General features: G+C 47.1%; 11 protein-coding genes across 32 annotated transcripts; 1 reads left to right on the plus strand and 10 right to left on the minus strand.

The window, feature by feature from the left end:
• Positions 1 to 541: 541 nt before the first annotated feature.
• On the minus strand, positions 542 to 36,104 carry AK1 (adenylate kinase 1). Of its 6 annotated transcripts, XM_054007717.1 has the most exons (14): positions 36,025 to 36,104; positions 29,128 to 29,314; positions 28,139 to 28,300; positions 27,013 to 27,185; positions 26,664 to 26,777; positions 25,510 to 25,701; positions 25,014 to 25,104; positions 23,533 to 23,612; positions 10,833 to 10,875; positions 6,358 to 6,393; positions 5,343 to 5,506; positions 4,613 to 4,729; positions 2,521 to 2,712; positions 542 to 1,929 (listed from the first exon to the last, which is right to left on the minus strand). In XM_054007717.1, the coding sequence occupies exons 1-14, from the start codon at positions 36,082 to 36,084 to the stop codon at positions 1,861 to 1,863; spliced, it is 1,680 nt and encodes a 559-aa protein (XP_053863692.1). In that variant the 5' UTR covers positions 36,085 to 36,104; the 3' UTR covers positions 542 to 1,860. The 6 variants fall into 6 exon arrangements, with proteins under 6 accessions (XP_053863692.1, XP_053863695.1, XP_053863693.1 ...); XM_054007720.1 differs by lacking the exons at positions 23,533 to 23,612; positions 25,014 to 25,104; positions 25,510 to 25,701; ... (3 more) ...; positions 29,128 to 29,314; positions 36,025 to 36,104 and adding an exon at positions 20,663 to 20,770; XM_054007718.1 differs by lacking the exons at positions 23,533 to 23,612; positions 25,014 to 25,104; positions 25,510 to 25,701; ... (3 more) ...; positions 29,128 to 29,314; positions 36,025 to 36,104 and adding an exon at positions 20,195 to 20,396.
• A 2,218-nt stretch (positions 36,105 to 38,322) lies between these two features.
• On the minus strand, positions 38,323 to 59,541 carry ST6GALNAC6 (ST6 N-acetylgalactosaminide alpha-2,6-sialyltransferase 6). Of its 5 annotated transcripts, XR_008442634.1 has the most exons (9): positions 59,437 to 59,541; positions 58,667 to 58,917; positions 57,895 to 57,989; positions 54,070 to 54,134; positions 47,058 to 47,237; positions 45,625 to 46,022; positions 44,076 to 44,183; positions 43,107 to 43,973; positions 38,323 to 39,047 (listed from the first exon to the last, which is right to left on the minus strand). XR_008442634.1 is itself a non-coding variant. In XM_054007399.1 (8 exons), exons 4-8 carry the CDS (start codon positions 54,082 to 54,084, stop codon positions 43,784 to 43,786), a joined length of 891 nt encoding a protein of 296 aa, XP_053863374.1. In that variant the 5' UTR covers positions 54,085 to 54,134; positions 57,895 to 57,989; positions 58,667 to 58,917; positions 59,437 to 59,541; the 3' UTR covers positions 38,323 to 43,783. The 5 variants fall into 5 exon arrangements, 4 of the variants coding, with proteins under 4 accessions (XP_053863374.1, XP_053863375.1, XP_053863377.1 ...); XM_054007399.1 differs by having other exon boundaries at positions 38,323 to 43,973; XM_054007400.1 differs by lacking the exon at positions 57,895 to 57,989 and having other exon boundaries at positions 38,323 to 43,973.
• Positions 59,542 to 64,183: 4,642 nt separating this feature from the next.
• ST6GALNAC4 (ST6 N-acetylgalactosaminide alpha-2,6-sialyltransferase 4) lies at positions 64,184 to 77,844 on the minus strand. 2 transcript variants are annotated; one of them, XM_054007409.1, is made up of 7 exons: positions 77,705 to 77,844; positions 76,901 to 76,975; positions 76,041 to 76,103; positions 71,306 to 71,479; positions 70,064 to 70,476; positions 67,892 to 67,999; positions 64,184 to 66,996 (listed from the first exon to the last, which is right to left on the minus strand). In XM_054007409.1, exons 2-7 carry the CDS (start codon positions 76,928 to 76,930, stop codon positions 66,807 to 66,809), a joined length of 978 nt encoding a protein of 325 aa, XP_053863384.1. In that variant the 5' UTR covers positions 76,931 to 76,975; positions 77,705 to 77,844; the 3' UTR covers positions 64,184 to 66,806. The 2 variants fall into 2 exon arrangements, with proteins under 2 accessions (XP_053863384.1, XP_053863386.1); XM_054007411.1 differs by lacking the exons at positions 76,041 to 76,103; positions 76,901 to 76,975; positions 77,705 to 77,844 and having other exon boundaries at positions 70,064 to 70,527; positions 71,306 to 71,391.
• A 5,879-nt stretch (positions 77,845 to 83,723) lies between these two features.
• On the minus strand, positions 83,724 to 98,615 carry PIP5KL1 (phosphatidylinositol-4-phosphate 5-kinase like 1). Of its 2 annotated transcripts, XM_054007073.1 has the most exons (11): positions 98,373 to 98,615; positions 96,853 to 96,989; positions 94,387 to 94,581; positions 93,086 to 93,136; positions 92,413 to 92,567; positions 90,434 to 90,558; positions 89,828 to 89,862; positions 89,664 to 89,719; positions 89,010 to 89,122; positions 85,752 to 85,914; positions 83,724 to 84,999 (listed from the first exon to the last, which is right to left on the minus strand). In XM_054007073.1, exons 2-11 carry the CDS (start codon positions 96,853 to 96,855, stop codon positions 84,579 to 84,581), a joined length of 1,317 nt encoding a protein of 438 aa, XP_053863048.1. In that variant the 5' UTR covers positions 96,856 to 96,989; positions 98,373 to 98,615; the 3' UTR covers positions 83,724 to 84,578. The 2 variants fall into 2 exon arrangements, with proteins under 2 accessions (XP_053863048.1, XP_053863049.1); XM_054007074.1 differs by lacking the exons at positions 89,828 to 89,862; positions 92,413 to 92,567; positions 93,086 to 93,136; ... (1 more) ...; positions 96,853 to 96,989; positions 98,373 to 98,615 and having other exon boundaries at positions 90,434 to 90,504.
• Positions 98,616 to 105,708: 7,093 nt separating this feature from the next.
• DPM2 (dolichyl-phosphate mannosyltransferase subunit 2, regulatory) lies at positions 105,709 to 112,158 on the minus strand. Its single transcript, XM_054007364.1, has 4 exons — positions 112,018 to 112,158; positions 108,822 to 108,911; positions 107,279 to 107,381; positions 105,709 to 107,000 (listed from the first exon to the last, which is right to left on the minus strand). The coding sequence occupies exons 1-4, from the start codon at positions 112,156 to 112,158 to the stop codon at positions 106,942 to 106,944; spliced, it is 393 nt and encodes a 130-aa protein (XP_053863339.1). The 3' UTR covers positions 105,709 to 106,941.
• A 13,987-nt stretch (positions 112,159 to 126,145) lies between these two features.
• EEIG1 (estrogen-induced osteoclastogenesis regulator 1) lies at positions 126,146 to 169,161 on the minus strand. 2 transcript variants are annotated; one of them, XM_054007339.1, is made up of 12 exons: positions 169,036 to 169,161; positions 167,342 to 168,021; positions 143,631 to 143,751; positions 143,254 to 143,283; positions 139,010 to 139,126; positions 138,385 to 138,431; positions 135,994 to 136,148; positions 134,356 to 134,460; positions 133,843 to 134,032; positions 133,520 to 133,641; positions 132,181 to 132,250; positions 126,146 to 131,262 (listed from the first exon to the last, which is right to left on the minus strand). In XM_054007339.1, exons 2-12 carry the CDS (start codon positions 167,485 to 167,487, stop codon positions 131,217 to 131,219), a joined length of 1,149 nt encoding a protein of 382 aa, XP_053863314.1. In that variant the 5' UTR covers positions 167,488 to 168,021; positions 169,036 to 169,161; the 3' UTR covers positions 126,146 to 131,216. The 2 variants fall into 2 exon arrangements, with proteins under 2 accessions (XP_053863314.1, XP_053863313.1); XM_054007338.1 differs by having other exon boundaries at positions 167,342 to 168,088.
• Positions 169,162 to 177,111: 7,950 nt separating this feature from the next.
• NAIF1 (nuclear apoptosis inducing factor 1) lies at positions 177,112 to 182,910 on the minus strand. 2 transcript variants are annotated; one of them, XR_008442616.1, is made up of 3 exons: positions 181,949 to 182,910; positions 178,827 to 179,537; positions 177,112 to 177,774 (listed from the first exon to the last, which is right to left on the minus strand). XR_008442616.1 is itself a non-coding variant. In XM_054007358.1 (2 exons), the coding sequence occupies exons 1-2, from the start codon at positions 182,457 to 182,459 to the stop codon at positions 179,065 to 179,067; spliced, it is 984 nt and encodes a 327-aa protein (XP_053863333.1). In that variant the 5' UTR covers positions 182,460 to 182,910; the 3' UTR covers positions 177,112 to 179,064. The 2 variants fall into 2 exon arrangements, 1 of the variants encoding a protein (XP_053863333.1); XM_054007358.1 differs by having other exon boundaries at positions 177,112 to 179,537.
• Positions 182,911 to 183,436: 526 nt separating this feature from the next.
• Positions 183,437 to 218,496, plus strand: SLC25A25 (solute carrier family 25 member 25). 3 transcript variants are annotated; one of them, XM_054007355.1, is made up of 10 exons: positions 183,437 to 183,879; positions 209,752 to 209,878; positions 209,984 to 210,071; positions 211,223 to 211,334; positions 212,702 to 212,860; positions 213,687 to 213,839; positions 214,312 to 214,419; positions 214,727 to 214,894; positions 215,332 to 215,482; positions 215,967 to 218,496. In XM_054007355.1, exons 1-10 carry the CDS (start codon positions 183,625 to 183,627, stop codon positions 216,149 to 216,151), a joined length of 1,506 nt encoding a protein of 501 aa, XP_053863330.1. In that variant the 5' UTR covers positions 183,437 to 183,624; the 3' UTR covers positions 216,152 to 218,496. The 3 variants fall into 3 exon arrangements, with proteins under 3 accessions (XP_053863330.1, XP_053863331.1, XP_053863332.1); XM_054007356.1 differs by lacking the exon at positions 183,437 to 183,879 and adding an exon at positions 197,892 to 198,698; XM_054007357.1 differs by lacking the exon at positions 183,437 to 183,879 and adding an exon at positions 205,692 to 206,157.
• Positions 218,497 to 220,630: 2,134 nt separating this feature from the next.
• LOC128825280 (alpha-1-acid glycoprotein 1-like) lies at positions 220,631 to 232,155 on the minus strand. Its single transcript, XM_054007628.1, has 6 exons — positions 231,890 to 232,155; positions 230,817 to 230,959; positions 229,320 to 229,393; positions 228,501 to 228,611; positions 224,254 to 224,357; positions 220,631 to 220,781 (listed from the first exon to the last, which is right to left on the minus strand). Exons 1-6 carry the CDS (start codon positions 232,001 to 232,003, stop codon positions 220,761 to 220,763), a joined length of 567 nt encoding a protein of 188 aa, XP_053863603.1. The 5' UTR covers positions 232,004 to 232,155; the 3' UTR covers positions 220,631 to 220,760.
• A 3,190-nt stretch (positions 232,156 to 235,345) lies between these two features.
• LOC128825065 (alpha-1-acid glycoprotein-like) lies at positions 235,346 to 242,232 on the minus strand. Its single transcript, XM_054007100.1, has 6 exons — positions 242,031 to 242,232; positions 239,851 to 239,993; positions 238,630 to 238,703; positions 237,938 to 238,039; positions 237,063 to 237,163; positions 235,346 to 235,748 (listed from the first exon to the last, which is right to left on the minus strand). The coding sequence occupies exons 1-6, from the start codon at positions 242,142 to 242,144 to the stop codon at positions 235,674 to 235,676; spliced, it is 609 nt and encodes a 202-aa protein (XP_053863075.1). The 5' UTR covers positions 242,145 to 242,232; the 3' UTR covers positions 235,346 to 235,673.
• A 3,483-nt stretch (positions 242,233 to 245,715) lies between these two features.
• LOC128825375 (collagen alpha-1(XXVII) chain B-like) lies at positions 245,716 to 476,362 on the minus strand. Of its 7 annotated transcripts, none has more exons than XM_054007835.1 (62): positions 476,280 to 476,362; positions 474,522 to 474,821; positions 461,495 to 461,565; positions 453,646 to 455,081; positions 440,408 to 440,461; positions 426,600 to 426,653; positions 419,931 to 419,984; positions 417,820 to 417,873; positions 409,623 to 409,667; positions 408,713 to 408,766; positions 403,880 to 403,924; positions 400,845 to 400,898; positions 399,509 to 399,553; positions 379,290 to 379,343; positions 373,420 to 373,464; positions 364,900 to 364,953; positions 364,403 to 364,447; positions 357,698 to 357,751; positions 355,793 to 355,846; positions 355,586 to 355,639; positions 353,305 to 353,358; positions 352,943 to 352,996; positions 351,031 to 351,075; positions 349,095 to 349,148; positions 347,788 to 347,832; positions 336,584 to 336,637; positions 333,422 to 333,475; positions 332,625 to 332,678; positions 329,081 to 329,134; positions 317,160 to 317,213; positions 315,212 to 315,256; positions 314,984 to 315,028; positions 314,699 to 314,752; positions 313,215 to 313,268; positions 309,011 to 309,064; positions 306,315 to 306,368; positions 304,895 to 304,948; positions 300,756 to 300,863; positions 284,203 to 284,256; positions 283,990 to 284,097; positions 279,886 to 279,939; positions 279,500 to 279,553; positions 270,659 to 270,715; positions 270,430 to 270,483; positions 268,779 to 268,832; positions 265,807 to 265,860; positions 264,167 to 264,220; positions 263,979 to 264,086; positions 262,393 to 262,500; positions 261,135 to 261,242; positions 258,073 to 258,126; positions 257,296 to 257,358; positions 256,260 to 256,313; positions 255,120 to 255,155; positions 254,645 to 254,662; positions 254,163 to 254,198; positions 253,779 to 253,805; positions 253,399 to 253,467; positions 252,229 to 252,400; positions 251,910 to 252,037; positions 248,633 to 248,851; positions 245,716 to 247,858 (listed from the first exon to the last, which is right to left on the minus strand). In XM_054007835.1, exons 2-62 carry the CDS (start codon positions 474,575 to 474,577, stop codon positions 247,712 to 247,714), a joined length of 5,262 nt encoding a protein of 1,753 aa, XP_053863810.1. In that variant the 5' UTR covers positions 474,578 to 474,821; positions 476,280 to 476,362; the 3' UTR covers positions 245,716 to 247,711. The 7 variants fall into 7 exon arrangements, with proteins under 7 accessions (XP_053863810.1, XP_053863811.1, XP_053863815.1 ...); XM_054007836.1 differs by lacking the exon at positions 476,280 to 476,362 and adding an exon at positions 475,415 to 475,429; XM_054007840.1 differs by lacking the exon at positions 476,280 to 476,362 and having other exon boundaries at positions 251,910 to 252,019; positions 252,229 to 252,397; positions 474,522 to 475,052.
• Between the last annotated feature and the right edge of the window lie 98,516 nt (positions 476,363 to 574,878).

Here is a 574,878-nt window from a genome sequence, read left to right on the forward strand (position 1 = left end):
TTGTTTTAAGATCCAAGGGGTTTGGATCTTGATCCACCAGGAGTTGGTGGGAGGAAGGAGGGGAATGGTTAATTTCTCCTTGTTTTAAGATCCAAGGGATTTGGATCTGTATTCACCAGGGAATTGGTGAAGGGTTTCTCAAGGCTTCCCAGGGAAGGGAATCCACTTGGGAATGGTGGCAGCGGACCAGATCTAAGCTGGTAGTTAAGCTTAGAAGTTTTCATGCAGGCCCCCACATTTGTACCCTAAAGTTCAAAGTGGGGAAGCAGCCTTGACAACTCACTGTCCAGGACCCCCCTAACATTATGCTGAGGGCCTTGCCTCGTGGAGAACAACTATGGTACATTCCCACATCCTGGGCTTTCCTCGGAGGTCTCCCATCCCAGTGGGGACAGGCCCTGCCCTGGCGAAAGCAGACAGAATCACAGCCTGGGGTGTGAATTAGAGTGGCAATGCACTCCTCCTCCGAACTCCCTAGACATAGTCGGTATTGAATGGAGCGCGGTGAAAGTCAAATAAAGGCACAGCTCACACCGAAAAGCACTTTTCTGCCACGCTCTTTAATAACGATATGTCAGTGTACATTCGGGCAGCAGGGACAACATGCTGCCTTTAAGACTCTGGGGGGTTGCTGCTTTTCATTCATAAATACTTTTGTTTGTAACCATTGTAAAAAAAAAAAAAAAAAAAGAGGAAGAGAAGAGCTGCCATCAATGAGTGTGTGGGAGCCAGTGTGAGAATGTGTGAGCGTGCGCGTGGCGCGGGAGCCCTAAAAAGCACAGTAAGACAGCGATCGAATGAGGCACAGTGTTCACATCACAGCCTTTTGGGGTAGCCCCTAGGCTCAGTCAGGGCCCCTGGCCTTTGGTAACCCACCCAAAGCGCTAGACAGTCTTGGGAGGGTTGGGAAAAAGCAGGCGGAGAGGGGTTTCAGCAGAGATGCGCTTCAGCCTCCAAAGTCTTCCCTGGAGACAGAGCTTCACAAAGGTACAGGGCAGCTGGACTCCAGGATCCTGGAGAGACCATTCCCTCATGTTCTAAAGCAGGACAAGATACCACCCCCAAACCCTGGGCTCTCTGCTGCTAACGCTGGGCTACTCTGCTGGCAGACGCTGGCTCTGTGTAGGCAGCATCACAGTGGGGAATGGAGGGGGAGGAAATGGATTTTATACACCCTCTAGGGGAGTCTGACCCTGTCCCAGGGCATCCCCTGCTTGGTCACTGCTCTCTCCCTGTACTCACATCGTGCAAGGAGGGTGGGGGCGGGAGGGTTGGGGCTCAGCAGTGGTGACACTCGTCAGTGTCTGGCTCTACAGTCACACAGGGGGAGATTTTGCCCAGCCCTGGCTCAAATGGGGTTTTCTCTGCATTTGATTCAAATTCCCTCTGTCCCAGGCAGATTTTAAGACTCTCAACTGCATCCTCTGCTCAAAAGAGGGAGCAAGTTGCGTGCGCTGTCAGAGAATCCTCTCCCTCCAGGCAGGAGCAGATTCCCCTCTCCTCCTGCTGATGCCATGGAGTGGGATAAACAGCCACTTCCTGCCTTTAATCAACCTCAGGGCGCAGTGGGGGGAAAAATATCTGGAAAGAAAAACTCACTTCCTGTTGCAGAAGAAAAAGATAAAGCCTGGGCTCATTAAAGTGAATTTTACTGTGGCGAGAAGGGAAGGAGTCAAACACAATGTCCTTGAAATTTCCTCCACGGGGCTGTGTCCACGAAAACAGGATAAAGCCACTTCCGCTGTCTCTGCCATGGAGCTCAAATCGGGGCGGGGGGAATACTTGGGCTCTGGGGGTGGGAAGAGGGTGATGTTCTCTCTGGGTGGGAAGGGGTTAGAGGCGGGGGGTCCCTTTCGTGCTTTACTTCAGGGCATCCAGATGAGTGCAGACCTGTACAAACACGTCATCCACGGAGCCTTCTGCGTTCAGCTGTAGGGGCGAAGCAGGAGAGCCAGTCAGGACAGGGCCTTAGAGACGCCCCTAGACTACGTCCTACATCGTGCAGCACCGGACAGACCTGGGACAGCCCAGCTCCCAGGTCTCCATGCTGGCCAGAGGATCTTCTCCTGGCAGGCGCAATGCCCTCAGAATCCATTCCACAGCACCGAGGCCTGTCTGGCTCCAGGGGCACCGGGCCCGAGGCCTGTCTGGCTCTGGGGGTGCCGGGCCCAAGGCCTGCTGGGAAAGTCCTCTCTGATGCTTCTCTTCCCTGCCCAGAGCCCCATCCCTCATTAGCCCTCTTCCCCCGCTTGTTGATCCACAGTAGCAGGGCATGCTGACAGCTGACCTTGAATATGGCGTGCTCTGGGATTTCCTCAGCTCGGAGGCATCTGAGGGTGCATTCTGCCCCTTTAACCCCTGGGAAGCCCCAAACTATCTGAGACACAAGGACGGCAAGTGGCTCAGACCTGCCCAAACCCATAATAGGCTCTGCAGAGTCTCAGCAGATGGGAAAGGGCCAGTTCCACTCCACCCATTCCCAGTTCCAGCCATGAGCCAAGCGGCTCGTGGCCAGCGTACCTTCCGGACGATCCCTCTTTTCTCGTAGAACGTGATGACCGGCTCAGTGGCCTTGTAGTAAGTGTCCAGGCGCTTCTTGATCGTCTCCTCATTGTCATCCACCCGCCCGCTGGTCTCACCCCGTTTCAACAAACGCTTGACCATGGTGTCCTTCCCGGCATCCACGTAGAGCAGCAGCGTTGGGGGGGCGATCTGTTGGGGGAGGAGAACCAGGGAAACGTCCTTATCTATCCAGCCAGGCTTTGGCTTTACCAGGTTCATAGTTTCCTCCACTAGCCCTGCAGCATGATGACCTGAAGGGTGGGGGAGACCATGCCCCGAGCTGTCACTGAATCACCTTGACTGGGGGGAAGGGAAGGGAGAGCTGGGTCTGGAGCAGTCACCCTTTAGGGTGACCAGGTGTCCGGTTTTCAACCAGAACACCCGGTCGAAAAAAGGGATCATGGCAGCTCCAGTCAGCACAGGCTCCCTGCTAACCTCCATGCCACGTGGCTCCCGGAAAGCAGCCGGCATTTCCCGCCTCCGACTCCTATGTGTAGGGGCAGCCAGGGGCTCTGCACACTGTCCCCACCCCAAGCACCGCACCCACAGCTCCCATTGGCCAGGAACCACGGCCAATAGGAGCTGCAGGGGTGGTGCCTGCGGACAGGGCAGCGCGCAGAGCCACCTGGCTGCACCTCTGCGTAGACGCCCGGAGGGGGGACATGCTGCTGCTGCAGGGAGCTGCTTGAGGTAAGTGCTGCCCAGAGCCTGCACCCCTGAGCCCCTCCATGCCCCAACCCCTTGCCCCAGCCCTGATCCCGCTCCCACCCTCCAAACCCCTTGGTCCCAACCCAGAGGACCCTCCTGCACCCCAAACCCCTCATCCCCATCCCCAGAGCCCACACCCCCAGCCGGAGCCCTCACCCCCTCCTGCACCACAGCCCCCTGAGCCAGCCCGGTGAAAATGAGCGAGTGAGTGAGAGTGGGGAGAGCAAGCGACAGAGGGAGGGGGGGATGGAGGGAGTGGGGCGGGGCCTCAGGGAAGAAGCGGGGCAAGGGTGTTCAGTTTTGTGCGAGTAAAAAAGTTGGCAACCCTATCACCCCACACTAACCCCGTGCAGACAAGGGTCAGGGCTGTTACCCCAGTGTGCACCAACATACATGCCCTCACACCAGCCATCCCGTGGCAATCAGGTTGGGGGTAACTGATTCTCCGGGCACTGGGTGACCCTCAGTAATGGGTGGCTCTGCCTTTGCTCTGGAGCACGCTACTGCATGTGTGCCAGGGGCACATTCAGCCTCCGTTTGCTTGTTACTTTGTTCATTAGCCCAGGCCATTTTCCACCCTGACTTGTAGTTCATCCCAGGACACAGCCTGGCCACAGCCTGCTAAAAAGGATCCTTCCTCTTCAATTGTTTTTTCCAGCTGTTTCTATGGAGCAACGATTGCGCCACCTTGTGCCAGTCCCATGTATTACAGCCAGGGATCCTCCAACGCAGGTACCTTCCTCTCTCACAAGTTTTCTCCCTGGCCTCTCCAGGCCTGCACTAGCAGGGTTACAGTTTCCCTGGAGCAGACAGTAAAACCTGCTCCCAGGCAGCACACGGAGCAGCCTTCCTGCCCTAACCCCATTAACAATACCATCATATACAACCTTTCACTGCAAACATTTTCAGGCTGTTTAAGGGGCTCATTGCAGCCATCTCTAGGGTGGAGCCTGACAGCTATTTAACAACATGCAGCAATGCTATCTCAGCAGTTCAGGATGGGAAGTAAAGACTAATCTGACACCCAACTGAACATGACTGGGTAACTGGGGGAGGCAGAATATAATTACTCAAGTTGGGCCAGGACACCAGGGTCAAAATCTGTTCTACAAAAAATAGCAGTGATCCAGACATTGGCTTGACATCTCAACCTAAAGATGGTGCCTCCAGCAGCAGCGCTTCTCCTGGTGCCACGTGGGGCTTTGGTTCAACTCCCCCCGAGGAGATGGTCTGCCCCAATGAATCGACCCCACCACTGCCCCATTTCTAGGGTTGCCTTATCCAACCACTGAGCAACCCTACCACGCTGAGTTTGTGACAAGACTACCACCCCCTTCCTCACCTTCTTCTCAAACGCCTCGCCTTGTTTCACCTCTCGGGGGTAGCCATCAATCAGGAACCCCTTGGAGACATCTGCCTTGGCCACCATGGCGTCTCGCAGCATATCAAGCACCGTGTCCTGGGGCGAGGGGAAATGCAGGTCAGAGTTAGGGACAGCGGTTTCAGTTCCAGCTACCTGGCAGCTTTGCAGAGTTTCCCGCAGCCGCTGGGCTCCCCTTCCCCATGGGCAGCCTCATCTCTTAGTGCAAAGCCACAGGAGCATCAGGGTTTGTCCTCGATCACACCAACAGACAGATCCTTTTATAGGATCCAGGGACCATGTGCAGCTCCTGTCTAGCAGAGGAGGCACAGCAAACAGAGGCCACTCCCTGTGGTCTCTGGGCACCAACACTCAGAGACATGGAGCTTGTCATCCCCCATTTTATACCCTAACCTGCTCCCCTCCTCAGCTGCCAGAGCACTTTCTCCTTGGAGCTGCCAGGAGCAACCAGACTCCTGGGAAGCCAGGTCCATGAGCCACCCCAAAAGAGCTGGGAAAGAGGCGCCCCGTCAGCGGCCTGTCCATGCACCTGCCTCAGCTCCCCACAATGCACTGCAGCCAGGAGAGCGGACAGCCTGAGATGGCCTCTGCATTGGGTTCTCTCACACGCCAGCATGGGTAGCTGGAAATGTGCCAGGATGTAACGCTTTGAGACCCACTTCCTCCCACTGCAGAAATGGCCCAGACTCACCAGGGGCACCAGCTCTCCCTTCTCCATGATGGCAGAGAGCTTCTTGCCTCTCTCCGAGCCAGAGTTGACCTCTGCCCTCAGGAGGTCACCAGTGGACAGGTGGGTGTAGCCATACTTCTGGACAATCTTCTCGCATTGGGTCCCTTTTCCTGAGCCGGGCCCGCCTGCAGTTCACACAAGGACAAGGCACAGACTCAAAACACAGGAGGAGGAGGAGGCGGAAAGAGCTCAGATGCTTTCTAGGCAAAAATCCCACTTAGGAACAGCCCTGTTTCATCCTCCTCTTTGTTCTTACTGACTAGCACTCAACTGGGACCTTCGCTAAGGAGTTCAGGGCTCCTGCTAGGCTCAGAGCCCTCTGCCCGAGGCAGCCCAACCAGGGAGATTATTATGACCTCATCAGTGTGAAGCAAAACAGGGAGCAGCTGAACCCCAAAGCCAGAAAGCTCCTGTCTTTGTGTCACTAGTGCTAGTCACAAAAGGTGGCGGCGGGGAGAGAAACAGCGATACGTGCAGAACTGCCTCCACTCCCCTGCGCTGTACCTGATCTGGGAGTAACTAGAGGCCTTCAGGGCACCCTCCCCAAGAACACCGAAAGCAAAGGTGGCAAGCACCCTACAGGTCCTCTAGTCCATCTCGGTGCCACAGCAGGGCGCTCCCTGTTGCACACTCCCACGTATTCTGTCCAGTCTGGTTTTGGGTGATAGACACGACTTCCCCTTGGAGGCCAGGGCAAACATTTGCAGACATGGCTGGTGATTTTTAGAGAGCAACGTAGGACACCTTAAAGGCACCTGATGACCCAAAAGCTCCGAGCACCTGCCTGCTGAAAACCAGGCCCCTTTACAGGATCTCAGGTTGGGCCCTGAAATCCCAGGTCTCTTTGAAAACTTCGGCTTAAAATTTGAAGGACGGGGTCCCACGTCACAGCCCCAACGAGCCCAGTGGACCGAGCCCGGGCTGAAAGCGCCGCTCACGACTCCTCAGCTTTTCACTGAGCCCATCGCCGACTTACCCACCACGAAGATGATTTTGCTGTCCTTCAGTTTTTCTGCGGGAGAAGGAAAAGCAGAGAAGAGGGTTAGTCTGAGGGCGAGTGAGCGATCGCAGGAAGGAAACCTCCACCGAGCTGGGACAAATCCCTCTCGACCAAATCCCCAGGGGATCTGCCTGGAGGAGGGGACTTGGCAACCAGCCCCAGTTCCCCGGGGGTAAATGGGAGCAGAACATGGTCAGCAGTGGGCCGCTGGCGGTGGCTTCATGGCAGGCGCTATGGGGCCATTGCCCCCCAGGGTACCTTTGCCAGCCCTTTCCGCTGCGGTAGCCAGGCAGGAGCACTCCGTCCCCATCTCTCCGACTCGCTGGCTCCTGCTCGCCTCTGTTCCCCCCCCTTCTTGCCAAGCAGTTTCCGCTCAGCACATTTTGATGCCTGAGCCAGCGGCCTCCCTTCGGCTGGGCCAGGCTGGAGCCTTGTGGTCAGAGCTAACACACATTGCCACAGAGACGGTTGCTAGGATACGGCAGGAGCCAAGCCTCAGCCACATCACAGAAGCCAGTGGGCAAAGATTCTGATCTCAGCTTGGCTGGTGTCAATCTGGAGTGACTCCATGGGGGGATGGTTTAAATGGGCTCAGACACCAGCTCTTGGCGGCACCTCTCACGGAACAGCCTTATACCACAGAACCCTACGGCCATGAGCCCCCACAACATGGCGCCCACACCAATGCCACCCAGTACCCATCCTGGAGCACTGAGCTGTAGCTTTTGCTGTGTATATATAAGGACAGGGGAGAGAGTGGTAGGAAATCCCAGGTTCCCCAGACACACAAGGCAGGGCACAGGGTGGCATCCATCTTCCTTCTGACCGGGGGGATGGGTTCCTGTTGGCCTCTGCCCCACTACCTCAGACGCCTCCAGAGAGAGGACCAAATTCATCCCCAGCCCCAGCACAGCCTTTGTGCCCACCTCTTGCACGAGCCCATCATCTCAGATATGCCCACGCTCCATGGTATACCCACCACCTGACATGCCCACTATTTCCGACATGCATTCCCCTTTTCCTTGCCCACCATCTCTGGTCATTAAACTCTCTGTGTGAAATCCTGCTGCCAGTTACACCAGTATAAAGCTGGAGTAACTCCACTGGTGTAAATACAGTCGGGGCTGCGGAGCACCATTTAAAGTGGTGGGGTGACAGATTTCCGCCACACCCCTGCCTAGCCCTCTCTTCCCTTCTCAGGTGACCCCCTGCACCAGCAGCCTGACTCCCCCTCCCCCCTCCCATAAGCCCTTACACCCACCCTCTGGTGGGTGGGAGCTCCAGTGTCACTCAGGTTTGGCCTGGCACAAAAGTGGTCAGGCCTATGGCCTAGATGACTCCCCCAGCCTATGCACAGAGTTACTCTAGCTTTACACCAGCATGACTGAGAGCAGAATCTGGCCCCCATGCCAAGCGCAACAGCAAATATTACCCTAAATTAGCACCAGGAGGGCCGGCTCACTTGCATTTGGCTGCAGCTATAAATCCCCACCCAGGAAAGAATCTCCTCCAAAAAGCCAGAGCGACAAGAGAGACACAACGACAAACCATTGACCCTCTCAGAAAAGTTGCAACCTCAGTGTCCCAGCTGCCCCCTTCCCCACTTCACATTGGGCCAACATCCCAGCTCCACAACTGAGAGGGTCCCTCAGGGTCACAACCATTCCGGGAGTGGGTGTTGAATTCAAAGTCACCATTAATTCCAGTGCCTGGAGCTGATAGAGAGCTCCTCTCCCCGAGTACAGTACACTGGAACATTTTCAAAGCCGGGTGAATGGGCCTGTCTCGAGTGTCACAAGGACAAGGCAGAAGTGCTAAAAATAAAGGAGGGTGTTCTCAGAGCTGGCTGTGGCTTGGAGTCTGCTCCCAGCAATAAGATGTCTTCTGGTTACAGCCTTCTAAAATTACACCTCCGAGCAGCTGGGGAACAGGGTGGCCTTTGGCAGCTAGGTGCTTTCTGATCACGCTAGCAGATCAGATCCGCCTGCGCCAAGGAGCTCATGCAGGGAGAGGCAGAGCCATGGTTCAAGCACTGTCTGAGACACTGAGGGACTGGGCGTGGTTGGCTCACCACAAAAGCAATTTTCCCTCTCTTGATATTGACACTTCCTCATGAATTATTGGGAGTGTACCATATACACCCTGACTAAATTGGCCTTCAACATTGGTTCTCCACTTGTAAGGTAACTCCCTTCTCTTCATGTGCCAATATACATTTATGTCTGTTTCTGTAATTTTCACTCCAGGCATCTGAAGAAGTGGGTTTTTTACCCACAAAAGCTTATGCCGTAATAAATCTGTTAGTCTTTAAGGTGCCACCTGACTCCTCGTTGTTTTTGTCTGAGACAGCGGGGACGTTCTCCATGAATTGGAGTAAAACTGGGAATAGAGGGAAGGATGGTTGATGGTTAAGGCACTGCACAGGGAGCCAGGGGATGGGGGTTCAATTCCTGGCTCTGTCACAGATTTGCACTATGGATAACATTTGCAAAAATGCTCAAGTGACATAGGAACTTAAGTCCCACATTTTCAAAGGCTTTGTCTACACTTCAAATCCTACAGCATAGACACTCACTACAGTGAGGGGAGGGGGTTCTCCCACTGGTGTAGCTAATCTGCCTCCCCAAGAGGCGGTAGCTAAGTCGATAGAGGGAATTCTTCCTAGCAATGTCTACATCGGGGTGAGGTCGGTATAACTGCATCTCTCGGGGGTGTGGATTTTTCACATCCCCAAGAGACGTAGCTATGCTGATGTAAGTTCCCAGCGTAGACCAGCCCAAAGTGGCTTCAAAGTAGCAGCCTCAAGTCTCACGAAAGCAAACGCTTTTGAAAATGGGTCTTGGATATATTTGAAAATTGTTATCCCTTACTCCCTTTGTGCCACAGTTCCCATCTGTCAAACAGGGATAATACTTCACCACCCATGAGGAATGCTGTAAGGATATATTCAGAGCCCATGGCAAGGTGGCCAAAGACAGAGGTGTACAGACAGGGGATTGGTCCTAGGTTGTATAGCCTGTCACTGACTCAGGTTGGTAGTAACAAAGTCATCATAGAATCATAGACGATTAGGGTTGGAAGAGACCTCAGAAGGTCATCTAGTCCAACCCCCTGCTCAAAGCAGGACCAACCCCAACTAAATCATCACAGCCAAGGCTTTGTCAAGCCGGGCCTTAAAAACCAATAAGGATGGAGATTCCACCACCTCCCTAGATAACCCATTCCGGTGCTTCACCACCATCCTAGTGAAATAGTTTTTCCTAATATCCAACCCAGACCTCCCCCACTGCAACTTGAGACCATTGCTCCTTGTTCTGTCATCTGCCACCACTGAGAACAGCCGAGCTCCATCCTCTTTGGAACCCCCCTTCAGGTAGTTGAAGGCTGCTATCAAATCCCCCCTCACTCTTCTCTTCTGCAGACTAAATAACCCCAGTTCCCTCAGCCTCTCCTCGTAAGTCATGTGCCCCAGCCCCCTAATCATTTTCGTTGCCCTCCGCTGGACTCCCTCCAATTTGTCCACATCCCTTCTGTAGTGGGGGGTCCAAAACTGGACGCAATATTCCAGATGAGGCCTCACCAGTGCTGAATAGAGGAGAATAATCACTTCCCTGATCATCTGATGGCTCTTCTTTGGCCTGGGAGGAACGAGTTGAGTGGTTCTCAGTCCAGTTCCTAGTGAACAACTGCCGACCTCACAAAAACCACCTTCACAACCAGCACTAATCAGCTCCTTTGGCAGCAGTTGTGCCAGGGACTGACTGTGGGCCATGGGACTGAACTCCCCTCTTGGCCCTAGAAACAGTCCCTGCAGGCCAGTGTTGAGGTCTCATGGCAGGACAGTGTGGGGACTGTACTGCAGCTGCCAGGGCCGTGCCCAGTGAGACACTAGGGCTGTTATTCTGTGTTTACAGGGCTGTGAGAGCAGAAAGCAACGCACTGCCTCCAGGCTAGAGCAGGTAAAGACCCAGGTGAAACCCAAAAAGGAGGGCGGGGGGAGAAAAACACCCTGACAGCTGCAATCCCTCACACTGGGCTCAAGTGCGAGGATCGCGCATGGATGCTGCCGGCCAGGACCAGTTGTCCAAGGGAGGTGCCTGGCTTGGCCTTAGTTCTCTCCAGCTCCTGATCCTTCCAGCATGCATGAGTCTTGCATTTCCGCTGTTCTGGGCTGGCAGAGAGATGAGCGGAAAAGAGGAAGAGAAGCAAGGAGCGACACAAGGTTTCTAAAAGGGGATAACGCGACAACAGAACCTGAGCCTGGTTAGGAGAGATGGCCCTGAGCCAGAACTCTGGATCCAACATCCCTCCCCTCCCCCCGCCATGCCCTGGATCTGCACTTGGGAGCTCAGGCCCATTGCTATGGGCTTAGACAACTGGATGTAGCCTCAGTAAGATGGAGACAGACGGGTGGAGAGAAGGAGATGTGCCCAGGGAAAGGGAGCTCTCACCTGTTGCCATCCTGAGGAGATCTGGGCAGAGAAGCTCTTCAGTCTGAAAGGAAACAGAACTCCTGGTTAGACAGTGCAGGAGGGCCGGGGGGGGGGGGGGGGGGGCGCGTCAGCCATGGGCTTTGGGAAGGGGCTGGTTTGGCCTTCAGAAACAGCCCCAGTCCCATTCCTCCTGAGGCTAAGTAGTCTTTAATGCTTCCCAGTGCTCATGCTTCCCCTTAGCTCACTGGGCTTCAATCTCTCCCCACCTCTCAAATACATTTCCTAGAAAATGGAAGAAGGTGATTCCCACTGTTAGCTCGCCTGCCAGCATCTTGGAGCAGAAGAACATACCAGCTCCCCCCCTGCACACACACAGCTACTCTCACACGAATGGCACAGGCCTACAAACACAGCATGGTAACCGGTCCCTTGTTCTGTTCCAGAGTGTGACTGACAAGGCTGGAGACAGAGGTACAGGTTCCTGAGGCTCCCCGGCTGGTTGGCAATCAGGCACCTACTTACTGGAAGCTGGTGCATTTGAAGACATGTCCGAAGACTTCAGAGGAGGGCGCCCCAACCTTCCCTGCAGCTCAGAAGGCTCTCAGCCTACAGCCCACTCTAGCTTAGCGGTTCTGAACCAGCAGTCCCATTACCTGATGGACACGGACACGTCAGAGCCTTCCTCTAGCTGTTTCTGCTACACGGTCTGATCCAGAGAACAGCAGTCCCCCGGCCACCCGGGAGTGTCTCAGTGCCTATGGCACGTCACTGTGACAACCAGCCCTTCCTGTCTCCTCTTACACCCAGGGAGGGAGAGAAAGAGCGAGAGAGAAAACACAGGAGACAAAACCCACCTGAGACCGGAACTGTGAGAGAGATTCTGAGCAGCGGGAAATCAGAGAGAGCCAGAGATGGGCAGGGGGACAGACCCCATCGGTTAGACCTGGTCACCAACCCGGCTGATCCAGTCCTGCCTGTCACCGAAGCAGCACTTGGTGTCGGAGCCTGGCGGCTGCCTTTGCATATTTAATAAGCGTTGCTTCGGTGACAGCAGGAGCTCAGGGGATGAAGGAGCATCCTACAAAACCTGTTCCAGCCTCGTGACCCAGGGCTTAGTGCACCGCCCCAGCAGGCAAGAGGCCTGGGTTTGAGCCAACTGGATCTCCACACTGAGGCAGCAGCACACTCCGCTCCTTGGAGGGCAGGTGGAGAGCCTTGCTTTGGCCATTGGGGGACGCTCCCACCCCCCTCGTTCCTGCTTCCTCTTCTCCAGCCCCATTTCCCCCCCCATGGGATGCAGGGCTCCCCTCAGCCAGGCGGTCAGGTCTCTTCTCCTGAGCGGTGCACTCAGGCAGAGTGCTCTGGTGAAGATTTGGCATAGCTATCAGCCAGGGCTTCGACTCTGCTCTGGGCCCAGCTGGGAGCCATGTCTCCAGGGCAGCAGGCAGATTCCACTGTGCAGCGTTTGCCTGAGGGACTAGCTGCTCTCAAGCGGAGTTTGGGGGTGGAAACCAAGAGGGTGAAGGGGGCTCTGACTCACTGGCTGGTGTGAGGGGGTGAAGTGGGGAAAACTGGGGCATCTGGAATAGCTGGAGTGGGGGGGGAGTGTGAGTTTAGCCTTCCTCTTCCTGAGACAGATTAAAGGAAGAGCACTGGACATTCCCCCCGGAGTCTCCGAAGTCTCCCGGGGCTGGAGCGCTCCAAGCCAGTGGCATGCAAGGGGCCTTGCAGGAAGAGCTTTAGATAAAGCCTAGCGGTGGCGTATGATTAATGAATGATGAGCTCCTCTCCCTGGCACAGTGTCACTGCACTCACCCCAGGGGGGTCACAACAGCACAGGAGGGGTCCTGTGTGCGAGGGCCTGTACATAGTCCTTCCCGGCTGGGGTCTCTACAGCCTCATCCCAGAGGGTTTGCGATTAGGCAAGAAGCAACTTGATAGTAATATTCCATCTCCGTGGGCCTGCAGTTCACAGGGCAAGAATCAAGGAGGGCAGAGAAGCAGCGTAACAGGAGCCCTTTAAAATTTACTACGGCGCCATCGTAGAGGGAGTTTGGGAGACACCCCCTTAGCACTGGGCGCACAGGATAGTGGGCACAGGGTTGGGCTGCATTATTCAGTACATTTCCCCCATGAGAACTTCCCCCAAATAATTCCTAGTGCGGATCCTTTAGCAAAACAGCCAGTCTCGATTTAAAAACTGCCGGTAATGGAGAATCCAACAGGACCCTTGGTAAATTGCTCCCCATCCTCCAGGGCTTCCAGCTCACAGAGAATCCCAGCAATGTAGGGCTGGAAAAGGACCTCAAGAGGTTGAAGTGCCCGTTCAGGTATTAGCCCCCTAAGCTGCCAAACCAGCAAAATCCATTCAGAACGAGTCACCATCAGCGAGATCGCCAGCAGACCCATCCAGCCCCTCTTCAAACCTCTTCGACGTGCAGGGAGAGCCTGTCTCACTTGTCTCCAGCCTAGAATGGCCAGTCCAAAGGGTTCATAAATCAGGAGTCAGGTCCCCCAAAAAGACAATTTCCTTCAAAGTCATGAGACTTTTTAAAATCATAAATGTTGGGGTTTTTTTGTCTTTGGTTTCTGAGCCATTGGGCGGCACTTGGAGTCATGTTCTCAAGCTTTTCTCTGCAGTCAGGAGGGCTGGAAACTGACTTTTTAAACAAATAAACAAAAGCTGAGAGTCTCATCTAATCACATGACTCCAAGACCTGGGGCTTTAAGAAAAACACCAAGTATCTTGTGATAAAATCGCCAGAGCTGGCATCGCTGCATTCACCTGGAAACGGAGCCAACTGGAGTATGCATGAGTGAGCCTGGCACCGCACCCCTGCGATAGGAACTTCCTCGAGGGTTGCTCTCTCTCACATGGACCTTGCACGCTTCAAAGCTCACTTTCAGAATTCACAGCTTCCCTCTCCCCCCGCCCCCATTCCCAGAGCGGAAGTCGTATGACCCAGACTCCACTATGCCCCTCCCTAGCCCAATCACGGCTCCACCCTTTCAGAGCACCTGATTCCAGCTGACTTTACTCCACTGAGGGGCCAAGCGAACCCCTGAGTGTCACACCAGGAATGATCTTGGCCTGACAGCTTACGATGCAGCCACCTTAGGTTGGAAACAGAACGCTTACATCAGACACCTGTAGTTACCTGCCTCTGCGCTGCTCAGTGACCACATCTCATCAGCTCTCAGCTTCCTTTGTTGCAGGAAGTTAACCCATCTGATTGACAGTCCACCCAAGTAAGCACATTCTTAAAGGTATAGGGCCCAAATTCCACCCTGAGTTAAACTGGTGGGGGCCAGTAGGGTTACTACATATTGATCACCGCATGGCCCTATTTCCTTGCAGCAATGTTGAATTCATGTGTGTTGAATGGAAAGTGAGTAAATGCAATACAGACATGTAAACACTAGGGGCAGCATGGGAAATAGACACATCAGGGGAAAAACTGGAGAGAAGGCAGATGCATTTGGGGTGAGGGTGGAGTTGCTCCCATTTTCACCCCCTGATTGTGGGTCTACACTGGGGGTTATTGAACTGGTATTATGCCGATGCAGCTGCACCAGAGTGGACGCCCCGCACAAGTTGAACAAGTGCCGCTTACCCTGGGTGTCGGTGTAAATCCCCTTTGACACCAGCGCAACTACATTGGTGCAAACTCCCCCTTCTCACTCCCATGCAGACAGGGCCTTACTCCAGTCTGTAGTGTGCAGGAACAGGATAGTGTCCCTCTGTATAGCTCGCAAGCCCTCTAGTGGTGGATGCTGTATGTTATCAGACGCAGCCAGCACAGCAGGATGTGTGCCGCTTGGCATGTTTGGGGACAGGACTAGCCAGCATTATTTGGGACCCATGGTGCCCCTTTGCCTCCCTTGTTGTGTATGAAGAGAAAAGACACAACCCTGGACTCCCCATGCACACAGAACAGCCCGTCCTCCCCACCCATCTCCCACACCCAGCAACCAACTTGCTGAACCTCCTGGGCACACTCCCGCAGCTGCCCACCCCCCACAGAGAGCCACTCATCTTCCCGCACCCAAAGATAGGAGCCCCCCAGCCTCGGACACAGTGGTCCACCCTAGTTGGCCCCCAGTGCACAGAACGGCAGCTCTCACCCTTCAGTAAGATGGGATCCAGGTACTCGGAGAAGGGCCCTGGGTTCCTCGTCAGCCTTGTGTTTTCATTTATTCCTGCCACTAGGGGGCACCCCAGGGCCCAATCCCCTCCTGCCCACCTGTGTTTGTCTCCTATGGGCAGCAAACCTGCCTGGCACCTCAGGGCCACCCTCATGCCCAGCCCTTTGACCCTAGGGAGAGCCTGAAAACGCCTTGCGCATTAGGGAGAACATGAAAAACAGCTTGGGTAGCCCATCCCTAAAATAGATCCATGCCCTTCCAGAGCTCACGCCTCCCCCGACAGGCCCAGCCTCAGTGGGGAAGGACAGAGGTCGGGTTACAGCCCCCAGCCCATGCCTAAAAAGGGCAGGTGCCCTTCAGCTTCAGTGCTCTGGGGTTCTAAGTATGGCCCAGGCATAAATCCTGCAGGGGTCACGTCCACACCTGTGCCACGGTGGGGTCGGCCCCAAGGAGCAGCCAGCCAGACTCACGGTCAGTCAGTCAGAGGAAGGCAAAGGTGGCAGCGAGCCGAAGGGAGGGCGGAAATAGCAGCCCCTCAGCTCCCCTGGCGGGGGAACAGCTCCACGGGGACTAGCCTCTGCCCTCCAGCTTGGATCTCAGCCCCATGGAGCCCTTGGGGGCTGCCCTGTGACCAGAGGGGCCCAAAGTGAGCGGGTCAGTGAGGCCACGGGCCTCATCCAGCCCTGGGGGGCAGTTCCTCTGGAGCTGCGGCTGCTCATGCCAAGGCTGAACGTGGGCCCACGGGGACCGGGAGGAAGTCGATGGGGGAGGCTGGGAGGACAGTTCTGTTGGGGATGGGGGAGGGAGGGGGTAAGATTCTAGGAGTCCACGGAGACTGGGGAAAAGAGCTACAGCTAGGCTTGTAGGGAAATACTGGGGGGAGAGGGGCTCCCAAACACTGGTGGCTCCAGGGCAGGTTTAATCCTAAAATTTCCCGACAAGCAACCTCTTGGCTCAGATCAAGTGTCCTGCCAGTGTAATGCCCGACACAGCCCTTTGGGTGCCTGGCAGCATCCGTACTCAGCATGCTGCAATGGCAGGATAGCCAGCCCCCTGTCTGACACCCCGAGACGCCCTCCTCCACCAGCCAGGCCTCGCTCAGCCCCGAGAAGGGAGACTCTGAGCACAGAGCTGCGGTTTGACCCCTTCATCTGACCAAGATGGGCCCGTAGCTCCCCGAGCCGCTCTCCCTCCCCTGCTCCCTCCCACGCCAGAGAGCAGCGCAAGGGGGCAGCACGTTAGAGGTGTGGTTTCCAGTGCTGCCAGCTCACCCCTCCTTGGGGCAAGGGCCACTTGCTGTGGCGTCCCAGCCACGGTCCCCACCCTCCCCTGTTCCTTAGGGCCATGGGCCTGTCCCTGCTCCCACTGAAGCCAATGGAAAAACTCCCACTGGCTTTCAGGAGCTGCAGGATCAGACCCGCTGGCTTTCAATGGGGCACTGCAGCCTTTGCATCTCAGGCCACGCCGCTGAGCACTGGAGACAATGCCATGCGGGGGCCTGGGACTCAAGAGAGCTGGGTTCCGTGCCTGGCTTGTTAGAGGCCATGTGGTCCCAGCCCACAGACTCTGCAGGATCATTCATGCAGAGTAACACGTACACTGTAAGCTCAGAGCCTGTCTCTTCCCATGTGCTTGTACTGTACAGCACCAAGCACAGCGTGGCCTTGCTCCCGACTGGGCTGGGTGCAGCCATACTACCAATGATTAGCTCCACTATTTTTCCATTTTGAAAAGCCACCATAGTTCTCAGGAATGGTGCTAGATGGTTAGCCCTGCAGCTGGGAGCCCTCGAGGTACCTGCCGGTTAGAGTGATGTTTGGATGCATGGACTCCATCTTGACACTCTGATTCCCTGCCAGCTGAATGTCTGGCATCAACCATGTATTGGTAGCAGAGAAGCCGTGGGAATGCTCTGTCTGGACTCTCCAGTCCCCGGCTCAGAACATGATATGATTATGGCATAACTATGATGTATTTTATACAATATGGGTCATGTGAGATATCATTGAAAAGGTTATGATTGACTAAATATGATTAGCCTATTTGTATGCATGTAGCATTCTGGTATCTGAAGTTAGGAATATTGTCGATGCCTCTATTACAAATGTGTTCACACCTGGGGAACGCCCACTGGACAGAATGCAATCAGTCTAGATGGCTGGCTGGGAAGGGCCATTAGGGAAAACAATAGGTCTTAGAAGATGCTAATCTCCCACTGGGAAGCCTTCCTGAGGACGCTACAAGCAACCTCCGAGTTATGGCTGCTGTGACTCTACAGGGACATGTGACCAAGTCACTTGGTACTGGACTCCACCTTGGAATACCAGTGTTTTTCTACAGAAAGTCGGGAGACAAAGGGTTCCTGCCATATGCCAAAGCTATTTAAGGCAGGAGAGTGACATCGCCAGGGTTCTTCTCTGACTCCCTGCCCAAAGGAGACTGCTGGAAACACCTGAGGAACAAGGACTGTAACTGGGGAGACGGGCTGAACCCAGGCTAGAGGGGTTTCTAGCCTGTGAAAGGTATACCTGGGGTTTTAAGCTGCAAACAAGTGCAGCTTGCCCTCAAGAATCTCTGCAAACTGCCTAAATTAACAATTAGGGTGAGTATTTGCTACTCATAGCCAATCTCTTTAGTATATTAAGCTTAGATTGCGTTTTTGTTTATTTGCTAGGTAATCTGCTTTGATCTGTTTGCTATCCCTTGTAATCACTTAAAATCTATCTTCTGTAGTTAACAAACTTGTTTTTGTTTTGTGTACAGCCAGTATGTGGACATTATAACTGGGGGCAGAAAGCTGTTGCATATCTCCCTCCACATTGAGGGAGGGGGTGAATTTTATGAGCTTATGCTGTACAGTTTCCTGTGCAGTGCAAGACAGTATAACTTTGGGTTTACACTCTGGGGGGGGTGCATGCCTTGGGAACGGGGAGGTGCCTTAGCTGAGCCTTCCCATGCAGAGCTGATCTCAGCATCTGTGTGCCGCTGCAGCTGGGTGTGTCCCTACCTGTGTGATTGAAAGAACAAGCTTGGAGAGCTTAGTAACTTGTCGCAGCAGCACAGGGTGAGAGAGAGCCCAGGCTGGTGGGTCAGGGGGGCTCAGTGGTACACCAGTTCCAGGTGGCACCCCAGGGGGAACCTGTCACACATGCATCATCTCCCAAGCCCAGATGAATACACCTCTCCCTGTAGATTGCCATCCTCAGTAGCTAAACACATTGATAGTTGCTGGTGACTGCCCCATGCTGATTCGACACCTCCAGGTGGCCTGCCCCTCCCCCCCCCCCACAGCCATCTGACTGGCGGGGAGAAATTAAAAAGCAACTCCAAATGTCTGCAGTTGGAAATGAACCTGGCTCTTGTCCTCCACAGGACAATATCCACTTCCAAACTCCTCCTCCACCTGACTGCAAAGCACAAGGCTCTGTCTGTTGGGAAGCTGCGGTTCTTTCCAAGATACCCCCCAGTGAAACCCAACTGGGAACCATAGGTGCTGGAACTGGGGGTGCAGTAGCACCCCAGGCTAGAAGTGGTTTCCATCCAATGCAGGGTTCACAGTTCCATTCAATGGCTCTCAGCCCCCCCATATACAAACTGTTCCAGCCCCCCTGCTGGCAGGAGGTGTGGCTGGGGATTCCAATCACGAGTGAGTGAATTCAGGGCCTCGGACAGCGAGGGGCTCCTAGTGCCGTACAGGGAGGCTCCGTGCAAACTTCCCAACTTCTCACTGTTCCTGACCTGCAATCCCACCCAGCTACTCCCGTCCTGAGCCCCTCGCCCAGCTTGGCCAATGCACCTCAGTCCGGAGCTGCATCATCATCAATCCTGGAGCCTCTCTCCCACCACAGCCCTGCCAACACCCACAATCACCAACCCCCTCATTCCAACCCAGAGTCCCACAGAGCTCCACCAAGGCTCTTCTGTTCTGAGTGTAACACCCCCTGCTCTGGGCTTCCCACGGCTCAGTCAATACAACAGCCTTCAAACCTGCTACACCCGCAGCCGTTCCACTCTTGGGCACTGTAGCGGGGCGGCCTGGCTTCCAGGTGCCCCAGGAAGCGATGAGCCAGAACAGCCGCCAGAGTGGGCGGAGCCACCGCGGCCTGTCCCCGCCCCCTGGAAGTCAAGGGGCGGGACAGGAAGTATAAAGGCCAGGCCCCAGCGCTAGGTAGCTGGCCGGCAGCGGGAGAGGACAGACGCTGGTGCCCGAGCTCCCGCGGACCTGAGCCTGCCGAGAGCCCGGTATCCCGAGGAGGACTGGCCGAGCCTGCTGAGAGCCCGGTATCCCGAGGAGGACTGGCCGAGCCTGCCGAGAGCCCGGTATCCTGAGGAGCGGTCTGAGCTTCCCCCGCCGAGGGCCCAGAGGGAGCAACAGACCTACCTGGTGCTCGGGGCCCGGAGGAGCCCATGATCTGCGACCCAGCAGACGGAACTCAGGAGGAGCAGGTACCCATGGAAGAGGAGATGGGAAGTGGCCCGGGGATAGCAGACCCCGAACCCATGTCAGTGTGTTGCGGTCAGGATCCCCACTGACCGCGCGGCAGGCGGACTGCTGCGGATAGGGCCCCGGGCTGGAACACAGTGGAGTGGGTGGGCCTGTGTTCCCCCTGCCACCCCGCGCCGGGTGGCAGTCTCTCCTCCTCCTTGTCCAAGGGGCCTGGGCCCCTGACAGACTATCTGTTGGCTGCCCCGCCCTGACCTAGGGCCTGGGCTAACCCAAACTGACCCAGCCCCTGCACAAGGGTCTGGGCTCTGAACTGCTAATTGTGTGCTCAGTCCCTGCATAGGGGCCTGAGCCCTGAACTATCAATTGTGTGCTTAGCCCCTACCCAAAGGTCGGGGCCCTAACTGTTATTCGCTTTGGCCTGGCTTTCAGGCGCCCCAGGAAGGGACGAGCCCCACCCCGGAACTACTACAGGCCCCTCCTGTGTCCAGACTGGTGAGATACCCGGAGAGTGAAAGGGGAGCAAACAGCCACTGAGCCAGGCAGACAACACACAGGGAGCAGCAAAGCCACCCGCTACCACAGCCCGACACTCACAAGGCACAGCCAGCATTGCCCACACGTACTGACTCCGGCAGGCACGCAGAGAGCCCAGCAATGCTGCACCACCCACACAATGGCCACGCCAGCAGGCAGGCCCCCGGAATAATAGACTTTGCATTGCTCTTGCAGAGTCCAGCTGCACAAATCAAGGCCCCCTTGATAATCTTAATTAAGCCTCCCGACTTGCCTGGGTGTGGGGGAAGGTAGATATTGTCATCCAGATGAGCCACAGGAGTCACATGACCTGCCCAAGTTCATTGTGTGGCCGGGGCAGAGCTGGGATCAGAGGCCGGGAGTCCTCACTTCCAGACTCGAGCTTTCACCACAGTCACAGGCGAACCCAGACGCACACCCAGTGCACATGTGCAGCACAGCCAGCGACGGGATAAACATCAACTCGCCCGAGGAGCGCTGGGAACATGGACTGCTCGTGACAAACAGCGACGGACAGAGCCTGCCAGTACCAGCAGCTGCCCCGAGTTGGCTCACGAGCCAACTAACCGTCCCACCACCCTCCCGACCGGCTCCTGGGGCGGGAGAGCAGATGGGAAACAAAACAAGACGCCGAGCAGCAACCAGGAGGCGTCCAAAGCAACCCTCCCCTCCAACAAACCCCTGTTCCCCTGCGCAGGCCCGGGGGGCTTTGTGTACTGACCTCTCAGCGCTGGGATGCAGACGTGGCCGGGGGCAGAGAGCAGACAGGTCCGGTTCTGTGCAGCCAGCTGCCCTGCATGTCCTCCCTGGCTATTTTTACTCTACATATAACCCTGTCATCCGCACTGCATGCCGGGAGGGGGATTTCTCACAGCCTCTGAGCTGAGCCAGCAGAGAGACACCTGACTCCCGGGGATGTGATCTGCATAGCAATGATTTAGGGGCGAAGGGGGGAGTGTGCGGTGCAGACAAAGAGCCTAGTGAGCGCGAGAGCACAGAGGAGCTGGCTGGAGGCGCTGGAGTTACAGCAGGGAGAATGAGGCCAGGCTCAGCTCAGTTCTTGGGGCCCAGTCCTGCTCCCAGTGAAGTCAACAGGCAGGGCCAGAATTTGGCCCGTAATCCAGGGTGAGTCCCCTGAAGCCTGGTGGAGCTAATGCAGCTTTGCAGCGCTGTGACTGAGGTCAGAAGGGGGCCCAGCACGTTTGCACACATAAAGGAGGCTGGAGTGCCATGGCCTGACCCCCCTTTCCAGCACTGTTTGGAGTGCAGGGGGAAGGTACCATAGCTCTGGGGTGAGGTTCTCTACCCATCCCCAGATCAGCTGTAGCATGGGCAACACTACAGCAGGGCAAGCTTTCCCTACACGCAGCCCTGGAAATGTGCCCCGGAGGGACCCCCCCCCAGGGCTCAGGGGGGAGCTCAGTCTCCGCGTGCTGGTCGGCCCTGGGGAGGGCAGGTTTTGTGATGTGGCGAGTGGGGCTTCACCCTCCTGGGAACTGGCTGGAAATCCCCCCCTCCCCTCCCCAGGAAGGACCTTCCTGGGGGCAGACCAAACTGCTCCATGCTCAGTCTAAGGGCAAGAGCTCATCAGTTCACCAAGGGGGGCATTTTTTGCAGGTGTGGCTAAAACACTCCAGCTACAACAGCCTCTTCCTTCCACCGGCCAGGCCCCCAGACAGGCACAGCACAGCTCTGGGCCATAAGGGGGTCTCCTTGTCAGACCCATCAGACCCATCTGTCTGTCTCTCCCCATCGGATGGAAGGGGAAAGTAGCTCTTCCTGTCCCCTGCCCCCAGAACTGCACCCAAACAAGTGCTTTGGGGGAGTTAACCCCTGCACTGCTGGGCCCTGCTGCAGCACCAGGGCAAGCAACCTCCCAAAGGACTTGCCTGCTGCCTGGGGGCAGCAGAAATAGAATGGGGGAGCCATCCAGTGTACCAGGCAGTGCAGTTGTTAAAATGCTGCTGTAGGATCTTCTTCATCTTACTCCCTTTCTCTTGTGTGTCCAGGTGGAAGAAGGAAGCAGGAGCGAATGGTTAGAGCATAAGGAGCCAGGCCACTGGACTTTCATTCCCATCTCTGCCACTGCATTGCTGTGTGGCCTTGGGCAAGTCACTTCCCCTCAGTTTCCGCCCTGGGGAGAGTAGTTTGGGGAGTTGCGAGGCTCAAGTCCCTAGTGCATATAGAGTACTATGAGAAAGGCCACTCAGCACCTTGAGTTATTGCTCCTGGATTATTCACTGTTTATTTACTTCTGTTGTGTGTGTTCACCTACTCTGAATGCCAAGAAGTGATGCCAAGTAGTAACAGAGTAACAGTTACTGATCTGGTGCATTAATACAGCCCCGGGCCTTGGAGGCGTCAGAATGGCCGGGCGCCAGCTCTGGGCCCCATTGTGCTAGGTGCTGTACTGCCTCTAGGAGCTTGCAATCCTGTGTGAGGCCTGAAGGAACCACCCTGGTGGGCGGGAAGCAGGGGGCGGGGGTTATAATCCCAGCCTGGTCTTTCAAGCAATGACAGCATTTGGATGCTGAGCCATTAGAAACCATTTCTTCTGGGCAGGCTCCACAGTGGACGCTGCGCAACTGAGGGCGAGCACATCCCCCAGCGGCCCCAAGACAAGGGCCATGTGGAATTCATTCCCCTGCCCCAACTAAGCCAGCCCAGCCTGACGACGCTGCACCTCCGTCTCCCAGACAATCCAGGGATGGCTCAGGCCAGCTGCTCTGCCTCCCGCCTGACACGCCCACCCACACCCCTCCTTGCTGGGGGCAGCGTGTGTGGCCCCTGACACTCAGCCGGGGCTTGCAGTCAACACAGCAGCAGGAGAAAACAGGGCCCAGAGGAGAGGAGCCTGTCAGCCGCCCGGCTCAGCACAGCCTATGGCGTGTGAGGGATCGGCTAGCCCCCCTGTGCACACACAGAGCCTAAAGTGGTCTGAAAAAAGTGGGGGGGTCTCACAAGCGGGGAGCCGCAGCTGTGGTAAGACAGGGTTTAAAGTGCGGAACCTCAGCAACCCCGTTCGATGTTAAATGTTCCCTTTGTCGAACTGCAACCCCTTCTGAGTTCCCCAACCCCACATGCACTTGGAGCATTGGCCACGTACCTGCAACTGCTTACTCGCCCCACAGCTCTCCCATTAGCCCGTCTCCTCTCGCTCACACAGCATCACACACACAGACACACATCAGGCTCCCGCCCCTTCCATCCCCCCACCCAGGAGTCACTTAGAATTATCAGCCCATCCCTCTGGGGCTCACCATCCAGCGCTGCTTCTCTTCCTGTGGGATCCCCTTCCCCATTCTCTATCCCCCTCCTCTCCCTGCCCCATTCTCTCCTCACCGCCCACCCTGCATTCTCTGTTCCCTGCTCTGGGCTGCGGCTGTTCCTGACCTCAGCCCACTGGCTGCTGATGGCTCCAGCATGTGGACTCTGCTGTGTGTTTCCACAGGCCCACGGGAGCGTCCCTGGTTCCTGTTTTTCATCCTTCAGGAGGAAGTTTTGTTAGTTTCCAATCCCGGTCCTGGAAATTCCAATGGCATCTCACTTAGGCTCCTAGCTGGAGCCTGGGGAGCGTCCCTGCGGCCTTACCTGCCCTTCCTCATCTTCCTCCTGAGGGTGTTCTCTGTCTGCACCATAAGGCGAGTCTAACAGAGCCAACTGCGGGGACCCTAAACCAGAGAGATAAACAGTCACCAGGAAGCCATGTCAAACACCCCCGAGGGCTTGTGGGGGGGAGGGTTGACAGGTCTCTGACCTGCCCTTCAGACACAAGGGGAGTGCTGGCAATGGGACGGGTTTGGAGTCTTCTCAGATCAGCATCCATAAGTGTAGTTGTCTGTCAGAGCCATAACTAACCCTCTGTACCTTAGGAGACCCCCATCCCATCCCACCCCACCCCTGGCTCCTTCCACCCACTACACACGCATTTCCGTGTTCCTCTCAGGGTTATCGGCGCCAGCTGTGCCGATCTGTTCCAGGATCAGTTTGCCGCTGCGGGAGCCCAGGTACGGCACCCTCTTAGGATTGGTTTGCAAGAGGCGACGCTGCACAGTGAGGGGGAGTTAAAGGGCTGATCTGTAGGGCCCTGCAGAGCCACAGTGGCTGCCTGCAGCAGATATTAAAGGGAGTGGGTGGGGATGAGCTCCGTGTCGCAGCGAGATTAGTCCAGGGGCGGTGCATGGTGGGTGTGTGCAGGCACATGGGCACCAGCAGCAAGCTAGAGCAATGGGATTGATGGTAGACGAGTCCGAGAGGAGCTGGAAGCCCCTGTAGGTTAGATGTGGGGAGCCAGGGACCTGCCGGGGGGGGCGGTGCCACATTAATGGATCCTTTCCAAACTGTCCAGGAGGAGGCAGAGATGCACAGACAATGTACTGCAGACAGCATGACCCAGTGGGCAGGACACCGGCCTGGGTGTCAAGAGCTCTGAGGTCTATTCTTGACTGCCATTGGCTTGCCATGTGACCTTGGGCAAGTCACATGATGCCTCCGTGCCTCAGTTTCCCTATTGAGGTAGTATGGCTTACCCCATGTTATAAGGCGCTGTGCACTTGGCGGTAGTGTCTCCCTGGTAACTACAGGAAGTAAGGTCAGCTCCCTGGGCCGTGCACAAGTCAGCGGTCAAGTCTCCCACCCACCTCTCTCATGGTGCCACTGGGCGAACCCCCAGACAAATCAGCAGGACTGCAGAGCACCGGCAAGGCTGGGAGACAGGTGGGGCAGGAGTGCACCGCTTTGTGGGGCTCACGCAATCCAAGGGCTGGAGCTACCTCCAAGTCGCAGGGACTCCCACGAAGTGAACAAAGACTCCAGGGTGCATCACTGCCTGAGCACCTCCATCGCCTCCCCCACTAGCTATGCCTCGGCTCTCGCAGAGGCAGGAGGGGATGGGAGCCCCCAGAATTAGCTCCGATTCCGAAAGCCGGCCGTAAGGGGCTAGCCCTGTGCAGAGCGGGCCGGGGGGTCCCATCTGGACGTGGAGTTACAACTCCCAGGGCTCTGCGTTCCCGTGGGCAGCCCAGTTCCCTTGGCCAGTCACCCTGACTGCGCCTAAGGGGCTCCGCTCTCACCTGCTGCATCGATGCCATGTGGGAAGAGCCGCTCCTGAACCATAGAGCTGATGTCACCAAATACGTCGTCCTCCTCTCTGTCTGCGTCAAACTGAAAGAGGAAAGACAGACAGAGACGGCCGTCAGTCGGGTTCTGGGGGGCGGGGGAGGGGTGTGGTGGGGGAAAGGAGATTGGGAACCCCACTCCACTCTGGGGTTCAGGACTCCCCCACCGTTAATCCCACCTGCATCTCAGACGAGCGAGACCTCAGGGCCACAGTGCACATTAGACAGGTCAGTGCACCTGTGAGCATGCCCCATGCTTACCCTTTGTGATGAGTACAAGAGACCTGGAGCCAGTATGTGTCAAGACCCTCAATGAAGTTGGTAACCAAGACGTCAAGACCCAAGGCTTGGATCTGTGCAAGACCTGGTGTCTCGGACGGCTGACTAGACCAGCTTCAGTGGGAAAGGCAGTGTCCCAACCCAGGCATGGGCTGCCCTGACGGAGCCTTACCCGGACGATGACGCTCTTGTCCTGGTAATATTTCACAATCAGTGGGATGTTCTGCTTGAAGGTCTCCACCCTCCGGTCAATGGCATGGGCGTTATCGTCCGGCCGGCCCTGCTCCTGCGCCCGTTTCTCCAGACGCTGCCGGAGACGTTGGTTGGAGCAGGCCAAGAAAACCACCAGGTCTGGGGAGCCTATCTGCCAGTGAGAGAGACGAGCACCCGATGGCAATACAGCGGTGATCCCTTCCCTCTGGGGGGCTCTGGGGAGTCCTTGATGGGCCCGACAGGGCTCTGAGGATTTCAGGGCTCCTTGGGATCCGAGACCCCATCGCCAAAGGGCTCTAATGGCTCCCAGCCCCTCCGCATCAACACCCCCCGTTCCGCAGAGGAGCTGCACGTCTCCAATGAGTCCTGCTATCCCACAGAGGGGTCTGGAGAGCCCCAGGGCATCCCCAAATCAGCCTGTCCCTGTCCCTCAGGGGCTAGAAAGTCCAGGCATTCCCAGTACCCTCAGGGCTGAACTGAGTCGATCATGATCATATCTGGGACCCTGAGCACAGACGTGACTCCTCCCTCTGTGGCGCTGGCCAGGCTCTCACCGTCCTCCGGCACTGCAGGAACAACGGCAGGTGCCTGACGTGTCCTCGGAGAGGAGGGGCACTACCATGGCAGCTCCAAAGCGCAGGCTGACACCCGGTGCAGAGGGTCCAGTGGGACCAAAGGTGTGTGTCTTAGGAGAGGAGGGGAAAACAGAGCCATGCACCTGCCCTTGGCCAGCAAAGGGTCACCGAGAGCAACGGTCTTTGTCCTCTGTGTAGCTGGGTTATGCCAGGCCGTGCCCTGTATCCTCAGAGAGCAGAGCCTGGAGCAGGGGCATACGCCCTTAGGGGGGGAGGAGGGGGCAGAACGGAGGGGCTCCGCCAACATCCAATAACCAGAAAAAGGGACAGGACAAAGCAGCACATCCAAGGAGGATAGCGCCAGGTGAGGGGATGCTCTTCGGAGAGGCCCGGGGCACAGGGTGTCAGAAGAGGGGCACACACCGTCAGAGCGGGCCCCAGGGAGTCGGTGCCTGGTGAGGGCGCAGGGAAAGGGGCAGCCCAGGACGGACAGGAAAGCCTTGTAAAGCCCCTTTGTTTATCCACAGCTGCACCTCACCTGCTCCTCGAAGGTGAAGGCCTGTCCTATCTCCCGCGGGAACCCGTCCACCACGAAGCCGTTGGCGTCTTGCTGCTTAATGAACTGCCGCTTCAGCTCCTCAATGGTAGTTTCCTGCAAGGCAAAGAGACCTCTCAAGGGGCTGGTAATGGGGGATGGAGACCGAGCCTCTCACCTACAGGCCACTGGGCTGAACCCAGCCCGGCTCAGACGGGATCAAAAAGTCATTCCCAGTTGGCGGTTGCCGGGTGGCCCCTGACTGCAGAAGGCAGGGAGTCTCTTGCGGGCTGCCTGGATGCCCCCTCGGGCTGCGCTGAAGAGGTGATAGGAAGCTCTGGCCATGACTCACGGGTGGGGCCAGTTCCCCGTTGGCGATGATCTTGGCGATCAGCTCCCACTTCCTGTCGCTGGTGGCGTGGTGGATCAACTGGTTGCGCAGGATCTCACCGACCGAGATGCAGACGAAGCCGAAGTGGGAGGCCATCTTGGTGCTCTGAGTGCCCTTCCCGCTGCCAGGGCCCCCTGCCAAGCAAGAGAGGGTCAAGGAGGCATCCGTGCCTGAGCACCCCCAAGCCTCGGCCAACAGGCTCTTTCCTTGCCTGGCCAAGGTTTTCCCCAAGGGGTACGTGCGTGCAAGTAAGTTACCTACTAGCAGCTCTGGAAAAGCTCAAGTGGTAATGGCCGTGTTCTTCGAGCAAGAGAACATGGGTTCTACTCCTGGTTCCCCAGATATTCATGGATTTATCAAGCCCCTGGGTCTGTTGTCTGCAGCATGCGCATTCAACACAGGTGCCAGGGTCGAGTCCCCTGTATGGGATTAGCCAACTTTGGGCTTCTTCACTGAACTGCTGAAGGCAGCTGAGTTCCTGCCATTGAATACAAAGGCCTGGTTCTTCTCTCACCTACACCGGTGTAAATCAGGAGGAAACCCGTGGAGTTTCACTGATGTAAGTGTGGGAGAAGCTGGCTGCAGGCATTAAAGGGGTAGGAGGCCATTTCCCCCAAAATAGCTACACTAGCAACAACATATGTAAGTGAGACAACAACCAAATGCCCTCCAAACTCATCAGGAATGGTGGGGAAATAGAGAAGGAAGCAGCCGTCCTTAGGGGAATAATGATCCTTCTCCAGCGCCTCCCATTCCAGGATCTCAAAGTGCTTAACACATATTTATGAATTAACCCTTTCCAGCCCCCCAGCAAAGCAGTGCAGCATTATGCCCATTTTACAGATGTGGAAACTGAGGCTTGTAAATTGTCCTCTTCCTTAGTATGTGGCTGTCTAATAGGGAAACCCACTGGAGATTACAGGACGCTTCTTCATTTGTCTCCCATCTCTATCTCCCCGTCCTTCCTCTGCCTTTCTTCTCCCCTCCCTCTCCCTCTCCCATGCTCAGTTATTCCTCCGCCTCTCCCCAGAGGGATTACCCAAGCTACATGGCTCATCCCACAGCTGTAGGTAAGCAAGTTTCTCACCAATCACAAAGATGATTTTGGGGCGGGGTCTACTGGGGTCGAAGACGTCATACTCCTGGATCAGTCCAGTGGACTCTGTCATGTCCGAGTCACTCTCGATGGAGAACTGGCTCTGGATGGGTGGCAGGCACCCATTCCGGCGGTATGGCCCTGCAAGAGGGTCTGCAAGAGAAACCAGGGGCAATGCATCAGCTGCAGTGGGACTGCACATGGTCCACTGGGAGGAGGGGCTGGATATGGGGCAGGGAGCGGTTGGAGGGGGCGGAGGTTCTGGGGGACGGTCAGGGGACGGGGAACGGGAGGGGTTGGGTAGGCATGGGAGTTCCAGGGTGGTGGTGGATGGGGTCAGGGCAGTCAGGGGACAGGGAGCGGGGCGAGTTGGGTAGGGGGTAGGGTCCTGGGGGGCAGTTAGGGTGGGGGGGGTCTCAGGAGGGGGTGGTCAGGGGACAAGGAGCGGGGGGGTTGATGGGTTGCAGGTTCTGAGGGGGGCAGTCGGGGGCAGTAAGTGGGTTGGGGTCGGATGGGGGGGGGAGAGACAGGCACGTGGGGCTTATACTCACCGCGCGGTTCCCAACCGGGTCTTCGGTGGCACTTCGGCGGCGGGGGGGGGATGGTGTCTTCACTTGCTCCAGGTGAAGGACCCACCGCCGAAAACCCGGAGTGAGTGAAGACCCCCCCACACACACACTGCCGAAGTGCCACCGAGGACCCGGTAGGGAACCGGTTTTTAGGATTTGGGGAGCTCATCACTGCAGGTGTGCATGCAGGTGGGCAACAGGTGTGTGCCTGGGCATGTGCAGGTGCACACAAGTCTGTGCCAACCTGTTGGCAGACATGCTCACGCATGTGCACTGGGATCTGTGAGCATTTGCACCTGCATGGTCTTTGTGTTGTTTGCACGTACTCAGGCCCCCGAGAAAGTTTGCCCACGAGCAGTCCTGCCCGATCCCCCCGACTCTGAACAGATGCCAGTTCAAGGTGCAACTCACCTGTCCAGAAAATGGGTTTCTTCCCTTGCCCGCCATTGATGGGGGGTAGGGTCCGCCGCTCCTGGCCAATGAAAGTGTCCCATTGCACCTTCTCGGGACCACCCAGCTCCCGAACCTTCTGCAAGCAGCACTCCAGGTAGTCGATGGGGTCTTCAGGGCAGTAATACATCAAGCCCGTTAACATGCTCTGGGAAGGAAGCAGACACAGGTCAGACATGAGAGACAGCAGGGAAAAGAGAGGGAGAACTGGGTGGCGAAATTCTGCAGAGCAGGTGGGCCGGTGATGAAATCTGTGGAGTGCTGGGATCATCTCTGCCTGTTCCTGCTGGGTGGCTGCATGGCTCTGGTGTACTAGAAGGAGGGATGGAGATGAGGGAGGCGCATGTCCCTCCAGGAGCCTAGCAGGACACCATATAGCCCAAGTCCTGGCGTGTGTTTATGCTCAGAGACTCACACTTTCATTACACTGGTGGGTGCCTTGGTTTTACTGTGCTTGACGGCTGCATATTTTGCAGTCCAAGGAGATAGTGAGCAAGGCCTGGCTATTCTCAGGTGTGAGGGGGCACCTTCCTCTGAAACCTTTGCTACTGATGGCTGCAAATACCTGACACTGGGCTGGCTGGACCATAGGGCTGATCCAGCCTGGCAGTTCCTAGAAGAAGGAAAAGCGACCCAGGGACGTCCGTCACAGCAGCACTCAGCCAAAACACAAATGCACCCATCGGCAGGAAGAAAAAGGAAGCCGCAGAAGGGCTCTAAACCAAGCTGATCTCTACAGAGATTCCACGGGGCTATGAGCAGACTCCTCCCAGCTTCCTTTAGGGATTCAAGGCAGGAGAAGGGCTCTCTGGGGCATGGCATGGCAGTGGCAGCCTGCAGATTTCTCATGAACTCTGCAAAAACCTGGCTAATGTGGGTGCTGGACAGAAAAGGGGGACAAGAGAGTGGCAGAGAGGTGGACAAGCACACACCCAGTGGCCAAAGTTGGTACTGCAGAGCAGGGGGATTACTGTATCTGGGGAGCCCTCCAGAGAAGGAAAGCACTGGAAAGGGGCCCCAAAAGAAACTCCACCCCCAGGGGTTTTAGCAGCACAATGTAGGGGACATGGGAGAGGTTTGCTGGGGGCAGGAAGGACCTTTGAGGATCTGGGTCAAAACCACTCGTGTAACTTATATCCCAATCCACACCTGAATTACCTCCTCTGTCCGTACCACGCCACAGTTCGGGGAAAGACCCGCACCAAGACACAGCCGCCTTTCCCCAGGGAGCTCCAGCACAGAGCTAGGATTAAACCACCTCCCTACATAGCAAGGCAGGGAGTCCGCTGCTTCGAACAGGGCGATGGGAGTGAAGAGACCTGGGGTTTGTGTCTGGCTCTGCCACTGACTCACTGTTGACCTTGGTTAAATCACTTCACCTCTCCAGGCCTGTTTCCATCTTTGTCACACGGAGCTAATGAACCTGGCCCACCCTCAGGAACGGTGCAATTACAGCGCAGCATCCAGCCTCCTCTCTCCAGCAACGTTATACCACGTTCTTTCTGCTTGCTGGCAGCCAGCACTGTGTAGCCTCCGCTATTACAGCATCTGCTCTAGCGAACCACCGTCGTGCTGGGCCCACTACACTGAGACATGACTCGCCTGCGATATTCTCTGGGCTAGCGCACAGCTTCCGAGCACTGAGACGTGACCTAGCACAGAACAGCACCTGGGAACCAGCCCAGAGACACAGCTCCAGCACATTGGCTGTGGGTCAGATTCTGCAGCTCACACCAGGGAAGGAACTCAGGAGAGCGGTGGAATAAGGGTCTACTTGGCGTGAGTGATGGGGGTGGAATCCAGCCCTATCTTATCAGTGCTTAGCAGAGCAGATATCCTTAAAGCACTTTGCAAATATTCACTAACGAATCCTCTTATCAGCCTGCCGAGGCAGGTACCTACAGAGGAGAGAAGTGAAGCATAGAGAAGTGACATGACTTGCCTAAGGAGGCAAAGGGCCAATAGAAGAGGTAGGAAAGAGAACCCAGGTGTCCTGATTCCCCCTGCTCCAACCCCTCAGCTCACCTGTGTCTCTCTCAGTGTGTGGTATCCAGGGGTGCTAGGCCTGCAACACCACTGCATGACGTTCCCAGGGATAAGCAAGGAGCAATAATGAGAGACAAGTGCAGTCTCTGAGCCACATGACCACAGGGTCGCCTACAGCCCTGTGGCCCTCGGACTATCGTGCAGGTGGGAAGATCGCCTTCTTTGATTCCCACTGGCGCTGGTGCTGCTGGCAATGCTGCTCGCTTGTTATATTAATGAACCACAGCTCGCTCATTTCCACGTCAGTGTTTGCTAACAGCCATGATGAGAAGCTGCAAGCGCCTCCAACCACTCGAAGCAGCTAGGAACAAAATGTGGGGGGGGGAGCACGGACGCTCCAGCCCAGCCACGGGAACACACAGCCTGTGTTGGGGGGAGAGGGGTGCACCTGGCAGGATCAAAGGCAACTGCAGGGGATATGAGTGCCACAGCTCCTTTCAAAGTGGATCCTTCAAAGCGCCGTTGCGTGAGAGAGCATAGGCCTGGGAGCGGTGAGTGCTCCAAGCCAGGACACAGAAGTTTGCAGGTTGCTATGGGCCCCGTCCGGAAGAGTCTTCTGCCATTGGAGAATAATAAATCCCTAGCTCTTGTCATCAGGCAAACGCCAAGCGCTCGGCAAAGATTTGAGAGTTGCAGATGTTAGGGCCAGAAGAGATTATTAATCACCCAGTCTGTCTGCCCTCCTGTAGGACACAGGCCAGAGAATCTCAGCCCGTTACCCCTCTACTGTGCCCAATAACTAAAGCACATCTTCTGGGAAGGTGTCCAGTCTTGTCTTGAAAACCTCACCAGACGGAGAATCCACCACTGCCCTGGAAGGTTGTTCCTATGGTTAATCACCCTCACTGTTAAACAAAATGGCGCCTTATTTCTACTCTGGATTTGTCTGGCTTCAGCCTCCAGCCACTGGTTCTCACCATACCTGTGCATTCAAGGGCCAGTTAGGGATTTTTTCCCCACAGAAGTCCCTATACGCAGGGAGCCAGGCTCGGAGAGAGGAAGGGACTCGCTCAAGGCCGTAGAGAGCATCAATGATAAAACCGGGAAGGGCACTCAGGGGCTCCCCCCTCATCACTTCACACCCTTGCACCGAGAGCCCTGCTGGGGGGTGGGGGTGGCGCTGCACTCGGACAAGGCTTGGACTGAACATTATTCTACAGGGCCACTCTTGCTGAGCCCCTCCCCCCACGTGCCTTTTCATGCCCTTCCCCAAGTCCCTCCTGACTCTCTTCCCCACATCTTGGAGGATGAATTTCTAGAGCTGGGCGAGGATTGGGGGCAGGAAGAGGCAGCGAGACGCCAAAGCGACGGGTGCTGTGTATGACTCCTGAGAGAACGACGAGTCAGCCATTCTGCCCTGACGTGCCAAGGTGCCTGCAGGATCGGGGCCATCGAGCAGCTCGCAGGGTCCTGGCAAGTTGCTGAGGCAGCCCTTAGAATTAACCCTTCAGTGACCCAGGTACCAAGCTCTGGATGCAATTTTGAATGGGCAATGAAATAAACAATGACCTCACACAGCCTGCAACATCCCCCTGAAAAGCAAACAGTCACGCCCATCAGGGAGGGGACCGGACTGGGGCTCTCCATTCACAAGCCTGGATCACACTCTATCCCATACTGGAAGCAGCTGGACTCTTTCTAAGAGGAAACACTCCAGCAAGCCACGTGCTGAAAGCCAGAGTGCCAGTGTCACCAGCGTGGCTGAACCACACGCTGGTTTTGGAACCTGGGAGCCCTGCAGTGGAGGATGGTAGGAGACCACAGGGTTTTCTTCCAGCCTGTTGTCCCAGTAACAACGTTAGCGCTTTCCATACACTGTCAGTCCACCCAGCGCTCGGGCAAGGGAGAGCAGTCTCGTGCATTATGCCCACATGGCAAATGGACAGACTGTGGTGCACACACACCGAATCCAGGCTGCCCAAAAACATTGCCAGAGGACAGACAGATACAGACACACAAACGCATCGCATCATTAATATCGATTTTTTTGAATTCCTGGAATGCTCTGGGCTGTTGAGAACTAACCAGCACGCAGCAGGAAAGTCATCCTAATGCTGCAAGTATTGGTGACACTCAGGGTCCACAAAGCAGAAACGCCTCTGTTCGCCTCCCTGCGCTGGGGCCACTCAGGTTCTCTTATCTACAACGGTGACATTTACACCGGTACAGTGGGTCCACGTGAAGCTTCAGGTTAAGGGTGTAAGTGCTGGAGGGGCTTTGAATTTCACCCTTCCTTAGGAACAATCTACAGCTTTCTGCAGTGGGGAACGCCAATCCTCATGCTTCAAGGCATAAGGTGATCACCAGCTGGGGTCAGGATGAAATTCTTCTTCCTGGTGCAGAACTGATCAGGTGCATAATAGACAGGGACTATAGAAACCAGAGGGAGATTTGGGCCAGATCTCTGGGGCTTTATGTTCTCATTTTGTTTCTGCCTCTGCTCAGCTCTGTGTTTTAAAGCCAGCTGTTACTGGAAAACCAAAGGAAAGCCCCTCCGAAAACACTAGTAAGGTTATTAGCGTCAGCTGCTCCTGCTGCAGCCCATTGTATAGCTGCTCCATAATATTCCTCCCGCTGCCATCGTAGGAGCCCAAAAGTATGGAGCTAATTTCGCGGCACATGCCACCCTCGGCCTTATTTGTAAGGACAGTGGTGAGTGTCTCAGTTAATTCAATAATCGAGACTGTCTGATGCTGGCCTTGTTGCTATGCTGTTAGTGCTTCGTATACATCAGGCCAAACTCTCGACTCCATTACACCAGCGTAAATCAGGAGTCCATTGAAATCAGTAAAGTTGCTCTGCATTTAGGTTGTAGCTCGTGAATGGTTCTTCTGCTCTTCCCCCCGCCCTCCGCCCCCCTCCAGCACGGCCTTGTCAATCTGTCAAACCAAGATATGCAGTCACACTTCATGGGGGTGTTGTGGGGGGGGGGGGAAGGAAGCCCCCCTCCCAAATCAAACAGCTGAGAGATCACTCAAGCAGCTGCCCCTTTCAAATGTACAGCAGTTTTGAATTCTATACCGGATGCTCCTGCTGGTGAATGGGACGCTGGATCAGTACATCAGCTAGCTGCTTGTGGAAAAATACCCAGATGCCAAACGGGTAACAATGCCATCCCTGAGAGTAACCCCACAAAACCCCACGAAGACTAACGGGGTCAGTTCAGCTCTGGATTCTGAGTCTCCGCTCACCTACCCTGGGTTAGATCCAGGGAGAGACACTGGGGCAAGCAAGAGGAGAATCAGGCCCATTCTCTCAATCCACACACTGCATTGCCTGGATTCGAAGGGCGAGGAAGCAGGCACCTCTCTGTAATTCTGCCTAGAGTGAAAGCCTGAATGATGCCAAGAAGGTTGGGGAGGCCAGAAAGCCATCGGGAGAGCCCACATCCTCAGCACGGGTGGGAAATCCACACATGCAGATTTATTGCATCTCTAATCAGGACAGGACAGCGCTGGAGGTGGCAGGTTTCCGGATCAGAGAGGGCTTGGCCATTCCTATCTTCCTTTGAACCTGCCTCTTCTGAGCCTCACCAACTGCTGGATGTGCCCGGGCAAAACATACTGCCCATTGAACCAGATATAGCCAAAGCCTCCGTTCAGAGGTAGGGTGGGGAAGGGGACGTGGGGAAAGGAAGCAGAGGGAGGGGTAAAGCAGATGAGGGCACAAAAGAAGGTGGGTTATTCAAGAGCAGGAGGATTCAGGGTGAAGGGGCACCTACAGAGAGGGAGGGGGAGGGTCTACAGGCAAGAGTGGGGATTGGGACGAAGGTAAATGAGAAGGGAGTAATTGAACAAATCATACAGGGGAAGGAGGTAAAAGGGGAGACAGGGGAGAGGGGACAGGGTGAGAGCGAACGGAAGGAGTCCAGGGATACGAGGGGAGAGCGGACTAGGGGTGCTGGTGGAGGGCATGGTATATGAGGGGAGGGGAATACTATAAAGGTGCTGGAGGCCGTGAGGTATGAGGGGAGGTGAAGGGGAGGGATGTAGAGGGAGGGTGGCTGGGGAAAGGTGGTGTGAGGGGAGGTGGAGGGGAGAATGTGGAGGGAGGGGTGGCAGAGGACGGGGCTTTGAGGGGAGGTGGAGGGGAGGGATGTAGAGGGAAGGTGGCAGAGGATGCAGGTGTGAGGGGAGGTGAAGGGGTGGGTGGCAGAGGATGGGGCTTTGAGGGGAGGTGGAGGGGAGGGATGTAGAGGGAAGGTGGCAGAGGATGCAGGTGTGAGGGGAGGTGAAGGGGTGGGTGGCAGAGGACGGGGCTTTGAGGGGAGGGATGTAGCAGGAGGGTGGCAGGGGACAGGGGGTATGAGGGGAGGTGGAGGGGAGAATGTGGAGGGAGGGTGGCAGAGGACAGGGCTTTGAGCGGAGGTGGAGGGGAGGGATGTAGCAGGAGGGTGGCAGGGGACGGGGTATGAGGGGAGGTGAAGGGGAGTGATGTAGAGTGAGGGTGGCAGAGGACGGGGGTGTGAGGGGAGGTGAAGGGGAGGGTGGCATGGGGACGGAGTATGAGGGGAGGTGGAAGGGAGAGATGTAGAAGGAGAGTGGCAGGGGGTATGAGGGAAGGTGGAGGGGAGGGAAAGGCGGGGGCACGGGGTATACGGGAGGGGTACACGGGGTATGGGGCTTGGGGAGGGGTTACCGGGGATGGGAGTGGGCTGGGCTCTGGGGTCCCCGGGGCTCTCTGTGCAGAGGGGGCTGGAGCTGCACCCGGACCGGGAGAGCCTGGGACCCCCGGCGCTTGGCTGGGATCTCCCAGCGCGGAGCGGGGCGCAGCCCCTCAGCCCCAGGGCCCGTCCCCTGCCCCGGCGCTCACCTCGAAGAGCTGCGGGATCGCTCTCCGCGAGAGATAGTCCTTCGCCTCCGCCGCGGTCATGCTGCAGCGCGCAGCGCCGGCCCGGCCGGGCAGGCTCCTCCCGTGGGCTGGGGCAGGAGGAGCCGGGTCCTGCCCCTCCCCTGCGCCCGTGGCTGTGACAGGCGCCCCCTCCCCTTCTGGGGGCGAGGGTCGGGAGACCGGGCTGCAGGGACCCACCTTGGAGGGGGTCTGGGAGCTGCAGGCTGTGGGTCCTGAGCTCTAGGATCTGGGGGGTGGAGGCCTGGGGCTGGGAGCTATGGGGCTGGGGCTGCGGGGGGGGGGCAGGGTGATGTCTCTCTGGAGGGACTGGGGGGCTACAGGTTGTGGGTCGGGGGAGATGCAGGCTGTGGGGCTGGCGCTGCAAGATCTAGGGGGGAGGTGCAGGCTGTGGGCCTGGGGCTGCGGGATTTAGGGGGGAGGTGCAGGCTGTGGGGCTGGGGCTGCGGGATTTAGGGGGGAGGTGCAGGCTGTGGGGCTGGGGCTGCGGGATTTAGGGGGGAGGTGCAGGCTCCGGGGCTGGGGCTGCAGGATCTGGGGGGAGGAGGAGCTGCAGACTGGTGGGTCCGGGGCTGCTGCTGGGTGGGCAGGGGGAAGGAGGGGCAGGTGCGGGCTGTAGGTCCAGGGCTGGGGGCTGCAGTTCTCAACAGGGCTCATGGGAAGTTGGTCACACGTTGCCCTTCCCCCAGGCCATGTTTGCTGCCCAAGTTCAAATCTGGGGCCTGGGCAGGAGAAACCAAGGCAGAAGCTGGAACCCAGGGCAGCCTTGGCAGAGGGGTTTACACAGAGGAGGTGGGGTCTGCCTACTCCCCAGGGAGGGCGGTAGGAAGGGCCTGGGGGAGAGGAGAGCAAGCCCAGACCCCCACCCCCAACTCAGAGAGCAGGGCCATGTCCTCATTGCAGGCCTAGGGCAGACATGGGGGGACAGGGGAGGGGACGGACACGGGACCTGCCATAAAGCCACTAGAAATGAGGCTGTGGTTCAAGCAGCTGAGAAGTAGAGTCTGGCAGACACCCCAGTGTCACTCAGCAACAGTCAGCAATAGCAATAGAGTCAGAAGCTGCCTTCCACCCACCTCCTGCCCTCACAGGGCTGGATAAAACTCATCTGTCCTCTCAGTGAACCAGGTTCCACTTGCAGGGGTCTTTTGGCTGCCGTCATCCCATCAGCTCTCCAGCCGGCCGTGGAGTTCAGGAGAAAAAGGCAAGACCTTGAATTTCTAGGAGAAAAAACAAGCAGACACCCCACCCCCTTGTTTCTGGACTGGAGGGGTCCCTTTTCAGGCCTTTTTCCTGCACCGCAAGGAAGCAACGTCAGGTCTATTTCTGTTTAGCTTTGTGGTGGCCCTGATCCTGCCCTAGGGCCAGCACCAGCATCACTATCCCCAGCCTGAAGATGCACAAAAGGGACCCCAAAACGGCCACAAATACGTAGAACTTATGTAAAATGAGGACGTATCTAGAGGCCTCAGGCCGGGATCAGGCCCCACTTCATAGGCTGCACCCAGACATCACAAAGAAGGCCCTTCCCAGATAACATATGGTCTGAGCAATCAGTCACACCAGTATCCCCGCATCAGCTCCATAGTGTCACTTTACCTGCAGGACCCATGGGACTTGAAATCCTGATGCTGGACTAGTCAGATTAGGAAGGTTTGTATATAGCAACTTTATTTGGGGGGGGGGAGGCTATAGCAAAGGGCAATTGAGATCACCCAGCATCAGAAATTGGTCCTCAACTGTGTCTTGTTTTGTTCAGATTTTGCCAGGGCCCTGGCTTTTTCTCTATTTATCTAGCGCCCATCACCAATGTATCCGGACAACTCCCCACTATTAATAGATGTATCCTCACAACGCACCTGAATGACAGGGGAGGAGTATGAGCCCCATGGCAAACTCACAGGGAGATTAGGGGCTTTCCCCATAAGACCTTTCTTCCTTCCACTCTCCCCACTGTCCTAGCAGGCACAGAGAGGGCACTGCTGTTGGGAACTTCCCACCACTGACCACGGTGCTGGCCTCTGCTTTTCAGAAGCATTCACACTGGAGACCTAGAGAGAACTACATGGGAAAGAAGCTCACAGTATTATACAACCCGCTCAAGCACTGCTGGGGGAAAGTTCACAGTGCTGGCGAGCGAGAGGGCATAAAACACTTGAATGAACCAAGTCCGTTCCATTGTTACCAGCAGACATCACTAGAGCAGCCTCTCTCTGAGGCCTTGGAACGACACAAGAGCCAAATCCACAGAAACATGGCGGCTAAGAGCATAGCAATATTTATTCCCTTACAAATCGTTACAAAACATTCACCCTTTGCTGATTTCACAGACAATCCCAGGTACAGGGGGTCACTAGTAACACAGCTCAAGGCTACCAGATGTGTTATGCTGACACTTCACGGCAGCTCATGAGGATCTGGGCCTTCGTGCTGAGTGAGGGGACCTGCAGTCAGAGAGGGCCTGGCCCAGAGCGACCGTTCTCCTTTAGCCTGGGCCTTTTAGTACTTTGAACCCCTTAAAGGGGCTCTGGCAGGTAGTCTAGGCTCAACAACGAACACTTTTACATTGGTATAATCTAACCAGACTATAATAAACCTTTGCACACCATGTCTGTGAGGATCTCACACAGCCAATTAAGCCTCACAATGGCCCTGTCAGCTCGATTACTATCATGACTCCCATTTGACCGATGGGAAACTGAGGCACAGGGAGGCTGCACTGCAATTCAGCGGCAGCGTCAAGAACAGAATCCAGGAGTCCTGTCGGGCTGCGTTTGAACATAAGCCACTGGATTCTTAGTGCCCCGTGTGTTTGGTTTTTTAAATCCATGACTCCACGGCTGAAAAATTGATTTAAAAAAAAGCCAGTAGTCACTATCTGTGGATCTACAAGCAAAACATCATGTTCCTCTGGCTGCCTGCACAGCAGCAGGAGCGAATGAACAAATGCTTCCCCCGGTGCTGCTGTGACACCATCCGTGCAGCTCCTGTACAAAAAAGGATGTTGTGGTCAGATAAGGTGCCACAGAGGTTAATGCTGCTGTTAAATCAAGAGGCAGTGTCGAGATCCATTCAAAACACTGGAAAATGTCCCCGCTTGCCAGCTGTGAAAGGATGGAACTGGGAGGGGAAGAAATTGCATTGCCAAGTTCTTCCACAGCCCAAGAAATGGAGAGTGGTGGGGGAAAAAGCAAACCTCAGCACCCCCTTTATTTGCATTGCTAGTTATTTTTATAGCAAACGTCTCACATTAAATGGTACAACCACATGCTGTTATGTTACCATCCAGGTTTTTACATCACACGTTCTATTCAGGTTCCATTTATAGTTCATAAAGGGTTAATAAATGATTAACAGCTGTTCTCATAAATGGCTAATCCATTGTTATTAGAGAGGCTAATGGGTTGCTTATAACCAGGGTTCATTACCATACATATGCCTTCTACTGATGTGCTTCTAATTCATGCTACTCGTGTTCGTAACAGGCTTCTATTCATCATTTATTAACCCTTTATAAATGCTACTTTATATTCACGAGTGACTGATTTTGAGAGGAGCTACTCGGCCGAGCGACTTGACAGTTCTGTTCAAAGGACCATTCGCGGAGTGGTTTAAGCAGATCAGCTGTTTACAGAAGCACAGAAGAGCAGCAGAGAGAAAATCAAACCAAAAGGGGACCAACCCTATTTCCTTTACTGCATGCTACAGAACCCTACCGGGTTTTGCAGAATTTGCCAGTACAGGACAACATGTACGGCTGGGCTTTCCAAAGGGTCCGAAACACATGAGGGGAGCAAGGCACCTAACAGCATTCGATCCCTTTGAAGGCCTGGCCTGGCACCCATGGGTGCTGAGCACCCATGACTCCCAGTGATGTAGATGGGGGTCAGACTGGCAAGCTGACATCAGTGGAGCTGCAGGTACCAGGCACCCAGCTGGGTTTGCCTCTAAGCCTCCACATCTCACCCTGCTTCTTGTGAAGTGGTTTTTAAAATATACTAACATAACTATTTTAGGAAACCAATAAAAGGACCATGGGGAAAAACCCACTCCCTCACTCCCTCCCCCCCTCCCCCGAAAACATCTCAACAGTGTCGCTTTGAACACCCCCGAAGGTCCTGGCTATGGTGGGGAAGTAGCAGCTCCATAGCCTTCATGCGGAAGGGTAGCCAGGACTTCTCCACTGCCTGTGGAGTCTTTTCCAAAGCTACATCGTCTAGGGTGGCAGTGATGTTTAGAATAGGCACCATGGTGCCCAGCGAGGTCCCAGCTGGTGACACATCGCTGGGCATAGTTTGCTTCCTGTGTCCTGAATATCAGGGGTCACATGATGCTCAGTCACACGGGTGTAAATCCAGAGCATCTCCATTGACTGTAGAAACCAAGAGCAAAGTTTGTTCATGTCAGTGGATATAGATTTGGCTGATCTTCTGCGGGGTGGGGGGGAAAAGGCATTTCCTCCACCAAGGGACATTTGTAAGTTTCAAGGTCCCCTTCCCACCTCCTTGCCATCCCACTCCTGCATGTGCTCCCCGATATCAGCCATGATCAAGACAACTGCACAAGAATCATTCCCACCTGTGGGTGTCAGAGTAAGGGGGGGGGTGATCTGCTCCCAGCTCACACAGACACGCTACAATTCCACTCCAGGGCTGCGTGGAGAATCTCTCTGCTGCAGGGAGGTGTGCCCCCATTCAACCCCCAGAGGTGGAGCACACCGCTGATGGTCTTTCCTCCAGCACGTCTACCAGTCACTCCCTGGCTTTGAAAGAAAACGCTGCTGTATTCTGACCTCATTTACTCTGGTTCAGCCTGAGCAGGCTGGCTGCCGATTCACACTGGTGGACATGGGATCAGAGTCAGGGCCCTGCGCTGTAACCAGTTCACAGTCAGGTTACTCCAGGGCCCAGTCCTGCAGCCCTGCCCCAGACAAAAGTCCCACTGGTTGCAGAGGGGAGTTTTGCTTGAGTGAGGATCTGGCCCACCGTGTTTTGGGCTGTTACTATAAAAGACCGCAGTATGTTTTTAATTTTTTTTGGTAACTTGGAGATTTTCAGCAGCTATTGTTGAGGACTAGGGAAGGGCAAAATCCAACCTGGTGCGTGACTAGAAAGCAGCTGATGGCCCCAAACTGAAGTGCATTTTTCATGCAGTCCCTGACTTGCTGGGGAAGGCAGAGAGGGAAAATGACCATGAGAAACGGCAGAGGTGGGCTGGGGATATGAGAGCAGGACAGAGGGAGAGCGTGGGAGTAAACACAAGGGGCCCAAATCTATTAATCTAAATCCATGATTCTGCATTGCCTACACCTTGTCATTTAAGAGCAGGTTGGACAAACACCTGTCAGGGATGGTCTAAATAATATTTAGTCCTGCCTTGAGTGCAGGGGACTGGACCAGTTGACCTCTCGAGGTCCCTTTCAGTCCTATGATTCCCCCCAGAACAGAGTAACTCCAAACCATAACAGGAGCATTTCACACCTACTCTACCCTGAGCGAACAGGGATCAAGCCTAAGGCTGCATCTACACTAAGAACAGAGCCATGTCTGACACCCACACACGGTCCCCTCAGCTGTGCACGTACCCAGAAGAAGCCGTGTTCAGCAAGCACGGAGTGGAGACCCCTGCCATGCAGTCATGATCAGTGCTTGCTATCGAGTCTCAGGGCCTTGATTTAAGGAGCTCTCAGTATCCTGGCAGTGGCAGGGATCAGAGGCAGCCAGGCAGAACAGCGATCAGACAGACAGAACATGGGAGGCAGCTGAAAAGTGCACAGCTCCTTGTAAGTCAATTCCACCGCCCCTGGTTTGAGATGCTGAGGGTATAATTTCCACTTCCACAGTATTGCTGCCCTCTCTCTTACCACATGGCCACTTGCTCTCCCTGTGCAGACGTTTCACTGGCAAGTGGAGAGACTCAAGAGGTGTGTGTGTGGGGGGGGGGGGGTGCCAATGGTACCAGAAGCAGCAGCAGGAAAGCACATTCAAGAGGCACTGCCCTGAAAATGATATGGAGAAGCCATGCAGAGTGAGCCTAGCAAATGGCACTGCCCCTTGGACACCAGCAGGGAGCGCCATTGCCACACGCTGAGACAGGCCAGGCAGCGAGTGCACCAGCAGCTGCAAGGTCTCTGCAGGACAGCAGCAAGGACACGAAAGCAGGAGGTGCAGCCATGCAGCTGGGGGTGGTCACTGCTGTGTCCTGTCTAGGCGTGGAGGAGGCATTGCAGCCCATGTGGACAGAGCTTGGGGTGCGTGTGTGGGAAGTGGGGAGTCTTAAATAAACCCCAACCCCAGGCCTCCCAGCCCAGTGGGGGTAGCCAGCGTGGCCATGTGACACCAAATCGTGATTTCACAAGTGGGGTTAAAGGAGGGCAGTGACCAGCTGCCAGCCAGCGGAAGGGGAGCTAGGACAGCAAACGCCCTGGCATGCGGCTCTCAGACTGGGCAGCTGGTGATGCCAGGAAGAAGCCATGTCCAGGGCAGCTGGTGATGCCAAAACAAGAGGCGGAGCAGAGGGACCTCCCCACCCCCTGCCCAGTGCCCTCTACAGCTGGGAAAAAACAAAGTCCTGTAGGCGTCGGTGCCCTTTTGAGACTGATACCCCCTTGTCTCCTAGCACACCTCCTAATGATTGTCACACACACACCTCAGTGCCTCGCAGCGACTGTGACAACCTCCATACCTCCCAGCACCTGTGACATACACACCCCTCAATACCTCCCAGTGCCTAACACACACACCCCTCAGGGCCTCGCAACTGTAACACACACACATCACCCTCAATGCCTCCCAGTGACCATGACACCGCCCCTCCCCCCCCAACACCCCTCCCAGTGACCATGACACTCCCCAACACAACACCCCTCCCACACTCCACAGGGCATCCCTGTCTTAAGCAGCCACACAAGGGCTCAGCCCCAGGCAGGAGGGCAGAGAGCTCTCAGGGGAGCGCGGGCTCTGTCATTGTCACGTATGGGGGTCAGTGCTTGGACAGCCTGTTTAAATGTGTCTCATGCCCCCTCCCGAGCCCTGCCTCAGACCCACCTGAGAAGTCTACGCCCCTGAGGCTGGTCTCTTATAGGCCTCACTGGAAACCTGGAGACGCAGGCGGCAGTTTTCCAAGGCAGAGGCTGCCTGGGGCAGGGTTGCACTGTACAGTCAATACAGCCTCAGTATCGAACTGAGCCTAGCAGAGCTGAGAGGGTTACAGTCCTCCCACCTCGGAAATACATTCTCCAGAAGCCAAGAGAGGCGAGACCAGAGCCGCCGCCCAGAGCACTAAGAAGGGGTCAGCTGTTCCATCTGGGCAGCCAGGGATTGTTCCCACTCACTCTCGGGCCTCTGAGCTGATCGCCGGCGGGGCAGTGAGGAGGTGACCTCAAAGCAGGGAGCCAGCGAAGTGCACTATGTGTGTGGCCTGTGCGGGGGAAGGGGACACCATGAATCCAGCAGTGCCCGGTGCGTAGCAGCCCTCCCTGGGCCTTGGGACTGCAAGTCAGGTCACTGGCACCATCCCAATCCCTTCCTCCCCTCACCCAGTCCTTCTGGCCCTGGACAGTGAACCGGGGCAGCCTGTGGTGCGGGGCCTCCTCCCTCAGAGCCCAGCATGGCTCACAGGGTTAATCCAAGAGATGTTTTCCCTTCCAGGTGGAGTTATCCCACTACTGGCACCAACTGCTGGGTCGGGCACTCGAATGGCTCCATGTCTCCTCAGGGAGCCCCTAGTCCCAGGCCGGGTGGGAGAAGGTGATGTTGTAGAGGCTGGCCCAGCTGGCAAAGACCCGTTTCTCCGTGATGAAGCGGTGGTGGTTGCCCTTGTGGCTGCGCTCATTGTGTATGTAGGTGGTGCACTCGTCCGGTCCCTTGGGCTCGTAGTAGTGATATGCCATCTTGCCAGGCTGAGGTCTCCTGCTGTGGAGGACAGAGTTACAGGGTGAGCCGCTGGGGCGCTGCCAGCCGATGGCCGAGCGCTGGGATCCCGGGAGGAGCACCTGGTGGGAGTGGGGTTCTTACCTGCAGTAGTTAGGAGGGACCATCCCGTAAACATGCACCTTGTCACACAACTCCACGGCGATCACCATGGTGAACCAGCCTGTGCTCAGCCAAGACCGGGACTTCTCCCTGCGAGACGGGGAATGGCAGGGGGCCAGCAGAAGGAGGGGGGAGAGAGAGAGAACAAGAAGAGGCGATGGAGAGAGAGACAGAGAACAAGAAGAGGAGGGGGATGCCAGGGGAAGAGTGATGAAGGAAAGGAGTGTAGGATGGAGTTGTGGGGGGGAGGACAGGGAGTGACCAGTTAGGAGAGGGTGGGAAGACATAGAATCATTTTGATTCTCCCATTTGATTCCCCCATCCCCACCCCATTTCTGCTCTCCCGAGGCTCCCCATCACCTGAGCAGCCTGGCTCCCCCTTCCCAGCTAGGGACCAGGATGTACTGCCAGGCAGGTGAGTGGCTCCAGAGGGCAGCATGGCCTCTTTTCATGGGTGTGCATCGCGAGACAGCCCAAGTCATTGGCATTGCAGCAGGGGCAGACAACAGGGATGGGCTGGCCAGCAAGGATGGGGCTCCAGTCACCAGGCATGAGAATGGTACTCCTGGGGGAATTCTGCACCACTGCGCAATGCAGAATTTTGCAGAAATTAACGTTCTGCGTGCAGAATTTCCTTTCCCCCACAGAAATGGGATGCAATGCTGCTAGCTGCCACTAGGGGCCACTGGGCCCACCAGAGCCCAGTTTGCACATAGAAGACACTGCAGGGGGGAAGGAAGGGAGTTTGAGGGTTCCTGGCAGCTGCAGCTCCCAGCATGCCCTGAGGAAGGAGAGGGCGGCCCGCAGGAAACTCCATGCAAGCCTGGGATGGATCATAGAATATCAGGGTTGGAAGGGACCTCAGGAGCTAGTCCAACCCCCTGCTCAAAGCAGGACCAACCCCAACTAAATCATCCCAGCCAGTGCTTTGTCAAGCCTGACCTTAAAAACCTCTAAGGCTGGAGATTCCACCATCTCCCTAGGTAACCCATTCCAGTGCTTCACCATCCTCCTAGTGAAAAAGTATTTCCTAATATCCAACCTAAACCTCCCCCACTGCAACTTGAGACCATTACTCCTTGTTCTGTCTTGGAGCATCAGGCTGTTTCTCCCTCTGGATCCCTGGGTGGGGGGGGGAGCAGGTGTCTGGGCTGGGGGGGCCATGGCTGGGCTGTGTGTGTGTAGGGGGGGTATATGGGCAAGGGGGGGGGCCTGCAGCAGGGCTCTGGGGGGGAGGGGTTGTGGGTGTCTGGCCCTGTCTGGGCTCAGGGGGCAGAGAAACAGGAACTGGGTTGTCATAGGGGTTTCTTTAACTCTCTGCTCCTGGGGGAATTTCTGTGTGTGTCTATAACGATACAGACATACTTGCTGACAGGTATTTTGAAATAAATGACCCAAACAATTGAAACTGGTGTGATTATGCAGTAGTGTTCTGACAAATAAAGTTTGCAGAATTTTAAAATATTGTGTGCAGGATTTGTAATTTGTGAGCACAGAATCGGAGTAGAATGGGAATGGGGCTCCAAGGTACCTGTCCTTCCCGGTCTCTCCCCGGAACAAGTCGTCGAACTGCTTCATGCGCCCGGGGGAGACCACGTAGGCCGACATGTTGGGGAAGGACATGCTGACGTGCTGGAGGATCTTGAGCAAGCTCTTCTGCATCTTGCTGGGCGGCCCCCAGAAGATGAGGATGGTCTCCGGGGTCTTGTTGACGAACTCCTGCGGCTTCTTCAGCACCCTGTAGACGCTGGAGTGAGCCACCACCCGGACCGTGGTCTTGTTGCCCACGTCTGCCTCATAGCCGGTGGTGGGGGCGTCGTTCATGCGGAGGACGCACTCCGATTGGTCGATCTCCGAGCCCAGTTTGCTCCCCAGCAGGTGGCTGGAGCTGGTGATGATCACACACTGGTGGCAATGGGAATTCAGGGACTGGGGAAGAAACCATCATTAGCCAGGACCGTGTGGCCAACTAAGATCTCCCCACCATCACGACCCCGTGCGCCTTCCCTGCTTAGAACGCCCAGGCAACAGCGAGAACAGAACTGAGACCCTTCTCCTCCAGAGACACTGGCCCCTGCCACTTGAGCTATCAGGGGTTCCCTCTAAGGTGACAGGAAATAGGGTTGTTTTTCGGGTACGGCACTGGGCTGGGACTCAGGAGATCTGGGGTCAATTCTTGGTTCTGTCACAGACTCCCTGGGTGACCCTGGGCGATTACAATCTCTCCGTTCCCAGTCTGTGAAATGAAGCCAGGAACACTTCCTTTGTCTATTTAGACTGGAAGCTTTTTGGAGTAGCAACCCGTCTATGTGGATGCACAGCACCTAGCACAATGGGATTCAGATCGGAGAGCATTACGGGCACTGAAATACCGGCGCTCTGGGTCACAGTTCTGACTCCACACTCACATGCTAGTTCACTACCATGCTGCCCTTTGATAAGCACCTTCCGTCCGAGGAGCCCAACCTGCTTATCAGACATTCCTGAACGAACCCTCTGCGCATGCCTGGGAATTACTGCCCCCATTTCACAGACGGGCAAACCAGGGCACAAAGGGGCCAAGTGACTTGCCAAGGGCCAGTTAGTGAGCCGGAAGCAGAGTTGGTAACAGAGTCCAGAAGACCCGATTCCCGGTCCCTTGCTCTCAGCAATGGGAGGTGCTTCCATAATAGAAACACAAAGGTCCACTCTCCAGCTGAGAAGCTCCAATTTGTATCATGTCACCGCTGCTCCACCAACTCCAACTGGGCAGGGTGCAGCCGTACGGAGGCCAGAAAAGTAGTGGCCCTTCATGCTTCTAATGCACGAGCATGCTATCGCGCGGCTCCCCCCAGCGAGCTATAATCCAGCCCTTCCTTCCCAGTGTAAACGCCTGCTGGCCACAGCCCAGACACCCGGGAGCCAGTCTGCGACGTGACCACAAGGGAGCGCCCCAGGGCTCACCCGAGGTGGGCTGCGCCGTACCTTGTTTCCGTAGACGGGGAGGTATCCACTTTTCACCCCCCATTTCTTGAGGTTGGGGGGACGGTGGGATTTCCCTCGCAGGGCAGTGTAGTGAAAAACTTCGTTCCCACTGTTCGAGCTGTAGATGATCAGCAGCATGATCAAAGCAAAGAGAACCACGAAGATTGCAGTGCGCTGGCCCTGGGGGCAGGAAGGGAGAGAGCGGGACTGAGACAGTGCAGCGTCTCCAAGTGCCCTGCCTTTCCGAAGGGCAGCCGAGGGGACCGGCAAAGCTTCTGCAATGGTCTCCGGATAAATGACTGAGAGACCACGGGCCTAACCCTCATGAGCCTCATTCTTTCCCCCTCCTCCCTTACCTTGCCATGAGCAGCAGCTGGGCAGGATTCCAGCCTACAGCTCCCACGAGCCTCAGATTTTAGGTGCCCAACTTAAAATACCCTGCGCGTGATTTTTGGAAGCACTGAGCCCCTCTGACTGTCAGGTCGCAGGTCTTCCTCATTGCCCCCCTTCCCCCCGCTCCAAATCAGTGGTGGCTGGAAAACGTGGCTCTCCGTCCCAGGGGAGAAGGGGCATCTCCCAGAGCGCTCTAGCGCCCCCTCTGTCTGTGACATCAGAGATCCCTGCAGCTAACACCACAGCAAAGGGCTCCAGAAGCACAAACACCCCCATGCTCTTTGACAGGCAGCTACGGCCAATTCCCCACTCCCCAAGCTCTGCTGTGACACACAGAGGGATGTCAAGGGAGAGTCTGGCAACGGGCAGCTTTTTAAAGGAATATTCACCAGGCTTTAATGGGACATTACCCCAAGCCCAGATGCACCGGGAAGCCAGAGGCTGCTTTAAGCACTGTACTATTATTTATCATGGCCAGCAGTTGGTCAAGCTTTTTGCCTCCACACGCTGGCTCTGTTTGGGATGTGGCAGCACAGAGACGAGGAATGAAAGGGTTAATTGTGCGTTGCGGGGTGGGGGTGATGGTGGTGGGCGTGCAGGTCTGCAAGGGGCTGGAATTGAGGAGAGCTGGTGGTGCCGGATGGATGCAGCCCCAAGTGGAGTGATGAGCATGCGCAGGCTGGGGGAGCAGAGGAGAGGCCTGGGCCGTGGCTTGTCCCTGGTTAAAATGGGAAGATCCCAGCAGGGAGGCCAGCTAAGGAGAACGCTGTGCAAAGAGACGGGCCCTGCAGCTTCCAGTCTGCCTCTGCTGGCTCCATTGTAGCAGGCCCAGTCGCATCAGAGCTTTCATCACAAACTCCATGGAAAGGGCGGGGACCTTATTGTGAAGGTATTTATCACAGCGAGTGGATGGGATCCCCCCCCCACACACACACACGCGCCTTAAAATAAACCACATCTCACAGAGCCAGACAGAGATAGAGGGAATCTTGCTGACTTTGAGTTTATGAGGTTATCCTGCCCTCAAATTAGAAGGATTCAGACACTCGCGCCTTCCTATAACCACCACCACGCTTTACCCTGGTCTATTCGACCTAGCCCCTGGTGTAGATGCAGCTAGGTTGCTGGAGAAATGCTTCCACTGACCTAACTACCGCCACTCAGGGAGGTGGAGTTCCTACTGTGACAGAAAAACCCCTCTGCTGCTGTGGGATGCGTCTACACTGCAGGGTTATGCTGCGGTAGCCCCCCTAGTGCAAACAAGCCCTTACACGGTGCCTTTCATTGGGGGACTTCAAAGCCCCTTTCAGAAGTGGCCAAATGTTACCATTTTACACGGGGAAAAACTGAGGTACAGAAACTCCTATTAGGCAAGTCCGTGGCAGAGCTGGGCGCAGAACCCAGCAGTCCTGATTCCCAGCTCTGGGTGCTAACCATTAGTCAATGCTACCCGAGGCAGAGGGGCCAAGAGTCAGTGCTTGTAAAGGGACTTTCCTAGAGAATGCTGCCAGGACCTCCAACAATGTATTACTCTAGTGTGGCTACTGCCCCTCCCTTTCAGCTCCATTACCACTTCTTTTTCCTACTCTAGTTTTCTAGCCTCCTCCTTTTCTATTTGTATTTCTAGCCTTACTTTCCTACCTTTGGGGTTCCTAGTTTCTTTGGCCATTTTATAAAATTGCATTTGTTTTCCTTAGTTGGATATGTGGGGGCAGGGTCAGGGAGCACAGTCAGTCTGATGCACTCTTGTTGGCCTAACGTTTCTACAGACACGATTCTTCTGCATGTTTTTTTCTCCACTATTCAGTGTAGGAGTGAATTCTTCTCATAATCATCTCATCATGCCCTGGTGCTCTCCCATGTGTCTGTCGTACCCACCTGCCGCCTCTCATCGCACGCTTCGAATACAAACGGTCAGGGGCAGAGACTGTCTTTTTGTTACACGTGTGTCAAACACCTACCACAAGGAGACCCTGCTCTCCGATTGGGGCCCCTAGCCATGACCTTAAACCAAATAATTTCTGCATGGATGGAACCAATTGCAGGACAGGGATCTTAGCTCTTAGTTTGGTCTATGCAGGAGCAAACTCTTGTTGAATTGGACGCATAGACATTAGCTGTGTTACGAAATCTAATGCAAGCAGAAAAGTGGGTTTTTCTTTTCAATTCAATGAAAACAAGTGGATTTAAAAACCAACAATTAAACGTGCTCCCCCCCAGAACCATGAGCACAAACAACATTATGCCAGTTCCCAGAATTGAAACAAAAGTGAGTCTGACCAGGCTGGCTTCACCATCCAAGTTCTGTGAAAGGCAAAAAAAAAAAAAAAAAAAAAAAAAAAAAAAGTGAAACAGCAGCTTAAACAGAGAGGAGTGAGCTCTTCAAAGGTCCAGGGTTATGTTATTAGCGAAAGAGGAAAGGGCGCTGGTTTTCAAAGGCAGCACATGCCCCTGCCTCCTCCCCGCCAGTTACACCCTGTGCAGGGCAGGATGTGGGACTATGAAGCGTTCAATATTGGACTAACTCTGCTCCCAATGGTAATGCCCACTGGCTTCCCTGGCAGCCGTTAGGCTAGTGTTGAACCCTTCGTTATGCTGACCTGTTGTTCTCTCTCATATTTCTCTAATACCTGCTGATCACCAGGGCTACGTGCATTGAATCTTGGCTTCCTCTCTCCCAGCTCTGTGTGTCTGTGTCTGTGTCCCACCCCCTCTGTCCCCGGGGCAATCTGCCACAGACCCTGCCTGCAGATCACCCCAAGCTCATTTATTTCACCTGGTCTATTTGTCAGTGTTTCTTGGGCCCTCTCCCCTCAGTACCTCCTTCCTCATGCGAGCTGGAAAGCCTGTGGGTGGGGGTGCCTGGTAGTTATTGGGTTCCTCCTTGTGCCAGATTTGTGGGAACTGCCTGGCTATGCGGATGCTTTGTATTCTAGGCCTCCCATTTGGTTGATACTGTACAGTGCTTACAGGTGCCTTGTAAACAGATTACTTCGATAATCCACAGGAGTCAGAAAGCACAGCACACTGCCTCAATCTCTGCGCGCCAGTGACTTCTCTTGTTTGGGCTCCTTTTTGTTGACACTAAGGTCTGTCTTGTTGATTTAACCATAAGTCAGCCAAGAAAGAGAGAGTGAATTCCTTGAAAGGTCAGGAGAGGATGAGAAGAGACAGCTGCTGTGCAGCTGGTCAGTGAGTACTAAAGTTCAGACCTAATGTTCTTTCTCTGGCATCACTCGGCTGATTTCATCTATTTTTTAAAAAACTAAATAAACCACCAGGATGCACCAAACTGCGCAAAAGCTCCGTGGGTAGCAGCACGATCCTATTTCCTGTACCCTTGTCCTCGCCGCCCCCCCCCCCAATTCTCTCCTTCAGGGCCCAATCCAAAGCCCACTGAAGTCAATGGAAAGAGTTTTTAGATCAGATCCCGTTTGGCACTCTGATGTATCCTAGCACAAATTCAACGGTAAACTCTTTGGGACAGGGCCCGATGACACCTAGCACAGCAGGGCCTCTAGGGCACTTCAGAAAACTGCAAATAATAAACAACAACAACAGGCCTGACTCAGCCAAAATTCCTCTTGAAGCAGACAGGAGCATTGCCTGTGCAAGGAGTGCACTGAGATACCCAAGTGACGAGGGCTGGCTGGAAAGATGGAGAGAGAGATGGAATAAAAACCCTGAGAGCACCTTCATAATTTGGCCTGGAATAAGACACTGGGGAAGTTTAATCTAGGTCTTATCTGGCTTTTCTCTTCCTCTCTTAGGCTCACTAAAATGCTATTGTTCACACTCACAACAACCTCACAGCCACTATTCAGCATTCTTCATCAGTCACCACTAGATCATGCATCAGAAACACCCTTTCAACCTGTCACACAAAACATCAGTGCTCAACATGGAGGAAAGAGAACACCAACTACTTTTGTGTGTGGGGAAAAAAACCAGACAACTCACCCTCCAGACCCTTAGATCCTGGATTGCATTACGGCAGGAAGTCATATAATTCCCTGTTGGAATAGGAGGCCTCATCTTTAGGTAAAAGTCCCATGGACTGCAGGAGCAGGCCCCAGGCCCCTTCCTTGACTGGAAACGAACAAAGGCTAATAGGCTACGGAGCAGCACAGGGACCCAATAGCCCAGCAGGCTATTAGCAACCTGCCAGCTGCATTCCGTGCCAGGAACCTCAGATGGATGTAAGCCAAGATTGCGTTTTCTCCTCCCTCGGAGTTAATTTGTTTTCAGAGAGACTGAACCTCAGGGCAAACACTCCTGGGTGGGGTTTATTCACTTCCCTGCCCTCTTTCCAGTGAAAGCTCAGCTGGATTTCATGGTGCAGTTGAAACCAGGGCAGCCCACTAATCTGGAGCTGGCAGCTAAAGAAACCCAGCTCCCACAACAGGGCAGATGCAGGTTACCTGGCTACTATTTCACCATGACTTCAGGGTACAAAGATTTGATGTGAACTCCACTACTTGGGGCGCCTGCTCTGAGCCGTTGAGAATGCACAGATCTTCTGGAGAGGAAAACCACTAAGACACATCTTTTCTGTGTGGCCTCATCTGCACAGCACTTCACAAACATGAGTTAGTTAGTCCTCATACCAGGCTTGAGAACAGAATCAGTGACATTAGCCCTGTTTTACCAATGGGGAAACGGAGGCACTGAGCTCTTTGGGATAGGGGCTGAGTCTATGGGCAGCACCCAGCACAATTGGGGTGCTGAGCCCAACTGGGGCTTCTGAGGGCTACTGTAATTAGCATTAAATAACCAAATAATAAGAGGTTAAGGCCAATCTTTTCAAAGGTGGCCACTGGGTTTGGGTGTTCAACCTGAGTCATCGTGGGCCTGATTTGTAGAAGGGTGGAGCACCTGCAGCTCCAGCCGAAGCCAACGGGAGCTGCGGGCGCTCATCGGCACTGAGCAACAGACCCTGCGTGTCTCGAGTTGGAGCTGGACACCCAAAGCAAGAGGCTGATTTTGTAGATGTTGGCTCTAATGACTGTCCAAGGTCATGGCTGGGATTAAAACCCAAGGGCCCTATTCTCCCACTGCAGGACACAAGGTCCCACTGGACCTCAGGGAGAGTTTCTCCTACCCCATAGCCGCGGGGCTGCCTGGGACCCAAAGCAGTTTTCAGACTGCTATCACTAGTGGGCAGAATACAGGAAAACAGACGCAGATGAACATACATGGTTCTGATGGAGCACAGGGCGGGGCTGGCTGGGAGAGAATCATCCTGAATGTCAATGGAGTTCCACCAGAGCTGGGCTGGCCAGCGACTTACTGCTGTGGGGAGTGGGGGAAGTGGTGACGGGGAAAGGTGGGGAGGGTAACGAAGTCCGGAGCAGTCCAGGAGAGGAGGGCAGGGGCGGAGTAAGAGATGAACGCTGGAAGGCTTGGAGAGAAAGGTCAGAGCTGGGGAACCTAAAACCAGGCAAGACTCCGCCACTTCCCAGTTTAATCACAAATCTAAAGCTCTGGCCAGGCTCCCCAAGGCCCAGAGATTTTTAGTGAGTCCCAGAGGCTCCCACTGTCTCAAGCAAGAGTCCTCCCCACGCACCTCTAAGCAAGAGCTCCAGGGTCCTCTCACATCTCCCGTGAGATTCCCCTGTGCCACATGGGAACCTGGGCTGATAGATTCTTCTGGAAACCAAGCAGAGTCCCCCCAGTTCTGCCCTGACTTGAGGTAAAGTCTGGAGGTTTCTCTTGACACTGGATCTGCTCAGATGCCCCCTGGGCCTCTGACCACAGGCTGGGACCCTCTCCCCAGGAGTCTGGTCCTCTGGTGAGATTTCTGCTACCTCCTGCTTCCATCAAGGCTGGAATGAACCACCCGGCGTTGCTGCAGCTCCCTCTTTCAAGAGCCCGGAGGACAGGGCAGGAGGTCATGGTTCAGTCAGGGCTGGCTTTCCCCAGTCCCGACTGACAGGCTTGTCCGAGCAGCCTGAGGAGCAAGGAACACCTACCGCTGGCTCCCTCTGTGACCTGGGGCTAGGTGGGTTTCTTGGGGTTGTTTTTAAATCGCGTACAGCCACAGGGTCTAGATGCCACGCTCCGAGGGTTAAGCACAGCGATTATGTACAGAGCTGCCCTGAACCCAGAGCACAAGCTGCCACTGCTGCACGGAAACGAAACCTAAGCCAGTAAAAAAATCACATTAACCCCCAACGCTGTGCCGGGCAGGTCAGTGAACCAGCTCTGGTAGATGGCCGAGCAGAGGGGAGGAGAGAGCCCAGCCATCACCACCACTGACCCACAGCGAGAGCCTCCTGATCATACTCCCATATCAAAGGTGCTAGGAGATCCTGGCAAAGCCTTGCTCAGCTCCCGGAACTGCCACCCGCTGTCCCAAACCCTGGGCCAGCTAATGGGCCAGCCCTGAGCTGGAATGGGTGAAAGGTGTTTAGAAAACTATTTAACCTCTGGCTTCAGCTTCCTCCATCTGTGAGGTGGGGAGAACATCATCCAGCTCTCAGGGCTGTGTGGAGGACTGACTCGTCCATGCCAGAATGCCCTGAAGACACAAAGCGCTCGGACCCAGTAGGCAGGAGGTTCAATGAGACCCTCCGAGGGCTGGGAGATGGATGCTCAGGACAAGGACAGCAGGACTTACCGTGTTGTTACTCATGTCTCTCTGCCAGCCTTAGTGCGGAGCCTTCATCAGCATAACTCGAGCACCTGCACAGAACCACAGAGGCATGGTCACTACCTGAACTACCCGCGCCCTTCCTCGAATACAAGTCCATGGCTACCAATCTCCACCCCATTATGCTCCGACCCACATGACAGCACAGCCCAAACCTGCCCCAAACCCATCAGGCTGGGCTGGGTGCACCTACAGGGCTGAACGCACCACGTTGCTGCATGGTGCTCTCCTGGCCCGATCCAAAGCCCAGCGAAGTCAGTGCAAGTCTTTCCATGGACCGCAAAGAGCTTTGAATCAAGCCCTCTGGCACCATGCTGCCTTCCCGGATGTGCAATATCTGCCCGGCCACGTATCACAGCTCAGGGCCTTCTCTGAACAGCTCAATTTTGGATGTCGCTATTTCTCCCCAACCCCCTTATTTTGGTCCTTCATCTCCCTCAACCTGGGCTCTGCACCTAAATGGCCCTTTTCATGCACCTTGCTCCCAGGCTGTCTTCTCCCTTCTGGCTCCATCCCCCAAGCGCAGCCAGGTCCAAAGATGGAGTACGAGTCCTCTGACCTGAGTGTGGGTCTCCCACTCTCCCCTCCCACTGGGAAGCATCCCCTCCTCCTACACCCTTTAATTGAAGCAGGGGAGGTGCAGGGGAACCACGCCACTGGGTGAAAGCTCAGTCACTTTTCTAAAGCGTAAGTCGGCCATGTGTTTAGTGCTCCTCAGACAGACAGCCCCGTCAGCCCGGAACGGCTGCTGGTCACAGAGAGATCTCCCAGGAGGAAGAAAAGCAAGCGATGGTTTGTCAACTGGATTAGCCATACGTAACATCAGCTTACATAATGGGTCATTACAGCGAAGGACAGCAGTTACAGCGGGGGTCTGGGAGCTAGGACTCCTGGGTCCTATCCCTGGTCAAGTCACTGGATCTCCTGGACTTCAGTTGCCCCATTTGTAAACTGGGGAAAACAATAACATCTGCCACAAATTGGGGGGGGGGAAGGGTTGAGAGACTTAATTTCATTAGTTAATGTTTGTAAAGGGCTTTGCGATGCCCTTAGAGGGAAGGCCCAAGAGATGGGTCAAATATTCCTCTGCCTGGCGATCCGGCGTGGATCTTCCAAACCCCGGGGGGTCATGAGTCAGCTGCAACTCTTCTTCCTCAGCTAGCACTGGAGAAGTGAGCTCAAGTTCAAACCCAGTGTTTGTATAGCAAGGTCTTGTGCTAGGGCAGCTTGGCAGACTCATCAGTCTCCTCCTCACAGGCTCATTCCCTGGCAGGGAGGTGGAGGGAGGGGTCTCCTAAGGCAGACCTCAGCATAAGCGTCCCTCCCACCCCCTGGCTTATTACAGCACGAACCTGGAGGCTGGTTAAGCTTTCGGAGGAGATTATTTTCCTGCCCAGAAAGCTCAGTGAAATCCATTCAAACAAATACCCGATCAAGGGACATAAACCGGCTGGGGGACACTGTTTACCCATGATCGCGTCAACCCAACCTCTAAGGGGATTGCACTCTCCAGAGATACAAAATCCCATTAAAGCAAACGGCGCAAAGGCAGCCGGCCACCTCTCAGAGGGCTCACGCTGGGTTTTACATGGGTGGAGGGGAAGGGCTGGCTGGGTCAGGGAGAGAGGGAGCTTTTCACAGTCATCTCCCCAGCCTGAATCCAGCCTAGGCTGATGGGGACTTCAAGCTGGTGCCATTTAATGGCTCTTTGGTGGCCTGTGTGAAATGAAGGCGCTAGGTTAGGACGTTTAAGTCCCACCCAGCTCTGCCACTGGGCGAGTCAGTCGGTTTCCCTGTGTCTCAGCTCCCCGATCTGTAACTGGGAGATAAGAGCCCCGGACAGGGGTGCTGTGAGGACAAATACATGAACAATTGTGAGGCCCTCAGGCCCTCTGGTAATGGGGGCCATGCATGTACAACAGACAGTCAGTTTGGTCTGTCTCAGCCCAGTCCTTGGTGGACAGGTGCCTGCATCATTAACTCCATCCCCACAACTGGCACACCACAGCTCCCTTTGCTGGCAGGCTCAGTCCGGAGGCTGCGTGAATAGGGCAGGAGGACTGATCTCCCCTCTCCCCACTAGCAGGGGTCCCCTCCAGCTCAGAAGAGAGAGGTGGGGGAAGGTGTCACCATTGATGTACCTCAGTCTGGGAGAAGGGTCTTTGATCTATCCCCAGCACAGGCAGTAGCAGGGCAAGTTTCCTCCCCGCTTCCCTGCCAATGGGCCAAAGTCCTGGAAAAACCAAAGCAGCAGATGGCGCAATCTGACAGCGACCTCTTTGCTGAGACCAGCTACAGATGGGGATGCCTGTGCAATAGGAACTGGGCTGAGAACCTAACAACTCATTTCACAGAAGGGCTCCCAGCTCACACCAGCCCCTTTGTGAACAATGAAGCCCTAAAGAGTATATTCTTTTCCCTCCCACGCTAACGTGTGCACGTGGACACACACACTCTGCAGGGATCTACCGTTCCACAGCTGCTCCATACCAAGCACAGACCCAATCAATTGTTTTTTAAGTCCTCATTAGTGAGTCACTGCAATTTTCCCTCTTCAGTACTTAGCATGATTGGAAAAATCCTCTTTCCTCACTGCCTTGGGAAGGCTGGGAAATAACACCCACCCACATCCATGTTAATCTCACACAGCCTGGGAGCCCCGACCACAGAGATGACCCAAGGGGGCTTCCTTGTAACTCTGTCCTGTGCAGTCATTGCTGGGGAAAGGAGCCAGAGGGACAGCCTGGCAAATGCTCTCTGATGGCTTTTGGGCTAGGCTCACAGGGGTCACCTAGGAGGCCAAAGGCGGCTCTGCGCACCTCTGACCCAGCCAGTCGCAGCGTGTGTGGCATGGCTGACAGTGGGACGGGTAGGGGAAAGGACAGCAGAGAGGAACCCATACAGATGTCAGCCTGCGCTGAACTGGGGCTGCCCCTACACTGGTCCCCTGGAAAGAAAAGTGTGTGGGGTGGAAAAGGTTAAGCTGACCCAGGACCTGCCTCAGAAACAGTGTCCCGGATGAACTTATATTTTGGCACCCCAGCTGCCTTCCCAGCCCTTCCCCTTGGCCCCTCCTGCCCTCCCAGCCATCCCCTGCATCGCCCCTGCCCACACTGCCTCCCTGGGTTTCCCCCGAGCTCCCTCCCACAGCCTCACACCCAGGCCCACCTGCTCCTTGCCATGCTGTCCCCCCATAAGGCCAGCCCTGGGCCCTGCCTGCTGTCCGGACTGGGTCCGGGCGTTTGCAAGTGCAGTGGGTGGGGGGGGAAGAGCCAACCAACTTGCAGAGTGAGGAGACGGGACTAGGAGCTGGGCTGGGAAACCAGGTGGGGCAGTGAGCAGGGAGCCTTCAATTGGGAGCAGGGGCTCCAGCCATGCCGGACCCTGCTGGCAGCAAGAGGGAGCCCGAGCCCCAGGGCTTTGACCACAGATCCCCCCTGACCAGTGCCCTGGACAATCTCCCCCCCCCCCCCCCCCCAAGGCCGGCCCTGGCTGGCACCCATGCAGGAGTGAGCCACAACGGTGCTATCAGCGCTCCCCAAGCGCTGCCAGCCCTGCTCAGCACCAGAAGAGGAGGATGGGGCCTGGTCAGACTCTGTGTGCACCGGTAGTGCTTTGAGACTGGCAAAGCTCATCCTCCCCAAAGCTTCCCAGACCCCCAACGAAGGCATAATGCAACCTGCATCTATCACCTGGATGTCTCCACTCCTTCCTCCTCCTCCTGGCTCCCCTACCCATCCTGGAGTCCACAATATCCCCCCTCGGCTGGCGCGGGAAGCCGTCCGTTCTCACCGAGCACGATTCATCCTCTTTAGCGCTCAGCCTCCCAACTACACCGAGTCCGTTTGCGCCTTCATCACTCTCCTCTCCGGGCCTCGCCTGAATAGCTGAGGGGCGGGGAGAGAATGTTTCGTGTGTGGGGAAGTAAAAAGGCAAAGGCGGATAATGTTCTGTGTGGGTGGGAGGAGGATGGAGGCAGAGGGAGAGAAGCAGGGAATCATCACTTGGGTTGGAAAGCAGCTCTGGGAGGTTGTTACCGCTCATCTCCCCCCACCCCCCATCCTCTGCATGGTGGCAGGACAAATATCCTCTCCCTGGCTGGCCCCCGACAGGTGGGTGGCTTAGTCTGAACTTCGAATTTCCCCAGAGCAGGTGATGGCACAAGGGGTGCTAAAACGAGAGAGAGGGAGGGGAGGAGAGCAAACAGCCAGGGGAAGGAAGATGCACAAATGCTCAGGGCTCCCCCAAGGGCAGTGATTCAGCACCCCCCAGCCCATCCAGCAGCACAGAGCTCCGAACACAGCAAGCGCTAGGAGTCTGTGAAGTCAGTGGGCTAACTCCCCACACCCCTCCTCTGCTTGCCTCTGGACTGCACTATCGCGTGTTGTCTAGTTCCCGATGCCCTATTCGCCCAGCAGCTCCAGAGTCCTCCCCACTAGGAATTTCACCGACAAATCCCTAGTGATCAGGACCTATGTGCACATCCGGCCTGCTGAAGTGCAAACCTGGAGCATGGGTCCCAGATCAGAGAGGGAGGCCGCTGTGAAGTTTCCCCTTTTCTTACCTGGGTGAGACCTTTCATCTGAGGAAAGCCGAGAGCCTGGCCAGCCTGGGGGGTCTCTCCTCCTCGTCTTCCCCCCCTTCCAAGGGACTGTGAGAGGGCCCCAGCTCCCGCTGGCAGGCTGCCCTTCCATCTTGAGGCTCACTCGGTCACATCTCTGCCCCCGCCAGGGCCCTGCCCCGGGGGGGGGGCTGATCCGATCTGCCCTCTGCAACCTCCTAGAGTGAAAATCCCAACCAGCTGCCCGCTTCTGCCTGGGGAAACCAGAGTGAAACGAGCGTCACTGCTAATCCGCCGGTATCACAGAAATACTCGTCTCTGGCTAAACTGGGGCAGCGCACGACGCCTCTGCCCAGGGAGAGCCGGAATCAATCCCACTGATCCGCCACTCACCCCTGGGGCCTGAGCCTGCCTCGGGCAGAGCCCTGCGCACTCGTGCAAATCACTATCACACGCCCAAGCCTGTCACCAGCGCCTGGCGCCCAGTACCACCAGGCACAGACCCCGGGCGGCACCCACCCCTCTGTGCCCCCGGGGGCAGCGCCTCCCTGCCCAGCCCCGTTCCCACTCGGTGCGCGGTCTGAACACACCCCGAACCCCTAACCCCGGCAGATGCGGCCCACCCCGGGGTGCATCTGCAGACGGACCCAGGGCCAAGGAAGGGTCTCCCCCCCCCGGCCAACCTCTCCGCCGCCCGGCCGAGGGGCGCCTCCACCCCGCTGCCCGTCCGCATCGCCGGGGCCCTGCCGGGCGCACGGGGATGCGCCGCTCACCTCGCTCCGCTGCGGGCTCGGCCAGCCCCGGGCGCGCGGAGGAGCCCCTAGCGCGGGCGCGCTGCCCTGCCAGGGATCCGGGAGCGCGGCGCCTGCAGCCCCCGCGCGGCCACCTGCTCTCTGCACGGCGGCGCGCCCGAGTCCTAGCGCGCGCCCGCTTCCCTCCCCAGCCGCGTTCGCGCGCCGTGGGAAAGGGGGGGTCCGAGCGCCCCCCACCGGCTGCCGGGAGCGCGCGTGCGCTGCGCCCTCTGCCGTGGAGACACACCCCGGCCGGCCAGTGCTGGGGGAAAGGCGCGGGCAGGTCCTGGAGATGCAGCCAGCATGGCTCTGCACCCTGCCCTCGGGGGATCTCAAAGCGCTGGGCCAAACCCTGCCCCCCGTGCTCGGACTCCCCACTGAGGTCAAGCGGAGTGCTCAGTAGGAGAAGGTTCATAGCGCCCATGTTGCAGCTGGGGAAACCGAGGCACAGGGAGGTTAAGTGACTTGTTCAGGTTTCACAGCCAGTCAGTGAGGGAGCTGAGACTAGACCCCAAGAGTCCTGGGTACCCCAGTGCCTGGCTGTAACCATTAGACTACACTTCTTCTGCACAAATCATAGTACCGAGATGGAGAAGTGTATTTCCTGCGGCTGGGAAGCTATTGCAGGGGCAGCACCAGGGCACAGAGTCTCGGGGGCAGGTGGGATTCTGGGCCTGTGAATCCATCTCTATCTAGCCAGAGGCAGGAGCAATGGCTCCCAGGGTGGTAAGTGGGTCTGAAGGCCTCTCTTCATTGGTGGTTTAGGTTGTCAGGAGGTTATTTTACAGGCTCTGTCATAGGGGCTGGAACTAGGGGTGCAGGGGTGCTGCAGCTCCCCCTAGCTTGGAGCGGTTTCCATTATATCCAGGGTTTACAGTTTGGTTCAATGGCTCTCAGCCCCCCCCCACTACGATAGTTGTTCCAGCATCCCGGGACTCTGTTTGTGCAGAGCCAGCTGTCAAGCAACAACTGCACGGCGAGTTACTCAGCGGTAGAGTGGGTCAGCTCCGGACATCAGTCCGCCTAACAAAGGAACATGGTCCTACCTGTGAGCCGGGTTGTGTTGTAAAACCAAGGAAACAGGCATACGAAGTGGGCGGGTGGGCCCAGGTGTGGGATCTGGACCCCACTTCTGCTCCGCCTCCCCCATCCCAAAATGTAGCGGGGGAGCCACTTTGCCTAGGGATCCCCCTGGCAAAAGAGGAAGGCTGCTCTCAAGATAAATAACATGTGTGATGTTCATCCTGCCTGTCTGGTCTCCGCCCCAGCGGAGCACAGCGCAGCCCTGCGCCTGCCTGGTATGGAATGGCCCCATGTGGCAATCGGGCTCCTTAACCCTAGCTGCCATGTCACGTTTGTATGTTCGCCTTGGTTACCGCCTGCGCGAGCACAGTTGCCATGGCAGCCCTGCACACCAGTCCATGCTCAGAGGGGTGGCACACTGGAGAGATGAAGATGTCCAAATGGGAAAGCCCTGCCCTGTGTGTAGTAATTCAACTGCTCCCCTCTCTCCCCCCTTGGACCGGCTACCCTGCCCCCTCCTGTACACTGTGTGGAGTTGGGGGGCATGAGGCAGAGATGAAAGCTGCCAATGGCTGCTGGCTGGCCACAGCCTAACCCCCAGTGACACAAGGGCCATGCGCACCAACTGGCACTTCACTCTCTCTGGAACACAAGCAACCCTGTGGCTGGAGTGCTGGGACATCCCGCCGCGTAGCACTAATCTCCTCCAGCCGGACACAGATTCTCAGTAAGAGCTGGACGCACACAGGCCGCTCAGATCAGAACGTGTCCATTTCCACTATCAACTGCCTGGGCTGCTGCTGCTAGTGCTGGGCTCCAACCCCTCCACCACTGAGCCAGCCACATGGGGCTGATGTCTCAAATGAAACAAAACTTTGCACTTGCTGGTTGGCATCAGATAAATTCAGCCAAAGCCAACCACTAAGTAAAACTCTATTTACTGAGCAATGCCATCACGTGGCTGCTAGGAAATACAAGGCAGGAAGGAGTCTATTGTGTTCACAGGGGGAGAAGGGAGCTATTTTTAAATGGGGAGTGTTCCCAGAGCAAGAGGCTTGTAGCTTCCACAAGGATCCATTTGACTGTAGCAGCTTCCTCACTGACAGCGTGGAATCTGGGTCCTTTAACCCCTTGGGTTGGCTTGCACAGGCATTCCTCTGCCTCCAAGAATAAACAGCAGCTCTGTGCTAGGGAGCTGTGTAGTCCCCACTGTTACACCCCTACTGGTGACGCTACTGTGTAAAGGCCATTTAGTTAACTAAGGGAGTGTTGCCAAGTGGTTAGAGTAGGGAACTGGGCATTGGTACCTTCTGTCTCTTGCTCTGACATAATTTGCTGGGTGAGCTCAGTCAAGTTGTTTGCATAAAATGAGGCACATAGAAATTTAGGGCTTGATCCTGGTGCCTATATGGGAGCTGAGCTCATTTGAGCTAGAGATTGTTCTTAGTTGTAGTGATTCTTTGTGTCTAAAGGCCCCAGCTGAAAGCAGGGCTCTATTGTGCTAGACCATACACTGTGTGAGGCTGGCCCTCTCCCAAAGGCCTTACCAGCCTACTAGACAAGATGGACACAGGAGATGACGTGACTTGCCCAAGGTCATGCAGCTGGTTGGGTGGCAGAGCTGGGACTAGAATCAAGGTCTCCTGAGTCAGGGTCCACTGAAGTACACTGAAGGGTTAAAATCCATGTGCATGTTATATAACAACCTGGTATATATGGATTGTGCCAGCTCTTTTTCAGACCCGAAGTCCAGAGTTTGGTCTGGAGACCAGAGGCCTAGCTAATAGTGATCAGCTACGAGAACGCTGGGGTAAACAAACTAACATTGCCTTTGCTAAGATCTGCTTGCTCAGTAGAAATGCCAGATGTTGAAGCAATAACTGAATAATTATGTTTCATCCAATGTTTCAAATTGAACAAAGGATCCCTGTTCCTGTTGTGTTTCTCCTGAAGGGAAAACAGTCTTCCCACAGATCCAACCTTGAGTTTATGAAATATTGGCACATGTCACTATAATGATATGGCATCCTTCCACCTCCCTTCCAAGGGACCAATGCCCTGCCTTAAGACATAAAGGAGACAATCTCTATTTTCATATGCTTTCACTGTTTCTTTGCTTTATCCCCTAGACATGTACCTGTCGGACAATCAAAGGAGTTACTCCATTCCTATGGACCCCAAATCAGAATTCAACATATATATTTTATACTAATAACATTTTATCAAAGTATTAATCAAATGTTAATTTGCTAACTTGAGACCATGGGCGGAGACATTGTGTAACCTTTTAACCATTGGCTATTGTGCTATCTTGTCTTGCTGCAAAACCTATCCCGGGGTGTGGAACTGCCTACCCCGTCACTTTCCCCCGCCCATGGAAAATCTATATATTTCATTGTAATCAATTGATTGACAGTGTCTCTGAGCCTAATAAGCCAGGTGACACTCCGCCAGCGCTGTGTGTAATAAACCCCTATGCTTTGACCTCTACACGGTGTGGATTTATGTCCTTCATACACAGCCTCCCAATAGCACCAGTGCTGCCTCTCCCCCACCCTTTTCTTATGTATTTAGACTGTAAGTTCTTTGGGGCAGGGGCTGTCTCTCGCTCTGTGTATGTGCCCTGCCCGGTACAATGAGGCCCTGAGCTCAGCTGCAACTTCTTGGGGCTACTGGAATATAAACAACAGTCGTTTCTTTCAGTTTTTCTCATCTTCATTCCTGGGGGGTGGTTCATTGATTTCAGCAGGGCTACTCAGAAAATACACAGCTGGTCAGCTAGTAAACGTGGCAGAATCAGGCCCTCTGTGAGCTAATTAAGGGCCTAATCCTGCTCTCAAAGAAGTCAGTTGACTATGAGTGTGAGAGGACCTGGGATTTTTAAGCAGTTCATTGTTCTCCAGCCCAGGACAGATGGGAAATTCTTTCCCCCCACGTGAGGAAGTCTGCACACAAAGTGCTGAGTAATGCTGCATCAGCAACCAATGCTTGGCATCTATACAAGAAGATTTTGTATAATTAGCATTTCTCCAGGCAGCCAGCTCTTCCTGTAAAAGTTCAACAGCCAGAGAAGAGGGGCAGGAAAAAGTGTGATGGGACAGGGGGCTCTGACTCCCTCAGTGATGTCTGTTTATATTTAAACCAAAGTCCAGGAGAGCGAGAGGGTAGCTTGACATATTGTGACATATGGTCAGCCTGTGATTTGGTGTTTCCAGCCCGAGTAGCCCCTAGAGCTAAGGTGACTTGGCAACGTCAGTAGGGGACAAACTAAAGGGACTGAAGAGGGGGCATTCTACTTGCATATGTACTGACCCCCTGGATGAGTCAGTAGGGACTGAGTGATCTCAAAGCATGACTTCCGCTGTTTGAATTAAAGGACCCATTAACCCTGCAGCAGTAGCAGACTCAAATCTCTTATGTGACATAGCCACTAGGGGCTAAAACCCATGCTAGGTTAGGTGGATTACACAGGTTGCTTGCTAGGGGATTATGGGAAATGCATATAACCGTTGACGGCAGAGGAGAAATAGAGAGAGCAGCATGTGCAAAGCTCTTACCCCATGCCCATGCCTTGACTCCCAGAGAACAGAATTTACAGCAATTAAGAATGGTCTGGCAGGATGGCTCTGGGAGCTTTGTCTGAGCAACGACTCCAGGATTGAGTCCAGCTGGATAAATTCACCTAGTTTGCACAAACAATGAATGATCACAGAATTAAAAATACTTTTATTAAGTAGGTTTGCTTTGGTATCAATCCAAGGGCACTTGGTAACAAAGGCAGCACACGAACACAAAGGATACATGCCAGAACACTGGAAGGAAATGTTTCTTCCTAACATGATGGAGCTGCTGACAGAAGTTGTGTCTTCCAGCCTGAACCCCAAAGCAACCATACTCTGCTCCAGTTCAAGAAACAGCTTATGTTGAGAGTCTTTTTCAAACCAATTCATCTAATCAGATGTGGTTTTAAACAGCTACAGCACTGCACAAAGATGGGCTTTCCACGCGGGCTGCCACCAACTGCGGTGTGGCCCAAGTGACATGAGCACTGCAGGCCGTCTCCAAAACTTCCTTCATAGCTGTCGCGGTTTAAACCCCCTAACAAGGATTTTAAATAGATGCAATTATAATTACAGATGTGAAGACACTATTTCAAGACAATGTAAAACTAGACTCCCCCACCATTTAAATTAGATGCAGCATCTTTCTTCGCTTCCTGTCCTAGAGCAGTGGTTTTCAACCGTTTTTGATTTGCAGACCCCTACAAAATTTTGACTGGAGGTGCAGACCCCTTTGGAAATCTTAGACACAGTCTGCAGCCCCCCAGAGATCCACGTACCACAGGTTGAGAACCTCTCTTCTATGGTAATGACCACCTTTCGCAGACCCCTTAGACATAGTCTTTGGAACCCCAGGGGTCTGCGGACCCCAGGTTGAAAACCACTGTCCTAGGGTGGTGTTGTGTGCTGTTGAAAAGACAGTGTTCCACTCCAGAAGTAGCTGCATTTTGAGGAGGAGATGAGGTGGCTCCTGTAGCTATTCAGACTTTGCAAAAGCACTTTGGGATCCTTCATGGTTAAAAGTGCTATAGAAATGTAAGGTGTATCAGTCAGGATGTTGAACCAGAACGGACCCCATTTTTCTGGCAAAAAGCGGTCACCTTTACTGACGTCAGGGCAGCATTTAGAACACGTCACGGCATGTTGGGAATGCAGGGCCTGTCCTGCAGGGCACAGGCACACTACTTTGAGAGGTGTGATGCGTGGGAGCGGAGCCCACAGTCGCGTGGCCCAGGTAGGGCACTAGGTCAAAATTCCCCACCCTGGGACAGACAGAACGAGAAGATATTTGGACAGAAGCGATGGACTGCTGGCCCAGCAGGCAGTGTCCCTTTCCTTGCCGAATGGCAAAACCTCAGCACAAACACTGCTGCCAGGATGGATCACTTGATGATTACCTGTACTCTTCATTCCCTCTAAGGCACCTGGCATTGGCCACTGCTGGAAGACAGGATACTGGGCTAGATGGCCCTTTGGTCTGATCCAGTGTGGCCATTCTTATGTCTACGCCTCACTGAATGGCAGGCCAGCTGGCGACAGGGGATCTCTTTTCCCTGCACTGCACAGCCAGCGCAGCATGCCCACAGGAGGACAGGTGTCTCGTCCCCATTCAGCCAAGTCACAGCAAGAGACGTTTTTGAAACATTCCACTCCTCTCGCTCTTTAAGCTGACCGAAGACCCAGGGCCCCCAGATCTCCTGCCACTTCGCTCTGTGTGGGAGCAATCCACCAGCCTGAGGTCTGTGCACGGCTTCACAACCAACAGGAGGAAGTACTATTGGGATAACTGTAATGCCTACAGGCTTCAGCTGAGATCAGGGCCCCATTTTGCTCTTAAGAGCCAGTCTGTGCCCCAAGGAGCTTACAATCGAAATGGACAAGACAGGAGAGGAACAAGGTACAAGCAGAAGACTGGGAACTGAGACAGCAGCCCACTGGAGTAAATGAGAGTCTTTCCATTGATGTCAACGGGCTTTGGATCGGGTCCTAGGTAACTTGCCCAAGGTCACACAGAGAATCTGTGGCAGAGCTTGGATTTGAGTCCAAGTCCCCTGAGTCCCAGTCCAGTGCCTTGACTACAAGACCATTCGTCTTCCCCCTAGTCACCCACCTAAACCTCCTCTTGAGGATATAAGTGGAAGAGAATGAGGAGTTTCACCCAAGAGGCACTGGCTTAAACCTCAGAGCGACTCCACTTTTCTAAGATCTGCAGCCTGCTGTAACGTAAGTATGGAAATGTTTAATACTGGATTAAATATTCATCCTGGTTCAAAGATTAAAAACTTTTCAAAGACAGTCCTAGGGTCAGAGCTCAGAATGATTGGGGGGGGGGGGGAAGGGGAGGTTCAGAGATGTCAGGGATTGCTTGCAGCAATGGAGGGGCTGAGACCTTGAGTGCTCTGAACAATGCCCCAGGTTCTCTCTGCCTCCTTCCAGCTGAGTGCCTGGGAAGGATTGTGCAACACCTAAGAGCAGACCCGCAGAGACACTCTGACCTGCAGATCAATGCTCCAGCACAAGTGGCAGGGACCCTGCAGAGGGTGGGCATGTGTCACATCTGAGATGTGCCTTTACTGCTCCATTCAACACCTCCCAGGGTGCTCTGCCTCTCGTCAAGTCCGTGTTTGTGCAGCTTCTCTTCATGCACTGACCCCCCGTGTGCAATTTCTATAGACAGCCCCCCATGCCACACTGCAGGACTCGGCTGCAGCCTATCGTACCACGGAGTGAAACGTTTCCCCCTGGGAGCTGCACGTGGGCCGGACGCCCCTACCCACCCACCCACGAGGTGTGATTGAAGACAATGTTCCTTGTCTTTGCCCAGTGGGAGAAGACGGTTTTTTCAGTGATGAAGCGGTGGCCACCCCGGGGGGCTCTCTCATGGGCGAGGTACATCCTGCACTCGTCCAGCTTGCCCTTTTCGAAGTAGTGGTAAGGCACTCTGGGATGGTTCTTCTCCCTGCCAACCAGAGCAGACAAGAGGTAGCGCCGTGGGGCACTGGCCCAGATGGCAGACTCCTGCTTCCAGAGCAGGGATGGAGCCAACACAAGAAAGAGGCACCAGTCTACTAATCCCGGAGATGTCCATTCAGTGTCAGGGATCGCTGGGCCACATGGCTGAGGGCACAAAGCATGAGTCCCAGTCATGGGGATTGTCAACTCCCCTGCTAGGAGCTGGGTGTGTAACACCCACCTCCCAAACCTCCACATTAGGCTGGAACACAAACAAATCTACCAAAGGGACCAATCCTGCCCCACGAGGTGGGGATGGGGGAGCTGAATGAATGAAGAACTTCCTCTGAGTTACAGACAGACCCGCCCCTGCTGAAATCCTCATCCTCCCCTTCATTGCCCTGGGCCTCGATTCCCACCACATGCTCCCGCCATCATCTTACTGCATCCCAGCTCTCCAGATTCCAGCAGGTGTGGGCATCACAGAGAGAGCAGAGCCATGTCACCTCTGCAGCTAGGGCCCCCAGCTCCCTGTTCCAAACTGCCTCCTTGCTTATAAAAACTCCTCGGGAACTCACCCCCAGCCAGACCCCCATTCTCTCTGTTCCGTCCCCTTCCTTCTTGGATCTCACCACTGTTGGTGTGAGGACCTTCTCCTCTGCAACTCCTTCTGCTTGGAGCAGCCTCCCTGTATCTGTCCACTTCATATATTTTCTGCATTGTCCACGCCTCCTAGTACACCCCTCCCTGTGCTGTTTGTTACCGAACAGAGATTGTATGGAAGATGTATTGTATTGCTTGTGGGATGGTTGTGCTGAGTTAACTGACGAACAGACGTGCTTTGTGGCAAAAGCCACAAGAAGTCTCCCGCCCTCAGCCCCTCCCTCTCCTCACGGACGTACCTGCAGTAGCTATCGCTGACCATGCCGAAGACAAAGATCTGTTCGCACAGCTCCATTGCCAGGATCATGGTGAACCAGCCAGTGCTCAGGAAGGAGCCAGACTTCATCCTACAAATCACACAGCAACAGAGTTGGAGGGGCCAAGCTGCCGTAACCAGCACGGCAGAGAGAGAAACGGACACGGGCTGTGGGAGGGAAACCTGCACTCATCTCCTAGACCAGGGGTCGGCAACCTTTTGGAAGTGGTGTGCCGAGTCTTCATTTATTCACTCTGATTTAAGGTTTTGCGTGCCAGTCATACATTTTAACGTTTTTAGAAGGTGTCTTTCTATAAGTCTATAATATATAACTAAACTATTGTTGTATGTAAAGTACACAAGGTTTTTAAAATGTTTAAGAAGCTTCATTTAAAATTCAATTGAAATGCAGATCTTATCAGTTTAGGGCAGTGATTCTTAACCTGGGGTGCACGCACTCCCTGGGGGTGTGAGATGCCCTTTCTGGGGGTGCGAGACGGGGGAGATTTTTTTAGAAGGTAAATCATCGAAAACACAAATTAAGCACAGGCACATAAGTACAACTACTTTGTTTCATCAAACCTATGTATTTATTTACATTATACATTTTTAACGATTACCGTAATATACAAAGTTTTTAAGTTTTCAAGTTTTTAAGCTAATTGTAGTGCAATTTTTTATAAGGGCTGCAGAGCGCTGGGACCAAGCCAAGAGCAGAGCCCTGGGCTGGCTGCCGATACCCCAGGCCGGCAGGAGGGCTGAGCAGGGCCGGAGGCCCAGACCCTGGCTGGCAGGGGGCCGGGCGGCTGGAACCCCAGACCAACAGTGAGGTGAGTGGGTCTGGCGGCTGGTATCCCAGGCTGGCAGCAGGCTGAGTGGGGCTGATGGCCGGGACCCCAACTGGCAAGGGGCTGGCGGCCGGAACCCCGGCTGGCAGCAGCGTGCCAATAAAAATCGGCTCGCGTGCTGCCTTTGGCTCGCGTGCCGCAGGTTGCCAACCCCTGTCCTAGGTCAAGAGTGGACAATAAGGCACATCCTGCCCTGACTGAGGGGGGCAGACTAGGGCACCTACTGGGTGTGATTAGGGCCTTTGGAGCAGTCTCTGGATGAGGATGGGAAGAGCAAACAGAAGAGCAGGACAAGAAAAATGGGGCGGGGAGGAAGATGGGCTCTTTGTCTACCGGGGATGGGGAGGAAATGCCAGCAATACCGGATGCACGCGTGTTTGGAAGCGCTCTCTTTCCGCCCCCTCCCACTCCAGTCTCCTGGCATGTCGTGCCCCTTGAAGCGAGTGTGGGGCTGGTGAACAAAACTGCACTGGCAGCTCTGGAGGACTGATGCTCCCTGTTTATCCACAGTGGGTACGGGACAGGCTGCTCCTCCAATGGGCCTCATCCCTGGCACAATGGAACCCCCTCAGCAAGTGCAAGGGGAGCTCAGTCAGTTCTTGGCCTGTCTGCTGACCAGGGGGACTATCAATGCCAAAGGTGATGGAGATGTGTGCGCTGTGGACACCCGGCCAACAGGAACCAAATGGAACCCTCCACTCATCTACCAAGCAGAGGACAAATGACTGCTGGTCACTGCTGACCTGCACAGGGTTTCAACTGAAAAGCTGACTGCCCATAAATGCACGATGTAACTGACGTGTTACATATTGTTATACAGCAATGAATTCTTACACAACTCTTCCTGGGATGAAGGTGACTCCATAACTTTCTAACATCCACAAATAGCCCATTGCAGTTTACACGGTGACTGCTTGCGAAATCCATTCGTGTTCAGCGCCCTGACCCTCCTACGGTACCGTGCAGGTCCATTCACCACTGAGGGACAAGCAGCATTTGTGGGAGGGGAGTAAACTGTCCCACTCATGTCAATGGGTTGGAAACTCTGAAACCCAACATTTACAATTGAAGAGTGGAGAACTGCCTAAGTGACTTAGAAGCACAAATCCCGTTGGGACTTGTGCTCCAAAGTCCTATAGGTGCTTTCGAAAATTCCACCCTAAAATGGCAACACTGTTAACTATTTCACTGCTGATTGGTTTACCAGAAGCATCCAGCTACCAGTAGTCCCTGGGGTGGAAAGCTCTACACCCAGGAGGTGGCTGTGGCGTGGAGGCCCTGAGGGAGGGAGCGAGGAGCCTACTCACCTGTTCTTCCCTGTCTCGACCTGGAAGACCTCATCACAATAAGCCATCATCCTCTCGGTTAGCGTGTAGATCTGCAGGCTGGGATACATCTCCTTCATTTCCTGGAGAGTCCTGTAGGTCAACCCCCCCTTCTCCCGGCTCATCTTTCTCATGGGCCCCCAAACGATGTAGATGGTCTCCCGGGACTGCTTGAAGAAGTACGACTGGTTCCTCAGGAGCAAAGGGATGCTGGTGTGCGAGACGACCCTGATGGTGCTCTTCGTCCCCACGTCCTCTTCGTAGCCATTGGTGGGGGCCTGGTTCATGCGCAGGACGCACTCCATTTGGTCGATCTCCTTCCCCAGCCGCGAGCCCAGCATCTGACCCGAGCTCGATACCAGGGCGCACTGGCGGCACTGAGCTCTGACCAACGGCTGCAGCAAGACGCACCGTTAGCAATGGAGAGGGACAGGAGAGGCCCAGGGCTTGCAAGGGGAGGGAATCGCAGTATGTTTTCATTCCAGGCAGCAGGGCCATATCACCCTTTCATCACCTGCACTGGCTTCCTGTCTGTCTCTAAATCCAATTCAGAACTGCCCTCCCTCAAGGGCCCCCTTCCACCACTCCCTCCACGGTGCTGCTCTTAGCCACCCTCCCTGCAACTCCCTATTGCTCGCACAGGGTGGCGAGGCTCTCAAGCCGAATCTACACCGGGGTTAAAGCCATGTTACCAGAATGAGCTTTAAAAAATGTGTCTAGAACTGGTTTCTCCTGACTCCCTTTAACTATGCCCTGGTGCCTCCCTGGAGTCTGAAAGCAGCACGCTCTAACTTGGCCCCCACCAAAGGGTAGTGTTTTCGATTACTCCAGATATCGGAGGTGCTTTGCTTTGAGCCTGTTCCGGGCCATGAACAGCAGAGATTGATGTGAGTGAGCCAAGGGGCTTTGTTACACCAGCACAGGGCCACAGTAGCCCCACGGCTAACGCTCTGCATTGCTGAGGCATCTTTCACAACTTAGGAGCCTCAAACACTGTGCAAACTTTAATCAATAAGCCTCAACTCTCGTGGGAAGTAGGTACATTATCATCTTCATTAGTGATGGAGAAACTGAGGCAATGCTGGGTGAAGTGACTCGCCCAAGGGCACACAGTGATACTGCAAATGGAAACCAGAAGTCCCAACTCCCAGTCTTGTGCTCTAACCACTACCTCACATTCTCCTGTCTTGGGAGAGCCCATTCGCAGCTGGAACTTTAACCCACCTTTCCATCAGGAACACGACTGTATCCCTCGAAGCTGAGGGCTCCAGACACCATCACCAAGGGACGTTTATGTTCCTCCAGCTGCTGATAGCTGAGCCAACGCAGCTGCGAGCAGAGCAGGATGTAGAGCACAGTACAAGCAGACAGAATCACCAGAGTTAAGAACAGATGGACCTGCAACGCATTGAGAAGGGAAGCTCAAGATTCACTGCTGAGAACTTCGCACATGGCAGCAATGGGGGTGACTGCATTCTAGTGACCAGAGATCTCTCACTGTGGTGGGGCTAGAATGCACTGAACGCTGCAGGCATCCTGGAAAACAAAACACGGGCGGTGGTTCTTCCTTCTTCCGTAGTGGGACGGGACTCCCCTCCTCTTTAGCAGGACGGGAAGGGCAGGGCATGGCTGTGGCGCTCGACAGCTGTTTGAGATTCCCAGGTTGAGAGACCATGATCTAGTGTAATTAAAGACCCTGGCTGTTCTAAATTAATTACTCTGAGGGGTCCACAGTGGGAACAAGGGCTAGGAGGGGAAGGAAACGGAGTCAGCTGTGATCGGATCAGGCAATCCGCAGGGGAAAGCAAGTGAGAAGGACCAAGATCGATGTTGGCAGGCCGGCTGGGGGTTCTTCAGCCTGGGTCTGTGAAAACATCTCCCCCCGCTGAAAACCCACCCGATGCCTTCCACCCAAAGAGCTTCCCCCATGTTTTCAACCTGACAGCACTCCCACCAGGTAACATCGCCCCTGCTTTCCAGCTAAGGGAAGGCTGAAGTGCAGGGAGATTAAGCGCCCTGCCTGAGGTCACACAGCAGGGTCATGGCAAAGAGCCCAGGAGCCCAGATTCCTAACCCCTGCTCCAGCCACCGGACACCTGCATACGAAATCCAGGAAGCATTGATGTCAGTGCAGCAGTACACATCCGGGTAGGGGACAGGGAAACAGGGGCTTACAGCTGTGACCATCCCCAGCACACACTGCACTCCCCTTTGCACGTCCCTGGGTAGAGCGACTACCTGCACCTCCATCCTGTAATTCTCTCCTCCTCTCAGAGCAGAGCTCACCCTGGTTAGTTTCATTACACAACGGTCCCCAAGGAGTCAAGCATCACTAGGCCTTTTGTAGTGCTGGATCACAAACCAGGAGCGGGGCTGCACTCTTTGATGGCCCGTGATTACCATTTAATATGAAACCTTCGGTCACGCATCACAATTGGGGAGCGCTTGGCAAACGAGTAGCTCAGATGTGCCCGATTGTTCTGTTTCAAAATGACTCACTTCCTGTCTAGTAACAACAGGCTGCCCGGCTGATAAATGGCGAGCCTTAAAGAGCTCTGAGGGCCACAGGCTGCTTTGTTCCTGTCTAGATTGTAACAGCTTCTGTCACAACTGTGGATTGCTTGAGCCTCAGGGAGGAGCAGATCAGGAACCACGGACAGCACAGCACCAGGTACAGAGGGGGAGCTACCTACGCCATCATGGCTTACTTGGCTATAGCTAAAGCGCAAGGCCAACCACCAGCATAACCTGGCCCCGTAGTGCCCATCTCAGCAGAGGCCAAGGAGCAAAAGGGCCCTGGGGACTGAAGTGTGCTATCCCCCTCTCCAGGTGCGAGAGTGATACTCACATTGCCACTGCTCAAGACACCAGCCCCTGGGCTGTCAGTCTGGGACCTCTTACAAACACTAACATGGGGGGGGGGGGCATAGCCCTAATGGGGAGGGTCATAAACAGGAAGAAAGAAACTTGTTCTGGGCTCTTTGCTTTAGCCACACACATGCTGACCCAGCACATCCCCACACGCGTGCTGAACACAAGGGTGGGGGCAAAGCTCGGGGGCTCTCTCAGCCCAAGGATGGAAGAGGAAGGAAGGAGATGCCAAACCAGCACTGTGCTGAGTATTGTAAATGTCCCAGTAGTGCCCATGATGTGCACGAAGCACTGGCCAGACACCACTCAGACAAACTCCCTGCTCCCCACAGCTCACAAGGCATGAGCCCTATAAATGGACAAAGCATGGTGGGAGGGGAGCTGCAGTCACACACAGCCCTAGCAATAACATCGGGGTGGAACAGACCGACTAGTTCCCCATGGCCCATCCCACCCTGGCCAGAGGGGAAGCGTTTCCCCAACACAGTTCAGGGTTTAGATGGACAAACCCAAGCACTGAGGGTTGGTTTTTTAAAGGTACTTCTTTGCCACCCCTAAATGGGTTAACGCCTCTCTCTCCATGTGAGCTGGCCACAGCCGTGATCAGCTGAGGGTACATCTACACCGAACAAAAAACAATCACAGCCGTAGTGGGTCTCAGAGCCCAGGGCAGCTGATTCAGGCTTGCGCTATGGGGCTGAAAACAGCAGCGCAGACTTTCTACTCGGGCTCTGAGAGCCACCCCCAGACCAGGTTTCAGAGCCCGAGCTCCAGCCTGAGCGGGAACGTCTCCACTGCCATTTTGAGCCCCATAATGCAAGCCCAGGTCAGTTGTCCCAGGCGCTGAGACTTGCTGGGTCTTTGTTTTTGCAGTGCAGACATACCCTGGGAAGCCTGAACTAATAGAGCCCCAAGTTAAATGGCAAAGTATTTTCAATGAAGGGTCACACCCTAGCCTAGGCCTCAGCCTCCCGCACACAGTGTTCCCTGCGGGGTGGAATGAATAGGAGTGTAAGGATCGAGGGGGGATTTACTTATGGTGGCGTGGGAAGATTTTCATCCAAATAGCTCTTTTGCATGTGGTCTTATTTAAAAAAACATCTCTCGGTCTACAGCACCAGGAAGCCTGGTTAGACAACTCTGTTATTACTAGTAGTGCACAAGGGCCCAGTCAAGGATCAGAGGCCTGCTGTGCCAGGCGCTGTACAAACACTTATTCAACAGCCAGTCCCTGCCCCACACAGCTTACCGTCTAGGAAAGCAGAGACGACAAGGAGTGAATTAAACAAGCACCCAGGGGACACGGCAGGGCGAGAGGTAACAGCAATACAAGTGTGTCTTAGCACACTGAGCAGCAGGCAGAGCTCAAGTAATGCCTCTGGCCTTGCAGGCCCCACAGTAGAGCTGAGTTTTCAGGAGGGCTTTGAGAAGGAGGTAACCAGACAGATTTCGCCAGGGAGTCGGCCATAGAGTATAAAGCCAGAAGTGACCACCAGAACATCTAGCCTGACCTCCAGTATATCACAGGCCACCACCACCACCCAGCTTCGATGAGGCCCCAAAGCGAGTAAAGCTTTTAAAATATATATTTACCCACATAAACCACCGTGACAAAGAAGATGGACCAGCCTCGTCTGCAAATCATCATCTTTGAATTTTGTCTAACGCTTAAACCTGTCTCTACCTAATAGAGTGATCAGTGCCAGGCAGGAGACCCAGGTTTGGAAGTGACCAGGCACCTCTGGGATGAAGTGACTGCAGTAATTTAATGGCCTGTCACCCTGCAGGAGAGCAAATAGTCCTGCACGTAGGTCCCAGAGATCTGGGATGGGCTGCTGTCCTGCAGGAGATGATCCTCCCCTCCTGGTCCCCCGGAGACTGAAGGAGGATGGGGATTCTAACCCCATTCTATAGAGACGTTTATTTCAGGAGCTATTAACAGATGTGTGTTTCCCCTCTCAGCCTCAGCAAGTGAGAGCTTTGCTGCTGCTAATCTATGTGTCAGCTCCGGAACACACCAGCTTGTCTGCTTTGCTAGCAAACTCTTCAGGACTCTGCCAGTCCACACCTTCCCTAGCAGGTAGCAATCAGTGTACCCCAATTCCTGAGCCCTGCCGCTGTGAAGGGTCCCAACTAAAAAACCAGTCAGCCACGCTGGAAGACTCTGGTGAGAAAAACTGCTCTGAACAAGAGACGCTAGTTTGTCAAGTTGAATTTTAGATTTAGAAGCGTAATTTTGCTGTTGTTAGTTTGTAACCCTTTCTGTCCTGCCTTATACTTGGTATCACTTGAACCTATCTCCTTTTATTAATAAACTCACTTTGCTTTTATTATAAACCAGCTCAGTGCTTTGATTGAAACAGAGTGTTAACCCCAGGTACGGTAAGAAGCTGGTGTGTACTATCTCACTGAAGGAGCAGCAAACTCGATAAGGTTTTGTGGGTGCTACAGTCAGAGGGGCTAAGCACTGCAGATAGACATCTCTGAGGAACTCGAGAACTGGGATTCACTGGTTACTACCCACTACGGAAGGTTTGGACTGGCAGAGTCCTGGAAATTCTGCTGGCAAGGCAGATAAGCTGGCATGTCGGGGAGCTGTCACACAGCTTAGCAGCAGCAAAGTTCTCACTTGCTGAGGCTGAGAGGGTAACACAATGGCTCACAGCTCTAGATTGTCACTGATGTATTCTACAGTCTCTCTTTGTGGGAGAACGGAAAGGTGTCTGCTTAATAATGCACCCTTAAGCCACATGGCGCCCCATATATTCTCCTGTTCTCTGCAGTTAGAGGATATTTATCAGGACACTAACTGGGGCACAAAGACTCCAGAACCAGCCTACTGGTGTACATTTCCATATGGCGACCACATACATTTCCACCAATTGTCCTTGAGGATTCTCGATCAATTGGAATATAGATACCATCCTCACGTCCATTAAGGACATGATGCCCAATGCTCTTTAGCATTTCCTGTCCCTCTGCAACCTTTTCCTTGGCTCTGTAATTCCAGCCCATTTTGCTACCGTCACTACGGTCCTAAATCCAGGGGTTTGAGAGCATCACTGCATCTTGGGATCTGGTTACTTACAAGTGTCTTCAGCTTCAGCGTCTTATCTGCCCCAGGTTTGTCTTGGGATTCAGGAACTGCGCCCTGCAAAACACAGACAGGTTAGCCTGTTGGCAACAAAATAAACATTTAGCAAAGTCATTGACATTAAACTAGATAAACTTCTGAGCAGAGTCAGTCCAAAAGGGGCACGTTAAGGAGTATGTACTTGAGACCACATAAAGTACCCCGGAGATTTGGTCTGGAGAACTATCACCTTGAGCACCCCATTCATTTTAAGGTCTTGTTAAAAACCACTCTCCTTCCTTGTGAAACCCTGTGTCAACTTGTTCCAGCCAACTACATCTTCCTTGTGACTCTCTGATCTCCCACCCCTGCCACTCATCTAGCTCAGGCCTCCACAGACTCTCCTTGCCGTTGGCATGAAGCCTTATCTTCTGCAGCACCTGCCGTCCGGTTCATTTCTCTCACTTCAGATCTCACCAGGCTAACAAATAACAATACACTGCACTTGTACAGGACCTGCTCATCGGAGGATTCCCTCACTCCTCAATGTGTTTTATACACTCTGTGGGCATTTCACACTCAGTAATGTCTTTAACAATCACTAAGCCTCACAACACCCTTGTGAGAAAATACAGGGACCACTCTGTCCACCACTGAAATGCAGCCACTTCTGGGGTGGAACACAGCTGTTTAATAGAGCACAATATTGCTACACTAGAGCTTAGGATAGGACTATTTATCAAACACGCACAGCCTCCTACGGACCGTTGTGCCAGCCAGTTGTCTGGGCCACGTTCACAGTTCTTTCCCTCACTCACCGTGTGGCTTTAGATCAGCCTTGTGCTTCAGTTTCTCTGAGAATTACAGTGACTCACCTGCCTCGCGGGGGAGGAATGAGGCTTCATTCGTCAGTGCCTGTCGGGTACTTTGAGATCCTCAGCTGGAAGGGGCTGGGGGAGAATGCAAGGCTGTCATTTCGTTTGGCCAAGAGATGGATCAAAGAGATCAAAGCTTTCAGCAGAGCTTCCGTTCTGCTGCCAGGGCCCCCTCGCCCTGAGCCAATATGCTGTGGCTCCCTCCTGAGCAGTGCCAGGCTGCAGGACACCAAATCCAGACAGACCCAACAGCAGCATCCAAGAGAATGGACCCAGGGATGGTGAGGAGGCCAGAGATGACGCCCCAGTGTGAGGGGGACCCCGCAAGGGCCACACCAAAAGGGCCTGATGTGCCCCATGATTGTCCAACACTTCTGCAGGGGTCTCTCTCCCAGATGCCCACTGAGCTGGGGTGTCTCTGTCACCCCCTCCAGCCCCAGGGGCCCCACCCTCACAAAGACAGAAGAGCTGTGCCACCCACTCCCCACCCACATTGCCACCCACTCCCTGCCCACACCCCAGTGGGGTGCCCCGGCTTTACCCCCCCGATCCCTAGGGCAGCAGTGCTGTGCCAGCCCCACACCCCCCAGAGTGCCACCCACTCCCTGCCCACACCCCAGTGGGGTGCCCCGGCCTTACCCGCCCCCCGATCCCTAGGGCAGCAGCGCGGGGCCAGCCCCGCTCCCCAGGGGCAGGAGGGCCGCCCCCAGCCGCCCCCTCCCTGTCAGTGGGATCCCGGCCCCGCCCGCTCAGGCCCCGGCACCTCGGGGGGAGCATCCCGCACAGCCGGCTCCGCGGCGGCACCTGTGGGGCTGGGAGCCCGGTGGGGGCTCCAGGGCGGTTCCGGCGGGGCCCGGTCAGCCGCTCCCCGGCTCCCATCGCTCCCGTCCGCGCCCAGGATCCCGGGCAGGGCCGCAGCGCCGGCCCCGCAGCAGCAGCACCGCCCCAGGGCACGACATCGGCCTCACGCCCCGCCCCCTGCTCCGATACCGCCCCCCGTCCCCGACACCAGCCCCCCGATACCGCCCCCCGTCCCCCGATACCGCCCCCGTCCCCGACACCAGCCCCCCGATACCGCCCCCGCCCCCGCCACCAGCCCCCCGATACCGCCCCCGACACCAGCCCCCGATACCGCCCCCCGATACCGTCCCCGTCCCCGACACCAGCCCCCCGATACCGTCCCCGTCCCCGACACCAGCCCCCCGATACCGTCCCCGTCCCCCGATACCGTCCCCGTCCCCGACACCAGCCCCCCGACACCAGCCCCCCGATACCCTCCACCGCCCCCGATACCGTCCCTGTCCCCGACACCAGCCCCCCGACACCAGCCCCCCGATACCCTCCACCGCCCCCCGATACCGTCCCCGTCCCCGACACCAGCCCCCCGATACCGGCCCCCGTCCCCCGATACCGCCCCCGCCCCCGACACCAGCCCCCCGATACCGCCCCCTGCCCCCGATACCTCCGCTACCGACACCTTCCACCGCCCCCCGATACCGCCCCCGCCCCCAGCTCCCCGATACCGGCCCCCGTCCCCGACACCATCCTCCGATACCGCCCCCCATCCCCCGATACCGTCCCCGTCCCCGACACCAGCCCCCTGATACCGCCCCCCGTCCCCCGATACCGCCCCCGCCCCCGCCACCAGCCCCCGATACCGCCCCCCGTCACCGTCCCCGTCCCCGACACCAGCCCCCAGATACCTCCGGCACCGACACCCTCCACCGCCCCCGACACCAGCCCCCCGAAACCTCCGGCACCGACACCCTCTGATACCTTTCCCGCTACCAACTCCTCAGATACTCCCTCCTCCGCGACACCAAACCCCCATATTTCCTCCCCCCACTCCCGCCTCCCATATCTCTCCCCCATCTCAACCCCTCATGATACCATCCCCTATACCAACCCCCTCATCTGATACCATCCCCCAGTACCAACCCAATACCCTCCTCCGAAACCCCGATACCACCCCCATACCAACCCCCTCATCTGATACCATCCCTGATACCAAACCCCTTCCAAAACCTCTCCCCCGATACCACCCCCCATACCAACCCCCTCATCTGATACCAACCCCCCAATACCCTCCTCGATACCTTCCCCCGATACCATACTATGTCTGACCCCCTCATCTGATACCATCCCCCCAGTACCAACCCCCCATCTGATACCATCTCCGATACCAACCCCCCAATACCCTCTTCTGAAACCTGTCTGCTGATACCAACTCCCCAATACCCTCCTCCGAAACCTCTCCCCCGATACCACCCCCCTCATCTGATACCATCCCAATACCCTTCTCTGATACCTCTCCCCCAATACCAATGCCCTCATCTGATACCATCCCCCCAATATCAACCCCCAATACCATCCCTCTCCTCCAATACCTCCTCCCTGATATCACTCCCTCAATACTATCCCCGATACCAACCCCCAATACCAACCTGCTCCTCCGATACCTCCCCCCACACCAACCTCCCGATACCAGCCCCCAATACTATCCTTCCGATACCAACCCCAGACACTGATCCCCGAACATCAACCCCCTCCTCCCATCCATTACCAACCCCCTGATACTGTCTCCCCGATACAAACCCCCAGTATAGTCCACCTGATACCAACCTCCTCCTCCGATACCGCCCCCCTCCTCCAATACCTCTTCCCCAATACCAACCCCCTCCACACCAACGTAGATTCCATCCCCCCGCTACCAACCTTCCACTAGCATCTATACCAACCCCCCAAATGGGATTGATATGGCCCCCCCAATATTGTCCCCTTCTGATCCCAACTCCGCACTGGCTTTGATACCCCCCCTCCGATACCAATCCTCCCCAATATTGTCCCCCTGAGACCTACCCCTCTGATGCCAACCCCACTGCTACCATTGATACCTCTCCCTCAATTCCCACCTCCCCTCTTGCATTGATCCCCCCTTTGAGACCAACATCCCACTGGTATCAGTGCCCCCCATACCAATCCCCCCGATATTCCCTCTGGTGTCAACCCCCCGACCCCCACTGGCCATTGATATCCACCTCCACAGCTAAACCCCATCTTTGACCATTCTCTTCTCCTCCTCCAGTACCAGCTTCTCTTCCCTAGTATCCATACCAAACTCCTCTCCTGTGGCACTGATTGCTGCGCCCAGGACCAAGGCCACCCCTCCCTGGCACTTGCAAAGTACCTTACCCTCCCCCTCCTTCTCCCCACATAAACCTTCCCCAGCAAGCCTGACACTACCACTGCACAAACAAAACGGAAACTGACTTCATTAATTTCCATTGGCCATGCTGAGAAATTCAGAAAGTAAAGAAAGAGCCCAAACAGGGGCAAGTGAACTGTGTATTTAAAATACTTTCAGTTTAAATACGAACAAAGGAACTGCCACTCCAGATCAGACCAGCAGTCCATCTAATCTGGTGTTCAGCACAACAGTGCTCTGAAGTGTCAGATGAAGGTGCAAGATACGCCATAATGGACAGTTATGCCAAGAGGGGATGTTTCTTCATAATCTCCGTCAGTGAGTGGTTTATGCCCTGATGCAAGCGGCCTTAGAAATTTTGCCTCCTGTGTAGCAAAACTAGGCTTTGAAGGATTCAATTTTTATTGGTAAATGTCAATTTCACCCCCGCACACACAATGCAAACGTATTTCCATCCATGATGATCAAAAAATGTTCAGACAGGCAAAGTAACAAAAACGCTGCTTGAGAACTGATGGCCGTTTGATTTAAGGAGCTATACGTTGTATATTTTTGCCCTGTGACGTTAACAATGTGGGTTTTAATGCTTTCACTTTTTGAGTCTCAACAATCGACTGTCATTAAGTAATCACAACTGGGACGATTTAAATCAATAACGTTCAAAAACATGCTTAAAAATAAACCGATATTATCCAGCGAATGTAGCACGGATGGACACCAGCTGAAGCTCTTGGCCTGTGCCTGTTTCCATCGCAAAAATATTCTTTCGGCCCTGCAGCACCCTGTGCCTTGGTGCGGGGGGTGTTTGTGTAGGAGTTTATACATACGATTATGATTCTTGGACTAAATCCTGAAGCCTTTTTACTCACTTGCTATGACTCTCATTGAGGGTTTTACCCGAGGAAGGCCGGAGGGATTGGGCCCACTCCCAGTAAGTTGATTAATGATACTGGCTGACTCGATTTAGCTCAGAAGCCATTAGCAATTCCACACAATGGAAACTCCAGATCCTGATGCTCCAGTAAATCCCTTTCCCTGGTTCGCACAAAAGAGAATAAAACAAATGAGTTGGGGCCTTGAGATCTTTATTGGATAGTTTTCTCCTGCACTATTTGCACAGCCAGACGCAGAGCCCATTTCAGAGTGGGTCGCACTCGCTATCAACATGCGGCAGCCCTGCCAACACAGCATGTAGCTGAGACTAGACTCTGTAAAGCCAGGGGCGGGGTGGGGTCAGAAATTAACATCTACTTGGTCAATGCTTGGGCAGCCCTGTCAGCCTTTATCTGTGCGGCCGGGGCGCTGGGAGCTGGTGAGAAAGTATTTGTGAATCAGCATTCAGCCTCACTTAGCCCAGAGGCACAGCCAGAGGGGACTAAAAGCCAGGAGTTATTGTTCCCTTGTGGAACCAGATAACAGTATTACGCTTCTCTGTCAAAATGGGTTTAAAAATGCTCTGGGCCCATTGGAATTAGAGGTGGGAAAGCCCTATTAGGTCCTCTAGCCTGGTCCCACAGGACCAGAAGTATTGCACCCTGGTACATTTTCTAATCAAACTTGTTTTTTCTCTAGGGCTTTCCATGCGAGGACATCACAATGCTGCATAAACGTTCATAGGTCAAATTCACCACTGGCCCAATGACATTAGCTTCACTCTGTGTCTGTGAAGTAGGTGGGTTATTATTGTCCCCATATTGCAGTTGGGGAAACTGAGGCCCAGAGAGGCAAAATGATTTGCCCAAGATGTACAGGAAAGTTTGCAGTAGGTCTGTCACAGTTCAGTCCTGGGCCATAACCACAAGACCATCTTCCCCATTACTAGCTTCTCTGAGATGTCCCACAAGATGGTCCACTGACTCCAGCTGGATTTGGGGGCATGTAAGAAGATAAGAGATTGAGCCCTAACCAGCTAATTTCATTCATTTAAATCATTTTCGAAAGGCAGTGACTCTCTGGAGGGGATCCTTAGTAGATTTTTAAGTCCATAAGGTTGCTTGAAAGCCAGTTCAGGTTCTTTTTTCTTTCTAGACAGAATTAGGCACGTCGTGGTGGAAGATTTGACTTTGTCATGGCTCCTTGCTCCAGTCATCTGCAGTAGCCCGGAGCAGTTATCAGGAGACAGAGTCTCCGATTTGTTAGTTTGGTTTCTTTTCCTCCCTGAGTTGCCTTCAGAATTTGCAATGTGAAGAGCAGTTCAGGAAACACAGGGGAGATGACAATAATTAATACACAGCTCATCTGCACCCAATGGATGCATCATCCAATCAAATGAGGATCTCAAACCACACCCCATGCCCACGCTCACACCCACACATATCCTCTTTCCATTGCCTAAAATCATCACTTAAGGAAAAAGGATAATCCTTTGCACTCAAGCCTGTATTATACAAAGTTGTACATATAAAACAAGAGGTGCGATTTGATAGCACTTTGGTTAAACTGGTGCAACTTTGTGCCCCTTATATTGGTTTAAACCTGGTTTATAGCAGTTTAGCTTGTGCCACAGGCTATAAACTGGATTATGCCACTTATAAAGTGCTACAAACCAGATGCAATACAAGTGTGTTCAAATACAAAGATGCATCAGAATGATAAGCTCTTTGGGGATGGGACCATCTTTTTATTCTGTGTTTGTACAGCTCCTGACCCAGTGGGGTCCTGGTTCATGAAGGCTCCTAGGTGTTACCCATAATACAAATAAAGTGATTCAAGTTCAATTGATGTAACTTGTGTGTGTAGACAAGCCCTTATGTCATGCCTTTAATCCCAGGAGCTGAAAGCGTTTGCTGACATGAATGAAGCCTCACCTCACCCACGGTAAGGCAGATGAATATGTTTATCCCTATGCTGCAGATGGTGAAACTGAGGCACAGCAAGATGTGATTTAGCCCAAAGTCAGTGCCAGGGATAAAACCAGGAGTCCTGACTCTTGGCGCCATGCTAGACTATGCTGCCCCTTCCCCCCCCCCCTTTGTCTCTTTCATGCAGTTGCTCTTTGGACTTTTTTTTGGCATTGTGGCAGGTGTCAATGTTCAAATATGGAATTTCCTTGTTGGACAAGACCAGGAAGCTGCATCCTCTTGGGTGACTGCAGGAAGGAATCCCTGCTTTAAAATTATTTGTTTTTATTAAGAGACCCCCCCGCCACTTATTCGTTTCCTTTTCACTGACCCCCCAACACGTCTCTGGTTGGGCTCGGAGGTCTCTCAGGCCAAAGGTGTGTGTGTTTTTTTTTTTTTTTTTTAAAACCACCATGTTTTCCCCTACAGATTGGGCAAGCCCAGTGGTTTCTTCCCTCAATCAGCATTGCCAACACCGGACTCGGCAGCGGCTGGATGGGCTTTCTGATTCCTGCCGTGAGGCTACAGGGAGTCAGCATGGCCACACACAAACAGCAGCTCGCCCCAGTTAATGCACACCCATCACAACAGCTGCACTGATTTAACGGGGGGCTCACAAGAAGCCGAGCCAGAGAGTCACCCCTCAAGGAGCATTCTCAGGGCCCCAAACTCCTGGCCGAGGGCTGTGGTAACGCTAGACAGCCTCCTGACATCCCTACACCCAGACAAGCTACCACAGGGAGAGCGCAGCTTTGCTGTGACGCCCGGCTCTTAGTCAGGGAGCGTAGCCCTCGATCAAAACCAATCCAGCACTAGGACAGTGGCTGCGGAGAGCAGGGAGAGCAGGTTTTCAGGAGCTAGCCCTTCATCACAGGCAGTCCAGCACGGGGGTAGTGGAATCAGGGTGCTCAAGGCAGAGGACTGATGGGGCTAGGATGAGGATGAAGGTTCTGCCTACCCTACCTGCTACTTCACTGCATAAACTGGAACCAGCTGCTGAGTCTGTCATTAGCTTCCCAGCATGCTTCTGGGTCAGCAGGTGCCTTCTGAAGATGGAGATGGGGTTCTGCTCCAGCAGCCCTTGGTAGGGTTCATATGGGAGCGAAATGGCACCGCAGTCGGGGGAGATCAGGCTGTCCCTTTCCGTCCGTCCACACCTCTTGTCGCACCCTTGTCCCAAGAGGGGATCCGGGGACCATGAATGGATTTTGGTGAGGCTATTTCACCACCCAAGATGCAAATCGGCGCACCCAGAGACACCCCACGCCGGAGCAATGCAAACTGGCAGCTGGTTCACAGATTCCCCATTTACTAGGTTCCTTGGACACTTGCGGTACCTACACTGACCCCCATCCCCACAGCGCACTGCAGGACAGCTGCTGCCCGCATGACCACGGCCCCTCCGACTCTTGAGTTCGGATGCCATAAACCTGTTTTCAGGATGCTGGGAATGTTCCTTCCGCAGCATCCCTGTAACACAGCGGCACCGCTGCCGTGAGCCTGCCCCCTGGTGGTGCAATAGATCAGCAGCAGGCAGCTTGCAGCACTGTCTGTGGGCCTGGAACCCTCCCAGCCTGGGAGTGGGGCTGTCTGGGAAGCTGCCATCCGTGTCAGCCCCGGGGCAGGGCCCCGCTCATACAGTGTGTGATTCCACCCACTGGCAGAGGCGCCTGGCGTAATCTGAGGGGCTGACGGTGGAGAAGGTCTGATCCCGGTACCGGATGCATTTCCACAGGTGCTCGAGCCTCTTGCGGAAGCTGTACACGGTGAACAGGTCAATGATGCCCATGAAGTAGCGGAACTCCGGGCCGTCAAGCAAGTGCAGAGGGCTCTTGCATCGGGGCAGCAAGCGTCGGTTCTGGGCCAGGATGCGGGCCACATCACTGTCAGACTTGGAGCTGCTTTGGAGGCTCAGGTCCTCCATCCCAGAGTTTAGCTCACGCAGTCGGTAGAGGTCGACTCCCGCTACCATCTCAGACACCAGAATGTCAGATTCTTCACCCACGATCCCTGACACCGAGGTGAGCAGGGAGTTCTCGGGATTGCTCAAGGACCTGTAGCAAGGAAAGGCCAGGACAGTGAGATCTTGGGGACAGCCCAGATCAAAGTGATAGGAACCGGCAGCTGGTCTGCAGCTTCCCCACTGACTTGGTTCCTTGGAGGCTCACCAGCTCCTGAGGTTCAGTCACCTATAGTCATGGTTTGTGGGCCTGATTCTCAGTTACACTAAAGCCCTTTCTGCCACTTGGCAGGGGAAAGGATCCCTGAGAACCTCCCGCAGTGGAGAGGGCAGCATACAGCTAGGGTAAGGGCTCTGTGCTTGGCTGCTCCCAGCCCCAGGTGCAGGAGATATGTCTGGAGCAGGCCGGGGCAGGGCATGGAAGGGAAGGGCGTGGCCAGAGACTACAGCTATTCTCTATTTCCTAGGGCTCCTAAGCATCTGAGGGAAAGAGAGTGTAACGTAGAGCACCTCTGAGGCTGCTGGGACTGACACCAGGAACTTAACATCCCCTTTGCCTCATCCTCCAGTCTGGCCACAAAGGAGGAATGCTGTGACTGAGAATCAGGGCCTGCGACGCCGAGTCCAACTACGTTCCTGTGGGGTTCTCTGCCCATCCAGAGACGCTAGGCTTCAGGCACTCTGCAGGCTCACCCCAAGCAGCGTGGTAGCTGGGGGCTGAGCCTGTCGTGTCTGCTGCTTGCCCCCAATCAGCCAGAGCTGCAGGAGAAGCAGAGGGCTGGCTGCGAGAGGGGCAGCGTGCTCCCCCCTGTGCTGAGCGTTCTCTGCAGGAGGCCCATCACTCACATGGTGGTCCTGAAGATGATGTCCGCGAAGGACAGATTCTGGCCCTTTTCGTCTGCATGCAGGGGTTGAAATGCCACCAGCAGGCTGTAGTCCAGCACGTTCAGCTCCTTCAGGAACTGCGTGTCCAGCTGCACCTGGCGTAGGAGCCAGGAACGCTGCTGACCTGCAGGAGAGAGCAGAGAGGCTGACAGACACAGAGTGAGAGCCCGGGCCAGGGAGGGGAAGATCTGAGCAGGGATAGGAGATAAGCCAGGACAGTTAGCAGGGAGTGAGAGGGGCAGTGTCCTGCAGGGCACCAAGGAGATGGGGCCTTGGGCAGGGCAGGGGCGACAGTTCTAATGCAGCAGGATCCGGAGTAGAAGAAGCTGCCGCTGGAGGAGAAACGGCTGCTTGTGGAGGAGAGATGAGTGCAGCTGGAGGCAGAAGTGAGTCAGTGGAAGGAGACATACAGCGGGGAGAGAGAAATCAAGTGACAGCAAAGATCACAGCGAGATCACAAGGGAATGAGGGATGGCAGAGGGGTGGGCAGTGCAGAGGGAGAGGGAGAGGATGGCTGCTAGTTCGGGGAGTCCTGAATGGGAGAGTTGCGGGGTCCCCAGCTTGTAACTGGCTTGGGACCCAGACTCCACACCGCTGCTGAGCCGACTCTCCCGTCTCTTCTGGAGCACACAGCCACCTGCCTGCTGGCTATGGAGCAGCAGGGCTAGACACAGGCTGCTCACACACTTTGCAGGAGCCCAGAGGCCCAAGCGTCTGCCTGATGAGCTAAGGCAGCAGCTCAGAGCGAGCAGAGGCACACGTAGCCAGGGCGGCTTAGTGGTTGGACAGGCTCCACCTCACGGTGCTCTGGGACTGTCTATTTCATGTGGTTCCATCAGCATGAAACTTGGCTGGCCAGCTGAAGAAAGAGGTGGTTGATGCAGATATGGTCAGGGGGGAACAGTCATGTGATCACCCAGAGCTAATGGGCTGAGCCTGGGAGGAGACAAATACATAAAAGGTCCTTCATGCTGACTTCAGGGAAGTCATTGCCCCGTCTCCGTGCCTCAGTTTCCCCACCCCTCACGATTCTGACTCTCCTTTGTAAATTGCTTGGAGATCTAGGGACAGAAAAGTGCCTGACATGAGCCAAGGATCATTATTATCATCAGCATGGTGATGAATGGGCTAAGCAGGACACCACCATTTCCATCCAACCTCTCTGCACTGATCTATGACCCTGCAGGTTGGACACACAGGCACATCCTGGCCAATAGGAGAAGGGGACAGAAACTCTATGGGAGACCCTGACCCTTGCTGGGTGGGGTGGGGGAGCAGCCGCATGGCGAACCGGGAGCAACAGGGAGGCTGAATGCAGGGGAAGGTGTCAGGGAATCCCGGGCAGAACCAACTGGGGCAGGAACCGGGGAACCAGATGTGCAACAAGGGTCAGGTCTGGGCAGAAGCTGTGGAGAAGCAACGGAGCTTGGGAACGTGGGCAGAGGGGTTCCAAGGAGACACACCACTAGCTGATCCTGGCCTGGAAACCTGCCTCCAGCAGAAACTGGGCTGGAGAGGCACCAGCCAGAGCTGAACTACCCCCCACCCCCACAGGCCCACATACAAACCACTATTGTTTGACCTTAAGTTGCAAGCATTCAAGCCACTTTCCCCTTTTGCTAGTCCTAATAAAATACCCCTTCCTTTAGCCCAGGCTCTGACTTGTCAGTGGGACCCGAGGGCTAGCGCCTAGCATCTAGAGCAGCGGTGGCCAACCCGAGCCTGAGAAGGAGCCAGAATTTACCAATGTACATTGCCGAAGAGCCACAGTAATAAGTCAGCAGCCCCCCATCAGCTCCTCCCTCTCCCTGAGCCTCCCACCCGTCAATCAGCGCCTTCCCCTCCCTCCCCGCACCTCCCAATCAGCTGTTCCATGGCGTGCAGGAGGCTCAGGGGCAGAGCAGGAGGAGCGAGCGAACAATAGATTCAGGGCAGGGGCGTAGCCAAGTGGAGGGAAGGGGGGGGAGCAGAAAAAAAAAAGGCGCCACCCACTGCGGCACTTTTACTGACGGGGCGGCGTGCCGGGTCTTCAGCGGCACCTCGGCGGCGGGATCTTCACTCGCTCTGCAGGTCTTCGGTGGCATTTCAGCGATGAAACTTCAGTGCTGCCGAAGACACCCGAAGGGAGTGAAGGTCCCGCCGCCGAAGTGCCGCTGAAGACCCGGTGCGCCGCCCCGTCAGTAAAAGTGCCACAGCGGGTGGTGCCTTTTTTTTTTTTTGCTCCCGGGTGAGTAAAATTAAAAAGGTACCACTTGTGCTCGCTCCCCCCTCAGTTACGCTACTGGCTCGGGGAGGGGGTGGGAACGGGTGGAGTAGGGCAGGGCCTGTGGCAGAGCCAGGGGTTGAGCAGTGAGCACCCCACGGCACATTAGAAAGTTGGCGCCTGTAACTCCAGCCCCGGAGTCAGTGCCTATACAAGGAGCCGCATGTGGCTCCGGAGCCACAGGTTGGCCACCCCTGATCTAAAGTGTCTTCAGAGCCTGCCTCCAAGTCATGGTCCACTTGGTGTGCTACTAGTGCTTGGGGTTTGCTGTGCCCCATCATCATGGGGTAGCAGGACCTCTGCTGGCTTGGCTGACACCTGGGGATAGAGCCAGGAACCCCAGCCTCAGACCCCCAAGTCTCTACACAGCTTGAGCTAAACAGCCAGGATCCAAGGGCTGGGGGGGGGGGGTTACGGTCGTTCTGACAGGCGGCTCCGTCCACTTCCCAGTGAGTTGGCATCCACGTCATAAAACCAGCCCACGCCGCAAACGGACTTCCCACGCTGGTGGCCTCAGCAGTGAGGCCAGGAGTGAACAGGGACAGACTGAATTACCGGCTTCTCCCTAGAGGAGGCTGCCTTCAGCTCAGGTCTGAGGCACTTTGGAAAGGTGGCTGGGGGAGGGGATGCCGTACCTTTTCGGTGGATAGAGCACTTAGGCCTCCAGATACATGGATCCTGCATCTTTCTCCAGCGCTAAGCTGGGTCATTCTCTTTCCTCTCTCTCTCTCTCTCTCCCATCAGCCTATGATTAATTCACAACCTTCCAGATTGGGACCTATGCAATGAGGAGGTTTAGCTAAGCTGGGTGTGGAAGATGGATAGAGACAGAGGCGGAGGAGTGGGCTGGACAGTGGGTGGAGTGAATGGCAGACGGCTGGACAGTATGAAGTGAGTGGGTGGCCCAGCGGGTCACCCTGCCTCACCAGGCCTTCCTTGGCCCGGGAAGTACTCACCCAGGTGGATGGAATTTCCTTCAAAGTTGAGATCCTTCAGCACCACGATGACTTGGCTGCCCTCGGGGGCGGGCTCTGTCCAGCGATTCACCTGACATCCTTTAATGTCGTACCTGCACATGGCAATTCGGACAGGCGATTCCTGGAGGGCATGTTGAACCCCTGCTTAACCCCTTCTACACCACACCCTCGGCATGACATACGAGAGTGCCCATCGCAGCCATGTGTCGGAAGGGAGAGGAAAGTCTCTCATTGGGCTGCACTGTCTGAGAGTGCAAAGGGGTTATGCCCATGGACTTTGAAAAGGGTTCAGTGCTCAGTAATTTTCCCATGAAATATTCATGCTTATTAGTAGCTTCATATTCTTTGTGGTCTGCGGCCACTAGAGGGCAACATGATCACCCACGTTTTATCGGTGTTGCTTGTGCAATATCTGGGTTTACAAACTCGCAGCTGCAGCTATTAGAGGGCAATGGAACAACACACATGGGAGCAGGTCTGACATTCCCTCCACTAGTGGGCAGTGCTGACACGCACGTTGCAGAGGGGCAGACAGCCACAAAGGCAGGACATTATTCCCGAGAGGAGCTGACTGTACAAATCCCTCTGATCCCCGAGCCGCGACCCCTCTCACCGCATGGGCCCGTAACTCACCGTTCAAGGATCCTTTCGTCGGGGTAGAACACGCTCTGCATGATGATGAAGTATTTCTAGAGGAGAGAGAAGAAGAGACTCGATGGCACAGAGCTGGAGTTGGCTGTGCCAAAGACGGAGCCGGTGGCACGTGACACGGACTCCGACAGGTGGATGGAACCTACCTTCTTCTCCTGAGCCACAATGATGCTGTGAACCCCTGAAAGGGAGGAGACAAGGGGAAAGCTCAGAGAACACAGACCAGGACTGGCAGTCTGGCCTGGAGGTGGCTCTGACACCCCCTCTAATCAGCAGGGACACTGAGTACTGTGTCCAGGGGACAAGGGCCTTGCAACCTGGGTTTCAAAAATCTTAAGCCCGGTTGCAGCCAAACAGGCTGTACCCAGGTATGGCTAGCAAGGAGGAGGACAGGCCAGACTGGTTGAGAGCAGGGTTTAGAGCCACCTGCTGTAGATGAGGTCCCTCCTCAGGCTGGAACCCAGTGGCTCTAGCACAGTCTGGCCCGATACACTGCCCAGCAAAAGCCTGTTAGAGCCTCACTTGGCAGCCTTGGCTTCTGGTCCATGCGCCCCTGAATAGTGACCTGGCTCAAGCAGAATCACAGGGGATAGGTGAGGTGAGGTTCCCCCTCGGAAGGTCCTAGCCCACGTCTCCCAGGTGCCATGCCCCACCATCTCCTCTCTGTTAGGTACTGTCCCTGGCCAGACTGTTCTCCCTGGTGCTTATGGAGCCTCAGTCTTTCCCCCCAGCATGTTGGAGGTGGTTCTTACCCAGGAACCTGACGAGGAGGGAGTGGGGGTATCTCTCAAGGTGCTGGATGTACTTGGGCAGGTTGGAGAGGAGGAACCGGATCTCTCTCTTACTCTGCGTCTTCAGGAAGAAGCATTTGTTGTTCCTATGGCACGAGGAGGCCAAGAGTTACCCCAGGGCTGTAAATGGGGATGGGGGAAGCGAGTGTCCTCACCTCTTGATCAGACCCAGGACACACACGACATGTTCCTATATGCCTAACCTCACACACATGTAGGACATATCAACATCTGCACACTGCATGTACACCCCTCCCCCCCACAGCAGTGATAACAGAACATTTGGATTTTTGCCATGAAGACATACAGGTGACACATCTCGCTTCTTAGCATTGCCGGGGCACTGCAGAGCAGAAGCAGCAAAGGCGTCCTGACTGCTGCTATGAGGAATTGCCCCTTGCTAGTGAATATCAGACACAAACGGTTCTGATCAGCACCCCCAACACTTCATCCAGACCCACACACTGTGCCATACCCAGAGACTGGACAGAAACAACACACCCGGATATATGAACATAAGAACGGCCATACTGGGTCAGACCAAAGGTCCATCTAGCCCAGTATCCTGTCTACCGACAGTGGCCAATGCCAGGTGCCCCAGAGGGAGTGAACCTAACAGGTAATGATCAAGTGATCTCTCTCTTGCCATCCATCTCCACCCTCTCACAAACAGAATCTAGGGACACCATTCCTTACCCATCCTGACTAATAGCCTTTAACGGACTTAACCTCCATGAATTTATCCAGTTCTCTTTTAAACGCTGTTATAGTCCTATCCTTCACAACCTCCTCAGGCAAGGAGTTCCACAAGTTGACTGTGTGCTGCTGTCCAAAAATACAGATAGCCTCCCAGCCACACACAGAAACCACCTCAGAGCAGGGGACAAAACACAAGCACGATCTCCCACCTAGTAAATGGGTAGCCTCCTTCCTCAAACACGTTCAATTACCCACACTGTCCATGGTCTGACATATCCACCGGGTCATGCCCAAATGCAACACACACATACACACCCTAACATACCGGGTACCTATGCAAGTCTTCCAAAACACAGATCCAGCCTCTCTCCCTCCCGCTACAGCCAAGTGCTCACAGCATCATGCACCCATTGCTTGTGCATACAGGGGTCATACAATTTCCTATTCAGGGGTTCTCAAACTTCATTGTGCCATGACCCCCTTCTGACAACAAAAATTACTACATGACTCCAGGAGGCGGAGACTGAAGCCTGAGCCCGCCCGAGCCCGCCCACCCTGGCTGGGGAGATCAAAGCCCAAGCCTGCTGTCCTGGATGGGGAGGGGCAAAGACAAATCTCAAGGGCTTCAGCCCCAGGCAGGGAACCTGTAACTCTGAGCCCGTCCACTAAGGGCTGAAGTCCTCATGCTTCGGCCCTAGGCAGTGGGCCTTGGGCTTGGGCCCCAGCAAATCTAACGTCAGCCTTGGCGACCCCATTAAAATGGAATCGCGACCCACTTTGGGGTCCTGACCCACAGTCTGAGAACCGCTGTCCTGCATTATAGCAGAGGCAGTGTATTTAGTGCTGGTTGTTATGGGGGTCAGCTGCTGGGTGCTCTCTGATCACTACAGATCTTTCTAGTCAGTAGTAAGTGATCTTCTTGATTGCTGCTTCACTTAGGCAGTCAGTTCTGAAAGGCACGGTACTAATAGATCTTAGGCCAAATTCTGCCTTCAGACGTTCCCCTGTCTCCCTGTGGATGTCAGCGGGCTTTAGGCAGGAGTACCTGAGTTTAAATGGACTCTCACTGATCACCCAGAGCAGTGGTTTTCAACCTGGGGTCCGCAGACTATGTTTAAGATTTCCAAAGGGGTCTGCACCTCCATTCAACATTTTTTAGGGGTCCGCAAATGAACCACTGACCTAGACCATTGAGCTCTCAGAGAGTGCAGACCTCTCGCTGCACCCATGGGAAGACTCACGTCAGGAAGAAGTCAGCCTTGCTCTTGGAGTTGCTGATGAACTGCAGGTAGGAGCTCTGGGAGGACAGGGACAGCTGGTATTCCGTCTCCGATATGCCCATCGAGTGCCTGAAGTGAGCAAAGGCCGGGCCACCGTATGTTCGCATCTCAAAGCCCTGCAGCGACCCGGGAGGAGCAAGAGGTGAGACCAGATTCTACTGCACCATGCTACTTCCACACATGCCAGGCTGCCAAGTGCTTTCACCCCACCTCCCCCAGTCAGCTGGAGAGGCCGGGGAACAACGGCTCCCTGCTGGCCCACGGGGCTGGCAGGGAGCTGGGAATGGCAACAGCGTCTCGGTCCTCCCTCAAAGCTACGAAAGGCAGACATGGCTACTGGTGGGTTAGAGAGTCAGCACAGGTGATGGTGGAGGTTGTATGGATGTCCACGTGAAGGTGAGGCTAGGTATGGATGTGGGGTGGGAGGTATAGGTGTGGGGGAAAGGGGTGCTTGGCTATCTGCAGCTGTGATGGACCCTGGGGATAGCTGTACAGCTAGGGGGTGTGTGGCTTCAGTGTAGGGGGAGGGGTGGCTCAGGAATCCTGCAGCAGGTCAGTGTTAGTGAACTGGGCCTGGTGTACCAAAGGCTCTGGCCAGGGCCTGTGCTTTTTCCCTGCCGTGGTGAGTTCCTACCTCATGGGCCTGCTTCAGCACGGCCTTGCAGTCCGCGTCGCTCAGGACATCCTGGCGGGGACAGAGAGAGAGACAGAGAGTGAGTGCACTGCACAGGGACTGCTCCCCGTTCACGTTTGCTGCTTCGCCGACCTTCCCCAGAGGCCCTCGCACATCGCTGGAAAGCAAATACCAAATGATCTGGGGGGGGAGCGAGGGGGAAGGGAAATCAGTGTGGGGACTGCAGCAAGCATGATGGCAACTAGAGGGACTACCCCGGCCTCTGGGCTCACCCCTGCCCCATCTCTCTCCCTGCTCTGCCCCACTACTGTGGATGGAAATGACAGGGTCATTCCTGTCTTTTTGACCTCTTCTCCCCACTGCTAGCCAGCTGTCACCAGCCTGCCACAGGAGCTCAGGATATCCTCAGCAGGGATAGGCCACCCCGTCTACCCACCTCGTGCTGCTCTGGTTCCCGTCATTGCCGGATCTCAGCCCCCTGGCACAGACTTCTCCATTTGCTAAGGGCAACGCTTCTTGCAGCCCCTGGTCTAACAGGTTTCTTATTATTATTCAGGCCTTTCACTAAAGGCCTATTGTCATCTGGCTCTCTCTGTGCAGCTGTGCCCACCCCGTTAGCGCCCCTGTAGGGCCGGAGTCCCATCTCAGTCACTCTGGCCTGAACGTGCAGGGAAGTTAATGGCGTTCCACCAAGAGGCTGGGTCACTCCAGTGGTCACGGGAATGCTGCAGGGGCTGGGATGGGGGCCAACCCTGTGCTTGAGTTGGTGTGTGCATGACACAGATCACTAGCTACCCCCATCCTTGGGGGCAAGGGGCAGGGAGTCCCCTACAGAGCAGCCTGTTCTCCCTCCAGCAGGGGAGGGTCCTGTTTGTACTTGTCAGTCAGGAGTTTGCTCTGATCACCTGCGCTGGGCTGCCAGCCAGGCAGTGCATTTCATTTGAGCCACCACTTGGGCTGGGCCGGTCAGGGCCAAATTTCACATCAGTTCATCAGCGTTCTCCGAAGAGGGAGCACCGCCTAGTTCAGAGAGTAGGGGGCTGCATCGCTGCCTTGCCCTGGGCGCGGCCCTTCCCCTCTCAGTGTCACGGGGATGCAAAGCACTTGGGGCTCCTTGACTGGGGGAGAGATAAGAGGGAGGGGAACGGGATCATGACAGGAGCACATAGGAGGCAGCACATCTTTGCTACAGCAGTGCACTCACTGGTAGCCCCGTGCTGGGGGAGAAGGCTGTGTAGGAGTCTCGTCGTACGGCCAGGCAGCTGGGGAGGTGAATGAGCCCATCCCCGGGAGGTACTCACCGCAGGCGGGTTGTCAATGGCCTCTTGGATGGCGGCCCTGAGCCCCACCTTCAGCATGCAGGTCAGGTCATAAAACTCGTGCTCCCCGTTGATCTCAAAGAGGCCCAAGAGTTTCCACTTCTGGCGGAGCTTCCAGAGGAACCTGTGCTTGAGTGTGCGAGACCTCCGGCCCGTTGTGCTCTCCGGGGCGTCGGTCTGCAGGGGACAAGGCACCGTCGGGGAGTTAGAGGAGAGAGCGGGGCTCCACCCAGAGACGGGAAGCCCAGGAGCCCCTGGGCAGAGAAGAACCAACCTGTTCCCAGCAGACAGTGAGGGGCGGGGGACCTGAGCTTGAAGAGGTTTGAGGGAATGAAGAAGAGGATCCTATAAAGAAACTATCGAGAGGGCAGATGGGTGACTGGCAAAGTAAGGGGAGTTCAGAGAGGAACACCAGCAAGGACCAGGGGGCTGAAGGGGAGAAAACTCCCTCGGGTCCTTGGGTGAGATCCCTGACCCGCTGACATCAATGCCAAAGCTCCCATGGACTTCAACCAGGCCAGGATTTCGCTCCTGGAGAATGTCTGAACTCCTGGTGACAGAGCAAAACACCCAGTCCTGGTGGAGACAGGAGCAGTGTGCGCGCAAGATTCAGAGCCAGGCCAGACGGAATGGTGGTTCTCGCTCTGCTGAAAGGCGCTAATGGCTGCCACCAGTGGGGGCTGTAATCCCGGGACAATCACACACCTCAGTACAACACATGGGGGTGCCAACCACTCTCTTTCAGACTCCCTGGAAGGAGCACTTAACCCCTGTATGTAGAGAAAACAGCTACAGCCAAGAGAGGCTACTGCCCAAGACACTGAGTCACATGGCCAGGTCTGAGTTAGCCCAGTAGATTAACAGGGGTTTCCCTGGTTGCGCAAACAGGAACTAGGATATCAGTTTGCAGCTTGAGTGAGAACAGCTAATTTAGACCCCAACATTTTATATAGATAGTTGTTTTAGCAGATATTAACTTTTTATGATTTTTGTATGTTAATCTCTCATAATTCTTTTATATGCTAACCACAAGCCTTTTTGTTTTGTGTATCTATATATTTATTGTCCTATATATATTGAAACTAAGAAGTTCTTTGTCCTTTAATTGAACCTAATGGGCAAAGAACATAAGAACGGCCATACTGGGTCAGACCAATGGTCCCTCTAGCCCAGTGTCCTGTCTTCTGACGGTGGTCAATGCCGGGTGCTTCAGAGGGAATGAACGGAACAGGTAATCATCAAGTGATCCATGCACTGGGACAATGAACTCAATGATGAAATGTGTATAATTTTTTACCCTGATCTAACTAATATAGGCCAGATGTCCCAGGAAGAGACATCCCCCAACTACTAAAAAGTTTCTACACAAGGATGTTATAAACAAAACTAGGTGAATGATAAGAGATACTTGTTATGACAGATGGGCTCTGTAATGGATGAAATAAGGCACCACTGAAAGGTGTTTTAAATCATTTAAGCACTGTCAGTAGTCACAGCTGTTAGTAATAATGACTGGATTAGAGATTCTTTTTTGCTCATCAGTCAGGTAAACTGAGGAGGACAAAAGAAATTCCATTAGTAATGAGGAAAACAGAACAGATGGTAAAAATAATGATGATAAAATATTTTCCCCTCCAAAAAAGGAGTTTATTTGTCTCACACACTAGAGAAGGACAGAGGTCTGGGGTGTTAGGGAACAAACACTGTCAGCATTCCTCCAGTACAGATGGAGATATCCCATCTCCTAGAACTGGAAGGGACCTTGAAAGGTCATCAAGTCCAGCCCCCTGCCTTCACTAGCAGGACCAAGTACTGATTTTGCCCCAGATCCCTAAATGGCCCCCTCAAGGATTGAACTCACAACCCTGGGTTTAGCAGGCCAATGCTCAAACCACTGAGCTATCCCTCCCCCCCAAAAATAGGGATATCCCATCTCCTAGAACTGGAAGGGACATTGAGTCCAGCCCCCTGCCTTCACTAGCAGGACCAAGTACTGATTTTGCCCCAGATCCCTAAGTGGCCCCCTCAAGGATTGAACTCACAACCCTGGGTTTAACAGGCCAATGCTCAAACCACTGAGCTATCCCTCCCCCTATAAAGAGGAAGGGATTAAACTACTTTCTCTACAGGGGGGTGGCAAAGCGTCTGTTCCTTGCGTATTCTGTATAGAATTGTATCAATCTCTGATTGATAATCTTGATTAAATCAATTCCATATGAGCCTGTCATCTGACAATCTCAACTCGCTATTCAATTCAAACACCCAGCACTTGAGATTATGTTTTCCAACGGCCATTACTTTGCACTTAACACTGGGAGATTGTTGCACCTTCCCTCCCATTTGCCATCACATGGATCCACCTCCCCACCTCCCAGTCCCCATTGTACATCACCAGGCAGCTTTCTGCAGACCAGTGTGAGAACCCCTGTACAATACAACATGACTCACCATGGCTTCTCTCTGAATGCCAGGCCTCTGCTCTACGGGGAATGCTACCTGCTGATGCCGCTAGCACAAAGGCTTCCTACCAACGAACCCAAGTCCGTAGCCCACGGGGCACGCCATCCATGCCGGCGGGAACCAGTCTGTGCAAAGCAAAAGCACAGGGTGCAATGACCGGTCAGTGCAGCCACCGGACAAAGCACAGTTAGATGGAGCATGCATGCATGAAGTGGGGAGTGCAACATGAAAAACCAGTCTGAGAGATTACGCTGACTTAGTGCAGCGGGTATGAACCAGTATGCGGGGCACCAGCCAAACCCAGGTAAAAACAGATCACTGCTTGGGGCAAAGCAATGGCGAAGCTGGGCTTGAGTGAGCTCTGACTGGCCTGCTGGGAAGGATCAGCAGTGAAGAGGGACCAAGCAGGGCGAGTCTAGACTCCAAAGGGAGTTAGGCGCTGGCTGGGTCCCAGACAGACTGACATCGAGAGACTTTACCTAATGGAGCACAGGAGTCGAAAAGCTAGAATCCACGAACTAGCGGAGGCCTTGGCACTAACGCAGTCAACAGGTCAAGAGGATCAGATTTTAGGAAGGCAAATCTGGGGAAATTCCAGAGCTATAAGGCCTGCTCTCACAGAAACAGTGCGAGAGCTGCGGCTGGCCTCAACGTATCACTGTAACGGATAGCACTGTCTTCTGAATGACTCCCCAGAGCTCCTCTCGGGATGAGGCTCTATGGGCCTCTTCTGGGTTAGGGCACAAGAGCTATTCCAGAATAGCTCCCCCTGTGGACACACTTCTGCAACCCGTCACTGTCTTCTGGAATGATTAGTGCGCTTTGTGAGCTTGGTCATCATTCCAGAATGAAGTGACAGAATACAATGTCCACACATGGAGCCATTCTGGAATCACGGTTGCAGAACAGCTTATTCCACAATAGTTATTCCGGTCAATTTCCCTAAGTAGACAAGCCCTTTGGTTTCAGAACGTCCTAGTTTAGACTCTCATTATGATGATGACGATGCCTATTCATCTGCATTAGGGTAGTGCCCAGGTACCCCGGCATAGAGGACGACGCCAGGGTGCTAGGCGGGGTACAAAGAGCCGGTCCCTGCCCCAAGCGCTCTGGAGAAGTCACCGGGTGCTGGGGGAGGCAGGGGGAAAAGCAGACCCAATAGCAGTGCTCCCAGCAGGAAAAGAGCCTGATCCTGGGACTCCCCGTCTGGCTGGGGGAGGACGGCCCAGCCCAGGGACATCTTGCTGCCGGTTTGGGGGGGGGAAGGGTGGGCAGCGGCCCGTCCCCTCTCAGTCCCGGGAGAGGGGGTCACATGGCATCCAGCCGGCTGGGATCTGGGGCAAGGAGGGCGCCCGGCTATGAGCGTGGGCGGGGACAGAGCTGCCCAGAGCCCCTCCAGGGCATGGTGCGGGGCAGGCAGCCCGCTGGGCTCTGCTCCAGAGTGAGGGGCAGCCCGGGCCTGGCTCCCGGCGGGGGGACAGGCCACTTGCAGCCTTGTTAGCACCTACCTCTGCAGGCGTCCTCTGCAACTGCGGGCCCCGCTGTCCCCCTCTGCTGTGCCCCAAATCACTGGCCGCCCACACCCCCCCTGCCAGCCCGGAGCCACCTCCTGCCCAAGCCCCCAGGCAGCTGCATCACTCCCTAGCAGGCTCCCTCCAGCTCGGCGGCAGAGGCTGGCGGTCCCAGACCCCCTGCCGCAGCAGCGGCTGCTGCCCAAGGGCTGCCGGCTGCAGATTGGAGCCGGTGACATCAGCCTGCCTGCAGCTGGCCCTATTGACAGCAATGCAGCGGCGGGAGGGGGAAGAGGAGGGAGAGCGGGGGTGGGGAAAAGGAAGAGGAGACCGAGGCCATCGGTCCACCCACAGGGGTGGGTCATGGCCCTGCCAGAAGATACAGGGTTAACGAGCTGCAAAAGTCTAACCGTCCTCAGCACGTGCCACCTTCCAAGGCTTCATCCCCAGCCATCCCTGCAGCCCTGTGGAGCAGGTAAATAGAGACCCATTTTGTGGGAAACTGAGGCTGAGAACAGGAAAGCAACTTGCCCAAGGTCAGCTGGGGAGTCATTGTCAGAGTCCTGCTTTGAACACAGGAGATCGAGGCTCCTAGTTCTGCACTCAGACCATTAGACCAGAGGCCTTCAAGCCCTGAGCTCTGCACCTGCCCACACAAGGTATTAATCTGGGATTCAGGGGCAGCACACTGCAAGTTTTCAGTGAAGAAACACGTCTGTCTCAAGCCCTTATGGCTACAAGGAAAATCTTCCAAAGGTGATGGGCATGTAGCCGACACAGTTCTGTCTGCTTGAGTCTGCAGCCAGCCTGGCACAACAGCTCTGGGAAATGCAGCAGTAACTGTTAAGTCTAATTACGACACCGTCAGAGCCAGATTTTCATGTAACATGGGTGACCAGTTGTGTGGTGCACAACCACTGCAAGTGTGCGAGCAACTCAGGTTAAGTGCAGCTGAAACCTGGGCAGGCTGCAGCACCCAAGAGATTTTTTTTTCTCCCACTGAATGACGGCAGATGCACCAGTAACTTTACTAGGTAGAAGTTTAGTGACCACATTAGGGCCATCCTTCCCACTCCTGGCATTGAGCCAACTGCCCCTCATCATTCTCCTGATTGCTTGTATTGTTATTGATGGGAGATCTGCTGCGGACTGAGGGGGGTATATGGACCTGCCTTTGCAGGCTCAGTCCTGGCCCAGCATTCAAAATAAATTACCCTGAGTTTCAGAAGTACTGAGAACCATGGAGTTCCCACAGACATTGGGGGAACCACAGGTGCTCAGCATCTCTGAAAATCAGTCCCAGAATGACACTGACTCCTCTGCCCTGGGCCAGAGCTCTCTGAGTATGGGGCTTCAGCAGCGATTGGCATGGGGCAGACTAAAGCAACCAGGACGGTCATGACGGAGGCTGGAACTGTGTCCTCGTCTCATGCCTGTGAGGAAGACAGGCCTTCAGATAACCCCCAGTGCCTGCATTGCACTTTCCAGCCCAGGAGCAAGGAACCATTTCACACCTTAGTGCTGGGGGGAGCTGAAGCCCAGAACGGGGAAGTGACTTGCCTGAAGTCATCCAGTGAGTTGGTGCCAGAGTGGAGAATAGAAGCCAGATCCCGACTCCCAGCTCTGTGCTCTGATCCCAAGAACAGCCCTTTCCAGATCCGGGGTGGGGGGCAGGAGGGACTCTAGCCACCTGCAGGAGCCCCAAGGCCGGGGGAGGGACTGTGCCATGCCCTGCAGGATCCTGTTGAGAATCACAGGCAGCACACCTCAAGCAGAACACATACCGTATTCACCCGAATAGCCCCTTCCTTCCACGCTGCTGGATACTTTTGTACTGTATGAATAAGAATAGCATCTGGAGCAACACGGGCCAGGATACAGCTCCCAGGGTTCTGGCCCCTCGTGCGTTGGGATGAAGCGGGTGTCAGGGGTGCATTCCTCTCTCTTACCCCGCCGTCGGACACATTGTGGCGGGAACGATGCTGTCCACTGACTCGCCCCGCTCAGGGCAGATCTATGTTACATACCATGACCTCCCTCAGCCATTACCGCAGTTCAGCTCCAAACCGTGGGAAACCGGAGGGAAACGAGCCGAGAGGAGACAAGGCCCTGGTGGGCAGCACCACAAAAAGTGCACAGTGGGAGCCAGCCAGGCAGCTGCCTCAGCCCAGCTTTGTCAGCACATTTCAGTGACAGCCCATGTCTTCCTGTGTGTGGCAAGGAGCCAGGAATCCAGGCAAAACCACGGCCCTTTCAAAGAGGCAGCTTAGCTGAGGCACGGGCCCTAGGGCCTGGGGACTCTAGTGTGGGGTGGGGGGAAGGACTTGAGGCCTCACTCCTGGATGGTACTCACCATTCCTGGGATTCACTTCTGGCCATCCCCTGACAGGGTGTCAGGAGAGCCCTGTCCCCTAACTCTCATGGGAGAAGCTCCCACCGTCCTCCTGCCGTCACCCTTGAAGCAAGTGCAGGTTCTGCAACCAACCTGTCCCCTTTGGGGTTTTCCTCCTGGCTTCCCCAGTTTAATGGTCAAGTTTCCTTCATTTCCCTTTGGTCTTTAGGAGGAAGAGGCTGGGGTTGCTTCTCTTGTTGGCATCTCTCCAGGAGTGAGACAGGACTTTCCACCCCTAGTACAGGACTCCCGTCCTTGCTTTGAGGGTGCCACTGCAGGAGCTGTTGTAATAATTGGGGTCTAGCAGGCCTCCCTCAATTGTGAGCTCAACTGGCAGACAGTGGGTGAAAGGTCACATTTGACAATCACCTAGAACAATAAATGCTGACAGAGAAAGATACAAAAGGGCGACAAAGGCTGGCTTAATCCAAACAAAATGTTCTACTGACACCAACCGAGGTCTGCGTTAAGATTGTGACTGGTAAACTAGAGGAGAATGGAATCAGAAATTAATGGACCAAACTGGCCTGTAGGATATTACGCCTAACTGGTGGTCACCCATCACCCCCCTTTGGGATCCTTTAAAGAGATTTGGGGGGAAAATGAATAAGGGGATTTCCTCAAGCAAAAGTCAATAAAGCTCTGCTTTGCTCCAGAGACTCTGTCCTTCATTGGTGAGCCTTGAGCACTGGCACCTCCAGCCCAGCGCACTGTGAGGCCGCCTGGACCAGTGAGGACCCCTGCCTGATACACGCAAGATCCTGCTCTATCTTCCCTTCCTTTGAGTATTCCCTTCCATTGCCGCTCTCTTCCTCCTGTCCTCATTCTCGGCTTTTCACCTGATCCTGGAATCAACTGCACTGCATAGCACCAACATGACAGGATGAGATGGCCCATCCAGCTCTGCCCAGCTTAAGAGGGACTAATGAAGAAGAGGAACATGACCAGCCCAGCCAGATGATGTCCTAGACTGGGGAAGTGAGTCAGAGTCCAGAGCAACAGATGTCATGGCCAACCTGCCAGCCCAAAGCATCTGTCCATGACTAACTACCATGTATCCTGAGAATGTCAACAAAAAGCTGCATTTCCCCACGCTTGCTATCCTTTCTCCCCTCCATTTCTGTATCTCGGCTGTCAAAAGCAGAAAAAGTAACCATCATTAACAGTGGCCAACTCAACACTGAACAACAGAACTAACCCTTTCTTTCCCACTAAGAAAGATTGCTTGAAAAAAACAAGAGACTAAGCAATCTTCGTATGTGGCCCCTCCATTACTGCAAGTCTGCAATCAAGGTAGCCCATTCTGTACGATCCTCTGCTAATCTCTTGATGGATGAATAGTCCTTTTAATCCACCCAGGATACCACATCATCCATCCAATATCTTCTTTTTCTGTCTCATGTTCTTTTGCCATCAACTTTCCCTTCCAGGGCTTGTAAACATGCATCGCCCACAAAACCTCCTAAAATATGCCCTGGAAATCAAATCTTTCCTTTTCATAAGATCTCTAACTAGGGTTTCATAGAATATCAGGGCTGGAAGGGACCTTAGGAGGTCATCTAGTCCAACCCCCTGCTCAAAGCAGGACCAATCCCCAGACAGATTTTTACCCCAGGTCCCTAAATGGCCCCCTCAAGGATTGAACTCACGCCTCTGGGTTTAGCAGGCCAATGCTCAAACCACTGAGCTATCCCTCCTCCCTTTGCTGAGTTCCAATCATCTCCAATACCTTTTTGTTGGTTGCATGGTCTAGCCATGAGATTTTCAGAATTCTTCTGACCCACAATTTGAAGGATTGTAGTTTATCATTGATTGTTTGAATGTCCATATTTCACAGCTTTCATTTAACATAGACCAAATGTAAGCTTTTAAGAGTCGGAATTTAGTCTTCAGATTTATGTCCCTTCTCACCAGATGTTTATTGCTCCACAATGTCTCTTCCGCTCTTGCTAGTCTGGTGCTGACATCCCATCTTCCATCTTCAGTAATGATCCTTCCAAAATAGCAATCATTTCTCACGTATCAGCGATACCCTCTCTGAAAAAGGGACTTTGGTAAGTTTGGATTGTTTGTTTTGCAGAATCTCCCCTTTTCACTTTGAAAATGCTGTGCGTTTTGTTCTCCGTTCTTCTCTTGCGTATTCCAATCAATACACCTCCAAACTTTGACATGCATTTTTGAGGGTGTTTGTCATGGGACTAAATAGGCCGAAATCTCTGTCTTTGAAACCCTGAACTGCATTTCACTAAGTAGTGCTAATTAGTGACAAGGTCACACTAACCCTTTTGACTCTCTGGGCCCACTTATTCCACTGAAATTAACACAGCAGAGCTCATGCCCGGCAGTTCTCCCTCTGCCAGGGCTCTGAGGTTCAACCTACCTCATCCAGTCCTTGCTAAGCCTTTGCCAGAGGAAGTCCCCGAACATGCTACAGTTAAACTGAGCAGCTGGGCCACACCCTAGCAGGAAGGGTAAGAAAGCAACAGGCAACAAGGAACCCAGAATCTCATCTTCCTTTCAACACATGCCGCACATGGAGAGCTGGGAGAGAGCACAGGGGCTTGCTCAATAGACATGGGTGTTCATTTCTTCTGCCACGCTTCTAAAGCAATAAGGGCGTTAACATTGCTATGACTAAAGCTCAACTGACTGGCGCTGCTGAGCTGTTTCAGACTTTGCTCCAAAGACATCTCCAACCCACAGGGGAGCTGGTGGCCCCGAGCATGGCAGGGCTCCTTCCTGCTTGAAGAAGGAGCAGACACCTCACCCACGGTGAGCCTTCGGCCCTGTACCTTCTAGAACATCTCAGGAGGGAAAAAACTGCCTTCCCTTTTGGCGAGAGACAGAGGTGTCTCTTTTAAACCCGTTGTGCTAGAGTAACCCCGTGAAGACCCTGGCAGAAGCACTCCAGGGGGAGCAGAAGGCAGCAGGCTCCTGGGAGAAGAGCGGGAAATCCCCTTCTTCTGGGACATTTCACACTAAACTGGACCACTCGCTGGCAAGCAGCAGTCTCTGGGTCCTGTGCTCATTCCAGCAGGACAGGCTGCCTCCCACAGTCCCTCCCCCCTGCTCACCAGCCCCATTGGACAGCTGAACCATTCTCCTGACTGACAGGCCATCCTGACACACACACACACACACACACACACACACACACACACACTCTCTCTCTCTCTCTCTCTCTCTCTCTCAGTTCAGACTCCACACAGGGTTCATACTTGCCCTTATCCGTGAGCCTCTCCAGTGAAAATGCTTGGGAGAGAGAGTCCCTGGGCTTCTTCCAGTGACGCAAGCAGAATCCCTGGGATTATTCCAGCAGCATCCTAGGGTAGGTGGCTGGGGTTAGAAGACACAGGGAGTGGAAGCTGGAGGCAGCAGATCCCCGAAGGTGGGTGGGAGGAAATGAAGCAGCAGCAGCTCCAGGGCTGGCAGGCTAGGAAAGGTGCCTGGAGTTGCTAAGAGATGAGCTTTTGCTTCCTTTTTTCCCCAAAGCGCTCGGGGGTGGAGTGACCGCATACTCCTGGGAGCTGCTGCCGTGTCTCATATTTCCAAGTGCTGAGGAAAGCAGCCCGAGTGGGAAGCAAGAGAGCTGGAGCAATAGGTGGTGTAGAAAGGAAACGGGGGAATTTAGACTAGCCCAACCCCCACCACCTCTGACCCAGGGCTCACTCGGCCCAGGGAAGAGGTCAGTCCCAGCAGACTGGCCCGCTGCGGGGAGGGCATTGGCAGCAGAGCGGGTACACAGTGCAGCGAGGGCCCCTTTGCCGCAGGGCTCGAAATAGAAATGTCCTGGCTGGAATCTTGCTGTTCTCCCCCTATAGCCCAACCCCAGTGGGAAAGCGCCAGAGCAGCAGCTGCACGTGGGGCAGAAGGAAAGAGATGAAAGAGCCACCCCGAGGCTTCCCGGAGCAGAGGCACATGGGGAGCCAGGAGCGATCTGAATATTAGAGCCTCCAGCGCAGAGCATATGGGCGGCCCCGGTCTTGGCTGAGAGCGGCCTTCTGCACTGGCCCTGGCCAATGGGGAGCAGGTAAAAGGGAGCCATTAAAGATCATTGTTATACCACAGGGGACTTTCACACAGTACCTAAGAGTCCCCTCCTTTTGCAGTTTAATGGAGTCACAGCAGTAGGTGCAAACCAGGCATGTCTGTCTAAGGCAAGCTGGCGAGCTGGTTCATGACCCTTTGGGTTTGGCAGCTGGCCGATGTCCTCCTTGGAGTTTTGTGCCCTGGGCCCCACTCTGTTCTTTTACCATTTGTCTCGTAAGATGCTGTTATCAGGTTTGCTTCTTGGCTGGTTAATTCTTTGACAGGCTCTGGCGTGATACTGCAGAAAGGCTCCCTGGAGTTGTGCTAGCATCTGCTCCGGGCAACAGGGCCTTCATAGACCGAGGAAATAGCACATGCAGTTCTTACCACTGCTGCTGGAACAAGAACCCAGCTTTGATGGCGTCCCAGTGCCGACAGCTCAAGAGTGTTAGCAGACGGCTCAGGAAAATGAGAGATGCCACGAAGCACCTAACCCCCTGAACCCAAGCCTTGGCTATGGCATCTCTGCACTTTAACTGACCAACCCTTGATTGATCCTAGAGAAACTACAAATCTGCACCCTCAACCCCATTCCCAACATGCTGCCCCTTGGCATCATGCCTGATCACCCTGCTCCAGAGGGGTCTCCATGTCACGTACCCAGCTCTCTAGCATGCAGCAGCTCATGGTAGAATACAGGACTCAACAGCAGAATGAGGACAGGAGCGAGAACCGGTCACATCCCAGCAAGGCTTTCACAGAGGCTGCACAGTGCTCCTAAGGTTACATGCAGGCTGTTTTCTGATTCATTGATCTGGTGGCAAGATTTGCTTCCCATAGTGTCACTTTGCACGCGCGCGCGCACACACCCCCCCGCACACCTAGGGGGCAGTGGAAGAACATAGACAGAGATACTGCATAATATTTATTGAGACTCCAGTTCTTCACATTCAAACAGAGCTGCCAGGACTCTACCTACAGGGTTTGAAGCAAGTCAGCATGCTAAGGCGTGAAAACACCCTGCTGCTTCAGCCCTGCCTGGCGCAGAAAGAGCACGGCTCCAGGCAGCTTGCATGCTCTTCCCCCTCACAGTCCTATGCTAACCAGGAACGTGGAAAATAAAGTATAAAGCAGAACCAATGGCTTCACTGGACCAGTATTAATACCACATTTATCAGGACAGTATCTGAGCCCCTCTCCCCTTCTTCCTCAGTTGCTGTTCAGCAGAGCAGGACTTTCTTCTCCATCCCCATTGAATGCATGCACACTGTGGAGAATAGAACAGCATGGAGAACAGTGGTGCACCTTCTACACAACAGCAGAGGACCTCACCTCTTCATTACCTCCTCTGCACAGTGGGCCGTGAAGGAGGCTATAAAGCTTGTGGCTTCCCTGTAACATGCAATGCATGGTGGACAGGCCACCGTTCCCCTGACTAAGACAGAACAGACAGCCTGTGTGTGCATAAGAGCAGGTGGACTGGGGTGGAATGAGACCCCTCGACAGTAACACTGTTGGTACAAGATGCTGATGGTTCACCACTCCTCCAGTAGGTAAGTGGCGAGGGGGATCTCTCCCCGACCTGTCCTCTGAGCCTTAGAGAGGAGCGCTTTTTTATCCATGATTTTGTTTTTTCACATATTGGATCCACTATAAAAAAATCCTAAAGTAACCAGTTAAAAAATGAAAGAAACAAACCAAGTAAAGGAGGCGTCTGCAGCAGAGAGGAGGAAAGTCACTGAAGTCTGAGCCCTTTGCTCACTAGCACTGCCTGGTGCCAGAACAGTGTCACCTTAGCACAGGATACACAGTGCAAGAACTGTAGAGTCCAAAGCCACCAGTCTGCTAGGATTATCCCTAACCTGGGTACAAGTTCAGCAGGGCTGGTGTTCTGGTCCCTCACTAGAGGAATCCTGTGGGTCAGACAGTTTCACTTCCCTTTGTTCAGTACATTGTAAACTATAGCTGGATACGAGTCTCAGGGTAGGGATCATGGAAAGAGGGCGCAGCAAAGTCCAACGTCCATTCAAGCATGTGACAGAGTCTTAGAGTGGAGTGTGCTCTTGTTTCTGCAGGTGAGAGTCTTGTCCCTGTTGAGACGCTCCAGGCCAGGCACCTTCTCCTGCCTCTCCCATCCTGCTGTCTTCAGTCTGATTTCTTTGCAGGTTTTCTGTTCTTCCACATCACAATCACTACAAAGACCCCTAACACAGGAAAGAGAGAGAGACTGAGTAAAACAAAAAAGCCACCGCAGCTGCGGTGGCTTTTTAAACACACTGCTGTGAGAAATGGAACCTCATCACAGAAGGAGAGAGAGGCAATTCCACTGTGCAAAAGCTCACACTGGTGGAATCACAGTCACACACAGGGCACTGCTGTGAGGAAGCTCCCACCACATGAGCTTTAGATGCTGGCCATTCACTGCTGTCAGCAATCAGATGAAACAGTGACCAACTTTTAAAGAGATCAGAATGTGACTCACCTACAAACAGCACCAGAAGGAGCCCTGCGATGACAGGAATGGTAACCGAATACTCTCTGGGCAAGAAGAACTTATGAATCCCATGATCGCTGTCAATGAAGGGCTGCAGGAAACAAAAGCGAAGGGCACCACTAAGTCGGGCAATGCAAAGACAACTCTCTAGCCCCCGAAGCTTTATGGTTGCAGTGCCAGGACAGTTAACCTCCAGAGCTACAATTAACCGTAGGCTTGAAAACGAACCCCAAGTAACGAGAGAACATGCCTGCTCAATAACCTAGACTAGCGTGCAAGAGGGACTTTAGCTACAGCTGTAGACAGAGAATGTAATGAGCAAAGGGCAGCTGAACAAGTATCCATGGTAGCGTAGTAAGCATGTGACACCGGGGATGTTAGAAGTGCTGCTGTCTAGTGGCTTGAGCATAGGAGCAAAAAACCTCAGGGGATCTAATTCAGATTCCCTCATTGCCTGGGACTGAACAAACTGCTTATCCCCAGGAGGGTTTCAGCTTCCCTCGCTTGGAAAGTCACTGTACTATTTACGCCACTTCACAAAGGTGTTGCAGGTGTAGTTAAACGCTGCAGAACACTTTGCACCTATACCCATTGCTACCAGATAACCCCTTTTACAGCATAGGGATGTATAAAGTTAACCGGTAAGCATTAGGCTTACCGGTTAACCAACATTAACCGTTAACCTCAGTGGCCCCGTGCTGGGCCGGCCAGCCGCCAGCCCCGGCTCGGCCAGGCCCACCGGAGCTACCTCGGCTAACGGTTAACCGGTTAAACAATATAATTTTAATCGTTTAAACCAGTTAACTTTTTAAACCGATATTTACAGCCCTAATACAGCGCTCTAACGTTCAGAGAGTGTACAAACTATACAGGGTTTGTAACAGCAGAACAATAAACTTTTGAATTCAGAGGGGGAACCCAAAAACGTTCAGAGCTTGGACTGGAAGCTGCCAGGGATTTAGATGCCAATCCAAAGCTTTAACAAACCTCTCAAGTCTGAAAAACTGGCCTGGACAGCTCAAAAAACAAAAACAAAAAAAGATGACTTCCTTGTATGATTTCCTATATTTCCTGCTTTTTACTGGGCTGAAGATCCCGCATGAATGGACTCTCGTATTTCAGTTCTGCCACTTCCCATGCAAACCAGAAAACAGATGGGGCATGGAAATGAAAAATAATGGGAGAACAACCCTTTTCTGAAAACCCCAGAACTGTTTTGGGTGAAGGTTCAAATGTGTGGAATGCAGCAGTTCTTGCTTTATCCACACCAGTGCACCTACCCAACAGGGTGCACTGCAACGGATAACCCTATAGTTATTCCTTGTGGTTGACCTTTGGGTGAAGGTTCAAATGATCAAGATTTTAAATGGCAGACTGGGCAAGAAGGAGTTTTTAGTAATTGCTTTTCAGCTTACACATACCTAGACAAACAGAGTAACACCTCTAAAGAAAGTCTAAACAAACAAACAAACACACACAACAGTGAAGCCATTGAGACTGCAATAACCAGAGTATGTGCGGGGATCCGTACCAGTATAATAATCCAGATGGTGTAGTAAACAAAAAGGAGGAGGCTAAAGGCTACCAGGCCAAATCCCACCAGTTGGTCCATTGCTGTAGCCTGGAATATAGGAGAGTAAAAAGTCAAAACAATTCAGATCCTCCAACTGACTTATAGTCAGTATAAATGGCACAATGACATTTAAAGTACAAGGGAATATTACAGCACCTAGTATAGTGGGGACCTGGTCCATAACGTTGACCTGAATTTGATGGGTTAGTTGATCTGGCTCGCCACTGATCGCATCTGACCAGAAGATTTATAGGTTCTTGCCCAGTTCAGACTAGAGGGTCCGTGAACTCAGAGTTCTATATCGGGAGAGGACTCTCGGGGTGCTTGGCAAAGACACTTACACTGAGGACAATACCAAATTGATAAACACTTTATTGAGATTAACAAAAGAATAATAAATGCTATGAAATTTATGACTGCAAAACAGTAAAAGAATTCCAAAACTCCTGGTGGTAACGTTCCTATTATAAGTTTCAAAGTGGTAGCCGTGTTAGTCTGTATCAGCAAAAACAAACGAGGAGTCTTTGTGGTACCTTAGAGACTAACAATTTTATTTGGGCACAAGCTTTCGTGGGCTAAAACCCACTTCATCAGATGCATGGAGTGGAAAATACAGCAGGCAGATATATATATATATATATATACACAGCACATGAAAAGATGGGAGTTGCCATACCAAGTCGGGGGTCGGTTCTAATGAGACAATTCAATTAAAGTGAAAGTGGGCTATCATAATACATTACAATTCACTTTAATTGAATTGTCTCATTAGAACCGACCCCCGACTTGGTATGGCAACTCCCATCTTTTCATGTGCTGTGTATATATATATATATATATATATATATATCTGCCTGCTGTATTTTCCACTGCATGCATCTGATGAAGTGGGTTTTAGCCCACGAAAGCTTGTGCCCAAATAAAATTGTTAGTCTCTAAGGTACCACAAAGACTCCTCGTTTGTTATTCCTATTATAAGTACCTTAACTTAACATACTCACACCCTTCCTTGAGGACCCGATAATAGGAGGTGAAGGACCAGCCTCACTCCTGGTATGCCTGATAACACAATGATGCCAGCATTGGCTTCCCCAGTAGTTAGGAATGTTGAGTAGTTCTACTACACTACACAAGCTAAGCTGAAAGCGTGATAGAAGATAGACGGATAGGTAGATAAAAGGATAGTCTATAGAAGATAGGAGGACAAAGAAAGGAAAGAGCTAAAAGCCCCCTATGATATCCTTACAAGGTATTTTATAGGATCCTGACGCTATGCAATTCAGGCCCAACCTACTATACCCAAATCTTATTTCTGTACCTAAGAAATTTATGGGTAATCTTATCCTATAGGTTAGTGGATTATGACACTTACTCTCTACAGATTATCTCACTCCAAAAACTGCCAACCTAGGCTCTCTTGGTGACTTCCAGGTTTGTGGTATACCCTGCGGTTACCAACCAGTTGCAGACACTGGATAAATCCGTTCAGTGTTGTGTGTATTTCCTCCCTTTGGTTCCTCAAAGTTCAGGGACCATTCCTATCTGTGCCAAAGGTTGCCAGCTTTTATGCTGATTTACTCTTAACTGATTATACTTTTAGCTATTTAGCGGATCTTACTGGATACAGGCCAGTAGGCTTCTTGCATTTCAGCAAAACTTATTCTATGTATAATTATTACGAAACACATATCATATGCTTCAACACATCCTAATTTCATAGGAATTAATTCTGATAAAATATAAGAATGAAATAGATTAATTCAGAAAGAGAAACAGATTATTTGATACAGCTGGCTGGATTAGTAGGATATAACAGCTAGCAAAATAATCCTAGGGGCTACAATAACTAGCACTCCTACCTGCTATGGTAGTACAAATAAATAATGCAGTTTTATGTATCCTTTCAAGGTTGCAGTGTTTATTCAGCTCCTGGCCATGAAGATACACCACTGTAGTTTTGGAACAAAAGCCAAAGAAGGAAAAATACTTGGCAAAAATATTGCCATAAATGTCTCCGTGATAAAATCCATCCCTTCTTGCTCTGAAATAGCGACAGATTTCTTATCATGTTTTTGTGAGATGCTCATCATCTTGTGGGTCACTGCAGTTACTCTTACTCAGAGCCTACAGCAATGTCCCCTGTGCTATGATCCTAGAAATCTCAAGCTAAGCGGAGTCAGAGCAGATCAGTAAGTAGATGGGAGATCATCTAGGAAAACCCAGGAAGCTGTCAGAAGTATTGGTGGTGATTCACTGCAGTCAGCACTGACTTTGATCCCAAAGGGTGTTAAGAGGCACTGTGCTACTGGGGTGTCTTTTTTTTTTTTTTTTGGGGTAATGATATGGAAAACCAAGGTCCTGAGCACCTGAGATTATTAATGAGCCCAAGTCACTTTCTGAAAGAGCAGGGATGTTAACTTCCCCTATCCTGGCCAATTCTAATTCACATAATTAGGGCCCCTGCCCAATCAACTCCTGAGTTCAATTTATTTTGATAATCTTCACACCTTGTGTTTCATGAATGCTCAAATTCCTCACCTCAACACAACATTAACACAGCCTCATTGTGAGGCCAATATAATCCTATGATTCAAGCACCAACATGTTCACCTATGAGACTCCTAAGGTGCTGATCTTCATCGCTGAAAGGCAGCCACCTCTGGGGCGGAACATGGATGCCATTCTGCAATACTAAACTATACTTTGAAAGACAAGTGAAGGGGGAATCCCTCAACCAAGAGCAACTGGGTGATGGGGGTGGAGGTTGGATCCATGGTGGGGAAACAGAATGTCATGAACAGGGTTGGAACCTGGCCTGGACACTGGGGTTAACCCTGCGCGTGGGAGCCTCTGGACCCCCAGTGCCCAGGTCCTGGGGTTTAAATCATCCCATGAACGCTGCGGCTCCAGCAGCGCAGCACCGCCCAGCAACGGGGAAAGCCCCAAGGGGGAATTAACCCTCCACTCCAAACTCATGCCTGCCTCCCCCAGCTGGCGGGGGGGGAATTAACCCCTTCGCGCCCTCCCCCGCTGAGCAGGGGGGATTAACCCCTTCACGTCCACGTCCCGCCTGCCGCCGGGCTGAAGGGAAACCAGCCCACACCAATTTCCTCCCCCAAGGGGCTGGCGGGACCCACCCATCCCCCCTGCTCACCATGGTCCCCGCCGAGCGCTGCCGCTGACTCCCCGCAGCCCGCCCACCAGGCTCAGACACTTCCGGGAGCACCGGGCCAATCAGCAACCAGCATTTAGGCCTCGCAGCATCACGGGAGCTGTCCCGGCACAATTGCATCATGGGGGATGTAGGCTCTAGTGCCCTTTCCCCCAGGGCATTATGGGAAATACAGCCTCTAAGTGACTCCTTCCCCCTGGGCATCATGGGAGATGTAGGCTCCACGTGGCCCTTCCCCCCAGGGCATGATGGGGGATGTAGGCTCCACGTGGCCCTTCCCCCCAGGGCATCATGGGGGATGTAGGCTCCACGTGGCCCTTCCCCCAGGGCATGATGGGGGATGTAGGCTCCACGTGGCCCTTTCCCCAGAGCATCATGGGGGATGTAGGCTGCGCTGCAGGCTTGTCTCTTTCCAAGCTGCCGGGGACTGTGGTGTGGGCAGAGGCTGGGGGTGTGACTGTTACAGACCTATGCATCATTCATCATGTGACAGCAATCAATGTAAACCCCTAAATCCTTTGACATGGGGAACTTCAAGGGGGCATGTGCTGCTCAAAGTGGGCCCCAACTTTCCTTTTTGTAAAATCAAGATGTTATCAAACATAAAGCCAATGCTGTGCGTCCGGCAAGGGGTTTCTTTTTAATTCCAAGAGAAAGAGCCCACCTTCTCCTTTCCACCAAACAAACCTTCCTCTGCTGTGTTTGTAGAACCAAAGAGTGGAACTAACTATAAATAAAAGCCAACTTTAGGCTAGCTCCATTGCCCAAGCAAGGAAGTGCAAAAGGAAAACAGACCAGAAAAACACGTGCTGTTTAAAATTATTTCCAATAATCAGGAGCTAGAAAATTCCTTCCCACCTCTCATCAGGAGATTTTACAAAACCAACGTTTAGTTTGTGTCCCACAGAGAAAGGCTGCGTCCAGCTCCACTCCTCAGTCTAGCTGGGCTTTAATCAATATGCCAGGAGGATCCCACCTCTGGCCCCCTTCAGATCTCTTCCCTCAACTGGGAGGCTGGGTGGGTTTGCTCTGGTATTTGTCACCTAAGTTCCAGCAGGATCAGGTCCCAGACATGTTCTCCGTGTAGGATGGGACGATCAAACATTCTGCTTCTGAGCTGTTTGTGGTTCAATTTGGGGCACTCCTCCCAATAGACAGGATGCATAAAGACAACAAGGAATCTGGTGGCACCTTAAAGACTAACAGATTTATTTGGGCATAAGCTTTCGTGAGTAAAAACCTCACTTCTTCGGATGCATAAAGGTGAGCCTCTGTAAGTGCCTGATGAAGGGTGGGACAGGTTTGATCAACCTAGGTGTAGTGATGCACCTGGAAAAGTTTCTTGAGCTCAACGGGTAGCTGTCTCAGGAAGAACAGGGAAGAGGGCTGGAGGTCTCAGCCTTGTTCAGTCACTGTCACTCTTTCAGCAAACCTGCAGACTTCACTGCCACAGGCTACCTGGATTCAGCAGCATGTTTAATATAGTCAGGTAAGGAAGAAGCTGGTTGGTTGTGAACCAAACAGAAACATTCCTTTTAGCATGCATGGCTGCAGCTCTTAGGCTAACATTAAAGGGCCAGATAGAACAGGGACAGTAAGCAAGGCTAGGTGGTTGTATAAAACTGTCAGGAGGCAGAAGATTACATTTCCATTGAGTGATTTGTTGTATGGGGTAATGTTTTCAAAAGCACCCAAGTAGCTTAGTAGCCAGCCAGTAGCCTAAGTCCCACTTTCAAAGGTGAAAAGCACTTTTAGGAGAAAATCAGTGAGACTTTAGGCTAAGTCACTTGGGTGCTTTTGAAATGTTTGCCCTAGATCTAGTCACAGACCACATGGGAAATAGTCATGTGCGACTGGTGGAAAGCTGGGGAGCATGCGGAAAACTTCAGAAAAAAATTTGTGACCATGTCAGAAATAGAATCATTCTAGGAAAATGCAGGATCCACCGAGCCCACTCCCTTCTGTTTTCTCTCTTAGGGACCCCAGCTCCAGGGATAAAACCACCTGCTATATTGGCTACAGACAACATGACAACAATGAATTTAATTACAGCAACACTACGCACATCCTCACTGTTACTTATCATGGTAATGAGATTAAGTGTAAGAAGCGGAGGACTTCAACCTAAGAGCTTGTCTACACAGGGAAATTTACTGACATCATTATGGCGTAAAGTTGTACTTTAAATAATTGGTACGGAGGCTAAAGGATCCCCAAACTCAGAGGGAGGGGGGAAAACGGGCAAGATTAGCAGGCTCAAAAGGAAAGGATGCAAGCCCTGGGAAATGAGCCCCCCTTGCCTAGAAAGAGGACTGCAGCAAAATGCTGTGTCACTTCTCCTGGGGGTAGAACTGAGCTGTAGCTCTCCCCAAGTCACCCACCAAGCCTGTCCCCCAGCAGTGAATCAGACCCTTTAAATACTCTGCCTTAGGGCTTGTGTACATGGGGAAATCTACCACTATAACTAGGCACACAGTAAAGCCACGTTCACTGCAGACACTGACAGATTCCTGCATGGAATTCAGCTGTTGCTTCAGGTTCCCCCAGAAAACCAGCTCTGGCCTTTGGGGCCCAAGAAGACCAAACGTGGGGTGGGGATGGCCAAGACCAGTTCATAGATATGGGGGAGGCACTTGGGCCTCCAATGAGATGGGGAGGGTTGCTCTGGGCTTAGCGTGACCAGATGTCCCAATTTTATAGGGACAGTCCTGATTTTTGGATTTTTTTCTTATATAGGCTCCTATGACCCCCCCACCCCATCCCGATTTTTCTGGTCACCCTATCTGGGCTCCTCCTAGATGCCACTTGAGACTGTATCGGGGAGAGGTTGTCCTGGGGGTCTGGGCACCAGCTCCCTTCACACACTAGTGCTAATGCTCGCTCTGCCTGTCTCCAGTCCTGTCCAACAGCCCCTTGAAGACTCTGGGTCATTCCAATTGCAGCTCCCTGCACTCTGCCTCTCATGCCTCAGGAGATTTTTTTTCCAGCGCAGCACAGCCTCTGCCCCAATAGCTGCCAGCCTGAGGATGTGGGGCCTGGCTCCATCATACTCATCCTGTTTGCAGTGGCTGTAGCCCTTTGCTTTAGTTTCTGTTTGGTGAGTAGATTTCTCAGCCCCCAACTCCTCCCAGTTCCTGCAAAGCAGCAGCAAGGCATGGGCGGGAAGCACATTTGCTTTGCCTCCAAAGTTCTGCTTCGATCCAGCCTGGTTGGAGACTCAGGTGTGGACGGGTGTCTGGTTACTAGTGGGCAAGGAGCAGGAAGCCACATGAGAATTGGCCAGTGACAGACAGGTGACTTCGGAGAAGATTTTCCATGTCACAGGAGGCCTGGATTGACTCTGGAGATTGCCCTCTAGAAGACTGGGCCTTAACCAAGCCAGATTAGTTGTGTGTTTCCTACTCAGCCCCAAGACTGAGGCCTTGTCTACCGGTACAACTGCTTAGTGAAGACACTAGCTACACTGAGGGGAGAGCTGCTCCCATCAGCATGTCTCCACCTCCCCAAGAGGAGGTAGCTCTGTGGAGGGGAGAAGCTCTCCCGTTGACACACCTAGGGGGTTCGGTCGGTATAACTGTCGGTCAGGGATGTGGATTTTTCACACCCCCGAGCGACGTCGTTATACTGACATAAGTTTGTAGTGTTGACTAAGCCTCAACATAACTACATCGGTCAGGGGTGTGAAAAAACTACCCCTGGTCTGACAGAGCTCTGCCCACCTCCCCTCAATGTAGACACCACTACCCCCACACAGTCGCTGCAGCATCGAGGCATACCCTCAGGCAAAGCCCCATTCTAGCTGTGCAATGTTATGGGTGTGGGTGCAGGGGGGTAGAAGGGAGGGGAATCAAAGGTTTGAGGGACTGAGATGGATTTTTGACATGCCTGTGACTGGTTACACAGATCGCCCAGCACTAGGGGGAGCAGCTGTCCCGGGAAGCCAGGCACATTCCTGTTTTCAGGGCTGGCCCTGGTCAGTTTTAGACACGCAGCCACCTCTGATCAAATGAAAGAGAAAGTGGAACTGACAGCGGCCCCATTAAGAGGCCAGGTCCCATATTCCCCCACCAGATACACCTGTCCATCCCACTCCCATACCTGCAGCAGTCCTTGAGCTGCCTTTTACCCTCACATGGATGCACTTGGAGGCTGGAGCGAGGCCCTGCTCCAGGCAGAGCTGTATGCACTGAGCCCACATGATGCTGCAAGAGGCTACTCACCAGACTTGGGCCAGGAGCCCTGCTTTTCCTCACTGTCCTTACAGCAGCACCGAGGCCTGGATTCTGGCAAGGCAGAGGATGAGGGGGAGAGACCCAGCATTGTGCGAAGGAGGGTGGGATAAAGGAAAAAAGGCATCGAGTGAAAGAGAAAGGAAAAGACACCAAGAACATGACACAGGAGGAGGAAGAATGTTTAGAGATAGGCCTACCTTATTCCTTGCCCTTAGTCTATCTATCTCAATCCTGGGATGGTAGGCAGAGCCCACCACCACCACAAGGGTGTGTCCACACAGCCAGTGGCCACCCCTGGCAGTGAGTCTACAGACTCAGGGCTGATCTACACTGGAAATGGACAATGGCATAGCTGCATCCCTCAGGGGTGTGAAAAATCCAACCCCCTGAGAGACGGCGCTACGCCGACCTAACTCCAGTTGCAGACCATGCTGGGCTCTTCTGTTGACCTAGCTACCGCCTCTCAGGGAGGTGGATTAACTACAGCAATGGGAGAACCCCTCCCATCGGCGTAGATCGCATCTACAGAGGTGCAGCTGTAGCATGTCAAGTGTAGACATGCCCTAAATCTATTGACCGGAGGCCGTGGGCTGTATAGATGTCCCCCAAAAGACCCTCCCCCTCAGATGAAGGAAGGGCCCAAGAACCCAGCATGTAAAAGCAATTTCAGGGGCCAAAAAGTGACCAGAGTGCAGGGACAAGGTCAAAGTGAAGGATCAAGAAGATTCCCACTGCTCCAAGGAGTCAGTGGATGCCTCCTGGGGCTGGATGGGCGCATGGTTAAGGGTCAGGGAAAAGGCCGCAGAGAATGCCCCCACCTCACTTCCTCCTCCTAGAGTGATGGATGGCAGCCTTGGGCGGGACCAGAAGGGTGACAGGGTCATATCAGGATTTGACTGAGTAGGAAAGATGAATACAAGGGGGGTGGGGCCTGCACTCCCAGGGTTAGACTCTTCAGAATGGCCTCTGTCCCGTGCGCACTGCCGGAGGAATCTGGATCAGCCCGGAGGAGCAGCTCTGGTGCAGGCTCTGCTACTGGTCTGAGGACTGGAAGATGGTCACGCCCAGGAAGAGTCCAGTCCAGCACTGGAGCAGCAGAGGGGTGAGGAACGTCTCCCTGGTATGATCTGGTGCTTAGTTCCAGTCACTCTGCGGCTTGGGCAACTTATTTTGCCAGCTCTGTGCTTTAGTTTCTGCCTTGTAACCCGCTGATGCCACCAACACAAACAACCCCTGTGTAGCAGTGAAATCACTGGGGCGATTTCAGGTAGTCAGCGTAGGCAGAATCTGCCAGACAACCTTTGTGTCTTCAGAAAGACAAATTAGCTTTTGTTGTGGCGAGTATCAAGCTGCACGGGGCCTGTGAGTGACCCACGCTGAGGCCAGTGGTGATAGAAGGAAGTTATAAAATAGGAATCAAAGGGATTAGCTGGTATGACAGAGCTGCTGGAAAAACAAAGGGCCTGAAGGAAATGTGGCCTAGTAAGCAGAGCACTGGACTGGCCTCAGAAGTGCTCGGTTCTGTTCCTGGCTCTGCCTCTGGCCTGCTGCGTGACCTTGGGTAAGTCACTTCACTGCTCTGTACCTCAGTTTCCCCAGCTGTCCAATAGGGATGGTACTGACCTCCTTTGTACAGTGCTGTGAGATCTACTGCTGAAGAGGGAGGTACTGTTGTTATTCTCCACTGCTTGCATCCCAGGAGTCGTTCAAATCTGTGTGAAAAAGGTGCAAGCCACCAGGGCTGGCTCCAGGGTTTTGGCCGCCCCAAGCGGCCCAAAAAAAAAAGCCGCGATCGCGATCTGCGGCGCCAATTGGGTGGGAGGTCCTGCGCTCCGAGCGGGAGTGAGGGACCATCCGCCGAATAGCTGGACGTGCCGCCCCTCTCCGAAGTGGCCGACCCAAGCATCTGCTTGGTAAGCTGGTGCCTGGAGCCAGCCCTGCAAGCTGCCAGCACCCGGGGGAATGCAACCGACTGGTGCAGTGACTACGCAAAAGGGAGTACACCAGGTGCCAGGCAGGGGAGAAAAGGCGCACAGTATTTGCCAAGATGGATGAACCACCGCAGGCATTGAAAATCCAAGACCGTGCACGGTTACAGACAGGGCACTGCGCCCCGGGGGCCCCAATCAAGGAATTCAGCAGAAGGGGAGCCCATGAGAGAACAGGCAGACGGGAGTAACCACCATCCCAGATGGCCCCCAGAAGTTGATCTTCTAGCTGTGTAGTAGTGGGGGGGTGGGGAAGGAAGTGATAGAGGTCAATATGGTCTAATTTTTCCCTTGTACTCCCTTGTCTGTCTGCCTCCAGCTGTCTTATACTTAGAGTGTAAGCTCTCTGGAGCAGGGACTGTCTCTGTTCTGTGTTTGCACCTAGCACAATGGGGGCATGGTCCATGGCCGGTACTCCTAGGTGCAACTGAAATACAAATTACAACAAACAAAGACGCAATGCATCCCCACACAGTAAAAGCCTTCAGATCTCCCTGGTGTTGAAGAGAATCATTTCAGATTCCCGTTATCCGTCAGTACTAGAACCATCTGCCACTGCAAGTGACCATGCAGCATGGAGAGGTAGGAAGGGACGCCTACACCTTCCGCTAGATTGGGTAGCACATACCTCCTGTCCTATTTGGGAGATGGGGATGAGTTTTCGTCCACTGAAAAGAGACAGGGCCAGAGGCCTGAACTCTCATGGGACCTATGGGTTGTTTTGCTTAATCTCCTCCTGAAAGGCACATCAAAGTGGAAAAAACAGCCTCCCACGCCCTGCTTAGCTGCCGTTTCCCAACAAGCTGCAAACAGTAATAGGAGGAAGGCCCAAAGCTGGGTAAGAGGTTGGAGAATGCAGAAGGCATTAACCGACACAAGGAATTATTCCGGGGATTTCCACATTTATGAGAAGAACCAGGGAGGACTGAGTCAGATGCAAAAAGCATCATCATTTCCAGATTGTTTGCTGACGTACAGCAACGGGCAAGAGGCAGGGAATCTTGAAAGCTAGGAATTACTCACTGCCACACAAGACTTCATTTCAATGCTACGCCAGGCCTTGCAAACTGGATATTAATTTAATGTGTTTGAAAAGCCTGAACAAAATATTTACTTCCAAAGGAAACCAGATTGTGCTGTTGGCTGGAACACACGATCACTCTGTGCACTGTTGCATACAAGCTGAATATTTCATCCTGGTCTGTCTTCCATTAGGCCCCGGAGTTTCTTAAATATAAAATAGTCTTGAAACGAAAACCCAGCTGGAGATGTAGTTAGAGAGTTCCAAAAAAACCCCATGTTGAAACAGCAGATCAGCAGCTAGATAACAATCACTGAACTCTCTGTAGCCATGAAGGATGCATTTCTATTTAACCCACCATCTAATTGTTTAATGTTGTTTGTTAACTCATGAAGTGACCTATTGAGAATCTAGGAAGTTTACAGCCACTGCTGATTTAAGAGTTTGCTCTATTTAGCACAGAGGTGTGTAGAGATTTAATTAATCTCCCTGACTAAGTTATCATGAGTGATCAGACAGTACATCACAAGTCTGTCTAGATTCTAGGACAAGTAATTTATCACTGGTAAGGTGCCATCAGCTTAGTGGATATGAACTGCTTTTCAGAACTTCATTCAAATCCAGAAACCTCTCTTATTAACAGTGAACTTTACTTCATTTCCTTCTGAAGTCTGTTTTATGACTTCAGAACAGCTCCTGGCCAGGAGACCAAATTCAGCAAACACACTGGCTGGGCCATAACCTTGCTCACGTTATTTAGCCAAGGTGAGAAATCTGCCCCTCACAAAAAGCGAGGTGGGGGTGGAGGCAACTGACAATGATTAGTGGGGTTTAAAGTAATGTTTGTAAAGGGCTTTGAGGATAAATCTCTACCTGTTGTTGCAAGAAACCAGATTAAATGCTCTTAGGTGTAGATAAGAATCAAGTGAGCCACCTCCCTCCCTAAAAATGTTAAATGCTGAAAGCCCTTCCTTCCTGAACTGGAAAGTCACAAATGCCATGGAACTTGGCTGGATTGCAATTTGGCTCAGAAGACTTGAGGAAGGAATCTAAGTTTGCAAATTCCAGTTTCTAATTAGACTCCATTCCTGATGTCTTCTTGCTTGCTCTTGCTGGGCCTTAGGGCTTGTCTAGATGAGGGAAACTTTCTGGTGTGGCTAGAACAGAATAACTGTTCCTCGCTAGCTATTCTGGTGTAACTGCCCTGGTGGATACTATTTCAAAAGAAAAGTTATTTTATTTGACTAATTACTTCATTTCCAAATGACTCTGCTCCAGGGCAGTGGCCCCAGCCCAGGCAGTTGTTCTGGAATAGCTAGAGCAGATTATTCCACTATATCTGTGCCAGGTATTTTCTCTCATATAGACAAGGACATATTCACAGCAGCACCAGGGCCTGGCTTCCCAAAAAGAAGCTAAACTGATGGGACCTAGAAAGGCCTTGCTCCTTGTGGTTTTTGCCCTCCTCCAGATTGTGCCTCTGATAGACCAGGGGAAGCCGAGAACCCTTTCCCCTCTCCCAAGAGATGGGCATTTGTAAACACTGCAAAGAGAAGGATGCTGTGGGGCTGGAAGCCAGAAATGCCTCAGCTCCATTGTCAGCTCTGGCTGGCGTAGTGAGCTACAACCAGCCTCTCAGTTAATCTCCCCGGCCGTACAATGCAGAGCAGACTCAGACTGAAAACACCTGCTGTAAATCCATTTGCTACATTCATAGATTTGAAAAGTCAAAGAGTAAGGGCTTGTCTACACTGGCCCTTTACAGCGCTGCAACTTTCTCGCTCAGGAGTGTGAAAAAACACCCCCCCGAGTGCAGCAAGTTTCAGCGCTGTAAAGCACCAGTGTGGACAGTGCCCCAGCGCTGGTAGCTACGCCCCTCGTGGAAGTGGGTTTTCTTAGAGCGCTGCCACGACAACACAAGCCATGTTAAAGCGCTGCCGTGGCCAGTTGCCAGCGTAGACTAGCCCTAAGAGAGAGCAAGCCTTCCGGCAACATCCCAGCAGAGGGGGCAGGCTGGGACAGCAACAAGAACACAGATCCAAGTCAGTGGCCAGCCTCCTAGGAGGAAGGTCAGCCTTGAGGTTAAGGCAAGGCACGGCAATAGTGAGTGACATGGTGTGATAGTGTACCCCATAATGCTTCATGGGAATATGCTTATGAATAGATATATGATATAACTGGAATATGCTTTATGCTACATATGCCATGTAACATCTCTGTAAAGGTTATGATCTACTGAATCTATTCATCCTATTTATATACATGTATCATTTTTGTATTCAAAGTTATTAACATTGGCTGGGCACTGACTTGATTTTTAAGTAGCCTTTGTAAAGCATTTGGTCAGCTTCTTGAGAAAGGAATGTGCAAATTAAGTGCCCAGTCAAGAAGCAGGTAAGGGACAATGGATCTTGGGAGGCTCCAATCCATATAAGTCTGCATGAGGATGTTCAAGGTAGCAGAAAGAACAGGAGTACTTGTGGCACCTTAGAGACTAACAAATTTATTAGAGCATAAGCTTTCGTGGACTACAGCACACTTCTTGGGATGCATAAGGTAGCAGGTAAGCCATGGCTGCTGCCTGTAAAAACTGAGTCATGCATGGACCTGTGACTTGCCCACGTGACTCCAAAACACCATCTTGGAGCTGGACTTTGCATAGAAGAGAGGAGGGGGGTCTCCACCCACAAGAGAAATTCTATTTAAATCTGTGGAAGACCCCTCCATTTTGTCTTCAGCTGGCTAAAAAGATAGCCTCTCCACCCCCAAGGATACCTGAAAGAGACTGGAATAAAGGCCAGCAACTACAGGGAGTGTGAGTGATTGCTGGACCCAGACTAGCAGAGACTAGTTTGTAAAAGGAAGCTTACTGGAACTGGTGAGGTTTTATCTATATTCAGTTTTCTTAGACATAGACTTGCGTGTTCTATTTTATTTTACTTGGTAATTTACTTTATTCTGTCTGCTACTACTTGGAATCACTTAAATCCTACTTTCTGTATTTAAAAAAGTGATTTTTTTTACTTATTAATTAACCCAGAGTATGTATTAATACCGGGGGTGGGGGGGAGACAAAGAGCTGTGCATCTCTCTCTATCAGTGTTATAGAAGACGAACAATTTATGAGTTTACCATGTATAAGATTTATACAGGGTAAAACAGATTTGTTTGGGCATCTGAGTGTTAAAGACATGAACACTTCTGTAAGTTGTTTTCAGTTAAGTCTGCAGCTTTGGGGCACGTGGTTCAGACCTGGGTCTGTGTTGGAGCGGACCGGCATGTCTGGCTCAACGAGACAGGGTGCTGGAGTCCCAGGCTGGCAGGGAAAGCAGGGGCAGAAATAGTCTTGGCACATCAGTTGGCAGTTCCCAAGGGGGTTTCTATGATCCAACCCATCACATGAGGCACCTAGAAAAAAATCACAGGAACCCCTCTGCAATCCATAAAGCCTGAGCTTGGCCCCTAGATGCCCTATACAATGAATGGGGAGAGAGGCACACCCTTCTAGTCTGACCTCCTGTGTAGGACAGGCCATAGAGTTTCCCCAAAATAATTCCTAGAACAGATCTTTTAGAAACAAACGCCCAGGCTGAATTTAATAAGGGCCGTGATGAGGAATCCACCATGACCCTTGATAAATTTTTCAGTGGTTAATTACTCTGTTAAAAATGTACAACGTATTTCCAGTCTGAATTTGTCTAGTTCAACTTCCAGCCATTGGATCGTGTAGACCTTTCTCTGCTAGATTGAAGAGCCTATTAAATATTTGTTCCCCCACGTAGGTACTGCTAGACGGTAATCAAGTCATCCCTTAACCTTCTCTTTGGTAAGCTAAATAGGTTGAGCTCCTTGAGTCTATCACTCTAAGGCAGGCTCTCAAATCCTTTCATCATTCTCCCGGCTCTTCTCTGAAACCTCTCCGATTTATCAACATCCTTGAATCGCGGGCACCAGAACTGGACATAGAATTCCAGCAGCACCAAATATAGAGGTAAAATAACCTCTACTCTGACCTGAGATTCCTGTTTATGGATCCCAGGATCCCATTAGCTCATTGGGCCAGAGTCCGAGAGAATGACAAAAGAGGGAAATAATCCTTCCTCTCCCCCCTCCTTTAAATGTCTTGTCTATTTGGACTGTACCCTCCTTTGTGCAGACACTTAGGAAGTGTATGTGCATTGCTGCACTCTGCCCTACCCTGCTGTGCCTAGCACAATGGCATTCTTATCTTCAGGCCTCTATGTACTTCTGCACTACAAATAATCATGTGCTAAATTAAACAGGCACCTAAAGTACAAATCTACAGATTACAGCATCCATCACAGGGGCGGGGATACATTAGTGCATGTTTGCACAGTGTTCAAGGGACTAGGTTAAGAACTCTGGTGCTGCTGTTGAAATGTGGGCAAATGCCTGACCTAGAAAGCAAACGGAGCAGAATTTGCCTTGCTCCCCTCTCAATCTTGGATCATCCCCCACCTCCCCGAGTGCCAGCAGTGAATTTCCCTTTGTTAAACAGTTCTCAAAATGCAGCAGTGAGAGTCTAAAAAAAAAGGGCCAGGGCTTCTTCCAGCACTAGCCTTTATTTGCCTAGGGTTAACAGGTTGATCTAGTTTCAATACCCACAAACACCTGGTCTTTTAACATCTTGAAACTGACTGACTGGATTAAAATCAGCTCATTCTGCCAACACTAAGTAGTCTATGTAACCAGAAGACTGCATCCTAAATCACATTAATGCAGTTTTCGCATGCAACTCCCCACCCCACAGGGGGGATAAAAATTGATGATTTTTTTTAAAGAAAAAAAAGATTTTATTTAAATTGGATTTTTAAATGTTATTTAAATAATACTTTTTAAAAAATAAACCAATTTAAAATGAATTTGAATTTTTAATACAAAAAATATTAAGGCCTAAACTTCTTATAATCTCTTTAAACATTTAAATAAAAAAGTAGGCTGAATCCATGAGTCTCTATAAAAAATTTTGAGTTCAAGGCTGCTTTTCTATGTAAAGAAAGAACCTAAAGAAAAACATTAACTTCGGAGGTCCATTTTTAGAGAGAATAGGTCATGTGCGGTATTAAAGGCTTGACCCTGGGTAGGTGGGGGAGGAAGGGCGGGCTCTTAGGGGCTGTGCTACTGGTTGCAAGAGACTGGCAAAGTCATCACAGGCATTGGGACCCAGCCTCTGCCACCATCGTGTATTGCATGAGGATCATCTGCTGAGTCTACCTGGGTGGTCTCATATTCCTATTTTATAGCTCCTCCCTACCTGAGCTCCGATTGGCTTAGTTCTCAAATTATGAATATTTACGACTCCACTCAGTCACCATTTTCTAACATACTAAAAATGTATAATTAATAAAAATCTGAAAATATGAAGCTACATAATTGCTTAAGTAAATGGATGTAGTTACAGTGTACTCTCCTGGGGAGCAAAAAGATGTACCAAATCAAATGTACCTGTAGTTGTAAATCAACATATTTTAATGTTATATCATCCAATGAGATTACACCATTCTTTAGAAAATCACTGAAGTACAAATGGAAAAGTTGTTTAGAATCAGTGATTTAAATGAAGGCTTTCCACTTGGTGGTTTAAATCACCTGGATTTAAAATCAGTCCACCCCTGTGAGGAAGAAATAAGAATGAGCTGTCTTGCATGACTCACAAGCAGCCAGTTGAAAGTTATTAATAGTGCTGGAAGGAAGCCCATGGGGCAAACGAGGAAGTATATGGGGTGGGATTTAAAAGATTCAGGCATTTGATACAGAGAGACTTTTGGGGGGAGGATGAAACAAAACGCAGGATGCCAAGTTTAACCAGTGTGCAGCTCCAAGCAGCTATCTTGGAAAGGATGCAGGTTGAGTCTCTCTACTACAGCAAAGGTTCTCATCTCTCCCTGGCTGGCACTTCCCTTCCCATGTGCAATCTCACAACCACACTGTGGTGGCTACAGCCATGAGCTTCATAGAAGGGGAATACTGGGGCCAGGCCTATGCTACAAAGTTTTGTCAGTGTAGCTAGGTCTGTCACTCTCCCCTCCCCGCAGCTGACAGATATGCTGGCAAATCCAGAAGAGAGCTTCCGCGGGCCCAGCTATTGTCGTCAGGGCAGTGGTGTTACCACGTAGCAGAAAGCTCTGTCGGCATAGGCAGCTTTACACTAGGGGGCTCTGCCCGTATAGCTGCATCACCAAAACCTGGGTCGCGTGTAGACTAGCCTAGCCCTCTGAAGCTGTTTAATAGATTCCTGGCTTCTCCGCAGTTCAAATGAGGGACCAGAACCATGTGTTCAGCCAGATCGCTGCAGATGGCCAGCAGATGCTCCACGGACCGGAGTCTGGGAACCTCTGCCTGTCGTCTTTCCTGACGAAAGCAGCAGTCAATGCAGGCGCACAGGGTGGAGCTGGCCAGCCCAGGATCGAACAGTTTTTTCCTGGGCTGGGCAATTGCCTCAATGCAGACCAAACTCCCTTTGCGTGCCTTGCTCAGGCACTTAAAGCTACATCTACTTTGCATCTTTCTTGTATTCCTCGAGACTGGGAACCTCCCCACCCTCATTTCAGGTGATCCACTCCGCGTTGGGGCTTGTGCTGTTTGCAACCTTCTTATTTCCCTTCCTACCCACTTCCAGGAATTAAGTCAAGGGAGGGAGAGTCCTGCTAAATAAGCCCTTCATAGCTTAGCTGCTGTCCCAGAATTCATGGAGGGATTCCAGCAGGGACATGTAGGAGCCCACTGTGCCAGGTACTGCACATAAACAGCTTCACTTTCATCAGCAAGGAGATTAAGAAACCCCAGGATGCATTGGGTGTGGGGTGGGGGGGGGGGGGAGTGCAGGAAACAAGCCAAGGATCAATAAGTGAAGTACCAAAAAAACCTTTATTTTCCCCAAAACCATAACAACATTTGACATTATAGTGATTTCCTCTTATATTTGTTATTTCTCTACATTAGGAACCAGATACAGAAAATACAGACACGATCTGCTGAATCAAAGACGGCACAGCATTCCATTAGAAAAGAAACAAAAAACTAGAGGAGCAAGATAAAAAATGGTGAAAAATAGTCATTCCCTCCAGCCCATAAACTTTCCGCGAATCATCATCAAAATAGAGCCGTGGAAGTAGCTTCTTTCTCCACGCACTTCTGCTTTGTGGAAAAAAGTTAGATTTTCTCTTCTTTAGATTTCAAAGTAAAAAAAAAAAAAAAAAAAAAAAAAAAAAAGTTAAATTCTCTTTCAAGCCATTTTGGAAATTTGCATAGACCCATTCCCTTTCCAAAAATATCTGTACTCTCTCTCTCTATAGCATCTGAATATAAATCGAGTGCGCTTCTCTTCTGACGATCACTGAGCTCAATTCACGTTCAAGAGAATAAAACATGATCTCCCCTTTCCCCCCCACATGAAAAAATATGGGCTTTAACAAACATTTTCTTATGCTCTCAAGGCAAGTAAGAGGATCAGCTGCACCTCCAGCTCAAACCTTCTTCCAAGTTCCTGTGATTTCCCAGGTTTTCTACGCTCACTCCTTCCCAGTGGGTAGGAGCAACAGCTCCATGGAGCTGCGGAGGAGACTGGGTTAGGACTGCAGAGGAGGGCTGATGGAAAATGCAGCTTGGGGGTGGGGACTGGACTTTGCAGGATCAGCCCATTAGGTAGAGGTGGCGGCTTGTAAGAACCACAAACACTCGCTACCGGGCGCAGTGTTTGTGGGAACAGGCCCATAGAGACCAGCCCTGTCTACAGGACTGAGTCACTGGAGCAGCAACTCCCTCAGCTTGGGATTGGGGGAGAGGAGCAATGAATTAGTTAGCAGCTCCTGAGGTAAGGCAGCAAGGGAACAGGGTGGGGAAGGTTTGCTCAGCTCCCTCTCCCCAGGAGGGGAGCCTTTCACCTGGGCACTCTAGTCTCAAGCGTACCTGGAGTGAGGTTTCCCAGAGGGTGGTGAGTGCAGAGTCCAGCTGCACAACCATGAATTTAAAACAACAATGCAATAAAATAAAACCAACCCCTCCTATTACATTTTAATGCAACAACTTTCTTCAGATCTCAGCCCAGTTCGAAACACTCTAAAAACCAAAACAAACATTTAAAAGGGCTAAACTTTCCCTCCAGAGGGTGACGGTGGGGGAGACACTAAGAAACTGGCTGTCCTTAACTCATCAGGACAGCACAAAAGCTCCCATTTAAAGTGCCAGTCACAGAGAAACTGGAGGCATTAGGTCATCCTTTTCCCATTCTCATTCCCACCCAGAGCTGAGCCGAGCCAGTCTCCTTCCCTGACTCATTTGGGGGCTATGCCCAGTCATGACCTTTACGTCTGCCCTTCCCCAGATAATTCTTCAGTTTATAGTTTCTTTAAAAAAAGTTAGTAAAAAAAAGATATTAGTCTGAAGACCCCAAGCTTTGCGGTGGGCGTCCAAATAGAAAGGTCTTGAAATGTTAATCTGTTGTAATGGGGAGTGTGAAATCCAATCCATTCCATTCCAACTTGGCCCTGGGGGCTGAGGGCGGGGGGCAGGGAATCCAGCTCTGCTCCCCTGGGTCAGCCCAGCTTAACCGTCCTGCTCTCCTGCACCAGAGACCAGGGCCTACACCACAAAATCTTGCCAGAGGGCCCTTTCCTTGCCTAGTTCACTTCTGGATCCCCTGAGAAGAGGACAACTGGGGGAGGAAAAGATACCTCCCTTAGCCCCCCTGGAATAAAATACCAATGAAACAACGACAATACCACAATGCAGTCAAAGAACACCAGCCTGCTGGGTTTATAAAAATTCAATAAACTTCAAGGAAAAAAAAAAAAAACTTGGAAACTAACCAGTGGTTTAAGTTTGACAAACTCGCAAAATATTCTTCAGCATCCCAACTAGCAACAAATACCAGCAATGCCATGAGGAAAAAAGTGCTTGCAAGATACAAAGCTTCCAGCCAGGCAGCAGACCTGCTGTCCAGATGATCCCAATGCCTGCTCAGCCTCCCTCTGTGCTCCAAAGCACACATGCAGCACCAGGCTGCGGGACTGCTGGGCAACATTTGGGAGGGAGGATGCGAAGCTGGAATTTGGTGTGGTATGCGGAAAGACAACAACTCCTCCCTCCCGGCCTGGGCCCTGTTTTGAACAATCCAAGGTTAGCTGTACTCACTTGTTCCAGAGGACTAGGGCTGCTCTTAGTCAAAACAGGAGGGGTCTGAGCTAAAAAGCTGCTAACGGACCAACGTCTACAAACTCAACAACTGCCAGGGAACAAGACCAAGAGGCACAAAAACTGTCAAGAATTTAAACAGCAGAGCACTGAACGGCTGCAAAGCCAGAGACAGCAATCTACAGAAAGGCTGCAGCTCTCCAACGTCTCAGAAGCAGAGGTTAGGGTTGCCTGCCAGCCAGGTGACAGGGAAGGACACAGTTTCTTGAAAGCTAACCTGCTCCTCCTTTTGTCTCCCTCGAAGGAGCTATTTCTCCCTTTGTCCCAAAGGATGGTTTGTGACATGTCACAGCGAACGGCCCCTCCCAGACCAGTTACCTCTCTTGCCAGTTGGAGCCCAGAACAAAGGCTCTTGGTTCCCAGCCATTGCTGGAGTAACAAGCAAGATGGACACCAGCAGCTAAACTGGCCTGGCTTTGGACTCATTCCTGTGTTACTCGTCTCCTCCCAAATCCTTGGAGTGCTGCTGGAAGGCTGCAGGCATTTAGGAACTGGTTTCCAGGAGTGCTGCATACCCACAGTTCACACACCGCTCCCATTAACTTCAGGGGGCTCCGCACCACAGAGTGCCTTTGCCCATAGGGAAAGCAGTGTGACGTACTGCTGGAGGGGCACTGTGCCAGCCACCCCAGCCTCTCTGGCAGCAGCTCTGGAGGGAGAGGCAAGTAACTAATTCTCCCCCTTCGCCAAACCTTTGGAATCCTAAACAGTGTCGAGCCTGCCCTACCTAAGCCAGCTCGGCATCTCACCAATCTGCTACCCGGTGCCAACCCGAGCGGAGAGGAGACGACGATTAAAATGTAGACAAGAGCGAAAGGGCGTTGGCTTTGGACAGACTTGGTCCAACCAGGAGCTCTTTCCCACGTTCAACCGGATGATTTGATGGGCCTAGGCCAAGATTAGTTCATTCTCTCTGAGGGGAAGGTAGGTGGGCAAAAGAAAAAGTGCCCCCAAGATGCTGTCTGCACAGCTACAGGACGCAAGGAGAGGGACTGGTGGGTCTGTGACAAATAGCTAGAGCCAGCCTTGCTACGCTGCTCACAGAATCCTCCCCATCCAAGGCTCCAGTGCTGATCAGACTAGAAATCCAGGCCCCTTCAGTCTTGCAATCTTCTGTGGAATTGCCTTTCCCAGCAGCTCATCTGCATGCGTTCTAGTTACCCCGGGACACCACCTTTAGTCCTGAAAAAAACGCTTGGTCATCATTAAGAATTTGAAAAACAAAAATGATCAATTACAAATTTCTTCTTCCTGCTAAATGGGACAGCGTGTGTGAGAGAACTAGGATGCGTGCGCACGCACATGTGTGTAGCCAGTGACCTGGAGTGTGCTGTTAGTCAAAGTGCATGGCTGCCGAGTGCTACTACAGGACAACAGCAAAAAAGGAACGGGCACCACACAGAAATAGCTTATAGGCTGAAAGCATCTGTACAGAAAGGGCTGTGAACGCAGCCTGCAGCCAACCCAAGGCAGGAGCCTGCATAGATCCTCACTTGTAGTTCAGCTGCCGGGAGAAATCTACAAGTGGGAGTTGAAAAAGGCTCACCTCTTTTCTGCCACATTGCGCCAGGAAAAAGGGCCGTTAATGTTTCAGACAACTGCAGAAACCAAATGAGAAAAAGCTCAATCGTGAAAAGATCATCCAAGAAGACAGTTTTAAGCCTGTCAGACTCAGAGTTCACACCTCAGGAGCGGAGGAGAATGGCTGCTGTAGCTAGTGCAGCAGGAGGGCTCCACTCCACCAAAGTAGCAAAGATTCAGCCATTTCTTTCTGCATTAATCAAAGCTTCTCCCCAGCATAGGAGGGGACGTACTTGACAATGGCTCCCTTCTCACATGGCACGAAGGGCCAACCAGAAACAGTTCCCTCACTGGCTCTGGTTGGGAAAGACAACCGTTTAGCCACTCTTGCCATGACGGGAGAGATCATCACAACCAAATCACACCCCTGTTCTGGGCACATATGGAATTTCTAAAGTGCTCCTGCTAATACCAACCGATGAAAATGGCCTCCCATGCCCAGCAGTGGAAGGCGGTACTGCAGTTAGTCATGCTAACAAGTGATAGCATTTAACCTTTAACATCAAGTTCCATCTCTGTCTGTTCCATTAGTTTTCTGAAATGCACTTTTGGGAAATGTTTCCTATGAGCAGATGACTGGGGGGTTTGGTTTTTTGGATTCATTGCTCAGTAAAATGTTGCCATCGGAGGTGAAGTTTCCTTGCAATCCACAATGCAGAATCAGTGGAATCAAGTATCCTGCAAGTGGCCAGCTCATTGTTTCAACAAGGAGCTGCTCTCCTGGTTTGTCAGTTCTGGTTTTCCCCGTCAGTGGTTTGAAAAGTTCACAGTGGTACAACCCAATGGTTTGCAGATACAGGAGTGAAGAAATTCCTAGTAAGGAAGCAATGCGTGGAATGAGGGAGTGGGGAAGGGGGGGAACATCCTCCAGCAAAGAGAAGGCTTCCAGACAGACCCCTTGGATCTGCAGGGAATTCAGGGGTGTTTGGAAGCACTGGGATGAGCGGGGAGTTAATGCCAAGTCAGGAAAAGTGCATGTTCTGGAGTGGTATGGTCTCGGAGGAGTTCTGCAGTGCAAACGTAAGGGGAGGGGTCTGGAGAAATCCCTTCTGGAATGTTGCATGTAGAGAGGTAAAGACTGGCATCCGTGTGGCAGAGGACGGGGTAGGGGGTCTGTTGCCAGCAGGTCTACCCTGTTCTTCACATTTAACGGGTTTCAATCACCACTGGCTCATAAACTCCAGATGAGACCCTGCAGGAGGAGAGGGGGAGAGAACAAGTTCTTGTATTCATACCTTTAGATTAATACAGAAGCATCTATGCAGAGCTCAGAATTCAGGAACTTTTTCCAAACAATAAAAAAAATATTGAAAATAGCTAAACCAGCCTGCATAACAAAAGCTAGGCAGCCAAATGGCAATCAACATCCCAAAGCTGGAAAGAGAACTGGCTGCAACACACTTTTCCTTCCTGCGAGAGACAGATGAAAGAGGCTAGGCAGAGGACATTTGGAAAGGCTCCAGAGGGGAAGCTGTCTATTGGAGCAGTGAAAGCCTTAGCACTACAGGGCTCTAGTCACAGCTTTGCCACTGACTTGATGTGTGACTTTGCATTAGACACTTCACCCCAAACTCCACTTATCCTGGAGCTTGTGAGGTTTAGTGAATGTAAAAGGCTTTGCGATCCTGTGATGAAAGGTGCTATGGCAGTGCAAAGCATTATGGGAACACTGTATTTAACAGCATCTCTCCTCACAGAGGAAATGAGCTCTGAACGGACACAGGAAAGCAAGCAGCTGAGAATGGAGAATGAATTAGCTTTGCAGTTTTGCTATAATCCAACAGGGGGCAAAGTTGCCTGCCTTGAACAAGCTTTGAAAGCAGAGAAAGATAGACCAACCCCGATTGTTCTGTACTTTTACACACCTTCCCTCTGTCCCCATTCTAGCAGCCAAGATCAAATACCCCAGTCAAGCTTCTGCTGAGCTCTGAATACACACAAGCACAGCTGCATCCTGTGACTAAAGGGATCCCAGGAGTATTAATGTGGGAACAAAGCCGTCATGTATCGCATGATCTACTGAGGGGAGGTGAAAGTCTCCTAAGCACAAAGAACGAGCTGACCTATCTTCACAGAGCTCCCGTGTCTACCAACCTTTCAGGAGCCATACCTGTTTCCCAGTTGAATCCCACTCAATGTCGTTGTGCCATCTCTGCTCACAAACAACCTCAGGTTACTGTCTGCGGATAGGAGAAGAGGAAGAAAAAGATAGTAAAATCCACAGTCCTGACAATCCCCAGATGTCCCCTACGGTCCATGTTACACAATGCTCAGCTAGGGCATTTTCATTCCCTTTCTGTGAGCGCAGGTGTGTTTACACTCTTGCTCTGATGATTGTGACGCTTCGTGGAACTCCCTCTCCTCCTTGCTTTAGGAAGATCCCCGGGGCAAACCAGACTTTGGAAGAGTCAGCTTTTAAAACCACATTTTAATGAATACGGTTTTGATGGCTAGGTTGGGTTTTTTTTAAACTTCTAAACCGTGTCATGAATGAAGGAGTTCTTAGTATTATTTTAAGAACTCAAACAAAGAGACAAACATTCCCCGGCAGCATTTGCAGTCTCCTCATTACACCACTATGGAGGTGCCCTGTTCTGTTCGGTCTCGTTTTCCCACAGAGAGCGAAGTGCAAATTCGTTAATGAAGCACGATCACCTGTTTTTAATCATCCAAGCTGACAGAAATGCAAACAGTGAACGGTGTGAGTAATGAACAGCAAATTAGATTAAAGTTTAGAGTTCTAGTAAATCTAAGCTGTGGTTTGTATAATAGGCAAGAAAATTAGTTTAAATGAAATACTTTATTAATTATTATTATTATTATTAAAAGGAGGACTATTTGAAATTTTCCCTAAACTGACCAATTTTTAAAAACATTGTTTTCAATTCCTTTAAAAAGATTGATAAGGCTTTTTCCCTCCTCTGCACTATTCGTAAGGGTCTTTTGGTCAGGCCCGAGTGCCAGTATGTTTAGACCCCTCCTCCTTCCCCTCTCTTTGCACACACCTACCCTGCTTCCTCTTTAGCTTTGCTGCTCCTGTTACTGGCAAACACCCTCTTGCACAGCGTGGGAAAAAGCGTGCCCAGGAGCTGCCCCCGGAGCTATGCAGGAGGGTGATGCAACTGAGCAGCAAAACTGACTACACATGAAGTGCTGTCAAAAGTAAACCTGGAAAAGAGAAGGACTGTTTCCCTCCAGCCTCACAGCTTCAGTTACTTGTAATAGTAGCAGGTACAAACTGTTTTCAGAAGGAAATGCAGTTTTCACATCAGCGGGGTCCCTTTAAGATATCTGCCACTGAAACTTCCAGCAAGTACTAACAATAAATTACAGAGGAGTGGGAGGCACCATTGGGTGACGCGGGAGTCGGGATTAGAGAGGTTGATAAGCATCGCTAAGGTTGGAAGAGGAGCAGCAAGTCTCCCCTCTGCACCTTGTACTAATCTCACCTTCAGTATTGCTGACGTCTGTGAAATCCTGACTCTGCATAATTTTCTCCACTATGTCGTCAGCATCGATCCTAGTATCGTCCACCCACGATGGGTGACTCTCCACTGAATCCTTTTTCCTCCTGGGAGGGGAAAAAAAACAAACAGATTCAGCCCCTCGGGTCACAGGCTGCCAGTGCTGTCTGTGTCCCTTATCTGTAGCCTCTTCCTTTCTGATTATAGCAACAGCAAATCTGAGGCCATAAAGGTAAAGGAAGAGCGAAGGAACCTTTGTTTCTAGGCCTTCCCCCATCCACAAAGCTATATCTTTATACTGTACCTACCGGGACGATCTATCCAACAGGATGGTTGGTCTTGGGGGGCGAGGTGGCTTGTCTAGTTTGTGGTCCCGCTCTCCCTCAGGACACTCCACTGTCAAACTGAGCCCCCCAGAGGCGCTGCTGCTGGTGGATGTATTCCGGCGGTGGGTCAAATCAGACATACTGGAGGAGCGAGAGTGCTCCGTGCTATAACCTGTGGATAGAGACTCATTATAAACCAAACCTATCATCCCATAGCAACACAGTGCAAATAGCCAAGTCTCCAGTCAGGGCACAGAAGCTTCACTGAGGAGGAGAGGAACCTCAATCCACAAAGGCAGAGGATTACACAGATCATATCTGCAGTCATCGCAAAACTGGGAGTTCAGACGGCAGGCTCAGGCGTGGCTCGAGGTCACAGGCGTGGCTGTGAATCACTCGCAAAGGAGGAGAGTGCCAAAGGAAAACAGATTTGGAAATCTGAAGACCTGCGCCTTCCTGGACATGGACACCAAAGTTCAGCAGGTCAACAATTACCGGAGATTTTGGACTGCTGGCTGGCATAACTGGAGTTCCGTGAATGCCCTGAGTGGAATACTTCCTCTGGACTGGACAGATTCTGGTCTGGTTCCTCTGGAACACCTGCCAAACAACAAAGCACTCACATTATCTCTCAGCCAGCTAGTTCACCACTTCCTGCAGAAAGACTGGATGGGACTGTTGTTGCACTAGGGCCAGGGAAGGGTGCACACTTGTTGCTCTATATTGACTTGCACAGAGCTAGAAGTTGCCAGGGACCATTTAAGACAGTAGCTGTGAGAGGCTGTGTCAAAGCAGTCACCCATTCCAGTGGCTGACGGGGCGCCCAACTCTGGAGTTACCAGGGAGCTCCAATCCCTCAAGCCCAGGGAGATGATGGGTCATGTCTGAAGCTATTTCATAAGTAAAAGATACCTTTAAAAAATATTAAGCCAGCTTGGTGCATGCCATGCAAGAGACCAAGTGCTATTTATAGGCTCTTCACTACTCAGACAGACAGCAGCCAGTGGAAAGCTGCGAAGGCCATAATACAGGACTTTTCAAGTGAAGAGCGACAGAGGGTGGTACAAAAACCTAAAGGGGCAGGATTCTCAAAGCTCCAACAAAGATGCAGGAGGATCCCACCAGGTAGGGAAATGCACTGAGTTTGTGACAGGCTGACAAGAGCGAGGTGGATTGCCAGTTAAGGCTCTGAATCCATCTTTCCCTCATATACGCAGGTACAAGTCAGATGTGGGGCCAGAGTCAGAAATGATGGTAAACCTCAGACTGGAACTCAGCCCAAGGGTGAGGCTGAAGCAGGAGAGACAGATGTACGATATAAAACAAGAAAGGGGAAGTTCTCCTTCCTGTTAGCGGCTTTTCCTACTATAACCCCCACTCTTCTACCCTCATAAGGGTGAGTTTCACCATCACTACATCACCTCTGAATATGGCCTGAAGAGTCGGTGCTACTTCTGAATTTCCAGATTTCACCATCCCTGCCTGCATGTGAAAGGGTTGTAAGGAGCATTTTTGGTCTCCTGGGTAAACATGTAAGCCAGGTGGTTTTTTTTTTAAGGGCTCATTGAGGTGAACTGGTTAGCTCCAGATTTTGGTGCACTATGTATCTGTCACAGTATATTTGCAGCCCATTCACTTTAAAGAGGGGAGCCAGGGGAGGCTGCAATGTCCTTGAAAAATGGAAGTCTAAGAACTCTGCTTCAGCAGCTGGAATGAGACCATTAGACCTCAGACCCTGAAGCACTAAAAGCTGCACAGGGACTTTTCTAAACATCAGCCTGAGCAAACCTAACAGCAGAGGGGTGAAGTGTTAAGTGTCACTGGATACAGGAGGAACCATAGTGATGGGCCCCCAATCCTTAGAGAGGATTGCAAGAAATACATTAAGTCAGTCCCTGCAATGGCTTCATCTCCTCTGTTAACAGAAATACATGTGCTGCACTTTCATGTTCACTCTGCCCAGCTACATTTAATAGAGAGTCATACAGGTTTCTTAATTAGCAAAGACACTAGGACCGGTGAGGGAGAGCGTGCAATGCGGAGATTCATTAACCTTCCAAGTGCTGGAGTAAGCTGAATGGAATCCTGGAACAACAAAGAGCTGTATCAGTCTTGAGCACAGAGGGCCTGTACCTGGATTGAGAATGGTGGGTCTCGACTTGGCTTGACGCACTGCTCCAATAGTGGCCGAGCTGCTGATGCTACTGGTAGTCCCCTCGCCCTTACAGGTCAACTGCAGGGAGGAGTCCTGTCCTGGGATGGTGACGGATTTGGCTGTGGAAGGAGGCCTGCAATAGCCAAAAGACAGGACGGGACACAAATTACGCAAGCAGAACTGGCAGCTTGAAGAGGTGACTGACAAAGGGGACCATTCCCTTTTTGCTTCCTTGTGGGGAAGGATGGAAGCCTGCAAGGAGTTTTGTAAGCAGGGAACGCTGCAAAACCTTTGCTTTTCTGCTAGTTTTTTTACATTAGAAATGCAGGTCTTTGACTAGTTTAGAAGACTACAGTGGCCAGCGCACTAGCAAAATTACTACATGATAAGCGATTTAAAAAGTCTTTTGTCCTCTCAACTGGTCACTTTAAAAAAAATAATCAGACTATTTTATAGATTTTAAGGCCAGAAGGAACCGTAAAATCCATTCAGTCTGACCTCCGGCATAACGCAGGCCAGAGAATTTCACTCAGTTATCCCTGGATTAAGTCCAATAACTTGTGACTAACTCAAGCATATCTTCCAAAAAGCATCTTGATTTGAAGAGTTCCAGAGATGGAGAATCCATCACTCCCCTTGATAAGTTTTTTCCAATGGCTAATCACCGTCACTGTTAAAAGTGGGGGCCTTATTTCTAATCTGAATTTGGCTTTAACTTCAAGCCACTGGTTCTTGTTATGCCTTTCTGAACTAGCCCTTTAGTATTTGGCATTTTCTCCCTACAAGGTCACTTATACTCTATAAATCAATTCACCTCCTCAATGTTTTAGATAAACTAAACAGATTGCACTCCTTTATTCTCTCACTGTAAGGTTTTTGTTTTTTTGATTCTCCCGTGTCCTCTCCAATTTTTCAACACAGGACACCAGAACTGTCGACCAAAATCTAAAATCTTTGGAACCCACCCGCCCCCATCGAAAAAGCGTATTTGGGAAAGGGGGTGAACCCTCCTAGTCTAGACACAGCTTATATCAATAGAAAAGTGCTTTTACAGCTACCGCTTATACCAGTTCAGCAAACAAAATAAGCTATACCAGCAAATTTTTGCAAGCATAAAATCCAACTACACTAGGGCTTTTGCCCATATAAATATGTTGTTAAAGTCACATCTGTAACGGACATTACTACAGAGGCAAAAGTTTTAAATGTAGACTCCAAGAAGCATGCAGCAGAAGTAAAAAAAAAAAGTTATTTTGTTGAACAGTCACCGAGAGATGTACATCTAGCTCAGGCAGGACTTTTCAACATTACAGTGCAATACATTTGTTGTGGTTTTGATTCACCGTCTTCATGCACCGTCATGACATCACTATGCAAATACTGCAAAACAATGTTAGGATCTCATACCACAATTATTTTGTGGCTCTCAGAGACCTTGTTTTCAATAGTGAAATCTCTCTCCAGTGCCTCCAGATTGATTACTACTGCTCACAAAAGGACGGAATGGTACAGCTCATATTGACAACTGGGGTTTGTTGCTAACACTCTCCGATGCCTAGCACCGGGGTAAAGGAGATCTTCAGTTAAGGTGTACAAACAGATCACAGCACAGACCTGGGACCACTTCCCATCACCACCTGACTTATATAAAAAAAAAAAAGTCCTCCAACAAAACTGGTCAGGGAGGGGGGTGGATTGAAACCAAGACTAAATTCTTGATATTTAAGGTTAAAAACAAACAGATTTAAAAAATTATGCTTCTTTTCTCCAGCATAAAGCAGCAAAGAAACCAAAATGGGAGCACACTTTGGCAAGTCCTCCACACGTCTCCTTTCATGGTTCATCTCCCCTGTTCATTTGTAGATGTTACCATTAATCCCTTAATCCAGTCAGAATTTTTTTTAATGTAAGTAGTAGATACTACTAACTGGCAGTTCTAAGAAGTCAAAAAGTGACCTTGTACTTGTATAACACCTTCTATCAGTATATCTAAAAATGCTTTACAAACACCTCTGTAAGCCAAATGTTTTCTCCACTTTACAGATGGGTAAACAAGCACAAAGAAAATAAGTGAACTGCCTGTCACACACACAGTCTTTGGCAGAGCTGGGGATAGAATGCAGGAGTCCAGATTCCAAGTTATAAGCTTTTTTCCTACTGTACTTTTGGGGAAGTTTACTGGTTTATAAAATTGCCTAGGTGATCTATGGATAAGATGCACAGGACCAGGCTTGTATGTCTCTGGGCACTACCAGGGATCTAGGCCAGCCCAGGGTAGATAGCCCCACCCTTCAGGGAACAGCTGTGTGTCCAAAAACCCAACAAATGCAGCAGGTTCCGTAAGAGTGGAAGACGACCCAGCAACTCACGTTTTGAAGCAGGGGTCCCCAGAGAGCAGAGACATTCCAATTGTCACCTATGGGAGATAAAAATGATACAGGTCATTAGGAACTGCCAATTCCACCCAACTAGTCAGTCATCCATGGGGATATCCACATTGGGTCCTGCGATACTGGGGGAGGGGAATCTCTGAATCAGGAGTTTGCACAGTACTTCGGATCAGCTGGACTGCCTTTCCATTCAACACAGAAGTAAGATTGAGGGATACAGTGGAGCATTATTTTAAGCCACTAATATCACTATATCCATGATGCATCAGCACCTCCTGCTCAGAAAGATGCTACAGCAGCTCTAATGGTGGACTCGGGACTTTCTTCCTGCTCATGTTTTATCTGCAGATAGAGGATGTTATTGGAAAGTTACTGCTTAACTGCATCTCTGTACACATCAGAGTGACTGCTCTCTATGGAAGTGGGAAACGGTTTCTCTCTCTCCAGTCTGGCTTTGGGAAGGTGCTTCTCTGCTAAACATCCCTGCCCACGAGGACGCAAGTGGGAAGGCTGGGAACAAAATTCTGTACTACAAATTCAGGTGGGATTTTTGAAGAATGCACTGAAGCGTAGGATCCCTCCCGTGCGGACACTGACTATGCACCTTTAGGATGGAGTTATCCTGCCGGGTGTTCTTGGTATCATATCCTTCCAGCAAGGAGCATCGGACAGTGAATCCAGAGCCAGCAAATTCTGCCAGATTCAGATCAGCAAAACCCAGCTGTGGTCAAGAGAAAACAGGGAAAAAAGCTCAATAGAGAGACAGTGAATCAATCACACACAGAACAAAGGAAGAGCATGTGTTTGTGGTGTAGGGGGCCGATGCCTCTGCAGACCACTATGCAACTGTGGTTACACGTCAGCATCTACTCTCGAGGATGGAAAAGGTCACAATTTTAGGCGAACATTTCTGAACCTGCAGGAAGCCCCTGTATGGAGGAAGGAAACACAATGGTAGTTCTGGTGAGGACAGTGTTAACCAGCCTGCAGTGGTTGCATAACCAAGGACGTGGAAGGCACTAGGTCAATGATGTGGAAAAAACAGAATCACATACACAAACATAATAAGGCACTCTTTGTACTAGGACATCCCAGAATGCACTGGAGCCTGCAAGCCAAGAGATGAAAGGATATTGTTGTAGATGAAACTGACACATTGTTTCTGAGAAACAAGAAGGAGACCATCAGAAACGCAAGCTAGAAGTCACTTGAATTGTAGATATCCAGTTATAACCTCCGCTTTGGCCATGCAGTAAATCCCAGACACCCTCTGGTATATGCCCTAGAGCAGGGGTGGGCAAACTTTTTGGCCCGAGGGCCACACTGAGGTTCCAAAACTGTATGGAGGGCTGGGTAGGAAAGGCTGTGCCTCCCCAAACACCCTGGGCCCTTCCCCCTATCCGTCCCCTCCCACTTCCCGCTCCCTGACTGCCCCCCACAGAACCCCCAACCCATCCAACCCCCTCTGCTCCTTATCCCTGACCATCCCCTCCTGGGACCCACCACCCCTAACCGCCCCGACTGCCCCCCTGGAATTCCACCCCCATCCAACCCCTCCTGCCCCAGCCCCCCGAGACTCCGCTTATCCAACCCCCCCACCCCGTTCCCCGGCCCCTGACCGCCCCTCCCCCCTGAACCTCTGCCCCATCCAACTGCCCCCTGCTCCCTGGCCCCTGACTTCACCCCCGGGACCCCCCACCACTTATGCAACCTCCTGGCCCCCTTACTATGCCGCTCAGAGCAGCGTGTCTGGCAGCCATGCCACCCAGCCGGAGCTAGACATGTTGCCGCTCTGCCACCCAGAGCGCTGCCCATGTGGCAGCGTGGCTGCGGGGGAGGGGGACCGCGGGGGAGGGGCCGGGGCTAGCCTCCCTGGCCGGGAGTTCAAGAGCCAGGCAGGACTGTCCTGCGGGCTGTAGTTTGCCCACCTCTCCCCACCACCGCCTCCAAAGGGACTGCAGGGACAGGGTGAAAAGAGACTGTAGGGTAAAGTGTATTCTCCCAGTACTCTCACTACACTAGGCTACGAATCAACACCCAGCCGAGCAGGCAGTAGCTCCAGGAACGAGAGAACAACAAGGCTCTAATGCTAAGTAGCTCCAAGACCGAAGGCCTTGTGTTTGCTAACACATGGTTAGCCCCTACCACCACCTCCTAGCTAATACGCGATACAATCTTAGGGTGGACAAGGCTGGTGTAGTTTTGACAGGTGTCAGTAGGTTGGAGTAAACTTCAGGCTCCTTGCTGGTCAAAGTAAACACTAGTGGGGACCATAAGGTTGAGGGGAGCAGCTAGCAGGATTGTTTAAAAGACTGCTGTACCCCAGAATGGCTCACAGGCATGACAACACCAATAGGATACCATTACACAGCACCCTCCCCCAGGGATGGACCAACTGCAAACCCCTACCATCCAATGCACAGATACAAACCCCTGGACCCCCTCCCTCAGAAGACAGGTGACTGGCCCCCATGGACTGCAGAGGTATAAACTGATGCAAAGCTTTACAAAGCATACTGGGGCCAGGAATTTTTTTCCAGGAAGCAGACTCCCAGTGCAGGGAGGGGTCTGCTGGAAGGCAGAAGCTGCAGGAGGAAGGATCCCTTAATGAAAGGATGTTCTCAGCTGCAACCTTTCAGAGCAGTTTCCCTCATTTTTCCAGCCAGCTGACGGCATTTCCATCCGGTTCAGGGACAACAGGAGGGGAAAAATAATAATAAAAAAAAAAGTTTCCACTTCAACAGCACATCCTGCTGGCCCAGATCCATAACCCCTCCGGTCCCCGCACCCTCCCACAGCAACTTTAATATGAAGTCCAAAGGTCTAGGGAAACCCAATTTCTGTCCTCTGCACAAAGCCACTTGGAAGCATCAGTGAGTGAGTCTCAGTACCGCATAGCCACTTTGGCAGCATAACTGGGGGGGAATGTTGGCAAGGGCCCAGCGTCCTCATTAGCAGTGGGAGAGACCCTGCAATATCTTTGTTGCTATCTCCTCACAGCTCAAAGAGATTTCATTCCACTGAGCAAAGTTACGAGTTTGTAAAGAGATGAAAAGCCCTGAAATTTCAGAAGGATACACATCTGCACGCAACCCGCTGACGCACAGAACACGTACACACACACTCCTTCTAGCGCACCTCACAAGACCACTGCTTATCTTTGGGTAGGTTTTCACTGCAGAGTTAGCTTGGGTGATTGGCATGTGGGTTAGCCTAGCCCAGTGGGAGCAGTCACAGTGCAAAACTCTAGCAGAGCTACTGTGTTCAGTGGTGCTGCACTCACCTGTGTGTTGCGAGGACTTCTGGGAGCAGAGCCTATGGTTCTTGTGTGTTGTAGTAAGGTGCTCTATGATTTCCCCAGTAAATTGGGGGAGGACTTGTTTGTCCTTCTGGGAAGGCTTTGGAGGGTTATCAACACGTGAGTGGTTTACCTTACGCCCTCACTGCAAAGTGGGCAGGTTATCAGCCCAAATAAAAGCAGCACTTGGGCTTTAGCTTATGTCCTAAGGTGGGCCAGATACCCCAGAGTTAAAGCACCACCAAACTCAGATCAGAGGGGTGTCTGTGTGCATCTGTGCGTGCATTGGGGGGGGGGCAGTTAGGGCAATACCCAAGTAAAAGCCTGGGGTAACTCTGCAGTGACATCCCCTCTGAGGCTCTTCCAACCCAACACCTCCAAGTGGTAGGGAAAAATTCAGGAAATAGATAAAAGAGGGAACAGGCATGTATGTACTCAGTTAACCAGGTGTTGCATGCATGTCCCTCCCTCCAGCTGCATGGCTCTCTTGCTGGGTAAGCAGCTCTATAGAATGGAAGAACAGCATTTTTAAAAATGTGAAGTTAGTGAGTGAGAAACAGATGGTCAGCCCTGGAGATTGAGGTCATAATTAGCCACAGAACAGGAACAGAGTGGGCAGCAACAGCTTCCTCCACCCACAGACCTCAATCCACATGTAAGGGTGAGAGCCTTGTTGAGCCTCCAAAGCGGATTCCATCCTTGGTCTCGGACCCTGCCAATAAAGGTGCCAACTGGAGCAAACGGTGATGGGGCTTCATGGAACAAGAACACCTGCCCACTGGGCACGGATACTTTGGCACATAGGCCAAAGACCAGCCTTCACATGCAAGCAGCTGGCTTTGGGCCCCGTGCAGATTCGCAACTCTTAAACCAGCCCAATCTCTCCTTCCTGCAGCAGGACCCAGTCTGAAGAGGGAAGAGACTCACAGCCCCTTGCCTCTACTGCAGTGCATGAGGTTTCATGCATGCCATGCCTGATAGAAGGAGAAAAGGAATGAGTTCCCAATAAAACCCTTCTGTTGATCAATCTGTTCGTTCCTTCCAACCTATAGTGCTCTCCATGAACACGCCTTGTTGCGCCAAGAGCTCCAGACTGCAGTTCTAAGGGTCAGCTAACACACCTAACTGCTGTCCAAGCTCGTTACTGCATTCTGGGGAACGCAGGGTAACAGTCTACATTCTCTGTGTGCGTGTTCATTAGGGATGACCCCGAGCGCTGGAGTTTCACATCGGTCTCAGAACTTCCCCACCGTTTAAGGATGTGCGGGTCAGTGGTTTTGGATCAGTCCCATCTCTAGAATTCACATGTGCAATGGGATCTGGATTCTGCCCCAGCAAGTCACAGTCCTGCCGTTTTAGGGGAAATAAATCAGTTCCATCCCCAACTACAACTAACGGCTCTTTCCTCAGACTGCTTTACACAAACACAGCCCTACTTCCTGAGAAATTCCACCGCTGGCCATTTGTCAGAGCACGGCTGGGCCAGAGGCGCTGAGTGAACCCAGGACAGCCCCGCATTCTACTCCTTTTGCACGCTCTTTTGCTCTTACCTTGGAGTAGGTTTTTCCGCCCTTCAGTTCCTATAATGTGAAACAAGAAGAAAAACAGGAAAAGGAGCCATCAGTTTTACTGTGGGAACAAAGGGAAACTCATCATACTGTCAGTGCTGGAATAGGCCTCCAGGATTTCACCCCTCCGTGGCACCCAGGGTACCACCTCCCTCATCTCCCCTTCAAACAACATTGCAGGAGGATGGGGTGTGGATGTGGGAGGGAAGGGCGCTGACTATTTCCATTCAACTAGCCCAAGCATAAAGCTTCTAATTACCATTCAATATCCGTGCATCCTCTCACACCTCCAAGACAAGGCAGCCACGGAGCTTTACCAATACATCCAGCTGCGTCAGAGGTGGAGGCTGGATACTCACCTTACGCACAGACACTCGGCAGATGCAGGGATCCAGGAGGCCGGTGGCAGGATTGGCACTCATTTTACACACAAAGGTGAATTTCTTCTTCCAGCGGACACAGTTCTCCTGCACTTCCTCTCTATGGGGGGAGGAGAAAAAAAGAGGAAAAAAAATATCAAGAAGCCTGAAAGGAAGTTACAAAGCAGATCAAGCCAATCTGAGCTGCAAAACCTTCTATTGCGAAGAGCTGCCTGGTCTGCAAAGCTCTATTTGCATGACATTTCAATCGTCAGCCAGAAATCATCACATACAGTTCTGGTTATTTAGGTGCCGAAGACAATTCCCCTGACCAGCAGACAGGGTCCAATCCAAATTTCACACTAGACTACACATCTCCTCTACACTGAGCTTTAAACAGAATTTGGGGACAGTGTTTAAGCGTTTCCAGCTAGACCTGTTTAGTTGGTTGGCTGTCCATTGTGGATGGGGCTAAACTCTGTTAGAAGTAAGTCGAAGAACTGGTTTCTAGCCCATCCTGCACAGCCCTGGACTCAAATTTAGCCACATGCCTTACAAGGCAAGCACACTGCCTACACAGGGCTCTCTGTGGGGAACTCTGCTCTGGGCTGGGTTGCAGTCAACACAGCAGCCTTAGAGCAGCGATTCTCAGCCAGAGGTACAGATACCCCTGGGGGTACACAGAGGTCTTCCAAGGGGGACATCAACTCATCTAGATCCTTGCCTAGTTTTACAAGCTACATAAAAAGCACTAGTGAAGTCAGTACGAACTAAAATTTCATAACAATGAAATGTCTATACTGCTTTATACACTATACACCGAAAGAGAAATACAATATTTATATTCCAATTGATTTATTTTATAATTATATGGTAAAAATAACAAAGCAAGCAATTTTTCAGTAATAGTGTGGCTGTGAGACACTTGTATTTCTATGTCTGATTTTGTAAGCAAGTGGTTTCACCTAAGTGAGGTGAAACTTGGGGGTACGCAAGACAAATCAGATTCCTGAAAGGGGTCCATTAATCTGGAAAGGTTGAGAGCCACTTAGAGGACAGAGGCACTGCAAGTGGGAGACCACCATATGCACAGAAAGCAGGGAAACAACAGACTGGGACCATGCTAGCTAAAGATCTTGTGCTCCTGGTTTGCACTGCAGCTGCAACAGAGGCTGGCCCCGTCCAAGAGAAAGATGGTGCTGGGGAGTGGAGAACCTATGCCCGGAAGAGTCTGGGAATGGGGGAAAGCAGCCATCCAAGCCCCCTACCTAATCCAAGTACTGCAAGGCAAACTAAAAGGTGTTTAAATTGAGTTACTGTAGCCTGAACCACAGAAAAATGGAAGGGAGAGAAATGGAGGCAACAAGAGAATTGCCTCTGTTTTAACTTACAAGGACTTCAGATCAAGATTCCTGCCTCTGCAAGCCCCTGAAAGGAAGCAAGGGAGGGAAAGGGGACATTTGAAACAAATCCTCTTTTTCGGGGGCAGTGCGCATCAGCACGGGGGACGGGTTTGAATACCTGTGAAGAGAGGGCGCCCGGGGCTACGCATGATGCACACATTACCAACAGTCCCTCTGCACACCGGCCTGATCTATTTCCAGCTCAGGCCTCCGCCTTGAGCCAATTAACTTCTCAGGGTATTTGGGGTGGGGGGCAATGAATCTTTGACAAGGGATTTTGCCATTTGTAGCTATTAGTTGGCCATCTTAATATAGGGATTATCCCCTCCCTCTCCTAGCACAGCGCAAAAGAGAAAGGACTGAGGGCACCAGGTATACTCTGTACTTTAGTTATTAAAAGCACTCCCGATCCCCAACCATAGCACCCAGGCATAATACAAGATAATGAGATCAGAGGTGTGAGGAAGAAATACCTTCAACACCAGCCTGAAAACCTCCCCAATACTGTTTCTATCTCGGGATTGCCTGACCCACACTTCAAGGTGAAGTCAACAAGCCTCTCATTCGTGCGGCTTGTATAAACTGGTTAGGGTGACTCCAGCAGGGAGCTAGAATAGGGTGGTTACTACTAGCTCAAAAATACTGAATCCTCCCTTATCTGCCCACAAAGGGGGCTGCATCATTCCCTTTTCCAGATGGGAAAACAGGCAGGCTGGTGATTTTCTCAAAGTCACAGAGGGATCCTAGTGTCTTATGCAAGTTTAGATCTCAGGAGTTCCTGGCTCCTACTCCTGTGTTCAAACCACTGCTCCAGGCCTTGGGACCAAAAGTGGTACTTCTCTCGGAGGAGACTGCAAAGTTTTTCTCACAATAAAGCATCGTCAGCACCAGCCAAGTTGAAAGAACTACTGTTTTTTAAAAAAAGGGACAGGAGGGAAGAATACATCAAAGAACTCAGATGTATGTGATGCCGTAAACCTGATCTGATGGCAGGTAGCACTCATGCTGAGAGCTCAGCAAGGAAAATTCTCTGGACATGGGACCAGAAAGGAGTCCAGGCAGGCCAAAAATACATATAAAAATGTCATAGGTGCTTCACAGATCCAAGGCAGGCATTTGGGATTGGCAGAAGCCCTGCAAACATCAAGCCAAGGAGACGTCCATGTTCAAAGCAGTGAATGAAAGGCTATGACACAACTTGGGGAATTAAGATACAGAGCAAAGGAAGGGAATCCTGTCTGCCTCAGAAGAGTCACATATCGAACTGGCACAGAAGAGAATCTGAGAAAAATATTGTACATAATCACCTCACACTTCATCCAAGGAAGTCAAAATGCTTTAAACATTAATCCTTGTGCCCCGCTGTTAAGTAGGTGGGCATTTTCCCATTTTACAGATGGGCAAATTAAGCATCCTTGCATTCAAATACAAGTGCTTTATGGATTGCATGCAGAACAATCACTTCACTTCCAATGCTGGCAGGTTAGAAAGTCCTTAAAAATCATTAGACAGGAGACAGTAAGGGGAACAGTGAACGGTTAAAGCCGACTTCTTCTAGGAAAAAAGAATAGTTTTAAACAGCTCAGATAGGCTGGTGTTTGATGAAGTGGCAGACCTTGTCTGGCCATCTGCTGGCATCAAGTTATCATTGGGCAGATAATTACAGGGAGCATGTTTTAAAGGTGGCCTTGAATGAAGCCCAGAGTTTCATATTTAGCTCTGGGACACTCCCAGCTGTACAATTAGAAAATATCACACACGAAAACCAATGAGATGGCAGAAGTGTGGCCAGGAGATGAGGCGGGAGATGTCTCTCTCAACCCTAATCACACAGTCATGCAAACTTAAGAGCCTAAAACAGATGCGTCCAATTTTAAACCTTACTCTATACTTGAGGAGCCAGAAATAGATCAGACCAACGCCTGGACATAGGTGCAGACTCACCACTGGGTCTTCAGAGGTTTTATATTAGTAACCGTCCATTGCAGTCGGCTTTGTTCTGCATCCCCAGAAACCTGAGCCCTTGCCAGCTAAGCTCTGACCCTAAACAGAGTAAGTTTTATTAAAAAAGTGTATATACTTAGCCTGGGAAGAGTAATTATACCATTCTCACAATGGAAACCAAACCAAGCCCATAGAGTAAGTGCCAGTTCTTTGCAGAATGTGTGGAGGGCCTGAGTCTAAAGAAAGGGCTTCTTTAGGGACTTCAAATTCCCAACTTGTCCATTTAACATATCCCTGACTCCCTGGATAGTCAATAGGATGGACCTCTGCATCCTTTCAGCCAGTGGTCTACTCCATCTAGAGCCATAGCGCAATGTGACAAAGGGGTGCCATAATGCACTAGAGCGCTCAGTGGTTGGAAGGCGATACAGCGACATCCCACCAGCAAGTCAGAATATACAAGTGGGCAAGGTGATCACGAGACCCCAAAGGTTCTCTTTGGGCCAGGCCTTGTACAGATTTTGCCTAACTAGGGGCTTAGAGCTGGAAGGTGGAAAGCGTTTCAGATTCAGCAGTACAGATCGTTACCAAGCACGATTTACTTGCACATCTGACAAGCACAGAACAGCACTATTCTAGCAAGCCACAAAACCAACCATGACTGTAAGATGGCTAAAAAGGACATTCAGAAAATACTGTCAGAAAAGGCCGTGCGCGGAATAAATGCTGTCTTTGAATCAATGAAGTCTCTTGTCCTGCATATGAGTAACAGCTAACCAGAAAAATACCTAAACTCCCAAACAGACCATAGACAGACTCTGGTCTCTTCAAAGTGTGCCCAGCCACACATCCCAACATGCACACCCAAAGGAGAAGAATTTTCACCCTGTCAGACTTTTGATTATTAAAGAAAAATTGAGTTTCACATTGACTTGAATCCTGAAGGAGAAAGTACATTGCTAGTGAAAATAGTTGTCTCCTTTGATTTTCCACAATTATTATTCTGCGATCTTTTGGGGAAGTATAATACTGTTCTTTTCCTTGCACAAACACTTAAGAAAAGGATAGCTTTCTTATGGCAGACATTTCAATAGTGCATCACGATTTGCACTAGACTGCTAGACGCTTTACACTCAAAAGCAGAAATGGCAGAAAACCAACTAGCACACTGTTAAGTTAGATACTGTGTGCCAAGCTTTCCCCTATGAGCAGGGTTCCTTACTTAGCTCTCTCACCTTTCAAATTTAGGAGCAGAGCTTTATTATTCGTGATGCTCATAGTCATTAGTGTCCTCTTGCAATGGCTCCCAGTTTGAAACCCTTTCTAAGATGTGGATCTGTGTCAGCTCCTCTGAGCAGCACTAACCCGCCTGCATGCCCACAGCAGATGGTACTCTGTGCCCTGTTTACTGGTTCACCACTTCATTCAGTGATAGCACTGCAAATATTACCCTTCCAGTGCCAAGTCAGATCAAGCTAGTGACACTGTTTTAAAGAGGTCAGCCAGCCAATTCCCATCTTGGATTCCTATAATAAATGTGACTGATTGGTTGGAGCAGCCATTGTACCATTTTCCAGGTTTCTCCTCCCATTTCGCTTTCTCTGGAGTGGAGATAGTTGGTACAGCAAGACCAAGAAAGCTGGACAAAGGCATTCCCCAGAGGTGAAAGGAAAAATTTGATGAGTTTCAGGAGCTATTCCTGGAGGCGGATGCCTACATTTAAATCCTTCACAATTTCACTAAGGCTAAAAGCAAAGCCAGAAGACCCTGTCACAGACCCTGTCAAAAGCTGTACTGTAGATGGGATCCAATTGCATCCCAGTAATCAGGCTAAAGCCTGAGACAGTCCAGGGTTTTAATCTGTTTCAGGGACACTGTCAGGTCCCATTTATGCTCTAGCACATGACCCCGTAACTCGGTCAGGTGATAACTTTTGTTCCCTGACTCAGTTGTAGCTGTAGTGTAACCCATGAGCAGCTCCGGAAACAATTTTTAGGAGCTAACGAGCTAATGGTGCTATGGTGTCTGCAGTAGTTTAATACACAGGCAGACTATTTACTAGACATCCGAATTTACACCTGTCCCACAGCTATCAAACCCGAGGCCTCATTACAAACTTGGTGAAAGTTTTGTAAAATAGATGCGCCCCAGATGATTTCACACTTATCTTGACTATTGTGTTCTTTACAAAGTGTCTCTGAATATGTAAAAGAAGGCCAGTGTCCTACATCTGGCCCTTGGCAGGTTGAGAGTTATGGTCCAAAGGGTGTCCAGACAGTGCCAACAGGGGATGTCTTTACTACAGTGCAGCCATTACGAGAGGAAACCCTGTATGCTCAGCTATCTGGTTTCTGTGCAAGGAAATGGAAAAAAAAGTCAGCAGCAAACAAGCTATACCATCAGTAGCTGGTGCACTAAGAGGCTATCAGCAACAAGCTGATGTTGGTACCCCTTTTCCCACGGCAGAGCAGTTTGCACACACCTGAATCAGCTGCCATGTACTCAGATCAAGGTGCGTTATAACTATGTCAAATGTACAAAAAATCCCAACCACCCTGTTTGTCAGAAGCTAAATGGCTAGACCTGCTACTGTACCAAATGGAGAAAGTGGCCATTAACATTCCAGAGTAATCAGACACTCTCTCCATCCCAGAAGCACTCATGTCCCAGCTTTTAACCTCTCAGGTGTGTCCCTAAACTCGCCAAAGGATTAAGAGGGAGGTAGGCACCGAGGTATTTCTTAGGGAACACCAATTAACATGGATTAGCCTGTCTTTCTCTTGCCCCATCCACCCTAAGATTTTAGGAAAAAGGTAGAAACAAGCCAATAAACATGCGTTCCAAAGCAGGATACCTGCGTAGGTGTTCAGCTCCCAGTAAGCAGGGCTAGTAGCTGGATTACACACTTTCAAAGAGCAGCCATGTACTACAAGAAGTGATGCTGATGACTCAGTATGCAACCAATATTTGAGCACAGTGTTAGGAGGAGATACAAAGAGGTCCTCACCACCTGTGGTCATTAATGAGGACACAGCATTTAGATGCATTCTGGGAGTTAACCCTAGTGATCTCATAAAGACTGGGTGATAAGTAGGCAGAATGTAATATTTCCCCGTAGTTTCAGCTGAAGTGGTTACTCACACAGTTCACATCTTACACTGTAGTTTTTCGGAGTAAAATGGCTGCTGCATTAAACCCCAGAGGTAGCCGCACAACAGACAGCAGCCGCAGCGAGTGAATAGATTCCTAGACACAGGTTGTACAGCACCAAGATTTTTTTTTTTTATGTTGATTAAAAAGAAACAGCCCAAGCTGTAGACCAAGGGTTCTCAAACCTTTTCAAATCACTGGACTAGTGACAGCAACCTCACATGGCCACCTCCCGAAACCTGATACCATCCTCTTCATACAGTAACACAAGGACAAGATGAATTTTAACTGAGTAGCAGCACCCATCACATTGGTTTCTCATGCCGGACCCCATTTCTGCTGTTCTGTCTCTCTGCAGTTTGCTTCCTCTTCCTGCACGTAGGATTTATGCTTTTCAGTGCAGAAGCTTCCAAGTGCATGTATTGAATTCTCACTGCTCTACCTCCAGATCACTTTGCCATGTGCCTGTTTGCTAAGCATTTATTATGCCTCCAACTTCTGGATAAAAATTTAATCAATTAAGTTTGTAGAGACAGACACTCATTAAACAGATTGATATCTGTGCAGCAAGCCATGGGAGAGCCAAATAAAGGAAAAGTGAAAACTACGAGTGAAAACTAACATGTACACCTTGAGCAGTATAGGATGGCAAGAATTCCCTCCTTTCATTTGCACATGTTTCTCAATTGGGAAGGAAACTTCTGGGGATCATGGTTTGAAGAGGACTACTTTGTGGGGCAGCCTTCCTCCAAGAAAATGTCGGTGTCTGGGAAGAGGTGATGAATGGAAGCAAGCAAAGTGTGGCCAACAATTTAAGGCTTTGGGACAAACGTTCATTGAACTTTCCAGGAGTCTGAGAGATGCCACTGACTAGTGGAAAACAATGGATACATGATGTGGTAAGAAATCTAAGGTGATGAAGCCCAGAATATAGCAATGTGTAAGTGTCTAAATGGTAACAGCCATTTAAATCCAGAGCTTGTCTTTCTTGGATAGAAAGGATACTAGCTACTCATGACTCACACTGAAATCATTCAGTTATGACTGAGCTTACGTCACTCATTAAAACAATAGCCAAACTAAATAGTAGATTGTCACATCTACATGCTTCTTTCCCTGAAACCCCAGTATTCTCAGACTAACAAGAGCTGGCTGTTACAGGCTAGATGTTAACAGATATGGTGGAAAAAGAATGGCTCAGAGACAGATGAGGTAAATAAACCCTTGTGACTCAAAGACTCAGTAAGCAAATGTTTATTGTTTGAGACAAGTAATATTTGGACTTTCCATAATAAGTGTTTCAAGTAAATAGTTCATTCGTATGGGTCACCACATCCACCTACTCACAAAACATACTCTCTCCTGAATTCCCAAACCTTGCTGCATACGTACACGAACTGCATCACATCCATACAATAACATGCCTACTCACATCCCCTAAAAACCCACCCCTGTTCATTCAGTCACTCACATTAATGCCAAGCTACAAATGTCTTTTAAGGCAACTTACCCACAGACAACACAAATGCTAAACCTGATTGCTCAATAAGCTACGACAGCCCTTTTGGGATCAAAGCAGACTATATAGTATGACAAATACATTTTCAAAAGTGTTTTATGAATGTTACTTACTTAATTCTCCCCATTCCCTGGGATGGTTTATTTCTTCTGCTGTTCAGTGGGATTTAAAAGGAAATTGAAGCAGAAAGCCAGCTTTGATTTACCGCTGTTTAAATAAGCAGAACAGTCTGGGTGATGCTCATTTAGCTGGAGAACGGATGAATGCAGGAATGAGGTTTAGTGGAAGCTGAATAGGAAAGGAGTTACCTAAGGGTATGTCTGTACTACCCGCCGGATCGGTGGGGAGCAATTGATCCAGCGGGGGTCGATTTATTGCATCTAATTGACGCGATAAATCAACCCCTGAGCGCTTTCCCGTCGACTCCTGTACTCCACCGCCGCAAGAGGCGCAGGCAGAGTTGATGGGGGAGCAGTAGCAGTCGACTCACCGCAGTGAAGACACAGCGGTGAGTAGGTCTAAGTACAGCGACTTCAGCTACGTTATTCACGTAGCTGAAGTCGCGTAACTTAGGATACGTCTTCACTACCCGCTGTATGGCGGGTAGCAATCGATTTATCCGGGATCGATATATCTCGTCTCATTAAGAAGCGATATATTGATCCCCGAACGCGCTCACCGTCAACTCCGGAACTCCACCAGAGCGAGCGGTGGTAGCGCAGTCGACGGGGAAGCCGCGGCCGTCGATCCCGCGCCGTGTGGACCCCAGGTAATTCAATCTAAGATACTTCAATAGCGTAGCTGAAGTTGGGTATCTTGGATCGATCCCCCTCCCCCCAGTGTAGACTAGCCCTTAGATCAATCCCTGCCCCCTCTAATTTGTCAAGGTCATTTTTAATGCTAATCCTGTCCTCCATAGTGCTTGCAATTCCTCTCAGGCTGGTGTCATGCACACGTTTTATAAGCATAGTCTCCACTCCATTATCCAAATCATTAATGAAAATATCACATAACACAGCAGGGAAAGACAAAGGTTATGGGGATGGGGGGGGAGGATGAAGGCTGTAATAGAAGCCCGATATAGATATAAAAGAAGAACCAGAGACGGACATGAAATAAAAATGCAAACCCAAGGTCTTATTGCCACATCTCGTTGTTTCTGTAGAACTGCTTTTGGTCAGAGGCCAGGAATAGAAGAATCCGTCAAACCGAGCTCACACTGCAGTTCCAGAGAAGATATGACTAAAGAGAGATGCTGGGTGGGTGACACTCAGTTACTGAGATACAAGTCTATGAAAGATGTGTATATTAAATACTGGTAAATATGCCTTTTTGAATTCTGATCACCATCTACTGAAACACTACCCCCTTCTCCTGCTCCCACTGTTCTGATCACTATCACAGCAGTTCCAACCAGCCTAAGAAGAATTTGCCTACTGTGCTCCCAAACCAAGTTACTGCTCTCCTATAAGCAAATTCAGATGGACTATGTGGGTGAGAGCAAGGAATTAGGGTCTTTGCTGCAGGGTTAACTCCAGTGACTGGCACACAGGTCTAATCATTCAGATTAGTCTAGCGTAGGTGGTCACAGCCACACTTGTGTTACTGTGTCCTCACTGGTGCTGCACACACTTGTGTGTTGCTAGGGCTTCTGGGGAGCACATTCCACGTTCTTGTGTGCTGCGGTAAGATGAGCTGCTCTATGCTACCTTCCCATTGAACGATGGTTAAATTTGTCTGTCTTTCTGGGCACATGGGGGGAATTGTGGGAAGGTGCTGGAGGACTATCAGCACTTGAGTGACTTTGCCTGTGTCCTCACTGCAAAGTTGGGGGGTTACCAGCCTCAGTGAAAGGGGCACACAAGCTCTAGCCTATACACTCACCTAGGCCAGCTGACCAGGGTTTAAAGCACCAAACTTGGGTGAAAGGGTTTGGGGCCTGGACAGAAGGGTTGGGGCAACACCTGAGTAAAAGCCCAAATTAACTCTGCAGTGAAGACACACCCTAGGGGGTCAGAACTCCTGGGTTCTAATCTCAGCTCTGTCACTGACTTATCTTTGGGAAAATCATGATCTAAGTAGGATAAGACTGGGAAAAGGGTTTGAAACCGTTCATCTGAGACTCTATAACAGGGGTGACCAAACAGTGGCTTGCGAGCCACATGCGGCTCTTTTACCACTGAAGTGTGAAAAATCTGATCATATTCCTATTACAGTGTACAAGATGTTGCTGTTACATCACCAGATATACAAGAAAAAGCTCTCTGTGCAGAAACAGACCTCTGAAATTAAAAAAAAAAAACAACAACAAGAATCACACACAAAAAAGGCCAAGTTCACCTCTGTTGTAATTCCACCAACACAACGGGTTTCAACAGCCACTGATTTGGCTCAAGTCTTTAATGCAGGACCTATCAGCATAATGAGCCTGAAAATCAAACCCAGGGTGATTAAAAGCAGTCCGGAGGGAACACCCTGACCTGCCTGGGCATGTTCCATCCTGAGTCACTCCCAGGTGGTGCCCAAGTGCACCGTCAGAGTCCACACCACAGTACAACAGAGAACCTTCTCCCATTTGCAGCACCTTTTTACCCCATCCGCAGGACGCTTGTTCACATTGCATGCCAACACCCATTTACAGCCCTGTAACAGTCACCTGTGTTCCTGGCTGGTATCCGATCTCAAGCTGCAGAAATCTATTTCTAGACTGAAGGTTTCCTAGTACCATGTTATCTTCAGGCATCCTTATTACTGCCTCTAGCTGTGGGAGTTTACCCTCACAAAGGCTACTCCTGTTGATTCAGAGTGAAAGCCATTTGCAAGATGTAAAGGGCTGTAGGGCAGCAGGCTTGCAAGGTGTCCTTGCCACTTCAGCATGCTCAAACAGAAGCTACACACAACAAGCACATCCAGCGTCCTCTGCAGCTTACTCCGATAACAGCCTTATTCTACACAATCCAGGAGGCAGCATGTTGTAGGTTTTCAGGCTGTATCTGGAACAACAATCAGGGTAGCCTCACACGAGCCACAACTTACGCAGAAACAGAAGGCTGGATTCTCAGGTTTGCTAAGATGTCTACTTTGATACAGACCTTACGCCAGTGGTGGATGTTAGAATAGGCCTCCTACTGCTCTAACTTCCACCGGGACCAAGTGACTGAGGATCAGGGAGTCACCACCCTGCTCTGTGTCTGAGCTATGCTAGGATGTAGTAGAGAATCAGGGCCAGGAGGTCTCTTGTTTACAATGGACTTGGGTATTATTTGTATTACTGTAGTGCCTAGGAGACTTAATAATAGGCCAAAAACCCCAACGTGCTAAGTGGTGTACAAACAGTACACAGAAAGCCCCTGCCCCGAGGGAAGGCAGCATCCAGATTTTTTTCCCCTGCTGTCCATGTAAACTTGACAACTCCCTAAACACATAAGGCAAAACTGTCACTCCCAACGTTGCTGTCTCAGAGGCTGATCTTTGGAGAGAACAGCATAGACAAGGTGTATCGGGCACAGCTAGTCACTTACTCCTCGAATACAAGAGCAAGGAGACATTCAATCAAGTTGGAAGGCTGTAAATCTAAAACCAAAAAGCAGAAATATGTTGTCCACACAAGTGTATAATTAGCCTATGGAACCACCACCACCTAGGGTAGCACTGAGGCTGTGACTAAGTAGTGTTCGACTGGACATTTATACACATGAAGCCATCCAATGTTACTGAAGTAGAAATGAAAAAACAAAAGCCCACATGCTTCAGGGCATACACCAATCTGACCCATGGGGATTAGGAAGAATCTTTGCCTATGGACAGGTGATTCCGTAACTGCCTACAGTAGAGTTCTATTTCTTGCATCTTCCTTTGTAGCATTTGGTAGCAGCCACTGCTGGAGTCAGGATACCTGACCAGACCGACCCTGGTCTGATCTGGTACGTGCAATTTCTACATTCCTAAGCCTAGCTATTGCCTGTTTCTAGTACTGAGGAACACTAGGAATGACCCTGGAAAGATCAGTGCACTACGAGCACCTTAAATTCTGCCCTTGAATTTAGCATGACACAAAGATGGATCAAGACTCAGGGGAAGTACAAAGAAAACACTGAGGGTACATCTACACTACAGCGGGGAGTCGATTTAAGATATGCAAATTCAGCTACGTGAATAGCGTAGCTGAATTCGACGTATTGCAGCCAACTTACCCCGTTGTGAGGACGGCGGCAAAATCGACTTCTGTGGCTTTTTGTCGGCGGCGCTTACTCCCACCTCCGCTGGTGGAGTTAGAGCGCCGATTCGGGGATCGATTGTCGCGTCCCAACGGGACGCGATAAATCGATCCCCGAGAGGTCAATTTCTACCCGCCGATTCAGGCGGGTAGTATAGACCTAGCCTCAGGAGGAGTATGAGAGCAAGAAGACAGCCAGAATAAGGAGAAGAATGGCTGGAGGGATGAAGAAAAGACACCAAAGAGAAGCAGAGTGGATAAAAATAAATGTCTGGATTTATCAGATTTTTTTTAAATTAATTTAAAACCTTTATTTTTAAAAATAAACTTAGTTAAAATTCTATTTGAAATTATGACAATTTATATTAAGGCCTTAATTTATTAAAATTCTTAAATTACTAAATTAAAATTTTAATCTATCAAAATCATTTTAAGTTAAATAAAAAATATTCAGACAATAAAACTTGAGCAGCAAACTTGTAAAGAGTCAAACCATGAACTGGTGGAAGTCACTGGCTAAGCATCAGCTACCACAGTTTGCTGAAGTGCTAAACCAGTTTTTGACGGCAGTAGACTTTTCTGCAGCTGCAGAAGAGGTTATTTTTCTTCATTTCAGTTTATTCAGCTAGCTTAGTTCAATGACTAGTTCATTCCAAGTTCAGAAGTGGACTGGGAGCTTAAAGAGCAGGAAGTCTTATTTTCCTCTTCCAATCTTATGAATAAAAATGGAGCCTGAGACAATCAGATCTACTAGTTCTAAAATCTCAAAGAACATGGTCACCAGAACCAATCAGTTCAATGCATTAACTACAGATACTTCCTTTGTTTAATAAATCAGTTTTAAACACAGACATATTTTGATACACATACTTTTTTCCTTATGTATCCAGAACATTTTAGGTAGATTTATTTAACTAAAAAAACATTGTGTGTGTGAATTTAATTGAATTCGTTTCCATCCAAATGCACCTTGACACAAGTCACAAGTAAATAATAATAATAATAATAAAAAAAGATTATCCAGTAAATAAGAAATCCATCATTCACCATAATACAAAGAATCTGAATACATGTATGTTAAGCTATATCAGGTGTGGGCAAACTTTTTGGCCCGAGGGCCACATCAGGGTTGTGAAACGGTATGGAGGGCTGGGTAGGAGAGGCTGTGCCCCCCCAAACAGCCTGCCCCTTGCCCCCTCCCACTTCCCACCCCCTGACTGCCCCCCTCAGAACCCCCAACCCAGCCAACCCCCACCCCCACTCCTTGTCCCGACCGCCCCCTCCCGGGATCCCCGCCCCTGACTGCCCCGTGGGAGCCCCTTTCGGAATGTGGCCCCGCGAACATGGGCGGAGGACTCAGGAGGAGCAGGGGCAGCCGGAGAGAAGCGTCAGTTTCCCCTTCAAAGTGCCACTTCTCTCCGGCTGGCTGCGCGGCCGCCCGGTGCTCTTCCCGAGTCCTCTGGCCACGTTCCCCGTACTCCCGCCACCCGCCTGCTCCCCTGCCCCCGCAGTGCAGCCCCTTCCCCCCCCCCCGCAGGGGGTGCACCAGAGCTGAGCTGCCCAAGTGCCTGGCCCTGGGTCCCCCTGTTATTGGGGGGCCCATGCCAGGTCACCCGGTGTTCATTGGCAAATCTGCCCGGCTGGAGCCAGCATGCCACCGCGCTGCCGGCACAACGAGTTGAGGCTGCAGGGGAGGGGGGACAGCAGGGAAGGGGCCAGGGCTGGCTGGGAGCTCAGGGGCTAGGCAGGACGGCCCCACGGGCCATAGCTTGCCCACCTCTGAGCTATATAAACGCTTAAGTGTGTAAATAGTGCATTCAGGTTAGCAAAAAGCAGCACCAAATTTAGTGCAGAGGCTCTATATTTAGTTACAAATCAACAACATTTTAATGGTTACCAAGCAATGAGAATCAACATCTCTAAGAAAATAACTGAAGAGTACAAATGCAAAACAAGACTAAAGTTGATTTAAATCAATCCATCCTGAAGCAAACCCACTGAAAATCCTGGACACCAGTCTCTTCCATTCTTCTGCCCACCCTCCAAGCCCAAAGACATAAACACCCTTTCTTGTTGTAATGTGGCTGTAGCCATTACCCAAGTGCTAAAAAGCTAAGGGGAAAACAAGCTAGTTGAAAAGCAATTCTAGGCAGCTCGTCAAGCTTCATTGTAGCCTCTGAACCCTGCAGCAGTCTTACCCACAAAGTACATTCCAGCAACAGAACTGAAATGAGGGGTTTGTCAGACATCAAGCCTCTTCCTACAAGTACACACCTAGGCGTATGCTAGACAGAATCTTTCATCTCAGCATGTGGGCTAGGGGGTCTCTACTAAAGCAGAGATATTCACTGATCAGATTCCCATTAGAGAGCTGCTACGGAAATATTTGTGTTTTGTTTCTTCTGCAGAAGTGTGTTTAATCTTCCTACAACACAAACCCACTTCCACTCTATTTTGAGATGGCACTTCCTGTTAATCAACAGCTACAGAAAAGCTACCGCCAATCCAAGCCTCTCTCTTAGGCTGCAGACGAGCCAGATTATTTTAGAGCAGGGCCAACGTACACCTACCCTCAGCGCCAGGAGACAAGGCCCAAGGCAGACTCTGCTTCCTGGCACATGGAGGATCTGACTTCAGCCCCTTGCCTCTCAGCTCACTAGGGCAGTCGGGGTGTGATATAGAGGGAAGTGCTAAGGTGGCAGGACCCTGACACAGCTTTCCCTACGTCATCCCCTCTCCCCCCATGGACTGGCAGCTGGCAAGACAGACACAGGGCTGAGGTAGTCCGTCCCGGAGCTGCTACGGCCCCACAGACATTGAGGGCAAGGAATCATTCACTTAAGACACTTTAGAAACTCAGCTGCCTGCATTTTGTGCTACTCAGAGGTAAAGGACGGAAGGGTAAGAGGGGCAAAATGTTTCTTAACGTGCATCTTTACCAAAAGGGACTCCTCAAAGGAAGCCTTATAGCCTCCGATATTGGTTTCAAGTGAGTTTCAGGGCAAGAGATCCAAGGTGAGGCTGCCTCTTAAGAAGCTCAGCTTCAGAGATCCTACTTAAAGCTCCATCTCTTATTTCAGCTCTGCTAGAATACTTTATCCTACAACCTTCTCTGAGGGCAGCAGCCCTGCAGAACCAATCTACAATTGTTGTTCATTTGTTCAGAGTCCCACCTTCTGCCCAACCCAGCAAAAGGCTCTTCTTTATGGCCTAACTCATTCCCACTGCAGACTGTAAATACAGGACGCTGCCAAGGACTCCCTTCACCCAGAGTACTGATAAACTCAGCCACACTGAAGGCATGATCCTCATGTTTTCCCAGCTCATCTATTGCTGTTTGAAAGGGAAAGCATCCATGCCAGCCACCGAATGCCTTTGCTATGACATATCAAGAACATGCCGTCTCCCCAACACCGCCGCCTCCTTCCAGACCTCAAGTCTCCTTGTGCTTCCTTTTCATTCTCCCTCCTCACTTCCATGTCCCATCTCACTTCCCTCATCTTTTCTCAGCTCAGCCACATCAACGCATGTAGAAGGGGTGATTCCACAAGAAGCATAGGAAAACAAAGACTTTCACAGAAATCAGCAAATTCAGCTCCAGCAGAACAATTCCCTCCTCGCTCATCAACAGGCTACAGATAACCAACAACGTTGTTCCTCCTCTGAACACAAGTGCAACTGTTTGTCTAGTGGGAAGTGCCTTTCAAACCAAGGCACTAAAATGAAATTCAAAGCCCAGCTGTATGGTATCGAAGACATTAACTCCTGACACAGTGATAACAGTGATTATATACTATGCCTTCCAGCAGGTGCACAGAGTAAGACGTGGGCAAAGAGCAAAAGTCAGCAGGAAAAGAAAGGGGGTTTCTCTAAATCACGTGTGCTAGGGTGGGACAAGGCACTGACACCTCTCACAGGAAGAGTTAAATTACTAGTCTGAGGTCCTAAGCCCGTACCAAAGGAAAACAGTATTACCAGACTAAGAGTCCAGCATGGACCCAATCAGATCATGGGCCAGTATTTGACGAGCCATCAAAGCCACAAAACCATTTTTATCCACCCGAAAGGAGCTTAAAATGCCAATTTTCTAATGGCATACAGCAACAAATCCCGTTAGATACAGGAGATTGCATATCCAGACATGCCATCTTCATCCTCCCACAGACATGACCCTCTCCAGTCAAGCAGGCAGGGAGCCTGGATGCCTGAGGTGCTCCAAACACACAAGCCAAGAGCAGAAGTGGGTGTTCTTTCCCAGAATACTCTGAAACAGCAGATGCAATTTTCTGCAATAAAATATAAGCCTCCCTGGTATTTATCTAGAAACCGGTACTAGAACAGTTTGCCATGGGCAACTTATAGCCTATTAAAATACCAACAGATGTGCCCCAAAACCACAAGGTCCCAAAGGCACACATGTAGCTGGCAGAGCAACCATTGGTGCTGGAGCCGTGATCAGAAAGGAGGGGAGAAAAATGTGATCCCTGTCCCAGCAGGTCTACTGGAGCTTTCCACGGCATGTCAGTTACAGAGAATAAAGTCACACTCCATCTTCTGCCATAGAACCCTTATCTCAGAGGCACTAGGCAGGACAGGAAGTCAGAGCTATGGAGTCTACAGGACTATCCTTACACAACACGATACAGCCCCCATAGCAGGAAAGTTTTAACATCGTTTTGCAAAAGGTTAACAGAATGCTTCAACCATGACCTACAACAGGAACAGACTGGCTCAGCATTAGGCAACAGCTCAGAATGAAGTTTCTCTATGTCCGATGCCGCAGGTGTACGAGCCACAGGCATACAAAACCACAGGCTGGGAAAGTATGAAGAAAATGTGATGTAAACACACAGCAGCTCCAAGGTAGCTTGGAGACGGCACCACAACTGACTGTTTGCAGTTAGCTCACAACGGTTTGTCATTGTGTCTGACTATTTCTCCTTCCTGGTTTCTCCAGTGCTGGCTTCCTCTGTCACTACTATATCACCTCTGTCAGTGGAAAAGACTTCTCTGTAGGTCTTGCTATCTGGATTTTCCCTACCTCATTGACTCCACTGGGTTTAAAACCTCAGATGAAGACAGTTGTTCTCTACATTGTCTACACATCCTAGTTTCTCTCTATGTTGTTTTCTAATTCTTAAAGCAGAGGCCCCCAAACTGTGGGGCCTTTGGGGAGGAGGGTGCGGCAGGACCCGGGCCAGCACCCACTGGAATGGCAAGGGAGCACCACCCAGCCCCTCCCTGCCCCCATCTCTGCTCCAGTCCCGCCCACAGGTGGGCCCCCAGCTTCCTGCCCCACGCCTGGTCCCATCCCCAGCACAGGGCTGAGGCTGGGGGCAGGGCCTCATCTGGCCATGGGCTCGGCTGCCGGCCCCCATTGCGGTCTGGCTGCAGCTCTGCTCCCATACCCAGCCTTGGCCCCTGGCCACAGTTCCGTTCCCACTCCACCCCCCAGCCTGCGTCCCCTTCCCTCGAGCCTTGGCCCCACTCCCGGCCCCATAGATATGTGTGTGTGTGTGTGTGTTGGACAGAAGTGGGGGGGAAGGGAGGAAGAGTACAACCCTCTGTCAAAGTGTGTGTGTGTATTGCTATTGTCTCTTAAGCAGACAGTATCCTGAATTAGGTTGTGCTGTATCTTATAGGAGAGCTGTTTCCATCAGGCTACATTCAAATGCCTCCTTCATTAAGGCTCCCAATGGCATTCCTCACCTGGTAGTTGAGAACTGTGTCCTAAACTCCTGTATCTGGTGATGTTGTTCGGTGGTATAAAGAGCTTTTCGTCTCTACGCAGGGAAGGCCTTTCCTTCCAGCTATGCTTGCAGCAAGAGCACTTCAGAAATCACCCCGCTGCATACGCCTGCAGATGGTGGGATGAAGCAAGCCTGGCTCTACTACACAAGCAGCGACCCCTACAGCTAGAACCAAATTCTGCCCTCAGTTAGACACCTGCACCTCAAATGAGTGGGATCTCAAGAGAATTCCCCCCCTCCCCCCCGCCCAATCCTGTCCCATCCTTAGACAATTATTTTGCTCATGCTGGCAGGGACTAACTATAGAGAGCGATTGTGTAATTCTGTAAACTTAAAGTGTGGCATACCTAGACTATGTGGAAACAGGGTTAAATCCCAGCAGGATTGAGTCAGCCCTTCATCCACTGAAGAACCGGAAGCAGTGTACCACATTTCGCTCTTTCAGACAAGACCTTGATAAAAAGGTGTCTTGGCTACTCTGTGTGGACATGAACAATCTCATGGCACATTTTATAAAAGCAGAGGTTTGCCCTGATGTTCTTGCCCAGACTTCACCATCTCCATCGGCTGTGCAGGGTGCTGTGTACTATACTCCCTTTGACCCCAGAGGGAGCTGCACTTCAGTGGTGCCGGTGCAAGTACAGCTGTAAAGTGCTTCAGTATCCTCTGGGAGAAGGAGTTATCTAAAGCAAACAGATTCTTCATCCGGAAAAGCAAACAAAGTCACTGCTACACTGAGAGCCAGACCCTAACTCACATGGGACCATCAGCTGCACCAAGTGCATCTCCAAATGCCAGCTACTTTGCCTTCAGTTTCTCTGGGGTAAGTTTGTGAACACTGCAGTCAGCAGAGGAAGTGGCCTTACACTCTTATAGCACTTCGCTGAAAGTCATAAGACTCCACATCAGCAACTTCCTCAGCCCAACCTACAGCACGGAAAAGCCTTCTAATGAGCCAGACCACCCTAACAGGGTCAGCTCTTCCTGGATCACAACTCCTCCACTTCAGTTTGCCAATGAGCAGCTGTTAATTTGTGGAAGAAAGAAAGAGGAAAAAATTAGTTCCCTGGCCTAAGCCAGAGTTCAAGTGCTAGAGCAGTGGTCCCCAAACTTTTTAGGTCACACCCTACCTTACCTATAATGGACTCTGTCCACCCGCCACCCCCAGAGCCATGGTCAGGCGCTGGGGCCAGGAGCAGAGCTGCAGATGCGGCCAGAGCTGTGGCTGGAGCTGTGTCTGGAGCAAACTTGGGGCAAAGCAGGACTAGTGGGCACTCCCTCCCCACCCCCCGTGGGGGTTGGCCTGGGTCCCAATATGCCCCATGAATGTCCCTTCATTCCCTGCTAGGGGGGCATGCCCCACAGTTTGGGGACCACTGAGCTAGAGGCACAGAGGAAACCAAACTAAGATGCTACACCAGCCAAAAGGAGTATGGTCTTTAAGAAACTAGGATTATCAACTGAATTGAATGGCACAGATATATGGTTACGTGCAAGAGATTCTCCACCTCCAGGGTGGAACGGAAGTGTACTGAAATGGCTCAGTTCCTGCAGAACCCAGATTTTGGACAAACATTCCACCTCGAGAGTCATCGGTTGCAGACTCCCACAAATCTCATGATCCCTTAGAATATTCAACACCAATATGAAGCTACTGGAGAGCCAGTGAAACCACACGGGCTAGAGTGTCAGCCATAGGTGGAGGACGCCTGGCACTTCAGCTCTTGTACTTCAGAGGTAGACAGCACGGTCCCCCAGCGTTCTGAACGGACAGCCAACATCAGCACCTGGAAAAGGGGCATTTGGCTATCACACAACTCAGACAACACTGTGGTGACTCGGTCTCTATTTTGAATAACTCATTAGCCCTCAACTTCTAATGTCAGTCTCCAGCCTGTGGGTCGCTTTGGGGTTTCTTGGTGCTACTGGCTGATCATGTAGCCCCAGAGGAGGTTAACTTCCACCTGCAAGTGGCTAGAGGACTGAGCCTGATCCTATCTAGAGAGAGTGGGCCTTGGTGATGTACGCATTTGAGATCCCTAGATTAGGTTACTGCAACACTGAAGATGGAAGGTACACACCCCGGAAAAGCTTTTGGGGGGGGGGTAGGATGCAGCAGCTGATCTGCTTAGAAAGACCAGTGGCCATAAATACATCATGTTGGTGCCCCGCTCTTTACACTTGAGAGGCACTCTGATACAACGGTGACTGGGGATTTTTAAATCCCTTGATTAGTATATAACAGAGGCATATTGGTAGAGCTGTGTAGGAAAACTTGCACCGCACCTGCTTGCCCTACGCCTGGCTCTAAAAAACAGTGCTTTCATGAACACCAGGTTCTGTACTCCAACTAGACAGCACTAAACCAACACAGAACAATAGCCTGCAATTCTGCCAGAGCATTGTAAATGGACATTGATAAGATAAATCTTATCCTCACAGGACTCTTCCAGGCTATATTAGGAGAGGACTTGATTAAAGGGGGAAAATGTGAAAAGGCATTTACAGTTTGCAAGTTCATACTGTAAGATCGCCAAGGCCTAATGTGGACCGCCAAGCCAGCTTGTGTGCATAAGAGGGCACACTTCTGAAAATGAGAACGCCAAACCAGCTGGAAACACTCACGGGACTTGGAGCTTTTCCAGGATATTCTGAATTCCTAAACGCGTTAAGTCATAATGCATTTTGGACAGGTTCCCCTCTTAGCTAGGCTGTTTTGTTTCAGTCTCAGCCAGAGGAGCTACTGGCTACAGTTTCAGTTAAAGGAGGGGGTTCCAGACTCAGGGCGTTAACGTTTTCTGGCTGGAATCGGCATGCCCCACAACCCAGAGGGGCCTCCATCCAACTCTACAGTATGGAACAGGACCATGTATATGCAGTTCAGGTTGGAATGGTCTTGGAACAAAGCTATGCTGCTGGGATATGGGAATAAAACTTCCTCTTTACTCACAGTTTGGGTCATTAAACTGCTTGCTCATGTCAATCCGACTCAGTTAATGCTACTGAGTGATAGATCATATATGCCTCCTCCCTGAACTCTCACCAAAACTTTCACACTTGTGTCCATGGGTTTCTTAACTAAAAGTCCATGGCAAGTACACCTCTATCCTGATATAATGCGACCGGATACAACACAAATTTGGATATAACACGGTAAAGCAGCGGGGAGCCCCAGGCCCTTTAAATCGCCACCGGGGAAGCCTGACCCTACCGGCTTACTTTAACCTCTGGCTATAACGTGGTTTCACCTATAACGTGGTGAGATTTCTTTGGCTCCGGAGGACTGCGTTATATCGGGGTAGAGGTCTCTCTCTCTTGTGGGTCAGATTCCAAAAGAAGGAATTCTTCCACAGAAACCCCAAAAGAGCTCCTTCTACATTAAAAACTGGCCTAATCTGGGAAATTCCCTTACAGGTTTTAAAACCAGTTCAGCTAAACCGATTTTAAAATCCATGATAAGCTTTCCCTATGGTACACAGGCTTTCTTAACCAGATGTTGTTTCCACCTCTCTTCTTTCGGGGAGATCATGGCTGGAGAGCAGTGGCAGCTGTTCTGCTTGCCCAGTCATGAAAAATTTCTGTAGAAGGGAATACCTGACATTCTATTGCCAATGATAGTCAGCATTTAGAAGTTGTACGTGGGTGTGTACCACACCATAATCAACACAGCAAGAATCTCCGTTACACCGAATGGTTTGCCCCAGCAAGCACATTGGAATCCAGTCTCTTTTGGAAACATTCTGGTGCCAAAAAAAAAACCATCACAGCCTCTAGCTAAATTCTTAGTCATATACAAACTTCCAATTCAACATGGATATAATCTCTCTTAATTCCCCCTAACCTTTCCCCAAATCTTTAGAATTTCAAAAGGGTCACAGTAAAATGGAAAAGGCAGTAAACTAAGGCAAGTCTGGGGATCCTAGGTACATGGTTAGCCTACTTCTGGCAATTCCTAGAAGATCATCATTTCTTATAATTAGAGAGACTGCAAGAGACCAAGGTTTGGAAGAGCTCAAATGAATTAATACCACTGAGCCTAGTAACTTTTCTAATAGGAACAGGTTTCCCACATGCTTTCAGTTAGACCAAAGACAGGCTAGGGGAAAGGCAGCAAACCCAACATCCAGCTTCCCCTTTTGCTGGTTTATGAGCAAACAAGCAGAGTCAGAGTAACGTATGCATTTGGTTTAAATTACAGATGATCTCTGCAGGCACCTGAACATGCGGAGAAAACTCCTGAACCTCAAACAGCTAAAAAAACCCACACAAAATGCCAACCGACAAGGCTGGCGGTAGCACCAAACTTGCACTCCTGCAACCTGCTTTCTAGGACAGTCTGGGAGACCAAGTTCACCTGGAATAGTTCCCAAATGAATGAGCTGATCTAGGAAGTAAAGGGGTTAATTCTTTCCCGAGCTCACATACAGCTAAAATTCCTGAGATAAGCTACTTCTACCAAACCCACGGATCTAGCAGGGGAGAAAATTGCAAGGAAGAGTTATTTTTCCTGGGAGGAACTCACTTAGGGTCTGCTTTTCCAGAGGTGCAGCAGCTCCCACGACCTTAAACTGGAGTTGAGGTGCTCAGCACTTCTGCAAAAATCAGGCCTTGGTGCTCTGGTGCAGGGTTGCTCAGACACACATATACATGTTCGCAAGGTAGAAAAGGTTTACAGTTGGCCAGTAAAAACCCTCTCTCCTAGAATGGAACAGCTCCCACCATTCTCAGGATACAGGGCCATAAGAGCCTTTGGAGACCAAGCGACACTAACAGCTACCTTTAAATAAGATTAATTAAGCTTGGATTAACATAAAAACAGATTTTGAAAACCACTGAAGGCTGTCCTAACCATACTGAGGCAGTAAGACAACAAGTCCAGGGCTGTTTTGGAATTTGTGTTTGCATAGCAGGAGGTGATAATCAATGTGCATAGAAGCAAAAAAACAGATTCTGATTAGCAGTTTGTAGTGAGAGTGGGGACAAAGACCCCCCAAGCAGGCAGAGAGAATCCAAGCCAACCCACAATGGGAAAGGGCCTTATAAAAGAATTCTACAGAAATGGTCCAAATGTTACAGATTACATTATTGCTGCAGTGTTTTGCTCGCTAAAAAAGTTACAGGAAACAGGAGGTTCAATGGCACTCATTCGAGAAGATAAACCATGGTTTTGAAACTAACAACATTAACTTCCAGGCAGCCGTTTTCCTTTGCATGGCAATTTGCTCATGCAAAGCAAGCTATTTCAACCCTTACCAAGGACAGTAATTCAGAAGCAAACAGGGAGAGAAAAGTTGAGCAGGGTTCATTTGATCAGTTTAGGTGCAATTTTCTACTGAGTTAAGTTTCTCATTAGGCAAAAGTACAGTTTGGTTATTTCTTTCATATGTAGTATGTATGAGGTTTTTTTGGGGGTGGGGGGGGAAGAGAGACTTGTGATCCAAAGTGCTCATCAACAGACCCCAATCTCTTTCAGAAATGTCACCCCCCCATAGCTGAATTCAGTTCAATTCTGATCAGAGGCCACACACATACAGCTGGCCAACAATGACCAGACTCGGGGCTATGATCAGATGGGAGAAGAGAAATGGCATGCACCAGGATTATTAAAATCACATGGAAGAGGCAGGCAAGTGTTAGCAACATACTTAACAACTCAGTCCAACACAATTTAACCAGGAAAGGAGGAGTATGAGGGTGGTGAGAAGAGAGAATTACACCGAGCCTCTTACCTGGAAGACAAACTAACAAAGTCCCCTCCATCCAGCAGCCTGATTTTGCAGAACAGAACACCATTCACAAAGGGGACAGCAGTCAGCTCCTCCAGAGTGAAACTGGTCTGAAATTTAAACTTCTTTTTCTTCATCAGGAAAGCCATGGGCAGGCTCAGTGAGAAAAGTCCAGGAACGCAGAACAAAATCAGAGTCAGAGAGGAGCTTCTCAAAATGCACACAGATAAACAGAGGAACAGGCGTGTGAAAGAAGGCGAGTGTAAATTTCAGTTCAATTGCAATGACGGCCCAGCTTTAAATGCACAATCCTCTTCTCTCTTTGGTGGTCGGATCTGGCTGTGGAATCATTGCCCTGGCAGGCTTCAGGTGAGGAGGAAGAGGACAGAGTAAACCTCTGGAACATCTCCAAGGAGGAAAAGGAGGGAGAAAAATCCAAGCTCCGAACCAGCAGGAGCTCTCCAGGCTGCAGTTCTCGTGTTTAGAGGCGGTGATGCCCTCTGTCCATCAGGCCCCCTTCAGAAACCATCTCTGATAGGAGGAAGTCATCCTGAACTAGTCTGTCTGAAGAAATTTTAGGTCTGCAGACCGCACATTCAAGGCTTCCCGGTTTCAGTCTCCTCCCCTTGTGCGACTACTTTACACAGGTCTCTGCGGTCTGTTGCTACTGCTCCAACAGGTCTCTAACGTCAAGCAGGGAGGGAAACGAGTAAATTAGTCCCAGCCAGCCCTGGACTCCTCCTCTGAAACCTGTTTAGGTGGATAAGATTCTGTTCAACCTCATTGCAATCTGAGGAGGAGGAATCCAGTTAGCCTGCTTCAGAGATCCCTTTCCCCCCTTTTAATGCCTACTGCCATTTTTACTGCCCCTGGGTTGCTCTCTATTTTGCAAGATGTGTTTAATCCTAATCTGTGCTAGAACAATTTTTATCCATAGATCTCAAGGCAATTTACAAAGGAAGGCAAGTCTAACAGTTGATCTGGTGAAAAAATGGTCAGAAATATTGGTGAAATGGGGAGGAGGGGAGAAGAGAAGTCAGAGCTCTTTGGGAAGTTTCAAAATTTTGACCCTCTCCACCCCCACCCCCACCCCCACCCCCAGAAACTTGCATTTTTTCCTTCTCCGTATTTTCCAACTAGCTCTAATAATAAAGCGTTTCCCCTGGGTCAGGCGCACCCGAGCGAGTCCTCACGTAAGCAAAGTTCAGGCGGCCGGACCCCTTTTCACCCGTGCCAATGTAAACCAGCTGAAAGCCCATGTAACAAACACCGCCTGCTCCCAGGGGAGCTGGCTGCAAGTGCCTGTCTACACGAGGGGTCTGACACCGGAGCACACCAGAGCTGGGCTTGCTCTGTCCCATTCCCTAGCGCAGCTAAAGCCCGAGAGTTATTCGCTGATACATGCGATGAGCCGAGTCCGGTCTCTGCCCGCCTCCCCGTGCAACCAGCCCAGCCCGGGCTCTGGTGCCGACGGCGGCCTCGCCACGGGCCACAGCGGCAGGAGCAGCCCGGACCCTGCCGCAGCCCCCGCCCGCCGGCCGCCCGCGGAACCGCCTGGCCCGGGCGCTGCTCCCCCGGCCCGGTCCGGGCTCCTGGCCCGGTTCCGCTCGGCCGGCCGCGCCTCTGCACCGGGAGCGAAGCGCCGCCAGGCAGGGGACCCGCGCGGCGACGGGACCCAGCCCCGGCCCCGCTCTCACCTTCTGCCCGCGCCCCGCAGAGCCGCCGCCGTCCGCCTGCACCGCAAGCCCTGCTAACGCGCCTACGCCAAGTGCGCCAGCCACGCTAATGGCGTAGAGAGTGGCTGGCCCCAGCGGGCCCACCAGGCTTCGAGAATACGAAAGCACAGACAACATTCCCCCCCCTTCCTTCCCACGGGGGTCGGAGGGGAGGGGTGAGAGCGGCGCCATCGGATTGGGCAGAGGCAAAGGGAGGGACTCCTAGCCCTGGATTCGGATTGGCTGCTACAGCACGGCTAGGGGAGGAGGGCGCGAGCTATGGGATTAGTGATTGGAGGAGATAACTATCAGTCTTCTTAAAAACCATCCCCTTTCTTCATGATTCAGGTGGAAGAGAAAGGGGAGGGGGAGAGAGGCGATAGAAGATAGACAAGGGAGGGGGAGAGGATGAGGATGAGGGGGAAGGGGAACGGGAACATGGTACACCCACATCTTGAATACTGCGTGCAGATGTGGTCGCCAGATAGACTGGAATTGGAAAAGATTCAGAAAAGGGCAATACAAATGGTTAGGGGTCTGGTGAGGAGAGATTAATAAGACTGGGGCTGTTCAGCTTGGAAAAGAGATGGCTAAGGAGAGATAGGATAGAGGTCTATAAAATCATGACTGGTATAGAGAAAGTAGATAAGGAAGTGTTGTTTACTACTCATAACACAAGAACTAGGGGTCACCAAATGAAATTAATAGGCAGCAGGTTTAAAACAAAGAAAAAGAAGTATTTCTTCACACAACGCACAGTTAACCTGTGGAACTCCTTGCCAGAGGATGTTGTGAAGGCCAAGACCATAACAGGGTTCAAAAAAGAACTAGATCCATTCATGGAGGATAGGTCCATCAATGGCTATGAGCCAGACTGGGCAGGAATGGTGTCCCTAGCCTCTCTTTGCCAGAAGCTGGGAATGAGCGACAGGGGATGGATCACTTGATTCCCTGTTCGTTCCCTCTGGGGTACTTGGCATTGGCCACGGTCGGAAGACAGGATACTGGGCTAGATGGACCTTTGGTGTGATCCAGTAGGGCCATTCTTATGTTCTTATGGAAGGGAAGGGGGGAGAGAAAAAGAGGAAGAGATGAAGAAAGGTAGAGGAAAATCTGACTGGCAGATAAAGGGTAGAAGAGAGTGGGCTGGAATCAGAAGAAGAGGGGGAGAAAAGTTTGGTGGGGATAAAAAGATCTAAAATGGAGAGCAAGTCAGGGAAAATGAGGGGGACAGGACCATGCAGGAAATGGACACGGCAGCGTTGCCACGCCTTCAGTAATCACCAGGCAGGCTGCCCCCAAAATCACGAGATGGGCTTAGAAAGCACAAGATTTTTAAAGCAATAATACATTTGAGGGGCTTTGTTTGCATGTTGGGATTGGAGACTCTGGGGGTGCATTCATGTCCTGTTTTCTAGCTTTTCTGTGCAGCCATGAAGGCTAGAAAGTTACTTTTATTTCTAAATGAAAGCTGAGAGTCTAACCTAATCACATGACTTCAGGAGATGGTGCCTAACTTCCACTGATCTCACCTAAATACCTGAGAGGATGCGGGCGTAGGTCTTTAAAGAAAACCATCAAATATCATGAGGCTTGTGATAACTTATTGGTGATAACAATAACACTTATACTTAGCCCTTCCGTAGCAGTTTACATCTGCCCCAAGCTCTTAATTCACACAGCTCTCTGATCCCATTAACTATTATTGGCCTGGATTCAGGAAGGTCCTTAAGCACATTCCTAACTTTAAGCATGTAAATAAGTTATATTACTATTTCTTTATCTATTTGTATTGTGGTAGTACCTAGGCGGTCCAGCCATGGCCCCGCTCCCCATTGTGCTAGGACCAGTACAAATACAGAACAAAAAGATGATCCTGGTCCCAAAGGGCTTACAATCATCATTGGAACTTATGGGCTTGATGTTAGGGATGTGCTTAACGGCCTTCTAGAATCAGGGCTATTACCCACATTGCAGAGATAGAGAAACTGAGGCCCAGAGAAGGGAGGTGACTTGCCCAATGTCATACAGCATGTCTGGCAGAGACAGGATGAAAACCCAGGAGTCCTGGCTCCTACTGCCAATCTCCCATTGCTCCCATTAAACATCTAGCATCACTGCCTCTAATCACGAATGCTGATAATACCAAGAACTATTAAATTATTTCCGCCCAGTATGAAATCTTTTTACAGTGACAGAAAAAGCACATGGAAACTTAGTGATATCTTCTGGTCTGATTAGGATGAACACTTTGCCATGCTGATTCTTGCTCACACACACAGGGTTAAACTGATTTCCAAATTCAAGGTCAGGAATTAATTTTTTCCTCCTGGCCTCTTGGCAGGAGTCTATGAGGTGAGTGTGATGGAGGGGGTTAACTTTTCAGCACAGCCCTGAGCAGGGTGGGGTACCCTTTTTAAGATTAAGGGGTTGTATCCCACACCTCGTAAATTGATGTCTTATGCTTACAAGAGCAATCAGGAATTGGTGGATATTGACTCTTTCCACCTCCTATTCCTCAATTTAATAGAAATGCCGTGGTGAAGAGTCAGATAGCTGGACATTTTAAATCTGCCAAGCTGTGAAAGGTATAGAGGTCCTTGTAGAATTTTGGAAGCGTTTCAAGGTCACCTCTCCTTTTGAATGCTTTCTGTAAGATCCATTGTCAGAAGTATGGTGTATCCACGTCCATCGCTAGAGAAAGGATTAATCGTCCCTTTAGTAGGCCACTAGGGATATCTATTGTGATTCACTCTAATAAATAACTCCCCTAAGGACTTATCCCCTTTGTTTATAGCAACAGGGCTGGATGTTAAAATTTACAGAGATTTTAAACTCTGCTGTTCTCACGCATATTTACTCTACAGCTTTGTCAGAAACAGCTCTTGAAAACCGCAATGTTTGCTTTATAATTAATTGAATAATGTGCCTGACGTTAAAAATAAATTAACTTGGAAAAAAGCCCAGAGAATTGCTGAACAGTATGCAATATAACAACTGTAGTTGGATTCTCAGGGATATATATATATATATATATATATATATATATATATATATATATATATATATATATGTCTCTCTAACAAAGGAAGTGTCATGAAACTGGGATTAAACTCTTGGGACACAGATTCTTTATTATTCTGAAACTCTCCATGTTGGTATTTCTGTATTTTTACTGCACATTTGTGTCTTGATAAATTAGAATCTTTCAAGGGCCAGTAATTAGGAAAGCATGATTTGGGGTGTACTGATGAGCGAAGATGTAATTGACTAGTTAGTTCCATCAAGATATCATAGGGAATATAATGAAAGCATATGTCATCTCCAAGACTTTAACTCTTTAGACTCAAGCAGGTGCAAAATGCTGCTCCACACCTTCCCACAAGTCAGGAGTAGCATGGCTACATCACCCCATCCTCAGCTCCACTGACAGCACATTACTTTCAGAATTCAGGTCAAAATTGCTCACTTTGGATCAAATTTATATGTAAGGTAAATCCATATAGGTTAAGGGAGTTATCTCAGAGATTAAACTGACCCATAGGATCAGGTCTGTCTATGCTTTGTTCAGCTAAGGACCCAAGAAAGGATAGGCCAGGGGTAAAGGTGACCTTTCCCTCCTCCCAGGCCTGAGGAAAGCCAGGGTTTGATTTGGTCCAACACACAAGTTAGAGCAGTCTCCAGGATGCCCTAAATTGTGTTTGTTTTTAACCACCCCATAGAGCACACTACATTTAGGACCATTTAGGACACGTTCCTCTTCCTGAGATGCCCCTTATTCAAAGGAGAGGGGTTTGTACAGCTGGCTGTGGTGTTTCTACACATCACTCATTGATTTCATCACACTGAAGGAATCCCCAGCTGCTCAGGCTCTGGCCCATAGTTTTTAAGTCCCTGATTGCCTTGCTCCATCCTTTTCAAAAACCTGAGCTCCTCTTTCTTCCTCAAAAACGATTATATATCAGAGGAATTAGATTGGTTTTGTACAGAACCCTGGTTACACCTAATCCAGTGAACAGAATCTAGCTCTGATCCCTTTTGGACAATATTATTGCTCTGAAGAATATGCTACATCAGCTTGTTCCGGTTAGTCAGGAGGCTTGGAGGTGACCTAATGGATGTGTTCATAATTATGGAGGTGTATGATAGCGTGCATTGGGTAGCAGGATATAAAAGTGAGGAACTGGAGCGTGAATTCAAGCAGAACAAGTAGCTGTGAAGTTGCCAAGTAACGGCTACCAATGATTACAAGTAGGAAATAATTTTAAGAGACAGAAATATATTTTGGGGGAGGGGGAGAAGAGGGAAAAGGATTGAGGGAGATAGTGAGAAATCAAGGAAAATGTGAGGTGAGATAAATTTGAAGGGGGCTGGGCTGGAAGAAATTAGATTAGATAGATAGATGGATAGGTAGATATCGTCAGTAAAGTGCTCAAAGCATTTGGGGATCCATTTAGTCCTATTACTTAGACTGGAGGTCTCCGATCAGTATATCACAAAGCCTTGTAAAATAGATAGTTTCCTCCTCTGGAAAACATCACTGGATTTGCAGCCAAACACTGAAGACTTGGAAACCAAATTATATACAGTCATTGTTACAATATAAGCATAGTAATGGACCTGTTCCAGTACAGCTTATAAATACAGTTATAATAACTTGAATGAGATTTCAATGTTATCGTACAAATATGACTGCTACCACAAAATTAATTATGCTGTATAAATGTATTCTTCATACTGCTGCCAAATACTGTATATGCCTACAATGCACCTGCTTTAGGTACCCATACCAGATACTGTGGGATAGGATGCCTGCAGAGAGCTCTGTGTGGGATAGTAGTGACTGTGACCCCACACCAGGATGGCTAGTGGGAATACACTGCATTTGTTGCACCTTGCATCACCAGCGCAAGCTGCAACAGAGTAATGTCTCTAGTGCAGAGGAGGCCTCAGTGTCAAGTTACTCCAAAGAGATGCACCCCATTTATAGAGCTCAGGAGTTGGAGAGCTACTGGGAGTGGTGCAAAGGAAAATGTATGCCAATCCTTAATAGGTAGGATTATCCTGTGTTACTGAGTTACTCTAAGTTTGTATCTTCTCAGCTTAACTTAATAGCAGACTGTGAGCTCCTCTTTGATCTGCTTGTATTTTTGATTAGCTCTGTATGTTAATAGTATTTATGATAATAAAGGGCCATGAATTGATTTCACGCTTACCATACCAGCCAAGTTCATAAAAGTTGTACACTGGGAACACAGATAAGCCCGAGTGGTATGCTCCTGGTTTGAAGGGACTTGGGACTAGTCATGGAGAAAAGGGAGCATAAGAATCTGGATTCCAGATTCAGTGGATTCCTTTCTCCGAGCCCATGGACAAACCCAAATCTCCAGCTCCCTGACCTTTCTTATTTACTGGTCTCAATATCTTCCCTTAGTGTCTTTGGTATGTTAAGTAGCTCATAGGAATCTCCCTTTGTTTCTGGGATGCACATCAACAGAAAAGAATGGAGTTAGTTTTCTCCTTCTGACATATTCCAACTTGCATCTGTAGTGCCTGAAGCCTTTGTCTTGTTTATAGAATACAGTCTTATGTTTATAGCACACTGCAATGGTGTGGTGCATTCACACTAGGTGTGGAGTTTTGCAGCCACCCTACAGTTCCTGGCCCTGCTCCTGGGAGTCTCACACAAGCAGGTGCATGACAACAACCATGGTACATAACATCTATTCACATTTTTATTTGTTCCAGTGGGTGCTGCAAATGGTTCTGTCTTGCACAAGGAGCTGTGCATGTGCTGCAAGGGGTAGGAGCTATATCCATCACACTCACCTGCTGATGCTATCATAGCAGTCACCAGATTCCCTCTTCCTCTTCTTCTCTACCTTTCCTCCAGCCACTATCAGATCTCAGAGGTTATAGGCGAGGGAAACCTTTACTGAACTCCTTTTATTGCCAGCCATAAAGTGCAATTGATCATTTATTTGCCAGGCTCCTGCCAGTTACTTTTAAGAGTGTCATGCAAAAATGGAAGGGCTTGAAATACTTAGACTTTCATACCTAGCTAAACACAACAGGCCAAATTCAGACTTGATCTCACTTCCTGTGGAGTTACATCACAGCTGAATTTGGCCAAAATAGGCTTGACAGTTAAGCTTTAAAAAAAATACCGCAGGGGAAAAAAAATTAGACAAAAATTCAAATCATGATCATTCTGCACCTTTCTTATCACTTCGCCAGTTACTAGCTACCAAAACTATAAAGTAACTTAAATGCACACCAGATATACAGGAGATACAGACATATCATGTGCTATGCTTATCCATCCCTTTGCTTGTAAATGCATAACTCATCCGTCTTTATATCTTGTGTGTCCCTTTTATGTTGTAGTAAACTTGTTTACTAGAAATACTGTTCATTACTGAGCTCATCAAAAAAGGGAGTTCTAAATGTTCAAGCTCTTTGTCTGTTTTTGCTGGAAGGGTATGTTGTTTTGCATTCTCAGCCAACCTGTCTTTTGTTTGGACACAGGGCTCTTTTTCCCCTGTGCTATGCTGAGTTTCTTTTCAGCTTGTCAGCCAGCCTCAAAAAGGAGAGAGAATTGTGAGAGGAGCAAATAGAATCATAGGAGGTGGAGATTGGGGAGACTTTTTAGATCAGTTTGATATGTCTCCCTGCCAGTGGAACTGTAGGACTTTCCAGCTGCAGGGTTTTAAATATATACATTAATAACGGATTGCTCGTGGCTGAACTAAGATCTCAGTGGAATGCCTGTCCATGTTATCCAGCTGCAGCAATTTCTCCATTCTGTTATATGGTGCCATCTGCAGGAGAGAATTGAAATGAATTCTGGAGTGTACATCACCAGCCAGCTGAACACCCTTAAAACTATATATTTGCTCCAGGGGTGGACTGGCACCCGTAAAGCAACCTGGCCACTCTGGAACGGCCTCTGATGGACCAGAGACCACTTCAAGGTTTATCTCCTGAACCTCCAACACTAGAAATTTGTACTATATACCACTGAAACTAGAATTCCCAGTAGCATGTACTCTATAGCATTGTTTCTTAACTTCGGTGATTTTTGATACAGGCCCTCAAATCACATTTGTATTATACTCTTTCACATCTGCTGTGTCCTGTTGGAGAAGAACATCCTTGCTTGGTACATGGCTGTCCTCAGGCCAGGCAGCTGGCTACCGAACTCTCCAGTTCCAAAGAAGAGCAGCAGGCTTGGGGCACAGATCAGCATCCTGGATACTTTGCGTATTTTCTGTCCCTATTAGGCACTACTTTTGTGTTCAATCAGTATAACAGCCCCTTCTCCCCCAAAGCACAGTTTGGGATACCTTCTTGGGCTGCTTCCCTTTACTATCTAGTTTTCAGCTTGAGTGCACTATTTTTTCCTTTATTCCTCATAGGGCTCCACTGAACCAATTAATGACCAATGGTTGAGCTCCAGGCAGGCAGCTTGTATTATATTTAAAATATTGCTTCATTTTTTTCATGAGGGAGAATTTATGTACACAATTTACATTTGAATGCTATTCATTTGTGTTAGCACAATATTTCTCCCGGACATGCAAATTGGTGTTTCCAAGTGCCAGGCATTCAACTACATGTAGTAACTATTTGCAGTAAGATGTATTACAAACACTTCTTGGGCTGCAGTCATTGAAAAAGTTAATGTAAATCAAGTCTAAAGCCTTATAAATGCCAGCACTTTGTCCTTTATTATGCTAGGATGTTGTATTCATCTGCCATGAGCTGGATGCAGTATAATGTGATTTTCATGAGTCATGGTTGTCTGTCATAAACAGAGTAGTAATCACCATTGCAAGGCAAGATTGCAGAAAGTATTGATATTATTTGAGAAACAGAATGTGATCGTGCAGCTAAATATCATATCATGAAGCATGTGTCCAAGGGGACAGAGTTAAGGTTGCTGAAAAGAATGTGCAGCCTTAACTTTGGTAATTCCTGACTTTTGAATCCTTTTCTGCCTTGTGTCATATTTTTTTCCATGAAAAATACTGATATACCGAGAGCGATTTACCAAAAAATCGTTTTTATTAAAAATTCATATTGGTATTCATATTCACAAGTGAGGTAAAACCAGACAGATATGATGCAGTGTCTGTTTTAAAAATAAACTGCAACTGAGTCATTGATTTGGTTCCACAGGGTTTGAGAGAAACAAGTCAAGAAAATTGTACTGATGTGGTTAGATGGTGAACATCATGGGAAAGCCATTGATGGTGCTGTCCTGACTCGGAGTGGAAGACTGAATGGATGGGTCAAGGATCTTCCATGGGCTAAAGCTTTCAAACAACACTGTTCATTATCCCTTCCTCCTCCTTCCAAAAGACAGTTGAACTACCAATACAATAAAGGTTATTAAATATAGCAATATCCCATAGACTGGTCTGGTTAAGAGCCCCATCAATATTTCCAATTATAGAAAGATATATTCATTGTGTAAATTCATTCCATCATGAAATTCAGCTCACTGCTTCTCAGCCCTACAGAGAGTTCAACAGCAAATTTAACTCAGCATAAAAAAGTTCCATTTTGACAGTAATATTTGCAAGTATTAATCCGTAATTTTGACTCATTGGTTCTGCAAGTGGAGTGTGGAGGGGCAAGAGGAAGCCATTAACAACGAAATTATTTTTTGCAAACAAATCAATCATCTTCTACACATGTACAGGTGAAGCTTTTCATCTGAAATAAAAAAATTTCATTTATGAAGTTGGTGCATATTTATAATAAACCACATTCACACTATCAAGTCAACTTCCCATGAAACTAAGTGCTCTTACTTAGTTCCTGGCCCCAAAAGCCAGAACAGCTCAAAAAGGAGGAAGGGTAGGAGGTGTAAAGGATCATTTTTTCCCCAATATAATCTTAAGAAAAAGATTTGGGGTCAAATCCCACAGTCCTTCGGCAGTCAAAAAAATGCCTGCTGAAGTCAATGGTATATTGACTAAAGACAACAGAATTTGTTTCTAATGCCTTAAAAATACAAAACAAATGACAAACTGTAAACAAAAACCAACCTCTCCACACTGTTGAAATAGCAAGTAGTTGACAAACTCACACAGGCAAAGACTTTTAGAGTTATGGGTCTGCTGAAAACTCCATATTTTCCCCACCTTGTTGTGCCAACAGACTGTACAGGTTTCAGACTATACTGCAGTACCTAGTCCACTGGTTTCATCTGTATGTAAACCTACCCGAATGAAATTCATATTTATTCATTCCCTTAAGTACTACTTTGACACATTTAATACACATGTAAAAACACCTCTGCTAGCTTCGGATGAAATTTACCACTGTGCTGAAGGCCAGCATGAGGTCTATGCACCACTATTTTGAGAGCTAACGTGGGACTTCTATGGGATTTAGGTTCTGGACAGGCCTTGTGCTGGTCCTCTATACAGGGGTGACTTTCACCCTTAAAGAGCAGCATCCACAAACCTCCAGCACAGAGATGTGGCTGCACCACCTCAGGTACCATATTATTACTCTACAAATGTCCAGCAAGAGACTGGACTGCATTAGCTCCTCTGTAGTATAACAGAGTATCTGGGCACCTTCAAAGATGAGCCATGACTGCAAGACCCTCCATGTCTTCGAAGCCAGTTAAAGGCTGTATGTCTTGGGAAGAGGTGTCATTTTTTAAGATAAAAATAAAAATAATTGTCTTTTTAGAAATCTATATGGAAAAAATATTTTTCTTTTTAAAAAAAGAAACCAAATCCAACAACACTAACTTCCAAGTTTAAGCACACATCCTGGCTGCCATCCTGGACGTTGAATCAAAAAGAAGCAGATAGTGCAGGATCATCACAGAAAAGGATGCTGTCCAGGAACAGCTTTTGACCCCAGAGGACGGGAACTCAACCAATCCACAATGACGAGAGCCAATCTCGTCCCTCCTACCTCTGACCCAGTGCGTCCAACAGTAGCAAAGGTAGCTCTTTTGAGAGAAGAGTCCAGTCGGTCCTTATTTCATTGGATGATGCCATCTTGTTGCCCATTCTGGGCCACGTGGCTGGGGTCAGCAGTTACCGAAGGATTGGGTGTATTACTTTGCAGGAATCGACGGAAGTCCTTGATCATGGGGCGTAAGATCTGGATGAGGGCACTCAGAGCAGCCTGGGTCCCTTCCATAGCCTGCGCCTGACGCTCTTGTGCACATGCCTGAACCTCCTGAGAGCGACGGATCATCTGCAGCAGGTCATTTTGCTGTTCCAAGTGCTGGGCGATCTCCTTCACATGTAGGTTGGTCACTCGCTGCTCCTGCAGGAGCTTGGCTGAATTCAGGGCGATTCGGCTTTTCAGCTCCTGGGGTTTCACGGATGCCTCGGCTTGATGGGCCATCATCTCCAAGGGTGCTTCAGCAGTAACAGTTGTGGGAGCCTCTGTCGTGCAGTATTCCACCACTCCATCCTCCAGACTATGGTAAGTTGTCTCTGCAGGAACTAGGCACAAAATAAAAAGAGAAGTCAGAGGCTGCAGCTCTTTGGGTGAATGTCTATAGCAGGGGTTCTCAACCTTTTTCTTTGTGAGCCCCCTCCCCCCCCCCAACATGCTATAAAAACTCCATAGCCCCACCTGTGTCACAATAACAGGGTAGCAACAGGGCAACTGCCTGGGGCCTCATGCCACAGGGGCCCTCACAAAGCTACATTGCTCAGGCTTCGGCTTCAGCCTTGGGTGGCAGGGCTCAGGGCCCGGGCTTCAACCCCATGCAGCAGGGCTTTGGCTTTCTGCCCTGGACCCCAGTGACTCTAATGCTGGCCCTGCTTGGTGGCCCCCCTGAAACCTGTTTGCGGCCCCCCAGGGCGCCTTCGACCCCTGGGTGAGAACCACTGGTCTATAGGACACCACTAACAAATGAACACGCCAGGGGTTTAGTGCAGGGGTGGCAAACTACGGCTCACGGGCTGCGTCCAGCCCATCAGACGTTTTAATCCGGCCTTCGAGCTCCTGCTGGGGAGTGAGGTCTGGGGCTTGCCCTGATCTGTGCAGCTCCCGGAAGCAGCAGCATGTCCCCTCTCTGGCTCCTACATGTAGGGGCAGCCAGGGGGCTCCGCGCACTGCTCCCGCTCCAAGTGCTGCCCCCGCAGCTCCCATTGGCTGGGAACCATGGCCAATGGGAGCTGCAGGGGCAGTGCCTGAGGACGGGGCAGTGCGCAGAGCCACCTGGCCACGCCTCTGTGTAGGAGCCAGGGGGTGTGGGGAGACATGCCGCTGCTTCCAGGAGCTGCTTGAGATAAGCACTGCCTAGAGCCTGCACCCCTGACCTCCTTCTGCACCCTAACCCTCTGCCCCACCCATTATCCCCCTCCCGCCCTCTGAACCCCTCGGTCCCAGCCTGGAGCACTCTCCTGCACCCCAAACCCCTCATCCCCAGTCCACCCCAGAGCCCGCCCCTCCCAGACAGAGCCCTCACTTCCCCCCGTCCCCTAACCCCCTGCCCCAGCCTGGAGGCCACTCCCGCACCGTGGACTCCTCATTTTTGGCCTCACCCCAGAGCCTGCATCCCCAGCCACAGTCCTCACCCCCTCCCACACCCCAACCCCAACCTTCATAACTTGTGAGCATTCATGGCTCGCCATACAATTTCCATACCCAGATGTGGCCCTCAGGCCAAAAAGTTTGCCCACCTCTGTTTTAGTGCCTGTGTAAGGAGAAAACTGAAAAGACTGTGCATGTAGAACACTAAAGAAGAAAGCTAGTCCTACAGAAGACTGATCTTTCCTGATCTGGATCTGTCCCCAGGCCTGTACAGTGCAGGGTCAAAGAGCGTAGGGAATACTACAGTATATATCTAAATACACCACTTCTCAATCCCCAATTCAAGAGGAGCTTTCCAAGCAACATTAATAAATGGACACAAAGGACAAGTAAGAGATGAAATGGCATTGGTCAGAATGCCTTTGGCTGCTCAAGCATCCACTAGAACATCTCCACAGACCCAGAAAAAGGTTTCTAAAGACAGAAGGAAGAGAAATGTGCTTCCATCTTTCATAACTCACAAGGGGGTGGGAGATGGAGGAAGAGCTGGGAGTAGCCACAGAAGACAGATCTATTAATCTCAGCCTTTGCAGGACAAAATGGGTTTCACTTATTCATCACAGTGTCAAAACAGCTAGGTGCTGCTGTTTCAACTAGCATATCTCTGAACATCTAAACATCTCAAGGAAGCTTTGTATAAATTAGCTTAAGGAATATATATAGCCAGAGGTATCTGTAGTTTCCTATTTTGCTCCATCTGTACGCTGGATTTATAGACTGAACACCATGAACAGCCATTCAATGGGAAGGAAAGCAGAAGAAAGATATTTGAGCAGATAACTATGTACTGTGAGCTTTTATTCTGGTCTAGAAAGCTCAGTGTTCAAGTTCTTCCTTTCTGTACTAAGCCCCTTTAATCCATCTTTGCTCCCTTTTATGATTTGTTACCCCACTCATAAGCTTGAATCAGCTTTAGCCACATACAACTGTGCATAGCTACTAACCATCCTAGGATACAGCCTTACAGTTATCCTCCAGAGGGAGGCTGGGGCAGCCTGTTTGTTGCAAAGGTGCATTGAGATGCCAAGTCCCCAAAAGGCTGCTTGCTTTCCTTGTTCTTAAGACTGACCTTGCTGTCAAACAGTGGTTTGCGTTCAGTACCTGCATATCCTGACCCTCTATAGCACCAGAGCTTATAGGGGTGCCATTTTCACTATATTGTAAAAAGTGCCACGGTTTCATTTTGCTGCCCTTTTGGGGAATGGAGGCTGCTCCACATGGGTACCGGGGCCCCTTCTCATTGTTCATGGGAGAATTGCAGGGACCCCGTATGACCTTCTGATCCAGCACCTTCATCAGGGGTAGCACTCACTCTGGGTCAGGGTGACAGTGGTGGTGGAGGCTGCGATGGGTATCTCAGCACCATCCCCGGCAGTGCAGTCCCCAGTAGGTAGACTGATGATGGTGGCTTCTCCCAGCAGGTTGCAGATGCGCTGCTGCATGGGGGTGAGTATGACAGGGGTGGCTGTGGCACCGGTCGGGTCCTCGCCCTCCTGGCCCTCGCTGGCTCCATCCTGTCCTATACCACCTCCTTCCATAGCGGCCCGGACCTGCGCCACCTTGCGCCGCACCTCAGTCTTGAGGTCTGACCACTTCTTCTTGACCTCCGGCAGCTCGCGGCGGCAGGTGGCCACGGCATTGACGCGGCGTAAGATGTCGTGCCAGGCAGCGGCCTTGGTGGCCAGGGGGACCCCCGCGTTGAAGTGGTTGATGAGTAGGTGCTTGCCTCGTTCCAGCTCCTCGACGATGATCTCCACCTCCCGCTCCGAGAAGTTCATCTTACGCTTCTTTGCTGGGGGGGCCAGGGGTGATGCCATGGCCATGGAGTGATGGGGCTGAGGGGAAGATGGGAGCTCTGGAGACCTGAGGGGTGGGGTGGGGTGGGGGCAAAGGGCCCTAGAGGGGGGTTGGAAGGGCAGGAGGCCTGAGAGGAACTGGACTGGGGGCCTGACAGGGAGCTGGGAGCCTAAAAGGGCCTAGAGGAGGCTAGAAGGGCAGGAGGCCTTAGAAGGCCGGGGGGGACCAGAGAGGGGTGGAGAGGGCTACTAGGGGCCCTGAGAGGGACTTGGGGCCTAATGGAGGCAGAAGAGGGGTGGGACCCAGGGGCCCCGAAGACCTAACAGGGTCTGGTGACCTATAGGGCCAGGAAAAATGGGGGGGCCCCAGGGGGCCTCACGGGCCCTGGGGTGCTACCCCCTTCAATAGCGAAAGATACGCAAATTGCGTACCGCGGCCACCCAGCAGGCCCCGCTAAACGGCCTCCACCCTGCGGCAGTGGCGTAATGGCTTCCAGAATCAGCCCCTTTCCTGCCTCGGCCCATTGGGCTCCCTGCTTGCCTGTCAAACATAGGTCTCACCTCCCGCCGACAGCGCCTCAATCCTATTGGTCAAAGGTGCTGCTTGTCAGGAGTAGACACCGCCTCCCCTCAGCGCCATTCCAGCCCGCGGGCCGGAATGCTGCCTGTCAAAGAGTGTACCCGCCTCCAGAGGCCGCTGCCATAGTGCATTGGGTGCCGTTCCTGCCAGTCATAGCTCAGTCCCCTCTGTTCTTCCAGGCTATTGGATGTATTCTCTGTCTGTCAAGATTTAGTACGGGCTCAGGCCGTCAGCGTCTCAGTCCATTGGGCCTGTCGTCACTTTACCCCACCTTCCGCCGCGGCTTTACCAATGTGAATCCTCCATCAATTTGAATAGCTTCCCAAATTCTAGTCCAAGCTGAGTGCCTCTGCATTCTGATTGGGTAAGGCTAAGGCGTGCGTGTGACGTAAATGCAACCTCCCATGATTTCATTGGCTCATACGTGGAGATGCGTGGTGCGTCCGTCGTGTTGTCCTCGCGCTCCCTGTGACCATGCCTTTCCGAATGGCCACAAAAGGGTCACGTGGGCGTTTTGCCTGGCGGCGCGAACCGGAAGCCCGCTGAGACATTTCCTTTCTGTGGGGGAGGGGGAGTGCCGCCATTTGCCGGCATTTCGCGAGCCGCTGGAGGATGCCGGGTCCGCGGCGCTCTCTGGCCTCGCCTGTGGTGAGCGGCGTGTTGTGCCCGTGCGGCTCCCCTCGGGCAGGACCCGCGACTGTGGCATCTGAGGCGGGCGGCCGATCCCTGTGCGGGGGGCCCGAGCACCGGCGTCTGCACACCCTCTTCCAGAAGCTCGACGTGAACCGGGACGGCGCGCTCTGTGTGCACGACCTGGCGGTGGGGCTGGGGCAGCTGGGGCTGCACCGCACCGAGCGGGATCTGTGGGTGAGCGAGCGAGCGGGGAGGGCTCCGGCGGGGTGTGCGCTGGGATTGCACCCAGGAGAGCCTGGGCTCAGGAGCTGGGGGACCCGGTGTGGGAAGGCACCGCGTTTGGGGGAGGGCGGGCGCCGGGTGAATGAGGGGGGAAGGGCGGAGGAGGGGGCGTGCCCTGGGTGATTGAGGGGGAGAAGAACGGGGGGGTTGCACTATGGTGGGGGGAGGACATACCCCATAGTGAATGAGGGGGGAAGGGCGGGGGAGGGGGCGTGCCCCGGGTGATTGAGGGGGGGTAGGGCGGGGTGGGGTTTGAACTATGGTGGGGGGAGGACGTACCCCATAGTGAATGAGGGGGGAAGGGCGGAGGAGGGGGCGTGCCCTGGGTGATTGAGTGGGGAAGGGCGGGGGGGTTGCACTGTGGTGGGGGGGAGGACGTACCCCATGGTGACGGAGTGGGGAAGGGCGGGGGGCGGATTTGCACCCTTTCCTAGGACGAAGGGAGGGCCTGCCCCTGGGTGAGTGACTAGGGAAGGGCAGGGGGATTGCATCATGCTGAGGGGGGAAGGTCTAGTGAGTGACGGGGGACTGATGATTGCATCACGCTGAGGCGGGAGGTCTGGTGAGAGCATGCTCTCAGGTGAGTGACCGAGGAAAAGGGGTGATTGCATCATGCTGGGGGTGGGGGGGAGCGTGCCCCTGGGTGATTGGGGAAGGGGGGGATTGCATCACCTTGAGGTGGTGCATGCCTCCAGTTGAGTGATTGGGGGGGGATTGCATCATGCTAAAGGGGGAGGTTTGAGGGGGATGTGCCTCCAGGTGCATGGCTGGGGAAGGGGGGTGGTATGGAGTGCATCACACTGGGGGGGGGGGGGGAGCTCTTCTGAGTGTGTAAGTGGAGGAAGTAGACTGTAAGGGGGTTGACACCACACTGAAGGGGAGCTCTGGGTGGGTGGCCAAGATGGAGAGGGCAGCACCACACCTAAAGAATGTGAAGTCTTTGTGGAGAAGTTGCATTCTGAGGCACAGCCTAGGTTGGTTTGCGGACTGCAGAGGGAGACATTTGGGAGTCTAACTGAAAACAGTCCATGTGTGTATTTGAGGGGGACTATAGGGACTGATGGATGCAGGCCCTAGAGACGAGTAGGATTTGGGGTCCTGTGGGAGGCTCTTGCTCACATAAGATAGTGAGAGGTGCATACAGAAGGGTGGTGTTAATGCTTTTTTTCTGCTCAGTCCCTTTCCTTTCTAAGGGGCCCCTTTCCCCATGGAGAGTACATCCTGGTCTGACTTGAGATTTTACATTCTTAGACAAATGGGGAAGTGTCTGGCTGTAATCCTGACTGAAAGTATTTTGTTAAAATAACTGGTTTACCTGTGTATCTACCCTGCAGCTGCCATTCAATGTCTGCCTACCCCATGTGGGCACAGCTGTGGCATCTGGTGGATGCTCTAGATACATTGTTACTCGGGAGCAGTATATGCAGATCCCATTGTGGAGGTTGCTGTTCCATAAATGTGCCTCTCCAAGCAGCTTTGGTTTTGGGGAGTGGAACCTCGCTGCAAGGTTAGTCTTGGGAGAGAAGCCCCACAGTTGCATGGCAACACTTAAGCAATATTATCCAGTTGTGCTCCTGCCTCTTAGGGTTGGCCTTTATGGAATGCAGGATTGTGCATATGTGCGGAGACGCACCTGCACTACTTTGCTAAGGCGGTTTTCTGCTTTCCTAAAGGCAGCCCCATTTACTCTTGGCACTGAAACTACAGGAATCTATTTCTTACTGTCTGTGGATCTGAATATTTGTAAACTGAACGGAAATTAAGGTTGAAAACATCACTTCAGGAAAAGATTTTTTTTCTCTCTCAATTTAAGTATTCAGAAATTCAGTCAAGGAGGATCCACTTAGGAAACAATAATGAAGATATTGGAAAGTATGGCTATCGGGTCATCTAAACAGCCTTAATTCTGTTCCCTTATTGCCATTAGCCTTCCTGATGTAAACTCTATACTTTAATGTAAACATTTTACAAACTAATAGTTTCCAAAGCATTAAATCAGTTTTTGTAATAACTTTAAGGATTTTGCAGCTTATGGCGGAGGACATATTACATTTGGCAAAGCTGGTGTATTTGTATAGCTAACATGTGGCATGTATCAGATACGTATTACAGCACGTTGACTTTTACATGAGTCTCTGATACTGTGATATTTCACTGTCATGCCACCATCTCTTATTCATGTAAAACCCATAACTGAGGATACTAGGCTTACAGGGTCTGGACCTGTAGGTACTGTAGCTGTATCTGATTGTAGATGGAAGCATTTACCTTTGTGGATCAGTGCAGAGGCTTCTTGAATTAGTAGTCTATAAATATGATTGGGCAGTGCATAATCTCTGAAAGAGTGAAAGAAGTAGTCTAGTAAAATCTATTTAACTTTTGGAGTCTCTTATAAAATGTTCTTAAAGTCCTCATGATCCTCAAACTCTTGCTGTGCTCAGGGTAATGTTATGGAGATTGTTTGGGTGACTTTTTCATCCTTTTGTTCCTCTCTAGTTAGACTTTCTAATGTTTGTGTATGAAAACAGTATTCTCACACGGTTTTTTTCTGAAGTGATATTTTCTTCAACCATAACTTTTTGCCTGAGAATTATACTTTTTTGAAGTAAAGGAAAATAATTATTCAGTTACGTGAAGATCTTGCCAGCTCCACAGATCCTATGATGACTTACAAGTTGTGCAGGTATTTTGTTTGTGACTAAATCTATGGGATTCTGTCTCTAATCAGTGATTTTCTGCACCGAGAAGTGTTTAGGTTCTGAAATCTAAGCTTAACATTAAACTATAAACCATCTGCATGTGCCCTCATAAAATGCCTGACGAGCTGTTCTTCATGGACACTGAGCTTCTTACTCTCTGGGAGAATTGTGTTGGTTCAAGCAACAGAACATTCTGTGCTCACATCTAGATGCCTGGGCAGTTCAGCATGCAGGCCCTTTTCTTCCCTGGCAGTGTCGTTCTATCTGGCTTCACATTTTCTAAGGTGTGTATGTATGCATCTCACGTGAGATGAAAACCACCATATTGCAGGAAGCCCAGTGAGGAAATACTCACAGGGGCAGGAATATATGCTTCTAATTGGGAAACATGGACCCACTTTATCCAGCCTATTCTTCAGTGAAGTTTCTTTCCTCTGTTAACACTGTCCCTTCACTGGGCTCACTTTCTCTCTCTTCCTCTTCTTCTGTCATTGCCATGGTTATCCCTACTCACTTTTTCCCCACTAAGGAGAGTAGTCAAGTCTCTTCCTCACCAAAGCTGGGGCTTTTGGACATTCAGAGTTTATAAAGCCTATGCTAGGGTGTTGCACATTTCATAATGCAGCCAATATGTGCTTCTTAATAAATGCATTAGTTAGGATGCAGAGCTTAAAATGTTGCAAAGTTTTGAGTATGTGAAAATAACGCTTCAGTAGGTCTGGTTGGAATATTTCCATCAAAATATAATTTTCATGAAAAATTGGACAAGCTTCTGAGAGAAATGTTTCCTGTTTCCCAGATAATTTATTAACTAGTCCCCCTCCTTTTCTCATTCTTAAAACTAGCCAGAGGCGCCAGTATTAGCCAGGGAGAACTAATTTGGAGTTATGTTAAGGGAAAGTATTGGAATCCCCATGTCTCCAGACCCATTGCCTGATGTTTCAAACTGCTCAAGAAAATTCTACTTGAGCACAAATTCACATGTGTGAAACTTCAGGTGGGTTAGCTGTGGTTCAGCAAAACTTTGTGTTTCAGGCCTTGTCTACACTACGGGGGGAGAGTGATCTAAGTTATGCAACTTCAGCTACTTGAATAACGTAGCTCAAGTCGACATACTTGGATCTACCTACCGTGGAGTCCACACTACGCTATGTTGACGGGAGACATTCTCCCGTCCATTCCCCTTGTGCTTCTCGTTCGGGTGGAGTGCAGGAGTCGACGGGAGAGCAATCTGTGGTCGATTTAGTGGGTCTTCACTAGACCTGTTAAATCGACTGCCGATGCATCGATCGCCACAGATCCCCTGTAAGTGTAGACAAGCCCTTAGGCACCTAGCATTCTTCTTTTCTACCATCTGTAATGAGTTGTAGGATTGGAGTACCACTTCAGTTTTTGTGGGGCAGGAGGAGGGAATTAATCTTATGAAGGAAGGCTAGCTTCAACCTTAATTGTGGATCAGACCGATGTGTCTGTAATGTTAGTGAGTTTAAAAACCCACTTGCTTTAATAAATGAGCTAGATTCTTGTAGTAACAACCCTGATCTTGTGCTGAGTGTGAGCTGCAAGCATTAAATCAGTGTAGATTCTTGGGCAATACTCCAACTACCTCAGTTTTCTTTTGATGAAAAGTTTCAGGTGCAGAAATTATTGTTGCTGCATAGTATTTTTGGTACAGAATAACTGCTGCTTTCTCTTTCAGAGGTGGCCACATTTCAGTGTGTGTGGGGGAGTTGCATTACTTTGGCATCTTTCTAGATAAAAGTTGCTATGTAAATAATGTGGTATTATCCCTATGATTACTTTAAAACTATTCAGCCTATATATCACCAAACCACTATGAATGACAGTATCACTAACAGTGTAGGATGATCAAAAATACTGGCTTCAGTTATGTTTTAATTTTCTAAATAATAGTTCATTCTCATTGGTTGGTACAAGACAAACCATATACTGTACTTACATGAAGAACTCCGCAACTAGATCTAGAGTGTGTGTGTATATACATATATACACATTCGCACTCATGAAGGATCTCAGAGTTAACTGTGTAGGGACCACTCCTCCATCACTTGATTGCAGCTACCTCTGGAGTAAAGAGGCAGTCAATTGTCTGAGCAACACTACAAAAGCTTTATAGGAGAGTAAGTGAAAAGTAACTTCTCCAATTCAACTATAGAGTGCTCAGATGGGAAACTAGTTTGACTTGCCTGGGTAGTATTTTGGCCATTGCACCAGGGTTAAGCTCCACATAATTTAATAAATACTCTATTAAAAATGCATGTTTTTATTGCTCATGCATTCACACTGCTAACATTAATTTCTCCTAACAATCATAATCAATTGCAGGGCTGGAGTATCCTTCCAAAGGTGCTGAAATTAAAGCCAGTTGAACCAGTGAACTGGTGGAATTTGTTGGCCAGCCACTTACATGCAGAGTCTGAAGTAGTAAATCAGCTTGGTCTGCAGTAGTCTCTTCTGCGATGGTGGAAAACCTCTTCACTTGGACTAACGAATATTTAAGAAACTGAGTCAAGCACGGCTCCTTCTCTTCTCAGCCATGACCATCTGTTTGCCTCTGATCTCTGTAACTATGATGTCATCCTTGAGCCTGAACTTTTTTTCTCCTCCCACATCTATATCAGCAAATCTGCCCATCATCACCTCAGCGGCATGTGCCCTCTGTGACACTGCTTCAGTTCCACCTGTGTTGAAATCTTCATCTGTTTTCATCTCCTCTTTCCTTGACTATGGCAACTCTCTTCTCTGATCTCGTCAAGTACCAGCTCTCCCAATTCAAGCATGTGAGTTCTGCTGCTCACCTTCTCATGTGTACAAAGAAGTGTGACTGAATTGCTCCAGCCACAAACTCCACTGGTTGCAGCTTGCTTCATGCTCCAGTTTAAAATTGTCTTTGTTTTATAATTCACCATGGACTTTTTCTCAAATGTCCTCAAATAACTTGTCTGTCTCTACTCCCGTCTGTGTTAGTCTTTATCATTTGCCTTCTTGACTGTAGATGCTACCATCTGGAGTAGTTGTGTTGAATTTTCTGTCTAATCGATCTTCCCTCTCCTTTCAGATCTTGGCTGAAAACATTCTCCCTTGTTACTAACTTTTAAATTTCTCTCCCCTTTTGAGCTTTATCTCTGTAATTGTTTAACTTTGCAAAATGTTTTGGGCTACAGTTTGTATTTATACCATAGAAAACATGAGTATATTGTAAGCAACTTAGAGGTAAAGAAAGCAGGAAAAATTGTATTTTGTTCCAAGTAATAAAACAAAAAGCAAAAAACCCTACACAAATAAACAAAATCTGCTCTCGGCTGAAGATACCTTTAATCATAAATTTGGTGGGCCCAGTGAATGACAAAGTTCCGTTCAGTCCTTCCACTGTTTAAGCTGAAAGCATTAAGCACTGGATGATATCAATAGGTGTTCTTTAATCCAGGCTACACTGTCTCTAAAATCCTGTGTATGTTTGATAAACTGTATTTTACTATACATGTTATGAATCCTTCTGTGGCACTTACTATTCCTGGGAGAATACTGTGGCAAAAAATTAAAAATTCTGCACACTATTTTTAAAATTCTGCATATTTTATTGATCAAAATAACACAATACAATCACACCAGTTTCAATTATTTTAGCAATTTATTTCAAAATACCTGTCAGCAAGTATGTCTTTACTCGGGGGGGGGGGGGGGGGGGGAGGGGAAGGGGAGCTTTTTTGTTGTCTCTATTGTTAGAGAGTTAAAGAACCCCCTACGAGAACCCAGTTTGTGTTTCGCTGTTATGCTTTTGTTGGGCGCCTCAGTCTTGGTGTGGTACACGTGCCAGCTGGGCACATCGGGGGGTGGGTAACTTTGCCCCTCCAGTCTCTCACCCACACCCCCTCTCCTTGAGCCCAGCCCAGCTTCTAGTTTGTTTAATTATGTGCAAATTCTGCCTTACACAGGGGTGCAGAATTTCCATAGGAGTAACTTACAGAGTTTTGAGGCTGTGACCTATTGATTCAACGTTAATTTGACTAAGGGTTTTGCAATATGAATGAATTCCAACAAATTACAAATTGTTTCCTTTTTAAATGGTGGACTATAGTCCTTTGCTTGCTTTGAGGTATTTGCCAACAGTTCACTAACTGTCCTGGGGGAGTATTGTGGATGTTCTGTATCCGTTCTTAGAGCAGTTTTGCATGTTCGTGAAATTGTTCTCAGGCCTAGCTTAGCACCTTTGAGTATAACCTTCCTTGAGCTGGTAAGCAAATAGGAATACATTAGAAGCTCTCTAGGGAGTGAAGTATCTTTTCTCCTGTTGGTGGGCACTTGATGAAATCTCAGCTTTTTTCTCATGTACCAGGACATCATGGCACCAGTTCTGTAGGTGGGTGGGCCAGAGTTGTTCTAGCTGTAAATGGTATTCGGAAGCCTTGTGAGGAGTAAAAGATGGAATACAAAACTCATACCGTGTTCCTCAGTTTAGGACCAAAATGAACACTTCATAATCAATCCAAAGAGTTCCTCACCGCCACAGCAAAACCTCCTTGCAGATGAGGAATGTGCTGATTGGCCTTGGGACAGGCAAATCTTGCAGTTACGGGGTCATTCTATTAAAAGATTTGGCTAGTAGCCATGCAAGACAGGAACTGTGCTAGAGGGTTGGACTGAGAGTGCCTGTATCTGGGGAACTGCTTGGCATGTTCACTGTCTGCGTTGGTCACTCTGCCCTGACACACAGAGCCAATGAGAAATTCAGCTGGGATTTAATGGGGGTCTTCAATACTTAGGGCTCACTTAATATTGGTGAAAATCTTGAGCTGCACTTCTTGAGCTCAGTGCTGCCCACCCGGAGGTTCATCTTCGTTGCTAGAGGTATAAAATGCTGCAACATATGGCAAGCTACGCATTGTTGCTGAGAGTAGCCAGGGGAGAACTTTTAAATGCATATATAACAATTCCCCACCCCTTCTTGCCTAGTTAAATAAACAGAGCACTTGGCAACACATGCAATACCTGGTGTCTTATGCTGGGATATCAGGAGGGTCAGATGTCCTGTCATATTTGGACATGTGATCCTGGAACATTCTTTCAATTAAATAGATTGCTCTGTAGTCTGCACTTCCAGCAAATTGGAGAAGGTTGATGCTTATCAGGTGTCTTCAGCTGGAAGTAGCCTCTGTATTAGGTCAGGCTTGAGCTTTGTGTGATGCAGAAGTAGCAATGCCTCTTGCATGCTTTTTTTTTTTAAAATGTAAATAGCACGCAATGAGGGAATGTCGTTTCCAGAGCTGTATTCTGCTTGTTACTGAGATGTTCTATTCCTGCTGGATAATGCATGTTCTGGCTTCTCAGCCAAATGGGGAAACTGCAGAGCAGCTCAACCAACTTGCAGAGACTTGTTGCAGGTACAACCTACAAAAGGAAACTATATAGATCACAAGCAGTTACAGAATCAAAAACACATGTGGCCTTATTCTGTAGCCAAGGGCATTGACCATGCCACATGGGCATTGTTGGTTTTTTTAGGACCTACTCCATGGAGTAATGAATAATTGGTGAGGAGAACTGGGCAAACGAGCCCCAATGTCTGCTTTTGGGAAACTGCCTCTTCTAGTCCTGGCTGCAAGTGAGGACTGATACAGGGAGTGGTGGTAGGAAACAAAACACTCATCAGAAATAAAAGTAGGCAAGAGCCCAATATACAGGGCCAGCCATTGGTACTCTTCCAATTAGGAAAAATAAATGAAAATTAAAAAAAAGTTAAGAACCTGCCTAAAAGTAAGACAGACTCCTAAGTGGTTGAAATAGCTCTAAAACCATTTCAGTAAGGATTTGAGCTCTTATTCAGAGTAAGTTTCACAAAATGGTGAGAGTTGGAGATCCATACAGCCTATTTAGTATATTCTATCATCCAGGGTCAGCCTCACATGTTGCTGGGTAATATTTTACTGATGTCACCATTCACTGATAGTACAGTCTCACTACAGTTGATGTCCACTGGCATGAACACAGCTGGAAGTTTGGGAAGTGTAGCTTTTCCCCCCACACTGAAGCTCAGAAGTAGCTAAGGGAACTGTAATCTGCCCCCACATCAGCGTGGAGTGTAAATGATGGAGAAGTTATCCATGGGCTAAAGCTAGTCACATGACCGCTTCTGACAGCTATAGTGGGTTTCAGAAAAGGATTCTGCAGTAGGAGCTTTAATCTGTTAGATTATGAGACACATGGGATGGCAGGATCCTTTGGTATCTACATTGGGCTAAATAAATTTCCCTAAATGCTGCAGATGTGAGGAAGATCAGGACCTGTGCATTATTGCACCTCAGGAGCTGTGTGGGAATAAGCTTCGGGCTCAGGACTAGAGGGAGAAAATAATTTGATAGCTATGTTCCTGGGGTTTAACCCACTACAGTTTGTAACTGGGAATTGTCTGGGGTTGTAAATTATTTGTTACTGGAGCAGAAGAGAGAACCGCTTTTTAATCTTGCATTGTTTAGTCTGCCCTGTCTCCTATCCACCCTCATTACTCCTCACGTGATCTGTATGACCTTACTGAGTACTCACTGTTCAGTGACCCTGATGGGTTCTATGTACCAACCCCCCTCATCTGCATTCCTCATACCCTTGGGTTTGGCACAGGCTCCCAGTTGATGATTTGCAATTATTAATCACCTGGAATGATTAATTTGAAATTGTAAAAAGGATTTATACCATAGAGTACCTTTCTTTACAGGTATCTAGCAAGGGGACCACTGTAGCATTTACTTTTGATGCATTACTACAGCTGACTGTTAGAAAGTGGTTTTTTTTTTTTTTTTGCACCATCCAGTTTAATTGCCCAAGAAGTAATGGCCAGAATGTCTGGTTTTGACTGCCTGATGCAAGAAGCACTGCAGGCTGTATTTCAGCTCTGTCTCTGGAGTGTGAAAAGTTCACATACTCAATCCTGTTAAGTTTTCCAACAATTTCAGTTCTAAAAGGTTGATGATGACAAATAGTATAACTTCTCCTACGCTGAGACACACAGGGCTAATGCAGTATCACGGGATTGCTTATCTGCAGCCAGTGCTTGTCCTCAGCTGGGTGTTTCCAATGCAGCTTTGAAACAAGATGAGTCACTGTTCATTCCTGCAGGGTCACTTGGGGAAACTAGAGATGGAAGCTACTGTGGCTTCTAGCTCCTGGTGACTGGAGAAGGATGAAAGATGCCATTACAAGCAATCCAATCAGCGCCTCTGCAGCTCCCTTTTTGCCCCCCCGCACGTTCTTGCGATGTTAGCTAGCTGTGTCAATGAGTTCACAGTGTGTTTTAGTGAGAACTTCCTCAGTTAGGGAGATGTTTAAAAAACCACGTGAAAAGGCAAGTTCTCTGGGACTGAATTGAACTCTACGGGTGTGTGGGTGGAAAGGGAAGGTGATTCATCTGTCACCCATCCGCATGGGAAACAATAGGTCAAAGGGTTTCAAACTTTCATAGTGTGGGCCCGATCTTAATAAACGGCTTACAAGTCCCCTCTTTTTCTCCACCCTCACCACTTCCTTGTTGCAGAACATCCCAGTGGCAACTACAGTGATCACTCCCATGGCAAAGTAATATTGAGGAAACTATTGTATTTAACTTTAATGTCATAACGTCAAAATAACCTAACCCTGCTCTTCCTTTCATCTTCCCTCCTGTCTGTACTTCTTTTTGTCCCCTGAGCAGAGTGCCTGGCTGCCTTGTTACCTTCTGCCCTGGCCATTCCAGTCCCACTAGTGGCTCTGGTTCCCGAGGCTGCTCCTGTAGCAGCGACCCCTAATAGAGGCAGCTAGGTTGGTTGCTTTTCATTTCCAGATGCTTAGAGGCCCCTCCAGCTGCTCCTCTCCATGAGGACTGGAGACCTGTAGAAACAGCTGGAAACAAGGAGTGCCAATATGTCACCAGCCAACTATCAGGGGACCACCAGCCTGGACTTCAGTTTGGGCATAGGTATAGCTAATGAGTAAACATGGACCTCTGGCTATCCTGGTATTCAATATAAACTGCCATGGTCAAGTTCAGTATATGGCTCTTAGTTCTCCTCTGAGATGCACACATCAGGTTGGTGTCAATATTTGTTGCATATCTGAGTAGATTATTTTGGTGCCTTGGGTAGAATGGTGTTTTTGTGGGAGTCCCCAGTGCTATAGGCAAATATCTTGGTGCTAACTGAACCCCCCTCTAAACATCCTGCCCTTAACTGGCTTTATTTTTATAACCCTAATATGAGGTATTCTTCACTTAATATGAACAAAACTTGCTTCTGTTAAATACGGATTAGAAAATCTACCTATGCATACAGCAGTTGCTAGATTAGTGCAGTGAAAGAGTTCTGACAAGGCCTGATTTACTAGAAGGATGAAACCCAAAGGGGTTTGGCTAGATTTCTACCCTGCAGCAATAATGTCATCCCTTGCACAAGACCAGCAGTGTGCCCAGCTCTGCACTAACAAAGGAAGATACAGTCCCTGCCAAGAATTTTACAGCTTAACTTCAGGTTAATCTTCAGCAGAGAAACTATGGAAATACTGGTGTGTAACTTTAGTTGTCTGTATGAATGGGCCTTACTGAACAGCAAATCTGAATTAGAAGCCTACTGTCCACACATCTTCTCTTGCAGGCTTAGACACTAACAGGAAGGTTGGTTTGCAAGAGCTGTTACTCAGTTACTCCAGCCAGGTTTGTCCACCAAAAAAACAAACAAATAGTTCATTGCTTGGGCTGAGAGAGAGTGAGGAATTTTGACCTAAAAGGAAAATTTAAGGAATTTAAAACGGGTCTGGTATGGAATGATTCTTTCAATTTGTTTATAGTCATTGCGGTATTACTCTGTCAGAGAAACCAGGAAACCTGCAGCTCAGATTCTTACAATGTCTGAGGCCTAAAGAATGGTCTAACTTTTATGGCAGTACAATGCTAATGTTTTAAATGGCTGTATCTTCCTACTTTCTTTTAACTTGTCTGTTGGAACAGTTATTGGGTACCTTTCCCAGCTGTGAGGAAGAGCGCTGTGTAAGCTTGAAGGCTCATCTCTCTCTCTCTCTCTCTTCTCTACACCCCCCTCCCACCCCCCAACCGAAGTTGGTCCACTAAAAGATGTTACATTACCCACCTTGTTTCTCTAATATCCTGAGAGTGTCATGGCTACAACAATACTGCTTAGTCAAGACATTACCAAAAAAGTGTTCTTCCTGCTTCCACTTTTTTCTTGTAGACTGTTCTGAGTAGAGTAAAATCCAAACCACAATTTTCTTGTGCCATGCTTTGACTGTGGTAGGTAAGTGTAGTTTTCCCTGCAAATTCATACTTTGTATCCCTTCCTTTTTACTTCCTAACCTCTCTTTCCGTGTCTCCTATAACGCAGAACCAGTAAAAAGTAGTCACTCACCAAGGGGATGGTGTGGAGTCAGAAGGCCTGTACATTGCACTTGAAACTCGGCAGATATGCTTTTAATGTGAAGTCTTCTGCACACTTGGAGAAGACCAGCTTCAGACTTGAGCTTTTCTCCCACTTTGCTGCATGATCGTTCATGACTTGAATTATAACATAAGTGATTAAGTGGACTTGTAATGTTAATAAATACATGCACATCCTTACAAGCTCATCTGCAAAATAGCTTGCCATTTCTTACAGCTTATAACTGCTTTGCAAACTTTTGCTGCTAGTTTCACACAAAACATCTGCAGAATTGTATAACTTCCTGGGCTGTAAATGACTGTCTCTGTAGTCCTAATAAGTGAAAACGCTGAAGATAGATCACCACGATGGAAAATCAACTACATACAATAAGCAACTTTCCCTCCTCCCTAGGAGGTTTCTGGGAGGAAAATATTCTCCCTAAGTCCATTCTTCCTTTGTCCAGCATTATCTTTGGCTATGCTAGCAATTTTCCAGGATCCAGAGGATAACACTTTAATTTGCATTAAATAAAGAGCCAACAACTCCTCTTTAATACAGCCAGGCCACTTAAATCAAGGTGGAGCATAGCATGCTGGGACCTCTAATCTCTGATTCACATTCCCATATTAATACTTCTGTAGTGGCTTTCATCTGAAGATATCAAACCATTTTACAGTTCAGACTGGGAAGAGAGATTTCTGGTTTCTAATCCCCTGCTGTATCCACTAGACCAGTGGTAGTAAATAGGTGGACCATGGGCCAAATCCAGACCACCAGATGCTTTTGAACGGACCCTGATACCTTTTTATTTTACGTATTATAATCATTATTGGTGTTTTGTTTTCTCTGGAGTCTGGACCTTGACCAAAAAACAAACAAAAAAAAATAGACTATCCTCACACTACATCATGCATCCTCTCATAGGACCATCTAGAGGCCGCATCACAGAACTCTGGCTGAATTTGACTAGCGGGCTGCACTTTTTCCATAGGCTCTAACATGCAGTGGTTAGAGAAGGAACCATGAAAGCTTTGTAAATGTCATTGTGTCTTCGTTAAAACCACCTGTCAGAAGAGTAAGGCAACACCAAGCAGCTAGTGTACTACGGATGAGACTATTCTAGACTAGCTGCCTGCCCCTCCCTTCCTTGAGAGCAGTGGCTCTCAGCCTTTCCTGTACTCCTTTCAAGAGTCTGATTTGTCTTGTGCACCAAGTTTTACCTCACTTAAAAACTTACAAAATTAGTCATAAAAATAAATGTGTCACAGGAGACTCTTACTGAACTATTGCTTACTTTCTCACTTTCACCGTGTTTGGAATATAAATATTGTACTTTACATTTCAGTGTATAAAATGCAGAGCAATAGAAACAAATCATTGTCTATATGAAATTTTAGTTTGTACTGACTTCGCTAGTGCTTTTTATGTAGCCTGTTGTAAAACTAGGCCAATATCTAAATGAGTTGATGTACCCCCCCGAAAGACCTCTGACGACCTCCAGGGGTACCCGTACCCCTGGTTGAGAACCGCTGCTTTACAGGTCAATTCAGTTGTGGCTAAGGACCACAGGCCTCTAGCTTATAAAGAGCCCTCTGCTCTACTAACAAAGGATATAGATTCAGCTGCAACTGCTGAGTCATAAGCAGGTATGTGTGATTCCTATCCTCTTTCAGGTTTCTGTATGATAAAGTAGCCATGTCAGGGTTGTGGTTTAGATGCCCAGAGCTGGCGTATTTTTTTTTTGAATATAGTCCTCTCCAACCCTGCTGGTACTTGGCTAATCCAGCCTCATTCTGCGGGCTGCAGTCAGTGCTTCTCTGCAGGACTGTCTGGCTGCATGCAAAGAAATCGTCTGGTTGCGCACACTTCTATTGGGCTAAGATTGCTGGTTTGAATAATGAACATGTTAGTGTCGGGAGAGGTGATTGGCTGGGCACTGCTGCAGTGAGAATGCAGGCTGGATACTCGGGGTTTCGGCTCACTTGATGTGCATTAGATGAGCCAGGGAGAGCCTAGATTAATTGGTAGCTTTGAGCAGCTTCCCAGAGTGAAAGGGTCCATTTTAGCTTTCCTATTAAGCTCAGCATCTTGGCTTCTCTGTCCAGACTTCCTCTAAAGCTCAGTGTCTCGGGTTCTCCATGCCAGAGCGCTGGAGCTTTGTCTGTTGCCACCAGCTCTGAGGCTGTTGTACAGTGAGCTGCTTCTCAGGCCAGGCACGACAGCAGTAGCAGCAATTTCAAAAGGCAGGAATCCGCTGCAGGAATAGTCTGTAAAGCAACTGGACCTCTGGAGTTGCTGGCTTGAATCTCTTTCTGGCTGCTGTGCGGAACGGATTCCTAGTTTGGAGGGCTTGGTACTGCAGTCACATCCTTGGCAGCAGGCAGCCACTGATTGCAGGGTTTCCTTGACTGGGACTTTCACTGGAGTAGCCATGCTGCAGACCCTCTGGCGTTTTCTGTCCAGCCTCTTTACCAGGGCCATATGCCAAGGTCCTGCAGAAGGAAAAGAGAATGGGGCCAGAGAGACGACCCCAATTCCAGACCCAGGGGACCAGGGGCCAAACCTGTTGGGGAAGCCACAGGACAGAGGGGCTGATCCCACTGGAAGGAGACCAACTATCTTACTGGTGGTTGGACCTGCAGAGCATTTTCCAAAGGTAACAGAGCTTCCGAGGTTCCTGAATAGGGGCTGGCTTGCTTTGGGTTGCACATGCCTGGCCTACTGGAACAAAGGGTGTTGGGGGAGATGAGGGAGTGTGAAAATGGAGTTCCCTGAAGGGAGGGATGATGGGGGAGGGGGGCGGCTGGCAGGGAGGTAGAGTGATCCTGGGTGTGGGCTTGCTAGAAGTGTAAGTAAGTGAGCTGCCAGTAGTTCCCTCTTTTTCCCCCCCCCCCCACTCCCGCCGCCCTAATCACAAAATATTTTGAGGACTGACCTCTCCAGGGAAACTGCTTTGGGAGCAAGATGAAATATTGGAGCCCCAAGGTTCCCTGGCAACTGAAAGTGGAGGCTTAGTCTGAGAAGGCAAGGAACAATAATATGGGCTAATAGTGAGGTTCATTTATTTCCACGCCTGCACTGGGGACTGGTTAAGAAATAGTCTAGTAACTTGGATAGGTGGGGTGATGCCTCAGGAGATGCAAGAGAAACCAAGGTATTTGAGCACACAAGAGCCAGACAGCATTAGCTAAATGGCGCACAGTGCTGGAGTCTGTCAGAGGCAGGAGGATTTACACCTTGGCAATGAAGAATAGTTTCTGAGGAGAGGATAGGGAAGGACACTGGGACTGGAATGAAGATTGAAACTTCTGAGGAGGGGGAGAATGGACGTGGGGGGCAAGTACAATAGCTAGAGAACAAAAGGAGATTCCTTGTATCTGGGGCAGCTAGACAAAGGAGGTTAAGCAGTATGTTAATGTACAGTAGCCTGGGATCATGTGACCGTATAGGCTGGGTACAATTTTACTTCTCTTAATTTGATTATTTAGCTATTTAAAGAGGCGGCAAATGCTCCCTGTTGTAGAAGTTAATGTGGAGATTGGGAGTGAAGAGCAGTCAGGCTGTGATTGTAACAAACCATATGTAAAGGGAGTGACTGGGACTGGGGAAAAGGGGGGCAGGCAGGTACAACCTCTCCAAGTGATGGGAGCAGGGGAAGGGAAGATTGTTGAGACAGATGGTTGGCTACCAGCAGGGATAATGATAGGTGGTTTGCAAGGTCCAGTTTACCAGGCAGGGAACTAGGTATAGATGCTGTTTTAAAAGCCTTCTGTGTTCTTGTTACTGGGATGAACAGGCTGGGATTATGTGGTGGAGGTGATAGTAATCTTTTCTGCCTCAGGCATTGGATTGAAGCAAGCAGGGCTGAATTTGTGGCTCTGGTTCCACTGGACGGGGCAGTCCCTGCTTGGGCCTGACTGAGAGAGCTCCAAGGACTTATTCCTCTTTGCTGGTTGTCCAGTGATGAGACCTGGGTACCCCTTTTAAAGAAAAGAAATACATGAAGGGTGAATGGAGAGAAGATAGGAAGGGGAAAGACAGAGAAGCCAGTGACGAGTTAAAGCAGGCTCTGAGGGGAAGCCTGGAATGAGTGGCGTTAAAGATCTTGAGTGTATCTTCTAGGGGAGTAATGGGTCCTCTGCCTTTGAGAGGATCAGTCTGCCTCTCCAGATCAATGTTCCCTCTTTGAGAGTGGGGATGAAGCTGAAGTCTGTCTCATTCCTTCCCTGTGTGACACATTCCCATGACCTTGGGAGGCTGCTTCCTGACAGTGGAGAGAGAATTAACACCTGGAAGTTGGAGTATAATTGAAATCTGTGGGAGGGTGGGGATGGGGACAGCCTAGCTCAGCACTGGGGCTTCTCATGTACCTTTGCTGTCATGTAGGGGGAACTGTTGTCTGGTTAGTGTGGGATATGGGAGGCAGAGGTTGGTTCTATTCCTAGCTCTGCCACTGAATGTCTGTGACCTTGGGTGAGTCGTCTAATCCCTCTGCCTCTGTTCCCTTTGTAAAAGTGTCTTGAGCTCCTCAGCTGCTATATAAATATTTATTATGCCTGAGAGCTCGATGCTGTGATGGCTTCGTTTGTACGAACAAACCTGATGTTAAGAAGCAGATTCCATAGTCCAGTGTGAACTGTTTCCGTTTATCCCCGTGGTCCTTGCCTTACAGTTGCACAGGCTTTGATGTGATGGCTACTTGGAGGTGGTTATCAGCTGTTTTTCATCCACATGTATGTAAAATATTGATGGGTATGTGATGTGCTGGCATGCTTACCAATCACACCAGCATCTGTCACTCTTGATCTGGTTGTCATGAGTGGAAGCGGTCAGCTCTCCTGGAGTTTAGTTACCTTCATGTGAAATATTTACCTTTTACTTTCTTCCCTCCCTGTAGCCTTGACTAGCTGCTATTTTTTTTTAATTTGCTACGGACTGTATTGAATTAACAAATGATTAACTGCCCTCTTCCCCCATTTTGTATCCCTGTCCACTCCTTGACATTTGTGTCCTGTTAGGACTTTCTGTCCTGTACAATTAATTATACTCCAACTTCCAGGAGTTGAAATACAAAATCAAAAGAAATTACCAGTCAGGACCTATTTATTCCTTTGCTGAGCAATAGTCAAGGCTTGTCTACACTACCCACCGGATTGGCGGGCAGCGAGCAATCCAGCAGGGGTCGATTTATCGACTACTGAGTGCTCTTCCGTTGACTCCGGTACTCCACCAGAATGAGAAGCGCAAGCGGTGTCGACAGGAGAGTGTCGATTTATTGCAGTGAAGACACCGTGGTAAGTAGATCGAAGTACGTTGACTTCAGCTATGCTATTCACATAGCTGAAGTTGCATATCTTAGATCGACTCCGCATGGTAGTGTAGACAACCCCTCAGACACAGTGGTTCTCAGACTGGTCCAGGGACCAGCAGTGGTCCACCAAGCTGCTCGTGCCACCATGGAAAAGCACATTAGCCTTGTGGCCCAGTCCAACACTTGGGGCTAGTCTACACTAGAAGCGCTACGTTGGTGCAACGGCGCCAATGCTGCTGTAGCGCGTCTAGTGAAGACTCTCTCTGCTGCTGGGAGAGAGCTCTCCCGTCAGCATAATTATTCCACCTTCACGAGAGGCGGTAGCTATGTGTGGATGCCGCTTAAGTCGGTGTAACTTGGGTAGCTCAGGGGAGTGGCTTTTTTACACTCCTGAGCAACATAAGTTATATCAACGTAAGTGGTAGTGTAGACCTGCCCTTAGTATTTCCAGAGGCTTTTTTAACCTATTAAATTTAAAAACAAAACCCTCTGTCCTAGTGCAGCTGCCTCATGTCTCTGGGCAGATGTGTTTTGGTGTAAATTCAACCGTGGCCTGACTAATGGAGAGCACTAAAATTGGAGGTGACACAAATGCACAGGAGATGGCCATACCCTCAGGTTCTATACCGAAATAAGACCTGCAGCACTGGGTCAGCTGGCTTGGGCGGTGGGACTAAAAATGGCAGTGTAGACGTTTGGGCTGGAGCCTAGGCTCTGAAACCTGGCAAGTGGGGAGGCTCTCGGGGCCCAGGCTCCAGGCCACGCCCCAACATCTACACTGCTATTTTTAACTCAGGAGTCTGAGTTAATTGACCCGGGCTCTGAGACTCCCTGCCGCAGGGTTTTTATTGCTGTGTAGACATACGCTAAGCAACCAGGGAAAATTTGCGCTGAGGGGACTTCAGATAGGGAGCAAGCCTTGAGCTAATGCCAAGCTTCTGCCCAGGGAAAGGAACAGGTATCTGTTCATCTTGTCTCCTTAGTACTGTCCTATATTACTTTTTCATGTCATCAAATTCTAGTGTTTCACCTGGGAATGCTTGGGCTGAGGCACTGACAAGCGGCTCTCTAACTTAAGAGGCCCACAAGAGGGGGAAATCATGAGAACTGTTGGGATGAGGATACTCCTACAAGTCACAGCATTACCGAATGCAATCTTGGTACTGTCTCCTTTGGGGTGGTCTTCCAAAAAATGTCCCCTGTAAACGGGAATGCACAGAGCAATAGTTAACATTCCAATAAGATGTTGCAACTGGTAACTGACACGAGGATTTGTTTTAAAGTGCCAAGTGCTGTTTATGAATGACTTGAAAATAAGCTTTCAGCCCTCTTGATGGCAAATTAAGGTCAGTCCTTTGTAGCCGAAAAAAGCTGGACCGAGGCAGTGCTCTTTCCAGGGCAGGGCTGGTCTCGGTGGGAGACCGCTGCTGGGAGTTCACTGCAAGAAAGAAGTAGGTATGGATCTGTCACATGACTGTTACCTCCCCATCTCATCCATCCTGCTCTCTGGAAAGGAGATCAGTGGAAGGGGTAGTTTAGGAGTGAGGCAAGGATACTCCAGAGATTCATCGTGAAGCAGCAGCAGAGGCAGGCGTCTTGTGTAGCTTTCACTGTATCTCTAGAGTCCAAATAGTTGAGTCATTGCAGCTCAGCCTCACGTATTGCAGATGCATGGAGAGTGGGCTGGACTGTGGCACTGCTGAAGTTTCCGAAAGGCACTCACTATACTTGGCTTCATTATTTAAAGCCTGTAGAAATAAGTTCTCAGGACCACAGTAACCCAGGTCTCTGATGCTCTACAGAGCGATTTGCTTTGATACTTCTAACCTTCCAGCTTCTTGAAATGGGATCTAGACACTTGATATCTGCACACTCTCTCCTGCTTTGCATTCATCTCTGTAAATGCAGTTGCTGGTGTTGCACCCCATCTGCTCCTCTGAGTTCATTGTGCTGTAACTAAGAACAGATAGTAGATAATGTTTTCACCCCTCAGCTCACAGAGAGCCGAGAAAAAATGACTTTCTTGCCCTCCCCTTCTCTTCTCTACTTTGACGTAGGATGGTGGGTGTTTCTTCCCTGAAACGCACGGTTTTGTCCATTGTCTCCCGCTGCCAAGTGTAGGTGGATTTCATTGGGAAAAGCTGCATTGTGCTGTCATAGCAACTGTGGTGTCAAGCGGCTGTAACAAAGAATGACGCCTGGGAACTCAGGAAAGCGTGCATGTATGGTGATGGCGGGGGCTTCTCAATCACTGTGTAGTGGAGTAGGTCTCTGATGGGAAAAGTCAGTTCAGTCGGCCTTGTAGGAGGCATTTGCCTTTGACTCTGAGCTGATGATTGTAGCAAAGATTGGTCTTTGGGCAAGTGTGGGGAAAGAGGGGTGCACTATTGGCTTGTGAATCACACAAGCTTCTGCAGCTGATCTCTAAGAGGATCTGGATTTGGTGAGAGGATCCTGTTCTGTGTCCAGACAGACGTCACGGGGGAGTAGGTTAAGCCTTGTTAGGTAATAGTGAAATTAAGGGGCACAGTGGGGTGAGAGGCCTGGGGGAGGAGTTATGAAAGCTGTAGTATGGCCAAGCTTTTGGGAGCTGAAGTTGGGGAGAATACTAAACGTTGCTTAATAGATCATGACTTGCTTTTATAAATTCCTCAAATTAAAGCCCCAGACTAAATAATCCCAGTCCATGTAACTGGCTTGCTACTCCATGATCAGCTTGTAAAGACACATTTTAAAATTTCACCCTAATGAACAAAATTCTGTGGAAAGTTTTTCATGTTTTTTGAACACTAGGGTGTGAGGGAGAGAATGTTTGAACTAGTTTTTAAACTGGTTCTGGCATATAGTTTGTCTGGCCAGTGTGGCCAGAGCATAATCATTTGCAAACTATTGCTCTAGCAAGGTTAACTATTTGCCAAACTGGTTTAAACTAGTCCAGCAAATGAACTTCCTTTCCCCTAGAACAGACAGATCATAGTGCTTTGGAACGCTGGAAATCGAATGTTGATTCTTGCACCCATCTCTCATCTGGTAGCCTTTCTATGGCAGGTTTTAGGGACAGGGACTCAACTTTACCTTCCTGTTAAACTAAACTACGTTCTAATAATGCAGAGGATTATGGGAAGCAATTAATAGCCCTGTAACTGATTACAGAACCCTCAGCCTGGTGTGTGGTCTTTTTTGTTGCTTTTTCTCTATCTGTATACAGCAATGCCAGGGAATATTTAATGCCCACGCACCAAAGTGCCAAGCATTTAGAAGCCTGTAGTCATATCTGTGCTCAGTAAGGAGTCCTCACGGCACACCCCATTTGTCAGCCTGACCAACCCTATACTGCTCCATGCACCAGTGATGAAAGCATTAAGTGGCTTAATAATAGATGGGAGAACCAGGGAAAAACATTGTATCCACCTAGACCATTTGGCAGTGTAAGCTGTAACTGGACAAAATGTGTTTTTCACGTTTTCCCATCTATAATTAACCACTTACTACGTAAGCATGCAAGCTTACATTTACTGCTCCATAGATGGCTAGTTAGATTTTAATTTGTCTCAAAATTAGACACACACGTTTTCCAAGACTGAGTCTGAAGTGTATATTCCATCTTAACCTGGAGCCTGCTTTTGACTGGCTTCCTGCAAGTCTGTCGCAGTGGCACATGTCTCTCGGCCACCTTTTCTCAATGTCCCTGAGAACAGGGCTGCAGCATTGATCTGTCTGGGCATTCAGGGAATTCTCCCTCATGGCTGACATCACCCAAGCTCTAATTATATTTCCCAAGATTGTTTATAACCAGAGAGCTAATTATCCTCTTTTATGCCACAGCCTTCTTTAAAAACATGGGACTTTTGGGGTCTTGTAGCTGGTGATCTTGAATGTGGCATGAAGGCAGTGGATGTATGGAGTATCCTGTGTCCCATGCATCTTTTAGAGGAAGTAAGAAAATCATTGGAGTATTGGTTGCGGGGTGAGGGGAAATCCATTCCCTTCAATCCTAGCATTAGTACCTATGGTATTGACCAAAGGCCCCAGTCGGGATTGGATGGCATTGTGCTGTGTCCTGGGAAGAGATGATTCCTGTCCCAAAGAGCCTAGTCTAATCTAAGGCAAAGAGCATCCAGCGAGCATTACAAATGAGGAAGGGGAGAAGCTTCTCCTGGATTTTCTTGCAGTTCTCTCTACACACGTAAACATTTATTACAGCTTCTCCCAGCCCCAGTGCTGTGGGTGCTGCATGGGACTGTGCTGTCTGCATCCCGGTTCAGTTGAGGAGGCAGAAGGGATTAAGTGAGGGGGACAGAGAAGAGTTAACTCTGCTGGTGAGAGTGTGACGTGGGCTGCTTGGGCTTTACAAAGAGCCTAGAGTTGAGCAATTGGAGGCAGCTCACATGCCTTGTCACAAAGCCAGTGCTGGTTGGCTAACTGGGAGGTATTGCACAAAGAAGGCTTCCCGTTTAAGCAGAAGGGCAGGACTTGAGCAGCCAATGGCAGCTGAGCACGGACAGCTCATAGCCATGTGTCATGAGACTTGCCGGCATTTCCTTTCCCCCACGCACTGAAACTAGCTCCAGCAGAGGATCGCTCAGGTTGCTTCCCATCCTCCCTTGGCCGTGTAGGTCAGCACCTGAGTTGCTGGTACAGAAACATGCTCTGCTTGTGTCTGTATGTGCCAGTGTTCGGGGAGTCTCAGACAGAGTTCCAGTACTTTGAGTCAAAGGGGCTACCTGCCCAGCTCAAATCTATCTTCCGCCTGAGCCTCTTCATTCCTTCCGAGGAGTTCTCTACCTACCGCCAGTGGAAACAGGTATGGCTTGGGTGTAGGGTGGCAGAAAGGAGGGTGGGGATGTGGTGGGGAAAGTGGTGTATCAAGATCTTCTGGACCAGTTGGCTTGGCGAGTGTATGGGAAACCAGCTTGCTTGTGGCCCCTGCTGCTCATACCTATAGCCAGAGGCATGGGCTGCCGTCATCTTTTCCACTACCCCTTTGCAGGGGCTTCTGGCAGCAAGCTATAGGGCAGTGTCTTTCCTCTTAGGCTCCCTCCCTCCCTCCCCTTAAAGGGGAGTCAACTGTGTGTGTGGGGGGGGGTGGAAGTGGGGGGACATGGGAGCCAAATATCCTTTCCCCTCAGAGGCTGTTTTAGGTATCTTCCCCTATAGTTCATTCTTGCTGAATTTAGGTGCCTTGAGTAAACCAGCTGATTAACTGCACAATATCCTAGTGAGTTCTGTGGGGAAGAGATTGGCGTTTCCTTTCTTAACATTGCCTTATCTGCTCTTAGACAATCCCTGTAGGATTGTAGTGTTAGCCCCGTCCTCATTACTGTTTGTCCTCCACCCCTTTTTGTGTCTTAGCATCCAGCAGCATGTGCACCTAGGTCTTGTGTCTACTCTGAAGTTTGAATCCTTTCTCACAATGGGTGCAACTAAACATGTGTTGTGCACTGTTTAGCAGCAAGTGTAGACAAACACAAACCGTGTTCACCACGGCTTCAGCAACCATGTCTAAACCCTGCATGGAAGAGTTCATAGCGTAGGCAAGGCTATAGCATCACCCACAAATGTTTCACGTAAAGCCCTCTGCTACAGAAGGGCAACTTACTAGAACAGGGGTGGTCAGCCTGTGGCTCCGAGCCACATGCGGCTCTTCAGAAGTTAATATGCAGCTCCTTGTATAGGCACCGACTCTGGGGCTGGAGCTACAGGGGCCAACTTTCCAATGTGCCGGGGGATGCTCACTGCTCAACCCCTGGCTCTGCCGCAGGCCCTGCCCCCACTCCACCCTTTCCCGCCCCTGAGCCTGTCATGCCCTTGCTCCTCTCTCCCACTCCCCAGCCTCCTGCATGTCATGAAACTGCTGATCTCCTGGGAAGTGCGGGGAGGAAGGAGGGGGAGGCGCTGATCAGTGGGGCTGCCGGTGGGTGGGTGGGTGGCGCTGGGACGGGGGGGGAGGGGAGCTGAGAGGGGGCTGCTGACGTATTACTGTGGCTCTTCGGCAATGTACATTGGTAAATTCTGGCTCCTTCTCAGGCTCAGGTTGGCCACCCCTGTACTAGAATTATACACTCACCCTCTCTCCACTCCACTGCAGTCCCTTCTGTTCCAGCACGCTGCTGCTGGCGCTAGTTGAATGTCAGATGCTGTTAAGGGCACTGGTGACTGCTTATGCATTCCAGGAGATTGCATGCATGGCAGATTTGGGCATAAGAACGGAGGAGGGGCAGGGGAACAGCTGGAGAGGCACTTTAGGAAGGTGATCGTGGCAAACACTAGCAACTTAACATTAACCTAAAGTTGCAAAAGCACGGCTGTGCTAGTGTTGTATCTGCATGTATTTACAGAGTACAAAATAGAAATTGCTGCAGTGATTCCTGTTTGCCTCTGAAGGCAAGGAGGCGGGTGTGGGTGCTCACCCATATCCCTGAAGAGGATGCTGAAGGTATAACGTGTACATCCCTTGCTATGGTGACCAGATAGCAAGTGTGAAAAATCGAGACACAAAAGCCCCCAATATCGGGATGGTCCCAATAATACTGGGACGTCTGGTCACCCTACCTCCTGCACAAGTAGGAAAGAATCCCAGCAATTCCCTTGATGCAAGCCCACTGCTGTGACTTTAGAAACAGCTTGTGTCCTTCATTGCTTAGTGAAGCGTGGAGTGATTAATTTAGCAAGCCTGAGCAGGTAGAAACTGCCTAACTATGATAGTTCCTGTTATCCCCATCTCCTCTGTGATAACTGTCAGGAATTCTCATAGGAAGAAGAGAGCCTTCCAGCTCTCCTAACTGTTTTATGGAGGCTGTGAATCCCACTGGCCATGAACTGGTCAGGGATTATCTGCTAGAGGGAAGCCTGGATCAGCTATTTGACACTGATCTGCTGACATGCCAGAGGTGTTTGTCTATCTTTAGCCTACAAGTTGAATATGGGGCCCCATCTGTGTCCTTTACAACTGTCATATGACTGTCTGCAGACTAGGAACACGGTGGGCATATCTCTAAGGTCACCGTGGTTCAGGTTTTCATTTTATTTTTTTAAGACTCTCAGAAATGATAGGAATGATCCTGGGCTGCCCTGGGACCAGAATTGACCAGTTGGGTGTTTGTCTGACTTTAATCTTAAATGTAGTGGCCAAGTGTGTGTAGCTACATATAGGATTTAAAACTAAGTGGTGTATCTTGATTTAAAAGCATCTGAGCAGGGCTAGCTTCCATAGGTTTAAGAAATATTGGAATAAATTTGGCTTAACATGTTCCCTTTGAAATACTTTCACTGAGAACCTGCCTTACGAATTAATGTTAGGTATTGGTAAGTACAGGACTTGTTAAAGGGTCTGACATCTGGGAGTCCAGAACTGAGGTCTATTCTAATAATAGCCAGCCGCTGTTTGCAGAGAGAATAACTAGCATTATAATCCAAAAGGGAGGTGCAGTAGAGAACAGGACTGGACTGAGCCACTTGGTGCTGGTCCCTGTTGGCTCTTGTAATCTGTGCAAGGCAACTAGCAAATGTGGGGTGGAGCAGGAACCGACTGACCTAAATTATTGCTCTGTGCAGGCTGGCTTTCTCCTGCCTGGTTAACAAGTAGCTATACGCCCATGTGCAGGGCAGGCCATGTGCTATTTCCTCATGCTGGGGTGAGTTGAGGTGTGAGAGCACTGTATGCCACAGTTCCCTATCTTCCCCAGTTGCTTGGGCTAGATCCCATCTCGATGTAAGCACTCTGTCTTGTCTGCTGTTCAATCTGCATCTCCCAGGGACCTTGTACAGTTCAGGTCTACATAAGTGTATAGCTGCAGGGTGGCTAAACCAGTTCATGCTGGCATCATAGCAGCTTTTATCGCTACCACTGTCCATGGGAGATGGACTTCAGTTTGGCAACAGGCTCTTGCTGGCTGGGATTGGTTATTCCCAGTGGTGGTTTTCCTTTTCATGCACCAGGGGGAGGAAGAAAACTCTGCTTTAACTAACAGCTTGGATTGGGAGGGGGAAAATTTGATTGAGGTTCTATGATCTAAGCCTCCTGCAGTCCTAGTGCTTCTGTTTTAGAATTGCTCAGTGCCTCTGTTTGAGATTCAATCTATGGCCTAGGGTGTTGTATATTACTACAGGTCTGACATTTAACTAGCTAGATATCAGTTCCATAGGTATGAGTAATTTGGTCTATGTGACTGACTTGTGAAGACATGTGCCTGGAATCAGTTTGGCCTCTCCTTTCTGCCCTCCATTTGCCACACATGATCACTTCCTGGGTAAAGCTGAGCCCAGTTTGGTGGGGAACTTTTCTTGATGCTGCATGTGCGTCCTTCTGTCTGTCTAGCTAACTGATTAGTTTTACATAGAGGGGGTGTCTTATCTGAATGAACAAGGAACTGAGATTGTTTTGATGTCCTAAAACCAGAAAATTGTGAAAGCTGGAGACAAGGACCTGGATGGGCAGCTGGACTTTGAGGAGTTTGTTCACTATCTCCAAGATCATGAGAAAAAACTGAGGCTGGTCTTCAAGAGCTTGGATAAAAAGAATGATGGTGAGGCTCTTTCTAATAGTCCTAGAGGATCAGTGGCCTCTGCAGGTCAACATGAAGCCTCTTTGGGTAAATGGTCTCTGGGCTCACTGGCTTCTATGTTTGCAGGCCGTATCGATGCCCAGGAGATCATGCAATCCCTCCGGGACCTGGGAGTCAAGATCTCTGAACAGCAGGCTGAGAAGATCCTCAAGAGGTGAGTTTTCAGCTGGCTTCTACACCTCAGTTTCTACATACGAGAAGGAAATGTAAAGAGTGATCTTATCTCCTCTTCCCTTCCTGTCTACACTCTCTAATGACTGCAGCTCTCCCTCCTCAGACCTATCGCTTCTCACTGCGTTTTTGAATTTTCTGTGTATTGAAAACTATAATGCACTATGGAGACTGAAGAACAGCCACCCATTTGCTCAGTCTGCTTGAATCAAATTGGGGCAGGGGAGAATAAAGAGCAAGAACATTGGTCAAATAGAATGAATAAGACCAGTGACTTGTGATGCTAGATCAGACCACTGGGCTATAAAGATGGTATTCTGTCTCTAGCATGGCTACCATCTGATACTTCCAGGGAGGTGGGAATTCCATCTATGCACAATCCTCTTCTAGGTTCTGAGGAGTTCAGTTACCCCTTCCCCATTCCATAGAATGAATGGAGAAGAATGCTTGTAGCCCCTCACTCCAAGGTCTCAGAGCCTTGCAGTTAAAAATCCTTCGCTAGCCTATTGTGGAGAAGGGCATGCACTTGATCATACCGGCATCCCATGTGCCTCTACCGTGTCACCCGCAGCTTGCTGCTCTGGAGAGGGACTGTTTACTTACTTTACTGAAATGCTTAGCACTATGCATGTGGCACTAACACTGTAACAATCACTTATTTGTCCTGTTTTTCCTCTTTCCTTTGCCATCCTCCCCTCTGTCTGTTTGCCTGTCTGTCAGAATAAGGACAGGCCATTTCTGGGGTCCTGTCACCTAGTAAGTACCTGTGTAACTTTAGTCTCTGCCAGTTCCTTATCTTCTCTGCAGTACCAGAGTTCGTTATTGTTTTTTTTGTTTTGCTCTAACCATGATGGGAGGGGGCACAACAAATCCTTTGGTGTGGCTAGTGGGGAGGGAGAAAATGAGGCACATTTCCCCTACTGTCTGCATGGCTTGGGAGGAGAGGATTCCCTAGCAGTGTCTTGTACCTTTCAACCCTTGTAACACTTTCCAGTAGTTGCCCTGTGAAGGTTTCTACTTTGGGGTGAGGGGAGGGGCCCTGAATAACCAAGAGGGAGGTGAGGAGGAGTTTCTCCCTCAGTGGGGCCATGCACCCATCTCCTGTTCATTTGCTTGTAATACGCTTTTTTGCAGCATGGATAAAAATGGAACTATGACAATTGACTGGAACGAGTGGCGAGACTATCACCTGCTGCACCCAGTGGAGAACATTCCTGAGATCATCCTGTACTGGAAGCACTCAACGGTAAAAGAAATAAAAATTCCTCTGCCAAAGCAGGCCTGATCCTTCCCCAATTTCTTGATAAGAGTGCCACTTCCCAGTAGCACGTACCAAGTCCCCTTCGTTCTCTTCTTGGTTCAGTAGCTGCCTTCTAGCTCTAGAAGCCTGGTCACTTCCTGCTTCTCTTATATTTATATTTATAGATATAGATATAGATATTTTAAAATCTCTCGCTCTCCCCTCCCTCAGAAGGTCCAATTGTCACCTGTGCCAGGGACTTCAGAAGCCGAGAGAGAGAGATCTCATCTCCTTGGCATGGCTTCTGAAGTCCCTGGCACAAGTGACAACTGGACCTTCTGAGGGAGGGGAGAGCGAGCGAGCAGGTTGACTTGGATCACAGCTCTGAGAGCTCAGACCAGTTCCTGCTACTTCAGGACCTGCTAATACCAGGAACTGATACAACAGGCACCAGCCCTTCCTCGATATATTTATTCAGTACTTTTTATAATGTGTAATGAGAGCAGACTGGCTGAGCGCCAGAAGGTTCCAAAAGCGACATATCTTTTTCCACACCCCACTGCCCTTGGTTAGTCACTTTGATCGTTAAAGTTAGGCATTCTGTATTGGGGCAGCCCAAAGGGTTGGCAAGTCCCCAGCCTCCTGAACTGGAGTCATTAAAATGTCAAGGGTCCCCATGTCCTAGCAAATAATGAATGGTATGGAGGAAGTATCATTTATCTCTTGCATAACCCCTAGTTCTTGTGTTAGCTGATTAAATTAATAGGCAGCAGATTTAAAACAAACAAAAGGAAATACTACTTCATGCACCACACAGTCAACCTGTGAAACTCATTGCCATGGGAGGTTGTGAAGGCCAAAAGTTATAAGTGAGTTAAAAAAAGAATTAGATAAGTTCATGAAGGATAGGTCTATCAATGGCTGTTAGCCAGGATGGTCAGGGACTCAACCCTGTGCTCTGGGTGTCCTTAAACCTCCAAATGCCAGAAGCTGGGAGTGGATGACAGGTTGGATCTTTTGAAATTGCCCTATTTGTTCATTCCTTCTGCAGCATTTGGCACCAACCCCTGTCAAATACTATCAGACTGGTCTGACCCAGTATAGCTATTGTTATATGGTGATGATTTGCATGTTCTCTGGCACTGCCAGTTCCTTTATTGTGTGTGGTCAAACATATCAGCTATGATTTGCAGACAAACTGGGAATTTGAATATTAAGCTCATGTTCAGTGCTTTACAGCTATTTATTTAAGTACTCAAGCTATGGGAAGTTGTAGGTGACTGACAGCGGGACCTCTGAGGACGTGACAAGAAGCTACCTACCTAACTCTATCCTTCCAAGCACTTCTCAACACCTTGTTCCTTCCTTTGCAGATCTTTGATGTGGGAGAGAATCTGACAGTCCCTGATGAGTTCACAGTGGAAGAGAGGCAGACGGGCATGTGGTGGAGACATCTGGTCGCGGGTGGAGGTGCAGGTGCAGTTTCCAGAACCTGCACAGCTCCACTGGACCGGCTGAAAGTGCTCATGCAGGTAGGGCAAAAACCAAAAATAACTTTGTTTTATCAAGGTGCACATGCTGCTTCCCTTAGTGCACTTGTCCAATTAAATGGATCCTAGCAGCAGACCTGAAATTGTCTGTCCAGACAAGTGACTGATTCTGGTTGGACTCAGTCTTAGTACTTCCACATTGGTGAGTGGCAGCCTTTTGGTCTGTACCAAATATCATTTCTAGCCATGTAAAAGCCATTCTTGACCTGTTAGTTGTCACAATGATATGAAAACTTTAGGAGCTGAACAGATGAGAGAGCCATCACTGGTCCTAGCTAGACCACCTTGTGCCTGACAGCCTTGGAAAACTTACTTCCATGGAACTGGTTCAAGAGGAGTCACTGATTTGAGAACCGGCCCCTGAAAATGACTGAGTTGACTTGTTGGCAGGTCTCCTAGCTCCAGGTTCACAGGGCAGAGATAAGTGTAATCAATGTTAGAAAGCAGAGTTACGCAGCAGGAATTTTGGACTTTGCTTAGGCAGTCAGCCAGCAGTGACTATCCCTGTCTTTTAGCTGAGAAGCCTCTTCTCCCTGTACCAGAGCTCCTGGGGGGTGTCTGTGCAAGAATGCTTCCCTCCCCTTCCTGCTGTGATGGGCTGGGGCTCAGGTGGATTAATCAGTTAACTGATCTCAGACTTAAAACCCAAAAATGCCTTTTTCCCCCCTTTTTATGAATGTAATCTGGGAAGAGCTAAAGCTCCCTAAATCTCTGGGTAGATAAGAAATGCCCTTTGTCCTAGGATTACAGGCAGCTGTGGCAATCAGGACTAGCACCAATCAGAATTCTCCCCCTTCCTCCCTGCCAGGTCCATGCTTCCCGCAGTAACAACATGTGCATCGTTGGTGGCTTTACCCATATGATCCGAGAGGGCGGGCCCAAGTCGCTGTGGCGGGGGAATGGCATCAACGTCCTGAAGATTGCGCCAGAGTCTGCCATCAAATTCATGGCTTATGAACAGGTAAGGGAAAGGTCGTATTGAAGCTTAGACCCAAGGCCACGTGAGAGCTGGAGGAGCCTTTTCATCTGAGTGACTGCCCAAACTAGAGCCATGTAATGGATGGTAACCCACCAGTCAGGGTATAAATGTATGGTGCCTCTAGGAAGACTGAGGGCAGGCAGAGGGTATGAGCTTTATGCCCATGCCTGGCAAGCACCTCTCTCCAACGGTGGGAACGGTGCCTCTCACACCTCACCCCCTGGCAGAGCTGGAGAAATGGGCAGCATGAAGTCACAGTGAAGTGATGGAGTGCATGGCTGAAACAGAGGTGGTGTTCACACTTCCCTCTCCAGCCTGTGGCAGACCCAGCAAGTGAAAAGAGAGGTAGCTTGTGGCCCATGCTGAGGAGGAAAGGTGTTATGTGGTCCAGCCAGTCAAACTGTCTTCACTGCGAGAAGCCCCCCTCTGTTATAATATTTCTTTGTTTCTACAGATCAAACGGTTCATTGGCACTGACCAGGAAATGCTGGGAATTCATGAGCGGCTAGTGGCTGGTTCTCTGGCAGGGGTCATTGCTCAGAGCAGCATCTACCCAATGGAGGTGAGGCTGGCAGCTGGCATCCTACTCCATGACATAGGGGAGGGGATGGGGAGTCATTAGGTGGAGAAATTGAGGTGTGGTAATGTGAGCTGAATGCTAGCTGTGAGGCGAATTGTGTTGGGTGCTAGAGGCAGCTTTTGTACTGGATGTCCAAGGGCATTGTCTAGTAACGGGGCTCTAGTAATGCATGAAATGGAGTTGCTGACACTCCCTGTGATGTGCTCCCTTCATGGGATTACTGTGACCTGTTCCTGCTCCCAGTGCTGCTGTTGGCATTCACAGAGTGCATGCTTTTGTGCCGTGTTAGGTTCTGAAGACCCGAATGGCCTTGCGGAAGACAGGACAGTATTCAGGCATGCTGGACTGCGCCAAGAACATCCTCTCCAAGGAAGGAATGGCTGCCTTCTACAAAGGCTACATCCCCAACATGCTAGGAATCATTCCATACGCTGGTATTGACCTGGCAGTCTATGAGGTATGGCGCCTGCCTGGCTTCTGTGGGGCTGGGATATCTCACTTTCGGGACAAGCAGGGAGAGGTTGTGCATGTCGCTAATGTAGGCGTATAAATTCTTCCTGGTTAAATTCTGCACATGCCCCTTGAGATTAACACAAATGGCCTAGGGGTGATTCCAGCACAAGCCTTGTGGCAATCTATGGCCCTGCCCTTTGGATGAGGGAGTCGCTGCAGCAAAGCTGCTAACTAGTGTCTTTCACAGATGCTACAGTGGCGGCAGCAGCAGCTGCTCAAGAAAATCTGACAAGCTAGGATCTTGTCTTCTGCAGTTATTTCTAGTTGACTTTGCATAGATCTCCACAAGCCTCCAACCCCAGCTTCTCTCCTTGTGTGGGCCAGTCTCTTGATGCTCCATGCCCTGTCCTTCTCAGCTAACACCTGACCTATTTCTTCTAGACATTAAAAAATACCTGGTTACAACGCTATGCTGTGAACAGTGCTGACCCCGGAGTGTTTGTTCTCCTGGCTTGTGGCACCATCTCCAGCACCTGTGGGCAGCTGGCCAGTTATCCCCTGGCTCTTGTGAGAACACGCATGCAGGCTCAAGGTAAGAACTGTTCAGACTCTCCTCTGGAATTCCAGGACTGCTGCTATGTGTGCAGTGAGTATGGAACTCACTGTGTGTATCAGTGGAGGACTGGAAGGTCTTGCAAAATTAAGGCATATTTTAATTTTTCTGTGCAGCTGAACTCTGGGATATCTGTAGGCCGAGGATCAAGAACGATGTGAACTTTGTGCCATTCTTGGCAGTTGGACCCAGAGCCTCTATAACCAAGCCATTTTTTCATTCTCTTTACTTGTGTGCTTTAGTCAGCCCATGAGCTGGTGTGTGTGGAAATGGCAGGCATATGTGGCATGGCCTCATTCTGCTGCCTAATCTCTCTCACTCATGTAACTATATGGTCAGTGTAGCTCAAGAGTCTCTGCTCGTATGAGTGCAATAAACAAATCTAACACATGCCTTTGAGATGGGCATTTTCTTACAACATACCTTAATCCATGCTCTACTATTTCTTGTGTTTCTGTTGTAGCTTCAGTGGAGGGAGCTCCAGAGGTGACAATGAGGGGACTCTTCAAACACATTCTAAAGACAGAAGGAGCATTTGGCCTCTATCGGGGTCTGGCCCCAAACTTCATGAAAGTGATCCCAGCCGTAAGCATCAGCTACGTGGTTTATGAGAACTTGAAGATGACCCTGGGGGTGCAGTCACGGTGACCAGGAGACACCAAGGATTCTGAACTCTGAAATCTTGGGCTGTAATCCTGGGGTGTATAGCCATCTCTCATTCTGTGAATGTGTCGACACTAAGCTGACTAAGCAAAGCTGTGAGAATCCAGTTGGGTGTGAGTCAGGATGTGGAGGATTTGGTGTCCTTTGCCATCTTGCTACTCAAGAGCTCTGCTTAAACCATCAAGTGGTCCTTCAAGCATACAGGAGACCAATTGGGAGACCAGGGGATCAACTCCTGGTTGTGTCTCAAGCTGCAAGTTTGAGGCCAGTTTCCAGTAGCCTAGTAGAGCGGGGATCTTGCATGTAGAAACAGAGCTGCTGGCCTGGAGATATGTAGCAACTTTTGAAATGCTGAAGGAGCTTTTTTCCATTCAGTTTAACCTCCTACCTGTTTAAAATTGTACAAACTTTGTGTTGGTGCTGCCACCACAGACTTATTTATTATGTTTACATGTATTTCTTTCGGTAGGAGACATTCATGTTCTGCTTCCGAGACTCTGACACGAAATGAAACTTTAAACTGGACCAGTTTTGGGGGCTGGTGAGCAGTGGTTCTTCCACTCAGGCTGAAGGTTACTTAGGCCAGCCTGGTGGAGAATTAGGATTATTTATTTTTATAGGTCAGAGCAAGTCTCTCTCATAAACCTGCTAACAAGATGCACTTACTAACAGAAGCAGCAGACTAAAGCCTGCATACCTGCATTGCTGCATGCTAGATGGGTTTGTCATTCATGCCCAGCAGAGGTTTGGAAAGGGGAAGGCTAGAGAGCCCTGAATGGACTGTTGCCTCGATGCATGGCTTCACTGAATAACTGACCGTACTCTGCTACTCTTGTCCATCTCTGTAGCTGGGCTCCTGGCACAGCATGGGAGAAGGCTCTGCAGCCTGCTTGGTACTCTGAACAAGGTTCTGCTCGGTGCCAAGGGGGGACGACTGACCCTTTCCAAACCCTGCAGCTAAGCTACTATTTATCCCTCTTTAGATCTCTTTGTAGACTTGGAGTTAGGGTTTGCATTTGAGGGATAAGGAATCCCCAGGCTAGGAGTAATGTTGTGGGAAGGGATGTTAGCTGACATTGGGAGGAAGTCGGGTTCGTCAGGGGTTTGAAGATGACTGCTTGTGTTTTCTCCCAGAGGGTGCTTTTCATAGGGGGAAGGGAAGGGAATGGCTTTAAAATTTCTCTGACTGTATTATGGGCTACTTCAGTCTATAGGATCAGGCTTCTGGGGCCCAGGAGATCCTCCTCCAACTTTTGATTTGGGGCAAAATGGACCAGTGTCACATTCCACTCATGTCATACTGCTTAAATCATATTTATTTTGTATTTATTTGAACAGTTATGTAAACTATTTTTATAGACTTGTTTAAATATTGTTACTGTCCTTGTATTTCTCCTATTTAAAGTTCTGTATTATTTTCTTACCCATTTGCACCTTTACCATCTCACAGCTCAGCAGCAGGGGAAGACACTGAGGTCACTAGTGTTCTCTTCCCCTAAAGCTTGAGCTGCTCTTTCTATATCTGGGCTGGTTATTGGAGGGCCTCAGTCAGTCAAGAGAAATTCTCTGTAGCAATAAGCCATAGAAGGGAGGGGAACTGATTAGCTAGGAAACAGTCCACTGGGACAAGGGACGCGGAATGGTGCATTTTGAGGCTTGCCTTGCTCTGGAATCGCCTCGCATGTGTGTGTGACAGGATTTCCTGTGGATGGCTCAAGCTGGGGAAATGGAAGGTCTGTGTATGTTGATGTCTCAACGGCTAATTGAGAGAGGGTCGATTTGGAATTTTTGTGGTAAAAAATCTCAGGGATTTAAAAATAAGACAAAAGTTGACAGTTTCCAGAAATGTGGAAGGAAACTTGCACTTGGACACAAGCTGCTGCAGTTCTGTTTGAAGGGGAGTGGGCAGACCTGCTGCTGAGTCCCAGTGCTCCTCACACACACGTGCACTACGGAGAAGTTTTGTGGGAACGGGAAGGGCTTCGTTAGGCACTCCTGGCAGCTGCTCCGGGTGTGACAGACTTTAGCAGTATGGAGAACCTTCAGTCTTTAGGTACTCTCCTTGCTGTCTGTTCTTGCCAGATGGAAATCTAACTTTGTACCTGGATTAGTGATATGATTTTTTTTTCACCTCCCCTTTTGAGACCAACTGTTAATTCTGCAGTGGCTCCTTCCTACCAGTGTGGCCTAATGGGAATATTCCGAATACAAAAATCAATGCAAAATGTGACTGTCTTTGTAGCTGTAACTGGAAGTTGTCAGAACACAAATCTAACCAATGAGATTCCTCATGGAGGGAACAGTCTGCTAATAAAGGTCTATCAAAGCTACCATGTGCCTGCGTTTCTCTGAGTGTGCATCACTGGTGCTGTGCAAGTGACTGTGGGGCCAGTTTTTTCCTATAACCCCTTTTCTTCACTGAGGGTAATTGACAGCAAGACTGTCAGAGCAGAATCCCCTTTGAATCCCAATTCAAGGGAACACCTGAGTATAACCAGAACTAAATGTTTACTGTGGCAATGAGAATGAGTCAAGCATATCCCATTACCAACCTATTGTCTGTGCGGTGGGTGCTGGTGAATCTCTGTTCTCATTCTGGTCGATAGCTGGATCGTTTTTCTGCATAGAGGATCTGTAGTTCCTTTTATTTAGTCTGACTGCACCCTCGAGGTATTGGCACTTGGGTTTTAAAGGGCATTGTCCTGATGTCCTTTTTACAGTGCCCATTAACAATGAAGTGCTCTAGGTGCATACCCTGGCAGACTATTCAAGTACAGTAGCTAGTGCAGAACATAGCCACCCCCTTGCTTAGTGAAATTAACCATGGGGACCATTTTACACTAGTCCTCCAAGGACCACACTGGCTCCCTATGTACTTCCAGATGTTCAAGGAATTTCTATTCATTTGTAAAACCTTAACAAGGTTGTATCCTAAGTATTTGAGAAACTACCTTTTGCAGTTGCAATCAGTGGAATCACTTGAGTTAGCATTCCCTAGATTGGATCCTCTAGTCTAAAGGCTGGTGGCAATTATCAGTGGAGGGTGTTACTGAGTTAATGGTCTCCCATTGGGCACTCAGAGCCAGACTGACCTTTTGGGGCATGGTGCTAAGCCAGCCTGTCCCCGTCTGGTAGAGGTGTGTTTTTAATTGTGGGGCTGGCCCTGGTCCCTGAGATCATGAGGGGCACATCTGAGAGATGGTAAACCTCTACAATTCCATTTTCACTATAGGAACCACTCATGACACCTATTCTTCCTCTCCCCTATTGAGAGAAATGAAGGAACAAAACTGATTGAAATTGCAGTGCTCACGAAATACCTACCAACCTAGAACTAGGAGGGATTAGCTCTGGGGAAAGGTGATTTGCTTTCTACTCCACCTCTTCCTTGCATTTCTTATGATCTGTTTCATCTCAAAGAGGAGGAAGGTTAGTTTAAGCACTGGACTGGAACTAAGGCAATCTGAGTTCCATTCCTGGCTTTGTCACAGGTGAGTCCCCCCAGGGTGAGTCACTTAATCTGTACATTTTAGTTCGCTCAAGAACAATAAAACTTCCCCACCTCATAGGGCTGTGACATTACATTAATGAACTGATGTGAGCTGCTCATGTAAGGCCACCCAGGGGTTCTCTGGGAAAGCCTGTAATAAAGTGCTCTACAGATAGGACACTATTTGATCATTTCTGGTTTTGGTGTGCTGGAGTTCCTGGGATTCAGGCTGCTCATGACATCCCGCCTATCGAAACAATTCCATTTCTGAGTGATGGAACCCCCACTGGTGTAGGCTCCTAGAGATCTGACATGGTCATTGTTTTTGCTAGCTTAGTGATCAGCCAGTTTCCCTCGCCCTTGAAATAGGCAAACATCCTTTGGAGCTGGGATTCTAATTCACATCTACAAGTTTTAGAAAGGAATTTTCCTCATAGGAACAGATAACTAATTCTGGTAGCCAAGTTTGTGACTAGGTAAGCTTCAATTTTACACTTCAGCCTGATGTACGCTATCCAGCTGTTTTAAAGGAAAACAGAAATGAGGCTTTTCCCTGTGTATTACATCAGCTGTGCCTTCCAGCACTTATTGGTACAGTAACTTTTAGTAGTACAGGAGTGCCCTCTTCTGGTTTTCACAACATTGAGTTTCAGAGTAGTATCAATGTGTTTCCATAGTGGAGAACCGAATGTTAAAACTGCCCTCTGTTTCCCATTTGGTGCTGTTGAACCACCTGTGTAAAACTCGGTGCTTTGAGCCAGCAGAGAAAAAATGTCCAAGTTTCATGCTGGTTTGCAACCATTGTTACTGCCATTTGTCCAGAATGTGGAAAGTTGGCCTATTAACTGTCTGTTTATTTGCAAATAACTAGGCAAATCAAAACTAGCTGTGATCTCTCCTCACTAAACCCCGATCTACCTATCTAGTAGAGCAACTCCCCTGGTTGATGTTGCATCAACAATACACAGCAGAAATAATAAGGAAAACTTTTATTTGCTGCAGAGGTTAAGTGGTCAGTTGCTGATGTCCAGCTGTGCTAGCTTCAGAGTTATCCTAGTACTGGAGCTGGGGTCCCCTTGCCTGGGGAATTGTTTGTTTGGTTTCTTACATTTGGCATAGCTCCTTCTGAGAAAAACATGCAGCAAATACAATTGATGTCAGTATGGAACCTACAGGAGAGAATTCTCTAGAGCAATCACTTCCTTTTCTTTGTTTTTTGCTCAGCAATAAATTAGCCCCCCAAAGGAACTAAGTCACCTTGTTGGGAGAAACTGGGCCTGTGTTAATTGTATGCTTTACCCAGGGTTAATACTGTTACTATAGCTGTAACCTCTCCTACGCCATTCCCTGGATTCTGCTGATCTATGATCATACAACATTTTTTTTTTCTGGGTGGGATAAGAACTGCAGCTAACAGTTCTTCTAAGTCTGTAATATAAAGTAGGAACTATATGTAACAACAGTAATGCTACCCTGTGACCTGTACATTAAGCATGCCCTAAAGTGAGTATGGGAAAACAATTAGATTAATTAAAATGGGTGAAATCCTTTTTAGAAGCTCAAGGAATTATGTAAAAAGTTGTACTCTTAAGAGGTACTGAAGTTAAATCCTCTGTCAACACATTTCTTTAACTATGTTAATATTGATGCCCTAGATTGAAAATGTAACATTTTAAAATGTGTTTTGCTTGTCACTACTGTTCTGCTCACTTGCATTTCTTTCAGCCTGGCCAAGAAAAATCAAAGAAGTCAGTCCTAGTTTTGGTATAGTCACTTCCCCTTTTAAATTCTTAGGGCTGCAAAGGTTTTGGGTCTGACTCTACAGGGGAATCTTTCTTTATTTGAAAGCACCTGTGTTCATCAGAACTTTGAAAGAACAAGACTGACCTGGACTATTCCTATTGTTTTTTCTAAAACTTCTGATTTTTACCAGAACTTAAATTTGGTCCAAATGTAGGGTTGTCACTTTAAGTTTGCAGCAACCCATAATTAGCTTGTTGGGAACAAGTAGCTACCTCCACAGGTGATTGCAAATTGGCTTATAGGGAGAGCTGGCTGCTCAAAGGGGAAAGAAGGAGCAAATCTAGACAGGCTTCAGGTTGTCTGACTGTTCTTTCTAGAATTCTGTTCAATTTAGTAGTGGCAATTGTTTCAAAGCTTTACTTTCAGTAGTTTGTTTTCCTTTGACCTTAATTGTCATATGAAAGTGTGGGAGATTCCCCATGAGAAATTCCTCTGTTACTCTGGTGTGGAAGTACTCAGATTCTCTCTGGGACTAGGTTTTCTCTACTAACCTCTAAGTGGTGAGCTGCCTAATGAGACCACCTGAAGCTGGATTCAGGTACTAATTAGGAACAGATATTTATGAAGAAGCAGAGGAGATGGCACCTGATCATCTATGGTAAGAGTTATCCCTGCACCACCATTTTGTCCGGAAAAGAATGTATGCCTGCCAGGACTATAAAATTACCTAGAGACCTTAGTTGTTTGGACATAAGCCTCTGAACCAGGTGTGTATATTAACTGAAACAGGAAAAGGGTCTGGCTCTACTGTCTTGAGCTATGTTCTTATCAAATCTTTCAAATTCCAGCACCCTTGAGCTATTTCTTGGGTGGGAGACCTAGAAAAACCCAAACTTCTATTGGAAGTGGGGCTGGTCATGCAGTAGGGACAGGGAGTGCTCTTCCTTTGGAGTCCGTACTGAAGGAATGCTTTGGAATACAAATGGGGGCAGGAGGGTGGATGATGTGCTGTTGAAGAGCTTTCAGCCAGGGCTGATGAGAGGAGGGGGGAAAGCTGGTACAAATTACCAGGGCCTGGCGGTCCGGAAGGGGGCTCAGCTTCCACGGCTTCCCCCCCTCTCGGCGGCCCTGTTTAGCCGGTCTGTCCTTGCTGGAGGGCCCGAAAATATTTTTTTCACCGGGGCCCAAACCTGCTCTCGGCGGCCCTGCTTTCAGCTGACGCTTTCTGCCCGATCCAGAGAGAGATCTGTCGCTTTTAGCTAAATTCTGGACTGAATAACTTTTTCTGGCTAAATTAGCTCCTGTAGGGTCAGCTAGCTTTGGCATTCTTCATTTCCTGTTATGTCCTAAACCTGGGGTTTTCAAATTTTGGGGGCTCAGGGTGCATTTGTAAATGTTTATGGCCTATTGTGACCCAATAAATAGTCTGGGGGTGGAGGCCCTGGGACCGAGCCATAACTAGGCATTTTAGGACCCGGGGTGAGCAAGCACCTGGATTTTTTTTTCAGGTTATTTCCCTCCCCCGACAGGCTGGGTGGCCTGCTGAGGAGAGTCAGGTGGAAGTGGCGCTCCCTCCGAGCCCTGCCATGCAGGGCTGGCCTGACAGAGCTGCCCTCGTGGTTTTGTACCTTGGATGGCTGCCCCGCTTGTCCCACCCTGGTTACGTTCCTGCCCTGGGGTGGTTTTGGTCGGATCCTGTCCCTGAGTGGGGTGGGGTCCTGCCTGGCATTCACCACACAGTGGCAGCTCCTGTGCTGTGGGGCTGGCTGGACTTGGCTCTCCACTTTGGGTATTGCAACCTCTGGGCTTACAGTGCTGCTTAGGTTTGATCCCTCCTGACTGGAACAAATTTGTGAGTGGACTTGTGACCTGCCTCATGGGGTTGCAGTGCCACTCACTTAAATGTGGCCTACCCAGACTCCTTGTCTGAACCTGAGTGGTGCTGGGACCCCAGAGGTTGCAGTGCCTGGAGCAGGGAGTCGAGCCCAGCCAACCCTGTAGGACAGGAGCTGCCATGTGACCCTTTAAAACATTCTGGTGACCCAATTTTGGGTTCTGACTCATGGGTTGAGAAACCCTGTTCTAAACTGTTGTGTGGTATAGCTGTGCTGTTAGCAGTTGCCATGTTCCTCCCCACAGATGGCTGCATTTTAGTGATAAGTGAATTGTTCCTTGAATGTGTAGCTTATAAATTATTCTGACATGAATGATACTATAGAAATGTAAGATATCATAGATAATGGAAGTGTGGGTCTGTGGGTATATTCTTTTTGTATTTAAGTCCTGTACTTAATTCCTGTTCTGAGAGGGGGGAGGTGGTGATCAGGTTCATGATCTTTACAAACCACACATTTTTAGTGCATTGTTCTGTGAATATGCATGTCCATCACATGAAGATTTGTTTTCTGGGAGTAAAACTTTCAGAAGCACCCAAGTCCCATTTTCAAAAGTGATTTAGACACTTAAGAGTCTAAATCCCATTGATTTTACAAGGACATTTAAGCTCTTAAGGTCACTTTTGAAAATGGGACTTGGGTGCTTTGGAAGTTTTCCCCTGGACTATACATTGCGATGATCTAAGACTATTTATTCATTTTTTATAAAACTCCTTGTAGCTGAGGCTGGCCCCTTTTGTTCCCTCCCAGCTCCTGAGGTTACAATATTGTTGCATCTGAAGAAGTGGGTTTTTTACCCACGAAAGCTTATGCCCAAATAAATCTGTTGGTCTTTAAGGTGCCACCGTACTCCTCGTTGTCTTTGTGGATACAGACTAACACGATACCCCTCTGAATATTGTTGTGTGGCACTGAAGATGGGGCCAAGGATATTTACTGATCCATAATGAGAACTTTACCTTCTGCCATGGTGCATAAATTATTTCCTCTTCATGAAGACCCAGACATTTAGCATGGTCTCTGAATTCCTCCAACTGAGTGTTACTCATGTTTTGGTTCCGGGCTGTTTTAAAAAGGAAGAAATTGCAGCATTAAATATTAGAGAGCAGTTTAGTAGGCGCTTGATTAATATAATTAGTTCAGGCATATAATTTCCATGTTCCTTACCTATCCTCCCTGTTTCTTCATTCTCTCTGTTTGACACACTTAACCAGGTTGTCCTAGTAAGAGATTCTCTCTCCTCTCTATTCATGTCACTTTATCTGTGCTGTGACTGTTAACCCCCACAGGGTATGTATTTATAACATACTTGTAAAGTTGCACTTCTCTAGTGGTTCATATAGAGGATAATAGTATACTATTGCTGCTAGCTAATGGTGGTGCTCCTTTAGCTTGTGTAGTAGAGGTCAGTGCTGTGGTGCAGAACATCTGAAGTCCAAACCATGCCGATGATGACCTTTTGGTGTGTATGGAGGGCTGTCATACGTTAGCCAGTACATGCTCACCTTCGGTTTCCTGATTAACAGGGCATAATGCTTAATACATAATTGCTTCAATGCACCAGAGCTGTGTGGTATATATTTACTGGCAAATGAATCCTCTGATGTTTTGTGCTTATAAAATGTAATTTCAATTAAGATGGTTTTATAGAAATATCAGTTTTACAAGGCACCTGATAATCCCTTTGTTAAAATGTGTGCTTCCCACATTTAGCCTAGAACTCTTTATCTACAACTCTTCTGTCACCAGTGCTCTACTTGCTGAGCAGTGAATCAGAAGTGAACTTCCAAAGCTACTTAAACCCACCATCAGAGCCTCATTTGGGCTAATCTGGCTGGAGAGTCGGAATGCAGCTCAGAGGGGCATGACACTTACTGGCTTGCTGAGTGTAATCCCATTCTTGGATGCTCAAGCGCGGGAGAGTGGGAAGAACAACTCCCGCTTTTCTCCTCAGCTTGGACATGTGGTGCCCCCCCTCCCCCTTGGCTGGTGCAGTGGGGGTTCTGTCTGTTGTGAAATACTTTATCTGCTGCCCATTCTTCATGGTCCTGAGGGACACAGAACCATAACCAGGGCCGCCGAGGGGGGGGGGGGTAATTGGTGCAATTTGCCCGGGCCCCGCGAGCCCTGGCTGAGAATCACTTTCCTGGCTAGAGGCGCCTTTTTAATTTCTACTCACACGGCGGTGGTCCGGGATTTCGGCGGCATGGGGCCCCTCAGTCGCTCCGGGTCTTCGGCGGCATTTTGGCAGCGGGTCCTTCAGCGCTGCCAAAGATGCGGAGCGAGTGAAGGACCCGCCGCTGCTGCCGCATACTCGGAGCACCGCCCGGTGAGTACAAGCGCCGTAGCAGGTGGTGCTTTTTTTTTATGTCCGCTTCCCCGCTTTGCCTCAGGCCCCCTGAATCCTCTGGGCGGCCTTGACCATAACAATGGGCACTTTGCCATGCGACCCGACTCAGACCTACCAGCTGGGGTAGCCCTGTCCTCGCTGGTCCCTGGTGATTTTATTCCCCATCCATGGACGCAGGCAGGTGGCTCACCTGGCCCACCCTACTACAGAGCTTTCCTGAGGGGAAAGGCCAACACACACACTCCCAGATTTCTGACGACTTGGCTTAGTAAATTGCTGGACTGAATCCCAGCCATGTCCCAGGGTTGCATAAGCTCTGGGTGAGTTTATTCCCCTCAGCACTGCTTCTCCTTCTGAGGTGCCTCCCTCCCCTGCCAGCTACAGAGAGAAGGCTTGGGGTGAAGGGCCTGTCCCTCCTGTTCCATCCTCCCCGCTCCCCTTGTCAGGGTGCTTGGCTGGCTCTGTGGGCACTAGATTGCAGTTTCCCCTCTCACAGCTCAGTCAGCCCTGAGCCCCACTCCCTCAGGCAGGATTGAGAACACAGGCACCATCTTAGCAGCTGACTCTAGGCAGTGGTTCTTCAGCCCGTCCCTCCCATCCCCCAAAACCACCCCAGCAGAAAAGGAGCCAGGCAGGACTGGAGAGGCTGGCTTCAGTGGCTAGTGATGGCCCATTCTGTTAAGGGAGCACAGAGTGTCCAACTCTTATGATATTTGGTATTTGTTTCTTGTGAATATTGCCCTTGTGGTGATTTGGCTGCCATCTTCCATTACTCTCAATGGGATGGAGGCCATAGGATTCTCTCAGTCAAGATGGCTGCCATTCCCCTTTAGTTTCTGTATGTGGAACTGAGGCTGCCCTTAGTCGAGATTGTTACCATAACTTATAATTTTCACTGAGATTGACGCAGGGCTGCACACTAGGAAGATGGCCACTCTAAGGTATCTAGGATTGGGCAAGTGGGCAGGAGTCTGAAGGGGCTGGAGAGGGGCAAGAGGTGGTAAGAAACTGAGGAGAGGGTGCAGAGAGAGAGAGAGTGTGTGGGAGGGACACAGGTGGGGGAGCCAGAAGGAGGGAAACTGAGAGGGGAGGTCAATATAAGAATGAGAATGGGATAGAAGATGGAGACAGCATGGAGGGAGAATGTGGGTGGGACAGGAAGGGAAATGGAAGGAGATGGAGAGGGATAGCATCAGGGCCGGCTCCAGGCACCAGCTCAGCAAGCAGGTGCTTGGGGCGGCCAAGGGGAAGGGGCGGCACGTCCGGCTCTTTGGCGGCAATTCGGTGGTGGGTCCCTCGGTCCCTCTTGGAGGGAAGGACCCGCCGCCGAAGAAGAAAGCAGCATGGTGGAGCTGCCGCCGAAGTGCCGTCGATTGCGGCAGCTTTTTTTTTTTTTTTTCCTGCTGCTTGGGGCGGCAAAACCCTGGAGCTGGCCCTGGATAGCATGGCATCTCTTCTCACCCCAAGTGATAGGATTTGAGGTAAGTGGAGTTCACTTCTAAACAGCTTTTGGTGTACACAATGTGGTGGGAGAAAATGGCATCCTAGCTGCAAATTTTTGCTTTAGGATCGGTACCCCAAATCAGTATTTGTAACCCAAGGAAACCCACTAAAGAGCCCCAGGCTATGGATTCCATTTGTTCGTCCCGTGGGCTGACAGGACGTCTCCTAACGTAAAAGTTCTAGGTCACTGGCACCCAGCAGAGGGCCATCTTGTGCCAGCACTGCTGAGGTGCCCAGAATGTTCCACGGTGCTCGGCTCAACCCTTCCCTTCCCTTCCTGAACGCAGTCAACTAAGGCGCTCCTGAGTGACAGCCCCAGTGCTGGTCCAAGCACCAAATTACGCTTGGGCATTGCTCTCTAATGCCCCGTATCCTTCACTTGTTCTCCAGTGTCACTTCTGTGATTTATAAAGGCACCCACTGTAAGTGGTGGTTGGGACTGCCATTATTGTCTGTGCTTGCGAGTTCCCTGTGATCTGCTGAGGGATATATATTATAAAAAGTGCTGGGGGTTCTTAGGCAGTCAGGGGCGGCTCCAAGCGCGTACCTGGGGCAGCAAGCTGTGGGGGGCGGCCTGCCAGTCGCCGTGAGAGCAGCAGTCAGGCTGTCTTCAGTGGCATGCCTGTGGGAGGTCTTCCGGTCCCGCGGTTTCGGCGGTAATTCAGCAGCGGGGACGCCGAAGGTGCGGGACTGGCAGACCTCCCACAGGCATGTCGCCGAATCCGTGTTACCAGCGGACCTCCAGCAGACGCGCCGCCGAAAGCCGCCTGCCTGCCATGCTTGGGGCAGCAAAATACATAGAGCCGCCCCTGTAGGCAGTTCTCTGACTGCTCTGGAGGAGCGAGGCACTCTTTGGAAAGTGCTGGGACTTTTTCCCTTATGTAGTTGCTTCTGAGCCAGAAGGAGTAAAGAGAAGTTCTGCCTCGTGGAGTGGTAGAGTGATCTAGTTGGTGAGGGGGCTTTATAAGTTCCAGTATTGCCAACCCCAAGTGTGAAAAAATAATGAATTAGGCCACTTAAGATCATGAAATTGGCTTACAATCACATGCTTTTACAAAACCAATACATTTTGAGTTTTTTATTGGCATTCTGGTTTTTGAACCTGCAGGGTGCACTTGGGTCATATTTTCAAGCTTTTCTTTGCAACTATGATGGCTAAAAACTTTTTTTAAAATTAAAGCTGCAATTTTTATGTATTCCTGTAACTCCAGGAGCTGGGGCTTCAAGAAAACCACCAAATATCATGAAAGCTGGCAACACTGAAAATTTGATGTAGTTTTATTATATGGGGGTGAAACTTCTTCATGCCCTCTGATCACCGCTTCAAGTTATTTTATAATGGGGTTTGCATACCATAAAGATACAATCCTGTGTAGTTCTTCTCCTTATGCATCTGGTATTGAATGAGGAAAATTTCTTCGGAATTGCTGTTCATAAGCTTCCCCATGGTGCGCTGGTTCTTGGCTTCGCGAGAACACAATCAGGAGTTAGGAGTGGGCAGTAAGAATATTAAATTCGACCCAATTCTGTGTAACAAGACCTGGTATAAACCTGCAAGAATTGCTAATATTGGACAGTGAGTTTATTGGTCTGATTATAGATGAATATATGTTTTGCTACCATCTGCTCAGGGATCTGATCACGTGTAGAAAAGTCCTATCCTGGTCTAGCTTCTTCTGTAGGGCCCAGTCCAAGTCTCAGCAGTCAGTGGGAGAAAATCTCCCATTGATTTCAATACAAGTTGCAGTAGGCCTTTAGTGTTTTTTGGTCTTCTTTTAGATAACGGCCTGGGATTTTAAGGAGCCAAAGATGCCTGGCTCTCATCCTAACATGGATGTATGCAGCTCGCTCACGATTCCTTGGTGTGTTCAGCCATAAATGGTTGTGCATGGCTCTCTGACTACTATCTTATCTCTCTGAGAATGGTGCAAAGAACTGCCCCAATGAGGAGGGGATCATTCTAAAGGGGAATCTGTCCCCCAAGTTCTCGGTGGGTTCGGTCACCTGATTCCTCCCTGTCCTGAGGCTTCAAATGTGCAATGGGAAATGAGATGCATCCGAGAAACTAATATACAAACTCCTGACCCCTCTCCCCCATCCACTTGCCCTCCTCTATGTTTAGATAATGATGCCTCTGTGTGCTCCGCTTCCCTCTTGGCATCAGATTCTTACCATACTTGATCAGGGTGGCATTATTGATCGAGACTTCAAGGTAAGTTGAGTTGTTTGAGAGACATTTGTCCCCACTAAAAAGAGAGAGAGAGGGTGAACAGCCTATAATTAGAGAGGTGAGGGTAAGGATTCTGCTGTCTTGAGACACTTGGAGGCAAATTCTACCATTAGAGTCGAGAGAGAGTAGTTTTTAAGGTCAGAAGGCACCATAATTAGATTGCCTAGCCTTACCTCCTGTATAACACAAGTCATAGAATTTCACCCAGTTACCCCTGCATTGAGCCTGGTAACTTGTTTGACAAAAGTATATTTTTTAGATAGGTGTCCAGTCTTGACATGAAGACCTCAAGATATGGGGCGTCCACCACTTCCCTTGGTAGTTTGTTCACTTTCTTTATAAAAAAAAAAAGGGGGGTGGGGCGGGGAGGGGCTTATTACTAAATTGAATTTCCTGGCTTTGACTTCCAGCCACTGGTTCTTGTTATGCCCTTCTCTGATAGATTAAAGATTCCTTTAGTGCCTAGTATTTTCTCCCCAGGAAGGTACTTCTATAAATTGATGGGAGCTACATGCCTTCACATAGCACCTAGTGTCTGTGTGTATTACATACACTGGTGTATTGTGCGGTACATTGGTACACTTATATAAAGTATAAATACTGCAGGGAATTCAGGATATGCCCAGCTTCTTCCATCTCATATGTGAAACAGAAGAGAGTTTAGTGCCAGACTGATGGCCTCTATCTATCTACAGGTCAGAGTGAGCACAAGTAACTGAGGAGGGCTGGGCAAACCTGAAGAGGTCCTGCCAGGACCACAATAGAACCTGATGCTTGGAGAGGAGGGATTCAATCTGCAAAGGCCGCGACAGAGCGAGGCAGCGATGGGGTTGCAATGCATGGCTCGTGGTACAGCCCAATGCTCATAGGTAAGTTTTCATGGTGCATGAACGTTCATGGTCTGGCATATACAACATAAGCAGGCAGCCTTTGTGTTGCAGGGGACAGTTTGGTACATTAATATGGATGCAGGGTACCTAGAGAGAGACTGATTAGGAGAGCAAGAAAGAATCTAACCTGGCTGCAAGACCATGGGAGAGGTTAAAAAAAAAAAAAACAAGGGCAAGAAAAACCCCCAAACCAATCGATTCCAAAGCTAGAAGGGACCAGTGTGATCATCTAGTTTGACTTGCTGTGTAACACAGGCCATATAACTTCCCTCAAATAATAATAAGATGGTGGAACTAAATTAAACTCTTGTAGCATTGTTAGTAGGAGGCTTAGTCAGACATGAACTAGTGAGGGGAGACAGAGAGACATACAAATCACTGGGAAAAAAATTAATAGAGAAACTTTTAACAAACGTTCCCTTGTTCAGGTGATGCTAATTAAAACCTTGTGCTGAAAAGTCTATGGGGTAAGGGGGAAATTATGGTATAAAAATAAGATAGGTGCACAGATGGACAAAGGGAAGAAGAGGAGGCATTGAAGAGTCTTACACTGTGACATGCTGGTTGATGAATAACTCCTGCTCCTGTTCAGTAGGGTTCACATCAAGATAACCATTATCTATCAGCACCATTTCCAGCAGGTGAAAGGGGAACTGTGAAGCACCAGCTATGTAGAACCATTTCCCCAGCAGCTGTGAAGATAAAGTGGGCAGGAGAGGAGAATAGAATAAGAGACTCTTATGGAGTTCCAAGAGGGAAAATGAATGCCTTGTCTTTACAGTGACAAGTCTTGCTCTCACATTCTGCTGTAGTACTGCGTTTTGCCCCTGTCAAGTTCTCTCACTAAAACTAGCAAGAATAGCCAAAAGAGAGAAAGAAACAGCATTCTTTACGGTGGATAAAAATTTTGAATATGTTGATTTTTCTCAGGTGACTTTTGGTTTCTGTTTTTTTTTCCCTTTCACCCTTCCGTCACTTTTAAATGGTCAGTGAAGTCACATTGTGGGATTTGTTTTGCATTAAAACTTTAATTTATTTTGGAAACTTTTCAAGTTTGAAATTCTGATTTTGAAATATAATCCCAGGGGAATTTGGTGGGGGAGGGGGGAAGAGAACGGGGCTATTACAAAACGCAACGGGACTGAAAATATTTATGAATGTGTCACAACATGTATGGATTCTTTCCCATTTTCCATCAGGTCTACTACCACCTAATATTTGCTATTTATATAGTGACATAATATATTACTTAAGTGCTTACAGTAGTGGTATATTTTGGTGGCAAATGTATTTTAATTCAGTGTTTGCTAGGTAGGGAAGTATTCTCCACGTTTTACAAATGGGGAAACTGAGGCATAGAAGATGCATAGATAGTTTGTTGTAGAGACAAGAAGAGAATCCAGGTTTCCTGATTCCTAATCCTGTACTTTAATCTTTTTATCTTGGGTTTTATATATGAGAGAGTATTATATTGTGATGTAAACTGTGTGCGCTTCACCCTGTAACATAAGACCCAAATATCTTTGTGGATGGTCCCCACTGCCTAGTTCCTTCCTGGTCATTGCATGGAATTGGAGTGTAATCACCAGAAGAAGTAAAACCCACTGCAGGGCTTTTCTTACCTTGGATGCTGTAGTGTTGTCTGGGATTTGTGGAAGCAGGAGTTCACATTGCAGGGGCATACTGCTGAGGAGATGCGCTAAGCTAAGAAATGTAACAAAGCAGGCTAGTGCCATGGCTTCTCTTCAAGGGAGATGAGAGAGTGTGGGATGAATCCCTCTGACTGAAACGTCTCCGCTTGGGAATCTGTGTATAGAGATTTCTGTGCAACTGTTGAACTGTCCAATTGTGTCAGGGCAAATCTGCTAGGTGCATGTATCGGAGACAGTCCGCGTAGCATTTGTGTGGAGATGAAGCAATGATGTACCTTTCCAGGAAATTGCCCAGATAAAAGCTGCATCATTTGCACTGCAGTCAGAACTTTAATTTGGCATGAACACTGGCTTTGAGCTAATGCATGTGACGTGCTACTTTAAGGTGGTTCTTTGAAAGGTACCTCTGAGGGTCTTTGGTTCCACTGCAAAAAGGACTTTGGTATCATGCATTGCAATAGTGAGTGGGCCCCATTTCGTGCACACAGGCTGCGATAGGCTGAACCCTGGCAGGGCTGGAACTGCAGTTCTGTGTCATTGCCCTCACATGTGGCTGATTGGGATTTTCTCCAAAGCTCTGGAGGGCGGTGACCCAGCACCTGGTTTGCATTTTCTACCCTTTACATATTCCATCGCTGCAGGGTTCTTTTCATCTGTAACCTGACTGATCCTGCAGTCCTTCCTCACACTGCTCATGGATTTCAGTGGGAGTGAAACACACACACACACACGCTGCAGGATGAGGCCGTTGGATTATATCAACCCAACCAGTTCAAAGCTGCAATATATAAAAATTAAAAACCTTATTAACTGAGAAATTCTATAATGACTCGTCCCCCAATTTAGTCCTTCCAGGGGGTCAGTCTGTAGTGGCTCTGGTGATGAGTGGGGCAGCGATGCAGTATAAACACAGGACGCATCTCTGGCTGTGCGTATTGGAAGGGATGTGCAATCAAATCAACGCTGTGCAGCAAACATTTTTGCAACTGGAAGTCTATTGGCTATTAGACACCGATTTCCCATCCTGCTCCTCCCCTTTCTTCCCATCGCTAAATCGCTACCTGGATGTAGGGCAAAGTGAAACCTTCAAAGCAAAAGAAAACTGCTGTCCATAATGAAGTCCTGATTAGAAGTTGTGGGGTTTGTGACCAGAAATTTCACAAAGTATTGAATTCTCAGTTCTTTGGGGGGTAGGGAAACTGAGGCACGCAGGGACTGACACTTACCCAAAGTCACACAGTAAGTCTGTAGAAGAGGCAGGAATAGTCATAAGCACCAGATCTCCTGATGTCTTGCCTGGGGCCTTAGTATGTTAGCCAGGGTTTTATATTTGAGAGATCTTTGTGATGTAAATTCTGGGTGCTGTACATCTGATATGAACACATTAGTGAACTGTCTTCTCCGTACAGTTCTTGTCCAGCCTTTGCTTGGATCTGGGGTGTAACTGCCAGAAGAAGCATGACCCTACCTTGGGCTTTTCCTACCTTGAATGCTTTGGTGTTATCTGGTATTTGTGGAAGTAGTTTAAAATCCAAAGATTGAGCAGTGAGGAGATGGGCTAAGCTGAGAACAGCAGCCATGTAGACCAGTGTAGTGCCAGGGCTTCACTTGAAGGGAGGTGGAATAAAATGCTCTGGCTGAAGTTGCTCAACTGGGCACAGGAATCTATTTTATTCACCCTCCTATCTATAAAAACCAGCCAGCCATTTTGGGGGGAATAAATCTACTGGGGGAATGTATATGTAATAGCCACATTGTATTTGATTAAATCATGAGGGGTCTTTCTGGGAAATTTCCATGATTTTAAAAAAGTATCTTTTGCATTGAATTCTGCGCTTTAATTTGGTGTGAAGTAGACAGCTCTGAGGTTTTTCATGTTAGCAGATGAAACAAAACTCAGTGTCATACTGCACTTTTCTGTTGGAAGTTCCTATCACTGACTCCAGTCTTATTGCAAACCTTATAAAGATCCGCAAACATTAAAAAGAGATGAAATTAAAAGGTGAAAATGCTCCAAAAATTTCAAAGAAGGAAAAATTCACAGTTAGTCACCCAAGCAATCTTGACTGTGCCCTGGTAAAGATTCCCTAAGGAATTGTGCGGGATGTCGGTAACATTGTGGTTAGACAGTGTGACTCCCCCAGCAAGTGGAGCTCGTGGAGGCTGTGATGGGCATAGTCCAAATGGAACTGCGGTACTGTCATTGTCTTCAAAGGGTGAGGGGTGGATTCTCATCAGAGCCCTGGAGCACGATGTGTCCTACACAGTATTTTCATTTTCTCCCCACTTTGTGTTCCTCACCCTGCAGGGTAGGGTGCCTTTCCTCTTTAATATACTCTGGTCCTCCTGGCCTTTTGCATGAGATGGTCCCAGTGAAGTTAATGAAACCTCTATGCATGGGAGGCTGTGGGATCAGGCCCTAAAATAATATCAACATTTAGTTTTGAAGCTATAGTTTGTAAAATTTCAGAACAAGTTGAAAGGTTTCCTCTGCATCCATTCCTGAGTTCATCAATCAAACAAACACATACAGTCTACCGTGGACTGTTGCACCAGCCAAAGGGACCACAGTTGATGGCGCTGCACCAGACATCATATAGTGACGTTCCCAGATCTGGCTCAATCCTGTGAATCCATGAATCTCTGGGGCAGCCCCACGGTGGTGCTAGATAAGGTCCGGGGGTGCACCCCTTTGTGCATCGATGGAAATTTGAGAACACAGTGTGCTGGGTTGTGTTTAGCTTTCCTGGCAACATGGCCAAAGACCATGCAATGCCGCTTCTGGATATGGTGAGTGAGTGGGTAGGGATATTGTGACACCTAGTACTGAAGCAGGGAGGAATCTTTTAAGTCAGCTGTTCCCTTTCCCAACTCACCTCTTAGCTGATACCTGAGAGACTGGGATGTTAGGGCCTGTTCCAACTCTCACTGAAGTAAAATGGAATGTTTCCCTTGACTTCTAATGGGAGCTGGATCAGGTCCTTACTGGGTTTCACTAAGGCTGCTGCTGTTCCTAGTTCCCATGTAGGGGAGCAAAGCTGCACAGCAGGGAAACCAAACAGGCGACAGGAGAGAATAAGACAAAAGAAATTCTCTTTCTTTAAATCTTGGCTGCAATTTTGATTCATACGCAAATCTCTTCCATCTCCTTTCTCTCTCTCTCAGAAAAAAATGACAGCTTTCTCATGGCCCATTACCATGGCACTGCTGGCTTAGTAGTGAATGGCCATTAACTCAGGATTTTTCCCAGGTGTTATGATGCTATGTTACAGTCGTTTTATAGAATATTTGAAGGGGTGTGTGTGTGTAATGTTTTTGGGCATAGTAAGTGCTGCTTGAAGGGGCAGATGTCAGTACAAGACCTTTACTGTAGGGGGAAAAAAAGCTGGTATTTGTGGTTTTTTGGCATACTTGGAGAGCAAACAGTTACCGTCAGTCAGATTTATCTTTATTTTTAAATCGACAAGAAAGAACAAAAGTAAAGTCTTCGGGCGAGAGCATAGTGTGTGGGTCTCCTTTGTGAAAGTCTGCACTAAGAAGTGAGAACAAATGATTGCTGAGCTCTGCATGCATGAAGACTGCTTAGAAATTTAAAGGTGCAGAACACAGAAAATGAAAATGTCAGTAGTTTGTGCCAAAGAAACCACATGATCAGATGTGACAAGGGGAGATCCTTCAGTTGCTAAACAGGTAGAAGAGAATGAACAACTGCTGATATCCAGTGTGGAGGGCAACGTTGCTATGGCAATGTGAGTTACCCCAGTGATGGTTCTACCACTTCAACTGAGTGCTTTTTGTCATCTGTTTCTTCTTCCATGGGACACAAATCCTACAGAGATGAACAAAGGTGAGAATCAGTATTGCGTGTGTAAAATTTGCTCTCAGTATTACAGGATTTTCTTACAGCAAAACTAGCACTATTTCTTGTGCATTTTCAAATTCCTCCTGCCTAACACACTAGAATCCTCAAAAGGCTAAAATAGCGTCAACTTCAGCAGCCTCTAAGGCAAGAAGCTGTGTCGCAAGAACAGTTTGTTCTCTCTATTTAAAGATTTAAATTGCTTCAGCTAGGATGTGGACTTGTCTCATTGCTGCTTCGGGAATACGAACAATATGCTTGCTCAGCAGCGAAGCTTTTGTCAAGCAAGCAAATTGAGGTGAATGTTAAAGGTGAAACCACTTCGCTGGGAGAGGAGCTGTTAAAATGCAGTATTCCTTGTGTGGGTTTGCATTGCCTATCATTAGCTCATTAAGGGCTAACAGCTGCCCCAGCCAGCTATTGGGGAGAGCTGGCTGTTCAGAGGGAAGGAAGAAGCATTTATGAAATGGGCCTGAGTATGTCTGGCCTTAATCATTGCACACTGTCTCAATGTTTTTGGAGGCTCTGGATTTGGCAATCCCAGTTTTCACTATGGTGGTGGTTAAACCTGACAGGATTCCAAAAGACTTGAGAGGATTAAGGAATGAACTGGTGAATGTGGAGTCTGGTGGCACTTCCCCAAGGAAGCCAAGGATTAGGCGCTTTGGAAGGGAAGGACTCTGATCTAACACCAACCTGGTACCTGGTCAGTGCCTATCAGTTTTACAATAACTGTGAAGCTTATGTTTCTTTTGGGGAAGGGGTCTGTGCAGCTAAAGTTCTCTGTTTAATTCCTGTCAAGGCATGGGGGTAGAGGGTTTGCTCCTGTATTCTTTCTGGTTTATGTAATACTTGCTGTGAATACCTTTGTGGCCACTAGGGAACTTCATGGTTGTCCCTATGGTGCACACTTGGCATTTCATGAGGACAGCTAGCTTAGAACCTCCCGCTCACCTGGAGCAACTGGAGAGTCTCCACTGGGGTTACCAGTATAAGTTCTATAGCAGATGGTTGAGCAGTTTTGATTCTGTTAATTAAAGGGCAGTGGATGGCTCACTAGCCCATTCATTATACCATATCATCATGGTGCAATGCATGTTCTTGAATATGTTACATGTTGGGGTTTGCTTTGGGTTACTACACTTTAAAAAAAAAAAAAAGCCATTTTTCAGGGAGGAGTCTGGAGCATTTAATTTGATTCCAGCTCCTGGTAATTTCAATGTGATTCTGAAGCTCTAAAGATGGCTTGATAACTCTCATAGGAACCCCATGTTGATTTTTTACCTTCACTGAAGTATAGACTGTTTCCTCTTCCTTCAATCCAAGGCATGCCATTTGAGTTTCAAATTCTTCCAGTTGCTCTGTGGTCAAGTTTTGGGTCCGGGCTGTTTTTAAAGATGAAACAACAAATTGCAGCAAATCATTTGGCAGAGTTAATTTTAGGAGGTGTAGTGGCTGCATTGTACCTACGGTCAATCTGAGGCTTTCACAGTAACAAAGGCTAGCACTCATCTCCTACTCCAAAAGCATGTGCCTCTCCCCCTTGAGCTAAGGGAGCGGCATCCCCTCTTTATTCTTCTTTGCTGGGACCCTCTATTTCCCCTATTATTATTATTGGGTAAGGGAGGGGATAGAAGAGACTTGTCTGGTCAGCCCATCTCCAGTGGCTCAAAACTGGTTCTGAGGTTTTAAATATTTACCATCCTGGCCACAATCTTCTTGTCCTAGGACCTAGATAATTGTTAAGCATATGCACGGTGTTTTAAAAGATCTAGAATCAGCCACAATTTCTGCCCAGCCCCAACTAGGCAGCTACTTAATTTTCATGCCCTGTCCCTGCCTTTCTCTTTCTCAGGTCTTGCAGCCACTTTTCCAGGAGCAGATCAGAAGGAAGAATGCTCTTGAAGTTTAGGGCACTGGTCCTTGAGAGACCTGCATTCAGTTCCAGGCTCTTTTTGTGTGCCTTTGGGCAAGGCACTTAATCTACTCTGTGCCTCAGTTCCTTCCCTGTAAAATGGGGATAATTAAACTGCTCTACTTTGTAGGGGGTTTGTGAGGATAAATTCATTAATGTTTGAGAGATGCTATGGTAACAGGGCTACATAGAGCATCTCTGGCTATCTAGGTCCTTTTCTGGTGCTGGGATGTGGTTTACTCACCTGAGATCGATAACCCTTTGTAGGTCCCATCAATGTGGTATAGTGTCATAGTGTCTCCGGAGCTGCTCTTGATAAGTTGTGCTACGGAACTTTCATTTGGCCCTTCAGGAGAACAGGCACAAGGGGTGGTTAGAGTATTCGGTCCAAATCTCAGGAGAAGTGTAATATAAACCTGCAAGGGCATTTGACTGTATTCTGTGGAACTGTGCATAGGTGTAAAAAGCTCAACTCATACAGACCTAGAAACTGGTGTTTAAATATGGCTTGGCAGACCAACGTGGCTGTGCTGACCCCTTCACGCCAGCAGGCTAAACCCTTTTGGAAACTAGTGTTAGCTGATAGCAGAATGACCACCTTTGGCAGTTCTGTGTGTTTATTGCATATGGAGGCCACTACGCTGGGTACAGAAATGACCTGTTACAGACAAATCCTTACATCTCTGTAATGAGCATGTTGCAAAGAATTGCCCACGAGGGGAGGAAATTATCCCCTGCCAAGTTGGGGAAGCTGACCCTTGGATTCAGATCGGTCACCCAACTCTGCTGTGGGACCAGATAAATGTGTGGTAGAAATGAGGAAGTGAAATGTAGGAGAAAAACCTTCCTACCTCTCCAACCACAACTCAGTCCACCCTTCCCAGTGGGATGCACTGGACATTTCTGCTTTTCTCCCTAGCATCTCTGGATTCTTACCGTGCAGGATCATTGTAAAATTGTCCCGGATGACTGAAATGTAACTGGAGTTGTTCACCACACACTTGTCCTTCCTAAAGGGGAAGAGACTAATCAGGGGAGTAACCACAGAGGGTGATGCTCTATGGCTCTGAGTTAAAGTCAGTTGCTAGCCAATGGGAATTACATGCCTCTATCAAACGCAGCTCTGCACGCAATCTTTCTGTATGTATATTACATTAGCATCCCAGTCAACTGAGGTAAATCTGAAGGGATTGTCAGAGTAGCTGAGTCCACCCTTCTGTTCCAGAGTAGCACTTTGTGTGTATGAGAATAGGATTTGATGCAGGATTGACAGCCCTGGATTTTAATGGCCCTTGCCCAGATACAGAACACGTACAATGCAGGCCAAAGGTGAGACAACAGTGGAGCCTGCTGTCCAGAAGATCAAGGACTACTCTGAATGAGAAGGCCTAACAGTACGGGTAGGCAAACTACGGCCCGCGAGCCTCACCACACATCTTGGTCCCGCTCTGGCGCTCCAGCCGGGGTGCAGGATCGGGGGCTGCACCATGCGGCTCTCGGAAACCATGCCGTGGTCCGGCTCCTACGTGCTCCAATGGGAGCTGCGGGGGTGGTGCCTATGGATGGGGCAGCATGCAGAGCTGCCTGGCCGCGCCTCCGCGTAGGATCCGGAGAAGGAATAGGCCACTGTTTCCGAGAGCCGCTTGAGGTAAGCGCCGCTCGGAGCCTGCACCCCTGAGCCTCTCCCCATGTCCCAACCCCCTGCCCCAGCCCTGATCCCCCTCCCACTCTCCAAATGCCTCAATTCCAGCCTGGAGCACCCTCCTGCACCCCAAACTCCTCATCCCCACCCCAGAGCCTGCACCCCAACCCCAATTTTGTGAGCATTCCTGGCCCTCCATACAATTTCTATTCCCCGATATGGCCCTCGGGCTAAAAAGTTTGCCCACCCCTGCCTAAGAGGAAGAGATGGAGTTAGGGAAGGCTGCACGTTGGCTCTTGGTAGTGGTTTGGATAAGCATGGAATAGCCATATGCAGCCTCAGTGTGAGTCAGGGACCTTCAAGCATAGAAAGACTTTGCAAGAAAGACTTGCATGTTCTGTTTCATTACTGATGGTTCCTGGTACCTGGCCCTACTGAGGGAAATGTTAGTGTAAATATTTTCCCTGACTAAGGGAGCATGTCACTGTCAGTAAGGTCTGTGTTAATGCTCTTACAGTTTCATGACTTCTGTGACGAGGAACTCGTCTTGAAGGCTGCTAGGGTACAAGAAGAAATAAGCGTTCTTTATCAATTTCATCTCCTGTAGGGTGGGTGGGTGCTGTGAGGCCCCACCAATGTAGAACCACTTGCCCAGCAGCTGTGAAGATGAGGAGGGAAGAAAAAGAAACCAATTGTTAGGAGACCCTATAAGCCTCAACGTGTGTGTATGTGTAATTATTTATTTGTCTTTGGTCCCAGTCAGGATCAGGACCCCTGTTGTACAAGTCACTGTGCGGACACAGAGGAGAATGGTCTCTCTCCTGAACTTACAACTTAAATAGATCTATTTTTTTGTGGCAGTAAGTTTTATGGCAGATTGCCTGTTACCCCATGCTCTTCTCACAGCTGGTGGTGATAGCCGCCTCTTCTTACCTGATGGAACTAAAGCTTCCTTTGAAAGAGGATCAAGGTGCTGAAAAGCCACAACCACCTTCTCCTTATGCCATCAAAGCACTCTGTGTAATGCTCTATGCCATGTATGTGACCCCAGGCCACCACCATGCTGCCCATTTCCCCCCAAAGTCATGGTGAGTATTCGAGGAGGGGACCACTGTAATACACTGTTTTCAAACTTGTGGGGAGGGGCTGTGCTGGACCATGTGCCCAGGAGAAGGGAAAGCTGTGGGTGAGGAAAGTTGCAAGATGCCAATACCATTCCCCATGGAATAAACATACTGCCTCGTCCACTGGCAAAGAGGATGGTGGCTCTTTGAAAGTCCTCCACCTGCCCTCCCTACTGCCTTGTGTAATGTAGCTGCGAGTGGGAACGGCTCATGTGTACAGGGGTTCAGGCTCAGCCGGCAGCTCATTGTGCTAAACTCCTCTCCTTTGCTCCCATGGCACTTAGCGCTGCATTGGATAGCAACTCTGCCCCACCCCCACTCCCAGTAGCACGGTGTGTCTTCTGCTGACTGATGAAGTAGGGAGGGGGAATCCGAGTTATGGGGCGGGGGCAGGGAGAAGAATTGGCAAAACCAGGCCAACAAACAAAAAAGAATAAGAAATCAAAAGGAAGAGGGGACACAGAAAAGACGGGAAAGGAGACATGCAGTGCTTAATTTGTAATGAAGGAGGTTTCTGGGGCTCAAGCAATTTTTTTACTTTCATAACTGACATGGGACGCCCAGAGGTGCCGGGGCTGAGCCCTGGGACAAATTAAGCAGTGGAGACATGTAAAGAAAGTGGACAGGAAAAAGGAGACATAGTGACAGCTGTGGCAGCACATGGTACAAGAGGAGAGAGGGGCAGTCATGTTCCCTGCCAAGGGGCTGACTCCAACAAAATATGGCTGGAACTGCTGGCATCATTTGAGAAAACTGGAAGAGTCCCTGAGCCCCTTCATGAGCCCTGTAAAGACAGAAGCTAGCTGCCCTGCAGGCATCCTTCATCTGCAAGAGCTAACTGGTTACGGCTGTGAGTGGCTCACAGAATGGGGAAGGAGGTCAATTGGTTTTATGCTGGCTTTATTTTTTCCTATATCTGCAGAGGGCAGCGCTCCACCTGAGTTTCCAGACTGTAAATGTTGATTTTTAGCTGCCATTTTGGCACTCCCTTCACATTGATTCCACGGTCACTGGCACCTCTTCAGAGAGAGATTTATTAAGAATCCCCAGTAAAATAAGTGGCATGAACAGTAGGATGCTGAGGGCCCTAAGGTTTCAAGGATACTTTTTTGGGGAAGAGGCCCATGCTTCTGGAATCCCCATCGCTTGGAATGTTTAAAAGTAGGTGCGGAAGGCACTAGAAAATGTTCCTCAGGGACCAATCCTGGCCTGGCCAATGTGGATGGATGAGCTCTGTCAGGTCTTCTCCCTCTCATTTCTAAGGGTTCCCTCCTGGGTCTATCTCTTGGAATGCAAACATCTCCAGGTCTTGGGTTAAAACCTGCAGAGCACACTATGTTGTTGCCCAGTCTCCATTCAGTAATTTATATTTCGGGGGTACTGATGAGGTATAAATACTACTCAGCTTGTAAGATTAAAAGCCTGACTATATGGTTAATTTTACTAAATGGTTCCCTTGCCTGAATGCCTAGCCTGTGCCTTGGTCTAGGACAGGTACTTCATGAACCTCTGAGTGCCCCATCTAGAATATAAGCATCAGAAGTTGATGCCCTTCCAAGGGCACTTCTTACCTTGGTCATTGTAGCATTGTCCATGGTTTCTGGAGCTAGAGGCTCACAATCCAGGGGTTTAGCAGTAAGGAGATGTGCTGAACCAAGAATAATAGCAATGCAGGCCAGTGCCATGATTTCTTTTTGAAGGGAAGTGAGAAGCAGTGGAATCAAACTCACCAGCTGAAGTTTCTCATCTCAACACAGGTATCTGTATTTATAGACGTTCATGGCTACAAATCTCAAATTTCCCAAATGTGCCTCAGAATCCAAGAATTTGCTGGCGACCTGTACGTGACTTGGCCAATGTTCTATTTGCATAGTGATGAAGCAATGAGAGGTGCTGTTCTGTTAAACTTCTAAGATAAGGCTAAATTTGTTTTTGTTTTATGGGGTGTGTTGACAGACAGGCTTTTCCTTCGTTCATAATGTAAAAAGCCCTTTAAACAGATCTATAGACAAACTCATTTTCTAATAATTGGTTTCTGTTTGCATCAACTGAAATTAATTTCCCTTGAACATTCATACAGAGACAATGTTGGTTGCACAAATATTCACAGAAGTGCTTTATAAAAGGGGGAGCAAATGGGGTGAATTGAAATGGAGTTCAGCAACTTGCTACACTGTTCATGAAAAACTTTCCCCCGCTGCTCCCCTTCCCCAGCCCAATTGTACTCATCAGTGGATGGGATGTGCCTGCTTGCTAATGAGGTATAATGGCTTCAACTTCCTCTACACTGTTCCTTCCTTATTCCTTGCTGATGGCAGATGATTGTCACTGCTTAAGGGCTTATCTATTTTACACCAATAACTGTCCATATTTCTTTAATTAATTAACCCCTCAGTATTAAATCAATTTGTAATAATGTCCAAGCTTTTAACTACTCATCCTTCTTTCCTTATGTTTCCTTTCAGCTTACCTTTACTGTCTGCTTTTCTACCTAGATTGATGGGTACTTTTGCATTTCCTTTCTGAGATGCTGCCTTGAATGTGTCTGTCAGGTGTGGCCTCCATCACTGCCTAAGTGGGATCTTCAGGAGTTTGAGGTGAGCCCCTCTAGGCTTGGCCTCCTCCCATACTAACTTCTGCTAAGTCAGATAAGAAATCATCATTTATTTTTATTACACAACAGCTACGAGCCCCAAATGAAATTGGGGTACTGTTGTGCTAGACACTACATAAATGGAGTAGGCTGGTTTCTACTCTGAAGAGCTTATAGTCTAAGTAGATAAGACAGACCAGGGAGGTAGAAAGGGAGAATTAAACAGAGGCAAGTTACTTCATTTCTGTAAGGCCACAAATTGAATCTGTGGCAGAGTGGGAACGGAACCCAGTTTTTCCAAGTCCCAATCCAGTGCCTTAACCCCAGAACCATCATCCTTCCTCTCTAAATGGTTCCAGAAACCCTCAGAGGACACCTGTTGGATGTAGAAACCCAGTGTAACTAGATCACCTGCTTTGTGCTGGAATTGCGACTATGTATGTTTGCCACTTTGAGGCTTCTTTAGTCACTTTAACAGCCTTGTGCTTTTGGGTCTGTGTCAATGGGACATGCTGAGGCTGTAGCTAGAGCAGACTAAAATCCTTAGGGAACTTTCATATCTTGCTACATTGGCTTAGTGTCAGTGTGGCTTATAAACTGGCTGCTAGCGCTGTTAAGCCCTGTGTAGGGTGACTAGGGATACCATTCCCAGGAAGGTGCTAAGCCGTGCCCACAGCGAGACATTGAAGAGTGGCAGAATCCTCCAAGTAAAACCCCTTTGTTTTCAGCTCTTTCATTGTCTGCAATGCCAAAATAAATCTTCTATCATGCCAGTATAATTCCATTGACTTGAGAGTTGCACTAGTGTAAAGGAGAGATTTGGGCCCTTTATTCAACCTTGGCTTTTTATCTAGGTTCTTACATTGCCCCCATCACCAGAGTATCTGAGCCCTTTGAGAGGGCTTGTCTTATGCCACTTGTATGCATTACTTTTGTTCATTACACCATTAATCCCTGTAGATTGCCTTACTGGATTCACTGTTCAACTATTGCACTAGCACTCTCACCAGACTAATAGATCTAGCTTTGTATTGATAAAATGGCCTTTATAACCTGCCTTTCCTCCTCTGCCATTTCTCTAGATCCTGATAATCCAGCTTCCCTCACTTAGCTATTTCTTAATCTTTTTAAAACAACAAGGAGTCTGGTGGCACCTTAAACAGATTTATTTGGGCATAAGCTTTCGTGAGTAAAAACCTCACTTCTTCAGGTGCATAGCTATGCACGAAAGCTTATGCCCAAATAAATCTGTTAGTCTTTAAGGTGCCACCAGACTCCATGTTGTTTTTGTAGATACAGACTAACACGGCTACCCTCTGATACTTAATCTTTTTAGATGATACATTAGAGACAGTCCTTGGAAGACAGAGACCCACTTGTCAAACACCAAGCATGCACATAAGGCAAAGGAACTGCCAGTGCAATGTGAATGGACTCTTTTTTTACTGTTATGACTTCTCTAGCTTCAGAGTGAGTTAATTGCTTTTAATCCTTATGCTTTGTATCCTTTTGTTTGGTGGGTATATAATATGATGATGGGCTGGTGGCCACATAGCTGTATGTGTAGCTAATTGTGTGCGCTGGTATTTGTCCTTTATTGATGACATTAAATGTCTCTTTCCTGAACACTAACATTTTGTGATTGAATAATGGTGGACTTGGATCAGACATAATCAGCCCTTCAGTGTCTGTGCTTCTTTCGACACATTGTCAAAGTTTATCTGGAACTGTTTGCCATCAGTTCCATTATGCAATAATAGCAAAAATTCAACAACTGCCTGCCTCTGATTATGATTTCCCTTCAAACCTAGCATAGGGTTGGAGGGAGGGATAGGGAATATCTGGCAAAAAGTCACCTATGTTGATGGGAACTTATGCAAAGCAGCACTGAATCACAGTTTAAAGCTGCAATGTCTAACTTTCTTCTAGGAAGCAGGATGCTAGCTGCTGCGGTGGGAAATCCAAACTGGTCTATGCATACAGTGAGCTCTAGTTGTAATATGGGTAGCTATTACCAGTTGAATGGAAGCTCATTTTATTGTACCAGGCCATGCATCTTCCCAACTTAACTGAAGGCAGTCCTGGCAAAACCAGCAGGTGCAGTAGGTACCTGGACTAAAACTTAGCTCTAATGTACAAATTTTGTCCTGCTCACACCCAATCAAAAATTAACAGTTTTGAAACTTTACACAGCTGTGTGGGGTAAATGGAGTCTAGTGGAAAAGACTAGTGCTAGCTGCTTTCTTTCCAGCAGAGAGAGTAACCTGAAGGGAAAGCGATTTTGATGGATCAATATTTTGTGTTTTCTATTATGGCTAAATGGAGGATTTAGTGCCTGAGCTGGTGAATCTTTTGTGAGGATTTTTTAGGATTTGTTTGTTTTTCAGAGAAAGGGTCTATCAATTGGTCTCTTTGCAGCAATGGACTTCATCCTGCAATGAGTGTCAGATAGGCAGAACCCTGCCCATGCAAATAGGACTTTCTATGCAGGTGATGTGCTCTATCCCCAGGGTGCTAGTTGCAGGATTGTGGGGGGCTAAGTTTAGATTTAAGCTCCACCTGTGTTAGAGCTTTGAACCTGAAGATATTACTGCTCCACTAACCCATCTTAATTTCCTGTGAAGAAGCAAAAAACCATGAAAGTCCCATTTCATTGCTTCAGTTTTAAATATTTATTTAAAGTTCCAAACAAAAAAAAAAAAAGTTTAAGGTGAACAAATGGAAATTCCAACCTCACGAAACATAACAAACCATCAACAAGAGGGTGAGAAATGGGACAGAGAATGTGTGTGTGTGTGTGTGAGGGGGGCAAGGAAAGAAGCAAGCAAGAGATGAGATTATGGTAACTTCAACACAAAGGCCCTTAAGAGCTGAAGACTGATCTGGGATGAGAGGCACTCAATGGCTGAGCCCTGGGCTGGCAGCTTGAGGTATTTTGAGGAAAAGCACCAGAATCGAAAGGGGAGTTGAGGTATTTGAAAAATCTTGTTAACTTTTAGCTCATTGGAAAAACAAACTGAAGACAATTGCAAAAAAGAATACACAAAATGACTCTTTTTTTCTCCAAACAAAATAATCCATAGTCCATACAAGACATGAAAAACTCCAAAACAGGCACTGAAGCATTTGATACAGTACAGCTCAGATTACATTAATATTATTCCTTATGTAGAATAAAATGATTACCATAATTATCCTCTTTAAAAAAAAAAAAAAAAAAACTCCAAATGTACACATACAGACTAGATTTCTACAAAACAAAAACCCCTCCAAGCTTGGTTGGGTTCTGAAGCAACAAGGTACCGTAATTTCAGCTTTGACAGACAGGTCCTGACAAAGGACTGTTTTTTTTGTTTTAAATAAGAGATCAGCTGTTGGATCCCACTGTAGGGAATCACTGCATACAGAAGAGCTGGCAAGGAAACTATACATATGGTCAACACAGAAAAACTATTTATATAACAAAAACAACCCAAACTAGCTCTCTTCAAGGCTCCCCTACAATTGAATTCTTACAGCTGCTGAGTTGTACCCCCCAAAAAATAAAACAGTGAAATGCCATTAAAAAACCCAAGGGCACACTTATTTTTAGACATAGTTTGTGTTGTCTATTTACTGACACCCAAGGCAATTATCTTTACAAAGCTAGATTTAAAAAAAAATAATTTGCCTTTAAGTTAGTGTGTTTTAAAATATTTCAATTTTTTCTTCTGATTTAGCTGAAGATCACAAACTGCCCTCCCCCCACTTTCTCTCTTTCTAGAGAGACGTCCCTATGGCTGTTGGCTTTTTTGGGTCTGTGGCAAAACATTGTAGCACCTTCAGAACCTTAAATAGTTTAAAATCATATATAAAACAACACACTTTTTTTTTTTTTTTTTTAAGAGCACCAGAGATTTCACAGTGAGAGGTAGAAACAAACCAGACGAGCCCATCCTCTCTCTCTATTTTAGCACCAATCTCTTCCCCCCCCCCCCCCACCACTTCTGTTTTCCGCTTTGGGACTTTTTCCCCACCCTATCATCACACATGAGAAGGGACATTTATTAGACTCGCTCACAGGAGGAGGAAATTAATTTTTTTTTTGCTTAAATAAAATATATATCTATATATTTGTTTCTCTTCTAATATTGCACATCAAATGCTTCCTGTACACAGAGCAGCCAGATTCAACTTGCAAATCCACTTATGAGAACTTCATCTCTCTCTCTTACTCAGCGGTGAGCTGTCCAGAAGATGATGAGCTCTTAAAGGGAGGCTCTAATTTTATGGAAAGAACATTTGGTAACTCAGGAACTGGGTAGGACAAAGATATGCACTGTAGGTTTCTTCTTGAGATCTCTCTCTCTTTGGTTGTGGAAAAAGCTTTGTATGTGGAATTGCTTGTGACATCTGGCCTTCAAGTTCCTGATCCCCCTTCACTGTTCATGTCTTGGCTGATGTCAGCATCCCCCCAAATTTCTTTCAAGACTATGCTGGAGAATCTGCTGAGTTCAGGAGATCGAGGTTCTTTAAGACTTTGAGCTCTATGGCCAGAGCAACAGTTGACCCAAATGACGAGGCCCAGCCATCTGTGCTGAAGAGGGACGGGGATCCTACTTAAACATGTAGGCCCACCCAAAAGGGGTCAAAACCTTGGAGCACTGTAGAGGTCACAGTTCAAAGGAAGCACACGGGTCCAACCTCGAGGTGATACTGTTTCCCTGGCTCGGATGGTGGAAGGTTGTAGATGTTGATAATTGGCAGCTGGTTAGGGTCCTGTGTCCGAAACGCAAGGACAGTCTTGTGCCAGTGTCCATCCTGAATCTAAACCAAGAGGGAGAGAAAATGGGAAGTGGTGAATTAGCTGAGTTGGTAGATCCCTCGGGGGAAGAATAATTTCCATCAAGATATGGCTGAAAAGCCCTATCTACTGAGACAGGTAAGTTGCCATAACTATGAACTGGTGATAAAATGAGGCACCATGGGTTGGGGAAGTGGAGGCAATGTGATCTAGTGTGTAGAAGCTGTGAGTGCTCAGCATCACTGAAAATGAAACCTCTAAGCTGGGCACCTACAATTAGAGGTCACCCTTCGAAGTGTGGATTTGAATGACTGCCACTGACTTAGTGTGACCCTGGGCAAGGGTTGGGAATAGGAGACAGATCTCTTGACTCTATACACTAGATCACACTGCCTCCAAGCAGAAAACTCTTCTAAATAAAAAGGGTAGTCAAATGTGTTCTCTATTTTAAGCGTTTCTATAGTACTTATTACTGCAGGATGTAAGTGCTGCCCAGGTTAACTAGGTCTGTATGCAAATTGCTCATAGTGGAGTTCATAGAGACTAATGCTCTTCCAGCACTATTCTCTTGTCTTTGGTCATGGTGGGGAAGTACTGACAAATAAGTGGATCTTGCAGCATGGTCTAAGGGTCTTTAGACTTTGGCTAAATTTAATGTCTTCTGGTTTCTTATGTCCCCGTGAAGCCCCCTTGACTGGGCATGCTGCATCTCCAGTTCTCCCACTTTCTCTGACGTCAGTTTGGTGTTTTTTTTTTTTTTTAGCTGCTTTGTTGGCCACGTTGTAGGGGCTCTGTACCTTGCAATCATCTGTTGCCACCTCGGGCTGGAATGGCCCTTCTGCCTCAAATATCTGTCCATTCCAGGCCTTAAAACGCACAGCTTTTTCTGAAGGCTTCTCAGTTGACCCTTCCCTCCACACTGACATGTTCAAGCAGTGGATGGTGATGTGCTGAACCACCTCCGAGCTCAGTAGGTGAAGGAAGTTCATCTGGACTCTACCAATGTTGAATTCCAGCTGTTAAGGTGACAGAGATAATGTGAAAACTAAGACATCCCATCCCAAAGCCAGTGAGTAAGGTACACCCAGTAGGCTTAGAGTGGTGCAGTTAGTGCAAGCAGCAGCAAAGATATTTAGTGTATTAATGTACATTACAGCTGTCCCCATGGGCATAAGATGACTTCCCCCCACCCCCCTTGGGGGAGGCTAGCCATTGGGTGCACCCCCTGTGCCTGACTGGAGTCCCGAGCACTCCCCCTGTCTCCTGTGGCCAGACCCCTGAGCTCTGGCTCCAGCACCAAGCTGCTGGCGGGCCCGAGCCCCAGGCCACCAGGTGGAGCTGAGCCCCCACCAGCTTCAGGGGACATGGGGAGTGAGGGCAGGGCTTTAGGGAGGAGCATGGGCAGGGCCACGGCCTGGGTTTGGGGAGGCTTAGCCTCCCCTGGTCTATGATACTTGTTGCCCATGGCTGTCCCCAACTTTTTCACTTTGCTAAATGGGCAAGTTAGACAGCTGTTGGGGGGAGAATCCGTTCAAAATCACAGGGAAGTCCTTGTAATATGCTACACACAAGATTTTTGTTACAGTGTAGGTCTGGAAGCTGGCACTTGACTCCAGATGTAAACGTCACAGGGTTCTGGAATTAAAGTTTTAACTGGGAGCCCTTTTTGTATTCAATCTATATGCCCAATGTGATCCTGGCCAGATGCTGAACTAGCCTGGAGAGTTTTCTTGTGTTTGATTTTGCTTCCCTTTGCAGGGGACACAGATTGCTGACTTTGTAATATACTGAGGAACCTGTTAATCTAGTAAGAAAAGTAGCGTGAGCCCCTGGTTCAAAACTTGCTTCTGCAAAGAAGCAGGGTGAGATGAGGCCTATCTGTCATAACTGCACAGTTCTATTAGACTAGTCTGGCACAGCTTTAAACAACAAAGGGTTTGAAAAATGTTTTCTAACCAGAGTGTAGCCAGGGCAGTTTCAAACCAGCCTAGGCCCTCAGTAAGGAAGCCTAGAAGGCAAGAAGCAGGATGTGCTTTGTTTAAAGGGACCAAGCAGAATTCCAGTCCTCCTGCTATTGAATCTTCTGCTCAGTTGCAACACTGTGGGAGTTCAGGGCTCCGTAAACAATCCTGAAGATAAGTCCTCCAGTGAGCCATGCAGCAGGGGCAGTGACAGGACAAACTTTCACCACACTACCCAGCCAATACACCTGTGAACTAGTAGCACCCCATCGAAGGATTGGAGAGAAATTCAGTCTCAAGGGCTTCTCTGTTGAGGGGCCAATTAATGTCAGGTGTGGGGGTGTTTTTTTTTTTTTTTTTCAGGTGGGAAGTGGGCTCTTGATTTTATGTCAGGTTTCCTTGAAGCCAACTGAGTTCTGAACAGCTTAACAACTCCTTGCAGACTCCTGACTTTGCATGGACTCCACCATTGGTGCTGATGCAGCAAGCATCATTGTTCTGTTTCTGACTGGTTTGAGGTTTCACAGTATGTAGGTGGCTTCTTTTGGCTGAATTGTCTCTTGTATCATAGAATATCAGGGTTGGAAGGGACCTCAGGAGGTCATCTAGTCCAACCCCCTGCTCAAAGCAGGACCAATTCCCAGTAATTCATCCCAGCCAGAGCTTTGTCAAGCCTGGCCTTTAAAACCTCCAAGGAAGGAGATTCCACCATCTCCCTAGGTAACCCATTCCAGTGCTTCACCACCCTCCTAGTGAAAACGGTTTTCCTAATAGCCAACCTAAGCCTCCCCCACTGTAACTTGAGACCATTACTCCTTGTTCTGTCATCTGCTACCACTGAGAACAGTCTAGATCCATCCTCTTAACTACCTGAAAGGGAGTGTCAAAAAGCAGCTATCAAATCCCCCCTCATTCTTTTCTTCTGCAGACTAAACAATCCCAGTTCCCTCAGCCTCTCCTCATAAGTCATGTGCTCCAGCCCCCTAATCATTTTTGTTGCCCTCCGCTGGACTCTCTCCAATTTTTCCACCTCCTCCTTATAGTGTGGGGCCCAAAACTGGACACAGTACTCCAGAGGAGGCCTCACCAATGTCAAAGGGGAACGATCACGATCTGCTGGCAGCTTATACAGCCCAAAATGCCGTTAGCCTTCTTGGCAACAAGGGCACACTATTGATTCATATCCAGCTTCTTGTCCACTGTAACCCTTAGGTCCCTCTGTATCCTATACCTACCCTCCAGTGTATCTACCACTCCTCCCAGTTTAGTGTCATCTGCAAACTTGCTAAGGGTGCAGTCCATGCCATCCTCCAGATCATTAATGAAGATATTGAACAGGACCGACCCTTGGGGCACTCTGCTTGTACCAGCTGCCAACTAGACATGGAGCCATTGATCGCTACCCGTTGAGCCCAACGATCTAGCCAGCTTTCTATCCACCTTATAGTCATACAATACTGTTTCTGGTCCTGAGTTGGATGAGTGTGCATTTGCAAGCACCTCATTGTATGGGGGAATTTAAAATTCTGTGGTGAAATCCTGCTCCCATTGAAGTCAGTTAAGACAGGATTTCACTCTAAAGTGCTTGTGCACATGATTTGAAGTGTTTTTCACAACCATTTATGGAAAGCAAATACAAAGAGACATGAACGAAGGGACTTAATTTAAAAGTTCAACAAAATATTTTTGGAAGCATGTTTGGAATATTCACCTACTTCTACTAATGATACTGATAAATTACCCATGTATTGGTAGAACCTTAGCATTCATTCCCTGATCACTATGGACGAGCTGGAGAGGAGGTGGGGCAGTCTAATAAGGGTTGTCATGGTTTCAGCCATAATACAGACAAAGAACAGTGTTAGAATGTAATTGGGGAAGAATAATAAGCAAATTTTTTTTTTTTTTGCAAAACTGGTAAAACAGCAATATAGGAACTAATGCATACCCAATAATGTGAGGAAATTGATACAGCAGTTGTAAATTCTACCCCCTTAGGCACAAATCAACATACATTGTTATGCACTGCCCTAAATCCCATTTTAATAACATAGCATTTGCTTTTTAGTGGGAGGGGAAGACCGCTGAGAGACCGTGGTAGAACTGTGTGTACCTTAGAGGCAGTGATGGGGCTGAGACATGTCTGTCCACCTTTGGTGAAGTTACAGGTGACTTGAATGGTGTCTGAAGAACAGCCAAGATTTGGGTCAATCCAGTAAGTACCTGAAGAAAGGGAGCAAGCTGCGATGAGGAAGAATGGGTGAGTGAACCTGTCAGCATTTCCCATGCACGAGATCCAGAAAGGTGTCCGCAGAAGTGATTTTTAATTTCTCTGCATACTGTAAATATGCTAGTCCCCTGCTTTAACTGGCCCTATACATGTATCCCTCTTGCGGCTGGGAGAACTCCCAGGACATGGTTGTGCTGCTTACCATCACCCATCTTCTGTTCACAGTTCATGAGGTCTCGACAGATGCGTGCAGGGTTCTCCTTGGTTCCCAGGGGTCTTTTGATGCTCTGGATGAGGTTGCTGAGGTAGTGTAGAGTCTTAAAGATCTCTCCTTCCTGGTCTAGCATCAGAAGGTCTGAATGTTGATAGCTCTGCTGTGGAAGAGAGAAGATGGCAGTTAGGCACTGACTGTTGAGCTTGACAGAACTGCTGCAGTTTGAGAATCCCCCACAAACAAATGCTGCCTTGGAAAGATACAGCATCAGAACCCATAACCATGGTAACTGATCCCTTTGTATTCTTGAGAAAAACACCACAGGCAAAAGGCATAGTCAGTAATGGAAGTGACCAGTGCCACTCTGTCCAAACAGTCCTAGCTACCTGTTTTCAATTGGGAACTTTCCCACATGCACACTATAAAGAAGGAAGCATGACTGACACTAGATGGTCCCAGCTATTCATCACTGTTCCCCAAAAGAGAGAAGCAAAACATTAAGAGGGCAGAAGCCCCCCTCCAGATTCTATTCAGAGAGCACAAGCATTCTCTGATGGCAGCCCAATCCAGTCCTGGCAATAACGTGCATTGGCTAAAGTTTTGCAATACTACTTTACGATGGGGATGATGCCTCCCCACCTTTTTCCAACAGCAGAACAGGAGCATTCTAGGTCTTGGAACTGATGGGGGGCCTTAAACATATTCGTCTGTTCTCAGTGTGAACAGTGGGGTTCTTTAGAAAAGAAGCAATGCATTTGTAGTCTAGAGCACACCTCTTCCTGAATAGAAACATTTTGAATGCAGCTCAGATTGAGAGCCCTTTAAATGATCAAGAGAGACTGGACATCTCATTGAAAAGAGGTGTGAGAAAGGAAAGGTTAAGGGTTGCACAAGATTAACAAAGCAAAGCCTAATCCTGCTGTCCTTATACAGGCAAAATTCCTACTGAAGTCAACTGAGTAAGAACCATGCATTCAGGCTTTGTGTTATATACTGGCAGAGGGATAGGATCATGGAAGGCAATTGGGAAGATGGAATTGCTTTACATAAAAAGAGCAGGCAAGATGGCATGAAAGGCTGTTTCCCCTCCTTAGGATTACACAGTGCAGCACTCTGCATCTGTATCAAAGCTTGGTAAGTTGAAAAGCATGCTGGTACCTCTGTAGACTTGAGTGCAGTGTTCGAGTCCATCATTGTCTGGAATGCTGCACCAAAGCCATCCTGCTGCTGGTGGAGGAAAATATGATAATGGCATTTTAGGAGATCATTAGACCAATCTATAACAGGAGATGAGTGCCCTTGGCACAAGCAGTACATGTTTCTCTATATCTAGGTGCCAGATACAAGCAATATCCTGCTAGAATGGTATCTTCTGCTCAGTCCATGTAGGGGGGGGGATGTTCTAGGGGATATCAGCTTGGCAAAGCAGGGTACTTGAGAGTTTCTGAGCTCTGCATATGTTCACATGTGCATATCACAACTTCACTCACTATCAACAATAACAAATCTATTGCATAGAATAAAACCCAGCAACTTACAAATGAAGCTGGAATTCTTGTTGGCCCCTAGAAACCAAAAGAAAAAACGTAACTGACTGATTTTTATGATCAATGCACAATATTGTCAAAGAATTTCTGATTCCCCTTTTGAGATTATCCCTCTTTCCTGTGGGGTCCTCACTACAGAGGGGAGAGTAGCAGCAACATTATTTCCTATATTGCACTTTAGAGCTACAAATCTCCAAGTGCTTTACAGCCATTAGTTCATTCAGACATGTAAACTCCCTGTGAAGTAATTTATTTTTACAGGAGAAGTCAAAGTGTAATTTCCAAATGAGTGAACAGTCTCTTTGGATAGGGCCTAGTCACTTTCAATAAATAATATGGTTCATCATCCTCTGAACCCTTTCCCGATGTACATACCGGAGGCCCGGGGAGTCCTCGTGGGCCTGGGGGACCCTAAAGAGAAAAGCATCAGTGAGTAAAACGCCAGCAGTGAAATTATTCATCCCTGTATCCCAGAAAAAGATGAGCCCCCTCCCATATCTATTCTCTCCTAAAAATCTTCCAGCTCTTCAACATATTAGTGTCCTCCATCTGAACCCTTTGTGGGGACAGGCGCTGGCCATATCTACCCACAGTGCAGCTTTTTACTATGCTATATTGTCTCCTAATGTAGCTCTCATGCTTTTTTCATCCTTAGTCTCAGCCATCCTTAGTGGCACGTGGCTGCACCTCTCTGGTCCCATGCCATCCCCCCATTTTTTAAATTTTTTTAAAAACTTTCCCTACTGTCCATAGTTCCTCTCACTCCCTCCTAACTTTGCAGCACCTGATTTTGCAGCACATCAGTTTATTCAAGCAAGGATAATGACAGCCAGAAAACAGTTGTCTGAAATACTCACCCTTGGACCTTGCAAACCCTGCAGAAGAAAATCAGGAGGAGTTTGTCAAAAGATTGCATGCCTCTAATGTAGTGTCTTTCATCCCAAGGGTTCCCAGTATGGTTTAGAAGCTATATCAAAATGCAGCCCCATTCGAGGGCAGCAGGAAACCTGGGCCCAGCATAGTGCACAGCAATAGTGGGAAGGGAAATTATGGTAAAGGATATTGAGGCAGAATCCCCAGTTATTTGAAAAGGGCCTTGGGATCTTTAATGTCTATGCAGTGCGGAAAGGGACATCTTTCTATAAAAGTCTCCTCTGAAAAATGCACACACAGTAAAACTGCATGAAACTCACTGTATCTATCTTGGAAGGATGAAAGGCTGAGTTAGTTTTGCTCCCTCTTATTCCACCTGTCTGGTATCCTCTGTCTACCCAATCTGAGAACAGGCTCCTATGCAGCTGCGTACCTGAAGGATTCTGGAAGAGCACTTACCGTTTCACCACGGCTGCCTTTGTCTCCTTTGGGACCCTATTTAAAGAACCACACAGAACGTGATTAGAATCAGGCAGGCTTCTAATAAGAGTAATCATCATGTTGAGGGTTTGACATGTTTTGGTGAAAAACTCTCTGCATGTGGCCCAACTGTATCTCTAAACAAAACATGGCTGGTTGTCTTACTTGTTTCCCTTCTTTGGGGAAAAAAGTAGCTAGTGTTATTGAAAGTTTCACAGATTACAAGTGAACAGAAAGGAATGTTTATAAACTTCCAGGCTGAAGTATGGCTAAACGTATGCATGGCAAGGGAGCAGCCTCTTTGTAACCGATACAGCACCTCTGGTGCATATATGCTGTTTGGTGTCAGAGAGTTGCAAAGTGTGTACTTGTTCTGAACCCCACCTGCTGATTAGGGTTTTACATATTTCCTTCCCTGGGACATCTAATTCAGCTCATCCCTCCTCACTTTTAAAACTAATGGACTAATCCTTGTATTTTCCCATAGATTTTTTTCATCTTTATCAACATCAGTTCCTGTGTGCAGTTGGTTCTCTGCCCCCCCCCCTCTTATTTTATTATGCCATTTTATTTGATTTTGAAAGATTTTATTCTTTATTTTTAGAAAGTTTTGACTGAGTGCCCCCTTTTGGATTTTAGGAGTTGGGGTAGGAATAGGAGTCCTGGGCCAGGTCTTCAGAAATGCTCAGAAACTAATATTTCCCATTGTGATACTTGGCCAAATTTTCAGAGGAGCTCAGCACATTTGGTGCTAAACTCTTGAAAATCTCACTTCTTGCTGAGGTACCTAAATGTGAGAGGAGTTCTTTTCCAAAGCCAGCTCCACAGCTTATAAATAAAATATATCATCCTTAACGGTCTAATCCTTCCCACCTCAAACCCCTACTTAAATATGGCTGTTGCTAATTTATAAACTAAGAATTCCCACTACCCCTGTGACTGCAGCACTTTTGTTGGCTTATTTTATAAAAATAAACTTTTTTTGCCCCGTTAATTCAGATGAGGTTTAGTTCTGCACTTCTATAGAGCTAGTAAGTGAAATTCAGAGACTTCTGAGGAAGCAGCAAGTACTGGTCTAAATACTCGCAATCATTATGGGCAGAGAAAAGACACACTTACTGAGCTTCCTGTGGGACCCAGAATTCCAAACGGCCCAATAATACCTTCCTTTCCCTAAAACAGAAAGCAAGAAAAAGACATTTATGAACTGGGGTTTAGGGAACGGAAGTCATTTCTTACCAAACTAGACCTCTTGAATATCACAGGGCTCCATACCCAGTACAAAGATATAGTGATTTCCCGTTCTTGCCCCCTTTAAGGATGCTGGAGTTGCCTTTTCATTCCTAACAGCTGAATCAGAGACATTTTAAAGGACAACTTCTGCTGTGTTGAGAGCCCCAGAGTTTAAGGAGCATCTCTGGGATCTCATACATTTTCAAAAAGTGTCTTCCTGGTTTCCTTTTCCTCAGAAATCAATCCCAGCAGTGGGAACTAACTTATTGTATCCATGGAATAGGCATTCACAGCCCAGAACTCCTGTCCTCCTTCCACCATAAAGCTCTTGAAGTGCAGGTTGCTACTGCCATTACTTCAGTGCACTGTTAATGAATTCACTACATGGAGTATGTAAAATAAGACCTGACTGGACAATGAGACCATATATTTGGGAAGTGTTTTATTAGACAGTTGAGAGTCCTCATGGTGGGGAATCTCTACTGGAGACTAGCAGCATTGTAAAAAATTGCCTTCCGGGTAACATAGCATGCCGGACACAGCTAATTTAAAACCTCTATTTACATTGAAATTCATCCTAGTGACTTAAGGGGACAACAATAATTAGTTGCTTAACTGCAGTTTTCTAGTAAAGGGGGAGTAGAATTGTGTTTGGGATAGTTAGAATGTGGTGTTGAGACCAAAGGTTGTCAAATAAGGGTGGCGTAGTATCTTGTACATGTGTTACTGTATGACCCAGCTGAACTGCAGCTTCTGATTAGTGTGTATGTCAAATGTGCTGTGTTAAAGTCCGCTTTAGTCCTCCTTTTTGAGCAGCTCAGGGTTTGGCCCACAGCCTGTCCTGAGAAAAAACAGCAGATGGGTGGGGGGGAGACGGGGGACAAGAAAGTTCTAAACTTAGAATAAAGTTCAAAGAACTCACCATAAGACCCGGTGGTCCCCGTGGGCCCTGAATTCCTTTGAATCCAAGGTTTCCTGGTGGTCCCTGTAGATAAAAGTCAGATATAAATCTTGAAAGACCCTCAACAGATGCACACAAGGTGTGTTTCTTTGCTTACTACTCTGGAATAAAGACAAAAAGTATGTAAGTCCTGATTTTTTTTTTAAACTGTGGGCCTACTCCCATGTTCTGAAAATTCCCCTCCTCCCCCCACATTCTCTAGAAAGCAGGATGGTCCTTTTTCTTTAGTAACTTAGATCTAAGGTCACAGGAGATGTTCAGATAAAACGGGTGTAAAACCTACATAAGGGCACACAACACCCGTGTCACCCAGCAGGGTCTTTTGATAGGATAACTATAGATGATGAAGATGGGAGTCTCTTCTGACAGAGCAAAGGCAATAGAGACATTCATGAATCAAAAAAACAGAGGGGATTAATGTTCCATCCCACCATCCATCCTGGTGGGAATATGAGCTCCACCAAGATGACTGTAACTTTAGTGTTTTAGGGATGATTTTAGAAGTTGAGTGTGGCTCAAACAGCTAAAAAGAAGTAAACTCAAGTAATTAGGAATCATCATTTGGGTACAGTAGTTTCTGGAGAGGCACCTGTAAAGAAATTTGCTGCCAGTCTGCATTGGATCTCCAAGAAGCACATGGCTGTTCCCAGTAATCCATCTACCACAGTAAAGTGAGAAACAGAATGTCTGCTTTATACAGACACTGTAGAGCCCATGAGATACAAAGAAGTGTCTTACCTTTGGCCCAAACATGCCTGCAATCCCTGGAAATCCTGACTCGCCAAAGTCCCCCTGGAAATAACAGCCAAGCAAAGACAAATGAAAGAGCAACCAAGAGCAATACATTTGATCTTAAATGGCTTATCACCAAAAGGTTCCTGACACTTAGGTTGAAAAATACTTATGGATGTTTCTATTTCCCTCTCTCTAAGCCTGGAATTATGAAGACTTGGAAAGGAAATCAGCTGTTCTGGGAAAGAGAATTTGAGATCTTCCCATGTGGTTGAATTAAGATATTAGCATAGTCTCTCCTCCCCGCTGCCAAGTTGGTAGAAGGTGTAATAAGGTACAGCTTGTGAGTTTGGGCCATGGTCAGGGGAGAGGAGTGTCTGCTCCATGAGCTGTCCTTAAAGGTCTCTACGGCCCATACCTTTGCACAGCTTCAGACACTGATAACTGTCAAATGAAAACGCTGGTTTGCTTTTTAATACAAACTAAGCCAAGCTGACTCCTCATGAAGGCCCATTTCAAGCTGCAGTCGTTTTGTCTGTCGAAAAGTATGTGCTTAGAACTTTAAAAACCAGGAAACAAATATTTTTTCAACTCTTGCCCATTTCAAATATGCCTCCAAGGATTATCGCTCACATTTTCAAGGAAAAAAAAATCACCTTTGAACAGTTAGGGTGTGTGATCCAAACTTGGATTAACACATAATGGACACTGTCATAATACATGTAACCAGTAATAAAAATGGAAGAAACACAAATCTGCATGTGAACACCCTCATTTCTATATTTTGAGATTCAAGCTCTTTGGTAGCAATAGACTAACTGAATATCAACATGCAAAGTGACTGAGGAATGGTTAGGAAAAGATTAGGACAAAAATATAAGCACGATGACTCTAGAATCCTAGTAATAAAGGAGATGGAAACATGTCTTGTTCAGCCCAGTTGTAAAATGATTTAGGTGATGAGGATTCCACCACTTCTCTCACAAGGTGATTCCAGAGTCTAATAGACCTTGCTGGTAGGAAGCTTTTCCTGCCATGGTAGTGAGAAATTTCTTGGCAAGCCAAGGCCTGTTTGAAATCTGTAGAGTACAAGAAGCTTTCCAAGGATACAAAAAACCTTAACTATCCGTTTATGGATCCTGGAAAGGAAACCTACTGCTGCTGCTCCCACAGTAGGAGAATCTCTCTCCATGGAGTGGCTGGCAGCACAAATAAATGCAAAGCAAGAAGGGATCTAGAGGAAAAGGAGATGTGTACTAAGTTACAGGAACATCTTATCCAAGAGGCCTGGATAAATATTTATGTAACAACCTCCAGGAATGAATATTGGGTACATGAATCTGCCACTCATATACACAAAAAGGACATAATGGGACTCAAATGGACATTGCTTCTTGAGCCAGGAGCCTATGACCTCCTTGGCCACTTAGACTCTTCTTCTAGGATGGTGGTGCATGCAGCATACTAGTCTCTCACACTCTCTTAAAGAGTTGCACTGCCCTTGGAGTGAAGGAAGACAACTCACCCATTCCAGAGGAGAATGGGGTCCAACACTGGCATAGAGAGATATAAACCTAATCTGAACACATTGCTAGGTGCTTAACTGCACTGATGATCTCATTGGTTGTGATGCTTGGTCTATCTTGGAAGGGGAACAAACCGGCCAGCATGCATACATATTTCAAACAGCTGAAGATCCCATTGGCTGCAAAGACAAACTGACGTTGAGCAGACAGAGTGTACAATAAGAGATTTAATGTGGTCTCTTTTTAGGGGATCTCTATATTAGGGAGAGTAAGGGATGCAAAAGTAGGTAGTAAGTGCTGACGGTGCTCTTTACTGTACCAGGCACAGCAGGGTTATTATTTCTGCCCCAAGGCATTTACCGTCTAAACTATTAAAACCCCCAATATAGCATCAGCCTTCTGCCTGATGCAAAGAGGTAGGCCAGGCAATCTTACAAGTGCAATACGTAAAAACCACAAGCAGCAGCAGCCTGGTTTAGTAATGGGGGGTGCGCACATTTCATTTCCTTTGCTGAGGCTGGTCAGTTGTATGGCTCTCAGGGACACCAATCACTTGATTCTCATGGGGCATGTCAGCACAGCAGCTGGGAGCCATAAATACCAGTGTTATACATGCACTAGCTGCGGTCATACTAGTGCCTAAAAATAGCAGTGTAGCTGCAGTGGGATGGGCAGTGACTTCAGTTGCTCAAGTACAATCCCACTCAGCCCCATAGGTACATACCTGGGTGGCCAGCCTGAACTGCTACCTTGGGCGCTGCTACTCTTAGGCACTAGCTCAAACAGAGCTAGTGTATGTTTGTCTGTCTGCATTGGGAATTACAGCTCTCAGCTGCTTTGTAGATAATACCCTCTGACAATGCTCTTGGCTCTGGACTTACCACTACACTACCATTGTTACCACACCAGGAGATATCCTTATTGCTAAGTACTGCTCCTAAATCTCTTGCTCTACCAAATGCAGGCTGCAAGGGTTCCTTTTATACCTTTCTTATCCTGGGTCAGCTTACTCATCGCTAATTCCTAGAGGTAGGGATGCTGTGTGTAGTAGGACAGACACTAAGGACTGTAATACAAAGTAATGGCTGCAGGGTGTGTAACATTCAAATTGTGATTGACAAGGATTCATTTGAGTGGGTGCAAATGAAAGTGTGATTGAGTGGAATGAGCTTGGTAGTGCTAGTGGGCCCCTGTCTGACATTAAAGAGCGCCAATACTGAAGCAGCAGGTCTGTATTGACATGTAATTGCACCTGTTCAGTGCAGCTGCTCAGTACATGATGCCATTCCAATCTCACGTTTGTGAACTCCAAACTTGCACAAAGTTCACTATTTAGAAGAGAAACATGCAGTGACGTGCACAGAGTTCCACACCCGCCGGGCCTTGGGAAGCGTGCACGGAGATTGTGTATCTGTGCTACAGAAATGCATGCAGTAGAGCATCCCAGGACTCCACCTCCTATGCACTGCTGGGACTCTGAGCCACCTCTTGCAGGTAGGAGAACTACAGTAAGACATGATCATTTAAATTAACACAACTCACCGGCTGTCCTTTGGGTCCTGGATCTCCTGGGCTTCCTGGGAGCCCCATTCCTCCTTGTGTACCCCGTTTCCCTGTTGGGCCAGTCTGCCCAGGCAATCCTCTTTCACCCTACAAAGAACACAGAATTAAAATCATTCCAGTGGATCAGAGATTAAATATAAAAACATACCCTGACATTGGCCATTTCTATTGCATGACAAGGTGAAAAAATAAGGCCTACGGGGGTAGGGGATGTGACTTCATCTATGTATCACACAGGGCTGGGTTCTTACAAGATGTATAGCATAAAGCCAGTAATGGACACCAACGTGTTCCTAGAGGTAGTTCACCGAGATCTGCAGTACAACGTGTGTCGCAATGTAGCGTTTGAGGGGTAAGATTCATGCTTCCCCTCATTTACACCCTTGCAGGCCTGCTTGCCCTGCCCCACTCAATTTCTCAGTCTCTTCTCTGAACAAGGCTGGCGACAGATGATTAGCATTTTAGATGGATTAAAGGAATTCCAAGGTTTCAGTTCAGTAACTTTAATCCAAAAGTTACAAAGCTAACATTTGCCCTGAAACCGACTTCCCAAGTCAAAGACAACAAAGGGGCGTCCAAGACCCAGCATCTCAACTCCTTCCCCCTCCCCCTGACCTTGCAACGCTCCAGTGATAAAGGCTCAAGTATCAATCAGTGGTGACAGCCTGTTATTTCTACCAAGGCAGCTGGGGGGCAGTAAGTGACAACTTAATGGTAATGTGTTAAATGAGTATAATTTGATTCAAATTCTTCTGGCCTCTCCAAACCCAGCTGGAATCTCTCTATTTACAGTCCCTTTTTACAAATGGCTAAATCATTACTGGGTCTGCTTTGTATCCTGTGATCCACGTGGGATGGGGCAAGAACCAGTGAGAAATCTAGGAGTCACTAAACAAGCCTTTCACTGCTTCCTCTGGCTCAGAACGGTGCCCCAAACCATACCAGTTCCAGCAGTTCAAGCCCTGTTGGTGCTAGCTGAAAACCTAGCAGTGAGAGTTTCTTCCCAGTAGTGCCTGCTAAGACACTACCAGTACAGACTTCCAAGGATCCAAGACCTTCCCAGAGGAGGTGCCTGGTCATGCTTGCTAGGAGTCTAGCAGTCTGAGCTTCCTAAAAGCAATGTGGGCCAGGACAGGCTGTGTGAGCTTCCTTGCCACCTTCCCAAGTTCACACTTGTTTTAGCAAACAAACAAACAAATAAAAACCGACCCCGTACCACGGTGAGGTGGAAACTGACCTTAAATCCTGGTGGCCCCTGTGCTCCGGGGAGACCAGGTATGCCGGGGTTCCCTCGTTTTCCCGAAATCCCTGTTGTGCCTTCTTCCCCATCATCTCCCTGTTCTCCCTATAAAATAAGTCCAGGAGAGAATACAGAGAAAGTCACCTTATCCTTCTGGGCATGCTTAGGGTTACCATTCGTCCGGATTTACCCGGACATGTCCTCCTTTTTGTGCTAAAAATAGCTTCCGGGGGGAATTTGTAAAGCACTCACAATGTCCGGGATTTCCCCCCCGCAGAGCAGAGCGAGCGGCTGGGAGGGCTGCAGGGAAGTCCCGGGCTGGACTCAGGAGCAGCTGTAGAGGAGCCGGATCCACCCTGCATTCTGAGCCGGCAGCTCCCTTGCAGCCCAGTCCGGCAGCACTGTGCAGGGCCAGACCGGGTTTTGTTGTGCAGGGCCAGGGACCGGGTTTTGTTGTGCTGGGGAGCTCAGCCACGTGTCCGGCTCGGCTGCACAGAGCCCAACACTCTGTTCTGAGCAGCAGGGTAAGGAGGTCAGGGGGCAGGAAGGTTCTGGAGGTGGCAGTCAAGAAACGGGGGGGGCTTTTTGGGGGGAGTGGAGAAAGTTTTGGGTAGTCAGGGTACAGGTAGGGGGTAGGGTCCTGGGGGGCAGTTGGGGGGGGGTCTTAGGAGGGGGCAGTTAGGGGACAAGGAACAGGGAGTCTTAGGTAGGGGGTGGGGTTCTGGAGGGCAGTTAGGAGCAGGGGTCCCAGGAGGGGGCAGTCAGGGGACAAGGAGCAGGGGGGGGAGTGTTTGGGAGTTCTGGGGGGGGCTGTCAGGTGGCAGGGGTGGGGAGATGGATCGGAGCAGTCAGGGGACAGGGAGCAGAGGGGTTTAGATGGGTTGGGAGTTCTGGGGGGGGGCTGTCAGGGGGTGGGGAGTGGTTGGATGGGGCGTGGGAGTCCCAGGGGTCTGTCTGGGGGTGGGGGTGTGGATAAGGGTTGGGGCAGTCAGGGGACAAGAGGCAGGGAGGCTTAGATAGGGAGTGGAGTCCTGGGGGGCAGTTAGGGGCAGGGGTCCCAGGAGGGGGCAGTCAGGGGACAAGGAATGGGGGGAGGGTTGGGGGTTCTGGGGGGGCGGGAAGTGGGAGGGGCAGGGGCGGGGCTAGGGCGGGGCTCCTCCCGTCCTCTTTTTTTCTTGCTGAAATATGGTAACCCTAGGCATGCTCGCCCCTTTGAAAAGGCAGCCAGAGCAGCGTGACTACAGTTACACTGGGTGGGCGTGGCTGGCATGGCGTGCATTTATGAATGGCTGTGTGAGCATGCGCATATGCACAGGATTTCACAGCACATGGATCTACGCCTACAAGAGCCTGTTTGTCTGGCCGAGAGAGTCACTTTACTTACACACTCGTCCACATGGAGACATCTGCCTGGGTTTGTATGTGTGAAGTCTGTGCAGTGGTGTACGTGGCCCACTCTGTGCATACAAGATAGCATGGCTATAGCAGTGGGTGTGTCAATTTCTACTGCTTTATCCTTTGCTCTTCCCTCCTCTGGGGTGGTGTTTGCTTAAGGTGTCCCAATAGAAGTGTTTCAAACTTACCTGCAGCCCAGCTGTGCCATCCTTCCCAGGAACTCCGTCCACTCCAGGAGAACCCTCCTGACCCTGCCTTCCCACTACTCCCCTAGGACCAGGTAACCCAACAGGACCCTACAAACACAAAAAAATTAGTGACTGAAGTGTTGGGGATGCCAGGGACTCATAAAAGGAAAGGCTGAATTTTCACCTACCGGCGAGCCTCTGCTGCCAGCTTCACCCCATTGCCCTTGCTTTCCTTTTTGACCCTTAAAGCAAAAAAAAAAAAAAAAAAAAAAAAAAAAAGAAATAATTCTAGTATGGTCCCACCTGGGAAGCCCATTTTGGCCCATGCAATGGAGAGCAGTTTAAAAAGGAGACATCTGAGGTCAGTTGCTACAGGAGAAGGAGATGAATTATTATTTGGTTTTATTACAAGTGGTTCTCTAAGAGTTTCTGGGTTATCTGCTTTAGAGGACAGGAATGAATAGCCAGAAGGAAAGTCCCTACATTTTCCTAATACAGAACAGATGAGGACAAATAAAGCAGGAGGATGAATTTGAGAGAGAACTCCACAGCACTGGCATGCATTACAACGAGATGCTCAAAAATCATCCCATTCATCATTCCTTGGCAGCATCATGGAAAACCAACCACCAAGCCTTCTTCGGGGGACTCAGATAGGGAAGGTCTTATGCTGGTCTCTGATAGCTTAAAGAGAGTTTCCCCCCGTCCTGGAGAGTTGGAGGTAAACGCTTCCTATGGCTAAAATCTGTAATGCTGATTTGCCAATAAGGGGAGGGGAAGTGTCAAAGCAGCAAGTATGTGGACCTGATTATTAGCTAGGAACAAGGATTAACTCCTGCAATATGAACGGAACACTTGGCCTCATCACCTTTGCTAGAATTCAGAAGCTTTGAAGCTCTGTCATGTGCGAACACATTTTTAAAAAATAAACCAAGTGTTCCGCGTATCACTTCTCCATCTGCAGACAAGTCTCTGAAAACTGGCCAACTGTGTGGAACAAGAGCTACTGTTACTCATTAGATCCATGGGCAGTTCCAGATCTACTATGGGTGATAGGGTGTGTCTTTCTTTGAATGCAGTGGCTGGTTAACTCTTTGTTAAAATCACCTATTGTAGATTAGTCTACTTGGCATTATGCCAATTCCCATATCTTGCAGGATGGAATGTGAATTAGCTGAGTATTGAGGTCATGCACTTAAATTTGGGCAAAAGAAGTCTCTGGTGGTTAACGGATTGGGAAGCTGTAGAAATAGACAGGAAAGTAGAAGTAGATATTGGTATAAATTCAGTTCAGATAGAACCACATGCAGTGGATTCTCTTCGTTGCGGGGGGAGCAGTTAGAGGGAATGACCCTTCTGAGAAGCAGGAAAAATGGAGAATTGTATGGATAATGGACTCTGGATTTGGAAGGTTTTAAGCCAGAAAAGTTTTATGGTTGAAACCCAGCTAGCGAGACACACACTTGCCTGGTTCAGATTTCCCCCAGGGGCAGACATGCCGATTGTGGTCCAGAGAGGCAGAAACTGATGTGGCGTGGGAAAGAGGGACCACACCAGGGTCCCAAGGCATGTAACTAAGGACCTGCCGGGGATTCATCCACAATGCTAGTACTGTAATTCTCTTGATCTTCTCCAGCCCCAGGAAGCCAACAAACTAATGGGTTTGGACACACAAATCAATATTTACAGCCCTCCTACTGGGTTCTCCATGGTCATTTCCAGCCACAGATCAATGAACAAGCCACATACTCTTGGAAAAACCGTGACAGTTCTGATTTCACTTCAGCTTTAAGCTTTGGATGCCATAAATCCACCCCCTGAAACCTACCTCTTCACCTTTGGATCCCTTTGGCCCTGGCTGGCCTGGTGGTCCAGAATCCCCCTAGAAAAAATGACAAAGAAAATCTGTTTGAAATACTTTTCTGGCAGCATCTTGCATGAAGTATAAAGAGCAGCATTTGCTGTGTCCCGTACAGCACTGACCATACGGAATCAATTACTGGGAGCAGCCTTTGCTCTCACAGCCCTCCTGGGGAATGAGGAGTAAGAGACCATCTCCAGAGACTGTTTAACAGGGTGTCATTTTGGAGAAGCAGCATTGTCTCCTTCTTGCTTGGGATAACTGTTTGACTTTGAGATCCACAATAAAGAGCAGGTAAAGGATCAGGCCCCTCAATGAAGAGAGTTACAGCTCTGGTTTTTAAAGCAGATCCAGTAGTTTTTGCAGCAAATACCATGATGATGCTTATGGTATTTGCCTCCTTCTCTCTCCTGAGCCCCAATCCCTCTCTTGAATCTAGATTTCAGATGTCTCAAAGCCAGCTACGAAGGGGAGAGGAAGAGAGATAAGGAAATTGATCACCCTTTCAGAAATCTGTAACATTCCCTTCCCCGTCACACATATGCACCCTCCCCTCTTCCTATTCTGATTTTAGTGGATTTTGCTGATGGCAAAGCAGCAGGATGTGTATTCTCTAACCATGAGACACCCTGGACTTATTCCAAAGAAGATGTAGCAGGTTATTGCCTGTCTGCAGATCTCTCTCATTGTAGTTTCTAATTGTCGGCTGTTTCTGATCCTCCTGTTTCTATATCTCCTTCTCCAGAGCTGCCTGCTTCTGTTGATTATCTTGAGGCAATTCAGAGGCTAGAATCAAAGAGCTATGAAGGGCAAATGGATCACCTACCCCCTTCTAATCATGTCACAGATCACTGAGATTTGGACTTAAGAAAAACTCTTTCTGTAGCCTCACAAAGAATGGAAGTCATTTCAAATTTGACTGACACTGTCTAATATGTTTTAGTATGTTTCTGCACTCCAGGGTTTACAGCTCTGATTGGAGAGAGGAGAGAAACCAGATGATAAGCTGATTTTCAGGAGTGGTATTCATTGAAGCTTTGAGCAGATTCAGCTCAGGAACTAGACTAAGCCTAGATAGTACAAACAGTATGAATGTCTTTGGGGATCTGTTACATGTATGTACTTTGAAGATCTGCACAGCATCTCAAATTTCTATTAAACAGCCTTATACTACTATGCGAGTCTGCGTAACAATAAGAGCAATATGGCGGGGATATCAAAACAGCATTGACATGAAAGAAACTTGCCGATACTCCATCTATGTTCACCCCACTGACATTCTGGCCACTTCTCTCGAGCTGGAACGCTTTTGCATTATTTGTTTACAACTGAATAATATATTCACGTTTGAAATTGCACTTAGAAATGAGGAGACATGGGAGCACCCAATGCTGTGTGTAGGGCAGAGTGTTCTACACTGGGTAGAACGTGAAGTGATTGTTTTATTTCATAACCCCCCTTTGAAGAACACCCTAATGAATGCATCTACGAGCGGTGTAAACATAACGGAGCAGAACCTCGGCAGATGTAAATTGACAAAGCTCCATAGACTTCATTGAAGTGATGCTGCGTTAAATCAGCTAAGGATCTGGCCAGAGGGATCTGATGCATGGTTTGTTACTACGGTCCCCACTGTTGTTTATGGAATGATTAACGGCGAGACAGCCAAGCCAATGTTTAGAGCTTATTTTTCAAAACTTGAGAACATCAGGGCTGAGTGCAAAAACACCTGGGCACTTGCATGTCTAATTTACAGGCCACAATTACCATCATTGTATGCAAAAACTCTAGTACTTGAGCATGAAAATACCTGGTCAGTGGTTTGACCGATCATTTGCGTGTGCGCACAATCACAGTATCTGCATGTACAAAGTCGGTGCATTTACACACAGTCCCCAGAAGTTCGGGTTTTAAAAATCAGGCCTTAATTTTTTAACGGATTTTAGTCTTCATTAAACATGCCGGACTGAGAGCAGGTACAACATGGGCAGCAGCAGGACAAACGTATCTCACGTTGCCCCTCCAATGGCCCTCAGCTTACCTGGATGGGCCTCTGTAGGAGTGAGCGGGGACCCAATCAATCTATGGCCTCTGCTGAGACTGCCAACGAGGGGTGGGGGTCTACTGTGATTTATGCAATATGGACATTTGTCCAGTGGGAACTGGACAAAGACCCAATTCATTCTTATCTAGTCCAGATACGTGGAAAGCATTTCACACAGGTCACCAAACAGCAGTCCCATCTGAATCACTCTGGGTCACTACTGACAAGTTCTGGATTCAGACTTGTGACTTCCAGGTGAATGCCCCCATATTAATATAATCATATTACATTACAAATCTCCCAAGCTTTCCCATCCTCTTTTAATCATTAAAAATGTCTGGTAAAACAGGTCTAGTGTCACAAGATTTGAATATGGGAAGTTGCTGCTGTCTCCTCCCCCACTTGTTTTATAGGAAAAATAAAATATACCATGTACATACTTTGATTACACCTTCAGGAACCATAAATTTTATAGCTATAGATATTCCTAAAAACCCCACTGAACCCTGGCATATGGAAATGCACATACAGGCGAGTCTCATCTTACGCTGGGGTTATGTTCCGCTGTCAGTGCGTAAAGCAAAAATCGCGTATAGTCAAAATTACATTTAGTGTAATGGCGGGCGGAATCACCCGCACTAAAGGTACAGTATTTAAATTATTTCTCTCTTTTTGGGATTTTTTTTGGTTTTGCTGACCGCGCAAAGCTGAATTCGCGCATGTTAAATGCGCGTAAGATGAGACTCACCTGTATTGTAGTTTGTAGCTCACTGTGCATTTCTTCTAACCCCCTTTCCCATGCTGCTCCCCCGTTCTATCTCCATTTGTCACATACACAGAGTAAGATCAGATTAAAATCAATCAATTAATAAAATAAAATAAAATAGAGTCTTACAGGTAGACCTTGCTGTCCAGCTTTTCCTCTGTCCCCGTCAAGTCCTTCCTGACCCTTAAATAAATGAGAGTGCGCATGTTAGTTTATTTTATGGATTTTCTTTCACAGCATACAGTGTGCTACTGGGGGATAATGGGTGGTGGGAGAATACGCACACAGTTGTATTCTGCCAATGCCGGGAAGGCAAAGTATATGGGTGGAGCTATGCAGATGAATGTATCACAGGGAAGCTTTTCTTGGGCAAAAGGACCTTCCTCAAGCTAAACTCCTACCTCCTCCAATTCCTTCCCAACTCAGATTTCCCCTCTGCGAGATCATTTCTGACTCTGAACACTCCCTCTCCTCTCTCCCCCCTCTGATCGGGAACAGCCTCCCTGTATCTCTACCTCAATGATTTTCTCATCTGAAAACATCTCCTCTCCCTTGTCTAGATCACTTTCTTTCTCTCAGCATTATTATATAGCTCTGCTATTCTGTATTTAGTTTTATGTAGTATTATATAGCTCGGTACTCATACTGTATGATAGACACTGTACAAATTGTCTGAACCCTGTAATGCTAGTTGATACATTCTGTACTTACTGTAATGTAAGATGTAATACCATCTTTTAAAAAGCGGGTAGGTGGTAAGTAGACATGGCCTCTTGTACATTCTTAGAGAAACAGACATCTTGGATTAACTGAACTAGATAACTGTTCTAAGTATAATGTACACTCTTTCAGGGATATTCATAGGAAACAGGCAGCTAAGAGTTATAACTAGCTATTATGTCACAATTTAAGCAGGAAACAGAGCTTACCTAATGCATCCATAAACACACATTGCATTAGTTTAACTAAACAATTGATTACTGATGCCCCATAGAAAGACTACAGTGAGTAGCATTTCTCTGGGGACTCGTGGACAGACATTTGGAGATGACAAATAAGAGAGTTTGGTACATTTTTGTAATTAATCATTCTCACTGACTGCTTCTGCAGTGAGGCAAGATCTAATCCTATGAGATTCTTTTCAGACCAGCTCCAGTCAATCATGTTGAGAAGCTACTGACAGAGGGACTGGAAGACGCTACAAAAACAAGACAGGAGTAAGGGGGACTCATTCATAAATCTGGTCTTGGCTGAGAGAGCCCACAGCTAACTGAAAAGATTTTGGAAACTCCCAATCCACTAAGTTAATAGGGATCCCCTTGAAAGCATCTAGCCTTGTGCCAGCAGCTACAAACCAACAGTCTCAGCTCTCACACAACATCATCATGACCTAGCTGTCGTGTGAGCTATTTCAACAAAGCCTTCTGAGCATGTTCCCCAGACCCCATGATATTTCCTCTGGATTTAAGTCACTGATAAGAAGGTCCTGCTCATTCTCTCAGCCTTGCAAGCTCAGCTCAGATGTGTGACATTGTGGGATGCTGGTCCTGATGCTATCCGGTCTTTTCTTTGCCTTCAGCAACTGCTCTTTCACTTTAAGGAAAGAGATCTGAATCATTCCTCTGGGTCCTGAGTAAAGGAAGCAAGCCATGTACTGCTCACAAAGAGCAACCATGGTGAGATGTCACATAACAACAGCTTTTAAGCTTTGTGGGCTGTTACACAGATGAAGAACTTCTCCAAAGTTAGTTCCTAGGCAAATATTTAGAATTGGACTTACAGAGTAGCCAGGGTCTCCAGGCTCCCCTCGATCTCCTCTGTTGCCAACTGGACCCTACAACACCACAATAAAGGTTCAAGGTAGATGTGAAATGCCAGTGGTCTACTCCATCTGTCATGATCTCTAAATACAGCATCTTCTATGATCAGGGAAAGAATCCAGACAGTTGGTGCATCACATGCAAAAATCAGGCCACAGGATTAGAGAAGGGACCTGAAAAATATCTTACTCTGTCACCAGGTGGTCCTGGGGGGCCTTCTATTTTCCCATCATCACCTTGTTCTCCCTGTAGACATAAATATTAATGTTAAAACAGCCAGCAGCATACATGGCAGGTGGTCCTATAAGGGCCTGATCCAAAGCCCTTTAAAGTCAATGGGAACCTTCCCAATGATTTCAGTGGGGTTTGAATGAGGCCTTAGGGACTGGGTAAAAAGATGGCTTTAAAAGGGAACCAACTACTTAAAATAAAAATAATAATCACATTTCTGTTTAAAGTTTTTTTTGTTTGTTTTTACTTGTTATTCTTACAAATGTGAGTCCCAAAGGTGAATGACATGAGAGAAATATCAAGACATTCCTCTGGACTCTTTTCAGCTGGTTAACTTTGTGCTGAGTCAGTTTCACACCATTTCCCCCATTTGTGTGCATCTCTTTTGCACAGCAACATAGGGGAGAAAAAACATTCTTTAACAATAGTCAAATGTGACTGCAAACCCACCAGATCTGAATAGGGGGCCTCAGGCAGGACTAATCCTGAAATTATTAAACTCTCCTTAAAAAGCAATTGACAACGTTTCAAATTGAGAGGAGGCCGCTTTAAGTCTAAGGATAACATTTTCAGAAGTGCCTAAGTGACTTCAGAGATCAAGTCCCATTTCCAAAGTGACTTAGAGCAAGACTGACAAAGGCATTTAGGTGCCTGATGATGCAGCTAAGCACCTAGTGGGATTTGCAAAAGCACTAGGCAGACTAGATGCCCAACTCCCATCACTTTCCATAGGAATTAGGCACCTAACATGTTCAGGTACTTTTGAAAATATCACTAGGTACCTGTGTAAATTCTTAGCTGTTCACAGTGTGGCTTGTAGGAGCCTATGGCTACGTCTACTCTGCAAGAAAAGACCCACGGCAGTCTCAGAGCCCAGGTCAAGTGACTCAGGCTCACGGGGCTAAAAATAGCAGTGTAGATGTTCAGGCTTGGGCGGGAGCCTGGGCTCTGAAACCTGGGGAAGGCAGGGCTCTCGGAGCCTAGGCTGCAGCCCAAGCCCAAGTATCTATACTGCTATTTTTAGCCCTGCAGCCCAAGCCCGAGTTTGTAGACCAGGGCTCTGAGACTCACTGCTGTGGGTGTTTCTTTAATTGTGTAGACGTACCCTTAGTCTCTTTGAAAGTCAGTGGGACTTGGGCTCCTAATTGCCTATATTCCTTTTGAAAATGGGACGTAGGCACCTAAATCACATAGTTGCTTTTGAAAATGTTACTCTAGCTCTCTTTCAAAATGATTTGTTTGAAATACACATGGGTACCGCCGAGGGTGAGGCTTAGTGAAGGGCGAATCACACCCATGCGCCTGTTTGGATAAGGATTATGAAGGATGAAATGCTGCTAAATTTGTCTCAGGCTAAGTATTAAGTGAGCACTGATGGGTAAAATTCTGCTGGGCTCTCTTTAAAATGAGGAAAGATACTTTAGTGATGGGCACATGATGGATAGATTGGATTTATGATGAGAGATTAGCCTTTGAAGTTCAGATCCTTCTTTTGGTTTGGCAGACAGGGATGGAATTTTGAGGGAAGGTCTGAGAGTGTCTGTCTCTCTCTCATATTCATATTATTCCCTGTACTTCCTGCTGGGAATGCTGCATCAACAAGCCCCTCTTGCAGCATTTGTGCCCTTCCCAGTTCCATCTGGGTCGGGAAGCAGAATCACAGAAATGGGTAAAGTTGGAAAATGGGGGGGGGGGGAGAAGCAGGACAAAATTATTTCAAATCTTCTGAACTTCCAAAAAATTGGGTCCAAATTTTGGGTTGATTCTTATTGATTGTAACAGCCCGGCACCAGCAAATTTGTGCAAAACTGTCCATGCTGCGACATGAGTTTGCTCACATACTTTTTCTTGCCAGGAGGAGTGGGGTAGACAGGAATCCTTATTGCACTAAAAAGAAGGATTATTCTAGCCAAGACCTGCAGTACAGCGCCGGCTTTGACAAGAGGGTTAGTTTTCTAGTGATGTCTGAATGGTTTCTTTGCTGACTGCTTTTGCCTGGTCTAGTTACCCCTTTCTGAGGAACCCAACTACAGAGTTATTTGCAGCTGCCTATAAAGTTAAACAATGGGAGGGTGCAGGATGCTGCTTTGACGTTCTGAATTTTATTGCCCTGATAGTCAACCTAGCTTAGAATCGAGCAGCATTTTTCCTCACCCCATTGCACATTCCCTGATCTATAAAGGGAGCAGAACTCTCCGAATACATACCCTGGCTACATGCTGCTATCACAAACTGTTCTTGTAGATACTTCAGACCAGATGGTGAGCCCCTTACACAACTGCTTATGTGAGGAATTTCACAGAATGCAGTGGGATGACTGGTGTGAGTAACTGCTCACCGGTGCGAGCGAGGGGCTCACAATGAGGCACTCAGTTACCCTTAGTGTGCATTCCATCTTCTAAAAAATAGATGCTGTTTTGCTGTTGCTGTTTTAAATTCACTTGCATAAATCACTTGGAGTTACAGTGTCCTATTTCCTCTGGAGCCCAGTTCAGAGATGTCTGTTTCTTAGCTCCCTGCATGATAGCTACATTCCAGCTCCTCTGGTTTTTGGCGACTTGCTGTTGCTGAGTCTTTGACATACTGGCTCCTCAGGATTAATGCACTTCACAGCTCCTTTGGGGTTCCAGATCCTCAGGATTGTTGTATTGTGGTTTTTAGGTGATCCTTTCTCCTGGCATGTGGGGGCTGCTGCACCAAAAGTTCTCTCATGTACAGGAACTCACAAAGTTAAATCATGTGGAGCCAAGTAGTTGAGTCTTCGTAATTCTCTGGTTATTGGTTTCTAGAAACCATCCCAGTAGGGTTATTAAGGTCCCCTCTATCTTTCTTCCATGGTGCTGTGGGTACCCATGATGCCCCAAACATTTGGCAATTGCTCAATGATGCTGCCACCTGGGAGAAGACATGCAGAACTGTTTGTCTGTTCTTGACTTTTGGCAACGGTGGGTACGCAATTGACAATACTCAGCTTCAGACAGTCCCAACTGCGTTCAGCAGCAGAGTGCAGCTGTTGCAACAGCTCATTTTCTGAGGGCCGATGTAGAGAAATGTTTATCAAGTGTGACTGTGGCACAGGGGAATGAGGATGTGCCAAGCTATATCACCAGCTTTCAGTTCAAGGATGAAGAGGGACTTGCACTAAGCTTAACTTTTGCAGATTGGCAGAGTTAGATTCCTAAAGGTTTTGCGACACTGCATCTGGTGGTATTCAGATCAGTGTTCACATCGCACACCCCGTCAGGACCCAGCCCAAGCTGGGGAAGCTAATGATCCAACCAGCGGATCAAATTCGGTGATGAATCCTGGTCATGTGCCACTTGAGGGATGTTGTGCATATGCTGAGAAGATGGTGACTAAGCAATACATATCCCCTCCAATATATTCTTAGAGATAATGGCATTCTTCCCTTTCTCTGGGTACTGTCATTCCAAAATTCACTATCTTACGCCAAGGATTTGGAGTTTACTGGCGGGGTTAGGTTTACATTTACATTTTTAAGGGATAACATGTTTGGGGATTCTTGTGGAGTGGAATATAGAGAGAATATAGGAGTCTTGTGGAATGGAATATAGAGAGAAGCTGTGCAAGGACTGCTCATGGATATAGAGTTGGGCAATAGATGGAAAGATTTGGGTGGCTGATTAAAAATAAGAAACAAAATATGTCTAATAGTCCTTCCCACACTGCCCCCAGAGACTCCACTGTGAAAGGGCTTCGTACGTGAAGTCAACAGCTAAATACCTTACAATTGATCTACTTTCTAGCCACTGTTAGAGTAGTAGGGACCCTCAGGAAATATGGATACAAAGCCACAGCTCCTCAGTCTCAAATAAGAATCTGAATGTACATATCAAGATGCAGAAGGCTTGACATTGGATACTTCTCTCCAAAGAGGTTGTGGATGCCTTTCCATTTCAGATCCTGATCCGACATGATCAGGATTCAGTTCAGAGAATGTTCTAAATTTTTGACTTCTTCACAGAGTGTCAAAATCTCTGTAGCTGGTCCCTAGAACAGAGTGATGATGCTCTAGATCCCATACATACTCGACACCTTCCCTCCAGGTCTTCAACAGATCCTGGATGCTACAGGGTTCTTGAGCTTGATTGATAAATTCCAGTACTGCAGGGCTGATCTTCTCTAGGACTTCTTGACATCTGGATTATTCTCAGAGAGAGGGAGATTAAAAGGTTTTTGCTAATTCTTTGGAAAGTTGCAGTTAAAAAAAAGGTTACAGCAAAGGGCAGCAAAGTAAACAAGTTGGGATACAAATGGAAAATGCATGGAGGAAAAGGGAAGGCTTGTTGTTGTTGGCTCCCCTCCGAAAGTGAGATACACTAGTTTGTAATTTTTAAAAGGATCTCATCTGGACAGTCCTAAGCAGCTGCCAAATGCAGGCGTCTGCTCCGAGCAAGGCCTCTATGAGGAGCTGTGAGTGTACTAAAATCCAGCAGATCAATTAGCTGGGATGGCGCTGTGGAACTCCATTCCAAAATAATGGATATCTTCAGGCTAATTACTGCTTTGGAAAAGGGCAGACTTTCTCCACCATTAAATACCCTTCTTCTGCTCTGCTAATTTCCTACAGAGTTTAAAAAGTCGCAGAGCAATCACGGCCCCATTTCTTTCCTCTGCAGCTTTCGCTTCACTCTTTCATCTCCAAAGTCTGAATTCTTCCTCTTTTGGTGTTAAGGTTACAAGTGGTCTTGGGGAAGGATCCTGACGGATGAATTCATGTGCTGTGATCCAGACAGTTCTTATAAGATAAGGAGGGATGGGCGAGGCTAGGACTTAGATGAAAGGCCCTCATGGGACACCTATGTGCTTCAGGAAGTGGTGCTGGTGATTCAGCAAGTAATGTTGCTTTCCCCTTATCACTATGAAACCAATGCCCCAGGATGGGATTAAGGCATCACTGTGCTGATGGAGGTGCCATCTTTCAGGTAAGATGTAAAACAGAGGTCTTGACCCCTTGGGGTCATTAAAAGTTCCCAGGGTACTTAACAGCAGAGATATTGTAATGCTCTGATTCAGAGAGTCCAAAGCAGGAAGGGACCGTTGTGATCATCTGATTCTAGTCTGACCTCCTGTATAACACAGCCCATAGGACTGCCTGGAATTAATTCCTGTTTGAACAAGAGCAGAGATTCCCCAAAACTGTGATACATATAACCCTGGGGCACATGAGCCTGTCAGAAGTGTCATTCTGTCCCAGGGTGGTCTGTCTCCCCCACAAGGCAGCAGGACCCACCTAACTACTGCATCATGACATAGCCCATCACGACTGGCATCAAAGAGAGCAGCTGACCAACTAGGGAACAAGAGCCAGGGGCCAATCAGGCAGCCGCCTCCCTAATATGACATCCTGGCCAAATTCCAATTTGGGTAATTACATTCTCCCGCATTTCCCAGCTGACTATGGGATTCACTTTCAATTCTCGCATTTAACCCAGAGGTGGCTGCATTTCACTGGAAGATGAAATGACCCCTGTATATAAATTAATTTTGAAAAGTACCTAGTAAATGCTATGTAAATACATTGCCTCTGATACGGTGCCTTCCAATAGCATCTGTTCAGTTTAAGAACAGCAACATGTTGGCATACATTTTCTCTCCTTCTTAATGCCTCTGCTGTTTATTCTTGTTGTCTTTCTGCAGTTGCTCCTTTTGTGTACCCCTGCTATTCCTGACCCCCTGGAAACTGATTACTGGTACTGCAACCTAATTAACGTGTGGTAGCCCAGTCCACTTGGGATGGCAGGAGCGTCTTTGTCAGTGTTTAGCCTCCAAAGCAGTTCCCAATCCTGGCAGCAGAAGCATTGCCTGATAATTGTGAGGGTTTAAAGCACAGCCAGCAGTTGTCTGGTGTCAGACAGTTTGCCGAGCATAGTGATTGCAGGTTGGCAAGTCTTTTGAGGCTAGATGGGCCAATTGCCAAGGGTGATTCTGGCAAATTGGCAGCTATAGAGAAGGAGGGATTGCCAAGCATATCTATTCAGGTTAAGGATTTGGGGGAGCATTAAATACTAAAGTGGGCACCTTGGATAAGCTTAAAATTTGCAGTATGTAGGGATAAACCAGCAATAATGACTAGTACAATACTAAGTCTAATATCTGCACACATCTCATTCTCCTCTGTATTTCACTGCTTAGAGACAATGGCTCTTTTTACTTTGGATGTGTGTTACTCACTGTTTTGCATCGGACACTGAAGGCTCCTGTATCTAATGTGTCTGGAACCCTGGGCCAGTCTCTCAAAGGACAATGTGTAACAAACTGTAAGAGCAGCAGGACAATGGAACAGATTGCCTAGGGAGGTCATGGAAGCTTCTTTATTGGAGGTTTTCAAAAGGAGGCTGGATAGCCATCTGTCTTGGGTGGTTTAGTCACAACAAATCCTGCATCTTGGCTTGTGCTTGGTGGAAAGTTCTAGCTCTGCTACTTTGAGCTAGATGATGGCAGGAGACCTCTTGGAGAATGGATGCCACTTAATGGAGGACACAGAAGCTAGGGGCCATTCATCTTGGTACAACTGGAGAACACTATAGGAAGGTTTGGGAAGCTAAGAGGTAGGACAAAAAGAGGATGGGGGTGGCAATAAAAACAGATGCAGAAGCTACTCAGCGAACTTGTGGTGGAGATAAGGGAGTATCAGAGAAATGGTCAGATGCCCCAGTGCCAGAGACGCAGCTCAAGGTTGGAAGGGAGCAGAGAGAGAAGTGCAGGAATTTTCAGTGGCACCAATAATAATCATGCCTGGGGTGGCATCTCTGGGTTGTGAGTGTATCTAAATTCAACAGCTGGATACTCTCCTAATCTCTTATGTTTTCTCACTACTTCTGCAGTGGAGTCAGTCACAGTGTAAAAGGAGAGCAACTCATGTCTCAGAGACTCATGTCAATGTAAAGAATCTCTAGACACACCAAGATCGAATGGCCGAGCTATGGGTGCCTTCCCACTTCGGATCCTGACTTGGTAGGATGGCTGGCAAAGATGTACCCGTGAGATCTCTTCTTAGAATCTCAGGAGTCCCTCTAAGGAAGGAAACTCTTGCCTGCAGATGCACGTCTGCGATCATGATCATGTGCAATAACACAAGTGCTGAGGGATGCCAATAATTTACACCATGCACTGAGTGCTTCCTGCGATAGGGACACTAAGACAACCAGGATCAATAAAAAATGAAGCAACTTTTCTCATGGTAGGGTCCCATTTGCAACCACTTCCAATTACTACTCTTTTCCTTCCTGCACGGGGGAAGAAAGCTGCTGCTGTAGCTACTGACAGACATGTGATTGGCTCCGGCAACAATGCAAGTACAGCCAAAGCCAGCTGGGATCATCTTCAGAGCACTGAGCAGCAAGCTGTGCCGAGAGGAAGCCACTAAAATATGAGTCACTTCTCCAGCCTGAACTGGGTCCGTTCAAGCTGACTCAGCAAAAGCCTTGAAAGAATGCAGCAGTGGAACAAAGGCGTTGACTCATTCCAGCTGCAGTCAGGGCGCTTGTCAAGGGGTGTAGGTGGACAAACAAGTCACGGGTGTGAGAGGCTACTAGTAAAATGGGACAGGGGAAGGGAAGGGAGACCATTTGTGCTTCACTTACGAAATGGAATAGGCTGGAACAACCAGAAGCAGCAGGAAGATTTTCCAAGAGCAGACAGTTTTAGGGGCATGTGTGCAGGGTGTTAGTTTGACTTGACAACAAAACCTACTGATCTAATTTCTTTCACCTTGGGGATTTGGTAGAATATCTGTGGAACTAGGAAACGCCCCCAATATTCATGTCTATAGGCCCTTTCAGAGATACAAGAGAGCATGGATGCCTGGAAATGGTGTCCTGATCCTGACTTGCACTGATAACGCATTGGCTTGTGTGTTTGGGTACGTCTACACAGCAAAAAAAAGAATACACCTCCCCCGCCCCCAACTCTGTGGCAGAGTGCCTCAGAGCCACGCCCGGTCAAGTGACTTGGGCTCGCACTGCGGCGCTAAAGATAGTAGTGACTCAGACACTCCCCACTTGCCAGGTTCCTGAGCCTGAATGTCAACACAACCCTGAGTCAGTCGACTGGGCCCTGAGACTCTCTGCCATGTTTTGTTTTGTTTTTTGCTGTATAGACGTATCCTAACTGGCACCACTGCCCTCTGCTGGATGGGATGCCCGACTTGTCCAAGTGTTTATCAGTTTCTAATGCTCATCCACTAACACAGGGCTTCTCAAACTTCATTGCACCGCGACCCTCTTCTGACAACAAAAATTACTACCCAACCCCAGGAGTGAGGACCGAAGTCTGAGCCCGGCCAGCCCTGCCACCCAGGTCTGAAGCCCTCGGGCTTTGGTCTCAAGCCCCAGCAAGTCTAAGCCAGCCCTGACGACCCCATTAAAATGAGGTCAAGACCCACTTTGGGGTCCCGACCCACAGTTTGAGAACTGCTGCTTCTAGCACATGAGCGGGAGAATGAGAGAGGATACAACGTAACTAGTACTGCTATTATTGACGATGGTTAAATCAAGAGTCTTTTTCAGCTCAAGCAGTAGAAGCCTGTGTTTTTGGCACAGGATGTCACAGTTTCTGTTTCCTAGGCCACACGTTTGCAGCTAGCAGGGCTGGGTTGTCTGCATATCTATGGTGCTTGTTCACATGATCTTTGTGTTGGATTACAAGTGCTAGTGTTTATTTGAATGGGTCTATGGGAGCTGTGCCCTGGTTGGAATGGGTGCTGCTATCCGAGTAGGGGCAGTACTGGCATATGCAGAACAGGAGATAGCTAAACTGCATGAAATTTGCCCTTACCTTTTCACCTTTTGGCCCTGGTGGTCCAATTGGACCTGGCGGTCCTGCATGCCCCTGTGGGAGAATAGAAAACATATGACGGGATTGTAAAAATGGAGTCACTTCTGTGATAGGATCCTGTATTGCTGACTACAGAGACACCTGAGTTGCACGTGCAGGCTTCAGAGAAATATAGACACATCAGCAGTGACATCATCGATGTCTGGGAGATGGAGGAAAACCAGATCTGAAGAACTCTCCACAGCTCAGACTGAGAATAATAAAGAACTAAGCTGTCTATCATCCCAACCAAATGGAAATATAAATATAGTTAGTTTTGCATCCTGGGCTAATTATGATGTTAGATTTATAAAGCAGGGGAATGAGCATCAAAAAAGCAGCCTTACCTCATAACCCATTAAGCCAGGTTCCCCTTGGGCACCCATCCTTCCTGGAGCACCCTATGGAAGCAATCACACAGAAAAATGCCATTAGAACAGCCTGCTGTCATTGTCTTCAGAAACCACATGCTGCAAAGTGGACTTTCAAGACAGGCAAACCTTAGGCTTGGGAGATTAAACTGAAAGGCTCCCATCTATTCTTTGGGCAAACCAGGTAGCCTTATGGCAGCATCATCCTGAAGTATTCGCCGCACTCAGCTATCAAATCGATAAGAGGGTAGCTCCTCCAGTCCAAGTCTCTGCCAAGAGTTTATCAATGAGGTCCCCAGCTCATTTACAGAAATATAATATATGGAGATACACCTATCTCATAAAACTGGAAGGGACTTTGAAGGTCATCGAGTCCAGTCCCCTGCCTTCACTAGCAGTACTGATTTTGCCCCAGATCCCTAAATGGCCCCCTCAAGGACTGAACTCACAACTCTGGGATTAGCAGGCCAATGCTCAAACCACTGAGCTATCCCTCCCCCCTTGAGCTACCCCAGTAGTCAGTTCTTTTCCAGTTGGGAACTGGCTCATATTTTTGGACTCCTATAACTCCTAAAAATGCAGAGTCATGGTCTTTCCTCTTATGCCAACGTATCCTGGAAATTTAACTCTTGCCTGAATCAGGTGCTCTCCAAATCATTTGGGCATATAGAGGAAAATCTCACGACAATGCAATGTGGATAATGCCTTGCTAATTGCTAGATATATACATAGGTACTGGAACTAGGGGTGCTGCCACACCCGCTGTCTTGAAGTGGACTCCATTATACACAGGGTTTACAGTCCGGTTCAAAGGCTCTCTGCACCCCCACTATACAAATTGTTCCAGCATCCTTGGATCTATACATAATAAAACTAGCAAAGGGTGAGGTGTGAACATTGTGCTGATGTTCTGCTCTTCACCTGCCCCCTCTGGAGTCTCTTGCTAACTTCTAAATCCAGGGTCTTTTTTTGCTGACTATTCTTTCAGTGAAGTTTTTAGTGAGACAGTTCTGATGAAGACCTGAACCCTTAAACATACAAAGACCTCTCTTGTTTTTTGTGGTTCTCAGGCCTGGCAACAAAGATGACATTGAGGAGTCATCTTCTGAGCTGCAATTGACTAGGGAGTTGCAAGAGCTGATGTTTTAGGAATCTGAACAAAAGGTTAAAGAGAGTTTCCAAATCCTGATCTTCAGATTAAAGCTGGATGCAAGCCTTTTGCAGATACAGGCAAACTCATATTGCCTGTCTAGCCAGTAGTGAGCGGAGTAGATTTTAGTTGCTGAAGCTCAGGCACATTTCTCCTTCTGGTGCTTTATATTTTATACCCTGATAATTTCTATGCTTCATTTACTCAGTGGGTAGAATACAGAATTCTCGGTCACAGGAGGAGTTGCATGGATTAGTCACTCCAGATGCTAGAAACCATTGCACAAATCATATGGTCATTAAACATTTCCCCTTTACTGCTGGAAGTTCAAGTGCTGGCATGCACTGATAGGGGCTGGGAAAGCAGATAATCAGTCTAGAGAGTGCAAAGGATGGCTTCCTGAATTTGAGAATTTTTCTGGTGATCTGTCAGAATGGGAGTGTGCTTTGTTTTAGAGGGAAAAAATACTTTTTCTTGTTTGAGGTCATTTGGGATCTTCCAGTATCCTGCTTCAGAGACCTGGTGTTGCGTTTCCCCACAAAAGTGAGTAATTCCTCCTGGAGTCCATCCACGTGAGTCCTATACAAGTCCGAGGAGTAGCTTGAGTGTGCCATGAGGAGAGTTCTGCCCACAGGATCCACTCACACAACCTGTCCTGGACCTCACCTTGCTGGTCAGAAACTGAAAAGTCTCATTAGACTTTCCAAATCTTCTACTTTTTTATCATATTTTTAACCCTTTCCTCAAGGACAGATTGAAAAGATACACAGTCCAATAGACTGTTGCTCAGACATTAATCTGCTTCCCTGAGAAATATTCCATGGAGACTCTGCCAAAACAGTCTGCAGGGAGGATCTATTGGAAAGACCATACTTTTAATGGAGGCCTTAAAAACCACAGCAGAATCTCTGTTGCTCAGTCACTCAGTGCTACTGTTCTGAAACATCTCAGCAATTCCTGGTTCCTTCCTGTCTTTTCAGTATGTCTACAGATTAAATCAGAGGAGGCAAGTGATACTTAAGCAATTACTATAAGAACCTGCAGGGCTACAGCCTGGAACCATAGGGGTTCTGGGCCACTGACACCTCCACAGGAGGCTTAGGGGTGTTCCTGCAGGAGGACCCTGTGAGGCTGGGCCCAGGAGGATGTACCACCCAGCAGGACCTGAGTGGCAGCTCCTCAGAGCCCACAGATTAGCTGGCACTGGTACTTAAGACAGGAAGCCATGACAGGGAGTTGTCCAAACCACCATACAGATTGTCCGCCTGTCCTGCTTTAGACCCTGTGAGTGAGAGATCCCAGACTCTAGCTTCTGACTGTGCCTGCCTCCTGATGCTTGACTCTTGGTTTACCCTCCAGCCTATCTTAGGGTAGGTCTACACTTACCTCCGGGTCCGGCGGTAAGCAATCGATCTTCTGGGATCGATTTATCGCGTCTTGTCTAGACGCAATAAATCGATCCCGGAAATGCTCGCCGTCGACGCCGGTACTCCAGCTCGGCGAGAGGAGTACGCGGCATCGACGGGGAAGCCTGCCTGCCACGTCTGGACCCGCGGTAAGTTCGAACTAAGGTACTTCGAATTCAGCTACGTTATTAACGTAGCTGAATTTGCGTACCTTAGTTCGAAGTGGGGGGTTAGTGTGGACCAGGCCTTAGACTCTGATCTCCTGGTAACAGACAATGCTCCCTACTGACACCTGACTCCTGGTTTGCCCTGTGGCCTCTCTCGGACTCTGAGCCTCTGGTACCTGACTCAGCCTGACTCCTGCTCTGACCACTAGGTCTGACCGCCCATGACTCAGTCCTGATAGTTACCCTGCTGGTTGGATATATATGAAGAAATATTTGTTGCGTGTTGCGACTGTTTGGATCCCTCAGTCTGACAATCTTGAGGCAACTGAACTTTCTTCTCCTTCTACCATACTGCTGCTGTTCTCTCTCCCAGCCTCACCCCAGCGCCACACCCAAAACCTTTATCATGTTCTATCTGTGCTAATTGCAAGTGTTCCAGATAATGGATTAAGAGTGGGTGTATGGCTGGGGCAGAAGTCCAAGGCAGAGTTCCATGTAATAAAACAGTTTGACTTGGAAGCTGCGCACCATGAGTATGCAGTCTCAAAGGGAATGCTCTGAGCAAATATAGCTTCTCAGCTCATTCCCTTTTCCAGAAATATATTCCCAATAATTAGACTTGAGAGGAGAGCGTCAATATAAAACTGCAATGCATCTTTAACTGGCTGCATCTGCTATCAACACAATGAAAACTTGAGAGATTCCTTCTCATGTGGCAAAGTAGCAAATTATTAAAATCACTGATCAGCTAAAACTAGAGTTGGTTGGAAAAATATTTCCATGGGAAACCTTGAAAAAAAATTCTTGTGAAAATTTTTGAGTTTTTTGATGTAAAACCAAAGCCATTTTTTCCAGATTTTATGATGTTAAAATGGAAAATTTTGCAGTTTTTTCTTTTACCCCCACCTTTCTCGTTTTCTCTCTCCTTTTTGCCCCTAAAATAATTTGCCACTGGAAAGGGGAGAGGAGAAAAAAATGGGAGAAAGAGGCAACCCCCCCCAAAAAACCCTAATCTTATCCAAATATTTTTTTCTGGTTTTTCATAGAAAAATCTGATTTTTGTTTTAGCATAAACAAGCCAACAAAAATTTACCTTGTAAAAAATTTCATTTAGGAAAAAAAAATCTATTTTCTGTTTTCAAAGGAAAGTTTTACTAGAAAATTTTCGATCAGCTCTAATTTAAACCATCAAAAAGAAGTAAAATAATGTAAATTTGAATCCCTCTCTCTGCCTCACCTCCTCCCTGTCCTTCTGTTCTGACTCCCAAGGCACACAGCTGCCCCCCCGCCCCCTCCATGCACATCCTACCGCATGTCACTTTGGGTTGCACTCAGTCAATTGCAGGTCTATTCTCACCATAGGTCCCAGGGTACCTCTGGATCCTTTAAGGCCTTGAGTCCCTTTTGGCCCCATCTTCCCTGGAGGGCCCGTCTCGCCCAGCTGCCCCTGATAGCCCTTGCTGCCCTGTAGAAGAGGAGTATACAGATTATTGACACAAAATGAAATAAAACATTAAAGAAGCAAAGAGATGAGAATGAAAAGGAGGAAACACTGGCAATGGGCTCTTACCTTCTGGCCGGTTTTGCCCTTTTCTCCTTGTTTGCCTGGTTTCCCTTCTGGTCCCTAGGAGAATGGAGAAACCCAAGTAAAAGTTCTACCCAGCAACCATCGTGCGTGCCCCTAGCATGCTAATCGGAGCCCATCTCTGGCGATGGTAACAGTCCTTTTACCCCTCCAGTCCTATTCCCATGGGAGCAGAGAGGCAGGAAGGATGTTTAAGCAATAATCCAATGGACCATGAGGTGTGACAAAATAAACTCCCTTCATCAGCATTATGGCAGAGCAGGAGCAAGGTTAAGATTGTTCCTGAGCTCCTCGGACATGAAACTGAGGCTTACCTACCACTTCGAGATGGAGAGATTTCTGCGCCAAGAAGGCTGCCTAGCTCTGGGGGAGAAGTAAGAAGAAGCAGAGTTTTCAACCTTCAGGTCACAGGTCATATACAGACTAGGACTCTGAAGACTGACAACCATCATGTGATGACAGCATATGTGAAGTATTTGGTGCACAGTGGAGTTCTGTGCTCAAAGGTGCCTATGGCACCAAATATGGCATCCTAACAGGCCTCTTTGAAGAGACAGCAAGGATTGACTAAACATGGAGACTGTACAGTCCTCTCACTGTTGGTAGTGTCCCCGTCAGTTCATTGGTGGAGAAAGTTGCCCTACTGTACTTTGTTCTATGCATAGAGAGAACTTTCACTCTCTCAATCAAGCATCTTTCACCAGCAGTGAATATGTTTAAAACGGGTTTGGATAACTCTGTAAGTGCTGTTTAGTATAATGGCTTTGGAAAATGGCTGTGTATTGGAGCCACTGCTTAGCTAACTAGCATTCCTACTAGACTGGAAGTGTATTGACAATTACTAGTTTTATTTTCTACTTACCCGTTAGGTGTCTTTCTGCTCATTACACACACATTTTAACTATTTGTATTATTATTACAATTCACATGCATGGACATATATAAAAACAGACCCCATTACACACAGACCTATGTACAGTATATGGGAATAGACTTAAACGCACAAATACAGAGGGACCCATGGACAGCAAGACACACAGATATAGGACTGTTGTTTACACCTATTCTCAATCTCTCACACAAGACCTGCAACCCATCCATGCACACAAAGCACAGGTAAACCGGGCTGTGGGAAGTCAGACACTGGAGCATGAAAGGTAGTTAAATATAGCAGACTTCTAGGTCCCTACACTGTGCCCAGGATAGGTCTGGAAGTGCATGAAATGTGTGAAAGACAAGGAATGAGACAGTAGTAGTTTCACAGGGACATCTCTCAGCTGGAAAACAGGAGCCCAGGGATTCAGTGTTTTAGTAGGAGTGCCGGTAGCTGTGGGCCAGGTGATAGACTGAATTTGACAGGAATTAACAGCAGCTGGACAATCACTGAAAAAAAGAGTTTGCACATTTGGGCAATTGGAACTTGAAGTTTTCATCAGTATATATGTACCAGTCTATCTTCCTGTATTAATCTAGCGGTTGTGTCCGCCCAGATCTCTCTCCGGCATTTCACCACTAGTGACGCTGTGGAAGCAGATTGGTTCAATCGGATGTCTTTTGGCTAAACAAAAGTATCAACACATAACAGGCCTGGTCTCAGCTTGGATCTGACGCATGTGCCTTAGAGGTCTCTGCTCCAAGAGCAATTCAGACCTATTGCACTCCGTGAAGGAGTTGAACTAGCCCTTCAGTTCCCTGAATACAGCGACTCTGTTCTGCACGAGCCATACATTTCAAAAGAGCATCCTGAAAAGAGTGGCTATTAATCCTCCATAAAGTTATTGTCTCTGCTCCAGAGTACTTGATTCCTTCTACCTGTTGTCTCCAACCCATGGAACTCCCCTCTTTGTTCCACAGTTGTTTTTTTGCCAGAACCTCTCCAAGCCTATGCACTGATCAATGAGCTTAGAACGACAGTTGTCCCAGAAGTATGACAGCAGGTTGGACTACTGCTGCACTTTATCAGTGCTGCATACCACGGGTCCAGTCTTGCAGTACACCCACAATTCATATTTGTAATGGGAATCTAAAGGAATCCTTTCACTGTGCCCCTGAGTTTGGAGGCAGCGAACTCTAGTAGCGAGGGCAACAGATGCGGAGTTGGGCCTCTTGAGTACCCATTCCCAGTTCTGCTACCAACTTGATATGTGACATCAGGCCACATCTCAATCTCTCTGTGTCTCAGGCCTGGTCTCCACTTCAAATTTATACCAGCATAACTATGTTGATCAGGAGTGGGAACTCCCTCTCCTCTCCCCTGACAACATAGCTATGCTGACAAAATCCCCAGCATAGATGCAGTTATGCTGATATAACCACACTTCTGTTGGCATAGCTAATGTCGTTCAAGAGTCTATGCTGAGATAGCTATGGGCAGGTGGAGCTCAGATGTCCATAGGATCTGCTAAACTCCTTGGGCTTGACTCTTTCTTAACTGGGAGAGGGAAAGAAAGTGGCAGTATCTCCCAAGCCCCCTCACTGGTGGTGCCAAAATGAGCCAGCTGTCACTCACAGGAGACTGTGTTGATCTTCTTACATTACTCCCTCTTTCTTTCTTCCATGAGCTGCGAAACTGTCCACAAGGTTGACATGTAAAAGTATTATCATTGGGTATCTGGGCTGGCCCCTGCTGAAATGAAAGGGGCAGTTCACACCTCTCAGTTATTGTTTTAGGTTCTGCAGATGTCTCTTGGTTGTTTTTACACTTAGTTCACTTTTTAGAGGCTCTCTCTGTAACCATAAGAGCCAGGAACTTTCATTTTAAAACAAAAAGTAAGTTTAGAATCTGGAGTGCAAGATGGCAGCAAAAAAGAGCAAATGGTGTGCCATACTACCACATACAAGGTTAATCACAGCCCTGCCTGATGCAACCCTGTGGAGCTCAGCAAAACCATAGATCTCAGTTATCTGAAGGTTTCCAATATGCTTCCTTTGGGGGAAAAAAAATCAGGTTTGTCTGTCTGTCCATATGAGAAAACAGAGGGTAAAATCCTGGTTCTGCTGAAGTCAAAGGTGCCAGAATCCCACCCAGTCTCTCCAGCACGGTAGATGCTAGTGTCTTTTGCCAGTTCCTGTGCTTTTAGCTACTGATCTCTAGAGCAAACACTACAGTGATGGACACCATAGAGAAGCCCATAAATAAAAATAATTCACTCCAAGGTCTTTTTACTGGATTCAAATCAGCTGAATCTGATGGCTAAGGCACTACACACTTGGTGATTTTTATTTTTTGAGAAAGTTTGTAAGCTTTTTGAAGGGTACTTTTGGTTATCATGTTGAAAATACAAATCCTCTTTCCAATTGTTCTTCCTCAAGTGGGATTATTTCTAAATAGAAATATCCCTTTAATACACTGCACTGTTTATCAGATCAGTAAAAAAATATTGCAGCATGCCAGCGCCTCTAGGAGATGATGGTATTTGTGATGAGACATTGTGAAGGGAGCATTTTTAAATTAAAGCCATACAGTGTTAGGTGCGCAAAAATATTTGCTTAAGAAAAGCAGAAATTACAATCTGTTGGTTTGATCATTTGAAAATTTCATTACAAACTTGAGAAAGAGCCATTTTTGCAGTTTTTCCCCTACAGATCTGGGATATTTTTCAAAGGGTGCGGGGAGGGCTAGTTTTCCAGCTTTGGCAATGAAGAGTCACGCTTCTTGCATGGAATACAAATAGAGAAAAATTTGAGAGGGGTGCAAAAACAAGAAAAGTCACGTGAAATATCTACCTAACCAGGATGGTGGCACTTACACAATTCTATAGTTGAGGGTTGGAATTCACTCAGCACAGGCCCACAAACCACGTAAGTCCCACTGCAGCTTCTAGTCGGAGGGCTTAAGTGGCACACTGGTTTTGTGCCAGTCCTCTGCACAGGGCTGACTTTCACCCTGTGACAATAACTTGCTTAACAGGAGGAAACAGGTACTCTTGTTTTAGGGCCCCTCCTTCCTGGCTTTATATCAAAGTCCTTTATCTCATCAGAAACGTTTTGTTCTTTTCCAAAATGCCTTGAGCTATTCAATCCCACTGCCTTGTACTTCAGAACCCAAGGGCTTCTTACGCTCTTAAGCAAGTCTTCTCCCCACATCACTCTTCACAGGGACTGAGCTCTCACTAGCCACATTAAAGTTAGTTTTGTAAACACTGATGTAATTTCCCAAGATGTATACAAGTCCAGTCAGTTCTTCATCTGATCTCACTCCATCACTTTTCTCAGTAGGTTTCCCACCTCTTTGTTTCAAGAGCACATGGGTTGTTTAATTGCATAGTTTCCATGCTCCACATGGATACTTGAAGCAGTTGCTTATCTTATGTACGGGAAACTTTTGTTGATAACTAACGCCCACCCAGTTCCATGAATCCCTACATTGTACAAAGACAGAACACCACACTGCGTGCACCAGCTGTTCCTACAATTTTCAGCCTGACTCAGCTCTTCTTGAGTCTATGGGCATCTTTCATTGTTACCCCCATTTAAGTACATAACACGGCTTAATGTATGAATGAACACATTGAGTGGCTGAACGAAAAACTGGGATTCATTTAATTTAACTTTTTAATTTTCAGGCTGTATCTGGAAATGTGTGGGGATGACTGAAGTCCATTCAGATACAATGGGGGGGGGGGGGAGGGATAGCTCAGTGGTTTTGAGTATTGACCTGCTAAACCCAGGGTTGTGAATTCAATCCTTGAGGGGGCCACCTAGGGATCTGGGGCAAAATTGGTCCTGCTAGTGAAGGCAGGGGGCTGGACTCTGTGACCTTTTGGGGTCCCTTCCAGTTCTATGAGATAGGTATGGCTCCATTTTTTTTTTTATATTTACAAGAATCCTTAGACAAGGAGACAGAACACAGCCTATGCAACAGCTCTTTTTAGTCCACTATCTGTCAGCTTTTGGAGGTAGAGGAAAATGCACTCCCATTGTATAATTCACAGAGCACAACCAATGGAGATCTAACATTACAGCCCTAAAACCCAGCAGACTAAAACATTAAAAGAAGTGAGTGAAGATCTGCTACCAAGAATGGGAGACTCTAAAACTGATTAAAGGCCAAATAGACCTGGACAGCGAAGTTCCAGTCTGGATCCAAACTTCCCAAAGGTGTGCTGCAGTTCAGATATTGGGGTTAGATTTGCCCTCACTTTCAGAATAATCATAGGTGGGTCAGCTTCTCAGGTGATGTTAATCAGCATGGCTCTATTGAAGTTGATGAAGATATGACCTAATTGACCCGATTTGAAATGGCAGCTGGAAGTACTCAGCACTTGCGGAAAACTTAGGAAATATGCATCTGGCGATGTAATACAGCGATGGAAGAAAGCATTGTAAGGATATTATCTCTGGTCCTGAAAAGCAGTCTTATAAGGGTGATGTACCCTACCAAAGCCCATGGACACAATTTTGATCCAATACTGCTCATTAACTTGCTCAGGAATATGACTGAGTATCAATGTAATTCCAATGCCTTTTGGGCTTCATTGAATGGAAGCCATTAAATCACTCCCTCTGATTAGAAATGCATCAGTTAAAGAGAAGTCGTGATTGCTGTATTCAAAATGTGTATTGGTGGAGATGGAAAGAGCGAGGGGAGAAGGGGGGAGTATGGGCCAGTGGAACTGGGGATGGATTCAGAGGAAGTAACAGGGGTAGGAAAGAAACCAAAGGTGCAATAAAGGTAGCAAAGAAAAGTATGAAAAGGAGGAACCATAGTATGACCCATCCAATATCGTGAGAGGACTTGGCCGGCCAGTTTGCATAAAGGAAAATGAAAAAACACCCCGTCGTTTCCTACTGCTCCGCAAAGTCTCCATATGAGAAGCTCCACTTAATAAACTGATCGAGAGAAGCCTTCCCCCCATATAGGACAGTCCACAAGTATTCAGGAAATTAGGAGATTATTGGGGCTGGGCACTTGAAGACATAAATGTTTCAGATTTACAAGAAACACATTTTGTAACCTCTCTGTCTAGCAGTGGTTTGGAGGAGGAGCAGCTCATGGCTGGATATAGGGAAAGAAAACAAGAAGTAACTGTTCTTTAAGGTTCAGAGGACTGAATTTGTGACTATTGGGAAGCAGCAAGAGACTCTTTGCCCATGGTGAAGAGCACTGGTAGAGCCAGATAGATGAGATTAAATGAAAAATATGATCGGGGAATCCTATAAAAAGAGCTAAAGTTCAGACTCGGAGACTGTAGCTAAAAGCGGCCATCCTGGCATCCTCTTGAGTTGACTTCCACAGCTTGACATTCTGAGTCCAGGTCACAGAGAACATAATGCAGGAGATGGTCTTCTATACTGAGAGCGCTGTCATGTAACTCCTGAAGTTTATTGTGAAAGAATCTACATGGTCAACAGCATGCGTGGTAAAAAGAAAATGTGGCCTGTTGGTCAGTGCTAGAGACTTGTAGCAGAACTCCTGGGTTCTATTCTGAGTTCTGTCTCTGACTTGCTGCGTGGCTTGGGCAAGTCACTTCTCTTCTCTGTACTTCTATTTCCCCAGCTGTAAAATGGGGATAGTGATACTTGACTACTTCACAGGGTGGTAGCTAGTGAGACATGATTAATATTTGTCAACAGCTGGAGAAGGGCAAAGCATCACTAAGTGCTCAACTGTGAAGCTTTCATACAAGGTATCTCCAGAACCACCACACAAACTAGCTCTTATTTCAAAAGTGGGGGACGGCAAGACACAGCATTTTAGCAGCATGACTCCCATTTTCTACAGTGAGAACTGTGTAGGTCAAATGCCTTCAAGCAGCAGGGGTTACAGTCTTCCTTTTGAAGGACACGAAGGCCCTGAGGTTGTGGTAGAGGTGGGAAATGAAATCTCTCTCACAATAAGGAGTGGGAATCTTGGAGTAATGAGAGGGAGAGAGAGAGAAAGAGTGAGTCTCCTTAGTCCGAGTCAGGAAAGAGACTGTGCCAAGGAAACAGGATTGATTTCAAATTCTGGCTCATTTCAGTTCCTATTAACTGTAAATGAAGACCAGCTGGGACCAGCCCTCCTCCCCCAGAGCAAGATTCTCAGAGTGGAAAAGCCCAAGCAGAGCTGGCCAATTCATCGAAAGAAGCAATCAGCCCCTTTTTGCGGCAGAACGCCGAGCAGTCTCCCTTTGTGAGCAGCAGCCATGTGTGTCTGATGGAATGCTCCAGGTTTCTGAGGGGGAAAACTGTGAATCATCACAGGACTCTTGCTGCTTGCAGGGCATTAGATTCCACTAGGCAGATTTGATGGGCTGAGTCACACATACCAAAATAGCAAGACAGCCCCCCCACAAAAAAACCCACCCAAACAAAACAAACACCCACACAGTCATTAAAAATGACTGTTTACAGTTCCAGATCAGAGATCAAACTGTTGCTTCAAGATATGCATTGGCTATTAGAGCAATACTGAGAGAGGACCCGTTGCAGCAGAGTTTGGAGTTGCATGGGGGTTGCAGCAGTGCTTGCAGAATGGGAGGGAGAGATGCCTGTGAGTTGCAACCACACCTAAAGATGCAGCTGCATAGACTCAGTTCAGCAAACCATCCCTACTGAAAGCAAAGTGTTTAAGTACATATACTTAATTCCCAAAGTCTTTGTTGAATTGGGGCAGTATTTGGTGCTTTGCGTCCATCCAGTGATGACACTTACAGGCTTCAAGGCATATCACGTAAGAGGCAGTGTGACCTAATGGATAGAGTACTTGACTGGGACTCAGGAGACCAAGGTCACCGAGCAGACTAGTGGCAGTCACTTCACCTCTTTGCCTCACTTTCCCCATCTTTAAAATGGGGATATGATACTGACGTCCTTTGGAAAGTGGTTTGAAGTCTATGGATGAAAAGTGCTAGATTTTAGTGAGTTGCTCCACAGTCTGGCTAAAGGAGGTGGTGTTTTCAGCAGTACTCCTTTAAACTATGGCGCTCCATGTTTTCTATTTTGTGGATCGGTTGGTAATAGAGAGTCCCCTCCCAATGCTTCGATCCCTCACTGTATGGTTCTCAAACTGTTTCCTGTGGTAAGGGCTCCATGGATGGTCCACAGATGACAGTTTAACAGCTACCTGGTTTAAGAGAGACAATCCTCAACGTCTTACCAGGCATGCATAAGTTCTCCTTGCATTGACACGAAGTGGAAATGACTGTAGGATTGCTCTTAAGCAGCTTCGATGTTTGCAGTGAGTCAAACGCCATTCCTCGATGTGGCATTGCCAGCTCTCGCTGACTTCTTGTGCTCAGAATGAACAGACATATTTGATGACAAGAAAAGGAGGCACTTGGTTGCAAAAAATTCTTCAGTCACGTTTCCAGTGGCAGGAAATGGAAAAGAACAATGTAAGAAACCGCTATGGGGTAAATTCAGCTCCCAGTGACTCAGAAGAACTCCGCTGGCTTCAGTGGAGCATTGGTTTTGAGAGGAGTTACCCCAGATTCACACCAGCGTAATGAGATAAGAAACCTGCCACATGTCTAGTCTATAAAGGTATTGGAGTGAATCTGTGGCTTAGAAGTAGAAAATCAGTCTCAGCCAGCAAGGTCTGTTCCTTGGGGTTTTATTCTGGAGGGTGTGAAGTTGATGGATACAAGATATCAAGATGGTTTAACACACCCAGTAAATAAGCAGAAAAATAGCCGCATCTTGGGACAAACCCCCTTAGCACGAGCTCTTGCTGCTCAAAAATTTGTCCCTTTCTAACGATCAAATGGCCATTCTTAGAGAGGGAAATTCAGCCCCCAGGCAGAAGGCTGGGAACAAAACCAATGCACCATTTAAGTCCCACTTAAAGCTACAAAAGAAGACTTAAGCGGGGCGTAGGTTTTCCATTGTCCCTCTGCAATGGGCCGAGTTTGCTGTATTCCCACCAAGAAACTGATCATACCTTCAGTCCCCAGCCCTGGTTTGTTACTCTGTCCTACAAAACGTGGGCCAGGTCTAGCCAGGGAGAGGTAGGTGCCTGGTTTCTGGAATGCATGGATGACTGTTGGGCCTTGTCATGCTATTATATGAACTAAAAAGAGCTATTTGCCAGTCCTTAGAGCGGCTCTGGTCTGCTCGGCTGTGCCATGCTGACAAGCAGCAGCAAAGGCCCACAGAGCCAGATCTTCAGCTGGTGTAATGGAGCTATGCTGATTTACACCAGCTGAGGGTCTGGCTCAAGGACATTCTGACCCCAGAGGTGGGCTGCAAATGACACCGCAGATGTGATTTCCGGTTCAAAGTGAAGAGATATATATATAAAAAAAGTGAGGATTTAGCTCCCAGTCTTGCCATAAAATGAGGGATTTTCTTGTTTCAGATCATGTTGTATTTCATTACCTATGGGCTCTACAATTACTTTCCTGGAACTGTAACCCCCCCCTGCTATCAGATATCCAACTTGTACAAAGACCAGCACATTACGAAAACCACAGTGCTCAGCTCTGGAGAGCAGCTGGAAATCCACTACCATGCTCCTGCCAGTTGGCTTAGCCCTTCCACGCAGCCACAAGCTGATGAGCTGTTCTCAGAGGGAAGAGGCTGAAATGTTGGATTCTGTGTAGAGTGAAAAGAGAGGGGGGTTAAATAGGAACATATTCGAGGAGATGGGTTGCTCTCAGCTGCTGGCTGCTCATACCCAACACCTGGCAAGCTGCTGCTGTTCCTGGTTATATAATGGTGACTTCAACCTTTGGTTCAGACCATTCTCCGTTACGAGGAAGAGGATGGAACAAGCAGCAGGATTCTGATGAAGTGCACATTACCCTCTGGGCGGTGTCATTCCCCGCTCCAGGAATTGAGATGTACAGATGGCAGGTGAACTTGCCGTAAACACCAGCAAACCACATCCCTCCTCTTGCAGTGACACCAAAGTGCCTCAACCCTGAATTCAGTGTGATGCCATCCTCCTACCGCTCTGTTAGCTGCCGAGATGCTCTCTCCCTACCTCACTTGCGCATCGAACGCAAAGACTCTGGACCCTATTCCTGCAGCATCTGCTCTGCTCAGAGAGCCTGATCACTGTACTTGGACCAGTCACCAGGGACCCTCATCTATAGCCACCCTTTGAACTGCAGAGGTTCAAAGTCTAATGAACTCCTGTGTGAGAACAGAGATACAGTGTCAGTTTCTTGCAGCTCAAACAAGCCAGAGATCTCACTAAGCAGAATGGGTGATGAGCCAAGAGTTAAATCACGGAGTCCAGAAAGGAGTCAGAGTCTCATTACAGTGAGGTCAGCAAGAACCAGTAGGACCCCAATAGAGGAAATAAGAAGCCAGCCTGGGGCCCCACTATGGAGAAACTGACATGAGCGAGAGAGCAAGGGCAAGGGAAGTGTGCAAGCTTGCCTGAATTTCTAAATCTAAGTTAAGAGGAGTACATTGGATGTTGCTTTTGGTTGTGTTTTAATTTGCTAGGGACTAACCGTATCCAGCTAATATTGAAAAGAAACAAGTGACTTATCTGCAGGGGGATGCCAGGTGGGATTTCTTGCTGGGTGCAGTAGTACAATCCTTCACAGTCCTGGTGCTACACAAAGCTGCAGCATTGCTGGGGTGGGAGCTGGGGCCTTTGGAAGAGGGAAGCTGGAAGGTTGCTGGGAGGAAGCCTAGAGTGGGGAAGCAGCTGGGGCTGTCAGGGAGGAAAGGATCATACTTGGAGACTGCCAGGGAAGCGGGGGTGGAGCTGGCTGGCCTAGCCCTATCAATGGGAGGAGTGGAGCAAACTGGCTGACTGTACCAGGGAGGGACTGGAGCTGACAGGGGGATTTTGGTAGCAGCCGAAGTTCATTGGACAAAATGGCCAAATGACAGATGATGCATGAACATCACCCCTCCAACTGCCTGAAGTCCTTCCACAGCTGTCTGGGGCTCAACACAACACTTGGCTTGTCTCAGCAGCCAGGATTGTTTGCAGATATCCACTGGTTTGGAGATGTGGACAAACTTCCCCAAGTCACCAGACTGAGACTCCACCCACTCCTTTCACCTGCGATTTCAGCAATGAAAGGCCACTACACTGCCCCAGTTGGGCCACCTGGAGCCCAGACAGCAACTGTGCAACACAACAGCTGTGATACTGTTACCTTTATACTGATGCTGATTGGCCTTCTTTCCCAGTCTACAGCCTGAGAATTATTATAAAGGTGTCTACAATGTTACACCAAGGACATCAACATAAGTGCTGACCATCCTTAATTATCCAGACCTCATTTATATGAAAATCCTCCTCCTCCTATCCAAAACAGACATAATGCAATGCAGGCTCAGACAGGCAAACTGCTAAAACAAATCCTGACAAATCCACAAAAACAACGCAAGGCAGAGTTTAAGAAAGAAAACGGACGCATGTGGAATGTGGCTGGAGTCCCCAGGGTCATGTTATCACCCATCTGTCATTTTTTCTTGACTTGTTCATTATTTATACAGTCCCAGGGAAGGGCTAAAATTGGGTGGAATGGCTGAAAGGGTAGGTGGTGGTGTTACAATAAAGCAGGGTACCTGATAAGTTAGTGCCACAGAAGGTAGAATACATCTCATCTATAATCCTTTTGGCGGGGAGGGGACACAGATAATGTTGAAAAAGTATTAACTGACCAAAAGCTATTTCTATCTGGAAGGTGTTACTTGACTTACCTGAGATGAATTTGGGGAGGTCTCAGTCCAGCTCCCAGTGGATAAGTGTCCACCACACAATAACTTTAAATCAAGATTGGATGTCTTTCTAAAAAAATACACTCTAGATCAGTGATTCTCAACTGGGGATCCATGGCCCACTGGGGGGTCTGCGAGCCATTTTTCAGGGGGTCTGCCAAGCAGAGCCACTTGGAGCCCCGAGCCCAGCAGCTGAAGCTTGGAGTCCCAAGCCCTGGCACCCCAGCAGGGCTGAAGCCCCGAACCCAGAGCCCCCAAGTCCCGGCAGAAGCCACCTCATGGGGCAGAAGCCTCAATGCCCCCTCAGTCCCATGGGGCAGAAGTCTTGAGCCCCCCCCCATTCCCCCCAGCCCTCAGGACTCCTAAGCCCCCCCTGCAGCTGAAGCCCAGAGGCCCCCCCCCCACTTGGTTGTGGAGTTTTTATAGCATATTGGGGCAGGCTCCGAAAGAAAATGGTTGAGAACCCCTAGATCAATCACAAGATACGAGCTTGATGCAGGAATTACTGGATGAAAGCCTATGACCTGTGTTATGCAGCAGATCACACTAGGTGCTCTAATGTTTCCTTCTGGCCTTAAAATCTATAAACTCAGCGTCATGGTTGACCTTCAGGGACCCCCTTAGTTTGCAATCTTAGCTGGGAGGCTGAGGACTGCGTGGCCCATAGAGACCAACATCCCTTTTTCAACCCTGTATGCGGTCCCTCCGGGATCGGGGTTGAGGCCACATGCAAAACAGCATGTGTGGGGAGAAACCTTCCCTGCCACTGCTCCCTGTGGCTACCTGTTCTGTGGCTAAACAGAGAACTTCACTTTCTAGGGCTGTCAGCCCACCACCTTTCCCCAGGGCTGAATTCATGCACAAACGTTTTAATATGGGTTAAAAATAAACAAATCAATAACAGACCACTGATAACAGCAAGTAACCTTATTTTCTAAATTTGCTTGAGAATGTTCGTTAAATAGAAATGTTGAGTTCTTTTACAAATCAAGTTAAAAATCAAAATATATGTACTGCTCGTCTGAAAGAGTTATCTGGAAACAGGAGCTACTGATGGGCTTTGTCACTTAGTTATATTAGACATTAAATCTGAACCAACCACCACTAATATCAGATAAAGTTTAAAGAGTGCCCTGTCCCAGCTGTCTCAAGTTTCTGGCACAGGTAACACGAGTAAGAGTCCAATCCTAATTGTTTCCTGGATCTCTTTTGTTAAGAGAAAGGGGAGTGAAAAACTCCCCAACAATCCTGGGTTTCATTTAGACAAATGGGATTTTTTGTAACCGTTGGTGCTGAAGTTACTGTTCTCAATCTGGCCAAATGGGAGACCGTGGAATGAAGCTGAAACATTGTTGGGACGGCTGCCTGACAACCCAGTAAAATCCTGCTGAAGATGCAGCAGCTATGGATGAAGATCTGTTTAACAACATACATCTAGAATATTAATTGGGATACCCACTACGCATATACAATACATACCATATATTATATGCACATAAGGGTGTTTGTGCATGTGTGTTATGTATACACACTCTTCATAAATGCAACATACCCGCCCCCTGCAATATGTTTATACAATACATCACACATATTATGTATAGATGTGTGTATATTACACACACTTTCTCCCCCCACCCCACCCAGGAAGCTTATTTGATGAGTATGGATGAAATCACAGATGCTGCAGATGGGCCAAATCTTGAGGATCTCCCTCAATTTTTATCCAGTCCTTGTGCAGGCAAAATTCTCAAGGAATTGTCAGGGATCGTTTGCTTGAGCCAGGACTCAGGATTTGCCCCTATGTTAGCTTTTCCTGATGGAATTTTCATTGGTTTTATATAAGAACCTTCAAATGTCCTTTCGATTCCAGTATTCTTTAGCTGGCTGTGTCTGAGGTGGCTTTTGTCACATCTCCCCCCCTAGTGGAAGGGCTGACTGTTTGTTTATATATCCCCCTTTCAAGCAGAGGATTTGAAGTTGGACCTCAGTTATCTCTGGTGACTTACATTTCTGGCTCTGTAAACGATATTTTGGCAGAGAGCTGAGGAGGCTCTTAATAGTATCTATACATTTTCTGTGTGGGAAGTTAATACAAAAAGACTTGCACATAAAGTTGCAAAAGAAAAACTGGTCTCTCATCCATCCGAGAACCTCCATTTTTAACCTTACCCCATTGGGTGCGGGAATATCAGCCTATGCAATGAGAAAGGGCCAAGAGTCTGGCAAAGAGAGATTTCATATCTGGGGCTTAGTTTGGGCTGGTTACAAAGCCATGTGGGTTTAAAAGATCAGGCTATCAGAAATGTGTATTAAATATATTAGAAGGTGATATAGTGTTCTTAATAAAAAAATCAAAAAAGAGAGTGATCCTGAGCAAGGCATTTTGGCAGTATCAGCCTTAAAACAACAACAAGAAAACCCCCAAAACCCCAACCAACCAAACCCCTCTCCCCAAACAAACAGAAAAAGGCACCATGTTCCCAGGCACAACTTGGCCGAAAACAAGCTCTGGAATCTGCTATATGTTATACTGCAGAACTTAACACAGCCTGTGTGATTTTTTGTTGGTTCTTAAGCATGCACAATATAAACAGCGTAAACCTGCCAAAAATACAGAGCACGGCAGGCAATAATCGAAGTTAAACAATAAGCAGTGCCTGCCCACAGCTGCAAAGGGTGCTGCAATATTTTTTACCATCCTTTGTCAGGTTGTATCTTAACTTAGTATCCAGTGAATTTACAGTACCCTGGCCCTGAGACTACTCAGATGAGTCAGGGGTCACAGGATGGAGCCCACAGGATCCACTCCTGCAGTGAGCTCAGTGTGGACGCAGGGATCTGTTGTAGATCAGGGGTTTAGACTGCAAGCTCTTTGGGGCAGGGCTGTGGCCTTATTTTTCTGTAAAGCATCCAGCATATTTATGGTGCTGTATAATAACATGGTATGAAGCCAATATTTCTAGTTTCCAGTCAACACAATGCTCAACCCTCAACCTCAATGCAAAATATTAACATAAATCCAGGCTATTCCTGCTTTCCTCCCCCGCTGCCCCTCTGCAACAGTCGGCTTCCTGCTGCTTTCTTAGCCTGCCTCAAGCATAGAAGGAGAAAGGAGAACAGTTTCAACAGCTGTTAAGATAGCAGCCATCCAAGATCACAGATACCTGACTCCACAGTTTCCTCCTATCCTCTTATAGAGGGCTTACAGGAACAGTCTTCAGATACTCAGCCCTCAATTCTTTCCATAGCTAAGAACATGATCACATACCTTACAGGAGTCCTAGCTCAGTAGAGAGGCGTGGTGAGTGATGGATCCAACACTATGAAATATACTTTCTGGCCGCATAAAGAGCCAGATTTACATTATGTTTAAGCAAGAGAGACCAACTGGGAACTACAGTATTACTGAGAAGGGCTGGGCTCTCATTTTAAGGAAAGATAATTCAGAAGTTGCTGCTCCCAATCCCAAAAGGACTTTGATCTCTGAAAAGTTCACTCTAACTATGAGTCTGGTTGACAAACCCTCCTTTGCATTTTAAACAAGAGGGTCTGATTTCAGTTACAAATCAGCTGAGACCAACATGCAGGCTCTGAGCTGTTTTATGCTGGGTTTCTGAAATCTGGCAAGGGAGGGATCTCAGAGCCCAGGCTCCAACCAGAACAGGAACATCAAAGCTACTGCTATTAGCCCCAGAGTGCAAGCCCCACAAGCCTGGGTCAGTTGACCTGACTCTGACGCACTGCTGCAGGATTTTTTTTTTGGAGTGTAGACATATGCTGATTAACTTGCCCACAGTCAAACAGAAAGTCTATTACAGAGCAGAGAAAGGACCCTGGGAAGCCCAGCCCTTCCCAGGCTAGCACCCTAGCCATTGACCTAACTCTTCCCCTGTGCGCCGGAGCTGCAATATTAACACACTTTAAGAGTTTTGGGTCACCTTATATTTAAGGAAACTTCCTTCCCTAAACAGTGACAATGGGATGTTCCATAGAAAATTCCATTACGCTCCAAGGCAACTTTCTTCTCAAATGGTGCTTGACCCTTTCTAGGTACTAATTTAGCATATTATGATGAAGTTCCAGTCATAGCCCCTCTGTTGTTGATAGACTTTGGTGCAGTGTGTGTGCTGTGTCCTGTGGCAATTGTACTGCATCTATAGCAATTGACTATCACCTTCAGGCTACGAAGATGGGACGCTCCTCGTAATTGTCTTTCTAAAAGAAAGCGAGTGTTTATTTCCTGCTGGGCTTAAATGAAGCAGAGGCCCAAAAACACACAATGTGAGTTTTCTCTTGCCCTCTTGATTATATGAGTCCGCCTTGAAGCCTGTCTTTTCAGATTACCTACAATGCAAGCACAGTCACGGATTCTAATAAATCAGCAGTGATCTGCTCCTGGTTAATAAGAAGAGGGGATTGTCCCTTAAACTTGTACATTTGTAACCTACTGTTCAGTGTACACTATACATCCCACAAACAATCTGATTCACAAAGGACACGTTGTCAGATACAGCTCTTTAGCGCCTGATCCAAATCCCATTGAATAGCCTCCCACCGATTTCAGTTCTTTAGCTCAAGTTATTGAGGATCATATTTGTAGCGCTGGCAGGTCCTGGGTTCAGTCCCCACCGATGACCAAGATGGCAATCATTTCATGCGCAAATGTTTAGAGTGATTGCCTGCACAAATGCTTTTCACCACTTGGTTTGGAAAGGGACATTATTGCATATTCAAAACTCAACGCATGAGAAAACCAGTGTGCAGAAATTACAGCTGGCCTAATACTTATTCCAAGGACAATTCATTACTTGAGATGTACCAATTGAACCGAGTGCAATTTGTTGGGGAGGAACATTAATCACCTTGGCGGAAAGAAACACAAGGACAGGCAGACAAAGACAGGCAAACTGGTTTCTCAAACTCACTCGGACACCTGTGATTCCGGGATATCCAGGAGGCCCTTCATTTCCCTTCAATCCTTCGGCACCTTTTTCTCCTCTCTCTCCTTCTGGGCCTTGCTCTCCTTTGTCTCCCTGCAGAAGAGTGGAGTATGTTTGCTTTTCAATACCAACAAAGCATAGATCATTGTGTATGACTCTTGAAGAAAAAAAAAAGGGAGATCAGAGGCTGAAAGCAAGAAGACAGAAGGAAGCTGAGTCATAAAGTACTTGACATTTAATGCAACAGGTTATTTTAAAAAACTCCCTTAGCCAGAGAGATAGGACCTCAGCCACAAGAGAAGATGGTTTGAATTTTTTGCTTCTCCCACAATGAACTGAGCAGGAATCTCCCACATGGAAACTCCTGGGTCTGGGATAAGGATAGGAGGCAGGCAGCTGAGATCTGAAAGAGAGTCTTTTGACTCAACCATAAGCTCCAGAAAGCTGCCAGAAGAGGCTGTGGGAAGCACCCCAGGCCCCGAATGAACACACTGCAGAGCAACAGCATCTTACCCCCATGAAAGATCAGCAGTTATAGCGCTAGATGCAAAAACTTGCATCAAGTTGCCATGCTCACAATTGGTGCCAAGTATTTTATAGGTCCAATAAAAAGGGCCCAATTCTGCTCTCACAGCAGTTTTACACTCAGGTAACCCAACTGACCTTGGTAGAGTTGCTCCTAATTTACACTTGCATTAGTAAAAGCAGAATTGTGCCCATTACATTTTGTGGTTAAACAAATATTTGTGCAACCAATAGCAACAGTTCCATTATCCAGAGAAACATTTGGGTTGGGAGGAACTGGAAGCGTTCAAGACCACTTGGAGATGAAGCAGCAATTGATGGCACGAAAAAATCATATAAGGAAGGACTGTTTGATCTGACATCCAATGATAAACAAAAATAACGAAGCACAGCACATAGTTTAACTAGACTGAAGCAATAAACCGCAAGAGACTGTTGTGGGATTGGCCAGTTTTACTTTCCGTGGCATGAAACTGTTGGCCTGTGCAGACGGACAGGCTACACAAGGATAGAAATCGGGATTGCAATCCAAAGGTAAGATTTGGAACAGCAAGAGAAACAATGCAATGCAACAATGAATAAGGATTTGGGGGTCCCGTCAGGAAATGGGGGGGGGGAGGGACTTGTTACTGGACTCGCAAATAGTGATATGGGATATGAGGCTGTTGAGGGCTTTAGGACAATTGTTGACCTGCCTGTGGAATTTCAGACTGGTGAAAATCTGTAAGGAAGGAAGAATTGAATCTGTAGAAACGGAAACAAACAAAATAAGTTGTTGACCATCAGTTTTTGAAGAAGAATGGGACCTTCATAGAGATCTGTAAGAAGTTCCTGAGTTGCACCAAGAATGCAGCTAGAGATTTGAAACCTGAAGGATCTCTTGTAAACAAGACTTTATACAGGTTTGGTCTGACAGCACACGGACGTGAAAAATCAGTCCTTCTGGCTTGCTGTTTTCATTAGGTAAACTGTACAACTGATTGTTGTGTAACTGAAGAACCGAAAGGGAATGCCAAAAAAGAGAGAGAACTTTTTCTCTGGGGGGAGGGATAGCTCAGTGGTTTGAGCATTGGCCTGCTAAACCCAGGGTTGTGAGTTCAATCCTTGAGGGGGCCACTTGGGAATCTGGGGCAAAATCAGTACTTGGTCCTGCTAGTGAAGGCAGGGGGCTGGACTCGATGACCTTTCAAGGTCCCTTCCAGTTCTAGGAGATGGGATATCTCCATTATTTATTTATTTATTTATTTATGCTATTAGGCTTTTCCTATAGTAGACTTTATTCCAATCATAAGAACGGCCATACTGGGTCAGACCAAAGGTCTATCAAGCCCAGTATCCTGTCCTCTAACAGTGGCCAATGGCAGCTGCCCCAAAGGGAATGAACAGACAATTATCATCAAGTGATCCATGCCCTGTCACCCAATCCCAGCTTCTGGCAAACAGAGGTCAGGGACACCATTCCAAGTTCCCCAGTGTTGCTAATGCAAGTTCAGCTCTACCAATGGTTGCAGTACTTCAAACCATCTTCACGTAAGGCACCCGTGGCAGGTGGTGTTTAGATAGATCTGATAAAATCTGGCCATGCAATGGTGCTTAAAATGCTGTTGGCTACCTGTAACTCCATTTCTAGAGAGGGGGAAAGAGCTGGAACTAGGAAAGAATATTTAAAGTAGGAAGGAGCTTTCATTGTCACTTAGGACTCATGGAAGTGGAAGACACATATTTTTGGACAGAAGAGAGCATTGGCAAACTGACTAATTATGGGCTTTGCCCCAGCAACAAGAGATGTGAAGAAACCCACTAACAGAAAAAAGCAAGTGTTGAACTTGTTTCCCATGGAGATGCTATTGTTGAGACTAAAGGGGACATTGTGTGAACAAGAGGAAGCAAAGAACGTCTCAGGATTGAAAGGAAAAATTACAGTAAAGGAGTCAAGAAGGGAACGATTTGGTGTGAGACAGATGTGTGGTCAGATCCAATGCATAATACAGCAAGAAAGATTACAGGGAAAAAGGTCACCCACACCTGCTGTCCAGCTGTAACTTCTTTGTTCAGGCTCTAGAGACAACAGCTTTAGCACGGAGGTGTTTAAGATTAAAAGCACTGAACAGAGCACAGATCTAACTTACTCTGTGGGGGATTCTCAGGTTCTTGCCTACAGTTAGGATAAACTTTGTAAATAGTTTTGCAGGGTAGTTCTTTTAATGCGTGTTTGTGATAGCACCCAGCCCACAATGGGACCCCAATCCTATTGTAATACAAATGTAATGATGCTCCAGGTTAGTACATTTCTGGGGATTGAACCTGGGATCTCTGGAGCTAAGAGCAGAGCCGAGCCTCTACTGCTTAAGCTAAAGGATCGGTAATTCAGCAGATTCATAAACCTCTTTATGTGTCCTAGCCACTGGAAGGGGACAAAGAGCCATTGTATTAGTGTGTACTACACAAATGCTACCATAGCTCAGGAAGGGTTAAATGAAAACCATATCAATGGGGAAGAAAAGCTAGAGGCCAGAGAAACACTATGATGGTCTGATGGCCGATCAGAATGGTCCCTTCTGACCTTAAAGTCTATGATTTTATGAAGCCTCCACTTGAAAGGGGCAGTGAAGGATGCAGGTTTAAGGATTGCTTACGCAAGAGCACAGGAGGGTTTAAAGGAGACAAAGGAGATGCCCTGGTCGATTCCTGAGACGGCTGTGGAGCTATTGGAAGCTTTGACCAAACAAGAAGCATAAAAGGTTTTTTCGAGACTCTGGCTCAAGATGGCATCTCTAACGGAAGAAATAAAAAACCTCTTTACATTTCTTCCCACCTCAGGTTGGATGGCAAGGGAAGAAGGTGTGGTTCACTTCCCACAGTCTGGATTGCAGGTAAGTCTGTGCAGAAAGGGAGAGGGAGGGATGGAAGGAGCTGGTAGGAGCCAGAAATGTTATGGAGACTGTTTACCACCCCACGTGGGGTGGATGAAAAGAGGGGACAATACAGAAAACCCTAACTAGACAGCAGAGCATTATGCTACCATGTAGTTAATGTGCTGCAAGAAGCCATGGTTAGTCTCAAACTTGGCTAAAAGTATCTACAGAGGTGATCCTTGCAGTTTCCAGGATAAGCAGAGCCTGGAGTGCACATGGCATTGGGATCTAGTTCCCACTACCGGCTGATGATGGAACAGATACGCAGTCTGGGAGAAAGGCATCTGATCGGGGAGATACAATGACAAGCTCCGAGAGTCCTTGGATCAAGGAGGTTACAGCTCATTGATACAAACCCTAAGCTGGAGGTGGGGGATGTGTCACATGGGGCCACTAAGAAGCAAAATGAACCTGGAAGTTGATACAAAGATGTGAGATACTGCCTGGGAACCCCCAGGATAATGTTGGGATTGTTCCTCCTACTGTAGCCACTGTGTGGGGTAGGGCAGAGGATTGTTGAACATGAGGGACGGGAAAGGGGTCTGGGGTCAGATGACCAGGGTAGCTTGTGTGACAATACTTGCTTCCCTTGCCTGTCTGCAGAGGGGAAAGGAGCATGGTCTGAAAATGGCTAAATTTGTGAGAAGAAAACCTACCCAACAAAAAACCATACTGAACCTTTACCTTAACACCGTCTGGCCCAAATGGGCCGCTGTCCCCTACCAGGCCTGGCTCTCCCTGCAAGAGAGAGAGACAAATAGACTTAGGACAGTCTCTTCCCTTTTTCTCATGCTTTTTGCAGCCAACACCCTTCAGAGGAGGAGTGACTTCCCTTTGCAACAATGTGAGCTAAATGTTAAGGGTTTCCAGGGCTGATATTCTTGGTGTAGGATGGTTATCTATACTTCCACACGTGGGCCAATAGGTTTTGTTTATATCACCATATTTTAGGACTATGCTATGAAGTCACCCCATCCTGCTCGGCATCTCAAAATTGATCAAGAGGAACAAGCCCGCACTGTTCCAGGCTTTCCTTCAACAGTCCCCAACTCTGACCCGCGGGAAGTCCTCTCTCCCCTGGATAGAGCAGGGAATTCAGTCTCTGTGTTCATGCAACCTGGGGCGTCTCCATATTGCTCTAACAACTGACCTCAGTCTGGAGATCAAGGGACAAGAAACACGCTTCTAGTTCAATCTCTGCATTCATCCCAGCTCTGGCTCCTGCCCCACTTACGCATACTGTACCCAGTGTTTTCCTTGTTAATGCTGGCCTTCAGCGAGAGTCCTTTCCTGTCACTTCTAGGTTACACATACCCAAGTCGTGAAGAACTTGTGAACAGAATAGGCTTGTTTTTACACAGCCCCTTTCATATTCATACTGAAAGGAACTTTAAAGCACTTTGCAAAGTAGCATGTCCAGTTGTGTCGTCACCCTGTGGGCAAGTGGGCTCATTGGTAGCTCACATGCAGCTATCTGGTTTTATTGTGAGACTAAATGGCCAGGATATTAGGCTAAACCTCTACCCTGTTCAAAAAAAAGTCCCTTGTGATCTTTCAGTTTCATCTGGACATCTCTTAAACAGGCCACTGATCTCTGTTGCTATCCAGCCCCTGTCACTGTAGTATCAGAGTAACTGATGAACTTAGGTTCACAACATCCCTGGAAGGGAGGTTAGTATTTCCCCCATTTTGCAGACTAGGATCTGAGACACAGAAGGATTAAATACCCAACTAAGTCCATAGCCAAGCTGGGAATTGAACCCAGAGCTCCTGAGTCCTGGTATAGTGCCTTAACCCCAAGGCTATCCTTCCTTTTACAGTACCACATTCACCCTCCTGCCATGCCACGATCACATGTCCACGGGCTCACAAGTCCCAGGGTAAGACCCGAATCCATGATCGGCTGTCCCAGGCAGCTATCCGCTCAGTCACTGCGGATACACAATGGCCCTTCCAAAGGCTGGAAGTCTACCCTCCCCACGCTGAGGGACCAGTGCATTGTCCATTTATACAGCCAGTTTGGTCGAGAAGCCACAGTTTATCTGCTTAGCCATCCACATACACGTAATGAAGAGGACTCCAATATAAAGCTAACTCTACTTACTCTTTGACCAATGAGGCCTTGTTCTCCTGGGACCCCCAGCTGTCCAAGATCACCCTAAAAACACAGAGGCACAGAGTCAAGCTGGTGACAGTGCTAAATGCATAGGATGAAGATGATTTCTCCCCTCCCTCTCCCCCTGACCCCCCTCATTTCTTCCTGCATTTTGACTCTTTCTTTATCTGGTCCTGTTCAAACACGGACGTCTGTCTCAGAACCATCCTCACACCCAGACATTAATCAGGTACCCAGCATCACCCCGACAGCAAGCTCTAAGATGGCATGCACCTTACGGGGTGAATCTGACTGATATGCAATAGGCCAAAGAATCAGCAGTGACTTGCAGGTGTCAAAAATCAGTGGTGAATGCTTGCAAAGACTGAACCAAAGGGAATTACATGTGCATCTTACGGCAGGAAAGGATTTCATGCTCTCTTATCGGGAAAGCAACAACACCAGGACCCAGGGCACAGTAGTGCTCATAACAAATGTGCAACTGGAGTGATGAGAAGGAGAGCGGACATGTCCCAGCAAACAGCAGTATGATCTTTGGCATGACTGAGAGGTGCTGAGCATATCTAGATTATAGGCAACATAGAAAGGAGCGAACTGGACATAGTATTGGAGCTGGCAGTTATGTTGATATATTTTGGTGAAGTGCTAAGTATAAGGAGGATGCAGCGTGCAGCTGTGGGACATTAGATCCAGATCAATTTGTCTGTTTTGCAATGAGCAATGTGCAGGAAATGTTCATTTCCTTCCCCGTCCCATTCACCTCACTTTGAAACGCCAAGCATTGTTCTAAAAGTTAAAAATTGATATTGGTGCCAGTAACGTAGTATTATGTTTACAGAATGCCTGTCACTACAGTCATTTTTGAGCTATATACGCACATGACCCCACTGAGATACAGCCACTTCTGGGGAGGCCAGCATTCAACCACAACAGTAAAGGATGTGGAAGGTGTAAGAAATTTTGGCCAAGGACGCAACTGTATCCTAGTGGTGTGCTCCTCCTTTGCCACCCTACAGCTTTAGATTATACAACTGTATGCAACTACTGCTCAGAGAGTCCTTGGATGTTTACCAAGGGAGCAACTACTGCTTGGAGATTCCTAGAACATCTAAATACCTCCAAGGTTGGAGAGAGAGCAACCAGAATCTCTCATGCTCTGAACCAATGCAAGGACTCATTGCACTGAAAGTGGCTAAGTGGGAGCTGTCAGCATCTCTGCATTATCAGCATGCTACTCTCCTTCCTTCCCTCCCTCCCATCTCTCAATCTGGGTCAGGTGCTAGGATATTCTCCGAGCGTTCAAAAGCCCGCTCCCAGGAACCACCATTTCGAACAATACGTTCAAGCTCAGCCAATGCTCCTCATCAGGCTGGCTCAGCTGAGGCAGCCTGTCCAGAGAATACATGCACCGCCCGCCTTCCTGCTTGTGATGGGAGCTGGAGAAGAGCTGCTCCTGTAAATCCTGCAGTGGGGGATGCCGGCAACCTGAGCGGATCAATGGCATTCTATTCCCGGGCAAGGTAATTAGGGAGCTGAGTGACAGGCAGAAGCGGCATAGCTGAAATGTTAAAGGAGTATCAGGACTCCAAAGACACAGTCGCTCGAGTGATGTGTCAGAAGGTTTGCCAAAGAAAACATGGTGAGGAATGGGGGTGGGGGAAGAATGGCAAAGAGGAAATTGCATTTAATCCCAAAAAACAGGCTGTTCAAAGCTCCCTGGCACAGTGGCATCCCTTCGAAACTTAAATGGAGAATGGAAAACTTGTAGAGAGATCTTATTCAAATAAAGAGAGAAAAATTACACTCCTCCTCATCCAGGAGAGAAGGTGCATTCACAGCTCTGTGACACTGCACCTGGCACTGTGCGTTGTGCTGTATTGATTAAAAATGACAGCTAGTTAATTGATGTGTGGGCATGGAGGGGCTATATTTAAATTCTTGCAGAGCAGTAATTTTTTTTTTTCATTTTTTTAAAGAGAGAACTCCATATCAGCATTAGCAGAATCCAGCCCCCATTTCAGGCGCTCATCATCTTAAACCCAGCATTGGGAACCCCAGGGGGGAGGGCTTCTTTTAAGGCATTTATATTCCTGGACTCTCCCATACAGAGACAGTTCTTGTTTCCAGACTAGGTTACAGCCCGACTCTGGGTCACCTGGGGATCCTCTTGCAGGTTTTGTATCAATGCCTCAGCCCAGCTCCTGCCTGTGAATCGGCTGACTGGATTATGTAGATCTAACTGGGTTTTTACTGAGACCCTTTCATGGTTTCCCTTCCTTTGTTTCCCTGCATGCCCAAAACAGAGGCTGAAGCTTCCTGCATTTGAGCCTCTTTACCTGAGATCTCTAGCGGCCCACACAGGGGACTTGAGGAACTGGAATTGTATAACCAAAGGGCTAAAGTGTTCTCCCCCCCCCGAACTGTGTCACTAGAGAGCTCTGTGGCTGAGAAACATGTAAAGAGCAGCTGATGTGGGGTTACCCAGCCGCTCCCCTCCCTAAATACACCTATCGTTAGTATCTATCTTTAGCCGTCTGACCTTGCTCACTGTAACTAGGCAGACTGCTCACAAGCCCTGCCGGGGTCCTCTGGGACTCTGGTGTAACAGCAGACTCTTGGTAGGAACAAAAGTTTCTGTTATCTCTCTGCTCTGATGGAGAACTTGCATTAAGTGTTTTTCTTACCTTCATGCCAGATTCACCTGGAAGGCCAGGTTGTCCCATTGAGCCAGGAGGTCCCTGGAGGGGGGTGGGGGGGAGGAAAAGGCCATTGTTACTCCGTGCAGAGCAAGATCAAAGCAAATTCCTTTAGCAGAGCACTTTGGGGATAGAGGAGCCCTGGTTGCAGTGTAATTACCTCCCTGGAGCTGGTTCAGGGTACACAGAGCCAAAGAAAAGGCCAAGAACCCCTCTGTGTCCCGCTCCCACAAGGGCCTTTGTTTTCTCTCATGCCTTTCTTTCCCTTCCCCAAGCCTGAAACGAACTCTCTGACCCTGTTTGCCAGGTAGCCTCGCTTGAACTCTCTCACTCTAACTCCTCCAGGCTTTGGGTTCCCAGTGCGGATCTCTACCCCACACCAGTTAAAAGAAAAAAAGGAAAAAAAAGAAAGAGCACAAAATACTTAAAATCAGCATAAAAGGGTTAAATAAAGACATTAACACAATGGGTCACAAATAACTTCAACCACTTAATACTTTCCCTTCTCTGGCCCCTTATCTATCACTTGGTTCTGTCTTTAACTCAGATTCCAAGGCCTGGTATATGCCCAGTTTTTGTACTAGTGTAACTATTTCAGTTATGGTCAACTCCTAATCTGGATGCAATTATATCAGTATTAAGGAACCTTATACAGGTGCAGCTTATTCCCCTACAGGAACAGCTATACCAGTATAAGCACATTTATACTGGGACAACTGCATCCCCTCTGGTGAGGGGAGGTGTTGTGCCACTTTAACTATACAAGTGGCACAACTTGTATATGTGGACAAGGCCTAAAGTCTGTGGGGCAGGGATCGGGTCTCCTATTTGTCCATAAAGTGCCATGCACATCTGTATAATGAGGACACCCATGGGCAGCTAGCTCGTGGAGGAAAGGGAATTAAAAACAGTAGCTGTGTACTAGAGGTGGGCTGAGCTGGAATCCTAGGTCTAAACTCCCTTGAATAATTTTGCATAAATTCAGCTCTGACCTTTGCATCCACCCCTTTTTCTCTGGCTCTGTGATGGGCTGAACACCCCAGACCTTGCATAAAGGTTGGTTCCGGATCGGAACTTCACCGCGGTCATTAAACTCATAGACTCATAGACTTTAAGGTCAGAAGGCACCATTATGATCATCTGGTCTGACCCCCTGCATGCTGCAGGCCACAAAACCGTCCCTACCCCTTCCCTGGACTCTGCTGTTAAAGTCCCCAATCCTGTGTTTTAGTGACTTCAATTGGCAGAGACCCTCCTGCTAGTGATCATGCCCCATGCTGTGGAGGAAGGTGAAAAACCTCCAGAGGCTCAGCCAATCTACCCTGGAGGAAAATTCCTTCCCGACCCCAAATATGGCGATCAGTAAGACCCCGAGCATGTAGGCAAGAGTCTCTAGTCTGACCCCTGTTGGCCATTATACTATTTACGTACCATTGCTTGGTTTTCCTTGGCTACTATGTTTTACCATTAAACCATTCCCTCCATAAACTTATCTAACTTAATCTTAAAACTAGACAGGTCCGTCGCCCCCACCGTTTCCCTTGGAAGGCCATTCCAATATTTCACCCCTCTGACGGTCAGAAACCTTCGTCTAATTTCGAGCCTGAACTTCCCCACGGCCAGTTTATATCCATTCGTTCTCGTGTCCACATTAGTACTAAGCTGGAACAGTTCCTCTCCCTCCCTTGTATTTATCCCTCTGATATATTTAAAGATAGCAATCATATCCCCCCTCAGCCTTCGCTTTGTCAGACTAAACAACCCAAGCTCCTCTAGTCTCCTTTCATACAACAGGTTTTCCATTCCTCTGATCATCCTAGTCGCCCTTCTCTGCACCCGTTCCAGTTTGAGTTCATCTTTTTTAAACATGGGAGACCAGAACTGCACACAGTACTCCAAATGAGGTCTCACCAGCGCCTTATACAACGGAAGCAGGACCTCCTTATCCCTACTAGATATACCTCGCCTAATACATCCCAAGACCGCATTGGCTTTTTTCACCGCCACGTCACATTGTCGACTCATAGTCATCCTGCGGTCTACAAGGACCCCTAGGTCCTTCTCCTCTTCCGTTACTTCTAACCAATGCGTCCCCATCTTGTAACTGTACATTTTAAAAACTGTATTAGATGAAACAAAGGAGCAGGGGGACAGGATAATAGGCCCCTTTTTGGAGCGTGAGGGTACAATTGAACCAGCTTCTCCCAGTGAGCCTTGAAAGATTAAACTGTTTCACTGGAAAGCGATGAAGAGTAAGGGTGGAGTGGGGTATGTGAGAGACCACTCGTCCTTGTGCTCTCTCTCCAGGACCCTTTCAGGATGTGTCTAGCCCCTTACTCTAGGTGTTAGGCTGGTCAATTGCACGAAGCACTCACTGGTACCTGAGATTAGGGGAAAGGGTAACTTTAATCATGGTATTTTTTGCATTGATTTCTGCCAGCGCAGGCAGTGGGACTCCGTTAAATAAAAATCCCTTCAAACCCAGCAAGACCAGCTTTGCTGTGTCACCTTTGGTCTTATTTATTTATTATATTAGCTTTCCAGACCACAGACCAGAATCTCCCTCTTCTCTGCAGCTAGGAATAAAGGAAACAAGAGCTCGTAATTGCAGGCGCTCTCGGAGTTTTCCAGCTTTCCGAACTGGAGGGAGTGGTGAGTGGGTGCATGTTAGGTTTCGGAACAATTGGGCAAGTCATGCATGAGAAAAAGCAAGTTCCAGTGAAAGCAGAAATACTGCCTGGGTTTTTCCAATGGTTCCAGTGCAAGAGAAAGGCTCTTGGAGGAGATACAGCCTAACACATGGAGCTCTGTGCTTTCAGAACAAGCAAGGCCTAGGGAAGCTCAGTAGCAGCCTACCAACTTTCCAGATCCCTAGTGTGGTTTACCACGGAGAGCTCACTCCATCCAGTCTAGCAGGCAGGAGACTGGAAAGTCTCATGACTCATAAATTGTGCAGTGGGCTGTATTAAAAGGTACCTTAGCTACTACTTTTGAGACCAAGTGAACATCTTGACTATATTACCATCTCAGACACACTGAAAGGAGCTAAAAGTGGGTGACCTAGTCTGCAGTGATCGGCTGTGATGGTAAGAATTGAAGGAGAGTCTCCAGGTGCTCGGAGGGTTAGAGGAAACTCTATTGAGTAAGCTTCTGCCCTCCTGTGCTCCTAAACCTGGGCACAAAAAATCAGTAACTATTCCTTTCATTTTGTTGCAAAGTGTCACTTTTGCCTAATGGTAACAATGATGCAAAAAGTGCAATGATGCGGTACTAAAGCAAAGGTATTTCTTCCACCCACTCACCTGGACAGCGGCGAGACTGGGTTTGACAATCAGAACATATCCAGACTGGGCTGAATAATATGATTGCCGGCCAGAGACAGTAGCAACTGGGGGTAGGAAGGGAAAGAGACTTGGAGCCTTCTTCACTACAGATTTTTACTGACATGGATGATTCTAAACACAGAGTTAAAATATGGGCCCAGATGCTCAAAGGGAGTTAGGTGTCTAACTTCCACTTATTTCAATGGGAGTTAGATGCATAAATGCCTTTGAGGATCTGGGCCCTGGTTCTTAAAGCGTGGGTGGGTACCACGTTTGACCCTGCTTGTGAATGGGGTTGTGACAATTCTCAGAGTCCAGCTTTAAAATGCTCCTTTCACTGTGTAGGTGGGACTGCCCATCTGTGTAACAGGGTTAGCCAACCTCCTGCCTCCCAGGTCTCTGGGTGGGAGGCCAGGCTAAAACGCATTGCATCCTGGGGAAAAATGCCTAACTATTCGTGCCAAGGTGAGGCTCTGTGGGTTAGCTGGCTAGATTTTCCCAGAATGCTCTGGGATCTGTAGGGTAGAAGATATGGGCAGGTTGACAAACCCTGATGCAAGGATAAATGTTGGTGTGTGGATGTGTTGAACTGCATCACCTGTAACCAGGTCAGAGCCTGGTTCAGCCCAGTATGGTTCTGTCTGGACTGTAGATGGGGCCTGTATTTGTAACTTTTCTCTTGCACTCTTAATGCTGACATTAAAACTCATAAGACACAGAAACCTCCGTTGTCCTTTTCCCTCAAGAGTTTCTGAAGCCAGACCAAGCCAGACTGCCCCTCGCTCAGCTGTGCAGGTCTAGGTGAGTGAGGGGGGAATAGGGCAGAAGAGGGGTGTGCTGTAGAGATGAAAGCAAAGATCATACTCTACCTTATGTCCCATTTCTCCTAAAGGTCCAGCTGGCCCCTGTGGTCCCTGAGGTCCCTGCAAGACAGACACACAGGGCTCTTTCGTGGAACATTGTCAATTCTAAAGAACAATCCGCTCCCTAGTACCCTCCCATATCACATGGGAACTACACAGGCATGGGAGAGGAGGTCAAAAGACCAGAAATGGGCAGCTCAAAGTGCTTGAACAGCAGCAAGCGAAGGGTCAGGAACCTCCCTGTGTCTGGGTGGCTGCGGGGAGGGTAGGGGTGCTGCTGTGTTGAAGCTGAACTGACAATAGTTGGCAACCTTAGTGTGTCTGAATAATTCCCTTCTCTAGTCCACCTGAGCCCACCCCCACTCCTACACTCTCAGAGCCTGCAGCATATCCCTCCTTCAGTCACCACAGTCTAACCCTCGTCAGTCACAGCTCCCTTCTATTCAATCCGTCTGACCTGACCCTACTTCAACCCCTCCATCCTAGATGGAGTCAGAACTGGACTCTGCTCCTGCCATTTTCTCCTGGTTCCCAATTGACTCCCTCCACCCCTCCCAGTAACATAACCTGATCCAGTCCATCCTCCCAGTCTGGTATCATCCTCTAACAGGCTCAGGAGTGTCTAACCGTGGCCTTCCTGAGCAGCCCAACATGGAACCTCCTTCAGTCTTAAGACAGTTAGCTCCTCCACCCCACCTTGCAAGCATCTAACCTAATTACTATCATCATTATAGTAGATCTACCGCCTCCAAGGTCAGGGCTACGTGCTATTGTGGTCAGGTCAGGGCTATTGTGCTACATACTAGACCGAGACATTCTGGCCCTGAAGAGCTTACAGTCTAAATAGCCTAGACAGAGAAAGGGTGGCAAAAAGGAAGTATTACCATCACAGGTAATACAGGTTGGAACTGAGGTGCTGCCCAGGTTCACCCAGGGAGTCTGTGCTGGAGTGAAGAATTGAACCCCGGTCTCCTGAGTTCCAGTGGAATGCCTTGACCACAAAAACCATCTTTCCTTTCCAAGGCCTCTTCCAAACCTCCATTCTGACCTTTCTTCCACCTTCCCTGCCAGACTCTCTCTTGGTTTCTCCTTCAATTCTCTGTCAGAGTCAGGTCCGGTCTCTTTTCTAACTTTCCCCTCTTTAATCTGACCCAGACACACTCTCTCTCCCAAAATCCAGACTTGCCCCTTCTTCCACTCTCCCTGCCAGAGTTAACTCCAGTCTCTGGTCTACCTTCTTGATGCTGAATCTCATCTAGTGCCTCCTTTCTGCCTCTGTAGGGTCTGATCTTGCCCTTCCTCCAACCTTCCTGGGCTCTCCTTTAACCCTATTCAAGTGCCGCTCTGATTAAGCTGGACTCAGCAGGAGAGGCGGGGATGGGAATGAAGGAGTGTGTGTGTTTGGGGTGGGTGGGGAAGCCAGACTGAGGAGGAAATGAGGGGAAAGAGAAAGGGACAGATGGATGAAGAGGGAATGAGAAGACACTTGCCGGGTCGCCTGGAGCCCCTTTGCCTCCTTGGGGTCCGGAAGGTCCTTGGATACCCTAGGATAACAAAAACCACCAAGGTCAGCTCTGTCCCGTCATCACCTTTCACACCTCCCAGCATGTCATATTCACCTCGTAAACACTTTATAAAAGCAACACAGAGGTGGCCCTGAGGCTGAACTGTGAGACATTGTCCAGGTTTCTCCTCCTGAGCAGGAATAAAAAAAACCTTAAAACCTTCATTAAAATGTAGGCTATAAAATGGAATGGAAGGCGGTTGGCACTTACTAGGAAGCCACGTGGTCCTGTCTCCCCAGTCTCTCCCATCTTCCCCTGTAAACAGAAGGTTACAGTAATTAGAGGTTGGGAACGTGCTGAAACACCCTATTGCTTTGGCCAGGAAAGTCGATCAAAGCTGTATTTTACTGGGAGCCATGCACGCATGAGTATACATACATGTAGTGTTTGGCACAGTGCCAGCTTGGCATCCAGCACCAACTCTCACCGTGGACGTACCTGCTGCCCATCGGGCCCCGGTTTGCCTGGCTCCCCCTGAAGGCCCTGTTAATGAAATAGACAAAGACATGTTGGCGTCGGCATGAGCTGTGCAGCAGAGACTCTTGACTGGCTAGCTCCTCCTGATGCCCCAGCCTTCTTGCTCTTGGAATCCTCCAGGGAAGGGTCAATTGTTTGCTTCCGGTTCTCCATCAGCATTTAAAGGGGCTAGCTAGTGTCCTAAAGTCCCCCTCCCATGGGGGGGATAGTCCCATCCGCTGAGGAGCTTGGAGCATAATCCAATTTCTCTCTTTCTACTCTTAGAAATCCCAGTAACTCTGGACTCCCCACCTATCGGGTTCAAAACGGGGGAGTTTCTCCATCCAACTCTAAGTCATTGTGGGTGGAGAAGGGGGAGGGCATTAGCCACACATTGATAGGTAGGCTGGGTGGCACTTAGACTCCCAAAGGTGCTTCATGCTGTGCGCTAAGCATTCAGCAGTGGAAGAGCCTCAATAGCACAAAAAATACACCCGCTCAGGTAAGAGCCAGCAGCACAACATTATTTCCTTTTCTAATTGCTGCTCTGCCTGAGAAGGGAGCCTCTGAGCTAGGAGGACATGGATGCAGGAGAAGTCTTATGAAGGTAAAAGAATGATTGGGAGAAAAGGAGGCATGACAGAGAATTGAAACGTCAGCTACTATTTCAATGCTCATCAGTCGGACTAGCCTCCTGTTCTACTGGATTAGCCTCCTTGCTAGGCTGCTGTCCATATTCCAAAAGGAAACACCCAGACTGGGAGTTGCTCTACCATCCATCCCTCTCTTTCTCAGCAGCCTTGCCTAAAAGGAAGGTCCTTTGTCAGCATCTGGCTTGGATACTCTCTTAACCAGACTTAATGAAGGGCAGGTCTATTCCAGGAGGCCATTTGCCAGACCCCCTTCGCACCAGGAGGCAGAGGGGATTTCTGTTCCATGAACATCTCTGCTCTGATCATACCACACTACAGAGAGACACACTTTGTAAAGGTGGTGAACAGAGTGTGTGTGTGCGTGTGTGCAGTCAGAGTCCTTAAGGGAGTGGTGATGGTAAGGCCAGATCTACACACAAGTTTTGTACTGGTGTAACTATTTCAGTTAGAGGGTGTGATTTTTTTTTTTTAACCAATATAGTTAAATTAGCATAACCCCTACAGCGTAGGCTCAGTTATGCTGGTTTAAATGTGTCTTATGCTAGTATAGCTTATTCCCTTTCCCATATGGGAATAAGCTATACTGGTATAAGCACCTATATACTGCAACAGCTGTGTCCATGCTGGGGGTGGGGGTGCAACTGGTGTAAAGGGACACAACTTTGTGTGTAAACAATCCCTGAGCTACCTTACAGCCCCCCTTCACTTTAGCCGAACAGCTGGAACCTTTAATATCTTCGAAACTCTATTTCTACCAAATGAATGACTCCTGGCGGAGTTTAGACAGCACTCTTCCCTCGGATCCCCGCCCTTCTCCTCACATGGAAAGGCTTTTGGGAGACCAGGGAATAGACATTTCCACTGGTCTCCCACTGAGCAGAGCCATGTGCTAGGAACCTGACTCAGGGACGCGAGGTGGTTGTGTGCTGGGGGGACGGCTGGTGCCATACAACATCATGCTGGTTCCTTTTAAGGAGCCCTGATGTGAGCGAGTGTTGGCTCTTGGCAGCTGGGCTCTGCCACCGGTGTGGGGCTCCGCTCTGCACAGAGGAATGCTGGCTGGGCTAACTGGCACCGGCTGGACTCAGTGCTTGGTGCTGATGGAGTTAGAGCTATTTAACACTGAGTTGAGGATACACCAGCCACCATGAAGGGCTAGAGGCAGCAAGGAGGAGATGGTGGTGGGAGACATCCTGATTTTTCCGGGGCCTAGAGGGGAGCCTCATAGCACACCCAAGAGCAGACCTGTCAGAACTGGCACTCCTGTTACAACTTACCTTAACACCTCTTGACCCTGGCTCCCCCACTGGTCCATCAGGACCTCTGGCACCCTGCGGGACCAAGACAGAAAGAGAGAGAGAGAAGAGAGTTACATAGCAAATGTGAACAGCAGGTGTCCCCCTTGTGCTGCTAACACTGAGTTGTCCACTGGGAGTTGGGTGTGATCCCAGCTTCCACTGTGCAGCCGGGCCTCTCCCACTTCCCCAGTGCACATTTTGCATGCTCAGGGGGCTGAGCTCTTGGGCTTGCTCCAAAAAACCAAACAGCTACACTTCTCCAACCCTTCACCAGTCTGATCCATTGGCTCCATCCTCCCTGCCTTTCACCCTGAGTAGCTTCAGTAACATAGAAGAGGAGATGGGTGGGGGGAGCCCTGCCTGAGGGTGGGGGTGGTGATTTCTCTGTCCATAGCTATATTTAATTCTCCTCTTGCTCTTAACCCTTGAGATGCTGGCACTTGACAACCAGATGAATGCTTAGGAAGGTGGGTATGTACAGCATGGCTGTGGTTCCCAAGGGGTTAAAGCTTGGGCTTGTTAGGCTGTTTCTAACATTCGTCTTGGAGTCAAGGTTCATCTCCTGTTATAGGGCTCTTCGCTGCAGGAGTCATCCTACTGCATGCAGGGTAGAAGTAGGGTGACCAGATGTCCCGATTTTATAGGGACAGTCCTGATTTTTGGCTCCTATTCCCCCCCATCCCCTGTCCAGATTTTTCCACACTTGCTGTCCGGTCACCGTAGGGAGAAGGCTCACCCGAAAGCAAAGCAACAGCAACCCTAGCTTCAGAATTCACAGTTCTTCCGTTAGCCACAGGTCTTGCTTAGACGGGTTTCAGCTGCTTCCCAGGCTCAATGGAGCCACTTTTTAGTTTTGTTCTCCTCCCTCCTGCCAATTTATTCCTTTTCTCATCATGTACTGGGCAATGCATTTATGTTATTTTTATTTCTGTCTAGCCAACCTTAAGCCCAAAATGAGAGCCAGAGGAGAAAGACAGGCCAGAGGTCAGGAACTGCTTCATTTTCAGACCTTAATGATGATGGTGATCTTGCTGGCACAGACCCTGAAATGTGAATTTATTGACAGCATGGCTCTTCCTTCTGAAGAGTCAAGCTCTCCCATCATGCCCTACATGATACACTTTGAACTCTTTGCACACTACTCCCTGTTCTTCACATCCATGGCCATGTTGCTGTTGAAGTCAAGTCATCAAAGCTATAAGATGCACAGCGTGAGCCCAAACAGATGCATAAAGGCAACTTGGAATTGGACCTATTTAATAAAATGCTGTGGGTTAGCTTCTCATTGGCGATAGGTCTTTTAGGCATTTTATTATAGTTACCTGTTGCTTAGGGAACTGAATTCGGCTATGAACATGACCAGGTAGTCATGTATATATGAAATGGGGAGGGGCGTGTAGCATGAGCAGTTGTACATGTGTGGTCAGATGGGCAGTCATTTGTGCTTAAGTGTGTTTTTATGAAACCTGTCAGGTCCAAGTGTACACGGGAACCTTTCGAGGTGTGCATATGTATGAGAAACAAGGCCAGGTGCAGGGGGAGGAATCCAGCTACATGCATCTATAGACGTTCAAACATATGAGGAGGCTGAACATGGTTAACTGAGAACCTACACAAAAGCGTGCACGTGACAGGTATCCTCCTGGAAGTCATGCTCAAGACTAAAGAGATATGCTTATTCTTCAGGGGTATAGCAGAAGAGCATCATTCGTGAAGAATGGAAAATTCCTGGAGTAGCAAGGAAGCTGATCTCAGTGGAACTCTTCCCCCACCCCCATCCCTATCCTAGTCCAAGACACTGACACACAATAGGCAGAGGGGTGGCAGGTAGGAATAAAATGACAGATTGAGAGACTACACGAACGTATGTCACGTCCACAATGGAGCCCTGATCTTGACTGGGCCTCTAGGCATTACTGCAGTATAAATAATTCTAACACTGCTTTGTGGTGTGTATGTTATGGTGAAAGGAATTCAGAAACCAGGCCAAAGTGGAAATAGAGAAAAAAGGAGCCAATTTGCTTAATCGAGATGCAAACAGAGCCAAATGTAACAACAGGGGCCAATATGTTAGCAAAGCAAGGACAGTGTGACAGCAGGAGAGAGAGACTCACAAAGAGAGGCAGTGTAATGGCAGAAGATGTATAGGAAACACAGCCAAATTATTACAACAAACACTGTCAATATAAAATAATGCAAAAACTTCTGTGTTTGGCAAACCCAGTGATGCTGAACAGATCAGAGACCAAATAACCAAATAACCACAGTGCATGCCCATAAAACACAGCTTAAAGCATACTCCATCTGCTCTCTAGAACAGACAGTCACTGTGCATCAAATGGGAACAGCACCACCACTGCCCACGCTGTTACTTTCAGTGCACTATCATGATCTAAGCTAGGGGTCAGACATCACCCTAACCTGGAAATGACACCTCCAGCTCAAAGTGTAGACACACCCTTAGACTGACAGCATACAAGTCCATGCATAGAAAGGTTCACCAAAGCCTCCCTGGTGTAATGGCAAACCTTCTGTCACTGGATTCCCATTTTCCTCTCTTTTGCTTAGCCTGCCTCTGCTCTTTGAACTGTTCTGGATCATGGAACAGTGCAGTATTTGTACTTCACTTGGGGAAACGCATGACAAAGAGACAAGCAATCAGGCAGCTTGTGCTTTAAGTCAAACTGTCCAGCTCTGTGAACTGATTTTTTTGCCTTCTCTGGGCTGCCTGGAAACAATAATCCCCCTGTTAAGCTGAGCATTACCCTTCCCAAACTCCTGACTTCACACATCCATCCATCACTGTCCTGTCCGAATTTCCTAGAGAAACAAGCACAAACAAAGAAAAAAATAACATCCGGAGGGGAATTAACCCCTTGGAACTGTGGAGGTGGTTGGATCCCAGACCGAGAGCCACATTGCTCTGCTGGATGGAGGGGGATGGATGTTGGAAAGAGAAGAAGTTGCCACAGTGAACGAAAGGAACATTACTCAGCTTGGATGAGGGGAGGGAGATCCTAGACACTCAGACCTACAGAGGGGCAGGCATCTTCTCTGCTCTGAGGGGACATGATGATCACGGAAAGAGACAGGCGGGCAGATGGAGACATGTGTCTCCCTTAGGGAGTTATTTGCAATTTACCACCATGATCAACACCCTAGAATTGCCCCCACCCTGATAGGGACATAGGAATTGCCAGAATGGATCAGACCCGAGGTCCATTTAATCCAGTCCCCTCTCTCCCACAATGGCCAGTCCCAGCTGCTTCAGAGCAAGGTGCAAGAAGAGACAGTGCAGTAGCAGATGTGGGATAATCTGACCCTCCCCTCACATTAGGTCTCATCCTGATGTCCAATAGTTAGGACAAGTCTGGCCATTCCCGTTATCCATATAAAATGTCCAATCCTTCTTTGAGTCTCGTTAAATTCTTGGCCCCATCGACTTTCTGTGACAGGCTCAGCACTATGCTCACAAAGTCAGAACGAGCTCCTTGTCTTCCTAGGACCATGATCTTATCTCTCCACAAGTCCCTTTCCCCTTATAATCTGCGCAGAAAGACAGACTAGAACCAGAACGGAGTTGGACAGAGCACTTAGGCCACTCCCAAGGAGTTAATTTCATTTGCTCATTCAGCTGTTCCATACCGTTATAAGGCCAGTCTCTCCTCAGAGACAAACAGGTCTCTCAAATCTCTTGTAATCCATCCCGCCCCCTGCATCCTTTTCCAGTCACCTGGCATTGTACTTGTGGGAGTGGTCACTGAAATGGACGGAGCCCCCTGCTAGCTCCAGCATGCCTTCTCACAGCACTGCTGCTCTGGCAGTGAAGCCTGGACCCCAGCAATGCAGCCTGCCAGTACTCACGTGGCTGCAGCACTGTTTGGAGTATCTTAGTTTCTTCCCAGCAGCGCTCTGTCACCAGCACCCCAGGAGTCCAGCAGGGCAATCTCCTCACAGCAGGCACCTGGTTAATCCATCACTAAACATTTCATCAGCACCTGACCTAAGAAGGTTAAACTGCCCCTGCATTAAGGAACAGACCAGGAAAGCTCCATCTTGCCCAGACTAAGAGGTTTCCCTAATTCACCCTGACAGGAAAGGCTACAGTTAGCCAATTAGTTAAATCTTTGAAACTCCCTTTTTCCAACAATGCCAGTTACAGACAAGTGAGGGAAACCCTTGAGGATCTACAGGAAACTGGAATGCCAGCAGGCAGCAATGATCAGGGCCTACATTACAATGCGCTAGGCAGGCTGCACAGTTGTCTTCTGGGGGTTGTGAAGTTTCCTACAGCAGCTAAGTTTTCATTTAGTATAAATTACCAATCGCACCTAGACTCTTCAGCTGATAAACCCCATTGCGCTAGATGCTGTACAAACAGTACAACCTCTGAAGAGCTTATAATTTAAATAGACAGAGGAAAATAGGAAGGTAAAAGCAGAATTACCTCCATTTTGCAGACGGGAAATAGGAGGCAGAGAGAATTATAGACCCTGATACAACAAAGCACTTAGGAACATACTTAACTTTAAGCATGTGACCAAGGTCAGACTGGAAGTATGTGGTAGAGCCAGGAATTCAAACCAGATCTCCCTGAGTCCCACTCCAGTGCATTAGCCACAAGGCCAAGCTTCCTCTCTATTTAAATCAACAAATTATACTTCCGGCCCTTTTGGAGCGGTGGAAGGTGTGTTGCTATGAACTGGAATAATACAATACATTTTAGGGTCACATATTTACGTGCAGAAGCAGGTGAAACTTAGCCATTTTAACTGACGTTTGCTTTGGGGTCATGGATCCCAGACCTGGACTGACTAAATGTTTAGGTAAAGCCTGCAAAATACAACTGCTCAGCCCATAGTGCCGAAATCATTTTGAAAAACATCACATCCCTTAGGCCCTTTAGAAAAATCTTATCTCTAACCCCATTCCGCACATATAATCATTAGCCCATTTGTAAACATAGGCTTCATTGCTTACTGTCCTTTGTGTTGGCTTGCTACTGCTAATGTTGGCAAGCACATAGCCTCAGGCAATACTACCTTTGAGAGCTTCAGACCGAGACTAAACAAAATTATGATACTGCTAATAAGGACTCAAAGCCCAGATGCAAACAGCCCTAACCAGATGCAAACAGCCCTAGCATCTGAATATTGAGGAAGTTTGGATCTAAACTTTGTATCTCTAGTTTAGATCAGTCAACAGAGCTACAGAGTAATGTCACCAGCAGACAACACTCCATCTGAATAGAACTTAATGCCCAGCAAGGTGTTTCAACAAGAGAGCTACATTTTTCTTTTTCAATGTAGGCAAGGTGCAGACATACAGAGGGAGAGGCCATCAAACTTTGATATACCAATGGAGAGAGAGTCACACAAACATGGGGGGATTCCTGCCTCTTATTCCATGTACTTAAATTTGGCTTGAACAGGGAGATATTTGACAATGCAAACATCTTCTACATTGCTGCCTGAGGGATGCTTTATCTGGTAGAGTTCCAGGGGTGATGAATTGTGCATCAGTCTGTTGGGTTTGAGTAGATCTAAGAAATCTTGAATTTTAGTTTATCTGCTCTCCAGCCCTTGTACTTTCCAAGTAGTAGAGGATGGCCTTGGCCTTCTTTCCAAACAAACCAGTCAATAAAAAAGGGTTGGGGAGATGAAGAAGGGGGCAGAACTACCTTCCACTATCACGCTTCTGAAGGACTGCTGTGTATGCAAGGAGAGCTCAGAAACAGCAGTCGCCTTCTCAAAATGCAAAGCCTCTTTTCCCCTGTTCCAAGTATTTCTAATTCAGCCAAATGAGAAAGAGCTGGAGCAAGGTGATGGATGTGGCATAAGAACCTGAACAGTACAGACTCTGAGAACAGTCTGTGCCACTGGATGAGACAATGACCTCCGTCAGTCAAACTGGACATGGACGCACCCACCCTATGGTCAAATGATTTATAAACTCTGAGTCTTCAGCTATTAATCTAGTGTGTAATACTGGTGTTAGAGACTCCCAATGTAAGCAGGGGCTCTCCAATGGAACATGGAAGCAGAACATTTCCAAACAGAATTACACAAACTTTCAGACATTAACAAGGAATAGCCCAGTGCAGCTAAGAGGTGGGACTTCTCATTTTTGGGGAAAAATTTAGGAGATTTCCCCGTCCTCTTTCAATCCTTGCTGCTGCCACTTCAAAGGCCTTAAAATGGCGTGACTGTCCTTTTCCCAGGGGAGGTTGAACATACCATATTCCAGCATCTTTTAATGCTAGTCTTTCAGTCAGCTGAAAGGTCACAGGAGAGCAAAATAAGATGCTGCTCTGCCTTCTATTGGCCAGGACCCAAGCTTAAATACCCCCATGTTGCAAATTACCAGGGTTTGATAAATTCCTGCGGTCACTAAGGCTACAAGCTGCAGGATTCACATGGTTAGACAGAGATTGGTCTAGTTATCCAAGTATCAGCAAGACACCGCAAGGAGATCTGATGCATGCAGCATATCTAGATCTTTGCTGGTTTTAGCTCTGTATTGTTTAATGCAGGGGACTGGCTGGCATAGCTGGGAGATACAGATACACCCTGTAAGTTCTACCTCTGGACTTTTAAAGACTGCAGCTCTTACGAGTTACTTCTAGGGACTCTGAGTTAAAGGAGTAACATTCCTGGATTGATGACTGGCACCTTGGCTGGGAGAACAGGCCAGGATGAGGAGCTTGTCAGGTGGATTTCAGCTGGAGGTTTACCGACCATGCTGTAAAATCACAGGTTCAGTTGATATTAAGCTTCCTGTGCGGATTCTCAATCAAGGTCTGAGCTGCGCTCATGGATAGGGCGATGAAGCCAGGCACACTCCTGCTGTGAGGAGCTGATTGGCAGGAGCTTGCTCTTGAATTTATTGCAGGGTGTCTCTCTGATGATTTGTTAGCATGGGCATTGCCCGGGGGGTTCATAGAAGCATAGAATATCAGGGTTGGAAGGGACCTCAAGAGGTCATCTAGTCCAACCCCCTGCTCAAAGCAGGACCAATTCCCAACTAAATCATCCCAGCAAGGGCTTTGTCAAGCCGGGCCTTAAAAACCTCCAAGGAAGGAGACTCCACCACCTCCCTAGGTAACCCATTCCAGTGCTTCACCACCCTCCTAGTGAAATAGTGTTTCCTAATATCCAACCTGGACATCTCCCACTGCAACTTGAGACCATTGCTCCTTGTTCTGTCATCTGCTACCACTGAGAACAGCCGAGCTCCATCCTCTTTGGAACCCCCCTTCAGGTAGTTGAAGGCTGCTATCAAATCCCCCCTCATTCTTCTCTTCTGGAGACTAAACAATCCCAGTTCCCTGGGATGCGGCAAGGATGGCAAGAAGAGCAATGAAAAGTAAATAACCATTGCAGGCCCCTCTTGATTTAAAGTTTGCTTTGACATTTTCAGCCTGGCTGACTTCACTTTTTAAGCTTGACCAGTGTCATTCTGTAAGGGCTAGTCCTTGCAGGTCACAGACTTAAGGCCTCAGTTCAGAAGATGAAGTTTTGAGCAATGTGGGTCTGGAGAAAGAGACGCTATTAAAAGGGGACAGATTTAGCTCAGTGCTAAGGTTTTCAAAGCGAGGCACTGAAGTGAAAGTTGCCTGTTGTTCAGAGGTTCTGAGCATCTGCAGCTCCCCACTGATTTTGGCCAGGGTTGTGGGTGCTCAGCACCTTGGCATATCAAGTACTTTTATTTAGGTGCCTGATTTTGGAAATGTTGGCCTAGAGAGTTAGATTAGATAAGCAACGAATCCCATTAGCCAACTGGAAACAATCCCAATCTCAACCATCAGATCTTCGGCTAGGTTATCCACTAGCCATCTTGCCATTCACCACTTAGTACCTGCCTGCCTTCCAATCAAAGAAATCCAGCTATGGAACCCTTCTGAATATTTCAGTGGAAAACCAGTCTTGCCTTGCTTTCTGATCTGGAGTGGGGGTGAAGGGAGGAGAAGCCAACTATCCCAGTCTTCCTAAAATTTAAATCCTAATTCCTCTAAACACTTAACTGTAAGCATGTGCTTAATCCCCATTGACTTAACTTTATGCATGTGTGTAAGTGCTATACTTTATAGGGATGGTCTTAAGCACATTTTAAAGGTCAGCATGTGTTTGTGTGTTTTGTGAATTGGGGCCATAAGGAAGAGAAGAGAGAAAAACTGCATTTGTGGATGCTTGTACAACATCAATTTGATGGCTAAAAGTAAACTGGAGGGAACAATAGTCCTCTCTCATAGTAAGAAGAGGAAAGTTATGATTTTTAAAGGTTCTCTTTTTGCAATCAGTATTTTTATGTCAACAGCACAATAGCTATAACAACTTAAATACAGATCCCAAAAGTCTCCATTGTTCTTTACAATCCAAACCATATTTGCTACTGATGTTGTCTTCAAAAGTGCAATTACTTTAACGAGGTATCCAAACACGGATCAGCGCAATCCACAAACATCTGGCAGAGAGTTGCATTAATGTTTCCATTCTGAATTGAATTACATCTCTGCTGTGAATTGTAATATGGAGCATGCTGCGAAGGGCAGCATTTGAAATTGCATTCCGGGGCATCATTTCCTAGTCCTCAAAAACTAAAAGAAACCAAGAGCATGAATGGCAAGGAAACTAAGCAAATAAGGAATATTAAGCAATCGAGAGACAGGCATGTGCAAAGCAGAACATTTCAAAGACAGGAGAGCTGGGAGAACAATCAGCCCTTGTGGTAAAGTCCTACAGAATGACAACTCCCATTGATTTAATCTCTATCAGATTATTTCGGTATTCTCCATAAAAGAAATATAACAACCTATATGCTACTAAAAAACTGGTTTGAAAGGAAAGATCAGTGAAGGGTGAGAGTAGTTAAGTTAGCTGCAGACACCAGCAGACACTGACTTCAAATGCAGCACCCTAATAATCTGACATCTCGCCGATACAGAAGTACTACTACAAGGGGCTGTACTAGAGATCAAGACATTAACACAGCTTCTTCACTTGATACTGGCTCCCCATCTCCCTCCACCAGCACTCCCTGGTTTAGAGTGACTTTCGGCAGGGCTGTGTTGTCATTGTTAGTCCTTGGTACTTTGATGTGGTCTGAAGTCTGGGTTTTCTCAGGCATGAGTGGAATTCTCAAATGCAGGAACATAAAGGAGAAAACAACTGGTCTGGGGGGTGCTGGGTTTGACATCTGGAGAGGAAATGCGGCCCAGTGATGCCAAAGGAAATTTCTATAATATATGGTACGTCATTTTGGGAAGGGAGAGCGCTAGTGGTAGTGCATTTGCAGAAGTTAACTGGCTTCTTGTTGTATCACACCGGAGAGACTGATACTCTCTTGCTTCCTCCTTGTCTAGCTCCAGCAAGGTGACCTCTAGCACCACTGGGGTTAGTTTCGCCTCTAGAAAGGGGTCGTTCCCACTCTAAGACAGCAATGGTTTCCTGCCCTTGGTCTTTCTTCCAAGACAATCATTTAATATATTAACGCAGTCGCTTGGGCCTGAAGACAAGGCCTCATCCACTCCATAGCTTATCTCCAGAGCAAGTCCAGCCCTTTTAAAAGCTGAATCCATTCTAGAATCCATCTCTTCCTCCACAGCAGGAAAAACCTCCCACTGGACATTTTAAACAGTAAATAAACCATTAGCCACTCTAGTTCCACTTGCTTAAAAAATGGTGTTTCACCCTGTAAAACGATCAATATCCCCTTAATCAGCTCTGACAGCGTCAGGGCAGCAGAGACGGTAAAAGCTGGTGGTTTTCTCTCCCAGTGGCCTGATTCATCTGGTCCAGCTAGAATGTAAGAACCATAACGAGCTCCTGTGTGAGTCTGAGCCTTATGCAAACGAGGAGCCAAATAGCACAGTTGCACACAGCTGGCTGCTGAAAGAACTGACTTGGCTCCATGGAATGGGGCTGGCGTTCCAGAATGGGAAGCTGAGAAAGAGAGGCAGGCACTTGGATCCCTTTTCTGCCCTTATATGGATCAGGGCACTGAAGCTTTACACCCCAACGAGACTCTTTGATGTTCTCCAAGGAATATCTGTGGAGCCTGTGCGGGCGGCAGGGTGGGGCTCATTCACATGTCATTGTTCATTCAGATCTACTCCGTAGTCTTTCGTCGAGGTAATTCCCAGATTCATTCACAACCTTCCTTGGAATCCATGTCTTCAGTTCCTCATTAGTCATGCTCACGGATTCACTGACCAATTCCGTTAATTCACACCATGTAACACAGACTCCTCAGCTCCCAAGAGAACTCTTCAGAGAGAAGGAGTGCAGGAATTACAACACACGGGCTTCCCTTAATGCAAGGGTAGGGGAAAAGGAAGCTAGTTTTCCCAGCCAAAGACAAAAAATTAAACATCATGACATATCTTCCGGGTGGGGCATTATTTGATGTCCTCCTAGCAGTGCTTTTAAAACTTAAAACAATTCAAGGTGACATAGCCCTGTGGTTATAAAACTTTCTAATCAGGTGATCCCATTTCATTCTACCCCATCCCAGCTGCCTGGGGAACAGATTAGCTATGGCATAGGGAAATGCACACGAGTGCTTGCTGTCCTACATTCTCCAAGCAGACATTGCTATAGAGAATGGCATAGGAGTGTGGGCTGTGGCAAGGGGGTGTGGGGAGGAAGTAGAATTTAGGGTTACTCCAGACCTAGACAAATATATGAAAACAAACCTTTTAAGATCCTTGGAAGGAAGACCTTACAATGATGTGATGTTATTATGTTCTTGGGGTCCTCAACAAAAACCACATCCAATCACTCACCGCTAATGCTTTGGACACATCAACTGGACAAGGAAAATCAATCTAAGCCCGAATTGGCTTTCATTCAACATGAGCAGGAAGAGCAAGTTCTAATTTCCTAACTGGCATATGGAGCTTGCAGAAATATTTATGCTACGTAATATGTATTTCTGCTACAACAAAGTGATGCTATTTAATATCACTAGCCAGTCTCAACTCCCAGGTGACAGCTACCCAAAGTGAGAATAGGAATTCACGTCTCCCTTTGTATCGTGGTAGCATGTAAAGGCCCCGATCAGAATTGGGACCCCATTGTGCTAGGTTGTGTCCAAGAACATGGTAAGTCATAGATCCAGCCCCAAAGAACTTCTACTCCAATTAGAGCATGACTCCAAATGCATCTTCCTCACCACAACTGCAAAACCTAGCTAACGAGTGAGACTAAACCAAGTAGACTAAAATGGAAGGAATCTGGAAAGCATGAGATGCACTTGCCTTATTGTTACTCTGCCTGAGTCTATTTTTCAGCCTTGCTGGTGCTCTCTACTTTGGTAATATTTTGTGGCAACTAATTTCATAGCTGGAGTTAAGGGCCTGCAGTCATGACAACACACTGAGACAATCTTTATCATCCTTCAGTTAAATCACTACACACTGCCCCTCTCAGCTCTTCCTCCCCCATCCCCCCAGGAAAATGAAGGCAGTGTCTCTGGTCTTTTAGCTACAGCTTTTATCCCTTGCTGAAATCCTGCATCACTGGACTGTACCCACCATCTTCACCAGCTGTGCCCATCATCCCTATGTGGCACTGTAGCTAGCAGGAAAACATGATGAGCACATTTTAGGTTCTTGGCTTCCTCAGAAATGCCATGCCAAGACACTGACCTCTAGGCTAACAGAGCCCTTTATATATTTTACCTGCATTCACCTCTTCTTTAAGAAACCTGTCTCACTGACGTAACAGCAGCTTTCCTCCTTGACACTCAGTAGCTCACCATCAAGAGCAACATCCCACCATCCTGATCCCATCTCCAGCCCTTAGTTGTCTTTATTCCAAGGAACTAGCCACCTAAATTTCTACATCAAAAGGTCAGACAGGAGAGTTGTAAGAATCGTTACTAAGTTAGTAACTGCTTACCCGACGGCCTTTTGCTCCCCTTATACCTGGGGGTCCCCGGACTCCAGCAGGGCCCTACAACAAGAAAAGGAAACAAATTGAAGACAAAATAAGAACACACAGAAATCAAACAGAAAAAGAGTACCTGCTGGATGAGAAGAGGAGTGTGACACACAAAGAGCAGATGTGTCAGCTGCACAGTTTATGGGGTCCCTTTTCTGATCATTGTCACAAATGAAAATGATGTACTCTGTTGGGATTTGTAAAGTCCTGCCCCAGAAGTCCTCGCCCATCCAAACAACGTAGAAAAAACAAAACCATTAAAAATCCTTTTCAGGGAGTAACATTCTATTGGATAACGAGTTTCCCGCTTAAAGTTCCAAAGAGCTAAATCTTTTCAGGGAAATGGGGGACATTGAACGAACCTAACTTTGTAACTTATTACTGAGCCTGTGTATTAAAGCATGAGAAGAACCAGAAGTGGGGGATGGTGGGGAATTTACAAGCCTGGATGGGTTGCAATTGAGCATGGTTTCCTATCTGTTAGTTATGCCTCTGTTACGGACCCCTTGGTGATGGGTTAAGCCCATCACCAATTCTGTTGAGGCTCAGGGAGCTGCTTTGGCCTTTAGAAATTTTTGCTCCTGAGAACAAACAATGAAATAAATAAATAAATAAATAAATGTCGTGGGTTTTGCTTAAAAAGTAAATAAAGGATTGTTTGGAGGTGAAATGGGCTGGAGCAGTGGCGTTAATAAACATGGATTTAATATGAGGAGAGAATTTGATTTTAGTTCCTGGCTTCGCTGGGAAACTGGCTTACCTAACTAGGAGTTCAATTTAAGAAACAAAATCGCCTGTTTGGAGAAAACGTTTCATCTGGATGAATCTGCTGGTTATTTTCCAGGAGGAAAACAAGTTAATGGAGGAGGTTATAGAGCTACCAGCCTCAGGATGCGCCAGTGCAGCGAATCTCACTCCAAGGACTCCGGAGACGCATGCTGCTTCCATCGGGCAAGACTGTGCTGCCCTTATGCGGAGTAGCACCTTACTCTGCAAGTTGTCCCATTGGCTTCCACGGTGCTACTTGTGATGTCAAGTGCTACCCTGTGTCACTAAGGGCAGCACAATCGGACCCCTCCGCGATGGCAGCTCTTTGCTATGAGGCTATTGTAGATCCTGCCCTCTTGTGACGGATGAAGAAGGGACAGAACGTAGGGACTTCTTTCTCCTTCAATCCCTCCCACAGATGCAGCCAGGCAGGACTGCCTGCCAGTGCTCAGGAGAACACAAGGAAGTACCCCTGGCTAATGCACTGGCCAGGGCATTGTTGCTCAAAGGTGCATGGTCTGCTGGCTAAAGGGATAGCCAGTGTCCCACCCACAATGCAGACACTGCGGTCATGGCAAGTGCAGCTGCTGCTCAGAGGACCAGTGAGCAGCATGCTGCTGAGGGCTTCCTTGAGCCATCGTATCCTCTAACTGCAGGGGGGCTGTTGAGTTGGCTGCATGGCCTGCACTGCCCCTCCCGTTTACCCTGTGCGATTTCCCAGGCCCTACCCTCAATGCAGCAGGTCGACCCTTTTGAAAACCCGGGGACAGCTCTTTAATTTCAGTCCTAGGGACACACATCTATAGACAGGTTTCAGAGTGGTAGCCATGTTAGACTACTCCCATGTCATGCTACCGCAGAGCGTCTTAAATGGCTGGAGACCAGGCACCAGCTGTCTGCAGCTGGCAGGGAGAGCGACCAGCAGGATCTGTGAACTCTCTCTGAGGGGGCAGGGCTGTCGTAAGCCTCCAGAAGATAAATCCTTGGCACCGACTGGGCATTTCACCACAGAAATCTGACTCCAGCACAAAACAATTAACCAGATAGTGAAAATTCACATAGTGGGAAATCTGTTCCTGTACTCCCCTCCTCCCCCTACAACCGTCTCCCTGCTCCTTCCAACCAGCTACAGCCTACCTTCCTACAGTGGCAGTTCGGCCTTTATCCCAGCACGGGCACTGTCCAACCGCACGACACTTACTCACCCCAGAATAAAATCCATCCTCGTGCCAATCCTTTGCTCCTCTCTCAGCTGTTGGCTTACTGGAGTCGCTCTTCCAGATAAAGGGCCCAACAGGGGCCAGCTGCTGTGTGTATTGCACAAGTGTCTATTCCAGCACGGGGTTCCAAAGCAGCAGCAGCAGAACTCCCTGCCCTGCCTGGAGCCCACAGCCAAGAGAGCACAGAGGGATCCCTTGAATAATGCCTTTAACTAATAAGCACAGGTCCCATCTATACGCTCAGGGGTTGGATGCAGGGTTTCGGCCCACTGCATTAGACAGCAACGAGCGGCAAAACTTAGGACCCACAGGGATCCAGAGCCTCTGCCTTCCAAGGATGCTTAAATCCTCCTCCAAACCGCAGGGGACTTACGAGCCAGAGCCGTTCCGTAGTGGTACTGCGGTGGCAGACTCTGCAGCAAACTTTGATGGTCACTATGTGAACACTTGCAACGTTATCACTGACAGCCAGCTTAATGCAACGGTCACAGCTGCTACACACACACTGCTCTGCTGCCTTATTGGGCGAGCTGGTTTTCGGATACCCGTGAGCCTTGGAGACATGCTAAAACCAGGCGTCAGCAACCTTTCGGAAGTGGTGTGCCGAGTCTTCATTTATTCACTCTAATGTAAGGTTCCGCGTGCCAGTCATACATTTTAACGTTTGTAGAAGGTCTCTTTCTACAAGTCTATAATATAGAACTAAACTATTGTTGTATGCAAAGTAGGTAAGGTTTTTAAAATATTTAAGAAGCTTCATTTAAAATTCAATTAAAATGCAGAGCCCTCCGGACCGCTTGCCAGGACCCGGGCAGTGTGAGTGCCACTGAAAATCAGCTCGCGTGCCGCCTTCGGCACGCTTGCCATAGGTTGCCTAGCCCAGTGCTAAACGAATGCCAGATGAGTTCACCATGGTAAGAAAATAAGCAAATATCGGACACTTCGCCAAGCCTTGCATTTCTCCTGACCACATTCCCCATTAAGAGCTGAAGGCAGATGCTTGCCAGCAAGAGTCCAAATAAAAGATTTGGCACAATCTCTCTCAGCGAGACAGTGGGATGCTTCTGGGAGCTTCAGAAAACCTCCTTCCGCACGTTTGCTGAATCAGGGCCCAACAGAGCAAGGGGGAGTGGCTCCTGCAATGCACTGTGTGCTCTCAGCCCGGGGCTGGAAGTGCTCAGCACCAGCCCCTCAGACAGTATTTACTCTTACAAGGACCCTGGTCCTGAAAGCTGCTCTGTGGGGGTGTGGGGCTCTTGTACTGGCTCAGAGCTCTCCTTTGTCTCATCTCCTCACCGTCTCATAGGCATTGGCCCATTTTAGCATCGCTTTCCATGCCACCCCCTCTTGATCTCCCATGTACCATCTCTTCGTCAGGGTCTCTCATTCACAAATTGGCATTCAAACCCAGTGACACCTGGAAGAGGACTGCCTTGGGTCTGACCCACGGCACCAGGTATATAAGACGCTGACTCTCTTTCCAACTAGTTACAAGATGATTAGGCTTTACTTACTGGTGGTCCAGGAGCTCCTGAGAAACCAGTTCCTCCGGGCGTTCCGGGATGCCCCTAAAAGACAAAGGAAGATGACGACACATGGCATGCATTCCCTGGAAATCTTCACCTACTTCCTTTTTCCGTGGGAAGAGCAGGGGGTGATAGAAGCTAGGGCAGCATCAGTCACTTGCCAGCTCAAGCAAGTTCTGCTAGGGTAAGAGCTGAGGGCCAGGTTTTCAAGGGCTCAGCACCCATAGTTGGACCCAGATTTTCAAAAGAGCTCAAACTATTGGGGACTGAGCAGGTCTGAACTTCTGGCTCTTAAAGTCTTGGTTCAGGGCACAAAGGGAGCTAGTGTCAGAGGCAAGACAAGAATCCTGGAGTTCCTGGCCCTCAGACAACTAGACTACGCCTTTCCATCAGGCAGGATGCTGCAAACAAGCAGCACTTCAGATATTGCAGTGTACTAGTAGTTAAGAGTTATCTTTGCCTCATGAAACAGACCCCAGGTTTGCTGACCTGCAGGACATGCTGAAAAGCACCACTGTTCTCTCACACTTTCAAAGAGGGAATGGACTGAGGCGTAAACAGAATGGCCAATGTGGATAATCCTGCTAAGGTGGATGGGTGGGAGTGTTTATAGCTTGATATCAGTCAGTCAAATGCGCATCCCATCTCCACACAGGCAGGAAAAATTTGGAACTATCAGGGTTTAGCCAACAGACTGGCCGGAGCTGTAATTTCCCATGGAACCGTGAGAGATGGGGAGGCCATTAGTCAGAGAGTGAGCGAGAGAATGCAGACTTACTCCTTACCATCGACCCCTTGACTCCCGGTGGGCCCGGTGCTCCGATTGTGCCTCGGTCACCCTAAGGAAGACAATGGCGCACAAAGCACAGCAAGTAATTTTGTTAATGAGCATTATGAGCTAATGGGTGGGACAATACTGCAGTTGAAAATCATGAAGCATCCACAAATTGTCTCAACTGCTCCTGCTGCTGCGAACTCACGTGAAGTTGCAATAGCCCATTAATAGCGCTGAGCTTGACAGCTTCTCCCTTCTGACACTGTAGCAGCGAGTGGACTGAACAGTGGCCCCTGGTTTGTCATCTGAAATGACTGTTTAGTGCCAAGAGACCATCTTGTTACAGCTGCTGATTTCCCACAAAAAAATTACAGTAAGAAATTCACCATTGGCCACATGTCTGTAGCATCTCAAAGCACCATACAGGAGTTTCATCAATTCTCAGCACCTCCGAGAAGTGGGTTTTCATGATCTCCATTGAAAAGATGGGGAAGTTGAGGCATAGGAAATGAAAATTACTCACTCAAGGTCCCATAATAGTCCATAGCAGAGCTGGGAGCAGAACCCAGAAAGGTATCTCCGTACCTCCCCATCTTATCTGCTATCCCTTCAGGAGTCTCACCCTCACTGCATATTGCTGTGTTTGGAGCAGTGTGGGCCTGAAAGCTGTGGCGCTTTGGTGGAGATTCTGAATAGGTGTCACTATTAATGTTGAGAACATGTTTGGAAATTAAGTCCAAGATTTTCAAAAGTAGATTGCAAGCATTTTGGGGCAAGGCCCATCTTTTTGTTCATTGTTTGTACAGCACCTAGCAGCAGGGGTTTCTGGTCCATGAACCACCACAGTACAAATAATAAATAATAATTTTGGGTGCCTATGCTTTTGAAGAGTCCAACTTGAGACACCTTAAAGAGGTCTTAAGGTCAGAAGGGCTAAACATCTGTCCTCTAAAACCAGGCTCTCTCTCTTTTTTTTTTTAAAAAAGGTGTCTCAAGCAAAAATTGAGGCAAACCTTGGCCTTAGAGGTTTATGTTACCACACAGAGACATGTCACCTCCATTCAATATATCCTTGGCTCCGCCCTATCATGATCTTTGGAGATACAGAAAGCCAGGAGTCTTATAGGTGAGTTATAACTCTTTATCGATACTGCATCATTGTACTTCTGCCTGAATCTATGGTGAAGTGATGTTCGATCTACAGTTCTAACAATAGGTTTACGATTATTCCTGCCTGGATGGATTGGCAACATGTGCAGTGACTCTATGATCCTCAATTGGTAACACACACCTAAATTCACAGTGTATGTGTGTGTGCACACTAGCGGGTTCAGGGGGAGGAGTAGGAGTTACAAACATACTGCCAAGTAGATTACACCCAGAATCTGACCTTCCTTCCAATAGTTAGACTGTGTTGGGAAAATGACTCCTGGATTCTAAATATCTATTAAAAACAGATCCAAAGAGGCTGTTGTCACTAGCTGGACCTTGTGAATCAATTGATAATGGCAAGCTTCCTTTCTCAATGTATGGATTTTATTAAAGACCTGTTAGCTACATTGTTCTCTTTGACAATAGTTTGATTCCATTTGCTTCAGCATTACGTTTTGCAGCTTTCTGGATGGAGATTGCTGACACAGCTATGTCAAATGAAAGCATATTTCCCACTTCATTTAGTGCACAGTAACACAGTAAGCTCTAAGATGCAATGCCAGCTGGAATTATGGCTGAGGCTTTGATGTGATGATAGTCACTTTTGTTGTATGTAAATTTGCCTTGGGGAAGAAGAAAAGATCTGGTACAAATTTCAGCTGCACTGAGGATTTCCTAGTGCAGATTTTCATAAAACAGCCTGAGTTTGTCCTGACAGTGATGTAGCATCATCATATTACAAATGCTGAATTCCACCATGAAGGCTGGTTTTGTAATTAACACACTTGCCAGGAACTCAGCAGACCTGGGTTCAATTTCTGGCTCTTCCACAGACTCTCTGTGTAACCTTGGGCAAGTCATTTAATCTGTGCCTCAGTTCCCTTTCTATAAAATGAAGTTAACAACACGTAATTTCTTCCACCTTTTGCCTGCCATGTCCATTTCAACTGTAAATTCTTTTTAGGCTAGGATTGTCTCATACACTATATGTATGCACAGCACCTAGCACAGCGGAGTCTCCAGGTTTTAGTGTAATATAAGCAATAAAGTTGTTCCAAGACAACACAACATAAACAGAATGTCGTCCTGACACCACAACTTTGTCCCAGAGGACAAAAGTCTGAGGAGCAATCATGAAAAGGGGTGGGGGTACAGTATAATGTACCATTTTATATTTGTATTAACCTTATGGCTGGACTGCTAGCATGCTAGAGGGTGTTAGCATTACTAAAGTGTGCAGTGCAACAACACTATCTTGCTGACAACGAAGAGAACTTAAACTCTGTCTACTGTTTATGCACCGTCCATGTTCTATATCTAATTAATGTAAATGGTGTTAAGACTGGCATCTGCTTAGTTCCATATCTACAGTACTGTGCTCCCTTTGCATCTGAGATTCACGAACAAATCCTGAAGGCCTTGCTCAGGCCCCGATCCTGTGGCATTTATGGAGAACTGTGCATGGGCACAGGGATATGCAATGCAGGGATCAGTTTGCAAGCTGCACTCCCATTTGCTTCTGCTTTGTCCGAGGTACAGAGTGAAGGACTGGGCCTCACGTTCCCAGAGATGCAATGACATGATCAGTGATGCTGGTACATTAATGAGGTGAGCTCTCAAAGCCTGGTAAAGCCCCACCTCTCTTTGAATCACAGGCTTGGGAGGGGAGGCAATGTTTGCCAGAGGGAAAAGGAGAAAAGACAGTTGGGAATGTTATTTATGGGCTTCTCACAAGACTATGAATGAATAAGCGAAACTCCCCTCCTGCCCTGGCAATAATTCCTATGTTCGAAAAATTTGTGACTGTCCCTTTAAAGGAGGAACAAGTGGCAATCCCTAAAGTGAAGTAGAACATAAGTTTCTGACTGGCACAAGGCTAACTCATCACATCTTGGAATTGCAACATTCTTCATGGCATTTTGAGTTAGGAAATCTAAACTGTTACATTAAATAATTTCACATACTTCCTTCGCTCTCCTCCCAAAAAATAATAGCCAATTTGTTTGCAAACCATTCCTACCTTCTCTCCCACTATTCCAGGTTCCCCGACTGGACCGATGAAACCCATCAAACCCTGAGGAGAACAGAAGAGTGCAATTAATTTTCTGCTTTATTTCCATAGAGAGTCAACAATGTATTTGATTTTCCTTGCTAGTGGAATTAGCCCACTGTCCTTTGTACGCTGTTCAGCAGTTCTTATTGGCTACTAGAGAGGATAGCGGTGCTCCCAGACATAGGAGTCCCTAATTCAACCAGATGTTTCTGCTTTATGAGACAGTTGGAACTTCAATGCTAGCATCTACAGGAGCCACAAAACACAATACCAGGAACAAATTACTGACTCAGCCAACAGCGTTCGACAGAGAGGCCTAGTTTATGGAGGGTTTTATGTTGCTAATGTTTCCCGACTTTGCTTCTGTAAGCACAATTCTGCTGGGGATATCAGTGGGGGAAGAGCCAATATAGACAAGACTCGGGTGACCATCAGCATTTTAACCATCATATTGCGTAGACATGTCTCTGGGTTAGTTAGGATTAAAAAGTCAGCAGCTGCTTGGAGCCCTGTCTGACTAGAGTTGCCATTCTAGGAGCAGCATGGTTGGGATATTTATAGAGAATAAAAGCTAGACCAGATGCAACTGGAGGGATTAACAGAACAGTAGATTTGTCACACTAATCAGAAACCTTCTTGAAAAACAAACCCAGACACAAGATCTTTGGGAATGATCATCATTTGGGATGATAAAGAAACAAACAGAATGGCTTTTAATTATGAAGAAAAAAAATGGCTACAGTATAAAGGTATAAACTGAAAATTCTTGAGAAGCTGTTCACATTGTCTGAGTAAAATAGACCCTCCCAACTCAATAAAAGCTTTAGTAACAAGGAAAAATTTCTAGTGGGTTTGCTTTAAACGGAACACTCCATTTTCTCTCTTATTGCAGGGCTGCTGGAGCAGCTAACCACCTTGTCCCTCATCCTGGCAAGCTTCGTTACTGTGTCCTTTTTCAGAACCCATAACCGAAGGGATTAATCTCATGTTGAACCACTTCACAACCTGCCAATAGCTGGCATCTGTGGTGTGAACGAAAGCTAAGTTCCAGCTTGTATGGCTATGGAGCGAGCCTTGGCTGCTACTGAGAGGCGGTTGCTGAGCAAGTCTTGCAGATGAGTGTCAGACCATTCTAACAGAGCTCATTGGACTGATTCCTGTGTTGTTAGGTGGACTCTTGGAGTTTGGAGGTTTAGGGATGCCTCTGTGGAGCTTAAAACTGCTTTGTGAATTTGAGACTCTCTGATCTCTCGCCCCATACTCATGCCTGGTGGTCCACAGAGTTGAAACGTTTGGAAAAGGAAGCCGTAGGGTGCTGGGAGAGAATTTAAAAAAAAAAAAAAAATGGGGATTTCCTAAGCCAGTAAAGAGAGGAGGAACAAAAAAAAACCCCAAACTGGTCCATTCCAGGAATTCTGCACTTCGAGATGGGGTTCACAAAGAGAGCAGTGGACAGTCCCAATGCAGCTCGACAAGAGCTTTCTTTAGTCCTTTGTCCTCATCCCATCCAAATTTAAAGTTCAAGGCTCTTTTGATCGGGGTTTTGGTTTGATCCATTATGAGAACAGAGGCCAGACACACATCAGATCCAGATATGAACTTCAAAAGTTGCAGAACCATCTTGACTGTATTCAGGAACATGTTAAGGAGGCAGCATGCGCCAGTGAACTGAGAGCCAGGAGACCTGAGTTCTGTTCCTATCTCTGCTGCCGCTGCCTTGTTATGCAAACCTGGGCAGTAGTCACTTAACTACTCTGTTCCAGTTTCCCCAGCTAGCCCCCTACTTCCCCACCTTCGTGAAGCACTGTCCCATGTGCAGATGCCAAACGCTATGTACATGTGCAGTATTATGAAATCACAGGCAGTCTCCCCAAATGTTTAGGCTGGTGTCGTCAGGGGAGTTTGAAGAGGGTTATTTGGGCAGCATTGCCCTGGCAGGATCCATGTCAGGGTTAACTCACAGCAACACCCAGGGTAAATCTCAAAGTGTGTGTGGGCGGGAAGAGTCACTATTTTACTCACAAGAGTTATTTATAACACCCTCTCCCTCCCCGCTCCCACACACACACTTTTATTTTACTTTTAAAAACATATTCTACTGTCGGGGGGAAAAAAATCACTGTTTTTCCACCCCTGTAAATTCCACTTTGATGGAATGCAGCATTTTCAAATCCCCTGTCAATGTTTCAAACCCTTCATTCTCAGCAGAGGAAAGGCAGGTGGGCTCTGCTCCTGCAATAGATCTTCTCTCAGTCCAGCTTGGTTTCTGTCTCCAGCAAGCGACGGCAGATATCTACAATCTCTCACGCGTCACAATTCAGTTTACCTTTTGTGACAAAGTTCCTCCTCTACCTTGGTGGGTCCTGCGCTTACTGGCGGATTTGCTCGCTTCACAGATTCACCCTGTGGGTCAGGAAACAGTCCAGAGACCTTCCCCTCTGGTAGAAGCTATAGTCCAGGTCAATTCCTCCTGTGTTTGATCAGGAGTTGGGAGGTATGGGGGGAACCTGGGCCCGCCCTCTACTCTGGTTCCAGCCCAGGGCCCTGTGGACTGCAGCTGTTTAGAGTGCCTCCTGGTACAGTTGCATGACTCCTAAAACTCCCTGGGCTACTTCCCCATGGCCTCCTCCCAACACCTTCTTTGTCCTCACCACCGGACCTTCCTCCTGATGTCTGATAACGCTTGTACTTCTCAGTCCTCCAACAGTACGCCTACTCACTCTCAGCTTCTTGCACACCTCTTGCTCCCAGTTCCTCACACACACTTCCTCTCCTCTGGCTCCCCCTGACTTGACTGGAGTAAGCCCTTTTATAGCATCAGCGGGGCCTTAAGAGTCAGGTGAGGCAGTTAAGCACCTGACTCTAATTAGCAGGTTAATTGGAGTCAGGGGGTCTATTAGCCTGGAGCAGCCCCTGCTCTGGTCACTCAGGGAACAGAAAACTACTTATCCAGTGGCCAGTATATCTCCCTTCTGCTACTCTGCTGTTCCCAACTGGTCTGGGTCTATCACACTTTGCGCACTGCTAGAGCATCAAGTGATACCACCCTGTTACAAATCAGTCAGTGCAGTCGGCTTACAGGTTATGCAACTTCCACAGGAGCCAAAAGTAATCATCCTCCACAGAGTCACATCCAAGGGAGGGGGGTGAAGAGCCGTGCCATGTAATAAGCAAGAAGAGCCCTTGTTATGCCTGTGTATGAGACTCAGTACTGTAGCTATTCAGAGATGTCGAACACTACAGGGGTCTCTCCACTGACTTCTGCTGATTACCCCGAATGCCTCCATGGGCTATATTCTTTTAAATGCTACGAGAGTAGCTGCCACAGGAGCGCCTTCCTGAGGTGCAGAGATGAGCCTGTATGGGAACATCTGACCTTGGATTACACTCAGTCAGGCCAATCTCTAGGCAGGGCCAGAGGTCAAACATACACGCTCTTCCCGACGTTCTCACTCACTTGGCTGGTCGGTGCAATTGTTCACCACGGTCTGGGAGTGGGAGTGATATCTCATTGAAAGTGGGTTGTTAAGGAGGCAGCTGGGAAGGTGAAGAGCATATCGGAAGCGATTAAGCTTGGAGTGAGATGCCACCTTTAGCAATTTGTCCAGCAGTACGCAACAATGACTTGCCAGGAGACTGAGATGCGATCACGTCATGACGCAAACCCTGGCCAAGCCCAAAAGATGCCTACCATCCAGGATGCACAGCTACCCCCTTGGAATCAGGATGTTCCCAGCCGCTCCTGCAGCTCCACGGAAGATGGGAGGAAACACAAACGGATTGTAAAAGTATTGTTTTACTAGGGACGGGGGTCAAGCTCAGTGTAACTTTGGGAACTTGCATTCTCAATGATCATGATAAAGCAGGCTATGGAATGAATGCTTGTATTGTAAGCTCTTTGGATCATCTCTTTTTCTGGGTTTGTACAGCGCTTCGCACAGTGGGGCCCTGGTTGGAGACCAGGGTTCTAATGCATGACTGCAATACAAACAAACAAAAACAATACAACAACCACCACCCACAGCTGGACTCAGAAGAAAGCCTGGAACTCAAGTTTGATGTTGTTTCCAGGCTGTTGAACCAGTATCTCTCACAAGAACCAGCATCCTCTTCTGCAAGAATTTTAAAATGCTCCCAGCTATACCCTGGTTCCATAACTGAAGGAATCCTACTGCACCAGGCTGCATATCAGAAAGAAATACCCAACACCCACACTATGAGACATAGAAAGGTGAATCCGTGTTTATCCTAATGGCCAAGAAAAAGCCTGAACTGTTCAACACAGGAACAAAGTGGTGGAGAAGGTAAAGACATGACAATATCTGACCACTAGGTGGCACAGTCAATGGATCAATTATCTTTTCAATCAGACCCAGATACAAATACATAGTTGTTAACTATTAGTTATTTTCAGAGCCTGGACATAAGGCCATAAACACAAAGGCTGATCGTCTAGCACAGGGTAGAATGATCAAGCAACTTAAATGAAGAAGCATGTAGGCTGAAAGCCACCGTAAAAGGTAAAAAGTCAAATGTTTCTCAGTTTCCTTGAAAACCCAGTGATTTCAGGGCCTCTCCCCCAGGTGAAAAGGCATATGAAATTCAGAGACTAATTAAAGTGTGTCCCACCCAACATTATAGGCACCTGCAATGAACAAAGCTATTGATACTGTTGAAAGCAAGGCCATTTTAGAATATTTCCTAAGGACTGGGTATACAGCCTTCCATGTCAAAATGGATGCCCACCATGGAGCGCCAGTTTACATCATGGGAAGTCTTTATGGAAAGAACTTAATAGGATGGCAAGACTGAGAAAACTGAGGAAGCTACTAGCTGGGTCAGCTGGATGGAAAGTGAGAGAGAAATGTGATACATTTTCTGTGTCCAGGCCTCCTGATGTGAGTAATTTCAGTGCTATAGTGATAGGTTATTGGAACAGAAACTGAGCATTAACCTTGAATAAAGAGTTCAAAACAGAGTACGAACAATATGTCCCCAGGGGATCCTATTTCCGTCACAAGTTCATCATCTCAGCCACCGGGGAGTGGCGGATGCATTATCACATACATTACAAATACAAGCAGGCAGGAGACAAACGCTTCACACTCCACTTTTTGTGGCAGAATGGGGGAAGTAATGAGGGTTGGTTCTTAGTATAGCATCTAGCTCCAGTAAGAGATGTAGAGAGATCACTACACTGGGGGGCATATGTTCTTATTTATAACGCAAGGGAAGACATCATTGCTTCATGTGAACCTAGTAACAAGACGACTGCATGTAGCAACATAGCTAGATGGAAGAAGCAGAAGACCCAGTGGTGTAAGATCACTTTCAGCACAGGTGTCCCTCTGGCTCTTGCAGCCAGTGTATTATCTGTTCTATGATGAGCTAACTTTAGCCTGAGAGATACTTTTGAAAGCATACACAAACAACATAGTTGTGCCTAGGCAAAATAAAGTCCCACTGAGTTCATTGGGTAATCTGAAATCTCTATGGGGGCTTGGCTTACAATGCTCTTTGCTGGCCAAATTGTGATAGACACACTTAATAGAACACAGGAAACAACAATACATGCCTTAAAATATTACCAAAAGAGCCAATGATGGCAGATACTGACCAGCATATCCATGGGAGAAATGTAGACATAGATTGCTGTCACTTCTACAAAATGGACTCTGTGTAAAATATTTTTCCAACCTCCCAGCAACTGCCAGGAAATCAAACATAGCAACACACACAACTTCAAGGACCATGTGTAATAATGCACATGAAATCCCAGCAGCAGTGGCTGCATGGATAAAGTCCCACAGTAACCAGTAAAGAATGTAAAACATTTACATTGGATGAGGAGTTCAGTATGTCCTGGCTTATCATGCAGCCCCGTTACAATTAAGCTTGTCCCCTTTGCTGCAGCTCGGCAATGAATCATGCACCATTTGAAAAACCCAACCAACAGCTGAGCGCACTGTGAGCACATGCTCACAGGCATAGGGTGCCCGCCAGCAGGAACCAATCACTGGCCCCTGGTGTTTTACTGGTTCGTTAGAACTGAAAACAAAACAAACGGAAGCAGAAAGGAATGGAGGGTAACGTACAATAATCTCATTTAGATGAAAGAAAGGGAAAGTAAAACAGTAAATATCACTGATTTCGGAGGCCACTCTGACCCGTGCTGCATGACTTGCATTGAATTTTCTATGTGGTTTTAACCCTCTGCACACCAAGCTCAGACCCCACCCTCTGGCTTTAGAATTTTCACGCTTCTCTTTGAGCACTGAACAAAAGATATGTTTTGACATGTTGACCAAACACCTGGTCTCGCAAGGAAGATTCCTGCACTGCAATGCCTGTAGACCTGGAAGCAAAGGGCCACACAGCTCAGAAGCACTAGTTCCCCAGAGGAATGAGGGTACAGAGGTTAGGGTGCTACCCTGGGTCTCAGGAGACTTGGGATCAATTCCCTGTTCTGCTACTGACTTCCTGTTTGACCTCAGACAAGTCACTTAATCTCTCTGTGCCTCAGTTCCCCCTCTGTAAAATGGGGATAGTAGCACTGCCCTGCTTCCAAAGAGGTGCTGTGCGGGTAAATACATTAAAGCCGGAGGTGCTCAGATACTCTGGTAGTGGGAGCCACGTAAATACCTTACACAGGAATTTATACCTGGATGTGGGACGCCTGCAGAAGATAGCCACTGACTCTCAGAGAGAATTAGATACAAGTGAGAGGCACGGGACTAATGGAGATGGGACTAAGCCAGATAGTAAAGAGCTAGGTTAGCTGTCTTGACCTCAAAGTACTCAGAAATCTTAACACTACTCAGGGAAAGCTGATAATTAGAGAGGGGTCTGCAACGGGCACAAAATCTTCACTGTTGGATCTTCAAAGGTCAAGCGTACAGCATCACTGTACTCCCCCATGTGACTGGTAAGTAGCTGAACATAATGTCCAACAGGATGCACCATAGCCAGATGGCGATTAGTTATTCTTTTGTTAAAGATGAGGGGAGGCACTGAGATGTTGCTGCTGGAAGAGAATTGGCTCCTTGTTCAGAGCATAGGTCATGCTCATGCTCTCCCTGCTGCTCCTGCTGACATGGTTGATCATTAGTCTTTATGGTCCCCAGCACAAGGCAGGCAGGGGGTCTTTGCCCCCGGGGCACCGTTCCCCAGTTTGTTATTCTGTCTCCTGCAGGGGGAAGGCAGGTGTCTCCTCGCCTCTGGTGTTGTCTTGGTTTGGTTTCTGCCTCCGGCATGGACACTCCAGCAGTTCCCATCCTTGGGGCCTGTTTTCACACAGTTCAGTAACAGGGAAGGCTGGTGTCTTGGCCCTTGTGGTGTCTTTGCTCACTCAGTTTCTGTCTCCACCTGCTGGCAAGGAAGGGTTAAACCGTGCAGATCCAGGCTGGAGGGGATGGGGAGCTGCGCAGCTGGAGACCTTTCAGCATTCAGAGAGCAACCTCTAGTGAATTTCCTGAGTCAGTTTCTTTGCAATGGAGATGTAAGGAATCAGGGGCCACCCCACTGGTCTTAAAAACTCTCAGCGAATGCTCAAGTAACATTGGAAATCTTTCCACAACTCCCATGTTTGCTTAAACAGACGGACCCGAAAGCAGAGTGCTTGCGCCTAGCGAGGAGATGTATACGTGATCTTATTTCACACCATCACGCTGGCTGCTTCCAACCAGAGGCAGTTGCTACCGAGTGCCTAGCAGCAACTCTGAAAAGCCTCATTGCTGACACAGAAGCTATGGGGGCCTCTCAGACAGCATCTTTGTCTGGGAGAGGCAGGAAATAGGGGAAGATCAGATCTTTCATGGGCTAGAAATCTGGGGTATAGTTTTTTCCCCCCCAAACCACTTCCACCACAGCTCTATGAAGAATCCCCAGTATTGGCTTGCCCTGACCCAAAGCTCCAAATGATGCTCTTTGGAGGGGGAGGAGAGGAAATACTCTAAGCACTGTCTAGCAAAGGTGTGCTAGGAAAGGAGGTAATTTATCACGAACCTGGTGTGACGTTTTTGTTCTAATGACATAACTGGTAAGGAAACGGAATTTTTTCTAGACAGAGACTAATTGAGTAAAAATAGTCCAGCCAGCTTTCGGATCCCTGTTCTGGCTTCAGTATCAGCAAAGGCCAGCTGTGTTTTCTTTTCACTGAATGGGGCCTATAGTTTTTATTCACAGTCAGCCTTGAGGGACTTAAGGATTAATAATCATGATACTCTGTCCTTCTGCACGACCTTCCAGCTGAGGGTCTCAAAGCACTTTCTAAACGTTCATTATTATTTGCAATACAACAGCACCTAGAGTTCTCAATTGACATCAGAGCCCAGCATACATAGAACTAGAGCTCTGCAAATCCATGGACATCCTCTCTATATCCACAGATATCTGTGAATCATTTTTGTGGATCAGATGTGGATATCAATTTTGTGTCTGCGCAGGGCTCTAGGTAACTGGGTTCAAAAAAAGAATGAGATAAGTTCATGGAGGGTAGGGTAGTCAATGGCTATTAGCCAAGGTGATCAGGACACAATCCCATGCTCTGGGTGTCCCTGAGCCAGAACAGGATGACGGGATGGATCACTCAATAATTGCCCCGTTCGGTTAATCTCTTCTGTAGCATCTGGCACTGGCCATTGTCTGAAGACAAGATACTGAACTGGATGGGCCATTGGCCTGACCCCGTATGGCTGCTCTTATGTGCTAGAAGCTGTACAGAGTAAGAACTGACAGCAAGAGATTGTCCCTGCCCCAAAGAGCTTACACTCCAAATTGATTACGCCTCTGACTGCCACCTGCAGTGGGGGTTACCCTTCTCATCCTGCAGGGGTGAAAAGGACGCACAGAGCGTTTAAGGGAGTTGCCCAAGTTCACTCAGCTGGTTGGCAGCAGACCAAGAACGAACCCAGGTCACTTGACTTCCAGCCCAGTGTTTTATATGATAAGATCAACCTTCCCCATTTAAATTGTCTGCTAATACAATTCAGCATTTTGTATTCCTGTAGGTTCTTCCTTTAATCAAGTGAAACTTACAGAAAATGGAGAAGTTTGTGCACTGAGAGGATTTTGTTTTATAGTTTATTTTCTCTATATCTCTACCTCCCCATAAGCCCCATTTAATTGTTTAAAAACAAACGAGTGATCTTGTTGAAAGAAACGGAAAATGACACTATTCTAAGCACCTCTGCTTCTTCTTTGTGGACCAAATATTTATTATTTCAAACATTAATAAATAAATAGATCAGGAAGTGGTGAGCATTCTCTACTTTAATTGAAGCCAATGGGGGTTGTGAGTGATCAAATTTCTCTGTATTGAGCCCCGAGTCCGAAGAAAGTTCTGTAAAGTACTTTTGGTGTGAGCTGCAGGAGGTGGTAATATTAATGATACATCAGTGGATCTCAAAGCACTTTACAAAGGAAGTCGGTATCACTATCCCTGTTTTTACAGATGGGGAAACTGAGGCACAGAGAGGGGAAGTGTCTTGCCCAAGGCCAGTGGCAGAACTGGAAATAGAACTCAGGTCTCGTGAGTCTCAGTCCAGTGCTCTGTCCATGCCCCCTGGCATTGTTTGTTTCATTGTTTGTTTGTATAATCTGCTTGAAAATGTCTTTGAAAAGAAGCCATTGGAACGTATTTGGTCTCTCAGTTTGTGCTATGCAAAGTTTGCTGAGATATATAAATCCCTTGATCTGCCCTAAAAAATTAAGACACTAACAGGGAACTTTAGCCTCTGGATATAGGGCTGGTATCTGTGTGCCCTAAACGTGTCCCAGATGCCCTGAAAGGGTATAGTTGCAAGCTTTGCGGACAGAGGCCAGCTCAGAGTTTAAGGTAAACAGGCTTGAGACATTAGGTCCCTGAGGTAGGAACAAGAACATCAGGAGGCTGACTGATGTCCCCAGTTTTGCAAGGGCCTGCTGGTTATACGGTGTTAGTTTGATAGTGTTGGCGGTGTGCATGGTGCTTTACGGAGAACTAACTAACTTTTTCAATCTAGCCAAACCCCTGAGAAAGTCTTGCTAGTACTGACAATTGCCCTTTGTGACACTGGCTTTTGAACATGCTTGGTCAGAGAGCCATGAGACAAATGACCTCCAGCTGTTGGATACAAGAGAACAAAGATCCAGGGAGGCTGAAAAACAAAACCAAACAAACCAAAGACCTTGACTGACAAGCAACGAAAAGCCTAGGGAAAGATGGCTGCCAGGAGACGTTGCACGTCCCTCTGCCAATGGCTGGTCAGCCGCTCAGTCCGCGTCCAGCTCAATGTGGTCATGTGGGAACGAGAAGAATGTGTTGGAGGCTCTGTGGCTGCAATTTCAGGGCTGGTAGTGAGTAGGTAGGTTGGTTTGTGTGATCAAAAGATGGGGAACATTTGTTTCTTTTTCCCTGAACCTTGTGGTTTCCCTGAAGTTTATGGAGATGATGCATCTTCCTGTGTTTCCTAGTCAGCACATTCTCTTCTATTGTGCAACGAAGCAGTGCTCATCACTGTTCTCTTGTTGCCAAAAGCATAAACAAGATGCTGAGTGCCCCCTGCTTCAAGGAAGCACAGCACCTCACGGGTGGGGTCAATACAACGCTGGACCAGGCAGCCAGTGAGGGGGTATTGACCATGAAAAGACTCAAGAAAAGAACTCAAGAAACTGATGATTATTTCTATCAAGTTTGCATGGGGAAACAGCCTTAGCATCTGATTCGTATCTCCTATTGCGTCTCAGGCGCCTCAGGGCAGGGACCCATTATTTTGTAAACTGTCCGCAGGGTACTATGTGCACCTATAAATACCCCTGACAACATATGGACATTTGAGAGCCACCCACTGGGTCACTGATGCTCTGAGGCTGAGCTAATTGGAACTGGGCTTAGTGATGAAAGAATCCATTTTGTTGGGAACCAATGATTTTGCAAGAAAAGTAGGAATAAGGAGAGGCCCTTGAGGATGAAAAGCATACAGCGGCAAGGAGGGCAACAATTTTCTGTGCCTCTCTGGAAAAGTTATTTTTACACACATACACACACGATATTTCACATATTATAAAATCGCAGTGTTTACAAAACACCTGATCTTCAGCAAACAGGTCAAGATTCTGCCCCGTACCAGGGATGCATAGGGAAATGGGTACATGCGAGACATTCAAATGGACAAAGAAAATAAGGAGTTTACCTGCTCACCAACTTTTCCTGTCCGCCCTGGATGTCCTGGCTCACCCTGCATTGAGATGGAGAGAGGTATCACAGAAGGCTAACTCAGTGCTGCTTTGTCAAAGGTCTTTCTCCGAAAGGGTTAAACTCCTGGTGTCTCAACTGCAGCACAGCAGGATTAATGACAGGCGTAACTAAATGTTTTGGGTGAGTAGTGCTGGGTCTCAAATACAGAGTTCCAGCACTAACAAGCCTTGTGCAACGACACTGCACCAAACTTGTGCATCAGCCCACTTTTTAACGAGATCAAGCCTTCAAAATAGGTACTTCCAAGCTGTCTACAATTTCCAAGAGCCTGTTCATTAGGAAAGAACAGTCAGAGTCCATGCTAACATGACAGATGCAATTCTGTGGCCAGATTTTCAAGAGAGCTCAGCTCCCATTTGAGCACCAAAATAAGGAACCAAATTTCTAAAAGCTCAGTACGTTGGGTGCAAAATTCTTTGGAAAACTTCAGGATCAATTGTGGGTGCGGTGCACCTGAAAATCCAGCCTCTGGTGGTGACTTTGATTACCTACTGTGATCACCATTAAAAAGTCAACTTCTTACAATCATTCAGAGAGTGTGGCCCGAGGGTGGAGAGAAAAGCCCAGGGATGTACATAAGCCCACACTGACCAGGGAGAAGGGTGGGCTGTGGGAGGGTTGGTCCAGGGAAGTGTCTGAGTAACTCAGGACAGGCTGTCTGAAAGACAGTCACTGCTAACCTGGTGTTGTCTCTGGGTCACAGCAGCTGCATTTTCTCAGTCAGCAGATATTGTGACTCCAGATGTGCTGCCAGAACAGATTTTTGTTATTTACTTGTTTAAAGAGCTGCCTTTTTTTTTTTTTTTGGCTGGGGGTGGGTATTGTGAAGAGCAGGCTGCTCTTGGACTAGCTCCTCCTGCTGCCAATGAAACAGCAGAGCTAGGAATGGTTAGCATTGTTTCAGAATAAAAAATGGAGAGGCAATGGAAAAACAATTAAACAGTTTAATATCAAAAGAGAAACACACTTGTTTATAATAAAGCATGTGGTTTAAAAATGCACAGTCATTCTTCCACACAAACCAAGCTGAGGTTGAGCTTCCAGAAGCCGAAGACAAAGAGAAATGCAGAGAGAAGAGCAAATCCTCACTGCCCCGTTTAATTTCTAGGATGGAAACTGGAAGCTCGGCACACGTTAAACGTGAGGGGTTCTTGAAGTTTAACTCCAGTCTTGAATTCCTCTTCCCCCTGGCTCCCACCCCAACCCGTCAGCTCTCTGGTATGAACACCCCTCCCGCCTTACCTTTGAACCATCAGGGCCAGGGTTTCCAGGAAATCCCTTCCTGCCAGGTCGACCCTGAAACACACAAAGGATGATGAATATAAAAGGCTCAATATTGTCTTTGCTCCCAGCTGTTGCAGCTGCCCTTGATCACTGCAGCCACAGCCTGCGTGACCTGATGCAACTTACAAATAGAGCTGGGTGACATTTTTTTGGCAAATAATAAATTCACTGAAAAATGCATTTTGGGGGGCACTGAAACTATTTATGAATTTGGGTCAGAGTCACTAAATAGTTTCCACTGACAAAAAAGCCCCCAAAACCAAAATTTCAAAAACATCATTTCAAATAGTCATTCAAAATGTTTGAGCCAGACAAAGGGGTTGGGGTTTTTTGCTTTTTCATTTCACAGAGAAAAAAAAAATACGAAAAATCAGTTTTGGTTAGAAACAAACCTGAATTTTTCAGTTCAGAGGCCGAACTGAAAAATCAATGATTTGCTCAGCTCTGCTTACAAAGTAGAGTCTCCAAAAGAATCCAGCTTACAACATCCCAAAGCAGCCCTTCTAGGCGCCAGGGCACAATGCCTTGGCCCTGGGTCTGATCTCTGGATGACCTGGATCCCAGCTCGAGATAGAAACTGCATGTGTAAGGAAGTCTCTGCTCCACCATTAGCAAATTTCATCTCTTCAGCATCACACCAGAAGTGCAGCATGGGCGTTGTAAGAAATGAATGGAAGGGCTGTATTGCTGACCTTTTAATACTGGGTAATTATACACTGCATTCATTGGGCATCCAAACACTCCCAGCAGCCATCTGTGCCTAGTGCCAGTTCAGGCTCCAGCATCCTGAGCCCCTAAAGACAGCGTCTTCCTAGTGCCAGCATGAGCTTCATCACAGCAGCGCCCCACAGAAACTAGCTGGGATTTGGGAGCCTGAGCTTCCTGGCAACAATACCCCACTGGTACCAGCGAGAATTCGGCCAATATGAGCTTTCTGGCAGCCGTGGCCACCACAGATGAGTGCAAACTGTTGACTCTGTGTGAGTATATATACCCCATGCTTATCACGCATCAAAGCAGGAATACACTCCCAAACCAATGGGCTGGTGAAAACTTACTCCCTGCCCGGGAAAGCCACTTCAGTTTCTGCCCTAGCAGCTAGGGCTGGAATGGATTTATAGCATCAGATCTTTGGTAGCAGCCAATACCTGGTTTTATAGAGGGCAGTGAAAATTGCTGTATCAACGCACGGGCTCAATAGCAATAAGTTGTATGTGGGGGAGCCATTAGAGTACACCCAGAGGGTGAGATTTGGTTACCATTATATCAGGATCCTGCAAATATTCTCAGAGGTCATAAAATCCTGCAGTGGTGAGTTCCAAAGATATGACTATATTCCTTTTGTTTATCCCAAATGTACTGCTCTGTTGTTTTGATTGAGGGTCCTCTACTTTCACATTATGGGGCAGACAAAAGGACTTTTTAAGTCCACTATATCCTTGTATTTCTCAATCCATCCTTTTTCTTGCTCGTCTCCTTTAAAAACAAATGCAGCATTCAAATGAGACCAGGGACATATTTTTTAATCAGGGAAGCCAACATGGGGGTGAGTTATGGAGCTAGGTCCAAGTCACACAGTTTGCACTTGGATCTGAATTATCCCAAAGTTTGAGGGTGTATATATGGAGCTTTAATCTAGCCCCACCTTTAGTTGAATATTAAGACATTATATAGCCCCCATCCAACGCCCAGTGGGAATCTTTCCATTGATTTCCATGAACGTTGGATCAAGCCCTTGTTGCACATAGACAATACAATGCTTGCCAGCAGGACCATTCTTTGACTGAAACAGGGGGTTCAAATCTTTCATTTTTATTTCCAATCTCAAATGCCTGGTGAGGCGTATGGAGCTACTTAGTAACTGACTAGGCCACTCGAGAGCAGTGAAACCTACCTCTGGACCAGGGGACCCTGGTGGCCCTATGGGTCCTTCATCTCCCTAAAGGGGGAAAAAAAGAAACTAGTAAGAAAATCTTATAGGTCTGTTGGGTTCCAGAAATGCTATGAAAGTAAATAGCTTGTAATACCATCAGCATTTAAATACACAATCCCCAGGCTTACGCAACCGCTGTCTTGTCATAACATTTTAACAGTTCCATCCCATCAGACTGGAAAGGAAGATTATCAGAGCACTTCTTTCCGGGAGATCTCATCACCATTTCAGTGCAGCCAGATATGTCTGTGGAGCCATCCCAGTGCCAGAGGAATAAACCTAAAGGCAAATCCTGCCTATGGACGCCCACCAGAAATTCCCAGAGAAGTTAATGGCAATTGCATGTGTTTACCAAAGGGAAGAATTTTGCCCACAAGATACTGTACTTGATCACGGGCATCTGATTAGTTTGGTTTGGCCAAGGACGCAAACCCCGGAGAGCTTGCTCTTTTTACCCCAGGTGCAAGGTTTCTCACAGACTTTCACACATATCAAATATACTGAGGGTTTTCCTTCACTTTCACACAGGACACTAGATTGGCTCCACTACTGAGATTTCCCAAAGGCTTACATGGCAATTGGACTAGGCCCTGCATCTGGGTTCCTCGTCAGTTTCTGTTTAGTCTGGATCAGATTTTAAGTTTCCAGGAGACCTTCAATTAAGCCACAGGATGGTGATCTCAAGTGTCTAGCCTAAACCCACAATAGAAAGAGAAATTGAAGTGCTCTTAGCCCACCCATTGCTCTAGTGGTTTTGAGTTCGACCATTAGGACCACTAATAGAAGCCACGTGGTCAAGTGGACTGACCATGGGATTGGAAGTCAATGAGACCTGATTTTGACACGGATTCACTGTGTGACCTGGGGTGAGTCACTTAATCTATGTCCTGGTTTCCCCATCTGCAAACTGGATAGAATACTCTCCTATCTCACAGAGGACGGGGAGGCAAGGGGTCATGCAGATGAATCAGTTAATGCTTGTAAAAGCTCTTTTAAAATGACAACTGCTAAATAAGGCTAAGAATTATTATTGCTATTATACCATGCTTTCAGTTCATGCACTGAATTTGGATTATTTTCACAGGGCTACAAATGTAGATGGCTCTTGAAAGACAAAAGACAACGAGTTTGATTTTCCACTCAGGCTGATGTAAATCAAGAGACACTACAGTGAAGTCGCTGGAATGACACTGGTGTAAAGCTGCTGTGAGCAGAGGAGAATGAGGCTCACTGTCTCTGCCCTAAAGTGTTTCCAATTCAAGGGTCACTAAAGTCAATGGCAACCCCACAGTGAGGGGCATAATTAAGCCCTGAATGAAGGCACAACACGATGGGCGGAGGCAGCAGACCTGGGTTTATGCAGCAATAAGGTCATGAGCACATGATGGAGAATAAGGAGTACATCCTGTTCATTATTTATTTTAGAAGATGGTGTTACTCTGTGGGGAAGACCAGGGGTTGTAGGCCTCACATTAGAAAATGCGCTTTAAGGCAATGTGTGAAGGAACACAGAATAGAGGCACATTGGACCTTGGGCCAGGAAAGGAGGATTTTCAGGCATAGGGGCCTGAGTGGAAGAAGGCACCAAGATGAGGTGTAGAAAAAAAGAAGCTAATGGGGTGGCTCAGCCTCTGTTGGATGCACGGATTGAGGGGAGCATGTAGCCCCTAGCGCTAACCCAGGTGGATCTGTGATTTTGCAGGTTTCTGATTGGTGACTGAGACTGAGTATCTGCTCCCAGGTGCAGATGGAGCAAACGGTGGAGATGGAGCAAACCTTGGGCCCCATTTATGCAAAAGATTAACGTGATTGGAAAAGGAAAGTTTTCTTGGACAAGAACGGCATTTGGCTTTGGAAGCACACGGACACTTACCTCTTGGCCAGGCTGTCCTCTCGGCCCAGGTAAACCTCGTGCTCCGGGCTTCCCCTGCAATGGATCCAAAAGAAAAGGTTCTCAGAAAATAGAAGCATAAGCTCTGAGGGTCCATTAAAGTGAGACAGGTCTCACTCCAACACACGTTGCCATGGGGCAGGATCCAATGTCAATTTTGTTTCAGGAAAAAAAGAAAAATCCCACTCTTGGAGGGACCTCAATCCAAAACAGACCAAACCGGAGTCTCAGCCAGAACAATCTCCAGGAATCTCCAGGGCTTTCCCCCCACCCCGCTTCCCACATCTGTGTTTTCATTGGCTGTTTCCAACTCAGCACAAGGCTTCTATCTGAGAGCCGCTCACCTTCGGGCCTTCGGGGCCATTTTGTCCTGGTGGGCCAATATCCCCTGGAAAGCCCTAGAGAGAATCAGAAATGGTTGGTGTTACATTAGAGAGCTGTCTGGAAAGGCTTCCTGTGCTCTTCTAAGAGCTCTTCTAAAGATTTAACTTGATGCTTCGTGTTGTGACGAGCATCATATGCTGGCACTGTGCACATACAGGCCACTGTGGGGCATCTGCAGGGACTAAAGCAGCTTTGAAATAACCAGATGAAATCCAACATGTGGTAGAGGGTATCAGTAGAAAAGAGATCTAGGTTATTGGTTTAAGTAAGAACAAGGCATCCCTTCTGTTAACAGCCCCTTTTTGGTCCATCTCCTTGCAAAATTCACTGTTGTAAGGGCCTCCCGGTCGTCGCATATTTAAAAATGGCATTTTGGTTTTTAATTCATCTTTATCAGACAGTATATAATCTCATTTCTCAGAGAAATAAATCACCTGCCTGCATGACAAAGGGAAGTAGGCTACGAATTAGGAAAGGTGCTGACATGCTCATTAGCTGCTGTCTTTAACCAAACAGTGACCCCCTTTCCACCCACAACCCATTCACTGAAGAAACAAAGAAATCCATAGTCATTTCCAGTAGAAACAAAGAACAAGAATTACTAAGTGATACCACTTGACAGAGAGCCATTCCAGGCCCAGCAAAATACCAGAACACTGATGAAAGGAAAACAGTCTATCAGCCAGCACTACAAATGGCTCTCAGGCTCACGACGTACATTTTCTAATTATTAATAAGGGCGTGAACCACAACGTGCTGCAGAGAAATTGCTCTTGTACCTGAAGAGATCACAACATGGTTTTGGGCGAGGACAATGGGGTTGTCTTCTAACATGAACAGTATTTGGTTAAAAAGATTCCCAGGTTACCCACAACAGAGGCTAAAAGAATAAAAAGGGAAGAACTGAGACCCACTGTAGGATGGTGATGAACCTGCTGAGCTGAAAACCCATTGCTGTTCTCCTCACCATGACTGATGTATCATCTTCCAGAGTGGAAGAGTGGGCCCCCAGTCCTCTCTCCTGACCAATAAGGAAACTTTCTGAAAGGGTTTGGCTCAGGAAATTAGCTCTTTCCCCGGGAGGGGAGCAGCAGCAGAAAACAGGCTGGAGAGCTGCATGATGAGCGGGGGCCAAGTGACCAAAACAGCTATGGGACCTTGCTTGGACAGGCAAGGGATGCCATGATGGTTATATCTATTGCTCCACGGGAAAGGAGAGAGGGCTGGACAAGCTGGGTTCGTGTCCTTGGGCAAATTGCTTCAGCTTTCTAAGCTTCAGATCCCCTATTTGTAAAATGAAGAACAGGAGTACTTGTGGCACCTTAGAGACTAACAAATTTATTAGAGCATAAGCTTTCGTGGACTACAGCCGATGCATCCGAAGAAGTGGGCTGTAGTCCACGAAAGCTTATGCTCTAATAAATTTGTTAGTCTCTAAGGTGCCACAAGTACTCCTGTTCTTCTTTTTGCGGATACAGACTAACACGGCTGTTACTCTGATATTTGTAAAATGGGGATGATACCTCCTTTCTTAGTGTGCTTCGAACCCTATGGAGGAAAGCTAAGCATTATTAGCGATTTAAGTGATTGTAGGAAACGAGGAGAGAACAGACTACAACAAGTGGGGCCTTGGTATCACGCTGAGGTAGAGAGAGGATTGGGACTGGTGGCCCAAGGACTCCATCCTCTTGGTCTCACTATACATCACTGCAGCCGGGTTGGAATGTGCGAGGCGCTTAATGTATAGCCTGGAGTTTGGAAACCCCCAGAGATTCCATGGAGTGGGGAGGGAGGGAGGGAACCGTCTGAAGATAAAACACAGAGGAGGGATCCTTATGCAAACTGACAACCTGTCAGTGCAGCACTACGGCAGTGAGTTCAACAGGAATTTGCCTGTGCTTTGCTAGCAAAGACTTCAACCCTGCACCCACATGGAGCATTACTGGTTGAGTCAGAAGCAAAGAATTCCACTGAATCTATAGATGTAGCCACCTGAAGAGTGGTTTCCAAGACTGGCAGGGAGGTGAGTATCTAAATGATTCCTAAATTAAAACCCAAGCTGGAGTTCAAAGGAGGTAGAATCTCAGCAGCGAAGTAGCCTGCAGCTGTCCAACGGACGTTTCTCATTTTCTCTTTGCAGCGAGGATCGCTTGGGAGGTGGGGGAATTATGAAGGTTTGCCAACAAAGAGAGGCGGCAGAAATCAAGAAAGAAAGGAATGATCAGAGCTGAAGGCACATACCTCAGGACCGGGTGGTCCTGGAAACCCGACTGGACCTTTGTCACCAACCTTTCCCTGCCAAATCAGAAAACAAGGGTGAATGTAAGACAGCTGCTGAGGTTCCTGTTTAGAATAACATCCACCCTGCCGAGCTGTCTTTCCAGCTGGGCACTGAACTCTTTAGAGGCAAGATTAGGAAACAGAAGATGGTTAAAAGGCATTACTTACAAGGGGACCTGGCTTCCCTCGGGCTCCTGGTATCCCAGGAAAGCCCTGACTGCCCTGGGAAACAGAGAAACAATTTTTCAGTAAACAGAATTAAACAGATGCAAAATAACCACTGTAAAGCCCCCACCCCATGCTTCTGCAACAGCAAGAGAATCTTTTCATCCTGACAACTCCAGCCATATCCAGTGCTCTGGGGGGTGGATGACCACAGCATGGAAGGACACAATAGAACACATTAAACCTGCCAAGCATAAGCCTCTCTCTTTTCCCTTGGTGCGTTCATACACCAGGATATGGGGCGGGACCTCAGCATGCGTAAGGGGAGGAGAAAGGAGTCAGCTGTGATGGCTCATGGGGCTGCCTGGTATTGTCACCAATACAAGGCTGGGGAAGACTGTCCTGAAGGAGAGGAGAGGACTTTAGGAGTCACTCGTTTAAAGAAGACCGAATTCTAGAAGGACACCTATAGTTAACATTGCTGTACAGTCACATTTCTCCAACATCCTCTTCTTTCTCGCTCTCATAAGGCCAGCTGTTGAAAGTCCTTTGATTGGTGGTTTCCCCAGCCAAAATCCCAGCACAGTGCATCCCATGGCATAGGGATCTCTTGGTTTCCCATCTCTGAGCCATAGAGTTTTACATGCTAATACTTAGGGTGACCAGATAGCAACTGTGAAACAACAGGACAGGGGATGGGGTAATAGGCGCCTATATAAGAAAAAGTCCCAAAAAACGGGACTGTCCCTATAAAAACGGGACATCTGGGTCACCCTACTAATACTCCAACTCCACTCTCTACAGGTCCTTACACAGCTGTTCACATACACCAACCCCTGGCTGGCAGGTGCTCACACTCTCCTCCCTGGCTGGCAGGCAGGCATATATGCATGCTTGGCCCCTTACACCTGTTACACAGGCAACCCACACATCTGTTCCCTGGAATCCGGCACACGGACACTTCCCCTCTCTGCTACGTGGTCTTCCTGGCTAATGCAGGCAACCTCCTTCTCTGCACCCAGACATCCAGCACACACCTCCTCACAGCATCTTTTCAGTGGGACATACACACATTGCTCCCCAGCACGTGGAAAACACACCCTCTGCACTCTGATCCTAAGAGCTACACAGACGGTTGCATACTGTACTGCGTTCACCGGTACGTAGCACAAAGACACTCATGCCATCATAGGGCAGGGACCTGGCATGCATGCTTTCTTTGCCTGAAATTTCCTGCTCTCTGGTTGTATTCGCAGGGACACATGCTAAAGACCTATAGATTCTAGGGGCCAAATTCAATCCTGGCATGAGCAGGGTCACCCACACTGATGCCAATGATCTGTACTCTCTAATACGGCCCTAAGAACATATAAGCTATTGTAGGGAGGTGTGGCTGACCACTACAGAGGCCCCAGTCCAGCAAAGCACGTAAGCACATGGGTAGCATTAATCATACCAGTAGTTCCACTGAAGTCAATAGGACTCCGACTGCTCGTGCTTAAAGTTATGCATATGATTAAGTGCTTTGCTGCTTTGGGGCCTAAGTCCCTGTAGCAGACAAATTCACTGACTCCGCAGCCAGCAGACCATGCATCTTGCTCCTAATCAGAAGAACTTGTTCCATCACTTTCAGTTTCTGCAGGAGGTTATGGCCCTTTCCATAGGAAGCACCTTATTTTCCCATACAGAACTGCATGTTTAAAAAAATTTGCATTCTATTGATTTTGGTTTGAGAAGCTCTCAGAGTTATACAGAGTGGGGGGTGAATCTGAGGGTGCAATGCAAGTAACTAGTGTCTTTATGACCGGAGGAAACAGAGCTTTCAAAAGAACATGGTTTGAATATGAGCTGAGAAAGCCGGCAGCTATGCATGTTATCTATGTAAGAAGAAAAATTGAAAGCAATTACCTTGTCTCCTTGGAATCCAATATCTCCTGGAACACCTGGCAGTCCCTGATCACCCTGAATACACATCACCACAGAAAGTTACAATATACACCATCAATGGCAAAACGGTCCAGGTCTATAGAAAATTATACGATGTACTGCACGGCAGAAATTTCATTTCAGGCCCCTTTCAAACAGAACTGGTGACAAACCAAAGGTCATATAATCCATCACAACAATCTTGAGCAAAATATGCCTTTCCTAACAACAAATCTAAACTGAGAAACAAAACCACAGGAGAGAGAAAATAAATACCTGTGCCTGCTGTGAAAAACGTTAGAAGAGAGGACTACAGGCTGCTTTTCTCTTGCTAGTAGCAACCACATAGGTGATGAAATGTCAAAATACAGCTGAGCAAAACAGCCATCTTGCTTATTGGTAAATGGAATTCTCCTCTTAGGTTGTTCTCCTCTACAGAGCCTGGCTCGGGGGGGGGGGGGGGGGGGCGGGTTCTGAAGGCATAGCCTGGGACTGGGAGTACTGATCAACCCCTTCCCTATAAAAGTATTGGACATCTACTGAAATCCCTCAGTACCAACCTACTGCAGAAATCTAGGCTGGGATTTCCAAAGGGGTTTAAGCACTTAATGCTGACTTACTTTCATTGAGACTTAGGTCCCTTTGAGAATCGCGGCCATGAAGTCTGACTAAGAAATCGACAGGCTAGCACTGAGCTGTTAGACAGATGACCCAATACGGGACCTTTGTTTTCTCCAAATTGGTAGAGGATCCTTACTTTCTGGGCACCTAGAAACAACTGTTCCATCAGAGGAACTGATTAGGAAATCAGATTTGGGAAACCTGCTCTAATGAATAGAGAGGAAAGGGGGTGAAGGCAGTTTCTCTCCCCCAAACAAATGTGAGAAGTAATCTTTATAAAAGTTTTGCATGATGACAAAGCCAAATAGCAGCAAATGCTATGGAGGCTGCATCTCATACACATTGTGCCTTCAGTCCATCCAGACCTGGCTTTCTTATAAGAGAGCAGCACAGAGTAACGCATACGGCTATACTTCTAAATGGAATCTATATGGAAGACAAACTTTAGATGTAGAGTCACAGACTTCCAACACTTGAGAAAAAAGCCCCAGGAGGAGAGATTCCACTCAGGTTAACAACTGAGCACTCAATGATTATAGAAATTAATGAGCATAACTGCTTCTCTAAATGTGCAGGAGAAGTGGAAGTGCCACCACTTTGTTAAGATGAACCCTGAGTATGGGAGTCATTAGAGATGGAAAAGACCTGTTGTACGGTCCAGCCCATCTCCTTGCTAATGCTGGATGGTTCCAATTGTCTAATGTCCTGCATTTTCTAGTCTTTTCTCCACCCTAGCCTTGAAAATCCCAACTCACTGGGCTGCCATCCCTTGCCCTGAGAGATGGGAGAGCAGCCTGAGGTGAAGATGCTGGGTTTGTTCTGAGAACCAGCCTGCCTTTGTCAAACCTGGTAACTGAGAGCCATAAGAAAAGGTTTATTTGTTTCATAACCAAGCTGATACGATATGCATTAAAAAAACTGCTTAAAAGGAAAATACGTGGAGGTCCCAGACCTGCGCAGGCTAAAAAGATTCCAGCTAAAGACTAAAGTAAGTGCTCATGGATGGAAGTGATACTTTATCCTACATAAACCCATTGATACAGATCATCTGAAAGAGAAATCAGTCTTCAATCATCTTGATGAGGTAGGGGTGAGGAAAGAAGTGGTAGTTCATGGGAAATGTGTAAAGATGATGTTAAGGAACAGAGTTCCAAGTCTGGATGTGCAGAGGGGCTTCTACCTTACCACAAGCAGATAAGTTATGGACAGTCCCACATTATCATTCTGGAACTAACCATTCTCTTTGGAACAGAGGCTTCCCCATAAGGGGTTATAATGAAGACAAGGGATCCTCCAGAGGAAGAGATTAGGGTGCCCTGGCTTATGTGAGACTAGAGGCTGTACCCATTGTCATTGACCTTCAAGGCATTGAGGGTATAGAACCACTCATGGGATGGATTCAGGAAGCACTAGCCAAGCGTGGCATGCCCCGTGTATATCTGTCCGGCTGCTATCCATGGTGCCACACAGTCTATAGCATTTCAGCAGTGTGGCTGGAATGTGTGTGTGTTTGACATGGATTAGGCATATTTTGTTGCAAAGCATGCAGAAACTTTTAATTCCTCTGCTGTGTTGCCTCATACAATCGGTGCTGGGAAGGGGGATAACTACCTCAAAGAGCTTGGAGCAGACCTGCCTGGCAAAGGGGTGAAGGGAGCTTTCCTTCATTGTGGGAAAAAACAATCCAGGAGCTGGAGTAGGCCAGAAGTGCTTCTCCTGTAACTGTCTAGGTTAGGAAACTGTAATAGCAGGGTTTAATGGGACACTGCAGCTGTATAACTGAAGTAACTCTCGCTCTTCCTTAGGAAGATCCTGTAAACCGCAGCTCTAAGGCTCTCCTGAGCCTTCGAGCCATCTACGCTAGCTAGTAACCAGGTTGTGAGATGGTATGGTTGACATGCAAACTCAATCTGGTTAGCATATGAAGACTTTCAAAGGTGACAACCTGACACACCTAAAAGGGCCTGGGCGTTCAAAGGATGGGTACTCAGCACTTCCTGAATGCGAGGCCCCATTAAGATGTCCAAGATTGGGCACCCAAAGTCACTAGACACTTGAAAATCTTGGTTGTGGTTCCTTATTGTTTTGACCCCAGTTTGTGAGCAGGATTGTTACCAAGACTGTCAGTCTCTAACATAGCTGTGACGTGCAGATGGGGACACCCCCCCATCCTTATCTGCTGTGTACATGAGTCAGGCAGTCCTACTTCCCAGGTGTGTCTGTGGAAGGGCATTCTAAAGTGCATGGCAAAAACATACCCCACCTAGTACCTCCGGCAGGGCCTGCTTGAGACAGTGCATTCTCCTGAGGGAGCCTGGGCAGCTGACACAAACATGGATGTGCAGTGTGAAGGGTGTACACAAGCCAACATACTTGACATGTGGTTGCGTAGTGGAAATGCTGCTGTATGGAGGCTGAACTGTGTTAGCTGTAACTAGGTCATACAGTGTGTCAGAGCCCAGCTATGCTTCAGAAAGTTTATCTGTGATGTGGATGGGGACACCAGTGCGTTCAGCCAAGGAGTTCCCCATAACCTTAGCCACCATACCCAACAGAAAGGGATTTATATTAGTCAGGAAGGGATAGAGGTATGAATAACTATCTGTTTGCAGAGGCAGCACCCAGGAAAGGACAAATGCTGGCAACATCCCAGAGATGGTGGTAGACAAACTCTCAGACAAGATAGATACAAAAGGGAAACATGGGTGCCAAGGAAGCGTCTTAGGTTTCTGGCCTTTAGGGCAAAGGAGAAGTTTGGATAAAGGAGACAGTGGAAGGTAGTGGTGAAGTTAAGATCTGACAGGCAGAAGAGGGATATTAAGGGATCAGAGAAAGGCCATGGGTCACATAAAACCCATGTAAAATGCACAACAGAGGTGGAAACTAGTAATGAGACATCCAGGAGGTGAATGCAGAACAGAACCTTCTTAGTTTCAAGTCACCTCTCCCACTCCACTCTACGCAGAGGGGCACCATGACCAAAATGGAGGGCAATCTGGGGATGGTCCTCTCACTACAAAAGGAGTTTAATTATATCTGAGACTTCTATTAACAGATTCAATTGTATAGCATATAGGGAGGAAATACAAGCATCAAAGAAAGATGCTGAGGGACCTAGTAGTGGTTGGGATGGAACGTAGTTTCACAGAACTGAAAGAGGAAGGAAGCAAAAGTAAAAGGATGTCTTGCTGCTAAGGCAATAGACTGGGACTCGAGAGTTGGGGTCAATTCCTGTCTTTGCCAGAGACTTCCTGGGTGACCTTGGGCATCTCTCTGTGCCTCAGTTCCCCACATGAAAAATGAAGATGACAATCCTTCCTTTGTCGGTCTTGTCTATTTAGACTCTTTGTAAGCTCTTTGCGGGCAGGGACGGTCTCTTACTGTGTGTGTATATACACAACGCTAGCACAACCAGGTCCAGTATCAGACAGGGTCTCTATGTGCTACTAGAATACGAATAATAAAAAAACATAATACAGCAAGATAGGAAAGAAGACACCTGTTTCTTGCTCATGGTGCACAACATAAAAATAGAATGATCAATATGACCAAAAGATGCACTAAGATAAAGAAGCATGAGACCAAATGAATACAGCAGGTTACTGATCACTTAGAAAAGCTAAGTTTAAGTATTAGAAACAGGCCAACTGGCTGCACCCTGATGCCAAAAAAATCACAAAACCAAAAAGCTGAAGAACACAGGCCGAAAGAAAATCCAACTTTCCCAATCTCACTATTGAGCGGATATGTCTCGTTTGTATCTGTGCAAGTGAGTGCAGCATATTTTGAGATTTTGGCCTCTCGGGTAAAAGGCTTTATAGCTAAAATATGAAAACTGACTGCGGTCACCTGTGTGAAAGAGAACTAGGCTGTCAAAGTCTACATGGATTTTATTTACTTGGCCTTGTGTTTCCCAGGGCTTTGGCTGTGAGACTGTTGGAAAGGATGCACCCAAGTCGTCTGGAAGCTTTCTCCCATTTGTGATATCATCGCTGGGTTGGTCTGTTTTTCTGACAGTGCCCCAGGATATTGAAATGAAAAGTCAACTCATTAAGGATAGAGGAGGCTTGAGCTAGATCATTTGTCATTCTTGGAGTGGGAAAGGGCCTTAATGAAAGCCAGGCAGGAAGCGCGCCCAGTCAGAGGAGGATGTAGTGGGAGAAGTGGTCAGAGAAGGGAGAGAAAACTCTGGGTCCTTCCAACCTTGCTGAGAAAGAAAGAGAGAGAGAGGCCGAAAGCAGGATGGCAGGTAGCAATGAAAGAACAATGGGTAGGGGCCGGGGCAATAGACTGGGGCACAGGAGAGCCAGATCCAATCCTCTAGAACTTTCTGACTTCACAGGGGTGTTGTAAAGATAAATACATTAAGGACTGTGAGGCGCTTAGACACTATGGTAATGGGGGAGGGGATAAAAGTGGGTTAAATAGACAGATCTGATCATCTTTGTAAAAAGGGGATAATGATACTGCCTGCGAGGCCAATTCTTAAGGGATTCAGCATCTTAAGGACAAGCCAATTCTTCAGGGAGAGCAGGCTGCGTTGACGGGAGAGTTTGTGGGCCCTTGGAGTTAATGCTGGGTCAGGATTCCTGCTTATAGCGATCATGACTCACCCTTATAGGGAAGTCTCCCTTCTGCCCAAACATGCCTTGTCCCAAGTTGTCCCCCCCCACTCTCCCAGAGGCGTGAGGTGGTATAGAGCAGAAACTGAGCCTGGGTACATGGGAGTGCTACAGTGAGCTGCTAGCACAATGCAGAGCACGAGGGCATCTGGCTCCTTGACATGGCTTCCCTATACATGGTTTAGTGCCGATAGACCACACTTTAAAAACAGCAGCAAGTGAATGAATTCAACACTGCCATTAAAACACATTCCAAAATAGGAGGAGGACAATACAATTACTTCCCCTCTGCTCTATCCTCCCAAGCAGTCAATGTCATAAAGCTAATTACCCTATTGCATTGCCCTCTTCTGAAGGAAGAAACAAACCCTACAACCAAGCATCTGCAGGAAGCTGTCATTTATGGGCGTTAGACCGGTCTACACACACACACTTGCCCTGGTTTAACTCACGGTGCATTTTAAACCAATTTAGTTAAACCATGCAACTCCCACCCCTTATTTCCACTTCAAAGTGGCTTGTATCAATGTAGTTTAAATCGATTCTTCCTTATCAGCAAACTAACTTGATATAAACCAATCTTAACCTGAAATAAGAGCAGCTACATGAGGTTTTGCATCTCTTAATGTTGTTTTTTAATTGAGGTTCCAGTAGGTACGTCTCATCCAGCTTCTGTGCTGGTCTCTCAATCACCTTCCTCACGAGAAGAAGGAACACGGCCTGCATGTTTGTGTCATATTGCGAGACACCCTGAAACATGCCCTAATAAATGAAAGTGGCGACAATGCTGATAAAGCCCTACCTCTACCCCAATCCAGTGATAAGATCTAAACACATAACAAAACCACATTGTCATACAATGCATTATATATAACCCAAACACAATAGCATCATTGTAAAGACAGAGGCGCTAACCATGATTAGCCTAGAAAGCTCATCCAAAAGGGAAATATTACCCAATGGGGTTTTCTGCCCCTCCCCCCCCCTTTTTAAAGGAAGTGGTGTTGAGATGAGGTGGAAGTTCTTAGGGAAGTAAATTTTCATACCACGGGCTTTCTATAGCAGAGATTCTTGTCATCAGAGTAAGATTCATGCTGATCTCAAATCCCCACCCTAAGAGTTGTGCCTATATTTGTTACCAGAAAAACTAAAAGGGTAAGATCATATACACTGTAGCAATGTTCCCACCCCATGTGATGCCTTGGGAAGAGTTCTGTAGGCCAGGGACTGGGTGGACATCTTATTTAAAAGAAAGGAAAATAAAAATGGGAGTCTCAAGAAAGGAGAACAGATGCTAAATGATGAAGAGGATGGGATTTCTGGTAGACAACCAGAAGAGGAAGGAGAATGGGGCACATAACGTGGTGCAGAATATGAAACAAGCTACAAGTGGGATTTCACATGCAGAATAAAACACAGTGCAATAAGGGAGTATTCAGATCACCTTATCACCTTTCAGTCCATGTTCTCCAGGGTTTCCCATCAGCCCCTGAAAAGAGAGGAAGCCCAGATTGAGTTTGAGCACTGCTACTGTATCCTGAAGACTTGAATCAGGTCTTAGTCACTGACAGGGCTAATGGGACCATAGACCAAAAAGCATGGCATCCAGGGTCATCTGGCCTGGGCCACAGGTTCTGCACCAGGTCTCTCCCCATACAGCCTCTGAGGTGAATCATCAGATTTACTGCCAATTACCCCTCGTGGTCTGGAGTTGCACAGAGAAAATGCTCCTCGCATTCCCCAGCAATCCACACCTGCTGCAGACTGCCAGAGTGATGTTCTGTCTACCATCATTTACTGGTCAGTGGACAAATATTACTGCCCAACCTTCTCTTCATAGAGACGACCACTTTCACCCAAACAATGAACTGAACAAGCTTCAGGCAGAGTCGTTCCTGGTTTGGATAGATAAGAGAGCACAAGGCTCAGTTACTCTCTTACCTTAAGTCCCTTTGGTCCTGGATAACCTATTGGTCCGAGCGCGCCCATATCTCCCTGGTGAGAGAAACACAATAAATCAAATGTATTAGGTGTGTAGCTGATGGATCCTGATATATGGCATGAAAACCCTCCTGCCAGGGTCCCTAACCCTATTCACCAGTTCACTGGGATGAGTAACATACACACAGGATTTTCTTGCTGTTTGAAAACTTAAGAGCCACATTCTGTTCTCCTTAAAGTTAATGGAAGTTTTGCCATTGACTTCAACGGAAGCAGGATCCTGTTAGTCAAGAGATTTATAATCAGTGTATAGATAGCTGCTAAGTATAGAAATACCAAGTATATGCCTTATAGAATACTGAAGAAAGAAGAGCAACTTCTACCCACATCACATTTTTAATTCAGAATGAAGGACACCAAAGCATTTTGTAAATGTAACTAACTGAGACAGAAGCGCTCTGCAGGGATCACTTCATCCACTACTGAAATGCAGCCAACTTGGTGGAGAATTGTTAAAGTTCGACAATGCACAACACCAAAAGAAAAAAGGAATGTTCCAGTCCTGCTCCCATGGAAGTTCATGCGCTTCAATGGGAATACGGACAGGCCTAAAATAAGAAATATAGACTATGTATAGAAATATATCCCGTTGAAATCTACACAGTGAAATTAAGTAGGTGGAATACCACCTAACTTCCAAAACTCAATATGGGATTAACAGCTAAGGAATATACACCAAGAAAGTTCTTCACATACAGAATCTAAAATATGTGCTACCGAGGGTGGGGAGGGGGTAGGAGACTAAAAATGAAATGGTAACAATAGGAAAGCTATGGATTAAATTCAGCGGATTCTTGGATCTACATTCAAGTCTAAGAATCAAATCTAGACCTGGTTGAAGCAGGGGCCACTCCAACGAAGCAGGTCTGAAATTTGACCCAATTACTTTTGCACCGTCTCCGGTAAAGCTTGCTACATAATCTGTTTAACAGTTTAAAAAGTACTTCCATAGCAGCACTGCTGCACCGAAACAGTCAAAGGTAACAGACCAATACTCTGCTGCATTTTTATTTCTGTTGTTTCTTTATTCTTAAATTGTTAGCCCCTGGGCTCTCTTAGCAAACTCCTATGCTGGGATTGTAAAAAGAGCCTAAGGAAGTTTGAAACTGAAAGGGAGTTGGGTGCCTAACTTCATTAGATTCCAGTTTATTGGATACCTAGTGAGATCTTGGCAAGGGTGGTCTGGCTCATTTAGCTGCCTTTGTACAGCTCGCTTGCTATATTTTCAACCATTCACTGTGGCTGGTGCTTTAAACACCACTGAGGTTGTATCATGAACCCTGGTGAATTGGAGTACTTGTGGCACCTTACAGACTAACAGATTTATTAGAGCATAAGCTTTCGTGGACTACAGCCCACTTCTTCGGATGCCTATAGAATGGAACATATATTGAGGAGATATGGTGAATTGATACATTTCCCTCCATCCCTCTGTCCATCAGGATTAAAGAACAGTTCTAGATGGATCCACATCTGCAGTGAAAAGTCCTTTTCAGAAGAAATCCCAGAAGTTCTAAATGAACTCCTACGCCAAAAGTTCTTCAAATCCAGCGGTGGAGAGAATGGTGCAATTCACTGAAGAAGATTTCCACATCCAGGGCCCTCTCCCACAGTGCATGAAGCATCATATCCCGCTATGCAATACACATGGAGCTGACATTCAAGAGCATGAGCTACCCAGAGCGGAGAAGACAATGGCTGGCTGCTGTTAAGTTAGAAAGTGGTCCTCCGATTCCTGTCACATCCAACATTTCAAACCTGAGCCCTCCTTGGGGATATCAATCTATCTGAATCCCTAATGCTCCCTCAGAAGTTGAAACAATCTGTTCATTTTTTAATTCAATAACATCTTTGTATTTGAATCCTGGATTGAGGGTTATTTACAAGTCTGTCTTTGGCATTGTTTTAAAAAGGAGTTTTCAGCATTTTGCAAGCCATTTAAACTCCAGAGGAGAAATGGCTGGGTTAATTCAGAACTTTAATTTATGCTAACATTCTGCTGAGGAGGCATTTTTTTAGTGCTAGTATAAAGGCACATTCCCAAAGCTGCTATTTTCGATCATATTATTACAAGCATTTATTTGGCACTCATTGGTATCATAAGTGAGCAAGTTACAGGGCTTAAGTTGAGACGTAGCACCATGCACCCCTGGCTGCTGCTCCCTAGAGCTTCACAAGTCTGCTAAGAAACCAAAGTTTAATCACTAGGAATGGTTGGGGCATAGAGGTACATCTTACAGCTCATCTACGATGCACCAGGTTCATATTTAGTCGGATTTCTGGGTCAGAATTTCTCCCATTCTCTTTAGTTCTTGAACAGTGACGGATTTTCCTCTTCCATTATCTGTGGCACTAAACCAGTGATTCTCAAACTGTAGATCACGAGGTTATTACATGGGGGGGTCGCGAGCTGTCAGCCTCCACCCCAAGCCCCGCTTTGCCTCCAGCATTTATAATGATGTTAAATATATAAAGTAGTGTTTTTAATTTATAGGGGGGGGGGTTGCACTCAGAGGCTTGCTGTGTGAAAGAGTACTAAAGTTTGAGAACCACTGCACTAAACCATTACCGGAGCCACATGAATGAGGTCTATGAAACACACACTTTAATTATACTTTGTCTGCTCTGTTGTCTAGTAAACACTCCAGCTCATGTACTATTAACTGGTTTCACAGGTGCTCTCCGCAGAGCACTGACTTAGAGCTAGCGCCATATGGCTAGCACTGCAATACTAACTCCAAGGGGATATTTTCCACCTCTAGTTCAGTCACTGCAGATAAGTATTTGTGATACAAAATGAAGAGGTGAAAGCTCACTCAGACTCCATTTCTCTTTTTTTCCTGTGGAACCTCAGGGTTACAAACAACCTCCATTCCCGAGGTGTTCGTAACTCTGAACAAAACATTATTATGGTTGTTCTTTTTAAAAGTTTACAACTGAACAATGACTTCATCCAGCTTTAGAACTTTACTCTGCAGAAGAAAAATGCTGCTTTCCCTTTAAGTAGTTTATTTTTAACACAATCATGTACTGTATTTTCTTTCTTTTTTTTTTTTTTTTTTTTTGTCGTCATCTCTGCTGCTGCCTGATTGTGTACTTCCAGTTCCACAGGAGGTGTGTGGTTGACTGGTCAGTTTGTAACTCTGAGGTTCTACTGCACTCTTCCCTTTCTCAGGAGGAAACAGCCACAACTCTGCTGGTTCCTTGGAACAGGCTTATGGTATCTTTCTCAGCACTCGTCAAAGCTGGTTTATTTTTGCTGGAGCTGCTCATCTCCACAGAGACTTAAAAACAGTATTTTAGTCCGCAAGAGCTTGATGTTGTTTCTCTGACTCAAATGGAGCTTTATGGGGCTTTTAAAAAAGGATATTGAAACAATCACGGACCCAGCAAGGAAAGCAACTTGCAAGGATGCTGGAGTGCTATCAGCTCTGATTTCTATCATCTGTGGATGGGCAAGAGAAGGATTGGGAGATGGGGAAGGATAAAAAATAGTCAGGGATAGGCATACCCCAACAGCCTGGAAATTCTCCTGTGGTGAGGACTCTTTACCCTTGTGGCACTAATGCGTCAGGCCAGGAAAGACGCTAGAGTTCATGTTATTAAAAAAAAGCTTTCACAGGTCTGTATTCAAACAGGCTTTGGCTCGCTCTCCCCCCCATGAAGGGAGCCAGTGATACAGTGCACCAAGCTCTCCTGTAATGTGTAAATAAACAGGGAAACCTTTGCTGGAAGAATATTTCTATAACAGCAGGTCATGTGGCTGCAGACTCACCGCGAGTGCTGAGCTGAGGCTGTATTGAAACAGATCCCCTTTTCATACCTTCCAGCATAAAGGCTTCTTGTAGGAACGCATTTACTTAGCGCTCACCCACACGGCTAATTACGAAAGCAGGAGGCTCCAGTTACAACTAATTCTGCTCTTCAGCCTTCAAACAGCAAAGCAAAAAACCCCTGCAGGGAGCTTGGAAGCCACTGGAAAATGGGGCCATGGTTCTCTGAGCATTCAGAACTGGGACAGGAGGAAACTATTGCATGAAGTTTGGCAGGGTGCAGGTATGTGGGCTTCAAGACACGCAGTGCATGACCCCAACAATTAATGTCACCTTAAGGAAGCTGTTCTAGCCATGCCTAGTCAGACTGCTGACCCTGCTCTATGAAAAGAGCCTCTTGCCACCAGCTGAGAAGAGAGGGGAGTTGGAGGTAGAGAAGATCCACCATCTCCCCATTTCTTACTCCCTGTGACAGGGAGGATGGAGAGATGATAAGGAGGAGACAGGGGATGAGGTGGAGTGGAAGGAGGATGGGGGTCCCTTCCTAGGTCAGCCTTACTAAGGGTCTCCTAAATCCACCCACACTCTGAACCAGCTTCTCCTGGAGGATTATTACAAATCCCTTGGAACCATGTCTAGCTCAAGCTCCCTTGCACAAAGTGCGTGAAGAAAAAACTCACTTCTCTCCTCATATTTTATATACAGAGCTGAAGCAACTCATCCTCTGCAAGTACTGTGACATCAAGAGTGCTCTCCTCTGCCTACAGATGCATGCAAGAGAGAACTTCTCCCCCAGACAAACTCCCACCCTTTGGAGCCCCGGTTTCCCAGAACCTCCCCAAGCCTGAATGGTAGCAGCCTCCTTGGATGCTAGAACAACAATCCCTAACCATTGTCTAGTGTGAATGTGTTGATATTTCCAGTGGAAACTGCCTAGATTTGCCTTTGTAGAGTGGGTCGCGCTTTCTGGGGTTTTGGAAACCTAAAATAGGAACTATGTGCTTTCAAAGCAAAGAAGTGACATGCACGGTTCAAACTCAGATAGGTCACAGACCCTGTTGTATTAATTTAGATGGAACAAAGAGGCCCCCAAAAAAATCAAAGGTGTTAACATAACCCAGTCACTGGCCAACATTAAACAGTGTTAAACAAGGGTCAGGGTTCGGAATACAGAGACCTCAGCCTGTGTGTACCATGGCAAACTCACCATTAAAAATCCTTATAACCTTTTATTAAAGATACAGAAAGAGAAGGAAAAAGAGTTAAAGCATTTGAAATGTACATGATTAAATAAGGTTTTCTTTGTAACAATATCCCATGTTCTTTTCCCTTTTAGCTGGAGAGTTTTTAAGACAGAAAAGCCCCCTTGTTTGACAATCTCTTAAATGGTATCAAAGATGGTGATAACTGTCCTTTTGCGGGGGAAAGTTTGTTGAAATGGGCTGGAGCGGTTGTTGTTCAAGTCCAATCCCTGCTTCCTCAGAAGACAAAACAAGAGACAGACACACGAGGGGAGAGAAGAGAACAGCAAAGATAGAAAATTCCACTTCTGTCTATGGTGTTGACTTTCACCTCAGCCTCACTGCTGGGAAAAGCACAGGACCAGCGCGCAGTCTTATCAGCCTCTTTGAGACCAGGCAAACTTTTCAGGCTTTTTAGGGCATTTCATTTAGCTGCCTTTCAGGTCATAGGCTCACAGCAGTGCTGCAAAATACGCAGTCTTGGCCAGCGGAGCCAGACTCTTATTAGACAGAAGAAAAAAGGAGCCAGGAAAGAGACGAAATAAGGTGAGGAAGGAAAAGGACTCATGGGGCGTTGGTAGGGGAACAGGGACAAAGTCTCCCATCCAAGGCGTTGGCTGGGATGTAGCAGGAGCTGGAGGAGGTGGCCGTGTCATCCGGCTGCCTTTCTATGGCCTGGTCTGATCAAGGCCTCTTTCAGGTTTAGGATGAAGAAAGCCCGGGATCCCAGGAGATGGCAGCCATAAAGGTGAAGCTTTCTCCTTCCCAATCTCTCACCTTTCAATCAGACAGCAGCACAATAGTCAGCTTTTCCTTCTAAAGTCTCTTTCTGGGGACTCCAAAAGGGGAGTGTTGGGTGGAATAGTCCATCCCCTCATTATTTTGTCCATCAACAAGCCTAATTTCTGACACACCAATTTTGCTTCATTGATTCTTGGTCTGACACTGTCCTTATTTACCAGCCATGATCTTCACACAGTCCTTGAATTAGATCAGTAATTTTGTTTGGACTAATTCAATCTTCCCATCTCGCTTTTGCGCCTTTTCCCATCAACATTTGTTGTCCGAGTTTATTGTGACATTCCATGAACTTTCACTTACTTCTCCCAACTGAGTTCACAATTAGGGCAAATTAGCAGGCCCAATTATTTCAACAACCCCGGCCAGAGGGAGCGCACGCTTGAAGGGAATCGGGTGCTAGTGAAGGGGCAGTGACATGGCCAAGCCTAAACACAGCTCCTGCTTACATAGGGATCGCAGCTTTGACCTGCTCCACTGCCAAGTTATCATCATGTAAGTTTCCTGCACTCTCCAGGGCACAATGCAGGGCTATATTGGCAGATGCACAGGGCGAAGAGTGAGTGCTAGGAACAGGCTGTGTCCGAATTCCAGATTGGAAAGAAAGCCTCCCAGCGGGATTTTAGTTTGTCTAATTTTTGAGATCTAGTTATCAGCCACATTGCTGAACTATCTCACATGCTGTTCCATTGCCATGCTGGGAACTTCTTCAAACAATCTCCCGGTGGACTTCCACACAGTCACAAGGTACTCCGGGACTGGCTGATTCAGACCATTTCACATGGGCCTACGCTGTGGGACAGGTCCCCTTTTTTATCTGGAGGAGCTCCATGCAATCTGAAGAGAGCGCTTGGAGCATCTATGAGTGAAAGTCAAGGATATAGCTTTTGTGATTGCCTGAGAGCATGGAGATGGATTCCATCAACCAAAGCTCTTGCTAAAGACGCTCGAAGAGGCAGGAGTGGTGAAAATTTTGAAGAAACAGTATGTGAGGTCGTCTTTGCTGTCCAGACATTGCAGGTATTTGTCATGGGAGGAGAAAATTTGTATGAAGAAACTGGTGCCCTTTAAAAACATGAGCACAAAATGATTCTCTGGGAAGGAGAAATGTCATCATTCAAGGTACTGGTCTTGAAGCAAATAACTCTTAAGAAGCGATGCCTCTCTCTCTGATACACAACTGGACAGACTCTCCCCCTCAGTTGTTTTAAAACTGAAGAGCCAGTTTGTGGGAATGCAGGGGAGGTGTGCGATTCTAAAAGTCCTTCATACACCAGACATCTTATCTTCTCAAAGAACAATTGGGAAGGGAGAGGACGGAGTAGGGAAGAGAGAAGCAAACTGAAGGCTGCAACCTTAGCAACCCAAAGCCAGTATTTGAAAGAAATGCCTTTCTGCACTGAAAGCAAGGCCAATCAAGATGGCTCACGATAGGACCAGGATGAAGTCCATCATTTGTGTTGGCACGGACAGTAATGTCCTTCGGTTTCTCATAACTTCCAAAAAACCTCCTTTCTTGTGGTTAATGGTAGTGGCTGGGCCTCAGGAGACCTGGGTTCAGTTCCTTTGTGACCCTGGGTACGTCCTTGTGCCTCAGTTCCCTATCTGTAAAATGGGGATAATTACATGGTCTTTCTCCCATGCTTTGTCTGTTTGTCTGGTCTATTTAGATTGTAAGCTCTTTGGGACAAGGACTGTCCCTTACTGTGTGTTGTGCAGCATAATACAGCCCCATCTCAGTTGAGGCATCTGTGTGCTACTGTCATACAATGAATGATTACCCCAAGGCATGAGGAGATATTTCATAACTGTTCATAATCTGCACAGCAGATTTCACAGCTAGCCATCAGTGAAGAGGAGACTGTTTCGAATGAATGTTATCTTAACAATAATAATAAAGCTGGTCACTTCTTGTGTATTGAGGGAAATGGCTCCAAACAAAAACAGAGCCCTAAAAAAGTAAAAGGAAAAGTGTCAATCCAGGATCAGAGAGAGCACGTAGGGCATATGCTCACCTCAGCACACAAAGGCTTGTGGGTAAAATACCACCTTCTGTTAAACCAGCTCATGCCCCGCTGAAGTCAATGAGGGTGTAACAGAGGGCAGATTTGAGTGTGTGTTTGTGAGGGGAAGGTGGTTACATTCCCACATATCAAGATGGCAGGGTACTCCTTCATGCAATAATTTCACTGTCCAGGAACCATGCATCCTTCCTTGGTCAAACAATTTAGTTTCCTGGTGTTGCTAGTTAGAGGGTCTGTTTTTAAGAAAGAAAGCAGACTCCAACCGGGAATAAATGCACGATCGTATCTTTAAAGAAATACACTGGTAAATGTCACCAAAAGGGGAAATCACAGAGGACACGCAGGACTAAATTCTCAAGGGCTCTCTTGTGCCTAAAAAAGTTACATACCTGAAATCATCACCTCCACTTCCTCATCCCACTTTGGCACCTCCTCTCTTCGCCTTCCCTCCCCCCCTTCCCACAGTTTTAATCTTCCTCTCCCCCATAAAAAGAAGAGTCACCGCCCCCCCAAGTCTCCCTCACAAGAGGAGGAGGAGGAGGAAGAAAAATGGTGTGCGATTGCAGTGCCCTGGAAAGGGTTAAAACCCTCAGAAGCCAAAGCTCCATTTGTTTTCGTACTTACAATGAGTCCATGAACTCCAGGAGGACCGGGGGCTCCCAATTCTCCCTAAAAGGAAAGAGACCAACATGGTTACAGGCTCTTTTTAGACAAACAGAGGCTGAAAAATGGCTCAGTGTTTCAAGGTCTTGAAGGAAAAGACCAGCCTCCCCCTCGCACCCTCCCCCCCATTCCAACAGCCTGAGCAATCTAGAGCTTCCATCTTCAGAAAGCATGTTAATGAAGGAGGGCAGCCCCTCAGACAGAGGGCTACTTGTTGTTCTCCTGCAGTCCCCGCAGTTATGTGCTGAGACTGGCTTCCCCTCCTAGGAACAGGCAGGATAAAGGGAGCGTTTCACTGGGTGTTTGGTGGGGGAGGGGCAGGTGAAGGGAGGACAGGGAAGGGGTTGCAGGTGAGAAAGGAAAGGAAAACCGGGGAGGAAGGGAACTGGACAGACAGGAGGGCAGCCAGGGAAAAGGAAGGAGGGAAGGGGAGTTAAAAGGGATGAGCAGAGCTTGGTGGGAAGGAAATGGAAGCAGCTGCTTTAGCACTGGAAAGTGTAGGAGGGAGGTGAGTGGTTACAGGCAGCAACATCTAATAGTGTGTGAAGGCACGACTCATGCCGGGAGATCTGGGTTCCCTCCCCAACTATGTTACCAGCTTCCTGTGTGACGTCAGGCAAGTCACGGCACCCTTGTGACTCAGTTTGCCCATCTGTAAAATGGGGACAATCATGCAACAAAACCTGTCACAAGAGACCACCTGGAAGAAAATAGGGTTGCATGGCACGTGGGGACTTCTAGTAGAGGTGGAACAGAACTGTGGTCAGTACATCTGGGGACATTTTGGGGCTGTCTCCAGTGAGGAGGTTGCTACTAAGAAGCATGATCTCTTGGGCATGCAGGGCTAAGTAGTTGCTGCATGGGGGCCCACAGAAGAGAAGAGGAGTGGGACTGAGCACAGCATGTAGCCCCTCCCATTGCACGCGGGGGGTCAACACTGCTGACTACTGTAAAGGGCAGGGCTAGGGCCCCTCTAGAGACAGTCCAGTAGCGTCAGCCTCTGCCTAGAGGTGCCAGGGAAGGAAGGGGACTCCTTTCAACCCCTCTTCCCGCACTTTGTACAGCTGCTGACCCCAATCTAGTCCGCAGTGTTTTGTACCCCTGCATTTCCAGAAAGGAATTGGGCTTTACTTGCAGCAGCTTCTCCGTGGGGAGGCTGGCCATGCACCCCGAGCATTTTAGCAGGAATCCCTTCAGGATTCTGCTATCGCTTCCTGGACACGCGATTGTAACAACACAGTGAAAAGCAGCACTGGCTGAGCGCTAGGACATGGGATTCTCTAGTAGCCTATTCAGAGGGAGCAAGTAACCAGCAATAAATCGAGATGCCAACATTGTTGTAAGAGATGCCACCCTCCCTAGCACACCTCAGAGGCAGATGCAGGCACACACAGAGGTGGTACAGGTTTCAGAGTGGTAGCCGTGTTGGTCCGTATCAGCAAAAAGAACGAGGAACACTTATGGCACCTTAGAGACTAACAAATTTATTTGAGCATAACAAATAAATGTTAGTCTCTAGGGTGCCACAAGCACTCCTGGTTCTTTTTGAGGTGGTACTGTTATAGAAGATCTGGTTGATCGTTAACTGCCCATTGGAAACTATGCATTTTGGTGTGACTGTGCCCAAACAACAGGATTCCCTAATCACTCAGTGCCTTCTACTGTTTATCATCCACTATGGATGCCCTGTGTGCAGGTAACCTCGGAAAGAGCCACCTACTCTTACTGGACTCTCAGTAACAGAGCCAACCATTTAGCAAACCAGAGATGCTGACTAGGTTTGTGGTTGAGGCACTGGGCTGGTGCTCAGGAGATATGGGCTCAATTCCCAGCTCCACCATGCAGTTGCCATGGGACAGATTTTCAAAGGCATTTAGGCACCTAAAGAAGCAGACAGGCACTTCTGAAAAACCCCACTCAGCACCTAGGTGCCTAACTCCCATTGAAATCATGTAGCGCTCGAAAGCTGGTCTCTTTCACCAACAGAAGTCAGTCCAATAAAAGATATTCCCTTCCCTGCCTGGACTTTTAGGTGCATAAATAGCTTTGATAATCTGGCCCTCTGTAACTTTGGGCAAGATACTTAAACCCCCTGTGTCTCAGTTCTCCATCTGAAAATGGGGATAACATTTCAATTCCACAGCGAACATTTAGACTGTAAATCTTTAGGTCTTACTATGCACATGCACTTTAGCATAATCCCCCATATCAGCTGAAGCCTCTAGGGGCTACTCATACCAAAATAGTAATATATTCCTTCCCCATTGCAATTTTTATATAATCTGTGTTGGATCAGATATACCAACTCTAGATAGGCTATCAAAGAAAGTAGCCAGAATTACCCAGGATATGATGTGCACCCGGTGGAAGCCATTTTTATCTAGTTCCGTACAGTAAAACTCCCTTTTACTGTAAAATTAAGAGAAAATCCTGAATGGTTTCCAATACACTGCAAGGTGCCAGTTGCTTTTCTGCTTACTGTGAGCTTGTTTGGTGGAGAAAGTGAACTTTGTTGAAAGAAGGACCTGCCGTGCTTAAGGGTACTGATCTATTCTGAGGAAGGAAATATGTTTATTTTACGGAAAATGGAGAAAAGGACTGTTTTCACACACACACTCACACGTTTCCTAATCCCAACCACCCTAAAATTGGTTTTCATGGTAAATTCCTTTCCTGCATACTTTGGACATCTGCTAAAGCTTTGTTCTCTTTGGTGGGATTTCAGAATCATTGGAGCTTCTGGGATAAGGTCTCCTTTAAAAGTTCAGTAGTCATAGCCCCTTTTTGCCTTGTTCAGCTACAAGGGGAAAGATGCTCAATATTATCCACAGCGAGTATGCCTCAGGAGAAGGGGCTCTTTAGTGTCCATGGACTGAGTGAGCCTGATGCTAATTGTCAAAACACACCACAAGGTTTTCCTGCTTGGGAAGGAGAGGGAGTGTATTTCGCTGTGAGGGTCGGTGGGTTAGTCACGCATGCCGGCCTTTCCCTGCCCTAGGAAAGGAAAGCAGAGGTTTCACCGATGCCCTGGCTTCATCACCCTTTATCTTTTCTGGCTATGTTATCCACAACAATAGCTTGACCAGTATCAGTTCCCCAGATTTATCATCATCTCCTGCTTATGAGAGAGGGGTGCATAGCCTGGAAATCAGACTCCATGCTCTCCGGTGGTGCTTGACTCTATCCCTGGGTCAGGAGATAGATGAGGTGAGCTAATCATTGTTTCCCATGTCCAGTTCCTATGATTTTACAACTAATTTAAATGGCCAGAGATCAGGGGAGTGGGGGATATGGAATGTGATGGCCCAACAGTTCTCGGGAAGCTGGCAGGAGGAGACTTGCGGTAGCCTAACTCCTTTCACACTATGAGACGAATGGAAAGAGGATGAGACGCAGACAGCGTCAGCCATCCCCATGCAGCAGCAGGGGAAGGAACAGTACAGTACGGTACAGATGCTGATGCAGCTCAATGGATCAGACACAGGAAGGGGCAGCTCAGGACCCATGGCTGCCTGCCTGCCTGCGATTTAGCCACATATTTCACCTAGCGAACGTGGCGTATGTGTGTGTTCCACAAGCAGACTTTCTGGAATTTTTCTGTGTCTGTGACTCTGCTCGTGACCTCATGAACCTCCCTTCAAATGAGCCAAAACATTCTGTTTTCATTCTGAAATCTCTGAAGCACATTAATATTTAAAAGCCGTTGATAAGATGAAAGCAGAGCGATCCTTCTGGGTGAATTAAATGGAGAGGACATTTACTTCCCTAGGATCTCTCTAATACTTTGGGAGCTGGCATTCAGCTGCCTTTAAACACATCTTCAGAATGGGCCTTCGATGTCTTGGAAATTTAAAAGTCTGTTCTTGGAAAAGAGAACATCTCTCTGATCATAAATCAGGAGCTCAGACCATCCTAAAGGACTGGTTGTCTTAAGGGATTGGCAATATCTATAAAGCCTTTCATTGCTAGGTCATTGATTCAAACCTAACCCATGTAGGAGTTGCTAGAGCTCACTGAACAGTGGGGGAAAAAACGGCAAGAATATTTTTTAGGAATCAAAAACATTGAATCAACTGCGTTCAGGACTCTTATGTTTTCATTTTGCATTAAAGCTGGAGCAATCAAGCCTAACTAGCAGAAAATGCTTGCAGAAACTGAATTTTATGCTGAATGGAAATTTCAAAACTTGTGCTTTAAGGGTTACTTATACAAATCATCCAATCAGGGAACAGAAACAATACCAGTGACTTGTGTAAATAACCAATGTAGTGTGTATTTCAAAGATCAGCCAAGAACTGTTCATAAACTAATTGGGAGGAAAATTGGCAAAGACATCCATGAATAACTAATATTTTTGAGAAAGTCTGCAATCTGCTAGGAAATATTTTGCGAGCAGGAAAAAAAGCGGTGAACACATTATTTCTTATGAATTATTTTGCTCTGCTCAAACAGTGATTAAATGGTACCAACATCCAGTTGTTCAGTGGCCTATGTGAAATGAATTGGTGATCTCAGCCCAATTCCTGTGGAACAAGTCCACTTCTTAAAAACCCAGTAAGGGTCATTTGAAAATATAGGAGAGACCAAGAACTGAATGGTCTGGAGACACTTACTCCCAGTCGTGGCTGGAGCAGAAAAGTAGGGAGGTGTGAAGCCATTTCCTGTGCAGTATCTGGTCCATAGATAGACGCTCCAGAGTTAGCAATTTGGCACCTTTGAACCGGTATTTAAAATTCACTTTAAACGAGAGAGGATCTTAGAGCTTCCTCCAAGTACTCTGGACACACATTTATTAATGATCTGATGGCCGGAGACGTGTGGCAGCGTATTAGCTCATTTACCAGTATCAGGCAAATGAGACGCAATAGAAAGGAGGATGCCAGGAGAACAACCCACTTGCACTTATAGTACAAGCTTAGGAGAGTCAGTGTTGCTAAATGCCTGCCCTGATACTCTAAGGACAGAACAGATAACAATGGGCATGTACCGTTCTCCGAAACAGTTTAGCAAACCAACTGCCTGCTTCATATCTCTGCTGTTAAACATACAGCCTTCCAGAACCCCCCCAGCTGTTCCCACAAGCTGCAATGAATAAGTGAAACCAGATCAAATGAGGAACCTGGAATTTTAAAATGAGAGAAACAAGGAGTGGCTGTAAAAGCCAAAATGTCACTTGCCAGTTTGAGGCCAATTTCCCTATGATGCTTACATAGGCCCTGATCCCAATATCAAAGGGAGTCTCTCTATTGACTCAGTGAGCTATGGATCAGGCCCAGATAGGGTGACCAGATGTCCCAATTTTTACAGGGACAGTCCCGATTTTTGGGTCTTTTTCTTATCTAGGCTCCTATTACCTCCCACCCCCTGTCCCGATTTTTCACACTTGTTGTCTGGTCACCCTAGGCCCAGAGAGCACAAACTGTTACGGAGGATAATATTGACAGTTGCACGTCAAGTCAGTTAAGAGCAACATCATTCCTCACACCCACACTAAGTTCCCTACAATTATATCCCTATGGGAAGAAAGTGCTCAACAGGACTGGGGTGCAGGAGAAGCGATGGAGGGGGCAGAGAGGGAAATGGGATGCAGATGGCACTACAATGACCTGTTAACTGAAACACTGGAACTAGCAGTTTATGTAAGAGGTGGAAGGGATTTTCAGAGGAATCTAAAACAACAAACAGACTGACAGCTGCCTGTGAACTCTCAAGACAGCTTCAGCAGAGAGCTTCCTTCAGATTCTAGGCACCCAGCACGGCATAGTACAACAGGATGTAAAATGGAGCAGCAAGAGAGAAGCAAAAAGTCTGCTGAAGACTTTGCAACTTACTGGGTTCCCATCTATGCCTGGAGGTCCTCGTTCACCAAAATCGCCAGGAAAACCCTGAGATTGGGAGGCAAATACAAACAAATGTTGGTTATTGGCACACACTGAGAAAAGAAAACAGACAACTTAATGCTACTCCTGTTTTGCTCAGCGCGGTGTTTTGAAAGCCAGCAGGTTACAAAGCAGGTCTGAGCACAAACAGACTGCCACTTGTGGTACTTGAGTTAAAGATTACGATTAAAAAGCCTCCCAACGCCACCAACGTACTGGAGGAACGCTACACGGCCATGTGGCCGAGAACAAGGATTGAGTCTGTCCAGAGGCCAGCAGGAGGTGCTAAAGAGATAGACCACATCTGCAGCATGCTTTGCACCACTCAACCATGAGCCATACATTCAGCAGTAAGAGTCCCAAGAGGTAGAAATCAGAGGAGAAAACAGAGAAGTCTTTAGCCTTGACCATACTGTGAAAAACACCCAGGTGTCAGCAATGGGAATGCAATAGGGGTCAGCAATGGGATAGCCAAGGACAAACCAATTCATAAGTCATGGTTGAAACCCGCACAGTGGTTGACCGTGGTTTGCCCTTGTATATTCTTGCAGCTAAAACCATATCTAATACTGGATCAGCTGCATCCATTGCTAACACCCTTTATCAGGAACAGACAAAAATCACAGCTTAGACAAGGCACTGGAGGCTCCAGTGAGGACAGAAGATATGTATGTGTGGGGGGAAATCAACACTTTTGCCTCTTGTAGAGGTTGCTGACAGGTTGTGGAGAAGCAACAGCAGTGCTACAGAAAGTCAGAATCAAGCACCGAATGCCAGCTTTCATTCTGTTTTAAAATTAGGTCACAGCAATCTAAACAGAGAACCTTTGCTGCTTATAGCAGAAGTCTTTACTGGAATATAGGCAGAGAGAGGAAAAAGAGGGTATTAAACCAGAAAGCCAGAAGCTGCCAGTCCCATTAACATTTCTAGAGCTCTGCAAAGTGGGCTGTGTATGTCAAAGAAGAAACACCCTGAAGATCTTGTAATTCCATGTAGATGTGAAGTGATAATGAGGGTAACGAACAGAAGTTGGGGATCCGATGCTGCCCGTGACACTGAGGGTACATCTACACTACAGCGGGGAGTCGATTTAAGATACGCAAATTCAGCTACGTAAATAGCGTAGCTGAATTCGACGTATTGCAGCCGACTTACCCCGTTGTGAGGACGGCGGAAAAATCGACTTCTGCCGCTTTTTGTCGGCGGCGCTTACTACCACCTCTGCTGGTGGAGTTAGAGCGCCGATTCGGGGATCGATTGTCGCGTCCCGATGGGACGCGATAAATCGATCCCCGAGAGGTCGATTTCTACCTGCCGATTCAGGCGGGTAGTATAGACCAGACCTGAGGGAACGTTCACACTGTAGCTGGGAGCATGCTTCCCTGCGCGGGTAGACAGGCTACCTCTGTTCAAGCTGGTGTTCTAACCATGGTGAGGTAGCACAAGTGCCAGCTTCGTTAGGTACATGAGTACACCCCCACCCACACCCTCTGGGTGTGTATTTTGGCAGTCTACCCAAGCTGCCGCTCATGCTACCCCCACTACAATGCTATGTTTAGCTCGAGCAGCTACACTGCTTGCTCAACCAGAGCTAGCTCGTCTGTCTGTCTGCGCAGGGAAGCATGTTATCAGCTGTAACGTAGACGTATCCTGAGAGAGCTCACCCACCGGCTAGTTGGTAGCTCAGGGAATACAAAGTTTGGTCAAAGACATTTCCCCCCAGCAATACTGACTGCATACAGCATGGCCAGAAAGGCTTGAGCTTTCAGAAGGCTGGACAGAGCAGAAAAAGTCCAACGTTATCCCCCCCAGACAGGGGTGGTTTTCCTTTAAAATACAGTAGGATTTGGATTTTTCTGATCATTGCTTCTACAAGGTCTTTGGATCAGCCGAGAGTCCCAAAAGCAGCTTCCCTTTAGGGCTGATGTAGGGGCTCCCTGACTTATACCAATCAGCGTGGCTTTCAATGGAAAGGGTCAGTCCGGAAAGAGATTTCATTGGTATTTACAGAAGGCAGGAAAGAATTCTGCACCTTTCGAGTGATGTTTGACTGCAGGAAAAGAAAGTGACAGCCTGTGGCAGTGCCAACTGGAGCCTGACTGACCCTCCTTGGCTTGAACTACTTAGAAGAACTTGGGCCCTGTCATGTTTGAGATGGCAACTGAGCTTCTCTGCAGGTCTGGCCCAGGAAGCGCACGGTGCACAGCGATCACTCAGACTCAGCGATCCCATCCGGAGTCGTGCAAATCTCGCCACGGTAGCTCAGCGGCAATAAGGCAGGGGGGAAGGAAGCCGGACACTGTAAAGGTTGGAACCTGGCCCTTCTCTCCCTAGGCCAGAAACTGAAGAGAGGTGGTGGGAGAGGAACAATAGCCAGAGTGGAAAAAACAGGCGCGTCTCCCCTTTCATGACTCAGCTTTCAGGGCGTTGTTCACCCCTGAGCAGAGCGCAAGCACAAGGCCTAAACACTTGTGGCCTATTTTGAAGATTTGAGTGGTGCATAGGCCTTTGTATTTCACCCGCTGAATTCCCTCCCTCTAAGGTAAGAAATTGCATGGAAGATCATTTACTTAGGATTGATCCTGTCAGGTGCTGAGGGCCCTTGACTCTCACTAACCTTAATGCAGCTGAGGAGATCAGCTCCTACAGGATCAGACCTGAAATTCTTTTTCCTGTAGTTTCTTTAAAAGCCAATATGGTACATTCATTTCAATGGGGGTAATTCTGCCTGCTAGAGATAAAATCAGAATTGCTGTATCCCGGAGGCTCAAACATTGAATTTAAGAGTACAGCAATTCTCATGTTCCTTTAGTAGGAAATATCTTATAGAGAGAGATGTGACATCCCCAGCATCCTGTCTCCAATATCATATGTTCCTGAGGAAGTCACACGCCTATCCTTAATGAATCTATTGCAACACTAGCCTACAGAAGGGAAATTTCTTCCTCACCCCAAATTTTGCTTGGAAGCATGAAGAATGATGGCTTCCATCATTATCATGAGTAGCCTATCTAGCACAAATCCATGTGTCATTTGTATCCATATCCAAAGGACAAATCCTGGTTATGAATCTAACGAAATAAATTGCTTCTACGGGAATAACATGAGGTAGTGAGTTCCAAAAGTTAGTTACAGATACCTAAAAGAAAAATGGACTTGTTTTTGATTGTTTCTTACATTTGTCTTAAGATTCACTGAGCTCTTCCTCATTCTTGTCACATGGTGAGGATAACTTGGAGCTCTCACTTGGCTCTCTTTACCAGTATTTTATTATTATTTGTATTACAATGGTGCCTAAAGGCCTGAATGAGATCAGGGCCCCACATCCCTATAATTTATAATCTAAATGGATAACACAGAGGCTAGGAGAAAGAAAGGACTATTGGCTTAATTTTACAGATGGGGAACTCAGGCACAGAGGGATAAGTAACTTGCCAATGGTCACACAGTTAGTCTGTGGCAGAGCCGGGAATTGAACCCAGCCCTTCCGAATCCTAGTCCAGTGCCTTGACCCTTAATACGAACATCTTCACTCTGATACTCTGCAGATCTCCTAACATTTGCCTCTCTTTTCCAAGCTTTTAACTCTCTCCATGCACAGAATCCCTCCTGTCACCACCCATGGTACACCTCAACTCCAGTCAACTGCCAGTCTGTCAGCCTCTTTCCTGCCTGGTTCTTTCTGAAATGCGGGGACCGAGATGAACCGAACTTTCACAGTGAAGACCCCCCGGCTCCCATCAGTTTACACAATAATATTTTCAGTATTACTTGCTTTCGCCTTCTTAAGGCAGCATTAACATCTTTTGTCCACCACAGCCCATTCTGCAAATACCTAACTCAATGATACTCAGACCTCAGTGGAGCCAAAGCAGTGTGAATTCAGTTTCATTTACTACAGTACTATTCATATTTAAACAGCATGATGGGGAATATTTAGTTTATATTATATAATTCTCACAGCAAATAAGTTAATAGCTTAGTACAAGTGGATAACTTAATTGGTTAACAACATAGTAAAAGCATCCAGATTGGTCAATAACTTAGACTGGTCAATAATTAAATCACACAGTGTTTTAATATCAGGAGCTGCAAAGAGCCGCAGGAGACCCATTAAAGAGCCACTTGTGGCTTGCAAGCCACTGTCTGAGAATCATTGCCTTCACTGAACTGAACTGATGCTTGTATGTCTTTCCCTCAGAGGCTAGAATTTATTCGTAACTTTTCCTCCAGCAAGAGCAGTAAATGGCTCTAAGTTACACTGGAGTTACAAACCAATGAGCTGCACAGAGTTGTGTGTGTCACACAGCACAGACTATGGCTATGTCTATGTGATGGCGAATGTACACTACACTACCCCATAGTGTAGAAGTAGCCGACTGTGACAGAAGGGGTTTTCCTGTCGCTGTAGGAACACCTCCTATCTGAGTGATGGTAGCTGGAAAGAATTCATCCATCGACCTAGCTGCATATACACAGGGGATTAGGTCAGCATAGCTACGGCACACAGCGCTCTGGATTTTTCACACTTGTAAGCGCTGGAGTTATGTCGACTTCAATTTTAAGCACAAACCAGACCTATGCACAGGAGAGGTGAGAATGGGCCAGACTGACTCTTTACTTCCATAAACACCAAATACTTTTGGTATAAGATCAGTTTCACCATCGAAGAGCCAAAGTCCATCATCAGAGCAATAAGATCTAACTTTTCTTCTCCTTTCTTGGTCTGCATCGCTCTGCCAACAAGGGCTCAAGTATAGGGGTATGCAGTAGCCACTACATCTAGCACATGTGTCTTCAAGGAGAAAAGTTGTGTTTAAGATGATTTGGGGCTTGATTTTTCCCTAGTTTTGAGCTCCACTCAGCATAGGCTTACGTGAGGCATGTCAGGGAGCCAGCTGCAGCTCACGGATTCTGTGCTGGATCAAGTTAGAGTAGCCAATGGGCTGCTCTAAATTACACCAATGGTGTAAGACTCCTAAGGGACCTTGAGACAATTGGAGGATTAATACAGCAGAGTTCTGCCATGTTGCCTGCCCCACTCCTTCCCTCCTCTGGTACACCTTTTGCAATGGGGGGAATGGGGCAGGCCAGAGGCATCTGGTGCAGGAGTGAGGTCCACCAGCTTTAGGGGAGTTCTCCACAGTGAGAATCTTAGTGCCACTCAGGCAAGATCCTAATGGAGCAACTGGCCCCTTGATTTTGTGATTATATCTAGGGCTTAAGCAGAAAGCATCAAGTTATTTAAAAAAAACGTCCCCTGCCACATGCACAGATACTATGGTAATGGACGCCAATATGGAGAACCTAGACAGACACACACTCTGTAAGGAGGCTTTCAAAGAAGAAGTCACTATACAGCTCCCTTAATCCACCTATCTGGCTCCAACGGATGAAGCCCGATTGGGAGTCCGGTATGCAGTGGACAATATTATTGTGTTCTGTGGACTGCTAGATGACAGCATGGGGAGGGAGAGGGAGAGAGAAAGAGAGAGAGAGAGAGAGAGAGAGAGAGATTCCCTCCGGTTCAGCAGAGAGGAACCTCTTTGTGTACACATTCCACTGCTGGCTTGTCTCAGAGAGAAACAGATCAGGAATGGGAAGAGCTTTGAAGAAAACGAAAGTCAGGCTCAAACTGCTGGTTCAGCTCATTTTATCTGACACGAGACTGGCAGACACTAAGAGAATAAAAAATGGGCTTTGGTAAGATCCTTGGGAGCCAGAACGTGAGGGCATAGCAGTCCTTTCCGAGCAGCGTCTCGCTTTCTCTCTCTCACACACACACTCTCTCTCTGGCCCCGAAGATTTTTGGTAGTTTAATTGCTGGCACTCGGCACAGCTGCATCCGACCAGCTCCATTGAATGCTATGGACAGAGGCTTCTTTGGAAAGCTGAATCTGAAGAAAACAAAATAGGATGTCCAATAGCAGCATGCCATTTGGAAACTCCATCAGTGAAACTAACATGAGTGAGACTCGAATAGTAGCACACCAATAGCAAAAAATGCAGAGAAGCCTGAAATAAGACATCACCAGAGATTCGCTTATCTTCCAAGGGTTTGCACTACAGAGATCGGTGCAGTTAGCTAACGGGATTGCGAATAACCTTAAAACACCCAGGGTCAAATTCTCGCCCCAATTAAGTCAATGGGAGTTTTGCCATTGACTTCAGTGGAGCCAAGCTTTCCCCCTCTGCTGTACCAATCATCTGCAGCGTTCAGTACATGCTAGTGAGAGTGTGAAAATTGAGCCCTCTCTTGGTCGGGGTCAGGTTTCAGATTTTACGGGAATCATTGCAAAAGGAAAAGTTGTGTGCCTTTCCAACTGGGCACTGTGTCTCCTAAGGCCTGGCCAAGAAGCTGTGGTGAGTGCCTGCTGGAAGCAGCTTTCTGATGTCTGCAGACACAATAAATAAATAAATAAAGGGCATTCTTTAAAAAAAGCAAAAAACAGAAAAAAACAAAACTCTGCTACATGCTGAACTAATAAGGCTAAAACAGGGAAAACTTGTTTCCTGATCAATAAAACAATATTGCCTTGGAATATTCTTTTGTTTACAATTTTACAACTAGTGAAGGATAATATGAATGCTCATAGAAATGAAACTGTAGCGACACTGCTGCATATTCCTTAGTGATCACTCTCCACACTCCAGTAACAGCACTCTGACTTCTGATGGTATGTCTACACTGCAACCGGGAGGTGTGATTGCAACATGTGTAGGTGTACCCAAGTTGGCGCTGATTTAGCTAGATCAGAGATAGCTTGAGTAACAATAGTAGTGAAGCCACGGCAGCATTGGCGTCAGCTGCTCAAGCCTGTACCCAGGATCCTGCATGGGCAGGGCTAGCCCATGCTGCCCCATGGCTTCGCCACTACTGTTACTCGAGCTCTCTTTGATCTGCATGTGCTGCAATCACACCTCCCAGCTGCAATGTAGACATGCCCTCAGAGAAAAGCACTACAGCCGTAGTTCTCAAAGTGACCCCTGGGCAACGAGAGGAAGGATGGTTCAATGGTTAGGGTGCTCGTCTGGGACTTGGACAACTCTAGGTTCAAGTCCTTGCTCAACCACAGACATCCTGTGTGACCTTGGGCAACCAACTAAAGGCTTGTCTACACAGGAAATTAACAACAATTATACCGGTATCATTAAACTGATTTGATATATACAGCTGTGGTGGTCTGAGTATTTTGTGGACAATCTTATTCTGGAATAACAGTGGCTTTGTTTTTTGTTTTAGCTTATGCCCCTTCCAGAACAACATAAAATAAACCAGAAAAAGGCACAAGTGAGTGTCCGTATGGGGAGTTACACCCATATAATTATCATGATTTTAATTCACAGCAGTGTAACTTTGACAAGCACTTAGTCTCTTTGGGTCTCAGTACCCCATCTGTACAATGGGATAACAGCACAACCCTCCCTCGCTGTGAGGATCAATATGTAAAAGAGGGTGAGGTGCTCAGATACTGTGGTGATGTGGACCGGATACGGTAAAAAGACAGAATTGGTGTGTTGGGTAGTAAGTATCACACTGGTGCTCCAGAGAGTTAGGTAAAGATTAAAGCCCCTTTGTTATTCTGCCTTTCCCCAGCCTGGGGGGAAATGGGGCCAAAATGCCAATAAACTAAAAACCAAAACTCAAAACAGGGTTGTCAACATTAACAGCTAGAATAGCTAGGTTCAAGACAACACTCACTACCTTGGCCTGGTCTTCTCCCCTTTGCCTAAATTATGCAGCCTAGGCCAATGGCTCTCAAACTTTCCTGACGACCGTACCCCTTGCAGGAGTCTGATTTGTCTTGTGTACCCCAGGTTTCACCTCACTTAAGAGCTATTTGCTTACAAAATCAGACATAAAAATACAAACGTGTCACAGCCACACTATTACTGAAAAATTACTGACTTTCTCATTTTTACCATATAATTATAAATCAATTGGAATATAAATATTGTACTTACATGTCAGCGTATAGTATATAGAGCAGTATAAACAAGTCATTGCCTGTAGGAAATTTTAGTTTGTACTGACTTCGCTAGTGCTTTTTCTGTAGCCTGGTGTAAAATTAGACAAATATCTTGATGAGTTGATGTACCCCCGGAAGACCTCTGTGTACCCCAGGGGTACAAGTACCCTTGGTTGAGAACAACTGGCCTAAGCCCTCCCAGATCCCAGGTGTTAATGGCAGCATGTGGTTCCCAGGTGCACGTCTTTGGACTAAAACATGTAAAATGAACTTTGGGGGAATGGGGGCAACCCAGCCTTAGAAGGAACTTAAGCACAGTGTCACAGGTACTAATTTCCGTACATGCAACAGATGTAGGGATTGCATGCAACCATGAAAGGCAGGGGAGATGGTCCAAAGGCCCATCTCTCTACAAAGGTACAATCCACACTATGAAAAAGTTTGGAGGACCCTGTTCTACAGTATTCTAACAGCAACGGTCCAATGCATGGGAGCTTTCAATAGTAATGCCACAGTGTTTCAGATGCTTACCAAATACTGCAGTATTTTTTAAGGGGGTGAGCAGCACTGCTTTGGACCCCTGTTGTGGATTACTGCAGTACTCTGCTTTTTAACTCAGGGAAGTGCATTAGCTCCCGCGTACATCTAAGGCTATTTCCCAACTTGGCCTCTTGTTTGATCCTGCAAGGCAGTCATGTTCCACAACCTTGGTAATGCCACAAATTGGCCAGAATGTTGCAAGCAAGCAGCCAGTGGGATTAGAGGAAGATTTTGTTACTCTTATCTGCTTCTTGTTCTTCCTCAGATTCTTCCTACTAACTCCCTCTAGTGTCCTCAAGGAGTACTGCATTGACTCGCTTCTGCTCTATTCCACTAGTATGATATACAGTGCCACATTAGAGACGTGGGAGAGGCAGAAAGCACTTCTTTCATAGCCTTGGTGATAAGCAAATACAGGGTGGGGCCAACAACAAGAGATTTGTGAAAAGGACTAACCAGTCTAATATAATTAAAATCCTCCTCCCCTGCCCCACAGGATAGTAAAGAAATGTATAACCCTACCATTTAGGATTGTGAGCGTGTTGCAAGCAGGCTGCAGTTTGCTTCCTGAGCAGCACAGCCTGTGGAAAGTATGCTCAAGGACTGGGATTGAACAGAGAAACACCACACTGAAAAATATATAGAGATATTCATCCTGCCAGCTAGAGGATCCAAAGTGGGGAACTGGATGGAGGCAACAAAGGCAACAGAGCTGAGAGGAAAACATTTGAGTAACAAGTTTTGCTGGAGAAGAGCCAATGGGGATCCTCTGTGGACTACTGAAGTCAGGTATGACCAAACTTTTGGCTCTAGTTAGCAGCTGGGAAATATTAAAAAAAGCTGAATGGATTTCACATGGTCAGAGAGAAACTCCTTGAAAGAACCACGCCGAAGTGGGGATCAAAACCAGCGTATACAAGCAGGAGAAGGTATTGCCCTAAGGAAATGGTCGCTATCTATCTAGACATCTTTGGAATGTATATGGCCCCCATTACATGGTGCTCATATGTGAGCAGCTCACATAACACCCTGGTGAGGCAGGGCCCTGCTATTCTCTTCATTTTAAAGAGAAGTAATTGAGCCACCAAGAGGGTAAAGGATTTGCACCAGGCCACCCAGGAATGCTGTGGCACCATTGGGAATTGAGCCCAGGTCTTCAATATCCTAGGATAACCACTGGATCAGATCAGCCTTCCTCTCTGCAAAAGACATAGCCTCGTGTGCCAGGCTTAATGAGACTTCTGGTGAGGATGGTCAGGCTCAGACAGACTGACACAAACACTATTTTCCCCTTTCCCTGTTTATATCACGGTGCCTGTTAAAATGGTGCTCAAGACCAGGTCCTCTCCTTTCACTGCTTAAAGGGACACAAGGAGCAACCAGGCCTTCTTGCTATGGTTATCAAAGGGGCTCTAGAAAGACAGACAGACCGAAAGAAAAACAGAGCTCCCAGCCTCATCACTGAGATCAATGATCCTCAAGAAATAGAGGAGAATGGTAAGATGCTTTGAATCTTACACCTCCCCTAGACTTTTTCAGAGAGAGAGAGAGAGAGAGAGAGAGAGAGAGAGAGAGAGAGAGCGCGAGCGAGCACATCTGATTTTATTTAAAACTCCTTCTCTGCTGGAGTAAGGGAGGCAATCTGGCAGCTGCTGCTTCAAAGAATCCTGGCAGGTCTTCAGGCCGATAGAATCCTTCTCCAAAAATAGGATTTTATTTTCCTGTTGGCTGAAGGTAAAGCTGCCCAAAGCACCCACCCTTCCAGCCTTGTCTGCAAAAAGCTATGTTTGCCAGTTGGCTTCAGCCAGGTGAGCTGTTGCCCAGCAAGCATCCCTGAAGGATGGAGTTTGTAAGTCAAACATTTTAAACAAAAAGAAGGGGAAGGCGTGCATAGAAAAAGTGGGATAATAAAATAAACAAATGGAACTTATGCTGGCAGTGTTGGTCTCTGACAGCATCCTTTGTGAACAGAACAGACATGGGCCTCTCTACAGGTGAGCATGGGGCAGTCAGGTATGTCCAGCTGCAGTTTTTAGAGGCATAAGAGCTAAGAGAAGTCACCCCACATGGACCCTTAACACTGTACAGTCTCCTGGCTTCCCGGCTACATTCATCCATGATTTTGACTCTTCAGGAAGGACAAGAGCCTTCACCTGTATGCCTTCCAGATCTAGAACCTTAGCAACTTCCTCTTACCCAAACCATTATCTCCTTTCTGGACCCCTAGAACTGACAGGCAGTACGGCTACAATTCTTCCCCTTTGCTCCTCAGAGACAGCCATTGCGAGATGGATGCATAACTTTACTTTTCCATGTTTCATGCTCTCTCTCACAAAGAATTCACATCATCCTCTTATGTACCTAGGCAGACCTCCACCTCTAAGACACATGGGAGCCATTGGAAGATTCCCATCGACTTAAATAGAGTTTGGATCAAGCCCCTAGACTGGAGGACTGAAATCCCATTGAAGTTCACTTGGGCTTCTTTGAAGTTTTGGCCTCTGATTTTTCACTCCTTCTGATCCATGCTTTGCTGCATAGGACTTTTTTCATTTTGTTGGAGCCCTAATCGACAGCTTAGACCCTAGGGTGATGGGCACTACAGAGACCTTAATTACCTTATATTCCTCTGCAACTTCTCTTCCAAGCATCCTAATCAGTTACTAACCAAGGTATCCAAATTATGCTGTTTTCTTCTTAAGGATCATTGTAGAGTAATGTAGACCCAAATTTTACATTTTTGAAAAAACCTTTTAAATTTGCAAGAATGTTTTCACTTTTTTTTTTTTTAATTTAAATTTAAATCAGTTCAGGTTTTTGTTTGATCAATGAGTAAACATCTACCTGCAGGAAGGAAGGCACCAGACTGGTACCCAAGAGATCTGGGTTCAGAGTTCCCAGTTCTACCAGGAACTCCCCAGATGACCTTGGGTAAATCACTTCATCTCTTAGTGCCTCAGTTCCCCATGAATTAAAAGAGATTATAGGCATAATAATTCTTTCCTACCTCACAGGAGTGTTTAGGGAATACATAATAAATGCTTGTGAGGCATCAGATATCAGTGATAGAAGCCATGTAAGTACCTAGCTAGATGGATATGGGAAACCCAAACACATTATCTTTAAAACTGGAAAGTGAAACTAACTAGAAAGAGACCAGTGTGTCACTCCAGGCTGAGGCCAGTGTTTCACGATGGTGAAACAGACCCAGAGAGAAGTGACAATTAAGAGCCCAATTTTACTGTCCAAATTGAGGCAGAAGCAGAAAGTAAAGAAACCAGAGAAGCGGTGAAAAGTAAATTCAGTTTTTGAAATATGTCCAGTCTGAACCATCTAAAGCGCTACCACCAGTAACAGAAGAAATTACTTTTAAAAGAGAGACTTATTTGGCCAACAAGCAAAGTGACATTAAAGAGGTTACACCTCCAACAGACAACGACAGCTCCTGAAAGACCAACAGCACAAATCATGAGCACCAATTCCTGAAACCCCTTTGTGTTCCCCGGGAGCCTCCTACTTTACTATATCCAGTTCCTGAAGAAGCCTGACCCTGCTGGGCTTGGGAGACCCAGGGTGAGGGACTGGTGTCTCACTATGTTAGGTGCTGTACCACCCTTATTCAAAACAAAATCTTTGAAAATCATGTCGTCCTTCATAGCTTGCTAGCTAGGACCGGGGGCTCAGATCTGAGACTCTGTCCTCCCAGTCAGGAAAATGCTCTGCTCTAGGTCTCATTGAAGTAGGGCAAGCAATCTTGTTTAACCACAGAGGCAGCTAAAGCACAAAAAGGAAGCCAAGCTAGGCTGTAGCATAACTTTGCACTGGCATCAAACCACGTTACATACAGGTTAGAAACCGTGTCCTAGCGAATACGTTTCTGGAACTGTCTACATACTAAGCCTCTGGGGGAAGCCGTCCATCATTGCACCAGTGGCAGCTAGCCCCAATCCTGCAAGAAGTTCCACATGGGCAGACCCCCATCACCCAAAAGGAGCCCCACTGAAGTCAGCAGGGGGTCTGCCAAAGCCAAAGGCCTTGCAGCATCAGGCTCTTAGTGACACTGCTATTTATTAGGCTGCTTAAAGCCGAGACAGCCTGAGCTGCAGAGACTAGATCCAAACCTTCCCAAAGTCTGGGCTTGCACAGATTGGGCAGTTTTAGCTTGGCCCACTCTGAAGACAGGGTGGAGCCATGACATTGGATCTTGAATGCACCCAAGTTCAGAGTAGTACAGGACACCACTGGTTTTACCACTGCTCAGAAGAGGGCTAGATGTCATGGTGTTAAAATTGCTGATGAACACCAACAGCCGGTCTACACTACAGTTACCATCACTGCTAGTACCGCAGTACCAATGAATGGTACAAGACTTCTCCAAAAAGGGCTAGTGTAGACGAGGTCTCAGTGGGTGAAGGCATTTTTAGGGTCAGTTGTAGAACACTTTTTCTCCTCCCACTACCCACAGTAACTGGACAAACCATAGCTGTGATCCTGCAAAATTACCTGTAGGCATAGCGTAGGTCTACACTACACGGGCTACAGCAGCACAGTTGCAGCTACCCTATATAGTGTAGACACTTGCTTCAGCAATGCAAGCAATAAATCCGCCCCCTCGACAGGTGGTAGCTAAGTCAATGAAAGAACTCGTCCGTTGACCTAGCTGCGCCTGCAGAGTGGGGTAGGTCGATCTAACTACATCACACACAGCATGAAATTTTTCGCAGCCTCAGTGATACAGCTAGGTCAACCTAAGGTTTAAGTGTACACCAGACCATTGACCCTCACTCTGTGCAGAGTCCATTGACTTCAATTGGTCGCTGTCTGCGAGAAAGGATCCATGGATGCAAGACTGAGGATGACAGACTGTGTTTAAATGACTTCCTAGATTATGGAGCGATGCTAAAAATGGTGGTTCAAAGGTTGAGCTATTTAAGCAACTCTTTAGGGTGAATACCCAGTCCCAGCCTTGAGGCTTGGCAGGTGAATGGGGGAGGAGGAGCTGATGAGCAAAGATTGGGGGGTTTAGAATATACCTTATTCTATCATTTGGGATCTCAAACTGCTTTTGCATTTCTTAAAAAAAAAGGTACATTTCCATTCCCCTCACTTTTTATTTTGAAAGCAATAGCTGCTGGATCAACATAATAAAACACTCTACAGCCGGCTGGAAATCTGCAGAGCTTAAGCCTGTAAGTATTTAAAACATTTCTTTATTATTTTTTAACTAAAATATTTTTTAAAGTAGAGTCTGGGTTATTTTTTTTTTTTTTAAGATGTCTTTTCTCCCCGCTCCTCCCTGGGTCTCTGTTGCTAACTAGATTGCAGCGATGGGATAATGGAACAGATACATGGGCTGAAACCCTTGTTGGTCAATGGGAGCCATTATGTTCACACACTTTATATGAGAGTGCTTTGGGCCTGATACTGAAGCCAGTAAGGCCAATGGCAAAAATCCCATTCATTTCAATGTGGGCAGCAGCAGGTTCTTAGGATCCTGCAAGAAGTTCCACGTGGGCAGACTCCCTGCACCCAAATGGAGCTCCACTGAATGGAGTCTCCCGGTGCAGTGTCAGGCCCTTCATGGCCTCATGATTTATTAGGCTGCTAAAAAACAGATGGTCTGAGCTACAGTCTAGATCCAAAACCTTCCCAAAGTTAGGGCTTGCATGGATCTCATTCTGAAGACATAGAAGAGCTGTGGTGTTTGGACCCGGCTGCAGATGAGTACGGACCCAAGTGGGGAAGAGAGGTTGGTTCAGGCCCTAGTCTTCACTGGGATGAATTATATTTATTTTCATAATCATTCCCTGCCCTTCCAGACACACGGTGAGAAGTGTCCCACCACTGTTTGTATGAGCAACAGGAGAGACTATGTAACTTGGCATGACTGTGTCCACTTATGTTCACCACTCAGTACTCAGACTTGCCAACTTTCCTTCATCTTGTGCTGTAAAACTAACCCTTCCTAACAAAAAAGAGCCTGAGATGTCCTGCTTCTCATTATCTGGTGTGTCAAACACAGCAACATCTTTCCATTTAGGAAGGGAGGCAGATGGCACCGGTTATTAGGTGGTCAGCAGGGAGTGGTGAATGCTTGGGCCCCACAGTTGATGCATTGTTTCCTCCTGACCTAAGGGGTGGGGAGAAAAAAAAAATCCACTGTGCCATGATGCTTACTGCAGACAATTAAAATATTAACTTTCTTTGTACTGAATTATAAACACAGCAGACATGAAAAACACCCTGGCAAGAAGGGCACCATCATATTACAAGCGGAGAGTTGGCCAGCACGCAGGCCTAAACTGCGGTCAGCTCATGCAAAACGGATGCCGGATTCTGCAGCTTGCCACAATGTTGCACCGTGAGGCCACTTCCATGGGATTGCCGGAGAACTGGCAGCTTGTACGTATGCACTGTATCTTAATATAATAATACTTTGCACCTACGTAGCATTTTCCACCCATTGATCTTAAAGCACTTTACAAAGGAAAGGAGATATAATTATCCCCATTTCACACACAGGGAAACTCAGCCACACAGGGGGAAAGTGACTTTCCCCAAAGTCACACAACACGTCAGAGAGTGGATTAGAACCCACATCTCCTGACTGCCAGTCCAGTATCCCAGCCACTGGACTGTGCTGTTTCCCCATAGCTTGTGCTGACAGGCTCCCACCAATGCTCATCCTTAGGGTACATGGCACCAGTCTAACAGACCGTGAAGATTGGGTTTGATTCCTTTTTCTTTACACGGTAGTTGTATAATCCAAGCCACCTGTCAAATTATCCACTGGGAGCAGCACTTTGGTCATCACGCTGGAACTTGCCAAAGATTTTGTAAGTGGGATGATGGGGCTGCACTGTTGATAAGCCTCCCCCCTTTGAAGGTTAGCTGGCACGTTGCATTACAAGTACTCTCCCAACATGCAATCTGTTAACAGCTGGCAGAACACAGCTGCTTATCACTTGCCAAACACACAAGCTACACAAGAGCAAAGAAAATAATAGGGACGGGGAAAGCTTCTACAAAACATTACCAGATGAGTAGGTAATGGGTAGGCAGGTGGGGAGCTGAGACCTCTGTTTACCTTACTGATAATGTTCTCACTTTACTCTTACCTTGGCCTCCCAATCACAATAATTTATCTCATCCACTGATTGAGTCTTTTCATACGTGAGCTCCTTGGAGCAAGGATTGTTCTTTCATTACATTTGTACAGCACCTAGCACATCTGCTATGCCAACAAGGAACAGCGACTGCAACAGGGTCTCAGAGTGAAAGAGCATATCAAATGTTTGGCTACATCAAAATAAACTACAGACAAATCTATTAACTGTTCAGCGATTCTCTGAACTGAACTTGGAACCTTTTGGAACGGAGATGTCAGTAGAAAAATCTCCCCCATAACACTCACTTGCACACTTGTTTAACCCATCACTTCATGGGGATTTGTTTCCTGCCCTCTGTTATCTGTGTCAAAATAAAATAAATACATAAACAAGTAAAAAAAAATCCAGCTTGTGCCCTTCATGAGTGAAAGACCAGCCCCTGCAGAATCCAAGATCCTGTTAGACTGTGAGATGGTCTCTCAAGAGAGGTGCTGAAGGCGCCATCATTTGAGATAGATACCTTGTAACTAACAGGCCACTAGATATGCTGAAAGGAAATATGCAGCCATGATACAGCTAGGGAAGAAGGTAGACAGAAGAAGGTAACAGGTCTTTTCCATCTCAAGGTTGCTAGATTCCTTATCTCCTACTGGACTGGACTACCTGAACATAAATGTGAGCTTTGCTTAACTGTGTATGTAAACTGTTTGCTTATAAAGGACACCCAAGTCCAAGACCACCACAGGAATGTGAATGCCACAAATCACTGACAAACATTGTGAGAGAGGCGATGAGTAAATCAGGAAGGCATTCTTAATAAGAGTTAAAGATCATGAATTGGGTGAATTATTGCAGAGTTTTGAATTGGGAATTGCACCTGAAGTGATTTTTTACTTCAAACGCCACGTGCATTTAAACAGCAAAATTTCAAGCATCAAGTGACATCAATGCCATATGAACCAAGGCTACAATTATTTAAAATTGTCCTGATCTAAATCATACCAAATCCATACAAAACTGGTACCCTTAAATGAGCTTCAATTTATGCCATTATTCTTTGGAAGATCTTTTAATTTTCCTCTCATCTTACCCTGCTCTTCATTCTTATCAGATACCGTAACTGCCATTAATAGTGCACATCCTTTGTCTACAATTTTGACTCATAAGCACTATAGCCTATTTCTTTCTGTCGCTTTTAGGTCCTTCTTTACGTACAAGACTGCTTGTCCCTTTCTGATTAATAATCTGCCTCAAACAGTTTGTAATTCACTTCTCATCTCCATGAATCAGATAACTCATTTTCTATCTCTCAGAACCTCTCATCAACCTCACTTCAAGCTATGGGTTTCTGCATAAGCTTCCTGCATGACACCCAAAGAGGCTCAGGGGTTGAAGTGCCAAAGCTGCTTCTGAAAATGGAACTCAGGTGCTTTCAGGTGCAATTCAGTGTTCTCTGCCATGCACAGGTTTCAAGATATATTTAGTGAACTCCTACAGTGTCCACATGTCACAATCACTCTGATTACTGTATAGTAATCTAAAAGCCAACTCTCTCATGAGCCACTACATCTCCCTGGTAGAAGGTGGAGCCTCCTGCGTTTCTTTTGTTTTCTTGGTATCAGAGAACCTCAGACTGTTCTCACTCTCCTTGAAAACCCACAGACTTCCTTCCAAAGATGAGACATCTCTATCCCACACAGTGAGAGATTCCTACCAGCGCCTGGGAAAGGTGGAGAGCCATAGACTCCTCTAGGCAAAGATATTACACAGACTGCCTGCTCCACCCTGACCAACGACATCTCCCTTGTGAAGATGAGTTCTGGCCAGCTTGCCCCTCGCTCAAACAAAGATAAAGCCAAAGCCTTTTAGCTCTCACTCTGCCCCTACTTCCTTTGTGCATCTGGAACTGTGCGCATTCCACCCTCGGGCCAATAAAGTTACAATTTCACCCCCTTCTTTCTCTTGCCAGGGCCTCATGGCCAGTTGCCCATCTGAGCACCATAAAACCCCCCTCACTCTTAGTCAGTGCATTGGCAAGGATGAAGGTTTAGTAACAGCCACTTGGGTTCCCAGGCTCCAGCCTGCCTCTACAAAAGGCAGCCGTCCTCAAGACATTACAGAGTCATGTTATTCCTGTCTTCCTAGTACATGGTATTTTAATAGTAACTCTCCCCGCACAATGCCCCAGACCTCCTCTCCTGTGCTACGGCACTCCTTGCTGCCCACACACTTTCTAAGTACACTCATCTAGTGTGTTTCTGATGCACGGTAGGAGGAGTGCAGTAGGAGGAGGAAGAGACAGCTGAATGGCTGTTTTCTGGACAGATTCACCATGTTCCTTACAGCTCCACACAGCTCAACTCCCCTGGAATGGTTTCAAAACCTGACTCATGTCCAGTTTGTCTATTTTAATCTTTACACACTTACATCATCCTGGGAGGCTCACAGTGTAACATACAAAACTTCCCGCACTTAATCTATAGAGGTCCAGTACTGCAATGACAAGCAACCCAAACAGACAGTACAAGCACAGCTACAGAGAACCTACCAGACCAGGGAAGCAATGGACAAAATTGAAGAGGGCCCACTGACAGTGCAGATATGCTGAAGGGCAGCCCGGCCTAGTAGATAAGGCACTGGAGCGGCAGCCAGAGTTCTATTCTCAGCTCTACCAGCAATTTGTCTGTAACCTTGGGCAAGTCATTTAGCCTCTCTGTGTCTCACAATGCTATGGAAGTAGATAATCATTAGCAATCCTTAATGCAAGCCTGGAAAGTACTCAGGCTCAGAGCCTGAGAGGATATTTAGGTGCCTAACTCCGACGAACTGCTTTTGAGGATCTGGGCCTGGGGATCCTGCAGCAAAGAGTGCAGCATTAGAACTGGAACAGAACAGAACGTTCAAGATTTCTGATAAATCCCCGATATCCCATCATGGGAATGGGGCTGGAGGTTTCACCAGAAGTCTAAGAATGAGGTACTCAGCTCAGTAGGGCTTCAGTACTTAACTCCCCTATGGCCTTTGAAAAAATCACAGCCTAAGCGCATACGCATTTGCGAGAGAGAATCCCGCAGCCCTCAGGGGAACATTGTGTTTGTAACAGTGACCATTAGGCAAAGACTTCCATGTGGAAGATCACCAAAACACCCCCCCCCCCAAAAAAAAAAACCAAAACAAAACAACCCAAACAGCTGGAATGTGTTGAGCGTACAGCACACTGTATGTGGAAACACATCAGAGCCCAGAAACCCTGACCAGATCCCTGTACCTAACGACGGTTGCCTTGTTTATTTTATTCTGGTCAATGAGTCAGAGTTTCAACTGATTCTTTGCAGTTATTCATCATAGTGGTTTTTGATGTAACTAAGGTTCTACGAAACTATAGGAAAATTTGGCAATTTTTTTCTACCCCTTGCCCCCTCCAAGAGATGAACAGTTAACAGGGATGAATGTAGAATTGTCAGGATGTTTGCATAGCTTTTATTGTGAGAACAGCAGCAAGTGGTAGGCGTGGGACTCCTAGAAAGCACATGTTCACATGCAAGGAGGAGGGAGGGGGAGTGGTGGATTTTTCTGCACGTGGGTAAAGGGACAATTTACAAGGAAGCATGACAGTGACAGGGGCACAGAGCAGAAACGTACATTAGGTGAAACACAAGGCACTGAATACAAGAATGTAAGAACAAGCCTGCTCATGGATTGTCAGAGGGCTAGAATGACACCACGTGTACATCTGCCAACAGCGTAACAGACCTGGCAAGGCAAACACAGGCAGGGGAGAGAGCAGAAAAGGGCCAAGTGATGGCATAACAGTGCTGGAGAGCAGATATGGGAAAGTGGGAACATATCCACTACAAAGGGATGCACGACAGATCACAGCCAAAAGTAAGCAGGAGCAAATGGGCTAATGGAACTCCCCTAGCGTCAGCTCTCCAGACTGGGCAGAACACAGCTGCCGGCTTTCTCTCACATACGGGGAAGAGTCATTACACCAACTCACCCAGTCCCTGTGCTTTCAAACAACTTCATCTGCTCCACATTCATTTCAGGATACCGTCCCATGAGTCTTACCTTTCCTCCCATCTCTGCTTCCCCCGTTCATCTCGCACTTTTCTCCACTGTCCCTGCTACACAATTTGGCCAGTAGTAGTGCAAGAGCCTTGTCTTAGGCCGTGCCTGCCATCTGGAACACCCTTCTTGCAACTCTAGACTTCATCTACTCTCCTGAAAATATTTCTTCTCTCTCTCATCTAGATCTCAAACTTCCCCTCCACCCAGAGCTATTATCCCTTCATAACAATAAAACAATGGAGCTGATTAACTCCATAAAGAATTTCATGGACAGAATTTGTTGCGATACAAAATGCACTTGTGTATATGGCATTGTCTGAACGGGGGGGTACAAGCAAGAGAGCTGGAAAGGTATCAGGAGATCTTTGATCTCCCCATTTAGCTCCCACCAGAAGTTACAGAAAAGAACCAGGCAGCAGGAAGTATTATGTTTCCAGTTTCATTCAACAAAGTCTGCATAATAGACGAGGAAAAACTTTACCGGCCTACCCATCTTGCCCCTCTTCCCAGGAACTCCAGGGATACCCTGTAAGGAAAAACACACAGAGAAAAAAAAAAATAGGTCTGAATGGGAAAACAAACAAATAAAAAATAGGCTAATAACTGCGGCATTGTGGAGAAATCAAGATGTTGGCTATTTGTAATCAGCTGTGAGAGCAAGGGAGAGTGGGAAGAGAATTAACCTTAACCCATTCACTATAACCTCCCCACAGTGCAGAGAGAAGCACCGTCCACACCCAGGGGCAGCAGGCTAAGGCTGTGCTTAGCAGTAATTAAGCTACTGGCCTGGAATCAAATGAAGGCTTCAGCCAAGACACTCACTAGAGAGCTTCTGTTTATGTTTCTTATTTAGTTCTATGAGCATTAAATCAGCCCCTCCGGAGCATTAGAGTCCCTCCCATGCAAGCACACACACGCTCAAGGAGTTTCTCTTGTTTCTGGAGTCTGTATGTGCCAATCAGGTGGAGTGAAAACAAGAATCAATTTTCATCCTTAGGCGATCTGGTTGGGGGGGGGAGTGGGCCCTTTACTGTGTGGATGGTAAGGAAGTGAAAGGGCACTGTTTTTAAAAGGGCTTGGGTTAGAAGAGAAGAGAGGAAAGGAAGGTCCTGTGTGACTCAGATCAGAATCAAAGGTTTGGAAAGTATGGAAGCTGTAAGGGAAAAGATGGGGTGAGGGGACAGGGATTTTCAAAAGTGACCAGTCACACTGGATGCCTCAACTTTAGCTTGCCCATCTGGAGATATCTGAAAGGAGCCCAACTGCAAAAAAAGGGACAAGCAGCTGCCGTCTGAGAATCGGGCTCCTTGAAGGCGTTTCCAGTTCGGCACTCAAAATCCATTAGTTAATTTGGAAAAACATTTGTCCCAGGCTGAAGGAAGGATTTTTCCCTTAAGCATTTGCTTTTCTTCCATTGAAATGGACCAAAAGAAAAAAAATAATCATGTCAATAATGGAAAATATAATCCACCTGAACACTCCCCTCTACTTTATGAATAGCAATGGGTCACCTTCCTGGAACCCAGTTTCCTGTGCTGCTCATTAACGTACTGCACAAAGGTCCATCTCCCACACAAGGCAAGGAGCATGCTGAAGAGGATAACCATCTCTCCTACACAAGGCAAGGAGCATGCTGAAGAGGATAACCATCTCTCTGTCTCAGTATTAGGCATTCTTGCCTGTTCTTTTAAGAGCACGCAAAGTGAGGGAGTAGACCACAGAGTCATGTCCAGAAAAGGTTGCAATAGGTATAGAAGAAATTGGGTGATGGATATTCTAGAGACAGAAGGCCAGGGTTTTCCTCACTAAATACTCACTCGTTCTCCATCAGGCCCTGGCAGCCCAAATAATCCTGGGAGACCAATATACCCCTAAGAGAAAGAAGAAACAAGAAGTCAAATACATTTCCCTTCAGCAGTTATTCCATCTTGTCTGAACAGAAGAACGTCCTCCAGCGCTGGTCTATGGCAGCCGTGATGAGATAAACCTTGAGGCAAGTGTATATGCCCATGGACTGCATGGTGCTGGCTTCCACGATGTAGTCCAAGGGCACATACCCTCACACCAGGGATCATGAGGACTCCATGCAGGAAGAAGCCAGCTGGATGGACCATTACCTGGGCTGGCTCTGATTGTACCTGAGAGAAATGGAGCTGGGTTTCAGGTTAGCAAGAGTTACAACCACGGTCATTTGTATGCTATGTCAAACAGAGATCTCTATGGGAGGGCCTGGTCCCCCTGAAGGTTTCTCATTCTGTTTCTCCTCCTGTCAGCCTCATACCTGGTCCTCCTTTCCTCCTCTCCCCGCAGAGTCCCTGAAGCTCATCCTTCCCTTCCTAGATTCATAGATTCCAAGCTCAGAAGCCCATTGTGATCATCTAGTCTGACCGCCTGTATAACACAGGCCACAGAACTGCCCCTAAATCATGCCTAGAGCAGATCTTTTAGAAAAACATCCAATCTTGATTTAAAAATGGTCAGTGATGGAGATTCCACTGCAACCCTTGTTCCAACGGTTAATTACTCTCAGGATTTCAAATTTACACCTTCTTTCCTGTCGGAATTTGTCTAGCTTCCACTTCCAGCCATGAGATCACGTTATACCTTTCTCAGCTAGATTGTAGAGCCCATTATTAAATGTTTGTCCTCCATGTAGGTGCTTTATAGACTGTAATTAAGTCAACCCTTAATCTTCTCCTTGTTAAGGTAAACGGATTGAGCTCCTTGCCTCTATCACTGTAAGGCAAGTTTTCTAATCCTTTAATCGTTCTCATGGCTCTTCTCTGAACCCTCTTCGATTTATCAACATCTGCTCCCTCCTCTTCCTGCTGGATCCTGTCTCTCACGCTCTGTAGGGCACCTTGTGGTGCAGATTCTAGCCAGATCACTTACAAATACCAGGCCCACCATGCCAAATACCTCCATGAGCCTTTCAGCAGACTCCTTGCCCTCCCCTCAAGCACCATGGTTCCACTCTGAAATTGCAGAGGCCTTTGCATGCTGATCTGTGTCTGCATTAAGCTTCCTAATAGCTAATGCCCAATGGCTCGGCCTTCTACATGCCTACGTTTCCTCCGCTATCTAACTTTGATCAGTAGAGTCTCCTCTTCCTCATTAAACCCCAGTGTATTGTAAAAGCTGCTCCATCTCAGCTCAGTAGCGATAGTCAGATATTCAGTTCTGCAATATTTCTTCTGTGCTCTGGGCTCCTGCCTGGGCAAAAGCCGCTGCATAAATGCTATATGTCCTTTCACTTGCAGTACCTGGAGACTCGTGCTTAATTTGCTGAACGCAGTGATTAAAACAAAACGTTACCTTGTGCATTGCTCCTTTGCACAGGACTCTTTCTGTCAACTGCATAGCATCAAGCAGAAGTAAATTTTAACAGGTAGCCACCACAATGATTTCCTAAAACTTGTGTCGCCATAGAACAAAATTCAAACACTGACACTGAACTTCTCCCATCCCTCCTCCTTCCCACTCCCCAAATCTATCCGCTGGCCCATCTCAATAAGCCTCAGACTCTCTGGGAGCCCATCAGATCACTATCCCACAGCACTTCAGTATTTCAACTAGTTAGTACTCGCTGTGAGATGATACAACCACACAGACAGAGCCCAGCCATCCAACTCACTGTTCATCCTCTCATCCTGAGTCACAAAGCAGCCACCTTCACATCTCCCCATATTTCCCATGAAAAAGCAGTGGGGGAAGGAGGGCCTGAAGTGGTGAACAATTCAGGCTCTTTCAGCCATAAAATAGTCGATATCTGGGCTAAGAAACATCAAGACTAAGTTCCCATTAATTGTAATGGAAATTAGAGGTCCAATTCTCCTAAGTGGCTTTAATCTCAGTCCTAGACATTTAGGAGTAGCAAACGAATGATAATTTTCAAGGGTCTTATCCTGGATTGAACACCGTAAATACCCGTATGAATGCTGAATTCCTACTGTAGCATAAGTCATACAATTCTCTAGCAAAAGATCCTGGTTATTCTAGTTAAATGGGTGCATCAGAAATAGAGAGAAGTAAGCTGTGCTATCACAGATCTGTGTCTACCGTAGTACACTAAGCAGCTGATCCTTCCTCCCACCCCTTTCCCTACCACAGGAATAAAGTTAGCTATGGAGTCAGCTTTTGTTTATTGCTTGCAATTTTTCGAGTGATGGAAGACAGCTGGTTGCATTTACTGTTCATGGAGAAAGGACCACATGGTCAGGAGAGGAGCATTTTTATTGGCTCAGAGGATCACTATGGATTTCTAATTGTATTTGAAGAGCAGAAGGTGATTAAATGCAGTTTTAATTCTTAACTCATCCTTCAGCCAGCGGGAATCCCCAGAGCTCCAGCTGATGAGCAAACCCAAGCAGGGATATTAACATTCTCATTTGCATATGGCTTCAAGATGTTGGCTTGTTGTTATGCACAAAGATGTAAAATCAATTCCAAATTTCTCTGCTTATAAAACTCAGGACCAGCCTATGTCTGGAACAACCCCTCTTCAAAGTATTTGGAGTGGCTGAACCAGCGTGTTTGACGAAGCTAGAGAGGCCTCACCGAGACCGAAGTTGTAGGGAGACCAATCCTTTGAGATTTGGATTTCTTTGTTTCCTCTCCAATTCTTTGAGCTTTGAAAGGGTTAACTTTGCAGCACAGTTGCTCCATTGGCTTTGGTACAGTTTTAAACCAATTGGGGATTTAATGATGCATCAGTTAATTAATGAGCTCTATGTAATAAAAATAAGACCCTTATATTAGGGTTGCAAAGTTGATCACAAGGAGCGACAGACACTGGGGGATGGAACGGGGGAGAGAGGAAAGAGAAAGACAAGGTAAAAAATGGCTCACTTACCCGACTGCCTTTTGGACCAGCTTCACCTATTGGTCCTGGTAAACCCTGAAACACAAGAGAAAAAACAAAGACAAATGTGGAGAGGCTTTAATATAAATCCTAACGAGCAGTGCCATATTTACAGCACTATCCCAGGATGGTTCAGATGATTTCACAACTATCCCAAGGGGTATCAATATGGGAGAATGGGAGGTGGTGGGGAGAGGAGGAACAAATCCCTAATTGTTGTGAATTGATGACTCTGCAAAACGGGAATCTTCTAAAACACAGGCGCTCACTCTCGGAGACCCAGAACACTGGAACTAGAATGGCGATTTCTGGTCATAAGACTGGAGAGGTTAACATAGTGGGATGCTAGTAAATTGCAATCAAATGCTAGTTGCAATGTAAAGCGACACCATGTAGACAGTGGCACTCATCAGAAGGTGGGATTGAGTGTGCGTCAATGAACCATACAGACAAGAAGGCCGCTGATTGCATTGTCAAACATACTTTAATTCCTGGGAGGGGAATCTAGATGGGGCCCGATCCAAAACCTATTGAAAACAATGGAAAGACTCCCACTGGCTTCAGCAGCCTATGGATCAGGCCTACAGTTGCAGTATATGGTTAAAAAGGTATTTTAAATTTTTGAACTCCAAGTCGTGAATGACCCTCTTTACTTTCAATAGTGGAAAGACTTGTAATCAATTCACCCACTTTTCTAGCCCATTCATGCTCCTTTTGAAGTCACTACTAAAACTCCCATTGGGCTTCAAGTGAAGGAGGATCAGCCTTATGACATCTGTAAAATTAGTTACACTGGGCAGGTTCTATCCAGAGCATTGGAAGCTGGGAAAGAATTCAAAATACATCTCATTGTATTTCTGTACCCATTGCCCATCCCTTAAGCCGGGCTCTACTCTGAAAAGAGGCCCTATAAAAATTGCATAATAACGAGCATCCATGTTTATTGCCTTTCACCAGCTTCCAGACCAAATTTATCTAGTTTACCAGTAACAAGGACACGTTTATTTTTTCTTCAACTGGCAGCTCTGCATATTCAACCTGGGATCTGAAAGTCAAGCCGTGCTCTTTCTGGCTCACACATAGTCGCCAGTAGAAGATTTCTGCCATCGGAACATTGTTAACAATTCTGCCTGTGATGCGCGAAGCAAAATAGAGCCAAGCTCCCTCTCCCATAGCACTGCAGAGCCAGCACAGCTGACAGAAGTAACAAATAGTAAAATTTTAGTCAGTAGGGAGATAGGGAGAACTGACTGAAAACACACAAGATTTAGATCCCTTGAATAAGGTGGTGCCATTTTTCAGAGTCACTTTCTTGACAATAACTGCATTTTAAAAGTACTTTTGTTTTCTATGTACCTGGGGACAAATACTTTATAGAGCATATGCGATTGGGAGTAAGACCCTGTGAACCCATTAAACAGCATCCCCTAACCTTGTCAGTTCACCATAGCTCAAATGGTTGTTATGTTGTTTGGACTGATGAACAGATGCTCTCACATGATGTTCTGGTGTACAAGTCTCTCATGAGCCTTGCAAAGGGCGGGAATGTAACATTCACATTTAGGTTCATAAAAATACCTCTGTCTCTCCTACTGGTTGTATTCTCCAGTGCATTAGTCTGTACATTACACCTGAGATTCACAGACTTGGGTATCTCTAGAATGCTATCAGTACTGTATTCTGGAATATGCTAAATGGACCCTCGGTTGTTCATATTCACTCTTAAGATGTGTGAATGCAGAAAGTTTCATCTGATATCTGTACTAGCTTATTATTAATAGACTAACAACTCTGCATCTGTTTGGAGTCATATGAAAGTGATCACACAGTACAAGCCTACCAGTGTATATCTACATTAGAGCTGGAAAGTGTAATTTCCATCTCAGGTAGACATACCCACTAAAAATAGAAGCGTAGCCATGGCAGTACGAGCGGCAGGAGGGGCAGCTCTTGTAGCTAGGGTCTTGGATTGGGACTGCGCTCGGGGCAGCTAACCTGTCGCACTGCTCCCAGCACCATGGCTACACTTCTATTTTTAGTACACTAGTTGAATCAGAGCTAGTGTGGGTAATTACATGTTGCAGTTCCAGAGTAGACATACCCCCAGTAGGGCTAGGTACAATGTCTAACATTAAACTCAGTATGGTGACGAACCACGAGACAACACTAATAATTGCATTTTCTAGTGTTTACATGGGATTTTTCCCCTTGAGATACATGGCTATGTTCAGACCTGTATGACCAGAGTGTGACTCATTCTGGACCCAATCCTGCAAACCCTAACTCACGGGACTAATTCTACAAATCAGCAGGAGGCGCTGCCAGCTGCTCCGCGCTCTTGAAAAATCAGACTCTTCTTTAGGTTTCTAAATACAGACTTGGGAGCCTGGCTCTAAAGCGCTCAGTTTTGAAAATCTTGGTGACTGACCTTGTGTGAATAAAATTTTGCAGGACCAGGGCCATGGCGATGGAGGATCAGCTGACAGTCCCAGCTGGAGCCTCATGCCCCTGGGCATATTCTCTACATTCATTCCAGGCATTCTAGAGCATGCATCATTCTAGAGCATGCATCATTCTAGAGCAGTTAGTAAATAAAGTGCCTGAGCCTGGTCTATTTCCCTCTGCAACATCTTGCACACATAAAGGGCTTCTGGCACATTTTTCAGAGGATAAAGGCCAGAGAGTCAGTTTTCTTCTGTCTCTTTAGTCTATTCCTCTTTGCAGTCAGCTCCGCCTACACATTCTACTGTGCTGCAGGACTGTTTGCTTACTGCAGCTCACAGCGGGACAAGATTGGCGTGCAAAAGTAAACTGATGTGGAGTGCTGGCCCACCTGGTCCGAGAGACATTTGGCACTCCTGCTCTTGGATTATCCCCACCGTAGCCTGTGAATCTATAGCGTTCATGCCTGTAAAGGAACTGCTAGGATAAGCCAAACAGGTTCATAGTGTCTCTCTATGGAATTTTTATTAGGCCAGGTAAATGGAAGTCTCCATTAGATGCATTTGGATACAAGATGTAGGAGAGACTGGAAGAATTTTCCTCCATTGTTCACATCCACTGCCACGCTCTATGATACAATGTCCAGCGAGCGTGTCTGTGGGGGAGCTGGAAGATTTACCAGTACTTGGATAAAGCCAGCTACTGGGAATCTTTGGGAGAGAGTCAGTAGGTTCTGCAGGGGACATACTACTGACCCAACTCTCAGATTTCATACGCTGTAGAGACGGGATCTTGATGACACAAAGAGCAGATTTTCTATTTTAAGCCTGGGCAAGACGTGTGTCTTGGATGCCATCTTACAGGTTTTAAATGATTGGCAACATTGGTGATCACACTACAGCATAGTGGCGGGAACTTGTTTTTCACCATAAATTGCAGGGACACGTTGCTAGAGAACTATATCCAGCTGCACCCACTGTGTTTAGCGATTACACCTCTACCTCGAAATAACGCTGTCCTCGGGAGCCAAAAAAATCTTACCGCGTTATAGGTGAAACCGCGTTATATCGACCTGGCTTTGATCGACCGGCGTGCGCAGCCCCGCCCCCCGGAGCACTGCTTTACCGCGTTATATCTGAATTCATGTTACATCGGGTCGCCTTATATCGGGGTAGAGGTGTATATTGTGGCTCAGCTTTGGCAGGCTGTAAATATGCTGGAGGTGGAGGGCTATGGATCAGGTAGCATGGGTGAGTTTCCTATGGCTAATCATTGTCCTCTAGTGCTGTACAGTAGGATATGAGGGACTAGCTAGTAGTCACTTCCTCAAGGGATCTTCAAAAACAGATTGACCCTGTTTCCATAGTCCCTCTAGGAAAAGGCTGAGCGGACAACGCTTCATAGGTAGAGTTTGCTGCTGGCTTTAATCACTATCTTTTATTTTCATTAGACTTCTGTCTTAGGTTTTTCTCCTATTTGATATTAGGTATTAAAAGTGATCTGCAAACAGCAGGTAGGTAGGATATGGGCATATGCCCTCTTCTCATCTCTTTATGATTAACAAAGTAGATCTGAAGAAACATGGTCAGATTTTCCTTGTTTTTATCTTGCAAGTTCAGATCCTGCCCACCACAGAAGACACTGTGATGACCGAAGAACGGATTAAAATGACGGCATCCCATGAGCTAAGAGAGTGAAAGTTGAGCAACTGAGGGAAGGGATGTTCAGCTAGCCAGGTTCTCTGTTCATTTTTCTAACATGTATGTAACTCCAGTGCCCGACTGACACTTGGAAGGACGAATATTGTTAAAGATGCCACACTCCTTCCCTTTGAATGAAGGGGTAAAAGCCTCCTCCGCTTGGGCCATTCCTGGGGTGAAATGCATTGCAAAGTGGACAGGGAGATGTCTTGCACTCCAGGGACCACGGAGAAGACTTGTTCCTGCATCTGCCATTGCACCTGGCTCTTGTGCAGGGGTAGAAGGAAAGGGCATGGCGGCTCCTTGCTGTCTCCCCACTGGCACACTCAGGGAGCTGCAGAGAACAACCTGGGCCATAGTGAGCATAGTTCCAAAGATAAGGTCTAGAAGGAGAAAGTGAAGCTATATGGAACAGGTTCTGCAGGGATCACATCAATTTGTCAAATGAGTGTGCTTTTGTTTTTAAAAGACAACGATCACAAGGAACAGAACGATTTCTAAGAACCTGAATGTTCACTAACAAATCAAAAAGGACCACATTATTTATTCTAAGGGGGGAAAAACAAACAAAAATAAACCAACACATTCCAAGCCATAAGCACCGTATTTAGTGGGGTATGCTTATATCTACCTGCATACCCAAATCCCTACTCTGTGCACAGCACGGTAAGATTTACTGCACCTGCCTGCCAGGATAACCTTTGGCACCTGGGCTCCCATCTGGTCCGCGTTCACCCTTAAAAGAAAAGCACACAAAGATGAGGTTAGTGCTACAGCCTATTAGATTTTAGCTGCTTCACCTTGGGGGTGGGGGGTTGCGAATGAACTTGTTTCAGATTTATAAAGAGAAAGAAAAATTAGATTAAAAAAGGAAGAGGAATAAATTGAAGAAGAAGAAAAAGCTACAGAAGCCAACTCAACAGGATCTAGGCATAAAGCAAGCATTGCTGTTTTCCCACCCCTCCACAGAAACCTGCAGATAGTTTGGAACAAGGAGGCTAAGAGAAGGTGTAAGGCTGCATCCATATCTCTGGCATATGGAACTGTTTTACTAGGGGGAAAGCTCTGCCAAACTTCTTTGATTGGATTCATGTATAATATCCTTTAACATCATCTCTAACAGGCCTTGCTATTCATTGCTATTTTACTGCAAACATCAGACTTATCCAAATAAAAAAAGGGGGTGGAAGGTGAATTACAGTCAAGTACTTAGTATGATGCAGTTAGTTAGTAAACTCCAGCTGAAAACTTAATGCAAAGAAAAAAGAAGGAGTATAAATCTGCCCCTATTTCCATTGCATAAACTTGCACAACTTTGGGCAATAAAGGTTGCAAATAAATTAGAAGCTTAACTAAGTCCTTCCTTTCTCCCTACCCCCACTGATGTTTGGTTAATGTATGTGCATAACTCCCGATTAGCATGGGAGTTAGCTGCATAAATCGTCTCTGTATCAGGCTGGCTCCGAAAAAGCACTTTGATTGCACTGAACAGCTTGGTAAATGACTCAGTCTGATTTCAGGGTATTAGCAGATGAGAGATTAAATCCTCCCTCTTTGTAGTTTAAATTGTGGAACCTGGAAGGGGCACTCACCTGGTCTCCAGGATGACCTGGTGGTCCAGGGTAGCCTTTGTATCCCTGTTTAAAAATATAACAGTAACAGAACAAAATAATCAGAACTTTGTTTGAATTTCTCATCCCAGTTGGGAAGAAAGCTCTATAGAGAAGTTTCCTTCAAATCTAGAATCGGTTTTATGATTCATGCTAACTTTTCACCTCCCACCTTTTGTGTGTTTAGACTAAGCTCTTTAGGGCGGTCAGCTACTATGTGTGTGTACAGCGCCTAACACAGTGGACCCTTGTTCTTGGTTGGGGCCTCTAAATGCTACTGCAATGCAAATAACCACCACCCGCAGCTGGATTTTCAGGATCACAGATGAAGCTGCTTTGTTTTCACCTGAACGTCATCCATTAGGAAGGGCTCGATCTTAGAATGGAACTGGAAAAACATCTACAAAATGATCTACCTGACTAGTCATATTCTCTGTGTCCTGCAATGATCTCTCCCCCAATTCCTATTAAATCAGATTCATGGGATGAAATCTTGACTGTATTGAAATCAATGGGAATTTTGCAACAGACTTCAATACAGTCAGGATTGCATCCATAGATTTTAAAGCAGAAGAGACCATTCCGGTCATCTAGTCTAGCCTCCTGCATAACAGGCTACAGAATTTCACCCAGCAGTTCCGGAATCAAGTCCAGTAACATAGGGTTCAGTTATCACATAGATCTTTCTGAAAGATATCCAAGACATGGAGAACCCATCACATCCTTTGGTAAGTTGTTCCAGTGGTCAACTACCCTCATTTATTTATTTTGCCTTATTTCCAATTCAAATGTATCTAGCGTCAACTTTCAGTCTTTGGAATTTGTTATGCCTTTGTCTGCTAGATTAAAGAACCCACTGCTATAAGGCATCTTCTCCCCTGTAGGTACTTAAAGATGATCAAGTCATCTCGCACTTCTTTGATAAGCTAAACAGGATGAGTTTCTTAAATCTCATATTGCAAGGCAAGTTTTCCAGACCTCAGATTATTCTTGTAGCTCTTGTTTGAGCCTATTCCAATTTTTCAGCCTCTTTTTGAAGTGTAGACACCAGAAGTGGACACTGTATTCCGGTAATCAGCTGGCCAGATTACGTGATACATCTTTTTATTAGAGGATAAAAGAGTTTATGTTTTTCACTGCCAACAAACAGACCCTTCATTTTAAGTTGCGGTTTACATTCTCCAGATTTACTTAGATCTCCCTTTGTATATCAAGTAACACACTTGGATTTTATACTCTTTGCCTCCCTTTATTATGTTACTGTAGCTATTTAAAACAAACTAGTCTCCATAAAGTAGAGGCAAAGCAGATCAGAAGATTACATTTAGTTAGGAACTAACATGATAATTGGGATATTACGGAGGACACAAAAAATAGAAAAATGTAACTTAAAACAAGCTTGAGGGGATATCAATAAAATAAAAAAATAGGAACAACAAAATACCTTCAGGCTGAGCTATAACTGTTCATTATTTCCTGATCTATAACTTTATACCCAGTCTTGGACTGGAGATCCAAAGATCTCACTGTGGTATAGTCAAACATGTTAGGTGACCTATTTTTCCCTCTCTGGGAGCCACAATGGTACCCTTTTCGGTTAAGTGCTCAGCCCTTCAGTTCACTCATCAGACAAGTGACTGGGACTTTGCTTCTGCTCAACTGTCTTTTTATTTTTCCCATATGATCTTCTAGGACTTGCAGCCTAACTCCTCCCTGGCAATGGAACGCAGCCCTCACAAAGCTCCATGGCTACTTCCCATTCTCCTTCACGTTCCTCTTCACTCATTATTTCAGAGATTTGGGCTTCAAGAAACACTCTCTCTCGTGACTCAATTTTTCATGCTTGATCCTGCTGTTACATCAAAATCCCGTGTTTCATGTCTCTCTCTAGCCACTAAAAGTCACACACTGGGACTTCATTGAAAGCTCAAATGGCTGGGGTGAAGTAAGCCACAGCTGAACCTTCTATAATTAGATAACATAGGGTCTGGGCCTGATCCAATATCTAATCACGACAATGGGAGGCTTTCTACGGACTTCAGTGGGCTTTGAATCAGGATCATATTATTGAGAGTTACAAAGAGGCCTGATGGCTCAGGTAATGGGATAAAGTGTTTTTCACCCATGGATCTCCAAGCAGGTACTGACCAAAAGTTGTTGCATTCCATAGGCTGTTGGCAACCTGGCATTGTCTCCATTCATTTCCTAGTGAAGCGGAGTCTAGATCACAAAAGCCAACATTGCAAATGGTAACCTCAACTCACCAAGAGTTCAAGGACTAAACTAGCAGGGAGAGTCTCATGCCCTAGAGATGGCACTTGCCAAGCCTGGGGAGAAGTTAACCCTGCTGTCTCTGTATCATGCCCTAAAGCTCAACCCAGAGGGGTCAAGGGTACCAGCAGTAAATTTGAGATATTTGTTTTGGTAGCTTCTTGATTTCGGAACGGGAGGTTAGACACGGGATTGCAGTTCGCAAAGCTATCAGCGATGAGTGATGGTTTCTTTCCCATACGGTAGCATTAATAATCTGTGCTAGTTTTAGATCTTTGTCCCAGGTCATGTGCCCATACCAGGGTTTTGGAAAGTTGAGAGGTAAGGGGGGGGGGGGGTTACTGATCAAGCAAATATGAAGAAAAGTTTCTAGGGCTTATTGGTTTCCACTGAGCACACCAGGCTATTCCACTCTTTTGGCTCTGCCCTCCATCTTTATTTCCTGCTCCGTGGGGACCTGGAGGATGTGGGACTTTCACCTCAGTCAGGCACAGAGGGTCTGTGGTTGATTCCTGGGCTCACATCTGACATCAGTCACTTTGCAAAGGGCACTCGGCAGGAACCAGTGCTCTGTCACTGTGACTAGCTGTGTCAGAAAAACAGCAGGAGCCGAAATGGATTCCAGAGGGCTCCAGGCAGCCCTACATCAAAATGTAATGTCTTTGCTTCGATACATAATCAGCCACTCCAGCCACTTCTTCTGACAGGGCTGGCATGAATGGGGACACCACACCTTAAAGGGAATGAGTAACTTCATCCCGAGGTAAGAACGAGGCAGTGCTATAAGTGGCAAATGAAAGGAGCTGGCTGCTTAAGTATTGTACAACAACCTCCTTGCCCAGCATCTTCATATAGATACCCTGAAGTTAGTGTCTTGGAATCCCAGGCTGGGTACCTGAAACATGCTTTCAACTTGCCATCAGCCGGGCACCATTTCTGAGAGTTGAACAGCTAGCCAAAAATTATACTAGGAGGCTGTCTCCTCTTTCCTATCCCAGAGAAATAAAAGGGCCCCTTTTCAGTCCTCTCCATAGGATAGGCTCTGTCAGGAGACATAGCTGCAAAGGTCAAGATTTAAAGTTTCCGGGTTCCTGACGTTCAAACAAATCTGAGCGCAGGCTCTTGCTCCTCTTTTAAAAGTTTCTTGATGCACAAAACTCTGGGACGCAAGTAGCTGAACTAGGAGTTGGAAGTCCATCTGTCCAAGAGAGAGCAAATCACTTCATGGCAATACAGAAATTTCCCTTTCTCTGTCTCGTTTAGACTGTCACCTTATGCAGGGGAGGGACTACCTCATTATTTATATCTCATGTGTTGCCAAGCCCAGATTTGGTGCTCTACAGATAATAAACAGTAACAAAATTGGTACTAAATGAAGGAGACGTCCCTTTCAAAATAAATCTATGCCTAAGGCACAAAAACTCCATCCCAAAGGAGGAAATGGTCTCCCACCTAAAGATCACATCAAGGACCTGATTTAGATTTTAGAATTAGAATCTACGCAGGCATAGGAGAGTTAGTGACTTGTGCATCTCAAATCCAAATCAGAGCCTATCACTAGGGTCAGAAAAATCAAAGAGCATTGTTCATGCTATGAGGAGAGATTCCCCCACAGACAGAAAGATACCCTCAAAAAGTCACAGATCTTTTGAGCTACATTCATAAAGATCCTTGCAAGATCCCTTTCCAAAAATCCTCCCATAGAGATTACATTAGAAAAATCAGGAACATTTTAGCTCCTCCTCTTCCCCTCAAAAAAATATCGAGTATGAAAGCTTCTTTTAGATAAGGCAAATCTAGAAAATTCGGGAATTTAATTGCTTCATAAGATTTCCTACTAGCCACAATTACAGCAAGAGTAGAGGAAGATCTGGAGACTATAAGTAACAAGCCTTGAGCTAAAGTCTGCACCATGCATCACAATGTTTTTATATATAAAGCCAAATGAATAGCTGTCAAGTTAAATACACAGACCGTATATTATTGTTGCATCCTATTAAATATACTCTTCACTATTATGGCTAACTTGGGGGGTGTTTCAAATGTGTTTCTTCACATTAACCTGTGCTTAGCACTGTCCGAAGTTAATCATAGCTAGGACTGAAAAAGCTCATGCATTCTAAGGCTAGCTAATATGTGACAGTGTTTACCTGCTGCAATACTCTTTAAATAGCACTGAAATAACAGAGAAGAGTATATGAAAACAATTACATTTGCTCTCCTATCCATACACTTCCTGATGATTACAGGGCGATTAAACACAAGGGGCCGTCACTACATGGGGAAATTACACTTCACTGAACGATTTGCTCAGCCGTGACAATATTTATAATCTGCACTATCATAGCTACGATGACAGTGGGCATTTCTGTGGGAAATGGACACGCTTCAACAAGCAGACCTCGGGCCATGCCAGGCTGGAAGGGGCCACTAAATGCAGCCTATTTCGAAAGATGGTCTTGACGCTGGGACCCTGAGCTGGCAACCCATGAAACTTGGGTTCAAGTTCCCAGCTCTGCCTCATATTCACTGCATGACCTTGGGTGAGTCACTCACTCTTTCAATATCATGCACAGCCTTACATTCAGCTACAGTAGCAGCTGTTCTGTCCTCAGCAACATCCTGTCTCAGGACATGTTGCACAGTACATCAGTAGAATCAATTTGCAAGATGGTCATATTCTGCATCCGACAGCCAAACGCCAAGAGACATTTACGAGCTATTAGTTTTCTTTAATGCACTTCCCTTCTGGTGCCTCAGGTCCTGCCACCATTCTCTAAAATTGCTGTTCAGCAAAAGCAAAATTCACTCCATGTGAAGTGGATGAGCAATGTCTCTCTCTCAGACCACACCACAATGTTTTTGGTATCCCTTGTTTGAACAGCTGTTTCACATACCCTGTAGCTGGGCAAAGGCAAAAAATATTTGTGGGCACTCAGAGACCAGAGTATCCAAACCAAATTTACATGGTACATTTGCTTATGGCACAAACCATGCCATCCGGAACTACAGGCCTTTGGTAGCGGCTCCATCTCAAAGAGCGCAGAGCCAACTGCTTCTTTCAGAAGGAAAAATGTTTGTGGTAGAGAGAAACCCATGAGGGAAACTTCTGTCTCTTTGGAAGTTCTTACACAGAGTTTGCAGACAGATATGGATGGGGTTCCATCCAACCCCCCTGCATGATGTTCTTTTCTCAATTGTCCCATGGAAGAACAGTACCTTTTTGCGCTTGCTTATGCCAATTTTCAAGACTCTGCCATTTTCTTGTAGGCTAAATGGGCTGCCTGCCTGCAGCCAAACACCATGGTATTTTCACTGGGGAGATGCCAGCAAGGAATACAGATTATAAATTGTTTTTCCAAATATTTCTCCAACAGCTTTTAAAAAAGTTTTCTTAATTTAGAAGGCTAATAAAATCCAGGCAGCACCAAAGCATCTGCCAAGCTAGTTCCTCTTTTTTGCTGCACTGAAGGAAAAATCTCACAATCCAACTTACTCGTGTCCTTGAAGAAGGAGAAACACTCCCCCACTGCCCCTTCCACAACAACTCCTGAATGTGCTTCAGGTTTTCCAAAGTCAGGTGTGGGGCCTGTGCATTGGCTTTGGGTCTATTTGTTTAGTCTCCTACTCCTGCTCCATTCTTTCCACCATAAGCCCATTCTGTCCTGACGTTGCATTTTGCTGATCAAAACCGCAAGGCTTTGTTTTATGAGCTGCTATGCTAAGAAAACTGTGTTCTTTGCACCTAATTCATTAGAACTAGTTTGTGAAAGCAAAGTGTGGGGGTTAGCTAAGCCCCAGTCAGCCCACTGCTTGGCTCTACTCAGGTGGAACAAACACCACTGCCCCCTGCTGATGATTTCTACTTCCATTCCCTCTCCTACTTTCCCCAGTATTTAGGCATCGGATAAATAAGCACAGCTCCCCCTACTGTGAATCTAGTGCGGATGAAAGGGGACCAAGTGGCAGTCCTGGAGTCTGAACCCCTCTAGCCAAAGAACAGGAACAGGTGGGCAGCATAGTGGAAGCTCTCCAAATTAGAAGAGGGCAAAAAAAAAAAAAAAAAAAATTGACTTTTTGGTTCACCAGCAATTAAAAAAAAAAAAAACCCTCCATAAAAATGAATTTTGTGTTGAACAAAATGATTTATTTCAATTTCAAGCATTTGTTTTAGACTGAAAAAGTTAAAGGAAATTTAGAAATGTAAAGTCATTTGAAATCAAAATATCAAAATGTTTCATTTAAAAGAGTTAAAATGGAAACCTTTAAATTAAAAAAAAAAAAAAAAAACAAAACACAACAACCTTCCCCCAACCCCTTGCCCAACTGACACAACCAGGTGAAATTAACACTACTTTGCTAAATATTTCTGTGTTGCTGAATTTGCATTTTTTGTGGAAAAAAGTTTCAATCAAAAAATTTCACCTTGCACTACTCCAATGGCCACATCCCCTATACTGAGGTAGGGGTGTGTGTTTGGGTGCATGTGCACGTCCATGCCCATGTGCGGAATAGGGCCAGGGAATTGCTTAGAGGGGCAGTTCATTCTCAATGACCCATTCACATCTTGACCTCTCTGCTGAGATGATCAAAAGAGTGGCAATTAGGATGGTCAGTTTTGCAATGTCAATATTTGCCAACCGGGAATGGCTATGAAGACCCTGAGACCCTTTTCACATAAGCCACTGAACAGCTTCCAGACACTATCAGCAGAGCTTGCTCCATATCAGCAACCTGGAGGTGAAATCCCTACTACTTTGAAACTTTTACCAAAGTCACTAGTGTATCAAATAGTAAGGAAGAAGCAATCAGGAGTCCCATGTTGGGAGGTAGTTCTTAAGCATCTCCAGGCTGGGAGAGGCCTCATTCATGCTCCCTGAAAGCCATTTATTTCAATCTTCCCAGCCACTACAATAGATTGATGCTACTTTGCAGCAGGGTAAAACAAAAAACAGAATTGTATTGGGGGGGCGGGGAGCTTCCACACACACTCACACAAGCGGTGGAATTTGCCACCACTAGAAGCATGAACACAATTAACAGTGCTAGCATGATTGGGGCACTAATGTGGGGAAGCAAACACCAATGGGGAGACATGGCAGTGAGGAATCTCACACTCCAGCACTTGATGGCATTCTCAGACCCATGCACATTCCTGGTGACATTTGTGCTGCTGATGGCACAAATATGGAAGCAAACAAAGCAGATCCATGTTAATTTCAAGCTCCATTCAAAATACAGGGAGAAAAACTCCTCCTCCTCCAAACGTATAGGCCGGGGATGCATTTAGAGGAAGCATGTTCCAATGGGTAGGGTGCTCGTCTTGGGAGACCCAGGTTCAGTTCCCTGCTCTGACACAGACTTCTGGTGTGACCTGGGGCAAGCCACTTACCCTCTCCGTGCCTCAGTTTCCCAATGGGGAAATGGGGATAATAGCACTGTCCTGCCTCAAAGCATGCTGGGCGGATAAATACATTAAAATTGGTGAAGTGCTCAGATTCTATAGTGTTGGGGGCTGTATAAGGACCTAAGACAGACCAAGTTTAGAATGACTTGGCTAGCATGTCCTGACCTAAGCCTGGCCGCTTTTCCTGGTCAATACACAGAGTCAGAGATTAGAAAGACAGTCTAGCCCCAGGGCCTAGAAAAGCAGCATGGGAGTCAGAACTCCATGTCAGAAGCAGGGATTAGAACACTGATCTCACTGGTGTCACTTAATCTCGGTGCCTCAATTTACCCATTTGTAAAACACAAACAACAACTTGCTTCCCCCACACTGAGTGTTGAGGCTTAATTAAAATATCTGAAAGCACTCTGAAATTTTATAGTGAAAGACGCTTGAGAAGGGTACTTACGGTTATTTATTGACAATATTGGTTTAATTCACTGGAAACGAAAATGTGCTTACCTTCCGACCAGATGGTCCAGGAAGCCCACTCAAACCAGGTAAACCCATATCTCCCTGCAAAACACAAGCATGCCTCATTAGTTTTCAGCTGCTTTTATTCCCACTTGCTACATGGTCTTACTGAAATTATTTGTCATAGAATAGATTTCACAATACGGGGGCTGAATTGCTGGTATTTGTGACTCGTACTCTTAATTCCTCAGAAATCCACTAAAAAAGAACGTATAGAAGTAAGAAAAGTGCCATTAAAAGATAATTGTAAATTCACACTCTCTCTATTAATTGCCTCGCCTAAACAGTAAACTAGTGAATTAGCTGCAGCTCTTGTGGGGACTCCAGTTTTTCACCAACAGAATGTGAGCCCTCTTTTCAATTATCACCTTCAGCTGCACACTGCAATGGCATTTTGGCAGGATTTTAAACAGCAGAATCCTGTCTTTTAAACGCAACATGAACAACAGGCATCGGCTGCTTCCATTTGTCAAATCCAGAAGCCAGGTTCGTAAACTACCCTACTACTACTAAAGTGGCTCAGCCCATTGCTCCAACTCAGTCTCCGATAGCTCTGAGAATAAAATTATTTTCCTTGTATACACAATGTTGAATGATCTTTTCCTGGCTGCTTAGAAGGAGAGATTTGCTGGTTGCCTGTACTCCTGGGAAAGGACTGAATTCAACCCCGACTGGTGTATTAGAAACATCTTAAGAATGGACCGGGCCCTTTGGTGCAAGTTATTTACATACCACATCCGGTTCCTTACTTACAGTACAGTTTGGCTTTCTCTGACTAGACTCAACGAACTCTTAGGACTTCAGCATCGACTGTGACGGATTATTTCAGTCTTTATTTAACATGAGTTTGGAGTAAATAGCTGAAGAATTAGGCATTACTCCAAACTCTTGCTGAAAGCTCTGAATTTCTATAAATACTATCAGGAACAAGGCCTTGTTAACATGGGCTAAGTGTACTCTGGGCTTTACTCATGCTTACACTAGCCATACTTGGTGAGAAAACGGTTACACATCTTTCTGGCAGATGCTTTCCACATCTTACCCATTCTGAAGCAGCTCAAAACATTTCAAGGGCACCTCATGCTGGTGAGCTGAAAGAATAATTTCAACGATCTCTAACTTCATCATCTTTATGGGTTTTGGGTGTCTTAATTTATGGCCCAAAGGCACCTGGCTTCAAATTAAATAATCCCTTCATGGCCGATGCTTTCCATTAACTGTACATGAATAGGAAAAGTTTCATGATGTGGGGGGAGGGAGAGGGAGTTTAATTGTATTGGACACGAGTTATGAAGGAGGAAGTGTGCTGGCACTAATAAAAGAACAAATCAATACACACATTAGGGAACTCTGATTGTTCCTCTGTTAGGGGTTCACATAAATATTGAAATTATTACCAGACATCAGTAAAAACCAATTCACTGTGAAACAGCAAAACTCAGATCTTAATTTATTGAAAAGGTTTAGCAATAGAACCCCTTGATCTTTAACAAAGGCTAAACCCCAAAATTCTTGCATGGTTTGCACTGATTTGATTAGACATCAGTGTGTGTGTGGGGGGGGAAATCTAGTCTCACACACCAGGGTGAGCATATATGCAACCTACTTTGAGTATGATGATCAAGATAAATCTCTCCCCCTCACCCCAGACAGCTAGGCGGACCTTGCAATTAAGCCACTGGATCAAAAGATCCAAGTTAATTCCCAGCTCTGCTGCAGAATCCCTCTGTGATCTTGAGCAAATCACAGACCCCAGCATGGGCTGGGAATATGGGCACATTCTCAAGGTTCCAGGGATGCTTATACAGCCTGTGCTGAAACCAGCACAGCTGTGTCTTCCCTACTACTTTTAGCCATGCTAGCCAGATTAAAGCTAATATGGGTATGCCTACACAAGTGCAATCACACCTCTGGCTGAAGTGCAGACAATCTCTTAATTCTTTAGTCCCCTCCATCTGTAAAGTGAGAACCTCTGGGGCTTTTTCTGCTTAGATTGTAAACTCTTTGGAACAGGGACTGTCTCTTCCTAGGTATATAGACAGCTGCTAGAACAACGGGGCCCCAATCTCTGTCTAATAAATAATAAAAATGATGCTTACCTTCTCTCCATTACGAGCTTTTCCAGGTGACAGCCCAGGATCACCTTTTTGGCCCTGAAACAAAGAATTAATCTCATGACCATATTTGAAGAGAACCCAAATTTTATACATTTGGTCTTGTTTGAACGGAGCCTTAGACTTCTAAAACGATTTTATTGTGCCTCCTCTCATCCCCTCCTCCCACACCTGTGAAAGTTTTCTTATCTGGTTCCACTTTACTGGAGCACGGGCTAGGGTTGTGTTTTTTAACTTGTTCGTTGCTGCTACAGCACTAAAGGTTTTTAACTATTTTTGGTTGCATTAAAAGAACCAGAGAAATATTTGGAAGAAAGCAATGCCATGACTTCCCATATTTGCTGCACAGTTGTGATTTCCCACCCTCCCCACCCCAAGTTTTCCCCTATAAATTACCATCACAAAACAACACTCCACGCCCATTGCTACTGCTAAGTAGTATGGGTCAGCAACTTACTGTAGATGCTGTTTCCGGATTTAACTGTAGGGGACAGATGAAACCAGAGGGAAAAGTATACTAATTAGGAGCTAGCAGCGGCAAGACTCAAGAGCAGTAGCAGGGTTTCTAAGCTGGCAGATGAAAGAGGCACATTATATCTTAAGTGGTAGTATTCTTAATTTTCCCTTCCCACAGCTGAGACTCAAGTTGCAGGTTTCTTGCTCCTGCAGAGAAATCAGGATTTAGGATCGGGGTTTTCAGAGGAGCCAAAGGGAGTTGGGTGCCCTGGTCCCAACTAGAATTTCAGTAGAATTTGGACACTTAATTCCAATAGGTTCCTTTGGAAAACCCAGCCCAAATTCTTAGCAGGTGGGGCTTGGCCAAATGGGACACAGGACACAGAGAATTAGTTGGGAGCATGTGAGGGCAGAAGGTTGGAACATACTAGATTCTTCTGGCATGTCACAGGTAGGCTTCAGCACATGCAGAACCTTAGATCTGTCTAGTTTCAGAGTAGCAGCCGTGTTAGTCTGTATCCGCAAAAAGAACAGGAGTACATGTGGCACCTTAGAGACTAACAAATTTATTAGAGCATAAGCTTTCGTGGACTACAGCCCACTTCTTCGGATGCATCCGAAGAAGTTTAGATCTGTCTAGTATCTCTACTACAATCTGGTACCTAACACTCAGAAGTCTCAGTGCTATGCCTCTATAGTTTCTTCCCTTTTGTGATCTTAAGTAAGTCACAATCTCTGTATGAACATCTGTAAAATGGGCATCAGTTACCGACTTGCATGGGACAGTTGTGAGGGTCAATTAATATTTGTCACGTGCTTTGAGGTTCTTTCATGAAAGTTGCGAAAAAGTATTTTTAACCAGTGTTTCTCATTAACAGCATAACGGTCCGGTTACAGCTAGATAAGCAGCTATTCTTCCATCCTCACTGTGATGTGCTTATGTTGACACTTCCTTCCAAACTTCCACACAGCGTAAATCTCCCTTTCCCTCTGTCCTCCACAAGCCGACAGGTTTGGTCAGAGAGATTTCTTGGATGTAGACTGTAGAGAGCACTGCTGATTTGATGCAGATGTATCTGTTCAAATTCTGAATGAAGACTTCTGGGTTTGCCAAACAGTAAATTAAGTCATGCAGATAATCTCACTTTGCATGCAGCTGTTATCATCCCCGCAGTTCCCTTCTGTGGCATCCTCCTTTGCAGGCCTCTGAGCTGCTTATGGGACCTGCTATTGTTGGGAGCAGATTAATATGGTCGCTGTAAGTGTCCTCATGGACTGTGGAGCATTTTTTATTCTGCAAAAGCAGCATTTTTTCCTGCAGGCAGATGTCTGTACTTTATGTTCCCTTCCCAGTCACATCTACTTAGCTTGATCACTTAGAGTAGTGTAAACTAAGTACACTGGACCCCCGTTTCAACCCAGGGTTTTGGATCCATGTGCGGTCCCGCGTTAATGCGGGGAACGCGTTACCATGGATCCCAATGTAATTAATTAAAATCAGGATCTATGCGCGGTCCCGTGCTACAAGCGAAATCACGCTATACAGACGCGCGTTCAAGCGAGGGTCTGCTGTGCTAATTGAACTTCTATAGCACCTTTCACTGGAGGATCTCAAAGCACTGTACCAAGACACTGACTCAGACCATGCTTGTGAGGTCAACACTATTGGATCCATTATATAGGTGGGTAAATTGAGCCACAGAGAGCTTGACTTACCCCCAAATCACACTGCAAGACAGTGGTAGAGCCAGGAATAGAACCCAGGAATCCTGATGCTCAGTTCCCTGCTCTAACTAACAGGCCATATTGTTTTCCCTTTTAACATGAAAAAAGGTTTTTCCCAATCTGTAAAAAGTCAGGAGTTGTGAAATTAAAATACTCCATCCCAGAAATCCAACTACTAGCAGTGTTTTAAACATCAAAGTTTCTAGAGCCAAACCACACTCCCAAAGGAAATTTATCCTCTCTGTATCATTATAGAATGGAAGATTTATTCAGAAGAGCCACTAACATTTCAGTCCAAAAGGCCTCCAGATGAGAGAGACAATCCCCATTCCAGCAACAGCTTTTACACAGCTTTACAAAACATGCTTGGGCTGATGGAGAAACCCTTCCCTCAACACCGAATGCTATCGGCAGATCTACATCAAGTCATTAGCAAGTCAACAAGCAAGGTCTTTAGTACAACAGAAGTCCATGTCAAATTGAGAGATTATCATCATCTTCCCTAACTAGACATGAAGTCACCTGCTGTTGCCAAAGACAACAAAAGAAATGCAAAGTGGCAAGAGGTTCATTTAAACAGTTATAGTATTACAGATATTTGAGAAAAAAAATGACAGTTTAAATTCTCTGGGGGTACAAATGGGTGAACTCCAGAGAAGCGGTGCCCATTTACAACAGCAGGGAATTTGGCTCAAAAATATATATAGTACTATTTAAAAGAACTTTTTAAATACATATGCCTATTAAGATTAACCATAATGGACAGGAACAAGGTGGAATTCTTAACATGGGGTACATTTAAAAAAATTCTCTTGTTTGACAATGTAACAGGACAGCTCTAAAATGCAGTATAAACCTACAAGTGATTTTATACTATGGTATAAACACACAGACACACCCACCCCTTGGTCAAATAAAATTTATCACGAAATCCCTAATGTGCAATTGACCGCCTGGCCTTATCAGTGCCCTGTTAATTCAGCTGATAATAAGTATGCTCCTGGTTCTCTTCCTCAGTGACAGAGATTTGTTCTAGTCATATTTTCCAAGCTGTATCTGTCTGGGAAAGTTTGGTCTCCATTGTTGGATTGCTTGTTTTTTCCAAGCTATTATTATTATAAAGTGCTATCTAGGGAAGACCTCCGCTAGCTGCCTGAGTGCCTCAACAGGAAAAACTGAGGCCAGCACTACTTAGCCTGCCTGTCAGGGGATGGATTTTCAGAGATACTGAGCACCTGCAGTGCCCACTAAGTTCAGTTGTAGCTGTAGACACTCAGCACTTCCAGATAAAAAGTCAGGTCCCAAATGTGGAAGCCCACCTGTCAAGATTAATGCAATGTGGATTCATTACGAAAATGAGAGATGGTGCAAAGTCTATTCTGCTCTCCTTCTTCCCGAGTCTGAGAAGTTGGGCTTTAAATACCAGCCAAATGAAGTGGGGCACGAAGGAAAGAGAAAACCACAGCACTCCGTACATGCCTGCCAAGAGGTGGCACCTGAAGAGATAGAGCTACCCAGTCTGTATAGTGTTTTGCAAAAACTTGCAAAGGTCACTGCTCGGGGGTGCTGGAACAATTTGTACATGCTGAGAGCCATTGAACCAAACTGTAAACCCTTTATATGATGGAAACCACTTCAAGCCAGGGGGAGCGACAGCACCCTCAGTTCCAGCAGAACTATGTCGCTGCTCAGCTGATTCTCTGGCCAGATGTAGATTCATTCTCAGCCCAAGACTTAGCTATGGTTTTCACATTATTAAGGGACACTGAGCTCTCCCTCTGCCTTGGAAACCATCGTGATGAACCACCTACCACAGCTGATGGTTGTCAGCCTAGAGGCTCTCTCTTTTCCTTTACTGGGACCTTTTCAAGCCATTGACAAGAAGTTAGACAGATATGATTAACCAGGCTGCTCAGAAACTCTACATTGTGCACTAGCTGGAGGCCCATGTGCCTATCAGAGTCATACGCATGAAACATTTATCACCTCTGCTGCATAGACAGTATTGGACTCCCAACTTACTTCTGGATGCAATTCATGATGTTAACTTTGAACTACAGTTTGGGTCCTGGCTTCCTTTGAAGCCACCTCTTTTTCCTAGTGCACCTACAAGCAAGGAGGGCAGCTGGGACTCTTCAGCTATCAGCGAATGGTGATCAAGAGAACTCATCAAGGAACTCTTCAGCTATCAGGTCCAAAGATTTGAATTTGACAGAGCTGAATGTAGGGTGTTCTCAGTGCACGTGGAGCTCGGTTCCAGGACTGCTTCCCCACAGTCATCCAATAAACCCCAAGATGTGCTGATCATCAAAGCATACTGTGAAGTGTAGCTTGCCTTGGGGATGAGGAGTTTTTCTTATGGGTTGGGTGGGGAAGGGAGCATTGTTTTCTCCAAGTTGTCAACTGTGTCCCACTATTCTGTATAACTTGACTGCACCTTAGTAGGGAAAAGCACTGTAACTAGAATGCATCTATGATATGCATTGCTCCATTTGTCTTCCCATCAAACATTTAATGCCTCAAGTCCACCTGTTCAGAATGGTGTAGAGGAAAGAGAAGAAGAAAAAAAAATTATATATATATATATATATATATATATATTATATATATATTATATATAAAAATCAAATGGTAGGGTCAAGACAGCTGGAGAGAAGAAAGCTGGGACTATAGAATTGTTAGTACCCCATGATGATTTTTTGCTATGTACAAGGCCAGGGGAACTGGCTTCCCCCACAAAAAAACTTGAATTTGCAGATCCCATGTTCAGTTTGCAGGGCTGTCAGCTAGGATAAAAAGATGTTGAGTTTTACAAAGTGAAATCAAGAAGTGAGATCCGGAAGCCATTGACAGGGAATAAATACAGAATACCAAGATATAGACATTTTATAACCTTACTTTTCAGACCATATAACTACACTTTTAAATACAGAACAGCTGCTATGCACCAGCACATCTCTGGTGCCTGCTTTTTAATTAAGCAGAGGCAGAAATGCCAGGTTGCTAGACTCTTTCCCCCAGAACATCAATAGCAATTGTAACCTCTCTTCCTACTGATGTGCTAATGAAAAGAATCTACTCTTATATGAACCTTCTCTTCACTTTGATGTGAAATCCTAAGCATTTTCATTTTGTTAGTGCTTATTAGAGAGATTTTCACTGATTCCCTCCTCCTGCATTCCTTTCTCCGGTCCTATATAGGACACTAATTTCTGGTCTCACTTGGGCCACCAGTAGCTCTAAAGCTAGTTCTGATTAGGTCAGGCCTCAAATAGAATCCATTCTAGAACCTTTACATTGTCTAGAGAATGTGTTTATATAATGGATCGAGCTGGATATTAGAATGGAAGTTTCTGAAAGAGGGAATGTTGGCCAACACACCGGAATTAGTCCGTCTTTTCATCTACATCTTTAACAATGTATTCTAGTCAGCCAGACGAGGCCTTGCTTCTGACTGGCCAAATCTTTGATACCCCAAATGCTGTACTGTCAGCGGTGCTATTACTGAACTGCAGTGGCAGCAGGGGAACTTTTGTATGGGAGGCGGGGAAAGAAAAAGGAGAGGGGCAGAAGTAAAGGCTTTTGGGGGCAATCAGTAGAGGAAGGAGCATAGAATTTGGCGGGGCTGGGATGGGGAGGGAAGCAGAGGACATCCAAAAGGCAGCAACTAGGGAAACTTGGAATACACAGAAGAGGTGATGTACTGTGGGACTTTAGGGGCCGGGTAGGATATTATGTCCCAGGTTACTAGGATCTCCTTTAACCAAAGCACTAAGTTTTGACACTTTCCGCTGTGTTGGAGGTAACTGCACAGTCAGTGACAGGATAGTGACTCACTCCCCCAGAGTTTTGTCCTTGCAGGTATTGTGCTCAGGGTCAAACCTGGGATGGATTCTTTGGGGACAACCTCTTTGCTGACTGTTCCCAAAATCTTGGCCAGGACTCTGAAGTGGATCTTTGCATGGTATTAAAGGGGGCATCAGGCAAAGAACGGACAGTCCGGGTGGAATTTTGGAGGGGAAGAGGAGCGATGGAAGGGATTTCAGGGAAGGGAGGAGACAGACAAAGGAAGATTTCGCCAGTTCTGCTGTCTGGGCGGTCTGGACTGGGGTAGCACAGTCACATAGCTGACTAAGGGTGCTGAAGAGTCCAGAGGAGAAGCCCAAAGCAGCTGAACAACAGTCGGGGTGCTTACAGGATGGACGTCTGATCTTGTGGAGGGTGAAGACCTCCGTGGTGCTGTTGGGAGCCTCTGGTGAATTTTGAGGGTGGGGAAGGCAGGCCTTGCAATGCTGCAGGGAGTTTCACAGGGTGTAGGGAAAGGACCTCGCAGTGTGGTGCGCACGGGAGATGGTGAAAGAGCCCTTACAATTATTCCCCTGGGGGGTCGAGTAGCCTTATATGCTCTCTCTCCTTACTGGGGTCTCCTCTGGAGCTAGAAGGCAAAAGCTTTTCACACTGGCAAATACTTACTTTAGGGCCAGGTAGACCAGGGCGGCCAGGGTTTCCATGGGGACCAGGAGGACCCTAAAACAAAACAGAGACATAATAAATCTATACAGATCAACATTATTCAATATGGATGGCGCCCAAAACCCCAGCTCCAAGTGCCCCTGAACTTTGAGGAAGCTCAAATCCAGGCTCAGTCCAATCCCCGGGAATGACACAGGCCTTCTTTATACTAGAAAGGTTTTGCTATACCTGCAAACCCTCCTAGATGTGATTCAGGTCCCCAAACACAATAAGCTAGATTGAAAAGAGGACCTGGGGGGGGGGGCCGCAACAACACTACATCTACATGGGGACTTTTGCCAGCAAGCAATGTTGGTCAGAGTTTTGCACACTCCTAACCAACATAACTATGCAGGCAATACTTAAGTGCAGACCAGGCCACTATCCCCGAAACATCTGTAATTAAGAAAAGCCATTCCTGGCAGCAGAAGGGATAGAGCTGGTGGGAGCATTTCAGTCACTCTTCCTCTCCATGAAATATATAGCTGCAGTATGCTCCTTCCAGGAGGGAGGTGGCTTAAGCAGAACACTGATTAGGTGGCCCTCTTAGCAGTAACAAGGAGATAATGGCACTGTGGCTGGACAGGGTTGACTCTGTGTTAGCTAAGGTTACCATACATCCGGATTTTCCCGGACATGTCCGGCTTTTTGGTCCTCAAATCCCCGTCCGGGGGGAATTGCCAAAAAGCCGAACATGTCTGGGAAAATGCCGGCATCCCTGCCCCAGTCCCCTGTTACCTGAGCAGCTCCGGCAGGCTGTGAGCTGCAGGCGGATTCCCTGCGGTGGCGGCGGCTGCTGCTGCTCCCCCCAGACACCTCAGCTCTGTGTAGCTGAAGAGCTGAGCTGACCAAGCGCTACCGGCTTCACAGTTTGCCGGGCAGCCCCCAGACCTCCAGATCCACTGCGCCCCCAGCCGGGCGCTTCCCCAATGCAGCCAGAGCCCAGGAGGGGAAGTGCCTGGCCGGGGGTGCAGCGGGTCTGGAGGCTGCCCGGCAAACCACGAAGCTGGTAGCGCTCGGGCAGCTGTTTTGCGTGGCTAGGAGGGAGGAGGGGGAATGCGGGGCGCTCAGGGGAGGGGGCGGAGTTGGGACGGGGACTTTGGGGAAGGGGTGGAGTTGGGGCGGGGCCAGGGCCCCGTGGAGTGTCCTCTTTTTTAAAACCTTAAATATGGTAACCCTAGTGTTAGCAGATTGTTCTTGTATGGCAAATAGTACTGTAACAAGACCAAGAACATGAGCAGTTTGCAATGCAGAGACACAGGGGATGCGAGATGGTTTAAAAACCTACGTTCCCATCAATGCACAACTGCAGGAATCTCCCACCAGAGTGCAGATATGCAAAGTGCCAGCAACCACTTCAGAGAGCAACCCACTAACCACTTGCAACTGCGTTAGCAATGTCAGTAAAGCAGTGATCTCTCAGGTGTGCTGGGCTTCCACACAGCTCCTGACTTCAGTTAATACCAGGCCTCAAGTCTAAGAGCTTCTCTGCAACCATATTTCCTATGTGACCTGACTTCCTCCCTAGGGACACTATTCAGCGTAATTATGCTAGCAGACAATAGGACCTTTAAACTCCTGGCAGCCTTGGAGGCTTTGTGCTTAGGCTCAGTACGGTACCAGGGTGCATAATGCATAAAACTTAGCTATGCTGGCAGAAGTCTGTAATAGAGACATAATCCATGTCTGTCAGGGGTGTGATTCTGACCGACAGAGCTGTGCTGGCAGAAGTCCCTAGCATAGACACAGCTGTTCCAGCAAAGCTGTGCTTCTACCAGATTAGCTTGTTTCATTCATGGGAGGTGGCTTTACTACATCAGTATAAAGTACGCTTTGTGGACATAACTGCATCCTCATCAGGAACCAAAATAGCAGCAAAAGCCCCAGAGGGAGCAGAGATTTGGGGTATCAAGAAGACTGTATACATTTAGAGCAATTTACTTGGCATGATAGAATAAGCAGCAGGCACATTTCTGAGAGCTGAAATAAGGGGAAACAGAAGTACTTGCTAGAATGAAATTTTAATGGTTTAACTACTTGTTTAACCTTCAGGGCACATCCCCTGGAAAGCACTTGAAATTTTGCCTTTTTAGAGGCTCTGATGAGACTGGAATGCAAATCCATACTATGATTGGTATAGAGTAAAGTCCCTGTTGAAAATGAGCTTCAGTTTTCCCCAGTGGCATTTTAATGATTTGTTCATTTAAAAAATAGATACATAAATGATTAAAAATATAGTCTGTGACCCTCACTCAAAAAGCTATAGCAATTTTCCCTGCCCAAATACGAAGGGCAGTAGGCACTGTAAAATACCTACAATAGATGATATACAGCAATATCTCCTTTTAAATCATTTATTAAAAGAACTAAACATATTTTCCAAAGACTATTTAAGGCACTATCTGGAATAAGAAACTAAGTATAAATTATCTCAGGCTTTATACAGAGCAGATGAAATCTGCTAGCTTTCCAGGCAGACGTAATAATGCTGCTAAATCCCAGAACAAGTTCCTGGGAGGTGTAGCAATTTGAAGAGTCAATTCTGAAGATTCATATTCTGCCAACATGCACAACCTTGATGCCACCAGTAGGAGTAGTTTCATTTACTCTTGATTTAAAGGAGGAGCATAGATTGGTGGATAAAGAGAAAGTTATTTGGCTGCTTTCTCAGCTCTGAGAGAGACTGTAATATTTGCTGTCATCACTTCTGCATGTTTGGGTCCAAATCTCCCAGGCTGTGATTTCCAAAGGAGACAAATGGAATTAGTGTACAACTAACAAAGGAATTCAGTGCCTTTAATCGCCTTCGAAAGACACAGCCTTAATGTTTATTTAGTGTAATAAACATAGTGTTTTTTTATTACATCTTGTAGCATGAGCATTTGTTGAGCCAACAGATTTGTTGGGGGAAGAGTCAAAACAGCTTTTGTAAAGGGAAGTCATGCCTCACCAATCTATTAGAACTTTTTGAGGGGGTCAACAAAGACTTGGACAGGAGTAATCCAATGAATATAGTGTACTTGGACTTTCAGAAAGTCTTTGACAAGGTCTCTCACCAAAGGCTCTTCAGCAAAGTAAGGAGTGATGGGATAAAGGGGAAGGTCCCCTCATGGATCAGTAACTGGTTAAAAGACAAGAAACAATGGATAGGAATAAATGGTCAGTTTTCAGAATGGAGAGAGGTAAGAAGTAGGGTCCCCAAAGGATCTGTAGTGGGACCAGTGCTGATCAATAATTTCATACATGATCTGGAAAAAGGGGTAAACAGTGAGGTGGCAAAGTTTGCAGATGATACAAAATTACTCAAGATAGTTAAGTGCAAAGGAGACTGCCAAGAGATCTCACAAAACTGGGTGATTGGGCAACAAAATGGCAGGTGAAATTCAATCGTGATAAATGCAAAGTAATGCACATTGAAAAACATAATCCCAACTATACATAAAAGTAATGGGGTTTAAATTAGCTGTACCACTCAAGGCAGAGATCTTGGAGTCACTGTGGATAGTTCTCTGAAAACATCCCTTTCAATATGCTGTGGCAGTTAAAAAAGTTAACAGAATGTTAGGAACCATTAGGAAAGTGTTAGATCAAGCGTCAGCAACCTTTCAGAAGTGGTGTGCCGAGTCTTCATTTATTCACTCTAATTTAAGGTTTCACGTGCCGGTAATACCTTTTATCGTTTTTAGAAGGTCTCTTTCTATAAGTCTATAATATATAACTAAACTATTGTTTCAGAGTAACAGCCGTGTTAGTCTGTATCCGCAAAAAGAAGAATAGGAGTACTTGTGGCACCTTAGAGACTAACAAATGGTTCCATTCTATATGCATCCGAAGAAGTGGGCTGTAGTCCACGAAAGCTTATGCTCTAATAAATTTGTTAGTCTCTAAGGTGCCACAAGTACTCCTATTCTTCTTTTTAAACTATTGTTGTATGTAAAGTAAATAAGGTTTTTAAAATGTTTAAGAAGCTTCATTTAAAATTAAATTAAAATGCAGAGCACCCCAGACCGGTGGCCAGGACCCGGGCAGTATGAGTGCCACTGAAAATCAGCTTGCGTGCTGCCTTCGGCACCCGTGCCATAGGTTGCCTACCCCTGGATTAAATAATAAGACATAACATATCATAATGCAGCTATATAAACCCATGGTATGCTGTCTCCTGGAATATTGAGTGCAGTTCTGGTCCCCCATCTCAAAAAAGATATATTAGAATTGGAAAAGATACAGAGAAAAGCATTTTTGTTGCTCAGGGGTATGGAACAGCTTCCATATGGAGAAAGATTAAAAAGACTGGAACTGTTCAGCTTGGAAAAGAGACGACTAAGGGGGGATATGACAGAAATCTGTAAAATCATGAATGGTGTGGAGAGAGTTAATAGAAAAGTGTTAGTTACCTCTTCATATAACCCAAGAACCAGAGGTGATCTGATGAAATTATTAGGCAGCAGGTTTAAAACAAGCATAAGGAAGTACTTCTTCACATAATGCACAGTCAATCTGCAGAAATCATTACCAGGGGATGTTATGAAAGCCAAAAGTATAACTGGGTTCAAAGAAAGAATTAGATAAGTTCATGGAGGATGGGGCCATAAATGGCTATTAGCCAAGATGGTCAGGGTTGCAACCTCATGCTCTGGGTGTCCCTAAGCCTCTGACAGCCAGAAGCTGGGACTGGATGACAGGGGATGGATCACTTAATAACTGCCCTGTTCTATTAGCTCCCTCTGAAGAATCTGGCACTGGGAACTGTCGGAAGACAGGATACTGGGCTAGATGGACCATTAGTCTGACCCAGTCTGGGTGTTCTTATGTACATCATCATGTTTCACAGAATGAGAAGTCTGGCAGAGCAAGGATTGAACACATTTTTTCCCAAGTCCCAGGCTAGTGCCGTAATCATTGGACCATTTTTCCTCACTGTCTCTGATTAAAGCATTTCCCTAGGGTCTTTGGGATCAAGGAAATATTTAGAGCCACATAACTGTGCAAAGAAAAAATTGTCCTAATTATAGAGGGATTAGTTTTAATGACAGAGCTTAGAGCAGCAACATCTCTATAAAGTCAAGATCCTACAATGTGTCATGCATCAGCAGTGAATGCAAGCAGTCCAGCGCAAGGTCTAAAGCGCCAAGCCAGATTTATAAAGCGAGGGTAGTTCAGCTGTTATGGAAGTTCAGAGTCAAACATCCCAGCTCAAATCCCATTTTACAGCTTGGTCTCCTTTTGGTGCATATTCATGCGACTTGTTATCCAGCAGAATACAAGTCAGAATTCTCAACAAGAAAGCTATAGGCAGCAGCACAACCTCCAACTGGGACCAGCCAATGCCAATTGACACGGACACAGCATCCAACTGGAAATGTGGAATCTATAGCTTCAGCTGCAGCTTTGTCATGGTGGGAAAAGAGTTACAGATAGCGTGATTTTCCTGCTCAGCTGTGACCTTTTTTGGTGTTGGTGACTCACCCGGCAGCAGCGGCTGCTGTCTCGTGGGTCTGGGTTAGGGTGACCAGACAGCAAGTGTGAAAAATCGGGATGGGGGTGGAGGGTAATAGAAGCCTATATAAGAAAAAGACCCTAAAATCGGGACATCTGGTCACCCTAGTCTGGGCCCAGCTCCCCTCCCCACTCAGACCAAGATTAGGGTTGTGGTGCTGGGGCGGAAGGTGCTACTACAGATGGTCAATGCCCCCATATCTGTCAGGGCATTTTTTTAACAAAAATCATGGCGCAATCACTAAATCCGTGACTTTTACGGAATTCACCATGACTGCTCTGTGATTTTTTATTTTAAAAATGCTATAACGAATCTGTAGCCCTATCTATGGCTAAACTTCCAATCAGAAACTCATGGGCTAACAAATAATGTACCTAACACAGTTCACAGGCAGACTTTTCCAGCACAACTGTAGGAAACATTAACCAAAAGCCAGCCTAAAAAGGGGACCAGTCTTCAGTCCAAGCAAAAGCCTGCAAGATCAGAATTCTCACCACTCAGTGATAAGATGTGCAATAAGATAAACACCCAGATCCCTAGTTTAAGGGAGTGTTCCTATACTATTGAATTCAATAAGAGTTTTAGTATTAACTTCAGTGGGAGCAGGATCAGAGACATAGGGAGATGAACAGAACATGGGGTTAGCAAGATCAAAACAGGAGACATCCATCTCACTCGAAATCTCCAAAGCGTCCCAGTCTGACTAAGTGGAAGGCAATGTGCTGCTGGTGTAGTGGGAAGTCCAACCCAGTAACCAGGGCACGGCAGTGATCAAGCCCAAAGGTTATGAAAGTCCCATTTAAAATGTCTAGCTCAGCTATGGAGAGACAAGGGCGTTGTCTGGCAATAGTCCTAAAATGGTAAAAAATAACTGATTTTGATATGTTCCAACATGGCTAGCCCTTTAATCTCAGTTTACACCCACATTCTTGGCAGAGGAGGAAGATTCAGCGTGGTATAGCTCTCCATGGGCAGAGTAACAGAACGTACAGGACAGCACCTGCCTCAGGTGCTTTGAGCAGTGAAACGCTGAACAGGCAGGCCCTCCGAGTTAAGTGACGCACCAGTCTATAATTGCAATGGAAGTAATTGGTGGAACTTTAAACTCCAACCTCCAAGCCCACATACATGTACCCAGATCAGTGCTAAGATGCTCTATGGATATGGTCTCGGTGTTCTGCCAGCCCCTGGGTACATTTATTCCTCACCTCGCTTATTGTTCCTCTCCAATCCCACGGGCAACTTCTCACTCCTCTTTCATACGGTCTCACCATCAACCACCTCTCGCCTTTCATCATATCTGCCCATAGGCAACAAAATTTGATAAACATCCCACCCCAGCACGCAGCAAAAATGAAAAAAAAGAAACCACAACACCCCATTTCAATTCATCCATCTCAGAAACAAGTGCCCTTATGCATAGCACATGTCCCAGTGACATGGACCCCCCCATCAAACCACTAATGGAGCTAACAACCTCTCTGCAACCCAATCAATCCTAAATAGAATATTGTGTGTCTCAGATGTTCATGGAGCCATTCTATTATCTCCTGTAGCCAATGGCTGATGCAACTATCCCTTCATTTACACTGATCCCAGCAGCTACAATTCAGCTCATTACGCTTCTCTTTCAGCTATAATAAGTAATCACAAACGGTGGGGACACTCCAACGCTGTAGAATCAGCCAGCCCAAGTATAAACAACTCCTGCCTAGCAAACATTCCAAATCGGAGGGAGTTTGGTAATAAACCAGGACATCACCTTTAGGTCATGGCTGTGAATGTAAGGATAGTCATAAACAAGTCATTGTCATCTAATAGCTGTGGGGCTGCCTATGCAATCTGCTGGGCTCGGTTGAGTCTTTGCTGTGCAGGTGCCCATCTCTCCACCACCACAAGCCGCATGCTGATAGGCAATCTCAACAAAGTGCCCTATGATTAAATGGATATGGGGAACGAAGTACTCTTTAACCCCTAAAACTTGTCCCTCAACCAGAACTCAGGAACATAGATACTTAGGTCGTAATCTCTTTGGAGCAAGGGCTGTCCTTTTGTTCTGTGTTTGTACAGCACCTAGCACAGTGGGATGCTGATCTATGACCAGGGCTCCTAGGTGCTACCACGATACAAATAAATAATAATGGATCATAGGAAAACCAGCAGCCTCCCCAGTCTATTGTGCTTGCAGTCTTGTCTCTTTTTCTCACACTGAAGCACAAAGAACATATAAAATGCCAAAGCAAATCAAAGCCCCTTCTCAGCTGCACAATCTCATCTTCACCGACCCTTAGCCACTCCAGTAAGATCAGTTTTAACTACTCCCACCTGAACTAACCACACACAGAAGGAACTTCACCAAAGGTATATTTAGGACAGCTCCTCGGCAAAGGGACCACATCAAACTATTGGCACTAAGCAACTACAGCAGCAACATTTGATGCTCCCATTCCAGTTAACCGCCTGTTATATGACATGTTGAAAGGCAGCTTCTTCTCATCAAACCAAGGCTCAGAGACATCCATCCCTCTATCAACACACACCGCACAAAGACAGTGTCAGTCCAATCTGCCTTTTTTACTCAGCCTAATCCAGTTTTCATTACCCTCCCCTTGCAGACCATCAGGATTACCTATCCCTAATCAGTATCTCCCAGACGTAGCCACCTTTCCATAAAAAGAACAGGAGTACTTGTGGCACCTTAGAGACTAACAGATTTATTAGAGCATGCATCCGAAGAATTGGGCTGTAGTCCACGAAAGCTTATGCTCTAATAAATCTGTTAGTCTCTAAGGTGCCACAAGTACTCCTGTTCTTTTTGCGGATACAGACTAACACGGCTGCTACTCTGAAACCCACCTTTCCATAGATGAGCAGTGCTGGAGCTAGCTGCTACCCTCTATTCATGCTCTTCTAGATTAAACTCTACTTCTTTCCCCTTCAACTAAAAGGGTTGGTATATACTCATAAGTATTATAACTATATGTAATCATCATCTCATTTCTCTCTTTTCTTTGCATCAGATGGGACAACATTGAGTCCAGCAAGTTAGGAGCTGAAATTCTACCAGCCCCATATTATTCACACACACACACTCTTGGCTCACTCTCGGCACTGCTTAAACAATAAAACCCAGCAACAAGTCGACTTACATCTGAAGTCTTCCAGCCTCGGCACCAGAAATTCCATGGAAAGTTTTATCATGGGACACTGTTTTAATCATCAGCAGTCACCAGAGGATCAGCAGCATGGAAACCAGGCGTTGAACACAATCCCTCAATGTGTTCTGAAAATGGGGTTGGGTGGGGTAAGGGGGTTCCCAAACGTGGCTGGGCTTGTAATATGGATGGAATGTCACTCATGTGAAAGCCATCTACTTGTCAACTCCACAGTGCCAGCCAGTTCATCATGGGCAGAGATGGGAACCCTCTCACAGAAACTCTTTTATTTGTATTGGTTCACAGTCTGCACAAATCAACAAAAGTGTAACTGTGTGCAATTCCCCTCCCCCCCCACACATTAAAAAACTCACGCAAAATGCTAAAGAGCTTCATCCAAAAGGGACGGCTACTCATTGAAAACTCATTAGACTTGGGGGCTTCACAATGTAAAGCAGCTTTTCTGCTCCTGACCTCCAGATTCCACTCTGACCTTTGGCTTGCTGAAAAACGAGCTAAATATTTGAAATGAGGCCAAACAAACTGTTTCTTTAAACACTTCTACTTAGAAGCTGGAAAACCTTCCTAGTGGAATGAGGAGATTGGAACAATCTTTACAGCAGACTGAAATTTTATCATCTTGGGGGAAAAAGCCCCCGTTTTTTTAAAAAAAAGAGGATTTTTTTTTTTTTTGCAACCAAAGACAAAATGTAGCAAGGAAATGCTACAGCAGGAGCTCGGACTCTTCCAAAGCTCTGAGGCTCATGGCGTGATGGAGGCAAGAATCAGTGAGTGCAATAGCAACATTTTACCTCCTTGCACAATGGAATTTCTCCTATCTACTGAGAGCTTAAAATTAGTGCAGAGAGTTGACATTAAAAACCTTTGGGTCCTAGTCCCAGCTCTGCCACTGGCTGGCTATGAGATCCTGTGCAAATCAGTTTGCCCACCTGTAAAATGGCAACATTGACTTTCAATGGGACTTAAGCTCCTAAGTCACTTAAGCACTTCTGAAAATTTTACCCTAAGTCTGTTTCTGCTTCCATGGAAGTGAATCCAGTGGCAAACTTCCCATTGTTTTCCACATGTGCAGGCTTCCTGTGCTACTCCAGAGTGTGGTTGTAAGGTTTAGTTAACATTTGGAAACTTCCGTGTAAGCATTATTGCTGTGGTTCACAGCACCTTTTAACTCTCTTTCTGCAGACCTCACTAAGCCGTGCACATTCTTCAGTGCAATCGAACTGTCTGCACACAAATGTGGTACCACTTTATAGCAGCATAGTTAAAGTGGTAGAACTTCCCTAGCATGGATGCAGTTATGTCAGTACAAAGGTGCTTTATGCTGGTACAGCTATTCCCATATAAGGTATCCTTATACAACATAACTGCATCCAGGCTAGGGACTGTACCAATATAAAGTATTTCAATATAAAAAATAATAATAAAAAAAACCTACATGCTCCTAACTGAAATACCAGTACAAAACCCTGTATGTAGTGCCAGCACAAACTACAGCTGTGAGTGCTATGCTTATCACAATTAAGTCACTATCCAGGTCTACCCTACAAACTTTCACTGGCATAGCTATATTGGTCAGGGTGCAATTTGAGACCGACAGCTATGCTGGCAAGAACCCCTAGTGTGGATACAGTTATACACTGGCAATACTATGCTTCGACTGTTAGAGCTTATTTTGCTCAGGAGGACTGGAAATAAGGAGCCAGCATCATGTGACCAGCCAGCTCTCCACAAACCAACAGTGGGCCACCAACCCTAGAAAAGAGAAAGCCACTCAGTTATTTTTACACTGTCCAATAATCAGAGAACATGGGTGTCAGCCCACAGACTTATATAAAGAAGTGGAAATACTGTGCTGTATCAATAGGACATCGTCACCCTGTGGAATTCACTGATGTAGGTGGTCAGAGTCAAAGGCTGTGGCAGGTTTCAGAGGAGGCGGCTAATTGTATAAGCATTAACACCACTGCAGTTATCCAAGCTAAGATGAGAGCACCATGCCTCATCAGGCCATAAACTGCAGAGGAGAGGAAGAAATCCTTCCTGCTCTCAAAACGTACAGCATTACAAAGCTAGTTACATGCATTGTTCCTCCTTCCCCTGAAATTTTCTCTGCTAGAGGCAGGATACCTCACTTGATGGACCAATGGGCTGATCCAGTATGGGTCTTGTTGCAGCAGGGACAAGGTCTGTGCAGCTGCAGAGGAATTTCAAGGAGGTCCAGGTTAAGCAAAAAGGAGAAAAAAAAATCTCTGAGGTTGATGGTTTATTTTTTCAGGGTGCTTTTGCAACCAAAAACAAGAACCCCTCTAAGCCCATCCTACTGTCTGGCCACATTCCCTTCCTCTAGTGCAAATCCTTAAATCCCAGAACCATTAATGAAGACAAAACAACAATACGCGCAGGGCAGTTCTTCTTCCCTGCTGAAGCAGGCTGTGCTATGGATGGGAGGACACTGAAAGACCCACTCATAGCCTTAACAACACTTTTTTTCCTTTTACTGCCACTGAAATATCAAAGCTCAGTTTTGTTAAGCTGGAGGAATTTGGATAGATGTGCACAGGAAAGCTGGGGCCTCCAGACCCTGGGTTAAGCTTACATACCAGAAGGGTATGTCTACACTTCAAGCTGGGGTTGTGATTCCCAGCTCCGGGAAACTTACTTTCACTAGCTCTCAACAAGCTAGTGCACTAAAAATAGAAGGCAGACCATGGCCAGTGCGAGCAGTGGGAGGGGCTAGCCACCCAAGTACATCTCTTGGGTGGCTAGCCGCTCCTGCCGCTCATGCCCCTGCAGCTGTGTTCTGTTTTTATTACGCTAGCTCCATGAGAGCTAGCACGATTATGTCTCCTTGAGCTGGAAATCGCACGCCCAGCTCCGAGCGCAGACATCCCATTGTGCTCACTAAGCTCAGCTGGAGACCTGCGGTAAGGATTATGAGCGAGGGAGAGCAGAGACTTTCAGCCTTAACTGGGAATTTTCCAGCAACTGCAGACTCATAGGAGAACCCCGTGTTGGTATTTAAGCATGGTCTGTGCTAATGTGTTTGTCAATAAAGGATTATGTCAAATATGTAGCTGGGTCACTCTGTTTGCCAAAGGAAAAAAAATAGTAGCTATGCCTGCATGTGTCATGGGTTGCACCGCGCAGGTCTCTGCACAAAACATCAGCTGTATCTGTGCAAAACGTTACCCAGGACCATGAAGGCAACAGTACAAAACAACAGCTAAATGCTTGGATCTCTCAGTACCCATGCTGCAAAAGTTCCACTGCAGAACACTGAGGTAAGTAAATAACCTGTATTGAAAACATCAGGCCTGATCCTCCTTTACCCTAAGGCCCCTTTACATCATCCTGGCTGCATAAAGGGGCCTTGAAGTGAGCACAAATTACACTTTAAGGTTTCTTTTCACGGACAGAGTAAAGGGGCCTTAGTGTGAATGAGAATCATGGCCCATTACAGAAGTGCTTAAGAGCTCCTGGAATGAAAAATTTGCACGGGAAGAGCAGACAGTTAGCTAATCCTCACCCCTCCTGTTCGTTAAGTGAATGCAGTATTACATCCCTGTGTGACTCCTCTGTTACAAATGGGGTTAAATGACTTCCCTTAGGTCATATGAGTCAGTGGCAGAATCCCAGTTAAAATGCAGGAGTCTGCTCTAAGCACTAGATATGCTGCCTTCCTCTGAACTGCATGTCTTCGCATGTACCAGCACAGAATCCTTCTTTTTCTTGTATGAATCACTGTGAATGACATTCACACGCTCGTAAGGCACTACCTGCGCCCATAACTGGCTAACAAACTACTTGGGCCCTGGGGCTCCACACATATGTGTTTAACGCTATCTGTGCCACAGAGGAGAAGTGGTTCAGGGGGAGCTGTGGGCACTCAGCTTCTTTGGGGGGGGGTGGGGGGAGGAAAACAGGCCATTCCCTTTTACTAGTACAGAAATGGGGTACACTTATCCACGCCTGTTTACCATGAATCTCACTGGACTGCAACACAAGCGCCCTCTGGCACTCCCCTGTTTTCTGCCCTCAGAGCCATCTTTCCAAGGCCTCGTGTGGGGCTGACCCATCTTTCCAGCTAAAGTTCCCTCTGGCACCAGTGGGAACTCTGGCAGCTCAAGGGTCAACTGAAAGAGGTGACTTGATCATGATATTAAATGATCCTTCCTCCCGCTCCCACCCTAGAGGCCAAGGGCCCCAATCCCCCCAACTCGGTATGCAAGAATGTGAGTTCAGGATCCACACTCAGATCTGTGCTTTGGGACAACATTGTGTTACCACAAGAATCGCCGTCTATTGTTAAAAACACCGGTATAGAATTGCCCAGTACTGCAATAGCTGCTGAAGCTGACTCAATGCTAAAAGTTGTGTGTAACTTAGCTGACTACAGGACTCAAAAAACCCAGGTGTTTCTGGGGATGAGGCATTTCCCCAGGATGGCTCTTGGGACTCTTAGTCATGTTTGTATCTGAATTTAGAAGATATGGGGTAGAAGGGAAAATACACAGAAGACTAGGTTAGAGATTTTGTCCTAGATTCTGAAACAGACAAGAAAATGGTCAGAGAGGTCCTTTCTCTGGGTCCGCCACAGCTAAGTTGAGTGGAAATCAATTAAAATTAATTTTATTATAGGAGCCATTTAGATAGCATTGTGTGCAAGGGCAAAATTCAGAGGTGAGAGGAAGTAGGTCTGGAGACCTGATAGATAAAGGCCAGAGAAGAAACATGGTCAAATCAAATGTCTCTGTGTGTTCTGTAACAATAAAAGGTTGGACACTAAAGAGAAAGTGGGAAGATAAGGACAGAGAGCAACAGTCTGACCGATAGCCTAATGCCAAACCTCAGGTCAGGCTGCTCCTTCCCCAGACCGTGGCAGAAGAAGTTTGGCCTGCTGAAAATCTTGGATAGCGGAGGGGGAAAGGATGGAAGCCAATCTTTGCTCTAAACTGTGCCAGACCTCAACAGCTGTGCTCAAAGTGGTCACTAGCTCAATCACTACGGTAGAACCATGTGTTGGCATGGAGAATAGCAGCACAGAAAGACAAGATGCCAGCAAAAAGGCGCAGGGGTAGACACAAAAAGCCACTTACCCGTGGGCCTCTCTTGCCAGGAGGGCCTGGTAAGCCTGGTAGACCTGGGGGGCCCTAGAAAAGAGGTAAAGAAATATTATTTACAGTTATACAGAAGACCGTGCTCATGTCAACAGTTCTGGAAGAGCCATAATCTAACTGTTTGGAGCAGGAGGGAGGAAGAAAGACCAGTTATGGCACAAAGCCCAGAGTTTCCATGCAACTTAAGCTATTGTTGTAAAGGAATAAAATCTATGCACACCAGTCACAGAACTATGTATTTCAATAGAGCAGAGACAAAGCATTTTCATCTTGCTGCTGTAGTCTTTATTTCTCCAATCACAGCTGTGTTTCAGTTTCCTGGATTCTGCACTGTAACATAATAAGGTAACACAAATTGCATCTCAATGTTGAAAGAAGCAGGCACGTTGTGTGTTATATTATACAAAAGCTAAGGAAACATAGTCATCTCTGTAGTATAGGTTCCTAGAGGAATTGTGATATTAAAGAGATAATCACACCACAGCTCTGTACTCTCCTAGATATTACATTATATGGCAAAAGTAATAAAATTGGTGTCAATGGTGGAAGTTCCTGGACGTGGTGCTGCAATATCAAAGAGGTAAGTTTAGTCATGTCAAAGCAGTGGGGATTTTTGGATGCTGGGTTACAATAGAATAGAGTTATAGGCTCCCTGCTGCATGCTGGTCTGTAACAGTTTAGGGGAACATAATGAGGTTTAAGATGCTGAAGTAAAACTGTAAAATCCTTCTTTAAACTTATTCTCAATGGACTGGAGAATCCAAATTTCCAGAGAGAGCTGCAACTCCTAATCACTCGTGCAACCCTTTTTACAGCACTGACATTAATAATAGTTAGCTAAAGTGTCTCACTGGGGATTTATATTAAAGTAGCTCGTTACGAATGATGGGTTTTGTTTCTCGGGGGAGGGGGGAGAGAGAAAGAGCAGAAGGCTAAAGAATCTTTGGAACCTAGCCTGAACTTTCCAACTGCTCCGGAGTCCAAAGAGCTTTTACCAAAAGTAGAACTAGGAGTGGGAAGTGATCAGATCTGCTGCCGAGCAGGTGCACGCTGTACTCCACATTCGGTTCCTGCTCCCTACATCCTTCCTTCCCCAAACAATTTATTGCAGACTAACGTGGTGCTCTGTTCCCACAAGTTAAGAACATCATAAAACTGACTCTGCCACTTGTGAAACAACACAGGTGACTCAGAGTCTGTACATACGGCGGCACCAAAGAAAGAGTTAAACGTTCAAGATCCCTAACACAGATCTCAGGAATATAAATTCAAATGCACCAGAAAATCCTTGGAGACCCCTACTCTAAATTCCATCCTAGGCTATGGTTTCAAACAGTGAAAGCCTGCATATATGCTAACAAAGTCTCTCCTCAAAAGAACCCTGGTGAATATTACCAATCCTCACATACAGCAGGTAAGTGGTGAGTAAATTAGTTCAGAAGAGATAAGGATAAAACTGAGCCTTGGTCCAAACAAATGCAAAAATTTGCAGAGGTTAAAATATGTATAGGTAATCCCCTTCCTCTCCCCAGTCCCTCCTGGCTACTAATTTGAACTGGCACTGAATGCATTAGCATCTCTCTTTCTGCCGTGTAGCTGGCTCAGGTGGAACCAGACAGTGATGAAGATATCAAAAGAATGCATGGTCTAAAGGTGTAAGATCCTACAGCTTGATAGTGATAATGTCTCATCACAGTGGAAGTTCTAGTGCATCCTCACCTACTGCTCCTATCAAATGTCAATTGCTCGCTATTCCCTTGTTCTTGAGATTTCCAGCCTGATTCCTACTCTGAATTATTGGATGACTATTTGATCTGAGAGATGCCCATCACTAGCTAATATAGTATTGCTGTTCCTTATATAAGCAGCCCCCACTCATACAACCGATCCTTATGTTAAGCTATACACACACATCAGTTTAACCTGCCATTGTGTTAACTCCGAACACCACATATAATGTGACTATGCAGCTGCACAAACACATAATTGTAGGCTTTTTGTTTGAATCAGTCTACTGAATAACTGCTCCGGAATTCAAGCTTTCATTAAAAAATTCCCCAACCCTTGTAGCTGGGAAGATAATTATCAAAAGATGAATGAAATATAATTGATGCGGTGATATCTAACTGAGGCTACGTCTTCACTACCCACCTGAATCGGCGGGTAGAAATTGATCTCTCGGGGATCGAATTATCACGTCTCGTTGGGACGCGACAATCGATCCCCGAATCAACGCTAGTACTCCATCAGCACAGGTAGGAGTAAGCGCTGTCAATGGGGGAGCCACGGAGGTCGATTTGCCGCCGTCCTCACAGCGGGGTAAGCCGGCTCGGATATGTCGAATTCAGCTACGCTATTCGCGTAGCTGAATTTGCGTATCTTAAATCGATCCCTCCCACGCAGTGAAGATATAGCCTGAGTCTGCAGACATCCTGAAACTATTATTTCTGTGAACTGCTCCCTCCAGCTCAGAATGTTGACTCTGAAGTATAATGATGACAATTTAAAATGTCAGTATCCACTTCTGATCATTTCAGCAGAAACATCTCATCCATTGTTGCTTGGAATAACAGTGGCACATATGGGTGGAAATCATTTCCCCTATCCCAACAACCTCCAAAGCAACATCCAGTTGAAACAAAGAATTCAAACACCCCTCCCATCATTTAAAGTCATCTCCTCCACCGCTGCCCCAAAAGAGGGAGGGAGAAAGGAGATGCAGCCCCTCTCCAAAAATTCTAACTGCATCCTGAGTACCAAAAACCAAAATCATCTGCCCCAGACAGTCTTTGATACTAAAAGCCCTGATTCCCTCTAATAATTACTGCAACCCAGTTACACCTTTTCAATACCCCACACTCCAAATTTGGGGGGGGGGATTTAAAATTGAACATAAAAAGCCCACAAGATACTGTACTAATTTCAGTGTCAGGGAATGGTGGTTAGAGTAGGGTAAACAGTGCTCTATATTCTGGGATCTCTACTGCATAATTTAGGTCCAATATGCTACATAGGATACGGGGCCTTGTGTTACTTCTTTCCCTCCTCCACCTAACATGTACGTCCCGTCATTCCACTGATCCATGTCCTCTCTGTTCCAAGTTATACCAGTATCTATCTATTTCTATACAATCCAATTTGAATCCCTAAGGAGCCTGGAGTAGGTGACATTGATCATGTGAATGTTGGGGGAAACCTGCCTTTGATCACAGAGCTGGGGAAGTAATACACAAACTAAGCCAAAGTAAACAAAGAGCACAGACTAAGACAGAGCCACATCCATAAACAGAGAAACATAAAAACCAGGCTGGATGGTTGCACTGTTATCCAAGGCAGGACACAGTCCCACTTACAGCATATGGAGAATATCACAGCAGTCAGTAAGCAGCAGCCTAAGAACAATGCCATTCGCTCTGCAGAAACTATGCTGGGTTTCATTTACTGTTGCTAGCAGGATACCTGTTCTCATCCCTAAGCTGGTAGGGTTAAGTTATTCCTGCAGGGCTGGCTAGATCCCTCCATGGTAATCATCATGCCATCTCTGAGACAAGTCCATCTCAACTATTGGAAGAGGTTTCAAAAAGCAGGAGGTTTCCCTTTCGCTCAGTTCATTAGATGGAGGTAGGAGTGCTCTGCCTCATCCCTCCCATTTCATGTCAACATTGTGGGACTGAAAAGCTGACAGCCTGCCTTAGCAAATAACGGTTCCTAGAATTTTTTTGATTCCTGGGCATCTAGCTTTTTGCCTCCTCCTTCTGAAAACTGATGGTAGAGAACTCAAATCCCTTCCACCACCATGCCCCAAAAAATTAGGAGATCAAGGAGAGGCATCAGAAGCAGATGCTCTCTTCTCCTGCCAGGCAGATGAGCTCACCTAATAGGTCTAGATAGTTTTGAGAAACAACTGAAGGTGGCTTCAAGAAAATGTAACCCGTCTCTTAATTTCCTACAATAGCATGAACAATGACGACTGTTTTCACCAGGTGATGATAGGATGTATTCTGTGCTGCTTCTGGGAAACATTCGGGAGCAAAATTGAGATTCCAGGATTGAGAAGAGAGTTTTATTTCTAGCCTCCTGAATTTCAAGTTGCAGAGAATTTGACCAGGTTGATGGAAGTTGCAGATATACCAGACCTTGAGGACATCAGAAACCTCAACATTTCATCCCACCGCTTTTCCCAATTGATTGGTCCATCTGCCTCTCCTATCTCATTACCCACCCCACTCTGCCTCTTTTGTCTGCCGTCATACAACCATCTTCTAGGAGCCCTTCAAATCTCATAGCTGAGCAAGGCTGAGCTCGTCCTGGGATGGGAAACCTCCAAAGAATATCTAACTGCTGCAGGAATTGGGGTTGGCGATTCAGGAGCTGGCTCTCTTCCCTCTGAATCACCACTGAACCAATTCCTCAGCATGGTGGTACAGGCTGGGGGTGCTGTGCTGCTGCAGGGGCGGCCCCTTGAATGAGATCTCTATATAAGCCTGACCTTTTAGGGTCATCAAGTGTCCATAGATCTAGAGCAGGGGTGGCTAATCTGTGGCTCCGGAGCCATACGCGGCTCCTTGTATTGGCATTGACTCTGAGGCTGGAGCTACGGGTGCCAACTTTCCAATGTGCTGAGGGGGTGCTCACTACTCAGGGGCAGCTCTGTGTGTTTTGCCGCTCCAAGCACCGCAGGCAGGTGGCTTTTGGCAGCGCGCCTGTGGGTCACGCGGATTCGGCGGCATGCCTGCGGGAGGTCCGCCAGTGCCGCGCCATCGGCGTCCCCCCCCCGCTGAATTGCCGCCGAAACCACGGGACCAGCAGACCTCCCGCAGGCATGCCGCCGAAAGCCGCCAGCCTGCCGCCCTCACAGTGACTGGCAGGCCGCCCCCCCGCAGCTTGCCGCCCCTGGCACACGCTTGCTGCGCTGGTGCCTGCAGCCGCCCCTGTCACTACTCAACCCCTTGCTCTACCACAGGCCTTGCCCCCACTCCACCCCTTCCCACCCCATCCCCCAAGCCTGCCATGCCCTCGCTCCTTCCCCTCCCCCCCAGAGCCTCCTGCACACCATGAAACAGCTGATTGGGAGGTGTGAGGAGGGAGGCGGAGGTACTGATTGGCAGGGCTGCCGGTGGGCGAGAGACGCTGGGAGCGAGGGGAGGAGCGGATGGAGGGCTGCTGACATAGTACGTGGCTCTTTGGCAATGTACATTGGTAAATTCTGGCTCCTTCTCAGGCTCAGGTTGGCTGCCCCTGATCTAGAGGCATCGGTGTCCTGGTAAAACTCTGTCAACAAGGGCTATATTCTATCTCCCTAGATCTCTTCAGCTCTTGCAACTGGAGATAGTATTCTTCTTCACTTCCTGTCCTAACCTACTGTACAGTGTTGCTGGAGTGCTACAGTCTCCACAAGAGGTGGCTGCATCTCAATGGGGAGCAAAATGGTCTCTGTACAGTTTGTACAGCCCCTACAGGGACTTTGGGGATGAAAAGGAAGATAAAAATGTAATTTACCAATACTGCTCTTCTCCTCTGTTTCTCAGAGGAGCAATAGAAACCACCTCAAAAATGAACTACAGATATATACATTTCAAAGCTTTCCCACCCCTTATATTTGTGCTGCTTTCTGAGGAGTAGCTTTACCCTTTCAGACAGTAAGTCTGTGTTTTGTCTTTTTCCTCTTTTCCATCACAATTGTTCATGTATTTGAGGCTTCTTTCAAGCACATGCTGCTCTGAATTACAGTGGTGCGGATACAACAAGGAGTCTGGTGGCACCTTAAAGACTAACAGATTTATTTGGGCATAAGCTTTCGTGAGTAAAAACCTCACTTCTTCGGATGCAAACTAAATAAAGTAGTGGTGCGGATACAAACTAAATAAAGTAGTCTGTATCACTGGAGAGCACTAACTTTGAAGTGGGTAGGATGGGTGAAGGGGCAACATTGGAACTAATGACCCACCATACAATAGGATAGAAAAGGAGAACGTTTATATATTTTTGTTTGTCCAAAAGATGCATCTTCAGCATCTAGAAGAACATATCCCCCTGCTAAGCATTTTTCATGTAGGGATAGACAAACTAGATATACTAGAACCTACTTGAATCTTTGCCTAAAACAATTTTGAAGGTTTGAAAAAGATTGGTTAAAACTTTCCCTCCTACCCAGTTTGGCACCTCCTGGTTTCAACTAGGTTAGGGAGTAAAAGCCCAAAAATTCCACCCACAAAAATTTTCTAGTAATACATCTATATATTGAAAATACATATGCCTTCTGTGTTTGTACAGCATCCATGACTAGGAGTCCCAGGCACTACTGCAACCCAGATAATTGAAGCAAGGACCTCATAGAAACCTTTCAGAGAAGAGCCTCTTCTTGAGAGACTTCCAGTCCAATTTTGCTGCCTAAAGCAGTTTGGAGGAGCATTTTCCAAACTTGCTTATTACATGCTTCTGACCATGGCAGGATGCTGAAGGACTGTGAGGAAATGGAAGGGTCTTCTGTTCCATCATTGTCCCTTTCTTCTCTTTATATATTTCCCATTACCGCCTTTCCAGCACTTTGATCCCAATTGCTCTTAACTTGTTCTTTGACACAAACTTCATTTTAAGCAAGCGGGGCTGTTTCATACTCAGTTACTGCCCTGCAACCAGATTCCCTTTGGGTGCATTTCTGGTTAAATTCATAATGATTTATGGGCCAATTATGTGAATGATTCTAAAACCATCTTAGTCTTTATTCTGTATATTATACTGACTATGTGGCTTTTCTGTACATGACTCATAAATTAAGGGCATTGAAACATATTGTATGTTCTATAATATATCATATGTTGTCAACATGGGCAGCCGTCTATGTCACAAGTCGGACTGGAAAAAGACATTTAATATTCTATTGATTTTGAGGATTATCCATATTACCAAGATTTTTTTTTCTGATTCAGATGGCAAGTTTTTGCAACAATTCAGAGATATTCCGAAGATGGTAGTTGCAGAAAACTGGACTCATCACGCAGATTCAGAAACATATTTGATTTTGCAACAATATTGACTGCTAGCATGACATCATACCTTTGGATTGGTGAGCGGCAAAAGGGATCAAATCTAAAACCCATGAGCCTCTACTGCTTGAGCTTAAAAAAAAGAAAAATGCAGCTATGTTAGCCAAGGCTGTAACCGATTCAACCCCTCTATCTGTAGCCCAGCCATCACTGAAATGACAACAACTGAAGGGAATAGCGGTCTATAATGCAAAATAAAACCCACCCTTTCTAGAAGTCTCATTCTCCACCTTTGGAAGCTTCTCCATCATCAGTTAAGGGTGGAAAATAATTTCTCTCTTGCCATTGTTTCTGGATTTCAATGGGATCCTGCCAAGCCTAGCCCTGTGTATTCTCTCATGAATGGCGGACAAGAAAGCTGCCAGAGGGATCACCCCAAAAGATGCTGAAGTCCCAGTGGAGTCAGAGTGGAGAAGACTCTGAGTCTTTCTGGTAGCACTCAGTAACCCCATAAAATTGCTGTTTGGGCCCATATCTCTGACACCTAGGTTGCAAAGGAGACCACATTTTTACACCATAAAATATGCCTATTTGTTTATTAAGTATCATTTTTTGTGGTGTGCACAGAAGATGAAATTCATGTCTGTGCAGGGGACCTGCACGAAGTCTATGCATCACTTATGTCCTATTTAAGCCCTCAAAAAGCAAAGCTTAAGTGGGACTTCAGTGGTAGCAGAGTGCGCGGTGGCCCTCTGCACAAGGATGAATTTCATCAGAGTCCCTAGACTCAGTATTAAGAGCCTGACCCAAAGCCTACTGAAGTTAATGGAAAGACTCCCAGTGACTTCAAAGAGCTTTGGAGGAGTCCCAGAATGAACTTTCCATTTCCCCACCGGCCTGTTGAGGAAGCTCAAGGATCCCTAAGCTGCTTGAGAAAGTCATAGCAAAAGCAAAAGGCTTCAGAACCAAGTTTACTTTACATCCAGGATTCACCAAACTGGTGAAAAGCAACCTATGTACGATATCTTCACAAACGGTATCGTGCAAGCAGTGACTGTGCACTCTTATGTTGGGATTTTTCTGAGGAGGACATTTTAAAACTCAGTGAAAACACCCCAGCTCCTCCCCTCTCTCCCCCAGCCCCCCCCCTCGGTAAAGTTTGTGACTTGAATGTTAAACACACTTCAATTGTTCAATAGTGTTATTCAGTGGCACCACATCCTCTTAGTGGCTTCAGACAGTTGCAGGCAGCTCCACCATATATTTCAGCATGAGTAAAGTATTAAAATCCCCAAATGATGCATATAAATTCAGGACACCGTTCAGGTCTTTTGGGCTTTGCTCTTGAGGCTGGCAAGAACCTATGGAATTCCTGCTTTATTGCATATGGGGAAAGGCTCCCTTATATCTTGCCATACATTGTATACACAAAAGCCCAGCAAGTAATCAGCAGGAGAACTCAATTTATTCACACTGAGCCTGCTTCAAAGACCTGATGCATTAACAGAATGTCATTTTCTTTTGTGGTTTTGCATATCACCTGTAGCCACGGGCTGCACTCATCAATTCTTGAAAGCCAAACAAAGTCAGCCTGGGTCAGCACTGGACTTTATAGGTGCTGTGGGAAGTAGTGTTGATGAGTCAGAGGAAAGATTGCCAGCCACTGAGTCATTATTGAGCTAGTGACACAGCATGGTATTTGGGTGCTTTTTTGCTCCTTTTTTTCCTGCCCAGAAACCATTTAAGACACAAATTCTGTCTCTTTGTGGTCATTAATGATCCCATGGCACTTTTGAAAAACAAAACAAGCCTGTTAATCTTGGCGTTCTGGCCAAATTCCATTCTGTAAAAAACAGTCGTTACCCTAAATTCCTAAGGCGTTAATGCTGCAGTTCTAATTGCATATGGGATGTGTCTTCATATCCTGTTGCATTAGCCCTGCTCTGCTAAACAGCTGTTACGCTCTACCCCAGAGGTAACTGAAGCTTATTGATTAGCAAAGGGATTCTTTCAGCACACACTTTGTATAGAGCAGTTAACTTTGTAAATAGCTTTGGGGCCAATTGGGAGGGGAGGACCTATGTAAATCTAGGGTTATGTTGATATTATTTTGTGTTATATGCAAAGACTGCAGGGCCTGATTCACCACTGCCTTGCACCTGTGTCATCCTTTACACCTGGATAAAACGGGTGTAAATGGTACCAAAGCAGAATGAAATAGTTATTCCTCCTGCCTAGCAGCAAAAGAGCTAGAGAGAGGGCACGAAGGGCCCTGTGCTCATGAAAGGAGAGAGTAGAGACAATACAGCATCCTCACCCCTTTTTCAGCAACAGACCACCCTTGGGAGCACCACATCATTACAGTTCCTAGGTTTTAAAGCAGGAGGTGGGCAGCTGGGAACTATCAGTCTTCTGGAATGGAGCCAGACCTGGGGGGGGGGGGGGGGAGGAGGAGGAGGGGAGCTGCTGTACTCAGCATGCTCCCTTCCAACATGGTAAGTTTCCAGCAGAAGTTTGCATGGGAGTCAGTGTGGCTCTCTGCAACATTCATTCAGCCTCGGTGGCTTGGAGGGGGAGCATGTAAGTGCAGGGGAGGGAGCGAGCCTATGCCAGCACAGCTCTTAAGGGAGCTTATACAATGGCGGCTGAGCAGCACGCAGGGGCTCCCTTTCCAGGAGTGGACCAGGATGGGCCCCATTTCTCATCTCTTGAGGTCTGCACACCATGACTCTTCCATGCCTGCCCACAAATCCCACCCTAGAGATTGGCAATGGACTGTTTTCAGAACACCTTCCCAGGGGCTTCCCTTAGAGAAGGGGAGTTGTAATGAAGGAACCTTCTATCAGATAACAATTGCACTAGTTAACACCATCCCCTTCCTTCCACCCTTGTGCCAGATGCAATGCACAGAAATTGCTGGTTCTCAGCCTGTAATCTGCTTAATCAAGGCAAGATTGACTGGCTGAGCTATCACATACCAGACCAGGAAGTACTGCGTTGAGAGTCTGACCTCATCAAAAATGTCTGCCCAACAACATGGAGATGGTGCCAGAGTAATTATTCAACCATGAAGCATTTATCAGCACTCATTCTGAAATGCGCTTGCCTGGTTACATAAATGCTAAATTAATTTCTTAACATATCATCTTGATTCAGTGCTCTCTTCCCCCGGCTCAATGTCGGGGTGAAGCTTTCAACAAAGTGTCACACAGAGATCCCCAAGAGAGTCACAGACGATATCAAATAGTACACAGCAGCCAGGTCCAATGCAGCTATAACCTTTCCCTCTCAATACGCTCACTTTGTTTCCAGAAGTCAAAGAGGATGAAGCCAGGCAGCAGCTTAGTTTAGGGTTACCATATTTTGTCCCTCCTAATGGAGGACACTCCCGGGGGCCCCGCCCACGCCCCAACTCCGCCCCCTCCCAAAGTCTCCACCCCCTCCCCTGCTTCCCACGAACATTTAATTCGCGGGAAGCCTGAAGCAGGTAAGGGGGGGTGTGGGGGGGGGGAGGAGGCGCAGCCCAGCCCAGCTCAGCCCAGGCTGGCTCCCGCCTGGGTCGGCTCGGGCCCTGGGGGGTCGGCTCGGGCCCTGGGGTGCCGGCCCCGGCCGACCACCCCCGGCGGCCCGGCGCACCCCCCAGCCCCCAGCCCCCCGACCCCGGCCCCCAGCCCGGCTCCCCGCCCCCCGACCCGGCCCCCCGACCCGCGGGCCCGGCCCGGCACCATGCCTCCGGCCCCGCACAAAGAGGCCCCGGCCGAGCCTCCCGATTTTCCCGGACATGCCCGGCTTTTGGGGATTTCCCCCCGGATGGGGATTTGAGCCCCCAAAAGCCGGACATGTCCGGGAAAATCCGGACGTATGGTAACCCTACTTAGTTGTTCTCCTTTCCCCAGATCCAGGACCCTAACTGTTCTCTGAGCAGATGGAAACGTCTGCCATCAATTTCCTAAGCCCTCTGTGGCCTGCATCAGTCTGTTTGCTGTGATTCACAGGCTGAGTGGGATTTTCCACTCTACTTGAACAACAAGCTCTTCATGTTGGGTGGGGGAGGAGGGGAGAGTAGGAAGAACAAGACTAGTATGTTCACCCTCAGACTATTTTTGGAACAAGGAGTTGGAGAGGGGAGGCCAAGAGTTCACTGGAGCCCTGAGCGACCAGCTATAGATCCAGTAGTTACAGGTACGTCATATTTTTGGAGAAGGGATGCACAATCATTGATTGGATTCCTGCCACTGAAGAACTAATAAGCTTAAGGGGAATCTCCACAAGTACATAGGCTCTTCACTCATGGAGAAACAAAAGAAATTGTAGGAGACAGTTTTGTGTACACAGGGAAATTGTGGAGACTTCCTGACTTGCCGTCAACAATTGGAGGGTGTGTGCTATTTCATATATCTATCTAAAAATCAAAGAGGAGTCTACAATCTACTGGCAGCATACAACCGTGATGAAGTAGCAACCTTGAGATCTTAGTCACACAAAGGAACATTGGAACAAACTGAGATCTGTCTGTGATGCCACATCCAAAATATCAGGTAACAATCAAAACCTTGGATCCAAACCTGAAATTATAACTATAGATTGGCCCCAAACCTTAAAGTTAAGCATGTGGTGTTTGCAGGATCAGGGCATTGTTATTGGAGGTGTTAGGCAGTACATTTGCAGACAGAATGTATTGCTAATGGTGTCCCTTAAGTTGGTCTCCATTTTTTCCATTGTAAACCCTTCTTTCAGTGTTTTAAGAAGTCAGCTGTAAAAATTAGCTCTGGGCTGGAACTTGGCAATCAAGGAATCTCTCTGGGAGCATCTTGTATTGGTATATATCCATATAAAGTACACACACACACACACACACACACACACACTTGCAATATAACAAAAGTCTGAGGATCAAATATAAAGATTTTCTCAGAAGGTAGCCAGTTGGAAGATTTTGTTTGCATTCTTGTATTTAAAAAAAAAATCCAAAGAGTTAGCAGATAGTCCTTAAGGTGGCCTAATTGCTTCTGGCATTACAAAAGGTATGTATACGTTTTCATGGCCTACATATATATTCTTTTAAGAATGGTTAGTGTGTGTGAATGCAGTAGTTACATTTATAAGTAGGCTTGGAAGGATTAGATTTGTCAGTAAATGTCAATTTCACTGTATACACACACAGCCAAAAAAACATTTCCATTGATAAAGATCAAAATGTACAGATAGGCAAAGTAAAATGCTTGCGACCTTAGAGTTTGATTGAAGGATATTTACTTTATATATTTTGACATATGATATTGACAATTTGTGTTTTAATGGTTATAAAGCTTTAACTTTCTGAATCTCAACATCTACTGTCATTAAATAATCATCGGACTTCACCATAAATTTCCGACAACTGAAAATTTAAATAGGTAAAAATAGAAAAAATGCTCTCAATATTATCCATCAAAATTATTTAAAAAATTGAATTCTGCAAAGCCTATTTTGAAAGAAATTGTGTACATTTTAAATGTGTATTATTTAAAAAAGAAATGAAATTTTACAGTTACTCCATAAAAATATTGATTTTCTCTAAAGTGCTTTCTCCATTATTCCATTTGTCCTACCGGTCCCTTGTTTGAAAATATGCATTGTGTATACAATGGCCAAGATTTTCAAAAAAGGACTACCGGCAGTTATTTTGGGCCATTTTTTGTGATATTCAAACCAAGGTGCATTTTTAAACTACATTTGAAATATATTGCACCCCACATTTTAACTGGCTGGTTTTGTAATATTACAAATAGATTTCTTAAATTGACATACACTGAAAGGGATGCACAATGCATTGGTTAAGCCCAGAACAGAAGATCTCGAAAATGTATTTCTGTAGAGTGGCACAAAGGAAACACACTGGAGATTCTAAGTCAAGGCTGACACCCTTATCAACTTCTGCTGTTCACTTCACATCAGCCCTGTTTAGAGCAGAGATAAGTCCAAACCAGCCTGGAGAAGTTCAGATACAAACCTGGTAACTCAGGCATCTCTCTAGTTTAACAACAATATTTAGGACTTACGTAGACCTCATAGTACTTTACAAAGCTAGGTAAACATTATCCCCTTTTTATAAGTAGAGAAATGGAAGACCAGAGAGGAAGTGACTTGCCCAAGGCAGGTCTAGCAAGTTGATAGCAGATATGACCCTTGGTCTGGGAGTCCTATTCACTGGACTATATTGAATGAATATATTTAAAAACTTAAACTTACCGGGGGACCTTGGTTTCCTTTAGATCCAGGAAGTCCCAGTAAAAATGGAAATAGGGTGGGTCCAACGGGGTCAAAGACCTGAAACCCATCAACAGCAGCAGGGGTTGTGAGGTTGAAGGCTTGCACACTAGTTCTGAAGGTATGATGAACAGATTTAGGGGTTGATTTGGTGTACAGTAGAGGAACTAGGCTAGGAACGGATTTCTTGGTTGGTAGTGGCAATAGCATATTTGAAATGGGTCCACTGGTCAGGTTCTCCGGGTTTTGTTTCATGGTCATGGGGTGGACGTGTCTAGATGTGTTTTCAATCTTCTTCCTCATTGGCTTTACAGTGCTGGGGGTTTCAGAGGGCTTGGTGGATGTTTTTTGGTTGTTCATCTTTTTGGTCTCTTGCTCCAACTCTTTCCTGCTGATTGCAGTGGAGATTTGGCCAGCAGGCAGGATGTTTCTGACTGTGGGAAGGGAGTGTTTTTGTGAACTTGCATTGGAAGAGGGTTGGGATATCCTGAGGGCTGCTGTAGTAGTCCGAGGGTGTGAATGGACCGGCAGCTGCATATCAGTACTTGATGGAACGGTAGACTGCACAATTGTAACCTTGGCTGCTTTGGTTGTTGGCCCTGCAGAAAGCAGCTTATATGGGACCAAGGTGGTGGACGCTGTAACTGGAGTCTTGAGGGGTGTTGTGACCTTGATGAGCTCTGATGTTGGGATCACAGTAGTCAGGTTCTTCAAACCCTGTAGCAAGAGCTTAGGCTGCAGAGGGGCCATTGGGGAGGCACTGGGATCCCTGGGCAAGAGGGGGACAAGTGGGGGCAGATTCGGCCGGAAGGTGTCCGCTTGCCTGCATTGTTTTTTCAGGTATTTACAGTAATTATGAGCTGCCTTGGCGGAAGGATAAATATCAAACTGGCAAATGGCGCCTTCAAACTGTATCGAATGCTGGTTCATTTTCCCTAAGAGAAAAGACCCTTGTGGATCCAATGCCTCATCTTTTTTAAAATGCAAATCCGCATCTACTCTTTGCTTCCCACAAGAAGTAAATAAAGTTACCATCTGGCCTCGGATGTCAATGGCCATGTTATGCCAGTGGCCATCGTGAACATTGTAATCAAAATATACAGAGCGCTTGTGGCCTACGTACACGATGACCTTCCCAGGGATGAACTGGACCCCCAGCTGCAGTTTTTTCTTCTTGCTCTTGACAGAGAACAGAAAAGCATTGTTGATGCGGTGGGAGCACAAGCTCAGCACTAGGGCCAAGTCTGTGCCGAAGGCAGTGGGGATGACGGTACCAATGGGCGCCTCGATGCGTGCTCGCTGAGTGAAGATGACCCCCGATTTGAAAGGGATAACCCCCTGAGGAACTGAGCGTGATGAAGACCACGCACTCAATGGCTTTTTCCCTGCCAGGCCCAATCTTTGAAGAATGTCCACATCTGAAAGAGAGGGGCAAAGAGCATGAGTACCCAGGCAAACCAGGGCCTGATCCAACACCATTTGAGTCAATAGGAATCTTTCCAAGGGCACCATGGGCAGCTGATTGGACCCCAAATGTGGTGGATTATAGATTGTGCCTACCTTCTGCTCCACTCAGACCGGTTTAAGACAGATAATCAGGTCACAGATGCATCTATTTTGTCTTGATTTCCAGGCTAGGAGCCAGGGCTGGTGCAACCATTTAGGCGACCTAGGGCACTAGAATTTGGGGGGCACCATTTTCTTCGGTAGCGACCGCGGTGGCCAGATCTTCGGCCGCCCCCAGCATTTAGGCAGAGGAAGCTGAGGCAGGGGAGCGCGGGGAGGGCCGCCTGCAGCAAGTAAGGGTGTGGGGGGGCGGCACGCAGAGGGACTCCCCGCCCCAGCTCACCCCTGCCCTGCCTCCGCTGCGAGCACGCCATCGCTGCTTCACTTCTCTTGCCTCACAGGCTTGCGGCACCTTAGCTGATTGGCGCCGCAAGCCTGGGAGGCAGGAGAAGTGAAGCAGCCACAGCGTGCTCGCAGAGGAGGTGGGGCAGGGGTGAGCTGCTTCACTTCTCCCACCTCCCAGGCTTGCGGCGCCAATCAGCTTAGGCACCACAAGCCTGGGAGACAGGAGAAGTGAAGCAGTGATGGCGTGCTCAGGGTGGAGGCGGAGCAGGGGTGAGCTGGGGCAGGGGGCGTGCCTCAGGGCAGAGAGCTGCCATGAGGGGGGGTAGGAGCTACCGCGGGGGGGGGGGGGGGGGGGGGGCAAGGTGGAAGTTTCGCCTATGGCACAAAACATCCTTGCACCGGCCCTGACTATAGCAAGGACAAAGTTGTCTATTAAATTCGATAGGGTCTAATGTCTATATAGAACCCTATTGCTTCCTCTCTATTAAGTGCTATAGGACTTTTCCTTAAGAGATCAGAGTTGGATCAGATCTTTATCCCTATTCTACTCTTCATTCCACACACAGGATTGCTATCTTTGTTCCATGAGCTCACTGGGAAAAGTAGCTATTCAGAAAGGAGATAAAGAGGGTTATATTTTTCTCAGCATAAACAACTGATAAATTGCAATCCCTATTCCTAGATTGCCACCTAATCTTCCTATGGGAATGATCAAAGGTAGAATCTAGCCTGGAGAGGGCTGCACGCCCAGTTTACTCACTCCGAATGCCTACATCCAAAGGGAAGAGTTTAAACAATCAGGAGCATAACAATGCCAGCCACAGCTGCACATCAATTAACATCACAGGCCTTACAGATGAAAAAATGAGCAGAAGAAAAAAACCTCCCCCAAAATGGCCCTCAGAATTTGGCCTCTTTCACCTTTAACTGTGACATATTCAACGCAGTTCTCAGTATTTGTGGAGCTGGAACAGAAAGAGTTTGTGTATGTTCATTAGAAAGGCTGCAAACTTAAGCCCGTCTGAGGCCTAGCATGGGCTCTGGCCAGGAAAAGAGAACACTAGAAAGAGAACAGTTCTGTTCTTAGACTTTGGGAAACCATAACCATTTTTGTACATTAGAACAAGTAAATCAATATTTAGTTTGTCTGGGACCTGCTTTATTTCCCACCCCGCTTTCTATTTTTAAGGCATTTAAATTCTCTTTATAGCAGACAGAGAAGTTTAGGGGTCAATTGTGAAGGGGATGGAAATTCTCAATTACCTCTATGCTGATGGGATTGTTTATTGTATGAGCATGTATGGATTTATTAATATCAGTGTTTATCTGGCTAAACGAGCCCCTGGTTCCCAGGCATTCCCTCCCCCCATATTACCCAATAGGGATTTCCGTCCTCACAGCATGGATAGAATCCCCCCACCCGCTGCTGAATGGGGGAGGTACAGAGCTATCCTCAGTCACTTCTGTCTTCTGGATCATTTCCCAACTCCTTTCCAATGCTAAGGGCCAAATCCTGGCTCTAGTGAAGTCAAGTTGGAGCCTTGCCATGGACTTCAAAGGGACCAGGATCTGGCCCTAAGGAAATAAATTTGCTGCTTAAATCTAGGAGCTAAACGCTGGCTTCCAATTGCTAGATGTATTTTTAGGTTCTCTTCAAGAGATCTATTGTAGTGACAAGGCAGAAATATTTTGTACTCTAGGGAACTGCTCCGCGAAGACATAACTACGTTTCCCCTCTTCGAAGGATGCTGCTGCTGTTTGAAATACAAATCCAACTGCCTTATTAGCTACTGTATCAAATTGTGTTTAAAAAAAAAAAAAAAATAGAAGATTGGGCCAAAAGCCCAATGTCTGTATGAAGCCTGATTACAGCAGACCTTGTGCAGGGGATGTGTGGACTCTCCTGCTCCGTGCTCAGCCACCCGTATGCTCAACCCACCTCTGCTACTACATCCCACACTGATTCCACTGAACTGGTGGGCATGTACCCAAATGAGTTCCATTAAGGGATGTCGTCAACTAATGTACAACTAAAGGCAAACAAGTGCCACTTTTGGCTTCTTTAAACTGCTATGAATTTATTGAAGCTTTACCTTTTCCCCGTCAACTTTCTCCTCCTAGAATTACCATCAAGACATGTTTTTTTAAAAATGGATGGACTAAAGCTTTCTGTCCCTTACCCCGGGATAACTAAGGCTATGTCTACACTGGCACTTTTGTTGGTATAACTTATGTCACTCAGGGATGTGGGAAACAAAAACAAAACACCCCCTTGAGTGACATCAGTTACAGTGACAGAAATGCCAGTGTGGACAGTACTATGTTGGTGGGAGACGTTCTCCTGCCAACATAGCTACCGCCACTTATTGGGGGTGGTTTAATTATGTCAACAGGAGAGCTCTCTCCCATCGGCACAGAACGGCTATCCAAGAGACTTACAGCAATGCAGCTGCATTGGTACAGCTGTGCCACGGTAAGGTCTCTAGTGTAGACATGGCCTAATTGTAGTACCCATGTAGCAGTATTTTGGGGCTGAGGGCAAATTTCTCTCCAACATGGGAAGCTCTATGCAGAAGGGATTCCTGAACTATCATATCCTTGAAAGAGGTGTTCACCAAAGGCTGAAATGTCTAACTTATTTCCCTCCCACCCCCACAAAACCAGAAAGTAGGAGAGAAATAACTTAGTTTACTAGCCTCCGCTGGCTTAGCTCTAGTACCTACATCCAAAGTTTGGTTGAATGAAGTCAAAATTTCAAAGCTATTGGCCTGGAACCTCGGCTAGTGCGAATCCGTGCAGATCCACTGACATCAATGGAAGGACACAGATTACACCAGATGAGGACCTGGACCATTAGCTTTTGAATGTGTAGCTGCATTTTCAGTGTACGCAGTTCTCCCCTTCTAGTTCTAGATTGTCAAAAAACACACAGCATAGGATAGCTCCATGAATTAAATTAAAACAGAGTTAGATTATCCCAGCCTTACATTCTTGAGTGATAAACCAGCGCTAGGCATAAGCAGACTAAGAAATTACTTAGGGCCCCAACCAGCTCCAGGGGGCCCCTATTCACTTATTATACAAACTTGCCTGTTTTTGTATTGGGGCAGGGAGGGAAAAAATATTTCTGCTTATAGTCCCCAGTGGGCTAGCACCAGCTTTGGATAATACGGACTCAAACGTCTCATGTTCACTTGCACCATTTTCCTGAAATTTATTTGGATGCCCACATCAAACATTTTAAAGGAAAGAACTATCCCTTTATTTGTAAGGAAATCATCCTTTTCTCTTCCAAAAATGCAGGATGTTTTAGAGAAGGTAATTCATTCCATCAGTGGAAGGCTTTTTGTCTGTGTGTACACACAATGAAAATTTGTTTTATATGGACGGCAATAGCCAAAAACATTTAAACATCCCATAATTATCCTGGGAGTAAAAAGAGCCACAAACATAACTCAAAAAAAAACAAAAAACAAAAAAAAACCACGAGCGTTAAAAGTCTATTAAAAATAAATAAATAGCTCAAAACACAGTATTTGTTTGCCCTCTTTTATGTTAACATAAAACTTGCTCTGAAAACTGCTTGACTAAGTGATTCAACCAGATGTTCACTTCCTTTGCAGGAAAGTAGAATTTGGAAAATATTACATTTTTTAAAATTGCTGGTGGCAGGGACTGCTCCGTGGGCTGCGTTTCAGCTGAGCTTCAACCAACTTTCTATTTTTCCTTCATGTTTTGGAGCCTAAGAGGCCAGGAGCCTGCTAGTCCACTTATTATTGCCTGGTGATTATATAGGAAGTTGTTCAGATCCAGCCTGCACCCTGAGTAAATCATGTGGAGGAGGTGTTGCTATTTTAAGATAGAGGAGGTGGCTCTCTGACAAACAAGTGCTCAGTTTCCACCATCCAGCGGTGGAGAGAAAGAATTCTTTTTATCATCATCAACCGGGAAACTTCCTGGATCCCCATGTGAGTCACTAATTATCCTAAAGGAGTCTTACTCTTTAGAAAAGCGGTAAAGAAACTTAGAAATCTCTCAAGAATAGCAAGTGTGAAAATTTAGGTTGGGAAATGTGAACGTTTCTCTAAGGATATGATCCAGCTCCCATTGAAATCAAATAAACAAGCTCCTATTAAAATCAGTGGGGACGATCAAGTGATAAGCCATTTGATTCTTCCTCCTCACCACCCCCAAAGAAATGTTGTCAGTACGAGAGGCAGGAGTGTAAAAAGATCAACAGAAATTAGATTGCATTATGGTTTAGGTGGCAATGACTGGGGAATAGATAGTTGGGCATTTTTATACTGGGCACATGTATCTGTGTCTAACTTGCGTTATCTCCAGTTGAAAGCTATTAAAGTCACGGGGGAGGAATCTGATTCAATATCTTATCGCTGGGCTTTTGGTGGGTGGAAAGCACAATGAACCCGCATTAAGGGTAGCTGGGCCAATTGCATCCCCACACTGGCTTGCACAGGAGGCAGGAAAAGCACAGCATATAGCATGTTCCCATGCCCCATACTGGCTCACTGAAGGACAATACCACCTCGAAGGAAGCCGCCTGTTTTCCCAAGTGAAAAGCGAGTGCAGCTATGAGGGAGGAGAAATTGGCTAGAACAGGGGGTGGAAAAAGGGGGCATAACCCAGCATGAATGAGTAGATGAAAACCACATGATGCTCCCTTGCTTGGCATGAGCTGACTCATACTGTGCGAGATTAGGGTACATTTGGCATGCATCTTGGATAGGGAGAGCCCATGCCTGGATGTACTAGGATTCTCCTGTCATTGCTCTGGATAATGTTGGAGTTACATTGCATCAGCAGCATTGCATTGTGCCAAGTGATGTAACTCCAGGAAAACAGCAGCATGTGTCTTCCCAGACCTGAGCAGCAGGTGGTTTCATAGCCTTTTTTGAAACAGGCTACATTCTTCTTTGTGCCTCAGATTCTGCTTCTGTAAAATGGGGATTATAATTAGGACCCTACCAAACTCACGGCCATGAAAACTGCGTCACAGAGCATGAAATCTGGTCTTTTGTGTGTTTTAACCTTTACTATACACATCTTACAGGGGAGATGAGCGTTTCTCAAATTGGAGGTCCTGACCCAAAAGGGAGTTACAGGGGGGCTGCAAAATTATTTTAGAGGGGTCATGGTATTGCCACCCTTATTTCTGCGCTGCTGCCCTCAGAGCTGGGCAGCCGCAGAGTGACTGATGACGGAGGGGCCAGATCTGTGAGCAGCAGCAGTGCAGAAGGAAGGGTGGCAATACCAGACCATGCCATGCGCTGACCATTCCTTCTGCGCTGGTGCTGGCGGTGGCTCTGCCTTCAGAGCTGGGCTCCTGGCCAGCAGCTGCCGCTCTCCAGCTGCCCAGCTTTGAAGGCAGCGCTGTCACCAGCAGCAATGCAGAAGTAATAGTAGCAGTACTGCAACCCCCCCACCCCCAATAATCTTGTGACCCCCCCACACAACTGCTTTTTGGGTCAGAACCCCTACAATTTCAGATTAAAATAGCTGAAATCATGACATTTAGGATTTTAAAAAATCCTATGACCGTGAATATGGTAGGGCCCTAATTAGAATACTTACCAGCCTCCCAGGGATGCTTAACTCATTAGTAATGAACCTCATTAGATAAAAGGCTTTAAGATCCAGATTTTTTAAAGGAATTTAGGTGCCAAAAGATGAAGATACGCAGATGGACTCCTCATGGGATTGTCAGATCTATCTGCATCTTTAGATACCCCGATACCTTTAAAAATCTGGCCCTAACTGCTGGTCTCCAAGTCTGGATCGTCTACTCAGGTCAACACTTGAACCATCAGCAGCAAAACAGCAGAAGTTAGTACATTAAGTCTGTGCATTAGGCTCTTGATTAGATAAAGTTATTTAAATTGAAGCTAAGCCCCTTGGCTAAAATTGGCTTATACATTTTTCTTTGTCGGGCAAAAAAACCAAACACTCAAGTGTAATTTACCTTCAGAACTTCCCTGTGCGAATCCAAGGAAACAGGTAAAATATAAAACAATCCAGAGAAAGAGGGATCCCCTAAAAATCAGAGAAGGAAAAAATAATCAGGTTTTTGTTACAATTTAAAAATATTTATAATATAAAACATTACTTAAGTCTGTCTGTTAAAGGCCAAAAAAAATAAGCTTCATACTGAACAAGGGCTCAATCATGCATTTATTGAAGTCAATGGGGGGTGTTGTCATTAACGACAATAGCTGGAGGATCAGACCCTCACAGCACAGAACTGACTGCTTGCTTCTTATTGGGACTCCATAACCAGAATCCTACTTGAGGGCCCAATCAAAAGCCCACTGAAGTCCATGGGAACTTGTCCATTGACTGCAACAGGCTTTGGATCAGGCCTTGAATCGGGACTAGAGCTATATGCAGGGATGTCAAGGGTGTCAGATCATCAGTCCTACAGAAAGACCAAAGCTGTGTGTTAGCTGCAGCGCTGTCCAGTGTAGAATGCCAGGATGCAAAGTGACACAGAAGCAATTCAAAATAAGGAGAAAGATGGACTTGACCAAAGTGTATGTATAACGGGATGTGAGGATACACAGTAAGTGTCATGTAAGTGACCTTTGCATCTGAGTAAACAAAGTTTGAATCCTGCTGCTCTCACATTCATCTAGAACAAATTTTGGGACAAGCCCTATGTGGTTTAATTTATTTTTTTTCTAAAGAAAGGATACAAAGAGAAGGGATAGTCTGTTAACCCTTTGGTACCCAGCACAGTTAGAGCACTACCATTAATGCATTTCTCATTAGTTCAATGTGTAGAGAAATCCTGCTTGCCAGTGGTAGGAGTTAAGAAAAATGCCCATAGGAGTTGCAGCATTCCAAGTTGCGTGAGGCACCCCTCTGGAAGGTTGTGTTTCACACCTGTGAAGCTACATTTGGCAAAGCTTTCTGTTAGCTACACTATAAGCTTCTGGGTGCCAGTGAAAGCAGTAGCAGGGAGGAAAAGCTATACCAGAAAGGTAACAGAAACCACCCCTCAGCCCACAAATTGTTTGATCTGTATCAAAATAATGCAAAAGCATAAGAAACTCCTTAGTTAAATTTACTCAGAACTATCTGTGGAAAGTTACGAGATTAAATTCTCTCATCCTCTAGAGGAGATTTAATAGCCAGGTTGAAGTATCAAGGCCATTAGGCAGCTGGAGGAAGAGAAAAATGTAAACTATATAAAATCCTCCACCAGAGAAAGAAAAAACATGGATCATTCATAAGTTGCTAGTACTACTTCATTTCAGTCAGACCAATATTATATCTGGGGTGGGAGTGGGATAAAGACATGAAATAGACCCTATTCATAGCTGGTGAATGAAAATAATTGTATATTTATTTCAATAAATTAGTGTACTGTTTCCCAGCCATTCTGGTTTCAGCTCTTGCACACGATAAGCTTTGTAGAGGTATTTTATTAGGTTGGGTCTTTCCACCAGCTGTTGTAGAACACTGCAGCTCCATTGACTTCAGTGAAGTCATACTGAACTATACCAGCCGAGGAGCTGCCCTATTAACTTTAGTAGAGAAATCCATGCATGAACCCCACTGCTTACTAGGTTTTAAAACCTGACTAAAAAAAAAGCGCTGGAACAATCCCACACTATCAGGGAAATTAATTTGATGGACCAAATAGTTATTTTGCAGTCTCCTTGCTCCCGATTCCAGGCTTCACCTTTCAGGTGCACGAGGGACCCCAGGGCTGCTCTAACTTATTCCCACATTATAAAGGTCCCCAGGGACCACTCAACAACTCAGAATAGCGAAATAATGCATCCCAGCCACCCTTCTTGCTGCACCATTACACTGGCCACATACAACCCAGGGAACCCTCCCTGCCCCAGTGGAATTCCTGGCTGCTTCCTGGTCCCTTTATGCCACAGGCGCGATGTAGAAAGACCAGAACCCAGCTCGGACTCCCGAACCTTGTTTCTGTGACCCATCAAACTGACAAAAACAACCGTCTATTAGAACTCAGATGTGGGTTAGATCTTCTGTGTTGAGCGTGGGCTGCAGAATCATAGCTATTGCTATATGCAATAGCAGAGCTTAAAAAGGGCCTTAGTCGGGGGGGGGGGGGGGGGGGTCCTCAATAGGAAAAAAAAGCACATTGTTCTTAACTTGTGTTAGCCAACTCATGGTAATTAAAATGACGTAAAATCCTAGTGAAGACAAGGCAGTTTGTAGCTTTCACACACTAGCAGGTTGAGTTAAAGAGAGCCCAGGGTTTACTACAACCTGCTAACTAGTGTTAAGACTGCAAAATGCCTTGGTCTTCACTCAGATTTTACTTTTTCTTGGATTCCATGTGCTAGTTCACATGAATGAAGAGCAGAGTCACCCCCCCCCCCCCCAAATGTACCAAGTTAAAGGCCATTATTTTTAATAAAAAAGGTAGCGAGGAAGGGAAAATCCCCATAATTTGCTTCTAGATTTCCTGTTGACCAACAAGCAAGGGGAACGAGCTTCAGGGAAAATCTAGCACACGATTCTGTTGCACAGACACTGACTGGGCAGTAAAAGAGATGGATTCACAGCACAGGCTCCAGCTGGCACTGAACACACTGCTGCTCTCCTCAGACAGCCAATACAGTACAAGATTGGAATGAGGACAAGTGCCAGAACACTAAAGAAAAACGCTTTGGCAAAATATACCAGCTTAATGGAAAAAGTGAATGCGGCTTCCAAATGGCAGACCTGTGTGTGATGGGGCTGTTAATTATTGCAGGTTTTTTATAATGTGAGCTCTTTTTCCATTACAACTCTATACGGTGACAGGGTTGCATAAGCGATTTGAGTAGCAGTAAGCAAGGGAGAGTTTTCTCCTTATATAGATCTAGCAGATCTATCTATTCCTTTATCTCTGCTCTATTCCATCGCTAGTGATTTTCAGAGTCACCCACAATAGTACCCCTCTATGGGTGTGTCCGTGCATGCATCACAGCAAGAACAAATATCCCCAGCAAGCTCAAATAGTTCCTGCAAACCCTCAGAGACACCAAGTGAAACCCACCATAAGTCCAATCCACCACATGAGCCCTGCATTGAAGACCGAGAAGGTGCCCTTCCAGTCTCTCCAAAGGGGTGACTTCCATTCAACGCTAGCCCCAATGAATTCAGTGGAGCTACTGATTTGCAGAACGGACTGTAGGATCAAACCCACGGACTTCAGCCTTCACAGTCAGGCATCATCACTCTTCTAGTGAAGTTTAAAGATCAGACTTCTGAAAGCAACAAGTTGATGGACCCCCAGGACCAAGAGAGTCATCGGTCCCCTCTCTCTCTCTCTGGTCTGTATAGAATCTCCCTTGCTGATAATACCCATATGTGTCATGTACAATGCACTTACCTCAAGGGCAAAAATAAAAACATCCTGAGAATGTTTGATGGCTATCACTTCTTACAAAATCTAGTGAATGCAAGGTAACATATAGCAATGCACTGATTCAGTGACAAAGCCACTGCTAAAAAGTATCATCTTATCTTGGACTAATCACTCAGGAGTGCCTTCCTCTGCATGAAGGACAAAAATGGAATCCGGCTGCAGAGAACTGCTCTTCGAAAAGACTAAATGAATGTTTCCTGCTATGAGGTCTGACAGTGTTTCTGAGAGGTGAACACGTACAGGTCCTGCCCAAGAGCCTAAATTCTAAACACAGCATCATGGCTGAGATTTTCAGAGACGCCTAACTCATTTGGATACTCCGTTCCCAATAGAAACTGAAAAATCTCAGCCTATGAGTACAGACTTTAAACTGCCTCACGAAACAAAATACAAAACGAACAAAAATCAGTTTCCCCACTATACTCAGTGACGGTCTTTTTATTTCGTGTCTGTACAGCACCTAGAACAGCAGGGCCCCTGTCCACGCCTGGGGTTCAAAGGTGCTAGATCAACACTTCTGCTGCTAATACTTACCTACTCAGACCCAAGCTCCAGCTGCCTGGTCAGATTTGCTCATCCCCAACTGAAGCAATAGTTCAATGTCCAGAGGTGTGAGTAATGCAATAACGCCTAGAACACTGAACTCTGGTCCTTGACAAATCAAAACACTCTCCTTCTCACCTGTATCATACAACTTTCAGAAAGAAACTGCGTTCTCTTCTTGGGATCCTAAAGGATACACATGTTGCTTTAAGAATGACGCCTCACATTGGTCTTTGACAGAATCCTGTCCTGCAGCACTGACCTCTTATTTATTTACACAATGCCTATCATTAGAGCATCCAGGTGCTCTAGCAAAATTCCGCTTGCCCAAGGCAAGTAACTTTTTTGAGAAGGGAGTCAAATAACATCAATTTTTGACCCCGGTCATCAACAAATGTCATCATAAGGGGCAGGAAGGCAGATTTGGTGCCCAGATTGTTTTCATGATCACTTCAAAAGACTAGAAACCGGGGAGTTGACCTAGAAGCAGTCAATCAGCTGCGAGTGAGTGAAAAAGGAAAGCTGTCTCCAGTAACAGCCCTTAGTAGCTTTTAAGCAAAGAACAGATAAGAATGTGCGCTTCTGGAATGCTAAGTACTTATCACACCAGATTTTAAGATGAGAACTGAAAACTCATTGCAAGTGTAGCCTGAAAGGGGGAAAAAAACCACATGCCCTAAGACATCAGCTAAGATGTACGGGAATTTTGGCAGCACATTGCAGAGAATACCAAGCTAAATGATTTGGAACACTGTCTTTACAACATTTCTGGGTAAGAATAGTGTGAGATTGAAATATAGCCAGACTCAACTTCATCCCGAAGATGATTATGAGACATTGTTTTCCCATGATTGTGTGTCAGGGGTGTGACAGTTTAGAATGTATGTACACACACACACACACACACACACACACACACACAGCATTGTCATCAAGTTTCCCAGGATATCTCTATCTCCACTTCTGCCAACTCTAATCTTAATTCAGGATGAAAATGCCATTAGCACTGTGTCTCTGGAGCACTCACACACAGCTTTGGGAACATCTGTCGAACTACGATGGACCAAAAAACCTGCTGCTTCCTTGAGGAGGTGGTTCCAAGCAACATCAGAGTGACACAACAGAGCAGGATGAAAGAGAGGAGTCATTCACATGGGGTGGGACCTCAGACACTGGCAACAGCAATTCAGTAGCACACAGCCTTACAAAGATGCTTTGCTTTCATAAAAGCCTAGCATAAGCCATGCAGAAAGATGGTATGGCATGGGGTCCTTAGACAACTCTAATTTAAAACCCAATTTAAATACCTTACACTTATACAGTAGCTTTCACTGGGGTGGAAAGTGGCAGATAGACAGTAGACAGACAACGGAGAGGAAATTTCAACCAAGACTCCCCCCCTCTTACAGTATAGGATCTCTAGTCCATGTGTGGATACAAAATTAGTATCCACATCCAATTCATGATATCCACAGATTAGCAGAGCTCTACCTGTAGAGCACACACAGAACCTCATTTCCTAAGGTCATATCCAAAAGACTACAGCTGAAAAACTAAATGGACTCTGATGGGATTTGAACCACTTTTTCCAATATACTATATTTCAAACCTAATGCTTTAAACCACTGAGCCATCCTTCCTGACAAGTAGCTGGGATTTGCACAGCCTTAAAAATAGGACAAACACCTGCTTCTCTGACATTTTTGAGCCATGGCTGCATTCTATGAATCAAAGTGGAATAAACTGTTGATTTTCTTTAGTAAACAGCAGTTCATAGATTCCAAGACCTGAAAGGGACCATTGAGAACATCTAGTCTGACCTTCTGTATAACACAGGCCATAGAACTTTCCCAAAATAATTCCTAGAGCAGATCTTTTAAAACGGTGGTTCTCAACCAGGGGTACGCAGAGATCTTCCGGGGGTACATCAACTGATCTAGATATTTGCCTAGTTTTACAACAGGCTACATAAGAAGCACTAGCAAAGTTATTACAAACTAAAATTTTGTACAGATAATGACTTGTTTATACTGCTCTATATACTATGCATTGTAATGCAAGTACAATATTTATATTACAATTTGTTTATTTTATAATTATATGGTAAAAATGAGAAAATAAGCAATTTTTCAGTATTAGCATGCTATGACACTTTTATGTCTGATTTTGTAAGCAAGTAGTTTTTAAGTGAGGTGAAACTTGGGGAGACGCAAGACAAATCAGACTCCTGAAACAGGTACAGAATCTGGAAAGGTTGAGAGCCACTGTTTTAGAAAAACATCCCATCTTGATTTATGTATTGCCAGTGAGGGAGAATCCACAACAACCCTTGGTAAATTGCTCTAATTGTTAATAACCCTCATGGTCAAAAAATTTACACCTTAGTTTTGGTCTGAATTTGTCTAGCTTCAACTTCCAGCCATTGGATCATGCTATACCTTTCGCTGCTATACTGAAGATCCTATTATTAAACATTTGTTCCCCGTGTCAATGATAGGTACTGTGGCAGAGCTCTGACCTTGTCCCTGTGGGTCCCGCACTTCTAGGTGGTTTATGCTAGCCTCAGTGGCTCACTGCGACCCTCCACGTAGCCCTTCTCTCTCTAGGGCCAGGGTTACAGTCTACTGAGCCCTTTTCATCATAAGCCAGCAAAAAGGTTGGTGATAGAACTCCCACAGTCTCTGTTGTCTCTACAGCTTATTTCAGAACAGTTTAATCTCCTGTCCTGACAGGGACCTGTCTTCCCTTCCCGCCCTCTACTCCGAGTTCCGGCCCAGGGACCCTAATGGTGGTAGCTGTTGGCAGCCAACCTTTCACTGCCAGAGTTACTACATTTCTCTGGGCCACTTCCCCACAGCTCTCCTGCTTCTCCCTTCTTCACCCTTACCAATGGTTTGAGGGTGTCTTCATTAACCAGCCCTTCAGCCGCACTTCCTCTCCCCTGGGTCTTCCCAGCCTGACTGGAGTGAGCCCTTTTATAGTATCAAAAGGGCCTTAACTAGAGTCAGGTGTTCACATTACCTTAATGGACTCAACCTGACTCTTTGCAGGTTAACTGGAGTCAGGTGTTCTCATTAGTCTGGAGCAGCCCCTGCTCTGGTCACTCAGGGAACAGAAAACTGCTAATCCAGTGGCCAGTATATCTGTCTTCTACTACTTTGTTGTACCCAACTGACCTGGGTCTACCACGGTACTTATAGACTGTGGTTGAGTCACCCATTCACCTTCCCTTTGTTAAGCTAAATACATTAAGCTCCTTGAGTCTCTCACTATAAGGCACATTTTCTAGTCCTTCAGTCATTCATGAGACTCTTCTCTGAATTCTCTCCAATTTTTCAACATGTTTCTTGAATTGTGGGCACCAGAACTGGACACAGAATTCCAGCACCAGTCACCCCAGTGCCAAATACGGATATAAATAACCTCTCTGCTTCTACTTGAGATTCCCCTGTTTATGCATCCCAGGTTCACATTAGCTCTTTTGGCCACTAGGAGCTCATGTTCAGCTGATTATCCACCATAGCCCCCAAATCTTTTTCACAGTCACTGCTTCCCAGGATAGAGTCCCCCATGCTGTAAGTATGGCCACTGTTCTTTGTTCCTGGATGCATACGTTTACATTTAGCTGTATTAAAACCACATATGATTTGTCTGCATCTCATTTACCAAGTGATCCAGATTGCTCTAAATCAGCACACTGGGCTCTTCATTATTTACTTCTCCAATTTGTGTGTCATCTACAAGTTCTATCAGGTAACGATTATCAGGTGCAGGTCATTGATAAGAATCTTACATAGCATAGCTCCAGTGGGGTCCCACTGGAAACATACCCACTTGATAACGATTCCCCATTTACAATTACATTTGGAGACATCGGTTAGTTGTTAATTTTATATCAAATGGATTAAAATGGCACACAATTCTCGTTTTTTAGTCAAAGTATCATGCAGTACCAAGTCAACCGCCTTACAGAAGTCTAAATACATTATGTCAGCACGAATACTTTTCTCAAACTTTTAATCTCATTAAAAGTATCAAATTAGTTTGACAGGATCTATTTCCATGTTGATTTGCATTAATTACACTGCCCTTTTAAAATTCTTTATTAAGCAAGCCCCATATCAGCCACTCCATTATCTTGCCCAGCATCAATGTCAAGCCTATAACTACCCAGGTCATCCCACTCCCTGTGTGCCATTACTGAAAACCAACATTAATGGTCTAGCGAGCTCCTCAGCCAACTTTTTTAAAACTCTTGGATGCAAATTATCGGGACCTGCTGAGTTAGGAGGATTGTCTCTTTTTGCTGCTACAATTTATTTTGAAGCAGGAAATAGGGCAGATATAGATACAATTCAATTCTTTCTGTGAAGCAGGCCTAAAGGTTAACCTGTGGATGATGGTGGAGAGAGTTATCTTATAAGATGTGCAGATGACACCAAGCTGGTGGGCTTGCAAGCACTTTGGAGAACTGGATTAGAAATCCCAATGACCTTGACAAATTAGAGAATTGGTCTGAACTCAATAAAATTAAATTAAATAAAGACAAGTGCAAAGTACTACGCTTAAGGAAAAACTGAAATGCACAAATACAAAATGGGAAATAACTGGCTAAAGAGTAGTACTTCAAAAACAGATCTGTGGGTTATAGTGGATCATGAACTGAAGATGCTATTGAGAAAAAGGCAAATGTCATTCTGGTGTGTATGAACGAGAGTGTTGCTTGTAAGCCACAAGAGGTAATTGTTCCACTCTATCTGACATTGGTGAGGCCTCTGCTGGAGCACTGCACCTGGTTTTGGGCACCACACTTTAAGAAAGATGTGGACAAATTGGAGAGTCCAGTCAAGAGCCACAAAAATCATAAAAGGTTTAGAAAACATGATGTATAAAGAAAGGTTGAAATAACTGGGTCTGTACAGTGCAGAAAAGATTAAGAGGGAGACATAAGAGTTTTCAAATATGTAAAAGGCTGTTACAAAGAGGGTGGTGATCAATTGTTCTTCATGTCCGCTGAGGGCAGGACAAGAAGTAATCAGCTAAGATTGAAGCAATGGAGATTTAGGTTAAATATCAGGGGAAACTTTTTAACTTAAGGATAGTTAAACACTGGAACAGGTTACCCAGGGAGGTTGAGGAATCCCTGTCATTGCTGCTTTTTAAGAACAGGTTAGACAAACATGTCAGTATATAGTATATTAATCCACTAATACTTAATCCAGTTCTCTTTCTTTGAGTTCCTATTGCTGAAGATCTGGCTCCTCACTCACTAAATGGAGGACAGGACATTAGTTTGTTATGACTCAAATGCTGTTTAGAGGACTATCAACAGCATTTTACCCTTGGGCTCCTCTTTGATCAGTATCATCTGCCTGGTATATCCCATCTCCTAGAACTGGAAGGGACCTTGAAAGGTCATCGAGTCCAGCCCCCTGCCTTCACTAGCAGGACCAAGTACTGATTTTGCCCCAGATCCCCAAGTGGCCCCCTCAAGGATTGAACTCACAACCCTGGGTTTAGCAGGCCAATGCTCAAACCACTGAGCTAAAAGTTGTTGACTTTGCTTTTGTGTGAAGTGACAATACTCAATAAGCTCATTGCTTGTGTGTTCAGTTATGTAACTGGAGCCCTTTAAAAAAAAAAAAAAAAAAGCTAAGCATGTACTGTCACCAAACATCTATTTTGTTCTTCCTACAAACCTCTTTGCATTCTTTGATTTTGTGAATGGGTTTGGCAAAGGCTCATAGAATTCCCATTTGTTTTCATGGTCATCTAAATAAAAGTCTGTCACTTCTTTGTGTGACCCCAATACATTTAGCCTGTTGGGGTGGGGGTGTATAGTGTCTTTGTTTGCCTTTGGACTGGGCATCTCCCTTTAGATACTGTACTGCGACAGCCCTTGTCATCATAGTGTTTGAGCATCTCTCAACCATTATGGATAACCTCAGTATGAGTAGGGAAGTCTCCCTTCCAACCACTTTTTACATGTAGGGAACAAAGGCAGAGGGTAGATTAAGGGATTTGCCCCAGGTGACAGCAAGTGATTGGCAGAGCTGGAAACTGAACCCAGATCTTTGTAACCCTAGTCCTATACCCTATCCGTTAGGCAATGGTTCCTACCCCTAGGATACCACAGTACTGGATATGGTATAAGAATCTACAGAGCTAGATCTTATGCTTTCCTGATTGTCCCCAACTGTCCAGTGCATATGTACAACACAGGGTCAGCTGGTTGTCTCTGTGTTGTTTGGTTTGTCCTGTGGTGCCATGATCTATCATGAAATTGCCTACAGAGAGCGACAGGGGCAGTAATTTCCTGTTACATACAAGCTGGCACCCAAAATGATCTTTCTAGGTTTCCTTACAAAAAAGGATGCATTACAGTCTGCCTTGGTGGTAGCCAGCATTGCAGATGAATGCTGTGCATCAGTCTTGAGGTAGGTAGGCACATGAAGGGCCAACATACATGAACATGTACAAGAAAGCATGTTTCCAGGATGCCAATGAAGAAGTGCTGGGACACAGAACAGGCACACTGAAGAGGCCTCCAGAAACATTAGGCTAGCCTCCTACATTGTCATTAGTTGGCACCTGTGCCGCATGGATCCAATCAAACAGATGTAGCTGTGCTGAAGAAGACCATGAAGTTTCTGTCGCCCTGATGTGTTCAATCAATCAGCAGCAGAGTGTAGAAACCTGCTCTCCAGCCTGCAAGGGCCTGCGTACATTGAAAAGACACCACAACAAACCATTGATGAGAGGTCGCTAAGCTCTCAAAACCTGTCAAATTTCCTTGTGTCCACATGGTTGTATAGGCTGGGATGAGGCTGTTAGCTCTCCCAGTGCATTCAACACTTATTTCACTGTACCACAGGCAGTAACTGCTGGCTCACTCAATCCAGTCTAAATCCATCCTGCATGGTACGCTTCACCTTTGGAAATTACTCCGTGCTGCCAGCAATGGTTCTGGCCACACTGGGATGGGGGCATCAGGAGTATGATAATGCACTGGTACAATCACACCATGTGTGAATGCACCAGAATGGTTCCATTATAAACAGCATTGCTGTGTGAATGCACTAGACCAATGGCTCATCTACCATCTTCTTTAAAAAAATTGTTGTGAAGTGGATGGAGGGAACATCAAACTCACATACCGCCCGTGGTTCAGGTACCACTGTTTGGGAATCCCTGCACTAAACCATTTCAGGGATGAACAACTATTGAATGCAAAACGTCCTGTCCTGGGGTGGAAATAGGCATGCTCAAGGGGAATGGGGTGCTTACTAAGAGTAGAGGCCTTAAGATGTACATCCAGCTGCTGAAATGGCATATTTTACAGTCACAGCCTTCTGGGAGCAAATATCAACATAAACAGAACAGAACAAAACAAAAAGGTCAGGGGATAACACAGAGGGTGGCAAGCAACCTCTGCTAAGGAGGGAAAGAATGAGCAACATGCTTATCAGCAACACCCTTGCAAGGTGTTTAACTAAAGGAGACCATTATTCTGGGAGAATCAGACATCTGAAGAACTGGTGTAAGAAGTATACTCAACAAACTACCATGCTGTACTCTCCTCCCTCAGTTGCAGCTTCTTGCTGTACTAACTGCTTCCTCAGCGGGATTTGTAGCCTGTCTCTCCTCATTACAGGTACAGTAACGGTGTGCTAACCTATCATGCCTAAACGCTGGTGCTAGTAAGGTGACCATGCCCTGCCAAACATCTGTCATATCTCTGGGCCTTCTCCCTTTGCTCTAGTTCCTCCAGTCAGTCTTCCCTGCCCCTCTCTCCCCTCCTATGTTTCCACCTTTGACAGATGGATCAGAGTCAGACTCTCCCATCCACAGGCTGTTAGACCCAGGCAGGTGTTTCTCTAAAGAGTACGCCCAGCATTCACAAGGTGTGACTGGGAGGAAGACTGAAAAGCCTGGGCAAAAAGGGAACAGTCCAATTCAGTTTTTGTGTATCTCAACACACATGCACACAAGGGAGCTTTAGCCCCAGCCTTCCCTTTGGAGAAAGCACCCATCTCTCCACACAGTTACACACACTTAGCCTATGAAGAGGCAGCCCACTCTTTAGAAGTCACATCCAAGTTGCAAGCTGCGTGTAGCCAAGTGAGCTGGGCATGGCACCAAGAGAGAGTGGGGGTGCACAAAATGCCTCCCCAGCCCCCTCTACCATCTCAGACACACACACCCCCCTCGCCATCTCAGACACCCCATATAAGTCTGGCTGGAAACACAAGGAGCTGTACACAAGGCTTCCAAACTGCCAGGGGGAAAGAACCCCAGCACTTCAAGGGAGTATCTGTAAATCATCATCACATCCGACAGCGCGCAAGCCTCGGGTTAACCCTTCGCTGGGCCAGAAGGTGTAGAAAGGAGACACAGGGGGTTTGTTACTGAGCCTCAGGGGGAAAGTAACCCCCCTCCCCACCACACCCCCCCCCTAAGTTTCTAAGCAAAGCTCTGATCCATTTTCTGCAGCTCCTTACTGAGGTTTTTTTTTGGAGGGGGGGCGGGAATCAGAGAAGAGCGAGGAAGCCTTAGGTATAAGGCTCTGCACACTTAAATGGGGGAAGGGACCGAGGGTCCCATTCCCAGGAAGAGCTGGAAGCTGTTCCCACTCGTGTCGCAGGGGGAAAGAGGGAGCGGAGATTAATACATTTCTGCATCCCCCCCACGTTTCCAAGCCGCCCCCCCAATCAAAAGAACGGGGTCTGAGGAAACCACCCCTCATTCTCGTCCTTTGCTCCCCAGCTCCGGTCTCTCCTCGCCGCTTTCCTCCCGCTCTGGGGTAGCGTGGCCTCCGCTCTCCCAGCCCCTTCTCCTCTGCAGCCTGGCAGTTTTCGCATCGTCCCCTGGCCAGAGCAGGAATGTCTCCCCCCACCCCATCCCAAGCCACCCGAGGGCAGAGCGCTGCTCTTTCCCCTGCAAAAGTTTCTCTCTTTCTCGGCCCGCTTCCCCAGGCCCCCCATTATATGAGGGCCCCCCTCCCCAAGTTGTCCTTCCCCCATCTCAGGGAGAGTTAGGAGTTTTTACTCACCCCCTGGCTGCTGGTGTTGCTCTGAGTCTGGAGACCGGCTCTGATTCCGGCTCCATCACGTTTAGTGCATTGTTTCTTTCGGGCAAGTTTTGCAGCGATCCATCAGAAAAAGGGGAAAAGGCTGGTTTGTGGGTGCATCCTTCCCAGGAGCTCAGCTCTCTGTCTCTCTAAGGGGCTCAGCTGTGCCAAAGACACCCCCTGGCCCGCACGGCCAACTCCTTCCCTCCTTCTCTTCTGGGTCCTTTTGCTTACACAGAGCTTTTAATCCCATTTAACTCCCTCTCGGCAGACTGCAGTTACCTTGGGAAAAAGGAGAGAGAGGAACAAAGTACAAGCTAGGAAAAGAATGTGGCCCATGGTCGCTGTATTTCTTGCCTCTTTTTTTCCTCCTCCTCCTCACTATTAATATAACTTCTATGATCTCTTATTTCCAAAGTCCTTGGTTGAAAGTATTTTTTTTTTCTCGGAGCTGTTACTTGTTTGTTTGCGTGGTGGTTATCATAATTATTTTTATTTGCATGCAGATGTGCTTCCCAGCCCCCACGAACTCTTCTCTGGACTTAGAGAAAAGAGGGAAAAAGGCAGATTTTGAGAAATGAAAATTATTTAAGGATGTTTCTGCTGCCTCTCTCTGCTGCCCTCCTCTGTAAAAACTGAAGTGAAGCACTAAAAAATTATATATATCAGCCAGAAGAGCTCAAGACACACACACACACACAAAAAACACCAACCGACCCCCACCAGTCTATCCCAGGAGAAAATAAATAGAGAAACTCCATTCAAACCCCTCTCTGGCCTGCAGAGGGAAATTAACAAAGGTTACATTCAAACCCAGCAATTCATCTTTCACCAGGAATGGAAAACCTGAAAAGAAAACCTCTGGCAGGACTGACCCACAAGTTGCCTCAACTGTTCTCACCATCTGATGGCAAAGTCAAAGGTACTTTAAAGATTTTTCTTTTGCTGAGTGCTTTGAAGAGGTAGTTTAGATTGTGCAGATGACTGAGGGCCCTAAGCAAAAAAGGGACCGCTACCCCCTCTCGTCTTTCTGTGTTTTCTGCTTTTGGAACAGGCAAGTTGATACAACAGGTGATTGGAATGCAAGGAGCTCTCACGTCTCCACAATCTCTGTGTTGCACACACTTCTTTACCCATACTAAAGCACACAAAATACAGAGCATAGGAATTGATGTCATTCTTACCTAGGATCTCTTTAGAAATTAGAGAGTCACAAGTCATCATTCCAAAGCTTTGTATAATTAGAAAAGAAAAGAAACTTTGGGTGATTCTGTGCATATAAAATGATCTCGAAGGCACTACCTTCTCCAGCTGTATGAGATCAACCTTCTAATTACTGCTAGCAAAGTATGAATCACTCTCCCAAATTCCCATGTATAGACCTAGGTTAGTGTTCCAGACATGCATTTCGTCAAGCATGTGTAACAGAAAAAAAACAAAAAAACAACAACCCCAGTCAGTTCAACAGGGCAGGCAAAGAATCACTTGAGTACCAGGGAGAAAGGGGAGGGGGAGATTGGCTGTTAGATTCACTGCAACACAGGTGGCTTGCATAGAAATTAGAACCCTGACGAGTTAAAACTACAATTGTAAGAGTCAGACACTTTAAGAAGCTGTTTTCTGCTCTGATTCCCCAAGCTTCAGTTTACCAGCTTATTGGATTATTGTCCCCTTTCCCTGATCCACTCCCCTCTTCAAATCTTCTCCCCCCTCCTTTGCTTTTCTGTCTTTGACACTTACTTTGTGGTAAGGTGAGAGGCTGTGCAATCTCTCCTTCCAGCCCCTAAATTCATTTGTATTCATTTGTCCCAGCAACTTAAAAAAAAAAATTCTGATTTTTTTTTTCTTTAAATCACACCATGACTCCTAAGCTCAGGGCCAGACAGCATCAAGCACCTCCTTGGGTCATTGGCCTTGACAGGTCCAAACCTTCCTGGCAAGTTCCTGTTCCCCCAAGTTCAACAGATAATCCTGTCCCAGGATTTTTGCAGACCGATTTTCCCAGGGCTGCTTCTCTTTTGGTGGCTCATGGATGCTGCTCTGGGTCAGTGAGGAGGATGGTTTGGGAGCAGGCGCTGGCCTTGAAGGGACATGGAGCTTGGAAGCCTTCGGACGTGAAGAGAGGTGGAAATTATAAAAGACTGCCCTTGTCCTTCTTAAATAGCTGCAGCCAGGGGCTCTGCTTTGGCTCAAGTGCACCAGGTGTCCGATTTCAGCAAACATTCAGCTAATGAGCCAGGATCCAGCCTCCAGGGGGCAGGGTCCACACTGCACTGAAATATACAAAGGAACCCACAGAGGAAGGCTGGACACAGAGTATCACTCAGGGACACAGTGACTTCCCAAAAGGGAATGAGGTTCGGGGGACACACTAAGAGGGGAGAGAGACAGAGGAGGACTGGGAAGGGAAGGATAAGGGGATGCAGCAGGGAAGCTAGAGAGACCTGGACACAAAATAATACTAAATATAAAACACCTATTTATTAAGTGTTTAGAACTGCACCAGGCAGACAGGAAGACATGACCCCCTGCACCATAAGGGTTACAATGCAAGAGCCAGGTCCTGCAAGATGCTCTTCACTGAATGGGAGTCAAGGACACTCTGCACCTCACCAGATCAGACACTAAACGGTTTTGGGTTTCCAGTGTGAGACCGCTGAGCCTGATTTATAGAGCATCCCAAACTGCAATGGAAGTCAGTGGCAGCCGTGGATGCTCGATCCCTCTGAATGTCAGACCCAAGGCAACTCAAGTTGGGCATGGGCACCCAAACTGAAGGCACACATGTTAGAGGTGTGAAAGTAGAATGAATCATATTGTAAAAGTAGACTGGATTAAAGAAATGTTGTATGTTCCTTTAAGCAGGAATGAGGAATGTTGAGATAAAGTTGACAGGAAAAGAAACATGAAGGTATTGAACAATGGGTCCACTTAAGCTAATGGTGGGACATTAACAGGAGATCGGTATGAGTTAATAAGGAAATAAGATATGTGTGTCTAGCCCCAGGTAAAACTTATCAGTTCTGCTCCCTTTGTCATCTTGTTAAGTTTACACCCTTTTTATCTGTATAAAGAAAGGTAGTTTGGGCCTTGGATGGCACTCACATTATCTGGGTGTATTAGCTGAAGCGCTTTTGCTAATAAACAGAGTGGTCTGACAAATTGTAAGTCCTGAGTCTGACTTTGAGAATTTGGAGGTCCCACCGAGATGGCAACCATCTTCGCTGGAGCCATGTGATTCCTGACCGTTTTTGCAGGATGACCGTGGCAGCCAGCACCAGGGCATTTGGCCCGAGCGGTCCTCCGCCAGAACGGAAAAGTGCACGACCACAGTGAAGTCTACGCCAGCGAACCTGTTGGTTCCCACTCTGTTCTGGTAGGGATCCCGGGATCTGACATCAGGAATCTGGTCAGGTAATTATTTCTGTGTTTTGTCCGGACTGAGGACTGTCCTGTCTCTATCCGTCCTCCCTGTGGAGTGTTTGAGTCTGGGCGCCGTTTCCTTCCGGGGATCGGCTGACCAAGGGGTTCCTGTCTCCGTGGTCTGAATGAGTGAAATCTGCACAATCGCAGCCGCACTGCACCTTGGGTAAAACCCTTGGTGTGAAAGCAACGGCAATTGAGGCAGTAGCCTGTGGGCTCCTTTTGTGTGTTGCACCGGGCATCGCTCTGACGAACCCGAATTTCCTTCTTGTGCGATTGGTGTGTGTGAAGTCCTCCTGTATGGGTAACCAGACATCTAAGTCGGGACAGTTCCCTAAAGGAACACTGTCTCATTTTATGCATTTTAGGAAGGGTCCGGACTCCTGTAAATTTCTTGAAAAATGGTCTAGGTTAACTCAGGAGAATCCCGAAACTCAGTGGCCACTGTTAGGATCTGTTATGTAAACTTGGCTGTACCATCTACTATTCCCCGGATGGTGACTACTTACAAATCCCCCAGTCCTTTCTGAGTAATTCTGTGGCCTCCCTGCTCTCTAAAACTTCCCTTTCCACTCCGGTCCCTTAAACACCTAATTTCGCAGGTCCCATCTTCTCTGTGGCCAACCCACCCATCTGAAGTGGGCTGCTTAAATACTGACCCCGTCTGCATTACTGTTGACTCCTCCAAACCCCTGCCTCGTCTGTCTCAATACCCTTTAAATCCTGAAGCAGAGGCTGACATTGCTCCGGTCGTGACCGCCCTGCGGGAACTAGGCATTATTGTCCCCTGCTCCAGCCCCTGTAACACCCCTATCCTCCCAGTTCAAAAAGCTAATGGTAAATCGTGGCAGTTTGTTCAGGATCTTCAAGCCATTAACTGCATCGTCATACCCGCCTTTCCTGTTGTCTCTAACACAGCAACGATTCTGGCTTCTATCCCACCAGGTGCAACTCATTTTACTGTTGTTGATGTGTGCTCTGCTTTCTTTTCTGTCCCAGTTCACCCTGATTCCCAGTATCTTTTTGCCTTTTCTTATAAGGGGGAACAGTACACATGGACCACACTCCCTCAGGGATATACTGAAAGCCCATCTTACTTTTCCCAAGCATTAGCCCAAGACCTCGCTGACCTTTTTTTCCCCGTCAGGGTCCACATAAATCCAATATGTAGATAATCTACTCCTCTGTTCCCCTTCATTATCTGCCTCAGAAACTGATTCTTTAGTGCTCCTTACTGCCTCAGCAAACAAGGGTCACAAGGCTTCTCGCTCTAAGCTACAGCTCTGTCAAGCCTGTCACATACCTTGGCTTTCTCCTCTCCCAGGGTTCCTGTACACTTTCTCCCGCCCACGTCCAAGCTATCCTTGGCTTTCCCCGACCCCGCTCCCCACGCCAGGTCCAAAAGTTTTTGGGCATAGCTGGATTTTGCAGGCAATAGATCCCCAATATGCCTCTCTTGCAAAACCTCTCCAGGAACTCACTCAATTCTCTGTGCCTGACCCCATGCCGTGGCCCCTTGAGGCCGACTCTGCCTTTGTTTCCCTCAAACAGGGTTTGGCTTCTGCCCCCGCTTTAGGGCTGCCTGACTATTCTAAGCCTTTTACCCTTTTCTGCCACAAGCAATCTGGGTGTGCACTTGGCGTTCTCACTCAGATGCACAAAGACAAAAACCGTCCAGTGGCTTATTTCTCTGCCTCTTTGAACCCTGTTGCCCAAGGCTTGCCCCCCTGCCTGCGCGCTGTGGCTGCCATGGCACGCCTAGTCAAAATGTCTAAATCCCTTGTCCTCCACTCTCCTCTTACCCTCATGGTCCCTCACTCTGTGGAAAGTCTTCTGCTACAACGTAACACAGCCCACCTCTCCTCCGCCCGCCTTACCAGGTACAAACTTTTACTGCTATCGGCTTCGTATATCACCATGAAGCGTTATTCTCAGTTAAACCCTGCCACTCTCCTTCCTTTGTCTGATAACGGTAAACCCCACGACTGCCTTGCAACTGTTTCTGCTGTCACTGTCCCGCGCTCAGACCTTTCTAATGTCCCACTCCCTAACTCTGACCTGGTTTTGTTTACTAATGGTTCCTGTTTTCAAGGCAACTAAGGTCGTCTCCTTGCAGGATACGCTGTGGCGTCACTCTCTAAAACCCTAGAAGTTGCGCCTTTACCTTCTGTGACCTCAGCGCAAGTTGCCGAATTAGTTGCCCTCACCCGTGCCTGCTTTTTGGCGGAGGGATGCTCCGCCACCATTTACACTGACTCCCGCTACGCTTTTGGGGTTGTACATAATTTTGGCACCCTCTGGCAAGCTCGGGATTTCCTTACTTCCGCCGGCACCCCTATCAAAAATGGCCCCTACATTGCTGCTCTCCTGTATGCAGTTTTACTTCCGTCTGCCCTAGCTATTGTTAAGTGCCCATTCGACGGCGGATACTGATGTTGCTAAGGGTAACACATTTGCTGACGCCTCTGCTTAGGGTGACCAGACGTCCCGATTTTATCGGGACCGTCCCGATATTTCCTTGTTTGTCCCGCGTCCCGACCGACATGCGGTCGGGACAACCGGACAAACAAGGAAATGCCCCGGAGCCTAGAGCCCGGAAGTGCTCGCACCCCCCCCCCCGCCCCGACTCCGCCCCCTCCTCCCCCGATTGGCTCCCTCCCCGAATCCCCGCCTCTTCCCCGGGCTCACCCTTCCTCCCCCCTCCGCAAGCGCTGGAGGGAGGCCCCGGGAGACTCAGGGGAAGCGCGGGGCCGGGGTGAGTGAGAGCCCGGCCTGGCCCCGAGCAGGCAGGACGCAGTCGGGCGGTAGGGCGAGGAGGGGGGCGGACCGCGGGGCCAGGCGGTGGCTGTTCTCCCCCCGGGCAGCCCAGCCCCGTTCGTTCCCTGCGGGACCCGAGCGGGACGGGGGGGCTGGGGCCTGCTACCCCCGCTCCGGGGCCGCCGCGGGATAGCACCAGCTGGGCAGAGCCCAGACGCGACTGGCCAGAGGCTGGGCGCAGCGTGTGCACTGCTGGGTCCCTGCAGCAGGCCCCGGCTCGGGGGGTTCGGGCCCGGGCGCCAGAGCCGCAGCCGCGGAGCGCCATGGCCACTTCCTCCCCCGCGGCAGTGGGAGCTGCAGCAGCGGCTGCTCCCGAGTCCCGCTGCCCGGGGGGGAGAACAGCCGCTGCCTCCTCGCCCTACCGCCCGACTGAGTCCTGCCTGCTCGGGGCCAGGCAAGGCTCTCACTCACCCCGGCCCCGCGCTTCCCGAGAGTCTCCCGGGGCCTCCCTCCAGCGCTTGCGGAGGAAGGTTTTTTTTTTTTTTTTTTTTTTGGCCACGCCCCCCCCCCCGTCACCCCCCCCCCCCCCCCGATATTTGTCTTTGGTGATCTGGTCACCCTACCTCTGCTAAACATGCTGCTGCCATAAAACCTTCCCCAGATGCGTTTCTAGGTTCCCTTTCTGTTTCTATACCACCGCTGTCCCTCACTAACCTCACCCTGCTCCAAGACTCTGCCCCAGAAGCTGAAAAAGACTTTTGAGTTGCCCAAGTTTGCTCTCTACATCCTGATTCCCTTTGGCGTTCACCTACTGGTGCCTTTGTGGCCCCCTTTTCACTCTACACGTCTCTGGCCGCCCTACTACACGGTGTTTCGCTTGTTGGAAAGGAGGGGATGGTCTCTGCTGTAACTAAGGCAGGATGGTGGGCCCCCCATTTCAGCTCTTTTGCAGCCCACCACTGTGCCACCTGTACCACTTGTCAAAGCCACAATATTGGTAAACCTGTAAAAGTGGCTCAGGGGTTCCGGGGCCTACCCCAAGCACCATTCTTGCATTGGCAACTTGATTTTGTACAAATGCCTAAGTGTCAACAATATGAATTTATTTTGGTTATGGTATGTTTATTTTCTAGTTGGATTGAAACCTTTCCTTGTCGCAAGGCTGACTCACTGTCTGTTGTCAAATGTTTGTTAAATCATATTATGCCTGCCAAGGGAATTCCTGCCACTCTGTCCAGTGACCGGGGTACACATTTTGTTCAACTTGTTGAACACCTGGATCGTATATTACACCTGTTGCACTGTCCCTACCACCCACAGAGCGCAGGTGCAGTTGATAGACAAAATGGTGTACTTAAAAATAAGCTTGCTAAAATTTGTAACTCTACAGGGTTAAGCTGGCCAGCAGCTTTACCATGGGCCCTTATGGAAATGCAATCCACTCCATCCCAAAGGCATAAATTGAGTCCTTTTGAAATAGTTATGGAACGCCCTATGCAAGCTATGGCTACCATTACTCCAGTCCCAGACTTAAACTTGACTCACAGTACGCGCCTTCAATATTGCAAGGGATTAATGCAAGCCGTAAGTCACTTCCATTCACGGTTCGAGCGGCCTGGCCGACGGAACCCACCTCTGACGCTTGCCATGACCTCAAGCCAGGTGATTGGGTCTACGTACGGCACCATCATCGAAAACACGCTTTGAAGCCCCGGTGGAAGGGTCCTCATCTGGTACCGCTCACTACCCAGATGGTTGTTAAACTATCTGGCATCGCAGCCTGGATATATGCTTCACAGTGTAAAAAGGCACCACCCCCAGCGAACCCATCATCACCTCAGGACCACGCAGAGACAATTTTGACTCCAGAAGAAGATGTAGAGAAACAGCCTGGAATACCTTACAATCTACACTCTTGTAAGGGTTGCCAGAAGCAGACTACGACCTAAAGCAAGGTTAAAAAAAAAAAAAAAAAAGGAAGCAGTAGCGAGCCGAGCGCTCGCTGCCTGGTGGACGCAAAACCGTGACTGCGGTTCCCTCAGTTGAGGTTGTCAGAACCAGAAGGGCCTTGCCTCCAACATGCGCCTCTGGTGGCGCCTGTTCCTTGGCTGCTGGTATCTCAAGGTCTGGGGAGTCCACGATGACAATTCTTTTATTCAGCAACAAGTGTGAATAGCTCAGAACCTTAATATCTCTAATTGCTGGGTCTGCAGCCACATCCCAGCCCACTCTCAAGCTGGTGTTCCTGTCCTGGCAATCCCACTCAATTCCCCAGACCTCACTGGAGGACCTCGTCCGTTTAACAAAACATGGAACAGCAATGACACTTGGAAAGCGATGGAAATAAATGTATCTAAATGGATAAGGGCTGGTCTACGCTGGGGGAGAGGGGTCGATGTAAGATATGCAACTTCAGCTATGGGAATAGCGTAGCTGAAGTCGACATATCTTATTTCGACTTACCTCGGGTCCTCACGGCGCGGGATTGATAGCCGTGGCTCCCCCATCAACTCCGCTACCGCCGCTCGCCCTGGTGGAGTTCCAGAATCGACGGGAGCGCATTCGGGGATCGATATATCGCATCTAGACGAGACGCGATATATCAATCCCCGATAGATCGATTACTACCCACTGATTCGGCGGGTAGTCTGGATATATCCTAAGTGTGGTGGAGGGAAAAGGTCACTGGTGTTGGGTGTGTAATGGGACAGGGCTGGATCTGGGAAAAAGCAGTTGCCTTCAGCGTATTGTGGCCAATGGTGTATGGGATTATTTGAACAAAACTAAAAAGTGGCGGGCCGGGTATGGGAATATGAACTTTTTCTCAACCTGGGATAAAACAGAAAAATCAATCTCACTTTCCCCCTATAGTAACCTTAGTGAGGACAATACAGTCTTTCAATGCCATGCAAATAACATCACTCCTCGTAAGGAGAATTACCATGTGCCCTTTGGGGGATATTACTCCTCCTTTGCAGGCACCTATATAACAAATAAGTGCAACCGACCCTTCCCGGCCTTAATAGGCCATCATTGGGTTTGTGGGACCAAAGCTTATACTGCGTTACCAGCTAACTGGCCAGGTATCTTTTATCCTGCCCAACTCTTCCCACAATTCCGAGTGCTAGAGTCCTTCCCACGAGAACGCCTCCGTAATTTCAGGCGAAAAAGAAGAGACTTATCAGATGCCCAATGGTATGTAAATAACATAAGCCCCTTAACTTGGAAAGAGGCCATTGGCAGTTCCTTTATCCCACTTGGGGGAGTAATACACCATGCAAAAAGGCTCCTGAGGTTACAAGCAGTAGTTAAAATAATGGCAAATAAAACCGGAGAAAGTTTAAGAGCCGTGGCCAAAGAAACAGGGGCGGTCCGACAAATGGCCCTCCAAAACCATCAGGCATTGGACATAGTGCTGGTGGCCAAAGGAAGGACCTGTGCTCTCATTGGAAAAGAACATTGTGTGTATAAACAGATCGCATATCTTCCCCATAAAGAGCTGAGTTCTTTATGGAAATGGTTAAGTAACCTGTTCAATTTCTCTGGCATAGGAAGTTGGTTGTTTCAGGGAGCCCTGACTATCCTGTTTGAAATCCTAATAATTTTGGGGATTTATGTTTTCAGTTAATCTCCCGTTGTATCCAAAATTGTGCAAGACATGCCACACAGGTAGCTACCCCAAACCAGAGTGCTAATATGATGCTTTTAAATATTGCGGATGAACAAAAAGACAAAGAACGGTTAATATGTGGAACCCAGTAATTGCTGGTCATTGACCAAAAGGAGGGATTGTGAAAGTAGAATGAATTATATTGTAAAAGTAGAATGGATTAAAGAAATGCTGTATGTTCCTTTAAGCAGGAATGAGGAATGTTGAGATAAAGTTGACAGGAAAAGAAACATTAAGGTATTGAACAATGGGTCCACTTAAGCTAATGGTGGGACATTAATAGGAGATCGGTAAGAGTTAATAAGGAAATAAGATGTGTGTGTCTAGCCCCAGGTAAAACTTATCAGTTCTGCTCCCTTTGTCATCTTGTTAAGTTTACACCCTTTTTATCTGTATAAAGAAAGGTAGTTTGGGCCTTGGATGGCACTCACATTATCTGGGTATATTAGCAGAAGCGCTTTTGCTAATAAACAGAGTGGTCTGACAAATTGTGAGTCCTGAGTCTGACTTTGACAGAGGCCACTCTTGAAAATCTAGCTGCAAGTGAGATTGACATTAAACCACCTTAAGTACTTGGATGCAAAGCCATAAACAATAAGATAGATGCATATAAGTCAGAAAATTCAAAGGACCAAGTTCTGTGAACATTTCTTGAGCAATGGGAGTTTTGTTTGAAACGATCTCAAAATCTGGTCCAAAATTATGGTTTCCACCATAACTCAGCCCCCCTTGTACATAAAATATATGTTCTATTATTGTATATGCTGAGCACTTTTCTTCTGTAATATATGTATGCAATCTGGCTGAGTTACAGTTGCTTTTAGGAACTATGGCTTTGTATCACCTGACTTCTATGGGGTGTAAAGTCTCATCCATAACTTTGCTCTGAAGTGTTTGCATTTAATTTCTTTGTTTGTTTTAAGAGAAGGCTCGAAGCAACCAAAAGCTCATTATATTCAGGTTATTTCAGTGACAGATTCAGATGATCTCACATTTCATTGTTCTCACACAGAAGGCAGAGGAGAGTATATGAAAGGCATATGAGTAAGAGCAATGTACAGACTTCTAAATGTGTACATACATATCTAGATAATTGATACCACATGAGAAATTCAGGACCTGACCCTTTGCAAGCTGCTTTTCCCAGAAAGCCCCAAAGCTCATGCAGCAACCCACTGAAGTCATGGGAGCAAGGGTCTAACTGAAGATCAGCTTGCAGGATTGAACCTTAATCACTAAGGGAAATGATACATTTGATCATTCTTAAAATGCAACACACCCCTTTCTTCCCCCTGCCCCTATAACTGCACATCCCCTCCAAGACCAGTCAACATTAACTCTACCAAACTTTCCTTCCCCAAAAATCCATCAGTTGGAAGAGTGATGGTGATGCTTTTCAGTACAGTGCTATAATATACAAAAGACAAAACAACAGAGCAAAGGTTAAAGAAAGGTAGAGGTAGAAACTTATGCATAGATCTCACTGGTACATTAACAACACTGCAGTTCCCAGCTCTTGGGATATACATCAGTTTCTCTAGGACCTATAATGAAATAGACTTGGGACACAATTTTGCAAATGCTTCCTCACATGCTTCTCTTAATCACATGAGTAGTCACATAAAAGCAAGCTAAGCACATAGATAAGCATTTGTAGGCTGTGGACTTGGGTGCAATCACAGTATTGTCATCTTAAAAGTAGAGAGGTAAATTAGCTTAGGCCTTGGCTACACTCGGGACTTCCCAGCGCTGCCGCGGCAGCGCTGTGAAGCATGAGTGTAGTCGCGCCACCAGCAGCGCTGTATGTACTCCACTTCTCTGAGGGGAATAGCTTGCAGCACTGCAAGCGAGCGTGCAGCGCTGCAGGCTCTGATTACACTGATGCTTTACAGCGCTGCACTCGCTGCGCTCAAGAGGGTGTTTTTTCACACCCCTGAGCGCAGCAAGTTGCAGCGCTGTACAGCGCCAGTGTAGCCAAGGCCTTAGATAAAATAAGCCCCAGTACCATATCAGCAATACCTACTGCCAACGAAACAGAGATTCAGAATTTAGACTTTCTTCATAAAGGGAGAAGCTGCAAAACAGTACGACTAGAAATAACTTCAGATTTTTTTTAAACCAAATTTCAATGGAAGTCATTACAAAAAGTTAAAATAATGCAGGTATTGCTAATTCAGATCCATCAGCATAGTGGCATTGCATGAGAAACCAAAACTCAACAAAAACAAAACTGAAGTTTACCGTTCTCACACAGGCTCTGTTCTAGGTTCATTACTTAGCCAAACTGAGAAATGAAGAAACCACCACCACCAAAAACCACATACACACACCAAAATAGTGAAAAGTGCACTGGAATTTTAAAAATCTATTTAAATAATCTAAGGACTTATCCATAAGGATTATTTTTTATACAAGAGATTTTAACCTTGCAGAAAATATGCCTTAAAAAAACCAGTATATAATCATTACTGGTTGAATACATATAGCATTTAAAATATTTCTCCATATTTAGTTGGCTTCCAGGAGAATCCAAACCCATCTGTCCTTTGGATCCATAACTTGGAATCTGGTTAAGCATCAAGGCTTTTATTAAAATCGTTTCACAGCCTTGCTTTTCATGGAGACCAAGTGAGAAAAAGCCCAGGAGTGACAGGAAAGTGTGCATTACAGCTGTGCTATACAACTGACAGTATCTGACTTCAAGCAAAAGTTGAATTCCAGAAGCTAACCTGGACTTGCCTTCCTCCAGTTTGGCTTGGTCCTAATGACATTCTCATTGAATCACAGTGCATTTTTACCTGAGCCAGTCATCTTAGTACAAGTTCTGAAAGGCATCTTGAATCACTTACTGACCCCAAAATTCACAGATATATTTAGATCTAATTTATCTAAGTGCCTTATTCAGATTTAAAGTTGAAACAAGACCAGGCAAAGGGCGTAAGCAGCCTGAAATCTGAGGCACAGGAAAGGCCTGTGGCATGTATCAGACCACAAAAGGTGGTGAGCTGGAATGCAGAGCCTTTTACCTCCTCTTGGTTGATGATTCAAATCCAGCCCAGGTTGGTAGACATCTAAATTTGTTTCTCTGTTGACTTTAAGTTTTTTGGTGGCTTAGATGACATTGAAATTATTCTAGTCTACATCATAAAAAGCTACCACCATTGAGGTTAAGCAGTCTCTGCAAGACCAAAGGAGACGAAGACTGAAATGAGCCATGGAAACTGAACTCTCCTCTCTGTGCTATAGATCGTCCCTCTAGATCACTAGTATAGTACACTGGTATGGGATGAAGCTTGCCATGTCCACGCAGTACCTGTTTGGAAATTATAAAAACCTTAGTCTCCAGGGTGGCTAATTTAGGCCCTGATCCTGCATCTGCTCAGTGGGCTTTGATACCCATGGGGCTCAATTTCACATAAACCACCAAACCTATCAGCAGGGAAACTAATTTAGATCTCTGCCATCCTGGGCTGGATATGAATCACTGACCTAGAGGTGAAAGGCTCTTTATCCCATCTCACCTCCTTTTGTTGGTCTGATACACGCCACAGGCCACTGAAGTCAACTGGATTTGCACGGGGCACAGCTTGGCCCAGGGCATCCTGTATCTATGGCTTAGCATAGTCTGTAAAGGTGAGATAATCACCCCAGGGAGTGATATGTAAGCACCATCCTTTGTTTCATCCTTTATTCGTAACAGGAGCCAGAATGGTCTGCGTTTCTCTTTGCAGCAGTAATTTCTGGTGCTTTTTGTAACAGTTTGTTCCAGCTCTAAAGGAACAGCAAGTCTAATCTTTGCAATTACATGCCTCACTTTCAGACACCCACCCTTGCTCTCCAAATATTGGTCTATTACATATTAAGGACCCAATTACCCTGTCAGTTGAACATTAACTTCATCATGAGTTGTTTTCCCACAACTGATGGGACAGTCAGGCCCCAACGTCTATAACTCAAAACTTTTAGCTGGTGGATGAGAGAATGATTCAGTTGCTCCTTTACTTTCTGATGACATCGGAGTGAGGATGTAGGGCCCTGTTTGCTGCGGGAGTAAATAGTTGCATCTCCATTGAAGTCAATGCAGCTTATGTAAGCAGTGAATCTGGCCCATTGTTCCTATGTTGCACTTGAGTGTGTTACCAGTTCTCTTTGCAGTACCACTCAGTTTCTTTGTGGCTTTCCCATTCAGCCTCAACTTCCTATACTGATTGTGTCTTCCATAGGTTACCAGTTCCAGTCAGTTCTTTGTACAGAACTGGGACCAAATCCTTCCCCAATTTATCCACCCATGCCCATGAACCATGCACAAGCAGACCCCTGCATATGTGCAGAGCACTGCTGAAGTTACTGGGGGCTCTACCTGTGCTCAGCTCATTAGAGGATCAAGGTTTGAGTGAGGGCAGAATTTGGGTCCTGGGTCAAATTTTAGCGGATACTTAAATGCTCTAAGGAAGATCTCTCTTGTTCCTTCCTTCCTTCTTTTCCAATTTCAGTCGTGACATCATATTATTCAGGGACCTGTATTTGCTGCAGAATTAAGAACAAAACATTTATTTTGTTGTATTTGTGAAATTCTATTTTTATGCCAGGCATCACTGTTGGGCTCCTCTAGTGATTCAAGGAACTGTTATGTGCTACTAGTATGTCTCTCATTAATAGTTCATCAGGAACAAGCTTTATGGTACAGGAGCTGCCATGTATGGATCACAGCTACTGTCTGGTGGAGGGTTTTCTTCCTCAGCGGCCATTTTTATAAATTCCACCCCATTTTGTGCCTTCCGGTTTGCTTGGCGATACAGTAGACTAGTGGTGACATGTTTGAACTCATGCAGCCATTTGATGTGAAATGTTTTAAATTTGTTGCTGGAACAATAAAAGCCATTGTTCTTTGACCACTGCTGCTGAGATGCCATGCCCTGCAAGGATGGATTGTGTGTGCATTCCTGTTACCGCATCACGTTGGGCTGGACAGCATGACAGGAGGCTGGAATAATGGTTAGTTATTAACCTAGGCCTTGTCCATGGAATGAAATAAATCACAGTGCAGTGAAACAAATCCAAGCCTACCTTTTTTATGGAAGTGCAGGTGGCTGCTCAGGCCTCTATTGTATTCTTCTATTGTTATGCAGAAGAGGTGAATTGCAATTTCATGGGTCATGAGCTGGCTGTAACAAGAATCACATTGTTAGACAGACACCCCAAACCATGCCAGACCACAGCACACTAGTATACTTAGATATGTCATGTAGGCAGGCCCTAGATATCTCAGTTCCTAGATATTCCTAAGTGTCTTTATTTGGGGTGTCACCTCTCAGATACAATGTCTGCTTGCAGCAGTATTCCTTTCCGTTAGATTCATTTGGTTGGATACCTGTTTCTAAGATGGGTCTTGGACTTCTTCCAATGGCTTACACTATTGGGAAATACTGGGGAGCCGCACTGTTAGCAGCAACATCCTCCAAATATAATGTTACATTAGGCTTTCCTGCCCTTCTTTGGCAGTTGGCAGACTATGATGATCCTGCATCACTTTTAGAAATGAACAGAAGATAGCCATGGCCAACTTTCCCCTCCCTTAATAAAATAAACTTGAATATGCCACACTGCTGCTCATGCAAAGCAATCATTCTTCTTCCCTAGTCCTGCAGTTGTGCTTGATCAATGCACTAATATATGAGCAAATACCAACGGGGACATTTGACTCTGTATGTCAAATGACTGGAGTTTGCTCATGACACTTTGCGTTGGTGGAGACATAACCAAGCGCTGTCCTGATTTTATTGTTCAAGTAAAATGCTCTTTTGCTACAGAAACCAAGCATCTGTTCTCCCCCTAGCCAGGACTGGCTCTAGGGTTTTTGCCGACCCAAGCGGCGGGAAAAAAAATAAATAAAAAGCCGCAATCGTAATTGCGATCGGCTGTACTCCGGCGGCAGCTCCACCGTGCCGCTTTCTTCTTTGGCGGTAATTCGATGGCAGGTGCTTCCCTCAAAGAGGGACCCGTCTCCGAATTGCCACCAAACAGCCAACGTGCCGCCCCTTCCCCTTGGCCGCCCCAAGCACCTGCTTGCTGGGCTGGTGCCTGGAGCCGGCCCTGCCCCTAACAGTACTGCCCCAAGAGCAACCTCACCTTTGGAGACCTCCAAAGTTACTCTGGATCTTCTCTTTGGAAGAGACAATATCAGCCCAGGCTCACTGATCAAAATATATTTCTGTACTGTAAAGGGAGACTAGTGGGGTTACAGTTCCTACTATGTTATGTGCTGAATGCTTTAAAAGCACCACTGTAGAAGATAGATAAGATGTAAATCCTCCTAATCACATTAAAGCACAATATAATTATATGTATTGTCTCCCTGTTTGCAGCATTGTTTGTTCTTTGTTTCACAAAAGCAACGCAAGAATTAATGTACACCTCTACCTTGGTATAACACGGTCTTCGGGAGCCAAAAAATCTTACCGTGTTATAGGTGAAACCGCGTTATATCGAACTTGCTTTGATCCACCGCAGTGGGCAGCCCCCCCCCAGAGCACTGCTTTACCGCATTATATCCGAATTTGTGTTATATTGGGTCACATTATATCGGGGTAGAGGTGTATTTGAGAACCCTCTCTTTGGAATACTACAGCAGAAATGGAAGAACAAAAACTTACTGAGTAGCTATGAAATAGAGTAGTTGCTAGCTTTGTCTTTATTAACATTAGCCCTGTGCTGTATTCTGTAATTTAAGTTTTGATCATCTTACATTTTGTTTGATGATGGTTTTTTGTTTTAAGTGGATGAGAACAATAATAATGGTTATTAAACATTTATACTGAGTTAGTGCCTAAATGCCATAACCAGGTTGGGACCCATTGTGCTCGGTACTGTAAATCACATAATACACGAGAGTCCCTGTCTTGAAGAATTTACCACCTAATCAAAACGAAATCCGAAGATTATGAAAAGACAGTTTGCTCCTAGTTTAAGCCACTGGTGAGCGTGTGCTACAGGTGCCCCTTTGTTCCTGATCCACAGAGGATATGAATTGTTACAGCACAAACTAGAGAGCTTTAGTTCAAGCTTTAGCAGCTCATGCTTTTAGTTCTGGAAATCCCTAGTTCAGTCCCTGGCATGTTGGCCAAAAGAGTGGCCATCACTCTAGCTGTAAAAAAGTATGGTGTTGAGACCAACCCAGCTATGTCCTTTCGGAGATACTGGAATTGGAAACTGCAAGATTCTCTCTGAAGAATCAGCCTGCAAAGGCAGAGAACTAGGTAATTATGCTGACTGCCAGCCAACCAGTGCACATGCAGTGGAGTCAATGGGGTTGCACCAGCACAGAGATCAGTGCAAGATCTTGGTTACAGTGAGATTCTGTGACTTGATCTAATGTCCACTGAAGTCAATGGAAGGACTCCCGCCACCTTCAATGGGTGTTGGATTGGAGCCTTACTGAACTGCTCAAAAGCATCAAAAGGTAGCCATGTCTGAATTTCAAGAAGACAGTAACAAGTATAACCAGAGGTCGTTCCATGATTTCTGAGATGACACGACAGACCACAGTTAAGAAGGAATTAAGGTAAAAAAATATGCCTGAGCAGAAATGAAGCAAGGCTGAGACCAGATGGAGAGTAGCATTATGATCCCAAACAGCCATAAAAGGCAATTTTTTAACTTAATCTAAACTAAGATTTGCGGATATGGCATTGTTTCCTTGCATAATTGTATGTAAGAATATTACAGCAGATTGCTCATCAAAGTGTTTTACTGATCCTGATGCAACTCAAAGAAAGTGGTATGGTTATTAGATATCAGTCAATAGTTAGGTATCAAACTGGCTTCTAAACGGTTGTGTCAGACAAACTACAGGGTTTCTCAGTCTTGAAGTAGTGTGGTCCAATGGCTAGGACATTACCCTTGGTGCCAGGAGATCCTAGCTCCGGCACTGACCTACTATGTGACCTTGGGCAAGTTATAGCACCCCTTTGTGACTCAGTTTCCCCATCTATGAACAATAGCAACTCTCCTGTGTGTCAAGATCTTTGTGTTCTTGAAATAAAGAGCACTGTAGGAGTCTTATTTTCCTATGCAGTTGCTAATAGATCCTAAATCCTACATCCCATTTACAGGAAGAAGTGTGACTTTATTTCCCAACCAGTCCCAACTTCATATGTGACGTTCATTAGGAATTTTTCAGTTATATATATGGCTATAAAATGCCATACCAAAAAAATTAATATTAATCCTCAAATTCAACCATATTTCCTGGAATACAGTAGCCAGTTACATATGCATATGGTTGAATTTGAGGGTTAATATTAATTTTTTTGGTATGGCACTTTACATTAATACAGTATATTATGGCTTATTGGGATTCTGTGCTGAAATGCCCACTATGTTATATGGAAATTTATACATCTACATCATGACTAATAGGCCTTCTTTCTTGAAGCAAGCAAACTCTTCACTTCTGTGCTCTCACTCTCTCTCCACCCCTCCACAATGGCAACAGTATTTTGTAAAGCTCTACAAACTGGGTCCATTGCAGAAGTTGAATATTTACTGATGTGTGGATTAGGACTAATGAGAGACCTGGTTGTGTCTCTCTTCCTCCAATTCCAAAAAATTAAGTCAATATTTATATACCCAACAGTGAACTGAATCCCTTCTTCCCCAGAGGAGAGTGAAATAAAATGAAGTGATTGAAACTGATGTTATGGAAGATATATTTTTTTTAATTTAAACATAATTGGATAGCATGCTATTCGTCAGACAGTGACCACACAGCAGGAGATTCCAAGAGTGAACAAAAGTTCACTGGACATTGTACAGTGATCGACCTTTTACTGTATTTGTTTAGAAAGGCCCCGTCATGTAAGGTGCTGAATACCTTCCACTCCCACTAAAAGCTCAAGGTGTACTCGGCCCCTCTCAGATTTGGACAGAACACTTAGGAATTGGAAGTGGCTCGCATTCTAGCAGTAGTCTAAACCAATTTATCAGTGTTGCTGTTGCTCTTCCAATGTAGATATCTAATCCAAAGCCCACCAGAGTCATGGAAAGGCTATCATTAACTTCAATGGGCTTTGGATCAAGCTCTGAATTGAATACTTTTTTTTTTTTTAAACCAGTATACGCCCACTGCAAAATGCAACTTCTCCTAGCAGGCAGTTCCATTAAAGAAAAGATCTTTCAGTAAGGGATTTGCTTTTTACCTGCTTATGACAAATTGCTTTGTAGGTCTTTATTTTCCCATATCTAGTCTCCAGGGCATGTCTGTTCTGTATGAATCATAAACCCTCTAATTTAAGAAACTCATCATAGCATTAGCTTCTCTGATCCTGTCTCCTATGTCCACAGAGGTAGTTTAGCTCAGCCAAATCCCATGCAACTCGCTAATGCTTGGAAGTAGCTAATACTGAAAAGTCAAACCTAGTAGCCAACTGGAGTAATTTGATGTCTGCTGTCATGATTAGGAGCTCTCCGATTTGATTAAGGATGGAACAAGAAGCTATTCTTTTATTTATGAATTTTCTTTCCAAAGTATCTCAATGTTTAACCTTAGATAATAGGGTCACTATTACTCTTGTATTAAACCCTTTCTAAAAGGGACTTTCAATCCCCTTTCTTCAAGATATCTATAGTCTTGAGCCAGAAGGGGGCTGTGGGTGTTTTACTTGTGGCTGTTGGAAAGGGGCTGCTGAACTAGCTGCCGGGTGTAGTTGATATTGTTTGTTAACGTATGTCAGGGGGGCTTAGAGGGTCCACCTCCCTCTTGGTATAAATTGACATAACTTCACCCATTTCAAGAGTTTCACCCATTTACACTGGCAGAAAATTCAGCCCAGCATTTTCAGATAGGTGCTTAGTTTTGAATATTTGTAAATATCAAAGAGTGATTGTTCCATAATAATGTCTTCATTTTTTTTTTTAAAAAAGGAGCTTAAGTGCTTGTACAGCATGGCCACTTTAGCTCACATTACAAAAATAAAATGTTAGGAAACTGAATGTGTTTGTTTTCCTATTTTTTGTTAAGTCCAGCTTTAAAATGATCCCAGTTCCACTGGGGAAGCGTCCTCACACTTCTCGTTACTTGTGAGCAGACGTTTCCATGCACAGTTTCATAATAGGATGAAAAAAATTCCAATACTCCATATGAAGAGTAAGTACTAGGGTCCCAACTCCACTCACAGTTACAGGGGTGTAAATGAAGTTACCTTCAGTGGAGTTTGCTTCAGATTTACATTGGTGTAACTGGGTTCAGAATTTGGCCCTTAGATATTTTTAATATTTAGCTGCGCAGATGTCATTTTCAGTGGCATCATTACAGGGTGGCAAGTATAGGGACCAAATCAACAGCTTTTAAGTCTGTTTTCTCCACTACTGTTCTTCCAACGCCCATTGAAGTCAATGGGAGTCTTGTAATTGATTTAAATATATTGTGGACGAGGCTTGAGATTTGTACCCCAAAATAACCAGAGACAGTGATACCAAATGTTTCTTCCACTAAACTGATTTAACTCTGAGATCATCTCTCATCATATAGAGCATCTCACTAGCGCATCATCAGACAAACGTTTCCATTGGCAAACTGACTTCATCAGCCTCAAGATTTTCTTTGTGTCTAAGCTAAATTTATCCTTTGTCAGCTTCAGCTCCCATATTAAATCCAGCCTAAACAGTTTTTTTTTTCTCTTATATTGTTTCAGTGGAGTTACTTATAGGGATTCGTTATGTTAACTCCTTAAGGTGGTGGTGGTTGTTTTAAGATGAAAGGAATAGTTCCACTAGTCTCTTCTCATTGCATCACTATAGTTACCTTTCTTTGAACTATTTCAACTGCACTTTTTAAATTAGTGTGTAGCTCAGATCTGCATTCTTTGTAAAAGTCTTGCATTAACTAACTTGATTGAATAAATAAGTGATAATACTTAACACTTTCCATCTCCAAAACCTTGCATAAACATTAATATTTTCTTAATATTCATATCAGTGTACCTGTCCTGTGCAGTAAGGCAGATGAGGAGACACACTGTTCTCTCCACTATATTATCCACAGCGCTCCCCATGGTCAGACTAAGTCAAGGAGCTAACTAATGATGTGGGGGAAAGTAGTTCTCAGCTCACCCTCCCACTACTCCCTCCTTTTGCCGCAACAACTCGCCAGTCACCACCAACCACATGATGAATAGATTGTTATTACAAACAACACTTGGCAGGTATTTCTAATGCACCTTTCCTCATAGGATCTCAAAGTACTTTACAATTATGAATGCAATCTCAAATTTAACACCTGTGTGAGCCAGGTAAGTTATGTTCCCCTGTTTAACAGATGGATATACTGAAAATGCAAGAAGTTTAAATGGCCTGATTTTCAAAGGCATTGTGCACTCATAGATCCAAAGGAGGTCAATGGGAACTGTGCGTGCTCAGCATGACTCTAAAAATCAGGCCATAAATGACTTGTCCAAAGTCATGCAGCAAATGAGTGGCAGAGCAGGGAAAAGAAACCAGGAATCCTGCTTCCCAATCCCTCAGCCCACATTTCTTCTCTTTAAACACCCATTCCATTCTGTAAGTTTTCAAGAGTTTGCATTTCAAATGATGGGAGGCAAAAAAACAACAACAACAACAAAAAATGCCTGTTCCAGATACAGTGTCACTGAGACAGCTTGTGAAGAAAATAATGAACAGCTTGTCTGTGCTGTTTTTCCCTTCACCCTGACTTGTTTAATAATGGAAGGTCAGGAAAAACCAAGGGACATAAGCAAGTTTCTGTACAGGACTTTCCCTCCCAAAGTTAGTTGGTAAAAGAGCAAGATATGCAAGCTTTAAAAAAAGGAAAACATTGAATTAAAATATTTGTAAGTGGCACCGATGGCTTTGATTTTATTTTTATTATTTTATTTTTATTTTTTCTGCAAACCACCCTTTCCATCTAGGAATACTGGGATGATAGTCTACTGAAAATTATAGATTCCAGAATTTGAAAGGGAACCACAAAAACTCAATCATAGTTATTAACACACCAAACACCCACTGAAGGATTAATCTTCCCTTCGCCAGAACTAACCACACAAAGTAAAGGTAGCAAACTGACATCAAACACCCACAACTGGGAGTTGCTTATTAAAAGCACCAGAGCAGGAAGGCACGCCTTGCCTGCCTGCACAGATCACAGTGGGCATTAGGGAGACAAAGCTGGGGAGAGGGGCTCTCCTTACAGAACTAGTTTAAAGCTTGTTTTTACAAGGTGGGTTTGTATACAGTTACCCCTTCCAAGCACCTAGCACCAGGACTGCTGGCTAAAATGATTTGTATGGAGAAAAGAGCCACTTTCTTCACTATGTAATTCAGTGGGCTAGATGGACCTTTGGTGTGACCCAATACAGCCATTCTTATGTTCGAACACCCTTTTCAGGTGGGTATTGTACCTCTTCCAGGTAAAGAAGCTGAGGTACACAGATTAAAGGCTGGATTCTGCCCAGTTTACTCATGTAGTGTATTGCTTCTCAAGTAATCCCACAGATTCCAGTGGGACTGCTCACAGAGTAAGGTGCATACATGTCAGAACCTGGCTTTAAGTGAATCACCTAAAGTCACTCAGCAAGTCAGCGACAGATCTGGGAATAGGACCCAGGAGTTCCGACTTCCTGTTTCCTACTGTAGCCAATAGCCTGTATTGATATTTAATCATTCCCAGAAGGGGTGCGTGTGGAGGGATTATGAGATTAATGACAATAGACCTGATTCAGATAATCTTTGCCCCAAAGACATTCTGATATAAGACACAGGGTCAGGAGCAGAGATTGCATGATTAAAGTCCCCGCACTTCTATTTTCAATTGAATGAAAGCGTTTCCCTGGCTTTGCGTGCCGTCAGTGGATCCTGTGCTGGATGTTGTCTTTACAATGCAGCAGTTATTCCTCACTGAGGGTTCATCCAGTTTAATGGAGTGATCTCAGTAGGTGAACATCTTAGGTATATCTCCATATTTTTTTTTTTTTTAAAAAAGACCCATCTCATAGAACTGGAAGGGACCCTGAAAGGTCATCGAGTCCAGCCCCCTGCCTTCACTAGCAGGACCAAGTACTGATTTTGCCCCAGATCCCTAAGTGGCCCCCTCAAGGATTGAACTCACAACCCTGGGTTTAGCAGGCCAAGTTTTTGAAATCATTACCTGTATTGTTTACGGGACATGCTTTGGTGTGAGCTATTCCCCAGCCGACACACTGGATGGACCAAAGGCTTTTGTAAAGACAAAATACAGTAGAGTGAATTAACCCTTTTCACACTGAACTTCATGGCAAGTACACCCAGGAAACATCTCTTAACAACAAGGCCCAGTGTCCAAGGCACATCCTAGCTGATACTCCATTTGCTTTACAGATAGTCCATCAAAAACCACCCACGTGAGACGTGCCCAGAAGCCAGCAGCAGTAAAAGCTCCAAGGAAGTCAGCAGACAAACGTACTCCACAGTGATACAACCAGTGCAATGTGGACCCGGGACGGAGTGCTTAAACAGATGTGGATCTGTGACTGCAATGCAGCATTTATAGGCAGAGGCTCGCTATTCTGTGCTCTTATGAACAGCAGGGGCCAAGGAAATGTGATGAAATATCCCCAGCTGTGGAATGGTAAAGCAAACAGAACACAAGCTAAACCTTAATGGGCTGGTTATTGGAAACAGCAGCCCATACTGCTCTGTTTCTCATCTCACTTACACCAAGTTTACCCCCTGTAACTCCGTCCTGGAGCTATTCCTGATTTACACTGGTGAAGAGAAAAATCAGGTCCTGCCTCTCCAATGCTTTGTTTAGCTAAACAAAGCAGATCTGCAGATCCCAACTGACAGAAGAACATACACAGAGCTTTTACTCAGCTGAATTGTTTTAAAACAGGCTACAATATTGGTACATGGCCTTTTAGGCAACAAACATTTGCATCTAATTTGTTATCGATTCCATCTCCCCACTATAGGAATTCAGGCTACTTCTAGTTTGCTTGCTACAGAATAATTAGCCTTGCTTACCCTCTCCAAAAGCAGGAAATAAAGTGCTCCATAGACAAATTCCCTGGTCACAAAAAGAACAAAGCCAGGAATAGATTAATCACTGGATGTTGTTTCCAGGATAGAAGTCAAAGCTGAGAACACGCACCTTGGTTATTAAAATGGTGACTTTCTCTGCCATTAAAACCCAGATGCCTTTTGTTCTTCCTGCTGATTCAAATTTTTGCATGCTTGAGGCTTGCAATGTTGGTGGTCTAACACACAGCAACTTAAATGCTGAGGGTGATTACTGTAGAATCCTGTGTGTATATGCAGTATATATGTTTGTGGGTGTGTGGACAACTTGGGTACAAGATTAAAAACCTGCTTTATGTTTCTGTGGAACCTTCTTTATGTTTCAGCTCAATTCTTAGTATTTTAAGGTAGTAACTTTCCATTACTCCCAGCCTGGTCCACACTTCCTCCCCTGCAGCCGACCACTTAGCCCTCTACAAGGTGCAAAATGAAGACAGTCCCTGTCATGAACAGCTCGCAATGTAAAAGACAAACAGAGAGAAGGTGATGCACTGGGAAACCCAGAGTGAGGCGTAACTTGGAAGGCTTCAAAATGGTTATTGGCTCACTTCTTATTGGCCATCACAGAAGGAGTGAGCCTACAATATGATAGTAAGTGTTTAACCTACACATCCCAGGTGAGAGGGTTAACAGTGCTGGTATTTACCTAGCTCAACAAAATCCTCTCAGAGTCATTGGCCAATCACGGGGGAAAGAAGAGCCCATATTAATTAAGTGATTGGCCCAATGATTACTGATTTATGGGAATACAATGGGCTGAGTGATGTTCATTTGCCCCACTACACACACAAGGACGAAATGGGAGATGTTCTGGACACTGGCTTGTTGATCAATGATCACAACTGCTGCAGTGTAGACACGGCGGAAATTTACCAATATAAAACCCACCTGCTCAGCTGTAGTAATGAGAAGGGACAGTTTTACAAACTCACTTTTCAAATTTGAGCCACACTGAGCAAACAGTGTTAGGTGATGTGGAGAAGCTAGTGAGATTATTCAGGAGAGGGGCCATTGCTTACTGAAGATGGGGCAGGTTTCAAATATTCTGATTTATGAGGTCCCTTCTCCCCCATCTCCTTCACACTAAGCAGATATGAGACTGGGGGGGGGGAAAGTGCATACACAAAAGTAGGGACAAGGAAGGAGTCAGGTCAGGGAATCCAAGGAACATTCAAACAACAACTCAGCTTAAAACCATGGGTTAGTGTGTCACAGTCTCATTCCAAGTGTGAGATTTTCTGCTGTACTTTGATTTAAGCCGGAGGCAAGACTAGCCGACTGTTTTAGATAAACCAAGAGTGTGATTTATGCCCTACAACACTTTTACAGCAGCTGCAAAACTGAGAAAGGAAAAAAAGACAGTGGAATTTCATGCCCGAAATGTCACTTTGCAAGATGGTGAAAGAGCAGCCTGGGATGGAGAAAGATGCAAACCTGCCATTTTAATTAATGCCATAGACTTGGATACAACTGTACATTCTGACAAAGGGCTTGGTGGAACCGTGAGAGATCATCTCTAAAGGCCTCTTTAAAACAACATTAGTCTGTCTAAATAATGGAAACTGGAGCCCTCTAGTTCAGTTCCTAAACATAGATGGAAATTGCACCTTCGAATCAAGATTTTTCAAAAGCAACTATGATTTTGGGTTCCTCCGTGTTTGGGTGCCCCACTTGAGACACTGTAAAAGGGCCTAATTTTCAGGAAGTGCTGAGCACCTGGCCTTCTGAAAACGAGGTCCCTTTAAAAGTATCTCAAGTCGGACATCCGAAAAATGAAGGCACTCCAAACCACGGTTTGAAAATCTTGGGCTAGACCCACTGCATAGCAAGTCACTTCAGACAGAGTTTCTAAATTCCGTATTATATAGTTACAGATACACACACTACTTTTATCCATTCTGTAGACTGGCGCTTTCCCTATCTTTTGCTGTTACTGTCCATAATTCTATTTTCATTTGTTGTGAAACACCCAGAAAGCTTTGGCATAGCTGGAGGATTTGTCAATTATCTTATATCCTTCCTTTCCCAAAATGGAAATGAAGTTTTTCCACATGTGAAGAGTGACAGTTTCATGATGATCCTTTATACTGTTATCTCATAGCCTGCCATCTAAGTAACACATGGAGACCTCATCTGTTCCTGTAATTTTCCAGAGCCAGAAGAAATGACAAGTTAAAGACAGCTCTCAGGATGAACACTTTTTCCCCTCCTCCTGTAAGAAAAATCCAGATGCAGCTGCCTCTGGGTTGACTTAGGTGGCACAAGGAGGACAAGTGTCTTGTGTAAGTGACTCAGACTGGATTAGAAGAACCCCAATTCTCCTCTGGCTTCCTGCCTTTGGTTCTAACCACTAGACCACATGGACTCTGGAATGAAAGATACTTTCACGAAACAGCTCTCTACATACTGTGTCTCTGACTATGTTAACCAATGGTGTTACCACAGGACTTCACATACTGTAACTAGTATTCCTCCTGTGCTGTGCTGGTTCATACCACTTACCAAGCAGAGCATGAAGGTAAAAAGCTAACAACACCGCATTCTGTGTAATTCTGGCACAATCCTGGAAGGTTCTGAATTAAGCATCTATGGGATCCAACAAGATCTAAAATTCTGATGTGTAACAGTACTTGGATCCAGCTGTTTTGTCTTTGAATACTGGAAGATCTACATTTCTCTCAGATTTTGCACTGTAGTCTGACAGAATCCAGGTGTTTCCTCACTAAACTTAGATATAGCAGAGTCTCTCTGGCTTCTCACTGATTGGTTTAGCTCAGAACAGGTCCAAGTCTTTTTTCATTGGACACCTATGGAATTATTAGAGTCCATGGGCCAAATTCAAAAGATCACAATGTGGTGAAAGCCGGTGTATGGTGAGTGTAAAGAACTTTGAATGTAAGGGAATCTAAGGAGGTATAAAATAATGGGGTTTATTTTAACCCACACATTCTTACTACTACACATTCCTATTAGTTGTTTTCCCATTATACTCTTCTCTGTTCATCCCTCATCCTGTAAGTTATTTAGACACCCACTTCCATGTAAGTCCCAGTACAGTGCCCTAGCCCAAGGACCTTGATACCTCAAGGTCAAAACTAGCTGGGGCTACAGAACAGACAAGATAACCATTTCCATTAGATTTGTTTTTGAGCAGGTTGAACTGAAATAGCTGGAGAAATTATTCAGGCTACTCAAAGCTTATCTATACTGTGGGTCTAGTCTGTTTTAACATCAGGGCAGCGGAATCTGTGTTAAAACCAAGTTTGAATCATTTTGGTGAATTTCTCCAACTTAGACACAGCCTAAACTTGTATGATGAAAGAAGGATCTAGTTCTGACCCAGTCTCTTGGAGAAATTCTCTTTAAGATTTTTGGGTGGCCAGTACATCTGAATCAAAGCAAAACAGAAATGAAATAAAAATCAGGACATGCCTTTCATGTTCATCCAACCATCACTGAATTAAAGTTAAGATGAGTAGCAAGGAAGTGAAGAGACCATGATGAGCTACAGTGGCCCAGAAGATGCAGGTGGGACATGGACCTCCCATTATTACTTGGGTTTCCATGCATAATTTTTCTGAAGACACCTTAACTACAAACAGATTTTTTTTTTTTATCTAGGTTGGTTTACTGTTGAGAAGGAGCTTATCCATTCTTTATGCCCATTACACAATTTCCCTCCTCTCCCATCCCAGTAACAAAAACTCTCTTGGCTTGCTCCGAATGAATCTGAATGCCTCCTGGCCTGTCCTTAGAAGCTACCAAGAATGTCTGGTGCTGCTTTCACTGGACTTTCCAGGTGCCAGTCTGGAATAATCATAGGCTAATAATACAGTACGAAAACAAAGTACCACTGAAAAGTTATTGAACTCTCCATAAGTTATTTCATCCAACTAATAGCAAACAAATTCCTATTATAACAACTGGATCACAGGACAGAAGTTCTCTCCAACATCATAGTTTCTCCAGATTCATTTACTTATCAATTCACTTTGCTTGACAGTTACAAATCACCAGAAATGCATGAGCAGACATTCCCTATATTTGTACATCTGGGGGGAAAGCTTTCTCAGCAGGGAGCACTCCATTCTGGGACTTGCTTCCCTCACCCTTGTTCTGGTGCTCTATACTCAATGACCTGCAGGGCATGGTGCAAAGCCTATCTGTTTACTCAGGCTTTTCCTGAGGGGGTCTATTGAAGCGAAGAGGACTCTTCTTTTTCTGAGGTGGGGAAAAGAGTTATTAGTGATGTTGACATGGCTTGTCAACGCCATTGATCCTGTGTGGGGGGTGTTTTTAAAGCTGTTCGTGCAAGTGCACATAGAGAGGGATGCTATATGCACAATAGAATTGGAAACATCCTGCCAAACTTATGCAACAGATGCCACCCCGATCAATTTAATGAGAGGCAGCACAGTCCAGTGGTTAGATCAGAGAGCCAGGATGGCTGGGTTCTGTTGTATTAATTTAGATGAAATGAATGGGCCAAAGGTGTCAACATAACCCAGTTTACTGTTCAACATTAAACAGTGTTAAACCAGGGTTAGGTATACAGAGACCTCAGCCTGCTTAGCCTCATGACACAAACACTATTAAAAATTCCTTTAACCTTTTTATTAAAGATAAGGAAAAGACAGAAAATCAGTTAATAAATTTGAAATGTAAAGTATTAATTATGGCTTTCATTTTAACAAACTTTTTGTCCCCTTTCTCTTTAGCTGGAGAGAACTTTTAGAAAGAAAAGGCCCCAAGTGATTAGAGCACTCTCATGAGAGGATTTGAATAGGGATCTCCCATCTTTCTACTACTCAAGGGGCGGGGGAAACTGAACTCAGGTCTCCCACATCCCAGGTGAATGCTCTCACCTCTGGGCTAAAAGTTATAAAGTTGGTGGCACTACCATCACCACCTCTTCCAGCCATTGTGTGTGGAGTAAGACAGGCACCTCACTCATTCTTGCAAGATATTACTTAGATGCCTTAGATGCTGACTCTAGGCAGCAGGTTCCCATTTGTGGATTGCTAAGCAGAGCTAGGTGCCTCCATGCAGCCTGGACTTAGGTGCCTATCTTCATGACATTGGCAGGGTTCAGTACACATTCCTCTGGTGGGGATCTGACATGGGCTAGGTTAGGCAGCTCCCCTCCTCACATCCCCAGCTGGGTTGCAATGACAGAGTGTGACAGGTTCGGTCACAGAGACCCCCTTGGGACTGTCACCTGATGTGTTGAGATTACCTCTGAGCCCGTTTTCCCTGCCAGCTTGGGACTCCAAAACCCTGTCTTGTTGAGCCAGACATGCTAGCCTGCTGCAACCCAGAGTCTGGTCCACGCCCCCAAAGGTGCAAACTTAACTGAAAACAGCTCAGCAGGTACCTATCTCAAGTACCCAGACACCTAGTTCCCAATGGGATCCAAACCCCAAATAAATCCGTTTTACTCTGTATAAAGCTTATACAGGGTAAACTCATAAATTTTCCACCCTCTATAACTCTGATAGAGAGAGATGCACAGCTGTATTAATCACTTACTCTGGGTTTACTAATAAATAAAAGTATAAAAGGTAGGATTTAAGTGGTTTCAAGTAATGACAGAACAAAGTAAGTTACCAAGCAAAATAAAGCAAAAACATGCAGGTCTAAGCCTAATACATTAAGAAATTGATTACAGGTAATATCTCAGCCTCAGAGATGTTCCAATAAGCTTCTTTTGCAGACACGACTCCTTCCTAGTCTGAGTTCAATCCTTTCCCCTGGTACAGTCCTTATTAGTTCCAGCAGATATCTTAGGTGGAAATAGGGTGACCAGATGTCCCGATTTTTGGGTCTTTTTCTTATATAGGCCCTTATTACCCCCACTCCCTGTCCCGATTTTTCACACTTGCTATCTGGTCACCCTAGGTGGAAACTAGAGGTTTTCTCATGACTGGAACCTCTTTGTCCTGCTCCACCTCCTTTTATCGCTGTGGCACAAGGTGGGAATCTTTTGTGTCTCTGGGTCCCCACCCCTCCTTCTAAATGGAAAAGTACCAAATTTAAGATGGATTCCAGTATCATGTGACCTGGTCACATGTCCTGGGAGACCTCATTCTTCATTACCCATGGGCTGGCGCACACATACACAGGAAGATTTGCAAGTAAACACAGCCATTTACAACCAATTGTCCTAGTCAATGAGAGCCATCAAGATTCTAAACCACCATTAATGGCCCACACTTTGCAGAAGTACAATAGAACCTCAGATACAAGAATGATATGTGCATACAAATAGGAGGAATATATTCAGTAGATTATAACCTTTGTAATGATACTTTACAAGAGACCTTTTGCATAAAGCATATTCCAGTTATATCATATTCACACTTATAAACATATTTCCATAAAACATATGGAGTGCAACATCACAGAGTTAAGTGGTGCAGAAGGGCTTCCATAGCTAGGTGTATTTCACACTTCAGGCCTGATCCAATTCCCACTGAAGTCAAGGTGAATCTTATCATTAAATCCCATTAAAAGCTAAACAGGACTTTTGTGATCAGGGATCTTAAATAGTTTTTGTTCTATTTTTAAAGGCAGCAGGGCTGGTGTGACCACTAGGTGAACTAGGTGGCCGCCAAAGGTGCCAAGATTTGGGGGTGCGAAAAAGCAGTGCCCCCCAATTTTTTTTTTTTTACACTATTGCTGCCGGCGGGGGACAGGCCGCTCGCAGCTGCGTTAGCACCTACCTCTGCGGGCGTCCTCTGCAACTGCGGGCCCCGCCGCCTCCCTCCGCCGCGCCCCACATCACTGCCCATGCATGTCCGTCCTCCCCTCCCCCACACCAGCCTGGATCCACCTCCTCCCCGAGCTCCAGGCTGCTGCATCGCTCCCTAGCCTGCTCCCTCCAGCTCTGGCAGTCCCGGACCCCCTGCCGCAGCAGTGGCTGCTGCCCAAAGGCTGCCGGCTGCAGATTGGAGCCGGTGACATCAGCCTGCCTGCAGCTGGCCCTATTGACAGCAATGCAGCGGCGGGAGGGGAGGCGGGGGTGGGGGAAAGGAAGAGGAGACCGTGGCCATCGGTCCACCTGCAGGGGTTAATCATGGCCCTGCCAGAGGATACAGGGTTAAAGAGCTGCAAAAAAGTGTAACCGTCCTCAGCACGTGCCATCTTCCAAGGCTTCATCCCCAGCTATCCCTGCAGCCCTGTGGAGCAGGTAAAGAGAGCCCCATTTTTGGGGAAACTGAGGCAGAGAACAGGGACATGACTTGCCCAAGGTCACCCGGGGAGTCATTGTCAGAGTCCTGCTTTGAACACAGGAGATTGAGGCTCCTAGTTCTGCACTCAGACCATTAGACCAGAAGCCTTCAAGCCATGAGCTCTGCACCTGCCCACACAAGGTGTTAATCTGGGATTCAGGGGCAGCACACTGCAAGTTTTCAGTGAAGAAACACGGCTGTCTCGAACCCTTATGGCTACAAGGAAAATCTTCCAAAGGGCGTTTAGCTGACACAGTTCTGTCTGCCTGAGTCTGCAGCCAGCCTGGGACAACAGCTCTAGGAAATGTGACGGTAACTGTTAAGTCTAATTATGACACCATCAGAGCCAGATTTTCATGTAACATGGGTGACCAGTTGTGTGGTGCACAACCACTGCAAGTGTGCGAGCAACTCAGGTTAAGTGCAGCTGAATCCTGGGCAGGCTGCAGCACCCAAGAGATTTTTGTTCTCCCACTGAAAGACAGCAGATGCATCAGTAACTTTACTAGGTAGAAGTTTAGTGACCACATTAGGGCCATCCTTCCCACTCCCAGCATTGGGCCAACTGCCCCTCATCATTCTCCTGATTGCTTGTATTGTTATTGATGGGAGATCCGCTGTGGACTGAGGGGTGTATATGGACCTGCCTTTGCAGGCTCAGTCCTGGCCCAGCATTCAAAATAAATTGCCCTGAGTTTCAGAAGTACTGAGAACCATGGAGTTCCCACAGACATAGGGGGAACTGCAGGTGCTCAGCATCTCTGAAAATCAGGCCCAGAATGACACTGCCCTGGGCCAGAGCTCTCGGAGAAAGGGGCTTCAGCAGCGATTGGCGTGGGGCAGAGTAAAGCAACCAGGACGGTCATGATGGAGGCTGGAACACTGTCCTCGCCTCACAGCTGTGGGGAAGACAGGCCTTCGGACACCCCCTCCCGCCTGCATTGCATGTGCCAGCCCAGGAGCAAGGAACCATTTCACACCTTAGCACTGGGGGGAGCTGAAGCCCAGAATGGGGAAGTGACTTGCCTGAAGTCATCCAATGAGTTGGTGCCAGAGTGGAGAATAGAAGCTAGATCGCGACTCCCAGCTTTGATCCCCAAAACAGCCTTTTCCAAATCCATGGGGGGCGGGGGGCCAGGAGGGACTCTAGCCAGGTGCAGGAGACCCAAGGCCATTTATTTTCATTAACTATGTAGACTAAATAATGAAATTAATACATTTTCAAGCCGAACGTGTATTAATTCTAATGAACAATGCCACATTATGCAGTATACATTTTTTAAAGTTTATAATAAGCAATGCTCCGGGGGGTAAGGAGAGGAGGGGGCGCAAGGTGGAAGTTTCGCCTTGCACCGGCCCTGGTGCAGTGGCCTTTAAAGCACAACTTGCAGTTCCAATAAATGCTGGACTGTTTGCTCATGTCACATGGGACTGCAAAGAACGGGCCTTTTTCTGCCCTGCTACTAGTGGAGAGCTAAGTGAATATTGCAGCAGCCACCCACTCCCCCGGTAAGATTCTGCATCCTGGAATTTGTCCGGTCCTAGGATTTCACGATGCCATTTCTCTATAGCACATTCACTTCCTTAACTTTGGTCAAGAAAGCAACACACATTGTTGGGAATCCACCACAGTTCCCATGATTGTTAAGTAGTTAGTTGATCCTTCTTTAATTAATCTTCCCAGAGACAATTACATCTGCTAGAAGAAATGCAGCTCCTATATTCCTAGAAACAAACTCTTATTCCTATAAGGCAATGAGATGGGCAACTAAAGCTGTCAATTCTCAGTCTAGCGCAAAAGCACATTGATTGACCCTTATGGTACGTTTTCTTCTAAATCTTGACATACACCCCTTTCTTCTTATATCACTTCATTTTCCCCATTCCAATTCTCTTTTAGGATGGAGAGTTATACATGTAAAGCATGCTGCTTTTATATATGATATATGCTGCATGTCAGGATTAAAATGAGCCATATCTATTGTTAGTCTCCATGGGACTGTGCAAAAATCATGCGGAATGCTCATCTTTTTCACAACATACAGACATTCAAGGTCTCAATTTTTGGCAACACTAAAACATATATTTTGTCTTTCACCACTTGGCGGCTTTAGCTAGGGGCTAGTTGAGCATCTGATGATATTTGTATAGAAAGGGGCCAATCTTAGAATCTTTGATCTGGACACCTTTGAATTTCATGGGGGATGGGGGAGAAAGGGTATTCAGAGTCAAATTTTGGATCTAAAGCAACCCATTCTTGCTTTGATTCTGGGTCAGATGCACCACTTGAATGGGACTAATTTTCTAGCTTTCATTGAAATCTCGTGAGAGCTCAGCTTTTTGGGGGGTGGGGGGAGAGCTGGTAAAGAAAACCTAAACAAAATAACCTTTGTGATATTTTGGTCCATGCATTTTATACCCAAACCAGGCTCCGATTCAGACTTGAACCCTAAACCTAAATCTGACTTTAATATCACCTGCTACCACTTGGGAAAAGGGCAACAGCACTGGTGTCAAGAGAGCACCAGTGGTGTGAGAAGAAGGGCCAGAGCGTTCATACTCAATGGTTGAGGGTTTCAAAACAGTATAGGGAATTTAGACCCACATCGTCCATTAGTCATTAAAATTAATGGAAAATTTGCATCTAAATCCCTGAGAAGGCTTTGAAAAGTTCGACCAATGCAGTTCAGAAGTTGTATCTGTCATGCAAAGCTTCCCAAGATATTTTACAGAGTTGAATGGGATTTGTTTTTAGTATAAAGTTAAATTGCTCATTTGGGAAAACATTATGCAAATGAGCAAGGTAAGCAGGAATAAGAGCACAAAGAAGAGCTAATGCAGCTGGAATGAAAGTGTAAGTGGACAGAGGCAGCAGCTTCCTCAGATCTGAATGTTTATATTTTGTTTTAACATTTGTGAAGCCAAGAGATAAATGAAAGGGCAGCGGTAGCAGCCGCCAAGGATCTAGTCTCTCTTATGCTCGGGACCAGAAAGCCTCTTTGAAAAGATAGCATTTATGATAATCTGTTAGCTGATACAAACCCAGGCACCCCCACCTCCAAGTGTTTTGTATTTTTCTGTTTTCAGAGTAATCCATTTGCTGGCATAATCATCAAACTTCTCCTCAGCCCAGAGGCTCCAGTTACAGAGTCTGACTACTGTGCAGTGGAGTGCAAGCCAGGTTAGTGTTAAGCAAAAAGTCAGATTCCAAAGATTGCCAGTACTTAATCCTGTATCATTAAACAAATGTATTTGTTAGGAATATTCCACAGCTTTGAAAATAAAAATATATATTAACACAACTCATTCTGTTCCATGGGGAAAAAAGTCTTTATCCTTCATGAAACTAAATTTGTATTCCTGCATGGAAAAAGTCTGAAAATTGCACTGAATGACAGAACTGTCAAAGAAGGGCTCTTTCAGCCTCTGAACAGAATGGCTTGTTTTGTTATTACGATTCCCTGGAAATTGGTATGTAGTCATCAGTTGAATATAAACTTTCATCAGAAGCATCTGAAAGATTCTTGCATTTACATTCCAGAAGAGAAGAGTTTAAAAAGCTCCAGACAGTTGAAAGTCTATTTATCTATCTACAGTGATGAAGTATGGCTTAGTCAACAAGGAGCCTTTTTACTTTAATACAACCATGCACCAAATGGGTTTTTGATTGAGTAGTGTTGTTTAGAACAAAGATAAACTTTTATAATAAACCCTGCAGCCACTTTGCCTGTCAATGCCAAAACTTTGCCAAGGTTCACAAAATCTTTCCAGCAGACCTGGGCTAAGATTTCAGTCAACCTCTTGTTTGGAGATGCAGTTGGTGTTGTCAACTATCATCATTTTAGCACAACTCTCATGATATTTGGCATATTTCTTAAAGCTGCAGCTCCTGGAATCAGGTGAATACATTTAAAAAGAAAAAAAAAAAAGTTTCTGTCTCTCTCACAGGTGTGGAGAAGAGCTTGAAAACACGTACCCAAAGACTTGGAAACCAGAATGCAAATAAAATTAACCCAAAATGTATCTTTTTTTTTTAAAAATAATCTCATGATTTGGGAATTTTTTGAACATGTGGGGTTAGCAATATTGTGTGTATATTTTTGCATTGTAACCAAGTGAAACTTGACAGTTCTGTCTTAGAACCTGGATTTTGACTCTTTCGCTTTGAGATTTTGGATCTGAATAAAAATGGAAAAGTGGTAAAATGAAGTGGGGATGGGGGACTTTTCAAAATCTCTTGCAAACCAGAAGGACTGATGACTTCCTTTCAGAAACAGACCGGTGTTACTAAATTTTGATCCACATCCAGATTTTGAAACCATCCCACCCCCCCAAAAAACCCAAAATAAAACCCCAAGGGAATGTTTGGATCCATGATTTTTGTTTTCCCAGAATAAATGTAGGGAATTAGACATGATATATGGATCCCGGTTTCATCTAACTCCCCCAAAATATGGAGAAACAATGAAGGAGGAGGAGCTGGATTTCAAGTGGGCCCATCCCTGTGCAGCCTTGGGGGAAAAACTGTAGAGAGGAACCAGTCAGAGATTCCAGCTGGTAGGAGCAGCTGCAGAAGCTGCCAAGCAGGACAGGGACCTCTGAACTTTCAGAGAACTTTCTACAGTTTTGAGGGGACTTTCCCTGCCCTGTGCTGATTGGTCCAACCTTCTCCTTTCCCACCCCACACAGTCTCTTCACCTCAGCTTCGCTCCACACCTACACCTGCCCATTCTAGGTCCTCTATCCCTTCAGTTTCTAGTTAGCTTATCCTCTGCTAACTAAAGCCATACACAAAAAATAATCCATAGAACTAACGTCATTTGCTGCAATCACCTAGCTCTGCCTGTGTGTTCTACCATTCCCGCACCCTGTATCTCTCTTGGCTATTTAGATAGAAAGCTCCTCAGGGCAGGGATGGTTATCTGTGATTGTACAGCATTTAGCACAATGGGGACCTATTCATGGTTGGTTCTTAAGCACTACTGGAATAAGTCTGAAGATTAACATATAGGTATTTTCCATGATCGGCTTTAAAACACACCTCCCCCCAAATCACACCAATAGCCTACAGAACAGCAGCGGCAACTTCACCTACAGCCAATTTAAAAAACAGCAGCTACAATTTAAGCTTTAAACAGATCCATACCTGAGATCGCTCTCTGGCTTCATTAACCCCATTTGTTTTTCAGCACTCATATTATCTTTCCCCTTTCATTCTTTAGGTTTTTTCTTCTTCCTCCCACACAGTAGCTCTTTCATCTGTTTTCAGTAGATGTAGCTTTACCTAATTAATTGAGGACTCAACAAGTGCACTTTCTAATTCAAGTAAATATGCCTAAGGTTGGAACAGTGGGCTGCAGTGTTCCCTGATGTTCCTTCCTCAGGAACAGGATATCACGGGCTCCACCTTGTATGTGCCAAATTAGTGCATTAAATTAGTAGAGCACAAAAAAAAAAAAAAAAAAAAGCTCAGAGGATCAGTTAAAAAGGATTCTGAGCAGTGGGAATTGATTGGTCATTACAAAAAAGTCTATAGGGGCCTGACTCTTAGCCATTGAAATAAATGGGAGCTTTGCTATATTAGAAGTATAATTTCACTAGAAACGGGCTTCAAACACACACACGCCTTTTCAATTCGAATGCAGTGGCCCAGTTTTCGTGCAATAGGATGTGGGTGGTTCCTGTACTCTGGTCACACTGCGGGAGAAGAGGGCTCTGTGCATCTTGTGTGGCTCATGGTAGAGGCAACATTTAGTAACGAACAAAGGAGATAAGTACTGTGGTTTCTCTCCATACTACCTTTGTCTGCACAAGAACCCAGCTCAGGTACAGTCCGCTCCAGCTTCTGGAAATGTCTAGTTCACACGGGGCTTGCTCAGAGGCATCAGGCCAGATTTTCAAAGGTATTTAGGCACCTAAAGATGCAGATAAATGTCTAGTGGGATTTTCAGATGTGCCTAAGCAGGTTAAGTGCCCAACTCCCATTGAAATCAATGGGATTTAGGTGCCTAAAATTTGAAAATCCCACTAGGTGCCCATCTGCATCTTTAGGCACCTAAAAACCTTTGAAAAATCTGGCCCATGAGAAACTTCCCATACCAAGATTATATCTTCCTGTTTGCTTGTGCTAGTAATTGGATCTCTGTTTACACAGGCCAGTTGTGAAATTCAGATCTGGATAACAACAATTCACTTCCCAACACTCCAAAAATGTGCGGATGTTTGGATGTGGAGACTCCAACTGGCCCTAGAGCAATGATTAAGCTTTCAGATGATGTTCCCAGAAGTACACATTCACAGAAATATAATGCTCTTCAGTTATAATGGACATATTTAAACAGAGAATTCAGTATTGAATACATTACTTTCCTCAACTGGGTTAGACGTAGGAAGTCACTGGATAAAATTCTACAGCCTGTACTATGAAAGAGGTCAGAGTAGATAATTGCAATTGTCCCTTCTGGACTTAAAAGCAAAGAAGAGGTACAAAAGCAGATTTCCCAAAGCAAACCAAGTTAAGTACATTCTTCTTTGGTTATAAATTACCAGAATGTGGATAATAGGCATATTTTATTGCATTTCTAGGGGGAAAATAATCACTCCTTTTAGATACTACATGGAGAGCACGGTATAGAAACCTAGAGAGATTAAAAAAATACAGGTACAAAATGATTAAGAAAAGTCACTGCTTAAGAATCAGCCCTTCCTGAGCACATACCACCTGAGAATCTCAAAGCACTCTACAAAGTGAATTAAACTTCAAAATATAGTGTGCAAACATAGGGTCTGATCCAAAACCTGTTGAAGTTAATGGAAAGAATCCTATATACTTCAATGTGTTTTGGATCAGGCCCCACATAAGGCACCCGTTGAAGGGTGTCAAGTCAGGTTCTAATTCCACCCCAGTGATCACATCTGGGACCTTTATGGGTGTCAATAGTACTCAAAGGAAGGAAGGAGTTGGGATAGAGAGAGGGCACAGGGGAAACATGAGATGGCAGAGTTAGGGAGTTTTAAATTTTCTATCAAATAATTCTCAGCAAGCTGTAAACCCTCAGCTTTGAACAATTAGTTCAGAAAACAAAGTTTGCACATTCTTACAGTTGTTTACTCTTCAGGAGGCTGGACAAATGGTCAGAGATTTGGGTGTTCCCCCACCCCATTTCCTTCAGCAATAAGGTTTGCTTAGTTTTTAATCTCGTATTTCCTGCTTTCAAAATGAATTTAGATAAATAGAAATGTAGGAAAACAAACGGAGCTGTCAGAAAAGATTTGGAGTTAGTCTCTAGTTTTTAAACATAAAATTCATATTCAGTCCAGATCCCAGCTCACATGCACTCCTGCTCTCTACAGAACTGCAACCAGGAATCCAAAACACCCTCAAAGCTTGGTTTAAATGTGTCTCTGGATTTGAATTTAGCAGCTTGAACTCATCTGTATGCCTGTTATATACTCTTTGATGCAACTACCTCTTCCACCTACAAAAGTCTCTGGACATTGCTCAATCAGAAAAAAAAAGCTGGAACCAGAGATGTTCCTGTTATAATAAATGAGCACTTTAGATTATTTCTGAAAGCTGTCACAATCATGATCAGTTTTACAGGGGAAGAATGCTCTCTCTAGTAGTGCTCTGGAGACCCCTGAATTCCACTATAAATCTTAAAGTGTCCATATGTCTTTCCACAGCATAGAATTAAAGCCCATAAACGGTAACTCCCCTGAAGTCACAGACAATACTGTCTGATTCATCCTAGCTAAGAAGTAAGGCAGCAAGAACAGAGTGCATAATACACTCTGCATAGGCACTAATGGACTCCACAGAATGAGTCGCTGCTGCTATTTGTTATTTTGATAGCACTGCAAGAGTTACATGAGGAGAGACGTTTTTAGTCACATTGTGTTATTAATTTGGCTAAGAGCCATCATTTTTGCTAGCTTACTTTTTAAATGACACTTTCCTGTCCAAACAGCTTCTGTGCTATTTATCTAACTTATAAAATAGAGTGTTTTAAAAAACAACGTATGGAAACTTTTAATAGAACAGACAGGAAAACATTGCACCACCACAATGGGCCCAAGTTCTCTTTTGCCAAATCATCAGCAGTTTCAAGCGTCTTTCCTTTCTGCCAGGCAATCTGACCGCTTACAAGACAAGTTACCAGTCTCTGTGCCCACCACGGAGTGTTGGCATCTAGTCATTGCTTTGCTGTCCTGAGTTGATCTTTTTATTCCACAAAACTAGCCCCAAATATATTTCAGCCAGCTTGGTGGCCTTTCTATTGAAAACTGGATGAATCACCATCAGTTTATATAGCAAGGGAGGGAATCAGATGTTGCTACTCATGTTAGGCTCTGTTTATCCAATGGGCCAAAATATGCACCTTGTCTTGGGTGTTTCAGCGACTGGAGTCACACACACACACACAAAAAAACATTTAGACAGAGAGGCCATTTTCATACGATTTCCTTAGTCTACAAAATAAGATACCCTGAATAACTCTTGACTTCTCTCTTTATGGCTTACTCTGGAACACAGCCTCCTTACTGATTTTATTATCTATTTCTAGCCTGTGTTTCTTGGGAATCCTCTTGGTCTATTTGAAGCCCAAGTGCTGAGGGAGTATCCCCCCCCCACACCTTTTTACTTTTAAATTCTGCACATAGCGATATTTTGGTCTTTCACCAAGCTGAAGAACAGAGATCTAATGAAGATAAAGTCATGGCCGGAGAGGATTATGACTCAAACATCCCTTGTTAAGTTGGGCTAGGCTATGACTCAAGGTAGTTCTATACACAATGTGCCACTGAAATGATTTGTATCCATAAAACGTAATGGAGTCAATGCTAACCATAACCCTAATGATGATAAGAAGAGATACAGCAAAAAGAAGTTCTATCAGTTTTAGGGCTTATAAGTTGTTTGAGCATGCCTGACATTCCTATCACTTTAGTAGTTATTTATACCAAACTCATCACTATTGTATCTGCGTACCCACTGATAGGTCAGAGGTGATGCAGTCATTAGCATTAAGGAATGGGTGATGGGAATGGAACTTGTATCCTTCAGCACCGGAAATAGAGAAAGCTTGCCCCGTTGGAGTTAATGGGAGTTTTGTCATTGACTTCAATGGAGCCAGGATTTCACTATATGTAACAGAAGTAAAGGAGCAGCTAGCCGTGCTCTGCTAGTAGCGAGAATTTGTGGTGGCAGAAGGTGGTGAGATTGAGGGCACTATGCCAGCAAAGCCACTGTATTCTAGTAACCGCCCCAGCACATATCCACATCCTGAGAAAATGGGTTAGAACACATAGGTCAGAGGTATCACGAGAAAAGAACATGACTGGTGTGACAGAACACAGTGGGGCTACACAGAGTTCATAGGACACACTCCTAAACTATTATTTATCTAAGCTGCCACCACACATTAAGTTACAGATAAGGAGCCTACTTGTGAACTCATTTACCGTGGTGTTAATCAGGAATAACTCCAGCAATGGCTATGGAGTTACAGTAGGGTAAGTGAGATCAGAATCAGTCCCACAGTAACAGCAAAGCTGCTCTGCCTCTTTGACCCAAGGGTAGATATCGTCCTGCTCAGACTGTGTCTTCACTGCAAAAAAGGTGTGTGCACGCATGGTCAGGTTTTTTTTAATTGCAAAATAACTAACACACCATAGTTATCTCACTGTCAAATCTTAGTGGAGAAAGGCACTGTAGTTTTTACCATGAGGTAGCTATGTAAGGTCAGCAATATGCCTCCACCCATGGTTGAGCCTGCCTGGTTTATTGAGCGGTAAAAGCTACAGCTTTTTGTCTCTACTAGGGATTTCCAGCAGGCTAGGTAACGTTTGTTATCCCATGGTGAACGCATACCTTTCTGGGTAGTCAAGACAAAGCCAGAGAGACTATTTGCATGTTTTCCTTATTTTATTTGTAGCTGCACCCACTCTATGCTTGGCACTTTCCAAAAACTCAAGGAAAGCAGTCCTTACTCTAAAGGAGAGAAACAAATAGGAGAGCAGTCCCCGAGTGTCTTTTGCCTAGAGTGAAATTTAAGTACCATCACACAACCGTGCCACATCTTGGAGGCAGGTCGTATTTCCGGCTACTGCCAGCACCACTCATGTACACACCTGACCCAGATCCTTGCTTCATATCCTAGCAGTCTAAGTAAATAAGGTCTGACTAGATAGAGAAGTATGTTCTCAAACAGGCTTTACTGTTGCACATTTGACAAAGTCAGGAAATAGCTATGTCAGCTGTCAGCAATAACTTCCTGTCCCACTTTTGCTTTTTATTCTAGAGTCCAACCTTCACCAAAATGAGTCATCAGCTGTTGGTAGCCTGTAGTATTACATGGTAACTAACTAGAACCCCAGTACTGTTAATTTATTATTTGTATTGCACTAGTGTCTTAGGTTCCTCAGTCATGGACATGGACCCAATTGTGATAGATGCTGTACAAAACAAAAACATAGGCCCTGTCCCAAAGAGTTTACAATCTAAGTACTTTTTTTTTTATGTTATACAGAAGTCAGATTAGATGATGCAATGTTCCCTTTTGGTATTAAAAAAAAAGTATGAATATAAAAGTGAATATGAACTTATTTCAAATTTCTGCTAGGTCTTATCAATTACTGTCCATGTCTAGAAAGACTATTTCATGACCTCATATGAAGAAAAAAAAAGTAAAGGGTAAAAGATTAGCGTGTGTGTGATTTTTTGTTTTATTTTTCTTAGAGTGGAACAGAGCACCAAAGAAGCTCATGAATTCATAATAAAACATGCTGGATTGAAAACTGTAGAAACAACATTCTCTACCTGTCTAAAAATAATTCTATGCAAATATCATAGCAGAGGTGTTCATAGAACAATGCAAGATTTTTAAATCTTACAGCATAAAATGTCTCGTTTCCCTTTGATTTACAAAAATGCATCTGTTCATTTCTCTAAACAGAAAAAAAAACCTATATGGTGTTTGTTCTTTCTCTAATATTCTGTTGCTTGTCCTAAAAACAAGGCCTAGGAGGAAATTCTGCCCCCGCTGAAATCAGTTTACTTCAGTAGGTTCAGGATTTCATTCTGAAATTTTTCAGATGTATGTTACTTAGGCCACAGCCTTGCAAAACATTTATGCGTGTGAACAGGCTCATTGTGGAGTTAATCACATACTTAAGTTTTTGCAGTATTAGGGTTTTAGACAAAGGAAGAATGATCGTGTGGTCAATATTTTGGACTGGGATCCAGGAGATTTGGGTTTAAGATCTGGGTCTCTGCAACAGACTCTTTGTGAGAATCCTTGGGCAAGTCAGTTAATCTCTCTATACCTCAGTTACCCAATTTTAAAGTGGAGGTGAAAAATACTTAAACGAATTGTAATCATCTCACGGTTACTTATGTTTGCCCCATGTGTTACTGTATCCATTTGCAGTCTCTTGTAAGTGATTTTGGGCAGGGACCATTTTTTTTTTCCTACACACTTCACATGACGGGGCCATGATCCAAATTGTGGCCTCCAAGTGCTACTGCAGTAGAAATAATTTAAGGTCATCTTTCCTGTACATGCACTTATAAAGGGTACCCATCACATTCACGTTAGTACATGGGCACACCTTAGAAGACTTGGACAGAAAGCAAACAACATTGCCCCAAAATAGAGAGTAAACACACTGCCACCCATGCATTCCATTTACGGAGAGGGCTTCTAAAAGGAGTACTTTGAAAATCACTGGTATGCCAAGTTGGGGAGAGGAAGAGATGTCTGGAAGCAAAAGAGTCAAGTTTTTATGCTGGCAACCTATGCTTTGGTAACGAGGCTGTGAGGTCCGAAGCCATGCACAGTGCAACACACAGCCTTGCTCTAGAAAGGGAGAGAAAAGAAAGTTATCATGTGTATTTTCAAGCAGTGCACTCTGGGAAATGATCAGTAATATTAATAGTTCTGGCAGAGCTAATCTATAGGGTACAAGTAAAAAAATGTGCAAGCATATCAGAGACTGCGAATGGATGCTTCAGGAAATGTAGCAAAGAAAAAGTTTGTGTGTTTTATAGTTGAGATTTTGCTTTTTCCTTCCCTACGAGATGCTGGTTAAGGCACATTAGAGGAAAGGACCATGAATTCCATGGTCAAGAATCTTGTAGCAGAGTCCAGTTGTAGGAAGTTTTCCCCCTTAATCACAATCCATAACTACTCTCTTCTGCTTAGTAGCGTACCATTTCCATTGGCATCAGTGGTATGGTCTAGATAGTATGGCCCTACAGAGGCAAAAGGGAAAGCACATATAAGGAAAGGGCCAGTAACAGATTATTAACCCCAAAAGCATGGGATTATGGAAATAATTGAACCTCTGAGTCAGTTCCTTATGCAGGCTCTTCCTGGGCAACCCAGCTGTACACCTCCTCAGGGTGAGATGTTAAAGCAGGGGTAGGCCGCCTGCAGCACGTGAGCTGGTTTTCAGTGGCACTCACACTGCCCGGGTCCTGGCCACCGGTCCGGGGGGCTCTGCATTTTAATTTAATTTTAAATGAAGCTTCTTAAACATTTTAAAAACCTTATTTACTTTACATACAATAGTTTAGTTATATATTATGGACTTCCAGAAAGAGACCTTCTACAAACGTTAAAATGTATGACTGGCATGCAAAACCTTAAATTAGAGTGAATAAATGAAGACTCGGCACCCCACTTCTGAAAAGTTGCTGACCCCTGTGTTAAAGCATCATCTAACCTTAATTCAAGGAGCAGAGATGACCCTTCCATTCTGCTGTGAAGGAAACCATTTCACTAAACAAGTGGCCTAGACATTTCTGAGCCAAAGTAATTATTTGGGAAATCAATTAAGTTAGAAATGGAACAGGCCCATTAGAGATTGATGACCTTCCCTATTAGGTCACCCTATACCAGCACATATCTGTTCCTTCAGTGTATTCTCCAATATTCTGGTCCAGTTCACTTGATAAAACTTTTGTCTTGGCTCCCACAACTGGCAGCTCTAGTACCTCTATTTAACCTTGTTCCTAACAACACTTACAGTTTTCACTGCTTCTTTTAAGCAACAAGCACTGCGTGAATGCAACAATTTCATGCTTTGGTCATCAAAACCATGAGCCTTTACCACTTGAGCTAAAGGAGTAACTCCATTAGCAATATAGTAGTAGGTTCTCATCCTCTTATATAGGCCTGCCACTTGGAAGGGTATGTAATCCATTTAGAGTAATCCCCACTAGCTCAATTAGGCCTGCCCTCTACACACACACTAATGTAAGACAACATGAAGGACCTATAATTTAATCACACCAGTATACCCCAACACACATGGACTTGAACACCCCAAACCTTATTTTGCAGACCTTGCTCTCTTCTGATAGCTGCAATCTCTTTACATTTCATGTGTGACTTTGTAGGTAGGTCTGCCATTTACTCTTCACTTCTTGTGCAGACCTTTAAATATTTTTTTTAAATTCCAGCCAGATTCTTGGACTTGGCAGATAAACTGTGGGTCCCATAAGAGTTATATTTTCTTTGAAAGCCTTGAATGAAGCCTTTATAAAAAACTTCATTAATATTTCTACCTATATGCCTGCTCCCCACTTCCTGTTCAAGTCCAAACAGATTCTCCACACAGAACGACCTTTTGAAATTCACATATTTACTTCCCCCAAACAGTGAGAGTGTTACTGAGGAGCTTGTGGTGGAGTCAATTCATGTGTGTGTTGTCCTGATGTCGTTTACAAAGATGAAGCCTTCTATTCATTGGAGATTAAAAAAAAATAGCAGACGCAAGAGAGGCAGAATATAAAGCTGAAAATATCAGATCTAGAGAGTTCTCTATTCTGGCCCTTGGCCACTTAAAGATTTCAGTCCACTTGCAATATTATATTATATTAAAGAGTCATTATGCCTAATGCATTAAAGTGTGGAAGTGGGATACAAAGCTGTTCCCAAGAATAAAGGTCAGAAATATTAAGATAGTTGTTCACAAAGCACTAAAAATGTGTGGTGCTTTCTAAATAGGTCTCCCAATCAGCAAGGTACAGAAGCATGTGCCTGACTTGTAGCACATGGGTAATTCCATTGAAGTCCAGTTAGAAATGTGCTTAAATACCTTAGTGAATCAGGGCCTACGGGCCAGATCCAACTCCCATTTAAGGCACTGGGCGCTTTTCCATTGACTTGACTGGAAGTTGGATCTGGCTCTCTATGCAGAGCTACAAGCAGAACTGTAAAGGGTATATACACTACTTTAGTTTGTAGGAAAGTCGAGTTAGCAGCCTTTGAAGATACTATCGAAACTTGAGTAGCATTGGCAATAAATATGGACAGCAGGATATGTGTACGACACCAGACTGATAAAGAGACCCAAGTTCTACTCCCAGCTCTGTGATTTACAAAAGCCATTGGTGTTTGACTTCAGGCAAGTCATTGCAACTTGTGGGAATTGTAGTTTGGTTGCCTTATGTCCCAGTTCTCCTCTAGAGGCTGGGCTCTCCGTGCCTTTGTTTCCACATCTGCAAAATGGGAACAAAGATACTTAACCCTCTTTGTAAAGCGTTTGAGATCTACAGACTGCAAGTGCCATTACATGGAGTAATTCCATTGAAGTCAAGAGATGGTTGAGGTGCTTAAAATTATTCACATGCTTATGTACATTACAGGGCCCTACAGAATTATTAAAATAGGAAATCCAAGTAAGGCATTTGGACACTTACATTCACCCTTGATCAGGGAAAATGGACTGTGTGTACTAGCAAGGAACAATTTGAGTATCCAGTTGTGTGATCTGGACACCACTTTATGGCCTCCATTTGCACACTGGGCCCAGAGGTTGCATTTCCCCCCCCAGTATGAAACACATGCCTATGATCTCAAGTATCAGAGGGGTAGCTGTGTTAGTCTGAATCTGTAAAAAGCAACAGAGGGTCCTGTGGCACCTTTAAGACTAACAGAAGTATTGGGAGCATAAGCTTTCATGGGTTAAGAAGTGAGGTTCTTACCCACGAAAGCTTATGCTCCCAATACTTCTGTTAGTCTTAAAGGTGCCACAGGACCCTCTGTTGCTTTTTACATGCCTATGAACAAAACATATTGCACCTATGTTACTTGGCTTTTATTGGTCTGCATCAGTATTAATGAGGGAGTCTGATGAAACAATGAAATATTTCTGATTTCTGTTTACTGGGAGCACTAGCTGATGTCTAAGTGTGTTTAAAATAGCCCTTAGTCCAGTAAAGCCCAAATTTGTTGATCTTTATGGTGTATTGCAAAGTCCAGTAATTTGGGCAAGGGTCTGGGGTAGGTGGAGGTCTCTCGCTATATATTTGCAGGGGATTTGAGTTTTGCAGAAGCAAAGATAGGGACATTTAAAAGATGTGGACTGCATTGTAATTCTAACTAGGGCTGATCGAAAATTCTCTCTCTCTAAAGTGTTTTGAAGGAAAATTGGGTTAACCATTAAACATTTGTTTAGACAAGTGTTTGCTTTCCATGGAAAATTTTGATTTTTCCTAAAAAACACAATAAAAACAACCCTCACCCTCCTCCCCCAAGAAATCCAAACAAATTATTTTTGTTTAATTTGGCTATGCTGTCGCGGTGCCTCATGGGAGTTGTAGTTCAACTGCCTTATATCCCTTTTCTCCTCTATAGGCTAGGCTTCCTGCACAGACTACATCTCCCATGATTTTCCATGATCCACTGCCTCTTGCCCAATGGGGAGATCATGGTGTCTTATGAGAGATGTAGTCGACCTAGGGAGTCCAGTCTATGGGGAAAAATGGTAACATAAGGCAGCACTGTGCCATTTCTGAATCAATATTTTTTCAGCCACATTTTTCAGTTTTCAAATTTTCATCCCCCAAAATTGAAATTCTGTGGAGGAACCCTCCCCCCCCCCCATTTTCCAACCAACTTTAGTATTAATTACCTATGAAGGTTGACTAGAGTCTGTGACAGGTGGGTTTGTTTTTAAATGTAGGTCTGTTTGTTAAAAATCAAAATAAATAGAAGCTGCATCAGATTTTGAGTAGGGCGACAGAATGGACTAGTGATTCAATGCCATGCTGGAAACTAAGATCTCCAGAGTACTAATCTCAGTGCTAACACCAATTTGCCACGTGGCCTGGGGCAGTTCCTTTAACTTCTGCACCTTGATTCCTCTATCTCACAGGTCTGTTGAAGCTTCGTTCATTAGTGTCTACAAAGTGCTCTGATGGTCTCTAGCGTGGAAGGCGCTCTAGAAGTACATAGGACAGAAACATTCTGGCAGTTCTTTCTGCAAGACCTTCCTCTTTCACAAAGCCTTCGTATGCTAGGGCCTAATCCTGCAAGATGCTGAGCACCTCAAGCAGTGCTATGCATATTATTCTGAGTTACCTCCCAGGCCCTTTGAGGTACAGACCTCATACACTTTTTGTCCCTTAACCTTTACACATGCCACACATGCAGCACCATTAAAAATCCCAATATTTACATCACAGTATTTACCTTGACTGTGGTATTTGTCATGGTCCCTATACCTGGAATGGAAACACCACAGTACATTTAATTATTCCTGCTGGGAGGGGGTACATATTTAGTTTTTAAGGACATCCCACTGTGATTATTTAGACAGAAATGCAGTTCTAGATAATCCTTTGAAAGTGGCAAAGGCTAGTAATTTATCTCAGCAGAGAATATTGAAAATGTAAATATCTATATACAGTATAGCCAAGGACTTTGTTTAAAAAGTAGTTGACAGGATAAATAGAAGGCTGAATCTTAAGAATTTATTTAAAGAAGGAAGGAACTGCTGAGGGAAGTATAAATGAAAAGTAGAACGCATTTCACATAGCACCCTCAGGGCCGTCTTTACAGTGGAAATAAAACTCCCATATTAGATGTTTGTTAACATTGTGACAGGGATCAGACGGGTACACAAAACCCTAGTTGTGGTGCATTGACATGTTGAGATAAGGCTGTCTCTTATCAGCAATACTGTTTTCTTTCAGCAAGGAAGGGGCTCTGTATACGCAAACAGAGGATGGAAGTCAATGAAAACAGAGGGCTGGAGAGGCCTGAATAGGTATTTTGTGCTGTAAATCTAGCTTGGAGCTGTTTCTTGGGTGTGGAAATATCAAATACTGACCTCCCACTGATGCTGCTTGGCAGTGGGATAAGTCACTCATTTATTTAAGCTTGTCCACAAAGCTGCCGTGTAACATGGCAGAGTTCTTTGCAAAAAGTTACACCAGCCTGACACATCTAACAGGCAAACAGCGAGTGCCTTGCCACCACCCCACCCAGTCCTCGTGCCTCTGCTCAAAATATCACCAAGCACACGCCTGCTAGTAGGCAATTCCCACAGCATTCATCAGGCGGCTCTTTGAACTAGGCAAGAAAAGAAGATTTGTGCAGAGGAAAGGGAGGAGGAAAATCCATCATCTTTCTGTCTGTGCCAATAAAAGTCCTCTCTCGAAAGAACCCTGTCTCCGATGGCCCTTTCACTCCTTACCTGGAAACCTGAGTCATGCTGTGTCAATGCAGATCTGCCAGCAGCTGTGCTCCATGCACATCGTGTACATAGGGGAAGTGAAGCCTCCAGAAAGTTTTCACTCTCTCCAAAGAGAGACCAGAGATAATGGTTTTGAACAAGGAAACTGGGCTTGAAACAAGCCCAAGTGGGCTGTATTGCTGAGCATCAGCACTGCCTCTGATTTCAAGCTTGCTAAAGTGGATAAAAGTCAGACTCCCCCTGATCCAAGCTCATAAGTACAATTGGCACCCACTGGAATTCTTCCATGGATCGAGGACAATACCTGACCCTTCCCCAATGAGCACTCTGCTATGGATTGAAGGTCATGGGGTAGCAGAATCTAAGACCTTGTTTAGAAAAGCAGGGCTCGTCTGCTGAGTCACACTAGGCGCAGGTGCTAAATCGCTGCACTAAGACAGAGCAATTATTGCTGAGTCATGCTGGCAGGTGAGTCCAGTTAGCGCCAACCAGTATATAAAAGGAAATGGGGTAAGAGCCTTACATGGAAACCCTAGAAACAGCCTAGTTAGAGGAGAAAGTGAGGCTGAGGTTTACATTGGGTGTGCATCAGCAGTTACAAGGTTATCCCTCTGCCAGAAATAATAATAATGTTAAACAAAGAAAGGAGATCAAGGCATGATGCAAGACACTTACTTGGTCACCCCAGCCATGGATTCTGGCTAGCAGCCAAAGGGAACAAGCTTCAGAACCAAGACAACCTTTATGGCTGGTTCTGAAGAGTTCAACTCCAGGAACTAAGAAGAACCATCCATCTGATCTTACCATCTGCAATGGGATACTGGGCTAGGAGCATCCGATACTGGAGTCTGAGCTCCTTCAAGGCGTTAAAGATCACCACCAACACTTTGCATTGCACTCAAGAGGTCCGTGTACATACTTGTGCATATCTGACTCAGCCTACTTAATCAGCTTCATCCTGCATTAGCTGGAGCTTCGAATACTCTTCAATGACAGCTAGAAGCACAGTATGTAACAGTAGTATAGTCTGGAGACAAAACCATGGATTATCCTTGTGAGGCCCATGACAGAAAGGTTTTGCAGCAGCCTAGTTAGCCATAGATCATAAAGGTCACTGAGTGTGACTTCTTGCACCTGAAAATCCAGAAGCAGGAATGGACACCTGAGGCTCCAAAACATTTTAGCAAAAGGTTTGCCAACTCCCATAATAGATGATGCAGACACCCTCTTTCACCCAAGCACTTTCCTCTGTCAACAAGCATCACTGCTCTCTCAGTGGGAGAGAGTCACACTTGGTCACACACTGCCCGGTCAGACAGTAGGATACTGCAATATCTGGACCAGACTAAAAGAAGATGCAGACATGACTGTTATCAACATACTGGGGACACTGCATCTCCCTAGCATCTTCACATACACAGGAGAAGGGACTGAGCCCTGCAGGACCAACTGAGGGGGAAAGAAAGAGAAAGAAAATGAGTAGCTTCCCAGAACTAGCCTGCAGTTCCTACAAGAGAGGAAGGAGTCTATCTACTAAAGGGCCATTCCATCCACCCAAGTAGGTCCCACAAGCGAGTCAACTATACTTCATGGCTAATTGTAGTAAATAGACATTATGGGTGGAATTTTCAAGATCACCCCAAGTTGGCCTAACTCTGCTCCCAGTGAATCCAGGGGCAAAACCTCCCCTGAACTTCCATGGAGCAGAGTTAGGCCCATTCCATAGGCTTTTGAAAATCCCATCCAATATTCTGACACGTTTTCCCTCATCCATTGCTAGATCAGCCACTGGTACCAAAACAGTTTCTAGGTCACAAACCAGGCTGAGATGGATCAAGAGAAACTGCAGAACTCATGTGTAGCTTGGGAATTGTTCCAACCCCTCTCAATCTCCCACCCCCTCAAAATAAAAAGGTTCAAGAAAGGACAGCAACTGAGGAAGCTGTAAACATCCAGAGAGGCAATTTTGAATAAGGTGTAGTTGCCACTTGCTCCAGTGCATCTGGCACCTTGTATTCCTCGAAGGAGAAGATAACATGCCTTAATAAAGGGTTCGGCATTTCTCCACAGAAGAGCATGGTACCTTATCACAGGTAGCAAGTCAAGCTCACGCAGAACCTTGGAAAAGTACATCCTCCCAACCTGCAAAAGTCAGCACATTCTCCTTTCCTGCTCTGTCACTCTTCCCACAGAAGGGGTCAGAGCAGACCAAATCCCAAGTCAATCTCTGCAACACATTTGACAGTTCCCTATGGAGTCAAGTTATACAAAGACTGGGGAGAACTTTCAGAAAATGCAAACAACATTTTTAGGATTATTTTTTAAAACCACACAGAACTACCCTCCAATAAATATTCATTATCACATAATAAAACAAATAATTAAAAGAGCCATAGAATTCAGGCCATCTGATATAATTACTTTTTATGGGCAGCTTTATGGAAATCACCAAATAAACTATCCCTGTAAAAAGTGAGTGGTTCTGAAAGGAGGTTTTCTGTCAGCTGGCTGGCACACAGTACAGCACCTTATGAAGGTTTTTCTGGACACCAACCAGGACCAACAAGGCGTCTAAGCTTCTGGCGCAAACTCCCTTACTTCTGAGAAAATTTCATGGTGAAAAAGTGCTCCAAAATTATGAAGTGACGGGGGTTAGTACGTGTGGGAGAAAACCCAAGTATAATAACCAAGTAGATAACTAGGCTTGAAACGGCCAAGAGCATCTCTTAAGTCCCTCTGGAGTTTTCAGAGATACAGAATTCAGAAGGGTGAGTAAGCATTTGTATTGCCACATGGCTGGCATCTGTCTGGAACGCCACCTAAGGTTCAAATATTTCAGCCATATTAAAAAGTAAATTTCAACATTCACCTAGGTCACCCTGGTCTTTAAAGCAGACGCACCACACAGGCTTTGAGAGGTTGCTTAATCTTTACCAAATGCTTTGAGATCTTTGGTTCTCAGCATTAATTTTTGTGCATTGTATATTACTATATTAAGGAACAGAGTGCACATGTTGTGTTTTGTTGGATGGCAGCCCTTTCATACGCCCAGGATGTTATTTTATTAGTGTGTTCTGAAGGGAGAGTGTGCTGATATTAGTTTCAGATGCTTACCGCCTGTCTGCTGCTTAATGGATCAGACATACTGGCCAGAACACACTTCCAGTGCTAGGGGATATACTATGTACATCATGATGATCCACCACAATTTCAGCGTAATCCTGTTGCAGCCTGCTTCAGCGTACACACTCAAACGTGAGGCCAGCAGTGCAGTGGTAAAGGCACAGAATACATTTTATCTAGAGGCATTGTAGCAACGCCACTTACCCTATGGTGCTAACCGCTGCCTTCATTTCCCCTGGTTCAGGTTGGACTCACTGCCATACCCATTTCTCTTTCAGGGTCCAGTTGTATTCTTCAACGTAAAACTTCAGCAAATCATTAAAACAAAAGCAGTTCCTCTGCTACAGTTCCCATAGCCTTTTCCCTTTGCCTCTCTCAGCCCCTTCAGAACCTCATCTCCCTCCTACAATCTCTCACAACGGAGCTCTGAAAGGGGCAGTACATCCAGTTACATGCAACTATGTAACTTTATCTTCATTTAAATCTTCATCCTTCTTTAACCCCCTTCCCCCATCCATTGTAATAAATGTCCTATGTTTATCCAACTTAGGCCCCAATCCTGCAATGAACTCCATGCCGAGTCCCACTGAAATCTAGGAGGCTTCCCATAGGGAAACAGTAATGCCAATCCCACACTTAAAAAAAAAAAAAAAAAAAAAAACACATGAGTCTGCCCCACCCCCAAAATCATGAGATAGAATTTATTCTTTTTAAAACCAGTTTTCTTCTCAATTTTACTTCTGGGGTATGAACTTTTCAGTTTCACCTTTTGGATCTTCGATACACAACTAAATAGGCTCATTAATTTTTAAAAAATCCTGAAATTCTTACCTATTCACATGACTCCAGGAGCTGGGACTTAAAGAAAAAACCCACCAACTATCACAAGACTTGCACTAAAATGGTGAGAGTTGGCAACACTGCCAGAAGCTCAATGCAAGATCAGGGCCTTCAATTGCAATTTCTATAAAGAAGGGACTGTATCATCATTTCTGTAATGCAACATGCAATTATATGCTGTTTCACAAACATGTAAGTTAATAACACCATCTCCTTCCTCCTGTATGAAGATATTTTCCCCACTACCGTAAGTCTTTGATGTTGTATCCTGACAGTGGCAAGACTTCAATTTATCTTAATACAGAGACATTCCCAGTGGACTAAACACATTGGTAGATTATAATTTGATTTCTTTTCTTTTTTTAAGTAGGGGAGGATTGCTTCTTGCCATCAGAACAGAAAAGCAGCTCCATGGGCTTGAAAATCAATTTTTTCTCCTCCTGCTTTAAGAGGCTCAGAACAGATCTAATGAATTGTGGGGTGGGGGGGGGGGGAGGGAAACAAACTTTCTAAACTGTGGATAATCAAATGAACCTCAAATATTCTTTTTGTACCACACCATCTGCTGAGGTCCCCAATAAAATAATGGAGAACAACATTAACAAACACTGAAGTTTTGATGGGACAGTAAATTACCTACCAATGCAAGAATGACTCAGAGAGGGAGGCTTAGCTGTATGGCAAATCCTTCACACATCATAGCCAAACTAGTGGCATGGTATCATGGAGATCGGGGCATCATTTGCTATAGGGCAAGGCATAGGTCTATATGCTCCACTTCCCGCCCCACATTCTGACTTTGCAGGATATCATATAATCACATGTGATGTTCTATATGCTGACAACTTCGCCCCTCTCCCACCACTAGAATTTTTCTGAAATGACACCCCAGTCCAGATAAACGTTGGATAGCCAGCGAACAAAACAGTTTTCCAAGTGTGCCCCTACCTGTATTGAAGAGTTTAATGAAATCAGAGTATATTATATATATACATATACACACACACACACACACACACACACACACACACACACACTATTGTTGTTTTGAGCTTTGCCAGGAAACCATTATTGTCATCTTCCCTAGTTCAGAATGAAAGATACCTACGACACATGGGATTTTGACTTTACCAGATTTGAGCCGGGACAAGTCTAAACTGCTAAATTTAGCTCAGCATCTAAACTTTCCTGAAGTTGGAATCAGGGATTTTGTTACGGGGCCATCTCTAGGTTTGAAGCAACCTAATATTTTAATGGGACCGGTTGTTTGGCTTGTCTAAGTACACATGGCTCTGGAATATTTTTCTACAGTCATTACCGCTCCAAGACAACCAATAAAAGAAATTACATTAATGTGACTCCTCTTTGAGTGGATGGCTCTTTCCAGTAATGGAAAGAAAAATGATCAGAGAAAAGCAGCCATCTAATTTTACGCTTAATTATCCATCAGATGTTCATATGTCATGGTCAAACATAATGAGAGCGAGACCATGGTAATTTTTTTTCATTATATGCCAAGCAAGGGGAAGTGTTTCTCATGTATTCTCTCTGAACACAGTACCAACAGTTATTACAAACACTGGTGTAAGAACACAGTCTGGATACCGATCTGGAACACATTTGTCTGTCTGTTCCCTGACCAACTATCTTTCCACATGCCTGAAAAATCAAAGCCTGTGAAATAGAATGTAGAATTTAGAATTCTCCTAAAATCCCCCCAAACAGTTATTCTCTTTTTGTTATGCAGGCTTCAGTGATAGGAACAGAAATGGCAACTTACGTGAACATTTGGGCGGAGGGACTGTATAGGTTGCAGGTGCAGCTTATTATATCTTTACAATATAGTTCTTCGGCACATTTGAAATCAAAACAACTTATCCAGGGCAAATGCGGAGAACAAGAATTAATCTGTTCTGGACTGTTTACAATTATTTTGTTTTCTGGGATACTCAGGGCTACAAGTTCCCATGTCACAGAGGTGGGGAAATGGAAATAGCAACTTGCTATGGAAAGTACTACAGAAGCCTCTTAGCTGAAAGAAAGATGCCAAGTAGCTTGAGTCTGTCTACTTCTGATCAGAAGATATGATCACTGTCCCTGAACTCAGTAGGAAAAGGGGTGTGGTCAGTGGTCCAGTGAGAGGAGCTGGAACAGACCACATGTTCTATTCACACTCCTCCTGCAAACTGCAGCCATTCCTGCAAGAGTCCAGGAGCAGGTTTACCATGAAACAAACTGTGCAGTGGCATGGGGCCCCCAAATGCAGGACAAATATCTGACAACCTGCCCCTGAGTCCTGGCCGGCGGCGCACCAGGGCTCAGGCAGGCTGCCTGTGTGCTGTCGGCCTACGCTGCTCCCGGAAGCAGCCAGCTGCTGGCACATCTCTGCACACCCCTGGCGGAGGGGTGGGGGTGGCTCCACGTACTGCCCCTACCCCAGGCAAAGCACAGAGACCCGCTGGCCCCCTCCTCCCAAGAAGTGCGGAGAGACGTGCCAGCAGCAGAGCTAAGACAGCTCCCTACCCGCTCTTCCTCCCTCCCTCTGCACTGCTTCGCTCCCAGAAGCAGATAGCATGTTCCTGCAATCCCGGGGGGGGGGGGGGGGGGGGAAGAGGTGTCTCCGTGCGCTGCCCCCGCCCTGAATGCTGACTCCGCAGCTCCCATTGTCCCAGGAACCGCGGCCAATGGAAGCTGTGGGGGAGGTGCCTTCGGGCAGCAGTGCGCAGAGACCCCTTGCTCCCCCACTTAGGAACCACTGCCAGAGGGGTGTGCATGCTAGTTGCTTTGGAAGTCGCGCCGCCCAAGGCGAGCACCGCCCCTCCTGCCCACCTCCCGCACTCCAACCCCCTGCCCTAGCCCAGAACCCACACCCAAACTTCCTCCCAGAGCCCGCCCCCCACACCCATTCTTCCACACACACCCCTGCCCCAATCAAGGTACCTCACTTTATTTTCATTTACTTCCACATTACTTATAACACTGTTTCCCAAACTTGGGACGCCGCTTGTGCAGGGAAAGCCCCTGGCAGGCTGGGCCGGTTTGTTTACCTGCCGCGTCCGCAGGTCCGGCCGATCGCGGCTCCCAGTGGCCGCGGTTCGCTGCTCCAGGCCAATGGGAGCTGCTGGAAGTGGCGGCCAGCACATCCCTCGGCCCACGCCGTTTCCAGCAGCTCCCATTGGCCTGGAGCAGCAAACCACGGCGATTGGGAGCCGCGATCGGCCGGACCTGCGGATGCGGCGGATAAACAAACTGGCCCAGCCTGCCAGGGGCTTTCCCTGCACAAGCGATGTCCTAAGTTTGGGAAACACTGACTTATAATATAGAAGGAGGATGAAGAAAAACAGAATGAAAAACGGGGGGAGATAAGAGAGAATTCTCTTTTTCTTGGCAGGGTCCCAAGGGGGGGCCCACAAAAATGAAGCTTTTGCACAGGGCCCCACTAACTCTAAATCCGCCACTGCAGGAGACATCATTGCAAGTTACAACTATCCTCTGCACTAGGGTCCCCAAATACTAACAGGGTTAGAGCACAAAGTATGCCATTATGCCGTGAGTGAGCCAATGAAAATATCAACAAGGAAGCCTGTAGTGTTGGAGGTAGACAGTTTGTGGAGACATGCCACAATGGACATATTAGGACATTGACTGGGCTGATCTTTCAGTTAATTTCCGTCAATATCTGCTGATTACACTTTATTTTCTGACCAACATTTGTAGAAGCTCGTGCACAAATTCAACAATACTCTGTAGCATAAGTTTCTCCATTGTCCTTCAAATATAGCCTCCTTCCATGTGAGGAGATGCCTTTCCCAATCTGAACTAAAATCTCAGTCCCCATGCTTGTGTAGAACCCAAAGTCTCCCCCCTATAGGGCGACCAGACAGCAAACGTGAAAAATTGGGATGGGGGTGGGGAAATAGGAGCCTATATAAGAAAGACCCAAAAATCGGGACTGTCCCTATAAAATCGGGACATCTGGTCACCAACCCCCTTACTCCCCCAACCTTCAGGAAGTTTGGCTTTAGTAACAAAAAATATCAACAGCAAGATAATAAAGTTCAGCTCAAGCCTTCTCAGCAGATTTGGCTGCTCCTAGGGTTCCTCCCTTAGAACTGCTCAGCCCATACTCTAGATCTTCTCTACCCAGTAAGTCCCTTCCACCTCTCTTATATCCAACAAGTAACAAGCCACCTATATCTCACTGAATAAGCAGAACATATTTAACGCTTCACCTCTGCTAGCACTGTGGGATGTTGCAGGCAAACACTGACAGACTTATCACCCTCCTAGCACTGCGTGTTTGAGGCTATTGAATTGAGTATGATCACCATTGTTTTCCTACTTTTCGCACAATTCTTTAACATATAATTGGTTCAAAAAGATGACATTTCCTCATCTTACTTATGGGAGTTGGCGGGGGAGAAAAAACAGACAAGGAGGGGGAAAAGCCTCAAATAATGTCCCTAACTTTCAAAAACCTCAAACTCAACTTGTGGAAACTAAATTGATACTCCTGGCTAGGGCTGTATGTTTTTGTTGCATTTCATATGTACAAGTGAAAGTCTCTATTATGTGCTGCCTACAAAGAGGTTGCCAACAAAGTTTGCTGATGTTCATGGAACTATGGATAAACTGTCCAAACTGCTGGCATTTGCCACTTGTAGGCAGCGTGATGAATTGTGCTTCTAACTGACAAGTTAGCATTGGATCATAAATTGTTCATGTGAAATTTTGTTATTTAATTTTAAATGCATGACTCTGACCTTAACATGTCTGCAAGATGATCGATTACCCTGGAGATTTGGATCTTTAAAAATGGCAGCAATTCAAAAGCCCAGTGGTAGAATTTACATATTAGTTAATAAAGAACAGGCCTCCTTAGGAAATTAGGTCACAAGATTATTCTATTTGCAAACAGAAAGTCCAACCAAATGGAGCTGGTAATGTCTAGTCTATATAGACTAGACAAAGATGAAATTTTCAATGTATTTAAGTTAGCATTGATAGTAGACTGCAGAAACTCTAGAGTGTTTGTTGGGATTAATTTAAAAGAACCGATGCCAAGATTTTCAAAGGCGTAGTGATTTTGCTTGCCTCAGATTTTAGGGCCTGTCTCCTCATTTTGAGACACAGTAAAAGGGTCTGATTTTTTGATGCTAGTACTTTTGGAAATTCAGGTCTTTGGAGGGTTGCAAGTGGGGGGACCAAAAAATCATTAGTTACTCTTGCAAGTCTTGGGCTGGTCTGTCTCCATATTCAGGATTCCTTGGATTTTATCCAGCATTTAAATCCCAGACACCACCATTCAAAAATGTTGGCTAAATCAATGAGTAATCAATTAGATGTATCTGATCAATAGTCTCCTGAATATGGCTTTATTCATATAAAATTCATCCTGACCCTAGTCAATAGTTTTCTTCGGCACTGATACATGTGCATTGGTAGCCCATGCAATTTTAATCTAGGGAGCATAACTTCATAAATTTTTTTTTTTCATACACAATATCTCTACTGTAAATAGGCTCTGGTCTCAGCTAATTCGAGCACCGAATGCTCCCCCGCACTTTCCATTGCTTTTCCATTTACCGTCATATTTCATATGCTACATCCAGGAGCACCACCATCACAGGGCTATGTTAAAACTCTCCTTTGCCATGATTGCTACAGAAAATTTGACAACAATTAGGCTGCTACTGGGCTGATACCATTGTTCATCATGTTGACCAATATTGCCTCATTGTTTCCTTGTCGTCCCCCATCTGTCTCACTTAGATTGTACACTTTTGGGGGCAGGTCTTTTTGTTCTGTGCCTGTACAGCACTTAGTACAGCTGGTCCAGGGCTCCTCCGTGATATACAAGTAATAATGCCAAGAACTCACCACAGGCTACCTTTGGAGTCAAGTTAACCCCAGTCGGTTTCTGTCTTCAGAAATACTTTAGCTTCTGGAAATTCAACTAGCTGGAGGTGCCAAATCCTTCTCTCTCAGTTTAGAAAGCCATTTTCCAGAATAGTCCAGTATGGCATAATTCATACAACCAGCATGCACACATTAGATTTCTCAAGGTATTTCCCTTGCGTAGGCACTCTTGTCGACTAATGGTCCAGAATCTATTACTGATGGGGAGTCTCAAGGGGGTTTAGTTTAGCACCCTGGAGTTTTGATTAGCACCTAGGAGATACTCTAAGGTGTCTACTGGGTTATTGAAGATTGCTCAGAGCACAGACCGACCTTTCAGACCTAAGATGAAGATAATTGTGTAAGATAACATCACCGAATGGTTACAACTAGTCCAAGGGTCACTACTAGTTGAGCTGGCTAGAGCCCTACTTTGTTTTTTTTGGGGGGAGGGGCTCCCAACCACTCTTCATCATGAGCTTTACCTGGCACAGATAGCTCATCTATGCAGAAGACTCAGGGAGTTAGCAAAGGATTCTCATCTCTGTTTCATACAAGGAACACTTTAGGGGCCTTACAACTTGTACCTACCTTCAAGGACCTGTAAAGCTCTGCTCCTTCCTACTTGTCTCCTATGCGGTCTCCACCTCACCAGCCTCATCTACTTGCTCATCAGCTTCTCACACAGCCATCTTTACATATCTCTTATGCATTGAGCATCCTTCTTAACTGATCCATTAGGTCACGGGCCTCTCCTCATTAAGACCTAGGGGCAGGCTGCAAGTCCTGCAAGAAATCAACCAATTAGTAATGCTGGCTAGACTGAAAGGCTGATGGAGATAACTAACTCTTTCTGTATCTATTTAGAAATATAAAAACAATTGTTCATATAAATTACACATATTTGACTGACTTCCTCTTCACCCAACCTTAATACACTACATGTCTTCTCTGATGCTGAGTTTTTCAGTGGTGGGTCTTTGAAGGTTTTTGCACAACACCCAACATAACATAGCCCTGAACCCAACTGGAGCCTCTTGGTGTTGCTAGCATACATAAAAACATAAGAACGGCCATACTGGGCCAGACCAAAGGTCCATCTAGCCCAGTATCCTGTCTTCCAACAGTGGCCAATGCCAGGTGCCCCAGTGGGAATGAACAGAACAGGTGATCATCAAGTGATCCATCCCCTGTGGCCAGGGGCGGCTCTGTGTATTTTGCCACTCCAAGGACAGCGGTCAGGAGGCTTTTGGCGGTGCGCCTGTGGGAGGTCCACTGGCCACGTGGATTCGGCGGCATGCCTGCGGAAGGTCTGCCGGTCCTGCGCCTTCGGTGTACACGCCGCCGAATTGCTGCTGAAGCTGCGGGACCGGCGGACCTCCCACAGGCATGCCGCCGAAGGCAGCCTGACTGCCACCCTCACAGGGACCGGCAGGCTGCCTCCCTGCGGCTTGCCGCCCCAGGCACGCACTTGGTGTGCTGGTGCCTGGAGCCGCCCCTGCCTGTGGCCCATTCTGAACTTCTGGCAAACAGAGGCTAGGGACATCATCCCTGCCCATCCTGGCTAATAGCCATTGATGGACCTATTCTCCACAAAATTATTTAGTTCTTTTTTGAACTCTGTTATAGTCTTGGCCTTCATAACATCCTCTGGCAAAGAGTTCAACAGGTTGGCTGTGCATTGTGTGAAAAAATACTTCCTTTTGTTTGTTTTAAACCTGCTGCCTATTCATTTCATTTGGTGATCCCTAGTTCTTGTGTTATGAGGAGGAGTAAATAACACTTCCTTATTTACTTTCTATACACCAGTCATGATTTTATAGACCTCTATCATATCCCCTCTTAAGATGAGAAGTACCAATTTTATTACTCTCTCCTCATATGGAAGCTGTTCCATACCCCTAATCATTTTTGTTGCCCTTTTCTGAACTTTTTCCAATATACCCTTTTTTGAGATGAGGAGACCACATCTGCACACAGTATTAAAGATGTGAGCATACCATGGATTTATATAGAGGCAATATGATATTTTCGGTCTTATTATCTATCCCTTTCTTAATTCGCTTTTTTGACTGCCGCTTCACATTGAGTGGATATTTTCAGAGAACTATCCACAATTACTTCAAGAGCTCTTTCTTGAGTGGTAACACTAATTTAGACCCCATCATTTTATATCAGAGGTGGGCAAACTACAGCCTGCAGGCCATATCCGACCTGCGGAACCGTCCTGCCTGGCCTTTGCGGCCCCTCCCCTGCTGTCCCCTCTCCCCTGCAGTCTCAGCTTGCCGTGCCGCCAGCGCTCTGGGTGGCGGGGCTGCGAGCTCCTGCCGGGCAGCCACGGTGTCTTGCTCTGGGTGGCTCCGGTGCGGCTGCCAATCCTGCTGCTCTGAGTGGCCTGGGAAGGGGACAGGGGGAGTTGGATGGGGGTGAGGTCCCGGGGGAGCGGTTAGGGGCGGGCGCAGTCAGAGGACAAGGAGCAGGGAGAGTTGGATGGGTCGGGAGTTCTGAGGGGGGCAGTCGGAGGTGGGAAGTGGGAGGAGGCCGATGGGGGCGGGGGCCAGGCTGTTTGGGGAGGCACAGCCTTCCCTACCCTGCACTCTATACGGTTTTGGAACCCTGATGTCGCCCTCAGGCCAAAAAGTTTGCCCACCCCTGTTTTATATGTATAGTTGGAATTATGTTTTCCAATGTGCATTGCTTTGCATTTATCAACATTGAATTTCATCTGCCATTTTGTTGCCCAGTCATCTAGTTTTGTGAGATTCTTTTGTAGCTCTGCCCGGTCTGCTTGGGAATTAACTATCTTGAGTAGTTTTGGATCATTTGCAAATTTTGCCACCTCACTGTTTACCCCTTTTTCCAGATCACTTATGAATAGGACTGATCCCAGTACAGACCCCTGGGGTCACCACTATTTACCTCTCTCCATTCTGAAAACTGACCATTTATTCCTACCCTTTGTTTCCTATCTTTTAACTGGTTACCAATTCATGGGAGGACCTTCCCTCTTATCCCATGATGACTTACTTTGCTTTGGTGAGGGACTCTGTCAAAGGCTTTCTGAAAATTTAAGTACACTATATCCACTGGATCCCTCTTGTCCACATGCTTGTTGACACCCTCAGAGAATTCTAGTTGATTGGTGAGGCATGTTTTCTCTTTACAAAAACCATGTTGACTCTTCCCCAACAAATTATGTTCATCTACGTGTCTGACAATCTTGTTCTTTACTATAGTTTCGACTAGTTTGCCCAGTACTGAAGTCAGGCTTACTGGCCTGTAATTACCAGGATCACCTCTGAAGCCCTTTTTAAAAGTTGGCATCACATTAGCTATCCTCCAGTCATTTGGTACAGAAGCAGATTTAAATGATAGGTTACAGACTACCGTTAGTAGTTCTGCAATTTCACATCTGAGTTCCCTCAGAACTCTTGGGTGAATACCATCTGGTCCTGGTGACTTATTACTATTTAATTTGTTGATTTGTTCCAAAACCTCCTCTAATGACACCCCAATCTGGTACAGCTGCTCAGATTTGTCACCTAAAAAGACTGGCTCAGGTTTGGGAATCTCGCTCACATCCTCAGCCATGAAGACCGATGCAAAGAATTCATGTAGTTTCTCCACAATGGCCTTATTGTCCTTGAGTGCTCCTTTACAATCTCGATCGTCCAGTGGCCCCATTGGTTCTTTATTAGGCTTCCTGCTTCTTATGTACTTAAATTTTTTACTATTCGTTTTTGAGTCTTTGGCTTGATGTTCTTTGAATTGTCTTTTGGTCTTCCTAATTATATTTTTACACTTCTTTTGCCAGAGTTTGTGCTCCTTTCGGTTTTCCTCACTAGGATTTAACTTCCACTTTTTAAAGGATGCCTTTTTGTCTCTCACTGCTTCTTTTACTTTGTTTAGCCACGGTGGCACTTCTTTGGTTCTCTTACTTTGTTTTTTAATGTGGGGTATACATTTAAGTTGAGCCTCTATTATGGTATCTTTAAAAAGTTTCCATGCGCTTGCAGGGATTTCACTTTTGGCACTGTACCCTTTAATTTCTGTTTAACTAACTTCCTCATTTTTGTGTAGTCTCCCTTTCTGAAATTAAACACTACAATGTAGGGCTACTGTGGTGTTTTCTCCACCACAGGGATGTTTAATTTAATTATATTGTGGTCACTATTATGAAGCAGTCCAGCTATACTCACCTCTTGGACCAGATCCTGTGCTCCGCTTAGGACTAACTCAAGAATTGTGCTTCTTCTCTTGTGGGTTCCAGCACTAGCTACTCCCGGAAGCAATCACTTAAGGTGTCAAGAAACTTTATCTCTGCATCCTGTCCTGAGGTGACATGTACCCAAACAAACAGACCACATGGTATATTTCAGTCAAGCAGCAAGCATACCACAAACACACACTACAGACAACAAATTTACCCTAAGGGTCACGTAATTACTCCTTCACCCGGAGAACTCCCTCGCAAAACTCCCCCATTAGCCACTCCTGTTAACTACAAATAAATAATAAATGGGAGGTAGTTACCCATAGGTCACAGGATGCAGAGCATGAAAAGCATTCATCTTGGGACATTTAAGCTTAACAAAGTGCTAAGAACATTATCAACAAACAGCAAGTCTGGTGTCTTGGCCTGAGAACTCAATCAGAAGAGGAGATCCATTTCCATTCTGCAGAAACCTAGAGAGAAGAGCCTCTTCATCACTTTGAAGATGCCAGAACTGCATTAGCAATAGATGGCAGAAGACTTGAGCAATATATACATAGACAGAGCCCACAAGTGTGAGCTAGCCGGCTTGAAATTCTGATAGCACCCTCACCAGTGTGTATGTAGCAAAATATCATTTTTAAGGGTTTAGTATTTCAGAGACCTTAGTAAAGATTAGCAGACTCACTACTCAAGAGCTTAAGCATCGATAAACTATCTGTATCCTATACCTCTGACTGAACCTACAAAAGAACAACCTTGAAATCACTGATGAGATACGTGCTTGAGTCACTCATCCCTTTGACAAAGGAGAAATAGTACCTCCAAACCTTACATTTGAGAAAGGAGGAGATGATGCAAAAGCAAATCCCGGCCTCAAATAAGAAAGACATTTGCTAGCAACCATCACCAAGTCCTGATGCTAGAAAATCCTGCCCTACTTTAAATGAGAAAAGGAAGACTGCAGTGAAAAGTCACCATATTACACCAAGGTCAGATGCCAGTCTGTCAAGGAAAAGGCACCATAGCCTGAAGCAACTGCAGCCAAGGTCAGTTATCACCAAAGGGCTCAGTCAAGTCCCTCTACATGAAAGCCCCTGAAATGAAGGCTAGCAGTTCACTGGTATCAGAAGATGTTTGGCCACTGGGGGAGGAGCTTATGCTACTGCAGAAGCAGCGGCCCCTCTCGACATCCATGCGAAAGCACAGGAGGCAAAACTGAGGGCAAGTCTACACTACAGTGCTACATCGGCGCAGCTGCTCCACTGTAGCGCAGCTGGTGAAGATGCGCTATGCTGACGGGAGAGTGCTCTCCCACTGGCATAATTATTCCACCTCAGCGAGAAGCAGAAGCTCTGTCAGCGGGAGACAGTCTCCCACCAACATAGCGCTGGTGTGAAACTTGCATTGCTCGTGGGTGTGTGGGGGTGCTTTTTCCATACATAAATTATATCGACTTAGGCTGTAGTGTGACCTGCCCTGATTGATTGAATGGCTTTGTAAGTAAATGGGCAAAGACTTGGGTAGGGGTGTGGAGAAGAATCCCCACCCTCTGCATAGGGACTCATCATAGTCTGCACATGATGTCACTTAATACTGAATTCCACAGACAATGAGCATACTTAGGAAGGGGGTGAGGTACAGGCTGGGGTATCTATCGATGTCGCTGCTATTGGTGAAACTATGCTATGAATAATAGTCAAAGTTGATCCGTCAGCTGTAACCTAATCCCGGATGTTAGACAGTACCGTGAAGTTGTATCCTGCATGTGCATGTTTGAACGCACTTGTGATGTGCACCCTCTCTCTTACTTCTCTGTAGAAGGGTTTCAACGGCTGGTGAATAAATCTTGCACTACTATTGAAACACAAACCTGGCCTGTATTTTTTTGTTGATTTAAAAAAAAAAAAAAGAAAACCACACAACTCTCCACTTCGGCTTTTTGTTCCCCTCCAACTTCTTAGCTGGGACCCCATGCTTTGGCCAAGCTTCTGCTCCTAACACTTTTTTTTTTTTCTTTGATAGACTGAAGTTCTTTCATAAGGTTCACCTGGGGAAAACTTATGGACTCAAGCAGATGTTCATGTCTCCTCTCACTCAGCGGATTGGCAGCAAGTCTATCTATTTCATAACAATAGTCAGACACCAATAAATCCCACTTTTTTTTTTAATTTACAAAGAATCCCTCCTGATACATTTGAAAAATGTAAAAAAAACCTTACAAATAAATCAAGCATCTCTGTCCAGGGCAGATCTAGTCATAGATGGAACGTGCAAGAGACTCCCTCTACTGGGCAACAGAGATCTACACTACTTTGCTGTTCTGAGAAGACAGATTAGAATTCAAGAAATTTGCCCAACATTTTCAAAACTAAATATGAACATAGGTGCCTCTGACTTTAAGTGTCCTACAGTTGCTCAGTACCTCTGGAGACAAGGACACATATTTAGATGCTTAAGTAAACACAGATTTAAGTGCTTAATATTAAATATACAAGTTTGGAAATTTTGGCTTCTTTCCAAGGCATTTTTTTTTTTGGTTAATTTTAAAAGCAAACTTTCTGCCATAAAGATTCATTCATCCCTTTTCTTGAACACCACAAGGCATTTCTATAGGGATCTCAAAGTTCTTTGTAATCTTTAGCAAATTAATCCTCCTAGCACCACGCATCAGATAAGTATCATCATCCCCATTTTACAGACGGGAGCACAGAGAGACAAAGGTAACACAGCAAGTTGGTAGAACAGCTAGGTGGTGGGATTAAAATCCAGAATCTCCAGTTTCTAGCCTCATGCTTTAACCACTAGCCAATGATTCCTGTGCTTAGGCAGTCTTTAGCACTGATTGAGAGAATTGGATCAGCTAAAATAACCAACCCAACCTTTTGCCTGAAGTTCAACCCAAACTTTCTTTGGAGGTTAAAAATGTTTAAACCATTCTCTCCATCCTTTTATTGTTCCCCTTTTAAATTCCATGCACTACCTGCTTCCAACTGGAACCAGAAGAAGAATTACCACCAGAAAGAGCTTCTCCTGCAGTATTTTTGGCCCAGCTACCAGAAACTGGCTCAGAATTGCCATACCAGAGCAGCCAGTGGTGTGTCTTGCTCAACATCCTGCCTTGGCCAATGTTGCCAACTCAGCAATTTTGTTGCCCGATTCAGTGACTTTTTGGTTTCCCTAGCAAGGAAATAAGCGTCAAAGTGACCGGCGACAAATCTAGCGACTTACACTGCCAATTGCAGTGATATTCAGAGAAAGAAGTCACTAATATGTATAGTCACAAAATCAAAATAAAATCCATTCCATGCTCTTCTTACTACAGGATCCTGCCGGCGGCCCTCAGCCGGGGGTGGGTGTCAGTGTCCGGACTGGAGATAGCAAACCTGCTGAGCTGGGGGTGGGCTGAGGAATGGCAGCCAGAGACTTCGAGCCACAGGCATGGCCTGGCCCAGAGTCACCGCAAGCTCTGGCAGATGAACAACTTGGCATTCCCCTACCAGGCCAGGCAAGGCCATGATCAGGTGCAGAGGGAGGAGGCTGGGCCGGGGTGACTCGGCCTAGTGCGCACAGCGGTGCTCAGCCACTGTCTCACAAGACCTGGGAAAACCAGCACCTCGTGGGCACGGCCTTCCAGTGACTGCGCCCTCACCCCCCTTCCCAGGGATACTTTCTCAGAGACCCTGCCCCACCCTCTGCTCCACAGACCCTGCCCTGTCTCCCCCCCCATCCCTCACAGAGGAGAGACACCTTCACTCGGACGTTGACCTGGGAGCCCCTCAGCGGAGAGATATTCCTCTCATGTGAGATGGACACTTTTTATTGCATCTGTCTGAAATGGTCCCTCATGTAGGTTACATAGCGACATCTAGTGAGTTTTCAGGATTTCTCTGATGACTTCCTGCTATGTGGAGTTGGCAACACTGCTCCTACAGCGGCTAGTACCAGATTTTTCAAGGGAAGGTGCAAGATATGCTATAGTTTATTCCATAATTGCTGGTTTCAGAGTAGCAGCCGTGTTAGTCTGTATCCGCAAAAAGAACAGGAGTACTTGTGGCACCTTAGAGACTAACAAATTTATTAGAGCATAAGCTTTCGTGGACTACAGCCCACTTCTTCGGATGCATAATTGCTGACTATCTTAGGGATTAGACAATTTATATACGTCTCCCTCCTCCTCTTACTGTAGCATCTAAGCACCTCACTAACATTTAACAGATTTATATTCACAACACCTCTGCAAAGAAGGGAAGTACTATTATCCCCAATTTACAGATGGAACTGAAGCAGAAAAACTAAATGATTTGCCCAGGGAGATCAGGGAACTGAATCTTGATCTCCCACAGCCCAGGCTAGCACCCTAACTGCTGCACCATCCTCCCTCCACCCATAGGAGCCATTTCTTCTCAAAAATAACCTCCCCCATCAGTTACCTAATGCACTGAAGCACAATGGTTTACATGCTTTACACAATTTTTATCCTGTCTAATCATCCCCAGTTGCAGAATATTCGTACAACTGTAGAATCTGCCTAAAGATTAAATCTGAATGATATCTTGTAACAATGAGTTCCACAGGTTAATTATGCTTTCCCTCCCACAAAGTGTCTGCTATTTATCAGTGTTAAGTGTGTTGAAGGAAAAGTCTATTCTTCTGACAACTTCAGCCTGATACATTATCTGGACCGCTTTTGTCTGCAGTATCAATAAACTCACCCATCTCCACTTTAGGGCACCATAAGATGATGCAGGAAATGGAGGGTTTGTTTCCAGCTCTTCCACCATGACACTATATTCCTTGGGCAGGAAACATCTCTCCCCATCTTTGTTTTCCACAGCTGCAAAAAGGGATAGTGATATCCACCTTTTAGAAGTACTTTGGCATCTTGAGGTAGAAGGGCCCAATTCACCACTGTTACTCCTGTTTAATTTAAATTGAATTATTCCAACGTTAAATTGGAACAGAGCAGTGGCAAAACAGGCTCCAAAACGCTACATACGTCTTTTTACTGATGACTCCAAGTACAGTCCTGTACTTCTGAGCTGGCTCGTACTGACTCTACTTCTTAAAGTGAGGACAATTTTGCAAGACTATATGCAGCCTATTCTCCAACAGAGAAAAGCCAGTTAGCCAATGCTTCCTGCGATAGCAAGGGCTCATTTCTAGCAGCTTAGTATCATGCAAGAGTCAATGAGTTTCCATAGACCAATTTGTTTTCAAACCAAAGCAGTGCCATTTCCCATCCTTTATTAAAACAAAGGAGTGGGGCAGCATTTGGTGAGACATTGGTGAGAGCTGAATTTCGAAAGACATTGTCTAGATCCCAACTATTTTCAAGCATCTGAGAGCTATGTGGAATGGTTAAGAGCAGGAAGCAATTCATGCACCCGCTGACTGGGAGAGACCAACTAATGGGTTACTATAGGTCTTAAATAATAAATAATTGTATGTTTTTTAAAACCCGCCAGTCCAATCCCAGAAGAGGCAAGGCTACAGACCCAGGTTGATAAATGTACAGTAGTATAAATGACTGTTCAGTCTTGTACTATGAATGCAACAAAGTGTGAACTACTTAATTGTGTGCATTGTATTATATTCAAAGAAATAAACAAATCTCTTTGGTTAACGTTAGTTCAGGTTGCTCTCATCAAGAAGCTAAACCATTAAAAAAAAAAATACAAAGTTAAGGATTAAAAGGTTGCAAAGTCAAGCACTCAAGTTAGGAAATGCCAGAATGAATGCTACCTATGCAGCCTTAATTGCACAAATGCAGTCTTTAATTACATGATCCCATATTATTTTTCACACAGGGTCCCTGGTTCATTCAGTGCACAGGTTGGATCTGGTTTAAGGATAAATCAGAGTTGGGCAGTTAAGGAGTCTGTGGAAACCAGAAGGGTACTTCAGGAAGAGAAAGGATGGTCTCGTGGTTAGGGCAATTGAATCCAAGTTTCCAGGGCAGCATTCTATCCCTGCCTCTGTCACCGAGTTGTGATGTGATGCTGGGCAAGTGGCTTGCACCAGACTTTTCACAGGTGGTCACTTCTGCATGTAATTAAAAGGCTCTATAATAATGCATGTGCAGAATGGGGCCTAACTTGAGAGTGTTTGACTTTGAAACCTTTAAATCCTGAACTTCGTATTTGCTAATTTTTTATGGTTTTAGTTTATTGATGAGAGCCGTTATCGAATGTTAAATGAAGTTTTGTTGTGAATTTCCTACATTTGTTAAAAGAAAATATTTTCTATGTGCTATTTAAATATTTGCTGTCTTCAGTGTACATTTTACTGCCATTGTTATCTTTGTGTGATATTTCAGTGCCCTCAGAGCCACATTGACCTACGACAGTAATGAGATTAAAGCGTATTAAAACCAACTTTTTAGTGCCACTTCAGTTTTACTACAACTTTTAAATGAGTTTTTTTTAATTGCGTAAAAAAAAATGGAGTAGGGACCCATATCTATAGTTTCCTGCTTTCAAAAACAAACAAACAAACAAACAAACAAACAGTAAATCGGAAAGCTGTAGCCCACCCAACTGATGAGAAGCGATAAATAAAACAACATTCAGCTCCTCTGCGTATGTATCTTATTTTCATGTAATTTCAGCAAGGTAACCAACAATTACCCTTTGAAAAAGAAACAGTGCAACTTACCACAGCACAAACTCAAAGGAGACGCACACACACAAAGCCAATATACTTTTCCCTCTTCCTTGTTAACAGGTTATGGTAGCCTGAGGTAACTCAGTTACCAAAGGCAGCTGTTGCCGTGACAACCAGGGCTATAGTGACTCCCCCCAGCTATGCAATGAATTGGAGGGAGGCAGGGAAGGCTGAGTGGCTAATGATCTCTGTGGTCATAATTGTACAGCTTGGGGGCAGCAAGGGTGCACTGTGTTGGGGAGAACAAACAGGGGCACCATTTCGGGGGGCAGTTTCCGTACAGGAGCTCTGCTCACAGTGCCTGCCCCACCCTCAGGCACAGCTCTTAACAGCCTGAGTGTGGAAAGGGAGTTCATCAGAGGAGAGGTGCTGATCTCAGCCTGTGTCCCTGGGGCAGGGAGTCAGTATTTGGTTTACAAACCGAGGTGGGGTGATTAAGATAAGAAAGGGCTGGTAATTAAATTAAGGCTCTGGAAGTGAAGACCGAACCACAGGGCACCCTGAAGAAATACAGCCAAGCCCTCTGAGTCAAAGTCACATTCAGTAAAGAGGGAAGATATGAGGGGTGTTGGTGAAAAAAAGGGGTCAAAACCAGGTCAAAGGATGCCAGTGTTATAGAGAAATTCCCACTCTACCTGTGGTACTTATATGACCCCATCACCTTAGTATTTGAGCACCTCACAATGTCTAGCTTTTTTCTCCTCACAGCCCCTCGGTGAGGTAGAGCAGGGCTGTTATCCCCATTGTATAGATGGGGCACTGAGGCACACACAGACTAAAGACCAGATTTTCAAAGGTATTTAGACACCTAGTGGGATTTTCAAAAGCACCTAGAAGGTTAGGTTCTTTGTAAACCCCACTAGACGCCTAGCTGCATCTTTGGGTGCCTAAAAACCTTTGAAACTCTGTCCCTAAGGCACTGGCCTGAGGCCATACAGTAAGTCCCTGGGGGGGTGGGAGAGGAGTAGAACCCAGGTTCCTGAGGGCTAGTTCTCTATCCACTGAACCAGCCTCTCTCTCTGCTGCACGCTGCAAGAAAAGGACTTTGCTAGATGGGAGCAAAACCAAGAAGGCCCATCCAGTTCCCTCAGACTCCAGCAAACAGTTTGAGGCAATTGAGAAGAATGTCATAGTTGACAGCATGAAAAGCAGCACAGAGGTCAGGAAGGATGAGGACAGAGCGAGAGAGAGAGAATGAGAGTAGATCACTTAACCCCCCCAAGGAGCGGCAGGTTCTGCCCCACGCTGAGCTGTAAAGCAATGGCTGCTGGGAAATTTTATATTTTAAAAAAAATAATGGAGATATCCTATCTCCTAGAACTGGAAGGGACCTTGAAAGGTCATCGAGTCCAGCCCCCTGCCTTCACTAGCAGGACCAGTGTTCCTTAAGTGACCTGATACAAGATGTCAGAACATGTTAGTATTAGAGCTAAGTATTAGAGATTATATATATATATCAGTTAATTTCTAAGTTATTGTCTGCAAAACAACTAGAGTTTTCAGTTGCATAAGCAGCCCCTGGAATCATGGATAAAGTTGCCCCCTCCAAATCTGAAATGGGGCCCCTGGGAACAAAGGCTTCTCGATTTTCTTCATTTTTCTAAGAAAAACCAACAACAAACATACACAAAATAACACCGGAGATCATTCCACACATAAATTCGTGGCTGAACTTTAGTTCAAATTCCCCATGACATGTTTACAAAAAAAGGGTTCAGAAAAAAGGGTGAGAGGCTAAAGTCCAGACCCTGGAAAACAGAATTCTGATGCAACCTTAACTATGGTCTCATTACTGTGAGACCATAATGGGATTGCATGGCCATTTAGGAATATAATAGCTGTTCCACAATTAAAGCTGGCTGGAAACTGGAATTTTAGTTTCCATAGAAAAAAATCCCAACATTTAAAAAAGAATTTAATTCCTAAAAAGCACAAAAAATTGAAATTTCAAAGTTTCCAATAGGATAGAGAATTCCAAAATGTTTCCAAGAATCTCCGGTTGAGCAAAGCCTGGCAGCCCAGCATGCAGGGAGCTAGGTCTCTGGAAGCACACACCCCCCTACCCCCGCCAGCGTGCCGGGCTGCCATGGATTTGGGGACCCTGAAAGCCTTGGGATCTCTGGCTCCAGGGTAGTCTGTTAGGAACTAGGAGGGCGAGCTGGCAGCAAGCCAGGCAGGTGTCCATCGGAATTTAATCAAAAGCGACACTTTTAGAACGTTTCAGTTTTGACAAAACTGCATTTCCTGATGGACATGGCCAAAGGAGCCATCTCTCCTACCCCATGCTGCCTTCCAGAAGCCACGGTAAGAGCATGAATCAAGCAAGGTGGACTCTCAGCAGGCCAAGGCATTAAGTGTGTTAGCTTCCCTCTCCAAACATAAGGATGTGGCCATTAGTGGTGCTGCTGGCGGGGGTGGGGTGTCACTATTCTTAGAGGAACACCACATAGGGCATGCTTGCAGAATGGATCAATTTCATAGCAGTAGTTGAATCTGCTGTGGGACAGGTGCTGTTTATATTGCTCTTTGAGATAAGGTCATGTCCATAAGTAACGTCTTGAGGGGAATGAGTCTGATGTCTTTGATTTCTCTTCCTTTGTTTAGTATCTGTCACAGCAAATAGCAGCAATCATTTTGCTGGTTGTATGGCAGACAATGCAAGTCTGCCATTAATAGTCCAGATTTATGATGCTCCAATGTCCTCTCTCTGAAGACAATACAGCAACATCTAGCATAAGTTTGTTGTGTGTCAGCAAGCAATTTCTATTGACAAAACCACATACGTTAGCACTGCCACAATGTGCAACCATGACAGACATTCACAAAACATCTCCCCACGGCACATCTGATTCACACAACACCACCACACACTACCCTGGTGAGCCATGCTTGTCAAAGGGAGTTCTGCACATGATTTCCATACATCATCCTTCTCCAACACTCCTACCATCAGCTGACGCATGCACAAAGTTAGTATCACTGCCTCACACTGCCCCCTTGTGAACCAACTCTCATGCTAGAGCATTATACGTTCTGCAGCATTTTGAGTAAAGCTGGTTGAAAAAATTTTTTTTTCAAAATATCCCTTAGAAAGTAAGATATTTATTAATTCCCTATGAAATGGTTTTCATTTAATAATAAAAAAAACCCACCCTCACACAATCCCAACAGGATTTCGGTTAAGCTTTTGATTAAAATAAAAAGCAGTTTTCAAAAACTGAGAATTTGTAACCCAGAATAGAACTAAAAACCAAAGCAGTAACATTTTTCAGGTTATCAAGAATGGAAAATTGAACCATAATTTTCTGTGAATGTTTTCAGTTTGGTAAAAAAAGTTTTAACTTCTTTTTTTTAAAATAAGCTCTAGATTTGAGTCTCCAAGAAGCAATATCCTTCTCCTAACTCAAACCTTCCACACTTAGTCAAGCCACACTACTGCCAGCATAGCGTGGATCCCGCGGTAAATAGTTCTAAGCTACATCGACTTGAGTTACGCTATTCACGCATCTCAAATTGCGTAGCTTAGATCGACTTTTCCCTTTAGTGTAGACAAGGCCTGAGTCTTCATCCTTACTTTCCTCCCTTCCCTTATTTCTGTTTCTGGTACCTCTTTGATTCTCTTTGTAGTAACTGGACCTTTTTCTTGCATGTATGGCTCTTTTTACATCCTTCTTAAAACAGTGGTTTTCAACCTGGGATCTGCAGACAATGATTTCCAAAGGCATCCGTACTTCCATTTGACATTTTTAGGGGATCTGCAAATGACAAAAGGTTGAAAACCACCACTCTAGAAGTTGCCAGCCCAGGAGAGCAAAATGCACAGGAATTCCACTGCTATAATCATGGAGCTGGGTTGTGAACCCCACATTTAATCCCTGTACTCCAGCCCTTTGCATACATGCCAGCACTATAGAATCGTAGAAATGCAAGGCAGGAAAGGACCTCGAGAAGTCATCAAGTCCAGCCCGCTGCGCTGAGGCAGGACCAAGTAAATCCAGACCAGTGGTTCTCAACCTAGGGTATGCATACCCCAGGGATTACACAGAGGTCTTCCAGGGGGTACATCAACTCATCTACATATTTAACCAGTTTTACAACAGGCTATATAAAAAGCACTAGCTAAGTCAGTACAAACTAAAATTTCATAACAATGACTTGTTTATACTGTTCTATATACACCATACACCGAAAGGTAAGTACAATATTTATATTCCAATTGATTTATTTTATAATTATATGGTAAAAATGAGAACATAAGCAATTTTTCAGTAATAGTGTGCTGTGACACTTTTGGTTTTTTATGTCTGATTTTGTAAGCAAGTAGTTTTTAAGTGAGGTGAAACTTGGGGGTACGCAAGACCAATCAGACTCCTGAAAGGGGGACAGTAGTCTGGAAAGGTTGAGAGCCACTGATCTAGACCATCCCTGATAGGTGTTTGTCCAACCTTTTCTTTCCCTGTTTAAAAATCTAGCTTATCTAAATATTCTTTAACCCATTCTTTCCCTATTTTTGTAGATTGCAAGTTCAGAAGAGAACATTGTGATCATTTAGTCTGAACACTTGTATAAAACAGGCCATAGAACATCCCCAAAATAATTCTTGTGCAGATGTTTTTGAAAAACATCCAGTTTCAATTGAAAAGTTGGACCAGTAGTCTCCTGGAAGTTATTTATAATATACAGGTTTCCATGCATTTCTCCAAGATCGTCTCTAAAGGAAGGTTTCAGAGTAGCAGCCCTGTTAGTCTGTATCCGCAAAAAGAACAGGAGTAAATTTGTTAGTCTCTAAGGTGTCACAAGTACTCCTGTTCTTTTTTCTCTAAAGGAAGATTCTTTAGGATACCAGGTGCTAAAGAGGTCTCTAATTTAGCAGAGAAAGGCATGAGAACCATAGTCTGGAAGTTAAAACCAAACAAATTCAAAGTTAGAAATAAGGCATTAAAAAAATTAATGAGGATGATTAATCACTGGAACAATCTCTTGGAGTCTTTCATTCAAGATGAATTCCTTTCTGGAAGGTATACTTTAGTTAAACAAGTTATTGGGCTCAACATGGAATTAACTGAATGGAATTCTCTGGCTTGTGCTACCAGGAGCTCAGACTAGACGATCTGATTGTCTCTTCTAGCCTTAAAACAAAACAAAAATCTATAAAGATCACTGTTAGGACTGGAATTTCAACAGAACAGCAAAGATGCGGAGAAACCTGAAACTCCCATTCATTTCACTGGGATTTGCGGGAGCTCAGTACTTCTGAAAGAAAAGAAAAAAAAAAAAAAAAAAAGGCAAGCCATAACTTGGGCATAATCAGAACTCAACCTATTAAAAAAAAAAAAAAGCCGGTAATGCTGCCATCTAGGGTGTGAAGTGAGGGGGAAAACATTTTAAAACTTCAGACATATAGGAAATAAGAATACTCTGCTACCATCTACCGTGCATGGTGGTGAAAGCATGCTTGAAATAAATAGTTTTACAACAGATGTGTGACTGAGATGTGTGACTGGACAATGCCAGACAAGTTTTAAAGGAGAACCATGGCAGCTCATTAAAAAGAGATTAATGTGTGGTGGTTCAGATATGTGGGATTCTCCTTTATTAATACAGGTGTTTTCCCTTCCCCAAGTGTTATTAAAATACCTGGTGCTGGCTGCTTTGTATCACTTGACTGATGCATGTAACATACTGTAACTAGGTGTTGTAATGGAAATTACTATAAAAAAAAAGACTCTGCTAGTGATGCCTCTGTAATATCATACCTGTTGTATGTGCGGTATCAGGGCCGGCTCCAGGTTCCCGCCCCCCCAAAAAAGAAAAGCCGATCGGCGGCAGCTCAATCGCGCCACTCCGTTCTTCGGTGGCAGCTCAGCAGCGGGTCCTTCACCCCCTCTCTTCCTCTTCAGCGGCAGCTCAAAGAGGAAGAGAGGGACTGAGGGACCTGCCACCGAATTCCCGCTGAAGATCCGGACGGGCCACCTCTTTCCATTGGCCGCCCCAAGCACCTGCTTCTTTAGCTGGTGTGTGGAGCCGGCCCTGTGCGGTATCAAGACAGGTCAGCGGCTGAACCGAGGGAGGAGTTAGTAGTACTCTTCCATGCTTTGCCCATGAGAGTCACCAAAATCAGATACTGCTCACTGTAGGTGGTGCAGATGTTCACAATCTGATAGTGCTCTCTAAGTTCCCCATGGCAGGGCTTGTCTATGCCCATTGACTCTGCTAGGCTCCTTGGCTGTGGCTCTTTCTTGCTTGTGGAGGAAGAGGGGGAGTGGCAGTAACTATCTGAGAGGACAATGATTGTTCCTCTTCTTTCTTACTTGAGGAATGACATAGTTAAAAAAGTGTTGACATTTAAAGTCGCCATTGGTGGGCGTGAGTAAACACCTCACTTATATGAACGAGGCAGTTCATCCTTCTCATTTATTGCTGCAGGTTCTCCTGCACAGACATCTTTGCATTGACAACACCATGAACCAAGTGTAGCATTTTCCCTCGTCCCATACTAACTGATTACATTCATTAAAAAAGCTGAAATGCTGGAGAACAAAATAGCCTCGTGAGAGAAGTGCCAGTACACTGAACTACTGTAAACCAATCCAGTCCAGCCCTTGGAGAGTTAAGGGCCATAGCTACTTAACACTAAGGTTTATCTGCACATGGATTGTTCCTGTTTAACTCCATGCGTGGACACACTTATTCCAGAATAAAAGTACTGTAACCACATGTGGAATTAATCAGGAACAGCTGTTGCGCTTTAAATTCACACAGTACCTTCATCCACCTTGGATTTTGAGTGTAGGCAGGATGGCGAGGAGCTTATCTTCAGTAGCATGCTCCAAGCCAGGACCACCCAGATGGTAATAGGACTGGACAGCGGGCCGGGAGGTCAGCAGTGCAGGCTGGCCCCAAGTGGGCCGGGGGGGGGGGGAGGATCAGCAGCACAGGCTGAGGGGGGTGAGTGGCACAGGCTGGCCCCAAGTGGGCCTTGGGGAGTCAGCAGCGTGGGCCACCCCTAAGTGGGTGGGTGGCTTGAGACAGCCCGGCGTGGGCCTGTGCGGTGAGCAGCTCGGGCTGGGGGTGGGAATCAACGGTGTGGATTGAGGAACGCAGACAAGTGGCTCAGGCCAGCCCTATGCGAGCTAGAGGATGAGTAGTGCTGGCTGACCCCATGTGGGCTGGGGGTGGAGGGGAGAGGGGCAATCGGCTTGGGCCAGCAGCCAATGCCAGCCCTGTGCAGGGCGACTTTGGGCTAGCCCCAGGTGGTGTCCCATTTTCCCTTTTGGGAAATATGGTCACCCTACTTCCCCTCCAACTTATAGAAGGAATGCAACATGCTTTTCTACTACCATATACGGCCACCCCCCCTCTCTCCAATCCTTAGGTAGGGCTCTTTAGAGCCCAGGCTACAAATTCTGCCAAGTTATATTGCATTTTACAAGGTGGACCCACATCCCCAAGGAACTGGGAACATGCAACACCAGTGTCACAGGGGATGAGAGCCAGCATCCAGCCTCCTATTTCCACCACAGAAACACTAGAGCACTAAAACAGCATAATCCCAACAACATTTCCCTCAGGAGTCGGGGTGGGGGGTGACTATTCCAGACCATTTCTACTCCATTATTTGACATAAGTTGGTATTACGCTTTCACATACAACCTGAAGAGAAGTGGAACAATAACTCACTTCCTCCAAAGAGCTCAGGAATTTTACAGCTCACCTAGCAAACACAGCTTTGGAACAGCACACACTATGTTCTTCCTTCTTTCACCTAGGCCTTAGGCTGTGCAGGGAGGGATTTAAATATCATGTTGTTCTTGATTATTAAGCACAGGGGCTAGACATGCCTCCCTTTCAACACAGCTGTGGTAATTTACCTCTAATCATTGCACCCCACACTCATCGCTTTGCTCATTCCCATTGAGAGATTGGGTAGCAAAGCTACTGTCCCCATCCACGTTGTTGCTATCAGGCCTGCCCTCTTTAATTCCCACCATGTTCCCTGATTTGTTTCCCCCATCTCTTTCCCAGCCTCTTCTGGACAAATTTAATTCTCACCTGCAGGTTTCCTTTGATGCAGGCTGTGGTGGCTTTGATCCTGTCCTTGCTTGCTTTGGTCTCTCAGCACGCTCCTCCTAAAAGGTCACCTTGTCATTCCATTGATCACAGACACCACCTGTTCACAGTTCTGCCCATTCTCTCAGCTCCTTTTTTCTCTCAGGTGTTTCCTGTTACATGAACTGCAAGTGCCCCAGGCATTCTGATTCCTTGCAGCACATATTGTACACATATTAAATGCAGCTAAAGCATCAGCGTTTTCTAGGCTCAGGTTATGTTCTGTGAGTGGTCTAACAACAATTTATAGGTAATTAACAATGATTTTCACTTTCATGATGCTTCTCTTCCAGACCATTTTACAAGCATTAAAGAACTAAACCTCACAGTCCCCAGAAGGAGCTAATATAAGTACTTCAATAAAACTGTAGTCACCTAGGGCTTCACAGATGTCTCTCTGCTGTGACACCAGTGATTGAATTCAGGTACTTTGGCTCCAAAAGCCATTTTGTTCTTTTTTGTGTTAGCATGAATCCGATTAAAATCCCACGTATATCTAGTGTATAGAATCAGAGCCCTGCGCAGAAAAGCAGAGAGCTGGGGGTGAGGGCATCCTCATGGAAGCAGATACTCCAGCTCCAGCTGCCCTGCCAGAACTGCTGCCAGTTGAGTAATGGAGGCAGAGAACAGGCCCTCCTTTAGCCCGGCTCCCTAGAGACTCCAGCCGCCATCGCAGCCCCAGCCTGGCTCCCTGGGGGATCTCCAACCCCACAGCGCCCCCCTCAGCCCAACTCCGCAGGGACACCATACCTCATAGTGCCACTCCCACATCCCAGACTCCTGGGAGAAACCAGGCAACCCAGGCCACATGGTGCCACCCTCCCCAATCCAGCTCCCTATGGGTCCCAGACCCCATAGTGCTCAATCAGCCCCCATTCCGTGCTCCCCGTGGCCCAGCAGGATTGGGGTGCCCTGGGCGGTGTTGATGATATGGGTCGACAGTGTGCCCTTGTTGCCAAGAAGGCTAAAGGCATTTTGGGCTGTATAAGTAGGGGCATTGCCAGCAGATCAAGGGACGGGATCATTCCCCTCTATTCGACATTGGTGAGGCCTCATCTGGAGTACTGTGTCCAGTTTTGGGCCCCACACTACAAGAAGGATGTGGAAAAATTGGAAAGAGTCCAGCGGAGGGCAACAAAAATGATTAGGGGGCTGGAGCACATGACTTATGAGGAGAGGCTGAGGGAACTGGGATTGTTTAGTCTGCAGAAGAGAAGAATGAGGGGGGATTTGATAGCTGCTTTCAACTACCTGAAAGGGGTTCCAAAGAGGATGGATCTAGACTGTTCCCAGTGGTGGCAGATGACAGAACAAGGAGAAATGGTCTCAAGTTGCAGTGGGAGAGGTTTAGGTTGGATATTAGGAAAAACTATTTCACTAGGAGGGTGGTGATGCACTGGAATGGGTTACGTAGGGAGGTGGTGGAATCTCCTTCCTTAGAGGTTTTTAAGGCTTGACAAAGCCCTGACTGGGCTGATTTAGTTGGGGATTGGTCCTGCTTTGAGCAGGGGCTTGGACTAGATGACCTCCTGAGGTCCCTTCCAACCCTGATATTCTATGATTCTATCTACAGGGGGATCTCCATTAGGTTGATTGCAGAGGGCCTATACATATGGACAGTTCTGATCCCATCCAGTGGAGGGCAGTGGTACAAAAACACACATCCACTAGCCAGTATTTTACACTGGCATATTTTTCTTTTCTTTTTTTACAGATTGGTAAATTGAGGCTCAAAAAGGGTAAGTGACTTTCCCATGGATACATATCAAGTCAGTAGCAAAGTCAGTGACAGGCCCTCATAAGCCCTGCATCCCCATCCCCCACTCTAGCCACCAGACAAACCTGCCTTTCACAAACTATTAAAGGATAAGCCTCAAAAACTCATTTTCTTGCGGGGGGGGGGGGGGGGGGGGACAGACTCCTCTGTCTCTCCAGCAGTGAGTATGGCATCTTCCATACAAATGACAGTGCCTCTTCACTACTGAACGCCGTGCCCCTCAGAAAAAGTAATTACTGGTACTTTGTCAGAAGAGACTGCACCATGAGAGAGCTATTGGAAAAATAAACTTGTCATTACTCTTCCCCAGGGGTTAAAACATATCCATAGTTCCACTTTGATAACATCAGAAACACTCACAAGTAGAAAATGATAATAAACTTTACAACAGTTACAGAACTGGAGGCACCGATTCCTGTGTGGAATATAATTGCTGTCAGGCATGTTTCATTGCCCCCCCGCGTCTTTTTTTTTTTTTTTTTTTAAATCAACAAAGCTTTATTGGCAAGGTTGATCACAATACGCACCAGGCAGTTGGAGTTAATAGACACTGTGTGGGTGTCTCAGTAGGTGACATTCCTCTAAGTCTGTACTGAGCCAATGTCCCCAGTGTGGTGCTAGAAAGCCCTGAGCTGCTTGAGACAGCTGGAGTGTCACTTACACTGGTGTAAACCAGGAGTGACTCCGTTGAAGTCCATGGAGTTATGGCAGTGTTGTAAACCAGCGCAAGTGAGACAATCTAGCCCAACCATTTTTTCAGATGAAGTCCTGACCATTCATGGTTATTAAAAACTCCTTTGTGCTTTTCTGGATGGCAGGAAGCAACCTATAATAACCCACCATGACACGTACACTCAGTGTTGTTCTAGCCAAATAGAAGCATGAAGCACCAGGGATTATCACTCTGTGAGCCCATCGGGGAGTTAGATGCCTGTCGTTTTGGAGCCACGGGCCCAGGAGTCATTAAGCATATGCTGTTGGCTTGCAGAATATGTGTATGTACAGAGCCGAGGAAGGTTTCACATTTCTGCAATCCCCGTGGCTGAAAGCAAAATAGCCAGCCTTCTCAAGAAGGAATAACCACCTGCCTTTTTATGCATGTGAATCCATGTGTATGACTTGTAAGAATTTCACCCTATTTATTGGTGGGGCTTGTGGTACCTCATTGCTTCTGCTGAACAGGACAGTCAGGTTAACCCATGGAGTGCCTAGCCCCGTCCTACTCCATCTGCTGCTACCTTCCTGTACCTCCTTCTGAATAGCCAGGAGGAGCAGAGAAACTCCATTCAGCAGCCAGAAGGAAGGGGAAGTGTGCAGGTGGCGGCTTAAAGACACTTTTCCTCTTCCCACCATCCCCCTGCACCCACCAAGGCTTCAGCTCCTGGGCTGTGTCTCTGGAGCATGCAGCACACAGAATCTAGTGCAGAGAATCAAAACTGAATTACCAGCCAGTGTGATTTTTTGTCATCAGTGTTTCTAATCACTTGAAAGGTAATCGCTGGGACAGGCTACAAAGCTGGAGGCTGAACTGGCTGATATCCAATGAAAGCGCAGGAAGAGAAGCCCGAGTATGAAGCCCCGCTTAAAATCAAAGAGACCCAGCAGTCTGAGGTCACTGTCTACAGGAGGTGCCTGACTGAGGCAGATGAAGGGTAAGTTTCCCAGTGCGCAATCCATGGACTGCAGTATTTTTTGTAAACATCACCAGAAAATTATTGATTTGCAAATATTGATGTTGGAGTGGAAAGAGCTTCTATTCTTGCCTAACGCCCCTCCTCCATCACAGAGCAGGGAGAAGCAGTGGTGCAAGTAGGGAGGCATGGTACGCCGCACCAGTAAGCTATTTATAGCCAGTATGGTGTACCGGAAAGACACAGGAGAAGCAGAATGTGGGGGCGCCAGGCAGCCCCACGCCAGCAGCTCCTCCAGCGCAGCTGTACCACCCCCTAGCCCTTCCATGCAGCTGCGTGCCTGCGTCTCCTGTCCGGTGTCTGTACAGCAGCCCCAGCGGAGGACAGGACTGGGGGCGGTACGGTGGTCCCACGTTCTGCTCCTCCTTTAGTTGGTGCGGCATACCTGTAAGAAATGAATTCTCCTTGCACCACTGGGGAGAGGAGATGTGGGACATTGAGAGACAGCCGATTGCATAGAAGATGCATTCAGATTTCTTCTCTTGCTTTAATTTTTATGCACACATTTAGCCTCTTTGGATCCCAGTAGATTTAGTTTACTAGTCTAGCAAGATGGTCAGAGGTTCTTGGTGGAAAGTGACAGACTGGTAAGAAGCTGTGCTGACATCTTTTGACAGGTCTTTCCCCCTAAATACATCACAACCAAACTCCTGCCTTTCAGTAAATGATGCAGGTGGCAAACTGCCAGTGTCCACCATCCGGACTGGATACATTTTTAATCAGCACCTTAGGGCAGTCGATTTCAACTCTCCAGATCCCTTGGGTCTTCTGAGTACGTGCATTCTCCATGATTTACAGTCTTTAAGCCAAGACTTGTTATCTTTCTGAAAGATATGCTCCAGCTCAAACAGAAGTCATGGGCTGGAGGCGGGAATTACTGGGCGAGGTTCTTTGGCCTGTGTTATGCATGAGGTCAGATTAGATGATCTAATAGTCCCTTCTGACCATAACATTTATGAATCTCTAAGATGGATCTCTCACTGGAGCAGACTCTCAGGAGTTTGCAGGTAATCCCTGCCTCCAATCCACCCGGAGATCAAGGAAACAGCTTCCATTGAGTCACTATGTTGCTTCTCATCATCACCTTTATTTTTTAGAAGAACCGGGATGTACCACTGAAGAACCCTTCCAAGGTGGGCATTGTTTCTGCAGTCAGACACAGTGGAGACCCAAGAGTCTGCAGCAATGTCTTATCTACATCCTTCCCCTTCTCTTCTGTCTGCTGAGCTCATCCCTCCTCCAGCATCGGGTGTCCTATACATCAAGCTGAGGGAATGCTGTTGGCACAAGAGAAGCACAACTCAACACATTGTGCCAAACAATAGGGTGTTTTGTTTTTCCACGAGGGTTACTGTAACCCCTGTTTATTTTGGAATGTGACCAAAGACTGCATTAGTTAGATCTTATCCCCAGATATTTCTACTCACAGCCGAATGAGTCTAGGTGTATTAGGAATGTAGCGCAGACCCAAAGGAAAATTACTTCGAACTTTCAAGTCCTGTTCATATATACGCTTTGCCTCAGAGATGGGCTCAAATAGGAACCCTGGCTCCAAACTGTTCCAAACCTTGGGAAAACTCAGAGCTGGAGCTGAGCATCACCACTCATGTCCATTCTGACTTTGTATGTGGTGAGGCAATTACCCACTATGGTGTTGTGGACAAGAATTCAGACGGGGTGAAAGTAAATTAAAGGACTTACTGGTACACAGGTCAGCCGGGGTCCTGGGCAAGGTGGGGGGGCAGCTCTGGGCCCCCAGAAAGGGCAGGGCCTCAAGCGGAAGGGGTGGGGCCTCAGGTGGAAGGGGTGGGGCTGGGGCCAGACTCCCCCAGCCAGCCCTTCAGCACTGCCTGGCCTGTGCCACCAGGGGCTCCAATGGCGATTTAAATCACCGCTGGAGCCTTGGGGCTCCTGACCGCCACCGCTGTTACTGCAGCAGCGGCCGGAGCTCTGGGCCCTTTAAATCGCCAGGCCCCAGAGCAGCTGCCACTTTTGTCCCCATGAGCGGCCCTGACGGTACGGTCGGCTGTGTACCGACGGCCACTTTCCTACCGGTACGCCGGACCGGACCGGCTTACTTTCACCTCTGAATTCAGCGGCCCTGGGTTCTTTTCCCAGCTCCACCACTGGCCTGCTGAGTGACCCTGAGAAAGTCACATCCCCTCTGTGCCTCAGTTTCACCATCTGTACAATGAGAATAATGACAGTGACCTCGTCAAGAGGTATATGTTAACCAAAAGGTTAACACAGGCACTGCCAGTTAGTAGTGGTCAGCAGTGTGTCAGTTAACCTGTTGGGTACTGGGTCAGCATGGGGCATGCATACCCCATGACAGACTTCCTTTGTAAAGTGCATTGAGATCCACTGATGAAAAGTAAGAGCTAGATATGATGCTGATGCTGTTAGGAACACACCTGTTGCACCTCCTCTCTGCCCTCCGCTGAAAAATACACGAACCCATATTCAATGCAGTGAATTGGTTACTGAAATAGATTGCTAAGTTTGTTCGCTATGTTTATTTATTCAGAATTCCCCATGGATTTCAACGGCATCTCCATGCACTGACTGAGGTCAGGATACAGTCTTAATTTCTTTGGTAGCCTTTAAAAAGCAACAACAGCAGAGTTTTAGTCCATGACAAATATGCACCCTCAGACCGTGAAAAGCTCACAAATGATACAAACTTCAAATCGTTCCAGCTTTAAAAAGTCCCTGGCACTTGAACTCCAGCTCCCTTGACATGGAATTAATGCAATCACCGCTATGATTTCCACCCCTACCCCCTATTTTCTCTTTCTGTTTGTTTGCCGAGCTTGCTGTGTGTCCTTTCTGAATTACAAACATCAAAACAGGCTGCTGCTATCCATCTGCTGTCTCTGCCACGCCACATGCTAGGGTGTTATTAAGAAACAATATTACTAAAAAATAACTCTCTTTCCTGTTTGCTTTTTGTCCCCCTCCTTCCCATCCCTCTCTTCTCTTGCCCTTGCACCCCGTGGTGTCCAGGCTGATTGCTGAGGAGACATTGCTTGGGGTAACCTTAATTGATTGTTCGCAGGCTTGTTAATTTAGGCTCTAAACTCCTGCTGTGCATTCTCCCCCTTTGCAGCTCTCGCTCCTCAAGCATCTCTGCCCCTCAATCCATTTGATTCTTCTAACCGAGGCCTTGTTTACACTTAAGAGTTTGTCTTCATGGCTATATCAGCAGCTGCTCGCCACAGCGCAACCCACTCTCAGTGTAGACGTAGCCTATACGCCAGTATTATAACTGCATCTTCCACTGGCTTTTGCTGGAATAGCTGTGTCGGTCACACCCCTAGCCAACATAGCTAGGCCAGCAGACCAAGCCTATGAATTCACTTCTATTAAGTGTCTTTGATTATTCGAATTATTGAGGCAGTGTGGCCTAGTGGCTGAGGCACTTGTTGGCCTGGGACTCATAGGAGACCTGGGATCTAATCCCACTGCCACTGACTTGGGTAAATCACTTCCTTTCTCTGTTTTCCCTCCCATCCTCTGTATGTCTTGTCTCTTTAGACTGAAAGCCCTTTGGGGTAGGGGCTGGCTCTTGCTATTAGACAGTCCCTTGTGCAATAGGACAGGGGTTCTCAACCTTTTTCTTTCTGAGCCCCCCCCCAACATGCTATAAAAACTCCATGGCCCACCTGTGCCACAACAACTAGTTTTCTGCATATAAAAGCCAGGACTGGCATGAGGGGGTAGCAAGCAGGGCAGTTGCCTGGGGCCTCATGCCACAGGGGTCCACAGGAAGCTAAGTTGCTCAGGCTTTGGCTTCAGTCCCAGGTGGCAGGGCTCAGGGCCCCGGGCTTCAGCCCCATGAGGTGGGACTTCAGCTTTCTACCCTGGGCCCCAGCAAGTCTAACACTGGCCCTGCTTGGCAGACCCCCCTAAACCTGCTTGCAGCCCCACAAGGGTCCCCGGCCCCTGGTTGAGAACCACTGCAATAGGACACCGATCACAACTCAGGCTCCTAGGTGCTGCTGTAATACAGATAATTATTATTCTTTTTAGATTGGGAAGATGATACAGAAAGATCCTAAGCATCAGGGACCAACTGTCCTTTCCATCAAACACTGTCCATGGAAGGGTTCCTCTACATCTGGATAGCCAGCCCCCTTTCAACACAGAATGGGGGCTCAGTTGTCTTTGCTGCGCCATCATCTCCCACCCTGGATCTTTGAAGACTCCTCGGCAGGTTCAGGGATCTGTGTGCAGGGACAGAGATGGGTATGCTGCATGCATTGTCTTGCTCCCTCCCAGCCCTTCAGGGAATCAATCCCTTCTAGCGTGTTGTGTGGACAAGGAGTAGGGAGAGATGAAGGGGGCTGGGAGGCTCAGATTTTTCCATGTGGATACCTGTACCCAATTCCTATACACTACAGTAAATCACACCGCCAGTAGATGCCCCAGAATAAGGACCCTGGGATTTGACCCCAATAACACTACTGTTCAAACTAATGGGAAAACATGTACTAAAATGGTAGGAAAGAGGTTAGTAAAACACAGCCTGGTATTTGCCTCATCAGAAGTCTCTTTATCCTTTGTACACACATAACTACACTGCATGCACACAAAGGATCCTTAACCTATGCTGGGGAACTACAGAAAGAGTGCAGTGGCCATGTATAGACTCAGTGTGAGGTCAAGACCAAAGCACCATTGATTGCCAGAGGGGGGAATAACAACCTTCCTGTACAAATTCTACCGCTGTTACTTCAAACACCTTGCTGATGCAGTCTGGCATACCGGGGCCCGGGTTTACTACTGAGCAGTCACACAAAGATACAACTCCTTAGAGTAATGTTCCCCTCCCAGATCCCACAGAGTGTTTGGATACTGCTATATTCCGCTCTGCCTCCATGCTTGGAACTCCCACCGAGACAGATGTGATAACAATGGGAGCTCCATGCACTGAGGGAGAGCAGGAGAGCAGAGAGGAATTTGCACTGAGTTTCTTTTCAAAAATGTTTCTTGGGAGCTCTAGTGTTTGCGGAATGTGCCCTTTCCACATACGGGGGTTGGGAGCCGCACTTGGAAGACCCCGGAGGACTCTGGTTTGGCCCAATGAGACAGGCTGAATTAATTTCATGGCTCTGTTCAGTTCACTCAGTGTATGCAGCTCAGTTTTGTGCCATCTGCAAAATTTCACACCCTGTTGCACATTCCTCCCTCTAGGTCATTTATTTCCAGTGTGACCATGACTGGAGCCGATGCCAATCCCTGTTGCTCTCTGCCTGTTGCCTCCTTCCAACCTGATCTCTGTCCGTTTAGAGCTGTATTCCGACAATGGTTGCTAAGATCCTGTCTTCACTGTCCACACAGCTTATTTAGAAGCCATATCTTCTATTACAATTTAAGGTGCACAGTAGGGGACTCATTGCTAAAACACACACACAAATCCCTCTGGCCTTTGTTATGTTAAATAAGTGGGAAGAAAAACTGAATGGGGGTATGGGGTGAGAGACAAAGACAAGATGAGCAGTGTGGGGAGGAGGGTGAAAAGTGGTGGCTGATGGGATGGGAAGAGAAGAAGGGAACGAAGGAGGAAAAAGTAAATGCTTTCCATATTTGGCAGGCAGTATAGCCCTGTGGAGAGGACACTGGACCAGGAGACATATTCTGTTCCCAGCTTTGCTGCTGACCTGCTGGTTGACCTCAGGTTCCCCGATCCGTGCCTCAGTTTCCCCATCTGTAAAATGGGAACAATGATACTCAACTCCTTAGTAAAATTCTTTAACATCTACAGGTGAAAGCAGAGACATAAGAGTTAAATATTATTATTAATTCATCTCGCTCCAGAAAATGCTAAGCTGTCATTTCAGCAACAGTTCAAAGGCCCAATCACTTTCAGCCTGCTGTGTAGTGGTAAAACTACACCGAGAACACTTCAAATGGAATGTAAATGGAAAGTGGCTCTTGGGGCACAAACTGTTATAGACGCAGGGTGCTACTGAAGCCAATTTGCAACAAGTGAGGATCTGGTCCATATTTCTAAGACATCTGTCACCATGGCATCTCAGAGCTGAGGGAGAGCAGGAAGAGGGAGGAGGAGTCTAAAGAGTCCAGGCTACGTTAAAAAGGAAAAGTCAAGGCTTGGAAAAAGTAAAACACAACAAATATACTGTAAAAGTTTATACCGTCCCCCCTATTATTTTTCTCTTGTACTTTTTCTTGGAGCTATTTTTCATGGCATCAGGATGTGGGACCTCCTCGAATGCCCACTGCAGTTGATTAAAAGACTCCCATGGATTCTGATGGGCATTGGATTGAACCCCTGCGGCATTAATTCATGTGCATTTCAACTTCTTGGAGAAGACCCATTTTAATGGGATATTTTCAGCTGAGTCAGAGCCTAACTCTGAGTGCATCCTATAAAGTTCTGGGTCCCCTCATTTCCTATTGAGGTCAGTGGGTGCATAGGGGCTGGAACTAAGGGTGCTGGGTTTGCTGCCGCACCCCCGGGCTTAAAGTGCTTTCCATCATATCCAGGGTTTACAGTTTGGTTCAATGGCTCTCAGCACCCCACACTGTAAAAATTCTTCCAGCACCCGTGACTGGGTGATAGGAAGCTGCATGTTACGAGCTGCAGAATAGAAGCCATTTGCAGTGCATGACAACTTTATTGAATATAAACAATGTTACATTTTCTTATATGCCAGTGGCTGGTGCTCTATTAGCTATCTACATATATACAGACACATCTCTTTCACAGAGCACTCTCATAACACTCAGCACCTGGCAGGTTAAGCCTTCAGAAAGTATAGTGTGCACACAAGAGAACAGAAAAAGTGTAAAAGATTTATTATTGAGATTCACTTAGATCCCCTCCAATCAGTGTTGTTTCCTGGCTGGATTCATCTACATTTGTGAACTGGTGACTGCCCTGAAAGGTAATTTACAGGAAACCAAGTTTAAATATAGCCGTGATCTTGGATGAGTTGCAGGTCAGCATCATCCAACTGGAAGTTGATCTGGCTGCTATCCAAAAGAAAGTGCGGAGACAGAGGCCTGAATATGAAGCCCTGCTTAAAATCAAAGAGACACAGCAGGCTGAAATGACTGCCTAGAGATGAATTGAAGTGGATGAATTATTAAGAAGCAGATTAATAGCAATAATAAATAACAAACCGTAAGTTTCATTGCCACATCTTAAATGGATTTCAGTCCATTCTTAATATGCATAATAAGTATTTGTTTCCAGATGTAAAGTGGTGTTTTCCCGACCATTGGGGCTACCTCACAATGCTTTCACCAGATTTCTATCTTACGTACTTACATGGCACCCACTCTTGGTGCATCTGAACATCTCACAGCCCTTAACATGCCCATGAGGTAGAGCAGTGCTATTCTCCCCATTACTGAGGGGGAACTGAGATACAGGCCAAGGGCCAGATCCTCAAAGGTATCTAATGCCCATTGTTTTCATGGGGAGTTAGGGACCTAAATATCTTTGAGGATCAGAACGTAAGAACGGCCACACTGGGTCAGTCCAAAGGTCCATCTAGCCCAGTATCCTGTCTACCGATAGTGGCCAGTGCCAGGTGCCCCAGAGGGAATGAACAGAACAGGTGATCATCAAATGATCCATCCCCTGTTGCCCATTCTCAGTTTCTCGCAAACAGAGGCTAGAGATACCATCCCTGCCCATCAGGCAAAGTAACTTGGCTAGCGTCACACAGGAAGTCTGTGGCAGAGCAGGGAACCAAACCCCAGTCTCTCAAATGCCAAGTTAGTATCCTAACCACTGGACCATCTTTCCTTTGATATCACACTCTGTTCCCATCTGATAACTGTTTGGTGGCCTAGGTGAAAGGTCTTGCTGGCCTCAGTCTCATTCCTACCATAGTGTCCACATCATAAAACCTCACTGCAGTTATATGGGCAGCCATGCCACATACACCAATGACTTCACCACGATAAAGATTAAGGATGGGGTAAGGCAAGCTTTTGACTGAGGCTGTGCTAGGTCAAACACTCTGCATATATTATTATTATCATCATCATCATATATATCAGAGTAATGCCTGGAAGCCCTAACTGAGATCAGGACCCTGTTGTGCTGCCCCATATGGCACTTGTACAAACCGTTCCTGCCTCGAAGACAATCTACATAGAAAAGACAGACACGAGAGGGTATGTGTACACTGCAGTGTAAGGCTGGGGTTGAAATCAGGCTCAAACCTAACCCCCTCTCCCTCTACACAGAAATCATGCTAAACCCAGGCTCAGACAGTCAAATTTTCCCACACTTCACCAGGAACAAAGGGCTTGAGTGGCCACATTTTGGGAAGGCACTAGGAAGTCTGCGATGTGGATGGCTGGACTCAGGCCCACATAATGCAGTGTAGACACTAGAGCCCCAACTTGGGACCCAGGGAACAACAAGTCCCAACTTGGGGTTGCAAATGAGTGTGGAGGCTCAAGCCTTAGGTAACAAACCCAGGGCCTGCTAATTCATGTCCTACTAACCGTGGGCTTGCATTGCAGTATGGCCATACCCCAAGGTGCTTGGAGGTGAAGTGCTGAGGTCACAGAGCAGATCAGTGACAGAGTCAGAAATAGAACCTAGCTTTTCTGACTCCCAGGCTAATAACCTATCCACTAGACCACCCTGTCTCTTAGTACAGCTTCATGATGTATCAGATCAATCAATGACTGGTTTGAAAATCCCTGGGGAGGGGAGCAGACTCCCAGCAGCTGCCTCTAGCCCCAGAAGGAGAGCAACAAGAAGAAATGGACAGTAAATACATTACATACTTGTGAACGGTAGAGGGCACTTAGAGTACATCCACCCATGGCAGCGAGTCACAGACTCTGGGTCTATGGACTCAGGCTTGTGGGGTTTGCACTATGGCACTAAAAATGACAGTGTAGACATTCCTGCCTGGGCTCTGAAGCCCTGCCGAGGCACATGGGTCTCGGAGCATGAGCACCAGCCAAAGCAGGAATGTCTCCGTTGCTATTTAGCATGTCTGAGTCTGTCTGTCGACCTGGGCTCTGAGACTTGCTGCTGTGCTGTTTGTTGCTGTTGTTGGGTTTTTTTGTTTTTGTTTTTTGCAGTGTAGGCATAGCCTTAGGGAAAAGTCAGGAGAAGGAGGTGGAAGCTCAGGCATTTATGTGAGCTATCTTGAGTGAAGAATCCAGATTAACCCTCCTGACTGTTTGCTAGCATCAGTCACACACACATGCAACAGGGGAACCCACACACGGACCACAATTAATGGACAAGTGACTACGATCTCCAACAAGGCTGAGGAGGAGTTGGAGGAGAGCAAGACCTACCTTCTTGGCGCTACTGTTTGACTGAGATGGAAGCTGGAAGCAGAGATGTTGGTACTCCGTTTCCTAAATAAATACATGCTACCGTTTCTCTCTTGCCTCTTCTCAAAGCTCGAGAGGAGATACAGATGGTACTTTAAGATATTTACAAGGCCTGCAGCATTTCCAAGATTTTTTTTTTCTTTTTCAACCACTTGGCTCACTCTAGTAATTAATATTATCTAATGGGGACAAACAGAGCCTTCATAGCTGAGATTATTCACATGGACAAAAAATGTAAACGGCTCTCTGGGACCTAAGAAATAAACCGGCTCGGTAGCTGGGAGTCCACTGTTCACAATCAACCTTGCACTGTAATGAAGATAGATGCTCAGATACTATGGTAATGAGCACTCTAAAAACAAATAGGCCTCGATCCTGCAACAAGCAGCATGTGGTGGACTCCAGTTGGCTTCAATGGGCTCTGCATGAGTACAAGAATCTGCCATTTTGTAGCTCATTGCAGGATCGGAGTCTTCTATATTATTATGACTATGTACACTGGTAGCACCCAAAGCCCCCAGTTAGGATCATGGGCCTATTCTGATAGCTGTTGAAAACTCACAGGGAAACAGAGCCCTTATCCCAAAGAGCTTAACCCAAAACAAGGTGCAACCTGTGAGCATGACAAAGAGCAGGAGAGACATAGGGTTGGTGAGGGAGATCAAGGCATAGGCGCCGACTTCTTCTGGCACCGGTGGATGCTTGACCCCCCTCTGTCCCTGGCCCCGCCCTGACTCCACCCCCACCCTGTCCCCTCCCACCCCCATTCCAACCCCTTCGCCAAAGTCCCCGTCCCAACTCCTTCCCCAAATCCCAGCCCGGCCGCGCCTCTTCCCCTAAGCACGCCACGTTCCCGCTCCTCCCCGCTCCCTCCCAGCGTTTGCTACAGCTGTTTGGTGGTGGGAAGCGCTGGGAGGGAGGGAGGAGCGGGGACGCAGCGCGCTGGGAGGAGGCGGAGGAGGAGGTGGGGCGGGGCACTTGGCTGCTGGTGGGTACAGCCCCGGAGCACCCACGGAGTCAGCGCCTATGGATCAAGGGTAATAGCAATAAGATCACATGGTTATTTAGGCTATATGGGTTAGTGGTGTGCATGACTTGATGGTTTCAAATCATGTGGAGGTGTTTTTTATGATCAGTAAAGAATGTGAGATTATTGCACAACATAGCCATTGTTAGCTGGCTGGTTTCTTGACAGCCTTATCCTAGAAGTGGGTCTTGAGGAGGCATTTGGAGGAGGAGAAGGTAGTGGTTTTACGGATCAGCTGAGGGAGGGAATTACCAGGCCCAGATGTGTGGGCAAGGGAGAAGGAGGAGGAGAAGATGACTAATAGATAGATGATACTTGAGAGTACTCAAGAGTAACGTCTGGGAACGCTACTTGTCTGGTTCTGTATATGAAAGGGATGGGCTCCTTAAGAAAAAAATTTTCAGGACATTTCAAAAACAGGATTTGCATTAATGGTACAAAAATAAGAGGTCTTGATTGCAAGCAGGTCTATGCAGCCGCATAACGGAGTAAGGCCCTATTCTGTGTTCACCTGCCTAGGACTTGTCTGGATCATGGCTCTAAATGAGTGTCAGGGGCTGCATGCCTGATAGTTCCTGTCCCACAAGTGGATGCAGAGCTAGGGGACCATGACTGTGCCCCCTCACCTGTGCACAAAGTCCCCAGTGCTGGCTGGACACACGATGGGGAGTATGGTACATCCCCCAAAAAGGGGGGTTGTAAATAGCGGCTTCTCCCACTTTTAGTGCAAGGCTGGAGCCCAACGTGTGATGTTCGGGGCATGGGCAGTCATGCCTAATGGTGGGAGCAAGAGCCAGTCACTAGGAACTGGAGTCAAAGGTAAGAGCCAGCGTCAGGATCCAGGAGTCGAGGTAGAGGTCAGAACTTGAGTCAAACTGAGGGTCACAGCCAGAGTCAGGAGTCAAACCAAGAGTCGGAAGCAAGCAGGGAAGCAGGGCTGGAGCAGGACAGGAATGAGGCTGCAGCAAGACTGAGAATAAGGCAGGCACGGGATTAATTGTAGCCATGGGCATAAGCACTGAGCAGCCAGCCACCTGCTGCTGCTGCTGAGTGTGAAAGCAGGCCAGCTGGCTACCTTCAGCCAACTCGGCTAACCAGACAGCCCTACCGTAAGCCTGCTGAAGGCTGGGCTGGCTTGTCTTCAGGCCTAGCTGTAGGAGTTCACTCCTGACCCAAGGAGTGATTATACCTCTCTAAAGAGTGGTTTTAAAGCTGCTTGGGAATTTTCTGTCATAATATTTTTCCATTGGTAAAAGCCAATTCATTGTAAGTGAAATGTTTAGCCGACATTGCATCAATTTGAATGGATTTTCATTTTGGGAAAAAAAAAAAAAAAGCTACAAAAAGTATCGACTTTTTAACAGAAGGTTGCGATTTTGTTTCAAAACGGCTTTCCATGGAGAAATTTCTTTCATTCTATATTATAAACATGGTTTCAGAGTAGCAGCCATGTTAGTCTGTATCCGCAAAAAGAACAGAAGTACTTGTGGCACCTTAGAGACTCTATTTGTTAGTCTCTAAGGTGCCACAAGTACTCCTGCTCTTATTATAAACATGTTTACTTTTGAAACATACGTTCAAACTGGAGCAAACAGTTTTGATTTTCATCAGAACAAAATGTTTCTATCGACCCAAAAGGAGCTTGCATTCAGAATTTCATTCCGCAAGAAATGTTGAAATTTGCAGTTCAACGATGGGAAAAAATTTCAAAGTCATGGAATTTTCCACTAAATGGAGAATCCGTTTCCTGCCCAGGTCTGTGCAATTCCTTCCTGGTGCTGGGCCTGGTGTGGTGCAGCTAAATTCCAGATCCCCTGGGAGCTCAGCCTAACGGCTCAATTTAGTTTTCAAGGACTCAGGAGAGCACAGGTAATTTCCCCCCCCTCACTGCAACTGGAAGAGACGTTATGAAAGTGTGTCCACACAAACTGCTGTCATATCACTCCGGATCTATTTCCAGTTAATGGGAAAAAGGATCGTAAAGCTGACCAATTTCAGAAGAGATTAAAAAAATAATGCAGCATAGGTCATTAGTTTGGCTTTGCTTTAGCAAGTGGGTGCGATTGAAGAAATTTGTAATAAAAGCTTTAGTAACAGTGTGCCCTATTGTGTGATGTGGTTAGGTAATGAACTGGGCTGCAAGCTGAAGTGCTGTACAATTTCAAAGGGGCCATTAGCCTTTAAGCAGAGCTAATAACCTTAAGAGAAGTTAAGAGAGCATTTCCCTTTGTGCAGCCATTTCTTTCATCCTCCATTTCCCTTTCCAGTGCCCTGGCCACCATCCCATTAGTTGATATTTAACTCACAGACTCAGTTTTAAGAAGCAGATTTTCCTCCTATAATATTAATACAATTATAAAGACAGATGTATCTTTTAAAAAAGGTAAACAACAAAAATGAATGCATCAGGGCATAACTATGGGAGTTAAGGAAAAAAACTCTCTGTGGGCAGTGTGATGTGTCATTCCATGTTCTTTATGAAAATATGCTTATGATATGAATATGACATAACTGAGATATGCTTTATGCAAGATGGCTCATGTGAGATGTCGTTGGGAAGGTTATGATGTACTGAATGCGATTATCCAATGTGTATGCCTGTGTCATTTCTGTATCTAAGTTAGGAATATCGACTATGTATCTGCATTTCAACTATGCTACTTTGGGTGATGCCCACTGCTAACACTTCAGGTACAACAATGGAAAAGCTAGACAGGGCAGATGGCCAATCAGCGAGGACAATGGACTGTGGAAGCTTGGCCTTCCTATGGACGCTCCATATTGCCACTGACTCATGGACACTGTGATACTACAGGGTCAGGTGGTCTTGTCACCTGATACTAAAACATTACCTGGGACTTCTTGTAACTTTCCACTGTAAGGGAAGGCGGGGGGGTCAAGTTTGGGAAACAAAGGATTCCCATCTTAAGGGTGGGGAGGAAGGCAAACAGGACTCCTCCTCTCCATGGCCTGTTGGCCCAAGAAGAAAGACTCCAAAAGGGAAGGCAAGGGGGGAGTCCAGACTGAGACAGGGGTCCAGTCTGAAAAGGAATATAACTGGGACTCTGAGCCACCGAAACTTTGCAAACTGCCTGCAACAACATCTAGGGTGAGAAATACTATTTGTAACCAATTTCAGTAGTGAAACTAGCTTGTTTGATTTCATTTGTTTAGTAATCTGCTTTGCTCTGTTTGTTACCCCTTTTACCACTTAAAATCTGCCTTTTATAGTTAATAACATTTGTTTTATTATTAAACCCAGTTTCTGTAATTTCTAACTGGGGGGCTAAGAAGTGTGCACACCTCTCTCCACATTGAAGGAGGGGGCGAATTTCATAATATATCTGTGGGTCTGCACTCCAAGGGAGATGGACATCTGAGTGCTGGAGCAAGTCCCTTAAGCTGAGTCTTCCCAGATCTGATCTGCAGCTGGGTGTGTCCCTGCCTGTGTGTGTGTTAGAGGAAGTTTTAAGAGCCCGGCTCAGCAAGACAGGTTAAAGGGGGCCCACGCTGGCAGAACAATGTTACCCCATTCTAATTCTACCTGTTCTTGTGGTCAGCGCAGACTTGTCTAATGAGAGAACTTCTTTCTAGAAAACTGGTAAATCCCCTTCTTCTTGCGATGCAAGCCAACTGTCAGGGACCATGGGCCACCAGCCCTGGTCCCTAGGAGCTAGCAGTTTCCAACCCACCACCTAAGGCCCTACTAACTGATGTCAGAATGGGAGCTGACCTCAGACAGAGGCTCCCCTCCCGCCAGTCCTGGGAGCTGATTGGCAGAATGCTGGAGCCCTGATTGGTCCACAGCCCCTATTTAAACCCAGCACAGGCCCAGGCAGTTGTCTGTGCAATTGGGATCCACCTTGTTTTAGGCTGTGTGCTACTGTGGCAGGAGGTCAGCAGGGTCTTTTATAGCTATAATGCTACGACGCAGATGGGTACTTTCCTTTAGCTCAAGGTGGGTAGCTTGGTAGCTGTTTTTGAAACAGATTCTTGCATTCTGTTCCTGCTGTGGGCAGTGAAGTGTGCGCACCTATGCTGTGTGATATAAGTGACAGCCATGAAGTCCTGTGTTCCTTCAGGAGTATTACACTGTGTAAAGGAGGAGAGAAAGCCACAGCTAGGGCATCTCACCAGAGAAAGTGCTACCTCCTATCTTTTCCTATGGGATGGTTGGCATCAATGTTGCTTGATTAAAAAAAATTAGTCATAATGAATTATACACGCGCACCTAGTCACTAATGCACCATTAGCAGAACTAGGGGATGTTATTTTTGTATTGGATATAGCTGTAGGGGTGGCAGGAGGACTCAGGTAGACCAGGTCCTGTGTTATGTTTGGTTTTCACCACCAATAGCAAAAAATGGGTGTCCTACTAATCTCCAATAACAGCAGAGTGTAGAGGCAACAAATCACTGTATGTTATCCCATCTCTCATGGAACAACGTCCATTGTTTCCAACCAAAGTGTGCTACTGAACTCTTCAGAGTGAATAGAGAAGGCTATTAGGAAGATGTTAAATGGAAGCATATGCACCGTCCTGTGAAGCTGAATATGTATGAAGCTGAATATGAAGCTTTAAAGCAAAATATGTCTGTATATATTCCAAGGATGTCTGGGCCTCACTAAAATTAGTTTGATGCATCTGTTCTCAAGCTGAGTCTTACGTTTCCACAGTTTTATCTGCTTGCCCATTATGGACACTATGGGGTGTGTAGTGAAAATAATAATGGTGTTGCAAAATGTTAGTCTCCAATACCTTCATGTTTTCTATGTAGCTTGTTTTACTATCTGCAAGATCCATTCAGCAAAGATCTTACGGTGTTTTGATGCCTATCTTCATATTAGCTGCCTTTACAAGCAGTTCAATAGGAAAATGAGGCTAATTCTGTCTCTCTTGATACTTACATGGCCTTCCTCACCATGGTATCTGAGCACTTCATAATCATTAATGGATTTTATCTTCACAACAGCCCAGTGAGGTAGGGAAACATTATCCCCACTTTACAGATGGGAAACCAAAGCGCATTGTAGATTAAGTGACTTCCAGAGGCCACCTAAGAAATCTGTGGCAGAGCCAGGAATCTAATCTAGATTTCATGAGTCCTAGTCTAGTGCCCTAACCACTGGTCCTGCCTTCCAGTGATAAAAGTGGAGAATCATCTCCACATTAAGACATCCCTAAGGAGTTGAGTGAAATACACCCCTATGCTGAACGCCATTGGAAGTTCCATGTAAGCCTAAAAATTGGAATGGTTCATAAGTCTTGTGCTGCTCCTCGACACAAGTGTTAATTTCACTGGGTCTGAGCATAAAACAATGTAAAGTTCCAATAATAGAATAATGCAAAAATGGGTGAATAATGCAAAAAGAACCTTCCCACCCCCCCAAAACAAACTCCAGAAATATTCATTGGCATTTTAAAATAAATCCACTTTGGCCATTTTCATGTGTCTCTCCTGCGTTTGCTGTCCACGAAAGTTTGTGCACTTGATTTGTCATTAGCATGAATGTTCATAGGTCTGACTGGGCATATGAAATCAATGGGAGTGGAGCATGCATGGCAGCTGAAGGGCTGATCTTGTCCATGAAGTGAAAAGAAACATGCAAACATTTCACACTCGCAGGTTGAGTGAGTTTGTCCTAAACATGGGCAAAGATGCTAGGGACTCTATGTTACACCCAGACTGGTTTGCCTGTGCTTCAAGGTGTAAGCCAACCACCAACTGATGGGAGTTTAGAAGAAACTTCCCCTGTGGGCACGTGATTCTATAGTTATCCATGAGAGTTTCTTGCACTTTCCTTTGAAGAAGCTGATAGTAGCTGTGGTGGGGTGCATAGGCCTCACATTGATGAGGTTAATGAGAGCCTCTGGGACCCATCAGACCCATCTCATTACACTGGTGGGAGGTGTCAAGCCCAGAGGAAGGATTTAAAAGAGGAAAAGCCCAGCTCTGTAGTGGTTGACTGGGAGAGGGAGTGGATTTCTCAAGCTAGCCCTGTAAAGGAAGGTCCAGCCAGGGACAGGGCCTAACCAGAAATTGCCTTGAAAGATGGCCCCGTCAGAACCTAACTAGAGATTCCTAAATGTCAGTCTTGTTGGAGCAGGTAGGCCTGATGTTGGATCTTTTTTTCCCCGTTTGTTCCCCATAACTAGTTTGGTGCCCCGTTTTTGAGATCTGCAGAAGAGTCAGCTGGGGGATAGATTATGAGAAAGGCACAGAGGCTTCATTCAGGGTCCTTGGGTTGGAACCCAGAGTACAGTACCGGCTTGGGTTCCCCTACAGGCCCACAAAAGGCAGTGTCGTGAAGACCTTAAGCCAAGGGCTGGAAGGTTCCACGAAGCCCAAAGTTGGGCTGAAACTCTGGTGTGATGCTGCCAGATATTGGTGTGTGGGACTGGGTTTACCCTGGAAGGAGTAGGACTAAAAGTGACCTGGACAGGGGCAGGGGGTGGGTGGGAGAGGGTAAGTCACAGGAAAATGCAGACCACCCCAGGGAGAGGCTGTCAGCAAGGTGTGCGAAAGGAGAAGAGACTGCTATGCCATGCCCGGTCACAAGAGGGAGCACCTGCAGTAGTAGACATTTCCACACAGCCAATGTCAGAGACAGGATGCTGGACTGGGTAGATCCTGGAGGTGATCCATTCTGGGAATTTCGATATTCCTTATCTGCTCACTCTAAAAAACATATTAAAGAAATTTTAAGAACGTTCAGGGTTAAAACAAACCCTCTCCAACTCTTCTCCTTGTGTCCAGATTTGGAGCAATATAAAAGCACTCTGTGTTACTCATTTCTGGATTACCACCCTCAGAGTCTCTGTGCTTCATTTTCCTAAGGTGGCATGAAAAGATTAAGGAAAACCAAAGTGAAGAAAACTCTACTGGCAGGCAATGAAGCTGGCTGTTATTTACACATAGGATCTGAGTAGCTGATTAGAAAGGGAACAAGGACAGTGTGCTGAGTCCACATTGTCCTCTAAGGGGACGTCTACACTGCAATAAAAAATCCCCAGCACTGAGTCTCAGAGTCTGAGTCTGCTGTCTTGGGCTCACAGTGCTATAAAATTGCAGTTTAGATGTTCAGGCTCACTCTGAAGCCTGGGCTGTGAGACCCGCCCCCACAGGGCTGGCTTTACGCCGATTCCACCGATTCCCGGAATCGGGCCCCAGGCTGAAGAGGGCCCCACACCCACACCTAAGGGGGCCCCACTCCAGGGGTCTTTGGCGGCATTTTGGTGGCGGGAGGTCCTTCGGTGCCGTGGAAGACCCGGAGCAGACCCCCTGCCGCCAAAGTGCTGCCGAAGGCCCGGACTGCCGCCGAGTATTCCAATCGGGCCCCGCGGATCATAAAGCCGGCCCTGCTCCCCCATCACGGGGTTTCAGAGCTGTTCAGTGTAGACATACCCACAGTCACAGCACTTATGTCTGTCCATGTATTTGCTGTGAGGATCCTGACCCCATACTATACATTGCCACTGATTCCCTGCAACACCTACTGCGTGGTCATTTGAGCAGCCTGCTTTGCAAGTGGTACTGGAACAAAACCTACCCCCTTTCTGGGGTTTGAATGTAGTCACACAAGAAACAACACAAAATCCAACCCGAACCTTGTCCCCAGGGTTTGCAGATCCGAGGTCCTCTCTCACCACAGATCCACTCACACCTCCCTTCTTCTCTCCTGGTGCGTATGACAGCCTTCACTCAGGGTTTGTTAGTAGGGGAGCCTCACCTAGTGGTTAGAGCTTAGGCCAGTGATGTGTGTGTCTGGGGGGTGGTTGTTGGTAGGGGAGCCAGGGCCCTCCCACTGTATTGGGCTCCAACCCAGGGCCTTTTGAGGGCTACCAGTGCTCTGACAGCCAGGGGTGCTGAACGCAGCCTGCCATGGGCCACTTCCTACCACCTCCCTGTGATTGTCCCAGGTCGTCTCTGGGCTTAAGGCAGCATGAGGGCTGTCTGCTCACCCGTGTATGGTATTCGAGCTGCATTCCCTGACACAAGGCCAATCCCTGAAGAACTTTCAATCCAAACTCCTGCTGATTCCAGTGGGAGTCTGGACAGAGTAAGGACTGTGCTACTAACACACAAGGTGCAGGACAACAGAGAATCAGGCCCATAGGTGCTATGACATTTTAGACATTGCCTGGAAAACACTTGTGGCTGCTTTTGCAAGATAAAGGGATGATAAATTCCTAGGATCACAGGGCCACGGGCTGGAAGGGCACTCGATGCACTTAACTGCAGAGGGATGTTGCAACAGAACAGTCTGTACGTTTGAACCTCTCTCTCCCCTTGATCTGCACATGGCCCCTCCACACCCCGCTCTCTCACACAGATTACTCACTTCAGAGGCATGAGTAATCAGTGTGGGTATCTCTGCTGGGGGTGAGTGTGGAATTTCTTGGGTTGACCAGAAGAGGGACACAAATTACTGCTGCCTTCACAGTTCTAATTGAATTACTGTACTCCCCTTTGGGTTTAAACCTGATAGAAGCCAGGATTTGGCCTGTAATCTTCCTGGAAAGGAACAAGAGGTTTTTTTGCTGATAGTGCGCCAGCAATTTTAATTAATTAATGAATTGCATTTTAAAGAAGGGCTGATGATTGCTAATGATATTGGAGTCCGGTCTGGATGGCTTGGGGACTTGATAGTGGGATGAAGGGCATCTAACCTTTAGGCTGCCCTTCTGAATCCAGTTCAGGTCAGTGTGAGTGGAAGGTGTCATTTGATGGAAATGAATTTGGTGAGGACTTGCTAGGCTGGAGGAGAACAGCCCCTCCGGGAGCGGAGATGCATTGGCAAGGCAGTTCGGGGGAAGTTTGAACTGCTGCTTTGCTTTCTCTATAGATAAACACGGGGCCGGTGCTTCCACTAGGCGACCCTAGGATTTGGGGGGGGCGGCATTTTGTTGTCCTCGGCGGAAATTCGGCGGCAGGTCCTTCACTCGCTCCGGGACCCGCCGCCGAAGTGCCCCGAAGACGCGGAAGGGAAGGACCCCCGCCGCCGAATGC

The sequence above is a fragment of the Malaclemys terrapin genome, chromosome 17 (genome assembly GCF_027887155.1).
Source record: "Malaclemys terrapin pileata isolate rMalTer1 chromosome 17, rMalTer1.hap1, whole genome shotgun sequence".
Classification (NCBI taxonomy): domain Eukaryota; kingdom Metazoa; phylum Chordata; order Testudines; family Emydidae; genus Malaclemys; species Malaclemys terrapin.

Coding starts and splice junctions, on each gene's coding strand:
- PIP5KL1 (XM_054007073.1), bottom strand. Junction 90,559..92,412: donor AAGGCTGACTTCTTCCTGAC/GTGAGTCTTCCC, acceptor CTCGTGCCATAG/GAACAACAAATGCTTCTTCC. Junction 89,863..90,433: donor CCTCCTCGTCAGGTTCCTGG/GTAAGAACCACC, acceptor CCTCCCTTTCAG/GGGTTCACAGCATCATTGTG.
- LOC128825375 (XM_054007835.1), bottom strand. CDS start 474,577: ATGGAGCCGGAATCAGAGCCGGTCTCCAGACTCAGAGCAACACCAGCA. Junction 258,127..261,134: donor CAGGACCCAAAGGACAGCCG/GTGAGTTGTGTT, acceptor TGTTATTTCCAG/GGGGACTTTGGCGAGTCAGG. Junction 252,401..253,398: donor CTGCACTCAAGTCTACAGAG/GTACCAGCATGC, acceptor TCTCTTCCACAG/CAGAGCTATCAACATTCAGA.
- NAIF1 (XM_054007358.1), bottom strand. CDS start 182,459: ATGGCCATGGCATCACCCCTGGCCCCCCCAGCAAAGAAGCGTAAGATG. Junction 179,538..181,948: donor CACTGTCACCCTGACCCAGA/GTGAGTGCTACC, acceptor TTTTGTGCCTAG/TTCCTGCAGAGACAACTTAC.
- ST6GALNAC6 (XM_054007400.1), bottom strand. Junction 46,023..47,057: donor TCCCCGTCTACGGAAACAAG/GTACGGCGCAGC, acceptor TTTCTTCCCCAG/TCCCTGAATTCCCATTGCCA. Junction 44,184..45,624: donor GGAGAGACCGGGAAGGACAG/GTACCTTGGAGC, acceptor CCCGTCTCGCAG/GGAGAAGTCCCGGTCTTGGC.
- SLC25A25 (XM_054007355.1), top strand. CDS start 183,625: ATGCCGGGTCCGCGGCGCTCTCTGGCCTCGCCTGTGGTGAGCGGCGTG. Junction 212,861..213,686: donor GGCTGAAAGTGCTCATGCAG/GTAGGGCAAAAA, acceptor CCTCCCTGCCAG/GTCCATGCTTCCCGCAGTAA. Junction 214,420..214,726: donor GCAGCATCTACCCAATGGAG/GTGAGGCTGGCA, acceptor GTGCCGTGTTAG/GTTCTGAAGACCCGAATGGC.
- AK1 (XM_054007717.1), bottom strand. CDS start 36,084: ATGACCGCGGCGGAGGCGAAGGACTATCTCTCGCGGAGAGCGATCCCG. Junction 25,105..25,509: donor ACAAGAGCGTCATCGTCCGG/GTAAGGCTCCGT, acceptor TTCCTCTTTCAG/TTTGACGCAGACAGAGAGGA. Junction 5,507..6,357: donor CAAAATCATCTTCGTGGTGG/GTAAGTCGGCGA, acceptor TGTGAACTGCAG/GCGGGCCCGGCTCAGGAAAA.
- DPM2 (XM_054007364.1), bottom strand. CDS start 112,158: ATGATGCAATTGTGCCGGGACAGCTCCCGTGATGCTGCGAGGCCTAAA. Junction 107,382..108,821: donor CCATCTGGATTATTATACTG/GTACGGATCCCC, acceptor TGTTTCCTGCAG/CCCTTCATTGACAGCGATCA. Junction 107,001..107,278: donor CCTTCTGGTGCTGTTTGTAG/GTGAGTCACATT, acceptor TTCCTGTGTTAG/GGGTCTTTGTAGTGATTGTG.
- LOC128825280 (XM_054007628.1), bottom strand. CDS start 232,003: ATGGCACTAGCCTGCTTTGTTACATTTCTTAGCTTAGCGCATCTCCTC. Junction 230,960..231,889: donor ACAACACTACAGCATCCAAG/GTAAGAAAAGCC, acceptor TTATCTTCACAG/CTGCTGGGGAAATGGTTCTA. Junction 224,358..228,500: donor CACAGGATTGTATCTTTATG/GTATGCAAACCC, acceptor TTTTTAAAACAG/CCCGGAACCAAAACATGAGT.
- EEIG1 (XM_054007339.1), bottom strand. CDS start 167,487: ATGGCTTTCCTGATGAAGAAAAAGAAGTTTAAATTTCAGACCAGTTTC. Junction 134,033..134,355: donor CCAGCAGTCCAAAATCTCCG/GTAATTGTTGAC, acceptor CTCTATCCACAG/GTTATAGCACGGAGCACTCT. Junction 132,251..133,519: donor AGACGTCAGCAATACTGAAG/GTGAGATTAGTA, acceptor TCCTATCCGCAG/ACAGTAACCTGAGGTTGTTT.
- ST6GALNAC4 (XM_054007409.1), bottom strand. CDS start 76,930: ATGAAGCCTCATTCCTCCCCCGCGAGGCAG. Junction 76,104..76,900: donor ATTCCTCCCCCGCGAGGCAG/GTGAGTCACTGT, acceptor TGTGTTTTGCAG/GGCGCAGTTCCTGAATCCCA. Junction 70,477..71,305: donor GTCGTGTTCCTGATGGAAAG/GTGGGTTAAAGT, acceptor GTCTTGCTGCAG/CCGTTGGTCAGAGCTCAGTG.
- LOC128825065 (XM_054007100.1), bottom strand. CDS start 242,144: ATGGCACTGGCCTGCATTGCTATTATTCTTGGTTCAGCACATCTCCTT. Junction 238,704..239,850: donor GTCACAGAAGTCATGAAACT/GTAAGAGCATTA, acceptor CTTCCCCTTTAG/GAAGGACAAGTGTGTGGTGA. Junction 235,749..237,062: donor CAGTCTATACTTCAGTGAAG/GTAAAAAATCAA, acceptor TCATCTCTGTAG/GATTTGTGTCCCATGGAAGA.